Source organism: Paroedura picta, chromosome 18, assembly GCF_049243985.1.
Source record: "Paroedura picta isolate Pp20150507F chromosome 18, Ppicta_v3.0, whole genome shotgun sequence".
NCBI classification, from domain to species: Eukaryota; Metazoa; Chordata; class Lepidosauria; order Squamata; family Gekkonidae; genus Paroedura; species Paroedura picta.
In genome coordinates, this window is record NC_135386.1 from 18,052,536 (window position 1) to 18,603,703 (window position 551,168).

At 53.3% G+C, this 551,168-nt stretch overlaps 18 protein-coding genes, 2 long non-coding RNA genes and 1 other non-coding gene across 62 annotated transcripts; 14 read left to right on the forward strand and 7 right to left on the reverse strand.

The window, feature by feature from the left end:
• The first annotated feature begins 222 nt into the window (after positions 1-222).
• Positions 223-37,470, forward strand: SMAD3 (SMAD family member 3). Its single transcript, XM_077318314.1, has 9 exons — positions 223-527; positions 25,900-26,093; positions 26,404-26,538; positions 26,894-26,968; positions 28,471-28,521; positions 29,083-29,295; positions 29,998-30,135; positions 30,944-31,088; positions 32,886-37,470. The coding sequence occupies exons 1-9, from the start codon at positions 322-324 to the stop codon at positions 33,007-33,009; spliced, it is 1,281 nt and encodes a 426-aa protein (XP_077174429.1). The 5' UTR covers positions 223-321; the 3' UTR covers positions 33,010-37,470.
• Positions 37,471-38,315: 845 nt separating this feature from the next.
• AAGAB (alpha and gamma adaptin binding protein) lies at positions 38,316-49,666 on the reverse strand. Its single transcript, XM_077317406.1, has 10 exons — positions 49,508-49,666; positions 44,697-44,887; positions 43,432-43,528; positions 42,919-43,008; positions 42,487-42,570; positions 42,064-42,146; positions 41,860-41,953; positions 41,189-41,293; positions 39,885-39,934; positions 38,316-39,763 (listed from the first exon to the last, which is right to left on the reverse strand). The coding sequence occupies exons 1-10, from the start codon at positions 49,572-49,574 to the stop codon at positions 39,686-39,688; spliced, it is 939 nt and encodes a 312-aa protein (XP_077173521.1). The 5' UTR covers positions 49,575-49,666; the 3' UTR covers positions 38,316-39,685.
• Positions 49,655-111,470, forward strand: IQCH (IQ motif containing H). 5 transcript variants are annotated; one of them, XM_077317396.1, is made up of 22 exons: positions 49,655-49,760; positions 52,226-52,342; positions 52,680-52,777; positions 53,340-53,445; positions 56,023-56,142; positions 62,084-62,204; positions 63,050-63,178; positions 63,662-63,858; positions 63,999-64,550; positions 66,472-66,538; positions 72,164-72,247; positions 73,520-73,695; positions 76,730-77,002; positions 79,894-80,085; positions 92,391-92,511; positions 94,243-94,529; positions 102,600-102,767; positions 106,492-106,614; positions 107,948-108,009; positions 108,655-108,763; positions 109,561-109,671; positions 111,187-111,470. In XM_077317396.1, the coding sequence occupies exons 1-21, from the start codon at positions 49,719-49,721 to the stop codon at positions 109,666-109,668; spliced, it is 3,252 nt and encodes a 1,083-aa protein (XP_077173511.1). In that variant the 5' UTR covers positions 49,655-49,718; the 3' UTR covers positions 109,669-109,671; positions 111,187-111,470. The 5 variants fall into 5 exon arrangements, with proteins under 5 accessions (XP_077173511.1, XP_077173514.1, XP_077173515.1 ...); XM_077317399.1 differs by having other exon boundaries at positions 102,654-102,767; XM_077317401.1 differs by lacking the exon at positions 49,655-49,760 and adding an exon at positions 49,779-50,207.
• Positions 111,471-112,442: 972 nt separating this feature from the next.
• On the forward strand, positions 112,443-120,402 carry C18H15orf61 (chromosome 18 C15orf61 homolog). Of its 4 annotated transcripts, none has more exons than XM_077317409.1 (3): positions 112,443-112,785; positions 114,153-114,485; positions 115,551-120,402. In XM_077317409.1, the coding sequence occupies exons 2-3, from the start codon at positions 114,155-114,157 to the stop codon at positions 115,676-115,678; spliced, it is 459 nt and encodes a 152-aa protein (XP_077173524.1). In that variant the 5' UTR covers positions 112,443-112,785; positions 114,153-114,154; the 3' UTR covers positions 115,679-120,402. The 4 variants fall into 4 exon arrangements, 3 of the variants coding, with proteins under 3 accessions (XP_077173524.1, XP_077173525.1, XP_077173523.1); XM_077317410.1 differs by lacking the exon at positions 112,443-112,785 and adding an exon at positions 113,374-113,491; XR_013227382.1 differs by lacking the exon at positions 112,443-112,785 and having other exon boundaries at positions 113,668-114,485; positions 115,551-120,186; positions 120,253-120,402.
• A 483-nt stretch (positions 120,403-120,885) lies between these two features.
• Positions 120,886-126,355, reverse strand: LOC143827665 (uncharacterized). Its single transcript, XR_013227383.1, has 3 exons — positions 126,060-126,355; positions 124,298-124,395; positions 120,886-121,008 (listed from the first exon to the last, which is right to left on the reverse strand). It is a non-coding gene; the product is annotated as an uncharacterized LOC143827665 (long non-coding RNA).
• On the forward strand, positions 122,698-234,125 carry MAP2K5 (mitogen-activated protein kinase kinase 5). Of its 2 annotated transcripts, none has more exons than XM_077317405.1 (22): positions 122,698-122,846; positions 130,217-130,265; positions 133,111-133,178; positions 137,040-137,109; positions 139,928-139,968; positions 141,001-141,068; positions 142,912-142,960; positions 150,158-150,222; positions 162,816-162,855; positions 167,623-167,691; positions 167,809-167,890; positions 169,274-169,335; positions 174,107-174,155; positions 174,380-174,453; positions 175,465-175,515; positions 180,353-180,424; positions 190,428-190,457; positions 204,164-204,190; positions 204,527-204,559; positions 213,510-213,571; positions 216,639-216,684; positions 233,764-234,125. In XM_077317405.1, the coding sequence occupies exons 1-22, from the start codon at positions 122,823-122,825 to the stop codon at positions 233,881-233,883; spliced, it is 1,251 nt and encodes a 416-aa protein (XP_077173520.1). In that variant the 5' UTR covers positions 122,698-122,822; the 3' UTR covers positions 233,884-234,125. The 2 variants fall into 2 exon arrangements, with proteins under 2 accessions (XP_077173520.1, XP_077173519.1); XM_077317404.1 differs by lacking the exon at positions 122,698-122,846 and adding an exon at positions 126,406-126,762.
• A 5,947-nt stretch (positions 234,126-240,072) lies between these two features.
• On the forward strand, positions 240,073-240,236 carry LOC143828145 (U1 spliceosomal RNA). Its single transcript, XR_013227528.1, has one exon. It is a non-coding gene; the product is annotated as a U1 spliceosomal RNA (small nuclear RNA).
• An 8,779-nt stretch (positions 240,237-249,015) lies between these two features.
• SKOR1 (SKI family transcriptional corepressor 1) lies at positions 249,016-259,816 on the forward strand. 2 transcript variants are annotated; one of them, XM_077317403.1, is made up of 9 exons: positions 249,016-249,445; positions 251,255-253,325; positions 254,925-255,024; positions 255,496-255,597; positions 256,531-256,602; positions 257,123-257,197; positions 258,458-258,532; positions 258,891-258,956; positions 259,471-259,816. In XM_077317403.1, the coding sequence occupies exons 2-9, from the start codon at positions 251,280-251,282 to the stop codon at positions 259,566-259,568; spliced, it is 2,634 nt and encodes an 877-aa protein (XP_077173518.1). In that variant the 5' UTR covers positions 249,016-249,445; positions 251,255-251,279; the 3' UTR covers positions 259,569-259,816. The 2 variants fall into 2 exon arrangements, with proteins under 2 accessions (XP_077173518.1, XP_077173517.1); XM_077317402.1 differs by having other exon boundaries at positions 249,018-249,445; positions 255,490-255,597.
• A 16,557-nt stretch (positions 259,817-276,373) lies between these two features.
• Positions 276,374-312,573, forward strand: PIAS1 (protein inhibitor of activated STAT 1). Of its 3 annotated transcripts, none has more exons than XM_077317826.1 (14): positions 276,374-276,453; positions 293,630-294,074; positions 299,750-299,834; positions 300,746-300,793; positions 301,443-301,533; positions 301,906-302,040; positions 302,320-302,425; positions 303,122-303,195; positions 303,714-303,874; positions 304,895-305,025; positions 305,203-305,377; positions 306,250-306,392; positions 307,865-307,902; positions 308,505-312,573. In XM_077317826.1, exons 1-14 carry the CDS (start codon positions 276,430-276,432, stop codon positions 308,802-308,804), a joined length of 1,956 nt encoding a protein of 651 aa, XP_077173941.1. In that variant the 5' UTR covers positions 276,374-276,429; the 3' UTR covers positions 308,805-312,573. The 3 variants fall into 3 exon arrangements, with proteins under 3 accessions (XP_077173941.1, XP_077173943.1, XP_077173942.1); XM_077317828.1 differs by lacking the exon at positions 276,374-276,453 and adding an exon at positions 277,140-277,159; XM_077317827.1 differs by lacking the exon at positions 276,374-276,453 and adding an exon at positions 282,993-283,135.
• A 229-nt stretch (positions 312,574-312,802) lies between these two features.
• Positions 312,803-316,760, reverse strand: CALML4 (calmodulin like 4). The gene is made up of 5 exons (XM_077317836.1): positions 316,511-316,760; positions 316,352-316,382; positions 314,991-315,131; positions 313,978-314,166; positions 312,803-313,003 (listed from the first exon to the last, which is right to left on the reverse strand). The coding sequence occupies exons 1-5, from the start codon at positions 316,511-316,513 to the stop codon at positions 312,903-312,905; spliced, it is 465 nt and encodes a 154-aa protein (XP_077173951.1). The 5' UTR covers positions 316,514-316,760; the 3' UTR covers positions 312,803-312,902.
• A 442-nt stretch (positions 316,761-317,202) lies between these two features.
• Positions 317,203-322,090, reverse strand: CLN6 (CLN6 transmembrane ER protein). Of its 4 annotated transcripts, none has more exons than XM_077317834.1 (7): positions 321,967-322,090; positions 320,968-321,082; positions 320,011-320,109; positions 319,507-319,695; positions 319,356-319,411; positions 318,543-318,665; positions 317,203-318,392 (listed from the first exon to the last, which is right to left on the reverse strand). In XM_077317834.1, exons 1-7 carry the CDS (start codon positions 322,017-322,019, stop codon positions 318,125-318,127), a joined length of 903 nt encoding a protein of 300 aa, XP_077173949.1. In that variant the 5' UTR covers positions 322,020-322,090; the 3' UTR covers positions 317,203-318,124. The 4 variants fall into 4 exon arrangements, with proteins under 4 accessions (XP_077173949.1, XP_077173948.1, XP_077173947.1 ...); XM_077317833.1 differs by having other exon boundaries at positions 320,968-321,085; XM_077317832.1 differs by lacking the exon at positions 321,967-322,090 and adding an exon at positions 321,452-321,844.
• A 2,129-nt stretch (positions 322,091-324,219) lies between these two features.
• Positions 324,220-329,705, forward strand: FEM1B (fem-1 homolog B). Of its 2 annotated transcripts, none has more exons than XM_077317829.1 (2): positions 324,220-324,925; positions 326,756-329,705. In XM_077317829.1, the coding sequence occupies exons 1-2, from the start codon at positions 324,678-324,680 to the stop codon at positions 328,389-328,391; spliced, it is 1,884 nt and encodes a 627-aa protein (XP_077173944.1). In that variant the 5' UTR covers positions 324,220-324,677; the 3' UTR covers positions 328,392-329,705. The 2 variants fall into 2 exon arrangements, with proteins under 2 accessions (XP_077173944.1, XP_077173945.1); XM_077317830.1 differs by lacking the exon at positions 324,220-324,925 and adding an exon at positions 325,982-326,091.
• Positions 329,706-330,697: 992 nt separating this feature from the next.
• On the reverse strand, positions 330,698-379,310 carry ITGA11 (integrin subunit alpha 11). The gene is made up of 30 exons (XM_077317824.1): positions 379,125-379,310; positions 370,519-370,630; positions 360,921-361,030; positions 359,368-359,459; positions 357,815-357,929; positions 356,476-356,603; positions 355,405-355,553; positions 354,743-354,887; positions 353,917-354,082; positions 352,083-352,153; positions 349,953-350,097; positions 349,335-349,483; positions 348,522-348,662; positions 347,453-347,656; positions 346,387-346,517; positions 345,922-346,088; positions 345,600-345,742; positions 345,379-345,489; positions 344,637-344,722; positions 343,836-344,043; positions 340,819-340,917; positions 337,167-337,243; positions 335,863-335,952; positions 335,554-335,644; positions 335,346-335,450; positions 335,037-335,123; positions 334,550-334,660; positions 334,067-334,162; positions 332,817-332,930; positions 330,698-332,397 (listed from the first exon to the last, which is right to left on the reverse strand). The coding sequence occupies exons 1-30, from the start codon at positions 379,174-379,176 to the stop codon at positions 332,326-332,328; spliced, it is 3,567 nt and encodes a 1,188-aa protein (XP_077173939.1). The 5' UTR covers positions 379,177-379,310; the 3' UTR covers positions 330,698-332,325.
• A 15,386-nt stretch (positions 379,311-394,696) lies between these two features.
• CORO2B (coronin 2B) lies at positions 394,697-428,162 on the forward strand. Of its 4 annotated transcripts, none has more exons than XM_077317303.1 (12): positions 394,697-394,851; positions 409,765-409,965; positions 416,647-416,763; positions 420,095-420,244; positions 421,011-421,175; positions 421,539-421,655; positions 422,459-422,563; positions 423,233-423,329; positions 423,508-423,620; positions 424,084-424,174; positions 424,547-424,686; positions 425,151-428,162. In XM_077317303.1, exons 1-12 carry the CDS (start codon positions 394,837-394,839, stop codon positions 425,286-425,288), a joined length of 1,449 nt encoding a protein of 482 aa, XP_077173418.1. In that variant the 5' UTR covers positions 394,697-394,836; the 3' UTR covers positions 425,289-428,162. The 4 variants fall into 4 exon arrangements, with proteins under 4 accessions (XP_077173418.1, XP_077173419.1, XP_077173420.1 ...); XM_077317304.1 differs by lacking the exon at positions 394,697-394,851 and adding an exon at positions 400,856-401,016; XM_077317305.1 differs by lacking the exon at positions 394,697-394,851 and adding an exon at positions 401,811-401,958.
• A 1,379-nt stretch (positions 428,163-429,541) lies between these two features.
• On the reverse strand, positions 429,542-437,076 carry ANP32A (acidic nuclear phosphoprotein 32 family member A). Its single transcript, XM_077317306.1, has 7 exons — positions 436,822-437,076; positions 433,516-433,665; positions 433,298-433,420; positions 432,278-432,479; positions 431,561-431,682; positions 431,123-431,183; positions 429,542-430,676 (listed from the first exon to the last, which is right to left on the reverse strand). The coding sequence occupies exons 1-7, from the start codon at positions 436,873-436,875 to the stop codon at positions 430,615-430,617; spliced, it is 774 nt and encodes a 257-aa protein (XP_077173421.1). The 5' UTR covers positions 436,876-437,076; the 3' UTR covers positions 429,542-430,614.
• Positions 437,077-437,422: 346 nt separating this feature from the next.
• On the forward strand, positions 437,423-448,168 carry LOC143827617 (uncharacterized). 3 transcript variants are annotated; one of them, XM_077317300.1, is made up of 4 exons: positions 437,423-437,653; positions 444,778-444,815; positions 445,538-445,604; positions 446,752-448,168. In XM_077317300.1, exons 2-4 carry the CDS (start codon positions 444,810-444,812, stop codon positions 448,017-448,019), a joined length of 1,341 nt encoding a protein of 446 aa, XP_077173415.1. In that variant the 5' UTR covers positions 437,423-437,653; positions 444,778-444,809; the 3' UTR covers positions 448,020-448,168. The 3 variants fall into 3 exon arrangements, with proteins under 3 accessions (XP_077173415.1, XP_077173413.1, XP_077173414.1); XM_077317298.1 differs by lacking the exon at positions 437,423-437,653 and adding an exon at positions 441,319-441,597; XM_077317299.1 differs by lacking the exon at positions 437,423-437,653 and adding an exon at positions 441,618-441,767.
• Positions 439,783-441,190, reverse strand: LOC143827620 (uncharacterized). The gene is made up of 2 exons (XR_013227364.1): positions 440,503-441,190; positions 439,783-440,088 (listed from the first exon to the last, which is right to left on the reverse strand). It is a non-coding gene; the product is annotated as an uncharacterized LOC143827620 (long non-coding RNA).
• Positions 448,169-448,301: 133 nt separating the features above from the next.
• NOX5 (NADPH oxidase 5) lies at positions 448,302-464,940 on the forward strand. Of its 9 annotated transcripts, XM_077317294.1 has the most exons (17): positions 448,302-449,802; positions 451,121-451,379; positions 451,646-451,796; positions 451,998-452,208; positions 452,351-452,585; positions 452,877-453,030; positions 453,382-453,557; positions 453,994-454,176; positions 454,331-454,463; positions 454,991-455,124; positions 456,726-456,866; positions 457,390-457,434; positions 457,727-457,851; positions 458,165-458,249; positions 458,334-458,433; positions 459,143-459,309; positions 459,555-464,940. In XM_077317294.1, exons 1-17 carry the CDS (start codon positions 449,549-449,551, stop codon positions 459,684-459,686), a joined length of 2,685 nt encoding a protein of 894 aa, XP_077173409.1. In that variant the 5' UTR covers positions 448,302-449,548; the 3' UTR covers positions 459,687-464,940. The 9 variants fall into 9 exon arrangements, with proteins under 9 accessions (XP_077173409.1, XP_077173402.1, XP_077173403.1 ...); XM_077317287.1 differs by having other exon boundaries at positions 451,646-452,208; positions 454,991-455,130; XM_077317288.1 differs by having other exon boundaries at positions 454,991-455,130; positions 458,165-458,433.
• Positions 464,941-470,131: 5,191 nt separating this feature from the next.
• On the forward strand, positions 470,132-500,314 carry GLCE (glucuronic acid epimerase). Of its 3 annotated transcripts, none has more exons than XM_077317295.1 (5): positions 470,132-470,256; positions 482,879-482,945; positions 491,312-491,901; positions 492,585-492,830; positions 495,632-500,314. In XM_077317295.1, the coding sequence occupies exons 3-5, from the start codon at positions 491,325-491,327 to the stop codon at positions 496,654-496,656; spliced, it is 1,848 nt and encodes a 615-aa protein (XP_077173410.1). In that variant the 5' UTR covers positions 470,132-470,256; positions 482,879-482,945; positions 491,312-491,324; the 3' UTR covers positions 496,657-500,314. The 3 variants fall into 3 exon arrangements, with proteins under 3 accessions (XP_077173410.1, XP_077173411.1, XP_077173412.1); XM_077317296.1 differs by lacking the exon at positions 470,132-470,256 and adding an exon at positions 472,939-473,059; XM_077317297.1 differs by lacking the exons at positions 470,132-470,256; positions 482,879-482,945 and adding an exon at positions 485,720-485,861.
• A 7,143-nt stretch (positions 500,315-507,457) lies between these two features.
• Positions 507,458-516,676, forward strand: PAQR5 (progestin and adipoQ receptor family member 5). Of its 3 annotated transcripts, none has more exons than XM_077317726.1 (8): positions 507,458-507,476; positions 509,977-510,143; positions 511,542-511,669; positions 512,196-512,401; positions 513,366-513,492; positions 514,371-514,467; positions 515,018-515,159; positions 515,769-516,676. In XM_077317726.1, exons 2-8 carry the CDS (start codon positions 510,093-510,095, stop codon positions 516,011-516,013), a joined length of 996 nt encoding a protein of 331 aa, XP_077173841.1. In that variant the 5' UTR covers positions 507,458-507,476; positions 509,977-510,092; the 3' UTR covers positions 516,014-516,676. The 3 variants fall into 3 exon arrangements, with proteins under 3 accessions (XP_077173841.1, XP_077173840.1, XP_077173839.1); XM_077317725.1 differs by lacking the exon at positions 507,458-507,476 and adding an exon at positions 508,019-508,332; XM_077317724.1 differs by lacking the exon at positions 507,458-507,476 and adding an exon at positions 508,381-508,588.
• A 789-nt stretch (positions 516,677-517,465) lies between these two features.
• KIF23 (kinesin family member 23) lies at positions 517,466-532,061 on the forward strand. 10 transcript variants are annotated; one of them, XM_077317675.1, is made up of 25 exons: positions 517,466-517,603; positions 519,725-519,794; positions 519,934-520,056; positions 520,558-520,663; positions 520,770-520,906; positions 521,185-521,294; positions 521,378-521,551; positions 521,998-522,039; positions 522,314-522,426; positions 522,645-522,766; positions 523,013-523,115; positions 523,512-523,591; positions 523,674-523,793; positions 524,911-525,070; positions 525,443-525,607; positions 526,468-526,625; positions 526,880-527,053; positions 527,300-527,485; positions 527,769-528,053; positions 528,758-528,988; positions 529,412-529,494; positions 529,780-529,858; positions 529,969-530,039; positions 530,544-530,696; positions 531,492-532,061. In XM_077317675.1, the coding sequence occupies exons 1-24, from the start codon at positions 517,590-517,592 to the stop codon at positions 530,587-530,589; spliced, it is 2,952 nt and encodes a 983-aa protein (XP_077173790.1). In that variant the 5' UTR covers positions 517,466-517,589; the 3' UTR covers positions 530,590-530,696; positions 531,492-532,061. The 10 variants fall into 10 exon arrangements, with proteins under 10 accessions (XP_077173790.1, XP_077173793.1, XP_077173789.1 ...); XM_077317669.1 differs by lacking the exon at positions 517,466-517,603 and adding an exon at positions 517,661-518,045 and having other exon boundaries at positions 521,381-521,551; XM_077317668.1 differs by lacking the exon at positions 517,466-517,603 and adding an exon at positions 517,996-518,045.
• Positions 532,062-551,168: the final 19,107 nt, after the last annotated feature.

Here is a 551,168-nt window from a genome sequence, read left to right on the forward strand (position 1 = left end):
AGTTGGCAAGGGCGCCCTGCGGCCGCCCCGCCGGCCTCCTGCCCCTCCCCCTCCGCCTGCTGCCGCCGCCGCCGCTGCTCCTCCTGCGCTCCGGGCGGGCCGGGCATTTGCATGCGACTCAGACGGGCCCCGAGCGCCTGTGGACGCGCCGCCCCGAGGAGGAGGAGGAGGAGGCGGAGGGAGGCGGAGGCGGGGCCGGCGGGGCCTCCCGAGCAGCAGCGGCAGCGGCAGTGGCGCCCGAGCAGGGGCAGGAGCCGGAGCCGGAGCAGCCGGAGGAGCAGGCGGGGGCGGCGGGGCGGGCGGCGGCGGGGTCGGTGCGGGATGTCGTCGATCCTGCCCTTCACGCCGCCCATCGTGAAGCGGCTGCTGGGCTGGAAGAAGGGCGAGCAGAACGGGCCCGAGGAGAAGTGGTGCGAGAAGGCCGTCAAGAGCCTCGTCAAGAAGCTCAAGAAGAGCGGCCAGCTGGACGAGCTCGAGAAGGCCATCACCGGCCAGAGCGCCGCCACCAAGTGCATCACCATCCCCAGGTGCCCGCCGCCCGACGGGACGGGACGGGCAGGGAAGCAGGGCGGCGGGGGGCACGGGGCCGGACCCGGCGAGGCCTCTCGGGCAAGTCCCCCGCCCCGCTCCTGCGAGGCCAGGCGCCGTCGGGGCGGAGGGGGCTTTGGGGGTCGCGCCGGGAGGCCCGTCGAGCAGGGCCGGCGCCTTGGATCCCGGCCGGGGTTGGGAGCCCGGGACACCGGAGGGGGAGGGGGAGGGGGAGTCCCTGCCCGGGCTGGGGGCGCTTTGCCCCCCCCCCCCATAAGGCGCCGTCGATGCGATGTGCGAAAGAGCCAGGTCCGCTTGAGGCTACGGCCAGAATGTGTGTCTGTCTCCTCCACCCCCCCCCCCCCGGCAGGGCTCTCTCTGGGATAGAATAAGGGCTCGGGGGGGGGGGGGATCGGGACTCCCACCCAGGCCTCTGGGACCTGCTGAGAGAAAAGGTTTGCACCGTGACTCCAGGCATTGTGGCCTCGGAAGTACATTTCTCAGGGACTTTCCCGTCAGGGGCAGGCAGGTTGGGAGCTCGGCTCTTGCTGCTCCAGGCTGAAGGGAACTTCCACATTCAGGGGTGGTGTACCTCTGCCACGGGGGGCTCATCCCTCTTTTTCTTGATATACTCGGCTGGGGGTCCCCTGGAACTGTTTCCAGAGGCGAGTCCATCTGACCAAGGTTGTTGGGCTCTCAAAAGCTGCAACCCCCAAAATCTTGTCCGTTTCCAAGATCCTCCCGGACAACAATCCAGCTGGCCGTGGTGCGCGTCTCAATCTGCACGGAGAAAAATGTTCTTTCATTTGGGGCTTTCTCAGCCTCCCCAGAGCACCAGGGCAGGGGGTAGAAGAGTCCGCCACAGCAAATAGAACTTTCTTTCTTTTTTTTGGGGGGGGGCTCCTTCTCGGTGGGGCTCCTTCTCTGGCCAGGAGTGCAGCTGGCTTGGCTGGACCCAGTGGTGGTCACCATGTGGGCGCAGGATTCCCTTTGGGTGGCTCCCATTCATCCTCTTGCCCAGTCTTGCAAGGGGGCACCTCTCGGCGGCTGCTTCAGAAAGCGCTGGGGGGGGGCAGGGAGGGGCCTCTTGTGGGGTTCTGCCTCCCGGGTCATGTGCCGTGGCTTCCGAGCTCTGGCTCCTTTCGGTGCTTCTTTCTCAAGAAGGTTGAACTTCCCGACGGGCCTTCCCAGAAAGCTGTGAAATTGCGGGGTTCTGTTTGTTTTTGTGGCTGCCGCTGGCGTTCCCAGGGCTCCCTAAATGTGTACCTCCGATGTCAGAATGATTTAGCGCGGCGCGGCTGGCGTGCACAAAGGGGCATCTGTTATGCGCAGCAACCAGAAAGGCACGGCTCTTGAGAAAGCTGCAGCGCCGAACGCTTCCCCTTGGAAGGCCTGCAGACAACCTCCAAGGGACCCCCAAGGCTTGACCTTGTTTCTGGCATCTTCTTCTGGGAAACCTTTTTTTTTGGGGGGGGGAGCCAGGAAATCGAATATTCCCAGCATGTATCCAGTTGGGAAAAAAAGTGGAGAACTCGGCAGGCTACTCTGATCGACGGCTGGGAATTTTTTTCTCTGATTCTATATGTTGATATCATTTTTGTCTGTAGCCAAAGGCCGTTACAGTATATATCTGCTTAAATCAATATCCAACACAACAATCAAACAGTGTAAACAAAGACAGGGAAATAAATCGAAGCCCAGCGAATTCCAAGCACTAAAAGGTAAAAAATATTAGCTGTCTGGGGTCACACGCTTGGCTTACAGTTTCCTTGCAGACAGTGCTATAGTGAGTTCTGGGACAAACTTTTGAGTCCAGGGGCTCAGTCCTGGGTTCAAGTTTTCCTGCGCATGCAAACTTCTTCAGGCAGATTTGGGTGGGCAGCCACGTGGGTCTGAAGCTGCAGAACAGAGTTGGAGTCCGGTTTAATTCCATGGATACGAGCTTCCACGTGCTCACAGGCTTCCTCAGCTAAAACCAGACTCAAAATGCCAGCAGTAAATGAGCATGCAGCCACTCCGAAGGTGCTTAACGGATCCCTCAATCCAACAGGGAAAACAAGCTGGGTTTATAAAGCTGTCGTTTGTTTGGGTTCCTATCCAGTCAAGGGAGAGGGATGGGCTGAGAAATCTCAAAATGGGAGACTTCTGGGCAGGTGCGTCTTCAAGAGAGCAATTGGCCAAGACGCTGCCCTTCCACTCCATCCATCTCTCCAGCAGCATCCCTCTGCAGGGCGGTGCTTAGCTCCAGGGTGTGTGCATGGGGGATGGAGCAGACTCTTTTGCTTAAGGAATAGAACAAAAGTTCTTTGCAGGTTTGCGCATTCGGGACTTTTGCTTATAACGCCTGGCCAGCTGGGCGCCCTCATGCAAAAGCTCATGAACCTCCTGTCTGGTCCTGGGAACGGAAGATGCCTGGGATTGAACCGGGGACCTTCTGTGTGCCAACTGGATGCCCCACCGAAGCTGTAGGCCAGGGGTGGCCAAACTGGGGCTCTCCATGGACTACACTTCCCATGAGCCTCATAGTCCGTGGACATCTGGAGAGCTGCAATTAGGCCACACCCACTCTAGGCCTCCCTCCCCCCTTCTACGCAAGGCAGGGAGCTAGGATGACTTCTGTGGTGTCCACATTGTAAGCTGCCTTTTCCGGAAAACACATTGCAAATTATATGTGTATTTTTGGCATGAAGTTGCTGTGTGCGTGTCCAAGCTTCCCCTGCCAGTTTTATCTGTCTCTTTCCCAACCCTGCCTCTGAGACCCTTTCTGTGTGCCCGGGCCATGCGCTCTCATGCGCTCTCTCTCCTTTCCCTTCTCTGGCGATTTTGCCTCGTGAAATGTCACAGAGCTGCTGTGAGCTGTTTCTCTCTCTCTGTGTGTGTGTGTGTAGTGAGCACCCCTTCCACTGTGCGAACGGCAAGAGACATTTCTTGGCCTTCCCCAAAAGCAGACTTGCTCCTCATCCCAGCCTCGCAGCTCCGATAGATTTTGGATGCTCTTCCAACACGCCTCCTTTAAGACTCAGGCGGGCTCTGTGCTCAGAAGTGCTGCCAAAGTGGGGGGGAGGCGCCTCCTCGGTGCTGCTAGAGTCAGGGGGGTGGCCGTGTTGGTCTGCAGCACCAGAACCAAGCCTGAGTCCGGGGGCCCCTTGAAGACCCCCTGCCTTAGGGTTTGCTTTGTCCCTCTGCCCCCCAGTTCTGTTTGCAAGAGAAAATGAGTTTAGCTTTCTTCAGCGCTCTCTATAACAATAGGAGTTCTGTTTGGTTTGGTGCCTTCCCTCACAGCCTTCCCTGCCCCGCACAGGGGACCGCCGCGTAGGTTCAGAATCGGGTCACAGCCTCTGGTGTCCTCTGACGAGGACGGTTTGTTATCCTGGGCTGGCATTTGGCCGGGAGGTTCAGCCAAGGCAATTGCACCCCCCCCCCAACCCCTCCAAACATGCGCGGCTGCACAGAGTCTTTGGACTAATTCCCTCTACGTAGCTGCCTGCAGCAGGCGAAAGGGGTGTGAATTCCCTCGTGGCATTTCTAACCGGCACCACAAGCTCTGGCCTGCATTGCTGTGGAACGCTTTGGAAGTGTCTTACCTGACCTGAAGCCCCGCAAGGTGAGAGCTTTTGCTCTGTTATCCGGGAAACGTGGCTCCAAGTATTCGACTGGGGAACTGTTTCCACGTGGACCGACCCGGAAAGGATGCGTGGGAGGGGGGACTGAAGAGGGGAGAAGACACTTCTGCTGTGGAGGCATATCTCCCCCTCCTCCGTATCTCCATAGCTGGGGTTGATTGGTAATTGTCCTTGTCCTCTTCCTATTAACTCCTTGCTCCTTGTGTTTTTGCCTTGTTTTGATCCAGATGGGGAGCTGTGAGAGTCTGTCTGTAACAGTAGAAAACAGCAAGAGTCCAGGAGCTCTTTAAGAACTAAACACTTAGAGCATTCGCTGGCAGGGGCTCCTGGGAATTGTAGTCCATGGACATCTGGAGGGCCGCAGTTTGACTACCCCTGACTTAGAGAGTCACTCACCAAACGCCTTCCCCAAATTTGGTTAGTCTTGAAGAGCTCTGGCTGTTTTCTGCTGCCCCAGACAGACAAACAAACACCATCTCCCATCTTGATCTATCCGAAGAAGTGAGCAGGGACTCCCAAAAGCTCCTACCTGGCCACAAATTTAGTTACATCTTTAAGATGCCACTGAACGCCTCCTACTTCCTTGTTTGGTTAGGGGGTTTAATTTTGAAGTTGTGTTTTTGGTTTTTGATTTGTTTTCTTTCCACCGTTTTTATGCCATCTTCCCGTCTGTTCAGCTTTTCCAAGTCACTTTATCACTTCAAAGAGATCTTGGGGAAACGGGCACAGGTTGAATCAGTAGCGAACTGGTGGGGAGTAAACAAAGTTCAGTTGAGAAGAGCTGACTTTTGGAGGAATGCCAGAAGGCATTGACGGCTGCGTTTGAAACTTGAATTCAGTACTTCCCGGTTTGCTGGAACATCGGGCCGTCTGAATGCGCCCGGGCCGAAAGACAGAGTGTTCTTTTGGGTTGTGCGAACTCATGTCACTTGTCGTTCCAGGAGATTCTGTTCAGAGATGCATTCGAATTCGGTAGCTTGTCTATTTCATGGAGGTTTTGGCCTCTTAGGGCTGAGCCAGGATTTAGGACAATGGTTGCTGGGATGGGGGGTCCTGTCTGGCTTCAACCTTATTTATCTTTATTTATTTTTGTGCTTGTGTGTCGCCCTTCTTCGGTGCCTTAAGGCGGCTTGCACGGTTTAAAACGCAAAACAAATCTAAAATTTGAAATACATAACTTACTCATTTAAAGCACAAATCGGATCATTTATTTTGCTGGTGTACTTCCTTTCTGCATTGCCCAACTGGGAACCAAAGTGGCTCATATTGTTTCCCACCTCCATTTTATCTTCACAACAACCCTGTGAGGTAGCTGAGGGTGACTGGCCCTAAGTCCCCTAGCCAGCATCCGGAGCATGAGGGAGGATTCGAATCCGGGTCTTCCAGATTCTAGCCCAGTGTTTTAATCAGTGCCCCACGGGGTTTTCAGTCTGTCGGGAGTGCTTGTTTGACGGAGGTGTCCTCCAGAGATTTGGGTGTAGTTGTCGGTGGCTGTCACGGGCCTACTCAGCTAGAAGAGTCCTGCGTGTGCTCCCTGCCTGGGTGTTCTTTTGCCTCCTTTGCAGAATCAGGTCCTCCGACTTGTTCGGCTGGCTTTGGCGGCTAAATAATTAATGCGGAACAGCTCACGACGGAGGAATGATGCCGGCTCGTATTGAAACCCGAACTTGCCGGTCGCTGGGAAGAGGGGAGAGCAGAAAATAGACAAAATCCAAACTGGAGGGCTGGGAAGAAGCGATTCCGGTCAAATTGTGAAATGCTCAGAATGTCTCCAGCAGGGCTGGGCCCGGGGGAGTGAGCGCGTGCCTGTGGGTGTGCGTACACAAACACGTGCGTCGGTGCTTAGGACATCCTTGAGTGCTGACGAAGATGGGGACGCTGTTCAGACCTCTGTTTCCAAACTCCAGGGACCTGGGCTCCTCTTCTGTGCGAGAGAGAAGATTTGGGGGAGGTTTGCCAAGGATGGACTGGTGCCGGCAAGGCCTGCCCGGGCCCTGTGAGTGTCCGTCCCCTCCTGCACACTGTAAGGAGACCCCAGACCAGAGTCTGCAGCAGTTTGCGATTACGTAAAATCCACATTCGGGGCCAGGGAGCAGGAGGCAACAGCTCTCAGAGTGCCCTTTGGCAGGTCTGGAAAGTTTCAGCTTGACGTGACCAGGCAGAAAAAGAGCTGGGTTTTTAATACCCCGATTTCAGTACCCAAAGGAGTCCCCAAGTGGCTGACAAACCACTCCCCTCCTCTTGTCATGAGGGCTGAGAGAGCTCTGAGAGAACTGTGACTGGCCCAAGGTCACCCAGCTGGCTGCATGTGGAGGAGGAGTGCGTAATCGAACCCGGTTCTCCAGATTAGAGGCCATTGCTCTTGACCTCTACATCGTGCCGGTTCTTGACTAATAACTTGTAACCCTTCCATGGCCCAAGCACTTGTTGGTGGGAGTCCTTGATTGATTTATTTTTTATGTGCCAACTTTCTCCCAACGGGGTCTCAAATCAACTCATTTTAGCCTCGCAACAACCCTGTGAGGCTGGCCTGGACTAGCCCCAAATCACCCAGCACGCTCCTACAGCGGCCTGCAAATCTGAACCCTGTTCTCCCCACTGGGGACCCAAGGTGGCTTTGCCCCCCCCCCTCCTCCATTTTACCAACACACCAGTCCTGTCAGGTAGGCAAGAGTGAATGACTGTCCTTGGGTCATGCAGGAAGCTTCCATAGCAGAGCAGGGATTCTCTCGGATTCTAGCCTGACACTTTAACCAGCTGCATTTTAGCCAAGCTGGCTGGCTGCAACGTGATTTCCATAGGCGGCTAAAGATAGCCATTGTGAATTTGTTCTCCTGAAGGGGCAACGTATATATATTTTTTTAACAGCACCCTGCAGAAAACCCAGTCCTCACATATCTTCATAACGCCAGCGAGAGTCCTCTACGAAAGGTCAGCATTAGTGTCCCCCAGCTCTGGAAAAAGGGCCGTGAAAACATATGCCGACGAAAGCTATTTCCCCCTCTGGGTTAATATCCGGCCGGAACACGTCCGAACTCTGCAGTTACGAAAGCTCCCTTTAAAGATCGCCTCGCCCGGCCCTTCTGGAAGTTATTGGCTCTGAGGCCACGAGGCAGAGGGGATCCCGGCTAAATTCGGTGCTGCGGACGATCCGGCGGAAGCCCTGCGATGTGGGACAGGCGTTTGGGGGGTGGTTTGCTGAGCAGAGGGCCAGTGCTGTCACATCTGCCTTCCAGCGTTGCTCGTCTCCCAAGTATGGGGAACTAACCTAAATTTGGGAGAACTCCAGCCCCCGCCTTGAGGTTGGCGACCCCGGCTTCAGGTTTCTGCTCCACCGGTGAGCCGTAATGCTGGAACGGAGGCAGGGTTTTCTGTTTGCCTGGTTGCTTTTGTTTTTTTGGGTACAGTGGAATGAGAGAGAAAGAGGGTAAACAGTGGCTAAAAATAATGCCTCAAAGGGGAAGTGAGTGAACCTTGCCTACTACGAGGGACTCAGAAGATCGGCCGCTCGCCTTTTTATATTTATAAATAAATGGACAGCTGTGTTTCCAGAAAGAGCCCTGGACGCTTCTGAACAGGAGCAGCAAGTCAGCTGACGTTGGGTTTTTAGTCGAAAACAGCTCTCTCTGTTTCTCTCTTTTTTTAAAAAGTGGGGCATGCGCCTACCTCTCGGCCCGCCTTTGCATTCCACGGACGATTAGTGGCAAACCTTAACCAAGCGTCTGTCGATTCAAACGGGTCGCCGTGTTGGTCTGAAGTCGCACAATAAAATCAGAGTCCAGTCAGGCACCTTGAAGACCAACAAAGAAAGCGTGAGCTCCCACCTTGATTAAATCCTGGTTGGTCTTAAAGGTGCGACTGGACTCTGATTTTATGAAGCCCCTGTAATATTTGGCGTCCGTCTCTCTGGTGTTTGGACGCCTGACCACACGGAATATTTTTTGGTCGATGGCTTCTGTGGTCTCCCGTCTGCTGAGGTGGCTTTTGCGCTCCCGGCACGCTAATATTTCCGCCATTTATTTATTGCACATCTTGCAGAGCTGGGGATTGGCCCCACGTGGGTGCCCCCTTGGCTTTACGACCCCGTGTGGCAGGTAGGGTTCAGAGAGAACAGCCTGGTTCCGTCCGGTGAGTGCCATGCTGTGGGGAGATTAGAACTCGGGCCTGGTTGCCTCGCTGCATTTTGGGGGTTCAACCGCGTCTTGGGAGGCTGCTTTGGAACCAAGCCAGGGGGTCCCCAAGGAGAGGAAGAACCACACGCTTTCCCACAAACCCGTGCGCAGCTGCAGGGGGAGTTTGAGCGTGCTCTGGGGACATGCCGTCATTTCATGCGGTGCTGCGGTGGTGAGCCCAGGCAGGGTGTGAACCAAGGACATTCTCCAGCACTCCTCCCAGAATCCTCTGCAGCAAGCCCAAGTGAGGGGTTCCTCGGCGGGTGTCCCAGGGGGAAGGGTGTGCGGCTATCGAGAGAGTCGGGGGAAACCGCAGCCTGAGACCGCTGGGTGGGTCCTGGAGGCTGAATGCCACTTCCTAAAGAGCAGGCTGGGGTTACGTGGATGTGGAGCAGAGCATTCCGTGAATGCCGGCTGTTGCGCGCGAGGGCCCTGCAGGGAAGGCAAGGCGGCCGTGGCTGTGCCCTCCCTCCTCCCCGCCCCCTCCCCACACCCTTAATGAATTTTCTGGGCAAAAGGTAGGTCTCCCTTTTCCAGGGAGTTTTGGCCTGCGTGCTTGAATTCCTGGTGCTTTGAAAAGTATACTGGGTATTTTCCTTCCCTTTTGCGCTCTTGGCAGTTCTGGGGTGCGGAGCCAGGGCCTGGGTAGACTTGTGCCTTGTGCCCTGTTTCTTAAAGGGGGGAGGGACCCAGGAATCAAGCGTAGCATCTGCTGCATTCTTTGTCGCTTCTAAAGTTAGAAGCACTGTTTTTGGAAAGCGGGTGGGGCTCTAGCCTTTTCCCAGTAGGTTTTGTCCAAAAATAGTTACGAGCAGCGGACACTCGTCCGGAGAACCTGGTTTGATTCCTCGCTCCTTCACATGCAGCCCCCTTGGTGACCTTGAGCCAGTCCCAGTTCTCTTAGGGCTGTTCTTGCGGAACGGTTCTCTCCGAGCTCTCTCGGCCTCACCCACCTCACAGGGGAGAGGAAGGGAAAGGTCTTTGTAAGCTGCTTCGAGACGCCTTCCGGCTGTGAAAAGTGAAGTAGACAAAAACAGCTCTTCTCAAAAGAGCTTTTATTTCTGTCTGTCAGAACCACCCCCGGAGGTGCGGCCCCAAAGGTTGAGCCTCACCTTTCCTGCCTGCAGGCGAGGCCTTCTGTCGGTCGGCCGCCAGCCCCGCTTAGCCCAAAACGGCCCCAAAGGGCTGGGAAACGCCCCGGCTGTGCACGCCGCCCGGCCGCCTGGGCAAGTGATTCACTGTTTAATATCTCCACGGACTTCCCATCATCAGATACGTCGGGAGCTTTATAAGGACTGAGTCACCCGGCTTTCTGCTGAGCTCCCAGGTCTTTGAGTCACGGCTGGGAACGCTGATCGGAGCCCTCTGCAGCCTGGGAAGGGACCCAGCGCATCCCTGCCCTCCGGGGCGGCACACCCGGTCGGATAAACCCTTTTCGGGGGGGGGGGGGCTTCGTTGTGATTCCAGACTGGGGACGGGTCTTGTCGGGTTTTCATCTCAGGTTGGCATTGAACGGTGTCGTTTCTGTACCTCCGATCTTTGGGAAAGAGGTAATGATTTTGAATGCACACACATTGGGGGTTGATATGGCGATGCTGAGTTTGAATCCGGGTGAGTGACAGGAGACGCTGGGTTGGATCCAGTAACGAAAGAAGCAACACCCCCCCCCCCCGTTCCCTCTTCCTCCTACAGACCCGTGATTTGTGCTCAAATTGTTCCAGAAGATTCCCCATCCCTCCTCTGCATCACTTCCGGGAGATCGTGCAGGGGTGCCAACTCCCGGTTCGGATTTCCCTGGAATTGCGGGGCGTGGAGCTGGGGCGGCAGGAATGGATTACGAAGAGAAACAACTTTGCAGAGGAAGAGAAGACAGAATTCTACGGTCCGTGCTGCGTGTCCTGGAGGCAAGCAGAGAGGAAGTGTGCTCAAGGGAGCAGGAAGTCCCCAACTCAGCCCCTGAGGACAGAGGAAGACTCTGGCAAAAACGCCAGGAAGTTCCTAATCGAGCGATGCTCAGCCTCCTCCCAGCCTGCCCCGCTTGCAGGACATTCCTCAGATGCTTTTGAATCATGCCTGGTCCGGTCTGGCTTCCCAAAAGCCCCTCGAAAACTCGCTTCAGCGTTTGCAGGAGATAAGCAGGCCAGCTTTTCCTGGCCGGGTTTGGCTGTTTTGACTTTCTAAGCAGCGGTTGTGATTTTTGCCCCGAGGCCACGGGCTTGTCTGAGCAGGCTTCCTGGGGCTGCTGTGTAATCATTTCAATAGCTCCAGGGTTCCCCCCCCCCCATAGCTTGCAGAGAGGCTTGCCTTTCCCTCCTGCAGCAAGCAGGCTGTAATAACAAGTCCTTTATCATTATTTGCCGTGCACAAGCTACAGGTGCTTAACAAAGCAAACAGGAACAAAAACAACAACAACAATCCCGCACAGGAGCCTCCGAAGGGTCCCTTTCAGAACCTGTTTCAGCAGAGCAGGCTGGCGCCCCCTGAATGTCAGCTGGGGCACTCTGAATGAATCCTGGTCACGAACGGGGGCTTTGCTTGGGACGGGGACTCGGTTTCGGTCTTCCCGCTGTGCTTGGCAGGAGTCGGCCCTCTAGGCTTCCCAGACAGGGCTGTTCTCGCTCGCTGCCTTCCAAGGAACTGCTGAAGAAGCAGGCCCCAGGGTGTGATCCTGACGTCGGTGACTCACGGGGACTTTGCATGCAGGGCCTGTTTGCGCGCATTCCAGAAGACCGTCGCATAACCTCTCTGGGCTTTTTTGGAAAGCGCATGAGGGGTGCCCAAGGGCACGATGGAAGATGGTGCAGTCAAAAGGGGCCGCTGGCAAGAGAAGAGCTACCCGGCAGAGGGTTAAAGGGTTCCTTTGGGGCCGGGCAGTTTCCCTTCCCTGTGGGTTGTTTTGCTGTGGTGGACCTCAAACTTTCTGAAAGGGAACCGATTTCTAAACTTTGCTTTTTGGTAACAGTTTGCTGGTTCTGACCTGGATGGCTCAGGCTAGTCCTCGCCCGTGAGAGCTCAGGAGGACAGCGGGTCAGGCCTGGTGGGGACGTGGATGGCCAGCGGATAAGGAAGCCCGGGGCCACTCCGCAGAGGCAGGTCATGGCAGGACACCCCTCAGAATCTCTTGCCTCAAAACCTAACAGCAGGGGAGGCCAAACTGTGACTCTCCAGATGTCCGTGGACTACAATTCCCATGAGCCCCTGGAGAGCCACAGTTTGGCCTCACAGCATCCACAAATTCGATTTGTCAGCACCCTCCGTCCACTGCCTTTTATCGGTCAGTTTATTGGTCAGGATCTACTTAATCACCTTCCCGGGAGGCAGGTGGGGCTGAGAGAGCTCTGACAGAACTGCTATGGGAGAACAGCTCTAACAGGACTGTGACGGGAATGCTGTTGAGCTGAAACGCTGCTGTAAAACGATGCTTGCGTGGGCAAAAAGAGGGTGAAAAAGAGACTTTTTTAAGAACCTGAGTCTTCCAACCGACTTGTGTCGGTCATGCAGACCACTGCATGACCAGCCCGGAATGGAACCTCCATGTGCAGAAGCAGCATCACTTGGAGCAGCCAATAGGGCTGCCCTGTTTGTATCCTGCTGGCCGTAGTACTTATCTAAATCAAGGATCTCCAACGGGGTCAGAGGAGAAGTGTGGGATTTCCCCCCCAATACTCAGAAGTTGCTCTCCCTAAAGAAAATATTTGCAGTCCTTCGTCTACTGGAGTCAAAGACATTCTTGTGCACAAAGCAAGGAGGGGGGGCTGGGGAGGAAGGGGGGGGCGGCTTGTAATATGAGAAAACCTGGAAATCGGCACACAGGCCTTGCAAGAGGCAGGGTTCCTCCAGATCTAGCCTGCTGCTTTTGATTAGATGCACATTTGCTGCTGTAACTTAACACCCCGGCTGGCTGACCCAGCTGCCGAGCTGTGCTGGACCGAGTGAAAAGGCATGGAGGAGCAGCACCAGCGGTGTCTCTGGATCGTGGCCTCTGTGGATCGTGATCCGTGTAGGGATCGGAGGGATCCCTTGCCTTTGGGAGGCCGAGCTCACCTAGGACGTTATGGCAGGGGTGGCTAAACTGTGGCTCTCCAGATGTCCATGGACTACAATTCCCATGAGCCCCTGCTGGCAGGGGCCCATGGGAATTGTAGTCCATGGACATCTGGAGAGCCACAGTTCGGCCACCCCTGCCTTCTGGCACAACCAGAGACCAACCACCCTCTCAACGGAAGAGTCATTGCAGATACTGTGGCAGGCTAGGACCCTGGGCGCCCTGAGTTCAGATTCCCGTGTCTCCCACAGAAGCTTGCTGGGTGACTTGGGCCTGCCTGTGGCCTACCTGGCAGGATTGCTGTTGCATGATCAGATGGGGGGCAAGAATTACATTCTGAACTGCTTTTAAGTCCCAACCGTGGGGAGAAAAGGGGGATCAATTCTGCTGTCATCAGTCAGGCCAGTAAGAATGGCCTCCCTCGCAGAAATGTTTTGGGGGTCCAAGAGGTGCATTCGGAGCCCCTCATTGCTCTTGTGCGCCCACCCCCAGATAACCATGGGCAGCTATGCAAACAGGGTCAGCTGTCAGGCAGGGGAGGTCCCCCCTCCCCCCCTGCAGCCATCTGCTAGCGAATCCGTCCTGGCAGAAGCCACCAGCTGGGACGGTTTTGCTCCGGGTTTCAGGAGATGATTAATATGCTCTCCGTTTTACCGAGGGCATAAAAGGAAGATCCTAATTCAGCCCTAATCCCCCCAGGTTCAGTGTCTCCGCCCCCCCCCCTTGCTCCTGCGAGCCAGGAAATAATGCTCTGAGGGGAGGCCATACAAATGCCCAGGAAGGCCCCTCTGGCCAGTGTGCACCCTCTTCAAGGGCATCTCATCAGTAGGGAAGGGTGGTGTAATCAAGAGCCCTGACCGTCACACCTGATCCCTTCAGAAGGTCCTCGGCTCTCCTGCCTGCCGGACGCACCCGATGAGAAATAAGGAACATGCTCGTTAGATCCCGGAAGCTACGCAGGGCTTCAGCGCTTAGATGGCAGGCCCCCCCTGCAAGGAAGGCCAGGGCTGCCCCTCAGAGGCGGGCAAGGGCTCTCTCTCCTGGCGACCCTGCAGGGGCCCATAAGTCAGCTGCCCCTTGATGGTACAAAAGGGAAACTGGCAGAGTTGGGGAGGGGGGATTGGGGCAGAGACGCCCTGGGCTTGCAGCATCTATCCTGGCGGGGCTGTTCATGCCTCTGCCCCGGGCCTTAGGGCAGAAGCGGCTTTGGGGGCTGGAAGGCGCTTAGGCCGGGAAGGGCTTGGCCTGCTTCTTTTGTTGCCGACTCTCTTATCAACATTCCTGCCGGGGATGCGAAGATCTCTCCTCAAGGTCTTGCGGGAAGAAGGGGACGCTTGTTTGCTCAGAGCCTGCAGGGATGTTTTCGGCCCCGGCAAGAGGGTGGGTGGTTAGTTTGCAGCTCCTTCCTGTGGACAGAATGACAGGCCCTTTATTATTATTATTATTATTATTATTATTATTATTATTATTATTATTATTATTATTATTATTATTAAAATAATTTTCTGGATTTTTCCAAATAACAGCTAATGCAGTGGTTTTCTTAAAGCTCGTCAGCATAATGTATGCTCCCTTCCTCGGGAGGTGGTGGGTTCTCCACCTTTGGAGATTTTTAAACAGAGCCTGGATAGAAGCTGATTCTGGGAAGGCTCCAGGGGGTGGCAGGTGACAGTGGATCAGCGAGAGGGTTGTGAGTGTCCTGCGTAGTGCAGGGGGCTGGACTAGATGGCCCAGAAGCAGAGGGGGTTGGCCATGGCCTTCCTGATTACAAAGGTAATTGGGGTCTCAGGATCCAAAGTTTGTCACGCTGAGCAGGATCCTGGACAAATGTCGGTCCCAGCACCCATTTCCAGTTGAGAGTCAGGCTGGAGTGAAGGATGGCCGTAACCGATTGGGATCTTCTCTGTGAAGAGATGAGCCCTTGCATCTTCAGATATATTGCAATGACTATTGTTCTTGCAAGCGAAGGAAGGAAGGAAGGAAGGAAGGAAGGAAGGAAGGAAGGAAGGAAGGAAGGAAGGAAGGAAGGAAGGAAGGAAGGAAGGAAGGAAGGAAGGAAGGAAGGAGACAGGCTGAATGTGGTAAGCATTACCCCTGAATAAACAGACTTTAATGTCTGAACATGGACATCTCCCCTTCTGTTGTCATCTTTTGCCAGCGGGCGAAAACTTGTTTGTTTCCTTTGGCGTTTGCTCAGCGATCCCTCCTTTCTGACCAATGTTTTAATTGCTAGGTTTTAAAAAAAAGTGTCTCTGTACATATTTTAACTCTGTTTTCAAACTCAGTGAGGCATGCTTCTTTGGGGTGTGTGTGTGTGTGATTTCAGTCGTTTGAAAATGTTATTTTTGCTGCGTACGTTTTAAATCGTCGGCTACCGTCATGGCCTTTGTGGGGGCAGAAAGGCAGGCTGTAGATTTCTGAAAGTAAAGGAATGCAAATCTTAGCAAAAAATGGAGTTCAGGGTGTTACCCTCTCTCTTTGCCTCTCCTCCTACCTCACAGGGACGTTGTGCGGATGCAACGCAGAAGGGAAGAATGGTGCTTGGTCTGTGGACCTCACTTGTGATTGGGAGTGGGTGGGCAGAAGGGATTGTGTCCCTGCTTGGCTCTTGTGGCCCTTCCTTGCATGCCCAGGGAAATGCCAGTCGCCACTTTGGGGTCCAGAGGCCAATTTCTTCCCAGCCAGACTGGCCAGGGAGTTTGTTTTTTTAAGGGGGCATCATCTGGCCATGATATCAGGGTGAGTTTCCTGCGTTCTGCAGGGGGCTGGACTAGATGTCCCTGGAGGCCCCTTCCAACACCATGGCTTAAAAACCATTTCCTCCCTTTCTCTCCACACGACTTAGGGGTACATATCTCACAGGAGTCCTGGCCCAGGGGTTGTTACCTGGCAGACGGTGTAGGAAACTATCCAGAAATATGCTGAAGGCACAGTTATGCGCATCAGATTCTGACAGCCGTCCTGCATTTCATGCGCCCGTGCCTATGGAAAGAATCGCCCTGCAGCATTTGATTGCTGGGGCTTTTCCTTGCAGTGATTAATGGGCAGAATTGCGCCAGGATACAGGATCCTTCTCCAGGGACTGGGGGGACATGACAATTCCACAGACTTGTGTGGTTTTTGTCTCGCCTCATGTTCTTAAAAAGCCTCGGCATGCGCGTGTGTTGGGGTTAGAGCTCCACTTTGTTTTTGAGACTGTGGTTCTCACTGTGCCTCTGCTGCTAGCCCTTAGATGGAGAGTCAGCAGGTTGTAGCAGTAAAGTCTCCGGCTAGGATCCCAGGTTCGAATCCCCACTCTCCGAGGGGACCTTGGGCCGATTGCACGCTTTCAGCCTAACCTACTTGCAGGTTCAGGGAGGACTCCGTGTTGGCCCGGAGCAGCAGAGTTAAGGGTGCCCCTGGACTCAGACAAGACCACCGTGCCTTCCTGTGCAAGCTTATACCCCAAATAAAACTGCTGTGGTCTTCAGAGTGCCCTGGACTCAATCTGGGCTCTACCTCGCAGGGTTGTGGGGCAATTCTCTCCTTGTGCTTTGCTGCTTTTGCAAAGCCAGTTTTTCCTCGTGCTTTTCGTGCGGAGGACTGAAAAACACAGCAATTTCTCCAGGAAACTCTGATCCGTTTTCTGAGGTTTCTCCTCGTAATCCCCAGCAGCCTTCTCAGGGCTGGGCTCTTAGCTTTGCTCCCTGGTCAGGCCAGCGGAGCGTCACGGAGAAGCTGAGGCCAGACTTTGGGGGAGTTTGGAGCCCTTCCCGGCCCAAGGGGGGAGGTGCTAGCCCAGGATTAATTGCTCCTTGCGCCGTTTGGGATCAATTACAATTGTGCAAGCTCACGTCCGTGGAGTATCAACATGTGGCGTTTCGCAAATACGAGAGACGTTTCTGAACGGTCACGGGACGGTTAATACTACCGGGGTAGGAAGGGAGGCCTTCGGCGAGGTCATACTTGGCCAGGAGTCTCACAGAGACGGTCTCTGAAGGCGTTCGCTCCTGGCCGAGGACCAAGCTGAGCTATTGCACGTTGCTGGAGTCCGTCAAAGCCGCCGGCCGACTCCTCGGCGCGGACGCGGCAGTCCCGGAGCCAAATCCTCTTCCCTTCCCCGTGTGGTCCCGGGAAAGCCAGCCCCTCACGGCAAAGATGAGGTTTGGAAAGGTGGCGTGGACGGATGAGAGGTTCTCCAGGGAGCTCGTACACGGCTCCCTGTTTTAGCAGCACAACAGTCCTGTGGGGTAGGCCGAGGGAGCAGGACTTGGCCACGGGTGTCGTAGCTGTGTGGCAGTTTCAGCCGAAGTGGCACCAGGCCTGGTCTAGCCCTTTTGTCACTGCAGAAGCTCTGTCTTTGCTCCCTCTTAGAGGTGACAATTGGTGCTTCGAACCCTGCTGTACATGGAGAGCCAGACGGACATCCAGTTCCCCCCCCCCTCAGCCTGTCCCTTCCTGAAAGGAGCGGGTGGGAGGCATGTGCGACCCTCTGTGGCTCCTAAGAAGCAGAGACCAGCCCTGGGTGACCCCGACCACCTAGATCTCGGGAGCGAAGCCGAATGGGCTGCAGGCTTTCAGCGCATGGGGGAGCCCCCCAAAGTTTTGCAGAGATCGCAGGCTTCTCAGGCGATGAGTCATCTCGGATTTGAAAATCTGTTTAGTGTTCAGAGGCACATCGATGCGTTCGCCCTTCTGAGGTTTGGCCTTGGCAGCCGTCTGTGTCGGAGGTTGTTTGGCTGGACCGGGCGTCCTGCATGCGCTGGAGCTTCAGGGGCCCGACCGAGCTCCTGGCTGCACAGGCACGCATGAAAACACACAAGTGCCTTTTGGCCCAGCTGCTCCCTTCAGCAGAGAAAGAGTGCGTGTGTGGAGCGGGCGGGGGGGGGGGATGATCTCATTCCCTCCCAGGCTCCTGTGTAAGCACAGCCCTCGGGAAACCACACTGAAATTTCCTGAACCACCAAAGGCCCAGGCCAGGGAGTGTTGCCCAACACTGCAGCCTTGAAAGGGTTGCCCTAGCAGCCGTTGACGTCGCCTCCGAGATCTCGGAGGAAGCCCCCCACCCTTGCCATCAGCCGGGAAACGGCAGACCCCCCTCCCCCCCCCCCAGCAGAAAGTACAGGGTCTTCTCAGCTTTCGATTAAAACTAACATTGTCTTGCTGGACTGCTTTGCATGGGGCCATCCAGTCCAGCGGCTGGCAGGAAAGTCTCCTGCAGAACGTGAGAGGCTGTTTCTTATTCAACCTCCCCTCATAATCAGGGCAGATTAATAGAAAAGAAAAGCTGTTTTTTTAAATATATGCTTTGCTTTTTACTACCCAAAGGAGTCTCAGAGTGGCTTGCAAAGACTGTTCCCTTCCTCTCCCCACAGCGGACACCCAGTGAGGCGGGTGGGACGGGGAGAGCTCTAAGAGACCTGCCATAACAGGACTGTGACTAGCCCGAGGTGACCCAGCTGGTTGCATGTGGAGGTGGAGCGTGGAATCGACCCTAGCTCTTCAGATTAGAAGCTGCCGCTCTTAACCACAACACCAATTCCCAAAGCACCTTTCCCTGCCTCTCCCCACAACAGACACCCTGTGAGGCAGGTGGGGCCGAGGGAGCTCTGAGAGAACTGCTCTGCAAGAACAGCTCCAGGAGAACTGTGACTACCCCATGGTCCCCCAGCTGACTGCATGTGGAAGAGGACTGGGGAATCAGACCTGGTTCTCCAGGAGGGAACCCGCCATCCTTAATCCCTAGACCAGGGGTAGTCAAACTGTGGCCCTCCAGATGTTCATGGACTACAATTCCCAGAAGCCCCTGCCAGCGAATGCTGGCAGGGGCTCATGGGAATTGTAGTCCATGGACATCTGGAGGACCACAGGTTGACTAACCCTGCCGTAGATTACATTTTGTTTGCATCCCGTTCGGCTCAAGAGGAGTTTACAATTTAAAGGGAAAACAAGACAGATCTGAGAGCGGCATGGTTGTTGTTTGTTTGGTGAGTGTGTGTGTGTGTGTTTTGTGTGCTCATGTTTTGTGCAAGGGTAATTACTGTGTTTTGCAGTGTTTTGAAGCCCTTGGGTAAAGCACGGGGAGGGCAGCTAAGATGGCGAGGGAGAAGAAGGGCCGGTTTGTTTATATCCTCCTTTTCACCACCTGAAGGAGCCCCAAAGCAGCTCACAAGCACCTTTCCCTTCTGCTCCCCACAACAGGCACCCAGGGAGGTAGGCGGGGCTGAGAGAGCTCTGAGAGAACTGGGACTGGCTGCATGTGGAGGAGGAGGAGTGGGGAATTGAACCCGGTTCTCCAGATTAGAAGCCACCACTCTTTAACCACAGGACCAGGCCGGCTCTCACACCCCACCGGCCTTGGCTGGAGCATCTTCCCTGTGAGAAAAAGGGTCAGAAAGAGCTGGCAAGAACTGTTTCTCCCCCTCCCAGAGCTCGAGCACTGGAGGAGTGGCGGGCAGAAGGAAATAATTTCTTTACGCAGAGTGATTAAAATGTGGAATTCGCTGCCAGAGGATGTAGTGATGGCCACGGGCCTAGATGGCTTTAAAAGAGGGCTGGATAGATTCATAGAGGAGAGAGGCTCTGCCAGTGGCTCCTAGCCGTGGTGACAAAAAGAAAACCTCCATGTTCAGAGGCAGTCAGCCTCTGAATCCCAGAGCCAGGAGGCCGCACCAGAAGGCCTTGGCTTCTCTGCCCTGTTGCTGGCCCAGTGGGTGGCCCTAGAGGACCCCTCGCCTGATCCAGCAGAGCTGCTCTTCTGTATGCCTCGGCCTCTGGCCCCCGTTGGGACCCCTCCAGAGGAACCGGCTGGCTCCATGTGAGGCCAGAGGGACCCCTGGTGTGCTCCATCCGGGCTACAAAAGCCCCCCGCATAGTCTGCCTTGCAGCCGGAAGGGGTCCACGTGTTGTGGCCGCGCATTCCCCTTCCCACCGGGGCCTCTCTCTCTCTCTGCCGCACGTCCAGGCCTTCGTTTTCGGGGGGCCGGGCCAGGGGTTGTGCAACTCTCAGCAATGACATAACCCAGCTGTTTATAGAGAAACACGGGATGAGCTCTTCTCTTCGCGAGGAGGAGGCCCTGAAGCCAGCGCATGATGTAGTCTTAGGCACAGAAGCGCAACGGACAGTGTGATGGGAGCACTCAAGTATGCGGTGGTTTTGCGCTGCTCGTGTGAGCCTTGCCAACTGGCGAAGGAGGGGGACTCCTTTCCACTAGGCACCCCCACTGGGACACTGGGAAGGAGGGATCGGCCGTGGAGGGGTCCAAGGGCCAGCGTGGGTGCCTGTCAGCCCCCCACCTCGGAGAAAGAGCTGTCCGGGTGTGCTGCCCTTCCAGGTTTCTCATCCACTTTTTGAAATTTGTTCCTAGCTGTGTCTCCCTCCTTCCTTAAACTGCTTTATGGGGCTTGGTTTTATGCCTTGAGGGCCTGGTGGAATGGTTGGGGCAGCAGCGTAGTCAATAAATCAGGAGGCTCAGCGGCAGAACCGCTGCTTGGCGTGCAGAAGGTCCCAGGTTTGATCCCAGGCGTTGCCAGCTAAACAGATGAGATTCCCCCCACGCCAAGAAGAAGAGGAAAAGTGGGTTTTTTATACCCTGCTTCTTATTGCTCGAAGGAGTCTCCAAGCGGCTTCCAGTCGCCTTCCCTTCCTCGCCCCACAACAGGCACCCTGGGAGGGAGGTGGAGCTGAGTGAGCTCTGACAGGACAGCTCTACCAGGACTCTGACTAGCTGCTCTTAACTACTACACCAAGCTGGCTCTCTGAGCCAATCCCTGAGAGACTGGGGAGAACCTGGCTCCCAGTCCGACATTAACCCCTACAACATGGAAGCTCACAGATTTTAATTCCTCCCTCACCAACACGGGGCCATGGTTAACAGCGGTGGCTTCTAATCTGGCAAGCCAGGGTTGATTTCCACATGCAGCCAGCTGGCCTTGGGCTTGTCACAGCCCTGATAGTGCTGTTCTCAGAGTCCTGTCTGTTGTGGGGAGAGGAAGGGAAGGCGACTGGAAGCCGCTTTGAGACTCCTTTGGGCAGTGAAAAGCAGGGTATAAAAAAGCCCACTTTTCTTCTTTTCCTTGAGGCCATTTCATGTGGAGGGGGAACCCTTGGTGAAACGCAGGGCCGGTCTGCTTGGTTTGGCCAGGTCGTTTTGTAGCCTGCTGTCCAATCCTAAACGGAAGCCCCGCCCTGCCCCGGACGCAGAATGTCCAGCCCTCCCCCATCTCTGCGTAGGCTTGGCGGCTGCTCGCTTGGAGTGGTTAGTAACTTTGGCGCTTGGTGCTGCACGAAGAGGCATGCACAATCTCATGCGCAAGAAACACAGCCAAGAACATGACGATCCACAGAGAGCAGAAGTCTCGGGCGTTTGGGTCAAGAAAATCTCAGCACGAGGCTCTGAGTGTTTCTGGAAACGCAGGGCTTGTTTTTGCCTGGGCTTTTGCTCTTCCCCCAAAGCTCTCCCTCCTTCCCTCCCTCCCTCCCTCCCTCCCCAAAAGACGAGTTGGACCCTTTTCCCTAGCAAAACAGACGCTTGGTGGCACAGACGCTGCGCTCCAATGCGGAGGTGTGGCTGGCGGTCCCATCTGTGAGGGCGCTGGCAGGGGGTCTGCGTTGTGGGGCCGAGTTGGCGTGCGAGGACAGTCACAGGAAAGACGTGGGCTTGGGGAGAAGGCTTGGGGTTGGCCTCCCTCCAGCAACCGCCCCACAAACATTTGCGGGTGTCACTCAAAACGCCTCTGCGGCTATCTGGCGGAGCAGCTGCTCCCTCAGAGCCCTGCTTCCGAATTTTGGCTCGTTTTGCCAAAAGTCGAAGTCTCTGAACGGCTTCACGTGTGTGTTTTTTGAATCCCGGCACAAGCGGCGTGTGTGAACCAGCCGGCACCGCCCTGACACAGAGTGCTCTCTAGGAAACTTTCTCCTGCTCAAAAGGACGCGGGAACAGGGGACGTGGAAGACCCCTGAAACTTGATTCAGGTGCAAGCTTGGGACACAAGGAGACAACGCGTCAGAGGGTGGTGGTGGTGGAGGGTTAATTGCCCGGAAGGGGTAGTGGCCGGCATAGGGAACGGAGTGATAAAGCGAGGACAGCATAGGATTAGAGCGGATCAGACCTCGGACGGCAGTAAATTAGCAGCCAGCTCTCTGGTGCACAGGAGGGCATCAGTGAGGTCCATAGATAAGGGGAACCGATCTCGATCTTGGCTCCTCAGCTCACCACGTGTACAGCGTACTGGGGTCTCACTTATACTTAGAAAGTTCAAGGGGTCACTGGATTCCCACATTATTCTTGCATTCTCAGCTTGGTGTCATGGTTAAGAGTGGCAGCTTCTAATCTGGCATGCTGAGTTTGATTCCCCGCTCCCCCACGTGCAGCCAGCTGGGTGACCACGGCACTGATAAAACTGTTCTGACCGAGCAGTGATATCAGGGCTCTCTCAGCCTCACCCACCCCACAGGGTGTCTGTTGTGGGGAGAGGAAAGGGAAGGCGACTGTAAGCCGCTTTGAGCCTCCTTCGGGTAGAGAAAAGCGGCATCTAAGAACCTCCTGCCCTCCATTTTATCCTGCCGACAGCCCTGTGTGGGTGAGGTGGGGAGCATGTGCCCAACCCAAAGTTACCCGGCGACCTTCTGCAGCACAGGCAGGGATTCGAACCCTGGTCTTCTAGATCCTCACCCAATGCTCTGAAACCACTGCCCCGCTCTGGCTTTTGCTTTCTGTCACTTCCACCTTTGCAGGGTTTAGTCTTTTTCTTGTTGTTGTTTGTCAGCGTACGCACCAGAAGAAGCGCCGTTTAAAAAAGAAGTTCTGTTTAAGGAATTATCATTGAGAAATGCAGATGTCTTTTTTGCTGCTGTCTTGTGACAATTCAGAACATTTCCTTCTAAAATGCCATTGGACCACGCTGCGCCTTTCCCCAAGGGCTGCCGCCTGCAAGCTGTTCCTCTCCTCTTGATTTCTATCCTGTTCCCCTCCCTGGGCTGTTATTAATGTTGATGCTTGCAGGAAAAAGGGGTCTGCTGGGTTCAGTCTTGGCTGCTCAGCTCTTCCAGGCGTGAGAGAGAGGCAGAGAGAGAGAGAGATGGCATTTCCATGCCAGCGTTGCTGCTTATGAAATCTTTCCTCTCCGTTTGATTTAAATGTGTTGATGAAAGATCTGGTTGGGCTCTTGACGCAAAATTCTCTCTAGCCATAGTATCAAGAAGATCAATAGAGTTGCGAATATAATAATAATAATAGTATTAATAACAGCAACTTCTCTCAGTCTAACTCTATTAGTAGGGGCCATTTCCCACGGCGATCTTTGTTGCAAATTGTTTGCGGAATGAAAAATCGCCATTTAAAATAGTGGAATTCGTCGTTTTGCACACCTGGCTTTGTAGTGGAATCAGTTGCGTTTTTTAGCGTTTCCCACAGGCTTCCGGTCTCGGCAGAAATCGCTAGAAAGGAAGCGCTATTGCCAAGCTTGTCCCGCCCCTGGCCGTCAAGCAGCCAATGGGCAGCCGTTAGCATGCTCCCAAACAGCCCCTTTCCCTTTAAGAAAGCTTTTTAAAAAAAAAAAACAGACCCATAGCAACGAATCTACGTAGATTCCTTGCACTGGAGAGACCCATCCAGCTGCCTAATGTGATCTATCGTTTGATTGTATGATCGTTGGCACGCTGGCTCGAGTGATAAAAAAAAATTCCCCCCCCCCCTTCTCACGGGCTCGATTTTCGGCTGAATTTATGTGTAAAAAATAAAGGGACTTTATTTCAGCAAACGGGCTTTTATGTGGTTTGTGCTTAGTGACTAAAGGTGAAGGACTGAAGCCAGGGAAGCCTCTAAACAGAAAGAGGCTCGCCGGTGCGTTTATCCCCGCTCGCTCCGAGAAAAAAAAATGGCGATCGCTTCGCCGGAAGTTTGGAGGAGAGAGCCAGGGGGAGGGACTTTGAAGAACCAGCTACAATGGTAACGCACAGGTCTTTAGCGCTACTGTTGCAGATTGGTTGCAGGAGTGTATCGCTATCCGGAGGGTGAATCCAGTTTTCTGGATTCCCCTGAAAGCGCCACAACGAAGCGCTTATTGCTGATCGGTTTCAGGATTGTTGCAGATTGTTGACGACGTCGTGCGTTATGGCAAATTAGTAGCGTTTTCAATCGGCAACCATTGTGCTATTTTTAAGCCGTGGGAAATGCCCCTAAGTCTTGATATCCGGTGATCTTCTCCTGATCTTTCTTGTCTGTTTTGCTATAAACACTGATATCTTGCCTTCCCTCGTGTTTGTGGCGGCTTACGGGAACAGCTAAAGACATTTCCAGTTAAAATGGCAAATCTGGAATCTCTTCCCTGTTTTCCACCTCTTAAAAGTTGTCTGCCCAATTCACACACACACAGCAAACAGACAGGCCATTATGGAGAATGTGAGCGACATGTGGAGAAGGTCCGAGTTCAAATCTTGCTCAGCCATAAAGCTGCCTGAGCAATCTTTGGCCGGTCTCTCTGGCCGGGCCTATCACACCAGGCAGAATTCCCACTTTTAAAGCTCCCCCCCCCCCCGCAATTTCTGGGAACAAGGGGAATACTTGGTTTTTGCAAGCGATCGCATTATTTGCGCTGCGTCACACGTCACCCTTTGAAAAGGCCTTATCAGCACGCGTTATGCGTGTGTTTGTGGTACGATATGTTTTCGTTCTCTGAGTCATAAAGAAGGAAGTCAGAGTTATAAAACTCACTTGCCTCACGGGGGGCTGCCCTTTTCACCCCCCCCCCCAGCCTCCAGGAGACAGGCAAGAGCAGGCCTGTCACCCCCCACCCCCCTTGGCCTCCCCAGCACCCTTTGTGGCAAATTGGGAGGGTGGGTCGGGCAAGGGAGGAAGTGGGAGGCATTTCTGTGGCTCAGAGCACGTAACCCTGAGAAAGGGGGGGAGTCAGCCCGAGCCTCCCCTGCCGCAGTGCATGGGGCCATGCACAGGAAATGAGTCATCCCACTCTGGGTGCACGAGCAGCACGATGGAGGCCGGAGAAAACTGGGGGCTGGACGGGCCCCAGAAGCTCCGGTTGGGCTCAGGAGGAAGAGCCTTGTGGAGCTGCATTTCCTCAGGCCTTCTCCTGCTCTCTCTGCACGGGGGCTTCAAGGAGGCAGCCAGAGTGGCATCTTCCCCAGGGTGGCCCAAGCCAGGATCCCCCCTCCCAAGACCTCCCGTAGGCACAGGAAGCGTTCCGCCACAAAGCCACGTTCCGTCCCCCTAGGGTCCTTCCGCACGGCGCTTCTGCTGCCACTCGGGTGCCACCCGGCAGGGTATTCCTTGCAGCTTCTTGACATCCCCATTCCCCGTTGGCCGCCTTTCTGTCTTTCCTTCCTCCTTCCTCCGGGCTTTCTCAAGTGGGGTCAAAGGAAGTGTCACCAGCGTTTGGTGACTCGGAGGAAAATCGCTGTGCAAAAGGACCCTTAACTTTGCTCTGAATGTGCTGGGTTCTGCCTAGAGGGGTTTGCTTTTTTGCATGTGAACCTCTGCAGCAGGGGTAGTCAAACTGCGGCCCTCCAGATGTCCATGGATTACAATTCCCAGGAGCCCCTGCCAGCATTCGCTGGCAGGGGCTCCTGGGAATTGTAGTCCATGGACATCTGGAGGGCCGCAGTTTGACTACCCCTGCTCTGCACAAAGTATTTCCTGTGCTGGGCTGCAGCCTGCCTGAATCTCCTTGGGGTGACCAATTTCGCCACTTTCAGGAAAAGGGTTCTGTATTAGTGGCGTCGCAGAAATCGTGTGACAGGCCAGCGCGGGGAGAGCCAAACACGCTCTGGCCAGATTGGCCAGATTCGCCATTCTTCTCAGTGAAGTCGGATCCATGATGTCGTGGGAGTTTTGGCCCAGATGATTCTCTTGCGGAGATCTGGCTTCTGTGAGCAGGTCTTCGTCCCTGTCTTGGTATTCGAAATGGGTGCAGGAGGGGCAAAGGTTTTCCTGCTTTTGAAATGCTGGTAGTCGATTTGTTGCCCTGTCCAGAGAGTAAATTTTCCATTCTTCAGTCGTGAAGAGGAGGTGACACCCGTGTGAATTTAAGCCAAAAATAAAAATACTCTCTCCGTTTCTCCCTGGCTCTGTTCAACTTCCTCTCCATCCTTTTTTCTATCAGCCAACATACTGAATACTTTTTAAAAGCCACGGGGAGTGGAGTTGGTGTTCAAAACAAGACCAGATAGACCCATAGGTCTACAAGCCGTGGTGACTGAAGGGAACCTCCATGTTCAGAGGCAGTTAACCTGTGAATACCGGGGCTGGGGTTGGTTGGCCGCCTGGTGAAATGACACCGTGGAATTGCCCGATTCTAATCCAGGAGCACCGTGGAGACCAACAAGCGTTTCAGGGTGTAGCCCCCCAATTCTCGTTGGTCCCTTCGGTGCCCTCTGAAACTGTGAAATTGCTGGCCAATGTTTTTAAGTATCCCTGCAGGTGTTTTAATAACCGGCTGATGATGCCTGCCTTTCCGCTTCCAATGTCCTTCCAATGGGCAGCCTCCTCTCTGCTTGACGTGCGGCTCAGGGCCTTCCTCTTCCCACCCCGTGCAGGTCTCTGGATGGCCGCCTGCAGGTCTCCCACCGGAAGGGCCTTCCCCACGTCATCTACTGCCGCCTGTGGCGGTGGCCGGACCTCCATAGCCACCATGAGCTGCGCGCCATGGAGATGTGCGAGTACGCCTTCAACATGAAGAAGGACGAAGTCTGCGTGAACCCCTACCACTACCAGAGAGTGGAAACGCCAGGTGCGGCCGGCCGCTGGGAGGCTCTGAGGCGGGGCTGGCAAACGCCGGGGATCTCGGAGGAGAAATCGGGGGCCGCAGAGTGCAAGGCCTGGGAGGTGGGGTTGCCCAGAGATCTCCAGGCGACGCCAGTCCTTTCCCCTGGAGAGACATGCCTGCTTTGGTGTTAGACCCCACTGAGCTCCCTCCCCTTCTCGGGCTTCCCTCCCGAAACCTTCAGCGTAGAGCAGGCAGGCCCACTCTGCAGGGTTGTGGTGCTGAGTCTTGGCTTGCAGCTGACGCGCTGGCCTTGCTCCTCTCTTCCTCTCTTCAGTTTTGCCTCCAGTTTTGGTCCCGAGACACACAGAAATCCCAGCCGAGTTCCCTCCTCTGGACGATTACAGCCATTCCATCCCGGAGAACACGAATTTCCCAGCTGGCATCGAGCCACAGAGCCACTACATTCCAGGTAAGGGAAAATCCCCCCCTCCCCCAGTCTTGCAGGGTGGGGGGGGGGAATCCCAGAAGGGAGCCTTGTTGGCTTCCTACGGGACGGCTGATTTTGCAGCACGCAGGAGAGAGTAAGTGGAGTGAAGAAGCACACTGTGACTGGGGAGACCCAGGTTCAAATCCACCCTTTGTGAGTTCAATGACCTCACTTCTAGATGGTCCACACAGAGATTTCCGGGGAGGCAGAGGGTGCCACGTGCCGCTTCGAACTCTGCTCTTGTGCAGAGGAGAGAAACTGCAGGCGTTTGAACGAGGGCCTGTCGGTTATTTCTAACGCCCTGCATTTGACTCCAGTCCTTTCCCGTCATTTGCAGAGACGCCCCCGCCAGGCTACCTGAGCGAGGATGGCGAAACCAGCGACCATCAAATGAACCACAGCATGGACGCAGGTAGATGGCGCGGGGGACGGCTGGGTGGCGCTGGGGGGATTGTGTGGGTTGCCCTCCTTGCAGACAGATCGCCTCCCCAGGGAGAGAGAGGGCTGCTTGGGGGCCCCACCCTCGTGCTCCTTGTTCAGCCACCTTCTCCCTAGCTCAGAGATCCCCGGTTTCCATTCGCCAGCTAGCAGTGGGGGCTCAGTTGTAATCAGAGCAGGAAGTTAGATCGAGAGGGGGGGGCCGAGTGACTCTGTCCGGAGCAGGGGAAGAGAGCCAGAGTCCGGCAGCACCTGAAAGACTGACCCAATTAGGGGCTGGGGAGGAGCTTTCCGGAGTCCCTACTCTCCCCAAAACTCCTCCCCTGCCCCAAATCGGGTCAGTCTTTCAGGTGCTCCTGGGCTCTTAAGTTTTCCAGAGTGAGAAGTGTTTAACAGGACCCCAAAATGGGAAGGCTTACTCTGGAGCAACTTTTGTTGGCTTGTTTGTCTCCAAACGCTTGCTCAGGGCTAGGCCAAAGGATGCATGGGGGGTTCTAAAAGAAGCAGTGACAGGCTGACCAACGTCCACCGTAATGGTACGGGTGGGAGACGGCTCTTGGTGGGCCCAGCGTACGGCTCTGCTTGGAAATACACTTTCAGCCTGTGCAATTATTGGCAACGTGGTCAGGCTCTGGGGATATAATTTCCTTGGCTTTGCATTGGCTCGGGACGTCTATCTTCAGTGAGCCCCGTCGATGTGTCAAATTGTGTCTCTTCTCCTGCCCTTTCCTTTAACTCCAGACAGTCTCGTGCTTTTCAAAAACAGAAATCCCTGGAAGATTTTTTCTTTTCTTTTTCTTTTGGTTAATTGCAAAAATTATTCAAGGAGGTAAAGAACTCGGCGGGGTTGTGTGTTTGACGCACAACTTGAAGAAGAAAAGTTCTAAACATGGTTTAATGAACTGTGTTAAAAGACGTGTGAATGCTGCCATTATGGGCACTAATGGTGTAGAAGTAATCGCAGCTACTGAGAAAGGGAAGATAAACCCATTTTTTCCCCCTTCCTCATCTGTATTTGTGCATCATAGTTCCTAGTTAAACAAAGGAGCACAGCAGGTTGTACAGGTAAACAGATGAAAGGTTTGCACTTAACGGCGGAAGGAAGCTTATATTGGTGCTCTTGGGTTTTCAGGGAGGGCCTGGGCTCAGTGGAAGAGCCTCTGCTTGACAGCCAGGAGGTCCCCGGTTCAATCCCCGGCAGCATCTCCAGTTAAAAGGGCCAAGCAGGAGGGGATGGGACTGGACCTCAGTGGCTGGCTCTGCTTAGAAAGTAGGAGAGTTCAATCCCCAGCAGCATGACCAGTTCAAAGGACCAAGCAGGAGGAGATGGGAAAAACCTTCATGGCTCTGCTTGGCCCTGCAAGGACTGTTGTGGGTGAACGAGATCAGTTTCCAAAATGGCGTGGGGTTTTGCTTTGCTCTCCCTCTCCCTCTCCGTCTGCTTGCCTGATGGTTCCTGCTTTGTGTGTCCTTTAGGCTCCCCAAATCTGTCTCCCAACCCGATGTCCCCTGCTCACAACAATCTGGGTAAGGACGGGCACCGTTTGGGGCCGATTCTGCCGGGAGGTGCCAGGTGGGCTGGTGGGCTCACTCCTAGGTTTGAGCAAGCCGGCTTTGCAGAGCCATTCCAGTAATATTGCATGGGCTCGGAACATGGATATCTGGCTCATTTTGCCTCCTGACAGTGCTCTGTGGGTTTGTGTCTGTGGGGGGGGGGGCACAACCTTCCACAACCAGGGCTTAAAACCTTTACAGTTGCACGCAAGATGGGAGCAGCATGCTGTAGTTCTCTACACTGCAGCACGCTAAGCAACCCCAGGGTTTAGCCCACGGTCGCGATTGGCTGAGCTGCTGTGATGTAATGGAATGTTCCAGCTGAGCCCACAGGATGTTGGCAAACGGTCCAGCTTCTGTGGGGAGGGAAAGGTCATCTTTTGGCTCAGACAGTTTCTCTCATGAGCCTCGAACTGGAGGAGCTGTGCGGGAAGCACGGAGACGTGAACCTGGGAATGCTTTTCAAAAACGGGTGGCCGAGCCGTGCCGGTTTCACGTCGCCTGGTTCGACTCGCTACTTGCCTCCCTCCGCAGACCTGCAGCCCGTCACGTACTGCGAACCCGCCTTCTGGTGCTCCATCTCCTACTACGAGCTCAACCAACGCGTCGGGGAGACGTTCTACGCGTCCCAGCCCTCGATGACCGTGGACGGCTTCACCGACCCTTCCAACTCGGAGCGCTTCTGCCTCGGCTTGCTGTCGAACGTGAACCGCAATGCGGCCGTCGAGCTCACCCGGAGGCACATCGGTAACGTGCAGGGCGAGATCTTTCTATCCATTTCGGATTGGCTGCCGGCCTACAGTCGCCGCTATGACCTCACATGAGTGTATTTAAATGTTAGACCCCTGAAGAAGACCCCGAGAGGGGTTGAAACAAATTAGGTTTTCTGGGTTTTTTGCCATTTGTCTGTGTGTCAAAATGTTTTGGGTTTGTGCAACAGTTTGTGCACAATATACGTTGACGTTTTAAAGTTTTATATGAGCACATGTATTGAAATAAATATTGCCATTCTTGGAGACAAGCCTCCTCAGGCCAGGTGGCTGGGATGTATTTCCCGGTGCTGTTTAGAGAGCTAGCAGGAGCTGGGGGGAAAGACCTCAGGGGCAGAGCCTCTGCTTGGCATGCAGGATGTCCCCGGTTCAATCCCCAGCAACATCTAAAGGGACCTGGCAGGAGGGGATGGGAAAGACCTCAGTGGTTCAGGGGCAGAGCCTCTGCTTGGCATGCAGAACGTCCCCGGTTCAATCCCCGACACCCCCAATTAAAAGGGCCAGGCAGGGGAGGGGGGAGATGGGAGAGACCTCCTCATCCTGAGGCCCTGGAGAATGGCAGCCAGTCAGAGGAGCCCGGAGTGACCAATGGCCTGATTCAGCATAAGGCAGGGTCCTGGCTCCGTGAATTCCACAGGCTTTGCCGGCTGGGCTGATGCCGGTGTCTTCTGTCTACTAGGCAGAGGAGTGAGGCTGTATTACATTGGCGGGGAGGTGTTTGCGGAGTGCCTCAGCGACAGCGCCATTTTCGTCCAGTCTCCGAACTGCAACCAGCGCTATGGATGGCACCCAGCCACGGTCTGCAAGATCCCTCCAGGTAACTCCTCCTCCTCCTCCTCCTCCTCCGCGTGGTTCTGGGTTGTGCCGAACCTGCCGCTATGCTGATGCGGACTCTGTGCATGGGCGAGATCTTTGCTTGGGGCTTTCCTGGCAACCCCCGTGCGCTTTCCAAGAAAGAATTGCTGGGGGCGTCCTGAGATTCTGCCGCAAGCCAAGCGGGAAAGCGCAGGACGTAGCTTGGGGAGCAAAAGTCTGCTTTCTCAAAAACACGCCTTTTATTAAACTAACAAAGAAAGCCCTTCAAGGTTGTAGACCAGGGGCAGTCAAACTGTGGCCCTCCAGATGTCCATGGACTACAATTCCCAGGAGCCCCTGCCAGCGAATGCTGGCAGGGGCTCCTGGGAATTGTAGTCCATGGACATCTGGAGGGCCACAGTTTGACTACCCCTGTTCTAGACCTCATGGCTTAAGAGCCGCTTGGAAGCATGTGGGTGATGCCTGGGGAAAGCTCCGGAAGAGACTGGCGGAAATTACCAGAGTAGGACCTCAAGTTTTGACGTTCCGTTCCCCACCCGGAGAGGGATGAGGCAGAAAATCAACTCCGCAGAGAAAAACGAGATTCCAGTCCCCTGCTTTTCACTTTCTGTACAAAGAATGCCCTTTGTGTGTGTGTTGGGGAGGGGGGAGGGGGCTTTGTATTCTGTCTGTGGAAACGCCACTGAAGCGCAAGGAAGTTGTGCAGTGCATGGCATGGTTTGGGCCTGCATTGCATCCCGTCCCTCGTAAGGCGGAGGGCGAAGAGCCACGCGCTGACTTCGGCTGTCCTCTCTCTCTCTCCCCGACAGGCTGCAACTTGAAGATTTTCAACAACCAGGAGTTTGCAGCCCTCCTGGCCCAGTCCGTGAACCAGGGCTTTGAGGCCGTCTACCAGCTGACCCGAATGTGCACCATCCGAATGAGCTTTGTCAAAGGCTGGGGGGCGGAATACAGGTCAGGCCCTTTTGTGCAGCAGCCCAGGGGCGGATCCTGGCTCCTGCCTCTTCTGGGACCCCCTCCCCCAAGTCCTGGCCCTCCCCCTTCCTTTCTCCCACTCATCGCTTTTCACAGAGACCCGCAGGAGATGGTGCCTGTTGTGTGGGTGTGCTTGTGTGAGTGGGGCTGCTGCAGTTCAGCTACCACTGAGGTCTGCAGAGTCCCCCAGCAGGGGGCTTGTTTGGGGATCTTCTCTCTGTCATGGCAGGACTTGAATCCTCGGTATGTTGAGAGACGCTTGGGAGGATTTGAGTTTTCAATCATGCTTCTGGGAGAGCCAGCGTAGTGTCATGGTTAAGAGCGGCAGCCTGTAATCTGGGGATTCCCCACTCCTCCCACCCAGGCAGCCGGTCGGGGGACCTTGGGCCAGTCACAGTTCTCTTAGAACTCTTCCCACAGAGCAGTTCTCTTACAGCTCTCTCAGCCTCACCTGCCTCATCGGGTGCCTGTTGTGGCGAGAGGAAGGAAAAGCTATTAGAAGCCGCTTTGAGACTCTTTTGGGTAGGGAAGAACGGGGTCCAACAACCATCCCTTCTTTCTTCTCCATCGTCATCTCAGGCGTGTCTTCTTTCAGGGTAGCAAGAGGAGGGGCCGTCTGTGGCCAGGGGAGGAGGCATGTGGGCACCCAAACTAAAACAGAATCATAGAATAGAATCAAAGAATCATAGAGCTGGAAGGGACCTCATGGGTCATCTAGTCCAACCCCCTGCACAGCTGGGTGCTGGGGAGTCGGGTGGGGTAGAGGGTTGCTTTCCTGCCCGGGTTGGCTTGGGCTGGCCCGATTTGGGAGGCTAAGCAGGGTCGGGCCCTGGTCAGGATTTGGGGGGGAGGCTACCAACGGCACACCCCCTCTGAATGCCTCTGGCCTTGCCGGCCGTCGCTCAGTTGCGAGTTTTATTCCGCGAAGGGTTTCCTCCGTCTTTGCGCCTCGAAATCCAAGGTCCCGTTCCGAGGGGCCCGGCCAGTCAGGCTCCTGGGATCGGCCAGCAATCCGGGGGTGGGGGGGTGGGAGCTGGAGCCGGGGGCTCTCGAGTGACTCCGCGCCGTTTCTCCACTTCTCCAGATGTTTGGAGTTCACTTAGTTTTGAAAGCGGCCCAGTCCCCCGCCCAGGCGGCATTTTGCCTTGGCCGATGGCCCCAGCTCCTAACAAGATCCAGATGGCTGAGTGGAGCAGAGGAAAAATAGGGCCCCGTTGGTCTCAGCAGACGGCGGGAAGTGGCGCTCGCTCTCCCGACGTGGCTCGGCCACTTCAGTGCCGGGAGAACCTTCCCTCCTCCGGTGCTTCTATCTCTGCCTGAGCACGTCCCCCCCACCCCCCCAAGCTCAGCTGCCCCTCTTTGCTCTCTGGAGGCAGCAGAAGGGCGGGCCCTGTCGGAGCGGTGCTTGGGACGCCCAATCCTACGGCAGGACACAGCCATCTCCACCTCTCCTGGCAGCCTATGTGGCGCCTCTCTTTCAAGACTATAGAGCAGGCAGAACGGATTTGGCTGGCACGCAGAGAGACCCCGGAGAAGGCAGCCAGCGGCCGGGAAAGGTGCTGGGGTGCAGTCCTGAGGGCACCATTTCGGGATGGGGCAGGGCCAGCAGTCCGAGCACGCAGTCCGGAGGTAGGGTTGGCAGGTTGGCAGAGGTGCTCCGAGACAGGCAGGAATCCAACAGGTGAAGTCACGCCGGGCGTCTCTTGCCTGCTTGCTTACAGTCCTGCCTTCTCTCCGCTGCCGGCAGGGCAGTGATTGCTCTTTTGTCCTCCGCAGGCGCCAGACGGTCACCAGCACCCCCTGCTGGATCGAGCTGCACCTGAACGGGCCCCTGCAGTGGCTGGACAAGGTCCTGACCCAGATGGGGTCCCCCAACATCCGCTGCTCCAGCGTGTCTTAAAGGAGAGCCCGCGGCTGGGGCTGCGGCCAGGACTTCCACGCGGAGAACCCCGTTCAGCGCCCGGCCAAGGGCCCGACAGCCCAGAACTGACCCGCTTGTATTTCGAAAGGGAAAACCATCCGCAGGCCCCGGGAAATCCGGCAGCCGGGAGGCCGCAGCCTTCGGACTCAGGCCGATGTTCTCTGGGGGAGCTCTGCAGACGCGGGCGGACGCTTCATCTTGACACTATGAGGCGGCCCTCGCTCACAAGACGCCTTGCCAGGCCAGCCCCTCGGAACGGACCTCAGTTTAGCAGAGCGAGATTGGGAAGGCGCCCTTTGGGGGTCTGCGATCACCTTGCCCTGGGGGTGGGTTGGGGGGGGGCGGCAGCAGCTCAGGAAGCGGCTAAAACGCATCATATTCCTCCCGCGTCTGCTCGTGGCCATCTTCTAGATGACTCTCAGGACAGCAAGGAAACCATCCCTCACAGCCCGGGGGTGGGGGGGGGACACGAATTAAGGGGGAAAGAGCTGGCATGAAACTATTTCCTCAGGAGGGGGAGTCACTCCTTTCCGGCAGCAGGAGAAGCACAAACGTTCTTGGTCGCTGCGGCAGTCTGGGCACCGGGATGGATCCAAAGCGCACAAGGTCCTCCAGGCCCACGACCGCCTGCCTGCCTTGAGGCTGCTTCGGCCTCCGGAGTCCCCGTCAGAAGTCGGATCTCGCCCCTCGCCCTGTCTAGAGGTGGCGTGGGGAGCTTCAACTGGTCCTCCTTGAGGGCAGGGGTAGTCAACCTGTGGTCCTCCAGATATTCATGGACTACAATTCCCATGAGACCCTGCCAGCGTTTGCTGGCAGGGGCTCATGGGAATTGTAGTCCATGGACATCTGGAGACTGGCCAGTGTTACAAAACCAGGGCATGAGAACCCCCCCCCCCCCGGTTCTAATCCAGTCTAGGTCACCGGAGGGCTTTTGAGGAACGCACAACAAAATCTTTTCTTTCCCGGCTCTTTCATAGCCCAGGACGGCTAGTCAGCCGGTGAGCGTGGCAGATGATGCGTTCGGCTCTCGCCAGAGGTTGGGGCCAGCTCTGGAAGGGCTTATCGGCTACCTGCCTGGACTTTTTTTTGAGGATTGCCTTGGAGACAGATCCCTCGTGGCAACTACTGGATAACTCAAGGAGCTGCTTAAAAGCCGTTCAAAGAGGTCCTTGGCCAGGGCAGTGTGGTGGAATTTGCAAAACATTTGACCCTTGGAAATCAGAGTTAATCCTTTTTTGCATAGTCGGTTAAATTCAATATTCTGCGAGGGATGACTCCCTCCCCAGGTTGTTTCAACAGAAAGGCTACCCTGCAGGCGTGGTCCGTAGGAAATTCAGCCTGCTTAAGTCTTGGGGGGGGGGGGGGGAGGGGCAGGAGAGAACCCGATTGCTGCTTGTCCAAATGATGAGAAATTTCGGAAAGTCGGGAAAACCGGCTGGATTTGCTATAGGAAACCCTGTCCTCTGCGACTGATTACAGGTCTTCTTCTTTTCTCACAAGACGAGCTTTTGTTTGTGGCGGTCGCTTACCTGGGGCAACTCACGCTTGGTTGGTCTTCAAGGGGACCCCGGACTCAAAACTTTGTTCTGCTGCTTCAGAACGAGACGGAGACCCCCTGAAAACACTATTGATTGGGGATCAGTTTCCTGTAGCTCAGGGGTGGCCCAATGGTGCCTCTCCAGATGTTCTCATGGGAATTCTAGTCCATGGACATCTGGAGAGGCACCTCTTGGGCACCCCGGCTCTCATGGAACTTCTGTTGCCAGAAGTGCTCTTCTCTCTCCCCCCCCCCTTGTGAAGGTGCGATCCAGCACCACTTCCGTAAGTGCACTTAAGGGTCTCTGACCTGTGGCCATAAAGGCGTTCGTGGTGCCTTGAAGCATGTTGCCAGCAACCCTCTGATGGTGGTGTCCCTCTGACGGAGACACAGCCGCAAACACGAGATAGGGGGGCTTCCCCCACCCTTGGGTCTGTGGCCCACTCCCCCAGATCTGGGGAGGAGCAGATATGGGGAAGAGGCAAGAAGGCAGCTGACTCCATCGGGGTAGACTCGCTCTTCTCCCCCTTCCCTGTGGAAGGTAGCAGGGCCTGCGTGCCTTATGGGGAAGGTGGTGATGGGGGGGGGGGGGTGCCACCTTACAATGCCAGGTGCAGAATCCCCCAGCTTTTGCAAAACTGGGAGAACCGGTGCCAGATTTACTTAGGAGGAAGACTTGGAACCCCACGCTCCGTTTTCTGGCCGGCATGGCACTTCATGAGCATAAACAGGGAAGTTCTGCCCCACTTGGGGGACCGGGGGGCTTCTTAATCTGCCAGCCACAGTCAAGGGAGAGGGGAGGGGTCTGTGGTTCAGAGCATCTGGCCTGTGTGCAGGAGGTCCCCGGTTCAATCCCCGGCGTCTCCAGTTGAAACGACAGTGTGTGATGTGAAAGATCTCTGCCGGTCTGAGTTGTGCTTCCGAGCAGCTGTTGTACTCTCCGAAGAGCGTTCTGATTTCCGTGAACCCTCCACATTCCCCTGGAAGGCCTGAGTGACTCCCGTTTTCCTTGACACTAATGCAGAGGCAGCTACAGGCGCTCGGGCCTTGGCGGTGGACCTTCCTCATCCCCCTGCCGTGCGGAGTTTGGAGTCAGACATTTCGGCCTAGATGCTCAGGGTGGCGAATGAGGGGGGAAGGCTCTCTCCGGGTCAGGGTGCCCGGGTTCCTGGGATTTGGAGCAGGTTCGGGGGCTGAGCCTTGGCCCTGATGAAGCTCAGCCTTCGGGATTGGGGCTTGTGCTCTCACATAGCATTTAAAACCGTTCCTCTTGCACACCTCTTTCGATCACGCGTGTTCCCCATTTCGAAATCCGTTTCGACGGCCTTCCTCGGCTGCTGTTGGAGGGTCCTGTCCGCTTTTGTTGCTGTCAAGAGGTGGACGCCTGACCCTCCGCCCGTTTCCCCTGGTCCTGCTGCTGGGGGGTGGATCCAGAGGACCGTGTGGAGCCCCCCTTCCTCCCGATGACTGTGGTGAAACGCTCCGGCTTTTGTCTCTTTGATTAACGTGTTGACCTGAGCTGCGTCGTGTGTGCGTGCGTGTTTTGCCTTCCTGCTTCTTGTAGAAGGGAGACTGGCGCTTTGGTATTTAGGGAGCAGCAGGAAAGATCTGGAAAGAGAAGTCCAAGCTTGACCGGGGACGCCTGAAAAGGTGCTGGAAAAGCAGTTTGGAGCAAGCCGGCTTAGACGTGCCAGTGTAAGGGGGTGGCAAGTTAAGAATTCAATCCAGAGAAAGTTTTTGCATTGCTCTCCCTTGTGTCCCCCCCACCGGCCGGTTTCTACTTGTAGTGCTGACGGCAAAGTACCCTGGGAGCTTGATCGTAGGGTCAAGAGGCAGGGAGGGCCAAAGGTTTACGCTCTTCTAGGGTCGAGGGAGAAGCTATTACTCTTTTATACTGTAGCGGACCATTTTGAAATATACTTTTCGTCTTACGTTCCCTTATTTACGTAGCTTCTTTAAGCAGTCTGAGGACTCGGATATTTACACTTTTGCCGGAAGGGCAGCTTTGGGCTTGGAGATCGAGCGGCTTCATTGGGAAGGAGTTGCTGACAAATAAAACATGCCCGGTCCTACTGACGCTGAACTCTTCGTGCAACCCGCTGGGCGGTGCTGAGGAGCGTCTCCCCCTTTTAATTTTCTTGATGGGGCAAAGTTTGAGTCCCGTGAGACCCTCCTGAAGACCAGCTAAGTTGTATTCAAGGGGTCAGCTTCTGCGGGGCCCTGGTTGGTCTTCAAGGCAAACTCCATGCTGCTGCTGCTGCTGCTGCCCAACACGGCCGCCCACCAGAATTTATTTTTCGAGGGCGCTTGAGTGGAGATCTTGCGTCCCCCGTGAAGAGGAACGTACTGGGGAGCGATCGTCTCCCCGCCCCCGGGGCTTCCAGGGCACAGGGTCTGAGGTGGCTTAACGGTGGACAGCGGGGAGGATCCCACAGATCTCTTCCTCTAGCAGCAGCTTTTCCTCTCCAGGGGAAAGAATAATTGTTTGTGAGAGGGAAGGCCCTCTGTGCACCCAAGGAGAACGGCACGGCTAAAGGAACGGATCCACAGTAGTCAACTCGTGCATCAAACAGATGCCCGAGTCTGATCTTTACTCGCAGCTACCCATTCGAGGAAGCTGCAGCTCCCCCCCCCCCACCCCCGAAGCATGGGCCTTCGGATACAGGTGTTTGGCCTTTCGGTTTGCGGGAGCAAAAGAAGCTGCATCTCTTGTTTGCCTCCGGATTCCGACTTTTCTATTTTATACCTGGAAAGTGTATTTTAAAGCTTGTTTTTTTACTTGTCGTATAGTTTATTAAGCCTCTCGCTCTTGTAACGCTCATAGCCCTCTTCCTTTCTCCTGTGAAATGTACGTTCTGCTTTTTTTCCTTTGTCCATTCTAAATAAACGCTTAAATGACCGCTCTTCCCTTCTCCCCCCTCGTTTCTGACCTCGTGGAGGAGGGAGCTGGGCCCGGATCAAGGAGCGATCCTCCCCTGACCCCACGGGCTGGGTGTGTCCGGTCACGTGACTAGGGGCAGTTCTGGGGTGTGGCGCAACCACCTGGGAACGGAGCCGATTCTGGTTGGGAACTCCTGGGCCGCAGGTTGGGCAGGCTCCTGATGCACCCAAATGACACAGGCCCCAAAGAGACCCCCCTATAGTCACTCTTAGACATGCACACACACAAGCAAATATTTCTCCAGGGATGTTTCCCTACGCGGACTTTAGGCAGGAAGAACACAGAAGGGGAGGGTTTCCTGCTGCTGCTGCTGGGTCTGTTTGTCACCCATCAGAAGCACAGAATGATGGCGTTGGAAGGGACCTCCAGAGTCATCTAGTCCAACCCCTTACACAATGCAGGAAACTCACAACTACCTGACCCCAGTTCGACATCCAGATGATGCACCCCCCCCCCAAAAAAAAACAAAACAGGAATCCGTGCAGGCATACGAAAGCTCCGCCTTGAATAAATCTTTGTTGGTCTCAAAGGTGCTCCTGGACTCCAGTTTTGTTGTGCTGCTTCAGATTGACACGGCTGCCCCTGGATTGTTTCTGCCACCCTAGAATCGAGTTTCCTTCTTGCTTGGGTATTCCCTCTCGGGCTTGACTGACAGGTTGCTGAGGCTGGATGCCAAAGCATCCCTCCCCTCCTTGCTCGGGCCCTCCCTTCTCCTCCCTGACTGACAGGCCCCTCCGTTCGCGAGGATTCGCCCAGTCCGAGAGCCCCTCTGTTCGCCAAGAAGCCCAGAGCGGGAGAGTTCACACCTGTGGTTCAAGCAGACTTTATTCAACTCATTTACCGTGCACAAAAAGCATGAAGAGACGGGGGGCCATTCACGGGGCCCCTGGCCCCTGCCACAGGGGGAGGGGGGGACACGCAAGCCACTGGGAAGCCCTTCCGCACAAGCTCTGTGGCTGCCTTCTTCGCTGAAGGCAGAAGGCGTTCTGGTGGATCGGGGCCTTGGTTTACCACAGCCGCAAGGAGGACGGCTCCCGTGCCTTTTAGACACGCACCTAGCTAGTGTTTCTACCTCCGTGTAAATTTAAAGTAGACCTAAGCTTGAAGATAAAGTGCTTTGACTGGAGTCTTGCGAGAAAGGTTTTCTTTGCCTGGGGGCTCCTGCGTCAGGGAATCGCGTTCTTCCAGCGACAGGGTCTGGGCCGTGAAAAACCGCCTCTCCCCTAAAGAACCGGCCTGTTGCCCAAACGCTCAGCCGGCCCCAAAGCCGGAACCGCGATACCTTTCCGGACCCAGGTGAGTGTCCCGGAGAACTCAGAGGCACCCTGAATCCACCAAGCTGCCCTGGTGATTTCAGACCCATTGGCTGAATGGTCTCCAAGTCTTGCCCCCCATCCCTCCGCTGACAACGCTCTAGCGGGACTGGGCCGTCTGCTCCCCCCCCCCCGGAACGGTACACTTTGCCGCACTCGGCCTTCGAGGACGGGGCTGCAGTCCTCAAAACACTCGGCCTCTGCTTGTGGGAACCGGGTGCAAGACACGCCGAAGCGTCACACTTCATTGGGACACAAACAGCGCATGACCAACACTCAAAGACTGGAACTGTACACAAGCGAATTCTCGTTGCTGTTACTTGCAGCTGCCAGAGGCCAAGACCCTCCCCCCTTTCAAACATTTCCCTTTTCCATGCTGGCCCCAAGGATGGCAGATACGTCAAAAAACGAAAATCAAAAATGCATTTTCGGTCTTGTCGGTTACTCCTCCCGGCCTCGCGCTTCTTGACAAAAGGAAATGCCCCGGAGCTCCCTTCCGGATGCCAGCCTCTGCTCTGAAACAGAAGATGCAAGAAGGGGGGCAACGGAGTGGGCGAGGACTCCCGCCACACCGAGAGAGGCCGGCCGTGGGGCTAAAGGACAGCCGGGAAACACAGAGTTTAAGAGTTCTCGGACCGGGAGGCTCTTGCTGCCGTCAACGACTCCAGGCACAGGGAAGAGAGGCACAGCCGCCTACTGCTTTGGCTGCCGTGGGACATTATCAGAGGGCGCGGGTAGTCTTCCTGGAGTCTCTGAGGGAAGGGGCGGGCCTTGGCCGAAGGAGAAATGGGAAGGCAGCCCCAACGGCCGCGGCTGGCCTGGGAAGGATCCCGGTCTGCTCCGCAACGCGGCCTCCGACAGACCTCAGTTGTCCTCCTCGGAAGACAGGCCCTCGATCTCGTCCCTGTCTCCTCCGATGGCCATCCAGAACGCTTTGGCAACCTACACAGCAGAGGGCAGCCGAAAACACAGCCATGTTGATGGGCGGCAGGGGGACCGCCCTCTGAAACGCACACAAGCAGGACATTTCAGAACCTCACGCCTTTCCGGAAGCGCTTCTCACCTTCTCTGCGTGCAGCTTCCTCTGCTCCCGAGGGAGGGTGGCTGCCTTTTCTGTGGGCGGGAAGAGGAGAAAAGCATTGGTTACCGGTCGCCTTCCGGATCAGGTTCAAGGTTTTGGTTTTGACCTTCAAGGCCATCCGTGGTCTAGGCCCAGCATATATGAGGGACCGCCTTTTGCCCTATATCCCCCGCAGGGCTTTACGCTCTGCGGGGGCTAACCTACTGGTCGTTCCCGGCCCCAAGGAAGCCCGCCTGGCCTCGACTAGGGCCAGGGCCTTTTCGGTCCTGGCCCCAACCTGGTGGAATGAGCTCCCGGAAGAGCTGAGGGCCCTGCGGGAATTACCAGCATTCCGCAGGGCCTGTAAGACGGAGCTCTTCCGCCAGGCCTATAACTGAGGCCGGGCGGAAAGAAGATCAGCCCCCCCTCACAAACTGGTGGTAGAGAGCGTCACCCCCCACCGTAGATGAGGATGCGGAGAGCAAATGAGTAGGCTACGCCATCGCTGTTACAATTATTGTAAATCATTGGTTTTTATTGTCATTTTATGGTTTTAGGGGACGGGTTTATGTAAGCCGCCTCGAGCCTTCGGGGGGAGGCGGGGTATAAATATAAATATAATAATAATAATAATAATAAAAAAAGGTACCATCAAGACCCTGCCAGAGAGGAAGGCCTCGGCCTCTCTGCCCTGCTGTTGGCCCTCCAGAGGGACTGGTTAACTCCTGCATGAGACGGGAGGCTGGACTAGATGGACCTTCACTGGCCTGACCCAGCAGGGCTCTGGGTCAAAATTGCAGCACTGTCTCCATGGCAACCATTGACGGGCAAGAAGGGCTGCACCGTGAAGCCTGAACATCAGCAGCTATGGCAGCTCCCCCCACCCCTGCCCTCAGTTGGCTCATGCAGCATTAGTTGTGCTGCCAGAGATGCACTCTTAAGACCCTGCTTCTGCCGGTCTGCTTCGGGGAGAGGCTGTAGGTCAGCGGTAGAGCATCTGCTTGGCATGCAGAAGGCCCCAAGTTCAATCCCGGGCATTTCTAGTTTAAAAAGGACCAGGTAACAGGTGATGTGGGAGATCTCTCCTTGAGAGGCTGGAGAGCTGCTGCCAGCCTGAGCAGACGATACCGACTCTGACCGACCAAAGCTTCGATGTGGCGTAAGTGAGCTTCCTCTGTTCTACCTTCGCTTCTAGCCTACCCCCTCCTAAACACAAAGGCCAGTCCGAGTTAACCTGAAGAGAATCTAAGCTTGGAAACTCATTCCCAGAGAACCTCTCTCTTGCGAGGGACGATGGAGCCCCGCACCTTTCATTTCCTTCAGCTTGGAGAAGAGGCGCTCAAAATTCTCCAGGTCTCCCTCTCCGGCAGCGAGGCTGGCCAGCTCCTGAATGTCCAGGTCCAGCACTGGATCTGTGGAAGGAATTTGGGAGCGCTGAGAACGGGAGCCCGGTTGCTGTCCTTTCGGGTTGAGCGACAAAAGAACGAAAGCGTGGGACCGACAATCCAACTGGCGGTGTTGCCCCACAAGGTAGGGAAGAGGCTGAGATGGGGCCAGGTTGCTCCACCCCATATAATCTCACCTTCGTTTTTCTCCTAGCTACAGCCTTCACCCCACCTGCTGTTTGTCTGTGCAGGACTCAGGCTCTCTCTTAGTCAAGGGGGACTCCCCCTCCCTTCCCCCTCCCCTCCCCCTCCTCCCTTTTCCAACCACATAAAAGCCGGCTGGATCCATCACAGGGGCTCTGCACCCACATCCAACACACCACACTTCCGGGGGCTTGCTGCAGGCCATATCTGGGCACCAGAAAGCACAGCGAAGGGGTGGCCAAATCGTGACCATGGTGTCAAGGGCTCATGGGAATTGTAGTCCACGGACATTTGGAGAGCTACAGTTTGGCCACCTCTGGCACAGAGGCTTTCACGCCGTGTTTCTAAGCTGCCCCACCACTGAGAGCCGAAAAGCACAAATCCCTCACCTGCGACCGTCTCCACCTGCCAGCCGTTGGCATGGGTTGCCTCTCCTTCTGTGCCCACCGAGGACTCTGCGCTCCCCTCTGGCAAGGGATTCGGCTGGGGAGGGAGGGAGAGAAGCAGGAGTCAGTCCTGACAGCAGGGGCAAAGCAAGTCAAGGCTAGACAACATGAGCCATTAATGTTTCAAAAGGAAGAACTGCCAATTACTTCCGGGGCTTCGTTCCTTCCGGACGCAATGATGCGGTTGGCACCGGCCAAGGCCGTCAGGAATCCAAAGCCCTGGTTTGCATCTGAAAAGAAAAAGCGATTCGTTTAACCCCGTGCAAGAGGAGCTGGCCCCAAGATCAGCAGGCTGCAGGGGACTCTCCGCTCACAGCTCCTGCCGCCCCACCTGATCTCCAGTAGACCTGCATAAGCCAGAATAAAAGCTGGAGAAAACTGGCTTGTATTCAGTAAATATTTACCCTTCCAGTAAATACTTGTGGCTTGCCTATTCCACAGTAAGGTCTGATTTGCCACGGATTGTTAACCCAGGTTCTGGCTTTTTGATACGCAGCAGAGAGTTACATGATACGCACCAAATAGATACGCAGGCAGTAGTGGTATTTTTAAAGCAGAGAAGGGACCTACCATTCTTCATCACCACATTTGACCAGACGTTGGCGTTCAAGGCCTGGACGATTCGCTTCACTCCGGTGGACTCTGGGAAGTCATCTAAAAGGAAGGAGGTAGCGAACTCTCTTCAGAAAGGCACGGAGGCCAAGTCCAGAAAGGTGATCGCTCCAGGACCCCCCACAATACCTGAATTTGGCCGTCTAAATCAAGTTATTCTGCACTCAACACACACAGAACCTTCTGGAAATACTAGCTTTAACGGGGGGATTGTTATGAAACTCTGGGAAATGTCCCCTCAAAGAGCACTGTGCCCTGGCAATGCCAACTGGCTGGTGATCTCTGGCCCCAGGGAAGCGTGTCTGGTCTCAAGCAGAGCCAGGACTTTTTCTGCCCAATCCCCCCCCCCCCTCGGCTGAAGTCTCCTCCAGGAAAGCGTCTGTATCCTACCGTCCTCGTCTGGGACCTCCTCCGGGTTGAGCTCCACCAGCTCGAAGCTGTGCCGGATGCACCACTCTTGCGCCTTCTGCCGGCTGACCCCTGGAGCAAGCAGAGAGAGCCTGGGTTCCTAGGAGGGCCTTCCCTCTGGCGTCTGCAAGGAAGCCTGCTCTGCCGACCAGACATGCTAGCAGCCCCTTGTTGATTTGAGGGGCAAAATGAAGACCACGGGCAGGCCTGCCAAGCAGAGGCTCTCCCATTGAGCCAGGGACGATCCCTAAACGCAGCTGCCTTATGCCGATTCGGACCCCTGGCATATCAAGGTCAGACTGGCAGCTGCTCTCCATGGTCCTGGGCAGAGAAAAGGCTTCCCCATCCCCTCCTGCCTGGCCCTTTTAACTGGAGATGCTGCCAGGGATTGAACCAGGGACCTTCCGCCTGCCAAGTAGAGGATCCACCACTGGGCTCCAGTCCCTCCAACCCAATCTCCTTGGGCTCTTGCCTTCATGAGGGCTGCAAACTTACCGGTGTCGGAAACCCTGTCGCAGACCAAGATCATCACTTCTGGCAGCCATTCTTCCACGAGGGGGAGCCACGAAGAGACGCCATCCAGTCCCGATACCTGCAAAAAGACACGGGACTTTGGGGCTTCTTATGTATTTCCCCTCCCGCAAAACACGATGAGTGAAAATGGGTAATTCTGACAAACACCAAAGCTGAGAGTCAAAGAGGTTTGGGAAGAGGTCAGGTTGGCTCTGGAGGCAAGAGCTGCCTTAACTGAAAGACAGGGGCCAAATGTCCACGCATCGGATGGGATCTTGAACTCGCCTCCAAGCCTTTCTGGGGGGGGGGGCATCTGGATCCGAAACTCGCCTCTGCTGCCTTGGAGGCCGTTGCCCAATTGCTCTGCACTCAATTTCCTTCCATCCTGTAATTGCTACCCACTTAGCAACCATCCAGCCGCTCCAATTAGACCCGAAATTCCTGCCTTATTGATGGGAGAAGGAAATGGCGAGACGTGCTGAGCCAGCCATCTTCCTTCTCTTTGGCCAACAACTTTTGCCCAGGGAGAAAGAGCAGGGCTGCGATATCTCCAGCCAGGAGACAGGCCCCCTTTGCCCCCCCCAGATGCTTTGCAGCCGAGAGGGGCCAGCATGCAGAGCTCCTGTCATCCGCTGGCGGAGGGATGAGACTCTGCCTTGAGCACGTGGAGTCGTGTTCCGTCTCCCTTGAGGTGTGGCTGCTGTATTTAGTCAGCGACGGGAATATCAGAATTAGCGCAGGCCTGATTTAACGAGCACGGTGGAATCTGAGAGCCGAACAAACCTTTTCCTTTGCCACAACACAGCTAAACTTGGAAACTTTCTGCCACCAGTGAGCCCTTGTCAAGCGGCGCTTTTAAAAAACTGACCCCAATGGGATTTTTGTGGGTTTTAACGAATAAGGTTAGTATAAAATACTCAAATAAGATGCCACACTGATACTACCTCCTGTCACGTTGTACAAAGCAGAAATGAACTCCTCCTATCTAAAGTGAGACCCACTTTGGTGTAGCTGTGAGAACGTCAGACTAAGATCCGGGAGACCCAGGTTCAAATCCTGCCACAGAAGCTTGCTGGGGGATTATAGGCCTTAACCTACCTCACAGGGTGGTTGCGAGAGTAAAATGGAGAAGAGAACCGCATTATCCGCTTTGGGTTCTCATTAAGGAGGAAGAAAGAAACCAGCAAATCTCCACCAGGGCTTCTGAGCATTCAAAGGCAACTGGGAAAGCCCCAACAGGTACTCACGGCTGTGCTGTCAAAATAAACCAAGAAGGCCTGCACGGACTCCGCGATCTCAGCCGTCACGAGAAACCGATTGGGCACGACGCACAGGTGGATGGAAGCAGAGTAGTATTTATTGTCTATCGTCCAGGGGTAAAACCGGGCTCCCCCGCCTGGGGAAACATCCGCAGGAAGCTCTTCGGCCCCGATGATCCCTGCAAGAGGAGCAAATGCTGAGAGACCTGAAGGAAGGCAACTTGGAATCTCTGCCCTGGCATGGGGGGGGGGGTGCTGAGAAATGTCCCCCCCTCACACACACACAACTCACACCACACTCAGGCTGCTTCTTTACATGAAGCTGCCTCCTACTGAATCAGACGCACACTTACCTAGTCCAGCAAGGTCAAGCAGCCCATCTCCCGGGTCTCACGCAGAGGTCTTCCCCCTCATCCCCTGCCTGAGCCTTTTTAATGGGAGATGCCGGGGATTGAACCTGGGACTTCCTGCAGGCTGAGCAGAGACTCTGCCACCCAGCCCCGGCCCCGGCTCAATCAGGACCAGCGTGCAGGTCAAAACCTTCCCTTCTGCGGTGTTTTCACCATGGCTTCGGCGAGATCTGCCTGCTTGCTTTCAAGGTGAGTCGCTCCCCTCCCACATTCGCCCTGAGTATGGGAAGATGCTCCCTCCCCAAAGGTGACTTTGGAGAGTAAAACGGGACAGAGGAGAACAAGGTAAGTCGCTTTGGGTCCCCACTGGGAGGGGAGGGGAGGGAGGAAGGAAAACAAAGACAGAAGGAAGGAAGGAAGGAAGGAAGGAAGGAAGGAAGGAAGGGAGGGAGGGAGGGAGGGAGGGAGGGAGGGAGGGAGGGAGGAAGGAAGGAAGTTAGGGGCATTCATGAATAAAATAATTTTAAAAACAAAAGTGCACACTTTTCATGCATCTGACCAAGGGAGTCCTGGCAAAATTCATTCCAGCATAAGTTTCCCAGGGAGTCTGACCGCAGAATTTCTTTTTAAAACTCTCCCACATGCTGAGGCGTAGAAACACCCACAGGTCTCCCAGAGCCCTGGAGCAGAGGTGTTCGGATTGTCGCCGTTTTGGGAATTTCCTTTCTTGAGCCGTTTGTGTTTTAAATTAAAAGATCACACAGCAGAGCTCTGTAGCGCAAACCGGCTGTCTAATGACACCTTTCTATATCTGGTTGTGGAGAACGCACCCATTTGGGGAGAAGCTTCAAAGCCCACGCTTGCGTGGCCCCCCCCCCCCGTGTCTTTCCATAAAACGGCTCTCCTGGCAAAGACACGGGGGCTTGGAAACCGCCCTTCTCTTGTGATCTTCCTGACCATGGGGAGGGCCTGTGGTTGTTGTAGAAAAATCGACTGACGCACTTGGCAACCGCAGGGCTCTGGTGCGTCTCCAGGGCCAGACTCCTGAGGCCTGCGGTTGCACAGAAAGCCACAGCTGGTCTACTGGGCTGCTCCCAGCAACATCTGGGATCCTGAGACCCCGTCCAGAAGGCAAGGTGCAGAACTGCGGCCAGGAGCTTTTTCTGGAAGGAGAGCTACTCCAGAGACACGACAAATTGGTGGGTTCTACTAAATGACAGGGCCCTAGAGTTGGAAGGGACCACAGAGGCCATCTCATCCACCCCCTGCTCAGTGAAGGGTGGGCCTAAAGCATACCTGACAAGCGTTCGTCAAATCACACCTGCATGCTCCTGGGATGCTAAAATGACTTGACGGAGGCTGTCGTACTTTGGTCACGTTATGAGAAGGAAAGAGTCCCTGCGAGATGCAAAGCCACTGGGAGAAGCCATCCAGGGAGGGGGGGGGGATGTAGAAATAAAGGAGCAGTCATTGTTAGTACTGTTACTATTATGACTACTACTATTATTATTATTCAGGCAGCAGGAGAAAAGGAAAGGCACAACCGGAGAGGGATGGCCTGAATAAAGACTAAAGAAAGAGCTGAGCATTTTGGAGGGCACTATTTCAAAGGGTCATCATAAATTGGAAATGGTTGACAGGATTTTTCACACACACAAACACACACCCTTTCTCCTAAGTTGAAGAGCACCAGAAATGAAGCAGGGACAGGGACTCATTATGTCCCCATGAGGACATCAAAGTCCAGCGCTCTAAATCTGATTAGGGCCCCTGGTCCTAAAGAAATAAAATTGGCCTCAACCAAGGCCAGGGCCTTTTGGGGTCTGGCCCCAGCCTGGTGGAACGTTCTATGTAGCATGATCAGCGTCCTGCGGGACGTTACGTTGCTCAGTGGGGCTTGCAAAACGCTTGTGGCTAAAAGATCATGTCAAACTCCTTCAGGCCCCCCTGCCCAAACCCACCCAAACAAGCCCTTTGAAGATTGCACTCGCGACCTCCTCTGTCTGTTCCTCTTTTGAATTTTAAATCTGTTCTATAATTATTTTGTATTTAAATAACTTGCGTGAGCTGCCCTGTCAAGCTTCCAAGATGCATTTCCATCTTCTTTGCATGCCTGGCTTTGTGCTAAAACAGTAATCCAGGAGTTGAGGAAGCAGTAAGATTAATCACTTGGGAGGGGGGGGGTTTCCTCTGCAAATTAATAGCCAGTTGCTCTTGACTCCATGGGGGTAGGACACTTGTAAAAATACTCCCAATTGGGCTATTCAGCCCTCAGAGCCACCCTGGCAGAGCTTTTCTCTCAAAGCTGAGGGCTTTCCTGCTCGGCCCCAGCCTGCTCTCTGGCGCAAGGATGTTCAATTCTGCCAGAGCGATCCCCTCTCTCTTTGGGTAGGCGTGCAATCAGAGCTGGTCCTCCGTGTGTCTGGAGAGCCACCTGGTGGAATAAGCTTCGGCTCCCTCATCGTTCCACCGCAAAGAAGCGTTGGCATCTAAGCAACAGGTCTTTGCAGGCAATTTAAAGCCTCCAAATAAAACTCTCCATCACAGAAAAGAACCTTCAATCCAGGAGAAACTTTGCTTGTTTTGCATATGCCACAAGGGACTATAACCTGCACCAGCCAGCATAATGGCTGATTCTATTTCCAGGAATAATAATAGTAAGTAACCATAATAACTTTATTTTTATAGCCCGCCCTTATCACTTGGCCCAGGCTGTATTCACACAGTTTAACAGACTGTCTATGCATTTGAGAGGGGGGGGGCAGCAGAAGCCAAATTCTCCTCAAAGCCAAGGGGCCATGTGTTTCCTTCAAGATGAATCAAGGTAAGAACTCCTCTAGAGTAGCACAGTGGCATATGCAAAGTAGGACACACAGCTGCTGCTAATTACTCATCAATTAAGGGTGAGTATAAAGGTGTGAGATCTCAGCTGGCTAGCTTCATCTGGCCAGTTCTTCAGAAGCTGAGCAGGGTCCACCCAAAGGTGGGACACCCCCAAACCTATGAAAGTCTCTTGCCTGGAAAACCCTTGAGAGGTCACCATAAGGCAGCTGGGATGCGATGGCAACAACAAAATAAAGGCACAAATGCTCAAGGGGGAGAAACAGAAACTTGTTATTCCTGGTGGGTTCCTGATTCTGTGTAGCGTCTTCATTATGCTGTTTCCTAATTTATTGCTCACCCCCTATCTGTAAGTCTGGACTGCTAATTCCCATTTCATGGGGTCTAAGGAAGTGGGTGTGCATACAAAAGCTCACATCTTGGATGCAAATCTGTTGGTATTAAAGGTGCCCCTGGGCTTCAACCTTGTTCTGCTGCTTCAGTCCAACTCAACTACCCATCTGAGTCTGTCTTCACCCAAGGCCAAGAGAGACTGTCTTGCGTAAAGGTCACCTTGCAAACTGGTGGCAGAGGCAAAAAATGCAGGCCAGAGCCTTTGCGGCTTGCAGGATATTGCAACATTTCCAACCACCCTCTCTCTCCCTGGCTGAGAATTCACTCCTCTGCTTTTTGTCTGCGTGTGTTGCTTTTTCAACTCCGCAGTTATTGCTTTCAAGCATTCTCATTGTTTTGCACACAGTCAAATCACAGCAGAAAAAACAGCATTTGATGTGATTGCAAACAAATGGAAACAATGCAAACCAATGGAAAACATGGTGCAGGAAAAAGCAGTGATTAAACAAAGAGAAAGAGTGCCTGGGAGAACATGCAGAAAAGTGGAAGGAACCAGGGCCTATGAAGACAGATGAGAGTGTCAGACCAGGAGACCTGGGTTCAAATTCCCACACTAGCACAGAAGCTATCTGGTGACCTTAAGGCCAGTCTTTCTCTCCCAGCCTAACCTACCTCATAAGGAAGTTGTTGTGAGAAGTGGGGACAGTGGTGTTGTAAGTAAGGCACTTGAGGCCCCACTGATAAGAATAATGGGCTGCAGCCTCTACATAAACCAAGCAGATACACGCATGCCCGGGGGGGAGGGTCCCTTGGGAACAGGGTTGCCAGGTCCCCTCCAACCACCAGCAGGGGATGGGGGAGGGTTAGCAGATTCAGGCTGGGAAAGACCTGGAGATTTGGGGGTGCAGCCAGTTTCCTCCCGGGGAACGGGTCTCTGTCAGCTGGAGAGGAGCTGCAATTCTGGGGGGGGGGCTGGAGGGAGTAAGGCTGCCGGCCCAGGTTGGGAAAGGCCTGGAGCATTTTGGAGGGAGCCATAGAGAGCCCGGCCTCAAAGCTCTGATTTTCTCCCGGAGAACAGGCCTGGGGGTGGCTGTCTGGAAATGAGTGGCAATCCCCAGGCCCCACCTGGAGGTTGGCATCCCTACCTGGGAAGCGAGGGAGGAAGCGCTCGGCCCAGAGCCCCCCCCAAGCAGCGCCATCGGGGTTTCCAACCTCCAGGGGGCTCCGGGAGATCGCCCAGGTCTCCCCTCCCCCGCCCTGGAGCTGGCAACTCACGTGTCACGAGCTCCTCGCCCGGGAACTCCGCGGCGCAGCTGGTGAGGAGCGCGCAGGGGACGGCCATGGCGCCCTCCGGCTGGACTGGGGCGGCCGACGCTTCCCCTTCCGCCCCAGGCCCCGCCCCTTCCGGTTCGTACCAGCGCTGCGCGGGGCGGGGCGGGGCGGCGCGTCCCGTTGCTAAGGCCGCGGTCACGTGGGGGGAGGCGCCATGGCCGGGCCGGGGGCGGAGGTCGGGGCGCTGCTCGCCCAGGTGGGTTGGCCAGACTCCCAGGAGCCTCCGCGGCCTCCCACCTACCCGGCATCCCCTGCGGCCAGACCAGGACCCGAGTGCGGGAGGAGGAGGCACCTTTGCAGGGCTCGGGGGCTCTCGGCATCCTGGGCAGCTCAGCCTGCGCCCCCTCCTCACAACAGCCCTGCCAGGGAGGCCAAGCAAAGAGAGGAGCTGGGCTGCGCTGCAGGATTTGAACCCAGAGCCCACCCAGGCCAGCCCTGTACCTGGTGCTGCAGAGGAGGGGGTGGCTGGGAAGGCTTGGCTAGAACTGCCGTGGTATCTTGGCTTGCTCTGCGGGGGGGGGGTGTTTTCCAGCCCTGTGACCCCCCACGTGCAGCCTGAGGTGCAATGCATTCCCTGCCTCCTCTACCTTGCAAGACTGTTGTGGGGGGATAGGGTTGCAGTCCTGAGCTCCGTGGAGGAAGGGTGAGATGAAAAGCAAATCTTTAAGCCACTACTACTACTACTACTAATTATATTATTATTATATAAACGTCCTTTTTCTAACCCCCCCCCTCCTTCCTGGATAGCGCTGGGCCATTAGCAAGTTGTGTTCTGGTTCTGGCTGTGCTGCAGATCCCAGGGGACTTTTCCTGTTAGCCCCCTTTCCACTTCACAGTGCATTGTCAGCTTCTGCTTTAAGGCAGCTCCATGATGGCTCAGGGTCCGGGTGCCTTTCCTCTTCAGCGGCACATTCCAGTCAGAGCACCCCCTCTGCGGAACAGCCTGGCCCCAGAGCAGTGAATGCGGCCTGTGATGCAGAACTCTGGGAATGCGAACAGGGTGGGTGGGTGATAAGCAGCGGCCACTTGATGGTCTAGCCCCCGTTTGGAAGTGTTGATTGCCCCCTTTCAAATGACTGAGGAGGAAACGCCATTGGACTCCATGTGCCTTGCTTCCAAGTAAAGCCTCTTAGGCATTGTGTGTAATGAATTAGTCATTATTGAATTAAGAAGGGGCTGGTTTGGCATGGCCCCAGAAAGCCTCTTGAAAAAGACCCAACAGCATAATTCCTTGCGACCTTTAGGTGGGTTTGCTGTGTTGATCTGGACCAGCAGAACAAAGTTTGAGTCCAGGGCTACCTTGAAGGTCAACAGCTTAATTCTGGGCGTAAGCTTTCATGTGCAGGCACACCTCTGAAGACAACCTGATAGTGAGCATGCACACAAAAGTTTATGGTAATACTTTGTTGGTCTCATGTGCCCATGGATTCAGACTTTGTTCTGCTGCTTCAGGCCAACATGGCTGCCCACCTGAAATCTGCTATAACTTGGGAGTGTTACATTCTGCTTGTAGAGCAGGGGCTCTTCCACTGAGCGACAGCCTCTCTTTACAGCTCCCCAGGACCAGGGTCTCAGGCGGAGGTCTTTCACGTCCCCTCCTACCTGGTCTTTTTAACTGGAGGTGCCTGGAGCAGAATGAACTTACTGGTTTCCTGAAGGGGGCTGGTTGTTGGGAGCTCCGCCTCCTCTTGCGTCCATATGTAGTTCAAAGTGTAGAAAGGAGAAAATTGCAGAAAATCATCATGGTACACAACAATTTCTGGTAATCCAGGCATGGGAGCCTTGTGCAGATTTCTGCCGCTGCACAGGGAACTCCTGAGCACCCTTATTGTGAGAGCTCATTCATGTCATTTCCTCTTCAAAAGACTCACGGCTGCCGGGGTCTGTGCTAGAGAAACTTTGCCACTTGCTAATCAAGATGTCAGTTGAAATCTTCACTGATGCAAATAGAGCCTTGCAAATCTCAAGCCAGAAAAAGTACAGAAGAGGGCGCCCAAGATGATGAGGGGGATGGACCACCTTCCCTAGGAGGAAGGGCTGACTGACTAAGGTGGGGGACGTGATAGAGGTTTATGAAATTACGCAGGGGCTGGAGAGAGTTGGCCAAGAGGATTAGATAGATGTATGGAGGACAAGTCTGTCCATAGCTATTAGCCCTGGTGACCGAGGCACGGAACCTCTGAATCTCAGAGCCAGGAGGGCAACATCAGGGAAGGCCTCTGTGCCCTGTTGGCCTTGTAGAGGAACAGGTTGGCCACTGTGTGAGACAGGATACTGGGCAAGATGGACTTTTGGCCTGATCCGACCGGGCTCTTCTGATGTTTTCATGCTGCCAAGGCCCCTCAGCCGTGGGCCCTGTGTCCTTTGGAGGCCCCCTTCTGCCCTGCTCCATGGCCCTCTCGGAGGTCTACGGAGAACACAGCAGCACTCTGTTGGAAGTGGCGTTTATTTATTTGCTTTATATCTGCCTTCTTTCTGCGGCTCTGAGTGGGCTGTGCTGTGTGTCGAGGGCCTAGAAGACCTGTCCCTCACACTTTTCTCAGACTTTCAAATCCAGTGCTGCCGACATCCTGCTTGCTTTGCTTGCCTTGCAGAGCCCAGGTCCACTTTTTCTTCTGGGGCTGGATGTGTGCTGACTGAGTGTTTCAACTGCTTGTTTAGGTTCAGGAAGATCTCCAGCAGCTGAAGGCGAAACTGCGCGGCATCAGCCAGGGGTGGGAATCGGTGGACGTGGGAAGCCTGGAAGACGCCATCGAAAGAACCAAGAGCGGGTTGAGGGTGAGTGAAAACCTCTCCCGTAATGCAGAGAGGGAGCTGCGCTCTTCTGAAGCCTGCCTCAGTTTTTCCCTTCTGATGGGAGCCAGACCTCCTCTCTCTCTGAGCTCCTTTTTGAAAGAGTCCCCCGTTTGATCTGCCAAGCGTTGTGTTCTGGCACTGCGTTCGCAATAGTTGGGTGGTCAAAGTTCTGGCGTCAGGCCTGGCGTAATCTGTGAGAATCGCCAAGTTTGCATCCTGTCCCCTGCTCCGTTTTCAGAGGCCAAACTGGGGTGAGCCACTTTGGTGCCACTAATGTTGCTGACTTTGCTCTTTGTCCCCCCCTCCTGTGCCTGCACAGAAACACGCGGAGAAATATTTGAATGCTGTAAACAAGTCTGTGTTGACCATTTCGCCATTTGAAAGCACAGGCCCGTGCTCAAGACAGATTTCCAAATGGTAAGCGCTTTCCTTCATTGGTCTACTTAAAACGTTGGCTGGCCATCTTTCTCCCTTGAGGAACTCGAAGACAGTGTACTACATACATAAAACATTATCAACAACACAATAAATACAACTAAAAACAACTGTTATTTAAAAAATCGCAATTTGATTTTGTTGCAGGAAGCAAAGCACGTCCCTTTTTGTATATTGAAATAATCATGTGCTCCAGTTGTCATATGTGGCCATTTAGGGAGTTCAGGGGCATTTTTGCAAACGGGAGGAAAAGAGATTCAGGTGGGTTACCATGTTGGTCTGGAGTCCAGTCAGTGGCGTCTTTAAGGCCAACCAAGTTGTATTCACGGTAGACGCTTCCATGTGCCTGCATATAGCCTGAATAAAACTGGGTTGGTCTTAAAGATGCCACTAGCTTGATTCAAACTTTGCTCAGCAGGACCTCAAAGGGGCCGTCAAAGAGGGTGCCTCGTGGGGGAGGTTCCATCTCTTCCTGATGTCGAAAGTAAAGCTGGAGCCAAAGAAAACCTTGCAGCTTTACATTTTCTGTCTATCTTCTTCTCAGGGGAATCCCTGTGGAGGCATCGCAGAAAGAGATCGTCTTCCCCGAGATGTCGTCCGTTTCTGTTCAGCGTGGCACCTCCTCCCCACACGTGACTTCAAGTTCAAAGGTCTGACCTTCCGTTCTCCTATATCCTAGTCTGGCACTCTGACCCAGGGCCCCCCCACCTTTTTGAGCTTGTAGACCTCTTTGGAATTCTGACACCGTGTCTTGTGCCCAATTGCACAAGATGGCTGCCGCGGGAGGCGGAGCCAGCTCCCAAAATGGCATCTGCAGCTTTTCGTAAGCCACGCAGTAAAGATCTGCAGCTTTTTGTAAGCCACGCAGTAAAGATCCTTGCGTTATGGCAGCAGCTGCTACCCGAGCAGTGTTTCTCAGAAACCCGCACAGCTAATTAAATCTCCCGTGACCACTTTGAATCTTTGCGGGGCGAATGTTGCACCAAGCTCCACCCACTTCCCTAAAAAGCCTCGGTGGGCCCCAGGAAAGGCACCAGCAGGTGCCATAGTGACCTTGGGGACCATGCTGGGGACGCTTGCTGTCCCCACCCTTGCTCTTAGCTGAGTCAGGCTGCGCACGGAGGAATTTCCCCCTCCTTCCGTTCCGTCCGTGTCAGGCGAAGTCAAGAAGCCCAGTGCAGCCGAGGCCGGGATTCCTTTGGCATGATTCCTTTTGACATGAAATGTGCCAAGGGCTGCAGATCAGGCTGGCTGCCTTTAACTGTGGAAGGATCAATCTCTCAAAGGGTGGGCAATGCATCTTTTCCCCCGCATTGGAACTGGATTACGCATGACTGCATTTCAGCAGGAGAGGGCCAGGCCCCCAGTTGCCCCGGGATTTCCCTTCTAGGGCTGAAGCTCTCGGCCCTTCCGGGCCGTCTCTGCAGCTGACGCCAGAGAGCCCCAAGGGTAACGCTGCTTTGCCAGCTGTTCTCCATGTTGTTATTGCTAAACACTTGCAGAAAACCAGGGGCGAAATTGCTGCCTTGCTACCTGCCTGAAGCTTCCGGGTGGGGAAGAGGTTAGACATCAGAGTCAATGAGCATAAATTTTTGTTGCAATCCTGCGGAAGCCCAACGTTGTAAGAGTTGGAATAAATCAGTCCAGTGAGACACGTGTGCGCAGACTCGTTTCGGCCTGCATTAGGGCAAAGGCCTGGGATCTTGGGCCTTCCTTGGTGCCGGATCTGCCCCCGGAATGGGTCTCTGCTCCCGGCACCGGCTGCTTCAAGCCGCGGTCTGGGTGGGAGCGGCTGTACCGATTCCCTGTTTGTCCCCTGGGAAATAAACCTGCGATGGTTTTCCACACGGTGATTTCAGGAGAGCTGCAGAAAGGAGCGATTGGTCTTGATGGGGATCCAAATCTATTTTGCGGCTTGTTCAGCGCCACGAAAACAGAGGCGCTGTGTGAAATTCAAGCACTTTGGCACAGGGATAATTTTACCCCCCCGGGTTGCCTTCTGATGCGTCTATTTTTATATCTGTAAAAGGGAGAGCATTTCATTCATTTAGGCAACGAGGGGTCGATTCAAAAGGGGCTTTTCTTCCTTCCTCACCCATCGACCATTTATTCTGATTTTTTTAATGAGCCACACAACTGGATTTGTTCGTCTGCATAAAAACACATCCCTTTTGGGATGTGAATATCCATTTCTTTGATTTGAATCCCCCCTCCTCAGCTGTTCCCAAAATAAGCAGCCACTCTACAGCAGGGGTCCCCAGAGGCATTCCCGTGGGCACACGGTGCTCGCCAGGTGCTTTTAGGAAGTGGGCAGGGCTTCTGCCCAGCAAGGCTTGTGATTGGCCACTGGAGATTTGATTGGCTGTGCAGATTTTTAAAAACATTGTTTTGGCAGACACTGCTACCACAGCCCAGGAGTCTTCACGGCATGATTGAAGGCTAGCTTTTTGTGGCTGGCTCCACCTCCTGAGGCAGCCATGTTTTGGCTGCGGCCACCACAATGCGTCTGAATTCCCAAAATGCCTGCCGGCTCAAAAAGCCCCACATCCTGGCTGGGTTGTCCACAAGCTTCCACCCCAGGTCTGCTTCCTCTGCTGAGGTCTTTTGCCTGCTCTTGGTAACTCCTGGCTCTGGCCACCTTGTCTTCTGGCAGGCTTAAGAGCGGCCGCAGCTAGGCCAGGGCCAGAGTTAGTTGCCGCCTGTTAGCCAGGAAGGCCACCTTCCTGGGCAAGGGAACCCCAGGGCCCCACTGGCTGAGGAGAGTTCAGGCCCAGTTGGCTGCTCTCCTTCCCTGCTCCAAGCTGGTCCCTGCCACCTACAATCATAGAAGCGTGTAGAGTTGGAAGGGTCCTCAAGGGTCATCTAGTCCAACCCCCCGCAGAATGCAGGAAACTCACAACTACTTTGCAACCCTCAGGTGGGCTCTTTCTAAAAAGAATCTGAACTATTCCCCTCAAAGCTGAAAGTGAAACTCCGAGGGGCTGTATAATTCCTAAAGATTCTGTTTCCCTCTGCACCAATTTGTTTCTTCGCCTTGCCTCGGTGTGACCCCCTTTCCTGTAGCTTTTTCTAAGCCGCCGTTGTGTTTTCGTCCTCGGTGGCTCACCTTGCCCCAGCCTAACCAGGCCCTTGTAGCTTGGGGCTGGCGTGTCCTTAGACGTCGGTGAGTGGCTTCAGAAGGTCTCTTTGTATCCCGCGTGGCAGCCCCGTTTGTCTTTCTCTTGCAGCAAAAGGTGTTGACGATGCTGAAGCTCCTGAGCGACCCGCAGAACGCCCAGAACCGAAAGGTTCTAAACCAGAACTACGGAGTCAGCATGCCTCTCATGCGTAAGCGGAAAATGGCCCCCGTAAGTAGTGGGGAGGGGTCCCCTTGCCTGGTTGGTCTCCCTCTCACGTCGACAGCCGAGTCCTTCCCCAGAGCTCTTCAGACAAGCGTGAAGCCCCTGCAGAGCCTCAGGTCAGGGATCCTTGTCCCACTGGTAGTTCTGGCTCAGCCTTTCTCCACTTTCCTGCCACCGAGAAGCCCCTGGAACCTTCTTCAGGCTTCGAGAAGCCCCAGGGGTGGCACAGGTGTGCAGAATGTGGTTGGGAATCATGGCTGTGTCCAGGCCCACCCGGGGGCCCTCCCCTTCCCTCCCCCTCCAGGCCCATCCTTGGCCATTTGGGGAGGGGAGGGAATAGGAGGTCCCGACCGTCTGATCACCTGATAAAGGTCTCACCTGATAAAACTTAACTAACTCCCACCCACTCGGGAAACCCGTCCATGGCTGGCGAGAAAGCCCATCCTGGGCGATCAGCCCCTTGACTGTTGTCTGCCCTGACGAAACCATCAGACTGGATTCCCACAGCTCCTTCCAGTGCACATGTGATGACTCTGTGTCAGTGGAAGGGGCAAATGGACTCCCCTGAAAAAGCGTTGCCTCGGAGCAAACTGGGATCTGCCTGTGGAGTTTGGTCCTCAGTGGCCCGTTTGCAGGGGCCATCTTCTGTTTGAGCTCACAGCTCCCCGAACGTATGAAGCAGCCGGTCCTTTTCTGTTCTAGCAAAGTCGCTGAGCTCCACCTGTCATTACTGATGTGCTCACGGTAGGAGGAAAAGGGGAGAGTGGTCAGCAAGATTGGATCTTGACAACGGTTTCAAATGTGTCGCGTTCTTGCAGATTTTGCCCCGGAGCAAGGGGCTTATTTTATTTTGCACAAGGGTTAGTTTTTGCGTGCCGAGGCGCTGGTCTTCATCCAACCCGGTTCAAAACCAGAATTTGCAAAGCGGCACTCTTTATATTTTTTAAAAAGGCCAATTATGTTTACAACAAGGCAACTTGAATGTACAGTTTACCAGTGTTTGCAAAAAGGAATCCGAACATGTTATTAATTACAGGCCGCTACAACATCCAAGCTCGCAGGGTTTGTGAAAATGTGAAATTATGTTAATTACAGGCAACGGAAATATACAAATTAACAGTGTTAATTAAAATTGCATGCAAATTATGTTAATTGCGAGCAATTAAAACGTGCAGATTAGCAGCGGTTGTGAAAACGTGAAATTATGTTAATTACATGTGGTTAAAATATGCAGATTAGCCGTGTTAATTAAAATGGCATGCAAATTATGTTAATTGTGTGCATCTTAGAGATACAAATGAGCTGCAGCCCTTTAAGAGCTTCCCGGCTATAGATTTCTGGCACGGCCCGACGACTGGCCGCTGTGGTCGTAGAACACACGCTAAGCCAACGACCCCATGCGGTCGCCACAAAGATAACTCTAAATAATTGCATGACCTGGGAGAAGCTTTCTGCCGTTCCCATCTTCCTAAGGACGCTGGGCAGAATTATACTGCCACTTGGTTCCCCATAAATAAATATATAATGCTGTGTAAACTTGGAACCTCTTTATTTATTCATGGGGAGGAATTTAGTGCCCTGGCGATGACCAGGTTTTATGAGTTGCCGTCTTCCCTTTGCCCGTTCAACTCGGTTCCTCCGATTGCTTTTTTCTCCTCTTCCCAGTTCCATCCCTTGCATGTCTGCGTTTTGGATGCCCGCCCTCTCCTATGCGGGGGCATGTCTGAATCAATCCACAGGATGCGCGTGTACGTTTTGGAGGTGTTTTGGAGGTGCTGCCAGGAAAGCCCGTTCCGGAGAAAACCCTGCGTGGGCTTCAGGCCCCTGCTTGCTGTTTGTTGTGACAAAGAAAATGATGGTTTTTGGCACCGGTAGCGGGATTAGATTTAAACGAATTGACGTTCCGGTGCAGTAATTCAGAATGTGTTTGCTGCATTTATAAAAACATCTCAAAAGACGATGGAGAATTAATAAGCTCTCCCCCCCCCTCCCCTTCCAAAGAAGAAAGCGAATAATGGGTGAGGTGGAGTTAAGTTAACAGACGAGTATGTTTCGACTCCTCTCAACCTGGAAATGGGACCGTGAAGGTCACCCCCATCCTGGAAGACAAACGAAGGGCTTTCGCTTGGTAAACAAATTAATCTTTGGAAAGGTCACCATTTGTTTTACATTTTGCTTCCCGTCCCTGTCATCTGGAATCCAGGATGGACTGTCATTCCGCAAGGCGGCCGGCAGACGAAGCCGCTTCCGTTGCATATCAGCATTCTCGGATGGAGCTTGGCGCCTGATTGGGATGCTACGGGTTGCTGCCTTACAGCTGTCGGCCGGCGAGGACCGAGGCCCGGCCCGGCATCCCAATCAGCGAGGCCGCCCGATCTCTCCCGGTGGAAGCTGGCCCCTTGCCCACGAGTAAAATGGGCAGCCGTTCCCGCCAGCAATTATCTTGCCTCCTTCCTTCTGTGCCGCTTCTGTTTGCCTTCTTGATGAGCACATGTGGCGATGACTGGCAATGTGCATCTCTCCTCGCCCGCACCTGCTGCGGCGGAGTTTTGACACAGGTAGATTGTCAGGGAGAGCTTTTGGGGAGTTTGCTGTTAAGAAGTTTCCCGGGACTTTGGAAGGGAGGGCCTTTGTTTCCCAAAGGGAGAGGGGATCAAAACAGGCTGGTGGGGCACGAAGAAGGGCCAACCACAAAGCGTTTGTTCTCTGCTTTTAGGAGTTCACTTGTTCATAGGACTGTTTTTGAAGGTTTACACTGTGGCTGCTGGGTTCAGGAACTCGGCGTCTTTAGTCCGTATTTTATCGCTGCCTGAATTTACTGGGCCAACTCAGCCCCATCTCGCCCCCTGGCAGGGGCTCATGGGAATTGTAGTTCATGGACATCTGGAGGTCCACAGGTTGACTATCCCTGGTGTGGACCACCAAAAAGTCAAACAACTGGATTCAGCACTAAATCCAGCTGGAACGCTCCCTAGAAACCAAAATGACCAAACCCGGGCTTTTCTATTTTAGTCCCACCTGGGGAAGACAAGACTTGCCGGAAAAAGACCATAACGCTAGGGAAAGTGAAGGGCAGGAGGAGAAGCGGAAGTCCAAGCAAGTCAAAGGATCACCGTAAACAGGTGGAAAGGTCACCATTTTGTTTTACATTTTGCATCCCGTCCCTGTCATCTGGAATCCAGGACTTGTAGAATCAGAGAATCCTAGAGTGGGAAGGGCCCATCCAGGCCATCTGGTTCAACCCCCTGCTCAGTGCAGGATCAGCCTCCAGCATCCAGGAGAAGGACCTGCCCAGCGGCTGCTTGAAGACCCCCAGTGAGGGGAGCTCCCCACCTCCTTAGGCAGCTCCTTCCACTGCTGGACTACTCCAACTGGGAATTCCCCCCACCCCCATTATCTAGCCATAACCATTCTGCATGTAGTTTAAAGCCATTACTGAGGCTCCTCTTCTCTGCTGCCCACAGGATCAACTCCCTGCCCTCCTCTAAGTGACAGCTTTTCAAATGCTTCAAGAGAGCCCTCCTGTCCCCTGCGTTGATCTCGATTAATGACTTGCCCATATTGACAGAACTTCCGTGGACTCCCCCCCCCCCCACTCCGAAGCAGCAGCAGCAGCATTTTCATTGGCCGTGCCAAAGTTAAAGTTGTTTTTCCCTTTGTTGCAAAAGTCACGTAGTGTTCAAACGCAAGACTTTTGCCACAGATGGAAACGGCTCCTCTTTTCCGTGTCTTTTTCGCACGCACAATATATTTTCCAAATGCCTGTGATTTTGGCGGTGCCGTTTCCACGGGCCACCGCTGCCGTGAAATTGTTACCCCGACTAATTCATCAGTGTCACTAAAGAGGATCATCGGAAACAAGCCGTAAATCGGGAGCCAAGCGCTCGGCTCACGCAGCCTCCTTGTCCATCAGCCACTCAGCTGTGAAGGCGGGCCTGCCGGACGGCCACCGGCCACCTCCTCTATCCTCCCCCCATTTCTAAAAGACACCCCCCCTCTTTCTCCTTCTCATCCAGCAGTTTTGCCTCGTTCCGTTTTGTTAAAAGGAGCCCTCTGCGCACAACACGACAATCACACTTGAGGGAATAGGCCGGCTTTCAATTGCCACCTCGAAAAATAACCCTTGAGTGGATGTTTTTATTCACAAGAGGACTGCTCTTTGGGGCGACTAAGAGCACGGTTTTGTTCCGTGCACCTGCTTAATTATGCCCAGAGTTACTTGGGACAAGGGGAGGAGGGGGGGAGAGAATAGGGCAGGCTTATTACATGAGACAAATCTTTGCCGTCTGTCCAGATGAAGAGTTTAGTTCTAATTGGCGGGTGTGATGCCTGGACATCTCGGCATCCCTATGATGGAATTAGGCCGACGCGAGGGCTTCTTCCAGGAAAGATCTGCTAAGGCAGGGGGAGTCAACCTGTGGTCCTCCAGATGTCCATGGACTACAATTCCCATGAGCCCCTGCCAGCGTTTGCTGGCAGGGGCTCGTGGGGATTGTAGTCCATGGACATCTGGAGGACCACAGGTTGACTACCCCTGTATTAAGGGATCGTTCCAGGCCCCTCTGCAAGAACAATCGGTGCCAAAGGAAGGCTTTGGGAAGCATGGGGTGGGGAACGCTGCTAGATCGAATTGTAGCAGCCCCACTAGGTTTCCGAGCCCAGAGACATTCGGAGGAGTTCTGCCACGGCCCGTCTTTGCAAAGCATCCTGGGCCTGCCTTGGCGCTCTCCCTCCCAAGTGCTGATCAGGCCAGGCCTGGCGTAGGTGCCGGGATCTGATGAGCCCCAGCTGGCCTGGGATCCTGCTTTCCCAGGACGGGCAACGGGATGGCGGAGCAAACCCTTCCAGAGGTGCAGCCAGACCGGCAGGGCCAGCCCAGGCAAGCTCGGCCCCATCAGATCCCAGAAGCTAAGCAGGGCCAGCTCTGGCTGGTATTTGGCTGGGAGACCTCCGAGGATTTGGGTGGCCCTTCCCCCAAGGAACTAGTCCTTGTGTGGCTGCCCCCCCCGTCACCTGCAACCTGATGGCGCTTTCCACCCCCAGTTTCCGGAACTAGCGATTGCTGCATTAATCCCGAGGGCAGGGAAGATGGGTGAGGGGCTGTCTGCCCCTCCTGCTGCCCTTACGGCACGGCACGCTACGCTCTGCTCCGTTTCTCCTGACAGCGTTTGGCTGCGGCCGGCTCCTCTGCTGATGAAAGATCTTCGTTGAGCTGCGGAGATAATTGGCAGGCCTTTGATGGCCGGGATCAGCACCACCTCTGTATCCCCCCCCCCCACTCGCAGAGGTGTAAATTGACAGCGGAGACGTGGGTTTTGCATTCCGCAGTCACAACATGGAGTAGGCAGAAGGCATCCGACTAATGTCGCCCATTCGCGTGAGGGGGTGGGTCTTGTGCCCCGACGGAGGGATTCTCCAGGCCGCCACCTCGGAAATCTGAGCAGGCCGCCTTGAGAGCGACCCCGCTCCAAATGTCAAAACAACGGCAAGTGACCCAGAAGAGGGTTTGCCGCAGGCCGACACGGCCTGCCCTCCGGTACAATTTTCGTTCCACGACTGTATCTTTTTCGTCGTCGCTGAAACAGCACCAGTTCCTTGCAAAAAGGCCCCCGTCGGGGTTTTTTTCCTGTTTCTTTTCATATTTATTTGATTATTTATTGCGTAGGTGACATCGCAAGACGTTGATTGGATTTTAATTAACTCTTTGTTTAAATTATAGGAACCACTGACAGGCGACAAGCGGGTAGCCGTAAAATCTTGAGCTCGTACTGTTTTCTTTATTAAGCCGTAATGAAATTATTCCGATCAGGAGGGCTGTTTATTATTTAGCCACGCGTGAGCCAAGAGCGCTGGTGCTGCTGCTGCTGCTGCTGCTGCTGCTGCTGCTGCTGCTGCGGCCCCAAGTCTTGGCAGCTGACGGCAAGCCTCTCCTTTGTCCTCTCCTCAGGTGTCTCCTCGGAGGGTGGCCAAGGGGGTCACGGTGGGCAACCTCTCGGTGGCTCCGCCTTCCTTCCATTTGGATAGTTCGTGCTCGGTGTTGCCTCTGACCAAAATGGATGCTCAGAAAGGTCGGGATCAGCGGCTGGCGTCATCTGCTGGGTTTATTTCGTTATCCTTCTTTTGAGATTGTTATTATTTTTGGCTTGTACGGTACAGTGGACATACCTAATGGCAGCAAGGCTCAAGTCCAGGAGCACCTAGCAGGCCAACAAGATTTTCATGGCCCACCTTAATCTGGTTTCGCTAGCTCTTGGAAGCTAGGTAGGATCAGGCCTGGTTAATATTTGGATGGGAGACCACCAAAGACGTCCTGAATTGCTGCACAGTGGCAGGCCACGGCAAGCCACCCCTGTTCGTCCCCTGCCTTGAAACCTCCTGGAAGGATTGCCGTGAGTCGGCCGTGACGTGACGGCCCATTGACAGCACGAAGCTTTTGAGAGACCAAGCTACCTTCATCGTATACCTCTGAGCCTTTTTACTCTGGTGGGACTACAAATCAGAGAGTGTTGCAACGATGGCGTGTCCCCTTGCATCCTGACTCTTTCCATTGGTGTAGAAAGCCTCCGGGATCTCCACTCCTAATGGTCTTTGGTGAAGGGGGCTTGGATTCTCAAAAGCTTATAACTCTCAGAACCAGGTTGGGTCTTGCTCTTCTTCAGGCCAGCAGGAAACCAGACCAAGGTGGGCCGGATAAGTGGGAGGGGGAGGGACTGAGTCACTCGCTGGGGGTTGGAGGTCTTTTCATCTTTTTCCAAACCATTTACCAGCTCAGGAAGATGGACGGGGAGAGGGGCCTATGGGCAAGAGTGACACGGCCATCCACTGGGTTTTGGGTGGGGAAGTTCAACCGCCGAGACATCCTCGGTAACCTGTCGAATCCGCCTTTTCCCCTCCCCTCCCCTCCCCTCCGCAGGGATCCTGAGTCTGATTGAAAGGGGCCTGATTCCACGCGCTGCCCGGATCACTCTAGAGAAGCCTCTTCTTCTACCCAAGCCTGCCCCTCTCCACGAGTTTCACTCCAAGCACAAGAAGAGAAGCACAGGTAGGGACAGTGAGATGTTGCCAGGTCCTTCTCTCTGTTCGGGTGGTGGAAACATCAGAGGGCCAACCAAAGCTTTAAATCTGCCCCGGGTCAGGCCTGGGTTACCTCACCTGCTTGTCAGGTAGGCGTGATGGGGGGGGGGGAGGATGAACGTTCCCAAGCACCCAGGGTCCAGTTAGCTTGGTTTAGGGCAGGGGTAGTCAACCTGTGGTCCTCCAGATGTCCATGGACTACAATTCCCATGAGCCCCTGCCAGCGTCCATTAACATCTGGAGGACCACAGGTTGACTACCCCTGGTTTAGGGAACTGGCAGTGAGGGCTTAAACAAGCAGGTCTTGTAAACCACAGACCAGTTGAGGAATTTCAAAGACATTGGGGCGAATTCGTAACACGTCTGTAAAAGTTGTATCTTGCCTTGTCTGCTCTGTAAAAAAAATGTTGTCGTTTTGTTTTGTTTTTAAACACACCCTTTGTTCTCCTAGGGGGGAGTGCGGAGAGCAAGAAGACGGTGGCTGCCATGGCTCCTCCCCGCAGTCTCACCAGCAAAGGCAGCAAAGGCACCAAGGGCAGCATCGCCCCGCCTCCCTCCTGCACCTCCGTCGTGTCCCTGAAGAAGCCCAAGCTCCTCCCGGGCATCCAGACGTGGCAGTCGGCCGTTCACTCTGCCGGCCTGCAGAAGGTCCGGGGGCTCCACGCCAAGCAGCCTTGTTTGTGGGGGGAAATGCAGGGTGCGAATGACGGGGGCAGCGAAGCTCTGGGGCGGCAGCAGGTCTCCATTGCTCACTGGGCACCAACTGCAGCTCCCTTCTCTTTCTGCAGACGCCAGAAGTGACGCTCACGCAGGGCTTCCGGGATCTGCCTGTGGAATTCAACATAGTGATTCGCAAGGGGAACCTCGACCACGGGGCCCCTGACCTGCTAGCCTTCAAAGACCACTGCTGCTTGTTCTGGGGGAGCGCCCTGTGCTTCTTGGAACGCGTCGCCCGTCTTCTGAGAGACTACGCCGTGCCTTTGGCCGTTGTGAAGGGCAAGAAGGTGATGGAGCTCCTCCTGGACTTCGAATTCCACCAGAGGCCGACCAGGCAGGAATTCCTCTCTGTGATCAAGAACCAAGTGGCAGTCCGGAAGCTCTTAAACCGGCCCGGACAGAGGTACAGAGGTCAGAACGGCACCGAAGCGGCCGCCACCAAGATCCAAGCCACCTGGCGGTGCTACACGTTCAGGAAAGCCTACATCAATTTCCGGCGGAGGCAGTGGGCCTCCGGCGTGGTTGCCATTTCGTGGCTGGTGCGCATGCACATGGTCCGGGTCCGGAAGACGCTGCGGGAATCGCGGCAGAAGCACCTGGAGAATTTCTATGCTCGGGCCAAGGTGGGCAGGGCTGGCAGCCGTTCTAGGGGGGCTCCTTTCCCAGATGCCCCCACTCCACCGCTTGCGCTGTTGCAAGGAAGCATTCCTCTCTCCTTGTTCTTTTCGCTTGTTTAACTGAGCTCCGTGCTTCATCCTCCCCCTTTTTGTGGCTACAATTTTTTCTCTTTCCACGTGAAATTGGATTTTTCTTTCCTTTTGGCTTTCACTTGGCTCATCCTTTCTTCAGAAAAACATTCAGTATTTTCTGTCCCCGACACTGTAAATGAGTCTTTATGGCAAACCTGGGCTTGGATTTGACAATACAATTCCTTGCCAAGTTTTTCCTTATTTCCTTATGTAATATGTGGCAGGCCAAAGGGCGAGGGCCAACGTCAACATATCCTGAGGCAGGGATGCTCTGTCTTCTTGGTGCTTGGGGGTGGGGGGAGGGCAACAGGTCCGGTCTGCTGTTGGATTGGATGGGCCACTGATCTGATTCAACTTGGATTCTCTGAGCTTCTTATGCCTGGGACAGGGATGCTCTGTCTTCTTGGTGCTGGGGGAGAGGCCACAGTGGGACGGCTTCCAGAGTGCTGATGGACCTCCTGATGGCCCCTGGATTTTGGCCGCTGTGTGACACAGAATGCTGGACCGGGTGGACCATTGGCCTGATCCAACATGGCTTCTGTTATGTTCTTACATGGAGCAGAGGTCCACCAGTGTTTATTTCCCACAAGATGTAGAGAGAGCGCCCTATTCAGGGCAATGATGCCCTGTATGCTTGCGGGGGTCAGCAGTGGGAGGGCTTCCGGAGGTCTGGCCCTGCTGGGGAGCCTCCTGATAGGCCCTGGGCGTTGGTCACTGTGACACAGAACATTCAGTTGGATGGGCCACTAGCTTGAGGCAGCCTGGCTTTTCTTATGTTCTTAGGAAGGGCATCAGCCAAGGCCCGGATTTCTGCTTGGCCTGATACCACTGACCTTTTGCCTGTGTGCCCTCCCCCCCCATCTCTTTAGAGTTCCCCCCACTTCCCCTGCCACATCAATTTCTTAGGTTGACTGACTTGGGGAAAGATCCACAGTCAGTCTGTAGCAGGAGAAAAGAGCCAGAGCCCACTAACCCAGTGGGTGGCTGGGAAGGAGCTTTCCTTCTCCAGGCTGGACTCTTGCTTTTTCCTGCTGCCCAGGGGAAGGCCGTGGGTGTTGCAGAGCAATGGTGCTTTCAGCAGCGACATGGGAGGTACGCCAAGCAATGCACCACGGAAGGAAGGGTATAGAGGAGGGCTTGTGGGCAGAGGAAAGTGGCCCAGGGGGTGCCAGTGAGGAGGGGGCTGGTGGTGGGCAAAGGAGGGGAAGGGCCCCTGGGACCCCTCCTAATCTGGAAGCAGCTTTGCCTTACTAGGTCACTTTTGGACTCCCTGCCGTGGGGGAAAGCCAACTCAGGACTGCCATTTTTGGTGGCAGCCCTGAGTTACCTTGAAATCCACCTCTTTGTCTGTCTCTCTGTTCCTTCCTCCTGTCTCTCCTTCCACTTTTCCCCGTTCACTCGATTTGTCCTAGAGGGGCGAGAAAAGAATCCGTCGTCTCCGTGGCAGTCCCTACTTTGTCAGAAAGTACTTAAGTTTGCAGGCAGGCTTTTAATTAGTGCTCACCATTTCATTTATGTTTGCTTTCTCTGTCTCTCTCTCTTTTTTTCATTCATATTCTGTTAATTAAGTGATCAGCCTCTAATCTTCCCCTGCCAGTAGCTTCATGTAGCCATCTAATTAAATTAATTGGGGAAGATGTTTTAAGTATGTGATTAAATCAATTAATATAATTTATGCCTGGCTTAACTGTACAGTGGGAAAGGGGGGAGGGCTGGGGGGGGGGGCGGTGGTGTCTGCGGCGGGCGGTTCTCCACCCTGGCCCGTCACTGATCAACGCCTCCCCTTGCTTTCCAGCATCTGGCCGCCAACTGGAATCGCATCAGGACCTCTAAGCGGACCGTTATCCACATCCCGTCATTAGGTAGAGCACTTCCCTCCCCCGCCCCACCCCGGTCTCTGGATCTCTCTGCAATCTCTATTACCCACCACATTATGACTCCTTGATTGAGTTCAAGGAAGGCCCTTGTTTTATTCAAATTGGTCTCGGCAGGAAAATGTTGTCGACATGATGCGAGTAATAACACAGGCCCTTCGCTCGAAACGGCCTTTAATTTGGGGATTAAGCAAATAAAGTCATTATGTAGAGGCTGTTATTCAGCCGAGAGGTGATTTGCTGTAATTCGCTTTCATCTGTATGAAATGAGCTAAAAAGTTGTATTTCTCTCCCCACCCCTTTTTTCCCCTCCTTTCCCCCCCCCTCCCCTCGAAATAGCAGATAATGTTTCCCGTCTTCTTTAATGACAGTGGGGCGGGGAGGGGGGGGCCCACGGGCTTGCTGGCTTTGTTGCCATCACACCAATAAGCTGGGATGCGGCTCGCGCCCTGTTTTTAATCAAATGTGCAGTCAAAATGATAAGCTGCATTCTCTGAAATTATTTAGTTCTAATTACGAGCAGATGGGATGCTTTATTTCCACCTTGGGCGCCTGAGCAAAAGGAAATGCTGTGTGCACAAGAATAATTAAGAAGTTGAATAGTGGGTTGGGTTTTTTTTTCTCTTTTTTTTTGCGCTTAAATAATCCGCAGTTTCGTGTTAATTAGCACTAATGTAATTATTTAATTACATTTATGAATTGGGGGGCTTACAAGTGGCTTTCCTGCAAAGTGGAGGGGGGAGCTTAGGTGTTCTGTCCTCCCCCCTCCCCTTCCCGAGCCCCAGTACCATTGCTAGAAAATGGTGGAAATGCCACGAGGACACGAGCCGTGGCCCCCGATTCGAAGGCAACGTTGCTTTGGTTCCCATGAGCGAAAATTGCGAAGGAGCTTCGAGGGGCCTGTGTAGGTCTTTGCTCTTGGGACTCAGGGGTGTGAAAGGTTTTCCGGGCAGGATCCTGACCTTCCAGAAGTCCACCGCCATGAGCGCACGATACCACGTCGCTGGGCATGTGCACGTTCTTAGCGCATCACTTTCCAACTCTCATGTATACAAGGCTTTTTCAGTTCTCGCGAATGGTTTTTTCTTGCTTCTCTTTTTCCTTTCAGCCTCTGTGGGTGTGTTTTAATCGAATACTTTTAACCCTGACAGAAAATGGGGTGGGCCAGAAAATCAAACTTTTGTTAGATCTTTAAAATCGAGCTTCCTTTTAGACGTCCTTTCCAATTCTTAGGTAGTCTAAAACCCAGAAAATGTCTTTCAGGAAATGTAATGTACTATTGCTCCATGCACCCCTTTCTACCAAAATATACACATTTTAAAATTTATAGTTACGTATTTATTTAAAACCTGTATTTGATGCCACTTCAAAGACTTGCTCTGATTTTTTTTTTTTGCAAATATCTGAAAGGCGTGCTTTAAATAAATGCTTTGTTATCCATATTTTTCTCAGATGTTTCGTAGAAAATAGGGGGGTTATTCCAAAGAGTTGCACCATGTGTTATAAAGCAAAGTTTACGATCAGCATTTTTTGTGTGTGTGTAACTGTAATTGATTTGATTCTATTTATTTATGGGATTTTTGTGCCGCTCCCTCGTGACTAGTCACCTCAGGGCTGTTTACAGCAAGTTTATAATAGTACATATATGCATTTTTAAGTTATCAGTAAAAATATTAAAATATTAAAATAAACAATTAAAATTCTGTTGCTACTTAAAAGCGCCAGCCCTGGGGGGGGGGGGGGAGAGGAGAAGATGTTTTTTTTTCTCCTTTAGAAAAGTCCCTCTGAATTCCACCGGCTGAATCCCCAGTTGGTACGTCTTGGATGGTTGCCAAAGGCGTAGCTTTCACCTCCTCACAATAATTTTCAGCTATTCTTCCTCGTTTTTTCCTCTGCTAGCAGTAAATTTGTAAAATAACAGGCTAACATCCATTAAATGGCTTTTCTAACAACCCTCAAAACCAAGATACCAATCAGGCCAAATGCAAAGTGAGTGTTGTGTTTGTTTAAATGGTTTTCCGTTCTCTGCCAGGAGGGAAGCCAACGGTGTCCATTACCGGAGTTACTGGAAATCAGGGGCAGGTGGGATCTCATTCTGCACTAGAACAGTTCGATTTGAGTCCAGCAAGGTTTTCGGAGAATATGCTTTGGCGAGGTGAAGCTCCTGGGACCTTTGACTCTCAAAACCTTATTCCCCCCAAATCTCGTTGGTCTCAGAGTTGCCCAAAAGATTTAGGTGTCCGCAAATATTCTATTAACATTTCTTGTGCACAGCTTATAAAGTTAAGAAGTTAAAACCATAGACAAAGCTAAGCATCGAAATCCCATCATGTGCACCCAACAGCGCTAGACCTAATGCGTTTCGACCCCAAAGGGGGTTTTCCTCAGAGGGCCAATCCTGAACACACCTGTAATGCAGTAGGAGATGCAGGCAGCAGCCGGTGAGATTTTTAAAAAATTCAGTTTGTTCTCTATGACTAACGGGGTCATTGAAGATGGAACTGATGGGGAAAGTTCGTTTATCAAGTGTAGGTCTCCTTCTCCAAAGCTGCTAAGAAATTCTGGGGTGTGTCAGCCACTTCTGTGCGTGCAGAAATGGACCCTCTTCTACCAGTTCCGTTTTCAATGGTCTTGTTATTCATAGAGAATGAACTGAATTTTTTTTTTAAGTCTCGCTGGCTGCTGGCTGCATTCACTGACCCTATCAGGTGTGTTTTCAGCATTAGGCCTCTGGCGAAGACCCACTTTGGGGTCTAAACGTGTTAAATCTGGCATCTCATGGTGCATATTTACGTGATTTCAATTATTAGCCTATGGGCTTTGTCTGTTTTTAATTTCATAAGTTGTGCACTGTCAATGTTAATTATTTATGTCTTGGGGACGCCCAACCTTTTAGGTCCCAACTACCTGTTGGTGAGCCTTGTTGCTTTCTGGTTTTGTAACACTCTCCCCTTTTTAGTCATTTGTTTTTTGTGGGGAGGTTTTGTCTCAAAGGTGCTACTGGACTAGCATCTACATGTTTAAAATCAGGTTGCCCGGTTCTCGGTGACGTTGGTTATGGCGTTCTCACCTCTGCACCAGCAAGTTGCATTCCTGGGATGTTTTTCCCTACGGCTGCAGATATTTTAGACTCGGATGCAAGCCGATCACGCTTTTCATCTTACAGAAAAGTAGACCCAAGCTGGGGCATCTGTATCTTTTTATCGCCTATTACTGTCCCGCCGTTGCTTCGAGAAGGATAAATTATCAGTATAATTTTTAGGCTGAATGTGTTAAGTGGCCATAAAAGAAGCACCAAAGATGTCCTTTCCTTGATGAGTGCGGGTCCTGGGAAATCAGTATTGAAGAATTAAACAGGGAAGGGCCCAAGAAACATGAAAGAAATACAACGGATATTAAATAAACATTGACTGTAAAGAATGCCAAATATGTGCTGACTGTGCTGCATGTTGTAAGGTATATTCAGATAGTTTAGCATGTGTTTTGTTGTCCATCTTGGATGAATTGATAATATATATTGTATTCCTTTTAAGGATTTTTAGGTCTGCCTTTGATTTTTCAATAATTGGTTTTCCTTTCCTCCCCGTTTCTTTTTTTCTTTGTTACTTAATTCCAAAGAATAGAGGCTTTGATATAAGCTTAATGATTTCCACCCATTTAGGAGATACTGTCCATTTTTTAGATCTGGGTGTATTGGAGGGGTGACTTTAGTTGGAAAAAAAACCCCAGCCTCTTAGAATTCTCTGGCTATCTTTACAGTAGGCTGTACTGAAATAAAGCTTAATTAGTGGAGGGGGCGATTCATTTTTCTCCAGCCGTTCTTCATCGTCAGTTGACCTGGACGGCCAAACTCGAAAGGAGCGGAAACTCGCAGGCTTGTGAAAATGGTCCCTTTTTCCCACCTTAAAGCATTTGTGGGCCTGGAGATCTCCTGGATTTATAACTGATCTCCAGACCACAGAAGAGCAGCCTGCTTCGGAGGGTGGCCTCAGGGGCATTAGATCCCACTGTGGCCTCTTCCCAGGCTTCACCCCCAGGAATTTCCCACTCTGGAGTTGCCATCCTAGGTTGTCCTGCTGGCCTACAGCTGTATTTTAAGGCGATCCGGGACTTTGGGACCACCCCCTGTCTGTATACTAAGTGCGACCCCAGGACACTGATCTGCATTGCCACAGGCAAGTTCTTTAGACCTTAGAAGTGTGTGATGCACATTAGTATCTTTGAGCCTCAGTTCCCGGTTATGTAAAGGTCTACTTGGTGAAGTTCTCTTCCCAAAGGCTTATTGGACGTCCAAGCCTCTTGAACTCACTTGAAGTTTCTTTTTTGTTTTTAATGTGTTTGCCAAAAGGGGCACTTGCTGGGCCTGCGATGCACAGGGGTAGATTGCTGCAGGTCAGAGAGAGAGAGAGAGAGAGAGAGAGAGTAGATAAATGATAGATAGACGAGAGAGAGCGATTGATTGATTGATTGATTGATTGATTCCGATTACGATATTTGACCCGATGACCTTCCGCATGCCCAGCAGACGCTCTGCCCCTGAAGCCACAGCCCCTCCCTGTTCAATTTTCCGAGGCAGAAGCGTTTCCGTCGGGATGGCGGCTTCGTTTCCCAGGATTCCGGAGGCGTCAGTCCTACACAATTATATAGAAAATGCATCACTTTAATCTTGTTAACAAGCCGTTTAAGAACACACATCAAACCTGCCGTCATTAAGCGGCGCTCGCTGTCGATTCCATGACAACTCTTCTTCCCGCCGATTGATCTTGCGCGCTTTTAACTTCTCCTTTCTTTTCTTTCCATTCTCAATCAGAATAATGTTTAGGTGGGCGCCCTTGAAACCTGCGAAATTTTAATATCCGTCCTCGGGGGAAGGGCCTTTCCGGAGTGGCCGGAGTAACCCATTTGAGCCCAATGCTTATGCCTTTCCGATGTATGGCTCCCACTCATGCGCTTCTTCGCTGGGAAACTGTTCACGATTTTAGTGAAGGGTGGCGACCTGGCCAGAGTCCATCACCAGTTGGGGACGTCGTCACCGTAGCTGGAAATCAAACACACTTTCCATTGAAGAAGCCTGATGAGTGAAATGTCAAAGTGCTGCCATTGGGAAGGAAAGATCCTGCTCATCGGACGTTTCCCAGGCAGGATGAGGCTCACATTTCGCCTGCCGCTTTGTTTTACTTAAAAAAAAGAACCCCACACATTTGTGTCCCTCCTGGATTCTGTGTGGGGACACAGGTCCCTTCCAACTCTATGATTCTAAGTTTTGTTTAGGTGTGGCATGACTCTTTCAGTAATGATGGGAAACCTCTGGGGCTCTTTCCGGGTGTCTTTATGTCGAGCCTCATTCCTTACCTAGGAGTGGGAGGAAGCAGGACAATCTAAAAAATTGAGATGGGTTTTTCATTAGCTGAGCTGCGTCAGGACCGCGGCCCCCCTGAGCGCCTCCCCTGCCACAAATATGGTCAGTCTTGAAGGTGCTGCTTGGACTCTGGCTCTTTTCTGTGGTTTCCTTTCCCAAGTCTCGGCAACCTATGTCTGTGTGCCTGAATTGGGGAGGGAGGGGAGGGGGGAGTGTGGATGTTTTGGTAATGTATTCCGGTCATTTTTTTCCAGGGTATGCACAGTACGTTCGAGAAGCGACTCCCGATTTTGCTATTCATCAGGGTTCGCAGATCGGGAGGCTCTGTGAAATACAAGGTACGGGCAAAACCGAAGGTGTCCCGGGGCACCCGAATGGCCTAACAGCGTTCCCTTCACAGGCAGGTTCACGGGCTCTTTTGCTTCCGTGTTTCTCACCTGTGAAAAGGCCTGTGGAAGGTGGGCACGAGTGTCCCCATGGCTGCTGGGCCTCCGAAGCGGCCTTCAGGTTATTGGTTTGTTTTATATATCCTGCGCTGCCCTCCTGTATTTTTTCTTCAACCGCATTTCCGTCCCCAAAGACTCACGGTAGAAATAACGATACGCTCTGTAGGATATTTCTCTCCGTTCATGGTCCGCTTTTCTGCCTGGGACTTAAGACGGATTGCGAGCGGGAGAGAACCGTTCCCTCGATCAGCCAGGGGGTTATGCAAACACGGTAGCATTTGCACGCGGAGCACCCTTGACTCGTGAGAGCAGAGATGCCCAACAAGAACTAAGCCCGTCAGTCAGGTAGCGGGTTACGAAATACGGCAACAGCATTTGCGTGTCGTGATAAACAGCAAAATGCAGGGGGAGGGGCTGGGACTGAAAGGTAGAAGCATCGCCCTGCAGAAAACACCCCGTGGCCGCCCCAGCTCGCTTCAGGCTAGACGGGGTGTGTTGCTTCAAAGGCAGTCCTGGCCCGATCATATGAAATGGGCATTTCTGCAGCGTTCTCTGACTTAAAGGTTGAACCCACTTTATAGTCCTGCACCTTTTCCACCCCTGTGGAAGCAGGTTGCCCAGCTAAGTCTCTCTGCAACACTTTGAAAGTGCCAACCCACTTCCTATGGGGTTGAACCTGGCTGTTCCTACAAGCAGAATCAGGGAGCAGAAGGAATGCTTTAGGATGCTTAGGGCTGATCCTGCATTGAGCAGGGGGTTGGACTAGATGGCCTGTATGGCCCCTTCCAACTCTATGATTCTATGAATCAAAAGTTAAGGATCTGGGGGTGACAAGTACCTGCTTTCTGCTGTCAAGGTGGCTACGTAGGGTTGCCAGCTCCGGGTTGGGAAATACCTGGAGGCTTTGGGGGTAGAGCTGCGAGTCCGTGGGATTTGGGACGGGGAGAGACCCCAATGGAATATAATGCTATGGAGTCCATCTTCCGAAGCAGCCCTTTTCTCCAGGGGAACTGGCTGGAAGTGAGCTATAATTTGAGGGGATCCCCAAGTCCCCCCTGGAGGCTGGCATCCTTATCGCTACAAAACACAGGCCTGATGAACAATATTGTTTCTGTTCTCATAATTAACAGCGAATCTCTCCTCCCCGTCCCTTGTCTTTTCCAGACCCCAACGTGGACGTCATCTACGTTTGCCCCCTTCAGCTGAGTGAGGAGTTACGGCAATATTACCGCAAACTTCTCGGCCTGCAGGCAGCCGTGAGATCGGGGGACCCCGAGGACATCGCTGACCTGCAGGACAGGTTCAAAATCCTCACCCCTGAAGCCGTAAACAGCTTCTCTGTGAGTTTCTGTCTTCTAATTACTACAGCTGGGGGGGATGCCGTAAAATTAAATTGGAAATTTTATAACTTGCCACGCTCTGGTACCCATCAGTGAAATATTATTGCCAGTGTTAAGAGCTTCACCGATTAAGCGACCAGCGGAGGGCGGGCTGTGGAATTGAATGTCCCAGTTTTGCTTGGGAGGCCGAAAGCCCAGCCCGGCTCAGTCCTTCTTCCCGCCCGGGATACGGCCTCATCCGAAAACCCGAGAGAGCAGAATGTGAAAAACGTTCAAACTTCCCCCCCCCCCCTGCGGCTGCACAGAGATCTGGGCTCTCCCCCTCCCCTTCCTTCCTCCTCTTTTAGTTTTATTGTGGCAAAAATCCAATTTAAGACTCTTTTTCGCCCCTTATTTCCGAAGGCTTGGATCGCTTAATGGCCTTAACGGAGGGGCGTTCTGTTGCGCTGGGTGCTCTGAACCCGTCTAGCTGGTTTTAAATTCACTCGATCATACCCCAAAAAGCACACACACACATGCACACACCCCCCCCACACACACACGGTGTCATCTTAACTCTTTTTTCGTAGTGTTTTTGATCTGCTGCAATGCAGTAAAGCTGATTTACGTCCGGGAGGGCAGAGACGCTCCTGGTGTGTTTTTTGCAGGCGCTCAACTGATGTTGAGCTTGTCTCAGCGTCGGGACTCCTTGGCTCACTCACCCCTCTTGCCCGGGCGTTCTTGGAATGCAAAAGCCCTCTCGCCACAAGACCTGCTCTGGGTCATTATCTGTGCCATAAAACAATCGTGTCCCGGCATATGAGAGCTCTGCGTGTCCTGCCATTGCATTCCACCCGCCCGTTGGTGAGCTCTTAAATTCAGCCCTGTTATGAAACACTCTCTTTCCGTTGGGCCAGTCTGGGCTTTCTGGTCAGGCCGTTTGCTGCCACGGGGTCCACGGTGGCATCTGCCACGGGCCTGCAAAGGATTTCTATCCACCCTGACCACAAGGGTGTGAGGAAACCATCAAGGTGCCAGCTTTGGGTCGGGAAAGGCCTGGAGATGTTGGGGGTGAGGCCTGGGGAGGGCGGATTTTGGGGGGAAGGAGGTTCTTCTACAGATCGTGATGCCTTAGAGCCTGCCCTGCAAAGCAGCCATTTTCTCCAGGGAAACAGATCGTGGTCTTCTAGAGCAGGGGTAGGCAACCTGTGGTCCTCCAGATGTCCATGGACTACAATTCCCATGAGCCTCTGCCAGCAAAAGGAATTGTAGTCCGTGGACATCTGGAGGACCACAGGTTGACTATCTCTGTTCTAGAGATCAGTTGTAATAGCTGGAGATCTCCCAAACATCCGTGGCAACATTTAATCTGTGGCTAAACCAGCGCAAGAATCCGGTCGGAGGCGTCCCCATTAAGAGGCTGCAAAGGCCTCCGGGATCAGGGGGCGCCCAAGGGAGCTTTGGCTTCATCGGTCTTCGACAGAGCCTCCCCCCTGCCAAGAGGCGAAGCAGCTTTGGAAGCGAAGAGGATTTTCGGAAGTAGATTGTGATACGGAACTGGGGGGAGGCGGTGTACAGAATCCCAGCAGGTTTGCCAAAGTCCGTGAGCCTGCTTCTGTGAGCTCTTGGGATCCTGGCCAGAACGTGTAGCCTTTGCCCCCCACACACACACACACACCTGTGCCATTCTCCTCTCTGTCCTATGCATGGCGGTCAATGCTGCCTGCGTCTGTGATCTTGACCTCTCCCCTTTATGCTAAGGTCCCTGGCACAGGAAATGTTTTGGGGAGTTTTCCTCTAGTTAAGTCTGATTCCCAGACATGGCCTAGGCATATAACCTCGCCTCCTAATGCTGCTGCTGCTGCCAGACCCCTCCGTGGCTTCACCGTCCATTCTCCCTTTCCATCCATTTCTATCCAGGTGGGTTGCCGTGTTGCGTCCAGTGGCACCTTCAAGACCAGCAGAGTTTAATTCGTGGCATAAGCTGGGTGTAAGCTTTGTGTACGCACATGGAAGCTCAGACCCAAAATTAATCTTTGTCTATCTTAAAGGTGCCACTGGACTCTGGCTTTGCTCTGTCGATTTCTATATGCTTAATCTGCTTTCTGTCCCCACCCTATTTTTGGAATCTAATTTACTGCAGACATTGAATAGAAGCAAACCAAGGTTTGTTTCCGAGTTTGAGGCTAACCTAGGTTGGCTACCGAGCCATTGCCTGCCTCTGCATGGAAACCCCGGGCTTCCTTGATAGTCTCCCATCCAAATATTAACAAGCGTCAACCCTGCTTAATTCCCAGGAACTGGCAAAATAGGGCCAGCCAGGACAGGTCATGTTTGGAAGCCTGGATTTGTTGCATTCACACATTATGCCGACAACTAAGATCTTTCTAGTTTTCCCCTGACGTTGTAATGTGTGAAGCTGCCTCGACTTACATCTTCTGACCTTTCCAAATCCCTGGGATTGTCTTGGATGATCGACGTCATCAAGTCTTGCACCCGGTGCAAATATATCCCCCGGGGAGTGACGTACAATCTGTAAGAGCTGCTTTGTGAATCAATGCGTTGTGTGTGGAAAGAAGCCATTTTTGACGCTGTCACCCATATGGTGCGATGCAGCCCCCCTCGCCCTGCCACAGGGAGGAGTTTTATCCGCCCCCCTCTGGTCCATTTTTTCGTATTGATTTTCTTTTTCCCCCGTCACAGTCGAGTCAAGCCGTGCCAGCCGGGTTGAGATGAATCACCGCGATCCAAAGGCCGCGAGCCTCTCTTCCGAGTGACAGAAGGAGAATTCCGCGTGGATCAAATAAATACAGATGTGTAGTAATTAGTTCTATTCCCAGCGAGGCCATTTCCGACGCACTAAAGACGTGAGCGATTATGGAGCCTCACCCCAACAGCTTTTATCAATTTAAACTGCTACGCTACAGGATAGGTCATAACCCAGCCTGCGATTAATAATGTATTTATTACGCGCAACATAATAAATTAGCTTGGTGGAACGGAGAGGGAGAGAGGGCACCTCTTAACTAGGCTCTCTCACGCCCTCTCTCCCCAGAGCCGACCCCTGGCCCTGGCCACCCTCCTCAAGTACAGCCCCAAGACGATCCAGAGGATCCGCAACCTCATCCGAGGCCGCGAGGCCTACATCGTGGGCGGGCTCCTGCACCAGGACGACCTGGAAGTGGCCGACGTGCTGGACCTGCCCGTTTTGGGCCCCGACCCGGAAGTCTCTCGCCTCTACAGTTCCAAGTCGGGAAGCAGGAGGGTCTTTGCTGCTGCCGGCGTGCCCATGCCTCCGGGCCAGCAGGACATCTACAGCAGGAAACAGGTAAGCAGGAGGAGGGGAAGAACCGGCAGGAGAGAGAGGCCCCCGGCGGTCTGCATGTGGAGGGGGAGGAGGAGGGGGGAATCAAACCCGGCTCTCCAGGCGGCCAGTCTTAGCCACGACCTCACCCTGGATCTCTTGGGCCAGTTGGTTGAGGTCGAGGTGGGCAGTGGGGGAAGAGGGGCTGCCCCAGTTGAACCACTTTGTGCAAACGTCTTCCGTTGGGCCTCTGTCTCCGGAGAGTAGCGCTTAGAGTGGCTTCCCCCGGCCCTCCCCGTTCCAGGAACAGGCCTCAGCGGGACTGTGACTCTCTCTGCCTCCCTCAGTGGCTGCTAAGTTTGATACATTCCCCTTCCTTGAGGCAGCACAAGTTCAGCCTTTACTGTCTCAGAGGCTGGTTGCGCTGGTCTTCCGCAGAAGGGCTACTTTGGAGTCCAGGAGCGCCTTAGTGAAATGACAAGGTTTCCAGGATGTGAGTTTCTGCAATCCAAAGCTCCCCAACTCCTTTCCTTGCAACACCCCCGACCCTCTGTTTGGGACATAAAGACTCTGGGATCTCCATTCCTACGAGAATCTGACGAAGGGAGCTTGGACTCTGCCTGGTGAGAGCTTTCCACCAACCCCTAGGGCTTCTGTCGTAGCTGATCCTGCTCAGAGTGCTGACCAGGGGAGAGGAAGAGGAGGACCGTGGTGTTTCGACCCCCTCCTCTCTCTGAACGGAGGTGTAGGGATTCCCCGAGCCAAGCAGAGCCAAGCGTAGGCCAAGGTGAGAGAAGCCCCAGAGCTCAGGGAGTCCAGAACATCCCGGTTCTGTCGGTGAAGGGGGAAGCCCCCATGAGCAAGGCAGTGTTCTGCCTGGATCCCTTCATGCTGTGAGTTTGGAAAGCAGCCCCTGGATCCCTTTGCTGGTGACGATTGCTTTGTAAGCTGCAGAGAGCTGGGTCTGCACCTTGGCGGCTGTTCCATTCTCGTCACACTACAAGAAGTGTTTGCAACCGGATTTCCCTGTGTGGCTCAGTGCACGACCCAGTTCAGTTGCAATTAATGGCAGTAGCGCCCCCACAACGTGATGATTTCCAAAAAGGTGTAGCTGCAGCCAGTGCAAACTGAATCTTTTGCACCTCCCGGGCAGGAGATTCCTTCCCCAGCAAAAATGCCGTCAGCAGTCAGAATAAGAAATCCAACCAATGTCTTGTTCACAGGAGCTGTTTATCGCCTCTCTTAACGTCGAGGCCGTATTTTAGATACCGAAAATGCCTGTTTTCAAAGGGTAGCCATGCTGCACAGCACGATTCGAACCGGTAGCAGCTCAAACACCAACAAGAATGGCTCATCTCTTTTTCCACGCTGCGAGCCAGCGGACCGATCGGCTTCCCTTCCCTTCCCGTCCCTTTCATTTCAGATCTTGGTTTTTAAATTTTGCTGCCCCTGCCCTGGCCCTCTTGCTCCGTATGAAATATTGAAGCGAGGCGTTAAATAATCAAAGGGAGGTGGCAATAATTTAAGGCACAGTTCAATTTTCACTTAAAGATAGCTCGTAACTCTTTCCATCGGGGGCGGCCTTTACAATACTATCGATCCGTTTCTTTTCTGTAGGGGAGTCGTCAACCGAAAACCCATTTATTGGGCTTTCAGAAGCAACAAATAACCGGACACTGAGCAAACAAATAATAATTCCATTTGTGATTGAGGCTCAAATAATTTAAAAAAAAACACACACACAACCCGTCTTCAAGTCCAGAGGGCTGCTCTGGTAACAAATGCCTCCCAAGCCGGCTCTTTTTTTCCTTTCCAGGATTACATTTCAAAACCCACAAACCAGAAATCCATAAGCGTGTGCATAAAAAGGCCTTTTTGTATCTAGGTAAAAAGCAGACATTGTAAATCAGATGCTGTGTCTGTCAGCTGTCTGCAAGGGGTCTTCGGTTGGATCCTGCCTCCTTGCCACCCTTGTTTGGCTTAGAAATGGGCTGTGTTTTGAAATTGGACTGTTCTGATATCATATATAGACGTGTGAAGGTTGAGCGACCAAAACCAGGGCCAGGACCGCAAAAGCGGAATTCAAAGCAGTTCTGCAGAGCCTGCAAGGCTGAACTCTTCCGTCAGGCCTGTGACTGAGGCCGGAAAAATGACACCTGAATTACTGTTCTCCCTGCCTGAAAACCCATCCAGTGGCCTAAACCTTCTCAACACCAGCTGGCCCCGCTCCACAAGGGTATATATATTGAAGAAGAGGCAGGTTTTAACTTGCTTTTAATACTGAATTACTTGATCAATAGCATTGATTATCCATGTAATTTAGGATTGGGTTGATTTTGAACCGGTGAGCTGCCCTGAGCTGGTCAGGGAAGGGCAGCCTGCAAAAATATGTTATTGTTATTGTTATTATTGCTAGCAAGCATCTTAGACACCAACCTGATTTGGGGAGCTCGAGGTTTCGAGTATCAAGGCAGAGGTTTTGACGCTCAAAACTGCAAACCCCGAAAATCTGGTTGGCTTCTCTCCCGGACTCAAATCTCGCTGCTCTGCTGCAGATCGACGCGGGCGGCCTCTGAATCCGTACGCAGAAGCACAGACTGCGTGAGAGAGAAATATGCAAGGGAATCTAATACTGTTGTAATTGCCTCCCCTTCCTAAAATTAAAATTAAATATTGCCATTGTTTGAGAAGGAGGCGCCTGAGGGAAAGAGGCATCCAGGGTGCTTAGCTGGTGATTAGATCTCTCTTGGCTTCACCTTTTCTTCCCTTTCCCTTTCCGATGGAGGATTGTTCACTGGGCAGCTCGTGTGCTACTGCCTTATGCATGGGGTCATCCCAGCGTCCTGCAGGGGGGAATGAGGAAACGGGGATACGAACATGGACCTTAGCGAGATGTTTGTGGGGTTTTGCCTCAGATGGTCGAAGTCCTCAGTCAGCTGATCATCGACTATCCAGACGTGAAACGCTGGGTGTTCAAAGTGGACGACGACTTTGGGGGGAACGGCACGGCCTACTGCGATGTCGCCGGCAACCTTGAATGCGACCCGTGGGTTCAGAAGGAGCGCCGGAGATACGGCCCCGAGGCCTGGCTGAAGAAATGGGCACACGTAAGTCCTGTCCTTTTCGGACTCGGCATTTTTGGACTGTCCTCTGCTTTAACAGTACGTGTGCATTTTAAATGTATTGTCTAATGATGACAATGGGATCACGGTAATGAAATTCCACATTACCTGGGAATCGGCATGAAATACGAGGGCCATAATCCTGCAAGGAGCAGGGATGTAAAATGACACGTCCCCCCATCCGCCTCCAAACGCCTGGCAGGTTTCCGCAAGCCCACAGACGCTTCTGTGGGGCAGGCACCGATGCACTGGGGCTGCCACATGCTTCTGATCGGCCTGCTACCCTCAGAAGGTCATGGCGTCTGGAGGGAGGCTGGGCCAAGGGAGTTCAGTAGCCACGGGCAGAAGAGGCAGATGCCCCAGTCGAATCCCTCACGGCTGGAAAAGCCAAGAAGCGTTCTTTCGGTGGTGCCCGAGGGTACTCACTTTTAACTGGCCACAGGCTTCTAAATAAATCCCACCCACCCCCCTTTTGACACAGGGCCGTTGAGAGAGGAAAAATTAGGCTGGACCAAGCTACTGCTTGCACTTAGATCTGTATAACGATCATTTTTGGCTGATCTTTGTAATAATGAAGAAGAATAATAGCATATTGAAACCCGTTGTTCTAAATCTTGGGACAGGACGGAGGAGAGAAGGTGAGGATGCAAAATAAATCATTGTTCCATTTTCCCAAGCCCTGCGTGATCTTCCTTCCTGCCTGCGTCTTTTCCTTGCGTGAGATACCTTCGGACCAGCCCTGGCAGCTGCACAGAGGCCTTGCCGTATTCCTGTACCAGATCTCTCTGGATTGGAAGCTGTCGCCGTGCTACGGACCGCTTCCATTTGCATTAGGCTAACCCCACCTTGTGTAGAACTGCGGAGCTGCAGTCGCTTGGCTCACCGTCCTCCGGCCTTCTCGAAACGAATCCGGTTCGTAGTCGCCAAAAGCAGAGCCGCTTTCTGCCTTCCGTGCCGGCCCTCTTTGGCCCCAAATCATCTCAGCCCACTGAAAAACAAATTTACCCTGGGCTCATTCTTGGTGCCGCCGTTGGCTCTGGTACAAGAGAACGTGTTTCTAGTCCTTAAGAGCTGAGGGGCCAAGATGAGCAAGGGGAGGAGACCTTACCGCCCTGATTCACTGACCTGGAGACCTCTGGGGCATGCAGGTTCTCTCTGCCTGAGGCTGCCAGAATGTGCATGCAACGGACATGTGGATTTTATTTTACAATGCAGAGGACTATAGGTTCAGCAGGAAGGGACCCTCAAGGATATGTGAGGGAGGGAGAAATCCTTCTCCCCTCCATTCTGCCTTTGGCTGTCCTTAACTTGGATTTTTCTGCCAACCTCCGAGCTTCCAGCATTCCTGTTTCTTTGGAATATGTGATGAGCCAACGAATACCTTGCGGGAGAGAAGCACTCATGCGATCTACAGGGCAGGAGGATTTCAACGTTGGGGAATTGATGAGAAAGACTCCTTAAACTCGGGGTCCCCACCCCTTTTGAGCTTGCAGGCCCCTTGGGGAAGCTGACTTAACATCATGGCCGCTGCCACAGGAGGCGGAGTCAGCCACAAAATGGCTCCCACAGCTGACCTTCGCCATGGAAGATCCACTGGCTGTGGTGGCAGCAATATTTTTAAAAGCCCAGCCAGTCACCATTGGCCAGTCAGGAGCCGTGCAGGGGAAACCCCCACCCAGCCCCACCCACTATCTAATACCAGGCACCAGGAAAGGGGTTGGTGGGCACCTGTGGGCACTGCAGAGGTCTTAGGTGACAGGCCAGAATGATCAGAGTCCTCAGTAGGCAACGTTTGGTTGAATGCCGTTTCCAAGACAGAATCCCCCATCTGCAACCTCCTGCCCTTTCTTGATCGAGAGACCATTATGGGGCACAGACAATACGGCTTTTTTTTAATTTCCTTTTTGCAAGTCACATCTAGCCACTTCTCCCTTCTCGATTTCAGCTGCTCTTTTCCAGGAACTCAGGTCTGAGAGCCAGCTTGGTGTAGTGGCCAAGAGCGGCAGCTTCTAATCTGGCGAGCAGGATTTGATTCCCCGCTCCTCCTCCTCCTCCCCATGCAGCCAGCTGGGTGACCTTGGGCTTGTCCCAGCCCTGATTGAGGTGTTCTCACATCCCAGTTCTCACAGGGTGATTTTTGTGGGGAGAGGAGAGGGAAGGTGATTGGAAGCCGCTTTGAGACTCCTGCTGGTAAAGAAAAGTGGCATCTAACAACTAACTTTTCTTCTTCTTCTATATTCAGACTGCCACAAAAGTACCGAGGCTTCCAGTCCTCCTTCAGTAATCTCAGGGCTCTCTCAGCCTCACCCACCTCACAGGGTGTCTGTTGTGGGGAGAGGAAAGGGAAGGCTACTGGAAGCCGCTTTGAGACTCCTTCGGGTAGAGAAAAAGAGGCCTATAAGAACCAACTCTTCTTCTTCTTCGCCTTCTTCTATATTCAGATTGCCAGAAAAGTACCGAGGCTTCCAGTCCTCCTTTGTTACCGAACGCCCGGGTCGTGCCTCCCCCCCCCCCCCAGACATCAAATCATTAGGTTATGAGTATCGGCACGCGATTGCAGAGCGGAGACCTGCTCCTTTGGATAATGAAGACATTGTGTCATCGGCTTAAGCCGCCAAGTACCCAAACCTACGCTGGCAGGTTATTAAGGAAACCCAGTTCCGTGATGAAGGACTCTCCTGCAGGCTAGGAGTACACGGCAAAAGCCTCTCCATTCCGGCAGAGTTATGAGAAGCGAGAATATGACTCTAAGCACTAAATTATGCTAATACTTACAAATGGCCTCATTTGCATAGTAGTTTACGTAGCGATCCCGAGGTTTCTCCTTCATTGGTATGTCGCAGGGCGACCGATTAAGCATAATGCACTTTACGGGAGTTCAGCCGGAGCGTCTGTGCCGTTTAAAAAATGGACCCCAGTTGCTGGGTCCTTGGGAGAGGGTGTTATTTACCTCCCTTCCAGGACCTTGCTTCCCAGTCCGAAGTCACTGCTGTGCTACAAGACAAGATGGCGAACGTCGGAGGGGTTGGGATTCTTACCCCACTTTTGCCTACCATAAAGGTAAAGGTCAAGGTCTCCCCTCCTGTGCATGCAAGCACCGGGTCATGTCTGACCCCTGGGGTGAGGCCCTCTAGCGTTCTCATGGCAGACTCAATACGGGGTGGTTTGCCAGTGCCTTCCCCAGTCATGACCGTTTACCCCCCAGCAAGCTGGGTACTCATTTTACCGACCTCGGAAGGATGGAAGGCTGAGTCAACCTTGAGCCGGCTGCTGGGATCGAACTCCCAGCCTCATGGTCAGAGCTTCAGATAGCATGTCAGCTGCCTTACCACTCTGTGCCACCAGAAGCTCTAAAACTAAGGTAAGGTAAAGGTATCCCCTGTGCAAGCACCGGGTCATGCCTGACCCCTGGGGTGACGCCCTCTAGCGTTCTCATGGCAGACTCAATACGGGGTGGTTGGCCAGTGCCTTCCCCTTTGTCTACCATAAGGAATCTCAAACCCCTTTATTTTATTTATTCAATTTATTATATTATATATACCGCCCTCCTGGCAAGCTGGCTCAGGGCAGTGTACAACACTGAGTCGAACAGTAGTATAATTAACATACCATGTTCAAGCCATTAAAACCATATCTATAACAGCGGCCTCAGTTACAGCAACCATTTCTGGTGCCATCCCTTTGAATGGGTCTGTTACCAGATAAAGATGTTGACATTTTTAAAGGGAGGGGGTCCTTCCCTTCCCCTCCCTGTGACAGGCAGTTTGTGAGGCAGGTGGGGCTGAGCAAGCTCTGGGAGAACCAGGACTGGGCCAAGGTCCCCCAGCTGGCTGCAGGTGGATGAGGAGGGGGGAATCGAACCCGGTTCTCCAGACTAGAAGCCACGGCTCTTAACCACTACAACACACTGGCTCTCAAATCCATAGGCCGTTGGTGGCCTTGCATCCCTGGCTCATACCCGAGCTCAAGCCCCAATACATGTGACCACAGCTAACCCACTTGCCAAATCCTCCTGCTCATGGATGGAAGACTGACATTTTTGTTAGACACCCAACGTTGATATACCGTAAGCCTATCAACCCTTGAGGTCTGGAATGAATGAGGGTCCAGGTACCTTCTAAGAAGAGGGTCCATCAAAGTCATCTTGAAGGAAGGGACGCAGTGGGTGTCGACCCCATTTCTGAAATCAACCCAAGGAAGTGAAGTGATAGATCAGGGGGCCCCAACGAGGCACCCACCAAGTGTTCTGTGGTCGCTCCCACCGCCTTGTGTCAGAATTCCAACACGTAGGAACTGGAGTCCTCAGTAAGAGTCTTGGAACAAGCCGCCAGGATGCCCAACACCTTCATGAGCAGCTTGTGGCTTTCCTGAGGCCTCGGATGGACTCCTGTGGGGATCAGGCTGCTGGACCAGAGGGACTTTCAGTCTGGTCCAACTGTGCAGATGATTTCATCCTTAGGCTGCAACATCAGAGGAAGGCCTTGGCCTCTATGCCCTGTGGGGGAATTGATTGTCCACTGCATGAGGCAGGCTGCTGGACGAGGTGGACCTTCACTGGTCTGACCCAGCAGGGCTTTTCTGTTGTCCTTCCATTATTGAAGTCACTGTGCTCACAGTCACCGGAGCGTCCATCTGCCCATTCAGCTGTTCCTTGAAGCCCTTCCCCAACCTGTAGATGACTGGTGATAAAGAAGAGCCCACTTTAGGAGGCTGCTCAGGCAGTCTTTCAGAGATGGGCTTCCGTCCACCGCCATGTTCAATCTCGATTGGTCCTTGGGCTGAGTGCAGTTGAGGACCAAGATAGATTTCAGGCGAGTCACCAATTTGGCCTGAAGCAGCAGGACAAAATTTGAGTCCAGCAGCACGTTCAAGACCAGCCAAGCCGCCTGCCCTGAGCTGGCCAGCCCAGGCTGATCTCAGAAGCTAAGAGAGCTTGGAGGGAGACCAGCAAGAAAGTCTGGGGTTGCTATGCAGAGGCAGGCGATGGCCAACCGCCTCCGAAAACCTCTTGCTTTGAAAACCCCATGAGGGGTCATCAAAAGCAGGCCACAAGGTGGTGGCCAGTCTACTACCACCACGCTGCCATTGAAGCCGTTGGCCTTGGGCAGCACCTCTTTCCTTCCTGCTTTCCTTCCGCTTCCTGAAGCTGGTGGTCTCACTCACCCAGGTATCCCCTCCGAACCAAGAGCTGACTTCAGAAGGAGGCAAACAGATTCACCATACCTTTGACCTCTCCTTCTCCCGTCTAAAGCCACTTTTGTTTCTTGGGATATCTTGAGGAGGGGCTGTAGCTCAGGGGCAGAGCCTCTGCTCGGCATGCAAGAGGTCCCAGGCTCAGTCCTCGGCAGCATCTCCAGTAAAAAGGACCAGGCAGGAGGGGAGGGGATGGGAAGGTCCTCTGCCTGGGACCCTGGACAGCTGCTGCCCGTCTGGCTGGATCCAGGCTAGGGCAGCTTAATGTGACGCGGCCGAGGTGTGACAAAGAGCTCTTCGGCAGCATTTCAGTTTAATTGTTGTTCAGGGAAAATTGACTTTCCAGCCAGATTGTGGTCGGAGACAGAACCGAAGCGATCGGCAGCAGCTTCTGAACGCCGTGTCGCTTAATAGCGGATGGTAAAATTATATTGTCTAACAGGAGAGGTCTCCACTCGTCTCCAGACTATATGGCCGTCCGCGGGGTGCCCCGTCGCGCTCACCTCTTACATCAGAGGGCAAGCTGCGATGCTCTCGCTCCGCCGGTTCTTATATTTAATGCGGCTACCGAGCGTTGGGGCTCGGGGTGGTTCCCCGGTTCCTTAATAAAATGACGAGGCATGAGAATTGTTTCCCTCGGTTAAATTCTCAGGCCCTCCAATAATCAGATATGCAAGCTGTTGGTTTGCGCGCGTCCTATTGATTTAATATTCTTCTAATCAGTACATAAAGCTATGGGCCTGCGGTGTTAATTTTTCATATGCTTACAAAGCACCCTTTGATTTTCTGTCACGCGTTAATTACAGCGTTTTGCCATTAAATAGCGAGCTTTGTGTAAACTAATTACTAGGTAATCATTGTCTACCGCGAGCCGTGCTGTTTGGTACCTTTTTATTTTATTCGGGGAGAACGTGCGGATCCCGCAGTCTGGAACTGCGATCCCTTCCAGCCATTAGCTCTCACTAATTCATAGCATTATTGTGTTAAGATTGTAGGAGTTGTAATTGTTGTGGTATCAGTGCTGTTAATTACCGGAGTAAACAGTTGAAATGGTGCCAAGGTCTATTGTACAAAGCAGGGAAAAGGAGGTTGAAATGTTATTTCCACCATCTGGGGACTGGAGGGTTTGCAAATGGCAGGAAACATCAGCCGAGCGTGATCACCGCTCCCAGCTTCAGGGTTTGAGGCCATATGGGTTCAGAATATTTTGAATCAATTGAATTTAACTGCCAGTTTTTAGCGATAACGGCGCGGAGACGAGGAGGATAAAGCAAGATCGCAGAGGGGAAATCTGGAATCCGTTCGTATTCTCGCGCGCCGTAAAACGCCTCCGTAGATTGCGGGAAGTGTTTGTTTTGCTAAATTCAAGAAGCCGGGGAAAGGCGAAGAAATCGGCTCCGGTTTTAACGGCCCGCTCCTGCGTGAGGATCGGCAGCAGGGGTGGGTTTCCGTAAATCATCTCTGCAATTAACACAGGGGTTCCTGCAAACTTATCCCGGCTTTTGATGGACTGCCTGCTGTAATCACGCTTTTAGCATTTCCAAACTTCTGTGCCTACAGGAGTAAGTGAAAGGCACCAGGTAGAACACAAGAAATTAAAAATGTAGTTTTTTTCAAGAAATGGAGGTGGTTATAGAACCCTCCCTCGCGGAAGTTTTGCGTTAGCGTCTCTTCCTGTTTTGTATTTTTGTGCCAAGATAAGGATGAAGCCCCACGGAAAAGAATGGAGGCGCACGAGGTTGCCTAGGAGGGTGTTTTAAGACAAAATGTGCGCGTTTGAAAATAAAAGCCGTGGAGGACTGATGAAGACTTTGCCTCCCGGCAAATCAAGTTTAAGGAAGGAGGAGGGCAACAGGATCTCCTTCTCCCTGCCCCACCTTTGCCAGCGAAAGAGAAAAAATGCTTTTTTTGCACATGATTAAGGAAATTAAGTCCAGTCAACCCTGCAAGCAATCGTGGCTCAATTTTAAGCACGTTGGCAAAAGAAATTGTCCTGACCAATTGCTAGGCCAAATATAATAATACAACCGAGCAGAAGCATGGCGTTGCATTGTGGTCAGCTCAGTTAAATTACCCGGCCGCTGACGCCTCGTCCCCGTAGATTGCCGCAAAGTTCTCCTTTGTTTGTCGGCCGGCTTTGTAGAAGTATCCTTTTTCTGGTGCTTACCCTTTCAAAAACGTTTTTGGGCCAGCCCCAAAATTTTGCGAAACTGGCTCTCCCCCCTCCAGCCCCCCCCCCCACGGTCCCTGCACAGCTTGGAAAGGAGCACTGTTTCCCTCCCCACCCTGGTTGGTTTCTTTTTATTGGCCTGCGAACAGATGTTGACGTGGTTCGGGGCGCAAGGCAGGAGCACGTGCTTTTGAAGGGGGAGACGGCGAGTGTGCAGGCGAGCCTTAATTTCCGTGCTGAACTCCGGTTCTGGCGTTTGTGTGGCTAGGGCAGCGCTCTTCTGCCTTTGCGTGTGCGGCCAAATTCAGAGTCGAGATCAGTGAATCTATCCCTGCTGAAATCGCGGGCGAGGAACCTGAGCCAGAAGGGCCCTCCGTGACCCAAGCAGGGCGTAGAAAAGAGGAGCCATAGCTTAAGTGGCACAAAGTTGAAAGGAGGCTAACCTCCCCGTTCTAATTGCCAAGGCGAGTGAGTGGCTGCGGCCGGGACCGCCATTGATGCGCAACATATGCGCCTTCCCCTCGACAAAGCCCCTCTCCAGTCCAAAGCGGCCCTCGGCCTGTGCACCGATCCAAAGCGGAGGGCTGGCGTAATGAGGAGCGGGCCTCTCAAGGAGGAGATAATACCCCATAAGCGGAGCATTCTGCGGAGTGTTCCCGCCACTCGGCATAATGCAAGGCGCTACTCCTGCGAATCACTTGCTCTCCAGCTGAAATGGGCCATTAGGTATCGAGGAAAATTGTCTTTCCCTCCTTTCAGCAGATGGAGCAAATATTTTACAAAGCCATTTTACATACGAAATCCATTTGTGTGATTTGGTAATGGCAGCTGTTTTACATGATGTTACCTTCCAAAAGGACGCCGCTTCATGAAAGGCAAAATTGGGACTTTTTTAATTTTGAAATTTGCGGTGGCGCTCCCTGAGCAGTCAGCCATAAAAGCAGCACTTGAATTCTAAGTAAGTGGGGCAGGCGATGGATCGCTTCCCCCCCCCAAAAAAAAGACCCATTTTCCAACTTCTTTTTCTTTGTTTTTTTTTTTGCTCTTCTGCATAGATTGCAGCTCTGAAGAATCACCCCAGAAATGGGAAAGAAAACAAACTCGGGAGTTCTTTGCAAATGGTTGGATGGTGCTGGGGGGGGGGGAGTTTTAAGGGACCTGCCAACTCTTGCAATTTCTCCAGCCTCACATGTCGGGTAAACTTTTTCTTAAACTTAGCCACTGAAATCACAAGATGCTCAACTTCTGATTTGCAGGGATTATTTTATTTTATTATTTTTTTTTTGCAAAACAGCTACTCTCCCATAGCTTTTCTGGGGAAGACTTGAAACAAGAAGAAGGGCTGGGAAGTCGGGTTGTGAACGCACCCAGCTGAACAAATGTGAGCCTGCTTGGGCTACGCAGAGCCCACGGCCTTCTTTTCCTGCCGTTCTTGCCTCTGGACACTCAGGGGAGAAAGCCCTTTGCATGTCCCAGTTGCATTGATAGCCCAGGCCAGCCTGATCTCAGGAGCGAAAGAGGGGCGGACCTGGTTGGCACTTGGCTGGGAGGCCAAGAAGGGAGTTCAGGGCTCCCATGCAGAGGCAGGCAAGGGCAAGCCACGACTGTTGGTGTCCTGCCTTGAGAGCCCCGTGCATTGCCGTAAACCGCTGCAATCGAATGGCACTTTCCACCCCACCAGCAGGTCCTTCAAGAAGCATCCAGAGGTTGGTCCCATTGTTATGTTCGCAAAAGCCAGGCGTGGGAGCTGATGACTCACCCAAGACAGCCCAGTGGTCCTCACAGCTGAGTCTGTCTTTCCTGCCCCGAGCCTAGGACTGAAGCGGCTGCCCCTCGCGAGGCTCCGACTCCTCGGAAGGGCCATCGAGGACCAGTTCTGGACGGTGCGGCAACAAAGCAGAAGCGACTTGGCGGCTTTCCATTTTCCCTCCCCCCAAAACCGACTTGCGTTTTGGGATCCAGCCCAGGCTCGTGAGACGAAATGGCCGGATGCAGTGGGACGAAAATAAGGCTCAGGCAATTGGACTGCAAGTATTGATTTGTAGACAGAGCCTCTCCCCGGCGTTAATCAATGAAGAGGACGTTTCTGAGGACCCGGCATTCCTGCCCCTCCTTCATATAGGAAATCATTCGTTCTCCAATTAGTTAGACATGGAGGGAAAGCAGAGGGGGCACCTCCTTCCCTTCGTCATCCTTAGGATATTTTTTTCAGCCATTTCTGCGCCACTGCATTGGTATGGAATCACGGGGTTGAATGGACAGGTGGTTGCACCCCTTGTGGGTTATGGATGCAGCAAAACCAGACCACGTGTAAACAAGGCTGGGCTCGCGGTGTACTTGGAGGACTGAATGTGAGCCACCACTGGGGTGCTACCTAGAGCAGGGGTAGTCAAACTGCGGCCCTCCAGATGTCCATGGACTACAATTCCCAGGAGCCCCCTGCCAGCGAATGCTGGCAGGGGGCTCATGGGAATTGTAGTTCATGGACATCTGGAGGGCCGCAGTTTGACTACCCCTGACCTAGAGTAACTAAACGGGGGAAGGAAAACCTTACAAAATACTAAAGGGAGGAGGATCTTGGGGCAAGGTGTGGAATTCCAGGTTGTTCTCCTTCCCATAGTTCTTTGTGGACCCCCAGTTCCCTGGGCACACAAATAGCCCTAATGTTGCTTGTTTTACCAGGAACAGGGAGCAAGATGAAGGATGGTTATGGTTGTCTGTACTGCCAGGAAGCCCCTACAGATAAAAAGTATCCCTCAACTCCTTTGGAAATTCTGTTGTGTCTGCTGGAGCACCCTTCTCAACCTGTTTGTTATCACCCTTGAAGAATGGTAAAATGTTAGTGACGACAGGCTTCCTATGTAGAAGCCATGCTTCCCTAGCAAAGCTTGTCCTTCTGAGTGTTCATCAAGGCTCTCCTTCGTCATGTTGGCCACCGATTCACTCGACAGGTCCATCATTCCCGGGACCCTCCCCTCTCTACCACCTCCAAGGCTTCTTAAGAAACTATTGTGACTTGGTTTGCTGTCTGGGGCTCTCTACCCAGCAGGCATTCAACCTCTCCGTCGTGCGAGCCAAGCCCCGTACTTCAGGGAGAAGTCATTCCTCCCCAGACTGGGGACTAGAGGATGTTATTTGTGTTTTAGAGTCGACAGACTGGCGTTTGGCAAACGCAACAAAATGGTTTCGCTGCTAAGACTCCGCGGCGCCTTTCTTCGGCTGCGTCCCAGTGCAGCATTTAAGCAAGAGAGAAACACCTCTCTGCAAAGAGGGCCTTGCTTCACTAATTCATTCCCAGTCAAAGGTTCCGGGATGGTTGTGGGCAATTGGTCTCTCTTTTGGAGCATGGGACATTTCCAATTTCAAGGGGTCATGAAGCAGAAGGAAAGAGACCCCCGGGAAGCCGAGGGAGTGTTGGAGAAGCCGAGCGAGGCGAGAGACCTGGAGCTTTACATGCAGAGTCCCTAAGCCTGACATGCTTGCTCAGCTCTCAGACTTTTTGGCCTGGCAAAGGAAGTGAAGTTTGGAGGGGAGTGTGTGAACCGGAGGCTGCGGGTGGGCGGGAGGGGAAGGGGGACTGCAGTAATCCAACTCAACCAAGCTCCTTCTGGGCATCACCGGTCCCTTGATTCTCCTCTCCACCCTGTGACTTCACCCTAGGAGGCTTTAAAATATTTAATAAGGTTAATTGCCAGGCTGAAGGTTAGCTGCCCGGTAAGGTCAAAGCCAAAGCAGATTCGTTCTTTGGTCCCGAGGCCCAATGGGTGCATTTCCTTGCCAAATACAGATTCTCCGCAAGCTCTCGGGGTGGGGCGTCGGGTTAGAAGCTCTGGGTTAGGAAATACCTGGGGATTTGGGATATCCTTAGGCCAGGGGTGGGCAAACGGTGGCTCTCCAGATGCCCATGGACTACAATTCCCATGAGCCCAGCAGGGAGGCCCACAGCTTGCCCACCCCTGGTCTAGACCGAGCAGGGGCTGATGATCATGGACATCCGGAGGGCCACACTTTGGCCACCCCTGCCTTAGCTGAGGTTTCTTCCAGGGGAAGCCATCTTCGTCAGTTGTTACTCCAGGAGATCTGCAGACGGAGGTGGGCAACACTGGCAGGGAAACACCTCTGAGGGGTTTTCCAAAGAAAAAGCATTACTATGGATATCAGAAACAGTTCCAGCCCATCACTTTTCCTGTTGTTTCTTTCATTCAGCCTTTCTTGACTTGTGTATCGTTGAAAACCCCTGAAACGTTCTTCAGGCTTTTGAGAAACCCCACATGTGATGCATTTGTGCAGAATACGGTTGGGGAGCAGAGCTGTGGACACGCCCACCCATGGCCCCTCCGCTTCCCACCCTCTCCTGGCCCATCACTGGCCATTTTGGGAAGGGGTCAGCGATCTACACAACCATATATGTTCACGTCACGTGCGAAATCTTTAACCAGTTTTTAAAATGTCTAAAAAAAATCAATTCACTCCCACCCATTCAGGGCAACTCTTCCAGGGCCATCAAGAAACCCCAGGGCTTCACAAAACCCTGGTTCAGAAGAGCCTGCTCCAGTCCAACCCAAACCCCAGGGCAGGGGTAGTCAAACTGCGGCCCTCCAGATGTCCATGGACTACAATTCCCAGGAGCCCCCTGCCAGCATTCGCTGGCAGGGGGCTCCTGGGAATTGTAGTCCATGGACATCTGGAGGGCCGCAGTTTGACTACCCCTGCCCTAGGGAATGATTAGAATTGAGACCAGTCTTTTAGGGGAAAACTGTTCTTGGATCCATGGAAGAAGATCGGGGAAACGTTTAAGGAAGATTTCCTGGCTGTGGTTAAACAGTAACCACACAGCCTGTTGGAGGCCTGGTTTTTAATCACCCCACAAGCAGTTTTCATTTCTGCAGTAAAATTGCTTGTGGTTCTATTTAATTTGTTTCTGCAGGAACCGGCTTTGGCGAAGATCTCCCAGGAGCTGCCGGGCCTTTTAGCACAGCACGCGAAGGCTGTCAATGAGAAACGATTTCCTACATGGGGAAAATTCCTGCAAACGTTTGTGAGTCAAGGTAAATAAGACTGCGAAGTTCCTGCTAAGTGCTATAAGGGATAATTATATCACCGGCACTTTGTTCTCGTTCATCAGGATGTTTCCCCCACCTTCTTTTGTTGCCCCCCCCCCCCATTATAGTCCGTAGCCGAAACGCAGGCTTTGGTATTCTAAGCTGGGACAGGCCTTGCCGTTGGAGGCTTCAGGTAGCTGCAGCATTCCTGCTTGGGCTGGGCACCTTTGGCATTCTAACGCAGGGGGGGGGTGCAACCCCAAAATGGCTGCCCCGGGAGGCGGAGCCGCGGGAGGGAGGTTGTCCCCAACTCTCATAGTAATTCTTCAACGTACCAGGCAGAAGGATAGATATGAGAATGCCTTTGGAAATGAAAATATTGTTTTAAAATGCGTATTTATTATTTGGCTCGTGGGCTGCCCCTCTCTTGCCTTCGCACATCTTTCCTCCAGATGTGCCGTGAAGATCCTTGCATTGTGGTTGCAGCTGCTCCCCCCCCCCATTTTTAAACAGCTGCAAAGCCGGTCAGAACTCCAGTGGCCACTCAGAAGGCTGTAAAATACCTGGCAGGCTCCAGGAAAGGAGTCAGGGGGCCTCACGACCCCCACGGGCACCACGTTGGGGAACCCTGTTTAATCTGAAGCTGTTGCCCAGAATCCGAAAGCTGATGAGGGTGTGTGGCCAATGCACATCCTCCTTTCCTTGGGTCCCGTAGAACAGAATCAGAGAGCTGGAAGGGACCTCCAGGGTCATCTAGTCCAACCTCCTGCAGTATGCCATGACTGCTTCTGCTTCAGGTAATCAGAATAGTGTGGGGTGTTGGAACCTCGTGTCCTGAACACACACACACACACACACACACACACCCCACCAGGAGGTTCTGGCCCTTGAGAGCTCCGTCTGGAGATTTCCTCAGCCAATATCCCTTTTTTTGTTTTTATTTTTGCATTTATATCCCTCCCTTCCCCGGAGGCCCAAGGCAGGGGGCCAAAGGATTAAAATATATACAGAGTGAAACATGAAATATTAGGTTTGATTTTTTTTAAAAAAATTTTTTGAATTATTAAATATAAAATACTTCAACTAGCCTTCTTCCCCAAGAGAAATAGAGGGGGAGGAATAACAAATTCCTTCAGGCAGCATTTCGTTGGCCGGGGTGTAGCCAGGGAGGGCAGCAAAAGATAAACGGTTTTCTGAGCCCAACTTCCTCCAAAAGGCTGGGAAACCAAAGCCAAGTTTCTCTGGACGCCAGAATCTACGCCAGCCTCAGGCTTCTGCCGGAGCCAAAGCCGGGCCCGTCATTCCATCTCGAACGGCTTTGTGGTTTGACCGACAGCCTGTTCTAGTTGGATTTTAAGATTTTAAAGGTTTTACCCTACGAGATTATTCCTCTTGCTGTAAGCTGCCCTGAGACCCTGTCCGGAGAGGGGCGGCCTGGGAATCCCCAAGGGGCAAATGAAATAAATGACAGTTCAGCCTCTGCCCTGGGCAATTGCCATCCTGCGCCACGCACCCATGCAAGGGCACCCTTCCAGGGACCACAATTCGCAGACCACAAATCCCCTTTTCAAGGCCGCAGATGGATGGTTTTTGCGACTGGCACCTCCACCCCACCTCTCCCTCCCCAGTAGAGGTGATGCTGCCTGTTTTCTGGATTTGGAAGCCGATTTTAGGGGCTGTCTCTGGGTCCAAGCACGTTCCTTGATTGACAGTTCCTCCTCTTTCCCTCCCAATGAGGTGGAGTCATAGAAGCCTTCCCGCCCTCCGACAGCGTCACCAACCTCACGGTGGATATGCTCATCGAACCAACGGGCACAATCACCACGGTTTGTGCCGGAGACCAGATCCACGCCGACGGTCCCTTGCGGTCCTCGGGGACCACCTTCCCGCAAGCCTCTGTTGAGCCCGGGGTCCTGAACTCACTGTGCTTGAAGATTGGAGAGGCCTGCCGAGCCAGAGGAGTGGTCGGATACTTTTCCGTTGACTTTGCAACGTTCATCCACCCCCAAACGATGGGCCAGCAGGTACGGCAACGAGACCAGACCTTTGCTTGCCATAACAAATGCCCTGGAAATGGCGCCTGGTTGGTTGGTTTGCTTGTTCTTTTGCAAAGTTTAGAACAATGAGATAATTCGGTTTGATGCTAAGACATTTTAGAAGCTGTGAGGAGAGTGGTCGACCTGTGAGTACAGTGAAAGGAGGCAACGTCAGGCCATGGCTTCTATGCCCTGCTGTTGGCCCTCCAGAGGAAACGGCCAGCCACTGTGTGAGGCAGGAGGCTGGACTGGATGGACCTCTGGTCTGACCCAGCAGGGCCCTTCTGATGTTCTTGTGAAGGCCTCGGCCTCTCTGCCCTGTTGCTGGCCCTCCAGAGGAACTGGCTGGCCCCTGTGTGAGACAGGAGGCTGGTCTAGATGAACCTTCACTGGTCTGACCCAGCAGGGCCCTTCTGATGTTCTTGTGAAGATGTACTTTATACCATGGATGCACCACTGGCGTGATTTGCTTTGGCTGTGGAGTTGGAGGGAGGGTTGTGTACGCCAGAATCATGGAACGGAACCAGCCTCGCTCACTGCTCAATGGCTGTAATTCTGACCTTCATACGTGCAGCTCCCCTGACAGCAGGGGCCTCCGTGGTGTCTTCTGCAGAGAGACAGGCACTATTTTAGCAGTTGGTCCCACGCAAGCTAGGAAACAGAGGAATTCAAATCAAACCTTTTTCCTGGGCAGATATTTCCCTTCTCTTGATGTCCTTGGCAGGATTCAGGTCGAGCTCCTCTCCGGAAGACCTTTGTCCTCACGAGAGACCACTTTGTTCTCTCCTCTCCTTCTTCCCACCAGCTCTTCTTCCTCCCTCTTTTCACCCGGTTGGTTCTACCTTGCCATTCCCTACGATCCTCAGCTTGTGCCACAACTTTAGCATTACTTAAGCCGAGGGTTTTTCTCTCTCTCTCCCCCCCCCAACTTAATTAGATATAGAGGCAATTAATGATGCCATCTGTCTTGTTCTGAGAGAGAGAGATTACACCAAAGATTGTGCTTCTGAAAGCATTATTTTTTGGCAAACTAGGAATCCTATTAGGCTTGTTCGAACACTCTCGCTCTAATTTCCCAGTTCCCCGTTTTAGATCAGTCGCTCAAAGGCGGAAATAAATTCTCCAGAACTACTGTACGCTGAGGCATCCTGGCCGAGTTGTACTTTACAGAAAGGAACTCATGGATGTACGCTCGCTCTGCGAAACCTAAAAATTAAATATATCATTAAACATCTGTTCCCAAGGACTGTCAAATGGGAGCTCAAATATCTTAAAATCCAGGAAGCCGTCATAGCGTTATGAATCTGTCGCGGAAGCGCAGCTGTTCTGGCGACATAAAACGGCCAGATTTTTGCTCGGCGTTCACAACTTTGTAAATGGGCAAAAATGGGCACTGGCTCTCGTTGGCAGCAGGTCCGCCTCAGTCGCTCCGGGCGTTTGCGTAGGGCAGAGGTCCCCAACGTGCCGCCCTCTGGCACCTTTTCCCAGGCCCACCAAGTGTTTTGAGAAAGTGCGCAGGGCCAAGTGGCGCTCCGGCCCAGCAGGGTTTCTGATTGGCCCTTGGAGGTCCAGTTGGCTGTGCAAATTGATATCATGTGGTTTGAGTGGCAGCGACTGTGGGCCGCAGTGTGGATATTCAATGAGGCTGCCTTTCCTGGCCTCGGGCATGATAAAAGTAATAGTGGCTGGAAATTTGGGGGCTTAAATACATTTATGTTTAAAATGGGCATTCTTTAGAGTTCTGTACTTGTAGATGACTTGATGCGAATTGATGCGTGGGCACATGAATTTCTACACACACACACACATATACATATCATGTATGTTCACGTGCATTATATACCCCATGAGGCTCTAAAATGAGCCCGTGCAGGTTGTGTTTTGTCAACCACCCTTCGTGTCTGACACCCTTCGTGTCTGACGAAGGGTGCTTGCACTCGAAAGCTCCTGCCTTGAATAAATCTTTTTTGGTCTTCAAGGTGCTCCTGGACTCTGATTTTGTTTTGTTAACCAAGTCCTCCAGCAACGGGCGCTTCTTCAGGCAGAAATTGGAAAGGTGGGAAATACGCATTTCCCCAAAGAAGTAAAATTAGAAGGGCCAGTCTGACCCAATCCAGCCTGTAGCCCGTTGTTAGGCGGCCTCTTTGATGGTGCCGCCTCGTCCCTCTTTCCCCAGTCGAGAGTGGGCTCCCCAAGGCAGAGTCCCCCAGGTGCCCACCTGGCTGCCAGCTGCCAGGCGCGGGCCAAGTCCCCCGGGAAGCGATAAAAGAGCTTGGACTCGCATTTGTTTATTTATCGCCGTCAGAATAATGTTTTATGCTGCCAGAGGGGCTCTGAGCAGCTCACAAACAGATCAAAGAAAACAACCCATACAACAATCTGTAAAAAACCATTTGGAAGCTCCTTGCAGACGGGTCCGCCCGGCATCCAGGACTCAGCCGTAAAGCAGCAGCTGCTGCCAGAGCTCCCCCCTACGCGGCCCGTGGCTAGCGAGACACATGTTCGGACTGCATCTATTTGGGAACATTTGGCTCCCACCTGTCTCCAAAAGGGCCATGGGGGCTGGCCGTCAAGTGCTGCCCTAAAAGCAAGACCTCTTTCTTTTGCCCCGTGGCATGGGCAAGCCTTCGGATCAGGGCAGCCTCCCACCCGCCATGGGGCAAGTGATGCCCTCCTCAGAGCTTGGGGAAAAGGCCAAGGCTGAAGACCCTCGAGCCCCACGTCACAGTCCCGGTCCAAATTGGACTGCCAACATTTTCCCGTTAATTTTCAGAGGTTAGCCATGTCGGACAGTTAGACTGGAGCCCAGTAGAGCCAAAGTGTGGCTCTCCAGAGGTCCATGGACTACAATTCCCATGAGCCCCTGCCAGCTGGAGAATAAGAGCTATCTTGCTGATTCACTCATTGCAAAACAGCTTTTCTTGGAGCGCGATTTGAATTTCCTCGGTGCAGAATTTAAATGGGTTATTTCTAGGAGGGAGTGCCCCTCTCCAGGGGAGAATTGCCCAGTGACATTCTGGAGCGAACTCCACAATGGTCGGGAGTCGGTGGCCTGGCCGTATTCACCCTCCGTTCGAATTCACGCTAGCACCTTCCAGGTGTCACCTGGGCAGCGTTAACCTCTGGAAATGCGATCTGCCACCTTTCAGGGACGGCTGCTGAGAAGTCAGGCTTCCCAATGCAACCTGTCACCGTGCTGCAAAAAAGCGGCGTTGATCTCCCATGTTGGAAAGTTATGAATTGCCCAGCCGCCAGAGTGGAAATACAGAACTCGATAAACACTCCGCTGAACATGAGAGGAAAAGAGCCAGCCTCTGTGAAATGAAGCCAAGGCGTGCGTGCTTTCGTTCTTCTTCTGGAAAAAAAATTGGATCCTAGAATTTTTTTGAACATTGCCTTGGCAAATTGGAAACAGAGAAAAAGCTGGTGTAATTTTCTCTTCTTTCTTTTTTTTTTCTCAACGTTCGAACTGCCTGGTAAGGAATCCAAAGGAGTCACGGGGCGAGACCGCTTCGGAGGGAAGGGGGAAGCCAAGAGACGGCCAAGAGCGAGACTAAACAGTCCATTTTCAGCAGGGCAGAAGGCAAAGGTTGTATTTTGGGACTTAATAAACGTCTGGCTGGGAAAGGAAGCAGACGGACTCCGGACTGCGTTTCTCCCACAGCTGGTGGAAAGAAGCAAAAGGTCTTTTATTCAACCTGGCCGTGCCGAAGTTAGCCTGTGTAGCCTCTGCCGGTGGACTGGGGGGGGGGGGGGGTGATTCACTATGTGTGTGGATGCCAACCTCCAGGTGGGACTTGGGGATCCCCCAGCATGACATCTCATCTCCAGCCTCCCAGGCTTCACCTCAAGATATGGAGCTGACAACCCCCTCCCCATCCCCCACTGGGGGCCAAGGAGCCCCGGGTGCGTGCATGTGATGGGGGGCTCTGATCGAACCACTTTTTGAAGGATTTCCCTAAAGTGCATCGTTGACCTTGCTTTTCACTTACTCAGATAATCCCAAAAGACATGGAAAAGACTGCAAGAACAAAAGATGCAAACAAGTGACCAAGGCAGCCGAAATGAGGGAACTTTGCACGCAGTCTGGCCTTTCCCGTCTTCTTTGACAGCTGCATTTCCTGCTGCTAAGGAAGGGTTGGTTTTTATGTCCCGCTTTTCACTGCCCAAAAGAAGTCTCAAAGCAGCTGGCAATCGCTTTCCCTTCCTCTCCCCACAACAGACACCCTGGGAGGCAGGTGGGGCTGAGAGAGCTCTAAGAGAACAGCCCCAAGAGAATTGTGGCTAGCCCAAGGTCACCCAGCTGGCTGCATGTGGAGAAGTGGAGAATCAAACCCAGCTCACTAGATTAGAAGCCACCCCTCTTTACCACTACACCAAGCCATGCTTCAAACGGTGCAAAATTAGAGGCAAAATGAGGACCTAAATCTCCCCAGTGCATGCACGGTTCATGTGATGTATGTGTGTGCATTAGACTGGGCTAACCTGGAGAGCCATCTTGGCATAGTGGTTAGGAGCACCGACTTCTAATCTGGCGAGCCAGGATTGATTCCCCGCTCCTCTTCCACATGCAGCTAGGTGGGTGACCTTGGGCTTGTCACAACCCTGATAGTGCTGTTCTGACCGAGCAGTTCACTCAGAGCTCTCTCAGCCCCACCTACCTCACAAGTTGTAGGGAGAGGAAAGGGAAGGCGATTGTAAGCTGCTTTGAGATTCCTTCAGGTAGGGAAAAGCGACATATCAGAACCAACTCTTCTTCTTCTAGTTTGATCTTGGCGTATTTGGATGGGAGGCCACTGAGACCACTGTGCAGAGGCAGATAATGGCCCACCAAGTCTTGCCTTGAAACTCCTGCAAGGCTGCAACTTGACGGAGAGAGGGAGAAATATATTTTGTTTGGATCTCGGCCACGTTCTCTTTAGCAAGCCACCATCTTCACAAGTTCTGGCTTGGAGCGAACTTTCGAGCGACATTTGCACGGCGTTCCTGGCCGGGCCATGGTTCGCAAGCTGGGGGGTGTGCCACCATGGACCACTAGATGGCACCCGAACAAGACGGCTGTCTTTTCCGTCCCTGCTAACGTCTGCAGTCCCATGGTGAATTTTAACCATAATAAAAGAGCTCTCTTCTGAGAATCCGACTTGCATTAATATTTTACTAATTGGCGTTTTTACAGTGTCATCCAACCACTTCTTTAAAAATAGCAGGTGCAGTCCTTATAATAATGTGGACGTCAATACCGGAGGCAGAAAGAAACAATTACTCCAAGGGTGGGGGGGCAGGGGGGGGAAGAAAAGTGATAATTTAGTAACTGTTTAAGGATTTATGCTGCTCTGCCCTATACAAAGTTTTAAAGCTGGAAGGCTTTTATGGCAGCTGTAAAGAATGACACCATACCGGCAGCTTTATTCACTCGCCACGCTTTATATCTGGCCGGGCAGGCTCATGGCCTGCTCCGGTTTAATTGGGTACTTGTGATGGGCGTCCACTGAGCCCAAGTGGCCTCTGTCTCCCCATACTCAATCACCCAGGTGCGGGGTCTCATGAGTAAGCCCCTGATGGAGGGGCACAGAGAACCCAGCCTGCCGCACCCTTAAAGGTGCCATGCAGACCCCACAAATCAGTGACAACTTTCTGGCCCAAAAGAGCCGTAAGAATTGTGTGGGATGGATTACAAGGGTGTCTGGCGTTCCAGCTTCATCAGGGTGGATGCAGGCTAAGACAGCCGCCCAAGGTTCCCCTTAGCTAATCATTATTATTATCTTTCGATTTATTGCCCGCCACTCCCTTACGGAGTGGCGGGCAATGCTGACTGCTCTTGAACATGGGGGATTCCATTCATGGCTTCCCCCCCCCCTCTGAACTGAACTTAAATCTTTGGGGGAAGCCAGTCGGGGCCTTACAGTGTTTCAGCATCTGGTGGGAATGAAGCCCTTGAGTCGGCATGGCCAAGTGGGGCAAGGAATCCTTTAAAAGTGAGGAACTTGGTGTGGGAAAGAGAGAACTATTATAGAAGCAGAGAGGTATTCAGGCTGCTGGACTCTGCACTGAGGACCACATTGGTGCCTTTTCTGATCCAGTAGAGAGCGAGCCACGTGGCTCTGATGCAATGAAGTCCTGCTGCCCCACGAAGAGTGATGCTCTAGAGGCCAACGTGGGTGGGGAGCCACAGCCGTGGGAACTCCCTGGCCACTTCCACACAAGTCGGATAGCGCAACTTCCGTGCAATTTAGCGGGCGTTTGCGAGTGAGTTTTCCTGGGCGAAAGAGTGCATTGAAAAGTGCATCATCCTGCAGGTGCAGAAGCAGCCTGTGTCTCACCCTCAGCAATCCTGGTCCCCTTCGACACTAGAAAAAGGGGCTCCAGGAGTGGGGGGGGGGAGCGTTCTTGAAAGGGATGAGTTCTTGAGGAGGGTGGCAGAGACGCCCCTTTCCTGCCTCTGCCGGAAAAGAGGCACCGATGGATGTCTTGTCTGAAAGGCAGCTAGCTGCCCGGTCCCTTAAATGAGAAGTGCACCTGGGAAGCGCACTGCAGCTTCTCCCGCATCCATCGTAAGCTAGGGCCGGGCACTCAGCAGAACCAGTGTGGGGCTGGGGGTGGGAAGAAGGCGTCGCAGTTGTCAGCAGCCGCCCCTGTTGCCTTGTGTCGAAGAGAGCCAGCCACCAGCCGCCGATTTGCATTTCCCTCCATGCAGCGGGAAATATTTGAGTTGACAAATAGGATATTTAACAGCACAACAGATACTTGGCAGTTCGTTATTAACAACTGTTACTGGTGTGATTTATTTGCTGTTATAAAAAGGGCATTATTTTGTGAATATGATTCAGAAATTAGCTCCAGTTTAGCGAGAGGCCTTGACTGGCTGACCTCTTAATAGCCTTATAATGACGCCATTTACCATTCAGTAGCTTATTCAAGTTGCTCTGTGCGAGATTTGTTTCGAAGGACTGATGTTCCCGGATCAGACTGGGGTGGGGATGGTGCTCCCGGGGAGAGCACTGGGGGCAAAGCAGTGCCTAAGCCTGTGAGAATAAAGGAATTACACTTCTTCTGCAGAACTTCCCTTGCAGCCTTTTACACCCAAGTATCTACCTGCTCTCCTTGCAGCCTGGCTGAAATTTCTGGCACAGCATCTTGAACATGCAAAGTGTCAGATCGGGAAACCTGCGGCCAAAGAGGAGACGGTCATTCCCCCAACCTCTTTGCTCCTCCTCTTCCTGGCTGCTGCTGCTGCAAGACATGTAGCAATTCACTGTTGACGCTTCTGAGAAAGAGCCGGGAACACTCAAAAACAGCCACCTTCTGCCACCTCCATTCAGTGTTGCGGTTTCCGCTCCCATAATATTCTTTCTGCTTATTTAAAGCATCTCTGTGCAGGCTCTCCACCCCCAAATCCAGTGCCCAGGGCAGACGCTTGCTGTTCTTCCCACTGGCCACATTTCTATAGGAGCTTCTCCTTAACGTTCACGGCGGGCAGCTCTTCTCTTCCCGCCCAGAGGTCTGTGATCAGTTCTGGTGCTGAGCAGCAATTCCAAAACTTTTTGCCATGGTGGCCCAGGAGTCCATGTGTCATCCAGCTTGGTGTTGTTCAGAGCAGTGGCCTCTAATCTGGAGAACCAGGTTTGATTCCCCACTCCTCCTCCACATGCAGCCAGGTGGGTGACCTTGTTGTTTTGCTTGCTTTTAAAACTGTGCATTGGTGTCTTGGTCACATTTCATTTGTAGCTTCTGTTGCAAAGTCTTTGGATCCATCAACAAGGTCCCGTGATATGCAGAAGCCGCAGCAGCAAGCTGTACACGAACTTAGCAAAACCTCAAAATTGACAACTGTCCTTGGGCTTGACCATTTCAAGATGAGTTGTTGGCTGTTGGTGACTTGAGTCCGGGGGCACCTTTATGACCGCCCCAGTTTCATTCTGGGTATAGGCTTTTGTGTTCCTGCACCCCGAATCGAACTTGCCTGCCCTCTGGACTGGCGGTTGTGCGCCGGGGTGTCTCTTGACAAGCAGTGCGATGAAGGCTTCTCCCGCGTGTCCTCCTTGTGTCTTTTCTCCCTAGGTGTGGGCTGTGGACCTGGATCTCCACTACAGCGACCACTTGTCCTTGACGCAGGTCTTGCTCTACGTGACAAACGGAAAGCTGGACAGCAGGTCGAGGCGCTTTGAGGTGCAGCTGGCTCCCAAGAAACTCAAGTTTTGGCAAGTCCGGAAGGAACAACCCCAAGCGGTAAGCAAGGCCCTCCGAGGGGTTTTAAGAGCAGCTTCCTCCTAAGGCCCAGCTGACAGCAGGCAAACACGTGTGGGGGTGCAGTGGCTTGCCAACCTCCAGAGGGCAGCTGGAGAGTCCCCGCTATGACAGCTGATCTTCAGGGGATCAAAACGGCCATTTTGGGGGGAGTGGACTCTGTCACTCTTCTCTCCAAAACTTGCCCTCCCCAGGATCCACCTCACTGTTTTGTCGATCTAGAAAACGAAGTCTAAATGGAGCATTAATGTGTGTTCAGTTTAATTATCTACTTTGGCTTATTAATAATATTTAAATAAATTAGCATTTTAACCAAACCTTACCGTCACGGTGGTTCTGACTTCCTGTTCAGTGGGGTGTCTGCAGGAGGGCAGACCAGGGGAGGAGGAGGGGTGTTGAGCCTTATCCTAGAGAGTGAGATAAGAAAAAGAGTTGGTTTTTATATCCTGCATTTTACTAGCCAAAGGGATTTCAAAGTCGACTGTGAGGTAGGTGAGGCTGAAAGAGCTCTGGGAGAACTGGGAACTGGCCCAAAGTTGCCCAGCTGGAGGAGGAGTGAGGAATCGAACCCAGTTCTCCAGGTGCTCTTAACCACGACACCAAAATGGCTGGGGGGGGCTTCAAAATCTAATTAGTTTCGAAGCCCAATTCATTATTTTAGGTTATTTATGTGTCACAAGCCTGCAAGTATTCCAAGAATTCTGAGACTAGAACCAGTTCCAAGTCCAGTTTCCTTCGGCACCAGGGTAGCATCCGTTACTGTCTCCTCGAAATCAGGTTTGATGTTTAGCGGACTTTCCTCCAGGTTCTGATCCTGCGGCTGCTTACGGTGGTTTGGCCTTGTTGACTGTCGTCTTACTTCCAGTGCTCTGGAGCAACGGTTTCTCATGGGACACGTGTGTCATGCAGCCAGGGGCTCCCCAGATTGTCCGGCTGCCAGGCAAGAGACGTTCCATGGTGGTCTGCCGTTTCCCGCCCCCACATCATGACCATGGTATTTCTTGGAGGTCCCCTTTCCAAGTGACAGTTGTGCATGCTTTCCTATCTGAACTTCCAGCCCAGTGTTTGATTGCCTCCCCTGGCAAAATACATTTGGAGACCGCTTAAAAACCAGTGGCCTGGCCTGCAAAGGAGCCACCATTTGAATGGTCCGGAAGCCTCTTTCGGTCCATCACTTCCCAAAAAGTGATAAGGGTTTTGCAATTCAAAGGTTAACAAACTCCTGATCGATAGTTCTAGTTAGGCCACCCCTTTGAGTTGGAAAGGAGTCAATTAGATATGATTAGTCCCCATGGTCCATGTTTAAGAAATTATAAGTAATCAAGTAGCAATTTTAAAAATTAAAATCCGGTCAGGATTAATGTAGAATTGCCATTCCCAGCCTATCATTTCCCCCCTCCCTGCCCCTGTATGTTTTTTATTCCTTCAGCTCTTGCTTGCCTGGCAGTCGATGGCAAAGGAAAACGCACCCTCGGAGAAGAGATACTTTTGTTTTTTTTAAGTCCAAAGAAATAAACAGGAGACAAATCTTTTTACAGCGCATGATCTGTAATGAATGATTAAGTAAAAACACTTTATGTGAAATTATGATGTTAATAACGCTTCCGTCCCGGCGAATTTATTACACGTACATTAGGCCGCTCACTTTGATTTTGATAAAATGGAGCAGTGACCGAGGGCGGGCGATGGTTTTTATTTTTAGAAACCTCCTTTGCGGGAGCAAATTTCCCGGATACTGCTGCTACTGTAATTATGTACAAAACCAATCACTCATTATACTTAGGATACATTATCTTTGAGACAGATGAGGCTAAATAAGCAAGACATTAATAATTCATCCGGCAGTTCATTATGCATGTGTTTGCCTGCTTGGTAGCTGAAATAAGCACCTCATCACACTGATGCCTACACTTAAAACGATAGTTCTGCGTTATTGCCGCGGCACTCAAATTTACGCTTGTTAAACTGCTACTTGGATTATTTTATCAAGCATTCCTTTATTTTGTCGGTTGCCACAAAGAGACGGCTGGAATCTTGGGAGGCCCAGCTTCACCCTGGGTGGCCACGCTGGGCTAAAACTCGGCTGGATTGTCCCCGGTGCCGAACCCTGGCCAAACCGGGGGCCCTGCCGACGTTCATCCCCCACATACGGCACAAGCGCTCCCAAATCTGCATGCTCAGTCGCAGCAGGACTGGGGCAGTGGGGACTCCTAGGAGCAACCGCGGCCTGCGACAACTAATCCCCAGGGGGTCAGGCTGGGAAGGAGGTGTCGCCTGGCCTGTCTTGACTGCTGCCTTGATTTGGCTCTGAGGGCTAAACTGAAAGCCACCCACAGCCCCTCCGAAGGCCTGGTCTTGATGACACCCTCAAACAGCTCCATTACTTCACACAGTATATCAGAAAAAGACAAACAAGAGGGGAACGTCCGCCTCCAGGCTCCAGGCTCCTCCCGTTTGGCCTGTGTGTACATTCAATACATGTAGGATCCCGCGGGGACCCCACTGAAATACCCCACGGAGAGGTCTTTGTGGGTTGCCTTTGAAATGGTTCGGCGGGTATCAAGCCCAGCGGTTGGAGCAACGGCCGGCCCTCCCGCCAAGAAGCAGAGTGCTGTTTCGCTTATGTGTCGTTATTTACCTCTTTGCTGAAGCTGTACAATCAATAGCCCTTTGCTAAGAAATAAAAGGTGAGAAAACACATCTAGGGCTAAAACTCGGTATTGATTTTGGGCGTCTTGCTTTAGATTCCTGCCAGTGCCCACGCCGTTAAGGAAACTGTTCTTTCAAGAGTTCCCAGGCTCTAGGACCATGCTTATAGAGGTAACTCTGAGCAATTAAGTTCTGATATGACACTCCCCCATTCCGGGAGAATAACTGTTCAGACCTTGCCCTCAGAGGAGGCCTAAGTGAAAGCAGAATCATAACAGAACGTTCACATGATATTGTAATTTCAGAGCGATTGGGACTGGGGCGAGAATTGGGTTAAAAGCTCTGCTCTGCCAGGATGCTCATTGGGCAATACCAACCCATCGACTGTCTCTGACTCTAATCTCCCTCACTGGGGGTTATGGGGAGGGGAATGGGGATAGCCCCCTTTGAAAGCAACAGTGAGTTCCTTGGAGGAGGGATAGACTCTCAAGGCAGCCCCACTGTTGATCTTTCTCCTCCAAGTAGGGATCTTAAGTCAGATTTTGTGGGGAGTCTCTCTCTCTCTCTCTCTCTCTCTCTCTCTCTCTAACTTTCAAGCAGCACAAAGGTGAACAATTTGCTGTGCTCCGAAATCACGTTTAAGTTGTCTGTGTTTTTCTTGGGGTTCCAGGTTGTTTGGATAATGCATGGCACGGTTTCAAGTTTCCCTGCTTTAAGTAGGCAGATGGTTATTTTGTCTGTGCAGCACTGTAAAGCACCCTCTGTTCTTTGAGTCAGTGTCAGTGAGGGGCAGTTCATGTGACCGTAGAGCTGTCGGGGTAATGCAATCTTGTAGGTGAAGTGTGCTTAAATGGCAGTGAAGTACCGTAAGATGTGTCCCTCCTGTGTTTTCTTGCTCTGTGCTCCCCTCCTGGACTCACGTTGCCAGAGCTGAAATCTTCCCGTCTTAGGAAGTAGGGGAGTATGGCAGTTCTTATATATTCCCTCCACCCAGGCCGGAATCTGCCAGCACTCCCTCTAAAGTAAGCAGTTTCTCTCACTTTTCTTTTCACGTCAGGCTTCCCAAGTCACTCGCTGCGTGGTCATGAGCAGTTCAATGACGCACCACAACCTTTCCTTAATCTACTACAGTGTTTTCCTCCAGATGTGCAAGGCTCAAGGGATCGGCTTTGACGTCCAGGTAGGAATTTTGAGAGAAATGAGGGAGCTGGGGAAAAGAATAATATAGGCAGAAGTCAGCCAGCCCAGCCTCTGCAGACGGACAAGAAAGGGAAGGTAGGATGCTATTTCAGCAACGTCTGACATCTGATGGGGAGGCTGAACTACTCCTGTAGGGCTTCCAGAATGCTAGCAGCCTTATCTAGTTATTATATTTATATTATATTGGGGGGGGTTGGAAATGGTGGTTCTGGTCGACCTCAACCAAATGCCTGGCGTAAGAGCTCCCTTTTGCAGGCGCTGCAGAACTGTTCCAGTTCTGTCAGGGCCCTGATCTCCTCTGGGAGCTCGTTCCACCAGGTGGGGGCCAGGATGGAGAAAGCTCTGGGCCTGGTTGAGGTCAAGTGGATGCTGCTGTAGAGCAGCATCTCCCAGTATACTCTTGGGCACCAGTTATGTTCCTCAGATGGCCTTCTCTTGGTGATACAGTCTCCTAGGATCGCCCATAAGACTGCTTTTGTGCAGTCGGTCTGTTCCACTGGACAGGAACAGAGTAGTTGTGGAGGGTGCTTTTCCTTGCTGCCTTCAGGGAGGAATGTAAACTTGCGTGAAGTCCTGAGATGCTCAGGAGAAAGGCAGGGCTTACAAATATTTTAAACAAATAAGCAAATGGTGCTCACGTACCTGGTTTTCCACATCTGCATTTGTGTTGTTCTCAGTGTTGTCATCGGACGCCTTTGTTGGTTTTCTTGCAACTGTTGTTGCTTTGTTAGCCCCCTTGAGTTGGAAGATGTTAGGTGGGATGCAATCCTTTTACAGAATTAAATAAATTAGGACTTTCTATTGACTTGTGCAGTTCTGTCGTAAAGAGGGAGGTTCGTCAGGATGGCATAATAGCCCCCTTGAATCCCTCATGTGATTCTACAGTCCTCGTGAATCGTTCTGCGGACTGCATGAATCGGTCACATATGACCATCTCCCACTCACAGAGTTTAATGTGAATCGTGCCTCAAACCTTGAAATGGTGCTCTGAGATACACAAGGCTCTTACTGGCCATGAGGTCATCTCATCACAGACAGCTTCCACACTCACGGATTTAAGGACGATGGTCCTCCCAATTGGAGCACGTGGCTTCAGTGTCTGTCTCGTTAGATTGCTCATCCCAATTCTGATGTCAACCTAGGGACAAAAAAAATCTGATTGAGCCCCACATGAGGAGTGCACGGTTTAGATACCCGCAGGTACATCCTGCGTATTTTTTTTTAAAGTATGAGCTGCATCCCAATATTGTCAAGAGTTAAAACTCTTTTACTGATGACACAGGTGCTGATTCGTTCCCTTCCCCTCTCCACAGCAAAAAGAAGGGACCATTTTCATGCTTTTTGAAGACCAGAAGAGGCACAGATTTGGAATGCTGTAAGTTTGCGACAGAGAATTGTAGGACTGGAAGCATCACAGGCTAATCTTCCACTCCTGGCTGCTTGTAGACACCTTGCCGGATATATATGGCCTTCAGTAAGCAGGTGGAACCAGGCAAGTGGCATCCACAGGGCAAGCTAGATATGAGTCCACTAGGGCCTTAGGTTTTCAGGGTTTTCCACAGTCAAAGTGTCGTTTTTCAGATAGAAGTAACTCACATGCGTGAAGGGGCCTCTGCTCAGCCCAGAACAATCTGCAGGCCGTGCCCCTTCCTTGCTTAAATTGTTGTTCTAGTAACAATGGAACTTATGAAGGACCAGTATCGTTAATCCATGGGTGTCTCATAGCAGATCACAAACTGGAAATCTAGAACAGTTTTGAAAAGCAGCGAAATTTTTCTCGGAAATTACCAAGCCTCTTCTCTGCTGCTTGATTAATAAAAAATATTTATTACACAAATCCGTTCTCCTGACAAGTTAAAATGGAGACTCATCTTTCATATCTCCCTGAAGATTGCCACCTTACGAGATTGAAAATACTCATTAAATTTCGCCGGCTGACAGGCCCAAATGAGAGGGCGATTGTTTTTAAGCCTGCAAATGGAATCATTGGCAAAGTCATTTGTTTGGATATCATTAACAGAACAATTGGGGAGCATCTCCAGGGGGTCCTGATGACCTTTGCTCACCATCTCTTCATCATCTATCAAGAATTATCAGCACCTAATATGCATGCGGAGACCAATTTTAAGGTGAGGTGTTAATTAACTAACGATCCCAGTTAAATTTTCTGTTCAAGGACAGAAAACACCTCTTGCCGCAGCATTGTGAACAAGCGGTAAAGCCTCCCAGGGTCCCTCCTTAGCAGTGCGGGTTTTACAGCCGGGAGGGTCGGTGCTGTGAGAGTCCCAGTGAATCTGTTAGTTAAATTTAAGGGGTTTTTTGATGTGCTTCAGCTGGAAGCCAGTGGAATATTGGAAAGGAGGTCCTCACTCCAGTGGTATCACTAGGCACAACCGGAATTTCAGCTTAAATTTGTCTGTTCTCGGGGCAGCTAAGTGGAAAGGCAAAAGGCCTTCACGTGCTCCGTTGTCTTATCTCACGGATTTATAAAAGGGAACCGTTGAGACATTTAAAACATAGACATTAATATGGGGTTGCCAGCTCCTGATTGGGAAATATCTGGAGGTTTTGAGGGTGGAGTCCAAGGAGGGCGGTTTCTTCATTGGGATATGATGCCGTAGAGAGTCCACCTTCCAAAGCAGCCATGTTGTCCAGGTGAATTGATCTCTGTGCTACCCCAGCGTATTGCCTGTTTATTGAGACAGCACCAGTTTATTGCCTGTTTATTGAGAACGGGGTTGCCCGGTCCCTGAGTTGCGGGAGGTGGCTTGCCGTTGCCTGCTTCCTCAGCCCAGTCCTTCAGAGGTTCATTCCCCAGTTAGTTCCATGCTTGATGCTGCTCAAGGAAAAGGGGCATCTAGGAGGGACGACACCCGGCAGCTGAAGAACCGCTTGACCACTTTGACTCTGTTTGGCTGTGTTACAGGGAGCAGTCCAGGACATCGAAATGATCTTGGGAGTGGCAGAACACAACAAGCTGCAGTTTGAAGAAGAGGACCTGCAGGCCTCCAAAGCACAGGGCCTCACAAAATAGATAGTAAAACCTTAATTAAAAGTCACCTTCTTTATCACCGATCTCATCCCTGCAGGGGAACAATCAGTCACCAGCCCAATTAGACTTACAAGGTCTGAGATTGCAAGGCCTGTTGAGGTGGGGCTTTTGATTGGTCTATCCCAGTCGGCATGGTAGCCCTCTTGAGACGGCTCCCTATGAGTGGTGGAGGAGGAGGTAGAAAGTGCCATCGAGTTGCAATGGGACCCTGTCGGGTTTCCAGGGCAAGAGATGAACAAAAGTGGTTTGTTTGACCTTGCCTTCCTCTCTGCCTAGCAACTCTGGACTTCCTTGGTAGCCTTCCATCCATGTACTAAGCAGGGCTGACTCTGCTCAGCTCCCAAGAGTCTGGATCATCCCATGTTGTGAGCAGATCTGATAAACTGGTAGCTTCCAAATTTTGCTCAAAATATATGAATAAGATCAACCCAATGTGCTGAAAGTTGAAATGGAGCCTGCTAGTTGTATAGAGCAAAGTGTGAGCACTTGATGTGAGTCCCACAGGGCTTGTATCACAAGAAAACCCACAGCATTCTTGTTATTTTCCATGTCTCCTTGGGAAGGATTTTCGTCTTCCTCATACCCTGCAACATTTGAGTAAGGAAAAATGGGCACATGTATTTTATTCTACGTATAAGCATGATTTTCCATGCTGAGTGAGATGAGTGTTATGTCTAGTAAATCTTGTCAAAGAAGTCTTGAAATTTTAAAGGATTGTGCAGGAAACCGCCATAATGGACTGTGGCCTAGACTTTGATAAGTTGTATTCCCTCTGTGTCGGTATGTAAATTAAGAAAAAACCTGCTTTTGGTGATTGGTATCAGACCTATAAGAAAAAGTAAAGGAAGAGATGGATGGACAACACGGACTGATCAAGTTCAGGCGATGAGCTCCACCCTGTCCTGATCTCACTAAACCTGTCTTAAATTGTTTTTAAAGATCCGGGGCATCTTATCTCTTTTATATACCCTCTTTCTGATCCTGCCCTGCAGCTCTCCTTATGGATAACTAGGCAGCCTTTCCTCCAATTCTGTCCTGGAACTCTACTCATTTCTCAGAACTAGGCCATGTCTGGGTTTTTTTTTAAATTAAATTTAACAAGACTAACAACCCAAAGCCATGCAGCTATACTCTGTGGCAAGGGCCACTCACATAAAAGTGAGTTTATTTTAGGTGATCACAGGCTGTCATCCTATGTACACTTATCTAGCCCACATTGAACGAAATAAATGTACATAGAATTACATTCTTAAGAGAGGACAAAATTCTCTGCGACCAAATTTTTGGACCGATATATGTCTTTGGCTATTCATCTGCTTTCAGGTTTCCTAGAGCTGACCTAAAGAGATTCTTCGTTCAAGCTCCTTGAAAACAAATGATAAAATAGCACATCTATGGAATATAGGAAGAGCATGATATTGAATCCAGGCAGAACATGCATTTACAATTTCCATTCTTTGAAGATGGTCTTCTTAAATTATAATTTATTTATTCCTGTAGGTTAAACATCTGCTCTTTTCCACAAGCCACGTCTCTTTTCCACATCTTGAAATTCTTCATAATGTTGCCAGAACCAAACCGCAGTAAATACTTGTCATGGAATGAAAAGTGCTTGGAACCTTTTGGAGAACCATCTTTGCTGAAGATATACGGATGCCAATCTGGATCCCAAGCTCAAAAGACATTTTCTCACTGGGAATACTGTCAAAAACAGTCTCTCTGCTTTGGCGTAAAGGGATACTGATTTATTCTTACAATAAAATGGAAATGTGTTTATTTTTGAATAGTTTGGCCTTGTTAGTATTGTTGCGGAGGCCTTGTTGTTGGTGTTGCTGTCATATTGCCCGATAAATGTTTAAACTTTTTTTTTAAATATATAAAAAATTAATTGGGTCCTGCCTGTTTGGAAAACCCAAATAATTGGGTCGTCAAGAAACCCCAGGGTTTCATGATACCCACCCTGGTTGAAAATGTCTAGACTGTAGAGTTAAATCGGTGGGTTCGAAGGGAGCCAGGACCACTGGGAGTTCATCTGGCTCTTTATTGGGCTCTCAGCATGGTGTTACAAGAGGCAAAACTGAACTGAGAACCCCTGATAATGCCCCAACGTTTATACAGTAGCAAAGAATGGATCTTCCCTCCAGTGCGTGCTATAGGTTAGTTTTGGTTGAAACTGACTGGATCCTGCAGCCACGCATTAATCAATTATGTTGCCTGCTTCAGTCCTGCCTTAGACCTCAAGCTCCGTCCTCAGCAGAACAAGCACAACATATAGTATACCATAACTTGCCATCAAAAGTTGACATTTCCTTCAGAGGATTGACCGCTGTGGTCTGTAAATCAGTAATAATTTTAGAACACCAGGCCCCTCCTGGCAATTCATAGAATCATAGAGTTGGAAGGGGCCATACAGGCCATCTAGTCCAATTAGCAAGGCTAGCACTGAAGGCTGCCTTTGAAAATAGGTTCTGGAGCAGCATATGGCATAAACAGAGCCTGGACAGAATTTGGACCCAATTCTGGTGGCCAAAAGTCAGGTGCATTTTGCAATTTGGAGGAGGAAACAGGAAAACTCTTGAAGATGCAGATCTTTCATACATCCTCCTCCATTTTCTTCCCTCTGTTCCTTTACCAAGGGTAGCCTTGTGGGGTTAAACCCGTCCTGTCTGTAGACCTGCTGAGCTTGACGTAACTTACAATGCAATTGACCAGTGCATGGCTGGATCCTGTTTATGGGATCTGGTCAATTTAAACTGAAACTGACCAATACGGTGCACTGGCAGGAAGATCCATGGTTGGCTTGGGTCCATAAGTTGGGTTTTCTGGGGGGTTCTCTGGTTCAGTCCAGTGCTTCTCGTACCATGCTGGGGTCCCAGTAAAGAGCTCAAATCACTTCCGTTGTCCCCGTCCACCTCTGAACCCACGGATTTAGCAAATCCCTTCCTGCAGGTGACGTCCGAGGTGGTCCAGGGGGCTGCTGCTCCATCCTTTGGCGGGGAAGGCCACCCTACCCCGGCCTCCTCTCGGCCCCCGCCCGGTCGCTTCGGCTAATCCCGAAAACGCGTCGGGAGCGTCCTGTGCTCTATTAATTACCAAAAGGTAAGTCGGGTAAGAAATTTGTTCCCGACAGTGATTAATAACGAGCGGCCGGTGGCGCATGCCAGTACATAAACGGGCCACGTCGGCGCATAGTAATTGATTAATTAGCGCAATCTCGCTCTCCGGCTCGCTGGCCTGGGATGGCGGAGTTAGAAATATTGTTCATAATTATCCTTGGGGGGGGGGGGTGAGGCGTCGAAGGAGAAGCGTCATGGCGGAATCGGCGGCTGCTCCCCGGGTCGCTCTTCTCCTCCTTCCTCCCTTCCTTCCTTCCTTCCCCCCTCACAGACGATGCTTAATGGCTCAAGACCAGCCAGATGAATGATGGCGGCCAGGGAAGGGACGGGGGGTGGTCCTGCCCCCCTCCTCCAAACGGGGGGGGGGCAATTTTCTAGTCCAAAAGGCCTCATTCGAATTTTATTTATTTTGTATTTAATTTAATTATTATTGTTCAGTCAGGGGGTCTTTTTTAAAGGGACCTGAGGTGCTCCTCCCCCTCCCCCACCCCGCCGGGCCCCCCTTTTTTTTCCCGCCTTCAGCCTCAGAATTCTATCTTGGGACCGCGCGCGCGAGAGAGGGAGAGGGCTTGGGAGCGCGCGCGCGCGCGGCCCCGGCCCCTTGCGCAGACGCAGTGCGGCGTTTGGGAGCCGCGGAGGCTTTGTGCGCGTGCGCATTGGTGCTCAAGCCCGGGCGGTGGGGGGGGAAGGTGGGTGTTTGCTTCCTTGTGATACAAACAGATGGAGAGAGAAGCTCCTCTTCAAAGCATTGGAAAGGGGCGGGGGCGGCAGAGGGGGGCGGCGGCCATGGACCCCCCCTTTCCATGAGGGAGGGAGAAGGGCGTGGTGGGGGAGGGGAGGGGAGGGTTATGGGCTGGGGGGTGTCAGTCAGCAGGGTGGTTGTTGGGGGGGGTTCTGCCTCTCTCCCCCATACTTTGAGAGGGGAGTGGGTGGAAGGCAGAAGCCCTTGCTTAGGGGTGGCCAAACTGTGGCTCTTCAGGGGTCCACGGACTACAATTCCCATGAGTCCCTGCCAGGTGGCAGGGGCTAATGGGAGTTGTAGCCCACTGACCTCTGGAGAGCCACAGTTGGCCCCTCTATCCCTAGCTGCACACTGTGGGTTGGGGGGGGGGAGTTACCAGCTCCAGGTTGGGAAATACCTGGAGATTTGGTGGGAAGAGTTCGGGGAGGGACCTTGTCAGGGTATAACATCCCAGATCCATTCTCCAAGGGAGCCGATGGCTGTAGTCAGAAGATAAGTTGTAAAGTTGGGAGGACTCCAGGCCCTGCCTGGAGGTTGGTAGCCACAGAGGGTGTGTTGCCCATGGTGAGAAGTGATGCTTCCTCCCTCCCTCCCTCCCTTCTCCACAGGCATGTTCCCCATGAAGAAGCTGCACGAGGCGTTCCTCAGGCTGTTCCTCCTGCCTGCGGGGGCCGCCACCAAGCCCCGGGCCTCGGAAGTGCTGAGCCAGCACCTGCTGCAGAGGGGTCTCCCCCACTGGACCTCCTTTTGTGTCAAGTACAGCGCGGTGCACAACGACCAGTTTGGGCTCTCCAACTTCAACTGGGAGGTGAAAGGGATGAACTACCACATCCTGCGGACCGGCTGCTTCCCCTTCATCAAGTACCACTGCTCCCGAGCTCCGCGCCAAGATCTGACGATGCAGAACCGCTTCTTTACAACTCTTAAAATAATAAACTTAGGTGAGCGTCACCGAGGAAAGGATTGCTCCTGTGCAGAGGGGGCTTCATATGATGGGGCTTCCAGGTGCTATTAGAGTGCGCCCATAATTTCAGTTTAAAAGGCCTCAGACATACTTCAGCTTCTGTTTGAGAGAGGGTCTTAGCTGAGGAAGGAGCAAAAAGTGTCAGAGTCTGTTTTCATCAGCATGTCTTAAATTGCTGATTCATCTCAGAGCAGATTCATATTTCAGTCTTCCCCACTGCACCTCTGGCCACTGTGTAGTGCAATCATTTGAGTGTTTCTTACGATTTCTCTGGGATGAATTGCACTGGGGAAAACCTGGAATACTCCCATGTTGAATATGTGCCAGCATTTTTCTCTGCCAGCAGGCTGCAGCGGTCAGGTCTGGAAGATGCAGGTTCAAATTCCCACTGCACCTTGCTGGGTGATCTTGGGCTAGTCACACACACTCAGCCTAGCCTTCCTCTCCGGGTTATTGTGAGGATCAAATGAAAGGAGAATGAACTTGTAAGCTGCTTTGAATCCCCCATTGGGGAGTAAAGCGGGTATAACTATTAAAATAAATGAGAAAAAAACAGTAAATAGAAGCTCCTTCATGTGAATGCAGCTTAATTCAACAGAGCATAAAATATTGTCCAGGCCAGTATCTTGTAAACTTCATGAGCATGTGTCATCACACAGGGACTGCCAGTGGTCTGAAACAGGAATATCCAAAGAATACCTTAGCTGCAACAACCATGTTTTGTTTAGAAGCTTGGAGGTGGGGGGGCAGGGTCTGAAAAATGGCAAAATAATATCTAACTCAGCCATGTAGTGGCCCCCTCTCTTCTTACAACATAAAGCCCAGAAGAGAAAGGCCAGCAGCTACTGAAGCCTTGTACTGCATTTCCCCAGCTCCTCCAGAAGTGCTGTTGTCTAGCAGCTTCCAGTCCTGCTGGCACTCTCTCATGTTCTCTCTCCTGATCTTGACACCTCTTTTCTGTCCAAGGTGTTTGTTTTTTTCCCTGTCCTAAAGCATAGTGCGTTGGACTCCTTTTGACTGATTCTTTGTGTGTATTTTATAGGTATTCCTACTTTACTATATGGGATTGGCTCTTGGTTCCTTGTCAGCGTCACAGAGACTGTTCACACGGCCCATGGCCCGGTCACCGTTTACTTCCTAAATAAAGAAGACAAAAATGCCATGTACTGAATAACTGCTTTCGTGAACTAGTACTGATAAGGTTGACGTAGTTGGATTGTTCTTTGGCAAAACACATTCGTGACTGTGATGCTGCTTTCAGCTCCGTTGACATTTGTAGGTTTCAAGATCCCTGTTATTTCTTGGGCTTGGTTTGGAATTCTGAAAATGCACAAAGTACACGGTGGTTTATGATGCCGGGCAATGGAGCGGCGTACTTTGGGACCTTACCTGGACCTATTTCTGTACACAACTGTTGCTTTTGCAAGGCAATAATGGAAATCTGTTTTGGAAATTATTTCCGTTGATCGTTTTTATGGGAATAGAAAATGTATTACAGTGCTTGGCCAGTGCAAAATATGCACAGATAAAACAAATTAAAACTTATGAAGGAATAGAACCGGAAAATTCTAAAGATCGTGACTAACAACAATGTTAACATTTAAGATTGGGTAAACTGAAATACATTATAAACTTAGCAAGTGGTGCAATCCTTTGGCATATTTCCACCTGACTCCTTCCAAATATTCCTGACCTTAGTAGCCAACCAAGCAAATTTGGCTACTGCAGAAGTTAATTAATAATTTTAATCAGGCAGCATTTTTTAAAGTGTACCAGAATTCTGCCTAGTTAATGGCAGAGATGTCATAAGCTCTTTCCTAATTCAATTGTATAGTTTATATTCAAAAAGCACATGTTCTGTTCTTTCTGTACGTCCGTCCCGACAGATGCATAAACAACACTGCTTAGATATTTTTTTTTAACTTACCTTCTCTAAGTGCAGCCGGAAGCAAATTGTGCCAAAGTAGGGTAAATGCTCTCCTGTGCTCCGAATTAGATAAATTAGATCATTTGCGTGCTCATTCTCATATAGCTGATGCAGTGTAATGTAATGCAATCCAAATATGATGGATTATCTTCAAGATTATGTGGAGGGCTTTTATTTTTTAGAGTCTCCCCATATAGTTTGGGCAGGTGCTTCAAAAATACACACAATCAGTGTGTGTTTCTTCATTACAGAGTTTTATATATTTTTATATACTATTGCTAAATGCTAAATGTAGGGGCTTGGGATACGCAGGTGTCAATTTCACCCTAATAGTCTATGTGTGAAGCAGCCAAAATGAAGCACTTTTCGTTTTGCAGTTATACCCTTCTATGCCTGTTGATTGATATGGGCTTAATAATAATAAATAATAATAATAACTTTGTTTTTATAGTCTGCCCTTCCCTGCTGGCCCAGGGCATCCATTAGAAATGCCTAACTCTGTTTAGGATGGTGCTGTCAAATGCTTGTTGGACGGTCACTGAAACCAGTGGGATTTAGGATGCTTAGCTCTGGCTGAATTGTGCCCTTAGCTGAGCTTGACAGATATGGTTATTGCATAGAAACAGCGCATACCGTAACAAGGACTCCAAGTTGTCCTGAACTTCTGGCAGAGATTATAATTGCTAGGTTTATAACAAGCAGACCCTTCCTGCTTGACTTGCAGGTCTAAAAACAGATACAGAAAATTTTGTTTAATGAATTGTCAACGGCTTTCATGGCTGGAGTCAACTGGCTGTCGTGGTCTTTCCAGGCTGTGTGGCCACGGTCTGGTAACTTTAGTCCCTGATGTTTTGCCAGTAACTGTGGCTGGCAACCCCAGAGGTAGGACACAGGGATCTCCCATCTCTTTGGCATGGAGAGATTACCATCTTGCCATGTCCTAACTCTGAAGAGGCCAGCCACAGTTAGCGGTGAAACATCAGGGTCTAAAATTCCCAGACCACGGCCACCCAACCCGGAAAGCCCACAACAAAATTTGTTTAGTTAGTATTTTAACAAATGAATTTCCAATATTGTGAATACTGGGCAGTTGTTTTGTGTTTGCACGAGACGAGCAGTCGGGCAAGTCCACTGAAACAGTGTAAAAATGTTTCTCTGAATATTACTGCACAGCTTCCCAGTCATGTATTTGCTTTGCTTAACTCTAAATAAATCTGTAATCAAAGAAACATGCCAGCATATTTGGGCCAAAGAATATTTCTAACACGAATTGAATAAATAAGTCTACCCAGTGAAGTAGCTGGTGTGTTACATTAAGCTTCATTAATAATAAAAGTGACTATTAGCATTTTGCTAGATTGGCTAGAACTGATTTCCCCCAGTAACAGGCAAAATTAAATGAGTGCTGCTCGTAAGTTTAAAGTCAAATACTGCTCATTCATTGCTCCTGATTCTGTCGATACTTTGCTGTAAAGGTTTGGTCTCAACACAGGACTGATAAAATGGTTTTTAATTACCACACTATAAATACAGCTTTTCCTTGGAGTGAGCCCTCTGCTAGCTGCAGCGTATTTGATTTCTGATAATGGTGACTGCTGACTTTGCTTACCTGTTTTTCGATAAGTGGAGGCAACATGACTCCTTGTCCATACAGTGATGGGGTACCCTCCGCAGAGGACCTTTTTGACAAACTACCCTATTGATTGGGTCCCATTCAGTGCTGCTCGCAGCACTAAACAGAGACTTGATTTCTTGCTCAATGCGTTTACTGTGTAACAATTAAGCAAATGTAATATTTTCTTTTATTACATGAAAATCAATAGACCTCTTGCTCTTCTGGAGTGGATCATGGTGAAGGATGAACTTGTGAGAGGGCTGAGGGCAGAGTTCAAATATAATAACAGCTTTTTTGGAGTCGCCAGGACTTGTGTGTGACCTGTCAAAGTGCGTAAAGGCTATCCATAAACATGTAAGGCTTTCCTTGAATAGTGGTTTGAAAAAGAAGGGGGTGTTTTTTCCCCCCGGAGGACTGCATTTTTGTTGTTAGAGTGCTGACCACAGAGGTCCCAGAATTCCTATTAAGTAAATATTGGTGGGAAGAGGCCATGACTCAGTGGCGGAGGATCAGCTCGGCACGATGAAACTCCCAGGTTCAATTTGCAGCATCTTCAGTTGAAAGGTTGATCAGGTAGTAGCTGTTGGAAAAGACCTCAGCCTGGGACCCTGGACAGCAGCTGCCTGTCCAGGGCTGGGCAAACTGTGGCCCTCCAGATGTCCATGGACTACAATTCCCATTGATGGACCAGAGGTCTGATTCAGTACTTGGCGTTTTCATGGGTTCCTGTGATCCACGGTACGAGCCACACTGCTTTTCAGATGAGAGGCATTTCAGACATGTGTACAGAACCAAGGGTCTGTTTCTTGTTGTTGACCCCCTTGCCCAATATGACAACTTCTAAATTCAGAATGATGACTTCTAAATGACGACTTCTAAATTCAGGTTGACGACTTCTAAATTCAGGTTGGCAGCCATGTTCATTCTGGGTATCAGCTTTTGTGTTTATTGCACACTTTGACGTGTGCATCTACATGAAGTCTTGTGCTCAGTATTAACCACGGTCGGCCTTGAAGGCTTCCGAAAGGCATTTGCCTGTTTGTACATTTAAGATGACTGAAATGCATGATGACCTTTTGACTACCGGGAAACGTGATCTGCTCCGTTCTCCTTTGAAACCTCTTGTCCCCCTGGCTTTAATTATCTCTCTCATTCTATAGAAGGGTGATGTTTAAAAGAGACTGGGGACTTGGTTGTTAAGCACGAGGAAATGAATACCGAGAACTGAAACCCAAGTCTAAGCCCGGCTGACAGGTTATCTCTGCCTTTCTTTTTCGGCGCCCCTCTCTTAAGCAGTAATGACTAGTGGGAGCATCTTAACTTAAACGAATGCTTAGCCTGACATCTTACCCGGGTCAACGGTTTAAGGTATCAGAGTTAAACCGTGTTACTGTAAATTAATGGAAAATGTAACCGTGCATTGCTGAAAGATCAATGTCCAATAAAGGGCACATAATCAAATCTTGTTGCAGTGACGGAGGTCCTTAATTGCCTTTCAAAGTTAAGGTGGTAATCAGCATAGGTTAAGCAGATCTTTTTTACTAGTTCAATTACATGCTAATGGCCAGTGCCAAGAAAGAATCTTTAACTACTTCTATTATGTATTAATAAATCTTACGTTAGTAATGAAAAATTACTTAAGCGGCCCGATCAATAAAGTGTGAGTCTTAATTACGATATTTCACTTTTAGAACATTTGTGTGTTTGACAAATTTTGTCTACTAGAGATTGCACAACAATTACAGGAAGTGATGTGCATCGCGTATTGTGCTTCAGTTTGTGTGTATTTGTGTTAACAGGCACTCGTATGCATTAAATGCCTGCTAATGCCAACAAATAATGGTCCTAAGTATCTGTTTGCATAAAGATCGATTTCTGAGATCTGATGGGAATTTCCCCCACACGACAACTTCTACGAGTAAACTTTATTTTAGCCAAGTTTCAACCCGGCTAGCTGGGTTGGACAAAGTTTATTCCCATGGCAATTTAATGATCAACAATATTTTATTCAAGGCATAATTGAATAAATATTGGTTGGGAATTCAAACGTACTTTTCTTTTAGCCAATACATGTTAAGTGAGACACTGAAAAAGCAAAAATGACATTTGAATTCAGTGTCCCAAGAACTTTGATAGGTGTTAAGTGAGACACTGAAAAAGCAAAAATGACATTTGAATTCAGTGTCCCAAGAACTTTGATAGAAGGCCTGACGTAGTTCCTTTTGGTGTTTGTTTATTTAGTTTATTGTGTGGCTTTTAGGACACCCCTCTCCGAAAAGGTCTCGGGGCAGCTTACGGAAAAGCATAAAAGAGTCATATTTTGAACACACATAAAACCTAGATGGTTCCTGCTAAGATTACATTTACACTTTACTCCATAATCGTTCCATCCAAAAATCATTCTTTAACAAGCTGAGGCGTGCAGTTGGTGGTGTTCTGCTGTCCGGCCTGGCTTGGGATGGGGGCACGCAGCCTGGGGGAGCTCTCCAGGTGTGGGGAGGGGTGCATACTGATGGTAGAGGGTGCTACCCTTGGCCCCAACCATGCCCATTTGTTGTAGAAAAGTAAAGTTGCCGGATTGTTTGTCCAAATTTACAGGAAATACCAGAAAGGAACCTAGTGACTTTCCTACTTTGCAATAAAGTGGCAAACTGGCCCACCATGAGAAGCTCCAAGTGGCATCTTAAAGGGCTCGTTTACTGAAGAAATCCCAGTGAGTTCCCTTGCCAAGATCTGTAGGGTTACTCTTTGGAAGAGAAAGCCAAGGTACCAACTCCCTAAAAAGAACAGACTATGCGATAAATAAAAACTTGCTTATTTTCACTTATGATCAATTGACCAAATTCTGGGACTGGCAACCCTTTCAAAACACTTTGTTCTCCTTTCTCCACCTGCCGAGAGCGAAGCCGCTTGCATAGGTGACGTCAGGGTGCACGTACTCCATCATGAAATGAGGCCCTAAGTGGAGGGGGGAAATCCACTTGAAATGAGCCAGGATAATTTATCACAGTCATCTGTTTGTGAGCGCCTAGACTCGTGGAGCTTAATTATTTACATAAATACTTAATAATATTAAAGTAAATGTATGATGGCATGCTTTGAAAAATAATGAAATCACCATAATGTGAGACCTACTTGTGTCAAATTGATATTAAATGTCTCTTGAGGAACTGCAAATAGGGGGGGGAGCAGTGCTTTAGGTCAGGGGTAGTCAACCTGTGGTCCTCCAGATGTTCATGGACTACAATTCCCATGAGCCCCTGCCAGCAACCGCTGGCAGGGGCTCATGGGAATTGTAGTCCATGAACATCTGGAGGACCACAGGTTGACTACCCCTGCTTTAGGTGAAGTGGCCGCTGAGCAGAGTTCAGACAAGAACTCTTCGCTCTCCAAATGCACATCTTTTTGCTCTTGTAAACAAGCGGTTCTGAGTGAAGAAAGGTACCTGCTTAGCTCTCACCGTGTTTGTGTGTGTGTGTGTGTTTGCTGTTCACCCACACAAGGTAGCACACACGTCACAGAGAGTTATTTTAATGACGCTTGCCTCATTTTAAGCACCGTTTATGAGCTCTGGGCCAGTTCATTACAAGCCCTTTCTTTCAATAATATTAATAATCCTAATTGAACCTCCCCGCAAAACGTGATGTAGAGCCATTCCCGGCACAACAGCCCGAGGTTTAAGAAAGGTTTAAATGTGAAAATTGGAAGGTTGTGCTTTTAATGGAAGCACACATGAAGGTTGTTGGGTTGTGTGCGGAAAGGGGGAGGAGTGGAATTATGAACCCTATAAAGTGAATGTGCTGTGTTAGTTAACTCAAAGACATAAATCTATTCACAAAAAAAAAAAAATTGGGGAGGGGGGGAACGACATTAAGATATGGTCATTATATGCCTGGTGATTCATGGTCTTTGTTACATACGTGCTTTGTAATATATGAATAATTTAGTAAGAAAAATCACAATAATTTTGTTGTTACTCAAAAATTTATAGGTTGGTAAAAACAATTACCCGGCCGCCGGAGCTGGCGGTGGGAGACTGAGGAACACGGTTCACGACGTCCGATCTGTACCTTTCACACGGAGTCTTTGCTTTTAAGCACCTTTTCATTTTTGTTTTTGGCAAGGACAGGGCAGAATCTCTAGCATATTTCATTGAAATATATAGACTCTTTCCCCCCCCCCCCGGTTCAGATAATTGGTGGCTTCTTCCACAATGGCCCTCTGAGAGCAGGAGAAGTTCTTCCTAGAGTGACCAGATTATGGAACCTCACAAGGCCTCTTTGGTTCTAGGCCCACGGATGGGCCTGAAGGAAGGGATTTTGCACGAGAGTGGGCTGTTTGATGCTTCGCCCCCCCACCCCCCCTCCCCTCCTGCCTTTGCAGCAATTGGCTTTTCTTGCCAGCATGAGCCATTTCCTGTCTGAGAGTTAAGATCACCGGGAGAGGCCCATCCATCCATAAGCTCCATGGCTAATAAATGTTGTACATAAAATATTTGCTCAGTAAGAACTTTTTGTTTAAACTACTTTCTTTGACTGGGGTATACATGCTGTTGACTGGATAACTGATCTTCTATCACAGCAAGGGTTTGAAATAGATGTCCTTTGAGTTTCTTCCAGGTTCGAGGCCTGGCTCACTGCAAATGCAGCCTTGGGCTGTATCAACAGAAGCATCACATCAGAATTGCAAGATGTCACCATCCTGCTGTATACTGCATTGGTCAGGCCCCACCTGAAGCCCTGGGTGCAGTTCTGGAGGCATCCAAGGATGAAATGGAGAGGATGCAGGAGAGAAAGGTGAGGATGATCCAGGGCCTGGGGAGCAAGCCTTCTCAGCCTGGAGAAGAGGAGGTTGAGAGGGGACGTGATTGCTGTTTAAGTATTTGAATGGTTGTCACTTGGAGGAGGGCAGGGAGCGGTTTCTATCGGCAGCAGAGGAGAGGACCCACAGTAATGTAGAACAGTACTGGCTTGATATCAGGGGTGGAATTCACTGTCAGAGTAGTTCAGCAGTGGAATGGGTTGCCTAAGGAGGGGGGGGAGCTGCCCCTCACTGGCGGTCTTTAAGTAGCGGCTGATTCTGCATTCAGCAGGGGGTGGGACTACATGGCCTACGTGGACCCTTCCCACTTCAGGATTCTGTGCATAGGCATCCCTTGAATCCTCAATACCGGAATGGCTCATGGCGTGCATGTATGAACAGCCTCTCTGGCAAGGCATCTATGGCAGGGATAAAGAAGCTGCTCATTCATTCACACAAGTCACCTCTCGATGCTGCACGAATCAAGCAAACGGGCAATTCTACGAGAGCATTGTTATCAGCAGAGTTTGGAACGTATAAATGACATTTGGAGAACTACGTGGGAGCCCGGGTAGAATTAATTCATGATTCTCATCTGTTTAACCTTTGCACTACACAAACTCCTTCGGCACTCGCGTTTGAATAAATTAATCAATAAATGTCTTAAGGGGTAACGCGTTGACATTAAGTGATCTTGAGTATGCAATCTAAGTCAATGTCAGAGGTATTGTTTTATGGGCTGGGGGGGAAGCCTTTCTTCTGCTCCGAGTTCTTCCTGGTTTATTGCTTATTCTCTGTGGGACCACCAGCTCTCTTACAAAGATGTGCAAGCATCTGAGGAGCTTTAGAAAGGGAAAATATTAAAAAGCAGAAGTTTGATTACTGCTGTCTCAACACAAACCAGAATAAGGAATTATGGCCAAGAGTAGCCGGTAGACACATTTGGGGAGAATCCTTCATAATTTTCATGCAAATCTGGCAGCTGAGTCAGTTTTCCCAATAGATCTATGAATAAAAACTATATATTAGGAGGGGGGGGAGAGTATAAGCCCCCAGATTTGCTATCGTTTTTGTAGCCTATTCTTTATAACCTAATAGAAAATGAATCTTCATTGAGAGGTACAGAGGGACTCCACGCAGGCTGCTCATTTTGACAGCGCCGAAGTCCATGCGGACAGAATCTCTTTCTAGCAGCGTCGTGAAGATGAGACTATTAAGAATTTTTTACTGTGCTAGTTTAAATTATAAAGTTATTGAACAGAAGATAATTTATCTCCGCTAATGGCCATTCAAGGATTAAAGGTTTCAAAAAAAAAAATGCCACCTAGAATTTTAATGAGGGGGAGCCAGAGAGTTTTCATGAATTCGATCAAATGCAGCTGACAGGCTTTTTTCATCTTACAAAGATGCCATGAAGCCGAGTCAAATTATGGGGCTTGCCATTTACCTGGAACGATAAAGACGGTGGCCTCTTCCGAATTTATGTACGTCTGTGTCTCCAGGCCCCACCTGGAGGTTGGTAACACGAGCTTCATATCCTGTACTCTGACTCGAGTAGAAAAGTAGAGTATAAATAAACAATAAATACCTAGACCTCGGCCAAGGACATGGCAGGAAGCACTTAGAAAGCAGTTTCAGAAAGAGCGTCTGAGGCAAGATTGCCAGGAGAGATGGAACCTCTAGTTTTGGAAATACCTGGAGATTTAAGGGTGGGGCCTGGGAAAATGGGGCTTAGGAAGGGGAGGGGCCCCAGTAAGGTATGGTGCCATGCAGGCCGCTGTCCAAAGCAGCTGTTTTTCGAATGAATGAATGAGCAAGCAATCTATACAGTCTGGAGACAGGATTGCCAGCCTCTAGGTGGAGAAGAAGAAGAGTTGGTTCTTATATGCCGCTTTTCCCTACCCGAAGGAGGCTCAAAGCGGCTTACAGTCGCCTTCCCATTCCTCTCCCCACAACAGACACCCTGTGAGGTGGGTGAGGCTGAGGCCTGATATCACTGCTTGGTCAGAACAGCTTTATCAGTGCCGTGGCGAGCCCAAGGTCACCCAGCTGGTTGCATGTGGGGGAGCGCAGAATCGAACCCGGCATGCCAGATTAGAAGTCCGCACTCCTAACCACTACACCAAACTGAAGAAGCAAAGATACTGAGACACCGGCTTGTACAGTGCAGATTTTGGATCTTTACTTCTGAGTATACACTTTTCACAGTGCAAATGATGACTCCAAATATCCAGTGGCAAAATTAAAAATGGCCAAAACATGTGCCTGTTATATATAGCATTTCCGGTGCTTTCCTCAGTGGCACCTGCGGGGATGTGTTTTGGTCAGGGGGGCTTCCGAGATGAAGAAGAGAAGAAGAGTTGGTTCTTACATGCCGCTTTTCTCTACCTGAAGGAGGCTCAAAGCGGCTTACTGTCACCTTCCCTTTCCTCTCCCCACAACAGACACCCTGTGGGGTGGGCTAGGCTGATAGAGCCCTGATATCACTGCTCGGTCAGAACAGCTTTATCAGTGCTGTGGCGAGCATGTGGGGGAGTGCAGAATCGAACCTGGCATGCCAGGTTCCAGTGAAGGGGCCTGCTACTGACTGGGTCAGTGCAGTGTCTGAAAAGGGTATTGAATTAAAGTCAGAAGCAGCGGAAACGTTGCTAGATGGAAGCTGAATGCACCTGTGCCATTTTTAGTGCTTTTCCAGTTCCATGTTTGACGTTGTGTTATTTATGTTTATAGTTGCCACTCGATGTTTACTGTCATGGTTTGCCCTGTGAGAAATGTCTACTCAGAAGATACACAAGAGTTGCAGCACACAAGCCTGCCTGTCAGTTGCTTGTCGGTTTCAGGCTCAGCTGGCAGGTTGCTCAAGGTTTGCCTGGGCGTGGGGGGTGTGTGTGTGTGGAGACAGAGATCAGCTTCCCTGGAGGAAATAGACCCTCCAGGCCCCACCCCAAGATGGATGGATATCCATCCATGGATGAATAAGCAGTCTCCCAGGTATTCCCAAATGGGAGGCAGCTGCAGTCCCAGGCTATCTCCAGCAACACCTGGAGGCTGGCCGCCCTCTATTAGGCCGAGGCCTTGTGCTCCTTCCTTTCAGAGGAGAGTCCGGGGACCCCTTTCAGGCCAACCAAGCCTTCTCCCCGGTGTGAGTTTCCTGCAAGGGGGGGGGGGGCTCCCTTCCTTAGGACGGACCAACCAACCAACCAACCAACCTTTCCTCCCAGGTGTGTCAGCTTTCCTTTGCAGCCCACCAGGTTTCATCCTGGGTGTAAGCGTTGGTGTGCTTGCAGTGCCGGGCCACAGATCCTGGGGGGCTCTGACCCTGTGGGGTGGGGGCTCTCCCTCCTCTCCCTCCGTCCTTTGGGGTGGGGGCTGTCGCCCTCTTTCTCCGCTGACCCTTGGGGTGAGCAGGCGCCTCCCTTGGATCTGGGGTCCGGCCCTTTGGGGCGGGGGCTCTCCCCTCTCCCTCCCCGTGCCCCTCCCGTGGGCTGCCCTTCCTTCCTTCCCTCTCCGCGGCCGGTGGCGCCGCCTCCCTCCCTCCCTGCCTCCCTCCGCCTGCCTGCCTCCCTCTGCCTTTCTCCGCCCGGCTGGGCCTTTCCGGCCTCGGGGGAAGCGTCGCGGCGGCGGCGGCTTCTGGGCCGGGCCGGGCCGGGCCTCGTGGGAGCGGGGAGGCGGCAGGGCCCTCCGCTGGGCCGGGCCGGGCCGGGCCGGGGTCGTGCGAGGGGCGCGGCGGGGATGGTGGTGCTGGCGGCGGGCGACGCCTCCTCCTCCCGCTCCCCGGCCATGGAGGCCCCTTCCTCCGCCTCGCCGCCGTCGCCGGGCCCGGGCCTGGTCATCCGCATCCGCGTCCCGGACGGGGGCGCCGTCGACTGGACCGTCCACCCGGCCCCGCAGCTGCTCTTCAGGGACGTCCTGGTGAGACCCCCCCACCCCCCCCGCCCCAGGGCCCGGCCCGGAAGCAGGGGGGGGTGGCTGCTCTGCAGGGCGGGCGTGGGGATGTTGGCGCTGGAACACGCGGGGCCCGCCCTCCGCGCCCGGCCTTGCGGGGGTCAGCGGCCTTTGGGCCCCCGGGGCCTCATGCAGCTCTCGAAGGAAGGCCAGGCCGGCCCCTGCTCAGCCCCCCCCCATGGGCGCCCCTTGTAGGGGTCCCTCTGGGCCAAGTGCAGGACACTCTTGCAGACAAGCACAACTGGGGGCCGGGCAGGAGTTTTTGGGGGGTCACGCTCACCTTTTTGGCTCTGAGGAAGGGAGCGGTGGGCCACGAAAGGTCCTCCCCCGCCACAGATTTTGTTGGCCTGAACAGCCTTGCAGCTGCCCAGCCCCATGACCCCCCTTCGGCCCCCTGGCTTTGCAAGGTGGGCTTTCATAAAGGGGTTAGGAGGTAACTGATTTGGCCAGGATCGCCCCCGTCAGAAGCTAAGCGGGGTCAGCCCTGGTTAATCCTGGGATGGGAGACCACCGGGGAAGGCCAGGGCAGACCTCTGCATGTATCCACAGAGGGCTTGAGAAAGTTGCTCAGCCCAAGGTCCTAGTCCAAGTCCATTTAGAGGCCACACTGCTTCAGGAACTGGGCCTTTCTTTTTCAATGCCCAAATTAAAACTTATGACTACCACAGAACCCCAAACCCAACATCTTGCCATTCTTAGGGAGCCAGTTTGGTGCGGTGGTTAAAAGCAGGAGCCTCTAATCAGCTCTTCGCTTCCCCGCTCCTCCACATGCGGCTGGCTGGGTGACCTTGGGCTTGTCACAGTCCTTATAGAGCAGTTCTGTCAGAGCTCTCTCAGCCCTGCTTACCTCACAGCGTATCTGTTGTGGGGAGAGGATAGGGAAGACAAATGTAAGCCTCTTTGAGACTCCTTTTGGCGGTGAAAAGTGGGGTATAAAAACCAACTCTTCTTCTGCGACAAAATTGTCGTAACATCATCACATATAAATAAAATTTGAGGTATAGCTAGTTTATCAGAGGAGTCCTGTTGAATGAGAACAGGGGCCCATCTAGTCCAGCATCCTGTTTCCAATAGTGGCCAACCAGTTACACTGGAGGGCTAGCAACAGGGCAGAGAGGCAATTGGCAAATAAACAGATCCATCCACCACCCCCGAATAGTGTGAATTTAAGTTTACAAATAAACTAGCAATGACAAGGACTTCATGCGCATTTGTTAGAGTGTTATGAAACCAAACCCCTTGCCACACAATAATTCTGCAATTTCTGCTTATGCCGAGAAATGCCAAGTTACACTACTGAAAATAAATAATAAATTTATAGGGACCATGGTGACCCGGCACCTGGGAACGGTCAAGCTCTGGGAGTACAGCATCCTTGGCGTGATATGTAGGGCTGCTAATGTGGGTTAGCCATTTCTCAGTGCCTTTTCTCCTTGCTTTTATATCAGTAATCAAGGCAGCAAGGACCGATTTCTCCTCCGCCCACCCCTATGCAATATACACACAGATTCTCTGTGTGTGTTTTGTGCCGAACCTGAGATAATTTAACGTGTTATTGTTTAGCTCTGTGTTTGTAGATCTGGGCTGCTTCCCAAACAAAGATACTGAGATAAAAATCTTTGCCAATGTCGTGTCAGTTTCACAGGAGTTTTAAAAGCCCCAAAGGTTTAGTTTCCCTGGTGAAATTGACATCTGACTGCTTCTTTGGCCGTTCCCAAAAGTTTTGTTTCCCTTGGTGAGATGGACACCTGGCTGCTTCTATACCACATCCCATGTGTATCCATGCTTGAATTTCCCTCTCTGTCGCTGCTGGGAGCGTCCGTGTTCCCTTGCGATGGGCATCAGAGTCAGCACTATGAGGCTCATGAAAGATTTTGCATTTGCGGAAATGTTTGGAAGATGTCACGCAGGTCGATCCAGAGTAAAGGCACAAACAGCACTTTCCAAAGCTGTCGAATTCTTTATGGTATTCTCTTAGGACACAGCAAATGCAGAATTTCAGGGTCTTCCCAAGTACTTTCCCAGATAAGCGTGCCCAAGGAGATCTTATTTGAGACGTTCTCCAGTGGAATTGACTTTTTACTAGTAGCTTTTATTTGCAACTCACCACCCCGTATTGAGTCTGCCATGAAAACACTAGAGGGCGTCACCCCAAGGGTCAGACATGACTCGGTGCTTGCACAGGGGATACCTTTACCTTTACCTGCAACTAGCAAGGATTGATCCAGACCATTTAGTCTTCTTTTCTATTTTTGCCACCATCCTATTTGACTTCACCGTTCTAACGCGTCTCCCCTCTGGTTCGTTTTTGCTTCTACAAGACGTTCTTCCAAGTCAGCTCCCCCTGTGTCTTCTTGCTGGAATAGTTGTTTTTAATCTTGGCTTTGGGAAGAAGCGAAGGGTAACAGCTACAGTTTCTACTGCAGGGATCTATTTAAAAGGGGCAGAATCAAGGAACGTGGAAGCAGATTTAGTTTCTAGTTGATTCGGTTTTCAGACCAGCCTCCCAGCAAGCTGGCTCAGGGCAGTACACGACAAAATATGAAATGCCGTTTACGGTAGATAAAATTACACTTAAAATTAATTTGAATGAATTAATTGTGACGGATTAAAACAGCAGCGATACGTTTGTGGAATGTCTATGTGGGTGTTGATTCCTCCCAAAGTTCAGGATGATTTGGAGGTGGATCAGTGTTTATCTAGATGGATAGCTGAGTGTGGTGGCCATAAATAGGTAGATACCTTAATGCTAACTTTGGCCCCGTCCTGCAGGGCCTGCGGAATTGTGCCGACTCCGACAGGGCCCTGATGTTATCCGGGAGCTCATTCCACCAGGCAGGGGCCAGAACAGAAAACACCCTGACCCTAGTTGAGGCCAGACTTGGTGGTCCTTGGGGCCAGGGAACACCAACCGGTTGGTATTCCAAGAACAGAGCACTCTTGGGGGGGGGGGCATAGATAGAGAGGCGATCTATCAGATAGGCAGGACCCAGACTAGATGGCCCTGGAGGTCCCTCCCAACTCTGTGATTCCAACGTAGGCCTGCTTGAGTGTTTGTGACAGGCCCAACGACACCCAGCAAGCTTTCAGGGCGTGACTGGGCTTCGAAACCAGGTCTCCCAGGAGCCTAGCTCGGTGTGCCACCGTGGCCCCTACCTGGGCCTCTTGGAGCTTTGCAGCCCAGGTAGGTCAGGAGAATATCTGCATGGCCGGTGTGCTCTCTGTTCAGACTGGAATCTTGACATGTCACCGAAGGGATTTGCATCTTTTCCATAAGAAGGAAATGGCTGAAACAGACTTGGTCCTTGGAGTTGGCCCACTAGCTTCCTTGGTGCTGGTCAAAGCAGCTGCTTACGAATGAGGGTGCGGGGCCTTAAGTCAGAAGCCGAACTCAGACGGACTCCGCTCTTTCCCCCCCCAGGACGTGATCGGCCAGGTTCTGCCCGAAGCCACCACGACAGCTTTCGAATGTGAGTATGGGGGGTGCCCTCGTGCCGGCACGATTTATTTTTTAGAAACGACAACTGCATATTGTTTATGTTCAGCGCCGTCACGGTTAAATATTGATGCCCGGCTTGCAAGTTTAATGACGATCCTGAGCTAAGTAATATTTTATTATTTAATCACATCTCGCAAACGCGTTTTTCTACAATATCGCTTTAATTACCAGCGTGACCTTACGGTGCTCTTCGTATGCGCCGCAATTATATTGCTCAAATTAAATGAAAAGTATAAAGTACCTGGAGGCTTTGTAGGCTGAGATTTTAATTTTCAGATGCTTCTATTATTAAAAGCAGGAATCGGCAGCTTTTAGAAGGGCGGAATTACAAAGCACGGCGCGTTAATGGCGACGTGGCAAGCAGAGGGCTGGTCTCCCAATGTCATTTTCTCTGGGAAGAAATTAGAAGCATTTAGACACACACATGCCGCATGCAAACACCAGTCCGCCCGTGCAGAACACCTGAGGGTAACTCAGCACAAAAAAAGCAAATTCCTGATGTCGTGTTGTGGTTAAGAGCATAAGCTATGAGCTGCATTCCCAGGTGTTATAGCCACATTCGACACAGCCGTGGAGTCAGTGGGTGGTCTTAAAACAGGCAACCCCCTTCTTCATGTAACGGAGGGAAGGCAGTACCGGCCTACCTCATAGGTCTGTTGTGCAAATTCCTTTGTTTATTTTATTTATTATTATTATATTATTAATTATATTTATTGACCGCTGCTTTCGATCCAGCCAGCTCTTGGCGGTTTACAACAGTAAAGCATAAAATACAATAAAATCCTCTTGTTCCCATAAAATTCCCACAAGGCCGCAGTCACCCCCACCCCCAACAGACTCAAGGGACCCTTCGACCCGATGTCTCAGGGAGGGTGTTCGGAGGAGGGAGCCAGCAGGTCTTCCCTCGCTCTGGCCTCAACCCAAGGCCTGGCGGAAGAGCTCCGTCTTGCAGGCCCTGCGGGACTGTGATAGTTCCGACGGGGTCTTCAGCTCTTCCGGGAGCTCATTCCACCAGGTTGGGGCCAGGACCGAAAAGGCCAGGCACATTTCCTGTGCGCCAGGGATCACAACCTATTCAGATTCGCAGAGCAAAGAACATATAGAATCTCAACCTTGTATTGCTGGGGAGGTGGGGGTTGTTCCATGCAGCAGAGTTGAGACCTGGGCTGAGAGGAAAACACGGGTTGGAGGACTGAGGCCTAGGCAAGTCACGGTGTGACCACATGGGCCTGCCCCTTTGTATTGGAAGCAATTTTCATGCTGTTTTCCAGCCAAGAGATGTTCAGAGAGGTAGTCAGCCCCCACTAGCCCCTGCCTAGTGATTCTGGGGTTTCTGGGTGGCCTCCTGTCCACATTCTAATAGGGGCGAACCTGCTTAGCTCCCAAGTCTTCCGCCTCCCTCCCTCCCTCCCTCCCTCCCACATCAGCCTCCCTTGAGCACCAGGCGCGGGCTTTCCAATCCGAGAGGCAAGCTGTACTGCTAGTGCCCTGGGTGAAGCCAGTCTGGAACAAAATACATATCATGTGGTCTTTCTCTCACTTTTGCTGCTGCGTCTTCTGCTTTGTGCCTTCCTCCTGGCATTCTGCATCGGCGTGCCGCCGTTTCCCCTGCCATTTAAGTGGTGTCAAAAATATGCCGCATCGTTTCTGGGTCCCCCTCTTTGTGCTGAAGGCTGGCCCATTACCGGCTGACGCCGCTTTTCAGCTCCTTGACGGCTTCCTCAGTTGCCGCCACCTCTCCTGCCCGTTTAGTTATTGCTCCCTCCCCTGTGTCTTCCGCGGCGGCCTCTACCTGGGGCTGCCGTTCTCCCTCGCCATCGGACCGGTTATGGGGCCCTCCGCGGTCGCATGCCGGGCTGCTGCAGATAAAACGGCTAAGAACATATGGTCCGTTATGGCCCCTTTCTCCGAACGCTGCCGTTGTGCGCGCACATGACACACTGTGCCTCTTGCCGAGTTCGCTCCCGAAGATTTGGCTGCCATCTGCCGCCTCCTATTTGGCGTCTTGCGAGGAGGCGACATTAGCGCAAATCCAGGCTGCATTTCATTTTGCTCCTGCCTTCGCCTCCCCTAATGGGCTGCAGGATCACAGAGGCGCTGCAGGCGAGCGGAGGGTTGCAGGGAACGACCTCTGGATCACTTCAAGGGAGATTCCTGAGCACTTTTTAAAGGGGGTGGTAAAGTACCTCCCTGCTAAATCTGGCAGATACAGCATCTGTTGGGGGGGGGGTATAAACAGTATCTTGGGAACGGTTTTTCCCTCTTATCAAATAGCAAATTGTGCTCATTTGCACAGACCTTCCTTCTCTTAATACCAAGGAACCATCTGCCTTGTTTGTACAGTAAGCCTAGGACATTCCATTTCAACCGAAACCTCCGAGACTGGCAGAGAGATCCAGAGGGAATGGGCAGTAAGCCCCACTGAGTAGACCTGAATCCGGGTTATGAGTCGACACTGTCCCCTCCAAGCTGTGGGCGTGATCCCTGCGCTGCGTATTTCTTATCGCCACATCTATGTTTGAAGCTTCCATCCCTTCCGTGGGTATCCTTTGGGTTTATCCCTTAAATTTATTTATTTATTTATTATATTTATATACCACCCTCCCCGAGGGCTCAGGGCGGTTTACAGAAAACAGGAGGAGATACAATTAACATATGGTAGCAGGTAACAGTAATAACAACTTAACAGCGTTTGCTGGCAGAGGCTTATGGGAATTGTAGTCCATGAATATCTGGAAGACCACAGGTTGATTACCCCTGCCCTAAATGAAGAATTTTCAACATGCCTTCCTCATCGGCTTTTTTTCCTCCCCCAGATGAAGACGAGGACGGCGATCGGATTACCGTGCGAAGCGACGAAGAAATGAAAGCTATGCTGTCCTATGTAGGTACCACCTGAGACGCCTCGGCACATTCGGAGAGCTGCATGGGAGGGGGGCAGAATAAGTGCCGTCATTTCCGCATGGCCGGGGTAGAAGTTTATTTTAATTCATTCATTCGGCTTCTGTGCCGCCCCTCACTTGACATCTCGGGGCGGTGTGCACATGACATAGAAACTGGAAAACACATTCTAGCATTTGCAGCTTTTTGCAGTGTTAAAACTAATTTATAACAGATCACAGATCACAGACAGATGAGAGGGATGTTGGGCGTCCGTGTTGCCTTTCCTTGGTGGCTGGGTCCATTTTGGGGTCTTCGTTGCCGGCCTTATCCGAAAGCCTGGCGGAAGAGCTCAATTTTCCAGGCCCTGTGGAGCTGCTTCAGTTCCAGCAGGCCTTGGTCTCGTTGGGGAGCTCGTTCCACCAGGTGGGGCCATAGAAGAGAAGGCCCTGGCTCTGCTCGTTTCAGTTTCTTGGGATTACTAGGTTGTTGGAACGTGCCCGCCATCTTTGCCATCTGCCTTTTCCCGTTCTCTTTCTGGCAACAGACGGCTGGTGGAAAGTCAGCATCGGAACTCATGCCAGCACAATGTCCGCTGGAAGTGGGGTTGGAAGAATCATGCACAAAAGTTTACAATGTGCCTTTTCTTAAAAAAAAAAAAAAAGTGCCTGTACACTTACAGATCATATCCTAGGAACATTAAGACGAACGCCTCCTAATGACTTCTGCATTGGATATAAGCAAGCTAAATGGACTATCAATTTCTTGTATTTTTTATGCAGTACTTAAAGTAACGGCTCATTAAAAATGAACCCCTCGGCTCTAAAGTTTTTTTTTTTTTAAGATGCAAAATCTGCTTTTATCAGAGGCTTCCCCCTCCCCCCCCCCAGCCCTCCTCTCAGAAGAGCTATATTTTCGCTGCAGGCTCAGCATGCTGGGAAGATTTAAAGATGCATTGTCTTTTTCTTTTTTAATAACCGTAAAAATACGAAAACGGGGCTACTTGAATCACGACGACTTGGATATAACTTTATAAACGAATTGTCCTGGGTGTCTTTTAGGAATGGACCGTCAGCGTTAGTTTGCTGGCAAAAGAGAGTAGCATGATCTTGTTCTCCTCTGTATTTTCTTTTGGAGGGAAATAGTGGTTCACTGTTCTTTTTCGGAGCAGGCCTCAGTTTCCTATTACGCTCCATCAGCCGAGCCTTTTGGCTTCTGGGCCGGGCCTCCCAATTCCCTCTTCCAAGCGGCTGTCCTTGCATTAGCTTCGTGTCTCTCTCCCGCGGAACTGCCTTTGCCAGGAACTCTGTGCCTGCAAGGGGTCTCCAAAGTGCCAAAAATTCTGTGGCTCCAGCAGGGCTTGGAGTGGCGTTCCTCAGTGGCCAGTGTCCTCATGCTGTGTGGCAAACCCTTTCTGGAAATCGAGGAAGCAGGTCTGGTGGAGACCCCCTTGTAGAGTGTGAGCTTTGCAGGCTGGAAGGTCCCACCTAAGACAGCCAGTGTGGTTAAATCAGGCTTCTTCCACAAGGGCTTTGTGTAACCCTGCCACGGCAGTACAAGGATTGTCCCTGCGTGCCTGAAGGTAAGAGAGAGAGCAAAGAAGAAACCAATGGGGCGTCTGAATCAAACAAAAGAATCTACCTTTGTTATTGAGAAAACATAAACCAAAACAAGATACCGGCATGAATGACACTTTCAAGGCACGTTCCAAAAGCAGCCATTTTGTGGCTGGCCCCGCCTCCTGCAGCCGCCATTTTGGGTCTCCCCACTCAGAAAGGATGGGGACCCTCAGTCTAGAAATACGAATGTGAGGGTTAGCTTTTAACTGAAAAATAAATGACCTAAGAGAGGCTGACTCCAGAGAAGGCTCTAGCGGGTCAGTCTTTCATTTGACCTTCATCCCTTCGGAGGTTATTGGCTTTGAAACGTCGCCACGAGCCGCTCGGAAAGTTTCCTTGCAATAACCGAGCTTTTCCGGGGACACGCCGGCTTTATTATTTTTTTTAATGACTCATTTTGGAAATCCTGCCGCAAGATGATCGAAACGAATTTCTGATTGTGCCTCATGGTTAACTAAGAGCGAGGCGGAGGGGGACGGAGGGACCCCTCGGCCACCGTGGGCTTCTCTTGGTAGAAAAAGGCAGTAATTGTTTTGACAGCCGCTGATTGGGAAGGTGCTTGCAGCCATCGAGAAGCTGGGCGGTGGGGGGAGCGTACACGATTTGGATCAATAACTGGCAAATTTTCCATTAAAAAGAATACCTGAGCCATGTTCCAAATAGCCACTGGCATCTTAGCTTTCCATAGCAATCTCTCGCGTTCACGTGTGGAGGACAAATCGGGTGCTTTTTTTTTCCTTTTTGGACAATTTTTCCAGCCTACTTGTTAACAGTTATTGCTGTCCCAAAAGGCTGACAGTTGACATGATGGCTATTTCATTTACTTGTCACCTCTGTTTGAGTAATGGAGGCGGCCACATGAGTTCTTTTGTGGGGGGGGGGAAGGGGGTGTCGAGCGACAAAGGGCCACACCTTCCGGAAACCTCTCTGTCCCGAGCCCCAGTGGAAGACACGGGGGATGGAACTTGGAAACTCATATGAGGCCTTAGCAAGAATATCTGATAGCGAGGAGAAGCTCTCCTAAGCTAAGCACCGAAGAAGAGCCATGTCGGAACAGACTGATGTAGTTCAGCATCCAGTCTCACAAAGTGGCCAGCCAGTTCTTCTGGAGGGCCAACAACAGGGCACAGAGGCCGAGGACTTCATATAATATCAGAAGAGCCCTGCTGGATCAGACCAGGGAGGGTCCATCTTGTCCAGCCTCCTGTGTCACCCAGTGGCCAACCAGGTCCCTTGGACAGCCAGCAACAGGGCATCAAGTCTAAGGCCTTTCGGTGATAAGAACAGCAGAAGAGCCCTGCTGGATCAGTGGCCCATCCAGTCCAGCCTCCTGTCTTGCACAATGGCTGACCAGTACATCTGGAGGGCTAGCCACAGGGCATGGAGTCTTAGGCCTGCCCTTGATGTTTACTCCTGGCCCTGGTATTCGGAGGTTGACTGCCTCTGGATATTTATTTTATTTACGGATTTGTGTGTTACATTTTTATACCACCCTCCCTTGCGGCTCAGGGCGGTTCACAGTGGACATCAGTCCCAACACTCCGGATACAATGCAGCGAAAACAATACTGAAACATTTAACATTCACTACTGAGGGACATAATTTGTACCTTTTAACTTGTATTTATATATTTGGACCTCTGTCTTTATATTAAGCGTAGGTACTTGTTCGCAGGACCAAGGAATGCATTTTTTTAGCATCTTTGAATGTAGAATTAAATCATGTATTACGTTTTGTGTATTAGCACTGTGAGCCTAGCTATATTATTTATTAGATTATTATATCGCCCATCCCGATGGACCATCTCAGGGCGGTATCTTAGTTCCATTTTTGTTCTTGTTATTTCAACCTTTTTGGTTACTTTCCCCTCTCTCCTTCGTCTCAGCATCTGGGACTTGAAGGGAACGTCCATTTAAATCTCGTGACTAAGATTCAAATCCAGCAAGATTGCCCTGGTGAAGGCAGCTTGGAAGCTTCTCCCTTAAGAATCTTGTTGATCTTCAAGACACCCCATCACTGCCGACCAGCACAGCTACTCACCGGAAACTATTTTATTTATTTGTTTCCCTGTATTTCTATTCTTCCTTTCTGCCCTCACAAGGAAATTCTTGACATTTTGGGGCAATCGCCAAGAGTAAATGATTGTGTTTTATTGTGTGTGTCTCTAGAATTCGTGAGTTGTGCTGTTGGCCTGCATAGATTCCTGAGTAATCTCTCTCCCTCCCTTTCTGTCTCTCTCTTGGCAGTATTACACCACAGTGATGGAGCAGCAAGCAAACGGCCAATTAGTGGTGCCTCTGCAGATCTACCCAAGAGGTAAATGGGCGCAAAGTTCTCGTCATTAGCCGCTATAGCTAGCACTTACGTTTTTCTGGGGGTGGGGAGGTGTGAAATGTGGCAGCTGCCTCTTAATTTGGGGCAGGGAATGCTGTCGAGGTGGCAGACAAACAGCCTGGCCTCATGTGCATTTGTTTACATTTTAAAACGGTGCACCCCTGTGTGAGCGCATGTGCTGAGATGTGTAGGAGGCCCGCCTGGCTGGTGAAACACCCCTCCCCAGCGCTGTTTATGGGCTCTCCGGCTGTCCCGGGGTTTTATTGTCTGTCTGGGACTGCAGAAACAGCCCTGTTGTCAAGGGCAGGAGAGAGGGCATGCTTCTTCACTCGTACCAACCTGGGGTAGCTTTCCTAATCTGCTGAGGCGTCCTTTCCAGTCTCTGAACGGACAGCCCTTCATGCCCGAGATGGTTTTTGCTATAAATCAGTTGAAATAATGAAACTTTCCTCTGTTAACCTGTAGCGGTACAAATAGTCATTGTGTGCGCTTCCTAATTAGCACACTGTAGACTTTTCATTACTTAACAACTCTCTGAAGTTTGAATTGGGCAATTAAGCAAAGGAATCTGTTAGCACATGCTACCCTCTCTGATGGAGGCTGATGGTGCTGGCAGTTTAGAGATTGCTTGGATTAAGGAGAAGATCTGGTGTCCTTGTTCCATTCCTGTCTGGGTGAGCATGGCATTCTAGTGGGTTCCAGCAAATCAGCCACTTTAGAGTCATAGAGTTCAAAGGGACCTTCAGTGTAATATAGCCCAACCCCCACAGAATGCTGGAAATTCACAACTACAGTCTACTAGGTCAGAAATTGAGATCACAGGCCCCAGCCAATCAGCACTGAATCAGAAAGTGAGAGCAGAAGCCCCTGCCAATCAACATTGAGTCAGGAAGTGAGAGCACAAGGCCCAGTCAATCAACACAGAGTCAGGAAGTGAGATCAGCCAATCAACACTAAGTCAGGAAGTGGACGCAAGCCTCAGCCAATCAGCACTGAGTCAGGAAGTGAGATCAGCCAATCAGCACTGAGTCAGGAAGTGAGATCACAAGCCCCAGCCAATCAACACAGACAAAAATAAGATCAGAAGCTCCAGCCTATCAGCATTGAGACAGTATTGGGAAGTCGTTTGCAAACCTGCTTGTGGGAATAACTCAGTTTTGTGTGTTAGATTGACCAAATTTAGTAAGAGTAAAATGTTGAGTCCAGGGGCCTTTAAGACTAACCAAGTTTTATTCCACAAAATTTATCTTTACAAATTCAAGGGGGTAGCCCTGTTGGTCTGAAGCAGCACAACAAAACAGAGTCCAGCAGCATCTTTAAGACCAACAAAGATTTATTCAAGGTGTGAGCTTTCGAGTGCAAGCACTCTTCCTCAGAATAAGTCTTTGTTGGTCTTGAAGGTGCTGCTGGATTCTGATTTTGTTTTATCTATGCACACACCCTTCATCAGATACATGTGTAGGTAATTAGCTAAGGGCTCTCTTCATTAAAATAATGCATTAGCTTTCTTGCTCCCCCAAATTAGGGATTCGGATTTCATTTTCCTCCCCGGATTCACTTTCCTCCCTTCTGCCCTCGATACTGAGGATTTCTCTCATATGGACGGGACGGTGCCACTGAACGTCACTTAAAATTGCCTGGCCCCATCCTGATGGCTGTGTTTAATAATTATCGCCTGTGTCTTTTTGACTAATAAAACAGCTTTGTTTCCTGCTGTCAGAAGCCGGAATGAGAGCCATGTATTTCTGGAGGGAGGAGGGGTGGGGTGTGGGGATCAAATCCATCCACTCCAGACAATCAATCAAAATTGACGGCCCCTTTAACATACTATTTGTCGGGCTCTGTAGTTCTAAAATGGGAACTGTCCGTAACGTGTAGCTGCCTCGAAGCTTGTGTGGTTTTCAGGTTTCACAAAAGGGTATCTGCACCATGCTGGGGGGGGGGGGGAGGCGGCAGATCCATTGCACGGCCCACGAAGCGTCAAGGGAAGAATTGGGTTGTCTATGAAAATGCTTTATGCCTAAGCCCAGATACCTTTGCCATACTTTTGTACAAATAGCCAAGGGAATAATCTCTGTCGTTGCTTTGAATTATCTGCTCCTCAGCTTCCTGAAGTGTTAAGGAGACCCCAGGTTGTGTAGTGGTTAGAGTGTCCGACTAGGATCCAGGAGAGCTGGGTTCGAATGCCTCCTCCGCCATGGAAGCTAGAGGGGTGACCCAGGTCTAGCCTCCCGCTCTGATGCCAAGCCATGTGGGCTCTAACCCCAAGAGTTGTCGGGAGGGTAAAATTAATGCGTTGACCCTGTAGCATTCAGTTTGCGATGTGGGGACATGCAACAAAATGCGGAGATTGTAGGGTGCAAAGTCTTTGTCCTGGCTGCAAGATAGGGGCTATCCGGTGTGGTATTTCTCTCAAATGCCATAACTCCTGAAAAATATAAATCATGCAAATCTCCCAGAAAAACACAAACGAAAAAGACCCGAAGTGGCTGGGATTTAGAGCATAATTGTTCCTCCCAGCCCCTCTTCTTGCTGATGTGGCAGAAGCCAAAGTTAGAATTTCTATCAGCCGCCGTTCTCGCTTTCAAAATGCTCTCTCTCCTGCAGGTCCTGAAAACCTGCTTTGTAAGTCCCACTTTGGGCCTTCAGAGCCACTTTTCAATCATTTCTCTCTGCTAATTTTGGTACTAACCTCATTTAATAAAAAAAAAAAAGAGGAAGAGAAGAAGAAAGATTTCATTTTGAGCAAATTTCTAAATGGCCTTGATGTGTTGTACAACCGAGTCAATTACTGTTTCAGCGTGCAAACCTCCCGGGAAACGGAACATACATGGCCTGAAGGTAGGCATTTCAATAATTGTTTCAGTAAACTCGGATGGATTTGCAGGGCTGTGTTCCACTTATTGAAATGTCAAAGGAAAGTGTACTTTCGGCAGTGTGACAAGCAGAGTTTTATTTTTATTTATTTTTATTTTTTGAAACACACATGCACCGTGGAAGAAATGTTATTTCTCTGTAATATGGACTGCGTGTCTGACGGTCGAAGGCTGCCGATATTCAGGCACGAAGTTTCTTCCTTTCTTGCCTTTGCTAATAAACGTCTTACATAGGCGTAATAAATAAGAGGACCCAAGCCATCCTGGTGCCCCTGCCGTGCCCACCACTTTCAAAGGAGGAACACTGAGCAGGAACCACGTTCGTGGCACAGGAAGAACGTGGTATCCATTCAGAGGGTGGCCATATTGGTCTGCAAGAGGCCGGTTAGAGTCGGCTGCAGGAGCCCCTCTGAGAACAATGAGATCTTCAAGTTAAAACGTTCCAGAGTTAACTCTGCCTTTCCCAATTACGGACAGAAGGACCTTTGACTTTAAGGAGCTCCAACCCCCAAAGTTGGGTCTAGCCGGTATTCATTCATTGTGGTTGATGCCCCTCCGTGGCGTTTTTAAAATGTTCTTTTCGTCGATGCACACTGCTTGTGCTTTAAGCGTGAGATCTGCAAACAAAGCACCATGTACATGTTATTTCTCCTGGTGCACCGAGACACGTATAATGATATCATGGCGCAAAGCAGTCGCGGGGAGGAAAAAGATGTATTTAATCGGAGTGGGATGAAAATATTCTCGCCTGCCTACTCTTGATTGTATTACTTAATCAAGCATTTCAAAGGCAGAGCGAATTTACACACACACACACACAGAGCCCGATTTTTCAGTGACACAATGCGGCAACCTGCACAGAGGCTGGATTTCAACCGTGGGCAGCTCACTAATTAACCTTCCCGGGGAAATAGGAAATTCATGGCAAATTATAGGTTAATTAGAACTGTATCCTCTGCATAGAGGCAACCAATAACGCTTCCTTTCCTGCTTGCAGGTAAATACGCGAGCCGGGTCGGCTACCAACAGCGCAACGGCCGTCCCGGATTCTCTTCCGAGCAATAGGTAAGAGTCGAGCAGAGAGCGCCTTGTTCAAACAGGACCCCGGAATTGCTTTTTGCATTTTAATTAACAGAAGCGGAAGTGCCGGTGAGCTCATGGAAAGCGGGACTTGATTGGCCTGCTTCGAGCGGGATTCTTTTTGCGGCTTCCATCACAGAAGGCTCCAAGTCCACCTCTGCTTTCTGGAAGCCACAAAAAAAATCCCGCCTGTACAGTCCTGCGTTCTGTTTGCGCGGTGGCCGCCCCGGCCCTCAGCCAGAAAGGCCGCAAGAGCAGCTTCCACAGACGAGGCTGGCAGATGCACTCGCTGAGCCGTCGTGATGCTCACTAGAAGGATATCAGATTGGGCGATGTTTTCAGCAAGATAAGGGAGTTAGGCAGAAGGCCGGATAGGTGAGCAGCAGATGAGTGTCTCGGTAGTGCCAGTTCCAGGGGCCAGCCGTGCTGGTCTGCGGTCATGTCGTTAGAGGAGCCCCCAAGGGACCCAGCGGGTTTTTGGGGAAGGAGCCTGTGAGAGCTTGGGCCCTGGAAGTTCACGCCCCAAACCCCTTGTTGGTCCCTAAGGTGCTCCGGGACTGCAATCTTCGTAGATAAGAGACACTGAAGATTAGTGAAATCTTGGGGGGAGTGAGAGAGATCCCACAGCCCGGGAATGTCATCTGTTTGAGCCCCTTTAAATATTAAGGAACAAGGGGGGAAAAGAAGGGAGAAAAGGCTGGGGGGGATATTGGTTCTTTTATTAGCTCTGCAAGGGAAGACCTTTTCCTTAAGTTATTTTGCCAGACACCGTAAAACATTATATAAAAGCATTGTTTTTTTTAAATAGTTATTTTTCATATCCTGCTTATAATCGCCTTCCCTTCCTCTCCCCGCAACAGGCACTCTGTGAGGGTGGTGGGGAAGAGAATGCTCTGATAGGGTGGCTCTGGGAGAACAGCTCTAACCAGACTGTGACTAGCTTAAGGCCCCCCAGCTGGCTGCATGGGGAGGAGTGGGGAATCAACAGAAAACTTACTTAAAATCATCAAAATATTTGATACTTGTGCTAACTACGAAGCAGCCCTCTACATCTGCTGTTTCAAAACGATGTAATAAGTGTTTTAAAACTGAATTATAGAGTTGGTGGGGACCTCCAGGGTCATCTAGTCCAGCTCCCTGCAGAATGCAGGAAATCCATAACTGCCTGCCCACCCACAGAGACCCCAATTCCAAGCCCAGATGGATTTCTATATATCGTTTAATGATGCTAGATAAGTTTTCTGCAAATGTGACCTATTGGCATTTACCGTGGGATGCTAGGATGAAGTGGCTGGTTCAGATTCCATAGAACGAAACCAAAGTAACAGTGGCTATCCAAATAAAGTGAAAATTCGTGTTCAGAGGAACTACCTGCAGGTACAGCAGCCAGTTCCCCTTGGCACCCTTATCGAAACAAAGGGGGTCTCTGCACGTGCCTTTCTTCATCGCTGCCAGTAGGTACCAAACACATAGTCGATTGAGGCCATATTTGAGGCCATATGTAAGGCTTGCCAACCTCCATCTTGGGCCTGGAGATCTCCTGGAATTACCACTGATCTCCAGACAACACTGATCAAAATGTCTGGTTTGGACGGAGGGGTCTATGGTGTGGAGCCTCACAGAGTCTCCCTCTCACCCCCAGATCTCCAGGAATTCCCAACCCAAAGTTGGCATGCCACTGCTCAAATCCCAGCTTAATTCATTAATACCTCCCCTGTCCTTCGTTTACTTTCCCTTCCCTGTCCTTCAGGGCAACGGTTGTGTTCTTTTCGCTCGGGGTCGTTGACTATCTTTGAAACCCCTTTTTTGTCCTTTCCCATTTTGGCAGCTTGAAGAAGTCCTCTGCAGAATTGAAGAAGATATTAGCCAACGGCCAGGTAGGTCCCCGGGAGCGGGTGCTCGCAGGGTGCGCGGCCGCATGGCCAGAGCCGTGTCCTGTGCCGTCAGGCCGTGAGATGCTTCCCACTCACTCCCCAGTGATGTGTTCTTTTAATCAAGAAGAGGAGAGGCGCGGAAGAGCTTTCCCTTGCGCCGGAGCTCCTGTGCTGATTGATTTGGATTGGCACGCCAATTTGCGGCCCTGTTCTCAAAACCCTCTAATCAGATTGAGCTTCAAATAGATTGAAGCGCCTTTTGCACCCACTTTTCTTTTTTTTTTTTGGCCGCTGCCTCAATTTAGGGAGAAGGAAACTTAATCAATTTTGAGTAGCAAAGGAGGACTTTGGGCCGGCGCGATTCTTCTCGCACGTGGGCTCCGAGGCAAGCCGGGTTGCAAAACAGAGTTTGTCGTACGTGAGGGCAGGACCGCCCTGTTCTGGGGAACCCCGTATTTTGCTCTGCAGATGCACAAACTGCCTGCCCCGTTATTGGCAATTGATTTAGCGTCTGGCAGAGTTACACACAGGAAGCTATATAATAATATCAAATATGTGGCCAAGTTATTCTAACAAGATTGGCCAGTCCTTCCACTCCGTTGCACCAGGGGAGAGTACCAAGAGCTCCATCACATCTCCCTGGAAAGCACGACGCTCACCACCCTGGGACAAATGGAAGATAGTTTGGCAGGCTGCCCCACAATCGCATTCAGGGCCTGGTGTTCTGCCCCATTTAAACCACAGGTCTGCACAGCAGCCGTAGCCTGTTCATAACCTATTAGCCATCTTCCCTACTTTACACAGCCAGTCAAATCTTGTTGGTGCTGCTTAGGCTATGGCAGCCTTTCTCAAGTTTCTTACCACTAAGAAAACCCCTAAAGTATTCCTCGGGCTTGGAGAAACCCAGAAGTGGCACGGGTGTGCAGAATATGTTCGGGAAGCAAAGCTGTGTTCATGCCCGTCCGGGGCCCCTCCAGGCCCATCGTTGGCCATTTTGGGAGGGGGGTGAGCAGGTCAACATGACCGTATGACCTTATCACATGGTAAACATTTAACAAATTTAGAAAACACTTGCAAAAATTAATTCCCTCCCATTTGGGAAACCTTTCCAGGGCTGCCAAGAAACACCAGAGAAAACTTGGGTTATGGATACGAGGTGGAACTGATTTCGCCCCTGTTTTCAGCATTCCCTCTCTCCCTAGATGGAAATGTTGTGACCTTGGGATTTGGGGCACTCTTATTGCCGGGATTTGGGACTGTAGTCTGGGTCGGCAAAATGAACAGCTCTCGGCCAGCCCCTCTTTGACTCCGACGGGCGGGGAGGCCCAAGCAGGCATCATGACTTTAAATGAACGCCGCCAAATGTGCCTACCTGTAAGGCAGCGGGATCCGTCAATAGCAACATAAATAAGTTTTAATGTTTGTCATGGTGAAAGCCCTTCGGTAGCCTTGGAGGCAGGCAGCTGTCCGCGGCCATCAAGCCTGCCTATTAGACACTATTGACTGGGACATCTGTGTCACCACAAATAAAAGGCTCTTATTGATTTTCTTAACTGCTGTTCACTTCCCTTCCATGTTGCGAAGGCTGAAATCTTAATTATCTCCGATGCGTATTCAGCGCCTTCACACAGTGACCTCTCCCCGTCTCATTGGCATTTCATGAATCAAGTAGTTGTAGTTGAGAATGTCAAAAAGATAAAAGCGGGTCTTGGCGCGTGTCCTTCAGCCCGTCACCTGTAACGCTCAGCGCTTAATAGAGGACGGGGTCTTGCCTGCCCCGCAACCTTGATCATCAGCAAAGAGAAGACCTTAAATAAAACTTGGGAATGTGGATTTCGGGTCATTTATTTATTTTAAAAAATGCATTGGCTCTGCCTCCACCGGAATAGCTACGATGAGATTTCTTGTAATCTTTATAAAATAAAAAGAGGTATAGAATTGTTGGCCATCCCCAGTAACTTTCTACAAATGTATTTTTTTAGAGGGAAGAATATTGGAGATTTGCTGGAAGGGAAAGCGAGGGGGAGGTCTAATTCAGTCTATTCTGCCTTTTTTACTGTTGAGAAACCCCTGGAATCATGCTCTGAGAAACCTGTCAAAGCACAGCATGTGCATGAAGATCTCAAATGCTCTTGGGTGGAGACATGTTCTCCACGTGGGCAAAGACTTATCCTTTCATGGAGCTGGCTGGGAAAAGCAGATTTGTACAAATGCTGCTTGTGCACGTCGAAGTACCCCTGGAGCTCTGCACTGGGGGGCAACAGGGATCCTCTCTGGTCAGTCTGTACAGTGACCTGTTCCATCCAACTCCTGACTGTGTAGAAGAGGCTCCAAGCCAGCCTTTCTCAACTTTTTAACGGTTGAGAACCCCCTGAAATATTCTTCCGTCTTCAAGAAACCCTAGAAGTGGCGCAACCCTGCAGAATACGGTTGGGAAGCAGAACTGTGGACACGCCCACCCAGGGCCCCTCCCCTTCCCAACCCCTCCAGGCCCCTCATTGGCCATTTTGAGAAGGGAGGCAAGTCAACATGACCATATATGGTCATATCACCCGATAAATGTTTTAAATCTTTTTTTTTAACACATATTCAAAATTAATTAACACGAACCCCTGGGCCTGCTCTTCGCCCTCCAGTTTCTTCATAAGCTGGTCAAGTTTCTTGGAAACTTCTGAGGTCATTCCACCCACCCTCCCTGCTGTTTTAACCGTTTGGTCGTTTCAGCTGCACTCGGCATCATTTTAGTGCAGGGGTGGCCAAACTGTGGCCCTCCTCCAGGTGTCCATGGACTACAATTCCCATGAGCCCCTGCCAGCATTTGCTGGCAGGGGCTCATGGGGATTGTAGTCCATGGACATTTGGAGGAGGGCCACAGTTTGCCCGCCCCTGCTTTAATGCAAGGGACGTTTCTTATTTCATTTGCTTTGCACTTTTGCCTGAAAGCTTTAATAAAGGCGTTGATTCTTTCCCTGATAGCCTCCACTTAGGTTTAATAAGGAATTCATATTAATCATTAAAGGGAAGGGGACGCGATTCTTCAAGATAATCAAATATTGACAGGCTAGAAATAGCTTTCTGCCGAGGTTCATTGATATAGGTTATGTGATATAAATATTTATTTCTTTTCTGTCACTCAGAGCAAATGCCACCGATTGATTCGGCATTGATGTAGTGTCAGCGGTTCATAAGGACCAGGGGCCCGGCTCGTGTTTTCCGATTAGTCTCGGCTCTATCAAGTGAGATTTACTAAATCTCCTCAATTGTGTGCTCATGGAGTGTGACTGCTCTCTGAAGGCATTAGGGCCTTCGATTGGTAACGAGGAGGAGAGTGCCGGCCGGGCCGGGACTTCTCTCGGAGCTTTGCTTAGCAAATCAGGATTAATTGGAAACGCCCCCCCCTCCCCTCCCCTTCTTTTTGCTCGTAATGATTGATCAGAAATGCATGCTGATGGCGTCTCGTACTCGGGACCCAGAAATAAACAAAGAGGGGGTTGTTTGCTGAGCCGTAATTGGAATCACCTTCCGCTTGTTCTTCCCATCCCGGGAGCCAATGAGGGAGGCTTTCAAGCAGATTAATATTCCAGGACTTGCTGTGAAGTCACACAGTTGTTATTTGACAGCGTCTGGGTATTTTTTTTGTGTGTTGATATTTGTTGATAAGCCAGCCTTTAGGCCCATAGATTCCTAGCTCAAGGGTCCCCAGGGCGCCATGTTGCTTACCTATGTGTCCCCCCCCCTGGTGCCCACCAAGTGGTTTTAGGAACCGGGTGTAGCTGGGGGGAGGGGGGTTCTTTTTTTTCTGATTGGTGGTACAGATTGAAAGGTATCTTGTTGATTAGAGCTTCCACCTGAAATGTTAAAGAGTCACTATTAAAGTGAGAGTCAGGTGGGTAGCCATTGCTGGTCTGAAGCAACAGAACAAACAATGCAGCAAATAAAAAGAGATATTTGCACAGAATTACCATTATCACTTTAAAACAACAGTAAAGCATTTAGAATCATCGACATGAACCGTTGTCTGGTTATGACTGACTGCCTTTTCCCAGATGGTCTCGCTGGGCAGTTCTGATGGGAGGTCCAGAAGATGTTAAGACCAGCAAAATTTTGGGGCACACGAAAGCTTCTACCGCTCTCCCTTGCGGCTCAGAAGAGCCCTGCTGGATCAGACCAGGGAGGGTCCGTGTAGTCCAGCCTCCTGCCTCACCCAGGGGCCGGCCAGCCTCCTGAGATGTCGTAGGGAGGCAGAGTTTCCAGAGATCTCACCATAAGCGTTGGTGGCTCAGGCCTCCTGAAATGGACACTCAGTAATAATGTCTTACGAACACCGTCTATACCGGCCTTTCTCAACTCTTTTCCCATTGAGAAACCCCTGAAACGTTCTTCAGGCTTTGAGAAACCCCAGAAGTGGCGCAACCCTACAGAATAGGGTTGAGAAGCCTAGCATAGCTGTGTCCATGCCCACCAGGGGCCCCTTGCCTTCCCGCCCCCTTCAGGCCCATCATTAGCCATTTTGGGTGGGGTGGGTGGGTCGACATGACCATCTACGGTCATATCACACGCTAAATATTTTAACAGGTTTTTAAAATATATTAAACATGAATTAACTCCCACCCATTTGGGGGTCCCTTCTTAGGCCGTCAAGAAACCCCCAGGGTTGAGAGAGCCTCATTGATACAAACTTCTTCACGGGGGTGAAGGCGACAGTGAAACCACCCACCAAATCCACTGGAGATTAGGAACAGAAGAGAAATGTATGAGCAAGCAAAGGACTAGGCTCATGCAGAGTCAGTCCGCTGGTCTGCTCCAACTGCAGCTGCTCTCTGGGGCCCCAGGCAGGGTCCTTTCATCCCCCTTCTGCCCCGGGGTGTTTAATCGGAGATGCCGGGGACTAGAACCTGGGACCCCCCCCCTCCATCCAAGTCCTCCGCTCTACCACTGAGCTACGGCTTCTGTTTGGGGGTGGGTGGGGAGGAAAACAACATCTCCTGGTGGCTTCTGATGTAGGTCACTTAATTCAATCTACCTTTGTTCAGAGTCATCCGAGGAGAAACACTTCAGATCTGCATCGCCGCCAATAGATTCGTATCCAACACGAGAAGCAAATCCTTTTGGGAGCAGCCGTTTGTGGCTTAATTACGTGCGCTTCAATTTGAGGAGGACCGGTAAAGTTTTTATAAACACAATTGTCTTTCCCCCTTTTTACTTACACCAGCCCATTTCACCTGCGTTTAGTCAGGCTTAGAAAGGGAATGACACCCGCAAACGCTCCAATACTCTTTTACCGTCTCCCTGGGCTATCCCCTGGAGCCTTTGAAGACCTCCTGTGCATGGAAGTGATGAAGGGAGAGGAGAAGAGAGCAGGATGGAGCGCCCAAGGGCACTGATCTTCTGAATCCCAGAGCCCGGAGGCAGCATTGGCCTCTCTGCCCTGTTGTTGGTCCTCCAGGGGAACTGGTTGGCCACTGTGTGAGGCAGGGTGCTGGACTAGATGGCCCACTGGTCTGATCCAACAGAGCTCTTCTGACGTTTCTATGAAGGCCTTGGCCCCCCAAAGGGACTGGCTGGCCACTGTGTGCCACAGGATGCCTGACTAGATCTCATGAGCAATGACTCAGCCTCCTTCACTAGTGTGAAGAAAGGACCGTTCTGGATAGGTAGTCTTTTCTTCCTCCACCACCCCCGTCTCCCCGCGCACTTTCTTTTCCTGATTGTGTTGAAATGAGAGAAAATCATTCAAGGGTTGGGGGGGGGGAACCCACAGAATAAACCTTAATTTTGATTCATGGCTGGCCACTGTGTATTAATTAATTTAAATAGACCAAGTTCACTGCTGCAATCACAACGCACAGTTTGTTTTGTCTACTTTTCTGCTGCCGAGCTTCTAATGATCACAGATAGCCCAGGCTTTAGGCCTGAATGTTTCCAGAAGGAAACATATTTCCCCGGATAAATAATAATTATGTTCTGACATACCAGAAAAATATTTTGAGCTTCACTTTCGGGGCCTTCAGGTAGATTACTACTTTAAGTTATTCTTGCCTGATACATTCCTCAAACCTGCTGAATGCTTGGTGGGGTTTTTATTCCAACCGAAAGAGATTTCTCCAAGGACCCTCGGACTCTGCCTGCTTACTCCAGGCAGCTTTGCAGACCCTGCCATTTGTGTCCGGACAGATGACCACCCAAGAACAGCCTTTCTCCACTGAGGCACCAAAATTTTGGAACTCTCTCCCCGGGGAGTTTAGCCTTGTCTCTGAAGACTTTCTCTTTTGGTTTGGAAGACCCTGAACAGCCCTTATGAGCCTTCCTCCTTGTTTCGAGTATTGTTCGTTTTGTGTTTCTACTGAATTATTATAAAGTTTTAAGTCTCGTTAATGGGGCGAACGTTGTAAGGCTTTTGTGTGCACCACCTTGGCGGCCCCAGTGGGGTAGCAAGGCAGTTATTCAGCATTAGCCATCCAGAGAATGATCTTGGTTTGTCATTGCGCAGGTTTCTCAGATGTCTAGGTGGCCCCGTTATGGTCTTCCGGTCCTGCTTCATAGTGCCCGTTTTGGTTTGCACTGGGCTGATTCCTCCAGGTTCGGGTTCATGGCAGCCGTAGAGAGGTGGAGCTGCTTTAAGGGAAGGGAGGGAGGGCGTGATCCTGCAGCTGAATCTTGGGTGGAAGAGCTTCGTCCATGATCTCTGGTCCACCAAGAGGTCCTTCTCAAGCTCCTTATCCCCGTAGCAAGTTGGAGCCACTTATCTGTGGTGACCCTTCCCCATTTCTAGGTCTGACTGGGTGGTCAGTACCTTCCCTGCCAGGCGGAAGGGTCTAAGGACAGTCTGAGTAGCTTCCGAACCCCGCTCCCCCTAGGCCTTGGTTGTAACTCTGCACCGGAGCCCCTCTGCCCCCTCTCCCCGTCCGCGGCCGGCTCCTCTTGAGCTATGTTATCATTCCATTTTTGACACCTTTTATCAAATTTTAATGAAATGACCCAGGCAAACAAATTGTCATTAAACTTTCCATCACTTTGTCCCTTGGTATCGTCTTTTATAAATTGGACAGCAAATGTTGTATTGATCTCCTCGTTCTTGCCGCTGAACTTGAAATGACCCAGGCGGCGGGTAGTTTATGGCCTGGAGTTGCATTTCCTTGACACTTCCATCCACGGCATGACACCTCTTTTCTTTTTCTCCCCCCCCCCTTCCTCGTGGAGATAAATGAACAAGACATACGGTATCGAGACGTCCTCGGTCACGGCAACGGTGGGACCGTCTACAAGTGAGTGTTTTTGGCGCCTCCTCCCCTCCTGCTTCAACTTTTGGGGAAGAAAAACCCTCCCGCCTCCTTTCTCCTCTGAAGCGTCGTGCGGTTTCCGTCCTTGATGCCTCCTTTGTTGAAGTGGCTGTTGTATTTAAGGGCTTTTAGGAGCTGCCTTCATATCTCCCGGAGCTCTTGAAAAATAACACCCCCCTGTGTTTATAGATCTTTTTTATTGGTCCTGTCAAATCAAAACGGAACGGCTAGAAGGTAGCCGCCGTAGTCCGGTTGAGCCATTTCTGGAGCAAAGCGGCTTACATTGCGTGCCTGGGAAGCGGGGGGGGGGGGGGGTGGACGGTCCCCAGGACGAAATAGCACCTTCCTCTCAAGACCTTTCGCTTATCGCTCGGCAGCAAGCTGAAGACGAACCAGCACGCAAGTTCTTTGGGAAGGGTGGCAGGTGCTTATGGAATGTGTTTCTACCTGGTGCCGTTCATTAGCATGTCCGGGAACAGAACTCTCACATGGTGAAGAAGTCGGTCGGCAGCTAGAAGACACGGGTGAGCAGAATCGACCTGCGGAACTCGTTGCCCCAGGATGGCTGTGAGCAAGGATCACGTGTCTGGGAGGAGGCCAAGTTTATGGGCAGTTTTTATATCAGCGAGAAACTTGGTTTTGTTTCTGACCCGCAGTTCCACAGCTTCCCCAGGGCTGGAGGTTCCGCATCACCCTCAGATTGTGCTTGTGAATTTTCTGGGGGAATCTGCTTTGTCTGCTGAGCGAGATGAATAACTGGAGCAGCCCAAAATTAACCACTTCACGGCTAACTGCTTCCCATTCTGTCCTCTGAGGTTGTTGATATTTCAGTGGTTGGGGCCTCTATTCCCTCCCAAGCGCTTTTAGAAAGTGGACTTTCTAAATGCTCTGATTGGCTGCGTGGGTTAAAAGACATCCTGTAAAACAGAACTTTTGAACACTTCCTATTAGCCTTAAATATAACCTCAGTCCTTAAGCATTTTGTGGTTGGCCCCGCCTCCTGCAGCGGCCATCTTATGATTAGCTCCGCCTACTGCAGCAGCCATTTTGTATTAGAATTCTGCCCTGTGTCAGTCTTCTAAAGGTGCTCGCAAATTCAAAAAGACCAGGACCTCTTGGGGTATGTAGTACAGAACTTGTTGAGCCAGTGGTCTGGCATAACACAGACGCATGTCTTTCAAAACCTGATGGCTTTTGTGGGCGTCCTTGCTGAAGAAGGCATGCTTGTTCCAAGTCCATGTGTCATCTCTTGAATTAGGTCATCAAGGTATATGTGCCTCCAAGTCGGTGGGCTGCCCATCCGTTTGTTAAATATGATGCTGATATGATTCAGCAGTCTAGAGTCCGTCTGTCAGGGACTGAGAAATCCGGATGGGTGGCCAAGTGAGTCTGTCTGTAGCAAAAGAAACGAGCACCTTCCAGACGAACCAAATTGGTGGCCAGGGAGGAGCTTTCAGGAGTCCCTGCTCCCTTCTTCAGATAAATCCAGACGGGTGGCCGCTGAAGCTTACAGGTGGCTGGATTCTGCTCAGACCGCAGCCGGCTCCAGCCCACGCTGGCATCAGTGTGCTTTGTCAAATGAAACAAGTGGCAAATGCGTCTGCAGCTTCCTTTTGTTTCTTCCCCCCTCCCTCCCTCCCTCCCCCCCCCCTCCGGGGGGCTTTCTGTGCCATGAGCTCGTTCCTGAAATCTCTGCGCCGCGCATTGATTTCTGACTGGAGAACGCAAATGTGTGTGTGTGTGCGCCCACATGTGTGTCTTTCCAAAAACCCCGCTCTGAGTCATATCCATTATGGCAATGAAATATTATCCCCATTCAGCAAACAAGGAGGCACGTTCCAGGTCGCTGGGCAGGAACGTTTGGCTTCTGTTTTCCAGGTGAACTAACTATTATTGAAATAGTTTATGGAGATTGAGGTATTGATCACTTTCTTGCTAACTGTGGCTCCAGGGGAGAGCAAGCGAGGGGAGGGGGGCTGGGTTCTGCGGAAGACACTGCTTCATTGGAGTCCGGGGGGGGGGTCACGGTGTGGTGGGGGCACAGTTTATTGCCTCCCCGGGTTTATGGCTGGAAGAGAAGGGTATCTTAGCTTCGTTTTTATGACAGTATAATTATACTTCAGAAATGCAGTTGATTACTCTGTGTCGCAGGATTGTTCCGGTGCATTGGTTAGGCCAATACTGCTATACAAACAACTTTTCAGTCAATTGAGTTGGGTAGAAAATCAATACTTTTATAGCAATATTTCGAGGGAGAACCTGCTGAATCGAAATGTTTCGTGGGGGAGCGCGTCCTTTTGTTCGCTTGTTTAAAGAAAAGGTGGTTTATAGCTAGCTGGCTTCCAGTTAAGCTTATTTCTTAAACAGCTTTTAAAAAGAAAACTACAGAAAGGCAGGTGAGCTGTCGTGGTCCTGAATTTTGGTGCTGTTCAGGTTGTCCGGGGCTGTTTTCCATGTAGATGTTTTGGCTTCTTTACAGTCACAGCTTTTGAGAGCTTCTCCATGATGTCCCCTCAGTTTTCCTGGCTTTGCTGAAAAGATGGCCTGAGGGCCGGGAAAGGATGCCTTTTGCGGGTCTCACCCATATCAGCATAAGTTTCCTTACCTATCCTCCTCAGCTGCCACAGAAGGCTTTTAAAAATGGTCGCGGACAGATTGCTCTCGTGCAATAAGGTTATAGTCACCTGCTCCAACAATGTACTCGTTCCCAGCTTTGATTTTGAAAAGTGACTCTAGGCAAGCCCCCTATTTCCCCTTATAGCTTCATAGTGAAAAGGTTAGAGCAGCCTTTCTCAGCTTTTCTTTTACTGTTGAGAAACCCCTGAAAACCTTCTTCAGGCTTTGAGAAACCCCAGAAGGGGTGCAATCGTGCAGAATATGGTTGAGAAGCAGAGCTGTGCATATGCCCACCCAGGGCCTCTCCCCTTCCCACCCCCTCCAGGCCCATCATTGGCCATTTTGGCGGGGGGGGGGTGTCAACATCATACATGGTCGTAGCACCAATTCAATGTTTAACACATTTATTTAAATATATAAAAAATCAATTAACACCCACCCATTCAGGAAGAAGAGCCTCTTGTGGCGCAGAGTGGTAAGGCAGCCGTCTGAAAGCTTTGCCCATAAGGCTGGGAGTTCAATCCCAGCAGCCGGCTCAAGGTTGACTCAGCCTTCCATCCTTCCGAGGTCGGTAAAATGAGTACCCAGCTTGCTGGGGGGTAAACGGTCATGACTGGGGAAGGCACTGGCAAACCACCCCGTATTGAGTCTGCCATGAAAACGCTAGAGGGCGTCACCCCAAGGGTCAGACATGACTCGGTGCTTGCACAGGGGATACCTTTACCTTTTACATTCAGGAAACCTTTCCAGGGTTGTCAGGAAACCCCAGGGTTTCACGAAATCCTGGTTAAGAAAGCCTGGATTGGGGGTTAATTCTAGACAGAAAGAATGATGGAACTCTGGATTATAGAATCTCAGGGCTGGAAGGGGCCATCCATCTAGTCCAACCCCCTGCTCAATGCAGGATTGTCCTATTCTATAGCAGTCTAACAATTTCCAATCACAGCGTCCCCCTTGCATTGAGCTGCCTCTTTTCTCCACCCCCTGCCTTGATATCCTGTAACTGGTGAGCTCCTGTAGGTTACACGCTGCGTGCCGTGCCCACCGGAGACAGCTGGGCCGGACTGTTTTTAGCGTTCCGTCCAGCGTAGTTACGGGGTGGATTTACGACCCTACCTATTTTAAAACAAGTTACCCACACGCATAACCTCAAATATTTTCTGAAAGCAGGTATGATGAAGCGTGCAGGCTCTTGGCTATATATTGGAAAATATTTGTATGCCACGGCATCTAGGGTATTTACTTAAATTGCTTTTTTGAAAAATAATTCACTGGAAACTCCAAATGGCCTCGGAAGTGGGTTTCTTCCCTGCCACATTTTTTAACTCCATCGCTGGCTCACAGTTGCTCTGAGAGACGGCGTTTTGTGCAAAACGCTTTCCCCGTTTCCTGTGAATTATGGGAACGGCGTGATTTATAAGACAGCGTTCCCCGTCTAACGTTGGTGGCTGAGTAGAAGCGGCGTTCAATTATTTAGAACCAAAACACCTTATTAGTATCATATAAAATTGTGTCACTGGTAAATAACACATAATATTTCTCCCGCGAACGGCATCGTCGAAACATTCATAAAAGTCTTCCCGCGTATTTCTCCATGCCAGCTCTCGTGGCATCCCGACTGCAGTGATCTGCTTCGATCTGCATCGGACCAAAACCCTTTCTAGTCCAATGCTCGGTTTCCAGAACCGGCCAGCCGTCGGCCTGCGGGAAGCTCAGAGGGGACAGCCTGCTGCGTTACCTGTCCCGGCCCCCTGCTGCCCCTGCACATGGAGGTTCTGTTTAATTATCCTAGCCAAGAATATCTTGTCCACAAGCCAGAGCACAGAACGAAAACAAAAAGGTCTCTTTGGATTTACACCTGTTGAAACCTTACTGGAAGGGCAGTGTCACAAGGGTGCTCCTTGCAGCTTGGCTCCCTGAGTGGCTGCCCAACTAACCCACTTCCCTATGGCTGGCTGGGAATGTGTATAATTTACATCCTGTGATGTATAGTTTACATACTGTGATCTCTGGCCCGCGCGAAGTGCACCTGGCTTCGACCAGGGCCAGGGCCTTCTCGGTCATGGTCCCTCCCTGGTGGAATGAGCTCCCAGAAGTCCTAAGGGCCCTGACAGAGCTCACACAATTCTGCAGGGCCTGCTAGATATCAGGAAAAACGTTTTCACAGTCAGAGTAGTTCAGCAGTGGGATAGGCTGCCTAAGGAGGTGGTGAGCTCCCCCTTACTGGCAGTCTTCAAGCAAAGGTTGGATACACACTTTTCTTGGATGCTTTAGGATGCTTAGGGCTGATCCTGCGTTGAGCAGGGGGTGGGACTAGATGTCCTGTATGGCCCCTTCCAACACTATGATTCTATGATTCTAAGACGGAGCTCTTCCGCCAGGGAAGGGAAGATCTTGGGTCTTTCCTTTAGGCACCAACCCTGAGAAATACGGCTGCAGAGGGAGAAGTTGGAGTTGTGTTGGGGGTGAGATTGTTTTTTAGTTGTTTTAAGGCCATTCTATTTTAAATGCATTCTATCTAATAAATAAATAAATAAATAAATGTTAACCGCTGCAAGATGGCTGTTCCAGTAGTGGTCTAGAAATGAATGAATGAATGAATGAATGAATGAATGAATGAATGAATGAATGGCTCCTTTAAAGGAGAATTAGGTAAAGCTTTGAGCAATAAGTCTCTCTCTTGCCCAGTGAGACAATGTGCCTCTAAGCATCATGCACCAGGAACATGTACAACGCAGAGAGATCCCCCAGGGCTGGTTGTGGCACAAAGAACGCATCCGAAGGGCCTCTTTTGACCTCATCCAGTAGAACAGATGCTGGTGGATTCTCAGGCTGCATTAGCCAATCTGAGGCTCATGGCGTTCTGATTTAGTGTTTGGGGTACCACGCCGTCAGGCTCCCCCACCTCACCCGGTGTGTCCATCGTCCGTTGTTACTCTCCCCATTTTGGCTAACGATCGCCGTAGCTGCAGGTGGGCGACAACGCTACTGAATTCCAGCGGGCCACCGTTGGAGGTGAACCAAGACCGACGGGTGACTGCGTAAGGCCCGTTCCGCACACGAGTGCGTCAAATGAAGGCGAAGGGCCTCCTCCCGGCCCCGGACCACCGAAGCCCTCCTCCCGCCGAACTGGCAGAGCACCGAAAGTAAATAAATGAACGGAGAGCAATCACAACCTAGTTGATGAAACTGTTCAATTAAAGCCCAGACATTTACATGGTGTAATTTCCCTAAATTGCCAATGAGCCCCTTTAGACACAACCAGTGTTCAAATTGATTTCAGCATTGATTTTGGCTGAAGCTGATAAATTTCTGCTTGTTAGTTAAAGTAATTTTGCAGAAGACTTTGTACTGCGGTATTGAAGGCTTCGTTTAGCTGGTGGTTAAAAGAGGAGTTATTTACCGAGGGCCGCCCTGTTTTGTTCAGAGAACAGAGCAATTCCCCAATCATCTTTAACTTTAACTTTTAATTTTTTAAGCGCCAGTATCCCAATCAATACGTGACTGAAACTGATTAAAACTTATCCAACCAGCTGCCTAGGGCTGTTTAATTAGAAACCGGTTGATTCTTAAATTAAAACTGGTGGGGTTTTTTGTTGCTGCTGTTGTTGTTTCGTCTTTGGCTCACTCCTCCTCTTGAAGATGTAGCAAAAAAGTTAAGTTGCTCTTGATTGAAAAGAAGCCAAGTGTTGCATCATCAAGAACAATAATAGGCAATTGTTCCAAACAGCGGAAGGGATTTCATGTAGGACCCTTGGCCACCCTGACGATGGCGGACTGAATTAGGAGGAGGTCAGGTGAAAATCCGGCACACGGATTGGCCCTTAGTGCCCTGTATCCTGATCGGCTCCCCTTCCCCCTAGAAGGACAAGCAGAAGTGTAGACAGGTGTAGTTGCTTTTCTGACTTCCAAGAGAACCAGGGTAGTTGTGAAAACTGATCAGTTCACAAAAAGGGATGTTCTGTTTTAATCGGAAAGGGAGAAGTTCTCTCTTTGTTCTCTATCCTGTGCATAATTTTATATACTTCATTTCCCCCTTGGTCACCTTATTTTGAAGTCCCAATGTCCTTAATGTTTTTGTCCCCTTTTCGGGAAAGTGCTCCAACCCTCTGGTAGATTTGTGTTTATTTCTCAGTGTTTTTACTGCTGCTGCTGCTGCGTCTTTTCTGAGACACGCTGATCAGAACTGCGTGCATGTCAAAGGCATCACAGATACGAGGGCATTTGACTGTTTTCAGAATGTGCCTTTACTTTTTCTCCACTGTTGTGTACCAAGTTGGTAGTTTCATCAAACTCTCTGCTGCGACCCCAAAACCTCCCATCTGGCTCAGTCAAGTTCCAGTTCAAGACGTGTTTAGAGTTAGGGGGTTTTAATTCCAGAGTGCTGATTTATATTATTACTGCTAGAACAGCCTTTCTCAACATTTTTACTGCTGAGAAATCCTTGAAATATTCTTCAGGCTTTGAGAAACCCCAAAAGTGGCACGATCGTGCAGAATATGGTTGGGGGGCAAAGTTTGTGTACATGTCCACCCAGGGCCCTCCCTTCCCACCCCCCTCCCGACCCATCGTTGGCTATTGGGGGAGGGAGGGTCAGCATGACCATATATGGTCATAACACCCAATACATTAAAAAATATAGTTAAAATGATTCCACCCATTTGGGAAACCCTTCCAGGGCCATCCTGAAACCCTGGTTGAAAAAAAAACCTGCACTAGAACGTTTGGATCCAGTGGTGCCTTTAAAACGAATGAATTTTAATTCTTGGTGGATGTACTCAAAAGTTTATACCCAGAATGAAACGTGGTTGGTCTTAAAGGTGCCCCTGGACCCACAATTCGTTATATGGCTTCAGACCAACACAGCAACCCACCTGGAACTCATTTGCCAGATTGTCACCCATTCTCCCAGTCTGTTTTTTTTTTTTTTAAGTGCACAGCAGTGGGAGAAGATCTGGCCCATCCCTCTGCTGGCCAGAGACCCATTTGCTGGATGCTCGCATGTGCGTTAATGCAAGGGGACATTTAAAAGGCCGTTCGGTACTTGTGGTCTGAAGGGGACAGTCATCCTGTTGCTGCCTCAGACTCCTTCATACTTCCCGGTTTCCTGTGTGTGGAGCGCAGCAAAGTCACTGGGAGAGTTGACATGTAGAGGGAAGCATGTCTGCCGGCCAGAGGGTGCCTTCAAGTTAATAACAAATCATTCTGTGGTCATCATTCAAGCATCTGTGGTGGGATTTTGGACAGGAGCAAGATTGGCAGGGCTTGCGGCTTCGAACGAGCCCAGCACCAATCAACGCTGCTCTTTATTAGCGCTGCTCACTTCTAAATTCCCTCTTTTTAGCAGCCGGCGAGCCAGGCTAATGGGTTCGCCTATTACAGGAGGCAACAGCAGTCACAGTGCTAATTTCCTGGAAACCATCTGAATTGCTTCCTTTTTAGATGGCTGTTTCAGTATGTGAAAACATCCTCATTAAAACACTCCCCAACTCTGGCCATTAGCACAGAAACAGAGCGCTCTGTCTCACGCACGCCCAAAAAAAGAAGGGCCCGAAACCAAATCTGTGTGAGATTTTGTGATTTGCCGCATTTTGTTTGCAGCTGGTGACCGCCCTGTCATTGCACAGTGTATAATGTTTAGAGAAACCGAACTTACTGTGGGTGAGGATGTGCAAATGTTTTGTTTTTTCCCCAACATAAGTGCTCCATTTGTTTTGTCTTTTTTAGTTCAGGAGTTGTTACTCAGAGGTTTATCCCAGAGCAATGTGCTCAGAATAACTGCCTTATGGTAATGTTGCATCCAAAAAGAAGAAGAGTTGGTTTTTAGACCTTGTTTTTCTCTACCCAAAGGAATCTCAGCACGGCTTACAGTCACCTTCCCTTCCTCTCCTCACAACAGACACCCTGTGAGGAGGGACTGAGAGAGCCTTGATGTTACTGCTCTGTGTTACCTGATAGTTACTGCCAGGCCTAGCCCCAATTAATCTTTCCTCTGGAGCAGAGCAGAGGTGGCCTCCAAGGTCAAAATAGCCCTGGAAGGGATCCTGCCCGCCCACCACCTGCCTTTTACTGATAAAAACCAAAGCTAGAAAGCTGTCAATATTGCTGTGGTTACCTAGCAACCCCCATGATAGCCACCGATGGCAGTTCAGGAGCAGCCGCAGGTTTTTGAGGGGAGAATAATTTGTGTGTTCCCTGTCTTTTAACCAAGAAGGAGGGAGCAAAACTCTTCCCTCCCCCATGGGACAAAACACTTTTAGCCAAGAATCTCCTGTGGTATCTCTTCTTGAGCTTTGAGTTGTGTGTGTGGCGTATCTGGAGAGGTGTCCCTCACCCCTGTCAGTCTGGAGTTGTTATTTTAAGGTTCCGGCTGATTCATTTCCAGATGGCTCCGCCAGTCTTGTCTTGAAATTATAAAATGCCATTTGAAAAGCTTTTCTTCACCATCTTCCCCGCTAGGATGGCTGTTCTGGGGTATCTTCTGGGAACCGATCTTGCTAATGCTGTGTATAAACAAACTGTTCCATGAAGACCTTTGGGAGGAGAGGCTGAAGCTACTGCTCAAGCGATGTGTGCCGAACTCTGATTACCCAGTTTGCCTTTTCATGCCTGAAATAGCCATCTTACCAGGTCTGGGCACATTGCCCTCACAGGAAGTCTCTTCAGGGAAGGATTTGGTAGAAATCTCAGTGGTAGGAACACACTGCTCCGGAGGAAGGATAAGCAGTCTGTCGCTTTAGGGCTTCCGATGACTTGGGATATGGGCCATAGTCCCGGCTAGTGAGATACCTGAACATAGATCTAGGCAGGTGGCCGTGCTGGTCTGTCTGGAGCAGGAGCAAAGAGCCAGAGTCCAGCAGCGTCTTCAAGACTAACCGGATTGATGGCCGGGCTGGACCTTTTATGAGTCTCTGCCCATTTTTCAGACCCAGCCACAATGCGGGTCCGTCTGTCCACTGGCCAAGATATAGGGACAGGTGAATTCATGTTTTAGCCATGAGTAACAAAAGCGCAAATTTTGTTAGTCTTGAACGGGCTGCTGGACTCTGGCACTTTCTTTCCAAGGTAATTGAAACAGCTGTGACTGCCCTGCCTGAAAACAGCTCTTTGCAAGCAGAAGTAGAAGTTTGTGTCATGAACTCCAGTGGTGACAGTTCAGCAAAAGGGGTCAGCATTTTGGTTGCTTGGTGAAAAGGTATCAGAAGGGACGTCTTTCCTGTGGTGATTTTTCCTGGTGCTGCAGTTTGTAGGGGGAGAACATTCCCCCTGCCCAGCCCACCTCCCACCTGCTCTAGTCTGAGAAGGAATCACTGCCTGGTTCTGTAGGTCTTGCCCAAGTCTCAGGAGCTCATTGTATAGAGCAGGGGCTCGTGGGAATTGTAGTCCATGGCCATCTGGAGAACCACAGTTTGACCACACCTGCTATAGAGGTTTTGGAAGCTGTGTGATATCAGGAGAGCTGGGGAACCTCCTGATGGCCCCTGGGTTTAGGCCACTGTGTGAGACAGAGTGCTGGACTGGTTGGGCCATTGGCCTGATCCAACATGGCTTCTCTTATGTTCTTATGCCTGGGGCGGTGATGCTCGGTACTCGGAGGATAACAGTGGAAGGGCTTCTGGCCCCTCTGGGGGGACTTCCTGATGGCCCCTAGATTGTAGCCATTGACCTGATCCAACATGGCTTCTCTTATGTTATTATCTCAAGGTCATCTAGCGATCATCGTCATGGTTGAGTGCCAGTAACAGCCTGGGTCTCCTCGGTCATCTGTCACTTTAACCACGACCATATCCATTAACTAATGGTTGCTTTTAGTCATTCTGTAGCTCACCACTTATTTGCGCAAACCATAACTCAAACGACCCGCTTCAAGTTTTAGCTTTAGCATGGTTTCCTCTACAAACTCATTGGGACAGGTAATTACTGCGGCAGCTACAGCCTAATTTGAAGTGTTAGCCATTAATTAAAACACTGCCGAGGTGTCCGGTTTTCTTTTGGTGTAACCAAAGCTCCTGTTCCCTCTCCATTAATCACTTTACAGTTAATGCGCTGGGCGGGGTGGGGGGTGGGTCAGGACAATGGAGATGGCGCGGTGGTCAGGGGTAAACAAATTTCCTTTATTCCAGGTAACATGCCCCTCGCAGAAGCCGGGGGATGCCCTCCTCCTCTGGGCAGGGTATCTATTTTGCAATTCCTTTCTCGGTGATAATTAAATGTTAAATTGCTACTGTCAGCGCTCTGTAAACCAAACCAGGTATTTGCTCTTTACTGGAAATTTAACCCGGACTTCCACGGATGAATTGGCGTGCATCATAATTAAATCATCAAGTCTTCCCCTTCTAATTCACTTGGAAACAGGAGACCACCAGCACCCTCCCCCCCCCCCTTTCTTCCCTTCTCCTTCCATGAGAGGATCGGCTTTCTTGACAAGCTAATTAAGTTGCCAAACTACCCAGCGCAGTGCATAATATTATACTAACAGCCGTCGAGCACGATATCTCGGCCGCTCGCTTTCCTATCATTTCTGCCGATCGGAAAGTCAAAATGTTTTGCCACTGCTGGTTTGTCCGTAGTTACCTTCTGGTTCGTGTTACCCTCCTCCGTCCATTGACTCTGCCTCCAACAGCCTGTCTTACCATTTCGGGGATGCTTCCTTCAGAGCATCCTTGAATGGGGTTTGTGGGGAAATACTCCACAGCCTAAAGAGCGGCGACTTCTGATCTGGAGAACTGGGTTTGAGTCTCCACTCTTCCGCGTGCAGCCAGTTGCATGACCTTGGGGCAGCCACAGTTCTCTCGAGGCTCTCTCAGTCCCGCCTACTTCACAGGGTGTCTGAGGGAGAAGTGAAAGGGGTCGTCTGCAAGGGGGAAGGTCAGGTTCAAAGGACAGCAGAAGGCAGCGAAAGCCCTACATGGCCTCCAATGAATGTTGGGAATCCTAGGTACAGCAATGCATCTTGGATTTAAGAGCTGTTATTTATTTATTTGTTATTTATTTGGATTTTTATACTGCCCATTCTTTACAGCTCTGGGCAGTTATCTGTCTATGCATCATCCCCACCTTGTCTTAAAAGCATTTCACTCATTCTAAAAGAGAGAATATTTTATAGGAAAAAAAGTCAAAACAGCAGGGCCTTAAAAAAAAAGAAAAAGATTTCCTGATATTTGTCCTGGTATTTTTATTAGTGGTCTTCACACCACTAATACCTTGTCCACACTCTATCCCCCCCAGTGCTCACAGAATCATAGAGTTGGAAGGGGTCCTACAGGCCAGGGGTAGTCAACCTGTGGTCCTCCAGATGTTCACGGACTACAATTCTCACGAGCCCCTGCCAGCATTTGCTGGCAGGGGCTCATGGGAATTGTAGTCCATGAACATCTGGAGGACCACAGGTTGACTACCCCTGCTACAGGCCATCTAGTCCCACCCCTTGCTCAGTACAGGATCATTCATGACCAGCTGCTGCTTGCAAACAGCCAGTGAGGGGCAGCTCACCACCTCCGAACTACTCCGCCTGTGAAATCTTTTTCCTGATATCTAGCTAATATCATTCTACATGCAGTTTAAAGCCATCTCTGCAGGTCCTCTCCTCTGCTGCCAGCAGGAACCGTTCCCTGCCCTCCTCCAAGGGTCAACCTTTCAAATCCTTCAAGAGAGCCGTCCTGTCCCCTCTCCACCTCCTCTTCTCCAGGCTGAGCATTCCCAAGTCCCGACACAATGAGGATCCATTTCATCCTTACCTCAGGGGGGTCACCGCCAAGAAGCCGTCTGCCTAATCTGAGAAGGGTAGGAGGGAGGAAACAAGCCTGCTAGGAAGCCAGTTGTTTCATAAGGACAAAACGTTAATAGAAGTGGGATTGCTTAAGCTGCCATTTGCCGGAGAGCTTACGAAGCTGAACTTCTATGTCAAACTGTGATTGTGATTCTTCTGTCTTCCTAACTGACCCTTTTCCCCCCCAATGCAGAGCCAGCCACGCCCTGAATGGGAAAGTATTGGCAGTCAAGGTAAGCTTTTCATACACCTGCATTTTAAAATCATTTCCCCCCCCCTACATTCTTCTGTGATACGCAGTTAAGCAAATCAAATCTGTCCTGTAGTCAACTGTACATCAGCCTCCCTCAACCCTTTCACCCTTGAAACACCCCTGAAACATTCTTCAGGCTTCAAGAAACCCCAGAAGGGGTGCAACCATGCAGAATGTGGTTGGGAAGCAGAGCTGTGGCCACGCCCACTTGGGTCCCCTCCCCTTCTCACCCCCTCTGGGCCCATCATTGGCTATCTTGGGAGGGAGGTCAACAAGGCATATAGAGTCATATCACCTGATTAATTCAAACGAGTAGCCGTGTTGGTCTGAAGGAGCCCAATAAAACCAGAGTCCTGCAGCACCTTTAAGACCAACAAAGATTTATTCAAGGTGTGAGCTTTCGAGTGCAAGCACTCGAAAGCTCACGCCTTGAATAAATCTTTGTTGGTCTTAAAGGTGCTACTGGACTCTGGTTTTATCACCTGATTAATATTCAACAAATGTAAAAGTATGTAAAAAATTAATTAACTCCCACCCATTCGGGAAACTCTTCCAGGGCCGTCAAGAACCCCCATAGTCTCACAAAACCCTGGCTGAGAAAGCCTGCCCTACACAGACTGGCATGGCTTTGAAAGGAGGGGCTTACAAGCTGGTACCCCTCTCTGCTCAGGATCTTTGTGCCCAAGAAGGAAGGGGGCATTGCCTCGATGCAGCAGAAACTGGGAGCCACTGGAGGGAGACGAAGGCATCCCTGCAGTCTCTCTGTGGGCTCCGTATCTTCTCAAATCTCTCTCTGACCACGGAGGGCTTTATCCCTTGGCCTTCCTTGCTTTCCTGTGAATGGAGCTTCCCGGAGGAGGGAAAGGCATCCCTCCGCAAGCCACACACCCGGCGGCTGAATGCCGCTCGGCAGCCGGCACGAAATTTCCCCCGCTCTTAAGCGAGCATTTCAATGGTCCATTTGATTAATCATTTCTATACTGACTATCATACTCCCAAATTTCCTCTGAGTTGTACATACTGTAAAAGACAATTATGTCGCCACAGATTAAATAAGTGAATTAAAATGGAGTCGCTGCGTAATTTGACCTGTGATTTTGCTCTCGTTCCCTTTCGCGGGACGCACGCCATTCCGGCAAATAGACGAAGTCATCCATGACAGCCGGTGATGAATTGCCAACGCGATGCTGTATATTTTAATAGCCTCTCACTAATTTAAATTGAGCACCGAGTAAATTATAATTCAGTCACTTGACTGCTTGTATTTAACTTGACAACTCATCCTTATTTGTCCTGGAGGTGTGGGAGAGAAGTGGGGAAAATGGGCTGCTAGGTGTTGCTGGTAGGCTTAACCCTTTCCCCTGGAAATGTTCTCTGGTGGGGGGGCAGGGATCGTAGGCTGGGAGCGCCAGGCAGCCTCTCTTGCTCCTCGTCCCTAAAGCAAGGCGGAGGAGGGCAGAGCGTTACCTGTTAAAAACTGGGGGATAGGGCAGGGCAAGGTTGTGTCGTTCCCCACACCCACACACCCACCCACACACACAAATGTCCTAACAATTAAATCTGTGTGGACCAGGCTTTCTCAGCCAGGAATTCGTGAAGCCCTGGGGTTGCTTGATGGCCCTCGAAGGATTTCCCAGTTGGGCTGGAGTGAATCCGCCTTGAATCCTTGTGCGAAAGGCAAACTGTAAATATTGTTAGTAAATAAACTAATATTAGATACCTGAATATTAATGCAAATCACAGAGGTGTTCTGGGGGATTGAGATTATGTACGCCAGCCTTTCTCAACCTTTTTGCCGCTGGGAAACCCCTGAAACATTCTTCAGGCTGCGAGGAAGCCCAGAAGCGGCAGGATCGTGCAGGACGTGGTTGGGAAGCAGAGCTGTGGCCACGCCCACTCAAGGCCCCTCCCCTTCCCACCCCCTCCATGTCCACCGTTGGCCATTTGGGTTCATATCACCAAATAAATGTTTATCAAATTAAAAAAAACAATATGAAACCCTTGTTGATAAAGCCTGATGTACATTGTTTACATTGTATATTGTTACCCTGTTATTTTTATGTTATTATACTGTTACCCTGTTATTATTAGTTAATACTATTAATGTTATAGTTATTTATATGTATGGTTTCTTGTATAGTTTTCAGTTCTATGTAAACCGCCCTGAGCCTTCGGGGAGGGCGGTATATAAATGTGAATAAATAAATAAAATAAAAAACATCTCCAAGTGATTTGGGGCCGAGAATTGAAGCCCCGTCACGGCCCTAAACATGGTTCCTTCCAGCAACCTCCAGTGATGGCTTTAATGGGTTTTACTTACAAAATTTGAGCCCAGTGTCGTCTTAGAGGCCTCCCTGGACTCTCTCTCTCTCGTGCAGAAAGGCAAGGGAGGTGGCATCCATCTTTTCCTGTTTAGTTTTCCGCGAAAGTCTGTTCTTAAATACGGGCCCTCCTGTAATTCCCTTTGCCTTTCCTTCCCCCCTTCACGGGAGAGCTGAGGTAGTTTGTTCTCGCTCCCTGACGTCAGATCCGTTCGGCACTTTGCAAACGTCCCCGTCGAGACGGCGCTTCTGCCTCCGTCCGGGACATTAATCTCTCTTGGATATGATCGAGGTTTAAATTGTGTTTCTGTTTTAACGGGCAAAATGGAGACCGTGTTCGAACGGCTTTTAAGCTTCCCACCCAGGTTCCAAAAAAAAAAAAAAAATGTAAGTGAATATTGTTGGCAAATGACTATTGATCTGGAGAAGTGTGTTAAATGTTTCCTTGGCAGCCTTTCTATTACAGTTACAATTTAATTCAGTGAGAGCTTTTATAAATAACCCTAAAGCAAATTCTTGATAGAAACTGGTTATGCTCCTTTTTCCCCGCTTAGACAGATGTCAATACTGTAAATTGTAGGCTTCGAAACGGGGTCTTTCTTTCTTTCTTTCTTTCTTTCTTTCTTTCTTTCTTTCTTTCTTTCTTTCTTTCTTTCTTTCTTTCTTTCTTTCTTTCTTTCTTTCTTCCTTCCTTCCTTCCTTCCTTCCTTCCTTCCTTCCTTCCTTCCTTCCTTCCTTCCTTCCTTCCTTCCTTCCTTCCTTCCTTCCTTCCTTCCTTTCCTTTCCTTTCCTTTCCTTTCCTTTCCTTTCCTTTCCTTTCCTTTCCTTCTTTCTTTCCTTCTTTCCTTCTTTCCTTCTTTCCTTCTTTCCTTCTTTCTTTCTTTCTTTCTTTCTTTCTTTCTTTCTTTCTTTCTTTCTTTCTTTCTCTTTCTTTCTTTCTTTCTTTCTTTCTTTCTTTCTTTCTTTCTTTCTTTTTTCATGCGCGTGTTCTTCTATCAGCCGCATGCCGTCGTGGGCTGTGGGCTGTGTTAATTCCGCAAAGTGTGTGTGAGTCTCCGATGACTTTGCCACATCCCTGGCAGCTGGCAGCTGCTGATCTCACACCTTTCCTTGCCAGGCAGGGACTGGCCACGTTCTCTATTCCTCGGCCCAGGATGTTCTCCATGGAGCGGGATAAGAACCAGAGGCAGGTTTTGCCAGGCAAACTGACTCTCTTAAGAACAGATGGGCAAAGCTGGCTAGGATTAACGACTTAGGCTTTCCAGTGGCATTTATGTGAATGCCGGGGCAGAATTCCCACTCCCAAAGAAGGTTGACTCCTCTGCCCCCCCCCTTCCAATTTGCTGTGATCCAGAGTAGTTCAATATGCCGGAAGTGCAAGCAAGAACCAGAAATATATGCCAAGCCAAAGACTCTATATTCTGCATAACGAAACTTATAGACATACAGGCATAACACTTGCTCATTTTTTTAAGAGCTGAAATTTAATTTTCTAAATATTTCTGTTTTCAGGGGGCAAACACAAATAAAAAGGATGAGTACTGACACCCTTAAAAGGTTGAATTGGATCCCTAGTTAATAACCGCGAGGGAGGCTGAGGATGTTTTGGATTTTGACCCTGCATGAAGAAGAAAAGTTGGTTTTTATACCTTGCTTTTCACTGCCGGAAGGAGCCTCAAAGCGGCTTACAATCACCTTCCCTTCCAGGCTGAAAGAGCTCTGTCAGGACTGCTCTGTGAGAACAGTAGTATCAGGGCTGTGATGAGCCCAAGGTCACCCAAGCTGGCTGCATGCAGAGAAGCGGAGAATCAAACCCGGCTTGCCAGATTAGAAGCTGCCGCTCTGTCTGAGCCACTACACCAGGCTGGCTCTTTCATGTATAATCAAAGTTTGGATCCAGAGATGCCTTTAAGACCAATAAAAGTTTTATTCAAGGTATAGGCTTTCTTGTGCATGCACACCAAGGCTGACACTCAGAATAAAATAAGATTAAATAAGCAAGCAAATGAGTGCTTTTCCCCTTCTCTTCTCCAGCTTCACTATGTAGCTAATTTTGCTGAGAGGGTGGCCTGAATAAGAACCCAGCTCCCACCTGATCCCCTGCAAGATATGCGTTGGCCTCTAACCCAGGGGGCAGCTGCGGCCTCGTTCAAACGTATCCCTGATCAGCGCACAGTCTGATTGTGAGCCTCGTTTGAGGCAACTTGAAGCTCTGAACGGGTCTACTAAGAAATTCATGGCCTCCCTTGGTTCCTCCAGGAAAACTGGTCCTTCTACACGCACACCACCATGCCCAAGCTGGGCAGCGCAATCCTCGGTTTTGGGACCAAACAAACAAAAAGCAGTGTGATTGAGGGTAAAGATTGACCTGCTGGGGTAGAGGGTCTCTCTTTGTGGTTCAATAAAGTTCCACTTCTCGTTTTCAGGTGATCCCTTTAGATATTACGCTGGAGCTGCAGAAGCAGATCATGTCGGAACTAGAAATTCTTTACAAGGTACGATGGCGTAAGCAGTTAAGTTTTAATTTTGCCTCTCCTGAGCTATATCTCCAACGTCTGTTAATAGATGTTCTCTCTCTCTCTCTCTCTCTCTCTCCCTTTCTGTTTTTGCAGTGTGACTCATCCTACATCATAGGCTTTTATGGTGCCTTTTTTGTCGAAAACAGGATTTCCATTTGTACTGAATTCATGGATGGTGAGTGAGGCGGGTGGGATATTCTCTTCCAAACGATGTGTTCGGCAAAGCCATTTGAATGCTTGTTCCGTGCGCATCCTAAAGACACGCAGAGCCGTTGTCTACAGATGGCGGGACGTGCTGTTATATATTTTTTGGGGGGGGAGAAGAGATTTGAAAAATAATAAGAGCCATCCGTTAGCCTTAATGCATCAAGCAGGAAAGAGTTGTGATTACTTGACGTTAAGTATGCTGCATTTCCTTGAGTGGAGTTGCACTGACTTTTTATTGAAAATTTAAATAGAACAGAAATAAATGCCGGCTTATCTGTGGTTTGATACTTGCCACTTCCACACAATCTGTCTTCGCTGACAAAACAGCTGTTCCCTTTTAATGTTTCAGTCACCAAAACGCATTTTCTTTTCAAGAAGCTTTCCCATTGTCCTGTGTGTGCAGGTTTGCTTATTTAGCTTATTTCGGGCCCTCTTTTCTCTTCAAGACTCAAGGCAGGTTGGGGGGGGGAATCATTCAATATAGGACGTTGAATAGGATACAGTAGGACTAATCTCCAGGGAGAGGCGGTATGAAAGCTGGTGGGTGGGTGGGTGGACGGACGGACGGACGGACGATAGGTAGGCAGGTAGAGATGGATAAATGATAGGTAAATAGGTAGATAGAGATGGATGGGTGACCAAATTTGAGTCCTGTGGTAGCTTTAATACTAACAAAATTTTATTCAAGGTATAAGCTTTCATGTGTGTGTTTGCTTCTTCAGATTCATGCACAGGGAAGTTTCTACCCAGAATTAAACTTGATGGGTCTTCAAGGAGCCCCTGGGCTCCAACTTTGACTTGCTGCTTTAGACCAACACGGGGACCCACCTGAATCTCTCTGCAGAAGTGTGCCTGCACATGAAAAACTTATACTTTGAATTAAACTCGGCTGGTCTTCAAGGTACCCTTGGACTCAAATGTTGTCCTGCTGCTTTAGACAAACACAGCCAGTTTTGTTCTGCTGCTTCTTCTGTTAATTGTTGAGTGAATAAGAACAACGTGTCCCCCTTTTAAGCCCCCCCCCCGAGGTGTTATCCATCTGTATGAGCTGTGGGGAAGGTTTAGCTACCGCTGTCTTGGGTGGGTTAGGTTTTACATGTAAGGAGTTTTATGGTGTGTTTCAATGTGTGGTTTTTTTAATTTGTTAGCCGCCACAAGCCAGGTCACAGGAAGGGCGGGATGGAAGCTGAATTATAAATAGACAAAAATAAAATGTCAGTGTTGTTTATCTGCACCCCACGAGAGACAAGATAGCGAAGTAGAAGTGAGCTCTGACTTGCGAAATCTCGTGCCACAAGAAACCCGTTTCCTTTCGTTTGATACTGACTGATAACATCGTCTCTTGCTCCAGGAGGCTCTTTGGACGTGTACAGAAAAATCCCAGAGCACGTGCTTGGAAGAATAGCTGTCGCTGTAAGTATTTGTCTAACGGGATATAGATGCAGGCGGGTCGGCATGTCGATCTGAAGCAGCAGAACAAAGTTTGAGTCCAGCCCTTGATGGCCCTCAGACTCTGCTGTTTCTGCTTTTTCACACAGGAATCTGTGCATTTTAAACACACAAATCCCCTAAATACTTACTTACAGGCTACACAGTGAGTGGACCCATTAAAAATTGCGGGGAGCATCTGTCCGAGGAGCGGGTGGGCTGCAGAAAAGAGAAACGACAAAGAGAGGGGGCTATTCTGGACCCGACTGGCGTGTTCGGCCTGCCAGACGATTCTGCCGTCATCATTCCGGTGCCGGATTCTGCACACTCCCCACATCATGGATCTTTTACAGTCCCTTCATTTTTTATTCTGAATGAAATCCGTACGAAGAGCCGGGGATGCAAGGGAAAAGAAATCCGCTTTCTGAGCCCCCAAACCCGTCATGCTGCGCTAGACGTTGCTGTTTTCTTTATTGCCTTTGGGTGAAATCCACAGCAGAGCTGACAGGAGTAAATTACCCACATCTTGCTCAATAGCTGTCCGTGGCTGATAATCCAGGTTGCTTGCTAATCTTGCAAAAGTGACCAAGAGCATTTGCCTCACGGCCCTCCCTTTTCCCTCAGTTGTAAGACCTCATGAGATGGTCTGTTTTCTTCCTGGTACATTTTTCTCTCTGTGCGATTGTCACACTTTTGTATTAAGTGTGCAATTAATTACAACATGTGGGATTCTATAGCGAAACTAGCTTTTGGGCAGCCAGAGGGAGCGTTGGAGTCCAGGGGCACCGTTCAGACCCACACCGCTTAATTCTGGATATCCGCTTTCGTATAAGCTGATCTCCAGAATTAAAGGTGCCGAGGGCCTTGGATTTTCTGCTGTTGCTTCCGACCCACACGACAACTCCTCTTGAATCGATTTCGGCAGCATGTTTATCCTCACTGATGCGGTTAGAACTAGCAGTGAAACATTTAATTTTGGGCCAGTGCTCTAAGATAGTGTTCTAGAATAGTATGGACTTTTGGACGTCATACATTTTAGAAGTAGTAAAGAGGAGCTGAGGTTTTTATATCCCGTTTTGCATGACACGAAGGAGCCTCAAAGCAGCTTGCAGACACCTTCCCCCTCCTCTCCCCACAACAGACACCCTGTGAGGTAAGTGGGGCTGAGAGAGCTCTGAGAGAACTGCTGTGTGAGAACAGCCCTAAGAGAACTGACTAGCCCAGGGTCACCCTGCTGGCTGCATGTGGAGGAAGGGGGACTCAAACCCAGTTCTCCAGATTAGAGTCCGCCACTCTTAAGTAATACCCCACGCTGGAATTTCTTAGGGTTATGGTTTGGAAATGCTCATGTTAGATGCCACCTTTCTGTGACTTTCCAGTTTAGTCTTACACAGATACATAAATATAGTTTTGTTGTCTTCTTTCCAGTACATATCCCATCTCCCCATTCGTCAAGACTGCCAGTATGGCTTTGCTAGTCACACCCACATCTCTCTGGTTCCAGCAGTGGCCTGTGGGCATTCACGAGCCAGGCTTGGGAGCCTTCTCCTGTGAGCATTCATAAATATACTGCCTCTGTAAATGGAGGTTCCATCTCAGCCATCTTTTTTGTCTAATCTATTTAAAAAGACGTGTAAGAGGTTTTCCTGCACTTCTTGCGGACACATGCAATGCTTCTTTCTGTTGGTCCTTAGCCTAACTTCTGCTAGTTCATGAAAAGAAGGGAAAGTTCCTTTCTACTTGTTCTTCAGCTGCTGCCAGTAATCTTATAGAATCATAGAATCCTAGAGTTGGAAGGGGCCATACAGGCCATCTAGTCCAACCCTCTGCTCAACGCAGGATCAGCCCAAAGCATCTGATCTGTGTTGGCGCCCCCATCACCCCACTGCCACCAAAACAGACTGCCCCCCCCCCCAAGACTAGTTTCGAACTAGGAATGTTAGATACGCAAAACCCACACCCCTCGGTTGAATGTGACAGGGTGGGAGTGTTGCGGCACAACTGCTGTATGTGAATCAGGGCTTTGATAGTTCTAAGTGGTCTGAGCCTAAGAAAGTTATTCTGTAATGTGCCATTTAATTAAATGCCTGTTTTCCACACTCATTATACATCAAGCTGTCGACAGAAGCCCTTTAATCTAGTGCAGACAGCTCTTTCGGCCCCTTTCATTTTAATTCGCAGCTCCTCCTCGTCTCTCCCCTCGGCTGCCTGCGCGAGGAACAGTCTTTTCATCTGACGCTCTGTCTGTGGAGCCCTCCCAAATGGGCTGTTTTCCAGGCCCCGTGCAGCTTCCGGGGGTCTAGAACAACGCTGGGCTGGCTGGCTTTTGGGGGCTTCTCTGTTCAAAGTGGAGAGTAAAAGTGTTTCATTTTCATCGTCTGGGCGATTTGTGCAATATTAATAACAATTGTTCATCCGGGTTCTGATCAGCGCAGGCTTCTTTGTGGTCGCCAGCGTCCTGCGCATCTCAGTGCTAATGCGCTCACAACTCGCAGTCCCAAAACCGAGATGCAGATGTGCATGAATCTGGAACTTGTGAGAATTTCAGATTTCGAATGAGCTTTGAGCCCTTCGTCGTCTGGAATCTGACTTGGATGGTTTCGTTAGTCTTGAAGGCGCTCCTGGACTTCTCTTTTCTGTTGCTACAGACATCCCATCAGGGTAGAGGATTTCTCTCTTGAACCCAGATCCCTGTAGGAGAGGAAGGGGAAATGGAATCTACAACAGGCTGTTTCCTAGGAGCTCTCAGCCAAACCCCCACCCCTCAGAGATCCCGACGGTCGCGCATGCCCAGCGAATCTCTCTGCTGTTTTTGCTTAACCCAAACCCAGGTCACCAAACGTGGCCATCTTGCCTTTTGCTCACCACTTCCCATTTTATTTTTGAGTGCTAATGTGGATGGAAGCTTTTTTCTCCCAGCCAAAGATAGGCACTTAAACGAGAGAGAGAGAGAGAGAGAGAGAGCGCACGAATGATTGACAGCAGGTATAACTACTTTTTGTGTCAAGGTTTTGTCACGCCTTTGTTGTCTAACCTGCTTGCCTGAATGCCGGCAGAACCTTCTGGGTTATTCCGCCCAAAGAGATTCCGTGGCAGCATCTCTCGAGCATAATGGGGAGAGCCTGCCTGTGTGCGTTCTGAGTCGGGAAAGGACCTCTCGGTGGGCGGCGCTGAATAGCCGCGAGTTCTGATCAATGTACAAGGGGCAGCGGGGCACCGCAGGACTTGTTGCCGCACGGCGCTCTTTTTTAAAAGCAAAAGTCGAAACGGAAAGCGGGCTCTCGTTTGGTTAACCGTGGGCTTTTTAGAGCCACTCGTGCAGGAGGCGCACCGCGCAACAGAAGCTTTTTGTGAACTCGGAGGGGTTGCGTTTTTGTTCTTTCGCTTCCAGAGCGTTCTTACGTTTGTCGTTGAAAATCCATAATTAAAAATCGATGCAAATGGCGGGCCTCTCTCTCCAGCGGGGAGCGGCAGGGGCCTCTGTGGTGCGGCTCAGCTTCCTGGCTTGTGCTCTTGCTGCAAGGACCCAGGGGGCTGGCCGCCCGTTGTGTTCAGGGGCAGCAGTGGACAGGCAGTGAGGTTTTGCACCTCCCACACTCCTGTTACCATGCACCGGCTCCTTCCTAGGTAGAATGGATGGTTTCTATGCCAGTAACGGTTTTCTGAATCGGAAATCTGAACTGGCGGTTGTGGATCTTCGGGACTGTGTGACTGGGCCCAGGAGGTTTAGAGTGGCTGGCGTCTGCAGAGGCAGGACACAGCAAGAGGGGAACCTTGCATGGGCTTGAGGCCGACTGACTCAAAACATCTGGTGCCCCCCCAGATGCCCCCCATGACCAAATAATCGAACCTACCCAGCGATGTGTCAGTATTATTGTTCTGTTAACTCCTGTTCCTGTTATCAGGTCGTGCTCTGATTGCTATTTGTTTTACTGTGTTAATGTTCCATAATGTCACTATTCTACGACGTTTTATGTAAACCTCTCAGAGCCGCAAGGGTGGTATAAAAATCCAATTAAATAATAAATAATAAAAGAAAATAATAAATAACCTCTCCCTGCCAAGGAGTGGGGGGGGATGAACAGTGGCTGGGCATTTTATTTACTCCCCCCCCCCCGGGCACCCACTCCACACTTTGGCATGAAGAGATTCCCATCTTGCCCCATGGAGTAAAGATACCAGGCAGCGGCCACACCCCCCGGAAGGCCTAGATCAGCCGGATGACGCCGGCCATGAAAGCCTTCGACAAGAGAAAGTTTGCTTCCTGCATTTCAGATTTCCAAAGAAGGGCTCCATTTGGTTTTGCAAAATAAAATGCCGGCGTTTCTGGACCCTTTCACCCTGTCCCTAACTTACCCGGGGAGTTCCCAGCAGGCTCCTGCCATGGAGGGCTATTGGTGGGGGGGGGGGCAGATCCTGCCAAGCCCCAACTGCCCTGGTAGCTGTGCAGGAGTAGCAAGGCTCAGGCATAGGGGGCAGCGTCCACAGCGGGCACAGGTTTGCCTGTTGCTGCCTCCTGCACTGCCGAGTCACCTTGCCGTGGCTGGGTCCCCTCTGCCCACGGCCATCGTCAGCTCTTTCTGGTGGCTCCGTGGACGTGGCTTGGTCACTGGGAGTTGCTGCAAAGCCTTTCTGAGTGGAAATGCTGACCCAATAGACACAAGGCGGTGGAGGAGTAAGCGGCAGAAGAAATTAGGTTTTTTATAGGCTTGTCTTAATTTTTCTCTCTCCCTCTCTCTTTCCGCCTTGCTTGCAGGTGGTTAAAGGCCTGACGTATTTGTGGAGCTTAAAGATCTTACACAGAGGTAAGTCGCGGGGGCGTCTTTGTGCTTCGTTACGCGAATGCTGTGATTTTCTGGGAGTTCCATTGCTATGGGGCGAGTGAGGGGCCAGACTCTGCCTGGAGAAGCATTCTGCCACCCACCTGGCCCCTCGGAAATTACAGCTGCATCCCTCCGGCCTTTGCGTTAAATATATAAAAGCAAAAACTCTTTGGCTCCTGATGACGCTCGCTCTGTTTCTCTCTCAGATGTGAAGCCTTCTAATATGTTGGTCAGCACCAGAGGCCAAGTCAAGCTATGTGATTTCGGAGTTAGCACCCAGGTACGTTTCCTCCCCCCCCCCCCCCCCCGCCATTAGCACTGCTTCTCAGAGTGGCCCCAACAGAGCCCCTTTGCCCCTCCCTCGCCTCTACTGGGAATGCGCGATTCCTCCTTTTAATCTCCCGGCCACTTCCCTTCATCAGAATATGATTGTTCATTGTTTAATGACAGTAAAAACTGCTGATGTTGTAATTACTACTTACGAATAGCAAACTTCATTGATATGCAGCCTGGCGCAGAAAGCGTTTTGGCCGAACAAAAGGGAGGGCAGGGCGGGAGGGGCGCCTGGGGAGCCCGACTGGCCCACGGTAAAAATTAATATGGAGAGCAACAATAGTTAGTGGGCTTCGGCAGCACGCAGCACAAATTTTAATTAATTTCCATTTTGGGCTTCCCCTGAGAACCTCCGCGATACTGACCCGTGAGCTCGCCGTAGTCTCGAATTGAATTGCGGCCACCTTTCCTCCCAGCGAAACACGAGGCCCAGGGAGAAGGTCACCGCTGCATTATGCGTTGTCAAAGTCTCTTGTTCCTCCAGCATATTTAGTGTTCATTCCTGCCGGATAATGAAGGTCGCTTTATTCACATCTTGAGCCAGCTGACGGGGGGGGGGGGGGAATAAAATAAAATAAAAAATAGGGGGGAGGAATCCTATTTCCAGTTGACTTTTAAAATTATCCGGCGGGTTGGTGGTGACATAAAAGCTCACAACCATCCCGTTTAAAATGGGAGTTTTTCTGTAAGGTTGCCTGTCGCGAATGGTTGTGCTGCGGGAGTCTTAAATTCGGGCTGTTTCACGAAGAGGGAAGAGCGGATTCAATCATTTTAATGCTTTCACCGGCAAATGTGTTGTCATCGTCACCCCCCCCCCCTCCGCTGCTTTTTCCCTCCCTGTTATATAATTTTTAGCTGATTTATATATAGGATGATTGTAGGTTAAATGAGGAATAATTGCCCGTTTTATTCCCTACTTTATCTTTATATGGCTCTAACAGACTGTTTTGTCTGATAGCTGGTAAATTCCATCGCCAAGACGTACGTTGGGACAAATGCATATATGGCGGTAAGTACGTTTTATTCCGAGACTTAAAACCAAAAATGCCTTCAGTGGATTGCTTAGTTTGGTGGGCCATCTAACTAAGCGTAGTAGTTTGCTCTCCTTCCTTCCTTCCTTCCTTCCTTCCTTCCTTCCTTCCTTCCTCCCTCCCTCCCTCCCTCCCTCCCTCCCTTCCTTCCTTTTTTTGTAAATACATCCTGAGCCATGTGTCTCCAATTTTAAAGGACTTCACTGGCTCCCAGTCCGTTCCCAGGCTCAGTACAAAATACTGCTACTAACCTAGAAGACTAGACAGTCCTGGCCAGCAGGTGTTGGCATTTAATGAAGCTACCATAGGCTGATCCAAGCCTACTATACTTGCATGAAGGATGGGTGACTTTCTTGCAAGCAACTATTGTGCCCTCCCAGCAGGGATGTGGGAACAGTGACCCTCCATAACAGTGGTCCCCAACCTTTTTATCACCGGGGACCACTCAACGCCTTTTACTGAGGCCCGGTGGGGGGGGGGTAGTTTACTCCTCTACTCTCAACCACTGCCCTAACTCTCTCTGATCACTATGGTAATGTTTAAACATCCCTTCAAAATAAGAGACAGACACGCCACAACAATGAACATAAGGAACATTTTATTTTCATGGAAATTTTAACTCATGACAATGACAAATCAATGGGAACCCTGAGCTTGTTTCTCTGCAACGAAATAGTCCCATCTGGGAGTGATGGGAGACAATGACACCTGAAGTGTGTTGTAAAGGGCTGGGGGAGGGGGGAGAGAAGGCGTCCTTCGGGGCCCACCTCCAATTAGTCGAAGGACCACATGTGGTCCGCAGCCCACAGGTTGGGGATCGCTACTCCATAAGACTATCACAAGAGCCCTGCTGGATCAGAGCAGGGAGGGCCCATCTTGTCCAGCCTCCTATCTCACACAGGGGCCAACAAGTTCCTCTGGAGCACCAGCAACAGAGCATAGAGGCCGAGGCTTTCATATAAATATCAGAAGAGCCCTGCTGGGTCAAACCAGTGAGAGTGCATCCAGTCCAGCATCCTGTCTTCAACAGTGGCCAACCAGGCTCTCTGGACAACAGGTCAGAAAGGCCTTCCCTTAAGATTGCCTCCTGGCTCGAGGATTTGGAGGTTGACTGCCTCTGCATATGGGGGTTCCCCTCAGTCTCCGTGGCTAGAAGCCCTCGATAGACCTCTTCTCCATGAATCTATCTAATCCCTTTCTAAAGCTGTCAATTCCTGTGGCCATCACATCCTCTGGCTGCAAATTCCACATTTGAATCACCTTCTGTGTAAAGTGGTGTTCCCTTTTCTCCATGCTGAACCTACTGCCCATCCGCTCCATCGGAGGCCCTAGAGTTCTACTCTTTGGAGAGAGGAATAAAAATGCCACATCCTTCCTGCATGCAGAGGGACGGCTTCTTGCGCTCTGCCCACAGTGCCCCCAGGGGACCATGACTTGTGTTTGCTGCTGTTTTCCTGATCACTGAGTTGTTTGGGGGGGGGGGAGATTTGGACTAAGGTGGGCATAGATCATTTAACCTCTAAAAGTAAAGGAGGGGGCGACTGTAATGGAGCTCGAATGTAGTACGTTTGATAGCCTGCTTCTGCGATGGCTGCCTCTAATCTCCAAAGAGCTCAAACACTCCGATTTAAAGGTGGGGAGGAGGGGGGCACTTCAAACAAACTATTTTATCTACCAGGCCCTCTTCTTGATGGCTGGAAATAGCTGTAATAATTAAATTGTATTATTCCTTTTAATGTACAAACCTCGATTACACATCTATTTCCCAGGTGTACATTAAAGAAATTACTTTCCCCCCCCCCTTATTGTTTACGGATGACGGTGATGCAGCCGTCGCTTAATTGAAAAACTGAGGATTAGAGCCGAGAAGTAATTTCGCCGGTTTCTAGTTTTCGGACTCTTGCTTTGCTTCTCGCAAAGACTTTGTTTCCAGTCCGTCAGCTATTTCCGTGTCGTCTTAACAAGAAAACCAACAAAAATAACATGAGGAGTGCAGAGAGAGAGAGAGAGAGAGAGAGAAAGAGAGAGAGAACAAAACTGTATCCCGTTCCATCTGGCACATTGGAGAGACGATGGGCAGATGCAACTGTTTTGTAGACCCCTTACGGTGTCCTTGTTGTCTGGAATGCCGACCTGGGGCTGAATGAAAGGCAGACAATGGACTCAGCCAATGCAAGGGCCAGCCAAAGTAGATGCCACAAACTGAGTCGGTTCCCCATATGTCTCTCCACTTCATCTGATTGAACCTGGGACGAGCACAATATATGCTCGTTCCCTGTCGTCGTCCCCCCCCCCCCCCCTGTCCCCAAACTGGGTGTGTATGGGAGGTTTTCCTGGTTTTCCTTCTTGGCCAGAAGCTCTTTTGGGGCTTGATAGTTATAGTCCTGCCCCTGAAAGCTCCGCTGCCCTCTGCATAAAGTTGGCTGCTCAGCAGTATTTCCAAAGGAACGTCTTCCGTGGAGGATCGGATGACTCCTGGCCGCTCGGCTGTCTCCAAGCAGGGGAATCGCCTCGAGAGGTCAGGAGAGGCAAAGGAGCTTTCCATGCCCTGCATCGGGTGCTCGGCAACTTGCTCTTAGGGGCATCCAAAGGACACGGCTGTGCAGACTTGGGAATGCTTTTTTTTTCATAATTCTGCCTCAGGTAGTCCTGGAGAAGGGGGACAAGGACCTGGGGCAGGACTCTGAATTCTACATCCAGACTATAGCAACCCTGACGCATTCATGACTCCTGAGGGGTGGCCAAGCTAAGGCTCTCCAGATGCCCCTTATCCCTGATCTGGAAGCTACAACTGGTCCAGAAAAAGAAGAAGAAGATGGCTAGATCCGTCTTACCTCCCCACTTCCACCCAAGGGGGTTAACGTGATAGTTTAGCACAGGCTGAGGGGGGCCCGTTTGACCTTCAAACCCAGCCTCAACCGAAGACCTGGCGGAAGAGCTCTGTTTTACAGGCTTTGTGAAACTTTGACAGCTCCGTCACCAGCAGCCAGAGTTCTCGCAGGAGCACCGTGAAGGACCCACATCCCCACAGTTGCACTGGTTTCCAGCTGAAGCCTGGATCTAGCTTAAGGTCTTGGTCACCGCCTTGAAGGCCATAAGCAGTCTGGGCTCAGTGTCCCTCTCTGCCTGTGCCCCTCATGGGGCACTCCACTCCTCCACCTCTAACTGGCTCATGATCCCTGGCCCCAAAGAGGCATGTCTGAGCCCAGGGCCAGAGCTTTCTCAGTCCTGGCCCCCAGCTGTTGGAACAAGCTCCCAGAAGGGGTCCAGGCCCTATCAGAGCTAGCACAGGACCTGCAAAACGGAGCTCTTCCGCCAGGCATTGGTTGAGGTCAACTGAGTCAACCTCCCCCCCTACAGACGTGCCCATCAAGTTTCATCAAGGGCAAACCTGCGCTGACTCATCTCTGGGGTCACAGTTGATGTGTGAACGCTTCGATTCTTAGTGATGTTATTGTCATTACTGTTACTGTTGCTCTTGTTACCTACCTTGTACCTGTCTTCCATGTTCTCTGTAAGCTGCCCTGAGCTGCAAGAGGAGATGTAATAAACAAATCAGTCTTTATGCAAGGCCCTGCAGCTCACCCTACAGAATGGGAAGCCATCCTCCTTGTCATGTACGGACAGATGGACTCCCATTCTAGCTGCATCTGGAGAAGCGGGCAGGGACTCCCGAAATCCTGTTAGTCTTGAAAATGCTGCTGGACTCCTGGCTCTTTGCTGCTGCCGCAGACTCACTCACAGGGCCACTCATTTCGATCCATATGGGCTCCGATTTTGGTCTCTCCCCCCACCCCACCCCACCCCAGACTGAGCATACCGCCCTTCCCCATGAGCTCCAGCCAGCATGCCCTCCTCCCCGGGCTCCTGCCAGCATGGTCTGCCCTGAGACCCGGAGAGGTGCTTTTCCTGCCCGCACTGCCCGAGTCCTCCTTGATCATTTCGACGGTTGTTCCTGCGATTTCTTACTTAACGTTTACTCGGTGCTAAAAGCTCCTGACCTGGGATTAGTCGCTGAGAGGCTGCCTCCTCGGGAACGCTGGACTGGCACTAATTTGGGCGCGTTTGCCTCCCTCTTAAAGGCCTCTGGTTTATTAGAGAGCAGAGAGGCGGGGGGCGGGGGGGGGGGAGAGCCGTCTTGTAAGGTGCCTGCACCAGACAGGTGCATTAGCGGCACAGTGGGACGGGCGGACGGCCTCGTCGCGTCTCTATCCTTGCGCTTCGCACTGTGCTTGACCTTGGCTGTCCTTGGAGCACCGCTTGCGAGCAGAGGAGTCGCCCGGCTGTTTGGTGCTCCTTTCTGTCTCGAGCCGCATTAAACTCGCCGCTAATTGGCGTGAGCAAAAGCCCTTTTTCATTTGCAGGCTGCTCTGCCCATTAGCTGGGGGAACGTTTAAAGCAAGGCAGGTTTGCTAAGGGTGCCCGTCCTGGCTGCCTTCACACAGCCCCACCGACGGGCTCAGCCGCTGCAGTGGCTCCGGAGGCTCGGAGGAAGGAGAGGCAGGGAAGGGGCTGAGCGGTTTGCCGTGTTTAAAGCAGAGCTTCCCGAATGGAGGGGGGAAACAAACCCCCAACAAACACACACATATATATATATATATAAGTACTGAAGAAGAATTCTCTTACCAGGGGTACCTAGTAGGGTGACCGCCAATACCTTTCCTGGTGAAACCTGTCTATGTGCGCGCTCATGTGCTGCGTGTGCGCAAGTGCAGGAAATGTCAGCGAGCCCAGGAGATCACTGCTTTTACTTCTGTGGCCTAATTTATGCCATTGGTTCAACTGCCTCCTTCTCTCCCTTTCTTTTTCGGACAGCCAGAGCGAATTTCAGGGGAGCAGTACGGCATTCATTCTGACGTTTGGAGCCTCGGGATTTCCTTCATGGAGGTGGGTGCGTTTCATGGCTTCCTTAAAATGCTACCAAACACCCGCATGTCCATTTTTAAGCATTCCTTGTGTGCAGCAGACCTGGCCCCGCAGCTGGGGGAAATGGTGCCGGGGAGGGGAGGGGAGGGGACAAGGGGCCATTCTGGGACCTGAACTCTGAAGGCCTCATCCTCATCTAGGTTGTATCCCTTTTGGCTAGACAACTTTCCTCTCTGCACATGCAGCTCAGCCACGAAGCTTTCATTGGGATCCTCAGACAGTCTGTCTCAGCCTGGCCTACCCTACAGAGTTGTTGTGGGGATAAAAGAGGGAGACGGTTTGGTTCCTGTTAGCGTTGCATTCTATCCCAAATGGCTCCTGTGGGGGAGATGGCCCAGCCCAGCCCCACAGGGTTTCCACTGGGGCCGGTCGCACCCTTTCTCTCCTTGCGCACAGCCTTCCCCCCGCCTGCACCCGTCTCCCAAGTCAGGTGCACGGAACAATTTGTCCGCCTGCACTCTGTTAATTGGTGTGTCATCTGCTCCTCGGAGACTTCCCTTCAACATGATTGCGGTTTCATTGAAGTGGCCTGAGTGATGTGTTAAACGAGGGGAGAGAGAGGAGATTGTCTTGAGAAAGGTGAAGGGGATGCTCACGGAAGCCGCACAAGGTCGTCGCCATTAAAATCACACCGCCTTGCTGTCACGGGCCTGGGTCAGCCGGCATTCTGGGAGGGCAGCCAGAGCATCCGCTGGAATCTCGACACGCTGCCCCTCTGGATAGATTCAAATGAGTAGCTGTGTTGGTCTGAAGGAGCACAATAAAATCAGAGTCAAGCACTCGGAAGCTCACGCCTTGAATAAATCTTTGTTGGTCTTCAAGTTGCTACTGGACTCTGATTTTATTGTGCCCCTCTTGAGTCAGACTTTGTGACCTTGAGTCAGAATTTGTGACCCTGAGCTTGCCCGATGACTCGTTTAGCTAGCAGGGGACCTTCCCTCCCTTTCCTGGGGGAAGAAAGAGGGTATGAAGCTATTCTGTTCAATCTCTTTTGAAGCAACAGCAAAGCCATGCTGAAACGTAGGTCTGATTGGCAGCTCTGCCTTCTAGTTCTGGATATGTAGGGACAAGATAAAGTTCCTTGCAGGGGAGAGGTGGTCTGTGCAAACTCGGACCCCCCCCTCCCCAGTGATGGGAACGAGCAGCAAAGGATTCTGGGAATGCAGGTGTGGATGGAGCCAGATTATGTTTCTGCTGCTGTTCCACTGGGGTCATGCGCTGGGCCCACCCTACCTTCTGTCCATGTTGCTTCTCTGGGCTTTCCGCCGAACTTTCCAATTCTACAGCTGGTTTGGTTTCTTCACTTTCAGCTCTTTCGTGCAGACTTGGACCGTTGGGGGTGTGCCCGGGTGTTTCTCAACGAACTTTTCTCCAGGTTTTGCTGTTGTTAAAATAAGAGAATCCCATGCAGAGTCTTCTGTCGTATCCTGAGATAGTTTCAAGGCAAATGGCTTGAGCCACACTTTTATTTAAGCGCTTTCCGGTTGACGAAGCACACTTAAATTGAACAGGTAGCTTTTGCCGTCCCCGCAGTTAAACCCCGACTCAGCGTTTTTGCACAGACGCTTATGCAGAGGTTGTGACCTGGATTTGTCAATCTTGTCCCACGGTGTGTTGATGCCATCTGTCTAAGGTGTTCATCTGGGTCCAGAGGACTAAACTCGTTTCTGTATTTGGCTGCCCAGTAAATCACCTGCTTACTGGTGGCCTTGCAGGATTCAAAATGTAGGGAACGTTGCGAGTCCTTTGGGGGCCAGAGATGCAGGTTATGAAATACGAGGCAGGAATTGGGCGCTTCCCTTGCAGGTCTCTTAAAGAATTTCCTGAGTCCTCCCTGGAGAGGGAATCGCCGTTTCAGACTGTGTGTTTTTGCTACTTCAGGCTGCAAAGTTTGAACAAGATTTTCCAGATGGGTAGCCGTAATTATTGGAAAAGTCTAAGCAGGAATACAGGCTGTTTGGTGGACTTGTAACTGCACTCAGGTGCATTAGAGCCAAGTAGCTGGAGCTAAAAGGTGAATCACAGCAATTCAGTTGAATTTTGATATGGGGACATTCATTTTTAAAACGCTTGGGAGTGTTTTGTGGACAGCGTTACATTATTTCTGCAAAACTTACTGCCCAAATCTCGATCGGGCGCAACACTGGAAGAAAGCTATGAATTCAGCGCTGCCAGAATGGTTGGTAAAAGTTTTTTATCTGTGTTAATAGCAAGAACGCAAGGCCACCCTGGATTGCAGGTGAAGGACTAAGTCAGGCTCTTCAGCATGGTGCCCGCATGGACTGTGCCACCTTTCCTGGTGCCCACCGAGTGTTTTTAGAAAATGGGTCGGTCCAGGCGGGGCAGGTCCTGATTGCCCACCCATATTGCCCCGAAAGAAAGAAGAAAGCAAAGAAGAGAAATTACTCTGAAGAGGCAGCAACACAGTTAAAAGGATAGTCCTGAAGAAAACGCTAAGAAGTCGAAACCGATCGTTACCGGGGGTCGTTTGCCTGTTATACTTTTGGACTTCTGTGTTACGTGTTTAATTGCTTCACTGGGCTGTTCCCAGTTTTTGCACTTCCCTGAAGTTAGGGAGTTTCTTTTGGCAAAGACCGTCAGTGACCACAATCAACCATATTGTGATTTTCTACTAACCTCAGACGTTTTTTTTTCCCTTTCACCTGGAGGTTGGCAGCCTGGTAGCCCAGAGTGCCTCCGGTGAACACCCTGGAAGAACCTTCGGGGAGCAGATGGCGCTGAGCTAGGCAGACCCGTGGTGTGCCGCTGTGTGCCTGTTCTCCAGCTGGGTCTTCCGCAAGCATCCCCAAGGCCCCGCCGGTTGCGAGGAGGGGGCTTCTGGATCCAAGGGCGTGGCTCCCAGGGAGAGATCCGGGCTCTGGATCCCTGCCTTTTGCCAATCAAGCCCGGCACCCTCGACAAGCGCTTGGACCGAAGCAAACGGCCTTCCTTGCGGAGCAGAGACATAAGCGGCATCCTGGCGGTCGGGGGAGGATTCCTCTTGCTCCTGGGAGTGTTAAAGAAGACGGATGGTCCAGAAGCAAGAGAGAGCAGAGGTGCCTCTTGGGATCTGCTTACCAGTCCTGTAATATTGAGTTGGGGCAGGCATTGTTGGTGTCGCATCGTAAACATACACACACACACACACACACCCCAGAGCTCCTCGCAATGATTCTGTGGGATGTTTCTCTCGCACTTCTTCCAGGGCTGGCGTCCCTCTCTGCTTGCCAGGGTTTTGCGTTTCTCCCAAAATTTCATTCTCCCCACCAGCTGGGGAAGCAGCTGAGGCTTAACCAGGAAAACGGTAGAGCCGTTTCTACACAGGAAAGCACCATACAAGTTTATCATGGCTGCTGTCAGGGTCTGGGATCCCAGCAGCCCCTTGTCTTTTGTGGCCCTCAGTAGGGTCTGTTGCCAGAACGGGGGATCTCGGAGCCAGGGCAGTCCTGTTCAAAGAAGAAGAGCTGTTTTGTTCATGCCCCACTTTTTACCACCCGAAGGAGTCTCAGAGCAGCTTCCAATCTCCTTCCCTTCCACCCCCTCACAACAGACCCCCCTGGGAGGTAGGTGGAACTGAGAGAGCTCTGAGAGAACTGGGACTGGCCCAAGCTCACCCACCTGGCTGCATGTGGAAGCGGAGTGGGGAATTGAACCCAGTTCTCCAGATTAGCGATTCCAGGAGATCTCCAAGCTTCGCTGGGGGCTGGCCGCCCTGTCCGGGGGTGAGTTTGCCAGAGTATCCTTCATGGGGAGGGAAATAATATCTTCAGCAAGAGCAGTAGCTCGGTCTTTGTGCAAAATTCGGCCTGCGGCTCAGAATGAGCACAGGCCTGGCTAAAAAAGCAAAACGGCCTCTGCTTTTCTGTCCAGTAACGGGAGACGGTTCGTGTGCAGGAGCCGGCACATGGCCAGCGTGGCTCGCTGAGATGACAGCTGGCAAAGGGCTGGGGCGGGGCGGGATCCCTGATTTCCTTCCGTCTTTCTTTTTTGTTGCTTTGAATTATTGAAGGCCGTATCTTTTATTCAAGACATTTGTACAGGTGCCTCTGCTGGAGATGGAGACACCCAGATATTGGTCTGTAGAATGTAACCTTGTGTGTGTGTGAGAGAGAGAGAGCTTTGCATCTGTCAGCCGTCTTGGTGGCCCCAGAGTGGGCCAAAAGGCTGGGAATGATTTTTGTAAACTAGAGAAGAATAGGACAATCGTAATGTGTGTTTAATGTTCTTTAATTTGTATTTCCTTTTAACCCTGAACTGAGCCACCTCCTGGAGACCCTTGGGCTTTGGGAGATGCCCGCACATAGAACCTTGTACCTGGAATCAAACTCGGCTGGTCTTCAAGGTGCCCCTGGCTTCGGACTTCGTTTAGACTTGCACGGTGGCCAACAAAAGATGCAGCAAGGGCCTCTGAGCTCTGCAGGACTTAGGCCACGTATTACTGTGTCAACGAAAGCCACTTCCCTTTGAGAATCCTCATGAGAATCCCGAATCTAGCGCTACGGGCAAGGGTGCGTGTTCCCTCTGTCCTTGTCAGGGTGCCGCTGCATTCTGGGCCAGCTGGTTTTTTCCCAACCGAATGTAGGAGCATCTTAATTGCTCTTCCCCCCTCCCCTGGTATGATTGGGGGGGGGGCTTGTTGCCATGGGCTGCCTTGTGGCAACACAAGCTGATGTCCGGCTTTCCCACTGGCGGAAGGGGGGGGGGGTGAAGGTTCCAGCACCTCAGGCCCGGGTCATGAATTAATGATGGCCTCGGTGGTGGGGGAGGCCCATCCGAAAAGCTGGGGGCAAGGAAGTTGCCTAGCGGAGGGCTATCAATCACCCAGTGACCATAACTTCTGGTAATTAGTGTATTTTATGGGCCTTTGCTTCAGCGGCTCGGAAGCACATATGCTCCAATCGCGGCAGAACTCAGGCGGGGTAATATTCTGGGATGATTGATCCGCCTGCTGCGCTGGGAGGTAACCCTGCGTTAAGGGAAGATGGCGAACCAAGCTGCAATAAAGTGGAACTTTAGGTAAAGTCTGCTCAGGTTGAGACCTTGGTGTGGCTTCTCCTCTCGCCCTCCCCCCCCATCCCTTCTAGCACTCAGGAGGCGAGCTTTGTTCTGGAGAAATAAATAAAACAGCTGCTCAGACAGGCAGACGGACGGATGAAAAGAGAAAGAATTCTGGAACCGTGACCGAAAAGGCCGTGTCATGCAGCATTCAGCTTCCTGTGTGGAAGCAAGATGGTGGTGCCACCTGTAGCTGCTCCACACCTGATCAGATTGTCTAGGACGGTTGGTTGGTTGGTTGGTTGGTTGGTTGGTTGGTTGGTTGGTTGGTTGGTTGGTTGGTTGGTTGGTTGATTGATTGATTGATTGATTGATTGATTGATTGATTGATTGATTGATTGATTGATTGATTGATTGATTGATTGATTGGGGTTTAGTCCCATCACGAGAAAACAAAAGTCACTTTTGAGAGCCAGTTTGGTGTAGTGGTTAGGAGTGCGGACTTCTAATCTGGCATGCCGGGTTCGATTCTGCGCTCCCCCACATGCAGCCAGCTGGGTGACCTTGGGCTCGCCACGGCACTGATAAAGCTGTTCTGACCGGGCAGTGATATCAGGGCTCTCTCAGCCTCACCCACCTCACAGGGTGTCTGTTGTGGGGAGAGGAGGGAAGGCGACTGTAAGCCGCTTTGAGCCTCCTTCGGGTAGGGAAGAACCGGCATATAAGAACCAACTCTTCTTTTTCTTCTTCTTCACTGAACAAGTTCTAAATGTAAGTCTGTATGATTTTATTTAATAACGCTAGGAAATGTTGAAGGCGGCAGAAAAAGAAGACCCAAATTCAGATGAATTGACTCCACCATAGAAGCCGTGGCCTGAGTTCGCAAGGCCTGAGTGTGGCTGTTAACATTAGGATGTTTTGAAGGTCCTCATTTTATAGGGTGGTCATGTTGGAAGGGACGTAATGACACTTCACACACACAGTAATCACAAAGTGATTTTTGCCGATAAAATGCTGAAATCAGCAGTGAATGTAGCTTCAGGTGGGTTTCCATGTTGGTCTGAAACAGCAGCACAACATTCAGGTCCAGGAGCACCTTTTAAGACCAGCAAGGTGTTATTCAGTGTACAAGCTTTTGTGTGCAAGCCATTTGGACTCGAATTCAGCAGTGGCCTATAATTTATTATTGTGGTTGTTGTCGTCCTTGTTGTCAAACGAAGGTCAATTAAACATGGGTTAGGGTTGCTCTCGCCACCGTGTCTCTCCAGACGAGGCCGTTTCTCTGTTCCTCGCACTCGTGGCCCTCGGCAGGGGCTGCCTGTTGCACAGGTTATCGGCTAATGGTCTTATGCATTAAAAATGGGGGGGGGGCACCCGGTGGTTCTACGTCCTTGCACGGCTTCATTTCTAAGCCCTTGGTGGCTTCGGTGTGCAGCTGCGAACGGCAGGCGGAAGATTAAATTAATTTGTAACTCTCCTTTTCTTCTCCGCCTCCTGGACCTGGTTTACTCTTGTTCTTTGTCACCAGTTTAAACTCCGAAGCGCTTTAGCGTGGGGAAATTGCTGTTAGATCCTCTTGGATCCTTTTTTAGAACTCCGCAATAAAAGGAGAGATGACTCAGGCGTAGGTAGGGATGGAAAACGGAAGGCTTTCCGCTTTCAGTATTTAATATTTATCAGGGTCCGCTAAGGCGACTTTAAACCTGGTATCCGGAAAGCTACAAATGGGTCTTGGAAATGAAATCTTACCTGGTGGGATCCAGGTAATCCAGTTGTTATTTCGGCTGGCGCGGGCGTGTTTTTCAGTCCCCGGCGTCTGAGCGTTCCAAACTGGTGCCTGCTTTCCTCTAAATTGAGGGTTTAACGGCAGTGCACAATCTAAATGCAAAATCCTGAGATGGAAATTTAATTGTGTAAAATGTGCGCAAAGTAATTAAGAACAAATTTTAGAACATTTCAGACTATAAAGTCCTTCTTTAGCTCGATCACAAGCAGCATCTTAAGTGCTTATTTTCAATTTGCAGTTATGCTGAGAAACATGGAATGTGACTAAATAAAGTCATCCCCTGCTCTTCTGTATAACTGTAAATTAAAAAAAAAACAACTTGCAAGTTGTACAGAGTAATCGAAGGATGGGGGGGGGCAGAATTGATAGCTTCCCTGTGCTTAAAAAAAGTTCAAAATGTTCTTGCCTCGGTTACTTCTTGAATGTGAACATAAGATCATCAGAAGAGCCCTGCTGGATCAGCCCTGGGGTCCATCCAGTCCAGCATCCGGTCTCACATAGTGGCCAACCAGTTCTCCCGAAGGGCCAACAACAAGCATGGAGGCTGAGCCTTCATAAGAACATCAGGAGAGCCCTGCTGGATCAGCCCAGTGGCCCATCTAGTCCAGCATCCTGTCTCACATGGTGGCCAACCAGTTCCCCCAAGGAGCCAACAACAGGGCATGGAGGCTGAGCCTGCATAAGAACATCAGAAGAGCCCTGCTGGATCAGCCCTGGGGTCTATCCAGTCCAGCATCCCATCTCACATGGTGACCAACAACAGATCAGGGCCTAGTTGTTTGCCTTGCGTTTTTGTCCCTGTGTTCAGACCTAAATGCGTTTACCCCTGGGATCCCCAAATTTTGGACGACTAAGGACACATTTGGAATTCTGACCCACAGCGGTGGGCCCAGCCACGAAACGGCTGCTGCAGCTTCCCTTCAGCCACGCGGTGAAGTTCCTTCTGCAGCATCCACAGCTGCGGCCAAAGCAGTCTTGAAAAATCTGCACAGCCCATCAAGTCTTCCAATAGCCAGTCTGAACCCTTCCTAGGCAAAAGGCCCACCTGGCCCCACCCACTTCCTGGAACCGCTTGGTGGGCACCGTGTTGGGGACCTTTGGTTCACCGCCATTACAAGCCATGTGGGCCTGAGGGGGCCCAGGTGAGGCATACCCCGAGGGCTTGGTTGCTGACCCTTCTCCCTGTCAGCTTGGGGGCGCTGGGAAAGTGGGGCAGGGCGATATCTCTCAGCAGGGCCCGGATCCAGGGTGCTCTTCTCCTTCCTGCTTTAGGATGCTTAGGGCTGATCCTGCGTTGAGCAGGGGGTTGGACTAGATGGCCTCTATGGCCCCCTTCCAACTCTAGGATTCCGTGATTCCCCTTTCCGTATGGAATCTGAATAATCAAGAGAGGGGGGTAATGGGGATTTGGATAAGAGGGGGGTTGGCCGTGGCTCTATTAACTTGTCAAGTCGGGAGGACTCAGGAGCTAAGCGGGAGTAATGGGAAGACACTCCCAAGCCTTCCGTGGAGCAGGGAAGGGAGACTTCTGACTGACTGCCTCAACTGGAGCACATTTGTCTTTTCAATTTTCCTCTGGGGATTAGATATCATTTTATGTTCAAATCGCTTCTGTCGTGTGGATTCGCGGCTCAGAAACTCTAATCTGTTTGTTTTCGCGGGGAGGGTCGGTGTGGGCTTTTATTTGGGGGGGGGGGACTCCTTTGCTGTAGCTGTTAGCCTATTTATAAATCTGAATCTACATACAGAGGTCATTGGTTGGCTGAACTTAAAACCATTTTACTCAGTAAATTTAATTAAGAAAATACAGTGCAACTCATAAGCAAATGAGTTTTTTTTTTCCCCCCCTAGTTTTAAAGCAAGCCATGCTCTTGAGCGCTGATTGCCTCGCTCGACCCCTGGTGGTACTGAAACAGGCAAAATTAAAAAGGACATTAAGGCTTCATTAAATCTGAAACACATTTAGTACAGTGACATATCTGCAGGCTATTTCGTGGAAGATTACAGGCTCTTTTGTGAGTTTCTTAATTTATAATACCTTGACAATGGGCGGGGGTGGGGGGGTAGGGAAGGGGGACTCGGCGTAGCCCGAACGAACTGGGTTTCTTGCTCCTGATACGTTCAGGAATTTCGGCGCCATACCTGACCGGTCTGAATTCCGAGGATCTTTCCCTTCCACCGAAGATGGATCTAATCCGCCTTCCGTGCCAATGTACGGAAATGCAGTCCAGCCCTCCATTCAGAATAAGTGAGGTTGGCCTACATTTAATTACATAAGCACCATTTGGACAGATTTGCATTCCAAATGCCTCGGTTGTGCTAGTCATTGAGCTGCTCTGACGTGGGAAGCCCTGGCTAGGCCCATCTCATCCCATCTCAGAAGTTCAGCAGGGTCGGCCCCAGAGGGGACTCGGATGCGAGACCCCCAAGTAGCTCCAGGGTAGCTGTGCAGAGGCAAGCCATGACTCTCGCCTTGAAAATCCCAAAGGATCGCTCGGTGTGGGGCTCAGTGTGGCTTTCGCTCCTCTCCTCTCCAGTTTATCCTCACGACAACCATGTGAGGTAGGCGAGGCTGGGAGTACATGGTGGTCACCCACCAAGCTTCCTTGGTGTAAAGCCAGGATTCGAACCTGAGTCGGCCAGAGCCTGGGCCGATACCGTATTGACTCTGCTCTGCTGGCATGGATTTCTGACATGGGGAAAGGCCATGCCACGTGTTTCGTGTGGGGCTGCCTATCAGGAGGGGAAAATCAACAAGCAATAAGTAAACTCTTTTCCAGGTGCTCATCCAAGCTTCCCGAATTCATCAAACTCCCCCCCCCCCACTGCCATATTGAAGTACAAAGAGATAATTTATATAGCTTCCCCATCTGCATTTGTTTGTGGGCATGGGATGCCGGTTTTTCTGCAAACAGAATTTGGGTTGGGAGGGCGGACGATGAAAACATTCCCAATCGGCTCCTTGCCCCTTGTTGTCCGTTCTTTAAAAAAACAGCTCTTCTTGTTTAGACGGTGCTTGTCGTTTTTGCTTCTTTCCATGTTTGTTCTCTAACCCTGCATTGAAATTTTTGAGTTATTTTGTTCCCCCTACTCTCAAGGAAAACCTCTCCTCTCCCCCCCCCCACCTTTGCCAGCCCCCGGTGCAAATCTTTCTAACTAGACAAATATTATTTCCTTTCCCAGCTCGCTCTCGGGAGGTTCCCGTATCCTCAGGTAAGAATGTTCATTACCTCTCCTGCCGCTGCGGCGTTCATCCCTATGTATGAAGCAGCCGTGGGCCTTGCAGCCAGGCTCAGAGGGGGCTTCCCTATTAAATCAAAAAGGGATGCCGGCACGCTTGCCGAAAACCTACATCGGCCCCGGTGGTGGGCGGGGGGTGTTTCATTATTGGTTTTTTTTACTCAAGGTTTCTTCTGCCTGTTTGAGACTATATGAATGGGCTGGGGCAGGATGGGGAGCGAAGCCTGCTTTTATTTAAGGGAATGAGATAGAGAATTGCTTTAAAATTATATTTTGTTCATGCCGGTTTTGAAAATTGTACGTTTTTAGCACTGCAGTCCAGCTGGGGTTTTTTTTGGGGGGGGGAGGGGGTGGCTCCAGCTGGGGTTTTGGTGTTTTTTGAGGTCCATCAGACAAGGGTTATCATGGTAGGTTTGACAGCTGACCCCGGTTGTGCCCCCTTGGACCCTGCTAATAAACTGACGTGGGATGAACCCCAACTCTAAGGCCTAATTGCTCCCCTATCCCATTTCCTTCTGTTTGTTTGGTGATTCATCTTTCCGCTCCCCCTCCCGTGTATGGGGAGACAAGCTCTGCCCCCCCAGGAAGGAGCCCCTGCTGAGCGGAGCACACAATCCACTTTGCCTGTGTTAATGCGCGCACTTAAATGGCAGCGTGATCGTACTGCTGTCTGCTCCGCGAGGGGCATAAGGAAGTGTAAACTTGAACCAAGAGAAACTCTTTTGCCTCCATAGACGAAATGGTTCATCTGGGTCTCTGTGGCGTCTGGGAGGGACGGGGCGAGGGAGCGTGTGGGTGGTTTGCTCTCATCTCTTCATCTCCTCTGCCCGGTGGAATTCTGCGCTTTGGAGCCTGTTGCCCGTTTTCAGATGCGCTCTGCGTTTTTTTAATGCAGGCCAGTTTGAGCATTTGGAAAAGCTTCCCCAATTTAATCTGACGGGGTGTTAAAATGTTTGCTCTGATTCTCCTCTTGCTGCTACTTTTATTTGTTTGTTGTTGTTGTTGTTTTTTTTTTTGGGGGGGGGGTTGTTGCTGTGATTCTGGCCTGACCGCTGTTCTGAACAAGTTTCTGTGCAGAGACAGGATAGAAACATGCTGAATATTGAACCTCTCTACAAGGTTCACAGCCATATATGAGGACTAAGACTCTCTGTCCCTTGGAACGGCATCATTGGTCTGGGGAAGGGGATATGGGAAGGCATTTTAGCATGCAATTGATCCTCGGCAACCTTAATCTACTCTGGAAGACCTTGACTCTGATATGGAGGCAGAGGCAGAAACAGCAGGGGCTGTGGCTCAGTGGCAGAGCCTCTGCTTGGCAGGCAGAAGGTCCCAGGTTCAATCCCTCCAGCTAAAAGGAGCAGGTGATGGGAGAGACTTCCACTTGAAGACCCCGGAGAACTGCTACCGGTCTGGGTAGGCAACACTGACTCAGATGGGCCCAGGGTCTGACTCAGGAGGCAGCTTCATACATTCCAAAGGCCCTCAGACCATATCCAGCTGGCAATCCTCAGTCATCCCACGGCGACCCCCACTTAGTCTTGCCTCAACAAACCTTTCCAAAAAAGCCATTTCCGAACAAGGGGTTAAATCAGGGGTAGTCAAACTGCGGCCCTCCAGATGTCCATGGACTACAATTCCCAGGAGCCCCCTGCCAGCGTTCGCTGGCAGGGGGCTCCTGGGAATTGTAGTCCATGGACTTCTGGAGGGCCGCAGTTTGACTACCCCTGGGTTAAATAAATAAAACAAATCTTTAGTCTTCTCACTCGGGGCAGGTGACGACTTCATTGAAGTACGGCCCTTGCGGTTTCCGCAACCTGAGTATGGATCTCAGAGGAAATTATTCTCACTCCCGAGAAAACTATCCCTCCTTTTCCCAGAAGAACTGCATGCGATGTCTAAAGGGTGAAACTTGGCCGTTGTGTTCTCCCGAACGCGTTGGGCCTTTGGGACACTGAAGCGCAGTCTACCGGAAGCTCCTTTGGAAAGAGCTCTTGGGACGTCTTGCACAGCTCCGAGCCATTTCCGTGGGCCGTCCGTCAGTGGGAGCCGACCCCCAGGGGACGGTACCCACTCTCCCCCCCTCCCCCGCCCCCAAGTCTTGGCTCCATCAGGCCAAAGTGCCCGGAGCCATGTCTGATTTAAAGATGGTGTTGGTCTCTGCTCTTTAAGCATCTATTAACTTGCTATTATTATGCAAATAACACCCACTAATTTATGCATGGTTAGATTATGCAGATGCCTCACCCTCCTGGATCTTGAATAATAGGAAAGGACCTAGTCCCCTTCTTCTGCTTAGGAGCACTTTTTAGAAACGCACTGATCTTCTGATTTGAAAGATTCAGCGGATGTCAAGTTTTTACAGTCATGGCTTTGTGTGGACAGTATGATTTTTTTTTTGGTACTTCCGCTCTCTTTTGAAAAAGCTCTGGCCCTGGTTGAGGACCGATGTGCTTCTTAAGCTCTCTCCCCCCCCCCTCTTCAGACCGGTCCATCTGCCCGAAATAAAATCCTTAATGGGACCCAACTCAAAGGCATCTTTGAGGTTAAAACAGCATGGGATCCTGAATGGGGAATTGTGTTTTCCTCTTTGTCACTCCTGGGGGCATCACAGCCCTGCTCAGCATGGAACAACTCCCATGTGCCCCTACAGGGCTACTCAAAGACCATTTGCCTAATGGGCATTCTTCTGAATCTTATATACAGTTACCCCTCGTTCTTGAGCGGGGAGAAGGACGGCTTCCGCCAGTCACGTTTTCCGCTGGAGCCTGTGCTTTCAGGGTGTGATGTTGAGCTGTGGGGTTTAGATCCCCCCTCCCCTCCCTCCCCCCCCCACCCCGTTGCAGTTCACTTGCAAATGTGTCAACTTGCAGAGAAAACATTGAAATATGGTGATAATTAGACGAGGCACCGCTGTTGCCAGGTGTTTAAGCAGGCGGAGCCTTGGAGTTTGATCAATACAGCCAATGTCTGATTCTCTTGATGTTTTTATTAACGTATCGTTGGGATCATCACCGCCCGACTCTTCGTCAGACTAAGAACTGACCATCATAACAGGAGGAATTTAAAAGCAAGAGTCCTACTGTTATGATGGTCAATCTGACGAAGAGTGCTTGCCCTCGAAAGCTCACGCCTTGAATACATCTTTGTCGCTCTTAAAGGTGCTACTGGACTCTGATTTTAGTGTGCGACTTCAGACCAACACGGCTACTCGTTTGAATCTAGTATTAAACAAGTCTTGCTCATCATCGTTCTTCTGTGCAGGCCCTTTTCAAAAAATGCACCTCTTGTGGGGCAAAGATGACACAAAGATTTTAGTGTGTGTGTGTGTGTGTGGGGGGGTTTGAAGGGCACAACATCCCCACATGTAAGGCTAGCCAACACATCACTTCCAAAGTTCGGGGGGGTTAGGGCATCAAAACTTAAAGCAGCATTGGGGGCAAGTCCTCAAAGCCTTGGATCCTTTGTCTAAGGTGACCCCTGGGGAAAAAAATTGCCTGTTGCTGCATCCTTAGGATTTGAGTGTTGGGCACCAAGGCCATCAAACTCTCTAAGCCAGGGGTAGTCAACCTGTGGCCCTCCAGATGTCCATGGACTACAATTCCCACGAGCCCCTGCCAGCCTTCGCTGGCAGGGGCTCATGGGAATTGTAGTCCATGGACATCTGGAGGGCCACAGGTTGACTACCCCTGCTCTAAGCCACATATTATTGCTGGTCAGCGTTCTGCGGATTCTGCAGCATTTGCCATCATTCTCAGACGTCACACCTGGGCCTATTCTGCACCCGATAGATAATGCACTTTCAAGGCACTTTAGAAGTAGATTTTCCTGTTCCGCACAGCAGGATAATCCAGCTGCCAAAGCACCTTGAAAGTGCATTATCCTAGGTGTGCGGAATGGGCCCTGGTTGAGGTCAGCAGCACATGCCTGTGGCCCCCGGAGGCTTTGGGCTGGAAGAACTTCTCCGATGGCAGACCTGCTCAATACTCGATGAACAACAGTTACAGGTAAGGCTCAACTTTGTGTTTCAAAAACCACCCATTGCCTTAATGCGCGCTGGGCCACATTCTCCAACGTTGAGCAGAAAGAGTTGCAGGAGGGTAAAAGGCTTTTGCGGAGTTGGAAGGCCCACAGCAGATCAGTTGAGACTGCAGAATGCAGCTTGGGAAGGACAGCTCGGTACAGATTCTCCTTCTGGAACCCAGATTGTCCGGATTAAATCGCAGTTTAATGGAGGGCAGTAGCTTGTTTAGACTGTGCTGGCTGAGAAATATTAGGAACTGTCCTTTGGCAAAAGAATCTCTGTGGGTATTCAAACTACTCCAGAAGCGTTGGAGGGTAACCCCGCACCTCCTGACCCCAAGAGGGTTTCAAGAAATGTATTTAAACTCTTCAGCCTAGATCTGGCTAAAAATGGTTGGAAACCCACCCCCCGCCCCCTGTTTTTGGATACACTTGCAGATCTTTGTTAATAAATTACATCAAAACGACTCGGAAGTTCGGAAGGGGGAGGGAAGACGGCACTTCTCTCCCCAACCCCCTGCTTAAAAAAAAAAAAAATCTGAGCAAATAGTGCCCCCCAGTATTGTAAAGCTTTGAATGTTTTCACACCCCATTAATTTATTACTTCTCCTTCATCTTTAAATTTCATTTTTTCAACCAAAAAAAAAAAAGTCTTCTAGCTCCCTGCTGCTTGTGAGATTTCCATCTTGTTGTTAATTTTCTCTGCTCCATATGGAGCACCAGACATTTCACCTGGAGGCTGTACTAGATTCTTCTGTAGTGATCGCGCTTCCGGAGGGCAGAGCTGTCATTTCAGGTTCCCGGTGCATCTGTCTGTGCCAACCACTTTCTCCCCTTCCCTCCCCCTCCCCTTCTCCACTGGCACCGGAGACGTGTGAATAACAATTTCGGGGGCACCTGAGATTCGGAGGGGGAGGGAGGCTCGCGCACGGCGGAGCATCTCCGCAACTTGCCAGGGAGTTAGCTCTGTGGCCGGGAAAGCTTGCCGTGCAGACGGGCGTGGCCAGCCCTTCCGTTTGAGGCTGGGCTGGAGGAGTGCGGTCCCGAGCACGGGGAAGGGGAAGGGGAAGGAAGGCGTAAATATTTCATCCCGCCTTGTCATTGATTAGAGAAGAGCCTCTAATTTCATCTCACCCCATGTTGCGATTAATTTGCATTCTTTGTCAGAAGTTAATGGAGTTTTTTATGGTTCAGTCTAAAATCCTTGAAGACATCCGCCAAGTTGATCTGATGTTTATACAACCGCCAGCGGAAAATATATTTTTTTGGTTGTTTTTTTTTGTTTTGCCTTTGATTGATGGTGCGCTTGATGTGCGCTCCAAACGGCTTTTAAAGCTGTTTTTAAGAATTATTTGAATAAAATGCAAGCGAGATATTGTTATAACGAGCAAGATTATCTGTTAAAAATCTGTTTCAAATCAGGGACTTGATAAGGAGGGGAGGGGAGGAACCCATCCCATCCCACCCCCCAAAAAAGAGGAGAGAAGTAGCCAATGGCAAATGTGTCTTTCCAGGCGTTCCTGACGCAGGCATGGCAGTGAGTAGCCGTAATCCTGGAACTGGCAAAGCCACCAGGGATGTGATTGGGTGCGCTGCCCCTCCGGGAAGGGGGGGCGTCTGCAGCGGTGGCCTTTGACCCCTCCCGGAGCAGCCGGTGAAGCCCCAGCATTGCAAACTTGGCCGGTTCCCATCTCGCCTGGCGGCCTTTTCCTACCTGGCTTTTGCCAAGGGTTTGATGGAGTGTCACCGCCTGGCTCCTAACTCAAAGGGACAAGATGGTTAGGCCAGTTAGCCGAGCAAAATGATGACATATTGCTTCTCTCCGGGTAGAGGCGCCCGGCACGGCGGAAACAAAAGTGAATAATAGAGCATGTTAAAGAGCCTTCCATTCCGCACGGCCCTCTGCTGGGCTGAGTCTTAGGAAGGAGGGCAGCAGTCCAGCTCCCTATTAAAGGGGAATCTTTTTGTGGATCGGTCCAGAGTCCCCGGTGAGACTCTGATTCAAAGGCATGGGCCCGCCCTGCCAGGGTGGCAGCCTCTCTGTGCCCACAACAAGCCAGAGTACTGGGTCCAAACCACAGGCATGCACGGGCAGGGCATCACAGGATCGGGGCAACTGAGTCTTCCTCCTCATCCCCTGGGTGACGTTGACACAAATGAGGTCCCAGTTCTTTCCCCTCCCCTCTTCCCAGCACCCATCTTGGCTCTTTCTCAAGGAAGGGCCTCTCCTTCTCTTCCCCGGCTGGACTTGCTCCTTCCCTTCGGTGCCTCGCGTCATACCCTGGTGCAGCTGAGTGCTTCTTAAATAATAAAATGGACCCCGCCTGCTCGGATCTCTCTGGTCTTTCTCCCACCAGTTTTCTTCTCCTCCTTCTCAGCCTTCCCTGGTCACTCTTCACTTGAGGTCATCTTCTCTTGTCACCTACCAGGTCTCTTCCTCCCACGCCTTGGGGGAAAAGCCCGCTCAGCACCTCAGAAACCTCTGATCTCTCCACCGAAGGGCTGAGTTCGTTCTTCGAATTCAGTGGACTCTTCATAGTCTACCTGAGAAGAAATTGCCAGCTTCCGAAGAGCCCCCTTTAATTAAGGGCAGGTCCTGGGGGAGGCATTCTTCTGATCCTTTGGCTACCCCATGAGCGGATGAATCAGCACCATCCCAGCCAGATCCGATATCTTTTGCCTACCTTTAAAGGCGGCTTTAAGCTTGTCCCGGCCCAAAGGCCCGTCCTGGGAGACGCCATCACAGACCCTTCTCCAGATGCCACCGTCTCCTTTTTCTGCACTCCCCTCCGCCCCGGGAATCAAGTCGAAGCACCCACAGCTGGAATGGCCACTCCCTTCTCCCCCACTTCCCTCCATGTCAACTTCCCTGCTCCCTTCCTTGTCACTCTCAAAGAGCAGCAGGCATGCTCACTTGGGGAAGGGTCATCTCAGAGCCTGTAAAGCACCGGGGGGGCAGGGGCAGGGGGCATGTTGGTCTGCCGGATTGCATCTACAGTCCAGGCCCATAAGATTTTTGGGAGCCAAGACTCCCTTCCCTCTAGCATCCAACAAAGGGACGCTTGATTCTCAGCAGCTCCTACCCTGGAAATCTTGTTGACCTTTAGGGTGAATCCCAAGATCAGCCAACAGGCTTGGGGGAGAGTCATGAATGGTTAATGGGATCTTGGCCATCTCCTTGGCCTGCCCAGGTGACTGCCTGGCTCTTGTTTTCCTCTTGTCTTAGAGGAAGACTTCCAGGGATAATTTGGGAGTTAGGTGTTAGGTGGGAGCCAGTTGGTGTCATGGTCAAGAGCAGTGGCTTCTAATCCAGTGAACCAGGTTTGATTCCCCACTCCTCCACATGCAGCTAGCTGGGTGACCTTGGGCTACTCACAGTCCTGATAGTGCTGCTCTCACAGAGCGGTCCTGTCCGGGTCTCTCAGCCCCACCTACCACACAGGGTGCCTGTTGTGGGGAGAGGAAGGGAAGGCGATTGGAAGCCACGTTGAGATTCTGCTTCTGGCTCCAGGAATCGGGTGGGGGAACGGGATGGATTTGGTTTTCCCCTCCAGCGCTAAAGAAAGTGACCCTCCCAGTGGTCCAGGGGCCTAGAGGGTTGCGTTGCCAGGAGCACCGAAGCCTGCTTCGCCCGTGCGGTGGTCCAGGGGCAGTGTTGTGTTGCCAGGAGCAGTTTGATGCGCACAGCGCCAACCTCTGCACACTTCAGTATCGGAAGGAAGGACGGTAGGTTCAGCCGGGTAGCCATCTTGGTGCTAGCCGCAGGACGGAGCCGGAGCCTGAAAAGGTGGGCGTGCCCACGAAAGCTTCTGCCTGCCATGAAACCGTGTTGGTCTGAGAGGTGACCCTGGACTCTTCCTTTGCTCAGAAGGAAAGGTCTGCATGCACAGAAAGCTCCACCTGTGCTCGGCATTTCCAGCTCTAATTAATGGAAAATCCCACTTCTCCATTGGTTAGCGGCTGGAAAAGTAACTCGTAAACAAGCCCAGGGTGACCTCTCCCCCTCCGTCCTCCTGTTTTAACAGGGAACATTTTGCAAAATGTCTTTTGATTACCCATTCAAAAGCCTTCCCCCCCCCCCCGCGTTCCAAGGAGGGAAAATGCACGTTTATGTATATATTTATTTTTGTTTGCACCAATTTCTCCCTAATTATGATTCCTGCTGATGCCATTGAAAGGGGGCGAGAGAGTGCCTCATCCAAGGACTTCCATTTGAAAGCAATTCATTTATTTGCCTTATCTTAAAGGGCTGAATAATTGGCTGGTTGTAATTGAAGCCACCGCCGTCTGCTGTCTGAAGCCACGGGATTAGCAAGGTCCAAGGTTCTTTTTCTCATAAGTAATCCATAATATTGACTAAGCTTGGCCTGTTTTCATTCCAACACAAGAGCCACTTATCAACCCGGGGAGGGCTGCATAATTTTGTTTAACTGAGCGCATAGAAAACTGTTTTGTTTGGTGTGTTGTTGTTTTTTTCCCCTCCAATTGACAGAAATGTCACTTAAGCATTCATTTATTTGGTGAAAATAAATTGGAAGAGCGGCAGTGAAATTCTCCGCGTGTTTGTCGTCGTCGGATGTTGAAAATACCGGGCCGCTCCGCACATTAAAGCCAAAACGATGCTGCCCCCCATCTTAAATTACAATTAAAGGTCCTTAAGAATGTATTTTATTATGTACAATATTTATCTGCCTTTGTAGGCTGTTGGCTCTTTGCAAAAAGGAAAAGAAAAAAACAGGATTGCAACTTCACATAGTAGCTTTTGTTACCCCCTGTATTTAAAATGTCTAAGGGCACGTGGGTTTTTAATGGCTGAATCAGATACCTCAACATCCTGCAAAATCTGTGGGTTTTTTTAAAAACTTTTTTTGGAAATTAGTTTTATTCTGTTTATTCTTGATTGGAGGCTAGTAGGCCCTTGAAGATCAACAAAACTTTGGGGGAGGGGCAAAGTCAAAACTCACATTGGCAGATACTTTTGACTTCGTCAGAGAGCTTTGACTTATGATAGCTTGCGCCCCCCCAAGTCTTGTTGGACCTACTGGAATGGAATCTAGTTCTTCTGCTGCAAGCCAACGTGGCCCCCCTTTTGGGGGGAAATCCCTGTTTGTAAGTTAGTGGAATAGTGAAACCTACGTTGTGCCTATTTTTCGGTGTTTTAGACTCCGGATCAAAACAGATCTTTCCCCAGGTTTTTAACTTGAGGGATCCCTTGGTTGGTTGGTTGGTTGGTTGGTTGGTTGGTTGGTTGATTAGATTTCTATCCCACCACACCTGGCCCAGCCCGCTCACGGCGACTCACAACTATTAAAACCACTACAATTCCAATACAAACAAAACATCATTTTACATTTCTCTACACAAAAAGCATTGGGGGCTTATACTAATAAATACCTCTCAGCTCTCTAGCCTGGTATCTGATTTTGATATCAGGGAGGCTGCTATTCTATAGAGGAGGGGTCTTTAGATGGCAATTACCTCCCAGCCTCAACCAAGCACCTGGTGTAAGAGTTCCGTCTTGCAGGCCCTGCAGAGCCCAGAGACCTCTGTCTGGGTTTTAGCTCTCCCGGGAGCTCATTCCACCAGGTAGGGACCAGGACTAAACAGGCCCTGGCCCTGGTTGAAGCCAGGTGGGCTTCTCTCGGTCTGGGGACCACTAGCCTCTTGGTATTAGATGAGCAAAGCACTCTCTGAGGGCATGGGCAGGCAGACGGTCCCTCAGCTATGCTGGGCCCAGACCACAAAAGGCCTAAAAAGTCAAAAGCAAAACCTTGAATCGGTAGTTTCTATCTGGAGAACTGTGTTTCAGAGGCTGTTCGAGCCCGTTAGATGTTTCTTTTATGCTGTTTTTATGTCCCCAGGGAGCACTCTTGGCTTGCTTTTATGACTGGCTTTAATAACATTTATGGTATTGTTTTATGGGGGGGGGGTGTTGGTGTCTTTTTTTAACTCTGTGAGCGGCTTCAAGCAGGTCCCTGGAGAAGAGGCATAAATAAAAGAGCCGTGGGTATATTTTAGGCTGCTCTTTATCCACGGACAACAGCAAGATCCTCTCGAGCAAACTGAGTGGGAGGCGCAGCGGACCCTGGGAAGTTGAAATCCTGCCCCTTTCCCCATTCTGCCGGAAGCTCTTACAGCGTGGTCTCCTTAAGGCTCTCACGCTCCAGAGTCTAGAAGAGCACAGCCCTTGAGCGTGGAGGGCTTGCAGGGACAAGAATCACAAGGTCCGCTAATAATACGCAGAACGAAACCCTCGGAGGGCTGCTGAGCGGGCCTTGCTTCCGAAGAGCCTCTTGCGCCTTCCTTGGTTTATCCTCTTCTTTGGTGAAGGCGGCTGGCGTTTGCCACCTCGAAAATAAAGAATGGGGGTTTTATAAGAAGCACACTTGACCCAGGGTCAAGGATGGCGCGGAACACAAGATCGCCCAGGAGAGTAAGCGGCAAGGCGGCGGAGATCCCAAGCAGGAATTGAGCCCCTTTTCCGCCCCTGCTGGCCCAGGGGCCCAGGGACAAGGGATGTTGCATTCACTGGCACAGACTTTCGGGAAACCCTGGAGTTTCTTGACGCTGCTGGGAGGCTTTCCCGAAAGGGTGGGAGTGAATGAATGTTAAAATATTTTTGAATTTGTTCAACATACATTGATAACCATAAGGTGAAAATAATCAATAGGCGTGTTCAAGACGGCCTGGACTAGAAGGGTCGTCTCCTTCCCGATGTCCCTACAGGCCAGCTCCTTCAATTGGGCAGCCCGTAATTGGGGTGGCCAGTTTGGTCTTCAGCAGAGCCCCGGCGTTTCCCATCCTGGCTCTGGCTGGGCGGAAGGGACTCCCTGAAAGGGGGGCTCTTTGGAGGTGTTGCAAGGCCTGTGGGTTTTTCCAGAGTTTTTTTGGGGGGAGGGTTGAAGGTCAGGCACCTTTGAGGCGTGAGAGAAATTTGTGGTTTGCCATTTGACTTTTTATTTTAAACTGAAAACTCTTTTTCACTATCGTTGTATGCCACCTTGAGCCACAAGGAAAGCTGGATATTCGTATTTTCAGTCACTAATACCAGCTTACGGTAGAGCAGATTCTGATCCAGTGTTCTAACCAGCAGGCTGCAGTGGCTCGCCCTTTGCACAAAAGGTCTGCCTGCAGAGCTCACTGGCTTGTTTTGCCTTTACGGAGATGCTCCAGCGTTACCTGGTCCAAGGGCTGGCTGAATTCCTCGTTGTAGAGAGCTTGGGGGGAAAGATGGCGGCCGCACTTGGATTTTGATGGGGCTCTAAGACAAAGTTGATGGGTCATACAAATAGAATAAATAATAATAACAACAAAATATAGCCGTTCTTCTGCCAGGCAACCCGGCTACCCTCTGAAAGTGTCCCTTCCTGTCCATCTCCCGTTCCCGCCCTTCTTCCGGTCCTTCAGCCTTCCCTGCCAAGCGCAAGGGTGGGGGAGGTGGCACCCAATGGGGATGTGGAAACAGCAAAGCCTCCCCCCCCCCCGCGAGCAAGCCCAATTAGCTGTCATTCACGTGGTAAATATTCCATACAGGTTGTCGGACAGATATTTTGCCCCCTGAAATGTAAACAGCATATTGCACGATGCTGGGTCTTAATCGCTCCCGATGACGTGTCGCTGGAAGTAAATGTGATTTACGGCACGCTCTACTTGCATTCTGTGCCACAGCGTCTCCCCTCCGCCCCAAGATGTAGGCCATGTCATCTGTAGAGACGGAATGAGCTGCCTGCCCATTGGCTGCCACGGAGGGGACCTCTGGAGGAGGGTGCCAAAGGCCAGCTGGTATGTGGCTGAGGTGAGGGATTGCCGGCATGAGGCTGCAGGTTCACCCTGCATTTCCCTTACCTGTGAGATGGTCCAAGGGCACTTCTCAGGAGTATATCCCTAAAGCACAGATCCGTAGCGGCTCTTCTGACTGTCTTCCACTGGAGCCCTTCACAGCTTCAAATCTGCTGGCCAGCTGCTGGCCCGTCCTGCCGTAATCAGGGTTATTACTTTATCCAAACAGCATCTGTGAAATTAAATGTATCTTTGCTGCCACTTTAATGCCAACAGGGCCCCAGGAGCCATGAAGCACGTGGAAGGACAAGGGCCTCTGTCCAGGAGCGTTCAAAATTGGGGGTTCGGGAGAGCTTTGGGAATTTTAATCTTTTGGGGCTTAAGGAGTAGTTACTTTTAGTATTTTGACGCATAGGTAATATTTTTAGTAGGCAGCATTCGAGAGGACCTGTATTTATTGGTTATCACTTTGTAGTTCTGTTTATCAAAACAGGATAAGCCGCGTTTACAGGTTGTAAATCCCAGTGATTAAAATGAAGCCCCCCCAGTATTTCTGCTGCAGGGCTGCCCTGTGCTTCCGTGTGTGTTTCTCTTCCTTGGGCGAGTCCTTCTTTCCAAACAGGAAACGGTGACCCGTCTTCCACTGCCCCTTTGCAGAAGAACAGTGTAGGGGTGAGAGTAACGGCCAACCGGTTGTTTGTGTGCGCGCACACACATGCCCTTTTACTACCTGTGTAAACTGGTTACTTCGAAGATGATGCCTGCAGCTAGCCAGGGAGGGAGGGAGGAGAGTTTCCCAAGCTGCCCGTGGAAGCACAGCCATCCATCACTCTGGCAGTGCCCAGCTGAGGATATTGAGCGGAAGGGGCAGGCCAAGTTAACCGTGAGCCAGCCAAAGACCCTTTTGGCCAAAGGAGTCTCTTGCCAGCTGGGGAAGGGTGTTGATGTGGCGGAGAAGAACCGAGTTAGCTGCGTGCGTTTCTGGAACATTCCAAGGGCTCTCTCCAGTGAGAGAAGCCGGTGGGTCGATCGAGGCTACGGTGGAAGAACCGCGTCCTTGGTGCCATCCATCCAGTTGGCCCAGCAGTGGGTCGTCTTGACTGTTAGGAGCTTGGAGACAACGGAGAAGTTCCTCATCAGGCCACTTGTGTGGTGCTGCCCCTCTGAATCTGACAGTATCATGTTGGAGAAAATCTTGGGTGGGTCAAGCAGGCTGGGCAATCTCCAACCAATGACAAGTTTCCCAAAAATATTAGCCGTTTCCGATCCAAGAAAGTCGCTGCGTATGTTCGGAGACGTTCTCAAAAGTGAGGCGTAAACTTACTGTTTTCCAAGGCAGATAGTTCAGCCGCATAATTAAAGTTTCCTTAAAAAGGCGGGGGATTGGGGCGGGGGGGGGGAGGAAGCAAACGCTGGCGGTAATCCAAAATTCTAATTTCTGACTATGATTTAATTTCAATTTTAAATAAATCGGTTTTTAATTTAAAAAGAGTGAGCTTCATAACATTAGCCGAGATTGCAACATTAAGCGCCGTGTTCACCATCGAGCAATATAAAACATTATTTATATCTGAATCGTAAACAGCCTTTTGAAATGGATTATGGTTTTCCTCCCTATTCTAATACAACCTGGAGGGTACTCAAAAGTGTGGTGTGAAATTAACATTCTGCTGACTTTCGCCTATAAATGAGAAGGGAGCTATTAACATTTGTGTATTTTCATTATGTAAATTGTGTTAACACATGCCCACAAATTGCCACCAGCGATACAATAATTTTCTCTCAGTGATCATAATGTGTCCAAGTGAGTCATTTTGATTATGACATGCTAATTACATATTGCTGCCTCTTCTCTCTCCCCCCCCTTCTTTTTTCAGATTCAGAAAAACCAGGGATCTTTAATGGTAAGCTTTATGAGTTTGGGAAAAAAATTCACTTTTCTTTTTCCTGATGGCTGCTTCCCTGGCATGCTTGAATGCCTTGTTTTAAACTTAGCAAATTGCATTTTGCAGAAAATGCAAACCTTTAACTGCCTGTATTAGATTAGGTACCATTAGAAATAATAGGACACCCTGAGCCGCGATGTTTTTATAGGAGTCGGCTGCCGTTGATTAATCTTGCTATATTTTATTGCATTAATGATTTCATCGCTTCCCTCCCCCTGTTCTTTCTGCTCCACTGTAAAGATATTGCATATGGCTTAATACTTCTCTCCCCTCTCCCTCCCCTCTCCATCGCAGCCTCTCCAGTTACTCCAGTGCATTGTTGATGAGGTGAGTCACCGTCTTATGTGCTTTTCACTCCTAAAGTCATTCCTAATGGACTGGAAAGCTTATATTTTGTTTCCTAATGAAGCACAATGGCCTGTCGTTCTCCGCAGATAGACAAGTTGCCTTCTGCTCCTCCCCGCCGTCGAGCACCGGCCGGCCTTGTGCTGCGCGCTGGCATTTCCTGACTCTCCCCATCGGGAAATCCTTGGGCGAGGGGGACTCGCTTCCCGTGAAGTCCGTGTTTTTGTCCTCCCCGATGGCAGAGGGACCCTCTCGAGCCCGCGTGTTAATTGATCACCTCTCCACCTTGCCAGATGTGGCAGTGGCGCTCCGTACCTCTCAACGAGGCAGGCGTTCGGGCGGCTTTGGAGGCCCGCCAAAGGGGACCCCGTTAAAAGGGGTCAGAGTTGAGTTGTAAGCAAGAGCGCGTTGGAAGGTGGCGGGCCGTTTGGGCTCGGCTGGGGGGGGGAGGAACCCGGAACGGGAGGAACCTTGCTGTTTAGACCCCTGTCAGCCAAAGATCCGGAATTGCCTGGTTTTGTTTGCTGTGATGCAGAGATGGCGGAGGGGAATGGCTGCTCCGGGGCTTGTCAAAAGCTCCCTAAGCATAGAGAAGCTGTCCTTCTCCACGGGGATGGAGGGGAGTCTTCGGCTTGGAGGGGGTTTGTTGCAGCCCTTGAAGTTAGCAGATCACTCTCTGGACTGTCACATTGGGTTCCATGTGAAAATGAGATAGGGATGGATGGATGGATGGATGGATGGATGGATGGATGGATGGATGGATGGATGGATGGATGGATGGATGGATGGATGGATGGATGGATGGATGGATGGAGCAGCTACATATCTGGGATCAGGGAGACATTGTTTCTCTTCAACATGTGTAACCATAGCCCAAACTCCATGGGGTTTGTTTTGTATTCCCACATTACTTTTCTCAACTATATTTATTTATTTATTTTTATATTTATATATTGCCACTCTCAAATGTTTCATGATGATTTACAAAAATCCGCAAATACAATAAAATCCCATAGAAACATGGTTAAAACACAATATCAAGATGGCTGATAATAGATATATAACCCACTCTTCCCCCCCCCCCCCCGTTCAGCAAGTTCACTCTCTATGTCAAGCCAATGGCCCATCCAAGCCAACGCTTTGGTTCACTCAGGGGCCAAAACCCAGGGGGCATCAGGAGGTCCAACAGCAGGGCCAGAACTCCAGGAGCCCTCCCACTGTGCCCCCCCCCAAGCCCCAAGAAGACACAACATCCCTGCCCCAGACGTAAGAACATAAGAGGAGCCCTGTTGGGTCAGGCCAGTGGCCCATCCAGTCCAGAACTCTGTGTCACCCAGTGCCCAAAACTCCAGTGCCACCAAGAGGTCAGGTGGTGGAGGCGGAACTCCAGGTGCCCTCCCACCGTGCCCCACCAGCACCAAGAACAGAGTTCCACTGCTCCAGACAGAGTCTTCCATCCAGGGGCTAACAGCCACTCACGGATGCTGCTCCATACGCCTCACAAGAGCTGCGCTTTTGCAGCCAGTTAGAAAAGGCTTCCTCTTGCCCCGGTGGGAGGCAGGGGAGTTGAATGAGGCATCCCTCCCGACACAGCAGCTCAAGGCAGGAACTCCGAAAAGCAGGTCTGTGTCTGGGGACCGATCCAGGATGGCCTCCTTGCCATTAGGGGGCTCCCTTTTCCAGTTCCAGCGGGAAACGGCACTCTTCCGATTGCCAGCACATGAATCAGAGGCGGGAATTAAAGCCACAGAACCCGAAAATCAGAACTCCTGCGGAGTTTGTAATTCACAGCCAGGGAAGCAGAGGGACGCCAAGCCTAGAATCTGTAATTCCATCCTGTTGCGAGCTCTTCCGCTCCGTCTCGAAGGTGGGATTTGAGGGAAGCAAGAGAGGTGGCGTCTGGACAGTATTTCCGGGGTGTAGATGCCCAGAGATCCCCTCCCAGATGACATGGGGTGCGCTGGACTGAGAATTCCCCTGGGAAACATCTGCTTATCCCAAAGAGCTCCTTCAGGGCAAATAGACTGCATGCTCATCAAGTCCCAGCCAGGTTTGGTGTCATGGTTAAAGAGCAGTGGACTCCAATCGGGAGAACTGGGTTCAATTCCCTGCTCCTCCTCCACGTGCAGCCAACAGGGTGACCTTGGGCCAGTCACAGTTCTCTCAGAGCTCTCTCAGCCCCACCTCCCTAACAGGGTGTCTGTTGTGGGGAGAGGACAGGAAAGGGGATTGGAAGCTGCTTTGGGTCTCCTTGAGGTAGAAAGAGGTGGGGAATGAAAAGCCAGCTCTTCTTCTCTCCCCTGCCCCCACTCTCCCCAAATTTGGAAACCTCATAAGCAAGATATGAATGCCTGCACGGGACCTTCTGGGGGGCACCCTGGGATGGGTGGGACGGGTGTCAGCCGTGAACAGGCCCTATTTATTACGTGCCAGCAGAGAATCCATTGGAGCGGCTGCTTGTGGGCCCCAGCTCTACTCCCCCTCCATGAGGACTATAAGCTTGGCTTGGATGGGGCAGTGGTGGTTGTGGTTGTTTTTAAATTAGAGAAAGCGGATGAGTTCTCAAAAGGGCCACCTGCTTTCCAGGCGCCATTCTGTGCAGAACGGCGCCATGAGCACCACGCTGGTTCTCCGACTCCCTGCTTTCCACGGGAGATGATTTCCGCTCATGCCGGGCCCTGGTGGGCGCCCTCCTGTCTCCCCCTCGCATGCCGGCTGGATCGCTGCCTTGTTTTGCTCCTCGCCACCTTCGCCCGCCTCCTCCCCTCCCTCGGCTCTTTTTAAGCTGCGGCCCTGTTGGGGGAGAGTAATCGTCCCCACTTATTGTGCTAATGTGTGTGTCTCTTTCTGAATAAGGACCTCAGGAGAGGAGGGCTGTTTGCTCTTCGGCATGGCGCAGCTGCTGTTGTTTTCCGTGCCTTGGCGATAACGGGAGCCCCCTCCATTACGCGTGCTCAGTGTTCTAAGACAGATTATCTCGGGCCAAATGCTTCCCTTCTGTGGCAACTTCATGAGAGCGACTCGGGGCTCAGAAGGTCCTTAAACGTGCAGGGGGGGCGGCTCTTGACGCGGGGCGAGCTTTCCCTCCCAGCCCCCACGATCCGCACGCGTTTAGAGGTGGTCGCCTCCAGCCCACGTTTAGGAGCATTTGGGCAGATCGTCTGACCAGGGTGAGGGTTTGTGGTGGATGACAAGCTTGGCAGAGCGGGGGACGGGTAGCTCCTGTTCTCTGCCCTTCTTCCTCTCCCTCGTCTGGCAGGCCCCGTCTTGGTTACCAACACCTCCCATTCCCATGACACAAAGGACTGGAGGTCTCTGGGTGATCTCCACGGGACCTCAACCAGTATCTGTTGCATTTCCCAGTGCTCATTCTTAGGCATGTTGCAATCCCTTTGGAGGCCAGTGTACTTCTTGGTGGCCATGTGTGAGAGGTGGGGAGGCTGCCCTTGGTGGAACGGTGCATCTCGGCCTGCTGGGAGCCCAGCTGAGGTCTTCCCAAAGTGTCACAGCTGGAAAAGGATGCCTTTGTCGGTGACTTTTCTAGAAGCGGAAAGTGATCTGAGGCAGACGGGGAACCAGGGTCTCACAATCGCTGTCCGCGGTGCTGAACGAGGCTGGTGGAAAAGCACCTTGAAGACCAAGGAAGGGTTGCTCCTTGGCCTTGTTTCAATCACAAGTTGAAGTCTCCACTTTCACATCTGGAGGGTGCCTTTCCAAAAAACAACCTTAACTTTTTTTTCGGGTGGGGGGAGAGGTGTGACAGCGAGCACCGTGTTTGTTTCTGTCCGCCTGATGTTAAATGCCCACGTACGGAAGAGAGCCAAGTGTCAGGATGTATCTATCCATCATCGCTTCTGCCCCGCCGGAGCCGTTCTCTTGACTGGAGCCAGAAATGGTGACCTCACCCATGTGCCTGATGCAAAGGCTATACAGGGACAAGGTAAAACTACAGGTAGGAATCGCTGAATAATTACCTTTAGACCAACCTGAGAAACAGGCCTTCCCAGGAGGCCAAACTCATTTAATGGTTCCTAAAAACTCAATCTTGTGGGTGTCAGTGCTCATGCTTGATTATTTGCGGCGGTGTTTTATGAAGAAAGCAATAAGAATGCGCAAGGCTTTCGCGGAGGGGTGGGGGGGGGACAATAAATGGGCTCCGTTTTTCTAGCCAAGTCCCTCTGGTAGAGTCAGGTACTGGTGGCGCTTCATGCTCCGTGCCTCAGCTATTTAAAGCCGGGAGAGGGGAGCTGCGCACAATGCCTCCATGTTTTCTGCCGCAAGAGCGGAAGCCGACAAAAATGGAATCCTCTGCAGGAGAGGGGGCCACGTTAAAAGGATTGCCCTCCTGCCCGTAAAGTGTTTCAGCACTCCCTGAGATTCCTCGGAAACTTAGAAGAAGAAGAAGAGTTGGTTCTGATATGCAGCTTTTCTCTACCCGAAGGAGTCTCAAAGTGGCTTACTTTCTTCTTCTCCCCACCACAGACACCCTGTGAGGGAGGTGAGGCTGAGGGAGCCCTGATTTTACTGCTTGTTCGGAACAGCTCTTTATCAGTGCAGTGACAGGCCCAAAGTCACCCAGCTGGCTGCATGTCGGGGAGCGGGGAATCGAACCTGGCTCGCCAGATTAGAAGTCTGCACTCCATAGATTCCAGAAACCACTTTGCTTTAGGGTAGAAGTACAATGGGCCTCTGAAGCCATTGTGAATGATCTGACCAGGTCTATTTAATGTTGTGGATTATGAGCCACCGCAAGCTAGCTGGCTTGGAGCAGCAGCACAGAAGTATAACAAATATATTTTTAATCCCTGCATCTTTCTGAGGCTTAAATTAATGGGTTATTCATTCATTACCTATTGAAAAATCCAGGTTGTGGATACAGAGAAATTTGTGTGTTTGGATGCTCAAAAGAGCCAGTATGGTTTTGCAGTTAGCGTGTTGGGAAAGGTTCGGAGAGACTTAGGTTCGAATCCCCACTGGTGACCATGGCCCAGTCTTGCACTCTCAGCCTAACTTACCTCACAGGGTTTCTGGGAGAATAAAAATGGAGAACAGTGTCCACTAGGAAGAAAAGCAAGGTATAAATAAATAAAAATAAAAACCAAGTTTCTGGGGCATCACTCTTGGTTGCTGTAGCATTTCAAGGTATTTCAGAGTGCCCCAGACTGGACTGGTCCTGTCACCTGCCAGTGGTCGCTTGACTACTACTTTCATCAGCTTTGGTCCCTACCCTGGAAGGCTATCCACCTCTGCAGGTGACTTGGAAGGCCGTCCTTGTACACATCTTCTTCCCTGATGGAGATTTTCCAATGCTCTGTTTTTCTGGTTCTGCTTGAGCTCCTTGCTGACATGTGCTAATCACAAAATGCCAAGCAAGGCTCTGGTTGGAGCCCCCCTCCAAAACACACACACACACACACACACACATTAAACATTCTGGGCTTGTCCTTTCGCTCATAGATTGTGCATAATTAATAATTAAACAGTTTCCGTTGTAATGGGTTGACCTTCCTGAACTGTTCATTATTCACAAGGCAAAGGCATCACTCAAAACACAGACAACTCCCCCCCCCCCAAAACACACACTCACACACACACTCCTTACCCTTCTCTGTACTTAGGCTGCGTGCACAGCAGTCTGCTTGGTTTGAATCTCTTTCCCCCTCGGTTCAGGGCTGGGGCCACCTCTGGTCTGGTCTCTCCCTGACCCATGAAAAGGAAGGAGGGAATTGAAAGGAAGCAGCAGCCCTTTTTGGAGAGCTCTGTGCGCAGGAGGGATCTGGAGGAAGGACTTGTGGGTTCCTAATGCTGCTGCTGCTGCTGCTTCTTTTTTTAGAGGTCCCTTTGTATATTCCCCTTGTCCTTCAGGGAGATCGGAAATACTCCCTCCCCCCTTCAGAGATTGCCTCATTAACAAAGCAGGTGGTCTTGGGCAAAAAAAACCCAGTGCTGTTGAAGAAACACGCTGTCCTTCTCGGACAATTCATCGAATTGCAGAATCCTAGAGTGGGAAGGGGCCATGGAGGCCATCTAGTCCCACCCCCTGCTCAGTGCAGGATCAGCCTCAAGCATCCAGGAGAAGGATCTGTCCAGCCGCTGCTTGAAGACGGCCAGTGAAGGGGAGCTCCCCACCTCATTAGGCAGCCCCTTCCACTGCTGAACTAGACTCCTAGAATCCTAGAGTGGGAAGGGGCCATGGAGGCCATCTAGTCCCACCCCCTGCTCAGTGCAGGATCAGCCTCAAGCATCCAGGAGAAGGATCTGTCCAGCCGCTGCTTGAAGACGGCCAGTGAAGGGGAGCTCCCCACCTCCTTAGGCAGCCCATTCCATGGCTGATCTAGACCCATAGAATCATAGAGTTGGAAGGGGCCATACAGGCCATCTAGTCCAAGCCCCTGCTCAACGCAGGCTCAGTCCAAAGCATCCTAAAGCATCCAAGAAAAGTGTGTATCCAACCTTTGCTGGAAGACTGCCAGTGAGGGGGAGCTCACCACCTCCTTAGGCAGCCTATTCCACTGCTGAACTACTCTGATTGTGAAATCCCCCCCCCCCCGATATCTAGCCAATCTCGTTCTCCATGTAGTTTAAACCCATTAATTTTTTTCCTGCTATCAAGCCAATATCATTCCCCACATAGTTTAAAAACTATCCTCTGCTGCCAGCAGGAATCTTCTCCCTGCTCTCCTCTGACAACCTTTCAAGTACCCCAAGAGAGCCATCTCCGCCTCCTCTTCTCCAGCCTGAGCACTCCCAAGTCCCTCAGCCTTTCCTCATGGGTCTTGGTCCCCAGGCCCCGCATCATCCTCATCGCTCTCCTCTGAACCCTCTCATTTTTGGCCACATAATTTGTGAAGTGAGGCCCCAGAAGTGCCCACGGCACTCCAGGTGGGGTCTGACCTGTGGGGTATGCAGTGGGACTAGGGATACTTTCCAACAAAGGTGCAAGTGGAGTGGAGGGAATGTGATCTTCACCACCCAGAGTTGCTGGAATGGCGACCGTGTTGGGCTGTCCGAAGCTTTTATAGTGGTCAGGGTGTGTCAGCTGACTGGTTTTGTCTAATAGGAAGCTTTGCTGCTGTGTGACTCATCTTGTAGGTCCCTCAATCAGGTTTCATCCAGAACCTGAACAGACTGCATCTACTGGCCTACCTTGCACGGGTGTTATCTAGATAATTTAAGTGCTTGGATTTCTGAAGAAGGGGTATTCGTACGCTGAAGCTATCTCCCATCGACGCCTCTTGCGGGCGAGCTGCAGAACGCCCTCCGTCTCCCTCTCGGCTTGTTCGTCCGCGCCTCTTCCAAGCCGCCCTTCCTCCCCACGCCGCCAGATTCACAAACCATGCCTCAGACGCAAGCGCTGTCACCGTTTCCTCTTCAGTTACTTTTGATTTAATTGTATTTTGCTGCAATTTCCGATTGTTTGCATTGGAAACAAAGCCTTAATAAGAGTCCTAGTTAATTTTCTGTCGTGCAATTACCGCTCTCGTTTTTCTGATAATTGGCTGCCGCAATTATATGTATATTTACTAATCACGTCAGAGCAGCTCGCCGGCCCCGTCTTCCTGCCGCCATCGATAAAGACGTGCAACCGGGTTATTTCAGCGATTCCTTCCTCTTCATCTTCCTCGTCCCTTTTTTTAAAAAAAAAGAAAATCCCCCCCCCCAACACGGCATCAAAGCAATTTCCCTCGCAACCCTCAGCCGTAATGAGCGGCGCACATGCCTTTGACACAGTTGTGCGCGAGAGAAATGGTTTGGCTGCCCCCAAATGCTGCACGCTCCCGCGTCTCTTGCCTGCAGCGCTGGAAGGTTGTACCGGATGATGTATGGCTGCTGCAAATGGCCAAAGCGCTCCAAAGCACGACGAGATTAAAATAAGTCATTCCTTTGTTAATTTAAATAGGTGCATGCATCATACTTTGCAGAGCACCCAGGGATGGGGGGGCACAGATGCGGGGCGGGCGGGCGGGCAGGGGGGGGGGAGGAACGGTAGCAAAAGCCGCCGAAAGGTATTTTTAATAGCAAATGAGAAGAGAGTCGCTTGCAGCTGACTCTCTTGTTCCAACGGTAGGTCTAATGAGATGGCTGCTAAAGTACTCTGCGGTGCAATTTCATTACATCCTGAGCAGTTACACTATAAACAGTGGCAAATCTCTCTGTCATTCTGGGGGGGGGGAGGTCCTCAATTTGCAAATCCCTCCTTTTGCCGATGGAATACTCTTCCCCAAACTGATGCGTTCCTTGCCTGCGTTTGCTGGTTTGTGTTAATGCACGTTTGCAGCTCTCTGTTTCGATGGATTGTTTGTTAACTGGACTCAACGCACAATTTCCGAATTTTCCTTTTGCATCATCTTTCCGAGCTCTTCCCCCACCCCCTCCCCCGCCGTGCCAATCCCACCTCTCCCCCTTAAATCTAACAAGATTTGGGATTGCTAAGTGTAAATAAATAGCAGCTAGGATGCAGGAAGCAAAGGTCGGCGCAAGAATAATTTCCCGGCTCTTTGTTAATTACAAGACCATTTGGGTGTTACTTAAATAATCATTAATTTCTCATTTACACTCTCCCTACCTTCGTTTCTGCCCCGTGGCTATCCTTGTCCCTTACTTACCTCCCCTCGGTCTTTTTTTCCACATGTTTTTCACCCATCGTGCCACACTCATTACTTCTAAAGGCAGGATTCCTAACACGTCCCGAGACTGTCCCTTACTGTTTCGGGGGTGTCCTCTCCCCCCCCCCACCCGCCACTCGGCCACCCGGGCAGCCTGTTTTTTAAATTTGTCTTGTTTTCCATCTAGAAGCAGCTACACAATTAGCAAATGGAACTCACACGTTCTGGGTTTTTCTCTCCCTTCTCTCTCTCTCTCCCTCTCTCCTCCTGACCGGCCTCCCCCCCCCCCCCCTTTCCCCTCTCCCCCAATCCAAACCCAATTGCAGGAATCGCCTGTCCTTCCGGTTGGGGAGTTCTCCGAGCCGTTTGTACACTTCATCACTCAATGGTAAGCTTCATTTGCAAGCGTTCCGTGCCCTCGATGTAAATGATACATGCCATTAACTCCACAGTACCACAGGACCTCCTCGCTCCTGCCTTGCCATTCCTTCCAGAGGCACGGGGGACTCGGAGGCCTTGGGCAGCTGGGCCAGCAAAGCTGAGCAAACTGTTTAAATTATGTAAACGTTATTTACACAAAGGGTCATAAAAGTACTTCGGAGGGGGGGCTTTTTTGTTTACCCCTCCCCACCCTTGTTTTAAAAAGGGTTTGGGGTGTATTCTCCAGGAACTGCTGGGTGTGGGCTTGGTTCTGTCATCCCACGGCTGGGAGAAGAGTGACAGATAATCATATTGGTGGCCATTATTCAGCCATTCTCATATTTAAAAAAACCACGCAAGCAGACCTGTCTCTCCTTTGAGCACGGCCTGGACTGTGCGCTTGATTGATTTGTTTAGAACCGGTTTTAAGAGGGGGGGTGGTTTGAGGAGGAGTTCTTGGTGGTGGGGCGCGTTATTTTTAAACCGTACCACGTCTGGGAGCTTCCGGGCAAGCTGCCCTGTTTGATAGGAGGCCACTTCAATTAACCGGAGGAAAAGAAATGTAAAGGAATCTGTTTTAAAGCAGGAATCTCCCGGGCACCGGAAGGTTAAAGATCTGCATGCAAGCTATTATCCTGAGCAGGAAAGGAGCCACTTTAATGCTGCATTTCATATAAAAGGCTAATCAGCAGCAAAGGGATAAAACAGGGAAAGATTGAACTCCGGGGACAGAGCCATTTCCCCTCCCCCTCGTCCCCCTCCTCCTTTTGCCCAAATGTGTGTTTGGCTCCAATTGAGGAATTTGGGTATAATTTAGCAGAGGTGAAGGGGGGGGGGAGTCGTGTTCTGATGGGCGGGACATCAGTTTACGCCTGCCGGATCCTTCCACTTTCCGTCAGACTAAGCGCCGGTCCTTTGGAAGGGAGGCCTAGAAAGCGCTTTCCCCCCTGGAGTTTAGTCAAGAAGAAGACCACGCAGGAGGGCGCTGTCCCCGGTGCTGATAGGACATGTGCTGAACTCTGTTGCGATGCTCATCCCATACTGGGACCTCGCAAGGTGCCCCCTCGTTCCCTGGTTCAAATCCTGCCATTCCTTGAAAGTTTGTTTTCTTGGTGTCAGCGGACCCTACTCCCGAGAAAGTGACCCAGGACTGTTGTCTAAGAGGGTGAATTGTTTGCCTCGGCAAAGACGATGCAAGAGAGGCCTTCCCTGGGAACGTCCCACCGGGCACCGTTCTGATAAAAGAATTAACAGTGTGACTTTCCGGCTAATTGAAATAATAAATACAAAGGTTTGTGTTTATTATAAAGCTGATCCACTTTTGGGCGGGTTAGGCTTTTCACGCCGCAGTCGTAATTGTCGGCGATCTATCCTGCTCTTGGAAGGAGAGGTACGGGGACGGCGCTTTTCCGCCTGCGCCCAGAGATTAATCGGAGAGCGTACCATTTTTATATTTTTTAATTGAGGCAGTAGGAGGGCTAACCTCTATAGAAATGTCCACAGATGTCAGGCTGAAGCGTGAATGATGGCAGATAATAGCCTGGCTCTCCCACGAGATCCAGCTACTTTGGAATGTCAGATTAAACGGGACGCCAAGGCGGCTTTGAACAGCTCGCAAGAATGCGGCCTGCAGTCGGACCAGCCACGGTCATTAGGGGGGCGAGGCATGGGGGGGGGCCCACCACGGCTGCCCCCCCCACACACACACACACACACTGTCGTTTCCGGTGGGAGTCAGAGCTGGCGTGGCTGCGCACCTGGGAGGGCCCCTCAGAGCAGCCTTCCCTCTTTCGCAGGGGGGGGGGCACGATTGGTGCACGCCATTTCTGGTGAGCAGAACCCGATCCGTGGGTGGCCCAGTTCAGGTCTCACTCACCTCTTTTTCCTTTTGTTTATTTGCTCCTTTGCAAAATGTTTATCCTGCCTTTGCAGGATCCGCCAAAGCCACTGACCAATTCGAACTTTAAAAACCAACGTCTAAAACCTTTAAAATCAACACCCTCTCCCAAATACAGATTGTTATTTTATGTAAACCGCCCAGAGCCGTATGGAAGGGCGGTATAAAAATCTAAATTAATTAATTAAAGGAAGGAAAAAAGAGGGAGAGAACAAAACACCAAAGTTAAAATACGTACCAAACATAAAAACAGGGTTTAGGGATCGCTGAGGGAGTCCCGAACAACACAGCAAAAAATAAAGCATAAACCTGCTGGCAGGAGATTTGGTTCTTATACCCCGCTTTTCACTACACCTTCCCTTCCTCTCCCTACAACAGTCACCCTGTGAGGTGGGTGAGGGTGAGAGAGCGTTGAGAGAACTGTGACTAGTCCCAGGTCACCCAGCAGGCCTCATTTGTCTCAAAGTGGCTTACAATTGCCTTCCCTTCCTCTCCCCACAACAGACACCCTGTAAGGTAGGTGGGGCCGAGAGAGCTCCAAGAGAACTGTGGTCCCCCAGCTGGCTGCATGTGTAGGGAGAAGTGGAGAATCAAACCTGGTTGTCCAGATTAAAGTGCACTGCTCTTAACTGCACCCCATTGGCTCGACTGCATCTCGCTGGAAGATGGCAACAGGAGCAGGATCTCCCTGGATGCTTGAGTTTGCAAAGAAAGATGGGGGAGTGTGCTGACCCATGACAGGGAGGGATCTGTCCGAATCAGGACTGGTTCCAGGTCTGGGGGAGGTAGAGAGCTGAGGGCTAGAGAGGTCTCCACTGCCCGCCAGCCTCCAGTTTTATGTGCTAAACCAGGGGTAGTCAAACTGCGGCCCTCCAGATGTCCATGGACTACAATTCCCAGGAGCCCCCTGCCAGCGTTCGCTGGCAGGGGGCTCCTGGGAATTGTAGTCCATGGACATCTGGAGGGCCGCAGTTTGACTACCCCTGTGCTAAACCAATTCCTCCCCCCCCTTCCAATTAGTGGTCAATTGTAATTTGGGATGTAAGAAGCTTTCCTCATTTTAAGGGAATGCAGAAAACAGTTCTTTTTAGAAAATAATAATAATACGACATTTCTTTCTTTTTCTGGGGCTCCCCAGCATGAGAAAGCAGCCCAAGGACCGACCGGCTCCGGAAGAGTTAATGGTGAGTCCTCCTTGAGATGCCAACAATAAAACTTTCCTAATTTATTACGGGCGGAAGTTTGCCGATTGTGTTTTCTCCACACAAGTTAACCAACCTTAAATCTCAATTTTGCTTCCAGCTCTGACAGCTGGCAGATGCCGGCAAGCCATGCAGATAACTTCTCCCCTCCTTCCGTTGTCACGGTTAGCGCCGTTTCGTGAACGGGTTAGATGAGGGGCGGGAAGCCCTGGCGTTGGGCGCGCTCGCCAGTTCCGGTCAGGCCCCGAGGCTAGAGCTTGGCTCAAGGCAGGCCTTCCTGGAACGACCGGTGCCGCTATCGCAAGGAACTTGCTGTTGTTCGGTGTAGACAATAAGAAGAAGAAGAGTTGGTTCTTAGATGCCGCTTTTCCCTACCCGAAGGAGGCTCAAAGCGGCTTCCAATCGCCTTCCCTGTCCTCTCCCCACAACAGACACCCTGTGGGGTGGGTGAGGCTGAGAGAACCCTGATATCACTGCTCAGTCAGAACAGCTTTATCAGTGCTGTGACTAGCCCAAGGTCACCCAGCTGGCTGCATGTGGGGAAGCGCAGAATCGAACCCGGCATACCAGATTAGAAGTCCGCACTCCTAACCACTACACCAAACCGGCTCTCAATAAGAGTTTTCTAGATGTTGAAAGGTTAAAACGTTTGGAGGAGGGGCCGTCTAGACATCCCTCCCCCTGACCTTAATCGGACGCCTGGCAGAAGAGCTCCGTCTTGCAGGCCCTGAGGAATTGGGGAAGCTCCTGCAAGGCCTTCAGCTCTTCCAGGCGGTCATTCCACCAGGCCCTGGTCTTTAGCGTCACCAGAAGGGAACTGTGGCCAAGAGGGTTGTGGGTTCCCAAGAGACGAATGCACAGTGGCCAAGCGTCAAAGGACCTCATGCCAGGAGGACTGGGCGGGGCAGATGGTTCCTCAGACAGCAGACACCACTCACATCCAGATGTGGACAGGCCTTTGTAGTCGCCAGGGAAGTTCCTGGGGAGCCTGTGGCCCCCCAACTTGGGTCAGCCCAGCCCAGAGTAGAAGGACGCCTTGCAACCTGGGAATAGCACCTACCAGCCCCGTACAGATGTGCTGAGCCCAGCAGAGTCGGCCTGAGCTTGCAGATGGACTTCCCTGGGACTGCCCAGCTGACCCACGGGGCAAGCTGGCCTTCTCTGCCTCCCTTTCAGGGGTGGGACCCTACTCCCAGGCCATGCTTTCTCCCACCCCCTCACCTCCTCAAGTTCAAACTGTCTTTGCACCAGAAGGGCTTTCAGAAGCGTGTTGCAGATCAGCAACGTGGCGGAGATGTGGGGGAGCAGAGGGGGTGGGGGGCTGCCTGCTGCTCCAAGAAAAAAAATAATCAGCCTCAAGGCTTCTGAGACGCCGCCTCCCTCCCCACCCCTCCCTTTGTGCAAGGAAGGCCTGGCCACGGATCGACGTGCAGATCTGAGTGGCTTGGATGGGGACTGGAGGTGGCAGCCTGTAAGCCCTTCCCCGGTTCCTTCGTGGGGCGGGACTTGTGCCTTCTTCCCCCCTGCCCATCCGTTCTCTCTCTGGCTGGCGAGGGTGGAGGCCTGCCTGAATTTGCCGCCTTTTCCTTTTCTGTGTCTTTTTTTTTATTAACTTTGGATGGTTGGCAGGTTCTTGCACTTAGTCACATCTGAGAGAACTTGGAACAGGTTCTAGAGAGGGAGATGCATTTACCTTCGGCGTTGTTATTATTCTATGGCTGGGTAGCTTGACTATTAAACCAGCAGAATGGGGTTTCATAAAACCTGTCTCTCTCTGTAAATGCGTGTGTGTGTGTGTGTGTGTGTGTGTGTGTTTTCTCTCTCTCCACGATGCGATAGGCCTGCCACTCATAAATAAAACATCTGCAGTTTGCGCTTCCAACCCCCGGTATAGATGTGTGCATTTGGAAGCTATAACACCACTCCAGGGTGTAAAGCCATAAAGGCAGGAGGCCATGGGGTGAATGCCGATAGGAACAGCAGCAAGGAGTTATATATCTTTCCAACTACCTGCCCTAAGGTGGCTGATGCTTCTCATAAGATGGGATTCTCCCCCCCCTTAACCCCTTTTAATAATTAAAAAAGCATGACTGCTTCAGAAAGAGTCCTTTGAAGTTGCATCCCCTTCGTGGAGAACGGGCTCCTGGCCCCACCTTTCCCGGAGCCATCGGGACGCAAAGGAGCCCGTGTCTGTGGGGGGAAGACGGCTAAGGCTGCAGCGAGGAGGCTGAAAGAATAACGGGGCCAGGGGTGCGTGATCCAGGGGGGTGTCATGGGGGCAGAGGTGGCTGGCTCCAGTGGGGCCGATGCAGGGTCCCTGGCGCCTTGTGTGGAACGGTAGTCCTGTCCTGGACCTCCGGATTCTGATCGCTTTTGGAGCTGTTTCCTACCAATGCCATCTTTTCCCCCCGCGAGCAAAGTTTCCAGTATGCGCGTGTACGAGAGAGAGCCTGTGTGTTTTTAATAAAACTGTTGATGTAAAACAGGCTTCCTGAACCAGGGTTATCTTGACAGCCCTGGAATGGTTTCCCAATTGAGTGGAAGTTAATTATTTTTAAATAATTTTTAAATACTTGTTAAACATTTGTCGGGTGAAATGACTACCTGTGGTCATGCCGACCCGTCCCACCCCTCCCAAGGTGGCCCGTTCAGGTGGGGAGTTTCGCAAGGCCCAAGTGGCGTCCGGGCTGAGCCAGGGGCAGCTCAGGTATTGCTCTCTTGCCAGGAGCCAGGGTGGGATTGGCCATTCATTGACAAACCTGTCAAGAGCCAGTTGTGGGGCTAAAGGGTTTACCAGCGGCAGCACAGCTATTGAAGCTGAACCTTTAAAACATGCCCTGTGTGTGTTTCTGTCGTATTTGACACTTTTGAGATCTAGAATCTCTGGTGCCAAATAGGAATATTTTTACAAGTTTAGAAAAAGTCTCCGGCTTCAGATGAGCAGACAGCAAGAAGCTGGTTGGGTATCGTCTCCTTCCGGTCCAGCGTTCTGTTTCTAACAGGAGTCTGCCAAATGTCTCCAGGTACTCCCAAGCAGAGCAAGAATGGGATGGCCTCCCTTTGGTTGTTCCCAGCTCCTGGCACAGGATGATATAGTGCCACTCAATGTGGAGGTTTCATTTACCGAGCTTGGCTTACAGCCCTGTCCGCCATGAAAGCCATCTTAACTCGTAGCCGTGAGCCCCGCAGCAGTCGGGGGGTTGGGCAGAAGCAGGAAGTGTGATCTGACTGCTGGAGGAAGCAGCCGGCCCAGAAGTTCTCTAGTTTTTGAAAGAAGCTCCCTGGGCTGTAGAGTCAGAAGGGAGGGTAAAACGGACATTTCCCACTTTCTGGCTCTCGGGCCGTCGGGGCTGCTGGTCTCGTACAGGCAATTTGGAGTATAATTAAGGAGTAGCAGCGGTACGATGCTAGCCATGATGCAGGCTTCTCCCCCACTGCTAATGATGGCTAAATTATTAAATACCCTTTGAAAAGCCAAGATTTCAACTGCTTCAGTGCTCCAAAATCCGCTCCTGGTGCAGCTCCTATCCAAGCCGGCCTCATCGCTTCCAACAGGCACAAGCTCTGGGAAGCTCAGACCGACTCCCCAGAGAGAAGAACGTTGCAAGCCCAGGAAAGTATCTTTGAGGCAGTGGGGCCTCTCCGGCTGGGCTCTGTTGAACGCACAGAGCGGTATTGTCTGCTCGGTCCGGTAGCGGCTCTTCAGGTTGCCTCAGGCAGAGAAAGGTCTCTCACATCACCTACCACCTGGTCCTTTCAGCAGAAGGTGCCGGGGATTGAACCTGAAGCCTTCCCCATGGCACGGGTCTCTTTGGGTGTGAGCGTTTGAACCCAAAGGATCCAAGAGCACATTGGGAGAGAGAAGAGCGGAGATCGTCCAGACACCTCCGTGCCTCTTCCAAGGTTTATTATCTTATCACCCTTGTCCTCACCCTCCATAAAGGGGGGCAGCCCTGGTCCACCCAGCCACCGGCCCCCAGGGAGCTTCACGGTGGAGTGAGGAGGCAGCCCCGTCTCCTGTCGCAGGCCAGGCTCCCCTGCACAACAGACCGTATCCTTGGGAGTGGCGTCCTCCTTGGTTGATCCAGTGAGACAGCCGTCTTCTCTCCAGCTCCACGTGGACAGGCTGACGCAGAAGGGCGTTGAACTAAACAAAAGGCCCCTCTCATCTTAGCTTTCTGCCTTTGAGTCCTCCAAAGAATTGTCGACCGGAAGCATCTGGCTTTTCACCTCTCTTTCAAATTCCACCCGGATTCAGCCTGACGGTTGGCCGCTGTTTGCGGAGAGAGGCGTGGCTCGCTGCCCCTCGGTCCACGCAGGACCCCGGATCCTGCGCACTCCCGCCCAGACGGTGTCGACTTCAGCCTGGGCGCCACCATTTCCCCAAAGCTTTCAATTCCTAAGCTCTATTTAATAGAATCTATGCATAGTAAGTAACCGGGTCAGAGAGAGGCAGCCTTCCCCTGTTTGAGATCAATCGCCGGCTAATACTTTATCTAGGTCACTTTATTATCTCATGGCGATGCCGTTCCCGTTCGCCTCCTCCTCTTGTAAGACACACTTCAGCTGTGGGGAAAAGTGCGTTCCGGCATACATATTAAAAACATATACCCATTCTATCTGTATGTAAATGCACGAGCCACAGCTGGATATTGCCAAGGAGTTTGATTTACTAATGGTTATTATCTGTTCTCGCTGCTCGGCCGCAGAGAGAGCTTCGGCAAGCGGGCTGACATGGAAATTGTCTCCCAGTTGTGCTGGCCTGCTTATGAGAATTGTTTAAGAAGATGGCCTCCTTTTCTCGGGCTTCTTCGTGGGTCGGGGTTTTTTTTACGAAACACGCCTGCGCTCCCTGCGTGTGTTTCCGAGTGAAAAGCGTGGTGCTGCTCTGGAGTATCACTGAGGCTTTCTCCTGCCCCCACCACCTTCAGAAGGACTGCGGCCTTAGAAAGAAAAATCTCACCATCACTCCATCCCCCCTTGTGGGTCCTGCTCAAGAGCTGTCTGGACTTGGAAGGGAAAAGATCTTTCCCTTCTGCTCTTCGCCTCTCCTTTGTCTGCTCCCGGCCTCACTTACACGTGGGGTGCTGCGTCTCTGACGGATGCTCCTCCTACTCTCTGTCTGTAGAGGAAGAGAAGGCCGAGGGCTTCCCGTCTGCTTCCTGGTGCCCAAGAGAGCCAGAGAAGTAAGGCCTCATGATTCTCTCTGCACATACTGCATCGCTGTGCGTGGGGCTGGACCTCTTTGAGTGGGACGGACGTGAGTGTAGCGCTGTGCCAAATTTTACCCGAGTCAATTGGTTATGCACAAATTGACGTTTTGAGACTGAGGATGGACAAGCCCATGATAAACCCTAGCCAACTAGGGATCACGTAGTAAATGTCAAACGACTTCTGCCCAGGCTGATTGGCTGCTTTACATCACTGAAGGCCAATCCTGGCTTCCAAACAGTTTTACGCCTGTTTGCAGCCACTTCCCCCTCAGTTCACTGCTACTAAAGGGCCGTTTTGGTTACACCCAAGAAGGTCATTGTTCTTAGCCTGCTCCTAGCTAATCAGGGATCACCTAGTCAGCTTCGTGGCTCCTCTACCCTGGCTGATTGGCTGGCGTCCGTCACTGAAAGCCAGTGCCATCTACCAGTTGCCTCTACTCTGGATCGGGGCCAGGGTAAAGAACGCAGCCCCGTTGCCTGGCTGGGCAGTGCCCCATCTTGGGCCCCCAGACTTCCACTCCCTGCCGGCTGTCAGCCCTAGAAAAACTACCCGTAGTAATAGATTAATAGTTGGACTAAACACAGATTGCCGCCAATGTACCCGGCTGCACGGCCTTAAAACTGTATCTAACTTTTACATGACTTAAGAACATAATTACGCACTGGCTCCGTCCCTAAGAAAGAGCCCAAGCCAATTAAATGCAACCCAAATGCAGTCCTTGATTAGATCTGTGAACCGCCAGATGAAGGACTCCTCGCTAGCTTTTTGGTTCCCCCCCCCCCCATCTTCCCTTTAATATTTTTAGATGGTGGGATCCCATGCCGGCCAGATGCTATTATCGTCTTTTAAGACTACTGGGACATCCTTAAAGCTTTTGTGGCCCACCAGGGAGAAGATAGAATGTCTCCCCCGCCTTCCATTAAAAGTTCGTAGTTGGTGCGACCGCAGAAACTGGTGACTACAATATTTGCGGTGCAGGCAAGTTGCCGAGTCAGACTCGTAGGCGCCATCTCTAATTCCAGGCGAGGGCAGGAACGGAGCCTTCTTTCTGAATGGTGGGAGCCAGTTAGTCAAGTGGCTGGAGGTAGCCAGGCATCCTCTCAGGACAGCAAGACCTCCAACCCTCTTGCCTCCTCGTTGGAACGTGAAGCATGTTTGCGTTTGGCAAAAAAAGGGGTTGAAATGATCATGACATTCCCGACTGCAATAGTGAGCCCCACCCCAGTTCCCCAAAACCACCCTGAGCCTCCGAGGAGGGTGGTATATAAATATAATATATAAATAAAATATATAAACCAAGAATGCTAAGAAGACGCAGTGGCAGGGTGCAAGCCAGTAGGTTGCGCACTGCTGTTTTGAAATCCGATTTTTAAAAAATCTACACATAATAAATGATGTGATAATTAATCAGCTGATACCTTTTAAGCCTTCTTTTCTCTAAGCGAATGGCTCCTGTGCATGTGTAAAGTGCCACCGGGTGACAGCTCTCGAGGCAAGCGAGAAGCGTCGGTGGTTTGCTGCGGCCGTCCTCTGCGGAGTCTTCTTTGGTCGTCTCCCACCTGAGGACTGGCCTTGCTTCGCATCCAAGATCAGAGAAGATCGAGAACATGCGTCACTGGAATGGATCACGTCGGAGAGTAGAAAAATTACCGTACTTTCTCTTGCCCCGTTTCTGGGTTGCTTCAAAAACTGAGCCATGTGGCTCAGAATTGGTCGAGGCTGCTCAGTGCACCTTAGACTGGACCACGCAGTAAACTCTGTTGAGAAGCCAGACTGATTTCCAACCCCCTGATGAAGTTATTCCCCTTCCCAGGTAGCGGAAGGCCACAGTCTGACCGTCGTTTGCCATGTGGGGTGTGCCGAACAGACCCCCCCCCTGTTACAAATTGCTCCGAAATCATTAAACAGGCAGCTAAGTCAACATTTGCTTGTTAATCTGGGACACAATCCCCCGGGAGCTCCTCCCACGCGAAGCCCACCTCAATGAATGGCGATTGTGCGGGAGTCCCCTAACGATTGGCCTGAACAGACAAAAACAGACTTTCAGATGGAACAGGAAGATCTGAGGGATACGAAATGAGGCAGGGGAAGGAATCTTCTCTCTCTGGGACAGAGACCTAGTGGTGATGGGTCTTGATTTCTGACAGCCGTAGTGCAGAAAAGTTTTAATCGAGGAATAGTCAAGCGTACGGATGCCTTCAGGACTTGTTTGGTCAGTTTTTGGTCTGTGGTGTAAATCTTCTTGTGCTTGGACGGCCTGGGTTACAGGAGTTACTTCTGTCATTGCAGCCTCCCACAATCAGGAAGATTTCCAAGAAGAATTGCTTGTTAAACACAAGAACGTTTTCTCGTGTGTGGCGCTGACGAAATTCCCTCTAAACAGAGGACATATTTCTACTTAAGGAAGCCCACGCCAAACGGTTCTTAATTGGATTTTCATGGTGATTGACAGCATCTCATTATGACAGTAAGCTTCTTCAGCTAGACTGCCATAACCCTCTTGTTTAGATTCTCTCCCCCGCCCCCAATTTTCCTCTATCAAAGGTCTTTTTTATCTCCCGAATTCCCGGTGGCCCAACCACAATTGTGAAAGAACCTTTTAGCACCTTTGTTGTCTCCCTCCCTGGTGGAGATTGGGCCCAGCTGGTCGCAGAGAAGGAAATGCTGTCCTCACAAAGCCACTCTTGTCTCCCGCCTCCACGGCTTCCATAATTTTAAGAGCCTCCAAAACCTGTTGAGGATTCCGAGGAGCTTTCAATGTGGAACGAGTGTTAAATATTAGTTATCGGGAGTTTAGGGCCCCGGGGACAGAGGGAGATAAACAACAACAATTAAGGCGAAATCTGCCACAGTTAACAAAATTTAGCAGAAACAGATGCCCCAAACCATTTTGGGGGAGGGGGATTGATTGGAGGGCAGCAAGGACATCGTTTTTTGTCTCATTTGCACTTTGCAGGCCCCATCGTGCTAAACCAGGAGGATAAATATTTCATACATTCCCGGTTTTTCGTTAATTTTTTCCCCCTCCCCAGCACTTCACAGTGGGCCTGCTCTCTCCTGCCAGTGGCCAGGCCCAAGTTTATCCTGCATTCACACGGAGCAACTAATTGGCTATGAAGGCCCCTGTGTTTAAATGGGCTTGACAGGAATTTAAATTTTGTTCCAATCAAGCTCTGTGTTCGTAGCCTGCTCCACTTTCTAATTTTTAAATGAAACGTGATTTTTCAAAGCTCGCTTCGGAGGGTGGCCATGCTGGTCTGCGGGAAGACGGCTAGCTCTTATTGAACGGCGGTTTATATGCACCTTTCCTTTAATATCACGGTAAGTATTATTTGCACTACAGTGCCTGGCCAAGAATGACAGTAATATAGTTTACAAGTATAAACATACTGTCTGCCACAAGCAGGGCACCAGCATGGATGTGAGTCTCCGAGACAAGCTTGGACATAGTTTAGATCAGGGGTAGTCAAACTGCGGCCCTCCAGATGTCCATGGACTACAATTCCCAGAAGCCCCTGCCAGCAAATGCAAATGCTGGCAGGGGCTTCTGGGAATTGTAGTCCATGGACATCTGGAGGGCCGCAGTTTGACTACCCCTGGTTTAGATCATGTGGGAAAGGAGAGCTGACTCAGGGAGATGCATAATCCAGGACAATAGGTTTCCCCAGGAATCGGTGACTAATCTTATCCATTTCCCAGTCTCTCTTCCCTGGCAACCATCTCTCTGGATTAGCAATTCCTAACACCTTTCCCAAACTTCATAGCTTTCCTGTCCAGTAAAAATAGGGTTGACAAGAATTTCCCTAACTAAATTAGGAGAGCTATTTAGTTAACCGCTTTACCAAATCCGAATGGCCTTATTCTCTTCTTGCTGCCATCTCGCCCTACAAATTATCTGAATGCATCCAACATCATTGTGAGAAGAGCCAAAGTGCCAGTTTTGAAGAAATCTGTATTTGTGCTCCACCTTTTGGTCAACTGACCCCCGAAGTAGCTTCTGAAAGCAACGTGGCTTCCAACAGAGCGGGGTCCAAGGCCCACCACTAGGAGAGAGAAGCTCGCCACCATTTGCCCAGCGAACCTGCCCCGTCTCCCACCCGAAAGCACAGCTGGCATTTCTGAAAGCCGTTTAGGGATATTGCCAACCAAGGAAAATACAAACTTGGGAAATTGCATGACCTCGGCAGGCTGGCTTCTCTCCCCGAAATAAGTCTCTTGCTGCCCCTGGGACAACAGCGTCGGTGTGATTGTCTCAGTGGCTGAAGTTCCCCTTCCCCTACCTGGCCCGGGCTAATCTACCTCAGCAGTTTGGAGAGCAGCATTTGACTTCTTGGGAAGTCACCTTAAATTGTAATCTTGTAAGACTCCCAACATTGTACCCCGCACTCCTTCTCCTAATGAGGTTATGACCAAATGCTCATTATAATTGCTTTAGACTCCTTTTAATTTTCAAGCTTATTAATCATAAGAAGAGTTATTTAAAATTGCATAAATTAATCTTAGATTAAAAGCCCATCAAAGCCTCGAAACAATTAAGAATAAGTAGGATTTCCCTGGGGCGGCAAGTTTTATTTTAATAGTACAGCCAGGTGGATATCAGAACATTTGAAGTGTGCGGATGATTAATGTTCGCAGCCGTTTTAAAGGGGGGATTTTTCAAATGGCAGCTCTCTCGGCTTCGTCTGGAGCGAACCGTAGGAATCCGGCTCATTGTCTCTCATGTATGTTAATGAACATTTTAATTACCGCCGGTGGTGGGGAGAGAAGCGTGCAACAAGCCAAATTCGCCATCTTAAAATGGCTGCGGGGAACGCACCTTTGTCACGCCGTTTCATTTGTAAGAGCTTTTTCGTCGGTAGTCTGAAATGCTTACAAATCTCTGGCCTCCTGAAGGGATTTGTGTAGCCCGGAAGCTTGCGTTCCTGCTTTATTGAAGGCAAGCTGATTTGCCCTGACCGGGGTAGCCCAGGGTAGGCCAGCCTCATCAGCTCTCAGAAGCTAAGCAGGGGCAGACCTAGCCAGTATTTGGATGGAAAACTTCCAAGGAATACCCCGGTCATGGAGGCAGGCATCTTCTGCCTCTTGTAAGCCCTTCCCGGTTGCCAGCAGTCGGCTGTCGATTTAAATGAAAGGAGTCGTTTCGTTTGCCCTCGTTCTCCGCTACCGAGGCGGATCGCAGCAGAAATACTTCTCATCAGATAACAAGAAGTCAGTTTATAGCTGATGCTCCAAATGCTGCTCCATGTGGATGCGCCCCAGTTGGTGTGTGGGAGCAGAGGCTGGAGGCTCTGCTAGGAGGAGGTGCCGTCAGAGAGCAGTGGCAGGTACGAGAAATACCTTGGGGGGGGGGGGTCTGGTGGCGGTGAAGAGGCAAAGTGATGTCCACATGGATCAAGGATGGCGTGGAAAGTTAGGAAAAAGCGGAGTATAAAAACCAGCCCCCCTTCGAAACAATGTTTTTAAAACTCTGTGCAACCTATCGAATCTCCTGTGGTCAGTCCGAAGCCCTGCCGAGCACGAACCCTGTACTAGCCATGCCTACTTTCTGAACACACTCGGCAGGTGCCAGGGGGAGTGCTGGCAGGGGAAGTGGCACCCACGTGCACATTGTGGGGGCTCCTTTTATGCCCTTCCTCTGTCTGACATCGGCCTTGGCCAGGGGGTGGCTGCAGATTCATTCTGAGCTGCCCCTGGGGCTGTTTTTGCTGCGATGCGTCCTCCGTGACCTTTGTCCATGGCGCAGGTCCATTTCAGAAGCTCTTCCATGAGCTGCAGCCGGTCCCTTGCCGATCAGGACCAAATCAAGCTGGAAGTTAATTGCTATTAGAGTCTTAACCGGCAGGAAAGGCAGGGGAGATCCCAAAGCTCTCAGGTGCACAAGACAGAGGCTGACATGTTCTGTTCAGCGAGGGGGAAGCCCACTTTGTGGTAAGACCACCAAAATATCTTTTTAAACACCTCTCAAAGACACACCTGAGGTTGGTTTGCCATGGAGCAGAGCAGTCTCGCCACTGTGTGCCGGGCGGTGGGAGAAGCTACTCATACAAATTGGGATGGGTGGCCGTGAGGAATATTTATTTTCTCTGTTTGCTTTAGGCCCACGAAGACACTGTGCCTCTCTCCCTCTCCCTCCCTCTCCCTCTCCGTGTTGTCCTGACGGAGTCCTGACCAGTAAGCGTGCGATGCCCCTAGCCTTAATGTGCCGTTAACAATAGGTTAATGTACAGTATAATGTTTGCCGGGCTCTGGGTTCATTACCCCACTGAGCACAGGGTCTTTCTGCAGAGTGCCCACGGTCCCCTTGCATTATATCATGCAATAAAAAAACACCCTTTTCATATCACACGCTAATAAACTGTACTTGAAGTGCCATCTGGGGGTACCACGATCCTTCTTGATAAGGTGGAGTTCCAAGGGCAACAGTTGGGGATTCGTTCGTTTGTCTTTTTATTGTTCCAAATGCTGCGTTTTACTGGGAAAAGCAATTGTCCCCCCAGATCTGATTTATAGCCCAACTCAATCCGCTCCATTTCTGCCTCCGCTTATCGTGTCTGAGGCCACGTAAAGCCCGAGAAGTTTACTCGTGATTTTGGTTCGGCTTGGAAAAATTGGTATTTTTAATCAGGGAGCTAAAAGATCAGTATTTCACGTTTTCTGGGTTCCCAGGACCAGTTTTGTATTTGGATCTGGGCTTTTGGAGGGGGATTTTGTTATTAATCGGCTTGGTTAGTCCCTTTGGTGAATCTTTCTGTAGGAGCAAATTTTACCCAAATGGCCGTATATTGTCTATTGCCTCTCCTTTAAATAAATGCCAAATTTCAAGGGATTGGGACCGAGATTTCCAATTCTACGGGCCCCTGAACGACGTGTCCCCACCCAGGCAATGAATCGAGAGCAAGCAACGCAAAGCAACCCCTGACCAAACACCTATCAAAATAGGCAGAATGGGCAAGCCCAAAGAACCACCTCAGAACCGGGGACTCCTGGCAGAACCACGTGGCCAGATGGCATAAATGTACCACCTAAGAATCCAGTCCGGTGGCAAGCCAGGGAATCGGTAGGACGGCTGTTAGAAGCCCGACCCATGTTCAAAACGGAGCATCTGAGCCAGTGTCCAACCTAAGAATCAGAGGCAGTGTAGAATCTGCAAAGTCACAGAAAGCAAACCCAATAAGGCAGCAGGCCTTGGAAAAACACGGCTTTGAGGATGGGGATAGTGTGGGAGATTTTGTGAATTGTCTCTATGACAAAACATGGCAGTCCTTACTAGGGGGAACCACGGTCAAGGCAACCTAGTCCTCTAAGAGGCGGTCCGCCTTCGAAAGGGTTAATCCTCCTGCCGGAGGCCAGCAGCTTTTTAAAAAGCGGCCCTTCTCAAGAAAACGAGATGTGACAAGTTCATTTAAAAAGCCCGGTTTGTCATTGTTTATCTCATTTTCAGGGTTGGCACGGGGAATTAGGTGGCCTGACACTCTCCCGTCCCCATCCGCTGGCCGAGCCGACCTGACCTTTCTTAGGGCTGAATCCGTCACTGCGGGAAGAGTGGACTTTCCCCAGAGTGTTTTGCGGCGGTTGAGTGTGGCCACTCGGCCAGCACAAGGCCCGGATTCTGATCCGCAGATAGGCTAAAAGCCCAATTCAGGCGATGGCAAAGCAGTCTTTTTCTGTACTTCCATTTAAGGCGGCCCAAATAATGATTATTTCGTAGGGTCGCTGTGTTGGTCAGGAGGAGAAGAGGTCGATTCAGGTCCAGGAACACCTGAGAGACCTACAAGGTTCTGGGGGATGAGTTTTCAAGAGTCAAAGTTCTCGTTGCCAGAACTCTTGTTTTTCCGGAGATTCAGGGATCAATCTCTTTCTTTCTGCGACTGTGAGGGCTGCAGTGGACGCGAAGAGATCTATATTGACACAAAGAGATTCTAATCCAGAAGCACCTTAAAGGCCAACACGATTCAGGGGGGCATGAGCTTTCAAGAGCCAACGTTCTCTTTGTCAAACGTATCCGACAGAGCAAGCTGCGATTCTCAGAAGCCCGTTCCCCGAACATCGTGCTGGTTGGTAAGGTGCTGGTTGGTCTCAGATCTACTGCGGACCACCATGGTTGCCCTCTGAAACAAAGATTTCTGCATACAGAAGCAGAAGTTTTCTCCACCTGCTCTCCCCTGACCTCCTGACTCTATGAAAGCCCCGAGAGTCCGGAAAGATCTGCGGACAGAAATGGTGCCCCTCAGCAAGCAGGGCTGCCTCCCCAGCTCCAAGCTGAAGCAAAGTGTCACAGGAGGCCGCAGCTTGGTTTGGAGTTCCAGGCTGAACCGGTGAAGGCGAAAGGCACAGAGACCAGGGTCCCTTTGGACCTGGCGTCTTCTTTGTCTTTCCCTCCCGCGTTGCTCCTTTCCTTAGGAACGAGAGTGACGGGTTAACAAATGGGCCCCATCTCTTCCTAACAGCCTGGAACTTCATTATACCTGTGCAAACGGCCCGTTCCATTTCCCACGGAGGTGGCGTGTGTTTCTCCTTTCGTTCGGTTGGCTTCATTCGGTCCAGTTAGCGCCGTCTCTCATTACCGGCTGCCTTTCCCCTTCAAGGAATATCTTTGCCAATGACGAAAGCGCCGATTCCTGTGTAAGCAAGGGGGCTGCCCTGCCCTCCTGCTTCGCCCTTCAGGCTGCCGTGGGTTTTCCCGTGCCGGATGGCTTGCTTTTCTTGACTCCTGGCCCTTGCTTGACTATTCTCACAGACCTTGATGACCTCAAAGAAAATCTATGGACTTCTCCACATCTCCAGCCAGAACAGACCTTCTCAATGCTTTCCTCTCATTCCCGCAGCCCCTGCTGCACGTTTCTCCTTCACCTCTTGCTCTCTCCTTAAATATCTGTTTCGAAGCATATCGGCCATTATATCCTCTCTCTTTAGCTGGTCTAACACCCTCTCCAGTACAAGGAAGCTGGTGTGATGTAGTAGCTGGAATGTCAGGCTAGGACTGGAGATACTTGCATTTTCAACCAACAAGAAGACAGTCAACTGTGCTCTGCAGTTTCCAGGGTGGTCTTGGGACTCTCTGTTCATCCTGACCGATTCTACTGTTTTGTTGTGAGAATAGAACGGAAGCGCCATGCATATTACCCTAAGCCCCTTGGAAGAAGATAGATGCATCATTTCGACATTGTCCCACCACTGTCCACTATCATAAGTTTTGTTTGGCCATCAAGCCACCATGACACGACCCCTCATGGGGTTTTCAAGGCAAGAGATGAATATTCCGGGATGGTTTGCCATTGCCTGCCTCTGTGGGGTGACCTTGGCATTCCTTGGCCATCTCCCGTCCAAGCACCAGCCAAAGCCAGCCCTGATTGGCTTCCAAGATTGGATGAGATGGGCCTAGCTGAGGCTAGCCAGGTTAGGGCTGCAGTGTGGTACCAGAGTCCCATATTATAGGGTTGCTTTTCTCCCGGAATAGGACTGAAGACAATCTAGTAACTCTTGCAAACAACAGCCTGGATTTCGAGAAGTGCGTTGGTGTCGTTTCCTATTCTGGCCAAGGAAAAGCATATTTCCTAAGCCGTACCTGTCTCCGATTCCTCTGTGAGGTCCACCACTCACCTGTCTCCACCAAAGCAGAAGGTGGCAGGCACCTGGTTCCCAAGAGCTAGGTTTCCGCCCAGTCCTCCCTCAGCTGTGGAAGGCATTTGTTTAACAGTGAGCAGGGGGTGTTTCTACTTGTGGCCAAGTGGTTTTTCCACCCGTCCTTCCGGGCCACGCCAACGGCCACCATTTTATTTCCGGACTCGCCCCCATCCCCTTTTCTGCCAGGGCGAGATGGGTTTTCCACAGCAGGGATTGAGGGCTCTGCCGTAAAGGAGATTCATGGGAGAAATTGCCTGACTTTGTTTAATGGCTGGTTTTACTGGCCCGCAGCGCGTGCTCTCCTTTTCTGTCTCTGGGCTCCTGATTTGTTTCTCCCTTCCCATCCTTCCTTGACCCTCGTTTGCCGGTTGGGTTTGTGGTTGGCTTATTTAAAAGGCCAGGCAGGTAATTGTAGGTTTTATTGTGAATAAGGACGGCGGTTCCTCTCCTCCAGGGACCGCCAAGAGTTTTACGAACACTTAAGTGGATGTAACCTCGTGGCATTCCGCGAAATCAGCAAGAGTAATTACTCCAAGAAACTAGGGTACCAAAAAGGAGAGAAAGCAACAGATGGGGGAGAGGGAGCAGATTTCAGCTCTGACAAACGCATCCAGGTTTGGCCATGGGAAAGAAGAATGCAAAAGAGAACTATTTAGGGTGCTGGTTTTTCCTTTTCCCAATTCCAGGTGTCAATTGCGGGGGGGGGGGTTGCTTTTGTCAGGGACCCAAGGAAGAGAAGGGGGAAAGGGTCACTGTTGTGTAAGGGCAGAGAAGCCAGGAGTGTGGGTGAGAGAGAGGAGGCCCAGGGTGGTGGGTTGGGAGAAGCCTGTGCAGTTAGCCTCCTGGGATGGTGCAGATTGGGAAACGGGGACAGAGGAAGGCCGACTCCTGGGCCACCCTCCCACAGGCCTACAAATTTAGACTGAGCCTAAAAACACTTCACCCCATCCCGACTGCGTGAAGATTGAATGCATCAGGGGTTTATTCAAAGGAGCTGCAATGCCAGCTAGGTGTGAAAGGAACTCACCTGACCTAACAGTAGCTCTTGGAAATGCACCCGGGGACGCAGGAGGAGTGTCTCGTGTGAGACACAGAGTCGGGCATGTTGTTTTCCGTATAGCACAGAGCTCCAAGGAAGCCCATGGCCTTCACTATGAAGATAGGGGCTGAGATCATGTCCTGTGTATCATTTCTCTGAAAGAGAACACAGTTTGAGTCCAGGGATGCCTTTAAGACCAACAAAGTTGTAGTCAAGATATAAGGTTTTGTGTTCAAGTGCAGTTCTTTAGATATACATTTCAATATCACAGTTAGAGTAGTTCAGGAGTGGAATGGGCTGCCTCAGGAGGTGGGGAGCTCCCCTCACTGGGGGTCTTCAAGCAGCGGCTGGACAGATCCTTCTGGATGCTTGAGGCTGATCCTGCATTGTGCAGCGGGTGGACTAGATGGCCTCCATGGACCCTTCCCACTCTAGGATTCCCTGAGTCTAGGTCAGCAGTGGAATGGGCTGCCTAAAGAGGTGGGGAGCTCCCCCTCACTGGCCGTCTTCAAGCAGGGGCTGGACAGATCCTTCTCCTGGATGCTTGAGGCTGATCCTGCACTGAGCAAGGGGTGGGACTAGGTGGCCTGTATGGCCCCTGCCAACTCTTGGATTCTTTGGTTACCCACCTGAATCTTCCTTGAAAGAGTAGCCTATAGTCAAAATTCAAAAGCTCTCTCCTGTGACCTTCCTCGGTCTGGAGGAGGGTTCCAGAAAAGCCGGGATGAAATATCTTCCATTAGCCCTGCCTGGCAGTGTCCCCCTGTAGCCCCCGGATTCTGTTCCCCTGCTGCTCTCCTTCAAAGGACACCCAGTCTCCTTCCTGCCGTTCTGTGCCCTAAATTAACATGAGGAGGAGGAGGAGGTAGATCTGCCTTGCCTGTGAACGGGATCTGACTCTGGAAGGCAGGCACCGGAAACCCTGTCCCTTTCCGCTCCCCTCCAGCCAGTCCCCAAGAACAGGTGCTCCGCAGCCAGCCAGCATCGACCTCCCCGCACCAGAAAAGACTGTGAAGGCAGTTTAAGGTGTTAACAGATTTAGGTCAGTAGCACACACTCCCAAGTACGGGGAGGACCGTAACTGAGGCATGGAGGAACCTCCGACGCTGACTCCGTGGTCTGTGCTCCGGCGCTTTTTATATTGTGCTTGAACCTCTCAGCTGAGTCTGGTTTGCTTCCCTTAGGGCCACCTCTTCATCGTCCAGTATAACGACGGGAATACCGAGGTCGTCTCCATGTGGGTGTGCCGGATGCTGGAGGAGAGGCGTGCCCAGCAGCAGCAGCAGCAGCAGGGGACCCAGTGAGCAGCTGCCCCACGGGAAAAGTCCAGGTGACAGACTGGTGCTGGCCAAAACCCACACGGATGAGCGTACTTGGTGGGAGACCTGGCCCATGGATGGTGCAATCCCGAGGCAGAGTTTGGGCACCTGTGGTGGCGGCTCTTTACCCTGCGCCAACTTTTCACAGACTCGCACAAACTGGCCACAACCCTAAGACAATATTATTATTATTATTATTATATATTTTATTAAACTTCCTGTATATATCTTGGACTCAGAGTATTTTATACACTTTTTTAGGGTTGTTATTCTGCTGGCGTAAGCAACCCAGAGGGCAGCAGGGATCGATGGCTGCCGGTTCATGTAAGATTTATTTTCGGACTGTGGACTGAAGGATGCGTCGGCTTCGGCTCTTCATTTCGGTTATCGGTATAAAATGGAAACGGGCCAGCTGCCCAAAACACGACGACGGCAATCTTGAAAGGATACGTGCGGCCACAAGTACGTAGCCCCCAGGGTCCTGTGCAGCGTTTTCCTTCAGGGGCTGCTGTGAATCCAAGCAGGAAAGGACGCCCGTCACAAGTAGTCAGTTTGCTCTGCCCTTCCCTTGATGTGGACGTCTAGCCCGGACTGTTTCTAGCGAGGTTTGCTCAGCAGCTGCACAATGAGCTGGTTGCATGGAGCTGCCTTCTGCCAGCAAGGCCAATACTGTCTACTCAGCAGCTCTCCAGGATCTCCGGTGGGGTCTTTACCATAACCATCGGCCTTCCGCTTTTATTGGAGATGCTGAGTATTGAACCTGGGGCCTCCTGTGTGCCAAGCAGAGGCTCTGCCACTGAGCCACTAAGGTCTTTCCCATCCCCTCCTGCCTGGGCCTTTTAGCTGGAGATGCCGGGGGTTGAACCGGGGACCTTCAGGATGCCAGGCAGAGGCTCTGTCACTGAGCCAGGGTCTCAGGTCTTTCCCATCCTCTCCTGCTTGGTCCTTTTAGCTGGAAATGCCAGGGAATGAATCGGGGGCCTTCTGCATGCCAAGCAGAGGCTCTGCCCCTGAGCAACAGCCCTCTCTGGTATACATACATGGTCTATATCGGCACATCAAGAAGAGGTGAGCCGGGCCCCCTCCTTGGAGGTCTTCCAGAGGCTTTGCGAGGGCTTTTAAGAGGGGGCGGCTTTGAGGACAGCCATTTTGTCTTTGGTTTTAGCTGGGGATATCTTAGCTGCTGTTGTAAGCCCCCTTGAGCCGAGAGGAAAAAGGGACACAAATGTTTTCATGAATGAATAAATCAGCATCGGCTCGTACTTCCCTTCGTTGCCCAGCGTCTCCCGCGCGCGTGTGGCTCAGAAGTCCCCCTCGTGGGTGCTGCCTCACACACTGAGCTGTTTGGGAGGCCAGTTTTCATCTCCGTTTATGCCAAGAGCTTGCGAGCGCCAGGAGGGCTGCCCACGCAGCCAGGACTACCGCGAAGCAATGCATAGAAGACGCAGCTCGAGAAGGGTGACCCCCAAAGCAGGGGACTTTTAGCCAGTGGGCGGGTCTCGGTGGGGCAAGTCTTCTGATTGGCTAAGCATGTTTTAAAAGCATCCTGGGAAACCGAGCTTTTGCCTGAGAGTGCCGCGTGACATCACTCCCTGCCAGTTCGTGGTTGGCTCCGCCTCTTCTGGCCGCCCTTTTGTCCTTGAGCTCACCGCCCTGTCTCAGAATTCCAAAGCCACCCGCAGGCTCAAAAAGATTCGGGACCCCTGCCTTAAAATATCATACTCTCAGTTTCTTTACTACTCAATGTACACAGGTTCTCCTGTAGACTCCCAACCTCAGAATGTGGGTGTGTGTAAGAGAGAGAGAAAGGTGTGTGTGTGTAAACACACACACACATACACACACACAATGTCACTTAAAAACCTGAAACGGGTCATAAAATCCTGGGGGTTCACGGGCCTCCAAGGTGAAAAATGTCTGCCGAAGGATTACAAATCCTAAGTGTTACTTCAGAGGTAGACTGGAAAATACTTCCCCTTCCTCCCTTGGAGGGATCATCAATCTTCTGGTGAAGGATAGAGATTGCAGGCATGAACTTCTAGGCGAAAGTTTGTCTTAATTGCCCCAGTGTCACAACCTCTCTGGCAGATAACAGGACAATGAATGGCTCCATGTGACCACCCGCTGCAGGTGCTTTTTCTAAAAGTGAGACGGATTTCTTTTCCTTCCAGGGCCGCTTCTTCATTCATCCAGCCCCTCCCGGTTTGCATCCACCTTTCCCTGCATCCAGCACCTTAAAATTAATTTCAAAGCCCCATCAGTAAAAGACGCTCTTTTTCTCCCTTCTCCCGCTTGAGCCCACTGACCAAAAGGACCGCCTGGCTTCAGAGGGGATCCTTCTGATCAGCCGCACGGCGACTTTGACCAAGATGGCTCATTGGTGGTCAGCAGATGAAGAGCAACCGTCCTCTGCAAGAGGCAATTAGCCATTTCGGAGTAGAGAGGGTGGGGTGCTTAAACACGACCTGTTGGGCTTGACAGTAATTAATTAGCCAGTTAGTCGTTTGCTAAGTGTGCATTAACCGTCTGGAAACTGTGCAAAAATGGATGCGTTTGCGTGCAAATAAATTTGTATGAGTCAGGCATGGGCCTGAAGTAATTCCCGAACACCAAGGGGATCTGCCCCATCCCTTCCCATTTGTCCCATGGGGGTCTGTGGATGGGCCCCCCACTATTTTTTTTCCTGAAAGGATAGGGTCACATAATTCAAAGGATGTAAATCCCAGTTTCTCTCTTCCAAAAACAGTTTGGTTATATTTGTCAGGCAACTGTCCCATCTGGACAGTTCTCAAGACTGGCTTCGCTTCTGCAGGAGAACGGCTTAAAATATTGTGGGACCACCCCCTGTGGTCCAATGAACTGGGGGGAGATACCGCCGACCCCAACAGTCTGGAGTCACTAGATAAAAATGAATCTCTGCTTCTCTGGATCCACCGGATGTGCCTTGCAGTAGCTGCTTTGATGTCCCTTCTCCAATCGCAAGGGAAACGTGTCGCTTATGAAGGTGCAGTGCGCTTTGAGACTTTATGCTTTTAAATTTACTCAAAGGGAAGGAGAACAAAGAAGAAATTAGCTTGTGGTGACCCGGCGTCACCCTCAGGAAAATCTCAAAAGTGCTTCGATGTCTAAGGATAAAAAAAGTAAGAACCATCCCTGTTAGAGGAGATGGAGACGCAGCCGAGTGGAGAAGAAAGAGGCTAGATTTAGCCACACCTGGAAAGTGGCCAAGATTCCCTCCCTCGTCCCTGGCTGGGGCAGAGGAGTTTCCATACAGCTTGAGAGAGGAGAAGAGCTGATTTTTAGGCCTCTGCCAGACAAGGGCCGTGGGTTGCGGTTTCCTGCCATTTCCTCCCATGTCACCGTTGGCCGGCATCCACCCCCATGCCTGTCCTGGGCCAGGCAGGAGGACGGGCCGGACAAGCCAGTAGCCTCTGTGCGATCAGCACTGCTAGGACCACCAGCGACTCTGTGCGGATTTCCTCGCTCAGGTCAGTGGCCCAAAGAGAGGCAGCCAAGCGGCACAAAGGAATGCTTATTTGAACTGCGGATGGCTTCGTAGCTGGGAGGGCTGGATTGAAAGATGGCAAAACTGGAATCCTGCCTTCTTGAGTGGCCGTAATTTCAGTTCCAATCGTTACCAGACTTTGGGCCCATCGACAGTCTTAAATTATACCTGGCCACATAGCTGGAAACTGCTGACCGGCCCTGCGGAGTTCACCTGCCCTGTTTGGGTTTTGCATTCTCACTTGGGAAGAGGGATCTCGTCCTCTTTTCAGCGTGCTCTCAGGCCATATCAGGTTGATTCAAGTGGGTGGCCGTGTTGGTCTGAAGCAGCACAACAAAGCAAAATCAGAGTCCAGGGGCACCTTTAAGACCAACAAAGATTGATTCAAGGTGCAAGCACTCAAAAGCTCACGCCTTGAATCAATCTTTGTTGGCCCCTGGACTCTGATTTTGTTTTGTTAGGCCAGCGCCTGTAACTGCAGCAAATGCTCTTAGCTTCTTACTGCTTCTTTGTGTCGGGCCGTACTGAAGGAGGCTCACGGACCTTATTGAGAATCTTGCCTGGCCACCTCCCACTCCCCTACCCAAAGAGTCCCCCAAAGAGCACCTCTGGAATTGGGGCACGATATGTTGGGTGCAGCCAGAAAACCCAATCTCCCACCTGGCCCCCACCCACTTTCTAAAATATTTTCGTGGGCCCCAAGTTGGAGGCCCCTTCTCCACCCCACCGAGCCATGACATGGAATTCCTGTTGGTCATCCCAACACTTCTGTGGGTCAAAGTGGGTTATTCATGGGAAGGGAAGAGACCGACGCTCCCCCCCTCTTTTAAACTTGTACCGAATCATATGTTTGCATCACTGGGTTTTTCAAAATGTTAAATATTGTTTTGTGGCTCCCATCTCAAGCCATTGCCCCCAAATAACCCATCTGGAACATGGGCTAGCAGGAAAGGAGGGCTATGGGGCCTCAAATTCAATCTGTAACAAAACCAGCCCCCCGCTCTAAATCACCGCCTGGATTAGAATCCCCATTTCTCCGCTAGACGGGCTTGGTGTGAACAGAATCTCACCGCCTCCTTTCCTCTTCGAAGGCTGGTCTCTGGTGTGCGTCTTGGTGCGCCTTCACACTCTCCGTGGAAACACTCCAAGCCCCCATTGTGTGTGTTTCTGATTGGCATCTGGCTGGGGGAGTTCCTTCCAAATGGGCTAAAGTTTAGCAAGATATATATATATATATTGTTTACACTCCTTCCCAAGAAAGAAAGTCTATTTTTAAAAAATAGGCCGTTCTCTCTCCCCCGAAGTCCCGAGTGCTTGCAATTTAGCCTCCTTGTTTGCGAGAGAGCAGGGATCTGAGGAGGGGGGGGGAATTTGTTTCTTGCCTTTCCCCCCCCCCTCCCCCAAGCACCCTGCTGTCAGTTTGCCAAGGGCAAAGCGTCATTCTTTGTTTTCTCTACAGCGGCTTGAAAAGCTCTCTTGGTGTGTGGATTTATTGGCAAAGAAAACAACCCATGGAACGGCTCAAACTGTGGCTTCCACAGACAAAAGGAAAACCCCAAACTCCTCCAGCTGGGGCCAAAAAAAATTCCTCCTGGGGGCAAGTTTGCACAGGACATTAAACCGTATTGCAAGGGCAGCTATCGCTCTGAATTAATCCAGATGAGGGGTTGACTGGTGAAAGAAGAACAAAAGGAACGTTTGACCGTACAAAAATGAAACGCCGGAGGTCGTGAGACCTGTACGGACAAAGACTCATGGGGGGAGGAGAGGGGACTTGGGTCTCCTGGCCTTCCTCAAACTATGCAAAACTCAATTACTCAGGAGGGCTTTGCTACGTAGGCCAAAGGGTACAAAATGATTCACAAAGCCACTCGAAGGAATCATTAGGGTTGTGGACTGTACTGCTATGTATGCTTTGCTGTGAGTTGGATCCTATTGTGTACTTTTGTATTATTTAATATATATTGTATTAACACGTCTGTTTTGCTTCCGTTCTGTTTTTGTAGACTTCTGGTTGGTTCTACAGCCCAAATCCTGTTTCTGTGTTTATTTCATCCTGTTGATGGTGTCCACTCACTCTGCAGCCAAGTGAGAGAGGCAAACTCTAAATAATGTGAGTGGGGGTGGGGGGTGGATAAATTAGCAGAACTGAGTGGAAAAAACTGGTTGGATCCACGCTGAAATTTAGAATTTCTACCCTGCTGTGCCCAAAGACTTTTGTTACCTCAGGACAGTTTCTCCAATTGTGCTCTTGAGGGACAAGAGTTTCAAAATGAAGACTCTCCCCTGGTACCTTCGGCACCTGTCCTGGGGGCTCAGATGGGACATTTCCTGCCTCTTCTTGCAGTGGGTGAGCAAAGGCCACCTTTGCACCTGATCAGAGTTGGAAAAGCAAATCAGAAGCGATTGGCCCGTGGGCTGCCATGATGGGCTCTTGAACCCTGCCCTCCCTCCCTGCCGTGAACAGCGCCACCTTGAGGCACCTCCGTTACCCACGCCCACTTTTTGTGTTTTGACGAGTGCCTAGAGACAGAGTGGAGGGGCCTAGGGACAACGAGGACTCACGAGGACGCTTGTCCATCAGTCTTTTGCCTGGGGCAGAGGAGAAAGCATTTGGGAGAGGGGCATGGTTTATTAGGGGCTGGGCCGGGAGCCATGGGCCGGGAGCCATACTTACCTGGCAGGGGAGACACCATGATCAAGAAGGTGATTTTCCCAGGGTGAGGCTCATCCATTGCACTCCGGGTGTGCTGACCCCTGCGATTTCCCCAAATGCGGGAAACTCGACTGCATAATTGGTGGTAGTGGGGGACTGCGTGCGCGCTTTCCCCTAAATGTTTATACCCGCCACGAGCCGCAAGGGAGTAGCAGGCTATAAATATTATAATAATAATAATAATAATAATAATAATAATAATAATAATAATAATAATAATAATAATAATAATAATAATGAAGATTGCCAGAGAGAAGGTAGCCATTTCAGGACCTACGTTGGAACATATGGGCCACGTCACTGTCACTCTGCGTAATCTCTTGATTGTGGGTCTGTGACAAGGTGATGCCAGAGGTAACTAATCCCCAGGATACATCCCTGGGGGGGGGGGGGGATGCTGGAACCTCTCCTATGTGAACAGCTCAGTTGATGTTTGCAGTGGCAAAGAGACCCTCACACAAGGCCAGGGATTATTCCCCGCTTACTTCTAAGTAGTAAAATAGGCTGAATTTTCCTCTTCCGGAATTGAACCTGAGACCTTCTGTTCTGAAGAACCAGGCTTGATTCCCCACTCCTCCTCCACAGGGAATTAGCTGCATAACCATCAGCCACTGCTAAAGCTATTCTGATGGAGCAGTGCTATCAGGGCTCTCTCAGCCCAGGGTGTCTGTTGTGGGGAGAGGAAAGGAAAGGCAATTGGAAGCCGCTTTTAGGCTCCTTCAGGGAGAGAAAAGCGGCCTATAAGAACCAACTCTTCTTCTTCTTCTTCAGTAATCTCAGGGCTCTCTCAGCCTCCCCTCCCTCACCGGGTGTCTGTTGTGGGGAGAGGAAAGGAAAGGCAATTGGAAGCCGCTTCAGGGAGAGAAAAGCGGCCTATAAGAACCAACTCTTCTTCTTCTTCTTCAGTAATCTCAGGGCTCTCTCAGCCTCCCCTCCCTCACCGGGTGTCTGTTGTGGGGAGAGGAAAGGAAAGGCAATTGGAAGCCGCTTCAGGGAGAGAAAAGCGGCCTATAAGAACCAACTCTTCTTCTTCTTCTTCAGTAATCTCAGGGCTCTCTCAGCCTCCCCTCCCTCACCGGGTGTCTGTTGTGGGGAGAGGAAAGGGAAGGCAACTGTAAGCAGCTTTGAGCCTCCTTTGGGTAGAGAAAAGCAGGGTACAAAAGCATATCTTTTTCTATTCTGTATTTATTTATATACATACACTATATATTTTTTTCCTGCTTTTGAAATGTCCACCAAGGTGTTTTGGGTGATGGATTAAAAAAAAAAACCAACTCCTCTCTCATTTGATCTAGAATCCATGGATTTGTCTTTTTGGCAACCCACAGCATCTACAAAACTCTTGTCCAACACCTCAATTTGTATTGTCGTATCGCCCTTCCCTTAGTATTTAATCCTGACTCCAAGGTTTCTGGTCCTGTAGCTTCCACAAGCTGATTGCCACACGGACAGCACCGGGCACTAAGGGGAGGATCGACGGGACGGCGAGAATTGCAGAGCGGCTGTTTTGCACCCTCCCAATGCAGGGCATTATGATGGCTCTTGTTAGACAATCCATAACTGAGAGGTATTTATTTATTTATCATACGGCATGTGTGCAATGTAGCCAGAAGCTCCTGAGTTGGTCTGGCTGCCAGTCAAGAGATGTCCGGAGATGGTCCACGTCACAACCCCTAGCGTACCTTGGAGGTCGCCCTTCCAGGTGCTAGCTGGGGCCGACCCTGTGTAGCTTCCAAGATCTGACAGGATCGGCCTGGCGTGGGTGATCCAAGTCAGGTGCATAGGTGGGAGCACCCATGAGAAACAGGGTAAGCTAGGTGGTCGTGTGGATGTTCACCAGTCCCTAGGTGAAGACTGTCCTCGTCAAGAGGACCAAGGGCCAGGAGGTCCTTTGGCTTCGCCTCCGGGAGGAAAGACGAACAGACTCCTTTGCAGAGTTCCTCGCCATCTTTGCTTTTCCAGCAGAGTCTCCCGGGAGCTGCAGTGCTGTTTCTGTCGGAGGGAGAAGGCACCTGTACAATTGCTGGAGATTTGTGCCGGCGGAGGAGACTTTACCTTCAGTAAAGGGTAGGGCCATAAACTACAAGTGTGCTTGAATGACGGGATTTATGGATTGAGCCTTCCTGGCTATTGAAGAACAAACCCGAGCGGCTCACCCCAGCTTTTCCACGGACGCAGCTGCTCTGAGCCGGAATCCTGGAGAGAAAGTTCAAGGTTTATAAGTGGCTGGTCAGCCCAAGAGATTTTTAATGGAAAATGAATGTCTGGGGCTTTCAAACAGTTTTAGGTGTGGAAAGGGGGGGTCATGCCCACAGCTGATCCACCGTAAAGTCCAGACTGAATCAGAGAGAGAGAGAGAGAGAGAGAGGGAGATCTCCTAAGCAGAGGAACCAACTCCAAGAGAGGTGAGTGAAATCCTGGTTTGCTGTTTGTGTGGGCCCACAGGCAGGCACTGGGGACAGCATGCCACCTGCAGGGAAAAGCCCCCTCTTGCTTCTCGGTCCCCCTAGGGCCTGTTCACAAACACCTCCCCATCTCCCGAGTGTCAAAAGGCGGCGGGGGGGGGGGGCTCAGCAAAGCGTTAATTGTTCCCTTTTAGCTCATTTTCGCCCTCCCCGGCTGTCGAGGCAAGCGCTGTTTTAACCTAATCAATAAAGTCTTGTCTATTGATCGTGTAAATTTCATTCCGCGACCATCACTTAACCATCCTCTTCAGCTGGGCAGAGCCAGGGGGGGGGGAGAGAAAGGGAGAAGACTGGTCCTGCTATTTCTCTCCCCCCTCCCCTCCCCCCCCCAATGTGAGGCTGGGGGGCTGCAGGGCTTGGGGAGGGTCGGGGAGTTGAAGAGCGACTCTTAATGCATCTGTGGGCACCACAATCCAGCCAGGAGCTTGTGTGCTAAGACATCTCCGAGACGGGAGGTGGGGGTCCTGAGGGGATGTGGGGAGTTCAAGCATTGGGGAGGGGCCTCCTGGGGGGCTTCCCTCCCTCCTGCCTGGCGTGGGAAGCCAGGGGGGCAGCTGCCCACCGACCAAGAGAACCGAGGGCGCCAGAGGGTGAGCCGCTGTCCAGGGTGCTGAACGAGGCTCCCCGCTTTCCAAGGTGCTGAATTCCCCCTGGGGTTGGCTTGGGTGGGGTTGTCCGGGTGGGCTCCGGCCCGGGAAAGAGCGCCATTCCCCGGATCCTTTTATCAATGTCCAGTAATTAAAATGTCACCGTTTAATTTCCAGGCCTTCTTGGAGCAATCTTTCCCTAATAAAGAGCCCAATCGAAAGGCTATTTTCCCCCCGCCAGAAAGCGTCCGTGGCAGGGGGGGGCGAGGCGGGAGGCCCCGGCTGTGGATCGATCGCGCGAGGGCCGGGATTGATCGGCCGCTAAAATGAAATTTATTGGGGTCATGGTTTTATATGGTGCTGATACAACTGTTAAATGGGGAACATTCGTTTCCAATAGGAGGCGTTTATTAAACTTCCACTGAATTAGACCGCCGTGATTTATGGGGCAATCTCGCGCCTGCAGCCCCCCCAGGAAGGAGCGCCGGGAAGCAGCCTTGGGCGCAGCCTCCTCGCCGAGGGATATTTACAAGGAGGGGACGCGGGACTGTGAGTTTTAACCTGGGGAAGTGCTGGGCCGGGAGTGGCTGCAGGGAGGGAGGGAGGGCCGCGAGGGGTGCCGGGGTCCAGAAGCCCTCAAGGGTCGCCCTGACAGACACTCACCGGCTCCAACAGTCTTCTCCCAGCCACCCTCCCCCCCCCCCCAAATCAGGTCGCAGCCCTGGCTGGCATCCCCGGAGCGTTCAAGGCAAGCGTCTTGCAGGGGTGGGTTTGCCTCTGCCTTCCTCTGCGTGGAGTGTCTGGCGCAGTCGTGGCAGGGGGAAGAGCCAGGCTTCCTTTGGGGCTCGGAGGGCTGAGGGGGACACTAAAACAACCACACCTCCCTCCAATTCCCCCTGGTGGAATCTGCGAGCTAACCTGAAAATCCTGCACCTGTCTTGCCCCACATGGGCCAACTGAGAAAGGGAGGAGTCTGGGAACCCCTTCTGCTTCTCCCCCCCCCCCCGCCCAGCTGAGAGCACCCACCTTCCCTAGGAAGCCTTGCCCTTTGACCTTCCCAACGTCGGTTTCCTTTCCTCTTCTTCAGCCCCCAGCTGTAGGGAGACATCCATGGGCTCCCCCCCCCCCCCCGCAGTGCCTTTGGTGGCTTTCTGGCCCTACTCTTCACCCGTCTCGGGCCCAGATCCGAATGCAGGAGGCCGGGGGAAGTGGTCGCATCTTGTGGCCGTGAGTTCCACAGGGAGAAGGTCCATCCACTTTTCCTACTGAGCAAAGAGACAAAGGTCACAGCTGCATCTCGCTCCCTCCTTCCTGGGTGCCAGACCCCCTCGTTTTGAGCAGTAGCCTCCGTCTTCCAAACCACTGGTGCCCCCCCCCCCAAAAAAACAAGGAAAAGGTGGCGAAGTACAACCCGCCCCCCATTCATTCTCACCCCCGACAAAAACAATAGATGCCCCCTTAAAAAAACCCCTTTGCACTGAGTGATCATTGAGTGTTAATTAGAAACGGTTACAATTAAACCTACCACGCACGCACGTGCGCGCACACGCCTTAATTACATCTGATTTTTAATTCCGAATCCGTGTTTACACAGTAAGCGAGACGTACCTCCTGATTATCCCCAATACTCTTTATACTGTACTAATTATGTAAATTAAACCTAATTAACTGACAAAAAAGCTGCCGTTAATTCAACTGTTAAAAGATATGGGATCGCAAGAAGCTCAAGAGAAGGGAGGGAAAGAAGCAGGGGGGGGGGGAAGCCCACACCTGCGTGTGTTGGGGGACCGCCCAGAGAGGCCCCTGCCGGGTGAAGCCGACTGGCCGCCCCCCCCCGCCCCCTTTTTGCCGGGTCCTTCGCCGCTAAAGCCAGAGCCCTCCGTTCGGGGAGCCCCGGGGGTCACACGGAAGATTTGGGACGAACCAAACCGGGTTTCTTTTCTCCCTTTAACTTCTCTTCGCTCCTCCAACCGAATCCAGAAGGCGCCTTCCCAAGAAGATGGTTGCCGGCTGTGCTTTAGGGTCGGGGAGGGAAACGAAAACCATCCAATAAACGCCCCTCCGCCCCCCTCTTTCTGGAGGCGAGAAGGGGCAGCGCCCTGACCTGCATTCTGTGGCGTTCCCACGTTGACCTGTGCCCGCCAACCTTGTGGGGCGCTCGGAGACGAGCCAGCCCAGCCAGCCACCTGCTTGCGCTCCGGAGTGTCTGCGCGGGAGAGGCCGCTGTCGGCCGGCGCCTGGTTAGTGGGGAGGGAGGGGGGAGGGGGCCTTGGCTGCCTTCCCCCCTGCAGACCCTCATCCCAACCCCAGAACCGGCAGCGCCCCCACGGTGACCCCCACGGAAGGGGCCTTGGCCGGGCCTGGCGCTGTCCAGGGTGCTGGATGGCAGAGTGCGCTTTCCCCTCTGGGCCAAGGGCGGTTCAGCCCTGGGGACAGGAGGGCGGGGGGAGGTCGTGGGGCCAGGGCCGCCCCCGAAGAGTGGGGGGTGGGCTTGGGGCGGACGTGGGATGGAGGGACGGGGAGGAGAAAGAGAGCGACGGTCCTGCGGCGCGCCTCTCCAGTAGTCGCCGACGGTGGCTCCTGCCGACCCCTGGGCGGTTGGCATCGGTGCTCGATTGAAGCCCCGAGTGTGTGCTTCTCGGGGGGGGGGTGCGTATTTGGTGCCTCCCTCGTCGTCGGACTTCTGGCTCTTGGGAGCCGGGCCTTGTGACTAGACCCCGGCGTGCGCCTTATTTTCACGAGACTTGCCATGAAATGTGATTACAGCCCCGGAGTGTGGCTGTCAAACGGGCGGCGCTTGAGTCCTCGAGTCCCCCCCCCCCTCCCGGGAAAAGTGTCGAGGGTCTCCCCACCCCACCAAAACCTCCCCTCCCCTCCAGTCTTCCCAGTTCTGTGCCCCACAGCCCCGGCTGTTTGAGGAGCCCCTGTCGGCCGGGCCCTCAACTTCCTCCGTCCAACTTTCCTCCCCCTGCGCCTCCCAGCCCCCCCCCCGCCCTTCCCGGGGTTGCGTTTCCAATTGACACTGGAGGCTAACAGACGGGTCTAATATCCACCGCTCGGCAGAGGTTAAGAGGCCTGGGGCGAAGGGCGGGGGGGGGGGTGCGGGCGAGGAAAGGGAGGAGGGATCGGATTAAATACGGCGCTTTGTAAGTATTTAAAATTTCATTTAAACTCCACGCGGCGCAGTTTGCCTGCCTTGGTCTGAGTTGGGGGTTGGTTTGTTTTTTAAATTCATCGTGGTCTGGCATCAAACCGCGCAGCGCCCGTGAATTATTCTAATAAATAATATTTTAAAAATTGAAAGAACGCCCCACCCCCTTCCAATAATAAAAAAATCCCGTTCCATCAAATTAATACCGAAGCCTAACTTTTGCCTTAAAGAAAAAACCCCGCCACCACGGGCACATATTAAAAGCATGCATAAGCCGCCTGTCTCGGCGGGGGGCGGCCCGCACGCCCCCCCCCTCCTCCCGCCAGCCGCTCTGCCTGCCGCTTATGAAAAGGGTTCATCTTTTTAACTTCCTCGCCAGGGCGGGCGGCCCTCGGTAGCAGGCGGCCTAATCGGTTGGCGCAGTAATAACGGCTAATAAATATTTAACTACACATTTTTGTGGCGGGGGGGGGGCGGCCCTTGCGGGGTTCCGTTCAGGGGGCGTCTGGGGGTGCGGGGCAAGGGGGGAGGTCTAATTAAGAGAAGAGGCGGCGGGGGCGGGCTGGGGCTGGGGCTGGGGCTGGGGGGCGAGGGCCTCTCTGGCCCCCCGGAGCCGCGGCGTGGCTGGGGCCGGGCGCAGGATCCGGTGTGTGTCTGCCTTAAATAATTCACAGGCGAGGAATAATTACCGCGTCCCTTTGTAATTACGGCCGGCCTTTCGCTCTGCGAAACGAGAGCCGAAGAAGAGAGTTCTTGCCGCGCCGCTCCCGGCCGCCCTCCAGCTCCCCTTTTGTCCGCCCGCGTTGGGGGCCCGGGGACAGGAGCCCGGCCGAGGAGGAGGCCGCCTTCTCCTAAGGACGCCGCGGACGGGCCAAAGTGGCTCCGATTACTGTGCGCGCCCCCCCCCCTGCCCGCGGCCTGCTCCCCTCCGTCCCCCCCCCCCGCCGGCAGATTCCTGGGAAGAGATTGATGCCCCCCCGTCCGCCGTCAAGGACACCCCCCCTTCCCGATGCGTGCGCTCTCGCGGAGGCGTCGGCATTTTCATAACAATGCTGGCTCGAATATGTCCCCCATATGTCGGGGGCGAAAGGGGACCGCGGCTTGCCTGCGGACGGGCGCCGCCTACCCCCCCTCCAAGCGCTGGCCCGGGGGCCGGGGCCGGGGCCGTTATTAACTTCTGTTTGATTAGGGTAATTGCTCAAATTTGGGGCCGGACAGTATGATTAATTACAGTTTAATTAAGGCGTCCATTAAGAGCACTTAATGCCACGTTGCGCTCCGAAAAACGCCCGAGGAAAGGAAGGCCGGTCTGTGGTAGGTGGGTTGGGGAGTTTGATTTTGTTTTTAATTTAAATTAAATAAATTTTATTTCGGTCGGCCTCGGAAAATACCCGGGCAAGGTTTCCCTACAGAAGGCGCCGGGGAAACTAATGCCGCTGAAATGCTGCCAGTCGGGACGGGAAAGAAACGGGCCGCATCCGGCATCCGGCAGCAGCTTTTCCCGGCTGTTTCCCTTCCTTCCTTCCTTCCTTCCTTCCTTCCTTCCTTCCTTCCTTCCTTCCTTCCTTCGGCTCCGTTCAGACCTTTCCTGCTCCGCTCTGTGTAAACGCGGCTTTTCGGGAGGCGTCTCGCTGCCTGCCCAAGATCTCAAGCCGGGCAGGCGCCGGCGGGTGCCTCCCGAGGAGCACTTAGCTTAGGATGCGGCGGGCCGGCCAGAGAGGAGGGAGAGAGCAGAGAAGTCCGCGCGGGGGAGGAAGAGGCGCTTGGAAGAAAAAAGAACACAGGCTCCTGTTCCCTCCCCCCAAAAATGTGTAGATGAAAATCCGGATTAGAGGCGCAGGCGTGTAAAGCTATTCAGAAGGCCCCTCCGACGCCTTGGTTGGTCAGGCAGGTGCGCTCGGGGCCCCAGGTGGACAAGGAGGCCCCTGTGCGATGACGTCATCGAAATGTTTGGGGAAGAAGCCGGAGGAGACGGGCCCAAGGAAGCACCGTCCGACCCCCTCCGCCCCCCACCCTCACCCCCACCCTCGCCATCGGCGGAAACTTTTCCAGCGCAGAGAGCGACCGCGCTTGGCCAGCCCAACGTCCCCGGAACCGCGAGGCGAGCGCTGGAGCCCCGGCCGACCAACCCCTCTCCCCGCACCCCGGCCTGTTCCCCCGTCTGCCCTGGCCAAAAACGTCTCCTCGGTCGCCTCCGAAAGGGGCTCGGCCACACTGCCGCCGCCCCCCCCCCCTCCGCCTCGCATGGAGATCTCCGCGCCTCCTTCCCGGTTTCCAGCCCCCGACGGCGATCCCTGCAGGATCGGGGCCCGCCTGGAAGGCAGAGCGGGAGGCTGGTCGACTTCCCGGGGTGTCCGGGGGATGCTCCCCCCACCAGCTCTGCCCCTCTAGGCTTGCGAGGGGGTCATAGTCGAGGGGGAGGCGTCACCGAGGCCGGACCCTGCTGGCCAGCCCAGCCCAGCCCCGCCCCTTCCAAGTTCTAGTCCCCAATAAAGCCACCGTGGAGGAAGAATCAGCCGAGACGGTAGGCGGGTTGGCCTCCTGGGGGGGGGGGGTGGCTTATGGGGGGGGGATGGGGGTGCTGTCCCCAGCCAGGGTCGTCGGGGGTCCCCACGCCAAGGCTTACCTGCTCCAGCTCGGGCGACTCCTTGGCAGCACCCGGCTCCCTCCTCCTCCTCCTCCTCCTCCTCTCCTCCCCCGCCCCGCCCCGCCCGGCAATCTGTTGTCGCTTAAAGAAGCGCCGTCCGCCTTTTGATTGACTGGCGCCGCCGGATGATTGACAGGCGCCCGGTCCCGCCGGCGGGCGGCGTAAAGATGCCGGCGCTGCTAAGTGAATGTCGCCTTTCTCCTCGCGCGCCCGTCAGCGGCTCAGTGCGCGGCGGCGGCGCCTGCGACTAAGGCTCAGGATCCCGTCCGCCCGACTGCCTCGCCGGCGCCCCCTTCTCCCTCCCCGCCCCCGCCTCGCCCCGCCCGCGCCTTCGGAAGCCATGCGGTCAGCCTCCCGCCTGCAGCTCCAGAGCCCCGGACGGCCGCCAAGGGCACGGCGCCCCCGCGCAGGAGCCCCATGAGCCGGGCCCGCTAGTCGGAGCGCCCAGCCGGCCGGGAGTCGCCCTTGCGCCGACGGTAAGCGGAGTCTCCCCTTCCCCCCCCCCTCCGCCGCCGCCCCCCCCCCCAGCGCGGGAAAGACGGGCCCTTTGGGCGGGGGGCTTTTCCAGGACCCGGGCGCGGGCGCCTTGGCGGTTGGGTGCCCCGGAAAGCCCTTTCTCCCGGCTGGTTTGGAATAAATCCCCCGACCTGACTTCCTTCCTTCCTTCCTTCCTTCCTTCCTTCCTTCCTTCCTTCCTTCCTTCCTTCCTTCCCGGATTGTGCCAGTCGGGGGCCCAACGGTTCAGCCGCTTTCGTCTTCGCCGGAGCCCCTCCAGATTCCGGGGGCAGCGAAGGAAGGCGAGCCTCGGGCTGGGTCGTTTTTTCCAAAGGTTTCCCCGTTTTGTTTTGCCTTCAAGGGGAGAAAGAATTATTTCGATCGGGGGGAGGGAGGGAGAGAAGCCGGGGGAAGGGGGGCTGAACAAGGGGAGATGGGGTGTTCTGCGCGCGGGTGTCTCTCTCCGTTTTCCCTTTTGCAAATTTCCCGGTCGGAAATATTTCTCGTTGGGTTTGAGGAGGGAGAGAGGAAGAGCGAGAGAAGGAAAGTGGCCCGGGGGGACGGGGGACGGAGCAGAAACGGACTCAGGGAGCGGAACTTGGCGCCCAGCTCGCCGGAGCCACTCTGTGTAATGACCACGAAAGCTCCCGGCTTAAGCCCGCGCGATCCCCTTTGCGCTAAGCGCCTTGGCTCCTCGGCTCAGGCGCCCTTCTCCTCCGGGCCTCTTGCAACTCTGGAAGCGGCTTGCAAGGGCGCCGTTCAATAATCTCCCTCGCTCCTAATCGCCTGCAAAGACCTTCGAAGGGAAACTGGAGGGGGCGGAGGGGTGGGGGCTTCCCTGCCTGCCACCCGGTTCCTTCCTCCGTATTTGAGAACATTCCAGCGTCCCAAAAGGGGAGGGATGGCGAAAGCCGCCCGGCCCGGGGCTTGGCCTCTTTTCCTCCTCTTGATGATGATGTCGGGCGTCGTGGGGCTCAGGAGAGGCCCGGCGTCTCCCCCTAAATACCTCGGGCACCCTGTCGGGGCAGGATTAGCGGCCGGGCTAAGAAAGACAGAGAGCGGTTGATTTAAACCCGGTCGGATGCGGGAAAGCGCAGCTCCGGCTCACCTTTAAAGACCTCTGCCGGCGCGTCTGGTGACAGGACGAGTCTCGCCCCCGCCCCCCCCCCAACACAGAGAGAACCCTGGGGGGAGGGGGAACAAAGGGCCCCTGCCCGAGAGAGAGAGGGGATGTGTGAGGGGGGAGGGGAGAAATTGGGGGGGGGAGCTGGGGGCTCTCTTCGGGGTAGACCAGGAGGCGCCAAAGAAATTGCGGGGAGGAATAAATGGTTGGGTTTTCCTGGCTTCTGTGATATTTTTCTGTCCTTGCATTTTTTTTTTTACTCTTTAAATTTGCCAACGTTTTAAGGGCGACGCTGAGGGGGGGGCGGGGAAAGCGGGTAGCCGCAAGTCTTGTTCTCGGCCTCGCTCGCCTGTTATCCCGCGGCCTTCCCCAGACCTGCGGCTGCTCGGCCGGCTCCCCCTCTCGAGCGCCCTCCAAGGCGCTGCTGGCGGGGGACCTTCCCCTTCCTCCCGGGCAAGGGGCCTTCGGCTCCCGATGCGGCTCGCACGCCCTTCCCAGGCAGGTTCCTGTTGGGAAGGATCCCCGGGACCGGACAGGGGAGTTTGCGCGGCTCCCCGCGACCCCCCGGCCTCGGGGCCCTTTCCGCGCCCGTCGTGGGGGGCAGGCGCCGGTGTCCTTTGCTGGCCGCGCAGCCCGGCCTGAGCGCCTTTCTCGCTTCTCCCCGCAGGAGTCGGCTCGCTTCGGGGCTGGCCATGGAGTCGCTGTCGGCCGCCAGTCAGCTGGGGCCCGGGCGCGACTCTAGCTCCTCCTCCTCTTCCTCCTCCTCCTCCTCGTCGTCGTCGTCGTCGTCGCCCCACTCCAAGCAGGAGCTGCAGCCCTACTCGGGCGCCGGCCCGCTGAAGCCCAACCAGGTGGGGGAGACGTCGCTGTACGGGGTGCCCATCGTGTCGCTGGTCATCGACGGGCAGGAGCGCCTGTGCCTGGCGCAGATCTCCAACACGCTGCTCAAGAACTACAGCTACAATGAGATCCACAACCGGCGGGTCGCGCTGGGCATCACGTGCGTGCAGTGCACCCCCGTGCAGCTGGAGATCCTGCGCCGGGCGGGCGCCATGCCCATCTCGTCGCGCCGCTGCGGCATGATCACCAAGCGCGAGGCCGAGCGCCTCTGCAAGTCGTTCCTGGGCGAGCACAAGCCGCCCAAGCTGCCCGAGAACTTCGCCTTCGACGTGGTGCACGAGTGCGCGTGGGGCTCCCGCGGCAGCTTCATCCCGGCGCGCTACAACAGCTCGCGCGCCAAGTGCATCAAGTGCGCCTACTGCAGCATGTACTTCTCGCCCAACAAGTTCATCTTCCACTCGCATCGCACGCCCGACGCCAAGTACACGCAGCCCGACGCCGCCAACTTCAACTCGTGGCGCCGCCACCTCAAGCTCAGCGACAAGGGCGCCGCCGACGACCTCAGCCACGCCTGGGAGGACGTCAAGGCCATGTTCAACGGCGGCACCCGCAAGCGGACCTTCTCGCTGCACGGGCCCGGGGGCGCCTCCGCCGCCAAGAGCGCCCTCCACCCGCCGCCCCCCGCCGCCGCCGCCGCCGCCGCCGAGCTGGCGCCCGCGCACAAGAGCCTGCGCTGCGGCGGCGCCGACGAGCCGCCCGGGGTGGAGCGCGGCGCCCTGGGCCTGGCCGCCGGAGCGCACGGGCCCGCCGCCGCCGCCGTGCGCAGCTACCCGGTGATCCCGGTGCCCAGCAAGGGCTTCGGCATGCTGCAGAAGCTGCCGCCGCCGCTCTTCCCGCCGCCCTACGCCTTCCCCGCCGCCTTCGGCCTGTGCCCCAAGAAGCAGGACGAGGCGCTGGGCGGCGCCGGCGGGGGCGAGCCGGGCAAGGGCGGCGGCGCCTTGGCGCAGGGCATGTTTTGGGGCCCGCCGCACCCGCACCCGCCCCAGCCGCCGCCCCAGCAGCAGCCCCCCGGCGCGCCCGCCAAGGACGGCGCCGCCGTCTACCCGTCCTTCCCCATGTTCTGGCCGGCCTCCGGGAGCCTGCCCGTGCCGCCCTACCCGGCCCAGAGCCAGGCCAAAGCCGCCGCCACCGCCGTCGTGGTGGCCGCCGCCGCCGCCGCTGCCGCCGCCGCCGTCGAGCCGCTGGGGATGCGCGGCCACAGCCACGGCCACGGCCACGGCCACGTGGAGCTGGAGGGCTCCGAGCCGTCGGGCAGCGAGCGGGGCAGCGCCACGCCCCAGGAGGGCTCCGGCTCCGGCGGCGCCGATGGCGAGCGCTGCCCCAGCGCCCTGTCCCGGGCCGCGGCGGCCGTGGGCGACGAGGAGCGCTCCGGGGACGAGGCCCTGCTGGCACCGCTGCCGCTGCCGCGGAAAGGGAGCTACCTGTCCGCCTTCCGGCCCGTGGTGAAGGACGCCGAGAGCATCGCCAAGCTGTACGGGACGCGCGAGGCCTACGGCGCCCCCGGCCCCCGCGTCTGCCCCGCGCCCCCCGGCTACCTGTCCCCGGACTTCCTCAGCGAGGGCAGCTCCAGCTACCGCTCCCTCTCGCCCGGCGGCAACGACGACGCCGTGGACGAGCCCGAGGTGGACGTGGAGTCCAACCGCTTCCCCGGGGACGACGACGACGACGAGGACGAAGAGGCGCCCCCCGAGGAAGGCGACCAGGCCCCTCTGCCACCCCCGCCGCCCGCCCTGCTCCTGCCCGCCCCCGACGAGGCCCTGGAGGCCGACAAAGCCGCCGAGAAGGCCCCGGAGCCCCAAGGCAGCCCGGCCAGGAGTGGCGGCGCGCCTGCTTACGAGGTGCCCACGGGGAAGGGGAAGGGGCGGCCAAGGCGGCCAGGCTCCCCCCCCAGGGGCAGCTCCTGAAAGCTTCTGGGGGGAGGGGGGTGGGGGTGGGGCGGTCTGGGCCCCGGGGCAAAACTTTCTGGAGTCCAGTTTCAGCTTTGACATTTTTGGAGGGTTTTTGCGGTGTTTGGAGGCAATTTATTTGTTGTTTGGGGGGCTCGAGGATTCAGGGCTGCAGGATGTGGGGGGCTTCGGGGGCGGGCAGAAGAGAGGAACCTGCGAGCTTGTCCCTCCTGCCGACCCCCAGGGCCTGCGGCTGGCCGGGATTCAGCGGGGCGTCCCGCGGCCTCTCGGTTCTCCAAGCTTTTAAGGGAACTCGCGTGTGGACGGCATCCTTTGCCGGGTGCGTGCTTTTTTGGGGGGGGGGGCTTTTCGGGCCGTGCAAACGTGGGCCGGGCATTGGCGCATTACGCTGGCGGAGGTGGGGGTCTCGACCCAAATGTGCCCCCCTTGGCTGTAGCTCCGCGTTCAGGAGAGAAGCGCCGGCCAGCGCCTTCCCAAGGACTCCTCGCTTGAGCCGCGGAGGCGGAGGCGGAGGCTTCCGCGGGGAGCCCTGCCGGTTCCAGCAGCCGGATTTTCGGGGTGGGTCTCTGGGGAGTCAAGGGACCTAGACGGCGCCTCCCCCGAACCTCTGGCCTCGCGCCGAGCTCCGGCGGTTCCGGCGTCGGTTTCAGCACCAAGGACAGGTCCCGCCGCCCGGCAGCAAGAGTGGCAGGCCGGCCTCGCCCTCTCCTGGGAGCCTGGGGCGCTACTCGCGAGTAGCCTCAGCAGAGTCCGCTCTCCTTTCTTTTCTCTCCCTTTTTTCGCCGGCAGCCCCCCCTCCCTGCCCAGAGAGCGGCCCTGGCGAACCGCCTCCACTGCTCTCCCGCCCGGGATGTTGGTCTCTCAGGGGCTCCTGGGTTCGAATGCAGCTGCTCTCCTGCAGACTCATTTATTTATTGTATTTATATGCCGCCCTCGCCTGAGGCTCGCCCTCTGAAAGGATCCGCTGCTTTTGAGAGCAGTGTGGAGGGGTGGATTCCAGTCCAGAGAACTGGGTGTGAGTCCCTGCTCCTCCTTCTGTGTGACCTTGGCCAGTTACGGTTCTCTCAGAGCTCTCTCAGGGATTGTAAGCTGCGTCGAGGCTCCTTAAAGTAGAGAGAAGCGGCCTATGAAACCCCCTCTTCTGCTTTGGGGAGAAGGTCTTTGGGGGCTCGTCCCGTGTGGTAGACTCCTGCGGGCTATCGTGGCAAGGGCTCTGCCCACCCCTTCCTGCTCTTTGGCCTAGATAGGGGCCCCCTGCCCCGTGGTCGGGCCCCAGGGAGAGGGACGAGGCCCCGGATTCCCGGGGAAGGTCCCCCTGTGTCGAGGAGGACCAGCCTCTCCTAGATGCGGCTCAAGTCCCGTCCACAGCCTGGAAAGGCCTCCCCCCCCCCGCATTGCTTTTTGGAAAAGGTGGCGGAGTTGAGCCTGCCCCCCCTTTCCCTCCGGCCGGCTTGGGTGTCTCCGGTGGTGGGATGGGTGGCCTTGTCCCGAGGCCCCCCATCCACCCGGGCGATGTCCTTGCTCCTGCAGGGGTACCCCCCGGAGAGAGACGAGCACCCCCCGGCTCTCAAGCCCAGCACCCCCCTGGGCCCCCAGACGACCGCTTACCTCTGCACCCCTGAGAGGAACGGTAAGCACCGAGCCCTCCGAGGCTGGGGTCGGGAGGAGGTGGGCCCTGGGGTGGTCTGGGGTGGTCTCACCCTCCCCCCACCCGCCCTTCTCAGGCCTGTTTTGGTGGTCCCCTTTTCCTGTCTACGTGGGCATCTGCCCCCTCCCCCCAAGGATGTTGGTTTTCTGCCCACTGGGGGGCAATTTCTGACCTCCGCTGAGACGGGGTTTGCTCGCTGATCCTGCCCCTTTGCCCCCAAGGGGCCCCCTGCCAGAGAGGGGTCTCTTTCCGCGGCCACGGCTCTCGGCTCTCAGCTCCTGCCGGGCCCAGGCAGGCCGAAGACCTCCCAAGGCACAAGCTCCTTTCCTCCGCAAGGCGATTAGGCCGCCCCCTAAGAGGGCTTTAGCGGGGGATTTGTGCTTAATTCGGTAGTTAAGGCTCAGACTTTGGTTGCTTGTGCCGCAAAATCGGTTTATTTGCTGTAAGACCCAGATAAGGAAGACAATCAGACCAGCGGGGAAGATTTGGAGAGCAAGAAATCCTATCAAGACCAAAGGACCGCCTCACAGCCCAGCCCGGCCCGCCCCGACCGAGGTAAGGCTTGGTTGCCAACCGCCCTGGGAAGTTGCACACACACACACACACACACACACACACACACACACCCAACCCGACCTGAACGGCGAGGTGTAGTTAAGGCAGGCTAATGCTCTGATCCTCTTAGTGGGCTATTTCCAGGCGCTGCTCCTGCCGCAGGGGCCCGAGCCCGACCCTTGCTTCCTCGGGAGTCACTCCCTCCAAGTGCCGTGGGGACACCTCTGCAGGCTGCTGGCCTCTTCCGGTGAAACCAGGGCTGCAGGCCTGTCGGGACTTACTCAGGAATCAGTGACGCTTGGATCCGAGTGGCTGTGCTTAGGTTCCCTCGAAGAAAATGCGCGGGTTGACCTGGAAGCCCGCCTGTCTGCTTGGACCTGGCCAGTCCCCAGGGTCTGCCTTCATCTCTTGGTGGGGGAGTCAAGAGGAGATGAGCGCGGGTCCACTGAGGGCTTGGCTTCCAGCAGATACTGCCCTCTGGGTCTCCCTTTCAGGGGTCTCAGCAGGCCCAGGAGAGAAAGTCGTGGCAGGAAGGATCAGGCACCTGGAAGGGGTGGGGGCCAGGGGTGGGGGCCCGAGGCCTGGTTCACACCTGCGCACCCATCGCTTGATGGCTACTCTGTAGGGAAACCTGGGGGCTGCCGGCTGAACGTGTGGACGGCTTGGGATGACACGGGGGAGGGAGCGGATGCAGTCCTTGCCGGTGGCAGACCTCCTTCCCTCGCTCGGGGTCTTGGCTATCAAGTGACAGGTGCAACTGCCCTTTTACGGGTTGCCTCTGGGTGCTTCTCTGTCAAGGAGGCTTTCCTCGCCCTCCGGAGGGTGAGCAGATCCTGCCCGGGGGCTCCTTCCCACCCAGAGCGCTTGGGCCTCTCCTGGGCAGGATCCTGGGTCCCACGCTCACGGGCTGCTTTCTTTCCTTCCCACCCGCAGGCGAGGTGGTAGTCGGGATCGACGGCCCCAGGACCCAGTTGGTGGAAAAAGACATCGGAAATCTGGCAAGAGGTGAGGGGGACCCCGGCAGGCAGGAGGGCCCGGCCCCAGAGGCCTCTGTAATACCCCACCCATTTGCCAAGATGAATTTCTAGTTCTCTTCGTCTCCCCAATTCAGCACCTTTAGGGTCCCGGGCTATTTTAGGCGATGGATCAATGAACATTTGACCTTGGTTTTTCTCCCCTTGCAGGCAGAGGATCCCAGAGGATCCCAGGTCTCTAAAAAAAACCCAATTTCAGATCAAAATAATCCCGGTTTCTTTATTTGAGCATAATCTTTCAATTGAAAGACTCCTGTGAGATTATATATCTATTTAAAATCCTGAAATTGCTGGAACAAATGAGTTAATTGGAACAAATTTGAACGACTCCTTCAACTGAAGTACACCCTCCCAAGATCTTTTTAAAGCAACTGTGTTGTGTTTCCCCTGATCACGAGGAAATAATTTGTTTTTCCCGTTCCTCTTTCTCTCCCATCGGTTCAACCTATAATTATAACAATGATCATATTATTGTGTTTTTTTTCTGACAGATGAGTTGCAGAAACTGCTCTTGGAGCAAATGGAACTCAGGAAGAAATTGGAAAGAGATTTCCAGAGTCTCAAAGGTATTGGACCCCCCCCCGCCCCCCCCCGCCCCCCTCCCCTCTTCAGGGGTTTGGAAGCCCAGACCTCAAATGTTTTAGAAGGAGGCAAATTGAAGATTGGGAATCATCGAAAGGAAAACCCGGGCGGGACTCTGCCCTGGAATGGACGGGGACTGTCCAAGAGGCTGAAGACCCTCACCTGGCCAAAGGGGCGCTCCTTTTGGTTCACCCGCGGGGGGGGGGGGGAGGCGCCAAATTAACAGGGACTCTTTTAACTGGGTCGTCTTAGGAACCGAATCAATCCCTTCTCTGCACTGGGGTCTGTCACGGTATCAGAGGCAGATTATTAATTCATGGAAGGGCGGTATAGGAATCAAATAAATAAAATGGACCCACTGGCCGTGCCAAGAGCAAGGTCCGCTTGGCAAAACCGGATCCCCGGATTTCGATGGCTTTCAAGGGATGGGCGCTTGCCCTGTTCTTTCCCGCTCCCCCACCCCCCAGCCCCACCCCCCTTGTCCCCCATTTCCGTCCCCACGCAGCACTGGGTTGGATTAAAATGCTGGGACCTGACCCCCGGGACGTGTTCCGATGGGTTGGAAAGAGCCTGTTTAAAATCGTGTTTGTAATTCCGCGGGGCGGGGGGGGGGGGTGGCGGATTCGCAATCGGAAGGATAAATTAATAAATAAAATTTCCCCCGCCCGCCCGTCTCGGGTGGCTTCTGGACACCATCCACGTTTATTTACTTGCGAGTAGCCTGTGGAGCGGGGCCCGAGGCGGGTTCCCCTGCCCCAGAACCTCCGAAGGGACCAGGGTGCGAAGTCTGCGGATTTGGACAGGGGAGTCGGTCCCCAGAGACAATCCTGTGCCCCCCACCCCCAAAAAAAATCCGGTTGGTTTTTAAAGGACTTTAGAACGAAAGGAGCTTTTGTGTGGGCGTGTTCGTTCATCCCTCATTGCACCCGAGCGACCCCGCAAGAGGACTGGGGGGGCGACCCTGGATCCGTCTTTGCGGGGGGGGGGGGAGCTTCCAGCGGCCCCTGGGCACAAATCTTGACATCTTGTCCTGCTGCTTCAGGCCAACACAGCCTCTCGACCTCCGTGGCTCCGGTTTCTCTCCGAAGACTGGCTAGCTGGCCCAGTTCCCCTTCCTCTAACCAGAAGAGGGGGGGCTCGCAGGCAGAGGGCACCGGGGCTGTCGGCAGAGTTAATCCGGCTTGTACCAGAGCGGGGAAGCCCGGCTGTGCCCCAGACCCACCTCCACTTTTCTACGCCTGCAGATAATTTTCAAGACCAGATGAAGAGGGAGTTGGCTTACAGAGAGGAAATGGTTCAACAGCTGCAGATCGTGCGGGGTAAGAAACACCCCCCTCCCCGGTTATTCCCACCCCCCTCCCCTGCAAATCTGGCCCGCTACTCCAGCAAGGGCTGAAGGGACAGGCGAAAGGGGTCTCAGTCCCTTCCCAAGAAGCCCCCTCCCGGGTGGGGGTGCCCATCCTTTGCTGTCCTGCAGCGACCACTGACCCCCCCCCCTTATTCGTTGGCTTCCTGGGGCGTTGCGAGCTGTGCCATACAGGCGCCTTCCCACCCAAATGTTGGCGTCCTGATCCGCTTCCCCCAAATGCCGTGAAGTGGGGGGGAGGGCCAGAGGGACCCTTCTGCTTCCCGACCCCCGCCCCGCCCTGCCCCCACACATTCTGATTTCCTTTGTAGACACCCTGTGCAATGAATTGGACCAGGAGAGGAAGGCACGCTATGCCATTCAGCAGAAGCTCAAAGGTGGGTTGAGTAGACAGCCCCCGCCGCCCCACCGCCACCCCCCCCCCCCGTCCCCCGTCCCCCAGGTCCTCCCAGCCCTCCAGTTTGGGTATTTCGGGGCTGCTCTCCCCCCCCCTCTGCCCTGTGCCACAAGGGGAACAAGTTCTGGATCGCGTTTGTCTGTGCTTGCCCGGAGCTTGGTGGAGCCTTCCCAGCGCCTCCGGGGCCAGGATAGGAGGGCCCCCGGGTGGCTCCCGAGGCTCTTCAGACGTGCTCCGGGACCCCCTGACACCCCCTCCCCCGAGGAGAGAGGTCTGTGCGACCCCCCTGGCGCCCTCCCCCCTGGGGAGATTTGGCCAGGCCAGTTTGGAGAAGTGTCGGACGAGGCTCTTGTTTTCGTGGAGGGGGTCGCGGGATCCGGTTTCCTCCCAAGCTGGCCTGCTGCACCCTGGAGAGAGGGTTGTTTTTTCTTGGGGGGGGGGCGATTTGGGGCAGCGGGCGCTGAGCCCCTCCCTCTCTCCTGCTGCCCCCACAGAGGCCCACGATGCGCTGCACCACTTCTCCTGCAAGATGCTGACGCCCCGACACTGCACCGGCAACTGCTCCTTCAAGCCCCCCCTGCTGCCCCAGTGAGAGGTGCCTGCCACACCCCCCCCCACCACCACAGGGGGGCTGGGGGGAGACTGAGGCTGCTCCAGAAAAGAAGAGGCGCTGCAAGACGCAAAGCCATTCCCGAAGGGGGACGCGTGTAAATAGACTGCGGAGGGACTCCGGAGCGAGCGGCACTCCCCTCGGCCCGCCGTGTAAATAGACAGGCCCCGTCGGGCGGATCTGGACCGGCAGCGCCTTCGGGGACCTCCAAGAGGGCCGGAGAGACGTTGGGGGGGAGGGGACGCCGGGGGTGGGGGTGGGGGCGGGAGAGGCCCCCTCTGGAGTCCACTTCTCTCCCCCTCGGTCAGACTGGGGGCAGCGGGCGGGCGGGCGGGCAGGGGTGGGGGGTCGACCAGGGGCTTAAGTGCAATGTCAGGAGCTGCCCTGTGGCTTCTCCGGGGGCTTCCCTCGTTTCTTTCTCCCGTCCGTCTCTCCCCCCCCCTCCGGCCGACCTTCATCGCTTGTGAACGGCCGGCCGAGGTCCTCACAGCACTTTAAAGAAGAGACAGAGAGAGACAGAGAGGAAGGAAGGAAGGAAAGATTTTGAACTCCTACTGGAAGGAAGGAAGGAAGGAAGGAAGGAAGGAAGGAAGGAAGGAAGGAAGGAAGGAAGGAAGGAAGGAAGGAAGGAAGGAAGGAAGGAAGGAAGGAAGGAAGGAAGGAAGGAAGGAAGGAAGGAAGGAAGGGGGGGTTGCGGCCCCGATGCTGAAAGCTAAAAGTGCGTATGGGGGGGGTTGTTACCGGACAAAACCAAGCTCGAATCCTCAGTCAGGTGGTTTTAATTTAATTTAATTTCGATTTTTGGTTCTTTAATAAAAGCCCACCTTTTAAAACGAAGCCGGACCTTCCCAAGGAATTTGTTTTTTCTTTTTTGGGGGGGAGTTCCACAGTGGGCGGGGCGGGAGGCGCTGCTGACCGTGCGGGGCGACCTTGGCCTCCAGGAGCCGGCGGGAGCTTGACGCCCAGGAGGGTTCCGGGAGACGCGGCTCTCCGATTCTTGGGACCCGCAGGTCGATCTCTTCCCATGCGCTCCGGAAGCCAGAAGGCGGCAGCTGTCCTGGTGGCGGCAAAAAGGCGGGCCTGCCTCCCCGGCTCTCCTCTCATTTCCTCCGGGGTCCACAGGGCCCACCCCACCCTCCAGCCGCACCCTCCAGCCGCACCGTCTCGCCACTTCTAAGGTGACTCTGTTTTGTCTCTGCCCCGTCAGCCGAAGGCAACAAGCTCTCCGGAGCATCTTCCAGGGAGAAATTCTTCCTAGTGCCTGACCTCCTTTGGGGTTAAAATGTTTCTGGTCTGGCGTCTTGCTGAGGGGAGTGTCAAGTAAAGATGGTTTTTGGATTTGTGTCTTTGCGGAAGAGGGGACTGCGTGTTCAAGGGGAAGCCTAAGCGAATTTGTCCAGGCAAATTTGAACCCCCGAGGAGAACTCTCCAGCATGCAGCGGCTGTCTCAGGCATGGCTGCCTTGCCCCGCTCTCTCCAGGGAGCTCACCGGAGGAGTGGAGCCGCCCGAGAGAGGGTGAGCGGGATCCTCACGGGGATATATATATATATTTGTCCTCACACGGACACCCCACTAGATTTCTTCCGAAGAGGCCTGCAGCATCCTTCTCCTCTCCCAACTTTCTACCCTCACAACAACCCTGTAAGGTCAAACCCAGAAACAGTTGGATTGTCATCCAATAGCACCTCAGAGAGCCTCTTGTGGCGCAGGGTGGTAAGGCAGCAGAAATGCTGTCTGAAGCTGTCTGCCCATGAGGCTGGGAGTTCAATCCCAGCAGTCGGCTCAAGGCTGACTCAGCCTTCCATCCTTCCAAGGTCGGTAAAATGAGTACCCAGCTTGCTGGGGGGTAACGGTAATGACTGGGGAAGGCACTGGCAAACCACCCCGTATTGAGTCTGCCATGAAAACACTAGAGGGCATCACCCCAAGGGTCAGACATGACCCGGTGCTTGCACAGGGGATACCTTTACCTTTTAGCACCTCAGAGGCCAGCAAGATTTTAAGAGGGTGACGGTATTTTGAAAAGTGAAAAGGAAAAAGGGACGTATTTGCCAGTGGGCTGCTCCCAGCCAGTGAAGAGGGCATCCCCTCGGCAAAGAGGACATCTGGGGACCCTTGTGAGAGCTCCCTTCATCAGGGACAAGGAGGAAGGGCAATCTCTGCGTCTTTCTATCCCAGGCAGAAGGCGGGAGGGGCCTTGCAAAGAGTGCTTGTGAGGGGTGCCAAGGTGCAGGGCTTGCTGTCGCCAGCTCGCTTAGAAATGCAGGAAATGGGTGTCCGTCCATAGGGAAACACCCCTCCCATGTCCCTGTTGCACTGAACGGCTGGCTCTAGGTCACCCTGGGAGTCTCCAGCCGGATCTCATCACGCCTTGGAAGCTAAGCAGGGCCGGGCCCTGGGGGGTCCTTGGCCGAGAGATCACCAAAGAAGCTGAGGGTGGAAACCCAGAGGCAGCCAGGGTGAACCGCCTCTGTTGGTCCGCCCTCCGTTGGATGGGCCAGGCTGGCCAATCTCGTGAGACCTTGGAAAGGGAGCAGGTTCTCCCCGCTGGGTCCTTGGCTGGGAGACCAGGGCTGCTCTGCAGACCCCTCTGCTCCCTCTTGCTTTGAAATCCCAGCAAGGGTTGCCATAAGAGGGCTGTGGCCTGGCCACCCTTCCTGGAGCCTGGGCCGAGCGCTTCTGTCTAGGCACCAACAGGCAAAGCTCTGCAGAAGAGGAGAAGAAGCCTTCCCTGTTTGCTCCTGATACGAATGCCAAGGAGCCATTTGAGAAGTCCACGTTGCCAGATGCTCACAATTGGCCGTTCTGGGACTGCAGATGCAACAAGACAGGTACAGAGGGAGAGTCTGTTCATGCTCCAAAGACGTACATATAATTTTCCACGTAGTCACTGTGGGAGGAGTTGTGGAGCTCAGCTGACTTCTCAGTCTCTTGCCAGTTCTCCTTGGGGCAGAGGCCACGTCTGGCTTGTTAGAATTAGGGGAAGGCCTGCTAAAATATCCTGGAGCATTCAGATGGGAGGGGCAGGGGACAGACCCGTCTAAAGGGAAGCCACCTTCTCGGGGCCAAAGCATCATCACCTCCTGAGTCATCGTTTCAGAAGGGAGCCATACTGAGCTGCAGTAAAACCATGAGATTCAAGCCCCATAGAGACCCACAGGACTTTGGGGGTAGAAGCGTCACTTGATGAAGGGAGCTTTGAATCTCCAATTTGGTTGGGCTACTGAACTCGACTCTTTCCTAGTCGGGTGGAGTTCCCCAGGTCAAGCACTCCTCATTCCGGCTGATGACTCTTTGTTCCCTTTAGACAGGTGTTCTGGGTGGGCAGAAACCCACTGTCGGTCCCTTGGCCCTCAGCTTGTCAGCTTTGGGCTGGGAAAAGCTTCACCGGCTAGATTTCCGCCTGCCCTGGAGCTGTGGGAGGCCCAAGGCCCTCTTGGGGCAACGCGGCCCTCCTCCTGCTCTCCTGAGGGCTCCCTTTCACTCTCCATTTGCCCGGGACATCGAGAGCTCTCCATTTCTGACTTGGGGTTTTGGACTCCTCTCTTAGCACAGCTATTCTGGTCCTAGTGCAACCATCCACAGCCAAAATATCGGGATGTGCATAATTATTGATAATTACGCAATTCGTTGCTGATTGTGGTTTCTGGTATCTGTTTTAATTAGTTCCTGAAACTCTCATTAAGTAAAATGAAACATTAATTCGAAAAATATAGCATCATTTACAACAAAACAGAAAATTTGTCCGCTGAGGGGCGTATTAATTCCGTTTCTTTCACAAGCCTGCCATCTAGTGGTCAAGGAGAGAATCGCGGGCAGCTGTAATCCATTTTCCCTGTTTCTGTCCTTGCTGATATTGAAATCCGTCGGCCTGGAGCTTCTTGGGGTTGGTAGCCAAGTAGGACTGGAATCCAGGGAAGAATCAGCCTCCTAGTTGTTATTAGCCTCGTTTATTTTTATTTATTTTATGTATTATTACATTTATTATATTCCGCTACTCCCAGCACAGCTGGCTGACGGCAGATTGCAGCATACATATAAAATCAATATAAAATCAATATAACAATGAAAAAACCCTCCCATCCCCCCTCAACCCCCTCCCCACACTGGCCCTCAGCTCACCCCACCCCCTAACTTTAAGAAAACAGAAGCCAAATTTGGTAAAGAAAAACCAGTTGGTTTTATTTGAATCAAAAGGTCGTACGTGTGTGTATTACACATAATCCGGTTTTCTCAGTTCTGGGCCTAGTTAAAGCATCCTTCTGGTTTATGGCAGAGAGAGAGTGGAGGTTTGGACAGCAGAAGATGAGGAAAGCATCACCTTGGTAAATGTGAACCGCACCCTTCTGGGCCTGACCCTGGGGGACCTCTTCCCTGGGCACCATTGTCTCTATTCCTGTACAAGATGGAGACTGCCGGGAGACACAGAGCTCTTCAGAGTGCAGGACGCACAAAGAGGCGCTCCAGAGAGAAGCAGTAGGGCCCACGAGGTCTCAGGTTTCCCCTCGGCTGGAAAACAGGCCCCACTGTGGCCAGAGCCTTCCTGGAGGGAGCGACACTCCCAGGCCCTTGGCAGGGAAGCAAGAGGAACAGGGACAGGAGCAAAAAGTCAGCGTCCAGCAGCACCTCCGAGACTAACCCAATTTGGGGCAGCGGAGGAGCTCCTGGGAATGACGGGGTCACTTCTTCAGAGCAGTGACGAAAGCCCTGCCCCAAATTGGGGTACTCTCGAAGGTGTTGCTGGACCTGCTGTGGACAGACTCCCCCAACCCCCCTAGCTGGATCTGTCTCAATAAGGGAGCCGGGACTCCCAAAAACTCCTCCCTGGCTGCAGATGTTACGTGCTGCTTTTATGTGCTGCTGGGCTCCAGGCCTCTGGCTGAGTAGGCATCGCTTCTCACATGGCGTCCCCATGAAAACACCGGAACGTGCATGAAGCTGCCTCCTACTGAGTCAGGCCCTGGTCCACCTAGGTCAGCATTGTATTGTCTACGGAGGCTGGCAGGAGCTGTTCCGGGAGTCTTTCTCATCCCCCGCTGGCTGGGCCTTCAGAACTGGAGACGGCAGGGACTGAACCTGGAAGCTTCGCCATGGCGAGGGTGACGGTCAACCCCGGCCCTCCGACTCACTCAGTGTCTCAAAGAGAGCCCCGCTTGTGGCTATCATCAGCCCCGCGCAGCCCCCCCCCTCCCCCAGCAAACACACAGCAGTATATGATACAGGCATTGAAATGATAAACCTGACAGCATCCATGGGGTTTTCAGGGCCTTCTACTTCCCTCCCCCGCCCCCGTGGGCCTACCAGCTTCTTCTTCTTCCTGTCCCCCCAGCCATGGCTATTTCAAGGGGGAGGGACCCCTTGCCAACCCCAAACCTGACCGGCCATTGGCTCTGCTCCCTTTCATGGAGCATGGATTCCATGCCACATTGGAGAATGGTGTGAAGAAGAAGAAGAAGAACCCTGCTTTCCACTACCCCAAGGAGTCCCAAAGACACCTTTCCCTCCCTCCCCCCACAACAGCCACCCTGGGGGGCAGGTGGGGCTGAGAGGAGCCCAAGGCTTCATGTCAAGGGGGAAACGGCCTACACGGTGCCAGCCCTGTCCTGCGCCCCGAAGAATGCCTGAGGGGAAAGGCCCCCCCTCTCCCGCTTCCTTGTCAGGCAGCCACCTGCTCGAACAATCGTCCACACGCATCCCGGAGTTAAAAATAAAATAAAAAATGGAAAGCCCCCCCCCCCCCCCAGGATGGGTTAGACGGGATTAGTGTGTTCACACCACTTAAGTGCTCATTAAAATCTACTTTGCTGCCTGTAAAATGTGGCTTCAAACGACACAACGTATTAAGTGCTTAATACCCTAGAAATTATGAAAGTGATCTGTCCTGCGCAATATGAAATAATTGGAGGGAAGGGGACGTGGGGAGGGGGGGAGATGTGGCAGGCTCCAAGAAGAAGAAGAAGAAGAAGAGCTGGTTCTTATATGCTGCTTTTCCCTACCCGAAGGAGGCTCAAAGTGGCTTACAGTCGCCTTCCCTTTCCTCTCCCCACAACAGACACCCTGTGAGGGAGGGGAGCCTGAGAGAGCCCAGATATTACTGCTCGGTCAGAACAGTTATATCAGTGCCGTGACTAGCCCAAGGTCACCCAGCTGGCTGCATGTGGGGGAGCGCAGAATCGAACCCGGCGTGCCAGATTAGAAGTCCGCACTCCTAACCACGACACCAAGACCCTTCCTGGAGGAGGCCAAAGGAAGGAGGCAGAAAGCAAAGCAAAGAGCCTGGCCAAGCAGGAGTTTGGCCTCATTAAGAGGCCAGGGAGGACTCGGTCGCCAGAGAAACCCCTTCCTGGATCTGCCAGATACCCACAAGGCCTGCAGAAGTCCAGAAGGGGGTCGGTGGCTGTCTGGCATGGCTTCTGTTGGCTAAAGCTACTGGCCAGAAGGGGCCAATGGCTCTTACTGGGGGAGGTACCCCCATCCCCTCCCGGGCCAACCGTGTCCCCTGGGGGGAGGCAGGACTGCTGGACTGGAGTCCGGGGGCGTCTAGAGACCAGCAAGATGCTGGGGCCTTCCTCAGCTGCAGCTGCCGGCCTGGGATTCCCTCCCCGGGACCCTCGCCTTCCCGGCCTGTGTGCATGCGTGCCTGCGTGGAGGGAAGCACGGCTTCCTCTTGTGGCTGCCGCCTTGTGGGCCCTTTGACTCAGTGCTCTGCTTGTTGTTTTGCATTGAGGCCAGGGAATCCGCCGGTCCCTCAGCCCCCAGGGAAGACAGATGGCAAATGTCCTGGACTTGCGGGAAGGGTGGGGAGCAGGCCCTGGCAGCAGGGACCTCAGCGGAGTCGCCAAAGCAGCCCTTTTCTCCAGGGATGTGTGGGGGGGGGGGGGTTGTGCCCAGTAGCCCCCTGATGGGTTTAAATGGCAGTTGTGGGGCTCATGGGGCCAGAGAGGGTGTTCTCTCTCTCTCTCTCTCTCTCTCTCTCTCTCTCTCTCTCTCTGGCCTTCTCCACTGAGCTCTGGGCTGCAGTTTTGGGGGCTTGACTTAGGTAGCCGTTGCCTCTCATGGCAAGGATTGGAGGGCGGAGCCTACGAGGGCCCACCTCTCCCCCCCCCCCATCCAGGTTCCAATCCAAATCTCCCGGAATTTCCAGCTCGGATGTGGCACCCCTGGAAGTTTCAACGCTTGGCAGAAGAGGAGGGCTGGCCGCAGGCCCCAGGACAGCCAAATACGGCTGAAGGTGACGGCAACAGAAGGTGGCAGGAAAGTATATTTATATATTTAAGAAGGTTCCCATGGGAGCTGAGCCCCCCCCCCCCCCCCGCCAGCCCCTCTCCTGCTGCCTGACAAGTCTTTTGAGGGGGTGGGCAGGGCCAGGCAGGTCTTTGGCCCAGCAGGGCTGCTGACTGGCCTTTGGTGGCCGTGCCCACTCCCCAATATCAGAATCCCAAAGGGGCCCCAGGCTTGGGAAGGCTGGGGACCCCCAGGTGAAGAGGTCGTCTCCTTAGTGGCAGGTGCCGCCTGCAGAAGGAAGGGTGCCGTGGGCCAGTTGTCCACCAGAGGGCGATGGACCCTCAAGGAGCCGGCCAGGCTGTGTTCCTGCAGACCGGTCAGAAAGAAGGCCGGAGGGGAAGGGGGGCCTTTCCCACCAGATCCCCCCTCCTCCGAGGCTTTATCGACAGCCCGATCAGTGCGGGGGCCTCGAAAGACCAGGTAAGCCGTTGGATACCGTGAAAACGAAGAGTCATAAAACCACAGTTTGAATAGAAATCTACGCGACACGTATAAACATACGGCTATTGTAAAAAATGCACCAGGATTTATTTCCCTGTGCGATTTTTGCAGCACAGGGTTTGCCGGTGCTTCGGGGAAGAAGGCCGTGGGGATCCCTGCGGCACGGGGCCCTCCTCAGGTCAGTGGGAGCAGCGAAGGAACAGGGTGCCCAGCCAGAAAGAGGGGCCTGCCGTGACCTCTTGCCTACGGTCTGCCCACGAAGGCGGCTTTTTCCGGGCGTGTAAGGACAGGGTCGCCATTCTGACAGCTGGCTAGAAGCCCTAATGGGTCCTTTGGCTCAGCAGCAAGAAACCCCAAGATGAACCAGGCAATGCGCTGGGAGCATTACGGGCATGTCGTCCCTCTGGCTTCTGCTCTTGGTCCAATGCGACTGAGGCCAGCTGCCACGCCCGGGGTGTGGGCGATCCCGTAGAGGCTGAGGTGGCCGGCCAAGGTGCCCTGCCCTCCCCTCCCCAAGCCCATCCCCAAATCTACAGGAGCTCCCCAGTGTGGGTCTGGCAGCCCTCCCCCCTCATCCCCTACCCCTGCCGATGGGGACTCTGGCACCTCTACTCTGGAGCCGTGCTTTGCCCAGTTGAGGCACCCCTTCTGCTCCCTGTGGGCTGGCTTTCGCAGCAAACAGAAGGGTCCCAGGCTGTCTCTCGCCCCCTCCCCTTGCTGTGCGGCCCCTAGCCTGGCTTTCCAAGGGCGACCCTCCTGCAGCGGGGCCCTTTTCCTGGGATCCCGGGTGCCCATCGTCCTGCCCTTGAGCCCCCTGCGGAATCCATCTCTGTGGTCCGGCCGGGCCAGGCGAGACCGTCATCCAGAGGCAGGCGTTGTTCCTCCGAAATGTCCGGTGTCTAGCCCCGGAGGGGGCTTTGCAGATCATAGGATGTTCCAGACGTGGTGGTGACCCGAGGCCAGCTTCCTGTGTCGCAAACTGGGCCTGGGCTTTGAGGGATCCGCTTCTGCAGGGCCGCTGGGCAGCCCCTTTCCCACGCCTGCCTTTGATCCCTGCTCTCTGTTCTTTGGGGGCTGAAAGGCACCCAGCATCTCAGGGTCACTCTGCAGCTGGGGCCTTGGGGGACTGCGCAGGACTGCCTCCGCTTCCCAGCAGCACTGCAAGGGTTAACGCTCTCGCAGCCTTTTGGAGACCACACCAAAGAAATCAGGACAAATATTATTCCGCACTCTGGCTCCATCGCAAACCACATGTGACTCAAAGGGGAGGCCAAAAGCTTTCTCCTTCGTATTTTTGTTCAGAAGGGGGTTGTTATTCCTGCCCGTCCTTAAACAGATCCTGTGTGCAAATGTGTGTGCGTGCGTATTTTTGAGGGCAAGAGGCCTTCGGTTCACCCCGATAAAATGCCTGAAGAATCTCTTGGGAGAATGGGACGGGTCTCGTATCCCGCCCACCTCGTGGGAAAGGACAGAGGCATACGAATGGAGCGGACAGATGCAATCATGTTGGCCACGGAGGGGAGGGGGGGAAGGAACATGTGCATGCGCTGTTAGAGCATTTATTTCAAATACTCCTACCTGGATGGCCAAGGCCGCTGGCTTTGGCTCTGAAAAGAATCTTCCTTAGCACTCTTGTTAGTCCCCAAGGAGCTACTGGACTCCCATCGAAGAACTCGGTATGTTTTGAAGCACCCTGGGATTCATCTTCTTGACCGTTCATTTGTTCGTTCATTCGTTCATGCTTAGATTTATGTAAGTGCCTTTCCCAGCATAGCTGGCTCAGGGGTTTTACATCATTTATATTACATAATAATAAATTGAAGTTAAACCACAAAAAACGGGTAAAAATGTAAACAAACATACAGTTGTCACCAAATGTCTAAAATATTGCCTGTTATTCCACTCCTCCCATTCCAGGGGGTCTTGTAGGAGGGGGCCATTCTGATGTTGTTCTACCATTCAGGGCCCCCGACCAAATGCCTGGCGGAAGAACCCCGTTTTGCAGGCCCATAGGAACAGAGCAGGCTCCTGCAGGGCCCACAGCTCTTCCGGGAGCTCAGTCCACCAGGTGGGGGCCTGGACCGAGAAGGTCCTGCCCCCCACTCAAAGATGCTATTTGGCCTGCTCATGCTCTTTGCACTTCCTTCCTGGCACCTGTAACTCTTAAAGCCGAAGCCAGAGACTAGAGTGAACTGTGCAAATAGTGAGTTGACCCTATATCATCTGATTTTTCTGGGTTTGGGTTTTCCCACATTTGGGGGTCCTGTTGTTTAAAATGTGCTTCTTCTCAAGATTGAGTCCCCCCTCCCCTTTGTTGGAGTTACAATGCCTTGTAATGCTGCTATTATCTCCGTAGGTGGTGTTATTGAGCGCCATCAGGGGACAAACGCAAGCGCTGGTTGGTCCTGGGTGGTGATTCAGGGTCTTGGTGGGAGAAGGGGGTACCATTTAGCGGGGAGGGGGCAAGACTGAGTCTTTGGACAGGAAGCAAGGAGAGAGCTACCAGGAAAAGGAGGGAACCTAACAGGATAAAGGGGGGGGGAACGACCTTGTGGGTTTCATTACAATCCAAGTGCTACGATTAACAAACACAACCCAGATGGGGCTTTGCTTTTCTTCAAACTCGCAGAGTGCCTTCTGTCTTTGCAAAGCCAAGGAACACCATTCTGCTGAGCAAAACCTATTTCCCCCCCCCCCATTGTTATGAGTTCTTAATCATTTTTTAAAGGTTCAGCATATAACCGTACGTCCTGTAACAGCCGAGAGCCGATAAAGGGAAAAACTGTCCGTAATTAACTGCCAAACTATTTGCTTCTATTTGTTTGTGGGACAGATTGTCCAGAACGCCCTGGAGGTAGCGAGTGTGCTCCAGTTGCCTCCACGGCCCACAGCGTTAGGTCTTGCACAAGGGCCTCTGTTCCCCGGAGGAAGGGAGAAATTGGGCAGCCTCCGATTCTCGGCCGCTTGCTTTTCTTGCCCGCAACCGATTTGGACTCTGGTTCTTCCTGGATCTTGAGGCAACCTCAGGACAGCTCGCTGCTCTGGGAGGGGACTGTTGAACTTGCTGCCCGGTGGCAATTCAAGAGATCTGTGGGTTGGGAAGAGAGTGTTTCTGTGAGAAGTCGGAAACTTCTCCAAACCAATGGAGAAAGCCTGGTTTAAGGTGTTACAAACGAAAGATCCTGCAGACAGACAGGCTTTGGAAGACCTGGAATGGCTGTCTCCTTGCCGATGGGGTATTCCAGGGGTAGTCAAACTGCGGCCCTCCAGATGTCCATGGACTACAATTCCCAGGAGCCCTTGCCAGCATTCGCTGGCGAATGCTGGCAGGGGGCTCCTGGGAATTGTAGTCCATGGACATCTGGAGGGCCACAGTTTGACTACCCCTGGGGTATTCGCTTAAGGCGATTATTGGACAGATGTATGGAGAAGAGGTCCATCGGTGGCTGTTAGCCAGGGTGACTAAAGGGAACCTCCATGTTCAGGGGCAGTCTGCCTCTAAATCTGAGTGCGAGGAGGCAATATCAGGGGAAGGCCCCTATGCCCTGTGTGTGACTGGGTAGTCACTGGGTGGGACAGGAGGCTGGAGGAGATGGACCGGCAGGGCTCTCCCCACGCAGAGTGTGTCTTGGAAAAGGCATTGGAAGGCTCTGACTCTGAGCAAACGGAGTTTTGCTTCACCCTGGGATATCCCCAGTTCCCTTTGCCTGATGCTTTTGCTTCTGTTAGTAGCTCAGACACTGGGGATGCCCCAGCTCAAGGGGTCTTTTGAGGGGGGAAACGGCCCATGCCAGTATTAGGCCTGGTGCAACCTTTACCCAAAATCCCGTTGTGTCGGGCTGCATAAGACTCCGGGCATCTTGGAAGCAGCTGGTCAGAAGACAGGAGGGAGGGGGAGAGACCGTGTGCTTGGGGCCAGAGGGACAGACAAAACGTTCTTTGTGAAGGGAACTGGAGATTACGGGAAAATAAAGGAACTTGCCAGACTCAGATAGAATTTGTAGATTTGAAATATGTTTGAGGGGCTGGCTGTGATAGAAGTGTTTTATAAAATCCATGCCTCTTAGCAAGTTCCTTTGATGCAAGTTCACCTCTTTTGCTTCAACAGCTCCTGCTTCAACAGTCAGTGGCTCCTTGCTATGATGCCTGAGGGGAGCCTCCACATTCAGAGGCAGTCAATCTCTGAATCCCAGTACTGGGAGGCAACCTCCAGGGAAGATCTCAGCCTCTGTGCTCTTTCTTTGGTCCTCCAGAGGAACTGCTTGTCCACTGCATGAGACAGGAGGCTGGACTGGATGGGCCCCTGGTCTGATCCAGCAGGGCTCTTCTGATGTTCTTAAGATTACCTGGATGCTTAGGATGTCTTCATGTTTTCTCTGCCGGGAGCGAGCACCTTCCAAGTCGAATCAGCCTGTTCCCCTGGTTTTAGTGCCCCATAATTCCTTGTGTGATCAGCACTATCAATAAGCCAGGCAAGGCTTAAATAAAAATGCTTTGCTTTGGGCCAGCCGCTGAAAAGGAGAGCTGCCTGCCCAACCTGCGTTCGCTTTCTCTTTTGCTATTCCAACACGATCTGGCTGGCAAATCACAAAGAACAAGCTTCTATAGTCCTAGGAGCGCGGCAAGACACGGCCTTGGTTCGGAGACCTGCCAGCCCACCAGAACTGCCTTCGTCTTTTGCTGGCTTTCCGACGTCTCCGTTTCCTTGCTTCCCACTCTGTGTGTGTCAGGCAGCGTGCCACGATCCGACAGGAAGCAACGCTGATCTCCAACAGGGCCCGGAAAACTAGAGTTGCTAATTATATTGCGGTAAATACCTGAAAATTATATGTGCGTTGTTTTTGCAATACCGTGTGCTGCTATTTTTGAACTTTGCATTGTTGCCCTGGGTTGGTGGAGTCATGCTCTCACTGAATCCGAAGTCACGATTGGACGTTGTGACGGCAAACCACCTCTGCTCCTCCCTCGCCCTGAAAAACAAACCGTAGGGGGTCGCCTTGAGTCATCTGTGACTTGACAGCACTTCCCACCCCCACCCCCACCCGGATCCAGGTCCCTTTTGTACCCTCGAATCATTCTGAGTTCCCTTTGTGTCGGTTTCCACTCGGGCAGAACAAATCTGCTAAAGCATTTAGGATGCTGGATACTTGAGCTCCTTATTGGAGTCTCGAAATAAGACCTAGCAGAAAGAGGATCCCTGTCTTTTCTTCTGGAAGGGACTCACTTTATGCTCCCTTTCATCATGTTTGCCAGGTTATTGTCCTTTATCCTGGGTGATCTGGAGGCATTTCATAACTGCTGTCATTTTGGAAAAAAGAAAGGACACCTGAAAGTGAAGAGCACCCTAGGATAAAGTCTTTGACTTATCCATGATGAAAACTCAGGACACTTTTATTGGCATAGCTCCACAATGAAAGCTTTTTAAAATCCTCTTTCTGTATTGCAAAATATGCTGTATTTAAAAACACCGTGCACCGGTTCATCAGATAAGACAAGCAATTCCTTGACTAAGGGACTTTCTAATGAACTCTCCCAGACACAGAAAAAAATCACTTCTTTATGGATTTGCTAATGAACTCTTCCCAGCAACAGGAAAAGTCCTTCCTAGTTCCAGTCTATCTTTGGGGAGACACCCACTTAAGTCAGGGACGAGATTCGCCCCCCCCCCAATGACATAAATAAAATGATGAGCACTGAGATTCTTGTTGTGCCCTGCCTCTGAAGATGCCAGTCGCAGTTACTGGCGAAACATCTGGAACCAAAACTGCCAGACCATGGCCACACACCTCAGAAACCCTCCAACAACCAGTTGTCTCCAACCGTGATAGCCTCCGACAATTCATTAGGCAGTATTTATTTAATTTGTTTATTGAATTCATTTAGACCCCGCCTTTCTCCCCAATGGGAATCCAGTCCTCACAACAACCCTGCGGAGTGACCAACCACCTCTGCCTCTCACTTGTCTCGCTGGGGTGACCGTACACCCGCTGAGACCTGGCGGCACGTGATGTCCATACTGAATAAAGGAGCCACAAGCTATTGGTCACGAACGCTGCAGGAGAATTAAAACGATCCGCTTTTAAGGGGTGAATCAATATGAAATAACGTTTGCGTTACGGATGCTAGGCAGCGTTACCACCGGATGGTCTGGGTGTCATGTCCTCCCGTTTGCTTATATCATTTCATGGCGTTCAACATGCATTTACCTGGAAGTAAGTAACATTGTCGTAAATGGGTACACTTATTGAATCGATTTATTTGGCAGGAAAAGGAAACGGCTCCCCCAGCTGCACGCCGGCCACATCAGCAGGGACCTGCAACGGATGCAAGAGAGGGCCTGTTTTACGGTCTAGCCTGAGCCAAACTTATTTGCCCACTACTAGACGCAAAGCCATAGTAATGTCGTGCAGAGAGCGGACTAGAGACCTTCTGTTGGCCGAAAAGCCTCAGAATTCTCTGCTGGCGGCGGAATTTTGTGCCCCCGTGATCCAAGCTTGACGTAAGGGCAGGAAACGTGCTTCAAGTTCCAGAAACTGATCCTTTGACCTGTCTCAAATGCGTAAAGTTTCTTTTCATATTTCAGAATATCTCTTTCAGTTTAAATTTTAACACTTTATTGGCTGATCTTTTATCCAAGAGTACCACCAGCTTTTTACTTCTTTTATTCTTGTAGTTTGGTTTATGGCTGTATAAATAAAAATTGTTGTTGACCCCAGGGATGCTGGGGACGGCTTGGCTTGGCTCTCCCCCTCTTGGGCCCTTTTCCTTCCGGAAAGCAGCCAGGAGATACCGGGGACGGTAGCGGGAGGGCGGGTGGGGGCCGGAATACAACAGAAGGGACTAAAGTTCTCCCCCAGGCCTCCTGCTGACTCAGCTGCCGGTGCTGCTCAGGCGGGTCTTTCTGTCCCCCCCCCCCCCCCCGGGAGCTGGCAGCAAGCAGAGAGGTGGGTGGGTCCCTTGAATGGCCACGGAGAGGCAGTGACCTCAAGTGGTAGGTAATGTTACGAAGGTAATGTTAACAGAGCCCTAGGAGAAATTAAAAAGAGTGTAAGGATCTATAGCTATGTAGGACAAGCTGAGGATCCTTGGTTGTTTGGGTGGATAGAGGCTGGTTAAGAAGGGTTAGAAATAGGAATCATAATAGTCCTAACATTGATCTGATTCTGTTGTTTTATTGAAAGTAATCCAAACCTATGGTCTGTGGGCATTTCTTGATTTCAGAAGAGAAAGCGCAACATTATTATGGAACTTTGAACTTAAATCGTACAAGAGTATTATGAATATACGGCAACATTTGTACTGTATCAGGAGAGGATTAAACCCAGTGTGAAAGAACAGCAGTTTTACAGCACAAAGGTTACTGCATATAGGATCTAACAATTATAATATATTTATAAAACTTGTGTATTGATATGCACTTTAGTATTTTTGTTAAAAATACTTTCATATGGGAAAAAATCCCATGAAAGAAGGTGGGCCAAGAGAATTCAACGGCACAGGGAAAAGAAGAGGCCGAAGTGTAAAGTTTCTTTTTTCTTTTTTCCAGAATATCCATGCCTTCACTCCTTATAGCGGCTTCTGCCAGAAGTTGAGGAGGCATCTTACCTGCCTGCTCTCTCATGTATATACTTCTACGATTTTATAAATAACGAAAACTCAAAGTATAGCATCCCTAAGTATATCAGATCTTAAAACTGAACAACTGCACTATTTATGGGCGCCCTATTCTTATCAGCAGAACTACTAGTTATTGAATTGTTTTAAACTGTGTGATTATGTTATAATAACTGCGTATAAATCTTTGGTGTAAATCGCCCGGAACCTGCTGTGCAGGGCAGGGCAGCCTAAAAACCAACCAAACAAACAAGGGGGACTGATCTCTGAAGATGGGTTACAATTCCAGGGGATCCCCAGTCCCCACCTGGAGGCTGGCATCCCAAAGGAGCATTGACCGCTGTCGGCTGGGGATCAGCTGTAACTCCACGGGAACTCCAGGCCCTGCCTGGAGGTTGGCCACTTTCTCTGCTGCTCTCATGGCAATCACTCACTTTCTTTCGGTTTACACAGAGGGATGCACACTCAGGATTGAACCTTGGCCTTGGACAGAGTGGTGGTTCTTGCCAATTTGGATTCTTTATGGTGGCCTCCGCCTCTGGAAGGGTTACCATATATGATTGGGAAATTAGCATTTTGCGTTTCTTGCACCATCCAAGAGATCTTATTGTAACACCAAATCATTATACGTGTTCCTATATTTTATGGCACCTCCGCTGAGGACCAACTGGGTTGAAAGGTTTTCGGACAATGGTACAACCGCTGACTGCGGGAGAGACACTGCACAGATTCGGGTGCTTCTGCTCCAGCGTTGTGCTTAAACTGGATGTGCAGAGCAAATTTTGAGTGCAACGCAGTTTCATTCAAGTCATGCGCTTTCCTGTGCATGCACACCCCTCCAGATACAGTGTCTTCTTCACGTGCAGATTCAAGCGGGTAGCCGTGTCGGACTGTCTGAAGACCTTTAAGACCAACAAAGATTGATTCAAGGCGTGAGGTTTCGCGGGCGAACTTGCGCCTGGAATAAATCCTTGCTGGTCTTAAAGGGGCCGCTGGACTCTGATTTTGTTGTGCTTTTTAATGTGCACTTGGGGACAAACATCTGGATGTCAATTTTGGCATGTTTTGCTGCTGGGTTGCACTCCTGCATTGCCCAGGGCGGACCCTAGCCCTCTCTCGGCCGCGCCAACCTGGCAGGGCTGTTAGGCGGACGACAGGGGCTCTGCGGAGGTCCACGGACTACAATGACCATGAGCCCCTGCCGCACGGCAGGGGCTCATGGTCTTTGTAGTCCACGGACTTCCGCAGAGCCCGGCTTGCCCCCCCCGGGAGCCTAGTCCGCCCGTCCGGAGCGTCCCCGAGGCCGCAGTGAAGAAAGCGCGAGGCTGGAGCCCGCCGACCCCCGCGCGGCGCCCCCTCCCCTCACTCGCCCGCCCCGAGGCCCGGCGGGCGGACAAAATGGCGGCCGGCGCGCGCCGCGGATTCAAACGCAGCGCGAGGGGCGGGGCCGGTGGGCGGCGGCTTCCCGGAGGGGCCCACTGCGCCTGCGCCCCGCGATTCAAGATGGCGGACAGTGCGGAACTAAAGGTAGAGGCGCAGCTCCGAAGGCCCCCCCGCCCCTCCCCGGGGGGGGAAGAGGGGGAGGAGGAGGGGGCGGGATTGGCCTGCGGGGGGGGGCAGGGCAGCAGCACCCCCTCCCTTTCCCGGGGGGAGAGCGAGAGAGCCCCCCTCCCCGTGGCCCCCAGCAATGGGCCCCCTCCCCTCCCCCTCCTTGCAAAGGCCGACAGGACCCCCCCCCCAATTGCCCTGCAGCCCCGAGTCTGGCCTGAGCCCCCCCCCCCCCCCGTGCTGGAAGTTGGAGGGCGCAGCTGGTGCAGCTGGAGCCTTTTTCTTGGGGGGGGTCCCGGGCTCCTCCTGGGGGGGCACTTTCCAAAGTGCTTTGAGCATGAAGTTGCCCGGGGGGGGGGCTGTTGGCTGTGCATTGCCCGCCCAGGGTGGCTCCCCCCGCTTTGCAATAGAAAACCCAGTGCGGGGGGGCCTGCTTTCTGTGCTTTGCAAGGGGCCCCTTAGGAGGCCGGCGTCTGATTGGGGGTGGGGGTGGGGGTAGAAATGGTATCGGGTGCTTCTCTCTCCACCCCCAACACGCCTCCCCCTCCTTCGGGTTTGGCTTTCGGAAGGTGGCATCTCATTTTGGGGAGATTGTTTTGGTTGTTTGGTTGCTGCCCGTGGCCCATCTGTGAGTGGCAGGGCTGGATGCAGACTCGAGATCCCTGCAGCAGGCAAGGGGTTAAAGGTGTGTGTGTGTGGGGGGGGGGGTGAACTCAAAGGGTGCCTGCCCTCTGCAAGGGTGCAAGCAAGCACAGGGAAAGGCCTTGGATATGCCTTGGGAGAGGCACCCTGCACTCAGGTGGCAGGGCTCTTTTAATAAAAGGGCAGGTTGGCTCAGAAGGAAGATGGGATGAGTTTCATGTGGATTCTTCAACTCTTTGGGAGACCAACTTTCTCAGCTCACCGTCTTGCCTCTTCTCTGAGTTGCAAACTAAATTGCTCTCCGCTTCTGGAAGGGAGAGCAAAGGAAACCTCCACCGCTTTGGTTTCCTGTTCTAGAGGCAGGGGGGGAAACCGAAAGTGCTTAATCTAATTTCTGTTCCCTTTTCTGCTCTGGCCATTCCATAATGTTGTCTCCAGGCGTGACAATGGGTGGGTGGGCCAAGCTTCTATGAAGAACTGCGTGTAAAAGTTCCAGTCAAATGTATTTGCAACCAGTTCTTCATCCTCAACAAGAAAATAGCTTAATAATCAGAGTCTTGAACCAAGGACTCTAAACAAATGGGTTCTGTTACATGGGGATCATTCTAGTGTTAAGATACTACTTCTTTTCCCCATTCTTTAGTATTTGTCCATTTTTGCTCAGCGTGGAAGTATTTGAAAGGGTCCAGAACATTTCTTAACAGATATATCCTGGTAGTCTGTGAGTGCTACGCATTAAATGTTAAATACTGGCAGATCCTGCCTGGTATCAATGGGGATAGATGGCTTTACTAAAGAGGAACAAACTGTGTCTTGTATTATTTGGTAGGGAGTTGTTTGCTCCTGCACCCTACAGGTTTTTATGATCACGAGGCTTTGTAAAGCAAAACTTTATAAGAAAAGTGTTTCTGTTTTTTAAAAAAATGTCCAGCCTCTTCCCTGGAAAGGCCCAAGGATGCCCATGTGTTCTTCTTCTATAGTTATTATTACTAGGTACGTCAAAGGTGTCCCTATTATTACACTCGGATGTAGTAAGCAATGCTTGCACAGATTGTGTTTCTTTGAAGGGCTCTCTCTCCTTTTGGGGCTTTAGAAAAGGTGATTCGGCCCTTTGGTGTTTGTGTACACAATGATGGCAGCTCTCTTTGTAAGGTAAAGATGAATGGGGCCCTGTTTATAACCTCCGTTGCCTTTTGTGGTGTTGGGGGAGGGGAAGACATCTTGCGGGTCTTGCAGTCAGAGACTTAAAGGAAGATCTAGCGCCCTGGTAATGCAGGCAGCTTGTGGTGAGCATGGAAGAAAAGGGTCTGTTTGTTTCTCTCCGGCACTTGGGGTTGCTGCATTAATCTGTGCAGTAAATACAGCTGCAGGGTATTGGCTACTGACTCTTAATGGCCTGGGTAATATGTTGACTAGAGATGTTTTTAAAGCTTTGTTGATGTGAACCCTGCAGATCCACCTTCATCTTTCACTTAATCCTTTTCTCTGTGTGTTTGTGAGAAACATAAACTGAGAGCTTCAGAAAACTGCAAGACATCTAACGGATGGCAGATAATTTTCAATTAGACTGGAGTCCAGTAGAGACCAGATCTCCTGTTCTACAGCAGACCAAGACAGCAGCTCTCTTCTGAAGCTCATTTTCAAGAGGTGGCATTGTGGGCCCTCCCCCCCCCCCCCCTTACGTGTAAATCTCCATCCCTTTGTCCCCTTTTCTTCCTCCTCTACCTTTTCAGTTTAGGTGTTGTTTTTCTTTCCCTCGTTCTCGCTTCTCCCCCAGTACTTCATTTCTGCTGTGGATTCCTGTTGCTGTTTCGATTGTTAGTTGAATGAAATTAAGGCAGTTTAAGTTGGTGCGACCCCTGGGGTTTTAGGAGACGCAAGAGGGAAATGGATTTCATTTTGTCCGTTTCTCCATCCTCCTTAGGGGGAAAAGGAGTTTACGGGTCTGACATGGGAGAAGCTCTCAGACTGCGGGGGGGGGGGGGGGGGAGGAAATCTTCCCTTTTTATGCTTGGGAGGGTGACTTTGGGCTGCCAGGATGAGTCGTTCCACTTTAAGAATGGGTAGCCTGACTTGGCCGCGGTCTTTGCCTGTTCCCATCCGAGTGCCTCGTTTTCGTATATTTCTCATCATCCGCACATTGTGAAAGGGGAACGCTGCTTCTGTGGCCGTCTTCCTGTTTGCAGAGTGATGGTGGGATTGGAGGTGGGTTTGCGCGTCTGTGAGGAGGAATCCTGTTGGGAGTGTGGGATGGGGCAGGCAGCAGGCAGGCCTGTAGTGTTGGGGGCCGATTCATATCTCCAAGGAAGCGGGCTGGGAGGCCGAAAGAGGAAGGGGAGCTCAGCACGATCATTTGGATGCTGGGGTAAGATTACTGCTCCCTGGACAGTAAATAATGGCTGCGGGTGTTTTAGTCTAAATTGAAATCTATTGACCCCTTGAGTTATTATCCCTTTTAAGGCCAGATACTTATTTATACTATTATATTCCTGCGGACTGCTTTGAGAGCCAGTATGAGCTGATAAGTGTTCGTGTATACTGTTCCCCTTTTCTACCTATATTGGCTCCCAACCGGAACATGTTAAATACGCACACAAATTACATGATGGTTTCAGTGCAAACAGGCCTTGGTGTGGAGGGGTTCTCAGCCGGGCTGAGGGAATACAGGGAATTCTTTCTCTGCTGTTGGTCCTGTGGGTTTATGTTTCCGAAAGCTAACTTTAGGAGAGACAAAGGTTGCAGTCCCATTCATTCGATGAACCCCAAAGTAGGGAGTGCCTACTTCTCTTGGCCCCATTCACCTGTATGTGCACATCTGCATCCTGTAGAATTGTGTTGCTAATTATCACAAAATTGCAGAGGGGGGAAATCAGCTTTCAATTTCTTGGATGTTTTATTCATACTGTTTTTTTCGATCTAATATAGAGCTGATTAAATGGACTAATATGGTATAAGTAGCCATTTATGAAATGGATTCTGAGAATATTTGCATCACTTGTTCAGCACTGTCCTAAGAACCCTACTGGATTGGACCAGTGGTTTATTAGGTCTAGCATCCTATCTTGCATGGTGGCCAACCAGTTCCTCTGGAGGTCCAACAACCGGGCAGAGGGTCTAAGGCAGGGGTAGCCAAACTGCAGCCCTCCAGATGTCCATGGACTACAAGCAAATGCTGGCAGGGGCTCATGGGAATTGTAGTCCATGGACATCTGGAGGACCGCAGTTTGGCTACCCCTGGTCTAAGGCCTTCATAAGAACATCAGAAGAGTCCTGCTGGATCAGATAAGTGGTCCATCTAGTCTACCATCCTGCCTCACACGATGGCCAGCCAGCTCCCCTGGAGGGCCAGCCACAGGGCAGAGAAGCCGAGGACTTCCTAAGGACATCAGGAGAGCCCTGCTGGGTCAGACCAGGGAGGGTCCATCTAGTCCAGCATCTTGCCTCTCCGAGTGGCTGGCCAGCTCCCCTGGAGGACCAACCACAGGGCAGAGAGGCCAAGGCCTTCCCCTGATGCTGCTCCGGAATGGAGAAGCTCCGTGCCTCTAAATGTGCAGGTCTTTTGATGGGTCCATGAATTCCCCATTCCTAATTACTCTTCAGTGTGATGTGTGTGTGTGTTTGGGGGGGGGGGGGGGGGCTCATAAGCTATTTTAAGGCCTTGCTAATGGGAGGACATATAAATGAACAATTAACTCTGGAGTATTATGTTGTGATTTTTGCGCTAATGTCTCTACTGAACAATCCCTGGCGATCATAACTTTTTATATCTAGATCAAAGACGTGTGTTTAATGCTTCTCAATTGTCATTCTCGATGACGATCTCCGTAGCTGGTATCGGGAACCCGTGCGCGGAGGCTTCCGTCGCCGTTCTTTCATTTTAAGGAACTGCCTATGGGGATTAATAAGATCCCTGATGCTTCTTGTTAAATATGCTTTATCGTTTCAATGAGGCTGGGGGGGGGGGACAAAGCCAGCCATCCCAGCGTCTAGTTGCTGGCAATCCGCGGCCCTCGTCCTCTTCAGAATCCAGCAGGTGCCGGTTCATCTCTTAAAAGCAGCGATTGCAGACTAGTGCTAAGTTCAGGTGGGGTGTAAGCCCCAAACAAGAAGGTGCTTGATTATGCTTTTCAGTGGGGGCAGAATGATCCTTCCACTCTTGTTTGGGGTCAGGGGCTCCAGCAAAGCAATTTAAGAAGTCAGTTGCCAATTTCTGGTTTTATTTCTGGTGGAAATGACTTGTGTTGTAGAACTCCATTTTCAGTATTGTGCCATGTCGGAAGATTTAGTTAGCACCGTGTTCTAATTAGGCGGTTCCCTCGTTCACATATTTCCATTTATAGTCCCCCCCCCCCCCGGCCTTTTTCAGTGCTGTGTGGTGCTTGGGTAGGTTCTGGAGAAGGTGGTTTTCAAACTTCGCAGCCTCTCTCCTATGAATAAAAGATCAAATAACCAGCTGTGTGTTGCTGTAAATATAAGACCCAGCGCATGGGACTTTGGCGTGTTTGCCAATAAAAATTAGATTGCAAATTCCATGCGCTCATAAATATGAATAGTGTGCACGTACTTGTTTGCGGAAGGTTTTATACGTCATTAGGCGTTCTCGTCGGGGATATTTACAGGGGGCAGGATTTCTGTCGGCTGCACTGGCAACGCTTGCCTAACAAAACTTCAGATGCTTGTTTTAAAATAAGGCTTTCAGTGGTTTCAAGGGGAGGCAGCAGAATTTGTTTGGATGCTGCAGGAAGCGCGTGTTCCTTTCTTCAAAAAACAAGCAAACTCTGTTACATTTAAAATCTTTTGTGTGTCTAGGACTCCCCTCTCAGCGTTCAGTGTGTTACACAAAAGTAAGGCCTATGGGTATTGGTGGCATTTGGTTTTCTGCAGTGCTCCGGATCGGGACATGCCACTCAGATGGCAGTGAAAGGGAAAGATGGGAGGGTTTTTTTGAGAAGTAAAAGGGAGCAAAGTGCAGGCTGGATGAGGCTGTGGTTAGGCCGGGGAAATCTCTGCAGAGCAGGGGTGGCCAGACTGCGGCTCTCCAGATGTTCATGGACTACGATTCCCAAGAGCCCCTGCCAGCACCTGCTGGCAGAGGCTCATGGGAATTGCAAACCACGGGCATCTGGAGAGCCACAGTCTGCCCCCCCCTGCAGTAGCGGATGGATAGAAAAAAGAGAGGGGATGTTTTGGGAAAGGAAAATGCAGAGCGGCCGGGAGGAGCGAGACCGAGGGGGGGGGCGGGAGGAGAAATCAGGGCAGAACAGAGCAGTAAGATCCACAAACGAGGAGCTTTGTTTATACTCCTCCTTTCTTTCAGAGACTCTCGGCGGATTACGAAATACAAAAACCTGGTTTTAGTCAGAAAGTCCGTCATCCAGTCTAGGACCAAGATTACCGAATTAGAGGACGGTGTAGGCAGAAATATGCTTCGAGGCAGGACGCGCCATGAAGAATTCAGAACGAAAGGCCATGCACTAAAAGAAAGGCCGCACAAGCGGTAAACACAGCCGTCCGCTGAACGCAACCTCCTGAGCTGTTTAATAATGCGGAAGGGACTGTGAGTCAGGGCAGGGCTGTGCTTCACGGGGAATTCTTATTATTGTTTTCCTCTGGGTCTCCGAATTAGAGGCCGCTGCTCTTAACCACGACACCAGGTTGGCTCTCAGCTAAAGCCAGGGTTGCATTGGGGAGGGACGTACTTGTGGCTGTCTACCTGCCTTAACTGCCTGCCCCAGTTTCCACCTGTTCATAGCAGAAGGTGTACTTTACAGTCTGTGATACAAGAGGGCCTCAGGTGAGTCACAGACTGGATGCAGGTGTCCAACTTCTTGAAATTGTTGGTGTTTGACTAGTAAAACCTGCAACCTTTGTCGTAGATCAAGATGAGTAGCCGCGTGAGTCTGTCTGTAGCAGGGAAGCGAAAAGAGCCAGAGTCCAGGAACGCCTTCGAGACTAACAACATTTGGGGCCGCGGAGGAGCTTTCGGGAGTCCCTGCTCACTTCAGATAGGTCAGAATGGGTGAGTGTGTCTGGAGCAGGAGGAAAGAGCACCTCCAAGACGAACCAAATTTGCGGCAGGGCTGGAGCTTTCGGGAGTCACTCCTAATTTCTTTGGGAGACATTTCTCATTTCTCTAGCTCTTTTTGAACCTTTGTTGTCGTTCGTCAGGTATCAGCTTTGTGGCTTGGAAAATAGTCCTCTGTACTTGTTAGCGTTTTGTTGCATTTTGGGCTCTTCCTCCTCCTCACAGAAATGATGCTAACTCTTAAGGCCGATGCATTTGTGTCGCTGCCTTCCTCAGTCTGCTTCTGATCCCCTTCAATATTTCTTGTCATCCCTGTGAATTGTCATTTGTGAGCGGTCAGCTGCTGATTGACTTGGATTTCTTCTTTGAAAGCCCTCAGTCAAGGACTGCTGGGCGGGCAGGCTTCATTTTTCATTTTTGCAATATTGCCCAGTTTGCCATTAGGGTGCTTTGTTGCTGATCCTGCGCAGAGCAGGGGGTTGGACTAGATGGCCTGTATAGCCCCTTCCAACTCTATGATTCTATGATCCTGCGTTGAGCAGGGGGTTGGACTAGATGGCCTGTATAGCCCCTTCCAACTCTATGATTCTATGATCCTGCGTTGAGCAGGGGGTTGGACTAGATGGCCTGTATAGCCCCTTCCAACTCTATGATTCTATGATCCTGCGTTGAGCAGGGGGTTGGACTAGATGGCCTGTATAGCCCCTTCCAACTCTATGATTCTATGCTTTCGGATTCTTTGCTGCTTGCTTTGGTAGAAGTGCGCAGTGTGTCCTGGAACGGCATTTGGCTGCAGGAAGCTATGGTTGAGCACCGCTGGGTAGCTAGATGTGTAGAACAGAACTCTTGCCTGGTATGGAGGTTTGGGTTATGTCAGGGGTAGTCAAACTGCGGCCCTCCAGATGTCCATGGACTACAATTCCCAGAAGCCCCTGCCAGCATTCGCTGGCAGGGGCTTCTGGGAATTGTAGTCCACGGACATCTGGAGGACTGCAGTTTGACTACCCCTGGGTTATGTGACAGACAACAGTGCTTCAAGGGAATCATGCATTGCCCATCCAGATGTTGGGCAATGCTTGTCCCTTTTGTGAAGAGGCCTGAAATAACTGCAGCTTACGGTGTGCAAAAGTAATAGACAGAAATGACTTGCAGTTTCCAAGCCAGCTTGGTGTGGTGGTTGGGAGCGCGGACTTCTAATCTGGCGAGCCGGGTTCAATTCTGCACTCCCCCACATGCAGCCAGCTGGGTGACCTTGGGCTCCCCACTGCATGGATAAAGCTGTTCGGACCGAGCTGGAATCTCAGGGCTCTCCCAGCCTCCCCTGCTGGCCTAGCGGACACAAGTACTGTGGTGTGAGTGTGCCAGCGGAAGTTTTAATTTGTGATCCGTGTAGCTCGGACGCTTTGCTGAGACAGAAGCCCACGGCCGTCCCAGCAGCTGCAGACATCTCGTGATCTCCAGTCAAGGCTCTGGGCTGCTGCTTGTGGGGTTTTTTGAAACAGTGGGTCTTGAGTTCAAGTGCTTTGGGCCGGGAAGATTTCTTGTCGCATTGTGCCAGTATTACGAGGAGGCCCTGAAGTGGAAGGCTGAAGGAGGCCAGGCCGTGCGCCAAGGAAGGCTGAAAAGGCATCTCGAGGAGTCTTTTCCCTTGGAGTTGCTGACTCTGGGAGGAAGCTGGTCAGGGGAGATCTAGGGAGTGTGTGGTTCAGCACCCCAAAAAGACTCACTCCATTCATACGCAAGTTGCTTGTAATGGTCAGTCTTAAATCTTTATAAGCTTACCTTACCAGTAAACCCAGTTCAAAGCTTTTTGTGTTGATTTCGAAAGCCGTCGTGTTTTCTATTCTGGTGTGTATATGTGGATCTGATTCTGTTCATAAATACAAAATGTTTGAAGTCCAGGTCTTTATTTAAACCGCTTTTATGCTGCCCTTCCACCCCTGATCAGGATCCCAAGGCAGTGGACATAAAGGTATTAAAACATCTGGACAATTAAAAACAACAGTTACGATTTTACAGAAATACAGTCAACAAAAATAAAAAACACCAGAACTGGGAGGTAGGCCTGCGATTGTTACTAGGTGTATGCCAAACAAAACAGAAAAGTTTTCTCCTGCTGGCGGCAGAAATCAACAGAGAGAGGGGGGGGGGAGGGGGAGTTTCAAAGTTCGGGGGCCACCATTGAGAAGATCTTTTCTCTTTTTGTGGTGGATTCTCTCCTCCCCCCCCACCTTCTAATTTTGTATTTCCCTGGAGAGATTTAATTAAAAAAATATTTAGTTACCGGTGGTGAAAGTAATTTATTTACTGGTGTTGTGTCTCCCTGGCAGGGCAGGGCGATCTTGAAGCAGATCGTGGTTTTAAGCCTCACAATGACCTGATGTGGAGGAACTAGCTCTGGTGACCCGTGAGGTGTGAATGCAACCGAAGTGGAGGGAGTTCTCCTGCAGCTGCCTAGCTGGGATCCTGAGCAATGTTTATATCCTAGTTAAGATTTCTGGCTTGCAAGGGGAACTGACTCCTGCTGGGCATCTGCATTTGTCCATCTTCGGCCAGCCTTAAATCCTGATTCTTTCCTCACTCCTTGCGTGGGAAAGGCCTAAAACAAGTTGGGTTTGGGTGCAGTAGTTTTAGCCACGACTCAAGGGCTCAGATGTTCATACGGGTGCCTGAGGCGTCTTGGCAGTGAGAGTGAACTCTGCTGGAAGTGAACATGCTCATGTTTATCTGTGTTCCAAGTTAAAAAGCCCTGTGCAGTGCGTGCAACATCTGGACCTTATTTGCAGCTACAGATCACTGTTGAGACTCTTTGGCGGAGTTCAGCATCCTCAGTGTTAGAGAAGAGCTTGGTTTTCGGAGGGCCCGTGGAAAGAGACTTCCTGCAGCTCTGGAATGCACGCTTCTTCCCATTCAGCCCTGGCCGGTGGTCCGTTCCTCTTCCCTAAGCGTCCCGCTGTTCTCCCATGTTTGTTCTTGTTCTCGTCTTGCTATCATCTCCCCTCCCTTGATCCTGGCTCTCGTCCTGTTTCTTCTCCTCAGATAGATTTTGCTGCTTTCAGCCTCGTCCACCCCCTTTCGTACCATCGTCCAGGTCCTGCTTCTCACCTGCAGTTCCGTTTGATAGTCTTGCTCTGAAGTTGTTGTGAACAGCTGGTGTGGAAGGCCATGCTCAGGTTGCTCTCCTTCACCTGCATGAGCTCTTCTAGCTTCTTGTTGTGTCTCTTCCCTAAGAGTGGAGCTGATCCTGTTGTTTCTCTCTCCTTCGTAAGGACCGGACTGATCGGCATGGCCTTCTCCCTCCCTCCCTCCGTATTCTTCTTTCTCCCCTGCCTCCTTGGGCAAGACAGAGGTTAGGTTGAAAACACTCAAAATAAATATCTCATCGAATCCTAGAGTTGGAAGGGACCTCCAGGGTCATCTAGTTCAACCCCCTGCAGAATGCAGGAAATTCACAACTGCCTGCTCACCCACAGTAACCCCAATCCCATGCCCAGATAATGCCCCTCCTTCCCCCCAAAAAACCAGAATCTCTGGCCTCCTCCCACCCCAAAGTGGCAATCCCTTCTGCCCACCCTCTTACAATATGCCCAAGTCCACAGATTCTTGGGCTTTTATGTCTTTCAGAAGCAAAATAGCACTAATATGGTACCTCTCCTTATGTAATAATTGTGTGGATGCTAGTTCTGTTATATCTTGCTTCTGGATCAAGTGGCTCCAGGAGTGGTCTTTCCTGTTGAAGGGAGAGAGCATGAAGGTAAAAGCCCCCTTTTTCATTTGCAAAAGGGAAATCAATGTAGCAAGCCTCTTCCAACGCCCTGAAAGTGTCTTTATTCCCCCCTCCCCTTTTGTCTTGACTCTTCTTAATTCTCCTCGGAATGCACCAAGACTGTGTCGAGCGCTGATGTATTTTTCTGCGATTGCTTGTCTTTAAATTAGGCTAACAAACAGCAGCGTAAAACGTCTCCCATCTGCAGGGCCGAGGACAGCAGGGGAAATAGCGTCTGGCAATGCCGGCAGAGATGCCTTGATTTTCCTGGCGCTTAAATGAAAGGAGGCCATTATCCCCCAACTTTTGTTTAATACCAAAAATAACCATAAACTTGAGGCCATAAATAAACCTTCAGCATGTTTTCGCTGGCAGCGTAACACTGGGCTTGCATCTCGTCATCCATCGGCACGCGGAGAACATCCCTTTCACAGCTGCTTACTGTAAATGAAGCCCAAGGAGGAAGCAGTCCTGGGTGGATCGGGCCGAACTGTGCCACAGAATCTAGGGTTCCGCTTAGGGACAGCCAATTTAATAGGATTTGTGCCATCCCTGAACTCAGGCGTAGGTGTGGAGCGGCTTTCGTTGGGAGTACGGCAGGAATTGGCTCTTGAGTGGCCCTCAGTGTGCGGAGGGCTGTATATCCAGACACCTTAGAATGATTCGAAGAATCTGCACCCCACGGTCCATGCCTGCTTGGTGCCACATTGGCGGTGTTGGTTCCCCCTGCCCTCCCCTGCACTGGCAGGCCCACAAGAGAGAGGGAGGGGGAAGAGGAAAAGGTGACCCCCAGCTGGTCTTGGGCACTTTGCCTTGAGACAAAGATGAAATCTTTCCATAGCCCCAGCAGTGTTTTGAATTTTTGGTTTAGGCATCAAGCTTCAAGGACCGGTTTGTTAAGCTCAAAGCCAACCTAATTTGCATCTGTAGTTTACGCCGGCCTGTCCTGGTCTCGGTTTCGTTTTGTCCCTCACCTGTAGGAAAGCCTCAGAGACTCTTGCGCCAGGTGAGTCGGGTCCTCAGGGCCTCTTGTAGCCTCGTGGAGAGGAATGGATGGGTGACCCTATCTTTGGCGTTGGGCTGTTGGAAAATCCCTAATCAAGCCGATATGTTCCAGAAGTTTGCAAATAATAAAAATATATAAAGAACTAGAAGCGCACTTAATCATACCGTTAATCGCCCTGAAATGGGTTAGCCAGTAGGCAGCACAATTATCACGTCCTCCACTGGCCAGCAAACAGCAGACGTTGGTTGGTCACAAGGTTGGGGTTTTGCCGTTCTCAGTGGTGCAGTAATGACCCCATAGCTGCAGTTCCTGATGGCGGCAATAAACCCGGGACATATAAGCCAATCTATCCATAGGTCTCTCCTCTCGTGATCGTAAATCCAGCAGACTTACAGTGGAAGAGTTCTTAGTCTGCCTTGGACCTTGAGGGGCTTCCTTGAAGGCCTGCATCCACACGGGTGATGTCAAGCCAACAACCAAGTCAAAATAGATCGTATTTGCGTGGGGCGACAAGCGATGTTCCTGACCCACCAGAGAAATTCTGCCACAGCCAGCTGCTCTTCTTCTCCAGCCCAAAGTTGCACAGACTAGCGCGTTCCCTTTTCATGCACTTTGTTTGGGTGCGGAAATGTGGGGTTATTCGTATGAATCCGCCTTACACTGACTCAGATGGATGTCACCTACTCCCTACTCCTTGCTGAAGAAGCTGGGAACTGAATCCCCTCCTTATCGCGCATTTCTTGTTTCTCAACCTGCATGGGTCAAGGGAGAAGAGCCGCCTTCCCCCTCCCCTTTAGTGAAGGGTGTCTTCCTTGAAGGTGCGGAAGCTGCGGGGGGGGGGGGTTCATCGCTGCACTTCCTCCCTTGACTCCTGCTCCTTGTGGCGTGAGGGACCCAGGGTCTGTGGATTTTCCTTGCCCTGCCTTTTCCTGCTCATGATGGCTTGTCTAATCCCTTACTAATGGCGAGCTTAGGTTATAAGCTTTTAAAACGGGGTTTAAAAGTGACATGCGTGAAATAGCAAAGGATCGTTTATTCTTCGTGAATTGTTTATTGCAGTCCTGGGCGTCCTTCGCTTGAACCTGGCATCCCATTCGGCTGCCTTGTAAAAGGATGAAGGGAAGGAGCAGATGCTAGTCAAATGGAACATCATGTCTTGTAACGCATGAGATTTTTATCAGGTCGCCGCTTGGTAAGGTCTTCCCCTGTTCTTAAGGAAGGAGGAGCCTTGTGGCACCTTAGAGACCCAACAAGTTTCTATTCTAGTATAGGGTGTCGAGGACAGGAGTCCACTTTGGAAGAGGCGTGTTGTCCTCGTTGGACAGGCATTAATATACAAGGCTTGTAGCCTCCTTCCTGCACTGCGTCCACTTACAGTTGGCCTGCGGCATCCCCAGGAAAGGACTCTCAAGGCAAGGGAGAAGCAGGGGTGGTTGGCCATCGTCTCCCTCCGCAGAGCCTTCCTTGGTGGTCTCCCACCCACCTTCTGACCCTGCTTAGCTTCTGACATCTGACAAGATTGGGCTATACCACTGCTGCTGTCCCTCATTCCAAGGCTGTAAGACTCTGTGCAGGAACCAGAAGCCGCGATGTGTGGGGCATGGTATATTCTTGGGGAGAAACAAGGATAGGCGGAGGAGGAATCTTTTCAGACAGGGGACTGGATAGCTCTGGGGGCCTCATCGCACTTCCGTTTGCACCGCTGTGGGCCGGCAGGGTCAGGCAGCAACGTGGCTTGGCCCATTTCGGTAGAAGGCCTTTTTTACAAAAAGGACTGGGTAAATTGGCAATCCATGGTTAAAATTGCCGAATGAATTTCAGGACTAAGGAGACGGAGCTGAGAAAACAGGAAGGCCGCTACTTTCCCACTGCAGAGCTTTTCAGAATGTTTCGCAGGTGGATTTTTGGTCTGACAACTCTGATCAGTGTTCATTGCCAACCATTCTGGCCCCTGAGCCCTCCTCCCCCGATGTGGGGCAAGACCTCATGGATGCTTTGGAGGGGATGGCTTTCCGCCAGCTCTTCTCTCTTGGGAAGGCAGCAGACTCCTTGGCCCCGGAAGAGTTGCTGTGCCGTCTTCCAGCCTCGCTTTTCCGAGTGGGAGGCTCAGTCCTGTGATGGGCCCGTGACCCTTCAAGCGGCCGGAGGGCTTTGACAGCTGCCCACAGGGCAGGGCGGTCCGGCTCCACGACAGGGTGGCAGCGTTTCTCATCAGGCTAATCCGGCTTCCTTAGCTGGCTCGTAGCCGCCCTCTGGGTTGTGGCTGTGCTTGGAAACGGGGAAATCCCTTTAAAAGACTGGCAGAAAAATAGGATTTGTAGAAGACGAGCAGCAGGATTAATATTTATATTATATATATATCAATATATATGTGTGTATATATACACCACCCACGCACACACTTTTCTCTACTGTAATGGGGTCTTGAAGCAGCTTCCAATCGCCTTTTCCTCCCTCTCCCCACAACAGGCACCTTGTGAGGTAGGTGGGCAGAGAGAGGCCTGTGAGAACCTGGGTGCTGGGGCCTGGGTCCCTCAGCAGGCATCGGGTGGGGAACAGGACACTGTTTTCCGGTCTGCCTCTCCAGTTAGCAGCAAGGCACCACATACTCGCTTTTTGCTGGGCATCTTGGGAGGCCGCTGATGTTTACCTGAAGAAAATGTGCAGGTTTCAGGAGCTCTTGATGCCAACGCCACAGGGGAGCTACCTGCAGCCACACTCCTGGATTCCCCAAACTCAACAGGGTTTCTCCCCAGGAAATGCACTTCCACATTTGCCCCTCTTGCCCTGCTGGGCTTTTCAGGTCACGATGCAACCCATGCCACTGAGATGGCCTTTTATGTCAAGCCGTCTTGTAGCAAGTCAGGCCGCTGGTCAGTTTAGCTCAGTCTCGTCTGCTCTGGCCAGGAGCTGGTCTCCAAAACCACTCCCAGACTCTGCTGAATACGAGGCATCTGGCACGTGTGGCACATTGTGTGCGGCTCAGCCATAGCCTCCCTTGCGATGGGACTGTGTTTTCCTCACTGCTTGGTGAGTGACGCCCTTCCCATCGGGGAAACCCAGCCCTTATTTCTTGCCTGTGGACTTCTTGGAGGAGTCTGGTTGGCTGCGGTGGGGGAAGAAGGTTCTGAACTAGATGGAGTCCAACTGGACATGCCCCAAAGTTTTCATCAACATTTGGGGCTGCACAAGCGCCACTCGGTTATTTTCAGTGCCAGAGGGCGAGGCATCGAGAGCACGTCCCGAAATATATTGGTTAATAATGACCTCAAGGGGCTCTGTAAGTCTTTGTTGGGCACGTCAAGTAACTCACAAAATAAAGAGTTCCGGTATACCACAGATGGGACGAGAGAGAAAGCCGAAGCTCAGAAACTTGGTCAAGGTTTTCCGCAGCGGAGGAGACATGCGAGATCCACGAGGGTGTGGCGCAGTGCGGCCGCGTGAGTTTCTAGGAATCAAGATTCTCTGGTCGTGCGTGAAATGCGGGCTTCCACCACACAGGAATTGGTGTTTGTCTAAAGTTATGCTGCCGAACTGGAAAGGTCGGGTTCTTCATATCCAGGTTCAGCGTCGGATTCATCTCACGAGTCCCTGATTGAGTGTAAACAAGCCGCCTTCTGGCTCGACTGAAAGAGTGGGCAGACACCCCCCCCCCGAGCACGGTTTGGGAAATGGCCCGCCTTCTCTTCCACTCACCACGCTTAAAATTGTGCAAGGGTTTGCTTACCCGTGCGTTTTGGAAATGAGGATATCGGCAAAACAGCCCGCTGGGCTTACGTAGCCAAAGGGGAGACCGGCCCAGTCCTCGATCGTCCAGGTTGGATGGAAGGAGATTAAGAAATTGAGAAGTGGTTTAAGAAAAAGATTATGAAATCCGGCTGTTTTGGAGATTGGGGGTGGGAGGAGTAGGGTAGAAATCTCAAAACCTGGATTTTATTAGCACAATTTGTGACATCCTATCGTGGATTCTGGAATCGGTTCTCACCCCCAACTTTGTGGTGATTTGAGCTAGGGCTTGCTTTTTTTTTGCCTCTGATAGTGCTAAAATGCCTCCATGGTGCATGCTGGCAGGGGCTCATGGTACTCGTAGTCCACGGACAGCTGCAGAGCCCCAGTTCGGCCAGGCCAAGCTAGTCACAGCGATCTTGGCTCTGTGGGTGCCCAAGTAGAGCTCCCGCACACACAGCATCCCCAGATTCAGAGAGCCTGCTCTGTTGCCCAAAAATGTATGTGAAATCTCCATTTTGTTTTCTGTTCAGCTCACTCGTACCAGGATAGTTTAGTCCAGCAGTTCCACATGAAAATTCAAGAGAAACCCTAAATTATACTTAATTTCCGATGCTTGGTTTAGACTAGAGACGTGAAATCCTGGACAGGCCAAGACAAACAAATGCAGAAAGCTTGGGGGAGGAAAATTCTCTCTTAAAATGATGAGTTCAAGATTTTCGAAGCTTGTTCTTGCTGCATCCTGATAACTACACAAGGCCGGCAGCAGGCCAAGAAAACTGCCATTGTAATTTACGACTTCGCAGGCCTCTTCCCTCCCTAAAGTTTTAACATCTTGGACAGTATGTGAAAGAAACATGTTTTGGGTTGGAAGTTTGTTCCCCCAAGTCACGAAAAATCTAACCCTTGAAAGGAGCTTGTATAAATCTGTCCAGACCGTCAGTCCGTGGAGGTTAAAACGGAAAGATCAGAATCTGAAATTCATTCTGGCTCAAGAAGGAACTTGACGGAGGTATAGGGATGGATGTTGTTAAAATGGCGTAATGTGGGTGTTATGCTTGTTTCCGAGCTGGAAGCAGGTTGGGAGAAGGTTTGTATCTTGCAGATGATGCTAACCTCATGGTCACCTCTGTTGTTATTTTTTTTCCTGTGTGTGTTTCTTCTGTTTCTGATAAAGCCTGTTTCCAAGGCCTATTTTCTGTTTGCAGTTTCTACCCCACCACGCATCTGGTAAAAAGATACGCTGGGATATTTTTAGAGCACTGCGGCTAGCTGCGGGTTATCAAACCCTGGATACATTTGTCATGATTGTTTAAATAGGACCAAGGCTGTTGTTCTTTTGGATCTCATCAATATAGCAGAAGCTTTAGTTTTATATGCGTTGAGTTGTCCCACATGCATTTTATGTTCCTTGTAAGGCAGTAAAGTTTCACACCTGATAATGAAAATAAATATTGCACGTCCCTGTCCTGGACAGGCCAGGCTCATCTGGTCTCGGAAGCTAAGCAGGGTTAGTATGTGGAGGGGAGATCAGCAAGGAAGGCTGAGGTAGGCAGTAGCAAGAAGTTCTCTTCTCTTGAAAAGCGATTCCTCCTGCTCCCCCCTTCTGCCCCTTCCTTCAGTCCCCAAAACCCCATTTTTTGGAACTTTAGGGTCACTTGGTCCTCAGTTCTCCTGGGGATTTGATTCCCCACTCTTCCCTACGCAGCTAGCTGCAGGACCTTGGGCTACTCCCAGTCTCAGAGCTGTCCTGGCAGGGCACCTCTCTCAGCCCCACTTTCCCCACAGGGTGGTGGTTGTGGGGAGAGGAAGGGAAGAAGCTGCTTTGGGGCTCCTTCGGGTGGTGAAAAGCAGGGTGCAAAAGAACAGCTCTTCTTCTTCTCCGCCTAAGGGAAGCCAAGGGATAAGGCGTCCAGCGTCCAGTGGCCATTGTCTGGCCTGCAGAGGTGCGGTCGTAATAATGGTCTTTGTCTCCTTGTTTGTCCTCCAGCAAATGGTGATGAGTCTCCGGGTGTCTGAGCTGCAGGTGCTGCTGGGGTACGCGGGGAGGAACAAGCACGGCCGCAAACACGAACTCCTCACGAAAGCGCTGCACCTGCTCAAGGCCGGCTGCAGCCCAGCGGTCCAGATGAAGATCAAGGAACTGTACCGGCGCCGGTTCCCTCAGAAGATCATGACCTCCGCAGACCTCTCCCTCCCCACGGTCCACGCGAGCTCCCTGCCGGCCGCTTTGTCGCCCTCGACCATTCCACAGCTGGCTTACGACGGCCACCCCGCCACCTCCCCCTTGCTCCCCGTTTCTCTCCTGGGACCCAAACACGAACTGGAACTGCCCCACCTCACCTCGGCCCTCCACCCCGTCCATCCAGACGTCAAGCTCCAGAAGCTCCCCTTCTACGACTTGCTGGACGAATTGATAAAGCCAACCAGCCTAGGTAAAGCTTCACGCGACTCCTGGGTTTCTTGAAAAAAGCAGCTGTTCTTGTGGTTGTACATAGAACGGTTTCACCAGCCGGAGCACCAGGTTAGGGGTAGGGGCAGAGTGAAATCTGCACCATGACATCGCTTCTGGTAAAACCTTTGTGCTGGAGTTTATTTATTTTTTACATTTCTAACTCGCCGTTCTTCAGAGTCTCATGGTGGGTGACCCAACAGATAAAACCTCCAATAAAACCAATCAACTTCCTTTAAAACAAACATAAGAAGGCGGCATAAACCGCCCCCCCCCCCCAGCCAGCCCAACTGCCTCGGGGTGGGTTCGCAAGATGTTACAGCGTGGCCCGAGGAGGGGGGCCCTGTTGTTCCCATCCCCTGCCTCCACTGAGGACTTGTCGGAAGAGCTCCGTTTTACAGGCCCTGCGTAACTTAGACAGCTCTGTCAGAGCCCTCAGCTCTTCTGGGAGCTCATTTCACTAGGCTTACTTCCCTGGGGCCAGGGACCACGAGCACATTGGCACCTGCAGAGCAAAGAGCCCTGTGGAGGTCATAAGGAGATAAGTGGGCCTTCAGATGGGTTCCCAGACACACATGCAGTGCAGGGGCTGTGCACAGAGAGACGCTCCCTGGAGATGAATCTGGGGTCCCTTTAATCTATTAGAATGCAGTCCTGCCGTCGTTAAAACATTAATTGGCGATGACCGGGTAGCCTTCTGTCCCTGTCTCAGATGAGCTCCAGAGGGGCTGGATGGAAGGCCCGAAGCAGCTTCCGTCTTGAGCAGGCCCAACCTCGGAAGCTTTAAAACGCTTGTTTGGAAAACAGACGGCTTACGTAATTTGTCACTTCCTGCCTGGGTTACGACCAGTTTTCAGGGAGTCTCGCTTTCTTTCTTTCTTTCTCTGGAGGGCAATAAGAATTTTGATTTCTTGGACGCTCTCAGTGCCGCTCGGCGGCTGCTTTCGGAGATCCAAAAGGGCTGGCTCCTGGCTCCCTGGGAAAAGGTCCCGAGTATTTGTTTGCTTTATTTTGCCTGTGGATTTATGCAACTTGTATAGCACCATCTGCCTCTGAAGTATCGTAGCCACCTCTTTTGGCTTCGGTTTTAGGAGTTGTCGCTTAAATCCCTATCTAGAGCATCCGTCTTTGGAATTCTATCCCTCCGTCCTCTTGGGGAAGAGAGACAGAGTTTGCACCCCTCGGCTGGGTTGAGGGAAGCACGGCGCCTCTGACCTGCTCTCCGAATCCCGCGCCTCCTTTTAAGATGCCGGTAATGAAGGAGGAGGAAGAGGTCTATTTAACTCCCAATTTCTGCCTTTCCTGATTGCCGTGCATTATGTGTAGAGAGGCGCATCAGACTCTTTTTGTTTTGTTTGCCTGGCCGTCAATCTGCTCTCTTAACGTCAAAGAGAACAAGGCGGCTAAATTAGATTCCGAGACCGAGAATAGCAGGAAATTATCTGTTTACAGCTAAGCCATTCCCAGCGCCTCTCCTCTTGGTTCCTTGCCCGCCAAGAGCCGCCGTTAATAAAAAGGCCATGGTTGTGTTGACTGCAACCAACTTGGAGGGATTTATGTCCCGCCTGGCCCCAGGAGGGCTCTTGACGAGGCTGGCTTTCTAATGAGAAGCCCGGGTTTCCAATCCCCGCTCAGTGGACCGGAGTATCTGGGACGCAGTTGCTTTAACCGTCGCAAAGTTATAGCTGCTTTAACTACCGCAACTTCCAGTACCCTCCGCTGATGAAAGCCCGCGAACACCGAGGAGAACTCCACACAAGGATTGGCAGCCCACACATGTTCCTTGCAGCCGCCTTGCTTGGGAGCCACAGTCTGTGTCCGATTCTGGAACGTGGGCTGATCTCTCCGGGTTTTTCCCATAACTGCCTGCATGTATGAGATCTGTCCAGGACACGCTCTTGCGGTCGACAGTGTGTCCCCCTCCCTGCCATGCAACAGGACGGAAGGACGTGCTGTTTCCGAAGGACTTCTCTATGGTTTTTGTCGATATGATCAGCTGGTGGTGGTGGAGGAAGAGGAACAAAATTAGGATTTATTGAAGCTTGGACTTGCAAGCAGGCACGTCCAGATGAATTTATGCCTCCTTAGTTAATTGCTGGGAGTGAATTTGACTATAGGTGTAGCCATCTCTCAGTAAGCCTTCCTTCTACGCCTGTGGGTCATTTTCTTCTTTGGTAAAACTTTTATTCAGAATTTTAAAAATTAAACATAGACAAGGTGGGGGGGAGTTACGCAGTACCAAATGGGAGAAGCAAGGTGGAGAAAAAAGAAGAAAGGAGACTTCTCACTTTATCTGATGATTATAAATCATTATTATTATTTATTATACAGTAGTAGTATATAACATATTTTAAATCACCCTTTTTTCTATATCCTCAATATTTCCCACCTTAGTCTTTAAAGCCAAAAGCCACGTGCTGGCAGGGGCTTATGGTAATTGTAGTCCGTGGGCAACGGGAGAGCCACAGTTTGGCCACCCCTGCCATAAACTCATCTTTTCTTTTTTGGCCATATCACACAGAAAGTCCATAAAAGGCCACTTATTGGGGGAGATGATTCTTCTGTCGAAGAACGAGAGGGAAACGGCTTGTTATTTTCCGGTTGATGCTAACCTGCCTTGATGCCCGATTTCTCCTTTTGCGTGATGCAGGAGGGCTCCCCAAGGCTCCAGAAAGGCTCTTTGTGGAATGGTAGCTCTTTGTGGCTACCAGTTAGGCAAACTGGTAGCTCTTTGTGGCTACCAGTTAGGCAAAGGGCTTGGAGGATTTTTTGCAGATTTCTGAGGGGCGGGCTGATGAAAGGCTCTGGGATCTGCTAACGTGAAACATGAAACTTTGGCCTGATTTTTAAAAATCGCTTCAATTACATAAACAAAACCCCATGTGCATCCTGAGCCGTCTGTAAAATAAATGTTTACCATTTGCATTACACGGAAGTTAACCCATTCAGCTTGTTTGCCGAATGGGAAAATCTCAGATTTCCCCGAGGAATTTTCATGTGGCGATATGAAGGTATTTATTTACAGATCTGGACGAGTTTTTAAAGGTTTATGCCGAGGAAAACAGACATGTCGAAACATGTTTGTGCTGGGCTGGGCCAGTCTAGTTGATGTTGCTCAAGTTCTCTTTGAGAGAGGCGAAACATGAAAATGCTTCAGAGGAAGTGACTAAAGAGGACAGCAATTACGTTAAGCGTAATATAATTCATATATCCTGTTCCTGGCAGTCTGGATTTGTTTTCTCCACGGTTTGGAATGAAAACTATTGTTTCAATCTGTAAGGAGCTTGAGTGCACTTGGCATCCCTGTGCCCAGCTGCCAGGGCAGGTAGAAATTTAATTCTGCCGACCAGTGGTGGGAAAAGCCTTCAAGGCTCTCCACGGTAGGAACAAGCATCGTGCCTTGGAGGGAGGGGTCTGCAGTGCATGTGAGCATGCATGCGCATGCGTGGTAAATGCTTGGGATGTGACACTGTTCATATATTGATAGACGGTCTACCCAGAGCAATTGAAAACCACAGCCATAGATTGAGGGGCCCCAACTTATTCCCTTGCCTCCCGCCACTCACTTGCCAGGGCTTCAGGAAGATTGCAAGAAACTGCGGCGACATGAGGATGAAGTTTTGTGGCAGGAGCCATCAGTAGGCAATGTCACCGAAACCCCGAGGACTGAGAAATTGGTCCAGGCCGATCCCTGCGACAGCTTCTTCCTCAAGAGTATCCAATGAAGCTGGTGGGCAAAAGGAAAGTCTCCTTCAAAGGTGGAATTCGCAGCCAGAGGATGCGGTGATGGCCACAGGAATTGAGCGGCTTCCAAAAGGGGTTTTGACACGGCTGCTAGCCGCGGTGGCTGAGAGTCACGAAGCCTCTGATTCCCAGAGCCGGGAGGCATCCTCAGAGGGAAGGCCTCGGCTCCGATGCCCTGTTAATGGCCCTCCAGCGGCACCGGCTGGCCACTGCGAGAGAGAGGATGCCGGACTAGACAGATTATTGGTATGATGATCCAGCCGGGCTCTTCTGATGTTCCTACCTCAGTGCTTAAGCAAAACACAAACGAAAAAAAGGAAACATTTTCTTGATAAGAACAGTGCCCCTTTTCATCAGTTCAGCTAGGAAATTTCCTTGCTTTAAGGAAGGCAGAGCTTATTGTGCGACGAACCCCTCCAGTGGACAATTTCTTCAAGGTCCATTTCTGTAACCACAGCGAGCTGTTGTTTATTTAGGGGCAGCTAGTTTGTTAGGGGAGAGGGATTCTCAGCTAATAAATGGAACGGATGTCCATTAAAATGGCCTCTTGCAGTCCAGTGCAGCTGGGCAAACACCGTCGTCGTGAAAGACAGAGAGAGAACATTCCTGAATGCTTATCGGAGAGCTTTTTCCGACACAGCAAGGCATATTTTACCAGAGAAAGATTGTGTTGCTATATTTAGCCACTGGCTATTACCAAGGGAAAGCAGGGTGTATTTAATATACCCTTTCCGGCTGAAGCAAATACAGACATCTCTTCTAGCTTCAGTTAACCATGACAGGAGGATTTTTTAAAACTAACTTTCTTTTCTTGGTGCTGACATATAATATTACACATGACTAGTTTTCAAACATTTTTCTCCTGTGGCGATAAATGCATCTCTTAACCTCTGTCCTAAATTACATGATTTACATAAATGTGCATTTATACCGTTTCTCTCCAGCTCCTCTGTTTGCACGGATTCCTGGAGCTCTGTCGCATGAGCCTCCTTCAGCCAGAACCACAGCAGGGTCTTGGGGCAGCATGACAGAGACACAAAACTGAATGCAAAACGCCCCAAACTGTATAGTCTGTGCAATAAAGCAGACTAAAAGCGATCTTAAAAATTGATTGGAGTAAATCTTCAAAATAATCTTATTCACATCTGGCTTGCAGACTGATTATTTTAATTTCTCAGGGACAAGTACACTGGTTAAGAACTGGATCGTACGTATATTCCATCACCGTTTCAAAGCTGTGAGAGACAGAGCTTCTCTAATGAGACTACAAAGGTCTCCCAGCGGATTATAGAAGAATTTCTGCCCCATTTCCTCCTGGGGGATGATTCTGGGTCTCTTGTCCAACCAGACCTTCTTGAGTTGCATATTTATTCGGTCCAGGCAGGTCGCCTTCTTGGTCTGAAGCAGCAGAACAGAGCTTGAGTCCGGGGGCACCTGCAAGACCAGGTTTTAAAATGGCGCGGCTCTGTTAGCTGGTCTGTCCAATCCAGGGTTGACCAGCTGCCTTTTCAAAGCTCGCCATGGGGCTAACCCCATCTTGTAGTCCTCAAGACGTCTGTTTTTAGATCTGTGCCAAATGTCGTATTTTTTTAAATAAAAAAATCCATTCCTCGTTTGTCTTGTTCCTGCACCTTCAAAAGTGTCTCTTGAAAGAGCCTGGGTTTTTTGGGAAATTGGAAGTTTTTATCTCACAAAGAGAGATGCTCATTCATGGTGTTGTTGTTGTGCCCCCCCCCCCCCAATAAACAAAAACAGAGCTCAGGATTTAAGTCTCCGTGAATCTTCAGAGGTGACTCCCAGTGAGGCACTGGCATTTCCCTAAATGAATGGGCAAAGTGGGCCTTCTGACGAAGGCGTTTTCTGGCCTCTGCTTGTTTGCTCCTGTCCACTCAACTCTGCCTTCTTTCCCCACAGCGTCAGACAACAGCCAGAGGTTTCGAGAAACCTGCTTTGCATTTGCCCTCACCCCCCAGCAGGTGCAGCAGATCAGCAGCTCCATGTAAGTGGCCCTTCTCTCTGTCTCTCTCTCTGTCTGGATGGATCTTTCATTTCCAGGATGCATCTCTGTGTGTGATGACTATTAAGTCTCCTTACGAGGCGCTCAGTGAGGGTGGTGGAATCGGGGAGAAGGGAGTAAAAATAGACACACGAGGCAGGGGAAGCGGCAGGAGCTCGGGGGAGACACGATTCAGAAAGGGAATGCAGACAGAGGTGAGTCACGACCAGGCTTCGGCGGCCCGTGCCGCGGTCTGAGCGTCCCCTCCCACAGAAGTGGTTGGTGGCATTCTCCCCCTCTGGAAGCCCCCACACGCCTTGGGCTCACGTGAATTGGCACGTGCCTCCATGAAGCCCCTTCGCCTGAATCAGCCCCTTGGCCCGCCGAGGTCAGCACTCGGCTTCTCAGACCAGGGGCTCAGGGAGAGGCCTTTCTCCTGGTCATTCTTAACTGGAATTGCACCGAAGGCCTTCTGTTTGCTACACAGGCACTTTCCCACTGAGCCACGGCCCCTCCCTCGTTGGTCAAAGGGCAATGAGGTGCAGGAAACAGCTGAGATTTGCCTGCTTGGATGGGCCCACGGATCCTTCTCCTCCAGCATCCCCGTTTGCCAGCCAGATGCCCCAGGGCAGACGCTCACGGGGGCTGCTTGTTCTCCCTCTGCAGCTGGTCCCCTGCCTCTGCCTCTGGCCAGTGCTGAGCTGAAGGGTCAGGCTAGGAGACGGGGAGCATGAACAGAACAGAATCCCCAGACCGGCGGCTGGTCTCCAGGACACGTTTAGATTTGGGCAGAGTGCTAGCCCCAGGTGCCCCTTGTCCACTTGCCTTCGTAGGCTTCACCAAGGAAGCGACCCAAAACAAGATCCATTTTTTAAAATGTGCCAAGTTTAATCAGTGTCTTCTGTCTTCGCCAGGGACATTTCCGGAACCAAGTGTGACTTCACCGTGCAGGTCCAGCTGAGGTATGGTTAATTCTGCGGCCCAGTGTTACTGGAAATCACTTCCGTAACAAGCTGAATTTTTGCCGCGTTTTTGTACAATACTTGTGGAGAATGTCAGAATGCGCACTTGTGTGTTTCCTTTGCATGATTTTTGTTCTTGTTCTGCAAAGCTGGAGAAAGTGCAAGGAAGAGAGAGGAGTGGGAGAGTCAGTGATGAGTGCTTTGATTAATCCTGTCCGTGTTAGATGTGGGCTTGAGCCACTGTGTGTTTGTGTCTGTCTGCGTTCGTGTATCTGGGAGGGACTGTGCGTTTTTGAGCAGCTGGGAGGAGTCCAGTGGCTGGTCTCGGGTGGGTTTTGCATGAAGCCCCCAAAGCGATTGCCTTCTGCAGTGGCAGGAGTGTCAGACTAGGCTCTGGGAGGGCCAGGTCCCGATCCCCATGCGGCCATGGGAGCAGCTCTCTGGGTGACCCTGGAGCCAGCCTCTCTCAGCCTAGCTGATCTCATGGGTTCAAGTGGGTTGCTGTGTTGGTGTGAAGCAGCAGAACAAATATTGAATTTGGAATGTACCCAGGGTGGCCAAACTGGGACTCTTCAGCTGTTCCCATGAGCCCCAGTACAGTAGCCCCCTGGAACATCATTCCCAGTATTGACTAAACTTGTGTCTGCAGGTTTTGCCTGTCTGAAACCAGCTGCCCGCAGGAAGACCATTTCCCACCAAATCTTTGTGTGAAAGTGAATGGGAAACCATGCAGCTTACCCGTGAGTATCTCCTGGAAGGAGAGCAGACTTGAACTCTGAAGTATGCTCCTCTCCCCCCCCCCCCAGTGTATTTTGGGATATCAACTCTCCTGCCGATGGGCTAAATTGGTTTGGTACAGAAATCTAGTAGAGGTCATACTGAAAGAGGTCAGTGCGACCCTCTCTGGCCAAAGTGCTCAATCCTAGTTAGGATGGTGTGGAAATACAGCGAAGCTGAACCTCGGCCTTGTTCAGGTTTCTTTACTGTGGCCTCAGGACCTTATCCATAAAAAAAAAAAAGAAACCAGGCCTTGCTTTGGACAAACCGAACAGTAAGAGGTTAAAAGGTGTTTTTTGCACCCGGCGTGACGGCGTCTTGTGGTGCTCTTCCAGGGCTATCTCCCACCAACCAAAAACGGGGTTGAACCAAAGCGTCCCAGCAGACCAATCAACATCACCTCCCTCGTGCGGCTCTCCACGACGGTCCCAAACACAATCATCGTCTCGTGGACTGCGGAAATAGGAAGGGTGAGTAGCAGGCTGGTTGCGCCGTAATTGGGGGGCTGCCACCAAAATGCCTTCTGACCTTGTGACTACCAAACGAGAGCCAGCGTATTTGCAGCTTCCTGGAGCACAAACTCCGTTCATATGAACCAGAATTGTCTGGTTGGGAAACTCCCAGGGAATTTCATCCGTGACCTAAAAACGCACACACACACAAAACCATTGCGTTGTTGCTTGGCAATCCAAGAGCTCTGCGGCCGAACTGATTTCCCCTTTTTGGGTGTGTTTTTCTCTCCCCTCCAGAATTATTCCATGGCGGTCTACCTGGTGAAGCAGCTGTCTTCGACCGTGCTGCTGCAGAGATTACGAGCGAAAGGCATAAGGAATCCAGATCATTCTAGAGCACTAAGTATGTCTGCCACCTGCAAATCCCGACTGATGGAGGGGGGGGGGGGGGGGCGGGGGAGACAAGAGACGTGTTGTAAACTCTGCATTGCGGAGGGCAACTGACCAGCATGTTGCTTCCCTGCAAACCGGCTACCCGGCTGCTGAGCTTTTGTGCAGTGGGGACTTGAAAAGCGAATGCTTTAAAGAGCCAGGGATTGTCTGTGCATGCTCTTAGCTCTGGGGAAGCGCCCAGAGAGCCGTGTCACTGCAGTTTTATGGCACTGGGCCCTGTCACTTCTTAGCAGAGTGAGAAACTGTGGCAGCTCTGTCACTGGACTCCAGGTGGTAGCAGGACCAAGTGCGCTCCTAAACCCCCACTCTGCTCTCCCTACCCAGATGCTCTCGTTGTCTGCTCTGGTCTCTCTTCCTCCTCGCAGCTGAGGAGTTTGTGGTTGTGCCCTTCTTTGGCTGCCCACTGAGTCCTTGGTTACTCCCTGGGAATGGGTGGCACAAGTCCTTGGCATCTTTTTGCTCCTCCGATGGCGGCTGATCTGCAGACTCCCTGTGTGGCCATGTTTTTGCTGCTGCCCATATTGTCCGCCCCCTCCTCCCAGCTGAAGTTCTCCACCGCTGGGGAATCCGACAGATTAGGCTGTTCGACTTGCTGTCTGTCTGTTCACGGACTTCTGTTTTTTGCTCCCTTGCTCTCCTGCCACAGTCAAAGAAAAACTGACCGCCGATCCAGACAGCGAAATAGCGACAACCAGCCTGAGAGTTTCTCTTCTGTGTCCAGTAAGTGTCCCTTCCCTTTGGCAGCTTCCCTGTAACGGGGGTTCACTTTCTACAGTAAATTTCTGTCTTGGGGCCAAACGTGAAGAAGAGTTGGGAGATCTGCAGTGATCTCTCCATCATATGTCAGAGCACCGTATGGCTCCTTGTTTGTTGTGTAGCACAAGAATTGCTCCGATTCTTCGAAGGTTTCTTGTCTCGTTGAAGGCTGCAAGCCTGGCTGTGGGCGGTGTGCGCTTTGGAGACCTTCGCCCTATGGGGTGGGCATTCATTTTCTCCCCGTGATCTTGAAAAGCGGCAGGGAGCAGAAGGAAGGGCCTAGGAGGCACCTCACTGGCTCACAGCAGCAGCCCCTTCCCCGGCCACCTGCCGAGCGTGCCCCCGGGGTCTCTGGAGTCGGGTGTTTTGAAAATGGCCCTTCTTCCTGTGCAGAGATGTGTTTCAAACGCGGCCTTCTTCTGCATTCCTCGTCCGAGGAGCTCAGCATCTCTTATTGACACGGTTGGTTGTTCTTTTTAAAGCTTGGTAAAATGCGGCTGGCGATACCTTGCAGGTGCCTCACCTGCTCGCACCTGCAGTGCTTTGATGCCACTTTGTACATCCAAATGAACGAGAAGAAGCCCACCTGGGTCTGCCCCGTGTGCGACAAGAAGGCCCCCTACGAACACCTCATCATTGACGGGTGAGTAACGCCGGAAGTCGAGGACGAGCCCAGGGGCAGGGAAGTGGGTGCCGTGGTGGAGCTTCTAGTCTTGGGAGCTCTTGTAGGCTGAGAGGCAATTTGGTGTCGTGGTTAAGAGTGGTGGCTTCTAATGTGGAGAGCTGGGCTCGATTCCCCACTCCTCTGCATGCAGCCAGCTGGGTGACCTTGGGCTAGTCACAGTCCTGATAGAGCAGTTCTCAGTTCCCACGGAGCTCTCTCTCTCAGACCCAGCTACCTTACTGGGTGTCTGTTGGGGGGAGAGGAAGGGAAGGCGATTGCAAGCTGCTTTGAGACTCAGACTCTTCTTCTTGCTGTGGTGCTGTTGGCCTCCACTCTCGCTGTGCCTCCCGCGAAGGTGTTTTGGGATATCAGTCTCTCTCCCTGGGTGGAGCCTTGTCTGACTGCCCTGGTGCAGGCACAAGTAGCAAGCCTTTCAAGGGACTTCCCCAGTGCTGGGGTTTGCTAGAAAACAGCACCAAAGGGTCAGGTACGTCTTAGGCATAACTCACAGGTTCCGATCCCAAGGAGAGTCCAAAACCGGAGTGTCTTAAGATCAAGGCTATGGTCAGGTGTGAGGAAAGCAGTCCGAAATATGGGCAGTAAGGCCAGCGGCTAATGGATGCGTCGCTTCCACGCAGCCCCACTCCCTTGTTGGCTGCTCTTAAGCATCACACTCTACACCCGCCCGCCTCCTCAGCCCTGCTCCTGCAAAGACTCCTCTTCGTTATGAATATGGAGCCAGTGCCGTGCTGCCAACCTTTGGCTCTGCGTCTCTGGCCTCCTACATGGTTGCTGAGGCTGTGGCGACCGGGGAGGCAGCCGGACCAGCAGATGGCTCTCTGTTGCCAGCTCAGGGGTGGGGGGCTGAGGGGCCGCTGTGCTTGGCTGTGGGTCTGTGCCTGGCCCCTCGGAGGCTGCCTCTTCCTGCAGGGTCTCTGCTCATTCTTTGCAGCATCTAAAGATGGTGATCCTTACCAGCGTCTTGTTGCCTTTTGACAGGCTGTTCATGGAGATCTTGAAGTATTGCACAGACTGTGACGAGATTCAGTTCAAGGAAGATGGCTCGTGGGCTCCTATGAGGTCAAAGAAGGAGGCCCAAGAAGTGACCTCCACGTTCAACGGAGTCGAAGGTGCGCGCCAAGTCATGTGCACAACGCCAGCCTCCGCCTTCTGATCGTTCCCTCTCCCGCTTTTGCCCCCCCTGGTGCTTTGCCTCCTGGGTAGTTGCCCTCCCTCTCAGGTTGGCTTTCTTAACGCGGGCGGCGCTCCAGGTTAGGGACGTCACCGCTTGCCTCCTCCCCTTCTAGGGTGCTTGGGCTCCTCCGTGGACCACCAGGTGTCTTCGCATCAGCCGTCCGGCAAGAACAAGGAGGTCGAGGTGATCGACTTGACCGTTGACAGCTCCTCGGACGAGGAGGAGGAGCCGTCCGTCAAGAGGAGCTGCCCTTCCCTGTCCCCCGCGTCTCCCGTGAACAATAAGAGGTGAGGAAGCTGCAGACGGGTTGGGTCCCGTGCGGGACGTGTTTCCCCAAAGTTGGCTGCTGTGTCAGGGAGTTCCAACTCTGCAGGTGAAAATTGCTTACAGGTGAAATTCACCCCATTCCAGGTGTGGAGTTGGAAACATGCTAGGTGTAGTTGAAGAATGTTGGTGTTTAGTGTTTGTGTGTGTGTTTGGGGGTGGGGGGTGCAGGGGTGGCCTTTCAGGATCTGCTCTGATGCTGGCAGAGAAAAGTGTTTGTAGCTTTTAACCCCCCAGCTGTGTGGCAAAGAGGGGAATGGATCCCTCCTGAGGTTTTGTGCACAGCGGGAATGGGGGGAGTTGAATGGGGGCAGCAGGAAGGAGGCAAGGCTCACCAGCTGTGGTGGGAGAAGACAAAAGGAGCCGAGGAAACGCTTGTGACGCTTGGGTCAGAATCGAAGCAGCCTGTCAACGCTTGCTGCTGAGCTTGATGCGGAAGAAGCGTCGTTTCGGGAAAACAGGCCTGTTGCTCTGAACATCCATGAGATTAATTTCTTAAAACACTTCCAGCCCCCCCCCCTCCTCTCGGTTCAAGACGGCTTTCAACAAGGGCTCCAAACATCCCCGTCAAAAGCCAGAGATGAAAGAGCAAGGCCCTCCCCACTCCCCCTCCTGCAGCACCCCTGGGAGATCTCCAAGGAGGGGAGCCCCTGCCACGGAGTCATGGTGGAAAAGGTCCAAGCTCTGGCTGATGCCAGGCAGGCCACGCTAAGTGACGGGGCATGCAGAAGGCAGTGGTCCTTCAGGGGAAAATACAGCCTGCCCCTCCCAGGCACTTTGGGGCTTCAGAACTCAGACTTTTAAGATGCTTTCTTCTTCTTCTTCTTCTTCTTAGCATTCTGAGCCTCCCGCCCCAAGCGTCTCCCGTTTCAAGGACTCCGAGCCTCCCAGCGGTTGACACCAGCTACATCAACACCTCGCTGCTCCAAGAGTACAGGCACCCGTTCCACATGACGCCCATGCCTTACGACCTCCAAGGTGGGCGCCTGGCTCGCGTCCCTCGAGCACAACGCAAGAGACGGAGCTGCTCGGCCCCACGGCCAACTGGGCCTCGCTCCGGCCTCACTCCTTCAGCACTAGAGCTGTCGGCAAGGGCAAGCCCGGCATCTTCTGGGCCTGAAGGGTGCGCGCCACAGAAGGCGCCCCTTGCGGTGGAAATCCCGGCAGGTGGCTGCAGGAATCTTCCTCCAGGCAGCTAGTTGTGCGTTTGTGGGTCTGTTTCAGAGGGTGGCCGTTTTGGTCTGTGGTAGAGCCACGACAATTGGCTCCAGTAGGGCTTTGGGGACCAGCCAGGTTTCCGGGGTAGGGGCTTTCACGAGGCAGACTTCCCTTCATCGGATACTTCATCAGTCAGTCAGTAAACCTTTATTGGCATAGAGAACAAGCAGTTATGGGGGAATTGTCAGAGGTTTTCACAGCCGGACTCAGCTGGCTGTTGTGGGTCTTCGGGCTGTGTGGCCAGTGTGGGCTGGGCGTTTTAGTCCCTGACGTTTCACCAGTAGCTGTGGCCAGCATTTTTAGAGGTCGGACACAACAGGGTGGGAATTTCTCTGCCAAATTTCTCTGCGGAGTGGATGAACAGTTGCTGGATGTTTTATTTGCTGCTTAAGTGTGTGTGTAATATATCACATTCCTGTCTTATCTGGGAGTCTCCCAGGGCATGGAGTTGGAACTAAGCAGCGCTTTCTGTTTGTCTGGGTGGAGTTCATTACCAAGTCCATTAAGAAGTGGGTTTTCCTCCCTGAATCTAGGTGTTCATTAGAAAGTCCATTAGTGAAGGCCTTGCCTGTCTTACCTTATGAACCATTACAAGGTGTTCTTAGAGTCCCGTGGTTTTTTATTCTGGTGTCTTTTAGGGCTGGTAGTCAGGTTTTGTTTATTTTCATACCCTCTTTGTTGTTGAAATTCACAAACCTTGATCCAGTTTCAACAAAAAAGAAGAGTCTGAAAATCAATAAAACATTGTGTGTGTGTGTGTGTGTGGGGGGGTGCTGCTTAACTCTTTGTTTGCCAGCCATTTCTTGCTCAGAATTGCAGACTTGGAGCAAAAGGTTTGTCCCCAGGATAGAAATAGTCCCTGGCATGTTGTGATTGTGGTTGTCATTTGTCTCTCTGGGCTTCTGCTTTGGTGCTAATTCCCCCCTCTGAGTCCAAGCAAGAAGTCTGAGGATTCCAGATTTGCTGGGGGTGGGTTACAGCTTGTAGTTACTGTGTGGTTCTGGTTTATTTGGTCCAATGGCCCCCCCCACATCACTGATCTATTCCCCAAAATATATTTATATCATGTTTATATCAAAGGCTCCCTTGGACGGACAGCTGCCCCCCCTCCCCCCCAAGTTAGGCTCAGAAATGCCTTCTGTTCCAGTTAAGACTTTGCCTGCTGGGGGAGGTTTGAGACATATTACGACTGAGACAATAAAATTTATTTTCTAAAATGTTGCTTTCCACAGGACTGGACTTCTTTCCTTTCTTGTCCGGAGACAATCAGGTAAGGGGCAAATAATTAAAAGCGAACCAATTATATTATTAGAATAATGGATTGTGGAAGAGATATTCAGAGCCACAGGCATGAAGCAATTGCAGACCGTTCGCCTTACGTGACAAAGATCATGTCAAAAGATTGATTCGGGTTCCCAGTTGAAGCGTAAAAGCGTCTCTCTTGGCCAGAGGCGCCTCTGATGCGGATCTCGGCGTCCAGCCTGGGCTCCCCTTCCTCTCCCTTTCAATCTTCTGAAACGAATTCTCTCGCTCCTCCATGGCTCCCTTTCCCAGCCTGTGACCATGCAAAGCTGCCGATCCCATTGCCCTAAGCACAGGCCACTGGCGGTCCGGACTCTTATTTATTTTATTTTATTTTATTTTATATACTCCTTGCGGAGTGCCCCCCAGGTTATCAGAATGGGCTGCTGTCCCTCGGGTGCCTCTCTCTGGGCAGTAGGAGTCCTTGAAAACCAGTGGGGAGGGAACGAGATGACCCTTCAGGCCCCTGAGCCCCCTCTGGATTGAGCTCCTCATGAAGTCGTGGGAGGGGGCGGCGTGTGTGATCACCGGCCACGTGTTCACAGGCCACCCGTTCTTCTCCCATGCCAGCATTACAGCACTTCGCTCCTGGCTGCTGCGGCAGCCGCCGTGTCTGCCACGGATGATCAGGAACTCTTGCACTCGCGCTTCTTCCCCTACGCGTCATCCCAGATGTTTCTGGATCAGCTCAATGCCGGCGGGAGCGGCCCCCTCCCCGCCACGAACGGCGGCAGCAGCAGCAGCAGCAACAGCAGCCTCGTGTCCTCCAGCGGCCTCCGAGAGAGCCACGGCCCCCCAGTGGCCAGCCGAAGTAGCGCGGATCCAGCGTCCCTCTTTGGCGTCATCCCGGACATTATTTCTTTGGACTGAATTCTGCGGAGAAGGCTCCGGACTTGACGCAGGAGGGATTGTGGGCTTGTTTTCTCCTTATTTTTGTTTAGAAATGCAGATGAGCTTTTTTCCTTTTTTGTAGGGAAAAAAAATACTAAGACATGTACAGAGAACAAAACTATATTTTCAGTTGTACTTTTGTATATAAACAGAAGAAGATGGTTTGACTAGTAAAGCAAACGAGAGACTCCCCCCCCCTCCCCGCCCCCGCCAAACCTCCCAAGTGAGATTTTGGGATACCGAAGATTTTACACCCCCCCCCCCCCCCCGTTTGTCTGGAGTGCTAATTTCCTTTCGAAAGCTTTGACCTAACTGCATAACCCCGTTATTTCTTCACAGTGTTGCGAACGGAAAAGTAGGTTTGGCTGTTGAAGTTCTGAAGCTACAGGGGAACTTCTTAGTTCTGAAGCAAGCAGATGGCCCCCCTGCAATAGGGGAAGGAACCGCTCCCCCCCTCTCCCCGGGCACAATCTGTCGGAAATGTTTTTCCCGTAGGAAAGAATGAGCCTTGTGCCTGTTGATTGACTCTGCCCTAGTCTCTGCTGTAATTTAAGCGCAAATTGAATTCTCCCATTTATATAAATTGCCCCCCTCCCCCTCCCAGCTCTCTGCTGGACGTCGCTTGTTTTCGTAGTCCTGAAAGTGAGTTCAGAACCTTCCGGGTTGTTTTGTTCCTTGGACTCCCCCCTTTTAGTTTTATATATCTGGTTCTTTTCACAGGTGAGCTCCCTCCAAGAGACACCCCTCCCCTCTGGGTTTTAGCCTTTTTTTATATTGGAGATTCACTTCCAAAGGTAGTTCAACACTGGCTGAATCGTTGAACTTGGTGGCTTCCTTCCCTGGGATTCTTAAGAAATTATTTTGTTAAATATTGATTCTTCTGAAAAATTGTAATGGGTCAGAATAAGCCAAGAACCAAAATCCAAAGGAAATGACGTGACTTTAAATTATATTTTGCTTTGATAATTCCCATCAGCAGCACGTTAGGTTTTTATCTGAAGCGTCCTGGAGCCTCAGGGTTGGATCCTGTGCACATTTGTTTGAGTGACAGTTCCTTTAACATAAGTGGGGCTTACTCTTGAGTCGGCATGCATAGAACTGGGCCGCACAAGTTGCCACTTGCATTTCTTAAAATTATGGTTTAAAAGTCCAGCTGCCTGTTCCAGCTTTGATTCTTGTGGGATATGCAGCTATTCTGTTGAGTGCTGGTTCTTCCCACTGTGCCTGGCTTTGACACTGCTCAACACATCTGCCGTTTTCTTCCTTTGTTTTACCGGCGAGCTGCGACACTGTTCTTGGCTGACCCTTAAAGTTTGCGGGGGGCTTTCCGACTTCAAAATATGCATGATTTAGAAAAGCGTCTCGTTAAAGCGGCTGATCATTTAAACTGTCCCCTTTCCTGCTAAATAATGAATCCTGCAAATGGAGAGGGAAAAAATTATATTTTTTAAAGGGAAGGGATCCCTTTAAGATCCCTTTTAGAAGAGCAATTTTGTTGTATCTGAAAGCTCCCACGGCAGTACACGCTTGCTCTCCAATGTGATTTTTTATTTAATAGCTGGGTTTTAAAATCTGGGTTTACAAACAGAACAGAGATGGATTCGGGGGGTGGGGAGAAGCCAGGCTGTTGATTTGGATCCAAACCGGGCTGGAGAGTTCTTTGAAAGGTGATATGTCTTCTTTTTGTTTTTTTTAAGCTGTCTTGCATCAGGTAACATACTTCTATTTCCAACACGCTGTGTTTTGACAAATTGAGAGATTGCACACCTGTTTGTTGGGGTTTTTTTTTTTGTAAATGTATCCCTTTTGCCACTTAAAAGCTGAGTTGCATTTTGAAGATGTTTGTTCATATGTACATGTGTGTGTATATATGTATTTATAGATTGGTGTGAGCGTGTGTGTCTGTGATGCATGTGTATTCCATGCTGGTCTGGTGGGGACTTTACTGCCGGCCAGTTTATAATTTATTAAATGTCAGTGAAATCTGAATAAAAGGGTAGAGAACAGGAGAGCCTTTCTGAGTTCAATTTAGCTGGTGTGGTGCCCAAACGGATGGGTTTTTTTTTAAAGCAAACGCAACAGGCACATAATAATACAGAACTTCATTGGATGCGCAGCCCGCTCATGGGTCAGTTTCAGGGGCCCGTGAAAACTCCGAAAAGCAGCAGTGTCCCTGTGTCAGCAATGTCGTTCCTGAATGAGAACAGAATCAGGCTCCTCATATGCGAGGCTGGATTCCTACCCGCGCCATTTCTGCCAGCTCAAGGTGGATGTGAGGCTCCGTTCGGAGGCTCCTGCTGGAAGCTCTACAGCAGGGGTGGCCAAACTGTGGCTCTCCAGATGCCCATGGACTACAATTCCCATGTGGCCCTGCCAGGAGCAGGGGCTCATGGGAATTGGACGGCTACCGTTCGGCCACCCCTGCTATATAGTTTCTTGCCATGCTCAATCTGCAGACTAGCCCGATAGTTCTGCGAGAGGCGTGCCAGGGAGCTGCTCCTCCCACTACCAGAGCGGGGGTGTGCCAGCCGTAGCCACCCTCTGCAAGTGAAGAAATCAGGTCAGTTCATCAACTCATCGGTGGTGGCCGGTCCGGAGACCTCTCCCCCCACCCCCAAGGGCCCTTAAAGCTAAGGGACGACCCAGTTAGCGTTCCTGTGTCTCCTCCTAGGTCGGCGTTAGGAACCTTTTAGATTCCATGTCTCAGGCTCCTTGGAGGCCGATCTATTTGCCATCTCTGCTGCCCATTCTGGTTTCACCCCCAAATCCCTCCTCCCGGCACCTCTCAGTTGCTCCTTTTTTCTTAAGTGTGTACATTTGACACAAAACTGCCAGGTTTTTTTCTGTGTGGACTTGTTTTGGAGCTTCCTCATTTAGCCACTTTTTTTTTGGGGGGGGGGTCCTTCGTTACAGGGGTGTGTGTGTGTTGCTTGTATGTGAGTCTGTTTTGTACAATTGTTTGCATAGGTGTGGTACTCCTGCCCACAGATGTACGATATTTGTATGGCAGGGGTAGAATGATTCCCCTCCCCCAATGACCTCCTGGGCATTACTTGGATACCTAGTTTTCAAAATAGCTAAAAGCAAAACCAAAATGAATACCTTGCTACAAGTCAAACCAGCCGGTTGCACAGTCTAGCAGTATTTTCGAAATGGCATTCCTGCATCCCCAATCCCAAACGGTCGGTCCCATGGCCCTCCGAAGAATGTTGGGCAGAGAGGCCTGGCTGCCGCTGGGGGACTTTGCCTCCTTCGCCTCGCAGGGCGGATTCCTTTTTCACTCCCTTGAACATTTCAGTGTTTTTCATAGTGCTTTTTGGAAGGGATTGTTATCTCCTTGTTATTTTTCCTTCCGACGAGAGCCGGGCATCTCTCTCTCTCTCTCTCTCTCTCTCTCTCTCTCTCTCTCTCTCGAGGCCCCGCCGTGTGCGGCCGTTAATCGGCCCAATTAACAAAAGGGAAAACCAATGTGTACATAAGCCGAAAACTAAAAAAAAGTTATTCCATAAACATAAATCTGTGATTCATTGCCTTAAAACTTTTCTCTTAGTTTTCCATGCAGCATGCCAAACAAGTTTTAAAAAGTGGCTTTTAAAAGAAATGTATAGTAGATCAATGTCAGTTTGTATAAAAGTACGAAGTGAAAATATTTATTACATGCATTGGAGAAAAAAAAATGGTTTACCCTATTGAATGTTACCTGTTTATGTAAAACATCTTTAGATGTAATAAAAAGCATTACATTGGCTCTTCTGAAGTCAGTATTGCTGAAATGCACCTTGACACCTAGGGGGGGGGGGACCTGGGCTTGCAGAGGGGTCCCTTTTTAGTTGGAGAGTCCTGGTGGTGTTCAAAATTCTGTCACAGCTGACTTTATGAGGATGTTTTAGGGCAGGGGTGGCCAAACTGGTTCTCCAGATGTCCATGGACTACAATTCCCATGAGCCCCTGCCAGCTAGCCGTGAAGAATAGCCCCATTTGTAAGCAAGCAGGTTTGGGATTTATTATTTAGGGGAAGCAAACAGCAAAGATTCCAGGGGTGGCCAAAGGGTGACTCTGCAGACTCCGGTCTGGCCCTCAGTGGTCCACGGCGACAGGGCGGGTGATGAACTTGACCAAGTCTTCGTACTTGATGAGGCCGTTGTGTCCCACTCTGGCTTCCTTCAGGAGGGTGTTCACTGGAAGACATTTGCACACGGATGGCACCACTGGGGCAGCATCGTGGAGGCCAGGGGGGGGGGTGGCACAAGGGTGCTAACAGGCTGCTTTATACCTGCTTTGTACCCTTGACCCTACACAGGGTCTCAGGCTGAGGTCTTCCCCTTCCCCTCCTGCCTGGTCCTTTTGGCTGGAGAGGCTGCTGGGGATTGAACCCGGGACCTCTTGTGGCCAAGCAGAGGCTCTGCCACTGAGGTTTTTCCCATCCCCTCCCGCCTGATCCCTTTAAAGGAAGATGCTGCCAGGGATTGAACGTGGGGCCTTCTGCCTGCCAGAAGGATCTGTTACTGAGGTCTTCACCATCCCCTCCCGCCTGGTCCCTTTAAAGGAAGATGCTGCCAGGCATTGAACCTGGGGCCTTCTGCCTGCCAAGCAGAGGCTCTGCCACTGAGGTCTTCCCCATCCCCTCCTGCCTGGTCCTTTTAGTTGGAGATGCTGCCGGGGATTGAACCGGGGACCTCCTGCATGCAAGGCAGTGAGGCTTACTGGGCAGTTGTTGTTAGTTACTACTGTGCCTTGCAGAACCTTCAGCTCCCACTGCTGCAAGATAAAGGGACTGGATAGTGTTTCTCCAGGCCAGTTGGCATGGGACAAGAGCGCTGGAAATGGAACCAGTGTGTTTCCCCTGCAGGGTGGTGCCCTTTTGGAAAAGGGGAAGGAGGCAAAAGGCCCTTGTGGGGACGCCCTAAATACAAGTTAGGTTGAGTAATCCTCCATGGAGAGAAAGCAAGGGGAGGCTGGAAATATCAAGTCCCAAAGGAGGCAACCTCTTTTGAGGGGGAGCGAAGTGTTGTGGAGACATTTTTGGCTTTCAGTGACCGACAGGCAAGGGAAGTGCCAAAAGCCACCCTCTCTCTTCCAAATTCTGACCCCGGATTTCCCTCTGAGCATGGAGTGTGCGCATGGAGCATGGAGCATGCGCGTGCATCACTACCTTCTTCCTCGGTCAGCTTTTCTCCGAGGCCGGTCAGCTTGGCCTTCAGCTCCGCCACGGAGATGTGTCCGGTCTTCTGCTTGTCCGTCATCAGCATGGCCAACAGGATCTCGTTCTCGGGGTCCGCCTGCTGCATCTGCTTGTGCAGGATGGACAGGAAAGTGGAGAAATCCAGCTCTGCGTTGCCGCCTGCAAGTGGCCGGGAACAGAGTCAGAGGCCGGGACCCCATCAAGAAACAGCCGCAAACCCCAGAGGTGCTCCGCTGCATCTCAGAGCGAGCTGAGGCCATGAGCCGGAGTTCCCCACAGCACCCACGGACACCTTTCCTGGCACCCACCTTTTAGAAAGGGGGTGGGGCTGTTTGCCCAGCAAAGATCCTATTGGCCCACTGGAGAATCCACTGGCTCTGCAGATTTTTTTAAAATTTATTTTTATTTATTTATTTAGATTTATATACCGCCCTCCCTGAAGGCTCAAGGAGCCTTTGGCACAGGGATTCGTGCTGGGTGGCGGCAGGGAAGCTGCGGCAGCCGATTTGGGACTTAACCTTGCTGTGTCAATCCCAAAGAGGCTCGCAGACTCAACGCGTCTGGGGGGCCCTTCTGGAAGCGCTTGGGGGATTTCAGAGGATGTGACACAACATGGTGCCCATTGGGGTGAGGTCCGCAGGCCGGAATTCGGGAAGTTCCAGGCCAAACCTCTGAAGGGGAGTTGCCGGTACAGATGCCTCCTGGACTTTTATAGATATTCTCCCGTGAATTGGGACAGAGCCAGGACGGGTTTTCCAGGGGGAAAGCAGGCAGTGATCCAGTCTAAAACGCAGGCCTGCCTGATGCTCCCAAAGGTGCCCCCAAACCGTTTCTTTCCAAGCCCCTGGTGCTCAAAGGTATGCTGCCTCTAAATATGGAGGCTCTCCTTAGCTACCATTTGTCCCAGCGAGAGAGTGGGCCACCAGCAGTGGCTTTGTTGAGGGCAGCTGTGGACAGTGCCCCCTCCCTTCCCGTTGACTTACCCACTTTATGCGCCTGAAGGTGCTTGGCCACTTCGCCCGGGGTGGGGCTGGACCCCAAGCAGCGCATGACGGTGATGAGGTCGCTCGCCTTGATCTTGCCTTTGTGCTTCTTATCGTAGAGGGAGAAACATTCCTTGAACTCTGGCCAGAGAGAGGAGGAGGAACCCACGTTGAGTGCAGAGCCTGGATACTGGTGGGGATGGTTCAGTCTGGGAGGGAAAGGGTTAAGAGAAATCTCTCTCTGGGGGGTCCTTGGCAGCTCCCCCTCCCCATCAATTGGACAGAGGCCCTTGCCTGCGGCCCACGCTTTCTCTTCCTCCTTTGTGGTGAATAGATTAAGTTCCAAAACCGGGTAACTTGCAGGCACACAACACTTCATACCTTGAAGACAGCTTGGTTGGCCTTAAAGGGTCCCCTGACCTCCCGCTTTGTTTTGCTGCTTCAGACCAACAGGAGGGGTCACTGCTAAAGAGGCTGGCCTTTGGAGACCTCTGTCTAGTGCAGGGGTAGTCAAACTGCGGCCCTCCAAATGTCCATGGACTACAATTCCCATGAACCCCTGCCAGCACTGGCAGGGGCTCATGGGAATTGTAGTCCATGGACATCTGGAGGGCCTCAGTTTGACTAACCTTGGTCTAGTGGAGACCACAGAAACATTTGAAGACTGAACCGCATACATATTACCGTAGGATTAAGATTTATCCTGCTGATAGATGATAGGGATGCATTTAAAGAGGACCTACTATTAAAGGTTAAAGAGAATTTTACATCACTGATGGAAGATACCGAAAACGAAAAAATACCTAGGAGTTCGTTTTGATGTTTTGGAATTCTGAGGACTTGTTCATAGTGGAATAAACTGTTCATTTGCCATCACCAGCTTGAAAACTATTTCATTTACTTGTAGCACAACTGGTGGGTCTTCACCTATTGACCTACCTGCATCTACCTGCAGAGGTGTGCCTGCACAGGGAAACGGATCCCCAAAATTAATCCTCCTTGGTCTTGAAGGTGCCCCTGCCCGACACAGCAACCCCCCTGCATCCTCTGCGATCAGGGCTGGTGTATCCACGTGGCACAGGCAGCCGGTGCTAAAGGGGCCCCGAACAATGCTCCCCCCCCCACGGATCAGGGCCAGAACCTCACGCCTCTCCCCCCTCCCATTTTAACAATATTCAGCCTTGTGAGGAAGGCCAACTCCTGCCCCTGCTAAAAGGCCGAACGGAGACACCCAGGAGGCCGTGCCTGGTGGGAGCTGCTTGGAGCCTTCCTAGGAAACAGCAGGATCGCTTACCAAAAATCCCCCATAACAGATACCTTAAAATCTACCAGTTTGTTTGTTTGTTTGTAAAGGGACATACCATTGATTTGATCCTGGGAGAGGAATTTGGCCTGCGAAGCACACACAAGATAAAACACGAAGTTAACTGGAGGCGTTCTGTAGAGAAAGACCCCCCCCACCCCCACCCCCCCCCCACCCCCACCGGCATGCACGAAACTCAGAGCTCTTCTCCCTTCACCATCCTGGGCTTCGATCTGCCACTCTGGGGGGGCTGCGGTTCCTCGGCCGGCCGGGCGGCTCCGTCCTCTTCGGCTTCTGACTTTCACTTTGACGGAGGGCTAAAGTCCGCCCGAGGAGCAGCAGCGGCAGCAGCAGCAGGGGTAACGAAACACCCTCCAGCGAGGCGGAGACGGAAGGAAGGATCCGTGGCAGGGATCGGATGGCGGCTGCAGTGGTATCGGCTTCGCTCCCAGCAGCCGGTGGGCGGCAGGCATGGCTCTGGGTGAAGCCCTTCCTCTTGTCAAGTGAAGAGAAGATAGTGTGCAGGTGCAACGGGAGGGGGGGGGGACCTACCGAGCCCAGCCAGAATTCCACTTTCTAGACCCCTCCAGAGACACCTCTTGCCCTGACCTGGACGGCCCCGGCTAGTGTGACCACATCAGACCCCAGAAGCGAAGTGGGTCTGGCCCTCGTTGGTGCTTGGATGGGAGACCCCCAAGAAACTCAGGTCGCTCTGCAAAGGCAGGCCAGGGCATAGCCCCTCTGCCCCCTCTCTCTTGGCATGCCCCGAGGAGGACAGAGTCGGCATGAGTCAGCTGGTGGTGGACAGCCTCTTTGGGGCAGAAGGGGGGAGCTGTGGGGTGAGCTAGGAACAGGTGGGAGGGTGCCAGGGGTCAGCCCCACGGACAAGGAAACGTTCCAGGCCAGAGAGACTTTTCAAGCCAGCTTTTATTTGAGGGTTTGGATCACACTCGGGAAAGGCACACAATATCCAGAATCAGGGTGAGGTAGCTGTCGGTGACGGGATTCTATGTGTTTGGGAAATCCGGCTATCGCCCAGAGAAGAAACGCCCCTCTCCTCCCGTGGGGATGGACGGTTTCCTGCCTGAGTATTCGGACCGAGGGAAGGTCAAAAGCACAGACCACAATCTGGGGAACAGAAAGACCCACCAAGGAGCAAGGAAGCCCCTCCCCCTCGGGCCCCTGGAAAAGCTGCTTTGTGGGCTGCAACCCAGCTGTGGAGCCACCATTTCGGGGTGGAGGATCAGTCTGTCAACGGCTGCTAGCCACGGCGATTGGGAGAACCTCCACCTTCCAAAGCAGCCAGCCTCTGGCAAACCAGGAGGCAAATTCAGGGGGGAGGAGTGGCTGCCGGGCCCTGTGGCTGGCCCTCCAGAGGACCTGGTTGGCCACCATGTGAGGCGGGAGGCTGGCCTGACCCAGGAGGGCTCATCTAGTATTCTTAGGGAGGCCTTTGTTCTTGGCCCCTCAAGGGAACTGGCTGGCTGCTCTGTGAGAAAGGGAAGTTGCATTGGACTCACCGCTGGCCTGACCCAGCTCATTCTGCTCCCCTCGAGAGAAATGGGGACTGGGGGGGGGGGGGAGGATAGCACCAAGAGAAGTCTGTGGGTCCCTCCCCGGCTCCTGAGATGTTAACAGACATGACTGACCGGCTGAAAAGTTCTCTTTCCAGGGTGAAAAGACAAAAGTCAACAAAATATGCAGGCCTTCAGAGCTCACGCTAACAAAGACTTTGGACATTAACCGGTGGAATAAATCAAAACGAAACACCCCCCACCCCCCCACCCCCCAGGCTGCCCTGAGCATTTTCCGAAAAGGAATCCCCCGCAAGCTAAACGTGATTCAGATGCAAGGTGTAAAAGGCCCACGGCTCCGGGATGTAGATGATGCCGGGGTATTTCTTCCGGAGGATCTTATCGTTCCAGAGCCAGCCGACCCACAGGGCGATCAAGACCAGCGTGATGACGAAGGAGTAGAAGAGAAAGCGCCCGTTGCTGTCCAGGATCAGGCCCTTCCGCTTCTGGTGCATCACCAGCGCCATCAAGGCAAAGAAGGTGAAGATGAAGAGGATGAAAATCTGCCCTTCCGTGACAAGGTACCTGCAGTGGGGAAGAGCGGGGCGGGGGGGGGAGGCGTGTCTTTCTCATTACAACAGGCCCCTCCTGGAGAGGCCTGCTGGTCAGTTCCCAAGGGGGGGCTCAGGGGGGGGACAGAAGGGCTGGTGGATCCGTGCTAGACCACGTGCTTACCAGTAATAGAGGCTGCTGGGCCCTATCAGGAGCACCGCTGAGACGGGGATTTGGGGCTCTTCTTTCTTGGGAATGAAGCAGCCGGAAAAATAGATGCACAGGATGAGGAAGAAGGGGATGTACCTGCCGGAGGGAAACAGGACAGCGGGAGGAGGAAAGGGTCACCGGTCCCCAAAGGCCTCCGCTATATTGTGATTAAGAATGCATTTTCTTTAAAGAGAAAGACAGACAAACAGGAAAAGATATGCCAATGACATTTCTGAGTTTCTTGACCACAAAGACATAACCAATGACCAGCTGAATACCTGATCTAGAGTTATAATGAAATTACTAATCTTTATATTATAACAAAAAAAATTCTTTTCTAAAAACTCTCTTCCATCCACTAATCTAAAATTTTTTTCTTAGGTTCTTATGAAAGCCTTGGGCTCCAGACTCTGTTGCTGGACCTCCAGAAGACCTGGTCGGCTCCTGTGTGAGACAGGAGGCTGGACTGGATGGACCCTCCCTGACCCAGCAGAGCGCTTCTGTTTTTATCAGGGGAAGGCCTCGGCCTCTCTGCCCTGTTGTTGACCCTACAGAGGACCTGACTGGCCCCTGTGTGAGACGGGAGGCTGGACTGGAGGGACCACTGGTCTGACCCAGCAGGGATCTTCTGCTGTTCTGATGGTCTTCTCCTAGTTGAGTGTGCATCTTCTTTAGCAGGCCTGTCTCTTTCCTGCTAAAAGACAGCATGGGACCCAGCTCTGCACCCTCTCCCAAAAAGGCCCCCAAATGGCAGCAGCAAAAGCACAAACCCCGCGCCCCACTTACCACATCGAATGACCGAGATACTCATCGTAGTAGTACAGCAGTTCAAAAGAATCGATCTGGGAAGGAACGAAAGGGGTGTGTCAGGGCTAGGGAGGGGCTGGCAGAGAAACTGCCCTGAGAAAAGCAGCAGGTGAGCCCCCTCCCCCCTTACCAGGGTCTCCGGCTTCAGGTTCTTGATGATGGGGTTCTCTCGGACCGACAGGTGGAGCTGGTAGCCGCTGAAGATCAGCCGGTGGTTGACGGAGTCGCCCACCAGGTGGATGCTGGCCCCCATGACAAACACAATGATGGTGATGTAGACCATGGACCGGGGGAGTGTCTTGGGAGAACGCTCAATGAGCTGCAGGGGAAAGCAAAGCCAGGATGGTCCACAAAGAAAACCAAGCCCCCCCCCCTCCCCAGGAGATGCCTGCTCCACATGGACACTGCACTTTAGATGGCTTCTTCCGTTTGGGAGCTGGGATGTCTCTGGGGAAGGGGTTTGGGGGCCAGACAAGCATCTCCCCCCCACCCTCTGCCCAGGGCTGCTGGGCCCTTCCTGAACGGCAGATTCCAAAAGCAGCTAAGCCCATGCCAAAGGTCCAACACGAGTCTGCTCCTGAGCTCTGGGGTCTTCCTGTCCAATTTGGCCCTGCACAAGCCCGCAAAACTTTACCTTCAGGAGAAGAAAGGGAGTGAGAACGTTGTAAGCCATGTGCAAATAATCTCCGGCGCTCGGCTTGTTCAGTGGGAACCATTCCAGCGGGAGCAGGATCTGAAAGGAAGGAAGGAAGGAAGGAAGACTGGGGCCTGATTGGGACCTCTAGGGTCATCTAGTCCAACCCCTGCAACGATCCAAAGACTGCCTCCCTAGAAGGAAGCTGCGCTGAACAGACCTGGGTGGGATTTTGAGTAGACCAACTGGGAAAGTTCTACCAAGTGTTTTTATTTGACTTCTGGGTTCTAGGACTCCCAGGGGGTGTTTTTAAATAGTCATATTGGATAGGCAGCTGTGTTGGTCGGAAGCAAGAGAACAAAGCTTTCTGTCCAGGGGCACCTTAAAGACTGACAGAGTTTAATTCTGGGTGTAGACTACCACTTTGTCAGAATTAAACCTCGTTGGTCTCAACTGTGTTATAGTAATATCCCGTGTGACTTGCATGTCTTTTGAACCTGCACAATAAAATCAGAGTCCTGTAGCACCTTTAAGACCAACAAAGATTTATTCCAGGCGTGAGCTTTCGAGTGCTTGCACTCAAAAGCTCACGCCTTGAATCGATCTTTGTTGGTCTTAAAGGTGCCACTGGATTCTGATTTTATCGTGCTGCTTCCGACCAACACGGCTACCCACTTGAATCTATCATTTTGACCCTACAGTTTACCCTTTTTCCTGCTCTGTGAATGTGCGTGTGCGTATTATGAGCGCACACAGACTGGTGTCAGCTGGAGACCTGCCCCTTGGGAGGCAGCCCGCCAAAGCTGTGCTAAGGCTGTAAGGCAGAATTATTAGGATCACTAACTGGACAAGCCCAGCCATCGGGAGTTGGGAATCCCAAGGCTACCCAGCGCTCAGCTGCGTTCCTCTCTGTCCCCCAGCCTCACGCTAGACGGGCCCTGCCCTCCGAGCACTCACCATGGCAATCGGGCGGCCGAAGTCCAGCAGCCAGTTCTGCAGCGTGAAGTAAAACCACAAGTCGAAATGGAACTGGGAGTTCCTGCGGGCCTCTTCCTCTTTGGCCGGCCCGGGCCTGCTGCAGGAGAAAGGGGGTGGAGAAACAGGCACCCAGGGGGGAAATTCAATTTAAACCCGCCCGCAGGAGAGGCCAGCCAAAGCTATGGATGCTGCTTTCCTCATACGTAAATGCAATTTGGGAGAGCAGCAGGGCCTTGGAGGCTAACCCCCCAAATCCCATTGCAAGCTTTCCTGGGGCAGGGGCTCTGGAATGAATGGTGCTCTGACAGCTGGGGTGGTGGTGGTGTTCAGAGCAGCGGCCTCTTATTAAATACATAAATAAAATTTTGGGAGAGCCAGGTTCGACTGTCCACCTCTGCATGCAGCCAGCTGGGTGACCTTGGGCCAGTCCCAGTTCTCACAGAGCTCTCTCAGCCCCACCTACCTCACAGGGTGTCTGTTGTGGGGAGAGAACGGGGTCTCCGTGCAAGGGCCAGCGCTGCTGAGCTGCCTGGCTCCTTTGCGAAGGCCGGCCATTCAAGCCTTTTGCAAGGTGCCCCAGACTCTGGATTCAGTTGACTTCCTCGGCCGTCCCCAGGGGGAAGTCATGCAGACGCTGCTCTCCCCGGAGATGCCAGCCTTGCAGGGCAGCCCCGCCATGCCCTCCCGTTCCCGGAGCTGCGGCCACAGGCTCGCTAGCGCTGCTGACCGGGCTTGCCAACCTCCCGGTGGGTCTTGGGGATTGCAACGGAACCCTCAGGTTGCAAGCGGCCAGTCCCAGCTGCGGTCCCCCCAAGCCCCCGGAATCCCAGCCCCTGGAGTTGGAGACTGCGTCGCTCTGCCTCCGCCCGCCCCTCTCCGGGCAGGGGGGCGGGTGGCGGGTCCTCCCTGGGAAGGCGGGCCTGGATGGCCGCCCCTCGCCCGCCCCCCGCCCCCCCGCCCCCCTGGGCCGCGCCTCACCTGCCCGGAGAGGAGCCCGCGGCTGCCGCGCGCCTCCGCACCGCGCCCTGCATGAGCGCGGCTCCCTCGCTCTCTCTCTCTCTCTCTCTCTCCCTCTGCGCCCCGCTGCGCGCCTCCCGCCCGCCCGCCCGCCCGCCCCTCGCCCGCGCTCCACCCCGCGCACCCAAGGCAGGGAAGGGAAGGAGGAGCCCGGCGCGGCCGCCGCCTGCAGCCTCCCCGGAGCCTGCCCGGGGGCAGAGGAAGGGGACGCGGCCACGGCGCGGGACCGGACGGGGCTCTGCTGGGCGAGCCGCCTTTGCCGCCGGTGCCAGCGCGGAGGAAGCCCTGCGCCCTGGCTCGCCCGACGCGCCCTGGGGCTGCAGGGCTGTGCCCACCGCGTCTCCGGGCCGTGAGCAGGGGCGGCGGGGGGGGGGGGGGCATGATTTGCCTCCGCCTCAACTGAAAGGGACCCCCGTCTATCCTTAGCCTGAGCGGCCAATCTTTGGGGCTCCGGCCCTGGTGTGTGGCAGGCCTTTTGTCTGAGGACTCAGGTGCCCATGAGCAGCCGCCATCCCCTACGGGGAGCCCGGGGATCAGGGGGCGGGGAGGAATAAGGGAGGCGATGCTCGCAGGAGGAGGACCCCCAAATGCACTCGTCTCTCTTAATGCTCAATAATGGCGGCTGCTGCCGCGCCCATGTGCTCCATGCGCCGGAATGAGGCCATTCCTCTGCATAATGCATGGCATGGCCCCTCTCGAGTTTCCACGGGCTGGGGCCTCTCCAGTTGCCTGACTTTAAATTAACTATTAATTTTGTTGTCACCGAAACTACCACAAAACAAATGCAGCGACCTGGCCTTGGGGCCCATTAGCCAGATCGCGTTTCGGGTCATGTCCACTGCCGCTGGCAAACGGCTGCTCCTGACAATAGGTGGCCCTCCCCCGCAAGCTACTGGAAAGAGAGACGCCTGCAGAAAGAATCTATCGGAGGGATATCAAATCCTGCTCGACATTTGGCTGGGGAAAAGAGGGGCAGATGTTAATGCAGTTCACACTGTGGCACAATGAAATGTCCCTCCGGGCTCTGGGATTCGGAGGATTAGTGCTAATAATCCCTAGCACAGAAAAGAGAGAGTCCAGAAGCACCTTCAAGACTAACCAAATTTGTGGCAGGGTAGGAGCTTTGGGTGTCACTGCTCACTTCTTCAGGGCAGTGACTCATGAAAGCTCACCTTGTGCCACAATTTCTGTTAGCCTTTAAGGTGATATTAGATTTTTGCTCTTTAATGAAGCTTCCCATTTACAGCTCCAAGATCTTTCCCCCTCTCAGCTTCAGTGAGTTCAGACCCCGTCAGCCTATACTTTGAAGCCGGGACTTTCTGTCACAATGTGCATAACCTTATTTCTGGAATAGAGATGTTCAAGCATGCGCTATCTTCAGTTCAATGTGCACCTGACCGGAAGGCAGCTAAACCCGGAACAGGGACTCACAGAGATGCTACAGGCAGCCTCTTTGGAGAATGTATAATTCCCCATACCCAGTTCAGCAATAAATGAATGAGCCAAGCTGCAGGTAGCATTTATTACATTTTCATACCACCTTCCCTTGTGCCTCAGGGCAGTTCACAGCATAGAGCAATGTACATATTCAAGTCTGATACAATTCTCCAAAAATTAAGCTCAATAAATTGCACGAATATTATTCAACATTTAACCATTTAACATACAACTAATGCTTAACAAGTTGGCTGGACTGGAGATTGCCTTTAATGGGGACCCCAAAAGCCCACAACTCAGGAAGTTGCAGCTTAGACCAAACGGGACGAAGAGCCAGCCTGATGCAGAAGACCCAGGTTCGAATCCCCACTGCCATGGAAGCTTGGCGCCAGTCTCTCCTACCTCGCAGGGCTGTTGCGAGGATAAAATGGAGGCAGGGGAGGGGGGCAATGTTGGGAGCCTCTTTGAGGAAAGCAGCCCGGGGTGGCCACCCTGTGGCTGTCCAGAAGCCCATACAGCCTGGCTCATGGTCATTATAGTCCATGGACCTATGGAGAGCCGCAGTTTGGCCACCCCAGCTGCAAACGCTCGCATTCCCCTCTGCCCTTCCTCCATCCTCTCCAGACAACAGCCCTGCGAGGGAGGCGAGTGACCCAGAGCGCCCGGGTCGGGGGAGGGGAAACGACGACGCACCGCCCCGCCCCTTCCTGCCTTGGTTCCGCCTCGCGCCGGAACCACTTCTCGCGGGCCCGGTTTCCCACCCGGACGTCAACATCCATGGAGAGGCCCCTTCTACTTCCGGTTCCGGGCCGCCCGCCTGCGGAGCCAGCGGCCGACGAAACGCGAACGCCGGGCGGGCGGGCAGGGAAGGGCACCTCGGGCAGCCCGTAGCCGCCGCCGCCGCCGCCACCAAGCCCTCGCGGGGACCCGTAGCCACGCCGCGCCTGCGCTCTCGGCCCCGGCCAGCCATGCGGCTCCCGCCCTGAGCGGCGCCTTCCCGGGCAGGGTCCGCCGTCGCGGCCGGCAGGACGACCCCAAGCGCCGGCGCCCCGCCCGGCCCCGCGCATGCCCCGCCGCGCCCCGGAGCCTCGGCCGCGGGGGAGGGGGAGGGCCGGGCAGGGCTCCGCCTCGGCCTCAGCCTGGCCCCGTCGGGGGACCGCGGGGCCCGGCGCGGCCCGGGGGGGGAGGCGGCCTCGGCCTCGGCGGCTGCTGCGGCTGCGGCGTCGTCGTCGGGCATGGAGAGCCTGGCGGGCTACGTGTACAAGGCGGCGAGCGAGGGCCGGGTGCTGACGCTGGCCGCGCTGCTGCTCAACCGCTCCCAGAGCGACGTGCGCTTCCTGCTCGGCTTCGTGACCCACCAGGGCGGGCAGCGCTCCACGCCCCTCATCATCGCCGCCCGCAACGGCCACGCCAAGGTCGTCCGCCTCCTGCTCGAGCACTACCGCGTCCAGACCCAGCAGACCGGCACCGTCCGCTTTGACGGGTACGCAGCAGCAGCAGCAGCAACAAGGGCCGCACACGGAGCGGGAGCCCGGGAGCCCCGCACATCCGTCCCCCTCCCCGTGTGCGCAGGGCCCTTGGCCAAGTGCGCCCTGCCACGAGGAGGTGCATGAAGGTGCACCCTCTCGGGCCAGTCGCCTGGAGGAGGTGTACTCTCAAGGGTAGTCTCAGGGCAGGGAGAGGCTGGAATGTTTGTGGCTCCAACATGAGGCTGAAGTCTGCAGGCAAGTCAGGGGGAAACAACAGATCCTCCAGTAACTGGAAAGATGGACATACTTGTAGAGTCAGAGTTGTTCAGCTGCTTGGGGAGGGGAGGAGCTCCCCCTCACTGGCAGGGGAAACACTGGTCGGGGCTTTATTTATTGATCACGTGGCACGTGGGTCATGCAGCCAGGAGAGCCTAAGATGGTCTGGCTGCCAGGCAAGAGGTGTTTGGAGGTGGTTGGCCCCTGTGTCACAACCCCTAGTGCTCAGCCTCTGAGATCTGATGGGGGTGGGGCTTGCCTGGCCTGTCCAGGTGGGGCCACTTGTCAGGGAAGCTCTAGGCTGATCCAGGATCCAGCAAGGAGAGGGCTAGGGGGGCTGTATGGCTCCTTCCGCCTCTGTGATTTGATGAACTCTTGTTTGAAAGGATCAACTTTCTCAGTTTCTGCTCGGATCATTTGTGATCACGATCTTATTGAGTTCTTTACATGTGGATATCAGGTGCATTAATCATCTCAATACTAAGGAACAATGATTTGGACCCCCTCAGCAGAAATGGACTGGAGATCTCAGCCCACTCATTTCTGTGAGTTTGGGCTCCCTCTGGCCACTTCCCCAGCCAGAGCAGTGGGGTTAATTGGGGGGCTTGCCTTCCTTTTGGCCTTCCAAAGGCTCAGGGCGGCTTAAGAACAGTTCTGGAGTACTTGGCTTAGCTTTCTTCATCTTTCTTTTAAGCTTGCCAAGTGGACTTGAGTGCTCAAACGTTTCCCCAGGCTTATCCTTGCTGCCAGAGTCCTGGTGGCTGAGGGGCTTTTGACAGGTGTCACTGACAATTTCTTTCTGTGACATCATGGATAAGTTTTGTTTCTGGGGCCAGACCAGCCAGGAGGGCACATGGCCTGTCCCACTGAGCAGTCAGTTCTCCCAGTTTCGATGGATTACTAGGTGGATTACTAGCATAACATTTCAGCTCTGATTCAGGGGAATCTGGTGGGATTATGTACGAGGGCAAATATCCTTTATTTAATTCCCAAGAGAGTTCTGGAGTTTTACATAGGAAGTATTTATTTAGAATATCCTCAGTCAAAAATGTGAAGCAAGCGGACCTTTTCTCTTCCAACTGCTTTTGGGGAATGGGTGGGTTGGGGGTTGTTTTGGCTGTACTTCAGCGGCTTGGAAGTTTCAGCTTCCGGGTGAGAAAATGGGTGCTTGACCTGCTGCTGTTGCATGGACTGAAGCAGAACTCTTGTGAGCCCTCTCCCTAGCACCTCTGTAGTTACCTCCCCTGTTGTATGTCTTGAATGTGGTGTAACCTGGAGATCCTAGAATTGCTTGGCAGCCAGGTGAGAGACTTGGGAAGTCCCTGGGGCTTCCTGGCCCCTGTAGTTCCTGCCAGAGTTGCTGTGTTGGATTGTGCTGAACTGGGCCCCGCCCCTTCGCTCTCCAAGATGGCCGGGGTGGGATGGCTAACGGGTCTAAAAAAAAATCACAGTGTGCCTATCTAACTTGGAAAGTACCCCCCTCCTCTCCCAAGATGAGCCCGTGGCGAGTTTTGGAGGGATGTCTGTATCCACTTTTTCATGTACATCTTGTGTCTCTTCCCCCCTAGGTACGTCATCGATGGCGCCACGGCCCTGTGGTGCGCGGCTGGGGCTGGCCACTTCGAAGTTGTCAAGCTCCTGGTGAGCCACGGGGCAAACGTCAACCACACGACGGTGACCAACTCGACGCCGCTGCGCGCCGCCTGCTTCGACGGGAGGCTGGACATTGTCAAGTACCTGGTGGAGAACCATGCCAGCATCAGCATCGCCAACAAGTACGACAACACCTGCCTCATGATCGCGGCCTACAAGGGCCACGTGGACGTGGTGCGCTACCTGCTGGAGCAGCATGCTGACCCCAACGCCAAAGCCCACTGCGGCGCCACAGCTCTGCACTTTGCGGCGGAGGCCGGCCACCTGGAGATCGTCCGCGAACTGGTGAAGTGGAAGTCGGCCATGATGGTCAACGGCCACGGCATGACGCCTTTGAAAGTGGCCGCTGAGAGCTGCAAAGCCGACGTCGTGGAGCTGCTGCTGGCACACGCCGACTGCGACCGCAAGAGCCGGATTGAAGCCCTGGAGCTCTTGGGAGCCTCCTTTGCCAACGACCGGGAGAATTATGACATAATGAAGACCTATCACTATTTATATCTAGCGATGCTCGAGCGGTACAGGGACAGCGAGAACATCATCGAGAAGGAGGTCCTGCCGCAGATCGAGGCCTACGGCAACAGGCCCGAGTGCCGGACTCCGCAGGAGCTGGAAGCCATTCGGCAGGACCGAGACGCCCTCCACATGGAGGGCCTCATTGTCCGGGAGCGGATTTTGGGTTCGGACAATATCGACGTCTCGCACCCCATTATTTACCGCGGGGCTGTTTACGCGGACAACATGCAATTTGAACAGTGCATCAAACTCTGGCTTCACGCCCTGCATTTGCGTCAGAAAGGCAACAGGAACACCCATAAGGACCTCCTCCGTTTCGCTCAAGTCTTCTCCCAGATGATACACTTGAACGAGCCGGTGAAAGCCAGGGATATCGAGAGCGTCTTGAGGTGCAGCGTCCTGGAGATAGAGCAAGGCATGGCCCGGGTCAAGAGCTCCCAGGACGCCGAGCTGCACACAGCCCTGGACAACTACGAATGCAACATCTTCACCTTCTTGTACTTGATGTGCATCTCCTCCAAGACCCAGTGCAGGGACGAAGAGCAGTCGCGGATCAACAAGCAGATCTATAACCTGATCCACCTGGACCCGAGGACGCGGGACGGGTCCAGCCTGCTGCACCACGCCGTCAACTCCGGCACGCCGGTGGACGACTTCCACACCAACGACGTCTGCATGTTCCCCAACGCGCTCGTCACCAAGCTCCTCTTGGACTGCGGCGCCGACGTCAACGCTGTGGACCACGAAGGGAACACCCCTCTGCACCTCATTGTCCAGTACAACCGGCCCATCAGCGACTTTTTGACGCTGCACTCCATCATCATCAGCCTGGTGGAGGCGGGCGCGCACACGGACATGACCAACAAGCAGAAGAAGACCCCCCTGGACAAAAGCACCACGGGGGTGTCGGAGATCCTCCTCAAGACGCAGATGAAGCTGAGCCTGAAGTGCCTGGCCGCCCGAGCCGTGAGGGAGAATCACATCAACTATCACCACCAGATCCCCAAAACCCTGGAAGAGTTTGTAGAGTTCCATTAGGCCACCCCCTGGATGGAGGTCGCCCCCCAACCCACGCCCTGGTGAAGGGCCAGACTCTAGTTAATAAACACCAGGCAGAGCTTTTGTGAATCTCCCTCTCTCCTCCCTTCATTTGACACTCATCATGGCAGTGTGCAGCCCCCCCCCACAACAAGTAGACCCACTGGCCTTAATTTGGAAGTGCGTCCACCCGGTTTCCCCCAAAAAATCCCTTTTGGCAAACTCCTAAGCAGAGGGGGCGTAAAAGAGGGTGGCCCTGTGCTAGGCCCAGGTTTTTACCGTCGACAGCTGAGAATGCCTCGGAGCAGCTCGCTGCAGCCATGTTTGAGTCCAGCCGGGTGCCCGTGCAGCTGGAAGGAACGGGGGGAGGGAGGGGGGAGGAACGGAAGCCAAATCCCAGAGGCGCTTCTCGCAGGGATCTCACGAAACCTAGTCCTCACCAGCCTCTCTTCAATGCCTTTTCTGTTCTCACTGAAATTGTCGGTGATTTTTATAAAAGATCATTTCTGCGCGAGACAAAAGTCATGCCGATCCCTTCTTACAAACAAGGAAAATGCTGGATGAAACTCAGGTGTGTGAATGGGGGTCATTCAATTGTATTGGGTGTGCAGGGGGGGTGGGGACCCAGCAGCTCTCTTGATTTAAGTTGTACACTTTTTTTTTTAAAAAAAAGGGTTGGTCACAGATGCCTCAGTCTTGCTTCTGGAGGAGAGGAAGCATTTTGCTGAGCGCTCAGTCTGAGACCCACATCTGGAATGTTCCCTGCTGCGTGGTTTTGGAGTCTTCCAATCAGTTGCTTTACAATGATCTTTATGAAGAGTTTGATTATGTCTTTTAGATCTATGATGTTATACCATTGGTGGGGAAGGCTCAGGGAGGGAGAAAAGGGCTGGTTTTGGTGGGTTTTTTTGCAGCGCCCGACCCCAAGAATAGTTTTCCGCTTTTCATTCCTTTTCATTATGGAGTTTTGCAGGAAAATTGATCTCCCCCCGGCCCCCATCAGAACAAACCCCCTATCATCTTCTGTGAAGGTTGTTCTTTTAAAAAAGCACGACTGAAGAGTTGGTGTCCTGCGAGCAGCACCTCTCCTTGCCGGAAACTTCAGCGGCCGAATGTCAATTTTTGATAGGTTACAAAAATCGCACTTCTCCCCTCGCCCCCCCCCCTTTGCCATTTTGGATGCCACTTTTTAACAGTCGAGATGGAGAAAGAATGTTCCGCGGTCCTATTTTTGAAAACGGATCAGAGGGTTCTAAAAACAGGATGTTCTGGTCACAGATGACGTTTATATCGCAAATAAAACCTGGAATGTGACATCGGCTCCCTTCTGATTTCGTTGTGCTGCCAAATGTTTCCTTGCCGTCCTCAGTGGATGTCTCAGCAGGGCCAAAAAGTAGACGCGAAGAAGAAGAGGAAGAAGAAGAGTCGGTTCTTAGATGCTGCTGTCTCTACCAGAAGGAGTCTCAAAGCGGATCACAATCCCCTTCCCTTTCCTCTCCCCTCGAGAAGTGAGGTGGAGCTGAGAAAGCTCTGAGAGAAACTGCCCTGTGAGCTCTTACAGGACTGTGACTGGCTCAAGGACACTCAGCTGGCTGCATGTGGAGGAAGAGCAGGGAATCAAACCTGGCTGGCCACATTAGAAGTCGGTGCTCCTAACCACCACAGCATGCTGGAAGGGCCCTCCAGTCCGTCCCTCGACTCAGTGCAGGATCAGCCTAATAGTGTCTTGAGAACTGATGTCTTGCCATTGCATCTGATTCTGAAATGAGCCACCATGGTGCAGTGATTAGAAGCAGCAGCAGCTTCTAATCTGGTGAGCTGAGTTTGATTCCCCACTCGTTCTCCACATGCAGCCAGCTGGGTGACGTTGGGCTAGTCACAGTCAAGATTGGGCTGTTCTTACAGAGCAGTCCTGTCAGAGCTCTCTCAGACTCGCCTACCTCCCAGGGTGTCTGTTGTGAGGAGAGGAAGGCAATGAAAAGCGGGGTATAAAAAACCAACTCTTCATTTGCAATGCCCCTGGTAAGCCTTGAACGGGTGTGTGAACAGCAGCCATGTCATTCAGCCAAACTCGCTTCCCCACACCCGGCCTTAAAGGAACCAGACTTGTCTCCCCAAAGAGTCTGGAGTTGAAAGTTGCTCTCAGCTCTTGCTCTGGCTGCCATTTCCCAGGGTCTTGGGCGAGACCAAAAGATTTGGGGAGGGGGGGGGGAGGAGAAGGTTTTGAAAGTGGTCACTGTTGTTAGGCAATGAGTTGGGGGTGGGGCCAGGTTCCACCTCTTTCGAGGACAGAGGCTGCAGCAAGCTCTCCACGTAATTCTTTTTTAATGTCTCAACCCTCCCCGTACAGTCATTTACATATTTTGCATTTGGCGGGATAGATTCTCCCCTCCCCACCCGAGCAGTTTTCAGTCATTAAAATTAATAGCATAAATAATCATTCTTATGCAAAAGGGGAGGGGGGGGAAAGGATCACCTTAAAACTATTCCATCATTCAAAAGTATATACACATCATACATGGGGGGCTTTCCTGTCTCCTTTTCTTTTTTTGGAAATTTTACAGGCTCTGGGAAAATGCTTCAAACTGGCTTGTTTTTTTTTTTGTTTACCTTTCTAATGCGTGTTTTCAAAGGCTTTTCGAGTCTAGGTCAACATTTTCAAAATAATTATATACAGCTGAGTGAGGACTGATGCCTTGCGTTAAGGTGCTTTCAACAGTGTGGGTAGGAGTTCAGTGCATAGAAAGGTTGGAGCTCCACCTGCGTCCTTTAGAACCGGGGTCCCCCTTCCTGGCTTTGAGAAGGTGGGCGGGGCTCCCACCTGGCTGCTGGAGATCTGATTGGCTGCGCAGGTTTTTAAAGAAGGTGGCTTCGGCATCCAGGGCTGTGATCTTGCCTGTGTGCTGGGAGGGATGCTGGGCAGCCAGTCTGTGGCTGGCGTGGCCAAGGGGCAGCTCTGCTTTGGCTCTGTGGTGTCAGAATGCCAAAGGTGTCCACCGGCTCAAAAGGGAGGGGACCCCTGGTTTAGAAAACGGGAGAGGTGTGTCATGGTTCAGAGTGGCGGGCGGCCTCTGATCTGGAGAAGTGGGTTCGATTCCCCTCACGTGCAGCTGGCTGGGTGACCTTGAACTAGCCTCCAGTTCTCTCAGAGCTCTCAGCTCTACAGACTTTACGGGGTGTCTGTTGGGGGGAAGGTGTTTGTAAGCCTCTGGGAACCCCCCTTTGGGTTGTGAAAAGCAGGCTACAGGGAAAACAGCTCTCCTCCTCCTCCTCCTCTTGCCTGCTGGGCCCTTCTGTCCAAGTGGATTAGCCCTTCCCCAGGCACCAGCTCTCGGAGGGACCTTTTGGCAAGACTCATGCCCCGAGAAACGGGATTCCCTTTGTCTGAGGACACCTCAATTCCTGGAAGGCTCCATGTACAAAACGTCCCCTTGTGGCTTTCTCCATTGATACCTTGGATAGCGACAAAACAAAACAAGAAGAGAGAATCCGAAGACTCTGTCTGCGTCTGCTGCTACGACGGCTGCTGGAGACACCATGGATGCAGATTCCCCCCCCCCCTCCGTGGGTGCAGCGTTTCCCCTGGTGAAGAGGCAAGCGGGAAGTGTGGGTCCAGGGACACGAGGGGCCAGTGTTATCATGGGACGAGAGCAATTGCCCAGCCTTCTTGGGTTGCTACTGTTGGGGGGGAAACGTAGAGACCTTCTCGGCCCTGATAATCGGCGCTCCCAGACAGTGTCCGAAGCGGAAGGGTGTGGTTCAACCCAGTTTGAAGGTCACTTGGGCTGGCGGTGTCTTTCTGCGGCCAGGGCCCTTGGGGTCGGTTTGGTGGCTTCGGAGCGCAGGCCGTGCCAGCGGAGGCCTTGTCCCCAGTCCCCTCTTGGCTGGGAGGAGCAACAGATCTCCTTTTGTCTCCCCAGGGGGAATGGAGTCCTCAGTCCAAGTCTTTTGCGTTCTGGTCTTGTGCCGCGTCTCTCCTGCGACTGGCGCTTTTGAAAAAGCCGAGCTGCGGGAACAACGGGGGGGGGGGAGAAAGTCCCGAGGTTATTATTTTGCTTTGGCACGAGACGGCCGGGAGCACCAGTGGGTGCAGCAGGAGAAGAATCTTTAGTGACTGGGACCCCCCTACATGTTTCTCAGGAATCTGAAGGTCAACCCTCCCTGTTGAAGCTGCCTGTGAAACGCAAAGGGAGGGGTGGTGCCGTCCTTAAAGGATCTCTGCCTTTGGCACCAATTGCAGTGGCATCGTGGTTCACAACAATGGCCAGCTGGGTTCGATTCCCTGCTCCTCAGGCAGCCAGCGGGGTGACCATGGGCTAGTCACAGCCCTGATAGAGCTGTGCCTCCCAGGCCGCCACCCGTTCCCCCTTAGCTTGCGCTCTTCCGCTGCCGCCGCCGCGACCACGGCGAAGGGGGCCCCCTTACCTTCCAGAGGGCCAGCACCAGGAGGGCCAGCAGCAAGAGGCCCCCGAGCGTGCTCCCAAGGATGATCCAGGTGGGGACGTGAGTCTCCTCCAGCTTGGAGATCTCAAACGTGATCTGCAGGAGAAAGAAGGCGGGGCTCAGGCCGGGGGGGGGGGTGTCGGCAGCGAGCTCCTTTCCTTGCCCAGACGAGGCGTTCTAGCAGGGGACTCGGTCAGGGTCCACACCCTGCTCTTTGGAAGATTTTCCTGGCATGACCTTGTTGAGGCAAGGCTCCCTCCCTGCGTTGGCTCCGGAAAACGTCTATCCCGTGTTCGTCCCTCGGGTGCTTTGGGACTCGAATTGAGCTGTTCTGCGGCACCCCAACAACGAAGCCTGTTTGACACATATCCTCTCCTGGCAATTCTTGGCGTCTGCCAGGAGAGGGCCCCCGCACGCCACTCTTTGCGGTGGAGCTCCGGGACTTCCTCGGAAAGTTGCACCCCTCCCTGAAACCGAAAAGGCACAACTTTTCCCTCTGCAGGGTTTGCGTTTATGAATCCAGCAATGTCTTCCATGGAAGACGCCTGCCCCGAGAACACGGCTGCCTCTCCCTGCTCTTGATCTCTGAAGGGGGCTGGTTACAGTCTTCCTTCCTTATCTCTAAAGGGGGCTGGTTACATTCTTCCTTCCTGCAACGAGGCCCTTGCCAGGCGCTGGGGCCAGAAAGAAACCCGGCCAGCTGCCCGTTGGTAGACTTTGGCCGGCTGGGTTTGCACCTTGAGAAGCGGCAGCCGGCCGAGACGTGCACAATCCGTGTGGCCTGAGACACACTCCTGGCAGGGGTGCCGCCACTGGAGCTCTGGCCGGCTTTGCCTAATGTTGCAGCTTGGCCAGGCCTGGCTGCAGCTGGAGAAGGAGGTGTGGCGAAGTGAAGGGCCTGGAGAACAGGAGGAGGAGGAGGAGGAGACGAGGGCCGCAGGAATCTTGGAAGGGAAGGGGACCAGGGTAGTCAGCAGGAAAGGCATTGAGGCCACATGTGCAGGGCCGGATCGAAAGAGCTGTCTCTGCATTTCCCGCACGGGGCTTGCAAAACACAGAGCCCCGGGAGTTGTTCTCCATCTGAAACAGGGCAGTGGGCCAACTTTTTTGATCCTCCACAAAGGAAGCCCCCCCCCCAGAAATGACGCTCCTGAGGGGCTGATGGGGGGGCCCGGTTCCAGAGACGCTCGGGGGGCGGTCAAAAGAGCGCGGCCACACAAGCGACTCCTCACCTGCCGCCTGGGCTCCTCTTCTCGGAAGACGAAGGCGCTGTGGAAGCCCCTCTGCAAGGCCGCGTGGATCACGAATCTCAGGGACTTGAACTTCAGCTGGGGAAGACAAGACAAAAGGACCTGGCGTGGGGCAGGGGCAGGGGCAGGGGCAGGGAGCGGAGGCCCCGACACACCCTGCGGGGCTTTACACCAGCCAAGTTTCGTGTCTGTGGCTCCACTTAGTGTGAAGGGGAAACAGCTGTTTTGGGTTTGCGGAGATTCATTCACAAGTCGCTGCAGTTAAGCAGCGTGGATCTGGGCCCCCAGAAGATAGGGGGGGGGAAGGCACGTTTTGATTGTGAAGTCCAGGGTCTGGGAGGGTTTTGGCCGGGGGTGGGCAGAGAAGGATCAGCCGCTGAGCAAGCTGGCGGGGAAGGCGAGAATTGGGGCCAGGCGCCAAGGAGTCCATCCCAAGCCCTCAAGGGTTCGCAGACCCGCCCGTACAGCTCGGAGTGACTTCATCCACAGATGGCCATGCAGGCGGAAGTTCACTTCTTCTCCGGCGGCCAGCGACAGGCTGCACTCCATCAGGATCACGTCAGCATTGCTGTGGTTCTGGGGAGCAAAGAGAAGTGGGCGGGTGGGGAGAATGAAGAGGAGGGAGGAGCCCTCTAAAGACCCACTGATGGGACCGCCTAGGCGAGAGCTGCCGATTTTCCTCACATGGGGTAGTCAAACTGCGGCCCTCCAGATGTCCATGGACTACAATTCCCAGGAGCCCCCTGCCAGCGTTCGCTGGCAGGGGGCTCCTGGGAATTGTAGTCCATGGACATCTGGAGGGCCGCAGTTTGACTACCCCATTTATTCCACCGGGTAAAAGGGCTGCTTTGGAGGGGGGGCTCTTGGATCAAGCTGCCCCTGAAACAGGGTCCCCGAATCCCCCGTCCCGCCCTATGTTGGCTCTGGCACGGGGGGTGGGGGCTCCGCTTACCAGCTGGGGATGGCGCCCCAAGTCTTCATCGGAAGGGCTTCTCCGGTAGTCGGTGTTGTTGCCCCCGACCGTGCAGATGGTGGTTTCCTGCCACAGAGGCCGAGAGACAGGGACAATTGGCTGGGAAGGGGGAATTCAACAAAGCCTACCGAGAACACGAGCTACCTTCTTGGGGAGCGGAATGATTTTCGAGAGGAGAAGCCCCCGTTCGAGGACAATTCAGCAAGGGGGGAAGCGAGCTTCCTTTCACGAAACACCAAAGCGCAGGAAGCCTCAAAGCCGGCACGAGCCCACCCCCTCCTCAGTTACCTTGAAATCCAGCAGCTGCAGGAGGCGGTTCCCTCCTCGGGTGGCTACTGGGACGGTGATTCGAACCACCAGCCCATCGACAGGAAACAGGCCCAGGTTCTGAAGCTACGAGAGTCGGTACAAAGCGTCTCGTCACAGCCCTTCTGCCGGGTCCCCGCCCCACCCAGCGTCCCCCTCCCTCCGTGTTGGGGACGGTGAGCGACCTCACCTTGAACGTGCAATTAAACGGAGGGCCGGGGCTGTCGTGTCTCTCCAGAGAACTGTTGGGCAGGATCTCATAGTAGTCCTGGCTGGAGCTCCTGGACAAAGCAGCCAAGACAGAAGCTGCTGAGGAGAAAAGGGACCCCGGCGAGGCTTCTACGGACTCCAGCGGCGGCTGAAAGCCGGGCAGGCAGAGACCCCCACCCAGTTTCTTCTCCTTCCCATCCCCCCAGTGGACATTTCAGCAGACCCAGTCGTAGGGCTGGATAATTCCAGCGGGCGCCTGCTGGGGGTCCTTCATCCTCCCGCCAAATACCTGGTGAACAGCAGGTCCGTTTCGTACTTCAGCGGGAGCCTCAAGAGCACGGAGTTGTCCTCCTTGGTGCCGTCCAGTTCCTCGCTCTCGCTGGGAGGCAGACACACCACAAGCCCATTGAGCTGCTTTGACATGCGGCAGCCAGCCCGTGCCCATCCGTAGCCCCCTCAAGCCAGCTGGCAGGGTCCCAGGGGGAGGCACCAGAAACGAATGGCTGCGGTGAGGATCTCCTGCGGGGCTCGCAGGAACAATGAGTGCAGAGTCCGAACCCAAAGACATCCCCTCATAGTACAAGGCCAGGACCGTCCTACCCCTTCGCCCTCGGTGGAAATTAATACTCCAGGCGTGCATTACAAAGCTGGCGTGAAAACCTGGCGGCTGAGACTCCAGACAATGTTAGAATTTTGGGGTGGGGCAGGGTGGGGTTGTCTAGCTGGCTTAATGTTTAGAAGAAGAAGAAGATGATGAGTTGGTTCTTGTAGGCCACTTTTCACTACCTGGAGGAGTCCCAAAGCAGCTTCCAACCCCCTTCCCTTCCTCTCTCCACAAAAGACACCCTGGGAGGTCAGTGGGGCTGAGAGAGCTCTGAGAGAACTGCTTTTGGATAACTGTGACTGGCCCAAGGTCACCCAAATGGTCGCATTCCCTCGATGGACAGAGCAGCATTTCCTTTGCAGAATTAAGGCCTTGGCTGGCATGGGTGTCTGTCCCCAGGACAGCGCTCCTTCTCACTGAGGTTCATGGCTACTTGGCAGACGGCAGAATTTCCCCCCTGCTACTTGCCTGCCCTCTATTAGCCTGGCAGGAGACGAACTGCAATTCCGGGAGATCCCCAGGTCCCACCTGGAGGCTGGCATCCCTACGTTGCCCTCCTCCCCACTGAGCTGCCCAGATGTAGGAAAGCGTTCTGGGCTTGAGGGAAGCATGACAGAAAGGGAGAGTTTTCCATTCCTCCAAGGGGTTTGGCAACTGAACAACATAACCCCCCCCCCCCCATAAACGCCTGTTGGATTTTCAAACAGTCCAAGTCAGTTTAATGGCTAAAAACGGAGGTCTCCTGGAGCCAGTGCAGCCAGCTTTCAGAAAGAGGGCTCAAATTGTACAAGGAGGGGTCGGGACGCATTCAGGACCTTCTCCGCTTACAGGATGAAGTCGGAGTCCAGGGGCACCTTTAAGTCCAACCCAGTTTAATTCCGGGGGTAAGCTTTTCTGTGCAGAAAGCACCCCTGCGGAGCGGTCTAGCGAGCAAATCTTGATGAGGGACGGACATGAAAGGGAAGGCGGGGAACCGTGCAATAGCCAACCTGCTGGCCGTCAGATGGATCTCCAGGTCTGGCAGGAAAACAGCCTTGTTGAATTCAAAATCCAGCCGAAAGGCCACCTGTGGGAATCAAAAACAGATTGGAGCCCTCAGAGAGGAGAGAGAGAGAGAGAGAGAGAGAGAGAGAGAGAGAGAGAGAGAGAGAGAGAGAGAGAGAGAGACGGCGCTTCCCCTCTGCCCCCGACCCTCCCCATTCCCCCTATCCCCACAACTGCCCAAAGCCTCAAGTGGGTAGCCGGTCCCAGGAGTGCGGCATGCTGCGCCCCCAAGGTGCCAGCAGCCGGAGGTGGCCCAGGAGGAAGGGAGCACATGGCTCTCTTCTGCACCTCTGGCCCTTGAGGGCCTTCGTCATGGCTTGGCTCACACCTGGCTTCCAGCACAGCCCTCCAGAGCAGCTGTGGCCCTCTTTCCATGCTCAGGAGCCCATCGGCCCCTCCTTCTTACTGCGGTGGCTGAAAGAGGGTCTGGGAGGTTTGGCCGCTGCCCAGACCTGCCCTCCAAAAAGACAGACATGCACAAGCTGGTATTCATTGCCCTCCTTATAGCTCAGATTTAGGGCAGTTGTGTAAAGCCAGGTCCTCCCTCCCTCCCAAAGCGTTGACAAGACTAGCAGAGCCAGCCTGGCCCAGTGGCTGCAGGGTCAGACTCATCTATGGAAGGGTCACCTTGGAATCCCCACCCATGTCACGGCACCTCTCTGCGTGGCCCTGCAGGCACATGAAAGCTCATGCCCAGAATTATATTAGGTTGTTTTTAAAAAATGTGCATGCACACAAAAGCTTGAACCCAGAATGACACTTGGTTGGTGCGCATGCACACACAAAAGCTGAGTACAGCATGGAATCATGGCCTCTTCCCTCGAGATGCTCTGCCCACAGTACGCTGTGATCGCCTGTCTCCAAGAGGAGGGCTTTTAAAAACATCCATGCGCCAGCCATGTGCACGGCTGATGGCGATATTAAAGTTCTCCTGGGGGAGGCGAGCTGCATTTTCCATTTCCAGCAGCTCTTTGTCTTGGCAAAACGGGGAGGATTGGGTGCCTGACAGATGCGCGGGGAAGGGCTCTGCTGCTCCTCCACAGGACTGTTTCTTGGAGGGGCTCAATCCGGGCACGGGGACTGCATCAAATCCATCACTGTCTTTTCCTTGCCAGGCCGGAGCACCATCATTGTTCATTTTGAAGCCGAGAATCTCTCTCTCCCCTCTCCTCCCCTCCCCTCCGGCCATTCTTCTTTGAAAACCGAGGCTCCTCATCTGTCTTCCAGCCTTTAATGCTCAGAAGATAAATGATTTCCCCGGGGTTTATCGTATGAAGCCATGCAGCAGAACGTTCTTTATTTAGGAGTCTAGTTGCAGCCGGCTGATCCAGAGTGTGAACATCTGTCTGCTGCAGAATCCAGAGGCCCTGACGAGAACCATGAAGATGCCTTTGGCTGACTCGGCGGGGTGGTCACATGACTGTGGCTGAGGAGACCCAGGTTCAAATCCTGGACGACTCCTCCTCGTTCAGCAATCCTACCTCGCAGGGTTGTTTTGATGACAGAATAGAAGAGGGAGAAACTAGGCCTGGCAACTTCCAGTATCTGGATGAATTGGATAAAAACGCGATGGATACAGCCATGGAGCCTGGCATGATGCGTTCTGAGCAGGGCCGGTTCAAAATATTCTGCCTGCTTAGGCTTGACCTGCATGGCCCACCTCCGCTCAGAAGCTAAACAAGGTCAGAATCCCCCTGGTTAGTCCTCGGATGGGAGGGTGGGAGCTTTTGCGGGCCAGGCCCCACTTCAACAGACACCTAAACTGCTTAGAACCATCAGGGCAGACGGAAGAAGAGGGAGAGCCCTTCGAAAACTGCCGTGTGGAGCTCAAAGGACAACCCCCATGCAATCCCTGGGGGAGACAGATTATCCTCCAAGTGTGAGGCACCTTGCTTTTCATTCCCTGGAGGAGTCTCAAAGTGGCTGACAATCACCTTCCCTTCCTCTCCCCTATGGGGAGGGGGCTGAGAGAGCTCTGCAAGAACTGCAACTGACCCAAGGTCACCCAGCTGGCTGCATGTGGAGGAGGAGCGGGGAATCTAATCTATCTCCAGATTAGAGGCCCTTAAACCAAGACACCAAGCTGGCTCTGAGAGCAGCAAGGTCTGTCTAGCGTTAAGGCCGAGAAGCACAAAGCAATGACCTTATTTAATCCCTTGTGTCCTTGAGGCTCCCCCCTTTTAAACTTTGATTCCTGCCACGTCAGTCTTCCCCGCCAGGGTCATGAGGAATGATGAGAAACAGGAAACTCTGCCCCTCTTTCCTCCGTCCCAGGGAGAACTGGAGCCACATCTGGATCTGAACTTTTGGAACGTCACTGCCCTTAACTGACATGAAGCATCTTCCACATAAACAAGCCATAAAAGTGCTCATAGACCTCGGACACCACCTTCCCGCTTGCCTGTCTCCCGAAAGCTCAGCTCCTTGTCGGAATTAATGGGGGTGTTTTTCCCTGACTGTTCCAAACACCTGGTGGGGGACAAAGAGTCCCCTGGCTGGAAACAACGAGGCAGCCAGGCCAATATAATGCTTCTGGCAAAACAGGAAAAAAGTTGACTCATGCATTAGCAAAAGAATTTGGGTGGTCAATTCCCAGCAGGACACCTTTAGACTGCTTTCCTCCCCCCCCCCCCACCCAAAAAGGATTAGAGTAACAGCCTTGGGAATAAAAGGCACCCTGGCTCCCATCTGACGCCCCCCCCCCACCCCATCGGCTTCATTCTGCAGCAGGATCCCCTTTGCCAGCCCATCGGCTTCCCGGCTTGGCTGCGATGTCACTGCTGGAAGTTTCACAAAGCAAATATTAGTGCTTGGATTATCGCGGGAGGCTGAGCTGGGAAGCAACCGGAATGAAGCAGGGCTGCTGTGCACAGAAGAGTTTCGGCCTCCTCCTCCACATGTATCCAGTGGGGTGACCTTGTGCACATCACAGTCCTGATAGTGCTGTTCTCTCAGAGCACTCCTGTCAGGGGTCTCTCGGCCTCACCTACCTCATAGGGCATCTGTTGTGGGGAGAGGAAGGGAAACTGATTGGAAGCCACTTTGAGACTCCTTTGGGTAGAGAAAAGGAGGGTAATAAAAAAAAAATCTCTGGCTGTCTTCTTCTCTCTTTCTCTTCTTCCCTGTGCGTTTTGTGCCAGGTGAACTTTCCAGGCCATCTTCAAGGGCAGCCCCACACAGAGTGTGGTGCAGTAGTCCAGCCCTGAAGAAACTAAGGTCAGTGTAAAGGCAGCTACTGTAGGGGTGTTTTTTCCAGCAATGGACACAGCTGGGATGGCTGGAAAAGGGTACCCCCGCAACCCCCAAGGGCAGGGAGGCATTTCAGAACATCCCAGAGTGAGAACCTGGTATTTCTTTCAAAGAGAGTGCAGTCCCACCCGGAACAGACCTTCCTTATTGACTTTCCCTGAATTCTGGCTCCCTCTATGTCCCCCGTCCCCTGATTATTCATGCCTAGTTCTCCACCTGACGCCTCAGCCCCCCTCCTAGCTGGAGCCGTCTCCGTCCGCAGGTACAGAGCTGCCTGTCACAGTCCCTGCCCTCCTCGGCTGGAGCGATGCTGGGCCCACTGGTTCTTCGGTCCTTCTCCAGCCTTACCTTTGCTTTTGCCCGGAAGAACGGGTAGCTGACGTTGCAGACCCTCCTGTTAGGCTGCTTTTCATCTGAACTGCATTCTATGTTGATGTCCAGGTCATCCTGAAAGGGAGGGGGAAGCATTTACAAGCTTTGCATGTGGTTGAGGCAGCACAGGTTGGTCTCCCAAGCCCTTCCGAACTGTGGACACACCTGAAGACACCTTCTACCAAAACTGACCCTCAATCCATCAACGGCTCAGACGGCCGCAGAGCTCAGAAATCTGAGGCAGACATCTTTCCCAATTCCCATCCCCTCCTGCCTGGTCCTTTTGGCTGGAGATGCTGCTGGGGATTGAACCTGGGACCTTCTGCCTGCCAAGCAGAGGCTCTGCCACTGAGGTCTTTCCCATCCCCTCCTGCCTGATCCTTTTAGCTGGAGATGTGGGGGATTGAACCAGAGACCTCCTGCATGTCAAGCAGAGGCTGTTTCTTCTGAGCCATGGCCCCTCCCATGTCAGCCTACAACAGAATGATTTTGCCTGATGTGTTTTTCCTTCTTGTCCTTGATTTGAACTTTTATGAGGCACCCGAAAACCCAGGACTCACCTCACCCCTTGGATGCCTGACTACAGACGCAATTCCATTAAAAGTGAGGTATTTGCTTCTAAATAAAACACTTTGGGTCCCTGGCTAGCCCGATCTTTTTTAAAAAGGAAAGAAATATAAGTGGGATATAAATAAGAAAAGGGATCATATAAAAATCATATTTTCAGATATTACCTGTGAAAGCCAAGAATGTGTCATTGGGGAAACTGCCTGACAAATTATCAAAAGTTTTGGAAGAGATATTTGAATATATGGTGACAGCGGAGAGAATAACCTACGCAGCAAAGAAGGACAGCTGCCGTCTGTCCAAGCTCAGAAGAACGGAGCGATAAACTGGCCATCAAGGCAGGCAGGGCAAAACCCACGTCATGTCGGAAAAACAAATCCATTTCGAAATTAGGGGAGGGATGGCAGAGTTCATCAGGAAAGCGAGAGATGAATTTAGAGTGAGAAATGGTATACAAAGATATAGCAACTGTTGAAGCACCATGAAATGTAAAAATAAATTGATAAAGAATGTGAATAGTAATTCTATTTTTTAATTATGACTTTCTTTTCCAGTGGGGAGAGGTATGGTGAATTTTCTAATCCGATATGCTGGTGGACATTCTTTATAGGCTTAAGAGGGTTGCAACATGGGGGCAAGCAGTGGCAAAGCCATCCTGTTTGCCATGACCCCTCCCTCCGCTGTAGCAATTAGTTAGCCTGAGCTAATTGGGGAATTGGCCTCTGGCCTGTGTTTTAGGGGACCCCCCCCCACCAATCCCTATGAACTTTTGGTTCATCATTGCCCTTACCAGCTCTGGGTTGGGAAATACCTGGAGATTTCGGGGGTGGGTGGAGAGGAGAGACCTGAGCACGGTCCAATACCCAAGAGTCCACCCTCCCCCCCAGTCGGGAGGTCGGCTGTAAAAGCAAGAGGTCTCCAGGCCCCACCTGGAAAATGGCAACCCGATGAGGCAGACTGAAAGCTAGCTGGAAAAAAACTTGATTTGCAGCTGCTGACCCACCTGGGGAACCTTTGTCAGTTGAACCTCTGAACACCCATAAAGGGCCAAGAAAATGGTTGCTCTCCAAGGTGGAACACTCCCCGTGTTATGGGGAAGGGGGGATGTCTGGACCAGAGGCCCAACAAAGAGCCCCACGCATGCCAGGGGGGTGGGCTGCCCTAGAGCTAGACGCCCCCTGCTGTCCCCCCAGGCCCCCTTCAGAAAGCTCACACACACCGAGAGCGGCCAGGGAATCTGAATCCGCTTTTGGAAGGCTGCAAACTATTTTCTTTAGCCCCGGCTTCTGTGTTTGCTTCCCTTCTGCTCCTAAGACATTCCGGGGATTAGTCTGGAGTAATCCGTCAGCCAAGAGGGAGATTTCCCCCCTTCACTTTCCCTATTTTGCGGGTAATCTTTCCTGCGATTTTTCCATTGGCACCGCTTTCAAAACCAGCAGGAGGGAGTCGCTCGATGTGCAGGAGGGAGGCGGCCAAGTCAGACCATTCGCTAACAAAGAGGATCAAGAGTCGTCCCCCCTTTCCCGTCCAGAGCGCAAGTGGGGTCTTCCGCACTCTGTCAGCGCAGCATCCGCACTGGCCACGGGGACAAACAGGGGCCCACCCACAGGGGCCCCAATTCCACGGACAAGGGGGGCAGGGGGTTTGCCGGCAGCAGTGCAGGCCCAGGAGGGAAGGGGTGGCAAAATGCCTCGGAGAGGATGGCTGTGGGGCAGGAAAAGACGCCCCACCGAGGGCCAGGCACGCTAGAGCCAGGACAAAGGAGCTGACGTGGAGGCAGCCATACTAAAAGGATAAAGCAGAGGCAACTTTCTCCCCCCCCACCTCCCGAAACAAAGCATTCCCAGATGCTGGCAGCTTTCTCCGCTGGCTGTCAGCTGAACGCTTCGCCCCCCCCCCCCAAGTGTGGAGCAGATGCTTGGCCAGGCCGCTCTGCCTCCCCGCCCCGTCTAGGGCAGCAGCACATCTGCTCGGGCATCAGCTGGCCAGGCTCAAAGTCCTGCCGCTCCCTCCAGTCCCGGCCCCTCAGCGGCCACAAGGGGACCATCATTCAGCGGGGGGGGGGGGGGGGGGGCTTGGCTGCTCGGCCTGCAGGCGGTTGGGGAGGCATGAAAGATAGATCCATGGGCTGACTTGCAGTCTTTAACCATTTCTTGTTGGGGGGGGCACTTTGTAGGCTTGCCAACCTCCAGGTGGGACCTGGAGTGCTCCTGGAATTACACCTGATCCACTGGTAACCATCATGAAGACGCAGCAGGTGGCTCTGGGGGAAGGTGCCCATTTCTGCTGCCTAAAGCCCAGAGCATTTCCTCCCTTGCGCAGGTGGGAAACCTGGAGGCTTCTGGAGACCCTGTTTGCTCTGCCCCGTGTGTTTCTGTCTCCCCCTCCCAGCGCAGGGCTGGGCCTGGATGCTGCCCGTTCCTTACCTTCTGGATGAGGCTTGCGAACTGCAGGTTTCGGGAGAAGGAAATGTTTAGAACGGCGCTATATGCATTTTCCCCCCGGTTCTCCAGCGCCGCCTCCAGCGCCACCCTCCGCCTGGAGTTCTCTATGACAAAAACGGAGGAGTCAAAAGAGAGGGCGAAGGCCGAGCAATCCACATGCGGCTTTCTCCGGACGCGGCTGCAATACTCCCTGGGGAAAGAGCAAAGGGCAAAGCTGAGTGCCAAGGAGACCCCCCAATCCTCCAGGACGCAGTGGGGCAGGAGCAAGCGGGGGGGGCCGCCAGGGGGAGGGGAGGGGTGTCAAGCACCCACTTCTGGCCTCCCTGGGGACAAAGGGCCTGGCAGGCTGCAGGCTGAGCCAACCCATCTCTTGCTGGGCTCCCAACATGGGGGGAGGGAAGTTCAAAAGAGCCAGAGTCCAGCAACACCTTCAAGGCTCATCAGGTGGGTGCCAGGGAGGGAGCTTTCGGGAGATTTGGTTCACCGTTCTGGAGAAGTGAGCCGCAGGGACTCCCCAAAGCTCCTCCCCTGCCCCCCATTTGGTCAGCCTGCGAGGGGCTCCTGGACCCCTTTCCCAAACCCGCCCTTCCTAGGAGCCACCCTGAAACCTCCAGAGATTTCCCAGCCCTCCTTGATTGGATGCCAATTCTGAAGCAAAGAGAAGGACGGAGGTCCTGACATTCCTCTCCCCAAACCCCGCCCAGAACATTCACTGCCTTTCGGTCCCCCAAATCCCTCTCTTCCGACGGCATCACCCCCGCTGGACTGGGACGGTCTACTCACACGGCATTGGGCAGGTCCGTCCGGGCCTCCAGGACCAAGTTGGGGATGCAGTGCTCGTCCTCGTTGCACCCATTCCAGAAAGGCACCTGGGGGGGGGGGGAGGGAGAGGGGGGAAGGATTGGCATCTCGGGCCTGGGCAGAGAAGATGGTTCCAAGGATCTCTACCAAGTGGGCACCAGAGACACTGACTGGTCACCCCAACGGCAGCGTCCTTTGAAGGAACCAAGCCTGAGTCCAGGGGCACTTTAAAGACCAAAAGCAGGCTGTCCAAGGTATCAGCCTTCATGTGCAGGCAAAGGTCATGAACGTTTACCCCTCGAGTAAGACTGGGTTGGTCTCCATGGTGCTTCCTGGACTCTAATTTTGTTCCGCTGCTTCACGGCCGCCCACCCGTATCTGTCCCTTAATTAAAGCTACCACTGGCCATCTCCTCGCCAACCCACTGTCCACTTGGTTTTGTCACAATGTCCACCTCGGTTGCTCAAAAACAGCCTGTGGATCTCAAGAATGACCGACACAGGGCCTCAATTCACACCACGCAAGCCTGAGATGACCTCTAAGCCTCAGGCATGCTTGGCTCATCTTCTCCCCCCTCCACTTCCTGCTCCCACCAGCACCTCCTCAGCCTTCTTCGTGACCAACGTTGGTCCTTGAGAGCCCAACTCTTCCATGTAGCAAAGCCCCCTGTCCCCATTTGCAAGCCTGGAGGGGCTTCTACTCAGGGGTCCCAACTCTTACGCACAGCAACTTTCAGCGAGGTCGGCCAGCCATCGTCCATCACCGGGCCTCCATCTGGGCCGTCCAGGGCATAGTCGACCGAGAAAGTCACGGGCTTCACGTAGTCCGCTGTGTCCTGGGAAAGGGGGTCGCATTCAGGCTCAGCGCCGTTGTTCTCCTTTAAGTGCAGAGCCCCAAACCGAAGCTGCCCCCGAGAAGCCCCCTGCTAGCGGCCGGAGGCCTCACCATGACGTGGAAACCCAGACGGAGGCACCGCTCTTCTCCCGCAGACAGCGTGGCCCCCTTGTGGGCGTGCCGGTCCCCGTTTTCATCCAGGTGGGCGCGGGGGACGTACCGGCGTCCGTCGAGAGTGACGTCGTAATTCATCGCTGAAACGATCGGCGGCAGAGTCAAGACTCAGGCCACAGGAAAGCAACAGCGAATTGCAGAAATGGAAACCCTCTTGGGATCTCAGTCGGCATTTTAAGAAACAATCCCCTCTCTTGGCGGGAGGAAGAAGGGAGGGCGGCGAGCAAAGCCCGACGGAGGGCAGGATGCGGCCACTCACCCACGCTGGCAGCCTGGAAGTCCTCCGAGAGGAAAAGGGCCGTGAAGCAGAGCAGGGCGGAGAGGCAGGTGGCTTCCTTCCCGTTCCGGCTGCAGTCCTTGTGGAAGACGTTGATCTTGGGCGGCTCGAACTGGACCCTGGCTGCGATGCGGACCACGCTGCGCGACCTGAGGGGGACACGGCAGAGCCCGCTGAAGCCCTTGGGCAGCCCAGAAGCCCCCGGCCCGGGTCCCCGCTGCAGATGGTTGGCTGCCGGGCCAGCCAGTGGGTGACGGTGGGCCGGTCCCAGTTCTCTCAGAGCTCCCTCAGCCCCACCTGCCTCACAAGGCCTCTGTTGTGGGGAGAGGAAGGGAAGGAAGCCGCTGGAGACTCCTTCGGGTAGAGAAAAGCAGGATACAAAGGCCAGCTTGAAGAGCAGAGTGTCAGCCAGGTTGCACAGCCCCCCGGCAATGTGCCACAACCCACCACAAGAGCACAGCGCTTCCCCGGGAGCCCACAGCCAGGTCGGTCAGGCCATCTTCATTCAGATCCAGTTGCCCGTGGATGCTGTGTCCAAAATACTTCAGGCCCGGAGAAAGGTCAGCTGCTGCGATTCTCTGGAAAACAGCAGGGGGAGTGTTTGTGGGTCAACCTTCTCCTCTGAGCATCTCTTGGACAAGGGACAGGCAGCTAAAGCGTATTGGAGTCACTGAGGCGACAACACCAGGAGGGCAGCCATGTGCGTCTGGAGCAGCAGGACAGCAGGAGACGTCCTGCTTTTAGAGCATGTTTTCTCCCTGCTTGCCTCCAAAACAGTGGTTGAGCATCAGGAAAATGATTGCAGTTTGCTAGATAATTAGCAAATTTGAATAAAAGCTACTTTATTCTTTAAACAGTCTGGTGCTCTGCCCTCTCTGCATATTCAAATTCTGCCCACACACGTTGCCTCTTCTCTTTGTCTATTGTTCTGCCTGCCCTGCCCCCTTTCTGTTGTTTGCAACCTTTCCTGCAAATGCATTGGTCCAATGCAGAGGTGGCCAAACTGAGGCTCTCCAGATGTCCATGGACTACAATTCCCATGAGCCCCTGCAACAGGGGATTGTAGTCCAGGGGATTGTAGTCCATGGACATCTGGAGAGCCTCAGTTTGGCCACCCCTGATCTAATGGATGCAGACTCTGTGCATCTCATGAAGTGCACTGGTCTCTAAATTTTTGGCTAGTCTCTATATTGCTGCTGGATTTCAGTGCGTCCACATGCATGGAGAATGTGTCAGAGAGAACGGAGACGGGCAAGTGAGTGAGGGATCCAGTCATTTTCTTTCTGGTGCAAAGTGAATTGATTCACTGAAAATGCATCTGCACAAAGTTGCTTCTTGCGCTGTGCCATTCGATGCAGTTCTGTTGCTTAACCAACAAAATTTCCCTGGGGCTTTTCCCCATCAGGTTTCTGCGAGATCTTTGAACTGGAGACGGCCGGTCCTGGAGCCTGGGTCCCTGGGCACGGACATGCTTTCCCTCTGCTTGGGGCCTTCATCCAAGGGGGACTCCTACCTGCTTATATCTCCGTAGGAGGTTCTCCCGGTAGCCGTGGAAGACATAGATGGCGCCCTGGTGCTCGTCCTCCAGAGGGGCCCCCACGACCACGTCACTGAAAGAGTCCTGGTTCAGATCGGGGACGGAGGCTATGCAGGAACCAAAGCGGGCGTTCTGGTAGCCTGGGAAGTCCTCCAGGGTCCCATTCGCAATAAGTTGGTCCTTGGAGGAAAGGCAGACATGAAAAAAAAAGAATGGGAAGAAAAATAGGCATGCAGGTTCCACTAAATGCCCAAGCCAAAGCAAAGGGGAGCACCTGCCTGATTTATTCGCTGCCTTTATACCCAAGTGAGGACCCAAAAGGCCAACGAGACCCCACACCCATCTATGTTATCCTCACAACGACCCTGTAAAGCAAGTTAGGATTGTGTGTGTGGGACCAGCTCAATCCCTGGCAGCATCTCCAGCTAAAAGGACCAGGCAGGAGGGAATGGGGAAGACCTCAGTGGCAGAGCCTCTGCTTGGCAGGCAAGAGGTCCCCGGTTCGATCCCCGGCAGCATCTCCAGCTAAAAGGACCAGGCAGGAGGGGATGGGGAAGACCTCAGTGGCAGAGCCTCTGCTTGGCAGGCAAGAGGTCCCCAGTTCAATCCCTGGCAGCACCTCCCGTTAGAAGGGCCAGGCTGGCAGTGAGGAGAAAGACCACAGCCGGAGTCCCTGGGGGGCCACAGGGGGTCCAAGTCCCCAACACTGCCCTGGATGACCTGAGACTCTGATCCAGGAGAAGCAGCGTCAGGCGTTCAGCTACGAAGAGAAATTCCCCAATGCAGCGACCACCACTGCGGGTGAAAGGAAACTGGGTGGGAAGTCGTGACTCTTCCCCTGCAGGAATGTGCCGCCTGGCAGGCTCCCCTGAGGATTTCCACAGTTCAAGGCTTGTCCTAGAAGTTCCCAAATCAAAGCCCCCCCCCCATGGAGCCCAGCGTCGGAAGGCTCTGCTTCTGCCCTGATTGATAGTCGCTCCGTGATCTGTTACGTGTCCTGGTCGCCCCCACCCGGCACATGCGAAATGCCTGGCTGGGGGGTTACCTCTTTCAGGACATAGAGGTAGACCTTCCCCCTCTCTCTCCCCTCGCTGAAATACATGGGCGCGCCAACCAAGAGCACATCGGTGACCCCGTCGCCGTCCACATCTGCGGGGCTGATTTCACTTCCAAAATAGGCACCAATCTGAAACGAGAGAGAAATTAATAGGCGGGGCCTGCTAACTCCATCCCTTGCATCTCCTTCCAAGAAATTGGTGGCATCTGGAATGGCAGGAATTTCCAAAAGAAGCCATTTATCATCTCCTTGTCTAGACATCCCTCCCAGGGGAAAAAACAACAGATCAAAACCTTTGATCCCCGAAGATTAAGAGCCATATTTGCTTCCTCGCTCTCTGACGTTGCTTTCTTCTGACTGCTCAAGGTCTAGGCGAGAAGGATTAATTTATTTATGACGGGATCCATGTGGAGCCGCATCCAGTAAATGACAGTCTACCAGCCGGCCGATCTTTGGCCGGCTTCCCGGGGGACATTCCTGTGCAGACAAAATTGCGTCTGCGCCCGGCAATCTGGAATCGCTGCTTCATTCCCATGGGGCCGCCTCTCTCTCTCTCCCCCCCCCTCTCTCCAGAGGCAAAACCAGAATCCAACGGGGAGCTGGTTTCACGGATTGGCATCACACAGCACAGCACAAAAATGCGTTCTTATTATGGATGTTTTGTTGGCGGCCTTGGTGGCCCTGGCGAGGGCAGGCAGGGCAGGGCAGGGCATGAATGTTGTGAAATAAAGAAAGCAGGTTGTTTGCCAGCCCCCCCCCCCCCACATACAAACAATCCAACCGCTGCATCCCCTCCTTTACCTGTTCCCCCTTCAGCGACTGGTGGATGGAGAGATTCCGGTCCGTGTGCATGGTGAAAATGATCACTTTCCCCGTGTGGTTGAACCGGGGGGCTCCCGCAACGTAAATCCTGCCCCGGCTGGTAGACACCACGGAGGTCACGGTGTAACCTGCAGTAGGCAGACAGAACCAGGCAGGTGACTTGGATGCTGCTGTTTCCTTGTGTATGCAGAATGGGGGGGGGGCATGGCTACAAGGATGGAACATCCCATCACCAACACAAGAGGATATGGGGGGAAGAAATCTGGGGCGAACCACAAATCAGACAAACTGGCTGGCCCCTGTGTGAGACGGGAGGCTGGACTGGAGGGACCCTCCCTGGCCTGACCCAACAGGGCTCTTCTGAGGGTCTTATGGAGACCTCAGCCTCTCTGCCCTGTTGCTGGCCCTCCAGAGGAACTGGTCGGCCCCTGGGTGAGCAAGATGGTGATCTAAATGGGTTATCGGTCTGATCTTCTTCTGTCCTTATGGAACGCAATCGATGTGGTCCTTCTGCTGTGAGTCGGAGGGTTGCTCTGAGCAATGGTACGGCACGCAATGCTAAGGGGAGCAGTTTGCCCTGTGGGGCCGTGGCCTTACCTAGGTACGCGCCATGATTCTTGAGTTCCTCTGGGAATTCCTGGAGGTAGGATTCTCGGTGGGGAACCACTTTGCCACTGCTGGTTTCTTTGAGCACTGCTCCGTTCCAGTCGTAGGCACCAACCGCACCGAGCAAAATCCCATCCTGGCCGCGGGAAAAAAGGGGTGGTAAATAAAGAACAAGAACAAAGAGAAATGGAGTCAGGAGATCAGCATTAAGAGCTGGAGGAGGAGGAGGAGGAGGAAGAGGAAGAGGAAGAGGAGGAGGAGGAAGAGGAAGAAGAAGAAGAAGAAGAAGAAGAGCTTTTCTAGCCTGCTTTTCACTGCCCAAAGGAACCTCAAAGTTGTTTACCTTCCCTTCCCCTCCCCACTGCAAACACCCTGGGAGGTAGGTGGGGCTGAGAGAGCTCTGACAGGACAGCTCAGTGAGAACAGCTCTGACAGGACTGTGACAAGCCCAAGGCCACCCAGCTGGCTGCATGTGGAGGAGGAGCGGGGAATCAAACCCAGCTCTCCAGATTAGAAGCCGCCACCTCTTAAGCAGCACGCCCCCCTGGGAGAGAGCGGCAGAGTATCTGGAAGTCTTCCTGAAAAGTTTTCAAATATTGCATTCTCTTTCTTGCCCCTGCCTGAAAGAGACCGACCTGCACAGCTTCCCTGTCACCCGGTAAAACCTGCAGAAGTCTTGAGGATTGATCAGAGTTAATTTGAGGACAATCGAGTTTCTTGCAGAATATTGGGGGAAAGGGGTCCTATTTGGCTCCTCGCTGCCTGTCCCCGTGTCGTTTGCTTCCCTCTGCTGGGACTTCCCTTGGCCTTGATCCCCTGGCGTTGCGTTCGATGCTGTCGCCCCCAGCGGCCCCGTGCATTCTTGCTATAATCTGTATTTTATGTGCTACTTAGGACAGCCTCCAGAATTCACAAAGAGCTTTGGGCATGTGGAAACGAGGCCCGTGCCAAGTCAGCAAGTGAAATATTCCGAGACCTGCCAACTCCTCCAGACTTGTCACATTTGGCAGAACAACTTAAAAAAAAATACACAGAAGTCCTCTTGTCCTTGTGGAAAGAGCATAGTAAATCAGCACCAGTTCAAAGCCGCCGAGCTGAACGGGATCCAGGAGCTGAATCAGAATTCTCGCTCCTCTTCCCTGAGCAGGGCCAGGATGGGCGGGAAAGCAGGCAGAAATTCAACAGGTTTGTCTTTGCCTAAAGGGTCCAAGAGTATACCTGTTGAACACCTCCAAGCTATTTACAAAACAGACCTTAGCAGGGGGAAGCGAGTTTCTTTTGAGTCCTTCCGATTGTCTCCGGAATGTGCATTCATTAATCCATTTGTTCATCCCACATGTAACCCCCAAGGGTTAGATACGTTCAGAATGCAAGGCACCGAGCCAGCCCAAGATGTTGGGGGCACACTTGCCAACTCCAGGTTGAGACATTCCTGGAGATTTGGGGAGGGATCCTGGGAAGGGCACGGTTTAGAGAGGGGAGATACCACATAATGCCACCCTCTGGAACAGCCGTGCGACCAGATCTCTATGGCCTGAAGATTCGTTCTAATTCTACATCCAGGCCCCACCGGGAGGTTGGCAACTGCTTACAGGATTATGGCTGCTTCCAATTACTGCTATTTAACAGGCTGACACTCCACCTGTTGACCTGCCCCCGCTCTGAGATTGGGACTGGCCTGAGCACATCACAACCGTGCTGGCTTTTTGTCAGGGGTAAACCTGGCCCTGAAGCCGGGCTGAGATCTCCGTTTTCAGTCAACACCTCCTCAATAATAAACGGGAGAAGCATTTTTCAGTATCACTTTCCACGAAGAACCGAGGAGAAACATATTTGAGAGTTTCTGGGAATTCCTGGGCCATGACTCCTGCCTTTTCCTTCCAGCGGCACCAGGAAGCAAGCCCTCGCAGCCGGCAAAGAACTCGAGAATTTGGGGCGCCTTCCAGCTCCTGATAGACAAATAATCCAGGTATCTTCTGCTACCAAATTTGGGCCTCCTGATGCACTCATATATCAAAACCCGCAAACCTTCCTGGGCTCGCAAACATCCACCCAGCGCCAAAGGCTCATGAATCAAAGGTGGGAAGAGAGAAAAACAAGAAGGCTTCGCTCAGCACTCACTTCCACAATGTGTGACGAAAACCCCGTCTGGGACATCTCAAGGCCGAAAGATATTTCATTCTTGTTGGTGCCTGGAAGGAACAAGGAGGCAGGGGAAGGGTGGTCAGGCACGCTCACAAGAGGGAAAGGGGCAGACGCTACGCAGAAGGAGCAAAAGGAACCTCCACTAATCCTTTGGGGGCAAAAAGCGCAAAATCATAAGGCATATCCACAAACTGCAGTTTGGCACTGTGGAGAGAGTTCTGGATGATAACTAGGAGATCTGAGTTCTAATCCCGACTCAGAGGGTTTCTCACCTTCAGTGGGCACTCAGCTGGTTAGTGGGGGGGGGGGATGGCACCAAAATGTGGGAGGGGGGAACAATACATCACTATCCCAACTAAGGGCATACAAAAACAAACAGTATTTTTTGGATTTGGGTATCTTGAACCCGAAAAATATTGGTATTTCTCAATATTCCCCAATCCCTATAGGGGTGTGGGTATTCTGATTCAGTATATTTTAGGGAAACTCGAATTATTCTGGCTCTACCTATCTGGGGCTCTGAGGGCAGGCTGCTTTTGAGGCAGACACCAAATTTGCAGCATAGCTTCTGGTGCCTCTCTTCAAAGCCCCCTCTAATTTTAAAAATAGATTGGACCGGTGGGTTCAATTCTACAGTTCCCCAAGGAAGGTGCTCCCATCCTCCATTGTTTCTGGTGGAGGGTGGGTGTTTAATGGGATCATGGCTCCTTTCAATGCCCTCTCCCAGCCCAGAAGCAATGTTGGGCCACTTCCTTTCTCTGCTGTGTTGGGTCGGCCTTGGGTCGCTTGGACCATTAGGTCAACACCCGCTATCCTTGCTGAGGTGCCAAGATGTCAGCCGTAGGATGGAGCAGGCGTTGGCGGGCACAGAACTGGGAGCCAGGAAAAAGAAAACTGGCAAAGGTGTCCCTCGGAAGAGGGGAGAAACCCCGATTCCTCCGGCTTAATATAATTTATTTTACGAGCTGGAACCAATTTGCGTTTGAATCCACACCAGGGGTGGAATTCTGGCCTGGAAGTTCACCACCTGCGAGGGATGCTTCATTCTTTCCAGAGGTCGAAGCCAATCCCTTGGTGGGCTGAAATTAAATGAACGGGGGGCACCAGCGTGAGGAACGGATGGATGGATGGGTTGGAGCACATGGATCAGGAGGGGGGTGGCTCAGGGGCAGAGTACCCGCTTTGTGTGCAGAAGGTCCCGGGTTCAGCCCCCGACATCTCCAGTGAAAGGGATCCGTTAAGAGGGGATGGGAAAGACCCTCCCTCACCCCAAGACCCTAGAGAGCTGCTGCCAGTCAATACCGACTCTGAGAGATCTGATTTAGTATAAGGCCGCTTTGGGAGTTCATGCCCGGCAGGGCTGGCCAAACTGTGGCTCTCCAGGTGTCCATGGACTACAATTACCATGATCCCCTGTCAAACCTCCCACCACTTGGCTGGGATATAAGGGATCATCCGTTCTACGGGTACCTGATGAAGGGGGCTTGGGCTCTGGAAAGCTTACCCCCCCACACCCTTTTTGGTCTCAGGTGCTCCTGGGCTCAAACCTAGTTGTTAAAAGTCTGAATTTCTCTGTAGAAAGGGACAATTCTCAGAAACGGACTCATACCCGGAGACAGAACGGGAGGAAGAAACGGAGATTACTTTAGGTCCCCAAAGTGGGGGTGTAAAGAGAGCAAATGAAACAGGCTATTTTCCACTCTCCGCTCTGTGCCAGCTCCTGCTTCAGTTGCCACTAGCAAAACGCATCTGGGCTTCTTGACTGGAGCCCCAGACGGCCCCGGGAGACGCCGGCTTTGGTGCTGCTCACCTTCCAGGCTGAAAATCCGTTCTCCGAGCGCATCAACAATATCTTTCAGGGCAGCTTCATCCGTGACGTTGAAGAAATGCTTTTCGTCTGGATCGCTCGCTATAAATTTTATTTCTTTCAGAAAGGCTTCGGGGTTGATCCCTCGTCTGTTGTAATAACCGAGAACCTGGGGTCGGAAAGCAGAAAGAGACCTCTCAAGAACGTTCCCTCCACTGGATCGAACACATTTGTCCAAAATGTAGAAGGATGGGATTTTCCAGGGCAAGCGGGTTCGAGTCCGGGGGCACCGTGAAGACCCTCCTTGAAGTTTTATTCCAGGCACAAGCTTTCATGGGCAGGCGCACTCCTGAAGATAGATTCATTCAGGGGAGTCTCGGTATACACTTCAGATCTCCCTTGGATAAAACTCCGATAGGCTCTAAGGTGCCCCCCAGACTCGGAATTTATTCTGTGGCTTCAGACCTGAATCTACCTTCAAGTAGACACTTGGGACTTTCCTGGCACCCAGGGGCATGTGGGGCACATCTCCTGCCGAAGGGGAGTGTGAAAGTGGAGTTGCCAGCCTCCAGGTGGGGCCTGGGGATCTCCTGGAATGACAGCTCATCTCCAGGCAACAGAGATCAGATCCCTTGGAAAAAAGGGCTGCTTGGGGGGGGGTCCACTGAGACCCCTCCCTGCCCCAATTCCCACCCACTTCCAGCTCAACCCCATAAGCCTCCAAGCCTATGGGAAGGTCAGCAGGTCCAAGCATTTCCCCCAGGCAGAGGCTGACCTTCCCTCGGCCTACATAACTCCAGCCAAGCGTCAGGAGCCGCAAGCCCCTTACCGCCACGGCGTATCTGGTGACGTTATCTTTCTCGCTGTCTTCGATCACTTTATCCAGGTCTTGGCTGTCGTGCGACTCTCCGTCCGTGATGACAATCATGACTTTCTTGGCGCCCTTCCGCCCGCCTTTCCGGAAGGCCTCTGAGCTGAAACCCAAGAAAGGCGGAAATTCCAGTTCACGCCCCTGAAACCTCGCTGGAAGAAGAGCTGCATGCAAACGGCTCAAGGGGTCCGTCTTAAGATTTCTTTGGAGAAGAAGAGTCGGTTTTTATGCCCCACTTTTCTCAAAGCCGCTTACAATCGCCTCCCCTTCCTCTACCCACAACAGGCAACTGTGATGTGAGAACAGCTGTATCGGGACTGTGACTAGCCCAAGGTCACCCAAGCTGGCGGCATGTGGAGGAGGAGCGGGGAATCAAACCCGGCTCTCCAGATTAGAAGCCGCTGCTCTTAACTACTCCGTGATGAGAAATGTCCTGATCTGGTCCACAAAGGAGAATGAGGTACGTGGGAAAGTCGATCCAGGGGCAAGGACCCTGTCGCTAGCTGAAGCAGTGGGGCAGACAATTTGGCAGAGGTGGCCCATCAGGTATCAGAGCTACCAGGGGATCTGAAGTCAGAGCAGGGGACGGCAGAGTTTGGGGAGAGAGCTGTGGAGCTTACCGTGCAAACTCGATCCCATACGCGGTCCGGGTCTCTGTGCCTCCCCTCTGCTCGATCTGGCTGGCTGCGGCCACCACGTCCTTCACCGACCGGTAGTCATTCAAGTGGAACTCGTGCACCACGTTCTCCCCGTATTGCACCACTCCAACCTGCGTGAGAAACCAACAACGGGCCGGTCGTGAGAGGCGATCCGTCTCTGGACGGAGAGGGAAGGGCAGTGCCTCAGGGCCGCAGCACAGCCAGGCCTAGCAGCCCGAAGGAAGGTCACGGTGGCCTCTGCATGTCCAGACTAAGGTCCCCACGCCCGGCAGGGAGAGCGGCACAAACCCAGTATCCATAACCTGATCAGCACCAAGAAGCCCGCAAGATTTGACTTTATTTATTTTTGCATTTATATACCACTGCATTCCATTCGGACTTGCGGTGGTTCACAGTAAAATGAAAAAAACCAATATGACCCCATTAAAACATGAAGAATTAACATTAACTCTTAAGCATTAAAACATGGCAATACAGAGTTCTAATCCCCACGTCAAGTAGGATAGGGACAGGCTATGGCAACTGTGCAGTCCTCAAATGGGGCAAAATACCAGGTCCCCATTGCAACTGTGGGGCAGCCTGCCGAACTGTTTTCCATTTGTTACAGCAACGTGAGAGTCATGCTTCCTAGGGAGATGTGATGGAGCTCTTCATTCTCTCCCTGGCTATGATGGAGTGGATTGAAAACCTATCAGTATTTCGAGCACTGCCTGATTGGCCGCATAACCCTTAAACCTACTTGGCTACATATTTTATCCCTGTTGCATGCTCCTTGCGTGCAACTCTGCCATACGATAAGCACAAGTGGATAAATCTGCTCCCATGAGCCATGCCCAGTGTGTGCTCAGGTGCGCCCGCATTGCCTCTGCTGGCCTGGCTTAAACCGGCAACGTTTGCAGGTTTCGACTTGGCAGGGAGCTCGGCGTGTTGGCCTTGGAGAGAGACTTAGCAGCTCATCATCCAGGGGAAGCTGTCAAACAAGGCGGGAGGCTGAGCCGGAAGGGGAGAGTTCCCCCAGATGTGCTTCCTCACCTGTATTTGGCCTGGCCCGATATAGAACTTCTTCAAGATGCTGATCAGGAAATGCTGGACTTCCACCCAGGGGTAGATGCTGTTGGAGCCGTCCAGCACGATCACGATATCCATGTACGTCTGGCACCCTGCGACAGGACGGGAGGGAGATCACGGCGAGGCCTTGGCTGCCGGCGGGAAAAGCAGAAGGCCTGCCCCGCCGCCCCCAACAGGAAAGCTGAAGGGCAGCCTTTCTCCAAGGGCTGATGCCAACCTCCAGGGGGGAGCCCGGAGTGCTTCTGCAGCTGATTTCAGACTAGTACGGTCTGTTCTGGGGGGGGCAGGTTCAGGGGGGCATCGTGGCTCCATTTCGTGCCTTCTGCTTTTGATTAAGTAGGAAATGTGCAACACCCTGTCCAGATGACGGTTGCCAGGATCCCTGGGAGCGGCCAGGATCGTCAGTGAGCACAAAGTCAGCACATGTGTGAAATGCAGGCCTGGGAATGGCAACTGCTTTTATTTATGGCTGGCTTGTTTGGGTTGACTAACTGCCCATTTTTTCTTGGGAGGATGGACCTGTGGGGAGGGGGGCTTGGACGTTATCGGGGAGGCCGACTTTGAGCGCATGACCAGTCTGCACACGTTTCCTGAGAAGAGGGGAAGCCTGCCTGTCGCCAGTTGGGGTGAAGTTTCGGGAGTTAGATGGATCCGTGCATTACTTGTCAAATCAGTTTCAGCAAGAATCATCAGGAGCTTGTTATCACCACCGCAATAAACTGCAATCAAGGCCACGGGTGTTCTTTGAGAAAGTCCACGGGGCCCTGACAAAGGGAGGCAAATGGCGAGAGAAGTCTCACGCCTGGGTTTGCGGTTGGGAAATCCCTGGGCATTTGGGGGCGGAGCCTATGTTGGGAGAAGGGGCGGAGCCTCAGAGTCCTATCATGCCATAAAGTCAGCCCTTCTCCCAGGAACTCCGTAGTGCTGTCTGGAGACTTGCTGGAATTGTGGGGGTTCTCCAGGCCCCTCCTGGAGGTTGGCAACCCCACAGATCTGGCACTTTCCTTTAGGTTAGGAGTCTAGCCCATCAGTTTGTGGGGGTCCCTCCATTTGGGTTCCTTAACCAAAGCAGCAAGCCCAAGCCATCAGGTCTCAGGAGCTAAACAGGCCCAGCCCTTGATACGCTTGGAAGGGGGACCCTCCAAGGGACACCACGGATGCAACAAGGAGTCAGGCAGTGGCCAACCACCCCCTCCAGGCAGCCGGGCCACCTCAGGATCTCCCAGCTAGAGGACACGCATGCCAAGCAGTAAGGCAATAACAGCAAGCAGGCGGGCGCTTCGGAACAGACTGTTTTCCGTACGCTGGAGTGCTGGAGCCACCGTCTTGGAGAATCTGAAGTTGGAGTTCACCCGGGAGCACATTCCTGTGGTGTAGTAAGAACTTCCACACTCATGAGACCAGAGAGGGCTGCAGGCCTGTAGATGGGGGGGGAGGGGGGGACAGGATTCCAAGGAAGGTTTTAGAAGCACGACGGCAACTGGGCCTAATCCCTCCAGAACCTGGGCTGTTTATCTTTTGTGCCTGCCAGAAGACTCTTTGGGAAGCTTTAGCCAGGAGTCAGCATGTGCCAGGAAGGGTACAGAAGGAGAGGACAGAGAAGAGGAGTTTGAATATATAAAGAGGGGCGAAGCACCAGGCTGCTTAAAGGGATAAAATAGTTTTATCATGAAGAGGAACAACTTTGCACAGGAAAAGGGAGAAGAGCGTAGCCGTCTGTCTCATAGTTCTGTTGTCTTCATTCAGTCTGTCCTGGAGGCAAGCAGGGAGGAAGTGAGCTCAGAGAAGCAGGAAGTCTCCAAATGAGCCAATCGGGACACAGGAGGAGACTATTTGAAGGAGATCAGCAAGTTCCTGACCTAACTATGCCAACGACACATGCCCTCCGATGCCCCCTGCAGGACATTCCCCACAGAATGTTCAGTCATGCACACGACAGATCTTGCACGTTCCAGGGAAGGACATTTTTAAAGGAGAAATCGTTTTGTGTAGACTCATTGGGGGTGACGCATGATGGCTATGGCAGGTATGGCCCCTGTCCTGGGCACCGTTTGATTAGGAGCACAACAGAAAAGTTTTTATTAACATCAGAGAAGTCATCCTCAGACAGTGAAAAAAGAATTTTCTTCAGATGTACGATCTGCCTTTGATTATCAAGCTAGAAAGAGAAGAAACGGGAAAAACTGACTTTGATCATATCGTACCCAATTTGCATCCGTGAAAGCAAGGAAAGGGCAGCAACTATTTTCACACAGAGCCATAATTTGCTAATTAAAAGTTTAACAAGCTTGACTTGAGCTTACCCCAAACCCTGAAGCACCTTGGAACGTTACCCAATGGGCTGACGTCACCCGGGAGGGGTGTCAATATGTTGGGGGTCTTTAGGGGTGCCTGCTGTAGGCTCTAATTTCCGTAATGGTGCCTCTGCTCAACAGCCCTTTCCCATTCTACGCGAGAGTAGCGGGGCTTTGCCTCTTGGGTGGGGTGGAGGGAGAAATCACTACCAATCAGATCGTGTTTTAGAGAGTTTCTAATAAGGAAGGAAGGAAGGAAGGAAGGAAGGAAGGAAGGAAGGAAGGAAGGAAGGAAGGAAGGAAGGAAGGAAGGAAGGAAGGAAGGAGGGAAGGAGGGAAGGAAGGAAGGAAGGAAGGAAGGAAAAAGGGAGGGAGGAAGGAAGATTGTGACAGATGTAGTCAAACATTGAAAAGAACGGCTGAGATTATATCTATATCCCTGTTGCAGGGCTGAGATTATAAACAGGCCCCCTTCCAAGTCTGAAGCCTACCCCAGACAAAGAGGACAAAAAAGCTTACACAGAAAACATTGCAGGGCTTATGCAAACATCGCAGGGCTTACCAGAAAACTGTTGTCTTTGGGGTTTGTGGTCAAGCTCAAACCCAGGCGCATGTTATCCTTGCGTTCCGACACATTGGAAAGAGTTACTCTTCCTTGGGGAAAGAACGTCAACATCAGGCAGGCGGTCCAAAAAGGCATCCGTCTTGGCGGAGCATCCTTCCTACGGCCTCCTTCGCTGCATGCCGCCCCCTCCGCCAATCGCCATGCCCACCGGTTTTACAGGAGAAAACACTCAGGTGTGAACCATCGAGAACTCCTGGTCAGGTGTCCTCTCCCCCGGATATATCGCGTGAACGTACTGTCCTGGTGGACTGTGGCTGACCAGCTACAAACTGTGGCTCTCCAGATGTCCATGGACTACAATTCCCCTGCTGGCAGGGGTTCATGGGAACTGTAGTCTATGAACATCTGGAGAGCCACAGTTTGCCCATTCCTGCTATACATCCCCAGACTGAATGCACACGGCCTTTGGTAAGGCCAAGCAGTGGTTGGCATCTCCCCAGTTCATGGGGCCTTCTCAGTGAAAAGGGGCCAGCAATGGTCCCTTTGTGCCCCAAATTCTTCAGATCTTTAAGGGCAAGGCAAACAAGGGACACACAACAAATAAGGCACTATTAGTCCACGTTCAGCACCCTTCCCAAAGGGATCATGCTGCACAACATGGCAAAACCCACTTGCAAACAGATGCTGGGGTCGATGGAAGCTGCATTATTTAGCCCTCTATATCAGGGGTAGTCAACCTGTGGTCCTTCAGATGTCCATGGACTACAGTTCCATGAGCCCCTGCCAGCTTTTGCTGGCAGGGGCTCATGGGAATTGTAGTCCATGGGCATCTGGAGGACCACAGGTTGACTACCCCTGCTCTATATGACAACATCGGTCGGGATGGCAGACATTGTTGTCCCAATTTGGAAGGAAGCTGGAGATGGGGGTTAGGGGAGAGGGGGCTGTCAAAACAGCCAAGTTCGGAGGAGAGGCTTATGGGCTGTGTATGAACACATCCTTTTTTTTTTAAAGGCTGCTTTTCTTCTCTATTGAATTGAATTTTTAGACCAGCCCCGTGGACCCTGATCTCATCAGAGCTGGGAAGTGAAGCAAAGTCAGGCTGGTTAGTTCTGGGCAGGGAAGCCCCAAGGAAGCCCAGCGTGGGTTTGCAGAGGTCAGCGAGGGGAGCTAGCTCTGGCCTTGGAAGCCCTGTCCAGTGGCCATCAGTGACCTGTGACTTGCTGACCCTTCCATCCCCAGACCCCTCTCAGGGGATAGACGTTGAAACATAGATCCCTACTGGACCAGGCATGGAAAACCAAACTTTTAGGACATTATCCAAACATTGTGTGTACTCTATGAGAAAGAGGCTCCTTCCCATTGTTCTGGGTTGGCCTGAACATCCCTTTTGAGATTTTCGTTTACCGCTTTGCCTAATCCTCGCCAACGGTGTGAGGAAAGACAGCCAGCAAAAACCACCAACTGAGAAGAACATCTAAGCAGGAGAATAACTTCTGAAACACCCGGCCATGTCCTTGAGGAGTGTGCCCGTCGCCCCCTGGCTTTACCTAGGTTCAGCTTGGAACAGGTGCTGTTGGCGTCCACTTCCACAGAACACTTGTAGACGTCTCCCGTCTTCTGCTGCCCGTTGGTTTCGTAGGGGGCTCCCACCACCAGCCTGGAGAGGAATAAATACTGGGCCAGGTCATTCTTGGTCACTGCCAAAGATGGCACAATTCAAGGCCAAGGCACGAGAGGTCCATGGCTAAATGTTCCCCATCCACACCAGGTTTCTAAATTAAAAGCCCAAAACTGCAATATCCTTGTATCGCATCCTCCCTAACTGCTGATTCACTGGTTATGTCATACTGCTAGGATTTGTAGTCAACCACAGAGAGAGAGAGAGAGAGAGAGAGAGAGAGAGAGAGAGAGAGAGAGATTCTCTGCTCCCATCTAGGGACAGGGACAGGACAAAGTTAGAAAGTTAGACCTCCACAGTTCCCTTCCCACAACCGCTGGCAACTACCAAGAACTCTCAACAGTGACTAATTCCTGTTTGGAACGGTGTTTTTTTCCAGTTCACCCAGATCGAAAACTGGCAACGAGACCCAGCGATATCAGCCGATTAAGGAAAACAATCACAACAGAAGGCAGGAAATGTTGCCTCTTGACTGTCATTTCTTGGAAGGAATCTCAGTCTTCACATTACATATTAATACTGCGCAGACAAAAGGGCCTTCCTGTATTCGACAAGGGCTGCTGAGGCAGGGATGGAGGCCAAGCCAGGATCCCCTTTCTTTCCTCCTGCACCCCCCCCCCCAGACAAATGGGCTGAGAAAGGGAGCGCTGGGGGCTTAGATGAACCCCGAGAGAACAAAGCTCTCCTGGACAGATGAAGCCTGCAAGGCATGCCTGTTGTTCCTCACAGTGGTTGGCAGAGTTTAAACATGCAGTAGGGCAAAGCACTGGCTGCTTAAAGAATAAAATAGTTTTATTGAGAAAAGAAACGACTTTGGAAATAAGAGGAGGAAGATATTCCTAGCAGCCTAACTGACTGATGTTGCTCTTCTGGTGACAATCAGGAAGAAGTCTCCAATGAAGCCAATCACTACACACAAGGAGATTATTCAAAAAATATCAGGAAGTTCCTAATCTAAATATGCTAACGGCGCATCTCCCCTGATGTTCCCTCCTAGGATATTCTTCACATGCTGTTCAGTCATGCATACCAGAGATCATGCATATACCAATGAAGTCCACCCTCCAAAGCAGCCCTTTTCTTCAGGTGAACTAATCTTGGTCATCCGGAGATGAATCGAAATAGCCAGGTATCTCTGGGTGCCACATGGAGGCTGGCAGTTCTACTGCATCAGTGAATCAGGCATCCTAATTTTAGACCGGAAACCTCACCTCCAACCAATCCTCAAGGTATGGAGACACATTTTCACAAACCAGCTGCAATACCCAAAGGGGAGAAGTCTGGTATTCAGACCTCTGTACAAATGAATCCCTATGTCCACCTTGCAAGTCATTGGGAAACTATTTTGCTAGCTGCCAAATTTCCACGACGTCCAGTCAAAAATGCAACCCCCAACCGAAAACACCATGCCATTGTCCAGAAGACAAAAGAGGGGAAACATGGCTTCCATTCATTTCAAGATTTTGCCACATTCGTTTTGTCCCGTCTGTTATGAGTTTTGGTTTCCTTCAGTGTTTGGATGAGTCATTGCTTAACACTTTGCACGGCATTCAAATCACGATGCATATGTGATTTGAACGGGGCAGAAGACATTTCGGTTTGCAGGGCAGTGTGATTAAAATACTGGACCTAACCGCAGAATTTTGATGGGTCTCCATTCCCTCGTTTCTTGGAATGAAGCGATTTGTGAAAAGGGATCCATTATCCAAGCCCTGGCTCTTTTACCATTATTGCTTCCAGAAGAAGCTTACCCGATTTGTGTACCTTTATTATCACAAGCAGACTATCCTTTGCCCTCCGCAGCTGGGTCCCGCCATGCGTTCTCCAAAGGAACTGATCTCTGTCACCTGAACTCCATGGCATTCTACCCACCTGAAGTCCTTCCCTCCCCCAACCCACCTTCCTCATTCTCCATCTCCAAAACCTTCAGGTAATTCCCAGCCCAGGGCTGTCAGCTCTAAGGGGGATTCAGCGTCTGGAGCCCAAGATGAAAAGCAAGATCAGCAAAAATGCACCAGCTCCCGAATTTCATCAGCACATGTTTTGGTTTTAATCTAGGCCACGGACTAGGTTTTCCATTCTACACCTAATCACTAAAATAACAAAGTCAAAATGAAGCAGCTCTACAGTTACCATTTTTTAAAAATAAAAAGCATGTTTCCAAAATAGTTTCTGATTAATGTGAAAGACACCAGCAGGAGGCATTTTTGGGAGGGAGCAACAAAGAATCGGTTTCTTCTTTACAATCAGCAGAACACTTAATCTCCCGCAGAACACTGTCGGGGGCTGCTAATTTATTCAAGATGGGGCTGGCCAAGCGATGGAGTGTCAAGAAAGTGAGCAGAAAAATTTAAATTGGCCTAGCAGGAATGCGGAGAGGTATCACCTATGGCCTCAACTGATACTGGTTTGATAAACTCTAACCCACACCTTGGCAGGGCCACCGGCTTCCCCCCTGGAAGTCAAAGGGAGCAGGAATAACATGATCCAGGTGGACAGCCATGTTAGCCTCACTGTGCATTCCTGTCGCATTTCCAGTCAACATCACCAAGAAGCCAGCAACCAAAGGCCTGAGAAGTTATTGTTTGCATCGACTCTCTTATTGTCTTACTTCTGAGAGTTGTAAAGGGGCTTCTGTGCCTGCTAATCCATACCAAGCTGAGGAAAGCCAAAGCCAGGGTCCATACCATGTACTTTGAACACTCAGTTACTATGCCGTCAGGTTATGGGCTCAGCAAACGATAGGGATAGTGATTTATCAGCAACAGTGACTCACAACAGCTCCTACGCTGCCACCAAATTTTGTTAGTCTTTAAGATGCTGCTGGACTCTTGCCCTTTTCCATTATTTCAAAGCATTAGACATCCAGCCCACCAAATTAAAAAACAAGACTGTGGATGGCAGGAAATTGTCAGGTATTTTATTTATTTTAATTTATTTATTTTAATTTATTTATATATACTACCCTCCCTGAAGCAGTCTTCAAGCAAAGGTTGGCTACACACTTTTCTTGGATGCTTTAGGATGCTTAGGGCTGATCCTGCATTGAGCAGGGGGTTGGACTAGATGGCCTGTATGGACCCTTCCAACTCTATGATTCTGTGATTCTATGATCCTAAGCAAGATGAAGAACAAACAAGGAAGCCAAATACAAGCAGACACTAAATCAAGAGAGTGGCTAGATTTGAGTCCTGCAGAACCGTACTGCTCAACAAAAATGTCAGGAAATGAGCTTCAAAGAGTCAAAGCTCCCTTTGTCAGATGCAAGGATTTGGGCTTTGACTTTCAAAAGGAGTTTTGACTCTTATGAACTTATATTCCAAAAGCCTGGTTTATCTCTACAGTTGTTCTGGTCTCAAGTTTCAGCTCTTGACTGGAAAGAAGTACAGACAAGCTGATAAGGATAATTAGTGTCCAAAAGCAGAATGCAAGTTCAGACAGCCCCATTTGTTCAGGCAGTTCAATGTAATCAGCAAAAAGAGCAGGTAGCAGCAAACTCAGGTCTTCTCACCCCAAGATAATATAGGTTGTCATCTCTGTCCTCATTCTGTGATGACTTACAGCCTTCTGCAGTTAGCAGCTATCTTGTTAACCTGGTGTGGTGCCTTTTAAACTGGAGCTCTCTTTGAACACTTACTTGGTTAATTAGTTAATTGCTTAATTGGTTCAGGTGAGTCAGGTGCATTCAAAAGGCAGGGAGCTACAGCTGGAGTCTGGGCAGAGGAATGAGGAGCTTCTGCAACCATGTTGGAGTCTGAGCCCTGGTTTGTCTGCAGCTTCATCGCCTTCTGCTGTTCAGAGCTCTCTGTCTATTGAATATCTGGCTGGGAAAGATCTCATCCAGCTGAGGCTCAGGTGAATCTGGGAGCTCCTAGAAAGGCTGTTTCTCTGAGGAGTCCTCACTAACAGGACCTGGGTTCATGACAAAGGTACTGCTGGACTCAAATCAAGCTGTTCTACTGTCGACCAGTTACCCTCTGAACATAAATTGAGAGATGTTTATCCTCTTTCTGTAATTCTAGGGGATCCCCAAGTCCCACCTGGAGGCTGCCGTCCCTGCTTTCCTCTAGAGATCAGTTATGCACGATCTACTGTGTGCATGATGGAGCTGAATATAAAGAGTGTCCTGCAGGTGGCATCAGAGGAGATGTGGAATTAGCACAGTTAGAATAGGAACATTGTGATATTTATCAGATAATCTCCTCTGTCTCCTGATTGGCTCTTTAGAGACTTCCTGTTCCTTTGAGCGTATGTCCTCCCCACTTGCCTACAGAACAGAAGAATGACTACAGAACTGTTATGACTACCTCATCTCTCTCTCTCTCTCTCTCTCTTTCTATACAAAGTTTGTTTCTCTTCTTAATTGTTGTGCATTTTTGTTCTTTCAGTAGCCTGGAGATCCACTCCTTTAGATATTCAAACTCTGCCAGCATCAGGGAGCTGCCCACCCTAGTTACTGTCAGTAGCTAGTTTGGTAAGTGATTCACTGAAAATCTATGGACGCCACTAGTTCCAGCAGCTCTCAGAAATCACACAAGAATTCAAACAAACAGAGAATGAAAACATACCAATAAAACCAGTCAATGACATCAATAAATCAAACTAAATCAATAAAAAGTCCAATAAAAGTAAGCCAGGGCTTATAAACATTTCAAAGGAGGCGGCTGAAAAGGGGATTGAGAAACCAGGGCCCATTCCGCACACAAAGGATAATGCACTTTCAGTGTTGCAGCTGGATTTTCCTGTGCGGAACATGATAATCTAAGTGTATTATCCAATGTATGCATAATGGGCCCCGTTCTTGGAGAATTTTTGGGGTCTAGAACAGGTTTGATATTTGTGACCCCCCCCCAAGAAAGGAGATCCCAGCAATGGACATTGCCTCTGGCCTTGGAACAAAGAACTAGATCCGGGATCTGCACCTGCCTGGCTGCAAGTGTGGGTCTTGTCTTCGTACCCCTTTCCACTTCTTTGCGGTGTCCTCTGTGCAAGAGCTTTTTCCATGGGGGGAGGAAGGGGAGATTCTGAATAAGATGAAAGAGCCACAGGCTGTGGGTGTCTGTGGGGGGGGGAGCGAGGGGGGGAAGGGCCCCCACAGGCCTCTCCGTTACAGACAACCAGACCCAAGCCATGTGGAAAACACATTGGCCTCCCCTTCTTCAGGCTGGATTAAGCGGAGGGCGACAGGCGGCTTAGGAGAAGGAGCTCCGATTGATGGATGTGGATCCGCTTCCTGGCATTTCCGAAGGGAGGAAGTTGGTGGTTAGTTTCTAAAAAGAAGGGGGGAGTCAAGCCAGTCTCCCACTCAGCAGTGAGGTTGCCAGCTTCCAGGCGAGGCCTGGATATATCCTGGAATTGGAACCGATCTCCCTGGAAGCTCAGATGGCTAAACGGAGGTCATTGTCCTTTGGCCCTGATGGGAAGGGAAGGGTCCCTGGCAAAACCTTGGCATAACAAACATCCTAATCAGAGAAAATGTCACTAAATACCCCCAGAGAAATGATCCTGTTCAAATCTAGGCTTGACCCTCCCGCATTGATGAATAGGGACGGTTTCCTCTCGGTGTATTTACATCTGTCAAATAATCCCGAATTGCACCTCGTTGGTCCGAAGAGGCCGGACAGTCTAACTCAGTATGGACTGAGGTGTCCGGGACTTCTCATCCGCGTAGACGATGCTTGTCTGATGCAGAGGCTGGGGGGAACCTTCCCCACGACATGCCAAGGCAAAGGCAGCATGGAAAGCGGAAGAACCAGGGAGGGAACCCAGTATTTGCCCCGGCTGACTTGGCAAACCTTCTGGCCTGTGCTTTGACTGATACGGCAGGTTCGGAAACTCATTTCTCAGGCTGGATGGCCTCAAGGGTTGCTCGTGAGAGACCACCAAGCAAGCGAACCTTCCCGGTTTCTTGTCTGTTTCTTCAATGCTTCTTCTTCTTCAACTGTTGTCCTGGTCCTGTTCCTCACCCAAAGAAGCTCGAAATATTTCTTGCTTCATTGAGACTCTGCTGGCCAGAAAGCTGATTGGCATGACAAATGACTGTCTTTCTTCCTCACGCACAACAAAAGTAAGCATCCAGCAGCATCTTTCACACAATTGGGGGCTGGAGAAGATCTTTTGGGGGGCAATTGCGACGCCCCCCCCCCAGCCCACAACACCACTATTGCTGCATCCAGTGGCCAAACAGAGACTTCAAGACCCCCAGCCAAGAGAGATGGGGAGCGGGGGAGAGGGCTTTTTCCAGTTGCTCTCTTCCCTATCCACTGGGGCTCCCTTGGGCTCCACCCCTCCCAAGCCTCCAGGGATTTCCCAAACTGAGTCTGGCAGCCCTAACGGGCCCTGTCTCTTGACAGTGTCCCTGAACACTGAACATGGCCACACCCTCCGGCTGGCGACAGCTTTCCAGGGCGGATGAACGGAGGGCCAGAGGCACGTTGGTCCTTAAGCCCCTTAAGCATGGAGCAGCCCAGAGAAAGGAGGCTGAGCAGCGCAAGTCTTTGGGTTTGCACAGCCAGGGCGGTAATCTAATTTCGGCTGGCCTGGTTTGCATTAACATTACAGCAGCCCGTTGGGGGCTGTGTTCCCTCACCCGCCTGGGGTCAGGACAGTTTTCCTTTTCACTTTCTGCTCTGAGCCAGCAAGGCCAGCGTCATTTCCGGGATGAAAAGTCAGCTGCCGAAGGCTACCTGGTGGTGGAGGAAGACGGCCACCGGGTCTGCTTTCGGACAAAAATGAGAAGCCCCGGCTGGAGCCTGAAGGGGCCAACGCAGCATTTTGCAGAAGACACGTGAGATAGAAACCTGGGAGGAGGAGGAGATGAGAAACCACGCAGCCCGTGGGGAGAAGCCCCTTTTGGAGCAGAAGGGAATCTGAAGTTATCGATGGCGACAGAAATGCATGCACTCAAAAGCTCACACCTTGAATAAATCTTCGTTGGACTTAAAGGTTTGTATAATAGGGACTGCCCTTCACTTGACATCCAGCGCTAACTAGAAAGATAACTTTCTGGCTAAACAACACAGATGTAAATACTTCTTAAGCATGCACAGGTGGGTTATTCCAAGAGAATCTCCACAGATACAGTCCTGGGTTCTATTTTTTTAAACTTTACATGCCCTCTTTGGGAGCGGCAACATACCTTGGAGATGGTGCACAGTGGGAGAAAAGTGCAGAGACAAAAATAAGCCTAAGAAATTTTTGGGGGGTGGGGAGGGGGAAATACAAAAGGCAGTGTGTCATGTAATTGAAATAGCAGCTCCCCGATCAACCTTTGCTGAATATCCCACGAGTTAAAAAGTACCAGGGAGCCGTGCCTGATGAAATCCTCCTGTCCCGATAGCCAGAGATTTTGGAGGGGGGGAGCACAGCCAAAGTGTGTGCTCATTTCGGAGGGAGCCGGGAGCCAAGGGCACTAAATTAGGAAAGAATGAGCTTAAATTGCAGACCTGGAGAGACAATGAAGGCAAGAGATGATCTAATACATTGGCTGTATTTTCGAGCAGGGAGAATTATTTCTGTCTCTTTGCTCTTGGAATGCGGGTCTTCGCTTCGCAGACTTTCCACTACCCCCCCTTCCACTTAAATCCTGCACTTCAGCCAAGGGTCATATTTGGTCACCTGCCCGAACCAAATATTTAAAGGTGAATGGCCTGGTCAGGGAGACAAACCTGCACAGGTGGAGAGAAAGAGACCTGGGCGATTTGAAGGGGAGGAGAAATATGGTGGGGCCACAGAATCTCAGACCTGAAAGGAAGACATGAGTTCCTTGTCGGTTTGAAGATCAGAATCAGAGTCAGTTTTTGACATTTAAAACCTACAAGGGGCACCTAGTGGATTGTCCTCTCCTGTCTGACGCTTCGCAACTAGAGTTGCCAAATCTGGTTTGGGAAACGCCTGGAGATTTTTTTTGGGGGGGGTAAAGTGTAAACGTGTAAAAGGCTACATCCTCCCTAGGTTGTACCTTCCTCATAGCCCTTTAAATGTACAAAGAAAGTACAAAGTAAAAGTACAAAGAAACTCATTCCCCAGAATAAAACTGGGCTGGTTTGAAAGGTGCCCTGGATTCAGAGTTTGTTCTCTTGGTCGTTAGATGCTGTCGCTTCCAACTCAGTGGCCGAATGAATGAATGAATGAATGAATGAATGAATGAATGAATGAATGAATGAATGAATGAATGACTTCTGAAATGTCCTTGCTTAGGTCTTGCCAGCTGTGGCATCTTAGATGGAGTCCACCGATCGAACGCCGGGTCTTCCTATTTTCCTGCTGTCGTCATCTTTTCCTCGCCCAACTGCATCTCCTGGCACAGCCTCTCTCTGGGATTGTTGCAGGTTCTTGTTCGGGGCCCGTCATGCGGCTCCTCCCTTTGCATCATGCTCTGGTTTTGCTTATATGTGCTTTCCACTGCCGGGCACCGCAGCCCTCCAGCCGCTGAATTCCTCGGTCGCAGAACTTACGTCGGCCGGGCTTGTAGTACATGAGGTCTGTTTGTTCAGTGAGTCATAGTTTAAGCCGTGTGAGTCATGGTGGGTTCACAGGATCTTTTTTTGGTTAGAGAAACCCTTTAGCTACTTATTTTATTCCGAGGCCTCTATTCTGAGGCACTGGAGGAGAACGGGAGACGTCTGACATTCACACACTCCTAGCTGCGAGGGGAGAGGATTGGCACGTGTCGTTAGAGACGAGCCACGCACCCGACAGACAAATGTCACACGGCCTCAGAGCCACGCAACCGGGGCATTCGGTCTCCAGCATCTGTCCAGTAAGCCCCTTCCCCACTTATATAGTGCTGCCAATCGCCAGGCTGTTTTGTCACCCCTTGCTTTTCTCTTTGGTGTGCCCAAGTGGCTTACAATCACCTACCCTTCCTCTCCCCACAGGAGACACCCGGTGAAGTGGGTGGTGCTGAGATATTTGGGTGGGTGGGTGGCCCTGTTGGTCTGAAGCAGCAGAACAAAGTCTGAGCCCAGGGGCATCCTGAAGTCCATCTACGCTGGCAGTCTTCAAGCAAAGGCTGCTTTAGGATGCTTTGGGCTGATCCTGCGTTGAGCAGGGGGTGGGACTAGATGGCCTGTATGGCCCCTTCCAACTCTAGGATTCTATGATTCTATGCTTTATTCAGGATATATAAGGTTTCCTGGGCATGCACACTTCCCTTGATATGTCATGCGTCCACACACGAAAGCTTCTACCCAGAGCTAAACTAGGTGGGTCTTCCAGGTGCCCCTGGATGCCCAACTTTGTCCTGCTGCTTCAGGCCAACGTGGCTGCACACCTGAAGCTATTGTTGTTCCTTTATGACCTCAGCTCAAACCGTGGCCCCTGGATTTCAGGCTCTCAAGGCCATTCTTAATCCGGACTTCAGGACAGACCCCCAAAGACCGAAATCCTGTGACTTCAGAGCGGCCTTCTGGACATCTCAAGGCAGCCGCCCTGCTCTGAACCCCGAAAAGCCATTCCTCACTCACCATTTCTTCCCATTGATTTCGTGCTGCTGGACCGTGTAGCCAAAATAGGCTTCTTTCGAGCCAGGGATGATCCGGGGCTTCTTCGTATCGATGTTGAAGGCATCAGAGAATCCTGAGACAAAGACGCAAGAGCGGAATTTAGTCGTGCTCAGAAGCAAAGCGAAGATCCTCTTCAGACGCCTGGACCCCTAAGAGTCCTGGAGCAGCTTAGCGACCCTCAAGGTTTTTAGAGGAACGAGTCTTCAAGAGTCAAAGCTTTGCTCATCCCCCCAAAATCTTGTGGGTCGCTAAGTTGCTCCTGGAGGTGAATCGAGCTCTGCCAGATGTTTATTTGCCCCTAAAAGCAGCTGTGCTCCCCCAATGTAGACTGAGGCCACCACACTGGGGGGGGGGGGTCCTAACCCTCTCTTGGCTGGTTTCCCCTTGGAGAAAATTAAAGAGCCCCCTCCCCACTCATACAAGGGTGCCAATCTCCAGGCGGAAGCTGGAAATCTTTTGGAATTACAACTGCTCCCCAGACTGCATCCCTTAAAAACACACACACACACACACACAACTCCCCTCTTTAGAACCGGCTTCTGCCCCACTCCCAAAGCAGGCTCCAAAACGGATTGTTCCTAGCACCATCCTGTAAGAATCCGGCAAGGGGAGAGGTTGTAAGGAGAATTAAACTCACAGCACGAGTTCTCCAGGGCCCACAAGGAGGTTGGCAACCCTAGACCCTGGGGGAGATGTTCTGGGCAGCCACACAAGGGGGGAAAGCTCCTGTCGCCTCCCCTTGGAGAAAGAAAACGGCAAAAGCAAGAGGGTCTTGGGGCTGAACGCTGCCAGCCGTGTTCTTGTATTTCAAATTTTTGGGTCCCTGCTTTCATTCCTGTGCATTTCACTGTGGTTTTCTCGACCTGTCTGCAGGCGGAACGGCAGCTTTGTGCCATCGATATGTGCGATTCCTGCCATCTATAATATTTTTATATCGGATTCTGGCAGGGGGAGGCTTGGAGCTGAACGGGATCGCCGGCCAGCAAATGGGGAAGCCAAAGCACCCGTCCGCTCTGCCCCAGGCAGAAGAGACCTATGGGGGTGGGGGGCTGGGGCTGGGGGGGCACACAGGAATGTGGTTTCCCCTCCCCCACAATCCCTTGGGGATCTCCCTCTTGTGAGGAATAACATGTTGGCAGAGTTTAAATAAACAAAGAGGGCCGAAGGACCAGGCTGCTTAAAAGGAAAAGGAGCTTTGCCCACAGGGTTCTGCATACTTGTGGAGTGGACTTCCCGACAACTGTGTGTCTTGCTTGTTGCCACCTGGAGCTTGGCAGCCAGGTGTGCACGTGTGTGTTTGTGTGTGTGTGTGTGTGTGGACTGGCAGTCAAATTCAGACCTTGCATTCTAAGCAAATGGTTTGAGCCTGAAATAACTTAGCTAAGTCTTTTCTTACTTTTGGAAAAACAGAGTCAGGATCAAGCTGACAAAAAATATTACCGCTCTGCCCGACACGCCTGGCAGCGGCCTACGCCGGGCACAGAACTGCCGAAGAACAACATTCCAGCGGCGTCCCGGCCAATTTCCGACCCTCCTTCTCAGGAGGACTGAAAGAACCGGGGTGGTTTTTCTCCTACTGAGATGATCAGCCAAGACGCTTGGAGCTGCGTGGGAGAAGGAAAGGGCCCGATCCTCTCCCTGGGCCCGTGTCGCTCCCCCAAAGGGCAGGATGCGGACCGAGGACACAAGGGGTTGCGGCTCACGAGCCATCAGCTGTCTGACAAAGGGCTTTCAAAAGCTCACGCCTTGAATGAATCTTTGTTGGTCTTAAAGGTGCCTGACTGGACTCTGATTTTGATGTATTGTGCTTTTATTCCAGCGGAGATTCAAGGACCTCCCAAATCCTCATGGAAGAAGAAGAAGAAGAAGAAGAGTTGGTTCTTATATGCCGCTTTTCCCTGCCCGAAGGAGGCTCAAAGCGGCTTACATTCGCCTTCCCTTTCCTCTCCCCACAACAGACACCCTGTGAGGGAGGGGAGGCTGAGAGAGCCCTGAGATTACTGAAGAAGAAGAAGAAGAGTTGGTTCTTATATGCCGGTTCTTCCCTACCCGAAGGAGGCTCAAAGCGGCTTACAGTCGCCTTCCCATTCCTCTCCCCACAACAGGCACCCTGTGGGGTGGGTGAGGCTGAGAGAGCCCTGATATCACTGCCCGGTCAGAACAGCTTTATCAGTGCCTTGGCGAGCCCAAGGTCACCCAGCTGGCTGCATGTGGCATGCCAGATTAGAAGTCCGCACTCCTAACCACGACACCAAACTGGCTCTCACCAGTTAACAATACAAGTTTAGTATGTAAAAGCAGGAGGCTTTAGAACAGCTCATGGTATAGGAGCCCTTTAGCCCTCTCAAGGGGGGTACGACAGAGAAAATGGCGACTTTGGAGGGGGGAGATACCCCTATGGCCTTATTCCTGACCCAAACCCTGCACACCCCAGAGTCACACCCCCACCCCCAGAGTCACACACCCAACCCCACACCCAAATCACCAGGGGTTTCCCAAACCGGATCCAGGAACACGAAGGCATGTGTGAAAGGCAGACTCCCTTGTCTGCAACACGCTCTTGGGAGCAAAGTTTGAGTCCAAAGGCGCCTTGAAGACCCACAAACTTTCTTCAAACTTACAACTTGTGTGAGATTACAACTTGAAGAAAACTTTGTCGGCCTTTGTTCGGCTGCTCCAGTCCGACACGGCCGCCCCCTTGACCCTACAGTATCCCGGTTCTTGAGGGCAGTTCATGCGCAAACTGTAGAGGCCGGGAGTCAGGCGATTGGCTGCAGCAGAGCGCAAATCCACTCAACGCCTCTGTTAGCCATGCTCAGATCGTAGCTGGGGAAAGCACTCCACTGTGGGAGATAAAAGATCCATAATGAGGATCATGTTTCCTGGCCACTTAGAAGGAGGGAAGTCTTTTAATACAGCATGTCAAAGCTGGCTCCCTTCTTCTATGGAGGGTTCACGGTTGTTGTCAAAGAGCTGGAATGTAAACAAGGCAGCTTCCCAAGGACTGGCTGGGAACTTCTGTTTCTTCCCCCCAGGGTCAGCGGAATCAGGTTTTGGGGAAAAGAGAGATCTCTCTCTGCAGAGAGAGATCCCTTGCACATATTTCTCCACCACCACCCCCAGACTGCTACCTGGCTGGGTCTTTTCATACTCTGGACCGTTCCTCTCTTCCGCGCACCAAGTTTGTCTAGATTTTGGCGGGATATTCAAAAAGGGAAATGCTTACGAGACAAAGGAAGAGGACCTGCTATCACATTTTGAGAGCCAGCATGGTGGAATGGTAGGCTCCAACCTGGCCGACCATGGACTAGTCACAGTTCTCTTAGAGCTATTCTCAAAGCAGTTCTTTCAGAGCTCGCTCAGCCCCACCTACCTCACAAGGGGGCCTGTTGTGGGGAGACGAAGGGAAAAGTGTTTGTAAGCTGCTCTGAGTCTAGATGGATCGGGACTCCCAGATATCCCAGAAACACAGCAGCCAACCAAAAGGGCCAAAACAGCAAAGCTCTCTGCTTGAGCATCCAAGAGGACGAAGGCCACCTCTGCTGGCTATGGTGGGGTGGGGTGGGGGACCTGGAGGGGGACCAGAGATCTCCTCTCAGTGGAAGAGCCTGCCCCTGAAGGTTCCACTCCCGGCAGTCAATCAAATCTCCAATGGCCACTCAGAAGGCTTGGTGGACAAGAGCCCCACCCACTTCCTGAGAACACATGGCAGGCGACAGGAAGGGTGCTGACAAGGTGCCCGTGGGTGCCACGTTGGGGACTACGGTTTGGAAGCACTCTAGATGTGTGTGGTTGTCTTGCTCTGATATGGCGGCCGGCCCAAATCCTCCTAGATGGGAACCGATGCCGCAATTTGAACCCGGAACTTCCCAGCTCCTCCGTTCTCATCTGATTTTCGCCTGTCCGGGAATAATACCGCCCTCCTCCTCCTCCTCCTCCTCCGCACCGTTCAGCGATCTCAGCAGCACTCAGCCGGACAGAGAGATTAAGAGAATGTTGAACGAGCTGTTTGCTGCTGGGCGTAATTGCAGTCCTGCAGAGCCGTGGAAATAGGAGCCCCCGGAGGAGTCTGGCCTTCCTCAAAGCCAAACAGACTTGGCACAAGGCAAGAAGGGGGGGGGCTGGATCCAGCTGGGAGCCCGGGCTGAGCACACAGGGAGAGGGCGGACTCTCCGGACGCCTCCCGCTGGGTATCGAGCAGGCCGGTCCGGTGCAAGGGCAGAGTGGCCGCGGGAGTTCGGATCTTGCATAAAACTTTGTCGGACTTAAAGGTGCCACTGGCTGGACTCCAACTGAAACTATCTGAAGAGGTGGGCCTGCCCAGGGAAGCTTCTCCCCAGAATGAAACTCGGCTGGTCGCCAAGGTGGAGGAGCGAGAGGGTTGTGAGTGTCCTGCATAGTGCAGGGGGTTGGACTAGATGACCCATGAGGTCCCAACTCTATGATTCTATGATGGGGCCCCTGGGCTCTGCTGCTTCAGACTGCCTGAGTCCCCCTCACAGGGTTGTTGTGAGGATAGAATGCAGCCCCCAAGGGCTCCTCACGCTATCCACCCGGATCCCAGCCCTGCCCACTGTCCCCAGGGCTCAAGAGGAGGGATCAGTGCAGGAGGGGAGGGGAGGGGAGGGGGAAGCAAAGCGTGCCGGATCGAGGCCCAGGTCAGCTGCAGGTCGGGCCCCTTGTCTGGCCATGGTGGGGTTCCTTCAGAAGGACCGTGGGAAAGGCCCCAAGGAGCAGTCTGGTTGACACCCGGCCTGATCCCAAATCCTCAGAAGTGACGTTAGAGCTGCTGGTCGCTCAGCAGGGGCCGCGGGGTCTCACTGCACTCTGGCCAACTCTCAGATCCTCCATCTCTGCAGCTGGCCAAGCTGCTGCTGCTGCTGCTGCTGCTGCTGCTGCAACACGTCCAGTTTGCCTTGGGAATGGCGGGAGGGAAATGTTCCCCCCAAACTGGGGGACAAGTGGGGAGCTGGAGGAGCTCGCCGGAAGGGTTCTCCGAGGGGCGTTTTGTGGGCCCTGGCTGCAGCTTTCCCCTCCCTGGGCCTTCCCAGCCCCGAGCAGACCCTCTCCCATTCCAAGGAGCTGTCCCTGGCTATGCTCCAGGGGTCAGGGTCCCTCCCCCTATCCACCACGGCTGTCCTTAGGAGAGCTGCCAGCTTGGGAGCCACTGGCCAAAGTTCTCCGGGAAGCTTCCCACCTGTCCTGTCCCAGCAGTTCCCTTCCTGGGGATGTAGCCAGCCCCTCCTGGCCTTCTTGGGTCCCGCCAGATCTCGGAAGCCAAGCAGGGGTGGCCCCCACTGGCTCTAGGGAGGGTGACATCTGCGGAATACCAGGGTGGGCAATGCAAACCTCCTCCGAATGTCTCTTGCCTGGCAGCCAAGCAATCAGGGGCCAGGTGAGAAGTAGATACAAGAGACCAGAGGCCAGGTGAGGGATAAATACAAGAGATGTCTTTTCAGACACTTGTCTCCCTGCACTTCCAGAGTCCACATCAGGAGACGGGGGTGAGCAAAAGGAGAGCAAACGGTGTCCATTTAGAATGCTCTGTTTGTCTTCTGGCATATTGGGGGACGTGCGCATGGAGCTACATTTCCACATCCTGGCACCTTTATAAAGTGCAAGAGAAGATGTATGAGAAGAGGTGTGAAAGGGGGAAGGTGGACGGGGTGTTTCCTGGAGAAGGTGCTCCTGACATCCCCTCTAGGGCTGTCGTCTGCCTTTAAATCACATCCCTGAAAGGGCCTTTAACTGCAGTGGTGGCCTCGGCTCTTGCTCAGGATCGCCCAGGCTGGAAACCCTGATGGTGCAGCCCTTTAACTCCCCCAAGGCCATAGACTCCCAGGGAGCGGGCTCTGCGAGGGAGGGGGAAGGGAGAGAAAGGCCAAGCAGATATCGGCCGAGCCTGCAGTCCTCCTTGCTTTGCATGGCAGGCCGGTTCTCCCCAAGGTCTCTCTCCAAAGTGGACTCTGCAGACCCCCGCCTGGATTGAAAGTGGCTTCAGTGGCAGGAAGCAAAGAGCAGGCTTAAGTGGGAGGAAGGGGAGCCCTGCAAGAAGGGCCTTTCATTTGTTCCTCCTTGGCTCGGAGCCGGAGGAGCCTGGTGGCCAAATGGCAAAACCCCAGGAGGCTTGAGAAGAGCTACAGAGCAGGGAAGGGAAGGAGAGGCACACCGAAGAAGAAAAGGCCGAAAGAGACCCTGCGCATTCAGAGGCAGTGGACCACAAAGCCCATTGCTAGAAGGCCGCGTCAGGGGAAGGGACACCTGTCGGCCCCCCTGCAAGCCAGGATGCAGGAGTAGATGGACCCCTGGTCTGACCCAGCTGGCCTCTTCCGATGTTCTTGTGCAGCAGAGACTCCTGGAAGCAGACCCACTGTGGAGGCCCTGACAGCACTGGCCCCACGGCGGGGATCCATCTGCATCCATCATTTCTCACGCCGTTGTTCCGTTGGCAAAGGGCTCGGCCCTCCTTAATGGACTTTTCTTCCACTTTGGTCTGGCAGGCCGAAGCCCAAAGAAGTTCTGAGCAGGCAGGCTAGTCCTGACTCTGACAAAGAAGGAGTACAGGCAAAGGCAGCCAACCCAACAGGGAAGTTGTTCATAGGGAGCAGTGGAACTCTTCCACCCGCATTTCAACCCATGGCGACCTTTGAGCGGCCACAGAGAACAGGGCAGTGGCTCCCTCTGCTGATGAAGATGTGAGGCTGTAGCCACAGAGTGCTGGGATCCCGAATTCAAAACCTCCAGCCCTCAGAATGCCAGAACAGCACAGCACTGAAGACTGCAGGCACAAAACTGCCTCAGAGGAAACAGCAGACCAAGGAATAGAGTCATAGAATCACAGAGCTGGAAGGGACCTCCAGGGTCATCTAGACCAACCCTCTGCAGAATGCAGGAAATTCACAACCGCCTGCCCACCCATCAGGGCCCCAATTCCCTGCCCAGAAGAGACATTCGCAGCCATCTTAAGGGCCTGCACCTGCTCAAGGAATGTGCATTTTATTCAAGGTGTAAGCCTTTATGCGCATGCATGCGTGCTTCTTCTGAAGAAATGTTCCTGCGCATAAAAGCTTCTAGCTTGAGTAAACGTGGTTGGTCTTCAAGGTGTCCCCTGCCCACCCGGATCTGTCTTCACGGGATTCCAGTTCTCATTGGTCAGAGTTTTCATTCACAAGAACACGTGATCCTCCTTTCTTGGTCTTGGGGTAGGATCTGAAGGAGGGAGCCCGGACTCCCCGAAATCTCCCCCCCTGCCACAAATGTGGTCAGCCTGGAAGGTGCGGCTGGACTTTGCCTCCTTTCTCCTGCTACAAACTAATGTGGAGACTCCTCTTGACCTAAAAAACCTGTGGGGCATTTTGGGGCAGTCCATAAAGGAACAGATCCCAGCTCCGAAATAAGGAAGGCTTCACTTATAGCTATACTTTTGGAAAGTAAACTATTTACGGCCCAATCACCATAGCAACGCCTTGACAACGAGGGACACGCAGGCAACTGCCGAAGAGCCACAGGGATTGTGGCAAGGATCGTCCCTGGACTCCGGAGGGAGGGGTCAGCAGTTTCCAGGTTCCTCTAGGGCCGTCCTGGGGGGTTCAGGGAGGCTGCTGCATGGGCCTGATGGGCCCGCGATGGAGGCAGCATCTTAACGCCCAAGAGAGCTCCGTGGGGAAGAATGCTGGGAAGGGGGGGGGGGCATAAAAGTCTCTGCTTTTGCAGACTCAGGCAGCTCCACGCCGGGCAACGCGGGGGATTCTTTCTCCCGTGTCTTCCCCCCTGCCAGGAGCTGGCAGTGGGTTTCCGTGGGGGAAGCTGTGCAAAACTAGCCTCTTGCCTCCCCCCCCCACAACCCCCCAGCACAAGGGAATCTCCACCGGGCCCTTCCTCCCGACTGCGGCGGCCGCCCTCCGGCAGGGAGACGAGCCAAGCTCCGGCTGGGCGGGTTGCAGGAGCCCCAGCGCCTGGCCACGTGGACGGCGCGTCCCCGGCGGCGCTGGGGCGGGGGTTGGGGGGGGGGGCGCTGTCGTCTCCCCCCCCCTCCCCCTCCCCCGAGCGGACCATTCCTCGTTCGCCGCCTTCCCCTCGCGGGGTCTCCCGCCGGGAGGTTCTGGCCGCGCGTCGGTGAAGCTGCCGAGCGCAATTGCGCCGAGGAGAGCCGTCCCGTTCCCCGCAGAAGCGCCTCCAACTTGCCGGAGCCAGGCCAACGATCCAGCCGACGGGCGCTCCCTCCCTCCCGCTTGTGCCGGCACTTAAGCCGGTGGTCCAGCTGCGCGTGGAACCAGACCGAGGGAGGGGGCGGGGGTCGCAGGCAGCGGCGGCCACCGAGGGGACCCGGCCCGGCTGGAGCGGAGAAGGCGTCTTGGCGCACAAAGCAAAGCCCCGGCGGGTCCCCCCAAAGCGAAGCGAGGACTGTTTTTTTGGGGTGGGGGATATCTCTACCCCCTCCTCCCGCCGCTTCTCCCTCCTCCGCCTTGCCACCTCCCGGACGCGCGCGGTGCGCCTTGCCTGGCGAGCGGAGGCGGAGCGGCCTCTCCAAGCGCAAGAGCGCGGCGGCGGCGCTCGGGCGGCCTTACCTGCCAGGAGGGAGAGCGCCCAGGCGGCGGCCAGCCCCGCGGAGAAGGCCATGGGAGCGCGCGAGGGTCCCGGGGGCGGCCGGCCCCAACTCGCGCCCGCGGGCGCCGCGCCAGACCGGGAGCGCAGCTCCGCGCAACGCTCCGCGCGCCTCGCCCCGCTCCGCGCCCGGCGCCCGCAATGACAGCCGCCGCGCCGGAGAGGAAGTGGGATGGGGGTGCGGGGGGGGGGGGAGAGGCAGAGGGAGATGGAGGGACGGCCCAGGCCAGCCCGGCCCGCCCAGGCACCCTTTCGGGGACGCCCCCGACGCCGCCACCTCAGCTTTCCGCGGCAGGGATTTGCTCGCGGGTTTGCAACTGGCGGCCGGGCAGCGGCGCAGCTGCAGCTAGTGCCGCGGTGAGGAGGGGGACGTGGAAGCCTCTGCCCTGGTTGGGTCCCTGAACCGCTCCCGGAGCTTCCCCTCTCAGCCGGGCTATTTCAATGGAACCTCCAGGCTGCAAGGAAGTCTACCTCCACTCACAGGAGGCTTTCATTGGAACAGAGTCTGAGGCCAGGGGCACCTTAAAGGCCAACCGAGTTTTATTCTGGGGATGAACTTTGGAGTCCATGTGCCCATCTTCAAACACATGGAAGCAGGACTTCCTCTGCTGTTACACTTGGGTACGGGGGGGGGCGGTTAGTTGCTACTAATCTGCCCACCCTTTCTCTCCCCATGCACAGGGCTCGTGGACAGCTGTTTCTGTGCATCGGCCCACACCCCAAATAGAACCTGGTGGTCCCAGAAGTGCCCACTGGTCTCCCGGCATGTTCCCTTTGCCATGTTAGGCATCATCTAAGTCCCCTGAGAGCCTCTTGTGGCGCAGGGTGGTAAGGCAGCAGAAATGCTGTCTGAAGCTGTCTGCCCATGAGGCTGGGAGTTCAATCCCAGCAGCTGGCTCAAGGTTGACTCAGCCTTCCATCCTTCCGAGGTCGGTAAAATGAGCACCCAGCTTGCTGGGGGGTAAAGGATAATGACTGGGGAAGGCACTGGCAAACCACCCCATATTGAGTCTGCCATGAAAACGCTGGAGGGCGTCACCCCAAGGGTCAGACATGACCCGGTGCTTGCACAGGGGATACCTTTACCTTTAAGTCCCCTGACTTTTCTTGTGATGGATGCCAGCCCTCCTTTTATATGGCTGTCACATGCCTTGCAAATGGTATCCAAAAACCTTCTGAGGGCATTCACTCAGTCCCCGAGAAGCCTGCCTGATCACTGATTCACACCTTGCCAGATGCAAGACGGGGATTGAACCGGGGACCATCTGGGTGCCAAGCTGCCCAAAACCTCCAGGTAACCGGGCCAGGCAGGAGGTGAGGGGAAAGACCTCAGCCTTTCTGACAATATTGACCTTGAGGAGCTTGGAGCGTTCCCCAGAAAAGAGTCTGAACACTGAAGAGTCTCGTCTTCAAGTCTTCTCTCGGTCTACTTGTGATTTTCCCGCCCCACCGCAGTGCCTTCCCAGGCTGCCTCGTTTGGGGACAAAGCATTCACGTGCAGAACAAAGCTCCCAGCCCAGCCAGCGCGTTCCCCCTCTGAAGAATGCCCCCGCCGTTCCCGCCCTGCGCATAACGAACGCACGGGCCCAGCAGCAGATGTCTTTCCGTGGCAGGGGTCCTGCCAAGCGTGCGCAGGCCTGTCTAGCATGCGCCGTAAACGAACAGGTCTCCGACTCCTCTGTGACCAATCCTAGAAATACCTTTAGCAGACCTCTTTCTGAGAGAGGCCCTCCTCCCGCTTGGCCCAGAGACCGGCCTTGCTCACGTGGGTCGTAAACCTTTCTGCAGAAGCCTTCCGTGGAAGACTTGGCTGCCTTTGAAACGGCTTCGTCAGGAACCTGTTCCAGTGGAAAGGAGAGGGGAGCCCTCTCCGATGGTTTCCAAGCCCTGGCATTTGAACCCTGCCAAGGTTCCAGGCGGCCTACCCAGACTTAATTTTTTTGGGGGGGGGAGATTGCAGGAATGAGATGGAGAATTCCCACGAGAGAGATGACATGGCTTCGAAAGCAGCCCCAGCCCCCGTGGGCATCCGATGGGGCACGGACCTTAAGAGAACAGACAGGGTCCGTCTCTGGCAACAAGGAGATCCTCAGGAGAGAACTTGGCCTGTGCTGCCAAGTCCAAGGGAAATCCCACACGGAGAAGCCACTGGACACTCATAAAGAGGCGGGTGGAGGGAGGGAATACCTGCATGGATCAGCTTAGAATGACAAGAATGACACCTGGCTGGCCAGGCCTCTGTTTCCTGCATTATTCTGATACTAAGACCAGAATATGCGGCTGCAGAAGCTCACAAAACAATTTCTCTCCACGGTCTTTGAACATTGACTCCTGCGAAGAGAACAGATATAAAAAGGCCTTGGGACAGAAAGACCTGCATCCAGAGGACCTTTTGTGTATTTGGGGGGATGTATTTTTTTCTGTGTTGTGAGCCGAACTGAGCTCTGTATGATAGAAAAGTTGCCAATAAATGCCTGGAATTAAAAAACAGAACATTGTGTGTTTTTATTTGGTATAATTTTTGAATATTAAAATAGGGATTCAATTGTTTGTAGATGTAATCCTTTGAGACAGGTGACCTCCAGGCCTTACCTGGAGACTGGCAACCCTGTCATCTGGAGCTCCACTCTGTTTGCAGGAGATCTCCAGGTCCTTCCTGGAGAGTGGCAACCCTACAGAAGCCTCTGCTTTCTGCTTGATGGAATTCTCTAGAACCTGTGCACTGCACTGATGGGGGCTGAGAGCGACTGTAGTTAAGCAGTCAAGAGAGATGGATTCAAATCTGGGGAGACAGGTTGGATTCCCCTCTTCTCCTCCCACACAGGCAGCCAGCTGGGCTGAAGGTCCTCCTGGAGTTGAACCCAGCTCTTCTAGTGCAGGCCAGCATGGCAACCTCCATGAAACTTCGCAAAAAGAGAATGATAAATAGAGGGGAATTTTGGAGAGGATTCTCTCTCTTGCACTATCCAAAATGGCCAGGCCCATCCTACCCCCACAGTGCTTGGGTGCCCCTTTGGCACTGCCCTGGCGTCTGGCCCCATCCAGAGCTTTGGAGCACTTGCCCAAGGACTCTTTGGGAGCATGCAGCTGTTTAGAAAGACCCAAAGGCGGTGGATCTCAGAAGCCAAGCAGAGCTGCCCCTGGCTAAGGACAACTTGACACGGAGGCAGGCAATGAGAAACCACCATGTAAGCCTCTCTTGCTGGGCAGCCGGACAGGAACTCCTGGCTACATGACACACACAGGCCATACAACCAATGTTTCAAAAGGGCTCCAGCTTTGGGCCAGACCCAGCCTCCTCCTCCTCCTCCTGCTCTTCATCTCCTCGGTGACTTTCCAAGGCTGAACAGTATTAGTTTCATGAGCGAGGGGAGCAGGCCCTGCCTCCTGCCTCCTGCCTCCTTCTTGCACCTGAAAGCCATCGAGGAGAGCTCTAAATTACGGGGCGGCAGGCCGCATGAACTCATCGGGATCTGCTGGAAAGATTAAGCCCGGGGCGAGGGGTTCGGTCTCCCCACTGGAGCCTGTTACTTGATCTGCAGGGAGTCTGGTTTTATTGTTTTTTTCTCTTCCCCGTCGTCGTTTATGGCTTCATCTTGCGGGCCCAGACCTGGAGCTCCTTCTTTCTTGGCAGGGAAGTGGGGCGGGAGGCGACCAGGACTCCATTCCGCTGGAGAAGGATGGAGGGAGGGTTTGGCTTGGCCTGGCGCCCGATGAGCTCAGCCCCAAAGCCACAGAGAAGCACGGCTGGATCTGGGGCACAGAATCCAGATGCCGTTCTGGCTGGGCGCCTCGGGCTGCAGCGACCTGCAAGCGCCCCCTCGTGGGAAAGATTCCCCTCTTGCTGGGGAATGTATCTGCGCATGCTGAACTTCTCCGGTCCTGCTGGGACCCAGGGTGGAACTGTGTCAGTTGGCCTTTCCACTGGACACAGGTTTCCTTCCCAGCTCTGCTTGTGAACTCTTGTCTTTCTGTGCTGATTTACAGCCATTCAGAGATCTCAGCTGCAATCCCCCCACTCCTTATACATCTTGACCCAGCCAGCCCTGCTGGGCAATTAACCCCCTTCCCCTCTGCCTGTATACAATGGGGGAAGACATTCTGTTCCACAAGACCTGAAGACATGCGCATGAACACAAAAACTGATCTCTTGAATAAGACCTGGTTCAAATGGGTCGCCGTGTTGCTCTGAAGGAGCACAATAAAATCAGAGTCCAGTCAGGCACCTTGAAGACCAACAAAGATTGATTCAGGGCGGGAGAGCAAGCACCCTTCGTCAGACTCAGCTCAAACTTTGTTCTCACACCTGAGTGACTCTTGTCTTTCTATGCTGGTTTGCGGCCATTCATTGGTCTCGACAACTGCATTCATGCACAGATGGCGTTGCACCGTGCGCAGCAAGCATGGCACGGGAGGGTCCCAGCTCCTGCAAGCTGCACAACGAAGTTCTTGATTTAAATGAATCCGTTTTTAATGTTCATTATTTTTAGAATTTTATTGATAGGGTTTTACCGATGTTGTGATCCGCCCTGGGTCTTTTGAGATAGGGTGGAACAAAAGTTTAAATGATAAAGAAATACAGACCAGAGTCCCTAAAGATTTATCCTGGCACAGCGCAATAATTCCCTTTTGCGCCATTGGCAGAAAGCCAGGAGGGGGAGCCCCGCTGCCCTCCGCAGGCAGGACGTGCCACAAGGCAGGGGCCACCTCAGAGAAGGCCACATCTGCGGGCTGTCACTGATTTTGGCCGCTTGCAGGTTGGCATCTGCAGAAGACCTTTCTCTGAGGAGCAAAGCTGTTGTGGCAGAACAGAGCGGGAAAGGCGGGGCTGTGGGGGCCCAAAGGGATCTGGGTGTGGCGCCCACTGAGTCCAGTTTCCAAACAATGTCGAAGAGTGGCAGGAGAGAAGCAGCATTAGTGCCGCACCCTGAGGACGGACGGCTGCTCCCCTATGCGACACGGCTCTGAGTTCAAGGCGGAGTGGAAATTAAAAACTGTGATGGGGGCCAATGGGCCCGGCTGCTTCCTGGGAAGTTCTCCTGTTGACCCCCAGGGGGTGCTGCCAGAGCTCCGGGGCCACTTGGCCCCGACCAGACCAGCAGTGAAAACCCAAATGACCCACTCCTGCTGACCTTTGGAACTAGAATTTGCTGGCGCAAGGGGCAAATCCACCTGCAAGGGCTCACAAAGGGGCTTGAAAGAAACGGCATCATTTAGCACGTGTGGAAGAGCCCCGTGTGACCCAGGAGGGCCTCTGCCAGTGTGGCCGGCGAGTGGTTTCCAGGCTTGGCACCGGGAACTGTCTTCACTGCCCAGTCCGTCCTTGAACGGGGCCCCCCAGTTAATGAGGCCCATTCTCCACAGCTCTGCCCAGCTGCCCCCCACCCTGTTCCACGCAGGAGCCGAGGGGCTGCACAGTGCACAGAGCTGGAGGAAAGGCTGGGGGGGGGGTGTGGCAAATTATTGCCCCCGCTCTGAGAACAGCCTCTCCCCGGGAGCCGAAATCAAGGTGTTGGGATGACCCCTCAGCAAGCTGGCGAGGGCTGAGGGGCGCCTGTGCTTCATGTCGAAAGGAAAGAGGATCTGGAACAGATTCTCTTTGCTCTTCTCCCTCCCTCCCTCCCTCCCGAGCAGTGCTGGAGTCTAAGGACGGCATCGGGATCTGCCTGTCGCTGCCTGTCTGTGCTCACACGCTTCTCCCCAATGTGCGTGCCACATGATTGGGCCGGATTCAAAGAGGAGCTTGGAGCATCTGATCAAGATGGGGAAATGGGCAGCCCTTTCAAGAACACAACAGGCTATTCCGCTATTGACGGCAATGAATCAAGGTCTGCTTTGATTCTCTATCGCCAGATTGTATTAACTTTTTAGGCAGAGTCATTAAGTTACACCCTACAGGAGGAAAGAAGGTAGAGACAGTGGGACAAAACTTCTGTCTGTCTATCTGTCTGTCTGTCTGTCTGTCTCAGGGGTAGTCAAACTGCGGCCCTCCAGATGTCCATGGACTACAATTCCCAGGAGGCCCTGCCAGCGAATGCTGGCAGGGACTCATGGGAATTGTAGTCCATGGACATCTGGAGGGCTGCAGTTTGACTACCCCTGGTCTATCTGATTGTTTATTTATTTAGGACAATGTCTCTTTGCAGAGGAGATCCTCCGGGTGTCCCTACTCCTCACCACAAGCTGCTTAGGAGGGAGCCTGCATTTCAAAGGAGGATTGTCACAGGACACAGGAGTTGGCTACTTGGGAAGTCCCCCTCACCACCCCGCTGGGCGTATTTAGAGTTTAACGGATTCATTTATATGCCAAGAGGGACCCAAAGGTTGGCCAGGCTGAGGGAGCTGGCCTGCCCCAAGTTCACCCAGTGAGCTTCCCCGGTAGGAGCAGGGATTCGAACCCAGGTTCCCACATTGGGGAGAATGGCAGGATGTAAACAAAAGAAATAAACCAGCATTTTAAAGGCCATCGGGTGGGCGTTCAACGGCCTCATCCCTCCCACCACCGCTCTTTTAAGATTCTAACAACACAACGAGAACCCCCCTTTCATTGGAGGGCAGGACCGGAAGGGCTAAAGCAGCTCCCCCCTTCTTCTTGGGCCGCAGTCCGAATCAGGGCTGCACAGAGGCAATTCTTCCGCAGAGGGAGATCCCTGAGGCTTTTTAGGGCCCTGCGTCACACCCTGAAAGACCCAAGTGGGTCGCCGCGTTGGTCAGAAGGAGCAGGCAGAGGCTGAGTCCTGCATGGGCTCCTTGAAGACCAACCAAGTTTGATTCTGGGCAGGAGCTTTTGTGCTGGTCTTCGAGGTGCCCATGCCGGACTCAGACACTTTCCTGAAAGACTGGTTTGCCCCCCCCCCCTCCAACCACTTGTGCATCATTTGGACACTGGAGGGCACCCTTGTCTTCTCAAGGACTCGGAAAGGGAGACTCTTTTCTCCCTGTTTGGAAGGCTGTGTGTGCAGTCAGCAGGGCAGTGAACAGGGGGGCAGCCCAGGCCTCCTTCTGGCCACTTGCCCCAGTCGGAGTGACACAGGTGGGAAAGTGGTGCCAGCCGCCGCACATGTCGCCTACGGGATTCAGGTGGGTCAGGCTGTGTTGGGCTGAAGCGCCTCCACCAAGTTGGAGCCCAGGGACACCTTGGAGACCCACCGCGTTTACCCCCCACGTGAGGAGCCCTTCTGGACACACAAAACGTGTACCTGGAATGAAACCTGCTCTCTTTGGATGTCTCTCCTCCACCTGCCGCCTGCTTTGTTCTCAGTGGGGCCCCTTTTCACTGCCTGGAGGAGCCCACAAGCGGCTTCCAATCGCCTCCCCCTCCTCTCCCCACAACCAGCAGGCTAGAAAGAAACAGCTCTTCTTCCCATCCCTGAAATGATTTTGCCTTGGAGCTCTCCTGCGAGGGGGGGGGGGAAGGGAAGGAGATGGACCCCAACTGGACGCCTGATCGGCCGAGGTTTTGAACTCCAGCCCCTTCTCCTCTCCCCAAAGAGCGCCTGCGCCCACCCGCCCACGCCGCTCGGGACCCAGGGAGGCGGTGTTTGTTCGCCGCATTCAGTTCATACTTGGCACGGACAGAAACGGCTCCGGCTTTCTCTTGTCGCTCCCAAAGCAAACAGGGATGAGATCCAGTTTAATTCGAACCAGATGGCAGCCCTTAGTGCAGGAGCTCCGGGAGACGGAGAGATGAAGGCGCCGGGCCCTGCCTAACAGCTCTCGCGAAGGGAGCGACATCCGGCCTGAAACGAAACGCCACCCGCTCAGAAGCGCCTGGCTCCAGGGTCCGTTGGAGTGCGTCTGGCTTGCACGGAACGGACCTTCCTCGGCGGCCCCCGCTCCGGCTGATGGGGAGACCCAGAAGGGCAGGGAGGGAAGTCGCCAGGAGACCGAAGCCACGACACTGAAGGGCCAAGCGGTGGGGAGTGTGCGCCGTGAAGCAGAGAGGCCCAGGTGTATCGAGCAAGCGAGCCCAGCCGCGAGCTGAAGGCACTGGAGGTCCGAGGGTGGTTAACCAGCCTGAGTCAGAGACTCCAGGAAAGACTCATGCAGCTCTCAAGCCCCACAGCCAGTCGCACCTGAAAACTGCTCTCTGGGTGGCAGAACCACAGGGAGGGCCTGGGGCTTAATGTTTGAGGTTGGTATGCAGAAGGTCCCCGGTTCAATCCCTGGCAGCTATTTTCAAGGTATGAGCTTCCATGTGCACCCACACACCTTCAGAGACAGTGAATCTGGAGATCACCCCAATTACTCTCAGGCTTCCACAATTAAGGACACATCTGCCCATTAATCTCCAATGTTTACCTATTTCTTTCCTTCCTCCACCCACCCCCAAATCATGCCCAAGCCATTTCGTTGATTGCCCCACCCGCTATGTGTCATCTCTCCCGGGGTCCCTCTGAGAAAGGCTGTCCTTCTTATTTTATAAGGCCCCCTCAAGCCCCACAAGTCCTGCAGCAGGAAAGAAGTCTGGGGTTAGAGAGAGGCATGCTGCTCGTTCCCCCCACACAAAAAAGATGATAGAGAGGTTTGGGAAAGCAAGCAAGCTGGAAACCTGGAAACAGGACAACGGCAGTCAGATATCGTATGGAATCTCTCTGTGCTCCCCCTCCAAAGAAATGTTCCTATTTGGAAGCCAAAGCAGTGAAACGCCTCCACCGCCAAAGTCTTTCGGCAGCTCGGAACCCGAAAAGGGGTAACTCGGCCTGTCTCAACTTTTTTCCGATTGAGAAACCTCTGAAACATTCTTCAGGCTTCGAGATTGTGCAGAAGCAGGGCTGTGGACACGCCCACCCGGGGCCCCTCCCTTTCCCACCCCCTCCAGGCTCATCACTGGCCATGGGGGGGGGTCATATCGATGAACGTTTAACACATTTAAAAATATTTATTAAAAATTAATTAACTCCCCCCCCATTTGGGAAACCCTTCCAGGGCTGTCAAGAAACCCCAAGGTCTCACAAAATCCTGGCTGAGAAAGCTTCGGGTAACGGAACGCTGGAGCTGGAGGGGACTGAGAAATGGTTCACAGAACTACTTTGGTTTCAGTCTCAATATTCATGTAAAGTAAAAAAAAACAGCCCTGAAATCTGACTTACAGCGGGGGACTTTGCGACGCTGCTGGATTTTGGGGAACTGAGAGCAGGGAAGCACACCGCAAGGGCTGGCTTGAGGAAGGGGGTTATGGGATGCCTTCCAAGCTGTCCCCCAAAAGTTAAAAGGAACCCTCCGATCAGCTGTCGAAAAGACGTCTTTGAAATGGGAATTTCACACCCTGCTTCTGAGTTCTGGAGGGTGCTTGGAGCTCTGCATTGGCTCCAGCCAGCGCACCAATTCCTGCCCGGCGACTCAGAACTCCTTCTTCCCCGGCCAGAATCCTGGTATTCATGGAATCCTGCTCCTGCTCTTCCAAGTCCATCTGCAGATAAGGCCAAGCCGGCTCAAAGGAACCGCCGCAAAACAAAGCACAATTGGCCACAATGGCAGGAAAGGGGCCCTCACCACCCGAGTATCCGGCCTTCTAGCCCCACCGGACGTGATTCGTTATTCTTGCTGGCACAGAGGGGATCTGGAGCTGATCCCTGCCGTTTCTTCAAGGGCCTGAGCCAGGCTCCTAAATTCTGAATGTAAAAGAAGAACTGGTGTTTTATGGCCCACTTTTCACTCCCTGAAGGAGTGCCAAAGCAGCTTATAAACCCCTTTCCCTTCCTCTCCCCACAACAGACACCCTGTCAGGTAGGTGGGACTGAGAAAGCCCTGAGAGAATTTCACTGCAGGTGTCAGAAATAATTCCATTCACAAAACCATAACAGGGCCACATTCCTGCTGGAGGTGAAGGTCTTCCAGGCATCCTTAAAAAAAGAGAGAATGTTTCAGCACATTGCCGTGCTGGAAGATGTGGTGTCCTTGCAGGTTTTTGCTCAGTCGTGGCTGTCTGGTTTGCTTCTTGGCGAGAGACGTAGGCAGGTGCACAAATCAGGATGTCTCTCTGCATCAGCCCACTTCAAAGCGTTGCTCAGGGGTTCTGCCGGCTTCCCTCTGCCCCTCCTCTCCTGAGATGCTCCTACAAAGCTCCCTCAATTCAAGGCAGTGTCAGCTACTGTTAAGCACTCCCGAGTCCTGTTGGTTTTTGCATAACACTCTCCGGTGAAAACCACTGGCATTTGGAAGTGCTCCTCTTCGGCTGGAATGTGCCCTTCCACTTGAGCAAATGTTTTTAAAGAATGAATTTGTCTTGTATTGTTAACACATTGTTTCTTAGGCGCTTTTTACCCCTAGTACAAGGTTCTTCAAGAAAAGGTAGGAAAGTTCCGCTGCAGATTTTGTTCAGTGCAATCCTGCATGGAGTTGTTCCAGTCTAAGCCTCTCAAAAGCAGGAGGATTAGACTGGAGGAACCCTGCATAGGATTGGATCCACCGTTTCTGGAATCAGGGGAGCTGGGCCCCCTCACCGCAAGCGATCTGGAGAGCAGGCGAGAGAGAAAGACACCAAGTTCCAGCAACGTCCTGAGGTGGATTCACAGAGCCTGCAGGCTTCAGCGGTGCCCTCAGAGCTGTGTGCATGAAACTTATCGAAAAGCCGCATATCTACAATGGCCTGTGCAGCCACAGTTTGGGGCACACATCGTTTTTGTGCACTTTGATAGGCTTGTTTGGAACCCCCTCCTGGGAAAATACTTCTTTTTGAAAATCTAATCATAGGGACTCCAAAAACCAGTTGTCTGGTGAAAACTAAACACCCCTTGCACAGTACCGCTTTATTCTGACACCTAGTGGCAGAAAGCAGCATTACAACAGCATTGGACTAGTTCCAGAGGAGGCAAACAAGAGGAGACCACTGGAAAAATATCAGGACATTCCTGATGTAACTATGCTAAATATACACCTCCTCTGATGCCCCCTGCAGGACACTCTTTATATTCTGCTCAGTCATGCACAGTGCAGATGTTGCATTTTCCAACAAATTACTAATTGCTGGCGTGCCATAATGAATGGCACGGAGGGGGGGGGGAAGAGGGTTGTGCCTGTCTGCGTCCGAATTGGCCATTCTAGGCACACTCCCCTCCCCCCCATGGTATGGCGCTGGCTGCGGTGGCCTGGAACGGCCAATTTGGACGCTGCCACACACAACCCTACGGGGGAATGGATCGGCAAGGAAATATCAGCAGACTAAATAAAGTTGTATAGAAGGGCTCCCAGCAGCTGCATTCGCGGTGGCCCTGCCCACAAAGCAGGGTCTGAATCCGAGCAATCACCTGCAGAAAGGTAAGCACCCTTTGACAGTGCAAACCCAGCCCTACAAGGGGAACAGTTCCCTTCTGGTGGGGAACTCTCCTCCGAAAGACAACTGGCAGGAGTTGCATCTCCCTGTCCAGATAGTTTCCCATCATTCCAACAGAGCAGTAAATACTTAAAAGGACTCCTTTGATAAACGCAGAGCACACCGATATATTTGTCACATCCTGCCTGCGATATTCCAGAAAATAAAAAGAGAAATCAAGGAGGAAAAGCCAAACAACAAAATGGAAAGAGGAAACAAGAAGAATGAGAAAGGAAGTGGGAGGGGGGATTTAAAAGACTGGAAGTTAAGAAATGGGTGTGTGGGGGAATGGACCACTCAAGATGGACTAAAGGGATAAAGGGGTTTCTGTCCGGGGTCCCCAGTTTGTGTCTGCAGATCTCAGAAGCCCGGCAGGGCTGGGACTTGGACGAGAGACGGCAGGGAAAGCAAAGCCAGCCCACCTCACCTGCCTCGGAAGCCCTTCCTGGGTTGCCAGTGGCAACGTGGTGGCATGGACGTGTGGCCCCCATCCATTGCTTGCTCCTACTCCTTAATGGTCTTTGTTAGACTTTGGGCACACAACTGGACGCCAAGCCCCCGTCCCCCATTCTTTTGTCAACGACTGTACAGCTCTTTTCTATGACTGAACGTCTATTTCCAGTCATTTTCCCCTATCATGCCGCCTCCCTCTCTTCTCGCCTGGTTGCTACAGAGCTCCTTTTGACAACATTTAAATGATTCATGAAATGCGGGTTCTCTTTCTTCTCCTGTCTGGGGTTTTGGCTCCACAGGATCTACGGACTCTTTTCCCCGATGCCAGTAACAACTCTCCTCTCCTTCCCCTTTTCTCGTCCAGAAAACAAACTTTTGTGCTTTATGGCTGGCTCCCAGCCACTGAAATTCGCCCTTGACCTCATGCAGATTCAAAACCAACGAGATCCCCTACTGGAAAGGAAAAAAGAAATGAATAAACAACCGTGGGGGGGGGGGGCTGGGGACAGTGGCCACCTTGTTGCCGAGATGGGGAGAATCAGAGGCCGCCCCAAGGCAAAACTAACCCCCATCTCTCCCCACCCCCCACCATGGCACAGCACAAGTAGCACAAGGGGGAGGGACCATGGGTGTCTTTGCAGCTGCCAGTTTTGGGGTGTTTGCACCTGAAGATCTCCTGCTCTCACAGGCCAAGAGAAAAGGGCTGGTTTGGAGGGGGACTCAGTGGCATTCTGCTTTGCCCAGGCCTTTCCTCCGCTCTCCTCTGCTCTCCCCTCTCCAGGCCCCACCCCCCAAACCTGCAGGTGTCTCCTAGCCCAGAGCTGGCCACCCTATTACCAACCCCTGAGCCAGAGGAAGTCCCAGCACGTGCGCAATCCCAGTGGGTGAAGCTCCAGGAAACGGTCAGGCTGTAGCAGGCGCACCCTCACAAATCCGCCGCTGTCCGACTACTCTGCGACGCCCAGAAAGCAAGGCGGGAGTGACCAACCCCCCTGCAGTAGGAAGTGGCGGGCATGCAGAGCAAGGGACGCGGGAACCGAGCCCTGCCTGCGCATTGGTGGCGGAGGAACTGCAGCACTCTGGAAACGGTTCACCCCCATGCGCAGGAGAAGAAAACTCAGTAGCCCCCGCCTCCCCCCAGCGTCTTCCCACCTGCCTGTTCCCCTTTTCGACAGCCCTCTCATCGCCTGTGCCCACAGCCGCCAACACCACCCTCACGGCCATGCGCCCGACAGCACTGGTCAATGCGCCAGGTGGCCGTGTCCATCTAGGAGACCCGGTGCTGTGGACCAGCTGCATGCACTTCCCCATCGACCCTGGGAACTGGGGAGCATGGTTGGTGGAGCATTTGCAAGCCTGTGGGCAGGGCAAGGCACATGGATAGGTGGTGATAGTGGTGGAGGGGCACCAGAGCCCCACCATAACCTCTGGGACCAGGACCACTGCCCACCTCTGGGTACGCTGAGGCCAGCACTGGTTTGGTGTGTGGGGCTAGTGGTCAATGGGGCCTCCCCACTGTGCTCGGCCAATGGGGATGCAGTCCTGGTGGTGCTCACACTCCCCCCAGCACACACACACGCGCTGTTTTTTTCCTGCGCTTTCCCTCGTCCAGAGCAGGCTCCTGTGGGAGAGGTCCCGGAGATGCCGGAGCTCTCTTGGGAGTGCCATGGAAACGGCACACGCACGCAGTGCAGGACACGGTTCCCAAGGCCACCTCAAGAAGACGGACCCTGACCGGGGTGGCTCAAAGGGGCAGTGAGGGAATGGGGGTGCTTGTGGACAAGAGGGGTGTGGGGAAATGACCGGACCTGCCCCACAGCCCATTTGCCCTTGGCTGCCTTCAGAGGCCTTCCTCTTTTGCCCTCCAAACACGAGCCCAGTGGTGCCCCCTGCGGCCCGGGATCTTTTCCTCTCCCCTCCCCTGCCTTCACCTCTGCAGAGCTACCCAGGCAGAAGGCAGAAACGGAGACAAAGTGAGGGGGTGGGCCCTGGCCTGCCTCTGTCCTCATGAGACTGGGCTGCTCTGATCTGTCCAGGCAGGGCTAACTCCCGAGTAAATCTGCTTGGGGCTGGGTTGTAAGCGTGTCTCACTCTTCCTTGCACACCGGCTCCCTCGGCTCCCTCCCTGCAGGCCGATCCGTGGCCCGGTGTGGCGGCTTCCCTGCCACGAGGGAAGGCAGTCAAAGATGAACCTTTCAGGCCGTTTCAGACCCATCTGACAAGACCCTTCCATCTTTCTGAAACAGAGTTATCTCCATCAGGAGAGGAATGGCTTTTTCTTTTCTTTCTTTTTTTGGTCTTCCCAAAGAAAATAATTCTCTCAACATTTCCTTCCTCTCCGATCCAGTAAAAGGTTTTATGAAAGAGCTCAGCACAGATAGGCTGGATCTGCCATCTGGGGATGAAGGAACCCCTTTGTTTATTGCCGAGCCAAACAGGAACTGAAAACACACGCAGGGCAGGAAGATGCCTCTCTCTTCCTGGCCTCAAGAATTTCAGATTTCGGCACTGAGACAATCACGACTCATTATGACGGTTGCTGTTTTTGTAGCAGCTGGGCGCTGGCCAAACCACCGCCCACTCCAGACCCCGGAATCCGCTTCATGACCTCCCCGTCTCTGAAGTTTAATGGGAGGCAGCAGTCCCACCATCACGCCCCCGAAAACTCGCTCACCCCAATCCGTCCTGGTGACCCGTCCCTTTTTAACTCTTCCAAAGCACCACACAGTTGTGAAAGAATGAAATTATATGTAAGTAAAAGCGACACCCAGCTTTTGACTGCTAAAATGCTATGGGATCAGCATTAAAAGTGAAAATGCTAGATGATTAAGACTCATAGAGGCTCGGCCGTGGTGGTCAGGGTGAGTGGCCGGGTGGGCAGTGTCCCCAGGGCGGGAGGAAAGTCTCACCAACTTTCTCTAGAGTAGATCCATTATTGCCCCCCACACACGAACACCCACCCACACCTTTCCTCCAGGGGGCAGGAGTGGTAGAGGCAGTTCTTCCTCTCTGGTGTTATCTTCACACCCACCCTGCAGGGTAGATGAGGCCCAGGCCGAGAATGTGCCTGTCCTCAGGTGCCCTGGGGCCGGCCGCTCTCTCCCAGGAGAAGCACCTCTGTTGTACACGTTGTTATTTTCCAGACTCCGAGGTCAATCTCTCTGATGAAGGGAGAAATACATTCCTGGGCACAACCACTCGCCCGCCTGTTCTGGTTTTGTTTTCCTGGGTGTCCTGCAAGGTGCCAGCGAGTAACTCGACACCCAGAGCAAGGTGAGGCGCATTCCCCGGAGGGAAGGGCTGGGTCCTGGGCCAATGCGCACGGAAGAACACGGCTTGTACCGTCCAGGGGCTGGCCCTGGGATTTGGCCCGGCCTCCTGCCTGGAGAACCCACAGCACCCCCTCCCCTCCTTCCTCTGGTGGGTGACCCTGGACTCCTGAGGAGGAGGAGGGGGGGGGTCGGGAGTCTTGCCAAAGGAAGAGGCCAAATCCTGCAGGCACCCCACGGGGCCATCTTTGTACCCAGGAAGAGCCTCAGAGGAGCCCTGCCGGGTCTCGCTCAGCATCCTCCACCACCCCGGTTGCCTCCTGGCTCGGGGGTCCCTCGGGGTGCGGGTGCCCAGGGCCGCTCTCTTGGGCCTCAAGGGTGGGCGCCGCTCTGCGTTCCCGGGCGGCTGGGGGGGGGGGGGTTGGGTGCGGGGTGGGGGGGCTGCGGCTGGGGAGGGGCGGGGGGCGGGGCGGAGGGTGGTCCTTGGCGCTTCCTGGCCGCGCGGCGCCCACAGTGCTGGTGGGCCGGCCCCTCGCCTCGCCTCGCCTCCTCCTCCTGCTGCTGCTGCTCCTGCTGCCGCCGCCTCCTCCTGGCCGCCGCCGCCGCCGCCGCTGGGCTCCCTCCTCGCCGGGCGCCTGCATGACGGTCACTAAGGTAAGGGTCCCGGCCGCCCGGACGGAGCGCTGCCTGCCTGCCTGCCTGGCTGCGGGGCGGGGCGGGGCGGGCGCTGTGCTGCAGTTTTAACCCTTGGCGTTGCGCGCCGGGCTCGGGCGGGCGGGGGCTGCGGGGTCCGGCTCTGGCCGGCTCGGCCGCACGTGGGAGCCCCCCCGGCTGCGCAGGGCTGGAGCCGCTCCGGTGCCACCCCCCCCCTCGGTTGCCAGCCGGGGAAGTCCTGGCGACGGGGGCCGCTTTCCCTGCCGGGTCTGGCGGAGAGCTGGAATCCCCGGGGATGCCCCGGCCCCTCCTGGAGGCTGGCATCCCACCGGCGGCTCCCCGCGAAAGTGCCGGCGGCTGGCATCGCGTCCTCCCTCCCTCCCTGCGGTCCCGGCAGGTGTTTCGGCGGCGGGCCCTGCTGCTGCCACTGCGCGCCGCCTTTCCCAACCACCTGGGTTGCCGGGGGGGGGGAGAGAGGCCGGCCCCGGGCACCCTGAGGACAGCCACTCGCTCCGCCTCGCCTACCCTGCAGGGTCGCTGTGCAGATCACACCAGAGAGGCCGGAACCGCCCCACCACTCCTGCCCCGTGGAGGAAAGGCCAGGGGGGAGGGGGGTTAAAAGGCGATACGTGGATCTGGTTGAACTACTCTAGAGAAAGTTGCGGCGCCTTTCCTGTGATGGGTCGGAGGGCTCCCCTGAACGGTGGGGCGTGGGAGGCTGCATAAAAGTCTGTCATGGGGGGGGGGAGATGCTCATCCACTATAATGCAAACCTCATGGGTTTGCCGTCCTGAGAGACTCTCCAGAGTGGTCTGAGCCCCCAAATGGGAACGTCGGTCTTGGTGATGAATGCAGGGGCAGGCCAGGCTGAAGTCTGGAGATTTGTGTTGGGGGGGGGGCACTTGCATTGTGCAGTGGGTTGGACTAGATGACCCTGGAGGTCCCTTCCAACTCTGGCGCTTTTCCTGGCGCTCCCTGGCAGCAATGCAGGCGCAATCCTGGCAGGCCTCTTGCAGATTGATGGGTCTCCCTTGTGGCACAGGTGGCCCGGCTTCCTTCTCCAAAATGCTTGGCAAGCATTAACTCTTTCCTCTCCAGGCAGGTCCCTCTTCCTTGGGGTCCTAAGGCAGAGTCTTCTGTTTCCTCCCCCCCCCCTTTTCTCTGAATGCACAAAGCAGAAACCTAAAATCACAGGCCATTCCCTTTCCCTACCATGTGCTCCCTTCTCCTCTAGCCACGTGGATTCTTTGGTGCATTGAAGGCGGGCCAGTTCCTTAAATTAAAGGCTCCCCGGGTTCACTTCAAAAAACGAAAAGAAAGCAGCCAGTCTGCTCCGAACATCTCCCTTTAGAAGAAGAGCTGGTTTGGGGCACCTGCTTTCCATTCCGGGCAGGAGTCTCAAAGCGGCTGACGAACACCTTTCCCTTCCTCTCCCCACCACAGACGCCCTTGTGAGGCAGGTAAGGCTGAGAGAGTTCGGAGAGAACTGGGACTGGCCCAAGGTCACCCAGCTGGCTGCCTGCAGAGGTGGAGTAGGGAATCGAACCCGGCTCTCCAGATTAGAGTCCGCAGCTCTTGACCTCGACCCCCAGCTGGCCCGGTGCCGTGGGGCCTTGTTCGCAGCCAGGTATCATGGTATCTTAACCACGGCCCCCCGCTGGCTCTCAGGACACGGACAGGGTCACGGCTACGCGGTCAGGTGGCCCACACAGTCCACGCTGCCTAAGGCGGCTTTGGCCAGGGGACGACAGGGCAGGTGCTAAAAATATTCTCGGTTACCTGGGATTTCCCGCCGTGAGAGAACTGCGGTGGCCAAAGCTCATTAGAGGAGCTCTCCTCCGTTAAAAATGGCAGCCGCCGTGCAGCTGGGGGGAGGGGGGCGTCCAGGGAGGGCAGCCCCTTCTGGGCCCTGTGTGGGCGGTCCGGATCGCTCTGCAGACGGAGCCGCGGAGGAAAAGCTCCCTGCAGAGGAAGGTGCATTGACGCCTCCCCGGAACCCAGACCGGGCAAAGTGGAGGAAGGCCAGGCGGAATAGCCTGCAAGGGGTGGGGTGGGGGGTGTCTTCCCCCTCCTCTGGATAGCTGACGCTTGTGGGACTTCACTGGGGATGGGAAGAGGGGGACCAGTGGGGGGGAAGGGTGAGGAACTCTGTGATGCCCACCCTCTGTGCATCTGTCGTGCCGCCCCCAGCCACATGTCCACTCTCCCAGATGTGCCCCAGGATAGGACAGTGCTCAGGAGCCCTCTCTCCATGCGCAGGGGAAGGGATCCCAGACCTTGGCCAGATGGATCGGGGCCCTGGGGCTTTTCTTCAACTCCCTCCACTGTCCTCTGTCTCTGCCCCCCACCCTCCCTCTCTGGGCCTCCAACTGGGCCTTATCAGGCACCCCGTTCAGCGGCCTCTCTGCCTGACCGTCCTGTGCAGGCTCTTTCTGGCCTCTGGCACCAGGCAGAAGTGGCCGGATGGAGCCGTCTGCAGCCCACTCCGCAGATCCCAGAGCCAGACCTTCCCTGCGGCAAAGAGAGCAGGCCGGCTGCTCCGGGGTCCGTCCAGCTGCCCGTTTCCCCCCAAGGACGTGCAAGGAAGTCCTGGAGGGTCCTGCGTCTCTGAGGAAAGAGCAGTGGGGCAGGGAGGGGGTGGGGGACGGTGATGGCACCAGCTCCCCATTGCCAAGGGAAACTCAGCCGCAGGGAGGGATGGTTGGCATGGCAACATACGAACGAGGGAAGCGAGAGGACAATTTGCAGGCTGGCTGGGACACACTGCAGATTGCAACCCACTGCTGGGCTGGCACAGCCTCGGGGAGGGGGAGGGGGAGGGGGGGCGGCTGGCTCTCGACGTGCAGATAGATAACTTGTGGTGCGGATCGCTCCCCGTTGGTCGAATACCCCGGACCCGTCCTGTTGCCTGAAGTGCCATTGGGCTTGTCCCAGTAGCGCCAAATCCCATTCGTGGCTGTGGGCATCCGTCCTGTGACTCACGTGCACAGAAAGTGTATCCAGAGAAGCTGCGCATGGGGCATCACGGCCTGCCCCGGGAGGGGGGCAGTGCAAATCCATCTCCCAGCGCAATGAGTGCATCTAATGGCATCATTAAAAAAAAACTCCTAGCCAGGGCATCAGCAGCCGTGGGCAGGTTGGCTCCCCTTTTCCTTTCCAAGCGCATAGAATATTTTTATAACTTCCCATAAAGGCTTTTGGCTAGAGCTGATCAGGTGGGGGTGCATCTCGCACGGATGACAGCTCTGCCCCACTGGGCCTTCCCCATCCCCTCCTGCCTGGCCCTTTTAGCTGGGGATTGAGCCTGGGACCTTCTGCATGCCAGGTGAGCCATGGCCCTGCTGAACGCAGTGAGCCGAGAAGGGTGTCCTTCTGCTTAGATGCTCATCTCATTGGCAGTGGCCAGGCCTCGGTTTCTTTGGTTCCTTGAGGGATGTGGTCCAGCGTGTGGAAAGTCCAGCAGGTTTTCTGTTTCTGAGCCCTGAGATTGTGCTCTTGTCTATTCATGTGTGAACACACACTTGGAGTTGCCGTACACTGAACTGGATCAGAGTGGCTGAGCCCTCCTGAGTCTCAGGCAGAGAGAGGTCTGCTCCTACCTGATGGTCTTAGCTGGAGGCGCTGGGGGTTGATCGGAGGATTCCCCACAAGCCAAGCAGATGCGCCACAGCTGAGCCACAGTCCCTCCCCACAGATGTTGCTAACACTCTACATCTGGATCCGTTTCAAGGAGTTGTCTTTGTGGGCCACGGACTAGCAGCATACCGCTGCCAGCTGTGAGTTTGGGTGGCCGGGGGCAGAGGCAGGGGTCTCCCGTTTCCGTCTTCACACGTCCGCCACATCTGGGCTGCCTGACTTCCACAGACTGAGCCCAAGGAGAATCCGGAAGGCCTTCGTAGGCATAAGAGCCCCCTAGAGCAGGGGTAGTCAACCTGTGGTCCTCCAGATGCCCATGGACTACAATTCCCATGAGCCCCTGCCCTAGAGAGCTTCGTGGCTGTCCCCACCCATGAAGATGAGCAGTGTCACCAGTCGGGCTGTCCTCTTAGCAGCCACAGTTGGCTGGGGATTGTGAGGATGATGATGGGGCCGTGTCCAAATTGGGTCTTCCTCCCTGTGTCCGTGTGTCGTCCGAGGACAGGGCTCTGAGCCTAGGGGACCTGGTACAGTTCTTCGCTCCTCGCCCCTCTGCATTGGCCCTGACTCGACCCATTGTGGATTTGCAGAGAATGGGCACTCTGTCTCCTGGGGAATCAATGCGCTCCCATTCAGGGGGATGAGGCCTTTGGCCGGGCGGCTCGGACAGCGGCCTCTGTTGGCCTTCCTCTCCCCCCTCGATCACATCGGATCTCAGAAGCGAAACAGGATCGGGCCTGTCTGGCTCCTGGAAGGGGAACCCCCAAGGTTCCCCGGGATGCTGAGCAGGGGCAGGCAGGGGCCCACCGCCTCTGCTCCTCTCTTGTCGCAAAGCAGGATAATACCTGGCAGGGCATCTCTGGTCCTGCCGAGGACCGAGCTGGAGGTCTGAGACAGGATCGTGGCTTACAACGCAATTGACCCATGCGCGGCTCGATCCTGTCTGCAGAGTCTCCAGAACTGGGAGGCCCCCCCAGGCCTGCAGCGAGGGGACTGTATCCCTGTGTCAGGCACTGTGTCCCTGGCCTGAAGCCGCTTTCTGGACACCCCTGTGGCTGCCCTCTGCTGAATCGGGCCTGGGATCTCCGCGCTCCCTGTGGCTTCCTCGGGGTGGCAGAGGCCCCTGTTGAGAAGGAGATGGTGGGGGTGGAACCCGGGACTTTCTCTGGACATGCAGAGGGCCTCATCTTCTGCCAAGGCATCCCATTTTTTGCTGGCGGCAAAATTCAGTCATGGCGTTGCTATAGGAACTGGGTTGCCGATTACCCTAATTAACTCTGTCACAAACCCAGTGCAAGAAGGTTAGAAGGGCAGCCGGGAGGGAGGGGAATGCAGAGTGCTCAGCTGTGCAACTGAAGGAAGATCCGTGGGTTCAAAGACCAGGAGGCAAGCATGCTCCGTAGATGGAAGGAGGCTGTGGGCCAAGAGGCCATGTTTGGAGTCTTGGCCCCCCCAAGGTATCTTCTCAGGGTCCTGGCTTTCTTCAACACAGAGGAGGCGATTGGAAGCCGCTTTGGGTAGTCAAAAGCGGGGTGCAAAAAACCAGATTTCCTTCTTCCGCTTCTTCTTCCTGTCCTCCTTCTCCCAGAAATTGCCTCTAGCGACCTGCCGCCCATGGAATCCTGCAGCGGCCTCTCGCCCACAATGTATGCTCCACTGCTTGGACGATGTGGGGCAATATTTCTTGTCGCCTGGCCATGCTTCTGCTGCAGGCTGCTTAGCTCTTTCTAGAGGACGTGCACAGCTCACCTGTGTGCCGTCAAAAGCAACCCTCCCCCCCCCACCACCACTGCACAGAGATTTCCATTTGCATGCTGCTGAGCACAACTCTTGCGTCCCAGCAGGGCCTTTTTGGAGGATGCTGAATGTGCAAAGTGCCCCGTGCCCTCCCCTCCCCTCCGCCTGGCTTGGCTGGAGAAAGCCGAGAAGCGTCCCATGCCATCCCAGAGACTGCAGGATTGGGGGCAGACGGGCAGAACCGAGAACCGCAGCCTTGCCAGCTGCCCACAGCTGTCACCCGCAGGACAACCCCAGGCTGGCTTTCTCCCTGGCTGTGCTCTCCCGCTCCCTTCCCTGGCCCATGCGCATGCGCACCCACACAGAGAGCTTCTAATGCCTTGAATTGTAAGCTTCTTTGGCCGGCTGTGGATGCCCTTGCAAACATGCAGATCCAGCTCATTAGAATAAGTGCAGAGCTCACGCCAGCCAACTGGAGAGGAGGAGAAGGCGGCTTTATAAGGGGGGGGGGAGGTGGAGGTCATGGGGCACTCCTCCCAGGCATTCCCACAGCCTCTGGGAGAGGGGGGGGCAGGAAAGGAAAGGAATAAAGCCGCAGACATTGTCCTCAAATGGAGGAAATCCACCAACCCTGGACAAGAGGGGATGGAGGGGGGGGTGGTTTTCCCATCCTCTGCAGGCCCCTTCCGTTGGGGAGTTGCATTGTCGCCTAAATCAGTGTGCCACTAACACAGTTGTGCAGGAGGATGTGCGTTCCATTGATCGTGAAGGAGAGCCCCTGAGGTGGAGAGGGTGAGCTTGTGGGGGGCACATGGGGTCTGTTTTGGTCTTCATTGGGTGGAAGGAGAGTGGGGGGCTTACACCAGGGGGCGTTGCCTGCTGATCCATGCCCTGTAGCAGAGACCCTGGGGGGGGCGTGAGCTGTCTGCCGTTGCAGAGTGTGCAACTGTGACTCTGTCTGGTCCCATTGTGGGGCACGACGGACCCCCGAATTCTGCCCCTCTGCTCACCCCTCAAACTTTGGGACGCAAGAAGAGATCACGCTCTTTGCTCCGGGCATTTTTCTTCCCTAGCCGTGCAAATGGCAGGAGAGAGAGACGCCCAGGGAGAGGGACCCCAACAGGGCCTTCGAGATCAACAAGAGTTTTACAGACCCAAGAGGGCGTGGAGATGCTCCGGTGTGTGTGGCGCCATTCCTACTTGTACCAGATCACGGACTCTCAAAAGCCTCTCCCCGCCCCCAGAATTTTGTTGATCTGTAAGGCTTTCCTGGAATTGGGCAGTTCTACCGCCGACCGTCAAAAAATATCTCCTTAAACCCTCCGCAAGGAGACAGCGGTGGGCGGTGAGGGGAATGATTAAAAAACGTTTCTCTCGAGATTACACTCTACGCTGCAATAAGAGGGTTTGCTTTCTAATCTTCCCCTCCAGAGCAAAATGTCAAAAAGGGCTTTGTGCGGCTTACTAATCAGACGAGGTGGCTGACGGGTACCTGTCTTGCACAACTGGGATCTCAGGTTCCTCTCTTAATTTTTAAGCGGTTACAAAGCAGGGCCACACCTGCCCCCGATCCCCACCTCCCCCTGGACTTTGTGCCTCGGCTACTTTGCAGGTTTGTTTCCAGTTCAGTTTCAAGGGCAAGCGTCCACGGGTCAGGTAGGCCTATGGCCGTCCGTGTTCTTCCCTCCGACGCACAGTGGCTGGCCTGGTGTAACGGGATCTCATCCGGTTAAGGTAAGCAGGGTTGATATTCTGGTTGATATTTGGAGGGAAGTCCACCAAGGGGGTCCTGCAGAGGCAGGTGGTGGTGAGTCCACCTCTGAACCCCTCTTGACTTCAAACTGCTAGGACAGGGGTGGCCATACTGTGGCTCTCCAGATTTCCATGGACTACAATTCCCATGAGCCCATGCTGACAGGGGCTCATGGGAATTGTAGTCCATGGGCAGCTGGAGAGCCACAGTTTGGCCACCCCTGCACTAGGAGGGCACTGTGAATACGCAGCTGTCTACGACCACCGTCCCTGGAGTCTTGCAGAGGGTGGAAATATTCCGCTTCTCCACCTCCTGCTTGGTTTTGGAAATCCCTCCGACGTCGCTGCCCCATTTCCTTGTGGGCCGCCAAGCATGGCCGGAGCGTGGCTCTCCCTCTCCTCTCCCTTTGTGGCTGAGCTCAGGGTCACGCCCACCAAGAGGCAGTCCTTGTTTGCTGCGTTCTCCTGAGCGGCGCATGACACGGGAACGCCCGGGGCCAGCTCTGTGCCCATCGTAGCAGCCGATCGACAGTCTCTCTGGAGAGTCTTCTTCGCCCTCGTGTCACCCCTTGGTCACGCCAGGCCGTGGCATCACGTGGCGGCAGAAGCAGCAGCCTCGGTTGTGTGGACTGCAGGGCTGCGGTGGTGTGCGGAGAGTCACGTCTCCGGCCAGCCGGCGGAGCATCTGGGAAACAGGCTGTCCTCTCTCCTGGGGCCACGGAGGCGACTGGGGCTTCACGTGGGCTTGGAAGCAGCCACTGCTGCCCTGGACTCCCCTCCCCTAATGGGCAGGGCCCCCAGGTGAGGGAAAGGCACTCTGCACCTGCTCAGGGGCTCTGTCATGGGTGCAGATTTCACAGTCCCAGGGTTAAGCCCCGAGGCTGAGTGCATGCTGGGGCTAAGTCCCATTCAGGATACTGAACTACAACCGGAGAGCAACAGTTCTATAACCCAGTCCTAAATTCTGACCGTTAAACCCGGCTGCCTCTTTTCTCATGAGATCCTGGGAAGGCACCCAATGATGCCTCTGAAATTTCCATCCCTGAAGGCGAAGAGCTGGTTGTCGGCAACCCCGTTTTTCACTACCCAAAGGAGTCTCCAAATGGCTTCCAGTTGCCCCACAACAAACACTCTGTGAGTTCAGTGGGGCTTAGAGAGCTCTGAGAGAACTGTCACTGGCCCAAGTTCACCCAGCTGGCTGCCTGTATAAGAGGAGGGGGGGAATCAAACTACTCTGTGCGTGTGTCCTTACAAGGATCTGGGAGATCCAGGTTCGAATCCGCGCCTTCCATGGAAGTATGCTGAGTGACCTTGGGCCACTCCCTCCCTCTCCGCCAAACCTCCCTCCCTGGGCTGTTGTGAAGATGCAGTGGAGGGCAGGAGAATGTTGCAAGCTGCTTTGAGCCCCCCCAATTTCAAGGAAGTCAGTCAACTGGGAGCCTGGGAAAGACCCGTGCGGCAGAAGCAGCCTGGGCGGTTTCCCCCTTGCTGTGGGGCATTTGTTTATCCCCCCAGTTTCCAGCCTGCCTTTCCACCATTTTGGACCAGTACATAACCCCCCTCCATCTCCTGCCAGCCTTCATGAGAGCGGGAGGAGGGGGGCTTTTTAAGCGACTCTGACAATCTGATTTCGAGAGAGACGCAGATAAGCAGTCATTTTGCATCAAATCGGCATCTCTCCCTCCCCTGGCAGATTTCTCTGGCTGCAGGAGAGAGATAATCCTTCTGGAAAGTCCGGTCTGTTTGCCACATCAAGGCAGATCCCCCCCTCCACACAAAAAGCCACCCCACTTCTTTTTGGCCTCTCAAAAGCTTCTTCTCTCATTGACGGGTCCATATTGTGCGCAAGGGACGAAACAGCCCCGAAGGAGCTTTCAGTGCTGGGCTGAAAACAAGTCTGAGGCTCAAGAGACGGAGAAACCCACCAGAGCTCAGTTGGGCAAGGGCCGAAGGGCAGGGACTCAGCACCGGCTACGGATCGGGGCCGATAAAATTCTGCCTTCTGTGGGAGGACGACCCTTGGGAGAGGGTGGAGGTTGCTTTCAATCCAGTGGTGGGGATGCTGGGTTTTGGGGCAGGCCTGTGGGCCTCTGTTTCCCCTTCGGCCCTGGCTAATCTGGCCCAAGGGGTGGCCGTTGTCTTCCCCCCCACACACACCCCGTGCTCGCCCTTGGCCTGTCTTGGGGGGCTTGCCTGGAGGATCAGAGGAAGAAAAGGCCCCCTCCCTCCCATCACATGGCTGGGCGTGTGCTCCGTCGGGCACAAGAAGCCCATTGGCATCGCAAAGACAAAGCGGCTTTTCAGCAGGCGGGCCTCTTGCTCCGCCGCAGCAGGGAATCTTTTCCGGACGCCGAGCAACTGTCAGGCAGCAAGGAGGCAGCCTTGGGACAGAGATCCGTCTTGGCAGGGGGCTCGCCCAAGGGGCACAGCTGCCAGGCGGGTGGCACACGGCCATTTTTTTGCCCCGGGGAGGCTGGAGCCCCAATCTGTTCTCCGACTCCACAGTACCCCCCGCCCCAAACCCATGAGACCCTACAAGGGCGAGGAGGTGGGGAGCAGTCCCCAAGCTGCTTGGGGGCTCCTTTAGGTAGCGAAAAGTGGGGTATAGAAATCGTCTCTCCTTCTTTTTCCTTCTTGGGATGAGCCTGCCCCATCTCCTCCTTCATACTGGCTAGGTCTATGGCTAATCTTCACTCTAGCTTAGCACCCACCCCACACCCACTTTGGGACTCCAGTGCCAGGGTGGAGATGGTCTAAGACAGGGGTAGTCAAACTGCGGCCCTCCAGATGTCCATGGACTACAATTCCCAGGAGCCCCTGCCAGCGAATGCTGGCAGGGGCTCCTGGGAATTGTAGTCCATGGACATCTGGAGGGCCGCAGTTTGACTACCCCTGGTCTAAGAGATCTGGAAACTTGCTGGCGGTTTATTCATTTGGAAGAACTGCACTCATGCTCAGTTCACCACCAGCCTAGGAATGTCAAAGTTTCCGAAGCGGCCAGGATCAGGCCCCGCATGCTCTGCTCCGCGGGAGTCGGGGAACGGAAGCCGCGGAGGTCGGTTTTGCTAATGGTTCCCGAGATGACAGCTATTTATGCTGGAATGGCTTCCCCACCTGCTTGAAAGGGACGTGGGAGGCAGCCTGTAATTATAAACCCGAAAGTAGAAAGCCGAACAGCCGTCTCTCGCCCGGGATAATGACGCGGGGGGACGGAGAGCGATTTCGTCTGCTGAGAGGCACCTCCAGCTCTGTGGCTGCCGGAGGAGCTGGCAAACCTGGGCTTCAGTTCCCTGCCAATAAGTTGATTCATCTACCGTGACATTTTCCTGCCGAAATGTCAGTCGGCAGAGTTGGGTGGGGCCCAGGGCTGGCCTGTTCTGGGAGCCAGGAGGCCCTTTTCCTTCTGCCCCACTTCTGCTTGTAGTCGCCGGGGCAATTTTGAACCATTTGGCAGCGTTTGGAGACCGTGAATATTCAGAGTCAGACTCCCGCCTTGGATTCTTGTCTGGTGGGTGCCGTGCAATCATTTCAGGCTTGGTCAGTCCTAAAGGCAGTTTAATCAGACACGTTCGTGTTCATTAACACGTGAAGCTTTCTTAACCGAACCAGAACAAAATTTGAGTCCAGGGGCACCTTTATGACAAATGAAGCTTTATTCTGGGTGTGAGTTTTCGTGTGCAGGCCCACTTCCTCAGACTGCATGCACATGAGAGCTCGCACCCAGAATAAAACGTCATTGGTCATAAAGATGCCCCTGGGCTCAGTTTCTGTTCTCTGTGTTTGGTTTCCTGGCCTTCTCCTTCTCCTGTTTGGCCCACTGTGTTCAACTGGATGCTAGACGAGGTGGACCTGTAGGGCACTGCTGCGTTTGCACTGGGATTTCACCCTGCTCTGAATTCCCTTTATTTTATTTTGGGTTTATTGTCTGCCCTTCTCCGCAAGCAGGCGCAGGGCCATTTGCAGAATCGTTAAAACATTTATGCTCAAAATTTACAACATTCTGCAATTAAAACTCCCCAGCCCAGCTGGCCAGCGCTGCCATTCTGCTGAATCCCGATGGCAAATTCAACGCCCACATGGGGGGTTCGTTCCCCTTCCCCCCCTCAGTGGTCTGACGACAATCAATACTGCAAAGGCCGCCAGCAGACGACATCAATCTCCCCTCCGGATGGCATAGGGCTCGCTGCCATTCCGTGACGCCCTCCGAGTTCAAATTCTCAGTTGTGGGCCCCACAGTATTTCCACCGGCTGTTCCGGCTCAAGAAAGACATCGGCAAAGTTTTCCTGCCTGCGTGCCAGCCTCCCTGTCCCCTCCTGGCCTTGGTCTCAGCAGCCTTTGCTGGAAGGGTGAATAATTTAGGCCCTATCGATCCACAGAGTGCTTTTCTGGAGGCTGCAGGGATGGAGCAGCAGTCCCGCACCTGGCTCTCCGTATCGGAAAGGTTTCCGCAGAGATGGGTGGGGGCAGACGGTTGGCCCCGGCTAGCATTTCAGCCATGGGACGAAACACATCTTAGCTTTGTACACACGATTCGTCCGGGTTCTCCCAGCCTGGCTTAGGGAGTTCTAAAAAGGGAAGCAGACTGGTAGCTGTGGCCCGGCGGGCAGCCCAGAATCCCCAGGGGATTTGCCAGCAAGGAGATTATTGGGGATTTCGGCCTCTGTGGGGTTCCAGCCGGGTGTAAATGTTTGTTTACTAGGGTGCGAATCAGTTCGAGAAGAGCCAAGGCAGGGGATCCTTTTCACACCTGGCCTCTGCTGACCTGCAGCTGGCGACTGATTTACATTGTTGGCTTCTGTGCCAGCCGAGGGCGTCTTCCCATCGGCCTGACTCTCTCCCACAGTGATCTTGGTCCTTGTGCCAGATCTGGAACGGGGCTGCAGTTCTGCCTGGTGGGAAGGCCTCTGGTTGACGCCTGTCCCGTCTGCCACCTGGAGTCTTGGACTTGGAGTCCCCTTAAGCTGGATTGGGGGTATTTTTCAGCCTTCTTTGAGCACGTGAAGAACTTGTGATGGGAACTTGATTTCACAAAGTTTAGGAGGACTTCAATTTCTGTTGGGCTCTGAGTTTCCCCATTGGAGTCCAGCAGGGGCAGCTTTAAGGGTGACTGAGTTATATTCTGGGTATCAGCTTGTCTTTACACAAAAACTTACTCCAGAATAAAGCTGTTTTGGACTTAAAGGTCCAAAAGCCTGGGCTCAAACTTGGTTCTTCTGTTCAGATCAACATGGCGACCCCCTTGAATTCATGGTACACTCTGGGTCTGGAATCAGAACATCCCAACAGTAAGCGAAAGCATGATTCAGGATCATTGGCACACAGTTCACCTTATGTGAGCAGAAATAATTTAGAACGGCAGCACACACTTGAATAATAAATAATGAAATGTTTTTGAACAGGCTCATCCTCTACAAATTGTTAATTTTGCTAAATCTTCCACTGTCGCCTCGGGTTAGGTTAGGTTAATGGAAGAACAGAAGCCAAGCGTATTCTCTTTTCTTGCCAGCCCTTTCAAAAGGGTGGTGGAGAAATCGACAACTACTTTTCTGCATATGCAGAATAATGAATCTGCTTTTAGGGTTGGATCTGCCAAGGCCCAGCCGTGGAGGCGAAAGTAGAAGGGACCAAGGATCTCTCCTGCAAACACATTTGTATGGAAGCTTGATTGATGTTGTTTCAGGAATAAAACAGGGTTTTTCTCCTTTCGAGATTTATGAGATTGTGGGATTCATCTGCCAATGGACGCATGTTAGTAGCCATGTGCATAGGCGGCATTAAAAGAGGGTTGGAGAGATGAATGGGGAGCAGATCTGTTGGTGCTCGTCGTCCATAAAGCCAAAGATCTGTGTCTTGTTCAATTCCTACTTTTGCCACTTCTTAGTGGCTTGATGAGCATCATTTAGGATGGCCAATTCCAGGTAAAAATATTCCTGGCCATTTGGGGGTGTGGCCTGAGGGGGCAGGGTTTGGGGAGGGGTCTGTGCCACCAAGTTCACCCTCCAAAGTACCCATTTTCTCCAGGGGAAACTCATATCTGTAGCCTGGAGGTGGGTTGTGATTGCAGGAGAGCTCCAGGCCTCACCTGGAGGTTGGCCACCTTGTCCTCACTGCAGTCTCTGGAACAAAGTACCATAGAAAAACCCAGCATCCCAGTCTGCGTACTGGAAAATGACAAGAAACTGACTTATGTGGGAAGTTTTCCAACGCGAGGAACAGAGTGAGCGTCGCCTGAAAAATAACGAGGGATTTTATGTCCAGTTGCTGAGCTGTGCAGCCCAATTGAAAGGCAAGCAGGGCACCCAAAGGAGTTTGTGCCTGGCAGGAAGGAGAGAGCGCGTCCTCCCTTCCTCTTGGTCTCCCTGGCCCTTGCACCTAAAACCCCAGAAATGGCTCCTTCTGCGTGTGAGTCTCTGCCTGCAGCCTGTCTCATGACACTCGGGTGAACCTCCTTCCTCTTGGCTTCTAACTGAGCCATTCAGGGGGGGAAGGAGACCCAGGCAAAGACGCCCCCCACCCCCACCCCCAGGCCCGTGAATGGCCTCTGCGCCTGCAGGATCTGGCCAGCCTATCTCATCCCAGCGGAGCAGACTTGCATTTCCCAGGAAATGAGGGATGGGAGTTGTTTACAGGAAATACTGGGGGGGGGGGAGGCAGGCCAGACCCCTCTCCTCCGCCTCCCCTCCCTCCTTCCACCACTAGCCCTGCTGTGGGCTGCTGAGGTTCACATGGGAGTCGCCATTCAAACTCACGTCTCTGAGATACTAATCTGGCACTGGTCCCTCTGGGAATGAAAGCTAATTCTCTGGATTAGAGCCTGCCTCTCATAACTAGGGCTTGCCAATTGGGTTATCCTAAGTCGAAAAGTCCCTGAATCAATAGTTTTCTCTGGTGGGGAAAAAGGACAAGAACAGAGAATCTCTCATTGGAAACCATGAAGGCCGGATGGGGGCACCCTCTTTGGGTGCCCATAGAAATGGACCCCCTGGTCCAATCTTTTTGAAACTTGGGGGTCCTTTTGAGGGGAGGCTGTGCTGCAAATCTGGCACCTCTACCTCAAATTCCCACCCTCCCAGCCCATGAAATAGACAAAAAGGCAAAAATTCTCATGGACTTTCATGGCACCAGAAGTTTATAATGGCAGTGAATCAATTTGGCTGAATCCAAATCTCAAAATCTGAACCAGGGATGCAGGCAATTCAGATTCAGTCAAATTGGTTTGTCACAAATCCCAAAAGTATCTCCCCCACCCCCTTCCTATTCATAACCACTTCAGCATGCTGGTTCCCAAAAGACCAGGCCTGGGTGACCCAAGTTTAATTTTTTATTAACGATCCTCTCATCCCAACGAGAACCCAGACTGCCTTACAGCCTTGTCCCCTTCTCCTTTTTTATCCACACAATGCTGCTGTGGCACAGAGGGGGACTCGAACCCGAGTCTCCCGAATCCTAATCTGACTTTCTTAACCAGGGGTAGTCAAACTGCGGCCCTCCAGATGTCCATGGACTACAATTCCCAGGAGCCCCCTGCCAGCATTCGCTGGCAGGGGGCTCCTGGGAATTGTAGTCCATGGACATCTGGAGGGCCGCAGTTTGACTACCCCTGGTCTTAACCGTGACGCTTCCCTGGCTCTCGTGGCTTTCCCTCCACTTCAAGTGGCCACCGCTAGGAGGAAGATGCTGGGTTAGCCAGGCCTGGGTCTCCTGTTGGTTTGGGGGTTCCTCTGCCTGGAGGCTTCAGCCCTGGGCTGGATCTTGTTGCTGAACTCCCCCGTCTGCTCGCTCCGCAGATGTCATGGCGGCCGCACTTTCGCAGCTCCAAGTTCCGCAACGTCTACGGCAAAGTGGCCAACCGGGAGAACTGCTTCGACGGGATCCCGATCACCAAGAACGTCCATGACAACCACTTCTGTGCCGTCAACGCCAAATTCATCGCCATAGTAACGGAGAGCGCCGGCGGAGGCTCCTTCCTCGTCATCCCACTGGAACAAGTAAGTGGCTCTCTGCCGGGACGAGGATTCTGGGGAGAGACCTTGGTCCGTTCCAGCTTGCCGGCTTCCCAGCTCTGGAAATCTCTGGACCCCCTTCCCTTTCTTCTCTTGCAAATGGCAGGGCAGGTAAACAGAGACTTCAGGAAGTCCTTAAAACACTGGTGCAATTCTCAAAAAATTCTGGCTCGTGCAATTTTAACCATCAGGCTGTTTAGCAGAACTTGGGAGCATGCAAGGGAGCATTGATCGGTGATGTTCATTCATGCGCCACGGCTGTCTGTCGGGTGTTGTTGCATCTGTGGCTGGGTCTGGTGGGGTGTCGGATGGGTGGGGCTGCCTGGCAGAGGAAGCTGCAAGTGCAGGAGAAGTGGTCATGTAGTCAGGCTGAGTTTCTTTCTGAGTCAGGGGGCTTCTTCCTGTCCCCTTTGGTGCTCTGAATTCCCTGCATTCATGTTTCATATTTGAAGGGCCTTCCATATTGTCGGCAGGGCTTAAATATGCAAAAAGGCGGCACACCAGATGCTCAAAGAACAAATAGCTTTATTGGGAATTGAAACAACTCAGCACAGAAAAAGAGGAGGGGGAGAGTCCTAACTGTCTAATGGACTGTTTTCTTCCATCTGAAGGCAAGCGGGAAGAAAGTGGGCTCAGAGGAGCAGGAAGTCTCCAACTGAGCCAATCAGGACAAGGAAGGAAAGGACTTGAAAAATACCAGGCAGTTCCTAGTCCAACTATGCTAAATCCACACTTCCTCTGTTATTGTAAGCCGCCTTCACGCATGACCAAAGGTGGCATGTCAATGTTTAAACAAATTAATAAAATTGAATGATTCCCCTCACTGGCAGTCGGTGATCCAGAAAAGTTGAAAGAACGGATTGTCAGCCGTGCCCGTCTAAAAGGACGATGGGAAAGGAGAGAAATCAGAATGCAGTGACACGTGACAGTTGGCAGTCCTGCCCTGTCCTATGCTAGACCGGAAGGCATCCCTGGAGGGGTGGCCTGGGTCTTCCAGAAGGATAGATTCAAGTGGGTGGCCATGTTGGTCTGAAGCAGCACAACAAAACAAAATCAGAGTCCAGTCAGGCACCTTTAAGGCCAACAAAGGTTTCTTCAAGGCGTGAGCTTTCGAGGGCAAGCACTCTTCCTCAGAATAAACCTTTGTTGGTCTTAAAGGTGCCTGACTGGACTCTGATTTTGTTCTGTTGTGCCTCGGTCTGGGTAGGATGGGAGGCTTCCTTGTTAGAAGACAGGCTGGGAGACTCTTGGGGTTTCTTTCCAGTCAGCGGGAGGCTCTCAATAGGATCCCTCCCCCATTAATGGGTTTCCATATTTAGCAGAAACAAATTACAGTAACCCAGAAACTTGCAGAGAGGAGCACATTGGAGTCTCTTGCTCTTTTGCCACGATCTCCTTGCCGGCTTTCATTAGAACGACTTTCCCCCAACCTCCAGTACACGGCATTCCCGAGAGGCATATGCCGGCACTTCAGAAACGGGAACTGCTTGTGACAGAAACCTGCTTCTCCCCCCCGCCCTCCGTTCTCCCCAGGAGCCAAAACCACCCACTCGGCGCACGAAAGAAAGCCAGCTCCAAAAGAAAAAGACATCTGGGAGGGAATATTCTCAGCTCTCGCTGGGCCTGGCTGTTCTTCCCCAGAGGGAGCAGCTCATAAAGACAGCATGGAGAGGGGTCAGTCAGCCAAACCCCATGGTTGATGGAGGGCCATGGGGCAGCTTCAGAGCCACCTTCCGAGGCAGAGAGACCCAGACAGTCTGTGCTAGGAGAAAAGGGAGTGTCCAGCAGCACCCTCAAGATGAGCACATTTTGGGGCAGGGAGATTTCGGGAGTCACAGAAGTTCCTCCCCTGCCACAAATTGGGTTGGTGCTCCTGGACTCTTTCTTTTGTCTCCTGTCCAAGGCGGAAAGGGTTATAGGTAGCCGAGAGCTGCCCGTTCCTCTGGTTTTGCAGGGTGGGTGCTGTGTTCTGCCTACGAGGGCTTAACAGCCCAGGGCTACGGATGCTGCGATAGAGGCTGGGGGAATTCTGGATGGCTGAATTCGTAACTCCAGGCAAGAGATTCCAAGGCCCGGGGACTGGAGTTGCAAACCGCAGCTCAGGCAGCTCAGACAACCGGCCTCCTTTTTGGAATATGAATCAGAAGCAAGCTGTGCGTGACAATTAAAATGCTGATTATCAGCTGCTTTCCATCGGCAGACGATTCAATTAAAGAAGCAACTGGGGGGAGGGGGGGCTACATCTGGGGAATGAGCAGAAGACTTAATTGGGAACATGAGAGAGGGGTTTGAGCTCAGGCAAAGAAGGAGGAGCCCAGGTCTCCTGGTCCTTGAGCATCAGATCAGTGTGGATTCAGAGTACCCCTGGGCACGTTCAGCCTGTTTGTCCCCCACCCCTGCCTGGCTGCCGTAACTCCCCACTTGCAACTGTGTGCTCGTCCAGCAGACGGAGCAACTAGAGGTGTGGAAATACAAACAGCTCTTTTGCCATTTCAAAAATGTACGCATGCAATATCTTGGGCTTAGAGGAAGGAAATGCAAGGGCCATTTCGATGAATTTGAGCAAGAAGCACCTTTGGGAGGAGCATAAGCGCTTCCCCTCTCAGGGACTGGGCTTCTTACCCAGCAGCTCCTCCCTCCCCATATTCAGGCCTCTCAGGAAAGGGCCTGGGCAAGGAGGGGGTGCCTGTGGACGCGCCCCAACTGTCCTTGCCAAGGGATCGGGAACCTTTGGGGCACCGGTTCCCTTCCAGAGTTGCAGTTGGTCCACCAACGCCAGCATGCAGCGTCAAAAACTTTCTGCCCCCCTGCCGTGACATCTGGCAATAGGCTTTAATATGCTATTAAAGGCTTGTTGTTGTTGTTGTAATAAGCTTTCGTGAAACTTACCCCAGAATTCAGCTTGGTCGGTCTTCAAAGTGCCCTGTTACTCAACCCCGTGTTCTGCTGACCCTTTACCCTTCTCCCTTCTTGCTGAGACTGGAGGGAGACCCCACAACAGAGGCTTGTGGCAGAAACAGTGCGATACAAACGATGCACGGAAAAACAGATTACAGAATTAAAGCACAACAAGAAAACAATGATGTGGCACAACAAGCGTTGCAATGACACAGCCTTACACACTGGAGAAGTGCGTGGCGGGTAATCTGGACCTGCAGCAGTTTGTGGGTGAGCATTTCTGCACAGCCTGATGGGAGTTGTAGTTATCCAACCCGGCATAGTTTAGGATCAGAATCCGGGTTGGGGGGGGGGGGGGAGTTGATTTTCTCTGCTGCACAGAGACGAAAGTGATTGTAGGGCTTTAGGAGAAGTCGACCCCCCCCCCCTTGGCCTGGTGGTTGAGCCACTTGGGGGACGGAAGCAGTAATGTGTCTGCAGAGAATTTCAGCCTCTTCCTGCTTCCTCTGGTCAAAGCGCTTGAGCCTTCCCCCAAGGACTCCTGGCGCTGGAGCTTTCCCCCAGATGCCCGAAACATTTTAATCATACAGCAGACTCTGGTCTTAGTCCGCCTGAGAGATTTGGTTTGGTCTGAGCTGCCGAGAGATTTGGAAGGATTAGCAAAAACACACAATTCTGTACGGAGTGCGCAGAGCAAGGGATCTGCCCTCTGGCGTCGTATAGGCTGTGCTGTGAATCACGCAGCCAGGTGGAAATGGGCTTGCTGTGAGCCGGACCGAAGGGTGTCCTGAAAGCAGGCAGCTCCGTGCTCTTCTCCCCCCAACACCCCACTGCACAACTGCCCTCTCCCACGCACACCAGGCCTCTCCCCCCAACACCCCACTGCACAACCGCCCTCTCCCAGCCTGCCCTGGCCAGAGTTCCTTCCTGCAGTCTTGTCTTGTGGACCGCCTGTCTTGGGAGGGGCCGTGGCTGGTGGTCGAGCCTCCGTTTGGCACATAGAAGGCCCCAGGTTCGATCCCCGGCCTCTCCAGCACAGGACCGAGCGATAGGCTGCCTGAAAGACCACGGAGAGCTGCTGTCAGCCTGAGTAGGCGATGCCAGCTGCAGTGGCCCAGAGGTGGGATTCAGTGGAAGGCAGCTCTGGACAGCAGCCAGTTGCAAAGCAGGGACCTGTCTGTCCGTCTCTCTCCTGGTGTCTGGCGCCCTTCTTGGCCCTCCTCCTCCTCCCACAACCTCCCGTCTGCCTTGTTTTCGCCCCAGCCGTAGCCACAGAGCAAAGTTGTCGTAAAGCCGCATTGCGGAGCCCCCATGGAAGGAGATGCCCTCCCGCCCCCAGTTCCAGATGCCACGGGGTTCCTGTGCCCTCCGTGGAGCAGAGCCAGAGGGGTGGGGAGGGGCTGTGCCCAGCCACCCACCAAATCCCCCGGTCTGGGCGACAGAGCACAGTTCAAACAAGTTATCACAGCCAGGGTGGGAAGCCGGCCGGAGATGTCTGAGTTTTCCAGTCTGCCAATAATCGCCTTGCCTTGTCCCTGGGGGAGGGACACATGGGCCCCCGCCTGCCTGTGCACACCGTGAGAGATGCCTGCTCCCTTCAGGCCCCCACGGCCCCTTCCCAGGGAAATGCCTCTGCTCTGCAAGGGTAGAAGAGGGACAACAGGGGCCTGCCTCACAGGGCTGGCTTGGGAGGAGGACTCAAGGGAAGACGCTGCCTCTGGAAATCAGCGCTGAAGGTGGCATGGGGGGAGGGAGGCCGGCCCAGCCCTGCCCTGGCAGGAGCAGTACACAGATGTGAGTTTTCCACCTCTGTGGTTCTGAGCTCCTTTCAGGAGGGGGCTGCGTGCCAAACGGCCAGTCCGGCCCCCTCCTCGCCAGCGTTCCCCCGGTCTCCGCCAAGTCATGTCAAGCACCATTTTGCCCTCCGGTTCCCATAGCAACTTACCTAATATTCAAGCATCCAGGCAGGTGTCCAGATGGCTCTCTCTATGGAGACAGACAAAGAGATCTCGCCTGCTAACGGAGGAGAGCGTTTAGGACGTGTTTGTGGGAAAGGAAAGGTTCTGGGGAGGGAAGGGCCATGGGACAGGGGCCGAGCATCTGTTATGCACGCAGAAGGCCCCTGGGTCAGTTCCCGGCAGCAGCTCCAGGTTAGACCTCTGCTTGCAACCCTAAAGAACAGCTGCCTGTCAGAGTAGACGACACTTTGGGCGCCCTTTGGGGTGACTGTTGGAATATAAATAAGGAAATAAGTAAGTGCATGTTTGTATAACCCACACGGGACCCGTGTCCTAGAGAAGTATTGGGTGGGTGGGCTGGGGGACAGAGCAGGATATAAACAGGAAATCTTGTTTTGGGAAAGGGGCATTGAGGGTGCTCAGCATTCCAGCGCTGACTGTTGCTGGGCCCAGGCTGGCAGGCGCAGATTTAACTGGGGGAAGGTTGGGAACTTTGGACTGAAGACGGCCCTGGGGCACGAGGACATGACAGGCAGCTGGCTCCATTGGTCTTAAATGCACCCCCCCTTTCTCCTTCCCTCCCTCCCTCCCACCCAAAGATACTCACTGGGGGAGATTTCTGGGGCTGCTCCTGGCTCGCCAGTGCTGATCACGACCACTGGTCTAGGGCCAACGCCTGGGGCGGGGTCTGGGCTGGAGGCAGCAGCAGCCCCTCCTCCTCACACGGAGCCATGATGGGCATGACCTTCCTTGGTGGGGCTTCTTCCTGGGGGCTCCTTCTGGACTCCCTTCCTGGCCGCTCACAATGGCTGAGTGTTCGCATCCCTGCTGGAGGAAGAACGGAGCTTTGTCCGAGCCCATCTCGAAAATTGGCCTGGCTGTCTATAAATAGAGGGGCGGGGAATATTTTGCTTTAAAATGTGGGCTCCCCCCCTCCCTCCCTCCCTCCCCCAATTCCAGATAAAGCAAATTCCTTTTAAAGGCTTCTTAGTGGAGATTGGGGAGGTCCCTGTGAGCGACAATGGACCCGAGCTAGTGGCGGAGGCAGGAGAAAGGCGTGGGTTGGAGAGTGCATGTTTCGAAGCCGCTCCTGCCTCGGGGTAGCCCCGTTCACGTGAAGCGGACTTCAGATGAACACTGTTCCCCACCACAATCCTAGAGACCCTAAACCAGGGCCTGACTGCTGGGGTTAAGGGTTAAGGGGGAGCAAGTGGAGGAGAAGTCTGGGAGTCCTGGGTGCGAATCCCCACCCCACCATGGAAGCTTGCTGGGTGACCACAGGCCAGTCACATGCACTGAGCCTAACCTCCCTCACAGGGCTGTTGTGAGGATGAAACAGGAGAGGGGACAGAGGAGGAGGAGTTCCTTGCAGGAAGGATAGACTAAATCTCTGCTAAGTAAGAAATATTGTTTGGGGTAAAGACAAGCGATTCAGAGTGCGCGTTAAAAGTGCTGGAGGAACCGCTTTCTCCCGATCTGATAACGATGCAGGAGTAAGATTAGTCCTTGTGGGAGGAAAGGAAGGAAGGAAGGAAGGATCACAGATGTTGCTCTGAAAATCAGCCATCCAAACGGCGCACAGGATCCATTGAGAGGATCTGCTCAATCTTTGGGTGCCCTCTGCTGGCACGCCCCCCTCTGCTGGAAGCTCCTACTCCCAATTAGACTCGTCCGTGAATTATCGTCAGTGAAAATATTTTTCAACTAAGGACTTGCAAAGCTTTCTTCCTGGCAAAGAACAGAGCCCTGGAGCTATTTGTCATTTCAGTTCTCCCCTTTCTCTCTCTCTCTCGCTTTGTTTCGCCAACAGACTGGCCGGATCGAGCCCAACTACCCCAAGGTCTGTGGCCACCAAGGCAACGTGCTCGATATCAAGTGGAACCCTTTTGTGGAGAACATCATCGCCTCCTGCTCGGAAGACACCTCGGTAAGCCAGAGGGGGGTGGGGTGGGGGGTCTTCTGAGACGCGGGAGTCCCTCCGTTGGTGCAAGGAGCTTTCTCGTGGCGCCAGGGAGGAACATGGAGGCTGGGGGGGCTCCTGCTCACATGAACCTCTCTAGCAGTTCTCTCGTCCGTTGACTTACTGTTTAATCCCCAGAGAAATCTCAAGTTTTAAGAGGGTGCAGAGGAGAGCAAGCAGGAGGATCCCGGGCCTGGGACTGGTCAGCCTGGAGAAGAGGAGGCTTAGAGCCAGTTTGGTGCAGTGGTTAGGAGTGTGGACTTCTAATCTGGCGTGCCAGGTTCGATTCTGCGCTCCCCCACATGCAGCCAGCTGGGTGACCTTGGGCTCGCCACGGCACTGATAAAACTGTTCTGACCGAGCAGTGATATCAGGGCTCTCTCAGCCTTACCCACCTCACAGGGTGTCTGTTGTGGGGAGAGGAAAGGGAAGGCGATTGGAAGCCGCTTTGAGCCTCCTTCGGGTAGGGAAAAGCGGCATACAAGAACCTACTCTTCTTCTTCTGAGAGGGGACAGGAGGGCTCTCTTGAAGGATGGGAAAGGGGGTCACTGGGAGGAGGGCAGGGAAAGGATCCTGTTGGCAGCAGAAGTGTGAACTGTGGTGGAATGGTACCAGCTAGAGATCAGGAAAACATTTTTCAGAGTCATAGGAGTTCAGCAGTGGGATGGGCTGCTTAAGGAAGAGGGGAGCTCCCCCTCATTGGTGGTCTTCAAGCAGCAGCTGGACAGAGACTTCTTCTGGACGCTTGAGGCTGATCCTGCCTTGAGCAGGGGGTTGGGTTATATGGCCTCTTTGGCCCCTTCCCACTCTAGGATTGCTTAAGAAATGGTAAGATGCGGATCAGATTGGTTCCGTTTGACGTGAAAGCCCTGCTGTGCCAGGACTGGGAGCTAGAGGACCACGGGGGCTCCTAAATTCAAAGCTCGGTGTTCGTGCGGGTGCAGGGTGGGGGGGGGGGTATGTCTGCTGGGAATGGAGGGAATTCTTCTCTGCTCGTGCGGAGACATCTCCAGGCATCATGGAGGAGCTGTTTGGCTCACCCCTTCCTGGAGATCCCTGGAGCCTTCTTTGAGGACGGCTGGATGAAGAAAAGGGACAGGAAGATTTGGGGTGCTGGCTTTGCCCACAGCCTCCCTCCCCAAGAGAAAGACGGCTTAAAGTGCTGGGCACGGAGAGGCAGGAAAGGCAAAAGAAATCAAACGTATTTCCCCCCCAAGAGCCTCAAGGGCAAGCAGAAGTATTTCAGGCAGCTGCCAACCTTGTCTTACCTGCATGTGCTCAAGAGGTGCCTGGGATGGGATGGGGACGTGATAATTATTAGGTGTGGACGGGGCTGCTCATCTCATCCTGCCTGCAGCAGTCTGGCTTTGTGAGGGGGGGAGGGGGATGATGAGAGGAAAAGGGGCCTGCTGGGGGTGGCCCCCTTCACGACAGAACGCCTTCCCTCTTGGTCCTCACTGGCCACCTCCTCTAGGAGCATTTCGGCACTACACAAAAACATTTAACCCTCCATCACTTCTTCCCCGAATCTCAAGGAATTTCCAGGCCCTCCCCCTCCCCTCGCCTTGCTGCCGCCTACCTGCCCGCCCCCCCCCTCCTTCCTTCCTGCGGTTCTGCCACTGCAGCTGCAAATCTCTCTTGACCTTCAGAAGGTCGCATATCTGCAGCAGAGAGCAGGTGGGGCTTGGCAGCAGGGGCTGCTCCTAGCAGGCAGGGACGATCAGTCTGGCCAGAGCAGCCCCCAGTTCTCTCCCAGGCGGTCTTTTGCCTGTTCCCCCCCCCCTTTGTGGCACGGCATCCTCTCCCTCCCTCCCTCTCTGAAAATCTGTGCAAGGCTCTCAGCTCTTTGAAGGTTATAGAAAGGAGAGAGGGGTCTCTCTGGGGCCACCTGGCGGAGGGGAGAAAGATGGAGTGTGGATTTTCTATCACGATGCTTCCAGATTTACGCTCTTGGACACAATAAATGCTGAGCTCTTGCTTAAAGAATGTCTCGGTTTTCCTGTCTCCTCTGGGAAAGTCTGCTTGGTTCCTGACCCAATCCCCGGAGGCTCCTCCAGTAAAAGGGCCAGGCAGGCGGAGAGGGGAAAGACGCCCAAGAGAGCCTCTGTAGACAGGACAGATGTGTGAACTGGGAGGAAGGGAAGGGGGAGGCCTGGAGCAGCTGCAGGAGCTGCACAGCAAGCCCAGGGACGGTGCCCAAGCTGGGCTCCAGTGTCTCTCCCCCAAACGCTGCTGAAATAACAGGTGGTATAGTCCCCCCACCCAAATCTACATGGATTCTCTTGGGTAGGGCCAGTGGTCCATCCAGGCAGGCCTTCTGCTTCCCGCAGTCCTGAGCACTCCCAGGCAGGACAGGACGTGATCCCCTCTCCCAGGTATACTGCCTCAGAATGGGGAGGTTCCATTTGGGGACCAGGAGCGGCATGTCCTCAGTCCGCCTTCCTGCTTCTCTTGCATCCCGTGCCGACAACCTCCCGAAAGGAACTTCTGCCAAACTGAGGATGCTGGCTGCGGAAGATGGCCTGCCATACCACCTCGTCCCTGGGCCCGCACGCCAAGGCGCAGCCCCCCCTCCGCCTCCCCTTCCCGCTGCAATGATGTCATCGAGTCCTCGCATCCTCCAGGTTCTTTTTATAGCCTCTGCTGCAGATCTGTGCTGGCTGCAGCTGCCGGGTGCCTGGTCTCCTCCTTCCTGCTGGGAGCAGGGCTGTGTGTGTGTGTGTGGGGGGGGGGCACAGGGATGCTGGGGGGGCCTCTGAGCTGACCTGGCGCTGCCCAGAGGAGCCTTTAGCCCAAGGCTCCGGCCACACAGCTTGTCCCATCAGAGCCCAGAGGTTCTCCAAAGGGATATGATACTATTGGGGAGTATTGCCTGTGACATTCCCTGATCTCTAGACTGCGGACTCTGCGCTTCCCTCCTGCCACAAATTTGGTGCGTCTGGAAGGGGCTGCTGGACTCTGGCTCTTTGCGGCTGCTACGGACAGACTCTCACGGCCTCCCATCTTGATATCAGTCCTTTAAAATATTTATCGGTAAGAGCACCGGAACCAGAGGCTCGATCCCGTGGTTCAGTGGCCAGGCCCTCGAAAATTGAAATGTCTTCAAATGGGTCTGGAGGGTCAAAGGACAGCATCGATCTCACCTTCGTGGGCCTCCAAAATTTGGGGGCCACAGCTGAGTCTTGTGTCTTGGGCAGGCTGCGTTTGGGCTTCTTCCTTTGCTGGGTCAGGGTGCTGATGAGCACGGGTGCCTCTGGGCCTGTTTCCAAACCGCCTCTGTCTCTCCTTCCCTTCGAGGTCCGGATATGGGAAATCGCGGACGGCGGGCTGAAGCGCAACATGACGGAGGCCGTCCTGGAGCTGTACGGCCACAGCCGGCGTGTCGGCCTCATCGAATGGCACCCGACCACCAATAACATCCTCTTCAGCGCAGGTTACGACTACAAGGTGAGGGGGGCAGAGGCTCCCGGAGGGCTGGATCAGTGTAGGTTTAAAAGGATTTATGCGCCTCCTAGATTATGCTGGACTAGATGGACCACTGGTCTGATCCAGTAAGGTTCTTCTGATGTTCTTCTGAAGACCTTGGCCTCTGCCCTGTTGTTGGCCCTGCAGAGGAGGTAGTTGGCCCCTGTGTGAGACAGGATGCTGGACTAGATGGACCAATTGGTCTGACCCAGCAGGGCTCTTCTGATGTTCTTACCATGGGAAGGCCTCTCTGCCCTGTGGCTGGCCCTGCAGAAAAACTGATTGGTCCCTGTGTGGGATGGGAGGCTGGACTAGGTGGACCACTGGTCTGATCCAGTAAGGTTCTTCTGATGTTCTTCTGAAGACCTTAGCCTCTCTGCTCTGTTACTGGCTGTCCAGAGGAACTGGTTGGTCCCTGTGTGAGGCAGGATGCTGGACTAGATGGACCCCTGGTCTGATCCAGCAGGGCTCTCCTGATGTTCTTCTGAAGTCCTTGGCCTCTCTGCTCTGTTACTGGCTGTCCAGAGGAACAGGCTGGCCCCTGTGTGAGACAGGAGGCTGGACTAGATGGACCACTGGTCTGATCCAGTAAGGCTCTCCTGATGTTCTTCTGAAGACCTTGGCCTCTCTGCTCTGTTACTGGCTGTCCAGAGGAACTGGCTGGCCCCTGTGTGAGACAGGAGGCTGGACTAGATGGACCTTCACTGGGCTGATCCAGGGGGCTTCTCTTGCCTTCTTCTGCCCTCAGGTTCTCATCTGGAACCTGGACATCGGCGAGCCTGTGAAGATGATCGACTGCCACTCGGATGTCATCCTCTGCTTGTCCTTCAACACGGACGGGAGCTTGCTCGCCACCTCCTGCAAAGACAAGAAGCTGCGGGTGATAGAGCCTCGGTCGGGCAAAGTCCTCCAAGTAATTGCACTGCTTTGGTCCGAGCCAAGGGAGCGCTGGCCAATGTGGCGGGAGGGGATGAGATTTACACCGAGTTCCAAGCTTGAAAGAAAAAATTCACAAGTTGATGGGTGGATGGGCTACGACGCCAGTCTCTTGTTTGTCCCCCCCCTGCCCTGTTTCCCCTTTTTAATCTGTATAAGAATCTCTAATAAAATAAAAAGTCAACATGAGAAAACGGAGGGGAATGAATCGGATGTTGTCTTGGATGAAGTCCGATCTGAGTCCAAAGCATTTTGGGGGCCTGAACCCACCGTCGGCATCGGTTTGATTGGATCGGAACTCAGGCCCACCCCCGGCAGTGAACGTATTTTGCGTTTGCAGGAAGCCAACTGCAAGAACCACCGCGTGAACCGGGTCGTCTTCCTGGGGAACCTAAAGCGCCTTCTCACGACCGGCGTCTCGCGGTGGAACACCCGGCAGATTGCCCTCTGGGACCAGGTCAGGAGACCCTGTTGGAGGCCGAGCCGGTTTGATTCAGCTGCTTAAAGGATAAATAGCTTTATTGAGAACAGAGAAATGACTTTGTAAAGAGATACGGGAGGGAGGGAGAGTCCTAGCAGCCTGACTGACCAACTGTTCTTTCCCAATGCTCATGACTTATTAATTCCCTTATTAGTACTGACTTTTCTCCCTGATGCGTCTTCTAATTCAGTGGTCCCCAACCTTTCCGAGGCTGGGGACCGGCAGGGCATCGGGCCGCGCCCCCGCGGACCGCGCCCCCGCGGGCCACGCCCGCGGGTCGGGCCGCACCCGAGCCGCGCCCACGGGCCGCGCCCACGCCGCGCCCGCGGCTCGGGCCGCACCCGAGCCGCGCCCGCGAGCCACGCCCACGCCGCGCCCGGGCCGCACCCGAGCCGCGCCCGCGAGCCGCGCCCACGCCGCGCCCGCGGGCCGCGCCCGCGAGCCGCGCCCGCGGATCGGGCCGAGCGGGCGTGGCCCGCACGGGCGCGGCCCGGCCCTGATTCCCTCTCCCCGCCTCCCGCAGTAAGTAGCTTCCCGGGCCGCAAGCTTGCGGCCTGGGAAGTTTTTTACTGCTGGGGGGGGGGGGGGGGCGGGGAGAGGGAGCCGTGGCCCGGTGCCATGGCCTTTGCGGCCCGGCACCGGGCCGCGGCCCGCAGGTTGGGGACCACTGTTCTAATTAATACCTTCAGAATCCTACAAGAGTACAAGGCCTGATACAAGGTAAACAAGGGGAACCAATCCTATGAAAGGATGCTGATATCGCCCTCCTCTTCTTGTAGGAAGATCTATCCATGCCATTAATAGAAGAGGAGATCGACGGCCTCTCCGGGCTCCTGTTCCCCTTCTACGATGCCGACACGCACATGTTGTACTTAGCGGGCAAGGTGGGTACTCAGGTGGGCACAGGGGTGAAGGGGACCGTTCAGGGTAACTGCCTTCTCTCCCGGGGTCTGGCCTGCCTGGTCCATGGGGCATTTGGCCCTCTCCTCAGCTACTCCAGATTTACTCTGTGAGTTGGAAACAAACCAGCAAATTCCATACAAGTGATTTAAAAAGCATCCAGCAGTTCCTCGGGGGAGGCTAAGCAGGGAAGTCTTATGACTGTAGATTTGAAATTTGGATCCTGAGCTGAAGAGCTTGAATGGGCAGACCTGGAAGGGAGTGTCCTTGGGACCAGTTGGATGCATTCCTGTGTAAACGTCTGTGCAGCTTGGACGCTCACCTCTCCTCCTGCCTGGGCAATTCACCTGTAAATTCACATGCAAAGGATTTGCCATGTGGAAAAACGAGATTGCCCGGGGAGAGTCCTTTGAGCAGTGCTTATAGCAGGGGTAGTCAAACTGCGGCCCTCCAGATGTCCATGGACTACAATTCCCAGAAGCCCCTGCCAGCATTCGCTGGCAGGGGCTCCTGGGAATTGTAGTCCATGGACATCTGGAGGGCCGCAGTTTGACTACCCCTGGTTTATAGCGTCGGCCTCAGGAACCCCTGAGTGAGAATTGCTAAGTTACTCTGTGGGGCTCCACCTTGTCCCTGCTTGCTGTTCCCCCCAGGGAGACGGGAATATCCGCTACTACGAAATCAGCACAGAGAAGCCATATTTCACCTATCTCATGGAGTTCCGCTCCCCAGCCCCACAGAAGGGCCTCGGTAAGGGTGTGTGTGTGTGTTGTGTGAACAGGTTTTGTGCTGTGCGCATGGTCTCTCTGAGGCTCCTTCCCAGCCCTTCGTGACTCCGTGGGGAGGCAAGAGAACGGCTGGGGTACGGGGCCCTCTCAGAGGGGCTTCCTCTGCAAAAAGACGCACGTCCTTAAAACCCTTTTTGCAGGGGTGATGCCAAAGCACGGCCTGGACGTGTCCGCCTGCGAGGTCTTCCGCTTCTACAAGCTGATTACCGTCAAAGGGCTGATTGAGCCAATCTCCATGATTGTCCCCAGGCGGGTGAGTAACCCGGGTCCCTCCCCCCCTCCTGAAAGTTTGGCCCTTTACGAAGCCCAGTTCTGAGCCAGCTTTTGCAGGCAAGCTCCATTTTATACCCAGCTCAATCCGGCCCTCTTTCGCCCTCCTCCCTCTGGGCTCAGTTCGGAGCACAACCGAAGCGAAGGAAATGAATCTGTCAAAACTGGGGAGGAAATGGGCAGATGCCGTCAACGGGGACTGCGGCACCACGCTCCCCCATCTCCTCCCAGGCACGGAGGGGCCTTTGCAGTGGGGCATCTGCCCCTACAGAGTGGTCTCCCATGTTCCCAGACCACAGAAGGACATGCCACTCTCAGGGGCAGGATGATAGGCCTCCCGAATTCCCCACTGCATTGTATCTGTGGTGTGGCTGCCCACAAATCTTACACCTTGCATACAACTCTGTGGGCCTGACTCAGGCTGGTCTTTGTCCTCTCCGTTCTAGTCGGAAACGTACCAAGAGGATATTTATCCCATGACGCCGGGAACTGAACCAGCCCTCACCCCCGACGAATGGCTGAACGGGACCAACAGAGGTACTCGTTGCATTTTAGAAACACACGGCCTCATCTGCTCGTTTCGAGAATCTAATATGAAAACACGTCAGGATTTGAGCAGAATGCAGCGGCAGGCGTGAATTCCCACCCCAGAATAGGGATGCCAGCCTCCAGGCGGCACTGGGGATCTCCCGGAATTACAGCTCATCTCCAGACTGCGGAGGAAATAAGAAAATGGGACAGGAGAGAAGAGAAATAGGCCTAATTTCCTGAGGGAATTCTAGAACAGAGAGGAGGAGGGACAGGTGCCAGCCCAGCTCCTGAGCCCAGGAGATGCCCCTACGTGAGGCGGGAGGGAACATTTCCTGCCCTTTGCAGCATCTCTTGACTTCTTCCTCTCTCTCCCAAAAGACCCCATCCTGATGTCCTTGAAGGAAGGCTACAAGAGAACCTCCAAAGCCATTTTCAAGGCCCCCGTCCGGGAGAAGAGGAGCGTCGTCGTGAATGGGATAGATCTCTTGGAAAACGTGCCGCCCAGGACAGAAAACGAGGTCAGGAAGCCAAGAACGGTTCTCTCGCCGGCTTCTACACCGGGCGTGTGTCTTTTCATTCTTAACCGCCTGATTCTCCAAGCTGGGCCCTGGGGCTTTGCGAGAGCATCAAGGACTTTGTAGGGCCAGGAAGGCAGAGGGCCAAAACACCCAAGCCCTCTTCCGGTCCTCTTTGCCCCCTTACTAACAGCACAGCAGTCCATTTACGCAGCTCCGGGGTCCCAAGCTAATACAGCCAAGCGTGGTGTGGCGGTTAAGAGCAGCGCTACGAATCTGGAGAACTGGGCTGGATTCCCCACTCCTCCTCTACAGGCAGGCAGCTGGGTGATCCTGGTCAAGTCACAGTTCCCTCAGAGCTCTCTCTCCCCCACCTCCCTCACAGGGGGTCTGCTGCGGGGAGAGGAAGGGAAGGCGAATGGAAGCCCCTTTGAGACTCCTTCTCTCTTTTTCTCTTCCGCCTTCAGCTCCTGCGGATGTTCTTCCGGCAGCAGGACGAGATCCGGCGGCTGAAGGGGGAACTGTCGCAGAAGGACATCAAAATCCGGCAGCTGCAACTGGAGCTGAAAAACCTGCGCAATTGCCCGAAGAACAATGAACTCTAGAGGATACCGTCCTCAAACAAACTTTGTTTTTATCCAGTCTCTCATCCTTCCGTCTCCGCATAACGCAGGAGACGAAGCGGAGACGGCTGCAACTAGCCCCGAGTTCACTGGAAAGCTTCTCTTAGGGTCTTTTCCTCGCACTAAAAAGATGCTCCCCCCCCACCCCCCACTCCCGATAGAGCTGAGAATGACGGCAGGAAGGAGGACGAGGCTTCTTCTTACATCCCAGTGTCTCCTGGAGTAACTAGAAGAGTCGATTTTGTTTCTCCGTGCTGGAGGACAAAATCAAGGGATTCACCAAAGGGCACAGGTTTTAATGTACACCTGAAAGTTTTGGAGGAGGGAGAGTGCAAATGCACACTCTGAAGAAGGCGACTGGATTGGTTACACGAGCATACACCCCCCCCCCATTTCCTATGCAAAGTGTGACTGGAAAACACACAAACACTGGGTAGAAAAACTGGAATGCGAGGAAGCTACAAGGAAGAGCAAAGCACGGATTGTCCTGGGAAGGGCGAAAGGCCTGCAGAGGCCAAGAACCTTGAAATGTTGTCCAGGGTGCTGGAGGGGGGAGGGAGAAGGAGGTGGCAGCATGAATTGTGCCCTGCTTCCTTGCTGACCCCAAGCATTCCCCCCCCAACACACACCCATGCTTGCTGCTCATACAGTCAGGCTGGCCCTGCTGTGATGGAGAAGGCCACTGAGAACGTACGTTGGATCGGCCCAGCAAGGGTCCACCTAATCCAGCATCCTGTTCCGTACAGCGGCCAGACGGCTCCTCCAGAGGGTCAAGGGCAGGGTGCCAAGCCCATCCCCTGATGTTGCCTCCTGGCTCTGGGATCCAGAGGTTTAGTGCTTCTGAATGTGGAGGGTCTCCTCAGCCACCGTAGCCAGTAGCCACGGGCAAGCAGGGGTCCAGCTGCATTCACCAGGGGCTTCCCTTTGCAAGCAGGATGAGGCCGGAGAGTGGTGATGCCTCCCCGTTCCCCCTGGCTGTGCAGGTACTACACAAACCCTGTCTTTCCGCTAGAGCAGGGGTGGCCAAACTGGGGCTCTCCAGACGTCCATGGACTGCAATTCCCATGAGCCCCTGCCAGCATGCACAGGTCTCCAACATGGTGCCCAAAGGCACCATAGTCGCTGCTGACTATTTTTTGAGAGTGCGTGGGCGGGGCTTCTGCCGAGCAGGGCTTCTGATTGGCTGTGCAGATTTCAAAGGCATCCTGTCGGAACACGTTTGAAGAGCTGCTTGAGTTACACATAACCTCGCTCCTTGCCTTTTGGTGATTGAGTGAGGCTCCGCCTCCCATGGCAGCCATTTTGTGCTTGTGCCCTCCCCCCCCTGGGGTCCTGCTTCAGAACTCCAAAGGCCCCTGTGGGCTCAAAAGGGCTGGGGATTCCCAGCCCTAGAGAAGACGTAATCTCTCACACTCCGTCGCAGAAGTTCTACCCAGAGACTACATTTGAAGATGGAGGAAAAACAGTGTTCAGATTCCAACGCTTGGTTTGCCAGCTCGTGGAAAGGCCCCCGCTCATTCCTGAAGCCATTTTCTCTTGCATTTCTTAGGGTGGGGCTGACTGCCGGTGGACTGAGCCTCCGGGTTCCTTCCTCGCTGGGAGAGGCCAGTGGCACCTTTAAAACCAACACACAGATCTTCAGAGACATACCTAGTTTGGTAGGCCATGCACGTGAAGGAGGACAAGAGTTGGATCTTCTATGCCACTTTTCTCTACCCAAAGGAGTCTCAAAGGGGCTTACAGTCGCCTTCTCTTCCTCTTCCCACAAGAGACACCCTGTGAGGGAGGTCAGGCTGAGAGCCCTGAGATTACTGAAGAAGAAGAAGAGTTGGTTCTTAGATGCTGCTTTTCTCTACCCGGAGGAGTCTCAAAGGGGCTTACATTCACCTTCCCTTTCCTCTCCCAGAATAAAACTTGGTTGGGTGCTGCTGGATCCAAACTTTTGTTCTGTGGCTTCAAACCAGCAAGGCGACCCACCTGAACCTCTCTTCCTTGCTGGTCACCAATCAAACAAAGCTTTCACCGGCCACCTGTTCTTTGAGCCTGGGGTCCCCTTGAAGACCAAAGTATAACCTTTTGTGTACATGCACGTGCATGCACACGAAGGGTTATACCTTGAATAAAATTTGGTTGATCTTCAAGGTGCCCCGGTCTCTGACTTTGTCCTACTGCTCCAGACTAACACAGGGACCCACCTGAAACAATGAACCTTTGTCCTCCCCTACTGTACAGTTGTACAACACACACTGGTGGCTTTCACCTGTAGGATTCGGGCAGCTAAAATAGCTCTGGATTGGCAAGAACCCAGCTCCAGAGTCCCTCAAGTGAGGGCAGTTTTCGAGCCGAGGGTTTTAAAACACCTGGCTCAGACTGAATGCAGGTGTGCATACAGAGGTTTCCCCCCCAAAAAAAATGCTTCCTAGTAGATCTGTCTTGAGTGGATGAGCACAGCAGCTGGGGCTGGGTGGGTAGGAGAAGACAGCGAGGCCTGAGGACAGCCCCCCCCCCTCCCTGCAAGCCACAAGGACTCAGATACCTGGCCCAGTGGTCGAGTACTGTGGATCGTTTCTGGATGGGGCAGGCGGGGGCTCCAGCACCTCCCGGGCCGAGAACGCCCCCCCCCCCCCCGCAAAAGGCTCCTCCTTCTGTCTAGAAGCCCGGCTCTTCTTCCCAGGTGGCCAAAAGGGTGTCCCGTTTGCTGCCCGCTCCCTCTCTTCCCCTCCTGCTCCCGGCCATGCTGAGGGGTGTTCCGTGCCTAAAGCTCCCTACCCCGGTTCCCCCTCAGCAATCTCTCTTTCTCTCGCTTCTAATTTATGCTGCCACACAAATAGTGACAAAATTAAAACGTTAAAGATACCAAGGTGGCCTCTGGTGACATCTTTTACTTTTTGTGCCGGGCGAAGGGGGACCCAGGGAGACCCAGGGACAGATGTCAGGATCCTTGGAGGAAGAGGGGTGCCCCCCCCCGGCAGGGCTCCTGTGCCAGGGCCTCCTCTCCTTTTAAAATGTCATCCTGGCCCATGGATCGCAGGCACTTACTTTAAGCTGGGCCTTGAGCGCTAATCCACATCTCTGCTGCCAACATGGCCTCTCTGGACCAGTCTGAAGATCCACATCTCATCTGCGAGGGCTGGTGGGGTTCGAATCTCTTGCTCAGCCAGGGAAGCCTGCCTTGGGCATGTCCCAGCCTCACTGGGGAGGGAGCTGTTGGGAGGGCAGGAGAATACGAAAAGCCACTCCAAGTACCATCTGGGCGATATAAATAGAAAATTCGCATAGCAAGGAGCCTCCCTTTCGCAAGTAATTCCGCCTCGGTGAAAGGAAAGGCGTGGGGCAAGTGAACTTCCATGGTGACTTTGCTCTGGGATCCGGTGTGCCTGTTTGTGAATTACCATGAAGTTGCCTCCGATTGGTGGTGCCGCTATGAACCGCTGACCTCCACAAGATCCACTGGGAAGAGGGGTGCTCTCGTCCTGCATACGGAGGGTCCTCCCGGCTTCCTTGAGCCTGCTCATCGCTCTCTGCCGCCTCTTCCCGTGACTCTGAGCTGCCACGCGGAGGTACAAGCGGCCTTCATCGACGTGCTTTGCCTGTTGTGGCTGCACAACCGAACAAATGCCTACTGCGTTATTTAAAACAGGGCTAAAAGGGATCGGGGCATCATCGGAAAAAAACAAATACAAACGCAAGGGCAGGCGGTAGGTCCTCACCTGGCCCCTTTCTCCTCCAATAAGCCACAGGGCGGGAGGGGAAATTGTATAAAAAGATTTATTGAAATTCATCAATGGCAAACAAGACATCTGAATCAAAAGTTTGGCTCTGGGTGGGGGGCGGGGGAGTTGTGATGGGGGTGGGTCTCTTTCGTTTTTTACAGATGAGATACTGATGAGGACAAATAAAATCACGTCCGGCGCTACGGCTGAAGAGGGATATGAAAGTAAAACTGTACATACATCTAGGAACTTTGCAGCCCACTCAACCGGCTACATAAGAAAATACAACTTTTAGTATTCGCATTCCGTGCTTGAGTGTACGAAAAAAGGACACCCCCCCCCCCCACCCAGCCCAGACTTGACATGCGCCAGTTTCTCCCTCTGGCATTTAAAGGTTTGCAAAAATCCTCAGCATATCAAGAACGCAGAAGTGCAAACAAGAGTCTCGTCGCTTAAAATACCAACCAAGTGTTATTATATTTATATATCGTATTTTACAGACCAAAATAGAACACACCTTAATTAAAAGGGTTCAGACATCTCCTTTTTTTTATTACAACGGTCAAATGCAGCTCACCAGTGAAAGGAAAGTTCGAAACACTTTTTATAGATATTTATAGAAGATAGATATTTTCATGACTGCCGCTCGCAGAAGGGCCGGCTCTCTCTACCCTACATAAAAAGCAAGAGCTCAGCCCGCCGGGGACCATCTCCCGCACAAGACCCGATAAAAGGAAACGGCAGCTGTACAAAAAGGGCCAGGCTCCTGCAGCACTCCCCCCCACTCCAGCGTCCTGTGCCCCAACAGAGAGGCAGGGAAGGAGAAGCATGGTGGGGGACCCACAAGAGATTTCCAAAGTCACCCCCAAACCAAATAAAAAGGGGGAAAAAAGGAAATATATATATATATTTGGTCACTATTTACAAACAGGAAAGTAAAAAGAGGCCTACAGGAAATACAGAGAGGGACCCTTTGCTAGCTTGTGTTCTGGAAGGGGCAGTCATTGACAAACAGGCCACAAAGGAAAAGGTTTGGTAGGTTAAGATGCTGTTTGCAAGCAGCCCAGAATACTTTTGCTGCATCCAGAAGAGAAGCTGGGCCATGGGGGAGATGGGGTTTACTTACAATATACTCAGACTGGCAAAAGCTGTCCATCTAAGGGCCCAAGAGATCTCACCAAAGTCTCCCTTCGCATCACCCATGGAAATCTTCTTGCTCACCTTTCAAAATTTGTTTCCTAACCCTCACCCCCAAATTGTCCAAAATCTGGAAAGAAACAGAATTTTACCACTGGCTTTATATTTGCTACTATCGTGGAAACGGGAAGCAAACGGGAAGCAAAGATGGACACGAAAGAAAATTAGAAACCAAAACATGGAGTGGCAGGGGCTTTTTGTTCTTTTCTTAAAAACGGTATTTTAATTCTCTTGCCCACCCCAATGGTCGTTTCCCTCTTGACCCCACAGCAACATTACACTCCGGGGGTGGGTGGGAGGGGGGAGGGAGGGAGAAGTCCAGGATGGGGGAAATACAGGGTAGAAACAGTCAAATCACAATAGGAAACTGTGTTTTTCCAAAATAGGCTATTTTGAGCTTAATCTTCTTCGTCTCCCTCGTCGTCTGCCTCTCGTTTTCGCTTCTGCCCCCTTCCTTCATCTGCAGAAAGGAACGGCGAGGGAGGGTTATGGGTCTGCTCCCCCTCAACAAAGGCACTGGGGGTGACGTTGCCAGAAGCCCCAAAGCCTCCGTCACCCTCCCTAGCCCCACTACGGAGGAGAGGTCAACCAATGCCGTTAGGGCCTTCCCAGGGGCACGTAAGTACACTCCTTATTGGTCTCAAGCACGCAAATGGGACATCGTGATTTAGGAACAGGCTGAAGAAATATTGGCAGGAAGGGGATGCTACGTGAAAGTCGCCCCGAGATGGAGTGGGGGGCAGCAGATGTCTGTGAAGCAGCAGCCCCCCCCCCCCCGGGGAACTCTGAGGACTGACCCACTTGTCTGGCTTAGGGGCCAGAGGAATCTTCGGGGTTTGCCTTCATGAGAGAGCATGGTGGTGCTCGGGAGAAGAGCACCACCTCCCACCTGAGGTCTGCCCTTACCGGCTTCTTCCTCCTCCTCTTCCTCGTCTACTTCCCCATCGTTGTACCCTTCTTCATCCTCCTAACAGAAGACGGGGAGAGAAAGCAGGAAAGGCACGCTTAATTCTTATTCAGGATGCAACCCCACTGGCATAGCTATTCACAAACTCAATTTTGAAAGAGGGGGAAAGGTCAGCTTGAGGTGGTGCTGGGGAATCTGATCCTCATGTCTTTAAATGCCCCCCCCTCCCCGGCCCTCCCCAAGCAGCAAAATGCCTCTTCCCTCCCCCAGCTGGCTGTGCACTGCCTGGGAAGGGTATGGCAAGGGGGGGGGGAAGAGCCACTAAACAACTGATACTAAGGGATCAGCTGTTTGGAAGCTCTTTAAAATCTCATATCCCAAAAGTCGTCCCTCCCCCCCTGCATATCCCTAATCCACACCGGGCCTAAAATTCTTACCTCTTCTTCCCCGGTTACTTCCTCCTCCTCTTCCTCCTCCTCCTCCTCATCTTCTTCCTCCTCCTCTTCCTCCTCCTCCTCTTCGTCTTCTACTACCTGAGCATCGTCTTCATATTCCTCCCCTACAAAAAGCGGGCAGTCATGACTCGTTCGGCTGCCTATCGCTCGCAGGGGACTACAGGCGCCTGGCTTTCCACTGCTCTTTGGCAGGGTCGCAATGTGCCTCTTTTGAATCGACCTCCTACCCACACGTTTGGCCCAGGCTGCAAACATCTCAGAGGAGAAACCGTGACGGGGCAGCCTTCCCAGTCAGTCTGGGAACCGCAACCCAGACATGCTTCTCTCATCCACAGCCTCCTTCCTTCGTCACGCGAAGGGGAGCCGGTCCCTTGGATAGGACGCCTCCCGAGTCATGCTACATCTTTGTCATGCTTTGTGGTTTCCGCCCCCTGGACATTTGACATGACTTCTTCAGGGTAAGTCTCAGCATTGCTGCTGCAGCAAGGTCCTGTTTAATTCATTGCGCCTTGGAACAGTGCATGATGCTGCGCCCCATTCTTTGTTTCGGTCCTCAGGCTAGGCTGAGGGAGAAACCGGCTGAAGGTCACCCAGCAAGCTTCCATGAGAGAGCAGGGCCGACCCGGGCCCAGCCCCCAAGCGGCACCGGCTACACCCCCCGCCCCAAACAAGGCCAAGGCCATCAAGCAAGCGTCGTACCGTCTTCATCTTCCTCCTCCTCGTCCTCGAGGCCTTCCACGTAGCCCTCGGCGTCAGAATCCGGGGCCTCCTTGTCATCCCGGTCGTAGCCGTCCAGGTACGTGAGTTGGGGGAGGAGTTTGAAGACGTTGTCTCGGTAGTCGTTCAAATTGGTGACCTCACAGTTGAAAAGATCTAGGCTCTTCAGGTTTTCTAGTTTTTCCTGGAAGGCAAAAGAAAGGGGGGGGGGGCTACTTAGACCCCAGAAGCTACGTTCCCAGCGCAAGTGCACTGCTCCCCCAAACAGGTGGCAACGGCTGTTTCTTCACAGGGAGGCTCCCAGGGGCTCAAGTCTCTGCAGAGCTCCAGCTGGGCCCCGCGGCTGCTCGGAGATGCTGCAAACCTAGAGAATCTCAGGTGCTCACCCCAAAGACCGGCTGCCCTGCCCATCCTCCACTCCCACCCTGCAGCTGGCCGCTAGAGGCAGCTGTGGCCAGTGGGCCGCTGGACCAAAAGAGGTCACCCTCCATGACACGGCCCACAGGATCCCACCCAGATGCCGGCTGACGAGAAAGTATTCTGACGCCGCCCACAGCGGCTGGGAGGAGGTCACAGCACAGCCAAGGAAACATATTCATTTTCCACGAAAGGCTATTAAAGTTGGGTCCCCTCCTCACCCCGTCACAGGCAACCTGTGGAGTAGATGGCAGCTGGGAGAGCTCTATGAGAACCTGTCTGTGAAACTGTGACTAGGCCAAGGTCACCCAGCTGGCTGCTTGTGGAGGAAGGGGGGATACAAACCCAGATCTCCAAATTAGAGGCCTAAACTGCTACACTGGCCCTTGTTGACCAGGACACCCTCCCCACACACACACACGCAGGAGGGGAGTGGAGGGGAGGACTCCAGAGGCCCACAGCCAGGCAGAGGGGCTTGCGTCAAAACAGGGGTGGGTCTCTTGAAGCTTCAGGCAGTTGAGTTCCAGCCCCACCCCACTGTGGTCCCAGCATGCGTCCCCTCAAGTCCACTCTGCACACACTTACCAGTGGTTCTATGGTGCTGAGATCCTTGATTTTGTTGCCGCTTAGATTTAGATGCGTGAGGTTTGGACATTTCTCTGCCAAGACTTCCAGCCCGCCTGAGATTCTGTTGTCACTCAACTCGAGCTGCGAGGGAGAAAGTGTGGCTCTTTGGTCACAAGGGCAGCCCAGCCTCCCCGGCACAAGGCCCTCTTGGACGCAGGAGCGGAGGAGCCACCTACCTTCTTGAGTTTGTTTAACTTTGGTAAGTTTGCAACGGAGGAGAGGCAGACGTTGATTGTACTTAAGAATTCCAGCTCTTCAAACTCATCCGTGAGGCCTTCGATTTTGCCTTCGTTCGACCTGCAGTTGTCAAGCACAAGTTCCTTAACCTGGAGAAGAAAAGGGATCCAAATAAAGATATGAGGTGCTGAATGAGTCTCCAGAAAAACTGGCAACATTCCCTTTTTCCTTCTCAAGGAGAGGATTCCAGCAGCCAGTTCTAGAACTCTGAGGTTTTCATTGACCCCTAACAGTATTACTAGTAATATTAGGACGTATTTCTGTGCAAAGGCTGATTTGCACAACCCATAATAGTCTTGGCAGCACCAATGCCATTCTTGTTGCTTCGCTCAGGCGGACATGACGGCCTTTGTGTTGGGTCTGCAGATGCCCTCGTGCAGGGGGGGCAACTCTGTGGCTCTCCAGATGTCCATGGACTACAATTCCCATGAGCCCCTGCCAGCTAGTTCTTATACCCCGCTTTTCAGTCCCTAAAGGAGACTCCAAGCGGCTTACAGGCACTTTCCCTTCCTCTCCCCACAGCAGACATGCGAGGCAGGTCGGGTTGAGAGAGCTCGGAGAGAGCAGTGACTGGCCCAAGGTCCCCCAGCTGGCTGCACATGGAGGAGGAATGGTGGGAAGTCAAATCCAGTTCTCCACATTAGAAGCTGCTGCCCTGAATCATGACACCAGGCTGGCTCCCCCTGGGATCTCAGGCCACAGTCTGAGGCAGTCCTTTTAGCAGGAGATGCCAGGGACTGAGTTGGGAGCTTCTGCCACGGTGGCACGGCCCCTTTACCCCCTGGCCCGAAGCAGGCCAAACACCCTTTGAAGAGGGCTGGTTATTACAAGCCCCCTTCCCCGATCACTGCTCAGCACTGTGCAAGCATTTTGGGTCCTCTGGCATCCCGGCAGGAGGGGGAAAGGGAGCCAGACCCTCTGGGTGCCTCCTGTCAGATAAGCCCCTGGCTGAAAGAGACGATGGGCAACCTTATGAAGGACTTAGAGAAAGCAAGTCAAGGACAACCCAACCTCTGCCGCTCTCAAAGTTTGCTGCCTCCCCCCGTAACCGACTCCACTGCATACGCCCCCTTGCAATTTTCTTGTCTGCCAAGCAAAAACCGGCATGGTTCAGAGTCACCTCTGTTTTGCAGGCTCTGCTAAACCCAGTGGAAAGTGTCAGATTCGCATCAGATTTTTTTAAAAAGCCCTGCAGCCAAGACCCTCCCATCCGGCAGGGATGGGATTCTCCCCCTGGAGCGCAGAAGGAGCCCTCCCAGCGGCCGGGGGGGGGGCAGATGGCGGAAGGGCTGCATTGAGCACAGCTGGGGACACCTTGCTGGCTCAGCAGAAGGAAGGTCACTGGAGAGAAACCCAACCACGATCGCAGGCTGGCAAGGAAATAAGTGCTCCGCAGAAGGTACGGGAGCCATGGCTGATTCCGAGCCGTCCGCCGTGGCCTGCCCAGACAGCAGGAGCAGCAAATGACAGAAGCCCACCCCCCACCCAGACACATTTTGCCCCCCTTTGGAGGGGGCAAAGGCCTCCGCTTGCGAAAACTCAGCAGTGCCAGGATGGGCAGCTTTGGTGCGGTGGGCCAAGCAGGGCTCCCGGGGTGCCCATGGCCCACAATTCCCACAGGCATGCTGGCAGGGCTCAGCACCAGTCTGTGGGCATCTGGAGAGGCCAACCAAGGGCCTCACCCCTACTGTGGGGCTACCCTGTGGTCCCTCTGCACCCCACCCTCCTCTCCAGAGGACATCTGAGGTTGTGCTCCCCAGGTGCCAGCAGGGTGTCACGGTTAAAACCTCGTCCTCGGATCCGGAAGCCCCGGGTTCGAATCCTCCCTCTGCCGCGGAAGCCTGCTCAGGGACCTTGGCCAAAGGCCCGGTGGGCCTCCCAGGTATGAGGGCAGCCCTGCTGGGCAGAGCCCGCCGGTCCACAAACCGGGGCGGGGGGGGGGCGGGTTCTTGGCCGCAGGGCCGGTCGGGGCTCCCGGCGTCTCACCTGGCCGCGCCCGCTCCAAGCCGCCTCCCGCAAGGCTCCGCGGAACCCAGCCCGGGCGCAGCGGCGTCGGGCAGGGCGGCTGGAGGGACTCCGCCGCCGACGCCGCCTCCTCCTCCCGGGCGCCCCGGCCACAAAATGGCAGCTCCGGCGCGCGACGTCTCTCCGCTCGGCTCCGCCCCGGCTGGGAGGGAAGGAGGGCGGGCGGGGGACCCCCGTGGGGGCGGGGGGGGGCAGGCGCTGGCCGGGGCGCGCGGAGCCCTCGGGGGGCGGGAGGGGGCGGGAGGCGCGGACCCCCCCCAAGCCCGGCAGCCTCGCCCCGCGCCCCCCCCCCCCCCCGCCTGGCCTGGCCTCGCCTGCCGCTTCTCGACGGGGAAGATGGCGCCGCCGTGTCCTACTTCGGGGCCAGCGGCGGAGGCGGAGGCAGAGGCACGCACGCAGCCAGGCAGCCAGGCAGGCAGCCGGGGAGACCGCATGGGCGGCGGCGGCGGCTGCGTCGGGCGAGGAGAGGTGCTGCCGTCCGCGGGCCCCGTAGGCTTACATAACCGGCCCGGCCGTCCGCGGGCGACACTCCCGAGGCCACCGAGGCCCGGAGGCGCCGGGGCGGGAGGGCGGGTGGGCGGCGGCGGCCTTGGCCGGGCCTCCCTCCCCCCTCCCCGGCCAAAGTTTGGGGCTGGCGCCGACGGCGGCCTCCCGGGCGCGGACGGGGTGGGGAAAGGGGCAGGGGAGCCCCGCCGAACAGCCCCTTCCACTCCCCGCCCCCCCCCCCGGGCGCAAAACAACAACTCCGGGGCGGAGCGGGAGGGCGGGAGAGAAAGGGCGCGTGCATGAGCTCGCCAAAGTTGCAAATATGGAGTCCGCGGAGGCCCCTCGCCCCGGCGCCCCCCCTCGCCCGCCCCGGCCCCACCGCGGCGCCCGCTCGACGGACGCGCTTTCGAGGGGCTAGATGGCGAGGCGCCTCCCGCCGTTCCCCCCGAGGGCCGCCCGCCCGGACAGGCGCAGGGACCTCTTCCTCCCGCCCGGGGTGTGTGTGTGTGTGTGTGTGTGCGTCCGGGGAGGGGAGGCGTGCACCTGTGGGGAGCCCCCCACCCCCCTGCCTGCAGATGCTCGCGCGCCTCCCCGGCCAGCCAGCCCCGCGCTGGACGCTCCGTGGGCCCCGTCAAGGGCAGCAGCGGCAGCGGCGGCAGCCCCCGCGACGGCCACTGGCCCGGACGGCGCCCCCCGCTCGCTCTCTCCTCCCCCCGGTTGCCCCGGTGGCTCACGTCGGAGGGCGTCCTGTTCCGCAGCTCTAAGTGGATCCTTTTCTTCATGTCCATGTCCCCGGTTCCGCAGGGGGCCGGCTCCGTCTCCCGGCGCGGCGCTCCCGGTCCCGCTCCCGGATGGGCCCCGGTGGCGTCGGCGGTGCAAGGCAGGCGACCCCCCCTCCCGCCCCCCCAGCAGAGCCAGCGCGCGCCGCGGCCGAGAGGGACTTTGAGCGCTCAACCAGCTCGCCCGGGATCCCCCAACGCGGCCGACACGCGCGCACACTAGCCTGATCGCCGCGGGGGCGGGCGCTCGCCGAGAAGAAGCCGCGCCGTGACGGACGGGCCCCGCCGGCCAACCGGCGGGCGAGGGCCGCCGGCGGGAGCCAATGGGAGTCAGGCGAGGGCGGCGGGAGCCAATGGGAGGGCGCGGCGCGGCCGGCCAAGGGGGACTGCCCGGCTGGGAAGCAGCGAGCGGAGACGCAGTCGCGGCTGGCCGGGGAAGGAGACGGAGGGCGGTGGAGGCGCGGCTGGCGGCCGAGGGGGCGGGGCGCAGGCGGGGGCGGGGAAGCCCGGCAAGGCGGAGGAGGGGGGGTCGTCCTGGAGGACCCCCAGGGGTGGGGAGGGGCCGGCATGCTGGCGGGAAGGGCGGCTGCAAGGGCCGGCGGAGGACCGCGCCGTCGAGGGATGCCCAGCAGAGGCGCCCGTCTAAGCGCTTGCAGAGCCAGCCCGGCCGGGATGTCCAGAGGAAAGGCGTGGGGGTCCCACCTGCCAGGAGAAGCAGCAGCAGCAGCAGGGAGCGCCTGAAAAGGGGATTGGAGCCCCTTGACGGATTGCGCAGGGCTTGCGAAAGGTATTTCGCCCAGGCGTTGAGGGGTGGGGTGGAGGCCTGGGGCATCCCGGCTGCCGGACTTGGGGTCCGTGTGTTGCAGGATTTCAAACATTTCCCCCCACCCTCTCCAGCTGCAGGGAAGTTGGTCCCTGGAAGGAGGGCGCTGGCCGTGAGCCGAAGGGAGCTGCTTGCAGGCCTATGCCGAGATGGAACTAAATCTTTGAGTCCCGATGCCAGCGGAAGAAGCAGGAGAATATTGTGGGCTCTGACATTTGGACATGTGGACAGTTTCTTGGGAACCCATGAAAGGGACAGAGGAGGAGAAGCAGAGATGATCTATTCTTGTCCAGCGAGGATGCCAGAAGAAACAAACGAGCAAGCGGTCAAGGAAGACTATGGGACAGCGATTTTTGTCCCAGAAGAACACCTGTTCAAGTGCTTTTGGGTTTGGGGGATCCAGAATTTCAACTGACACTTTACAGAAAGGCCCTTGAACGATTCAGCAGGGCCTGTAAAATGGAGCTGTTCTGCCAGGCCTATGGTTGAGGCCCAAAGGAACATTTGTATTTTAGGATTTTTATATTTATCTGGTTATTTATTTTATATGTGATGTTATTATGATGTAATCAGCCCTGAGTCTGAAGAGATGGGGCAGAAAAGACGTCCAATTATTGTTTTATTATAAATAAAACCAATTCCGACTGCTCCATTAGGGCAGGAGTGCACCCAGCACAATAAAGGTAATGGTAGGATGTGTGTTGAGCCGTGGAATTGAGGGCCGAAATGCTTCCTTCTTAGGGCTGCGGAGTGGGAGCTGCTGCAGGAAGATAGTATCTGTGTGCATGCTGATGATGGATGGAATTATTTTTGGTGAGCTTCCTTTCAGTCTGAAGGAGCCAAGGGAACTGGAGGAGAGGAGAGGGAGGGCTGTTGTGATGTGCTTCTGCCTCAAGCTCTGAGCAGAGAGGTCAGGCAGCCCAACATAAAAACTAGGCCGTCCTTTGTGTTATTGGTGGGGCTGCCTGTGGTTGGTGCCCTTGCAGAACAAGCGTCTTGCCACAGCCGGGGCTTCTCAGGCAGGGTTAGGTGTCTCCTTTCTTTGCCTGCCTCCAGACTGTTTCTCAGCGTGGGAAGGAGGCCTCCTGCTAGACACTGAGAGGTCTATTTGTAACAGGCCTGCTTGGCACTTGCAAGCTCCCGTCCTTTGGAGGGCATCCAAAGCTTCCAGCTGACGTGTTAGAAGAGCGGCTGGTGCAGAAGCCCTGCGTGCTGCATTGCTCCTCTGACTGAAACTGGGACACACTCTGGTCTTGTGGCTCCGTGGCTGCAGCAGCAATGTCACAAATGCAAAATCAGCCCCTTCTGTGGAGGCCTGGAATTTCCATCTTGGAACTGGGAGATGCCAGACTCTGGCTCAGTGGAAGGGCATTGTTCCAGATTCCAAAATGTTGAGGTCTAGCAGAGGGCTGGCTTTCTAATTTTTTCATTTGTGGCTGGAAAGATCAGTTGTTGCTGGAAACATGATTAGCTAGAATGCAGGCTGCCTCCCCCTGTCCCTTTGCCTGACAAAATCTGTGCTTTGTTTTTTGTTTTGCTTATCAGTTTTATTTACAGTCATAGCCTGCAACACGAGTGCTTTGACTAGAAGCATAAAGAGTTCCAGCAGTGGACTGGCCAGATGGTTCAGGCACTGAGAAGTGGTTTTGGCTATCCCACAATTCCCCATTCCAGGCTACGCTATACCAATTCTGGAGGCATTTTAGGGTATTGGGCTTTTTTCACAGAGCTGCACAGTGAAGCTTTTTAAGCTGGGAAAAACCCCTGCATAAGCCCTTCCTAAAGACATGTCCTTTAGCTGGCCAGGCTAGTCCAAGAAAAGGGGAAGAAGGACTGAGAAATCTGAGATCCTTCGGGGCAGGTTCTAAGGGAGTTATGACTTATTAATGTACTCCCTGCCCATGAATGCAAATTTGCTTGAAGGTGCAGCTATTCACCTTCTGTTGTGCAGCTATTGGGCAGATCAGGACCTTGATTCTAGGATGAAGAGATTTCTCCATATAGATTAGATGTAGAATTCACTGATAGGTAGATTCAGGAGGGTCAGCATGTTGGTCTGAAGCAGTAGAACAAAGTTGGGAATGCAGGGACAGTTTGAGACCAACAAAGCTTTATTCAAGATATAGAAGTTTTCATATACATGCACACGTAAGATATAAAGAAACAGCTTCCTCAGCCATATATGTAGGTGGAGGGGCGGGGCTTAGTTGCCAGAAGCTTTAGCCAGACTTCAGATGCATAATTAACTGGGCAATTATATCTGAGATACAACCGAGGCAGTGATCAGAATTTTACAAGTGGACATCAATCGGCATACGAATACAGACGTTTGAGTTCAGTAGAAGGCCCAGGGTCAGCAAGTTCAACTCTTGGTACCAGCAGGACCTGGGAGCCTTGATCTGTATATAAGCACACTCCTTCAATTACACTGAAACACATTTCCTAAATGTTACAAGTACAGCTAAGATTGGAACAGTATATTTGGTGAGCCATTTAAAGTGGCACGCAGATGATAAAGGAATTTGTGGCTGAGTGTGAGTCTAGGGGTCTCCGCCCTACCCCAAAATACCCAACAAGTTCAAATCATTGATATCAAGATGGCAATGCCATCCTGGACCTCAGTGGACTCAAAAGGGTATAACTCTGCTTAGGAGAACGTTTAGCCCAGCAGCCCTGGATGTCTCCATCTCTGCCCCCAAGACTGTGCAGAGTGATTGACAGCCTACACTGGCACCCAATTCCCCCATCATGGCACTGGTCCTGGTGCAGGGGTTGTGATAAGGAGGGCCATTAAGGTGAGTAAAGAAATCTACCTGAGTCCAACTTGATGTCTTTCCATCTTTGAACGTGTAGCTTGTGGGTATAGCTTTCCTCTCTCCCGCTCTCCTTTCATTCCACTGGGGTCTCCGGCAATCACATTCCAGCTCAAGATTTGGGTCACTTGGTGGACGTGGTGCTAGGTCCCACTGGTGGACCTTATTGCCTTTGCTGGCGCTCAAGGTGCAAGGCATTCCCTGGAGGCCCTCCTCAGAAGATCTCATCCACCCAGTTCTATCCACAGCTATCAAAGCAGATCTTAGCAATAAACAGGCCTGAGAGGTGATGCTGTGCATCTTCTTTAATCTCATTTTAGGTTTACATTTCTCAGTCCTCTCTGGGTTTGTAAGAGTTCCCTTCTTAGCATTATTGGCATGAAGTCACGCACCGCAAAAACGGATGAGAATGTTAAAAAGAGGTTGTCTAAACAAAAGAAGTGCCTAATTTAGATGTAAAATCCAGCAAGACGGCAAGAAAACAGGAGGGCCCCGCAAAAATGCTTCTACTTGTTTCGGTTGCCAATGCACTGCTATGAAGAAGAGTGGATCCTCACACCTCGCATTTCACTACGTATGGAAGGGCAGGATAGAAAAATAAATAAATAAAAGAGTTTCAAAGCGGCTTACCTTTGCCTTCCCTCCCTCTCCCCACACGAGGCACCCCGTGGGGCTGGGAGAACAGCACTCTCCCTCGGGACTGTGACTAGCCCAAGGTTCCCTGCTGGCTGCCTGCGGAGGAGGAGGGGCGGAGAATCAAACCCGGCCGGCCAGATCAGCATTATTATTATTATTATATATCTTGGACTTGTTGCCCGCCACCCCCTGCAAGGCCGGCTGCTGCTCCTGGGGCTCCGCGGGCGTCTCTCTCTCTCTGCTCAGGCGGGCCCTTCTGTCCTGAGGGGCGCAGTGGGGCGGCCCTGCAGGCCGGGGGGGGGGCGAGGAGACGCCCGCTGCCGATGAGGCGGCGCTGCCTGGGGGCGCCATGGGCCTCCCTCTCCCCCCCCCCGCCCCCAAGGCCCGCTGTGGGGGACTCTGAGCGGGTCCGCAATGGGGGGGGGGGAGGCGGCGGCCCTGCCCGCGTCGGCGCCCGAAGTAGGCCGCAGCCCGGCTCGCGTAGTGGCTTGAGGGGGCGGGGCGGGGCGGGGGCGACGGTTGCGCGGGGGCGGCCGGAGCGAGGATGGGGCGTCGGCGCCGCCTCCTCCTCCTCCCGCTCTGGGCCCTGCTCGCCCTCCTGCCCCCCCCGCGAGCCCCCCAGGCCCAGAGTGAGTCTCCCGGAGGGGGGGGAGGGGGGGTGGGGGGAAAGGGGGGCTTGGGAGGGGGCCCTGTGGCCGCCCCAATTCCCCAGGAGTCTCGCGGCCTGGAGTTGGGAACCCAACTCCCGCTTGGGGGGCGGGGGGGACTCTGGGGTCCCCGCGCCCTCTTTGGGGAGGGGGTCTCTGCCCCAGGCTGCGGCCCAGAACTTCTGTCTCTGCCGAAGGCGTTGCGGGTCCAGATGCCGTCTGGAAAGGGCCAGGGGAGGGAAGGTGCCCGGCTAGAGCATCTCTGGGTGCGCCCTTTTGGTGCATTGCGTGTTGCCCCTGGAAATGTCGCCGATGTGGCCTTGCGCCAGCTGCTGCCGCTCACCTCACAATGTGTAGGGAATAAGTCTGCAATTTAGAGGGAATAGGAAGCACCGCATTCTTTGCAGAGGTGGTGCAAAAGAATAAGGGTGCAGATGAGGCCTCGTGGGGGATGTTTTTCCATGAGAGCGTCTATCCTGGTTTTGGCTTGAGTTTTTGGCCTGCGTCTGGCGCAGAAATGGTTTTGGCCGCTGCAATCGGCAGCCTGTATTTTGGGGGAGAGAGCAGAGGTGTTATCCTGTTCATCCTTCCAGTTTTACCCAGCTTTCAGTACCTTCAGTCCTTCTGAAACGTCAGTCAGCAGTGGGGGGACAGTATTGTATTGGCTTTGCTCCAAGGTAGAGCTCAAGGTTCCAGGTTAACCCCCTTGTTCTGTCCCATGTGCTTCTTAATATCTGCATGAAACCAGTGGCTTAGGTGGTCAGGGGACTCAGTTCAGATGCTGGCAGCCATCAGCATGACACCTTGGCCACCACCGTTCTGGTGACATTCAGCTCTCTGCTTTGCACTTGAGTCACCAGGGGCTTGTGGACAAACAGGTGTCTGAAGCAGAGGCCAGCTGAAGGAGGCTGAACAAACAGCGGCCGTGTCCAGACAAGGCAACGACTTTTGCCACTCTGTATTTTGATTCTCATGTGGCTTCCCTTTCTGGGAGGGAGAATGAAACAGTTAAGATGACCCATGAGCTTCTGTTTACTGGGAAGTGCTGTATGTGGAGCCTGTGTTTGAAGACCTCTTCAGACACTTCGCCAACACTGATGGTGCATGACACAGCAGGCAGCTCCTGTGCTAAAAGATGCATTTTGACTTCATGTTTGTTTTCTGAACCTAACTCAAAATAACTTCCTCATTTGTGGAAGTCTACTACCTCTCCCTCTCTCTCTGTGGGATGTGCCCGCCTCCTTTTTTGTTAGTTTCCAGATGGAGTTTCCTGTGTTTTGTTGTGTTGCTATTTGTGGATTTATCCCGCTTTTCATGTCATTTCATCTGGCAACATATCAGGGATGCTTTTCTGAAGGGATTCTTTAGTGTGTGTGTGTGTGTTTTTTTTTTACTGTTTTGGAATTCAGTAAAGCATGCCACTCTACATGTTGAACTTTGGCTTGGTTTGTTGTGATTCCACCACTCCTCTCAACAAAAAATTAATTATTTCTGTGTGATTTTGATAAGTGGTATGCTTTGTATCCTTTTATAAGCTTTGATCTTTATGGAAAAGCAAGCTAAACATTTAACAGATGCAATAAATAGAAGCTGCACTTTCTCATCGCTGTTTGGTCTAGGCTGACAAAACCACATCCAGGAAGAAAAATGGCAAGCAATCTGCCTTTCTCAGTCAGAAGGTGGTAATTGAAGTCTCCGTTGCCTCCAGAACTTGCCTGCTTGCCCTGTCTTTCCAAGGTTAAGCACAGCCATGTAGCTGGCAATAGCCTGCCAACTGAGACAAGAGATGTGGGCATCTTTGAATAAGAGGACAAATGCCAGCTTCCTGAAAAAAGGAAGCTTTACACCTCCTCAGTGCCCTTTCAATTAAGAGAAAGTGGTTTTCGGCATAGGAACGGTGCAGTTCGTTCCTTAATCAGTCCAAAATGTTGAAAGGTGCTGTTTGCTTTCAGACACTGGTCTCATTCCTGTTACTTTGTAAGATCTCACTTGCTGTTTCTGTACAAGGAAGGTGGAGAAGCAGGTCTCGATCAGGTTGCCCTTCCAATGCAATCGGTCGTTTTGTAATAGTTTGGGGAGAAGTTTAAAAGATGAAAATTGGCTTAGTATTTGCTGCCTGCGTGGTCCTCTCTCTACAGCAGGGGTAGTCAAACTGTGGCCTTCCAAATGTCCATGGACCACAATTCCCATGAGCCCCTGCCAGCGAACGCTGTCTTCACTGCCTTCATGTACCTTCTGGACTGGAGTTTTGTTTTCAGTGATCCACAAGAGGAGTAACTTAGTCGCCTTTCCCTTCTTCTTAGCGCCCTTTGGACGGTTCATTTCCAGAGGTCTTGCGATTACAGAACAAATCGCATTACTTTTCAAAATCCTCAACCCTTTGTATCTTCTGTGCACACTTGGAAAAGAGATGAAACTTATCAAATCAAATCAAAGCTTACGTTAGGCATTGCTTTATTTAGGTGGGTGAAATTACTGTCATGACTGAATCTCATGGAAACTATTTTTGAAAGGCAAAAAAGGTTTCTTTGGCAGCCAGCAGGGGTGCTCTGGTGTTTCCAAAACTTTGTATCAAATTCTGTTTACTTTATTCCCACTTGAGGATGTTCTTCCCTGGAAAAAAACAATTTTCATATTTCTAAGCAGCTGGGTGGTACAAGCCATTATTTCTGCTCCGCTCCTGGAGGATGCTTGTCGGTTGTCAGCTTAGGTGTGATTTTCTGAGCAATTTGACGTGTTGAGATTGCAGTTTAGCTGTTTGTCGTTTGGGGAGTTTGGCAGAGGTGCCATTGAGATCTGCAGACTTGGTTTACAGCAAGTGCTAAAAAAAAAGTGCAGCTTGTTGGAATTTATATAGTTCTCCTTATCCCAAAGGTTTGCTCGGTATATGAAACGCCGAAACGTGTCCTGCTCCACCACTGTAAGTTAATTCGGATGTTATGCCGTGTGACAGGTTCTGATTTCACACTTCTCTCTTTCTCTCTGTTTTTAGACGTGCAGCATACTTACGAAAACGTTAAACTAATGCAGGTACTTTTTAATTATTTTAAGAGCTGGGAACTGGGTTATATTTCTGAAGTTCTCAAGTTCAACACAGAAGGTGTTTTCTGAACAGGATTGGAGGCTCAAGTGGTCTAATGCTCATTTTCCTCTGCTGGTGTGATTAAGATGAATTAATGTCTTGTGAAGATACTGCCTTCCTCACAGAGACCACAGGGGTGAGGTGGGGGTGGAGAACACACTGCCAGGCTGCTTCCTCTTCTTGCTGTGCTCTGCCACAAGAAACAGGGCCCAATTTCAGCATGCGGATCTCCGGAACCTTTTCGGGAGACATCTGGATCCTTGTGCAAGGCCGTGTTGATTCACGGCTTTCACTCCATTTACCGTAATTCCAGTCTTGGTACGTGTTGGCAACTGGCTGTGTAGATTTCTAAGCCTGAATATCTCATTGGAGCTTGCTAGTGAATCGCTGAGAGAGTAGTTCTAGCCTGGAAGCAGATGAATGGGCCAGCAGCGACACGGAGGCTCCACCTGAGCCTAAATCCATCCTATATTAACCCTGCAGGGGGAGGGGTATTTAATCTTTGTGCTGGGCACTTGTAAATTAGCTCATGGTTGTGCTTTTTATTTCCTTCCAGCCTGGAAGCAGTTTATTTTGCCCTGGTGTTATTTTTTCCCCTTTACTTAACTTAGATGTATGTCAAGTGATGAGCAGCCGGCTGCTCCATTGAACAGGGCATTTTCCTTTTCAGATCTCCATGCAGCCGACTGCATCAGTGCAGATTGCATCGGAGGAAGAACGGAGCCCCGAGAATCCAGGTGAGAATTCTCCTTACGTCGTTCCACGCCAGCTGCGAAGATCCTGGCAGTCAAGGCCCAAGAAGCACAAGGAGCCAATCTGTGGCTCGTGGGCCCACAGTGTGTTTGGTTCCGTGGGTCCAAAAGCAGAGGCGTGAAGGGCTGTGCTCCATTGGGGCTCTCTTGCTGGCAGGCACTAAGCTGGCGGAACGAAGCAGCACTGACCCAGTAGCGTTGCTGGGTTTCTCGATGGCCACTGGCAGGGGGTGGAGTTGCCAGAGAGGGGATTCAGACAGCTGTGGGGAGAGGGCTGAAAGAGATTAAACGCAACAACACAGCTGGACTTGCAAACCGTTTCCAAAATGAAGAAATTCTTAATGCACTCAGCTTGGATTAGGACTGTGCAGGAAATGTGCCAAGGGTTTCCTGTTCCTTGGGGTTTGTAATGGGCTGGTTCAGATGCCCCCTCTCCCCAGGAAATTGGACAGCTGGTTTCTGTCTCCCACTTCTGGGAGGAGGGCCATGGCAAGGAATCGGGCTTGGAGAAGAAATTGGGTGTGGGGAGTCACACGTCTGGCATGGTGAAGAAACACAAAGGCTTTAGCTAAAGGCCTGGTCCCGAGAGGAGGGGTGGAGCGAGAATGAGCTCAATATCTCAGGAGAGTTTCCTCCTGCAAGGAGGGGACAGAGCAGTCAGGGAAAATATGAGAAAGAAGGAAAGCGACTGGGAACGGGATGAGACAATCATGAAAGGTCTGAATCCCCAGCTAAAGCTTATTCAAGCTGCTTAAAGATTTCAGAGTTTTGGGTGCTTTGAAGCTCAAAGAGTTGTGGGGAAGATTACTTCAGACAGGAGGAAACGCACATGTTCTTGTTTTAATTAGCTGTGCCCCGCCAGCTGCAGAGGGGCTGGAACCCTGAGAAATGTCTGGATTGCACTCTGTCCGAGGAGCTCAGAGTGGCGTACCTTCTTAGTTTCACCCTCACAACAGCCCTGTGAAGTAGGTTAGGCTGTGAGTGACTGGCCCAAAGTCCTCCAGTGAATGTCAGAGCAAAGGGAGGAGAGATTGGGCTCAGGAAGGCACATTTGATGAGTCACGCCTTCCCCTCAGCCCCAGGAGAAGGGACGCCAGAGACGGCACATGCTCTCGGTTTCCGTGTTTTGCAGACGATTCCAAAGCAGCAGGAGCACCAGAGGCAGAGACCAAGGAAGAGGAGAAAACGTTGAATGACCTTGTGGGTGTTTTGCAAGACATGGTAAAAGATATTCCCACAGTCCGGGTACGGCGCCCTATCCACACCATCCCCCTGCCGACCGTCCCCCTCAGCCCTGAGCCCCCCGTGGTCATGACGACCGCCCTAAAGGCCTCTGAGTCGGAAACAGCTAGCACCGTTTGGGTCACTCTGGAGCCAACGCCTGAAGAAGTAGTCACAGGAACAGAGGGAACGGAAACAGTCGTCGTGGCCAGCAATGCCCCCCCTGCCAGCCCCACACCCGTTTTGGAAACCCAAAACGTTACCAGTGAATCTGTCGTTCTGCATCCCACTCAGACCCCCACACAGAAGCCAGAGGTGAGTGTTTCGCTCGTGGTAGAAAAGGCCACTACCCAAAAGAAAAGTAAGACCCTTGATCAGCTCACCCATGGAGCCTTGTCAAACCTGGAGCAGTCGCTGGCAAACGTCAAAAAACTAAATGGGATACTCGATACCTTCACCAAAAAACCGGAGGATCAGGCCGGTGAAGGTGGCACGGCGCCCGAGAAGAAGCCAAATGCAGAAGAAATCTTGGACTTGATCGCAAATCTAATTGAAACCCTAAAAAATACTCCTTCCTTTGTGAAAGAAGATCGAAATCTCTATAAATACATCCAGATAGCAGAGACATACATAAAAGAGGCTCTGGAGCTAACAGAAAAGGCAGGGAAGAAGCTTCAGGAAGAGAAACCCTTCATGTCTCCCACAGCCACACCTGCACCAGAGACGGAAATTCCTCTGGTGCACGTACCAGGGACAGAAATCCCCCCGGTACCTGTGCCGGAGACAGAAATTTCTTTGGTGCACGAACCGGAGACAGCAATTTCCGTGGTGCACGAAGCGGGACCTTTGCCTGTGCCGACCCCGGTTGTCCATTCGATCTCACCTCCGCAGGTGCCTCTAGCCAAAAAGGCAGAAGATGCTCAAGTGGAAATGGGGAAGCTAAAAGCCTTCATTAACTTGCTGTATGGTTTTAGCCCCCATCTGACTTCATATTCGCAGAACACGGCCCATAAAAAAGTGGCGGAAGACCTTGTCGATAGAGCCCTGGCCGTCCTCCATGCCATAAAGAGCGTTTTCTGTGGGAGCGAAGAGGCGGAGAGCAAGCAAGCCCTCAAGCAGCTGCTGAAGGAGGACCTGGAGCTCGTGAACGAAGCCATGAAGGGGAAGAGAGCCTTGTAAGGAGGAAGAGCCCCCGTTTCTTGGCCGCCTCGCTGCTTCTCGCCGGACGCAGGTCTGATCAGAGACCCCTTTGTCTCAGCCATCTGGACACTTCCAGGTCTGGAATTAAATGTTTATTTCTAAATAAAAATCTCCCATTTTGCCTCCTCCCCTTGAACTGATCTTTGGGAGACTTGCAGTTGGAATTTAAATGTTTGTCAGTTGTAGTGGTAAGGAGTGTCGGCCTCTGATCTGCCGATCTGGATTTGATTCCTCCCTCCTCCTCCTCCACGGGGGCCCCGTGCAGCTAGCCGGGTGACCTCAGCTTGCCCCTGGCCTCTAGCAGCCCCCCAAGCAGCAGTCCCGCCTGCTGACCCGGCCCGAAGGCCTTGCGGCCGCCTTAGAACCTCCGGACCTTTCATGTGCTGGGAGGTCGGTGGGGCTGCAGATCAGGAGCTCAAGTGGAGACGGGGCTCAGGCCTTTCTCCACCGTGTTGCTCTCCTAGTCTGGAAGCAAGCCCTGGCAGCTGCCGTTTACTGCCAGGGAAGATGTGCATAAAATGGCCGTCCACGTGCCAGTTTCCCAGGGGGGCAAGGACCGGGTCCCCGGGGCCACTGCAGGCGGGCAAAAGGGCCCCAGGGAAGGGGTCCCAGTCAGGATTGGGCATCTGGTGCCTGAGGAGTCTCTGGAAGTGCCCATGCACACGTGCGGCATCTGTATGGTGTGTAGCAGCCTTGTGCATTGCAAACAAAACACACACAACACCCCAGTCAGTGAAGTGTGCAATACACGAGCCAGGGAGATGAAGATCATTTTAGTTAGTTAATTGATACTCCGCAGCCTCCCCCCACAGGGAGCTCGGAGCCGCTTACAACACTTAAAGAGCAATATGTGCAAACAAAATATGATGGGTATAATGCAATAAGGCCAATTAGAACCTCCACGGAAACAGCAAGCCCGTTGGAAGGATTAGAACAACTGGCCCCTCCCATCCCAGGTCATAATGTTCAAAAACAGGGCGGCTTTCATTGCTCCACAAAATGCTGGAAGATCCCGCAGGGCATAAACGTCCCTGGGCAGCTGGAAAATGTCCACTCAGCTGCCAGGTTGGAGAGGCAGGCCGTTGGTGGGCCAGGCACCTGCAGAAGGTCCCATGACAATGGTCGAAGGTGAGGGGGCCATGCAGGTACGTCGGTCCCGGGCCGCTGATGGGCTTCAGTGGTCAGTGCAGGTGCCGAAGCATTGAAATTCCCCTGCTGACCAGGGAGACCCGGCCAGCAATCTAGCAGCTGCGGTCTGCCTGGCCTGAAGCTTCTGAAGCGTCTGCCAGGGCAGCCCTACGCAGAGCATGATGCAGTAGTCTAATCTGGAGGGGACCCTTTCATGGATCGCAGTGGCAAGGACAGAGTGGGGTGTGGAAGACAGCCGAGTTAGTCAAACTACTGGACGGAATGGTCCTAGGAGGAAAGCAGGCCTGGAAAAGCGAAATGGCAAGGCGGCAGTGGCCACGCTTTTTTGTGCCGTGGTCCCACGTGGCCTCAAACGTGGCATGTCAGCAGCACCTGTTTCTGGGTCCTCATCTCGACTGGCCTGTCGCTTGCAGTCCGATGGGCTGCTTGTCAGCAACAGACATCCTGCCAAAGAATCTGAGCGGAGAGAAGCTTTTTCTGCCCTAAACCAAACCGGGGCCTGCACACGTCTTCTTATCAGATATTTCTGTACAGCGAGGCAGAAAGGACAAGAGGTTTCCTCCAGTGGTCCGGAAAAGGTGTCCCCATCGAAGTCTTTGGACGGCGGCAGCAGGTAACATGGGGTGGGGCAGGTTGCATGCTTTCCTTCCTCTGCTCTTTGGGAGGGGGCCATGCTGGTCTGTGGCAGGAGAGCCGGGTTTGAATCCAGGGTTCCTTAGGGACCAACCAGGGTTTTGAGGGATGTGCTTTTGAGAGTCCCTTCATCGAAAACATGGAAGGCTGGAGACCCCAGTCAGAAGGAGGGAGGGACATTGCCAGGAAGGGGTACCTCCCCCTGCTTCCTGATCCCCTTCTTTGCCTCTCCCACCTGAAGGGAAGGATAGAAGTGCTGGGGGGAAGGGAATGTAGAGGCTTGGCCTTTCTTGAAACCTTCTGTCCCGGAATCTTGTTGGTCTTTAAGGTGCTACGGGACTCGAATCAGGCACTGGGTGTTCTCCCTGCCCTCTGATGCATTGTGAATGCTCTGTCCTGCGGTGGGTCCTGGGGGTGGGGGTGGGGGGCTGTAATGGTCTCTCTCTGCACAAGGAAGTTGTCTTAAATACCTTTTCCATCTCTGCCTGTTTCTTCATTTGTCTTTCCAATATGCACATGGCTTCCAGAATGTTTTTGAATGCGCTGAATCATCTGATTCCTACTTGTGGTCCTTGCAAACCTGCCAGGTGTGTTCGATAGAGACCGAGGCAAGCTGGCCCAGGGTGTTTCACAAACTGGAACTCCTTTGCATCTCCCCCCATACACACACACGCACACACTGTACCCTTCGGCGCTGTTAATGGGGTTTAAGTGGCCCCAACTTGAGAGCCCAGCTGGCAGCCAGGCAGTTTCCCCGGAGGAAGCCCTGCCGGGAGACGGGAGCTGCTTCCCAAAGAGGCGTCCAGAGCCGCGCAAAGGAGGAAGAAGGCAGGGCAAGGTGAGCTGCAGCCGACCGAGACAATGGCCGAGTCAGCCAGACGTCCAGGAAACCAGGAGGCTGAGCCCTGAGGCAGCAGGAGCAGTGGGAGGGGAAAGGCGGAGGACAGGCAGCCCCCTGGCCCAGAGAAGCGAATGAGGGAGGGAGAGAGAGAGAGAAGGAAAGGGCAAAGGTGTCAGAAGTGAAGTCGGAGCCTCTGCAGTTTCTCCCTTTCTGAACCTTCCCGGAGGTGCCTGGAGCTGGGGCTCAGCAGACACCCAAGACCCAGCCAAGCCGCCGCTGGAAAGGTGACGAGGGGATTCTGAACGGTCAGGACTGAACGGGCCGGTCAGCTCAACTCTGGGAGGAAGCAGGGCTGGGAGGGGGTTACGGGTTTTCAGCCTGAGGCTCCCGAGGGCTGCTTTTGGCAGAGCGGCTGCAGCAGGGAACTGCTCCCCTAACTTTCATTCTCTCCCCACAGTAGGTGGTTCCATGGAAGCGCAAGCCGGCTCTTCCCCGTTTCGGCCCCTGGAAGCCCCCTCCGTGATTATAGGTCTGTTGGTTTGGGCAGCGACTGCCGGGGTCCCTTCTCAGGTGCCGTCCTGGTCCCCAAGGGGGCCATGGATTCAGACGAGGGCGCCAGATGGCTGGCGTGGGCAGCTGAGCAGTTCCAGGCCATCGCTGGGGAAGATCAAGAGATTGACTTGGAAGAATTCAAGTCTGCTTTTCAAGTGAAGGAGGCAAGTCTGGCGGGGGGCGGGGGGGGGGGAGGACGTCAGCCTGGGGAGAGGGCCGGTCCCTCGCTGCACCTGGGCTGCCATGGCTCAGTTTGAACAGTCAGCCAGGCCTTCGCCTGTGAGGGCCATCAGGGGGAAATCTGGCCCTTTCCTCTCCAACCTGCCTTTGCAAAAGCAAGGCCGGGGGAAGTACAGAGCGCTGAGAATGTCAAGCAATGAGAATTCATCCTCCTCTCATTGACACCATCTCCTCCTCCTCCTCCCTCCAGTCCTTCTTTGCGGAGCGGTTCTTTGTGTTGTTTGACACCGATGGGAGCGGCAGGATCACTTTGGATGAACTCCTGGAGGCCTTGAAACGGCTGATCTACGGGAGCGAAGCAGACAAACTCCGGTTCCTCTTCCAGGTTTACGATGTGGACGGTAGGCTTCCGCGCTGCACACCGCCTACCTTGGGTTCTACCCAAGCGAGATTCTATCTTGCAGAGCCTTCTCCTTACGGCCCTCACAGTCCTCAGAGCGTTGCGGGCCAGCTCGGAGCAGTCGGACTGTTGCCGTCTTGGGCCTTTAGCCCGAGTGCAGGACGCTCCTTCCACGTTGACCGCAAATCCTCTTCCGTTGTAGGCAGCGGGGCCATCGACTCTGGGGAGCTGCGGACGGTCTTAAAATCATGCCTGAAAGAGAGTTCAATATCTTTGCCAGAAGAGAAGCTAGACGACCTCACCCAGGCCCTTTTTGAATCCGCTGACGCTGACCACAACGGATCCATCACCTTTGAAGAGCTGAAACGGGAACTGGAACGGTTCCCAGGGGTCATGGAGAACCTAACAATTAGGTATCTCCTCTGCAGCGTCTTCACACTCTGCATCTCCTCCAGCCTCCTTTCCCAGCTGAGGGTCAGAATAGTCAGGCACCTTGTGGGCCACCCAGAGGCAGCCAGGCGGCCCCTAGATGTTTCATGCTCTCCTCCCTTGTAGCGCTGCAAACTGGTTGAAGCCCCCCCAAGCTCCGAAGAAGAGGGGCAGGGTGCGCTGCCTGACCCCAACCTACTGGCAGAACCACAGCAGCCAGCTCCTCTTCCTGGGCGGCTTCGGCTGCGTGAACACGCTCCTCTTTGCCTTTGGGGCTCTGAGGCAGGACGGCTCCGACGCCTGGATGATGCTGGCCAAGGGCTGCGGACACTGCCTGAACTTCAACTGCTCGTTCATCGTGGTGAGTGTCGCGCCGCGTCCAGCACGCATCAAGGCCCAGGAGGAGAGGCTGGGCCTCGGGAATGGGAGCAGAGACACGGGACGGTTCTCAGCCAGAAGAAACGCACATCCTCCTGCCGAGGGCTTCCCCAGCCTTTCTTAAGGCATGTCCAGCCGGATCTGCTCATTGGAAATTTGAAAAAGACCCCAGGCCGGCTTGCCAAGGAGTCTTGTTCCCCCTGCCGAACACCCAGGTTCCTCCAGTGGGATGCGCCCCAGATAAATTCTGCCCTGGCTTCCTTTCCCTTCGAAGGTGCTGATGTTACGGCGTTGCCTCACTTGGCTCCGGGCCACCTGGGCCGCTCGGGTGCTTCCTCTGGACCAGCACGTCCTCCTGCACCAGGTGGTGGGCTACGTCGTGGTGGCTGTGGCCGCTGTACACACCGGGGCTCACGTGGCCAACTTTGGTGAGCACCGCCTCCAGGCCAAAGCCACTGCCGCCTGTTTTAAGTCTGAAGTCAGCTCTGGGTTAGAATCAGAGAATCCTAGAGTCGGAAGGGACCTCCAGGGTCATCTAGTCCAACCCACTGGAGATTTTGAGGGTGGAGCCTGGATAGGGCAGGGTTTGGGGAAGGGGAGGGACCAGAGCAGGGCATAATTTATTTATTTATTTATTTATTTATTTATTTATCATACTTCTATACCGCCCTCCCCGGAGGCTCAGGGCGGTTTAATGCCAGTTCGGGGGTCCTGGTTCCCATCACAATATGGAATGTCCTTATTGGGGAGTGGCCTGAATTGCTTTCCTTCCTCTGCAGCGGGCATGTCTGAGGCCAAAGAGGGCTATCACCTTTGGGAATCCCTGTTCACCACCCGACCTGGGATTGGCTGGTTCTACGGCACCGCCTCCCTGTCGGGCCTTCTCCTCCAGGTCCTGATTGGCCTGGTGCTTGTCTGCTCCCACCCCTTCATCCGCAAGAGCGGCCACTTTGAGGTAAGGAGGCCGGCTTCCCCTTCGCCCTCTTTCTTTGCTGGCTTCCCAGGTGGCGCCAGACACACAAAAGAAAGCAGCGCATGAACACATAAGTCATTTTCAACTCCCTGGCACTGTAACAGAGAAGCATGTGCAGAAAATGTCTTTCTTTCATCTCCGAGAAAGGACAGCATCTCTGGGACTCAGGGGAAGGGCTTCAAGAACGGGAGCAGGGGGACACCCAAATGACCATTTCAGAATTAAATACACATCTTTGCTCCCTGCTGCATATATTTTTCATCAGAGCACCTTTAGAAACTGCAGCGATGTGTGGGGCCCTGTTTCTGTCCCATTCTCCCAAACACATCATCCCACTCTGGTGCTGATTTGAACTCTGTCCCCGAAACATCTCCTCGATTCCTCCAACAAAACGTTCTGCCTTCTGTGTAACCGACAGGTCTTCTACTGGACCCACCTTTCTTACATCTTCATTTGGGCTTTGCTGATCATCCACAGCCCCAATTTCTGGAAGTGGTTCCTCGTGCCCGGGTTTCTGTTCCTCTTGGAGAAGATCCTCGGTGTCGCCTTGAAGCACATCAGAGGGCTGCACATCGTGGAGATCCACCTCTTGCCCTCGAAGGTTTGTCCCGCAAATGAGGAAGCAGTCAGGCCTTTAAAAAAGCCATAGGCTTGGAGGGCAGACGGGGGTGCCAGGGCAGGAGCAAGAACTGAGACTTGGGTCTTGAAAAGTCTGCTAATGTTGCCTCTTCCTGGTTTTATTTTTCCCAACCCAGGTGACGCATTTGGTGATTAAGAGACCTCCGTTTTTCCACTACAAGCCGGGGGACTATGTCTATTTGAACATCCCAGTCATTGCCAAGTATGAATGGCATCCCTTTACCATCAGCAGCGCTCCGGAGCAGGCAGGTATGTGGCCGCCTGGGTCAAAACCCACCAGTCCAGAAGTATTGCTTCTAGGATTCCAGTTCGCACATGCCTGGGGTTATTATCGCAAACAAAATGTTTATCCCAAACAAAATGATGTTTCTCGAAGGACACAGGGTGATCTCGGGGGCTTATTGCAAAGCAGTTTTAAGAAAATTGAAAACTGCATTGAAATGGCCAGGACAGTTGCCTTGAGGAATTCCCTGCCTTACGATAATCCACCTGCTCTTTTTTGCAGTGGTAGCAAGGGCTGTCCTTTGAGGATTTTGTTGGGAAACCTGACCTCATCCACTCTACAGCCCCAGTCCGGCCCCTTCAGATATTATAGTCCTGCCGGTTGCCTTTCCCCACCTTCCTTCTACCCTCCCAGGTACTGAAGACACCGGCTAATTTGCAAACCAGGTGCTCAGCCTGACCTGAGGTCCTGTTTCTCCAGACAAGTGTCTTACATCAACAAGAGTTGCGAGGAGGTTTGCCTGACTGGGTAATGTTGTGTTGTCTCCCCCAAGGGACCATCGGGCTGCATATCAGGTCCCTGGGACAGTGGACCAGTCGGTTGTACGAGCACTTCAGCCGTCACTCTGACAGGGGCCCTCATCGGCTGGCCAGGGATCCAAGGAAGAAGGGCTGGTCCCAGAAATGGGTGCAGGTTTGCCTTTTGAAATCAACCACTGCTGCGGGGTCATCTGTAGAATCACCTCTTCCCATATATCCCCTCCCCACCCGCCCAAAAAGGAGATCTAGAGAGAAAAACCCGCTCAAGGTGCCCAGCCCCAACAATATCAAATTAGACTCACCCAGGGCCAGGGACTTTTCCGCCCTGGCCCCATCCTGCTGGGATGGTCTCCCGGGCCAGAGCAGGACCCTGCAGGACCTTGGACAGTTCCCCAGGGCCTGTAAGGCGGAGCTGTCCCCCCAGGCCTCTAGTTTAGGCTGAAAAACCAGTGCTGAAATCTTGGCCTCCCTGTTCAGAGCACCAGCCAAATTACATCCAAGCCTGAACACTGGATCTATCTCAACCTCCCCCCTACAAGAACAGAAGCGGTGGGAACTGTTTTAAGGGCCCCTGTATGTTTTTAACATATACTTATCCATTGTTCCTCTTAATATTTGTGAAACGGCCTGGGGGGTGGAACGTGTCCGAGGTTTCCGAGTTGGAATAGGGCCAATCAGGGTGCGGCAAGCTTTGTCCTGCCCCTGCAGCTCCCGCCCTCTGTTCCTGAGCGCCACCCTCTTTGCTCTCAGACGCGCCTGGCTGCCGGAGCCAGCAGCAGGTCAGGGGAGAGGGCCCTGGGCCAAGGGGGTGGGGGAGGGGGAGAGCCCTCCAGGCCACTAAAGAGTTCCATTCGAGGCTGCTAACGACCTCCTCCCCTGGCCTCCTAACGACCTCCATCCTGCCCTGTGCTCGAGTTTCGTGCCCCCCTGCTAACGAGCTCTGTCCGGGGCCTGCTGACGAGCTGCCCATCCCCCGCCCATGCCCCTTGATCCGGCTGGGAGCTGCTCCAGAGTCCGAGGGGCCCAAGGGCCCCTTAAGTGGCATGGGCGGGGGGCCAGGGGGGGCCCTTCTCAGGAACAGCCTTTGCAGCTAGAAAAGTCCAGTGGTTTTTTTTTTACAGTGTTACCTGCCTTGAGCCCTAGGGGGAGAGCGGGCTATAACTAAATGTCAATATGGTTGTTATTAGTCTGTTCATTACTATTATCTTTCTGTTGGGTGTTCACAGGTTTTAACGACCCACTAGATAGGCCAGGGACAGGTATTGGGGGGGGGGGGGGGACACAGTGCTTTGCAGACCCACGAAGGTTCATTGCTCTAACTCGGCTGCCCTCCAGTCTGCGGATACAGAATGCCACGAAAAGTAAGGCAAGGCAGAGATGAAGCCATATAAAGCTGAGGAGGGGCCATGGCTCAGTGCAGGGAGGCCCAGGTTCAGTCCTCGGCAGCATCTCATGTCAAAAGGGCCAGGCAGGAGGGGACGAGAAGGACTTCAGTGGCTCAGGGGCAGGCCTCTGCTGGGCATGCAGACGGTTCCCCGGTTCAATCCCCGGCAGCATCTCCAGGTGGTGGGAAAGACCTCAGCCTGAGACCCTGGAGAGCGGCTGCCGGTCTGCGTAGACGACCCTGACCCTGAGGGGCAAAACGGTCTGACTCAGAGGAAGGGCGCTTTGTGCACGGGGCCCGTTTACAAGGCGGTTGCAGGTCGGATCTTGCCGCTCACCTGGGCGTGTGCTTGGCCTTTGCTTCAGGAATGTCTCCTGGGCTCCTCAGACCTGGATCCTCACGTGGCCACCAATCAGGATGAGATGATTGAGGTCTTATCGTACACGCCCACCCGTGGTCCCGGATGGGGAACAGCGAGCACCGGTGTTGCAGGCCGGTGTGAAGAGGTGAGCCCACAATCCGGAGAAGAAAGGCTGTGCTACCCCGGTGGATGGCCACAAATGCAGTCCTCGGGATAGAGGCTTCTAGGCACCAACCTTGAAAGTGCCTCTGATTAAGCAGAGGGACGGTCCCTTTAGTTTAGTTCCCTTTGACCAGTTTTAACTGGCAAGCCCCTGGGAGGAATCTGGGGGTTAGGACTGGCACACCAAGGCATGAGGTCACTTCTGGTGACAAATCAGAAGCAACTTTGACTCCTAGAGTGTTGGCCCTACTTCGTTCTTTGCCGTGCATTGCTATTACACCAACCCACACAACCCTTCCTGTTGGATCGAGGGTCATGGGTAGTTTGCTCCAGAGATTCATGGGAGAAACAAAACAGCCATTCCCTCTTTGCCTCAGCACTTGGTGGGTGGAAGCTAAGAGCAGGGAACCCAGAAGCAGTTTGGCACCAGATTCTGAAGGCTGCTTCTAAAAGCCGGACATTTGAGGTCCTTTGAAAAAGTGATAGGAGATCTCTGTTCCTAACAGGTTTCTGGCAAGCTGGATGACAATCAACAACACTGCAGCATCAAGGTAAGATTGGGGGCTGCTCTTTGACGCTTGCCTAGCAGCAGGCCAGGTGCCGTAAGAAACACAGAAATATTTCTACCCCTGGAATAGGGAGGAGGAGATGGGGGAGACAAAGGAGGAGAGAGAATTATTTGAGGACCTGTCCAGGAGCTCTGGAGACACTGGTGTGGCTCAGGAAAGGCTTAGCCCCAAAGGGACGTCTGACATTCAAAATGTGGTCCCTCATTGGTTAGAATCGCAAACCTCCCTTTTGCCAGCTTAAGAATCAGCACTTTCTTTCCCTCTCTCTCCAAAGTGCTACATTGATGGTCCGTATGGGACTCCCACCCGGAGGATCTTCACTTCAGAACATGCCGTGCTGATCGGGGCAGGGATCGGGGTCACCCCCTTTGCGTCCATCTTGCAAAGCGTCATGCACAGGTTGGTCAGACTCGAATACGGGCCTCCCGGAGTCTAGTGTGGCCCTCCTAGCCTAGAAGGGGAAGTCTACCCGACACCTTACTGATCTGCAGTGGAGTGCATGGGGATCTTTGGAATAGTTTCATACTTTTCCCCCCCCTTTTGGAAAACTCAGCCAGATTTTTATTTTTTGTTTAACAACAGTTAAACAAAAGAACAAGGAGTCTTTTTTTTAGATTTCCCAACTGCAGCCAACGACCTTGTCAGGGGGAGGATCAGGATGGATCTTACCTTGCTGGAGGCACCTGGGATATTTGGTTCTCTCCTCTCTTAGGTATTGCATGAGACAGCTAACCTCTTTCAGCCCAAGCAACATGCAGAGGGCGGGCCTTAAGAACGAGGAAATGAAGCTCCGGAAGGTGAGAGGTGGCCTTGGACCATGGCTTGGTGGACATTCCCGAAGGCAAGGAAAGGGGAACGTATCAAGCCCTCCTTCTCTCCAGGTTGACTTTATCTGGATCAATCGGGATCAGAAATCCTTTGAATGGTTTGTAAGCCTGCTGGCCCAGCTGGAAGCGGATCAGGCCGAGAGCGACCCTGGAGGTACGAGACCAAGCTTTTGGGGTCCTTGCTCAGTTGGACCAGATGGAACAGAACCCTCTCCATTTTCCAAAAACTCCTCTTCTCAGGCTGCCGACCCTAAGAGATCTGCTGTCTGTGCCCCCAGCATGCAGAGGGGAGGGGGTGGGAGCAGAGATGGGGAGCTTTGGAAGTGTTGACACTGCATCTGTGGAAGGCCCTCACACTTCAGGCTCACCTGGCACCTGCCTTATCTTTCAGGCTCCCAGACCAAACATTTCTTTCCATGCCGCCGTTTGTTTGAGGAGTTCCGTCTTCAAAATAGGTTTTTACTAACAAGTTGAGAGTCCAGTGGCACCTTCTAGCCTGTTTTTTGAACCTCATCCTACTTTTCCTCGTCTGGCTAGGGTTTTTTTCTGGCTTGTGAATCTCAGTGATAATTTCCATGCTGCTTTTATGATTTGAGCCATATTTTGAGCAGGCCTCTGCTCACAGCACATTTCTCTAAATAAACAGGTCCACCTAAAATGTAAAAATGAATACACCAAAGGGCCAGATGACGGGATGGCATCGTCTGTGAGAACACAATTTGGCTGAATCGGCATGGAAAAGTCCCCCTGCTGGCACATTCCATGACAGGGCCTTGCCCCGCGGCCTCCGCTGGGCATCTACTGCCGCTCTCTGCTGCCAGGAACTTGAACTTCCAGGGTTCTGCTTTCCTTCCAATGCACAGGCCGCTTCCTGGAGATGCAGCTGTACATGACCTCTGCGCTCAGCAAGAATGACGTGAAGGCCGTTGGCCTCCAGATAGCGCTGGAGCTGCTGGCCAGAAAGGAAAAGCGGGACTGCATCACCGGCCTCAAGACCAGAACCCACCCTGGACGGCCGGACTGGAGCCAGGTAGGTGTCTCAAAGCCGCAGGGGCCAACCAGGGCACAGGGCTCCCCCCGGTATCAGGCAGGGGCTGGGATGAGGCTATTGTTCAGGCCCTCCGGGTTCAGTGAAGCCAACGTGGGGGGAAATCCAGCAGCATCTAAGTTGCGAACCCCCCAGCGTGTCTCAGAGTTTTTTTAGAAGCATTACTCAAAGCAAGAGTAAGTTTTATTTTATTTATTTATGTTTTGCTTCCCTCTGTTTGATGCCAGGTCTTTCAGAAACTGGCCCTGGAGAAGAAAGGAGAAGTCCACGTCTTCTTCTGCGGCTCTCCAGCACTCGCCAAGGTCGTCAGAGCCCACAGTGAGCAATTTGGCTTCCGGTTCTTCCAGGAGCACTTTTAAACCCCCGCCCCTCCGGGTCGCCGCTGCCCTTCCTGCGTGGAGGTGCCGAATCTGTGCGTGGCTCAGAGATGTGTCAGGGAGAGGGCTCCGTCCATCCCACTCTGTATCCCTTGCCCAAAAGCAGTTTTGGTTTGCTTTTCTCTGGATTTGGTGTTGACACATGCAGCAAGACTCTGAGACCGAGTGTTCAACAAAGTTTGAGTCCAGTGACACCTTTGAGACCAGCAAGGTTTTATTCAAGGTGTAACCTTCCATGTGCGGGCGCACTTTGTCATGCGCACAAAAGCTCCTTGATCTCAAAGGTGCCGCCGGACTCAGACTTTGTCCTGCTGCTTCGGACCGCCCAGCTGACCCCACCACACCGTGCTTCCAAGTCACCCTGCAAAATAAACCTTATACTTTATTTATTTTTAGCTTTCTTCGTCACCACAAAACAGCAGCATGATATATAAGCTAAAAACCAACAATTACAAAGAACACACGTAAAATGTTACCATATACACCACAGCACCATCAAACCAGTCCCCAAACATCTGGTTCACTTCCAAAGGTCAGCCTGAACAGTCAGAGTGTCTGTGGTGGGGAGAGGAAGGGAGAGGTCCTTGTAAACCACTTTGGGTCCCCTTCGGGGAGTAACAAAGGTATAAAAAGCCAGCTCTTCTTCTGCCGGGGGATTTGTGTGTATGTGTGAGGGGCAGCCATGTTCTCCCAGGAAACTGATCTTTGCAGTCTGAGATGAGCTGGGATTCAGAGGTCCCACGTGGAGTTCTCAGCTCTATAATGCTGGGGGTTGTTACCGCTCCCTCTCCGCAGCCCAAGACACTTCCAGACCCCCTCCCCAAACGCCCGTGCTCTGCCGTTTCCCCTCCCTTCTGCCAGCGTTCGGCTCCATCACCACCAGAGGGAGACAGGGCCTCACAGTCGTCCTGGAAGTGTTGTGGAAACCAGTCCTGGAAGTGTTGTGGAAGGGTTGGCGTGTGGCACGGGCCATTTTGGGGGCTGCCTGCTGGTCCCAGTTAAGGAAAGCTTTCAGGAGAACGGGCGTTCACTGATCCTAGAGCCCCAGGCAGTTGTGCAGAGCGAAATATTTGTGGCGGGAGGCGTATCATATAAGGCAGAAAGTGTCGCCAAGTTGAAGCCACGCTTGGGCAGAGCTGCTTCTCCGTATGCCCCCCACCGTCTTTGGCGGCTGACTGGGTCCCCTGCAGGGTCCTCCTTCCCTCCATCCATCTGGGCTCTTCTCCTGCCCGGGAGGGGCAGGACCGACCTGCAGCGGGACCCATCTGCAAGCCTTTCCCCAAACAGCACTCGCGGCGAGGGGAGTTTGTTCCGCACCTGCTCAGAGTCTCCTCTGGCTGCCAGGGACCCAGCGTGATGCCCGGCAGCTCAGAGCAGATGCCCTCCTTGGTGACGGGCAGCGCCCGCTCTGTCTCTGGGAAAGGCTGCTTGCTCTCTTTGTCAGCCCACCAGGAAGCCACAACAGCCTGCAGGGATGCGCCCGGGCCTGCAGCCTCCACCCCCGCTGGCCAAGGGGCCTCTTTGCCCTGCAGGCCAAGGGCAGAGAAGGCCACAGAAGTCAGGAAGATGATGGGGTGGGGTGGGGGGGGGAGACCCTAGCTCCTCCTCTGCCCGTGGCTCAGTCCAGTCTCCCCCTCTCCAGCTGGTGCTAAGACAAGACAAGAAGGGGAGTGTTTTTATACCCCACTTCTCACTCCCCGAAGGAGTCCTAAAGCAACCTTCCTCTCCCCACCAAAGGCACTGTGGGAGGTAGGTGGGGCCAAGAGAGCTCTGCAAGAGCTGTGACTGGCCTAAAGTCATCCAGCTGGCTGAGGAGTGGGAATTGCACCCAGCTCTCCAGATTAGACCCTTCATACGCAAAGGCAGCTAAGCCCTGAAACCTGGTGCTGGGAGGTGATGTCAGGGGAAGGCCTTGGCCCTCCGGCCCTGTTTGCACAGCTCTCTAAGTCAACCGGCTGCCTATTGTGGAACAGCAAGGCCCTTCTGAGGCTCTTACCGGGGGAAGGCCTCGGCCTCAGTGCCCTGTGGGTGGCCTCCTGGGGGAACCGGTGGGCCACTATGTGAGACCGGACTAGATGGACCCTCCCTGATCTGACCCTGCAAGGCACCTCCTGCGTCCCTGCCAGGGGGAGACCTCAGCTTCTGTGCCCTCCTGGCCCTTCAGGAGAAGCCGGTCGGCCGCCGTGTGAGGCTGGATGCGGAAGGATGTGGACCCTCAGTGGTCTTGTCCAGGGGAGTGCCTCTTGTTAAGACCCGTGGCCAGGCTTCGTTGAGCCAAGAAAGATGACGGCCACAGATATCTCACCCAGAGCCTTGGCCGGCTGGAAGCAGGATGCGGGAAGGGAGAGGGCCCAGCCGAGCATCTCTCCCCTCTCGATTATCAATGGCCCACGAGAGACCGCTTGCCTCCCGACACAAACCTCCCTGCAGAGCCACATTTCCCGGCAGATGGATCCGTCTTTTTTACGAGGGGCCTCGGCAGCCTGCTGACTCTTCTGTTTAAAGAGGAGGGGGAAATCATGCAGGGAAGACTTTTTTGTGGCAAAGCCAGCCACAAGTGTATATTTTCTAAAGGAATTTATCTGTTCCGAGATTTCAGCAGCCTTCGAGCCCAGGGGCATCCGGGGGGCAGAAACATCTCCCTTGTGTTTCAAGGCATAAGACATTCGGGAGGGTCGTTGGCCACTGCCCGCCTCTGTGCACCGGCCCTGGGCCCTGGTTAGAGCCCAAGATCTGAGGAGATCAGGCAAGAAGGACGTCCCTTGCCGACCCAAACCCCCAGGCTTCCGTGAGTCAGAGCCCGGTTCTTTGGATCCAGCGAGACACTGGCCTCTTCTCGCATCCTGAAGCTCAAAAGAGCATCACCACTTGGGGAGGGGAGCTGCCCCCCCACGGTGCCCACAGATAGTCAGCCTCCGAGCTCTTCCTGGGGTGGCCGTTCCTCCGTGCCTTGAGAGGGGCAGCAAAGCACCAGCTGGACAAGCTTGGAGGGACGATGCCCACAAAAGCATGCCCGGAAGCCGGCAGGGACAGACTTCTTGCGTGAACACAAACCCCTCTCGGGAGACGCCGACCTCTCCCTCAGCCCCGTCTGCTTTGGCCCTCCACGGTTTGACTCTGTCCTCGCTAGGAGCACGAGAAAGGCGCGCCCGGTCGGCATTGCGTCTGTCCCTTCCAAACTGACGAGCCCTCTCTGGTGCTTTCCGTAGGGCCCGAAGGCCCGGCAGAGGCTGAGAGGTGACAGGCCTGGCTGGAGGTCACCCAGCAGGGAGGACCGGCCGCCACGGCCCCCGGCCGGATCCTTGACACCCGTGTGAGTCATCGGCTTCTGTCATGCCCGGATCCCACAGCGGGCTCTTGGTAGAGTGACACAAAGACAGCAAAAGGAGACAGGTCCTTACCCCAAAGACCTTGCCTGCCAAATCTGGGCAGGAAGGCTGACAGCAGAGGGAGGCTGGGGAGCCCAGAAGGGCAGGCAGACAGCTGACGGGAGCCAAAGGCCTGGGCAGCCGGCCCTCCTCTTGCACCGGGCCTCGCCTTGCCTCTTGGCCAGGGACCCGCCCGCCCGTCACAGGCCGGTTAATGGGAAGCAGATGGTAGGCAGGAGCTCAGGGGGGGGGGGGGGAGAGAACGGGACTGCCACAAGGTCAGTGCAGACGGAACGCCCGCCAAAGCGCCTCTTGTCTCTGCTGCGGCCATGAAAAATTAATGCCTTTCCCTCTTCTTCGTCTGCAGAGGCCCCTCCGGCTCCATCTTCACCACCTCTCCGCCACTCCAGACTGTGCCTTTGGAGCAGGGAGTGGCAGGGAGCCAGGTAGAATGAACGCGGCCTTCCCAGATCTCTCCCAGGGCCGGCACCCTCGGCGGATAGGCCTGGGCCGGGGGGATCTAGACAGCCGGTGGCTTTGAGTCCAGCTGCACCTGGGAGGGGAGTGAGATTCCAAGAGTCACACTTGATGGGAAAAGCTTGTGGGTCTCTAAGTGGGGAGGCTGACCTCCCCTGGAACTGCAGCTCAGCCCCAGACTGCAGAGGTCAGGTCCCCTGGAGAAAGTGGTGGCTTGGTGTGTGTGTTTGAGTGTGTGTGTGTGTGTGTGTGTGTGTGTGTGTGTGCTCTATGGCTACTTCCCCGCTGCCTTTGTATTCAGCTTGAGTGACTTGTTGCTACTGGATTTTCTCCTGTCATCTCAGACAGATCCATTTTGGCAACTGGCTGCTAGCGGAATTTATTTACCTGTTCATGCCCGCCTGTTTGTGTCAGGTTAGCCGAGCGTGGCTGAGCCGCTTTTGAGGGAAAGGACTTTCCTTCTCCTCTCAGCTGCACTCCCGAATCAATCGCCGGGGCTGGCGGTTGGAGACTGCCCTGGTGCTCCTGCCATCCCACACATTGTGGACGTCTCCATGGTGCAGCTGCAGCACTAAACTGGTGGGCCCCAAACTTTTTCCGGCTGCCGTCCCTTGGCTCCCAGGCCACATCCCTTGCCCCTCCCCCTGTAAACGAACCCGCACTTCCTGGTGCTAGGTCTACTGCAGATTTAAAGCCTACACTTCTTTTATTGCCTACAGTGGCCATAATTTAGTCTGGAAAAAATAAGTTCTTTGTGAAAGTTGTTTGTAAAAACCACTTTGAGTCATCCTTGGGGGGAAGAGAGAGAGAAGCAGTGGCCGGGAGCAGGCAGGAGGAGGCTTTTCCAGCCTCCCAAAGATGAAGGGCTTCCTATCCTGGGTTAAGGAATTCCAGGAGATCTGGGGTGGAGCCTTAAGCGGAGTCCTGTTGGGTCAGGCCAATGGCCCCTCCAGTCCTCCTTTCTGTGGGCAAAACCCAGGGGCCATCAGGAGGTCCACCAGCAGAGGGACCAGAACTCCAGAAGCCCCCCCACAGTTGCCCCCAAGCACCAAGAAGACAGCACCTCCCTGCCCCTGACAGGGTCCTCTGCCTGTACCTTGTGGCTCATATTCCAGTCTGCCAGAACTGCTCAGCCAAGGGGGGCGGGGGGGAGGGCAACTTGGCAATGGAGAAGTTGACAGATGATTCCTGGCCCATTTGAATTCCTTCTGAGTCAATAAGGTAAAGTCATAGCCTGGACCAAACCCAGAACGGCAACAATACCTCCCCCCCCATCTTTCTCTCTCCCCCCCCATTCTGCCAGGCTGCGTGTGACCCGCCGAGGCCTTTAATTGTTCCCGTGAAGTCCAAATATGCAATGAATTCCTCAATAAACAGTATTCATTCCCAGAGTGATCGCATGTGACATATTTTATTACTAAGTGCTCCTTCTACATAGATATTATTCACTCAAGCAATCAGTCACTGTCACCAAATTACAGGATGCAGGGAACGGAATTAGCAAAAGGAACTATGTAAAATCCATTTGAAATTCAATTTAGGGACGACGTTCGCTTTCAATTAGTCTGCCCAACAGGTTGAACCGGCCCCCCTCCCAATACCGGGGCTGTTTTTAACAACAAAGAATAGAAACATCATTAACATTGGCTGCAAAATCTGGTATTGATTGGGTTGGTACAAGCTTGGCATTGCTGCTTGGGACAGGTTGCGTTGTCGGCATGTGGGCGGGAAACAAGGAGGAAGAGCAGCTGACTGCCCTTGGAGGGGGGTGGGCAGAGGAGGGGGGGCAGGGGAGCTCGAGAAATGCCGCTCCTCCGTGGCCACGTTCTTCCTTTTTCCTCTAGGACAGCACAGTGTCGGTCAGTGTTCTGCAGAACTTTATGTGTTGTGCACCCTGAGCCACTTGAGAAGACCCCTGTCCGTCCCTTCAGGTTCTCAAGGGTTTGGGAGATGGGCCTCGAAAACACGTCACTTCTCTTGCTGCCTTAGGATGCTGGTCCCGGTCCCAAGCAGCCGGTCGGTAGTGGGCCATTCAGCAGTCACGGAGCTGAAGTCCACCTGTCCGTTTCAGGTAGAGCGGTAGTGAGCCCAACGACTGACATCTCTCCCTGATCCGATTCAAAAACCTGCCCACCTCTGGGCCAGGAAGGACCGGCCCAGCTGACCAGCTCGGCCTTCCCGGAACGCCAGTGATTGACAAGCTGAAGGTTTGCTCTCCTGCCAAAATTTTTGTCAAACTGGGAGAGAGAATGTTGAATAAAAGGCAGGCAGTGTCAACGCTCCTGTAGGCTGCCAGCGTCTCCTGCGGAGATGATGAGGCATGCCCTTTGCAGCACACATCCTAACAGCTCGTTGCAGGTCTGTTCGGCCCCTTCATCTCCGCTACTGTGGATTAAGCCGGGCCACCTCCGGGGGCCGTGGGCGATGCTGAGTGGCGGGGGATTCTCAGGCACGTTTCTGTCAGTGAAGACAAGAAGGGAGGATGCAGGTGTGATACGGAGCGGGGAGGGGAAGGAATCAAAAGCACGTGGCTCTTGTCCGCAGTATGGTTCAGAAAGATTTATGGTTTGTTTTCAAATGTGTACACATGGTGGCTCTACAGAACTCCTGCTGTGGATGGCTATCTAGGAGAGAGATTTTGAAATTAACAGATGGGTCTTGCCAAGTGCTTGAGTTGTTTTTTTGCAGAAGAGATTTCTGAAATATACTTTGATGCGTGCTGAAATACTGATGGCTTTGCACACCTTAACATCACTTCCCCCGTGTGTTCCATGTGGGGAAGGCCATGTGCGTTCCCGTCTGGGGCACAAACAGCATGAGAAAACCGATGAGGGGCAGAATCACAGAGTGACGGCTTCAGCCACTGGGGCCCTGGACCTGCCCGTAAGCAGAGTGTCCTGGATGTTAAGCAGCTGTGGGGAAAGGCAGCAGTGCGGTGGGTTAACCTCCCCTGGCCCCATTGTGGACTTAGTGGCCCTTGAGGACGCAGAGGGAAGGGTGACTCCGTGTGACAAACGGCACACTGAATTTTACAGGGTTCTCCCCGTCAGGGAGTGCCAAGAGGCCAGACGGGCATGCCGCTCCACGTTCTGGAGTTTATTGCCGGGAATAAAATATTAGCGACTCTATTATTCTTTACTGCCTGGTATTGAAAGCTGGAGCGCTTTGCTGTGCCGATCAATGCAGAGGCTGGAGCACTCGATGTCTAGTCAACCAATTAGCAAGTTCTAAGCCAGCTCGGCTGGGGTCAGAGACTGACCAGGCGTCTGTTCTGGGCAGAGGAAGGGAGAGGAGTAGAAGAGCCCTCCCGCAAGGCGCACCCCCCACTCCACCCACCCACCCACCCCCCTCCCTGGCAGCCTTTTGGCCCAGAGTGAGAGGCAGGGGGGCAGCACTCGGCTGGCAAATCCCACACTCTGTTGCTCCTCAGTCTGGGGCCTTGGGCAGGGCGACACACCACTGGGCGCTTGGGGAGCTTCTCCTCCCGCAGCCGCTGTGGCCAGAGATAGAAACCGGGGGCGGGACTGGCTTTTTGCAGTCAGTGGTCTGGAAGCAAAGCCTGAAGACAAGAGGATGTGGCACACTTCTACTCCCCCCGCTCCGGCCAGGAAATCGATCCCCTGGCCAACTAACAGGCCCTGAATGTGATTGTGGGGCAGCCCACCAAACCATTTCCCATCTGTTGCAGAAATGTGAGCCTCGTGCTTTCCAGGGGGGTGTGGCAGAGCTCTCTGTACTCTTCCCCAGCTGCATGGGAGCGGACTGAAATCATTGAGATCAGTATTTAGGGGGATTGATCGGGCAGTCTGCATAGCCGCTGTACCTCCGTGGCCACGTATTTCCTATTATTACGTGCTCCCTGTGTGTGAGTCTACTGTAAATAAGAACCTCTCTTCTCCTTGGCCGAAGGCATGGCATAAAGCTGCATAATGGCGCCCAGGCCCCAACGCATCACAAACAGCCCTTTATGAATGCTAGCAGAAGGCAGAGGACAGTTGGAAGAGGCAGAGGAAGTCTGAGGTCCATCCCTCATTCCTCAACACGCTGACAGGTCTACAGAGCTTCAAGGGACCGTGGCTCTCGTCCTTGCAGGTGGTGGAAAGGGCTGTTGGGTCCCAGCTGACCTTGGCTGACCTCTTGTTGGATTCTCAAGGCAAGAGCCTGGACAGAGGGGGCTCCCCATTGCTGGCTTCTCTCTGGACTTCCTGGGGGTCTCGCCTACAAGTACTAGCCAGGGCTGGCCAAGGGAATCCAGGGTCACTCTGCAAAGGCTGGCAGTGGCAAACCACCTCTGTGTGTCTTTTGCTAGCCCATCTGATTTCAGACTGCCCCCAAAGCGCCTCGCCCCCCTGCTGTCTTCATGACTCTCCTGAGGCTCCTTGCTGGCTCTGGGTGGGAATAGTTCTTTTCTTTGCCTTTGATTCCCACAAAGTGACTCACGTCAGGAGGGAGACGCAAGCCTGGCCCACGAAGACACACAAGGGAAGGAGGGGGCTCTCGTTTAATGCAGAATTAATGACTTTTAGAAAAGGAGTGACACCTCAGCAGCCCTTGCTGCGAAGTTCTCCTTTGAGAAGTGTTGAGCACAAAGGCGACACGGGTGCAAATTCTTCCATTCCGCCACAGCACCTAGGTGCTCCCTTGCCGCGTTTGAATGCATTTGCAATGGTAATTTCTGGAAACGACTCCCTGCAACCGCGGAGGTTAGGCGTACCTTTTATGCTTCTGAAAAACCGATAGCCTTTCATTATCTCTGCATCTTTTGGCAGCTTTTGCGCTGCCATTTGTTTCCAGTCTGCGGGGGGCAGGGGGGGGGGAGGCAAGTTTAAGAACAGACTGTCTAAAACCGCTGTGTGCAGAACCATAGAAATTAGCAGTGGGGAAAAGGCGGAGGGGAGGTAAATGATTTTTTAAAGTAAAGCTGATGAAGCTGCATTTGACCTTCAAAACTGCTCTCGGTCCATCAATGGCGCCCGGAACGGGTCTGTACATAACCCCTTCCCTTCTGCGGAGGGCTTAATGGTGGATAATTAGAGCGATGCTCTAATTAAGATACTTACTGAGGGCTGCTTGGTTTTTTTGCTCACTTGGTTAATTTAAAATCAGTGAAAGGTCGAAGCCCCATTACTGCTCTCGGTTTGGTAAAGGACACGAGGCTCCTTGTGCTGAATCAGAGCCTCGGTCCATCTAGTTTGGCTCTGTCTACTCAGACCGGCAGTGTCTCTCTAGGGCCTCAGAGAAAGGGGTCTTTCCCGCCGCCTTCTGAACCCTGGACCTCCAACCTGCCAAGCAGAGGCTCTACCACTGAGTCACAGCCCCTCCCCTCCAGGTGGGAAGGCCTTTCAGAAACAAGCAGTCTTCTTATAACATCAGCTTGGAGACAGAGGCATGCTCCATGATAGCCAGAGGTGGGCTTCATGCACACCCAGTCTATGCGCATGGAACTCACTTTCTACCAGGTGCAAAGGTGTGGCGCCGCTGGCTGTTTCCCCGATTCCAGGTAACCATTAAAAGGACATTTATGTCACCCAGAGCCATGAGCCACCTTTGGAAGTGCAGCTGGGAGCCAGTATGGGGTGGCTGGCATAGTGGACTAGAATCTGGGAGAGCCAGGTTTGCCTAACCTACCTCACAGGGGCGTTGTTGAGAGGACAGGCTCGAGGAGGGAAGGAGGATGGTGTGGGCTGCTTTGGGAAAGAAGCAGCGTGTCAAAATCTGAATTAAAAATGAACATAGATCTCGGCTGAACGCGGTATCTGCAATTGCACCAGGGTTGCCAGCTCTCAGTTGGGAAATACTTGGGGGTTTTGGGGTTGGAGCCGAGAGGGCTGGGAAGGAGCTCAGTGGTGGATCATGCGATGGAGTACTTCCCCCAGGAGGGCTGGCCAGACTGTGGCTCTCCAGCTGTCCACAGACTAGAGCTACCAGGGTGCTGGCAGGGGCGCATGCTAATTGCAGCCCACGGGCATCTGGAGAGGAGCTGTGACTCCCGGGGGTCCCCAGGCCCCACCTGGAGGTTGCCACCCCTAGCCGTTGCACCCTGCGCAGGTGAGCCCTGTGCAGAATCCCCTCTTGGGATCCCGGCCTTCTCTGGGGCGCACGGGGCCTGGGCTCCTTGGCAAGGGGCGCGCGCGGGCACCATCCGTGCGGGCGGGCAGAAGCCCCGGGGAGCGCGCGGGGCTCAGCAGCCTCTGCGCAGAAGAGGTGTTTTGCATGCATTTGCATATGCAAAGCAGTGCCGGGGGAGGGAGGGGGCGGGGCACGCAGCGCCCACCGAGACCCCCTGCAACCCCAAGCAAACCCCCCCCACCAGTTTTTGTTTTTTTTTTTTTGCAGAGGGACGAAGACCCGCCCCTTCGCGCGATGCGATTGGCGGGACGCGCCGCTCCCTCCTCCCGATTGGTCGCTGCTCCGGCGCTCCGCCCGCCCCTCCACCTCCGGGTGCTGATTGGGCCGGGGGGGCTGGCCGCGGTGCGATTGGGCGGCGGTCCGCGCTGCCCATTGGGCGCCTCCTTGGGGCGCTGGACGGGAGAGGCGGCGGCCGCGCCACGCCCCCTCCGTCCTTCTCGGCCTCGTTGGCTCTCGCGGGAAGTGGGCGGGGTCTCCGCGCCGAGGCTGCCTCTCTCGCTCCCTCCTCCCTCCCTCCCTCGGGCGCGCGCCGGGACTGGACGGGCAGGAGTCTGCGGTTCTCGGAGCGCCGCGCGCAGGTAAGAGGGTGGGGCGGGAGGGGGCTTTCGGGGGAGGGGTCTTTATGGGGGGGGTCGTGACTTGTCCTCCCCGCAGGCCTTGGCCGAGGAAGGGGTCCTCCGGGTCACCCCACCCCGGCCATGGAGGAGCCCTTTCCAGGCTCTGGGCAACTCCCAGGGCAAGACCCCCCTCCCATTCCTCCAGGAGGAGCTGTGATTCCGGGGGATCTCCAGGGCCCCCCTGGAGGGTGGCATCCCTGAGCCTCACGGTGGCCGAGCCACAGAGCCCCCCCCCCTCCAAAGCAGCCCTTTCCTCCATGGAACTGACCTCTGCAGTGTGGAGCTGAGCTGGTATTGGGGGGGGAGCCCCCAGGTCCCGCCTGGAGGTTGGCATCCCCAGTTGGGAGACCGGTAAGTTCTGGGGCCAACACGGCGGCGTCCCTGCAGGACCCAGATGGAGAAGGGGCCGCCAAAGAGAAACTTCCGGCCCTGGAGGCAGACCAGAGAAGCCCCCCACTTGCCCCCCTTCCTCCTGCCCCTCCTGGCCTCTCCATCTCCAGCCAGGTGTCCCGAACCGGGGGGGGGGGGGGGGGGCTGATTTCTACCTGGGACTGCTGAGGCCTCCCTCGCGCCTGTTGCTCTGCCTTGTCTCCTTGCGTGAGCAGCGAGCTCCAGGGCACGGCAAATCCCCGGCTGCCACAGGGGCTAGAGATTTCATCGCTGTGCAGAGCAGTGATTTCGGTTGTCGCTGGGGGAAGTTCTTGGCGCCTCATTAGTGGTGGATGAATTCCCTTCCTGACCAGTTGCTTCCTGTACTGGCCAAATACTCAGTTCAAAACAGGGTGTTTTGAAGCACGAATGGGCTTCTTTAAAGGGGGATGAGGCTAGAGGTTGTGGCTGAGTGGGAGAGCGCCTGCTTGGCATGCCGAAGGCCCCGGGTTCAGTCCCAGCATCTCCAGGTGAGAAGAAACAGGTAGTCAGTGACGTGAGAGGCCTCCGACTGAGTTGGCCTCCACCGGCCTGGATGAACCAAGTGTCCGATTAATGAAAGCAGCTTAATGAGCTTGCCTGTGTTAGAAGTTTTTGTTCTGCTAATAATAACCAGGGTTCTCCCTTTATTTACACGCAGAAACCTTTTGTCCTCGCTTTTTACAGTATTGATAACACCTTCAGGGACCTCCAAGGTAAAGACTCAGATTGGGAGCACTCAGTTGTCAAGACCAGGGGTAGTCAAACTGCGGCCCATCAGATGTCCATGGACTACAATTTCCATGAGCCCCTGCCAGCGAACGCTAGCAGGGGCTCCTGGGAATTGTAGTCCATGGACATCTGGAGGGCCGCAGTTTGACTACCCCCGGTCAAGAGAAATGAGCAGGTTTGCAGAGATGGGTCGGTTTGGTTGATCTGGGTGTCAGGGGATCGGCACAGACTGGCATATTTTCACCCCAAAACTCTGGCGTTGTGCACCGACTCCACGCTCTTGGCCAATAGTCGCTTCTCCCTTGTGCTCTGCTTCTGTGCAGGTGCCGTCTGGGCTCTGAGCAAGTTTGTGAATAGTTCTTTATGCGATGCCAGCATCTGCTTGCGCAGAATTGAGACGGCTCGGCAAACATCTTAAAATGGTGTCGTGCGTGCGTGCTGGTGTGGAAACGAGGAGGCTGCTTTCCCCAGCCTTAATTCCGCACCTATCACCAGACGGTTCTGTTGGAAGCCACAGTGTGGAGATGTGTTTTAATGGTGGCGACGCCACGCATGATGTAAGCAAGGTTAGAGATGCACTGAGTGGTCCACCGTGTGGGTGGCAGCCCGGGTTTTGATGCTCTGTCGTGGCGTCCCTGTGCTTTGTTTTCTTGAGGCCCGGGGCAGCAATTGTGTACAGGAGAACTAGCTGTTTTCATGTTTTCAGATCCTGATAGGAAGAATGGGGTTGTCTAGAATTCAGAACGGAGCAAGACTGGGCACGTGATGGCCAGTGCGGAGTTACTTCTACTTGGGAGGGGGTGGCAGGATGTACCCCTGCTGGCTCTCTTCTGTGAGAAACCTCAACGGAGCCATTCAAAGTGCGTTGAACGGACATTCGTGTCGATTGGAGGCCCATTCTCACTCAGCACGCTTGTATACCCAAGACTTTATCTGGGAGAGACTCCCAGCTGCGTGTGCCAAAATATGAGGCCCTGCTCCATCCCCCGGCTTCTGCCGTTCCTAGGGTTCAAGTCAAGCAGAGCCATTGTGCTAAATCCCCTCATATGGTGCATGTTTTAAAATCACATTTTCCCACTCCAAGACTTTAGGGCGTTAATAATAGACTCTCCCCCCTTTTGCTTGAGAAGTCGTCTGTGCTTCAGAGTCTGCCTCATTCCCCTGCCTCTTTGTCCCTCGTCTCTCTTTCCATGCCACAGCAGTACCCTTAATCTTTGCGCTTTTCCTCTCCAAAGCCCGGCTTCTGCAATCAAATTGTAAACAAACTAGCTGGGTCTGTCTCAGACATCTTTTTTCCTTCTCATCTGGTGGCCTGTCAGCTGCAAAAACCGTCCCTGCAGTGGTGCGCCAAGACCCAGCACATTATGAACGCTAAATAGTGAAACCTTCCTTGTTTTTTGTTGGTTTTTCTATGTCCGCTTCCAGCATGAAAATGAACGCTGAGGTAAGATGAACTGGCTGGACTTCATTTTCCGGAGGACAACCCCCACTGGTGTCACAGTTGTCTTGGCTGTTTTGCTTTCATTTGGAGAATTCATATGCCGCCTCTCCAGGGGCCTTCTGAAGGTTGCCGCCGGCTTTCCCTTGACGTGTCTAATTCTGCAGCCTCTCTAGCTTGCTAAAGGTTAGCCCAAATACGTGACGGTGTTCGATAACTGCCTCTCGGAGGGAACTTTGATCCGGCTGCCGCTGGTGTTGTGCAGTGTATTTGCAGGGCTTAAAATTAGCCCCGGCCCAGAATGATTAGCAGCTGGCCGATAGCCCAGGAAAGCACAACTCTCTGGGCCTCGCAGCTCTTGGCAGTCATTTTCTGCACGACTTTTGTCCCCGAGCTCTTTTTATTCTCCGATCGATTCTTGGACAATCGCGCCTTCTGTTTACATGGCTGATTTTCTCAGGGCGCTGCCAGAAGAAAAGGAGACCGACCGGTTTGTGACCCGTCCACTCCTGAGCTCAGGTTTTCGGTTTAGCAGCTTTTAATTAAATGCACCTGCTTTTGAACCCACCTGGCGGCATAGTTTTAAGCTGGGGGTGTTGCCGCCAGGCTCCCTGCTGTCACTCTTTCTCCCGCCGAAATGGAATGAGCCTGCCTCGAGCCAGCAGCGTGGGAGATTGCATCTCGGCACCTGGATGCACACGTCAGGTGCACACGTCAGCCCCTTCCAGTTGGCAGGCAGTGCATTTTGGATTTCATTGGCACATCCGTAGAGTAGCCCTGTGTGATACAGAAGAAGGCTGGGTTTTGCTGTGTGTCAGCAAGTGACAAGCAAAATATCCCAGGAGGCTCTCCTGTTTGGGATCTGCACGTGTGGTGTCCAGGTGTCCAGTGTCCATGTGGAAGCTGAGATTAGCCTGTTTGTCTTACCCCACCCTCTTCCTCTTTGGCTTGCATCGGTTTTCTCCGTTTTGCCTTCACAAGCACCCTGTGTGCTAGGCCAGCCAGCTTCCAGGCCGGAGCAGAGATTCAAACCTGGATTTCCAAATGCTGGTCTATCACTTTTAGCACAACACAGGCTAGTTGTAATTTTTTTCTCCTTTAAAAAAAAAGAAAGCCCTCTCTTCTGGGCTCTCAGAACACTTTCTGACAGTGTATTTCGTAAGTGAATGGCATGGCACAGATAGCAACAAGGGATCAAGGGAGTGGGAGGAAGACTTCGTGCTTCTAAGGAGATGTCCTGTTGGCATCGGTGGAGGCGGCAGCAGCAGGGCAGAGTTCGGGCACAAGCTCTCCCAGTGGAATCTTTCATCCTTCTGATTCCCGGGCACGTGAAATTGGGGTATTGATGGCAGAAACTGAGATAGGAACTCAGAACTAGGGGCGGGCGATCCAGTTGGATAAGCTGAAAAGTGCCGGAATCAGTGCTGATTCAGGTACAGTTTGGACGTACCTGAGCCGAATCGCTCCTCCCTCTACTTTAAACTGGCCGAACCAGCAATTGATGCTCCATTTTAGCCTATGGCAGGGGTAGTCAACCTGTGGTCCTCCAGATGTCCATGGACTACAATTCCCACGAGCCCCTGCCAGCCTTCGCTGGCAGGGGCTCCTGGGAATTGTAGTCCATGGACAGCTGGAGGACCACAGGTTGACTACCCCTGGCCTATGTCACCTTTCAAGTCAATTGGAAATTTGAACATTTGGTCTGTCCCATGGTTAGGGGTGGGGGGGGGGTGAGTTGAGGTAGAAGGCACCAAATTTGCAGCGTAGCTCTCCTCAAAAGAACCCCCACGTTTCAAAAAGATTGAACAGGCACCCAAAAAGGCTGCCCTCATCCAACCTCCATTGTTTCTTTTGGTGGGATGGGAGAAAAAGGACAAGACCAGAGAATCACAGAGCAGAGGTCCTATGGGGACACACCCTCTTTGGGTGTCTGTAGAATTGGACCAAACTATTTGAAACTTAGGGGTTCTTTTGAGAAGAGGTTCCAGAAGCCACTCTGAAAATTTGGTACCTCTAGATCACACCCCCCACACACACACTGAACAGAAAATGTCCCATTGATTTAATGGTGCCATAGGCTATAATGGCGACAAATCAATTCGGATTCAGGCCAAATTTGAAAAGTACTGAATTTGTTCTGTGCACGGCTCAGAGCTAGACGTGCTTCCCTCCTTGTGTGATGACTGGTGGATGCTTATCCTTTATTGCAGCCTTGATGTAACCAGCCAGGCAGAGGAAAATTTTAAAAGGAGGTAAACTATCCCTCAAACAAGACCATCTTTAGCTCTGTGAAGTTTCTGACTGGTGTGCCGGCCTCCCTCAGCCGATAGTGTCATTGAACCCCTGGTGGGCTGGGCTCAGTCGTGTGGGTCAGTTTTGCTGGTCAGTCAGGTGGCTTGGGTGCCATTTCATGTCCCGGGCACAGGTGGGCCGGTCTGAGAGAGAGATGGCTTTGGATTCTTTCTCCGCCTTAGACTCAATACCGCCCAGAGGAGGGGCGGCCAAACTGTGTCTCTGTGGATGTCCATGGATGCATGGCAGGGGCTCATGGGAATTGTAGTCCATGGACATCTGCAGAGCAACAGTTTGGCCATCCCTGGCCCAGACAAAAAAAGCCTTGGCTACAAATGTCCTTTTTTTTTGCTGGGCTTTCTGTGGGGCAGCAAACACGTTATTTAATTAATTATTTTTGAGCTGGAGTTAAAACCCTTTGCTGTGTTTCATGAGGACCAGCATATTAAGGAGAGTTACAACAATCGGAAGATGTTTACGTGCAGGATTCTATTCAGGGGCCTGAATATTTAACTTGGGGTAGCTGCTCTGTCACCATTTATTCCTCTAAAATCAAATTTCCTTTTGAAAAAAAGGTTTAAGCCCTTTGGTCATTTTAGGCCCCCCGTTGAAACAGCTCTGGTTGGAGCGTTGCCAAGAGCTCAAAGCCCGGTGGCTGCATTCCAGAGCACACAAAGCTTTTGTTTGTTTTGGTCCTGGGCGTGGCGCCGGAAGGGCAGGGGTCCAAGCGTCTGGGGCTGGGCTGCCCTTGCATCCTGGAAGCTACGGCTTTGCGCGCTGGGTCCGATTTGGAGCGAGAGGTACCCGTTCCCAGAAGACTTTAGAGGTTGGCAGAGGCAGACTGCTAACTGAAAAGGCTTCAACTGATTGTTCTCTTCATTTGGGAGAAGCTGATAATCCTGGTGCTGTTCTCCGTTGCTTGAATCTTGCCATTACACGTTTATAGACCTGGTTTGCTTGAGCCGAGGTATTCCTTGCCACCGTGTTCACAAGAAAAGGATATGCTCTTTTGGATTCCTTAACGTGCTCGCTATAACCAAGCATCAGGTTGTCTGTAGGTGATGCCTTTTGAACTCCAGGCGTAGCAGAGAATTGCCTGATATTTCTGCACAGTAGGGTGGCTGGAGCAGCCTAGAAGGTCAAAGCATCCTGCCCAGTTCCTTTTGCACCTCTTCCTGGGTTGGCAGCAGAATAAAATTTCATATTTCCCGTTCCCCCACCATCTTTTGCAGAAGAGGCCTTCATCAGATGCCGGAGTCAGTGGAAGCACATCTTAAGGGATGGACTGCTTTTATTCCCTGCATCAGAGGATAAAAGCCGGTTATGACTTAAGATGTGCTTCCACGTTGTCGGGGAAGGGGGGGGGGGACCTTCGCCCAATGACAACAGCATCAAACAGTTCTTGCTGCTTTTCCTTTCGAGGGGGATGTGGCTGTGAGAGGGCTGTGCAAATGGATGGGTCCACGTGCAGACCACGTGCAGACCTTTCGGGAGAGGAGAGGAGCTTTCAGGATCATTGGGTGGTTTGGGTCCCCCCCCCCCGGTGCCCCCTGAGGTTTACTGATGCTTAATCCTAACCTTCTGCCCCCTGAATTTTTCAAATTGCAAGACCCTTACATTCTGCTGGGCTCTGGGTGGTCCTGCATCAGACCTCAGAAGCCACGCCGGGTTGGTATTTGGATGGAAGACCACCAGGGAAGTTCTGGGGGGCTACAAATATTACTGTAATCTGCCTTGGACCCCAAAGCAAAATGTAAATGAGACCAGAACGGAATAGTCTGGAGGGCCTTAAGAGTCGGGCTCTCTGGGCCAAACCTCCTCGTGCTTCTCCACTCCTAGCCGTGCTGAACCTGAGGGGCCGTTCTCCGCCTGCCTCTGCACCTTCTCGCAAATTAATCCGTAACTCGCGGCCCCCGGTGGCTCAGCCAGCTGGCTCCTACCTCCGGCGGGGCTAGCGAGCGAGGCTGATTCCGCACCCAGCCCGACGCAGGCGCCTGTCCTGTTGGCGCAGTGATTAATGCGCCCTGTGGATGGCAGCGCATGCCGAATCCTCGGTGGCTGGGTAAAGTAGGTCAGTTATTTTTAAGTCATGATTATTTTATCAATGCTCCCTCGTAGGGGATAATGGGACGGGGGGAGGCAGGGAAGGAAGGGGGAACATCCAGCAATGCTGAGGGAGAGCAAAGCGGCAGAGCTGGCTTCGAATGGGGAAGGGGGGCTTCTCTGCACTCGGTCGTCCCCCACACACACACACACACTCACACACCTCAGCTACCCGGGGCAAAGGGCCGTGGCCCAGTGGCAGAGCCTCTGCTTGGCATGCAAAAGGCCCCAGGTTCAATCCCCGGCATCTCCTGCTCAAAGGAGCGTGTGGGGGACAGCGAGAGACCCTCCTCTGCCTGGGACCCTGGAGAGCAGCTGCCGTTCTGAGTCGGCCTCACCTTGATGCACCAGTGGCCTGATTCAGCGGATCCAGGTGTGCGCAGGATGGAGATGGACATAGAACGGAAGCAGCGTGACCCTTCCGAAGCATCTAACGGCCTCAGTGTCATCGTGGCGTTTGAGAACTCCTCGCAGGCAGTGCCCTTGAGGCTTGTGCCGTGGAGGTGCCTTTCCGCTTGGGGTGCTTTGTGGCGGAGGAGCTGTTGCAGAGACGTGTTTCTCAGCAGCGTTCCTCTGGAATGAGGTTTGTTCAGCTGAGCAGGCCAAGGGGCTTGGGGTCTGGGCTACCATGGAGTGTTCAAGGAGGGCTCCAGGCTGGCCTCGCTTGAGGGTGAGCTGGTCGCTTTCCGGGCTGGGCTAGCAGCAGGCTCAAGGGGCACGTATCTCTGCTTGCCTTTGGCGGGTCCTGACAGGTCTTGCATTCATGTTTTTAAAATGCCTTGCTTGAACTTCACCACCCCTTCATTTGTTTTTCTGAGTAGAGAAACAGCAGAACGAACCTGGAGTCCAGGGGCACCTCTAAGACCCACCAAGTTCAATTCTGGGTCTGGGATTTCACGTGCGTGCACACGGAAGCGTAAACCCAGAATTAAAGTCGGAGGGTCTTCCAGGTGCCCCTGGACCGAAACATTGTTCTGCTGCTCCAGACCAACATGGTTGCCCGCCTGAATCTAACTTATAGAAATCCAACAAAACAAAATCAGAGTCCAATGGCACCTTTAAGATTAACAAAGATTTATTCAAGGCATGAGCTTTTGAGTGCAAGCACTCTTCCTCAGATTATTGAATGTATAGAAATCCAGATATCCTGTCCCTGTACTTTCATTTATTTAATGAATTCATTTGGACCTTGCCTTTTCCCCCAATGGGACCTGAAAGTGGCTTACAGTGTTCTTCTCTTCTCCATTTTATCTGCACAACAACCCTGAAAGGTAGCGCAAGCTGAGAGCGTGTCACCCATAGGAGTCCTGGGGTGCAAATGAGGATTTGAACCCGGGTCTTTCAGACCCTAGTCAAACACTCTTAACCACTGCATCTTTCCAGCTGCTGCCTAATCCTTGCCCAAATATTCCAAGCTTGGTACCGTCTTCTCTGTAATTAAAAGGTATACATGGCTGGAGTTCTGCTGCCGGCTCATTTGCGTGCTCAGACCAAGCCGTTGGTGCCTAAAGCTTTTTTCGGAAACCTTCCAGTCTGCCTCTGTCAAGTCTCTGTGTGCAGTTTTAAAAGGTATGAATGTGCTGCACCTCTAAGAAGTTTGCAGGATATTAGCGGGTCCCCTGCTGGTCTGCTAACGATGCACCGCTTTGAATTGCAAGTAATTAAAGAAACTGCGGCCAGCAGAACCACACGGCTAATTCTGGCGAAGCAAGCCGGCAGCAAAGAGCCACCGCCTGGAAGGGAGCGTCCGAGACTTGGGATGGTGCAGGAAGGAACACGGGGGCAGGCTTCTGCATTCAGGGCACGGCTCTCTGCTCAATTTAGAGGCCTCAGAATAAAGCCCCCTCTCCTGGGCAGAATTTATGCCGATGGTGGCTCAAACGTGATTTTAAAAAAACACTGTGGTTTACCCTGGGAGTCTGTCCCCATTCCTGAATATCAGAAACAAGAAGAACTATTTTTGTGCCCCACATTCTGCAGGAGGGGGGTTGGACTAGATGACCTTGGAAGTGCCTCCCAACTCTGTGATTCTAGTTTGAGTAAGACTTGGCCTTAAAGCATTTCATTTATTCCAGAATCTCCACTGGGGGGGGGGGATGGATGGAAGATCCTGGGTCGGCACTTCCTTTCCTGAACCTCGACGTCTCCCTGGCTGTTGTGTCTGACTGGGAGGCTGTGGTGCTGCCCCAGAGGGAGGCAGGTTTGGCTCTTGCCCTGGCCTCGGTGGGTCATGGATCTCAAGGGAAGAGAGCCTGCAGAAACACTGAGGGATAAAGGCATCTTGAAGGCAGCTGAATCCCTTGGCGCCTTGCTTGCCATCGGGCTGCTGCAAAATTATGTAAAATGTGATGTGATGTGATTTGTCTGGCAGGAGCAAAAGCCATAGGACTTGGGTGGTTGTTTTTCAAGGAAGCCTTGCAAATTCAGGATTCTCTTCCTGCAAGATCCTTTCCTTTCCCTTTTGTCTCCGGGTTGTGGTGCAGGGGAGAAGCCGAAAGAAAAATAACCTCGGCTGCCCGCGTTTAAAATTTATGACTTTTGAGTTAGGGTGCTGATTAATTCATGGTTTTTGCTAGCAGCCAAAGTGTTTTGGGGGGGGAGAATCAAAGTGCTCTTTCTGGAATTTTAGATGCTGTCTTAAATTAAATACACATCTCTAAAAAAAGAAAAAAAATGAAATGGCTAGCGGCAAATACTGGTTTTTGTTTGAGTAGCTGACATGTCCTTTCCCCACCTCTAAAAAGATAAACAAAAACCTGTATTGAAACTTGTATCTCCTTTGCCAGTTTCAGAGGGAGGAAAAGAAAGACTCTGGAGACTGCAGGGGAAGTGGATTTTGATATACAGATCCATGTGCAGTCCTGAGAATTGATCTCCGGTCTGCATATTTGTTGGATATCTTCCTGATGCTGTTGACTCATTTACTGCTAATTTATTCTCTCCTTGCCTTTGCACTCTGATGACCCCTGCCTCATTGTGCCTGCACACGACAGCTCACACCTAGAAGAAGACTTTGTTGGCCTTCAACCCTGTGTCCCTGGGCTCAAAAGGAGATTGAGAAGGGACCGGTTGAGGCAAACCCAAATGCCCACGGGAGCAAGGAAAGAGGCAGAGTAACCTCCTTGTAAGGGAGCCATTTTGAACGGGTGACATTCAACAGCTTGCAAACGTTGTCTTTTGGTAGGTTTTTCCCCATAAGCATGAAGGCCAACCAGGTGCGGGTCAACTCACTGGGCTTGGGAGGGCATTTGATTTGGCCAAAGAGAAACAGGTGCTGACATGCATGTGCTTCAGGCCACCTTCAGGCATCTTCTGGTGCTGCTGTGATCCATTTCCTGACCCTTGAGTACTCAGTGGGAATCTTTGGTCCTGGGCTTGCTCCTCTGTGCAAGATGTCCTTAGTGCGAGATGCTCCCGGCTGCCTCCATGAACGCTGCCTGCAGGCCTGAAAAGTTTTCCAATCAAGTCGCTGCCCGCCACCCAATTAAGATGCCAGGGACGGGTAACCCTCAGCATCGAGCGTTTTCATATTGCGACGTGAACTGAATCTCGTCTAAAATTGGCATCTTAATTGGGTTTGAATGCAGAAGTCTCCTCCTCCTCCCTCTGCTCAGGTGAAAATAGAATAGGGGAAAAGGAGCTTGGCCCAGAGAAATGGAGGGGGGGGGTTTGACATGGAGAGGAAAGAGGACAATTAATTGCATCGCGCAGGGGTGGATCTGAAGAAGTGTGCCTGCATACAAAGTCAAAGAATCCTAGAGTTGGAAGGGGCCCCCAGGGTCATCTAGTCCAACCCCCTGTACAGTGCAGGACACTCACAGCTACCTGCCCACCCACCCACCCACAGTGACCCCAGTGTCATGCCCAAGTGATTCCCCCTCACCAACCAGAAATCTCCAGAATCCAGCCTGGCCTGGAGGGAATTCACCTCCCTTCCCACAGTGGTGATCAGCCATTCCCTGGGTAGGCAAGGAAGGGCCCCAAGAGGCCCATCCCCTCCTGCCCACCCACTCACCATCTGCCTAAGGTCATAAAACCAGCATTTCTCTGCCTAAATTCAAAAGTTTATGCCCTGAATAAAATCCTGTTGGTTTTAAAGGTGCCCCTGGACTGCAACTTGGTCCAGCGCATATGCCAGTTGCTGAAATCCAATTCTCCTCCTTCCCCTTTTGCTCATCCGCCCCCCCCCCCCTTCAAGCTGGGAGGTAAAAAAAAACCCGGTAAGCTAGTTCTTGGTCCACCCCTCCCCCTGGAATTAGAAGAAATGCTTTGCAAATGCAGCCTGTATCTTTAAGAAAACCTGACAACTTAATGGCGTGTGATTCACTAATAGAGATGCCTGTGTTTAATCCTTTAAAGAGGAGGGGAGAGAACTTCACTGATCAGCATTCAGAGAGCAAAAGCACAGATATAAATCTCTGCAAAGCACTCCGAGGCGGGAGAAATTCTCCGACTGTCTTTCCGAAGGATTCTGACAGGCCTCTCGCGCCTTTGCCAAAGCAAGTTCTGAATTATTAAAGCCGCCTTTGTTTATTAAATTGAGCCCCCAACAAGAGGGATATCGGAGAGCAACAGATCCGGGTCCTATTTAATGGCGCCTTTTAGAGAAATGCGTGCCTTGCTGCAACAGGGCGCCAGGCGCAGATGCATTCGGTTGCAACGAGAAATTCTCCGCGTGCCTCTTGAAGAACTGCTTTGCTCCGTCTTGCCTCCCGGTCTAAGGACACACCCACTTTTTCACGGCAGAGGGTCTCATTACGGGCTTGTGTGTGTGTGTGCTGGATGGAAATGAGAAAGGCCACGCAAGGATTTGGCACATCTTGAGCATAAAAACAAAGCAGGCATCAGTCAGGGTACCCAGCGCCCTCCATTTTTGTTTGGTTCATAATAAAGAAGAAGCAATAGGATTCTGATTAAATATTGAGCTTAAAAGCTTGTTGTGTGGTTGAATGCCTGTTTATCTGCGCGTCGCTCTCACAGATGTGCAAGGAGCCGTGATCTGGCCCCACAAAACCACCCCCACCCCCTTCTTGTAGCCTTCATGAGAAAGATGCATGTGATGGAAAACCTTAGCCAGGGTCTGTCTAAGGAGAGGAAGAACCTCTCTTCCTTGGAGCCTGATTTTTAAAAAGGAGAAAGAGAAAAGAGCACCAACCAGTAGAGATTGCCTACGACTCTCGAAAGCTGATGCAATCCGGAGAGACGGGTTGGGTTTGGCGTCTTGCTCTTTTACGTCTCCCCTTCTTGCCAAGGACAGGTTTGTAGGGAGCAAGAATCCCTTAAATGTGGGGGTGGGGTCAGATTTGACTCCTCCAGCTTCTTCCCAAACGTTTAATGAGGCCCCTTCCTCTTACGTCCTCCCCCCCCCCCCAGCAGTCGGGATTAGCTCTCCAATTAGGTAGGGTTGGGGCAGGCCAAGTAGATTAAACTCTTTTGCAGGCGCCTGGGGAAATGAAATGGATGCTCTGGATCCCTTGTTTTTTAAAAAAATTGGAATCTCTGTGTCAAGTCTTCAAATTTATCAGCAGGGCTCCCTTTCAGAGCAGGCAGAGCGGCACGCAGCGGAATAAGTTTAGAAGAGTCTTAATTATCTTTATTTTTATCCTCCAGGTGGTTGTTTGAAGTCGAGCTTGGATTCGGAGATGCAGTAGCGTTTGGAGCCCCCCCTTGACTTAAGGTGAGTTTCCAGCAGCTCAGCTTGTGAAGCCCCCCCCCCCCCCGCCTGCAGCCAGGCTGGGAAAGCTAAGGGTTGGGAAGCACACGGGGGGGGGGGCTCTCGGCCCCCAAATAAGGCTTGCTCCACTCCCCCAATTCTGCTAAACGCCTAGAGATGCAAGGAGACGAAGACTGCTGATCAGGGGGCGTGGGGTGTGGACGGGCATGTTCTTGCTTCGGGTTGTAAGGAGGTCTTGGGTTTCCCCTCGGCCTCTTGGAGCGGAGGGTCCCTTTGATCCGAACCGTAATTCTGTGATGTGATTTAAAAAGAAAAGAACATCCTTTTTTAAAGAGCTGTTTTGGAGCGCAGCCATGTTAGTCTGCAGGAGACCATCTTCGCTTTGACCCTCAAAAGCTTACAGCCTGAAGTCTAATTATGACAATCAAGGTTTCTGAGTTCTACCCTGAAATCTGGATGGACTCCAGGATGCAACTGGACCAGAGTCTAGCGGTTCTTTTGGGGAGCTGCCGTGGGTCCAGGTGCCAAGGGATAAATGCCAAGGTCAGCAGCGGTTCCAGTACTCAGCTGCCAAACGGCTTCTTCGTCTCGCTCCACCTGGGAACCTTCCTTCAGCAAGACATGTGTGGGCTTGCTTAGTTTCTTAACTGTAACTTTCCACGAAGCACTTTTCTTACAGGCTAAGTCACAGCAAAATACAATCAGAGTCCAGGAGCACCTTTAAGACCAACAAAGATTTATTCAAGGCGGGAGCTTTTGAGTCCAAGCACCCTTCCTCAGACTAAGAACTCTCTACGTGACAGTGGGAATATATAGGATGTCATGTAGGGAGTTTTTAGTCTGAGGAAGAGGGCTTGCGCTCGAAAGCTCCCGCCCTGAATAAATCTTTGTGGTCTTCAAGGTGCCTGACTGGACTCTGATTTTGTTGTGCTCCTTCAGACCAATGTGGCTACTCATTTGACGTCACAGCAAAGTTACATCTCCTTAAAAGTAAAACAAAACATTTCAGAGGAGGGTTGCGTGGAAATAATTTGTGTCTTTTAGAAGCTACAGGAGCTTTGGGAGTGTCATTTTTCCGGCAAATAAGCCTGGTTTGGCCTTGACATTTGTTTGAGACTGGCGACCTCTTTAATCTTACTTTCTAGGGAAGTATAACTTTCAAGTTAAGTCGTCCTTTTTTTTTTACGTGTTACTACAACATTCAGGAATGAAGGCACTTTGATAGCAAGATCCTAAACAGCTTCCACTGACATTTTCAGTTTTAAAATGTTCCTACTTCTATATTTGTAAGTAAGGACAAAGTTGAGACAATTCCCTTAAGAGCTTGCCTGAAGCAGACAGCAAGGAGCGTAACGCCTTGCAAAACGTCTGATGCAACCTTGTGGTTTCCTGTCCTTTCGAAGCCAAGATTCTGGAATTTTTCTCTCAGTACTTGTTTCTATATGATGCACAGCAGAATTTGGTCTTTCACACTTGTGAAATCTCATCAGACCTGACTAATAGTCGTTTTTTTTTTAAATTAACCTTTACGTTTAACAAACGGTAAATGTGTGTGCGGAATTTGGTCTTGGAAGGTAAACATAGGGGGGCGGTTCGGCATTTTGCTTTACGGAGCCTTTGCAAGTTCTCCGTTCTCAATTGGAGTGTTGGCTTTTTTAAAGCAGAAAAGTGTTTGCAGATGGGAATTGCAAAGGGCGAGATGGAATTAAATTGCAGGCAGGCTCCTGGCCGCCTAGCGAGCGTTAATATTCCGGCATGATGCATATTGAGAAGCAGGTGAGATTGAATCCCACAGAGGGGAGTGCACTTTTCTCTTACTCATCGGCTTCTGCGTTGGCATCGCCCTTTCTAAAAAATAATTTCTGTTGTTGGAAAAGGACTGGAAGGAAGGTTCTGGAAATCGTTTTGCTTTCTGCAAGGCCTATTTTGCAGGCTTTGATTGCCCCGATTTTAGTACCGGGAGGGGGAAGCTGTGGAGTAAATGAGCAGTGATCACAAAACATCCCTGGGTTTTTTGCACCTTATTTTTGGGGATCATGAATAATTCATCCCCTCCCCCAATTACTGTGTTCGCAGGCTTTGATAGATTCTGCATTACAGTGAATTGGATAATATGGCAGATGGAGAGATTGGGGCTGCTGATAAATATTCCACCTAGGAAGTAGCAACAGTGAAGAATGTGTGTGTGTATGTGTGCGTGTGTGACAATCACAATGCACAAGGATGGGTTGATATTGTACTTTAAAGCAGTTGGTCTCTTAGCAAGCGAGATTAGGTGCACCTGCAGACTGTCTGCTGGGCGTCTAGGAATTGGGACAGGACTAACCCAACTCCCAGACTTCCAGGGCTCTACAAGGAGAGCGGGCTCCTTTTCTGTGCTGGTTGCCGTCTTCCTTCAGGACGGAGACGCATGACCAGCAGGAGTCTCTCTCAAGGATCCCAGTAATACTACACAATGGCTTAAGGATATTGGGGAGCTCTGGAGACCCTGTGAGATGATGCCACGTCTCGCTCCTGCAGGAAGGGAACTCTCTGGAGAAAGGGGAAAGCAAGCTGGTACTCAGAGGCAGTCCTCTGGCCAAGGGAGACCAGTGAGCAGAGAGATTCAGCCCAGCCCATCGGAAAGAAGGGCGGATGGAAGCCTCCACTGACATCTCCTTACCGGAGCCTGTTCCAGCGTGCCGGACCCCACCCTAAACCACTTGGCAGCTGATCAAAGGACCCTTCCCCCTTTGGGGATTTATTCCTAGGAACAGGCGGCCGCTGCTGCTGCTGCTTCGTGGCTTTGCCTGTGTGGCCGGGGGAGTCTCCGCTTGCAGAATGCTTAATTATAAAGCCCTGCAAACTCCTGTGCAGTGCCCGGCGACATTGTCCTCTGGACGGGATTCTCGTTCTGTAGAAGGCCAGGGGATCGCTTTGGTAAGACGACCGAGTATTTTTTCCCTCACTTCTGTCTTCTGCTCTCTGCAAGAGGACCTCCTCCGAATTCCGGAGAGGTTATCGGGAATAAAATATACTAGTCTTTCAGCGTTAAGGAAGCTGTGCCCTGGGAATTGAAAGAAGCTGTGTCCTGCTGGGGCTAATAGGCAGATGTTATCCGCCATTAACATTCCCGTTTCCAAACGCACCATAGAGTTAGTTGCATAGCGTGGAGTGTAACACCAGCCAGCAGGGGCTCATGGGAATTGTATTCCATGGACCTCTGGAGAGCCACAGCTTGGCCATGCCGGTGTAGGTCAATGTCCCTCTCCTGTGACTTTCTGGCCATTTTGCTACATTACAATCGGGCATGACTTGTGGGGAAAGTCCTCTTCAGTTCTGTTTTGGGGAAACCGTTCCCTGAGTTGGGGGCCGCAGCAGAATGCAGGCAAGCGGGTGGTTATTGAGGAGGGGCCGTTTGCAGGGGGTCTTCTCCACCGGGGGCTTAAAAAGTCAGGAAAGGCTTTTGCCATCTCTGCAGTGGAGCTGCGCTCAGAGGTGTAGCCAGAAGAGCCTGCCCCCTTAATGAGATAACACGGCTGATATTTTTTATCGGCGGTTGTATTTGGCTGTTCCTTGCCCTTGAGCGGTTTGTTAACATCCTGTTTCGGTTGTGATTAATCTGAGCCTAATCTCTGCCTCTCCACATTTTTTATATATAGAAAAACACAGACTTTGTTTCGCCTGCATTGATGAAGGTGGTTGTTATTAATGGTCCTAAGCAGAGCTGGCTGGGAATTGAAATGTATTATTATTAATTTTTACCTTGTCTTGGAATGAAAACAGGGTGATTTGCTCCAGTTTTAATTGCTGCTGGATGAGTACTTGGGCTGCTGTTTGATGCCTAATAGGATTGTGTGAGATGATTATTCATATCCTTAACATTGTTTTTAATCTTCTTATTAACGCTTCTGAATCAAGTCATAGAATCACAGAATCATAGAGTTGGAAGGGGCCACGCAGGCCATCTAGTCCAACCCCCTGCTCAACGCAGGATCAGCTTTAAACATCCTAAAGCATCCCAGAAAAGTGTATATCCAACCTTTGCTTGAAGACTGCCAGTGAGTCCCGAAACAGGCTTTGTTATCCCGGAATCCTGTTCAGCAGGCATTATAGGGAATTCCTCCTTTGGCTTGCAAGGACTGGACAGTAAACATTATTTGGTGTTTACGGGCTGCCGCCCACATGTGCTGGTGTGTGGTTTTAGTGTAGTGTGGCTGCCCCCAGCAGCCTGGCCAACTCTGTGGCACAAGTGTGCAGAATCTAAGCAGACTTGGCCCTGGTTAGTCCCTGGGTGGGGGAGCACCAGGGAAGGGCGGGGCTGCTGCACAGAGGCAGGTCATGGCAGTCCACCTTGGACGGATCCTTGCCTTGAAAATCCTTCCGGGCTTGCTGGAAGGCAGCTGGGACTTGAAAGCACAGCGGGGGGGAACCAACTTGTCCTGTTCTGCCCTCTCCAGTGGCTCAGAAGGAAACCTGGAGCTGTGTCTTCTCCCCCTCCTGTTGAGCCTTGCTTTGGCTCCCCCCTCCTCTCCCCAGTTTTGTTCCAGATACCGATCGAGCGAGAAGAGAAGCTTTATTTAGTGGAGCTAATACAGCGTGTTTAATAATTCAGTGTTTGTGACCTCCAAAATACTAATCGTGGGCCCTGTGCAGCAACCCAGAGAAGTAATTTGCCTCCTAGCCTGCCGGGGGAAATGGATCCAGTTATAGGAGAACTGTGTGGGAAGGCTGAGAATGAGGGGACGGGGAGGAATTCTAAGGCATCCTGGTCACAGCACTGTATTGTGTAGATGGGGGGGGGGCCTCTATTAGCACTCCTTTAGCACTCCTTTCTCCCCCCCCCGCCACATCTGGGAAGGGGGAAGGGCACCCCAGTCTCAGGGGCTGGTTCTTTATAGAGCTTCACACGGAAGCACCGGTCAGATAAATGGGGGTGTTCTTCGCAGCCAAGCGAGATGAACACAAATTCATACCTGGTAAACTCAGGGTGGGTGAGACGTGAATTGTATACCTCTGGCTGGCCGGCCAAGCACCTCCGCTTGCAATTCCAGTTTCTCCCTGACAAGCAGAGCCCAGTTATCAGCGCCTAAGTGCCACCTGGAGGCTCTGTGGAGTGCTAAGGAGGGCATTTCTCCAGACTCCTTTTGAGGTGCTAATAGAATTCTGACAGCCGCGATCTAGCAGCTGCGCACTGTCGTGTTGGGTGTGAGGGATGCAGGAAGGAAGCCCCTGTAAACCTGGAGCTGGGAAGGAAAAAGGGATGCAGGCCTAGGGGTGGGGCGTGGGGTGGGGGCAGAGGCAGATGTGGGTGGCTTCACTGCTTTAAAACAAGTAGTCAAGTCCAGGAGACCCAGAAGACGACAGGGGCATAAACCTCTGAGAGTCAGAGCTCGCTTTGTCAGGTACAAGGCAGAATAGGGATCTGAGAATCCTTCTGCCCCAGTAAGAAGGTGGGAGGGGGGGAGGCGAAGAAGAGAATGCCTGCGATGCAAAATCAGTCTGATTACCGCAGAAGAGCAACACTTTAGGGCAGGGGTAGTCAAACTGCGGCCCTCCAGATGTCCATGGACTACAATTCCCAGGAGCCCCTGCCAGCATTCGCTGGCAGGGGCTCCTGGGAATTGTAGTCCATGGACATCTGGAGGGCCGCAGTTTGATTACCCCTGCTATAGGGGCAGAAAATTGGCATATCTGGGGAGGTAAGAATCCTCAGCCCCTGTTGGATGCAAAGGTACAATGCAAAATATAATCCGTGGCACGACCGTATGCCAAGCACTGCCGACAGCACTCAGCTCATTCCGACCGTCTCGGCATAAGGTGCGCAGGTGTGGCCTTAATTCATGGCGCTTTTTGGCTTGCCGACGGAACACACAGGGCAGCGGCCTCAGCACTTTCTTTTTACGTCTTTTTCCATTTTCTTGGTTTGCGTCGAAGAATTTCTCCGAAACCTGGGCGCTTCCCGCTTGCCGGATCAAATTGCTTCATTACATATTGGAATAAATTGCTTCCTATAAATGAGTTGGGAGAGCTTTTGGCTATAAAATGCTGGATGACCTTGTGCTTTAATTAGAAAGCTCCCTGCGTAAGACTGAGGCTGGAAAAACGGGGGGGGGGGGTGTTTGCGCACAGGCTGCAACGAACTGCGGGAAGCCCCGGAAGATCTGTGGGTTTCATTCTTGCCTTCCTTGCATGTTCAGCAATAAATCTGCCTGGGAACGATTCAGCCCCATCAGTATCTTCCAACAGAAATATTAGCTTGGAGCGAGCGGCCGTTCATTTGTGAATGGCAAAGGACGAGTTAGAAGTAGCGGGCGTTTTAGGACATTTATCACAGTCGATAGCCGCGAGGTGTGGAATCAAAAGGGCAAAACGCAGACTTATCTGAACATAGATTTTTTTGGTCGCCACTGCTACCAGCCATCAGTCTGCCTGTCACCATGCGAAATGAGCTCGGTTGGATATTGGGAACGCCTGAAGCTGCCTCCACAGCAGTTCCGTGTCTCACCTGCTCAGTCTGGACACGGTGCACAGTCTGGACAAGCCATGTCCAGTGGTAGAAACAACTTCAAGAAGACTTTCCTAGTGGAAGGGGCCAGAGCGATGCGCTGATGCTGTCCCACATTGTTGCCGATGTTGTGAACGCCCGGCTCTGGAGAGGCACAAGGGCCCCGGTTTTTCCAGACAGCCTTGCCGTATTGCCCACAGTGTCCACCAACCCTTTTCCTCGTGCCCGCCAAAGTTTTTAGAAAATCGGCAGGGCCTTCCTCCCGGAACGCTTCTGATTCGCTACTGGAGATTTGATTAGTTCTGTAGATTTTTTGCAAGCGTGGCTTCAGCGTCAGTGGCCACCTCGGCACAAGGACCTTCCCCGTGTGACGGAAGGTAAGATGCCGCCCCCGCCATCTGGTCGGCTCTGCCTCCCACGGTAGCCAGTTTGTGGCACACGGTGCCGCCTCACAATTCCAAAGCTTCAAAGAGGCTGGGGACGCCTGGCGTCTCCCCGGCTTTTGACGCAGATGCCCCACGTTGGACGAGGGGAGGCACGCAAGCTGCCTGGCTGTTTCCTCTAAAAATACAGCTCTTCTGCTTCGCACAAGGCCGAGATGCCGCCTCCATGCTGGCAGGGAAATGGGTGTTTCCCCTCGCTTTGGGATCCCACCAGCGGAGGGACAGAGGGCTGCTTGTTGCTGTCTCGGCCGCTTCCTGTCAACAGGATCTGTCTGCTGCTTTCCTCAGCCTGGAGAGTCCGGCTGGGGAGTTGCTGCCACCTTTTCCGAAGCCAGGCCCCTAGAGAAAGTCACGCTGCCCGGTGCGGCGAAAGCCACCGGTGTTAAAAAACAAAGCCTTGTGTGGTGAAAGACAGAGAAATCGTGTGGGAATCAAGCCGGGGGGGAGTCCCTTGAGGTCATCTGCCTCGCGTCTTTGTGTCTTCTTTGGGGACTGCTAAGCTGCAAAACCCCTCCTGCAATCTGCTCTGTTTTGGGGAGGAGGCCTGGGCAGGGTTATGCTGGCCACGCTATTTTTAACCCTAATGATCGGATGGGGGTGGGGGTGTCTCTCCTCCATCATAAAATGGCTCGTAATAACCTGTTCTAAAAATGTAAAGTAACGGGCATGTAAAAATACATTGAAAGATAGATAGATACGGCAGTTTTCCTTCCCATAATAGCTTAATTAAATTTTTAAAAATGTTTACTACCGAAGTGACCTTTACTTTGGGTGGACGCCAGAGAAGGAACCCCCCCCCCCAGTGTATTGGTTGAAGTCATCTTAAAAAGCATTAAAAAAATATTCAGAACCAAGTTTTATTCAAGTTGTGAGGCTTCGTGTGTGCACGCACGTCTTCGGACACACACACACAAAAGCTTCTACCCAGAGTAAAACTGCGTTGATCCTAAAGGTGCTCCAGGGTCAAACTTTGCTCTGCTGCTTCAGACCAACATGGCCACCCCTGGAAGCTGACCCAGCAGGGCTCTTCTGATGTTCTTCTGAAGGCCTCAGACTCTCTGCCCTGCTCTTGGCCCTCCAGAGGACCTGCTTGGCCTCTCTGTGTGGGGTAGGAGGCTGGTCTAGACGGACCTTCACTGGTCTGATCCGCAGGGCTGTCCTGGAGTGCTGGCCAAGGCCTTGAGCCTCCACTCCCCTGTCTTGTGGCTGCACTTTTCAGGGACAGGCTGGGCCAACGTGGTAATCTGAGACAACAAAGTTTGCCTGTCGGTCCTCTTCGCATTCAGGCCCTGTGGGTGGGGGAGCTGCCAGTTCTTCCTCTGGCTGGGCATGGCGTGAGTGTTTGGCAGAAGCCGCCCTTACCTTCCTGCGTGGTCAGAGCAGTGGGGGTCTGCCCAATATAAGCCTCTTTCTTTTCTCCTCCTCCTCCTCCTCTCCAGGTATGATGTGAATATGCGTTGCCTGGCGACTCGGGTCAACTATAAGACCCTGATTGTCATCTGCGTCGTCTTCACCCTGGTCACGGTCCTGCTGTGGAACAGATGCTCCAGTGACCGGGCGGCGCTCTTCCCGCGCGAGGGAAACGCCGTCTTCCGCGCGGACGGGCCGGACAAGCGAGCGGCCGCCTCGGAGAGCGGCAACGATGTGAACAGTCCGGCCAAGCAGCAGAGCGAGGAGGCCTCTCCCCAAGAGCAGCAGAAGGCTCCCCCCGTGGTCGGCGGCTTCAACGGGCTCAAAGGCCCCGGCCTGAAGTACGAGGAGATTGACTGCCTGGTCAATGAGGAGTACACCGTCAAAGGCCGGCGGGAGGGGGCCGAGGTCTTCCTGCCCTTCTCCTGGGTGGAGAAGTACTTTGAGGTCTACGGGAAGGTGGCCCAGTACGATGGCTACGACCGCTTTGAGTTCTCGCACAGCTACTCGAAGGTGTATGCCCAGAGAGCGCCCTACCACCCGGACGGCGTCTTCATGTCCTTCGAAGGCTACAACGTGGAGGTCCGGGACCGCGTGAAGTGCATCAGCGGTGTCGAAGGTCAGCTTCTCTTCCTCCTCTTCTTTCTTCTCCTCTTCCTCCTCCATCGTCTGGGCCAGTACAGTATATGGGCATGAAATGAATGCTGGTCGGTTCTTGGAGTAAGGGCAGGAGATAAACGAGGCAGAGATGGAAAGGAAAGCCAGAGTAGGAATAGTGTAACTCAGATGGAGCAGTGGTCTGACTCTTGATATAAATAAAACATAATAATTATTATTATTGATAAAGCGCCCTCGTATGGCAGTGCCATAAAGAGGTCTAGGTCCATGGGCAGTTGTCGTGCTTGACGTTGTGCCCCTCAGGAGTGCAGTCGGGAACGGGAAAGGGCTAGGAGGAGGACAGAGTTCAAGTCCAGGGGCACCTTTCCGACCCACAAGGATTCCTTCAAGGGGCAGGCTTTCAGGGGCAGGCTCACTTCCTCGGATGCAATGAAAGGGGCAGGGGGTGAGCAGCAGCATCCTACAGCCTGCAGCATGTTGACGCTCCTCAGCAGATGCAAGGGCCAAGCAGGGATAACAAGCTTGGTGTACAAGGTTGCCATTTCTTTGGGTTTAATTCCAGGGAGAAACAGAGTGAGGGGAAGTAACGTGTCAAAACAGGCTGGTGTCTCCTTTGCCGTCGCACTCCTGCAGTTCTCATGACCGTTCCTGGTGTGTCTGTCTTCTCTCCCCGTGTTGTCGCAGGTGTGCCGCTGTCCACCCAGTGGGGGCCCCAAGGCTATTTCTACCCCATCCAGATCGCTCAGTACGGGCTCAGCCACTACAGCAAGAACCTGACCGAGAAACCGCCTCACGTCGAGGTGTACGAAACGGCCGAGGAGAAGGAGCCAGGCAGCCGGGCAGGCGACTGGGCCGTCCCCAGAGGCTGCTCCGTCACCACCTTGCCCGAAAAGTCCCGGTTCACAAACGTTAAGCAGTTTGTGGTCCCAGGTGGGTTGGTGCTGGGGAATTGGGCTGCCCCTGCCTTTCTCCGCATGGTCCGGGCTCCGTTGCCTCTCAAGGGGAGCTAGGCAGCTGAGCTGGGGGGAGGTCAGAGGACTTGGCTACTCCTCCTGCAAGACCCGACCCCAGACTTCTGCTGGTGCTGGAGAGAGCCTGCAATCCCTACCTTATTTTATTTATTTAAAAATATATAATGTTGGAGTTGACATCGGCCGTTACACTTTCCCTCTGTAAACGGAAGAAGAAAAGCAAAATATTCAACAACACTCTTCAAACTGCGAGGCAGAATTGACCTTTCAGACATCATATAGCTTAATTTTAAAAACTTGATAAGGATTTTTTAAAAACTATTCTCACATAATATTATGCTGTACAAAGGTCTTGCCCAGATAGTTTACGCCAGGGGGAGAGATGACGGTGAAGGAGTTTTAGAGACGAGAGCCTGGGTTTTGTAGTCGTGCAGGGATTGAGGCTTTTCCCAAGGATTTTGTCACCTTTCCTGATGGAGAAAAGTGGGCAAGTTTGGGGTGGGTGGGGGGAGGACATGGACACAAATCCCTGTGGAATAGCTTCTCTGTGAATGAGGCAGGAGCTTGGTAAAGTGAGCTCTCGTGGGGCAATCTGCAGCAGAGGTTGATGATAATTCCGATGTGTTCTGTAGACGTGCAACATGAGGACGTGTTCACGGTTTAAACGTGAATCGCTTTGGCGGCCGTTGATACGTCACAATATGTTTGATACTTCAGTTCTTTCCAGGCCTCAAGGTTCAGCACGATGTCCTAGAATATGGCTAGTCCTCGTGCCTCTGTCCTGCCCAAGCAACACGCTTATCTTTCCCTGGCTTTTCTGTTCCTGATTTATTCCCTGCCTGTCAGACTGCAACAATCGAGGCGCGTCTTCCGAGGGAAGGCAGCTGCTTGCCTTCAGTGTCTTGGGGAGTCTGCTGCTCACAGAAAACCAGGGCTTTGTAGATCCTGTAAATATGCCAAATAGGACTATTCAGATGGTAACGAAGCGATGAATAATGCATTCTGCCTTGTTAAGGCAGTAAAATAAGCTTGGGCTTGGGAGGATGCCGTGGTCCCAGATACTTCCGTTTTCACCCAGCCAGTCGTCCCCCCCCCCCCCCCGCTCACATCACGGTTTCCAGACGTTTTGGATTTCGGCTCATCTCCCAGTCACCCTCTGAAACGGGCGGAGGAACTGCTAGTGGTCCTCACAAAGCGAGCAGGTTCGGCAAAATGTTTCTAGCCCCCCTAAGGAAGGCGAAGGGAGACATGTTGCCGAGGGGGCTGGCTCAGTCCCCGAGAAGGTGGGGGGCTGGACTGGATGGCCCTCGGTGGTCTCTTCCAGCACTGTGTGTTTCCGAATCAAACACACAATTGTAGCACTTTAGAGATGATTAAAAGTTTCAGGGGAAAAGCTTTCCAGATGCAGAAGCTCCCTAGATGGCAAAGGGCTTGTGGGTCTCTCGGGTGCTGTGGGGCTTGAGTCTGGCAGTTCTGCTGGAGAGCTGCTTTTTTGGCTCCCCACTTTCCACTGCCCAAAGGAGTCTCAAAGCAGCTTCCACTCGCCTTCCCTTCCTCTCCCCACAACAGACACCCTGTGAGGTAGGCGGGGCAGAGGGAGCTCTGAGAGAACTGGGGTTGGCCCAAAGTCACCCTGTTGCCATCCCACACAGCAGCCCTTGGAAGCAAACACACCAGGCTTCCATTTTCCCTTCGTGCTGAAAGGAAACAGCCCTTTGCGACTCAAATTTTCCGTTTTTGTGTGTGACGTTCGCCCTCCCCCTTTGTTATCCAGACAGCCTCATTGGGGGGGGGGGCCTAATGCATTTCCTCCGGCTAATCAATAGCCATTAGGATTAATGAGTCCATTACCTTAAAAGACAATGAAGTAATTTTAGCCAGTCCCTTTGCCCGGGGCCTGCGAGGCCAGGCCAGGCCAGGCCAGGCAGCAGAGAGTGGAAGGAGGGGGAGCTTCGGGCCTGCCTGCCTCCCCACGGTGGGCTTCGGGGGAGCCGAGGGGCCGAGTCCTCACCGCCCTCCAGGAAGAGCCAGCAGGCCCTCCTGAGGACGCCCCAGTGTGCCCCAGGCTTCTTTGGCCCCAGGCTGGGAATGGCTCTGCGAGGCTTAGTCTGAGGGGGCTTCTCTGGTCTCTCTGGCACCAGCCTCTCTCCCTGCAGCCCTGGGCAAAAGCAGCAGGAAGCGGTTTTGGGCACTGCAGGAGAGCAGCTTTGCCCTGTCCAGCCTGGCACCACCCGGGGTGTGCCCGTGTGTTTGGGCCTCGAGAGCCAGCGTGGTACCGTGGTTAAGACCAGCGGCCTCTAGTCTGGAAATCCAGAGAGCCGGGTTTGATTCCCCACTCCTCCTCCACGCGTAGCCAGATGAGCGACTGTCGGAGTTCTTCTTGTAGAGCAGTTCTGTCAGAGCTCTCGCAGCCCCGCCCATTGTGGGGAGAGGAAGGGAAGGGATTTGGAAGCTGCTTGGAGGCTCCTTCTTCGAAGTTCTGGTGTTTAACTTGACAATGCCGTGCTTGTGTGGGTGAAAGGCGGACTCTGGGCGGTTGGGTCTAACCCAGCAGAGTGGCCAATAATTGTCAGTAATGAGCTGATGGGAGTGCTAATTGGCACAAAAGGCCTTAAAATGGGTGTTTGGGCTGGCAGGCAGGCCAGGAGGCATGGCTGTCTCCATCCATCATCATCAACGAACACACACACAGACACACACACACACACAAATCTTTGCTTGACCCTCTAACCAATGTTGCCTTCTTTTCCTTTCACTTAGAAAATTCCGAGGGGGCGTCCCTGCAGCTTGGGAATGCAAGGGATTTCATCATTTCTTTGGACATCAAATTCGTGACGAACGGGAGCCTTTCGGTGGTTCTGGAGACCACGGAGAAGAACCAGCTCTTCACGGTGCACTACGTCACGAACTCCCAGCTGATCGCGTTCAAGGACAGAAGCATCACCTACGGCATCGGGCCCCGGACGAGCTGGAGCACCCTCACGCGAGACCTGGTGACGGACCTCCGGAAGGGGGTGGGCCTCTCGAACACGAAAGCCGTCAAGCAGACCAAAATCCTGCCCAAGCGGGTGCTGAGGCTGGTGGTGAAGGGGAGGGGCCTCCTGGACAACGTCACCATCTCCACCACGGCCCACATGGCGGCCTTTTTCGCGGCCAGCGATTGGCTGGTGAGGAACCAGGACGAGAAGGGCGGGTGGCCCATCATGGTGACCCGCAAGCTGGGGGAGGGCTTCAAGTCTCTGGAGCCGGGCTGGTACTCCGCCATGGCCCAAGGGCAGGCCATCTCCACCCTCGTCCGGGCCTATCTGCTCACCAAGGACCACTCCTTCCTCGGCGCGGCCCTGCGGGCGACGGCGCCTTACAAGCTCCCGTCGGAGCAGCACGGCGTGAAGGCCGTCTTCATGGGCAGGCACGACTGGTACGAGGAGTACCCCACCTCGCCCAGCTCCTTCGTCCTGAACGGCTTCATGTACTCCCTGATCGGCCTGTACGACTTGAAGGAGACGGCGGGGGAGAAGATGGGCCGGGAGGCAAAGCTGCTCTACGACCGGGGGCTGGAGTCCCTGAAGGCCCTGCTCCCCCTCTACGACACGGGCTCGGGGACCATCTACGACCTCCGCCACTTCATGCTGGGCACGTCCCCCAACTTGGCCCGGTGGGACTACCACACCACCCACATCAACCAGCTGCAGCTGCTGAGCACCATCGACGAGTCCCCCGTCTTCAAAGAGTTCTTCAAGCGCTGGAAGAGCTACCTAAAGGGCGGGCGGGCCAAGCACAACTGAGCAGAGCCCAGGACCAAAGGGAGGCCTCTCCCCCGCCCCACCTCACCCCGACCGCTCTGCTGCTGAACGGCCCTCTGAATGTGGGGAAGGTGGTGGGCGGGGGGGGGTGGGGGCGTGCGCAGAAGGGGTCTCTGTTTCAAAGAAGTGGTCCTTAAAACCCCTCTTTTAAACCGATTGCATTCCAGGGAGAGATACTTGAGTGTGGGAGGTTGGGGGGGGGGCATTGCAGGCAGGGGTCTGTGTCCAAACTCCCGGGGCTGTCCGAGGCAGGGTCGCTCCAGGTCCCGCCCATGGGGGGGGTTGAGCAGGAGGGACTCTCCTTTGGGATTGCCCGGCTGGCTGTTCGGCTGTGATCCGTTGGACCCTCCAGCCCACCATAATGCGTCTGTGCGTGTCATTGTGGGGGCTGCCCTCCTTTTGGGGGGTGGGGGAGAAGAAATGGACAGGTGATTTCCATGATTCAGTGTCTGGCAGGAAAAATAGGATATGGCCGCTTTAAAATTGAAAAAACAGGATTCTTTCTGTTTGCGTCAGGATGTGGGGGAGGGGGTGTTATCCCCCACAGCCACCTCTGCCTTCCTGGACCCCCAAGAGCGGGTTCCTCTTTTGGGGGGAAGAAATGTAGTTTTGTTACCATACTTCTGTTTCCTCCTGGGGAGATGCAGAGCGGTTTGTTTAAAAATATAAGTCCTCTAAATGCTTTGTTGATGCGGAGAGGTGTAAAAGGGGTGTCCTCTGCCACCTGGGACCCCCCCCTGGAGTCTCTGGGGAAGCCCCAGCAGCAGCAGCAGCAGCAGCCGCAGCCAGAACGGCCACAAAGAGCCCCCCACCCCACCCCACCCCACCCCGGTCTTTGCACAGTCCCCGCTCTCTGCCCAGGAGAGGCGCTTGGCGGATCTTGCCCACCGGCCAGCGGGAGCCTTCGCTCTCTAAGCACAACCCCGGCCGGCGGCACAGAAGAAGACGGCCAGCCGCTCGCCAGCTGGTGCCGGAGTCAGAGTTCCAGCGCTTGTAAAGGAGCCCACTGGGAGTTTTTCCGCAGCGTTTCGATCTTGCAAATGCTCCGGTGAGTTTAAATTCCTCCCCCTTAATTGTGAGGGCAGCGAGGTGGGTGTTTGCAGGCAACTGCCCGAGAGTCAGGCCTCTCCTGCCCTGGTGGGTGGTGCAGACCGACAGCAGCGGCTCCTTCACCCGCCTGGCTTGGGGCAGCACTGCTCGCGGTGACCCAAACAAAGACCGGCCGAGGGCACAGGAGGCTGCCCGGTGTGGCTGCAGACGTGTCCCTCTCTTGCCACGTCCCTAGGCTGCTGCGTGGGCCCTCCCCTTTAGGGGAATTTGGGCTGCTGTGGCCTGGGAATCCCCCTCCCCTACTTAAAACAGTCCCTCCCCGGTCTGTCCAGTGCCCCACAAGGAGCCCTGCCCAAGGGGACGGGCGGAGGCCTCCAATCCGGAGGGCCCTGTGGGTTGGGAAGGTGGAAGTCTGCAGAAGGGGGCCTTCCCAGGGCGACGTTTCCGCAGGCTGCTCGCCAGGTTGCCAAAGCACAAGCTCTCGATGCATCGCAGCCAAGCCGGGCGCAGGCGCATCGTGGCCCAGGCTCCCTCCCTCCTCGTAGGACCACGAGAGGCCGTAAGGGCTGGCTCTCTGCCGTACTCTGGGCAGGGCGCAGGAGGAGGAGCAAAGGGGCTTGTCCAGCTTCCCACGGCAGGTGTCCAGTCCCCTCCCCCTCCTCGCTGTGCCTGGGGCCGTCCTGCCCCAGGAACTTCCCCCAAGAAGGGCTTCTCAAGGGGGCCTTTTGGGCCAAGGGAAGAAGGGAGGAAATCACCCCGGGTCGATTGTTCCATCAGTGGAAATATTCAGCAGGATCCCAGGTTTTGCGGTTTGGGATTCCGGCCTGGGCGTCTGCCTTGGAGAGGCGGCTGGACTTCTCAGGGAGCTTCTTCCCCACTCTCAGCATCCCGCCTTTCTCCTCGCCACACGGTTTCTCCGTGCAAGGGTAGAAAGCCCACCTCTGATTTCCTGTCCCTTTTCGGTCCCTTTCCCCGTGCAGGCAGGAGAGAAACCTTCGAGTCCCTCGGCAAGAGGGTCTTTTCCGTGGAAGCTGAATTTGGAGAACGGAGGGAGGGAAGGGGCAGGACAGCGTTCCATGAGGAGGCGGCAAAAGTTAGGGAAAGAGAAAGCAGGAGGAAGAGTCCTTGGAGGCCGGCAGCTCTGGGCAGCTCTTTTGTTGTGGTGAGGCCTCGCTGTTCCGAAAAAAGGCTTGTCTGAGAGGCAGGGCCCCTTCTGCAAGAGTCTGGCCCAATGGATTCGGAGGAGCAGACCCAAACGTGGCGGGGAGGGGGGAGACCACGCAGGCGACACATCAGTGCCTTAACCGTGGGGCTTCCTGCTGCTGTGGGGAAAGAGCTTCCGTGGCAGAGTGGAGGTCCTGGGCTTCAGCTTGGCCTTCCCAGCCGTGGAGATTTCTTGCCTGTTTCTTGACCTCAGACTGGCAAGGGGCTCGGGCTAGAAAACCTGGCACCTTCCCGCTTGAATCATGGGCTGCCGCCTTGGGTCTGGCCCTTGTGCTGTGCTCAGGCTTCTCTCTGGGCTTGACGGGGCCCTTGGCAGAGGAGGAAGGGGGCAGCCAGACCTCGGGAAGAGCCCAGCCCCCTTGATCCAGCGGGGAAGGGGCAAAGTTCTCCTGCAGACGTGCAGTGACCGGGCACTCCCAGCTGCAAAACAGGGTTTTCAAATGTCCGTTCCGCAATACCTCTCCCACAGCCCTGTGCGGATTTGATGTCCCTGATGTTGTAATCTCCTATTTCCCCCTTCAGGCGTGTCCCCCCTCCTCCCCATTGCCTTTGGAGTTAACCGGTGATCCAGCGTCAACACGAACCGTGGTTGATGGACAAGCCGAGGTTGGAAAGCTCTGCTAACCGTGGTTTGTGTGAACTTTGCTGCTGAATCCCGGCTAGCTCACAAAGGGGAGGAGGAGGCTATTCATTGGGGGGACTTTGGGAATGCTGCCCTTGCATTGTGGTGGGTTTCTCTGTGTGTGTGTGAGCGTGTGGGAGTGTGTGTGTGTGTGAGACGGCATTCCAAGGAGTTGACTCCTGCACGATCTTTAATGTTTTTTGTTTGGAGCGGGGGGGGGGGGGAACCCGGGCAATGAGGCAGGCGCAGGTAAGTGTTGGCCCTTCGGCGAGCTCATCCCCCTCCTTCCCTTGCAGTGTTCCCCCCTGAGCCCCACGGCGCATGTTGGGAGAGGCCCGGCTCAGTGAGACACAAGCACAACCGCCAGGGTTCTCACTGACCCGGAAGGCGCTCTCGTGGCCCGGCTTGTGACTGTCCTTGTGTCGATTAGTTCCCCCCCCCCCCTTTACATATGGGATTGACACCATGTGTTAAATATGCAATAAATTGTTTACAAGCTGCCCCTTGGCGGGCGGCCCATCCTTTGTAAAGCTGTACAGACTTTGTGGGTTAAGCACAACGTGCACAGGCTAGTTTTATATACAGCGAGACGTGATTTTTTGCAGGGGGGGGTGGCGGGGCGATTATGTTTATATATCTATAAGGGGGGGGAAACTATTAAAGTGAACCCATCGACCTTTGTGCTTCATGTAAAGCTGCTTTATAAAACTGTGAAATAAAAAAGAGAGTTTTTAATCATAAAAAGGTCCTTCTGCCGTGTTTGAGGCTGCTCTGAGATAGGAAGCAGCCCCCCCTAAGGCGGGGCGGGGGGGGCAAACATAGGTAAAGACAGGAGTTTATTTACAATGGAAGCTGAAAGCACGGCTGAGCTGCCCCCTTGAGTGGTCGGGCACACATTGGCATGGGCGCAGGGGAAGAGGCCAAGCCGTCCTGGGAGCTGCTTCTGCCTGCTTTGCTGGGCCGGCCTGATTGGGCTTCCCCCCCTTTGCTGGCCGGGGGGGGCACCAGGGAAGGGGGGGGACCAGCGTCGGCAGAACGGGTGAGGCAGGCAAAGCGAGCCCCTCGTTCCGGTCTCAAGGCCTCCACAGTGACAACGGAGAGCTATTTCAGGGTCCCCGGCGTTTGACGGTCAGCCGGCCTTTTTGGGAAGCGGAATCTGCTGGCGGGCCGGGACGGAGGGAGCTGCCCTCGCTGCAGCAGGGAGGGAGGAGGCCGGAGCCCCTGGGGGTCAAGCGAGCCCTCCCTGGCTGCCCGCCTCGGGAGGAAGAGGATGTCCTGGGGCCTGGCGAGGGGCAGGCTGGGCGGCAAGGTAACTTTGGGCAGGGCAAGAGAGGGCAAGAGCCCTGCAGGCAGGCCGGCACAGGGCGGGGAGGGGACTGGCCGGGCTGGGGGCCTCGGACTTCACACCCTGCCTGAATGTTGGGGGGCTTGCCTGAAACACCGGCCTGCGCACCGGGCAGCCAGGCTGATCCTCCATCCCCAGAGGTTTCCTGGCCAGCCTGGACGATCCTTCTGGGTGATGCAGGAAACCGCCAGGGCAGGGGACCCCCACCTCTGCTGCTCAGCCCCAGCAGGAGCCCAGCCAGCCCGAGAAGCTGGTCTCTCGGCTAAGTCGAGCGGGGCCCAAGGAGACTCTCTCTCTCTCTCTCTCTCTCTCTCTCTCTCTCTCCGGAAAGGAAACTGGCCATGCGGGTCTTTGCTTTCTAGGAAAGGGTGTCCCACTGCATTGCTCTCCAGCTGCAGACTGCCTGGGTCTCGGACTTGGACATTCTTCTCTGCTGTTTCTGACCTCGCGGTAGAAGAAGATTATGGCCTTAGGATGGTTTGGGGGAGGTTGGGGGACCCACTAGAACCCCACCGCTGCCTTTGGACCAGCCGGAGAGCTCGGATGGGCAGAGCGCCGTCGCCACCTGCTGCCCAGAAATGAAACAGCCCCAAGGACCAACTCAGTTTGAGTCCGGAGCGGGAAATAAACCGAATAAATAAACGAACCATAAAATAAGTAGAGTTTGGTTCAAGGGAGAAGCTCTCCTGTGCAGGCACACGTCCCCAAATACGGCGAAGCAGACCTGAGGTCATAGGTGTGCCCAGGGAAGCTTCTCCCCTCCTTAGTTAAGCTTTCTGGGTCCTCCAGGGGCCCCTGCTGCTTCAGACCAACCCGGCTGCCCACCTGGATCCCTCTCGATGTCTATAATTCATGTCTTGCCTTGATGGATGCAAATTGGCCTGTGGGAGCGATGCCTTGAATTGTGTGGGAGCCTCTCTTGCAAGACTCGTCCCGCCGGGTGGAGAAGCGGGACATCCATGCCGCAAAGAAGGTGGTGCCCAGATTCGGCCTTCTGCAGGCTGCCTTCCTGGATAAGAGGTCAGCGGACTGTTGGGCCTCTCTGACTGAACGAGAGGACGGCTGCTGGTCAGAGCAGGCAACGCTGGCCTTGGCAGACCTTCCTCTTTTGGAGGGCTTTGGCTTTGGCTGCAAGCGGTTCAGCTCACCGGAGGCTGCCCTTGTTGCTTCCCCTTCTGCGAGGCAGAGGCAGAGGCAGAGGCAGAGGCGGCCTTCCCAAGGTGGGACCGGAGCGACTGGCTCTCCGCGGCTGACGCCTCGCCTGTCTCTGCTGCTTAAAATATTCAGCTGAGGAGTGATTAATGTGGCAAGTATCTGCAAGATGTTTTTTAAGCAAGGGCTGCTCCAGGCGAGCCCAGGGAATCGGCTTAGGGGCACGGGGGAGCCCTTGGCCCATGACTGCCAGTGGGATATGCAACTCCCCCCCCCCCAGCAGTCGAAAGGGGAGGGGGACGGGGCCTGAAGGGCTGCCTCCGGCCCAGGGGGACCAGCTCTTTCCCCAGGGCTCTGTGGGGCCAAGGGGTCGGGCCCTGGTTGGATGGTTGTGTGAGGAGAAGGTCCGTCAGCCACTGTGCAGCTCCTTTCTTTGAGGGGCAGGAGGCAGGGCAGAAACCGTCTGAGAAGTCACACTAGGGGAGTGTCGCCTCTCCAGAGCTCAAGCCGGGAACAGGGTGCTGGGCTCGGCAGGCTCCTGGAGGCCAATCGAGACATTTGACTGCAGACCAACGCAGCAGGTCTTGGAAAGTGGGGTGAGATGCCAGGCCCCCCCTGGCCACCCTCGGGGTCGGGGTGGGGGTACAGATGCCAGCTCCAGGTTGGGAAAGTTCTGGAGGATTGGGAGTGGAGCCTGGGGAAGGCACAGACCATGGTGGTGTACGGCACCAGGGAGCCCTCCCTCCAAGGTGGCCCTTCTCCCCGTGTGAATTGGCCCCTGGGGCCCAGAGGGGAACTGCAATGCCAGGGGATCCCCAGGTCTCACCTGGAGGATGGCATCCCACATGGAGGGACAGATGCAAGGACTCACATTCGCTCTGTGCCCTGCTGGCCCTTCTTTGCCCTAAGGCCCGAAGGTCTGGGCTTTACGCAGCTGACCCAGTGCGAGGGCACTGCCACCAGGGCAAGGGGCTGCTGGAGAAAAGAGCCCCGGAGTCCAGCAGCACCTTCAGGACTAGCCCAATCTGGGGCAGGGGAGGAGCTTTCCGGAGTCCCCGCGAACATCTTCGAATGTTTCCTGCCTCTGCGGGACCCCTCTCCTCTGACCAGTGGTGCTTCCTGGGCCTCGTCCTCTGTCTGTGAGTGAGTCTGAATCTCCTGGATCACCCTTGGGGTGGTTTTTCCTTTTTTGGGGGGGGTGATTAGAAGAAAGGCCACGCTCCAAGCTCTGCTCCCTCCCCTCCCCAGAAACCACAGCTGTGCCTCGCTCTTTGCTTCTGTATTTAGCTGCTGCTCAGAGATGGTTCCAGGAACCGTGGGCCGGTTGGGATACCTGGAAGTGCCTGATAAGCAGCCACCCTCCTATTTGAGCCAGGAGGGGCGGGAAGGGGCAGGTGGGGTGAAGCCGGGCTGACTAAGGGAGCGCAGGTTTGCAGGAGGGCCTTCCTGGGGGGCCAGCCCGCCCGCCCCTAGAGATTCCCTCTCCCCCAACTCAGGAACAATGTAAGAAAACCTTACCGGTAGAACTTTTTCCTCTCGAGTAATAAATGGGCTCTCGTTCCTCATGCACTGTGCAGGGTCGTGGGGTTTGGGGCTGTTGCAAAACGCATTCCGCTTTGAGCCTGAGCAGGAAAGGTGAGCGATAAATAACATTTTTGAAAAGTGAGTGTCGCAATCGCGCTTCTCCCTTGCAAATAAAAATGTCGTTGGGTGGCCCCCGGAAGGCTCACAGGCTCACGGGGACGTAAATCATCGCTCACAACTCATCTAATGATCGTAGGCTGAACCGCCACTCAACTCCCCTGCCCCCCTCCCATTTTAAATCGAGAGCCACTGGACCGTCCCTGACTCTGGCGGCGGATGAGGGGTCCCGGAGTGTGTGCCTTGCACCCTCTTCCGCTTTGCCTCTGGCCTTCCGGGGCATCTTCATCCCTATTTGTCCGCCTCCCTCGTGCCCGGGTGTCGCTATGTCTTCTGATTTGCTTCATGCTCTGATGGAGTGGCTGAGAGCTGGAGACCTTCTGCCCCAATAAATCTGTTCGCCTTCAGGTGACCTCGATCCCGCGTTGCGCCTGGCGGGATTAATTTGCACCAGTTCTTCAGCCTTTCAGAATGGCCACTCCCGCATCAGGATCCTGTTGACTGGGAAGCTGCATACGTCAAACTGCTAATGGATGTCTTACTCAGGGAGTGATTAAAACGTGGAACTCGCTGCCAGAGGATGTGGTGACGGCCACAGGAACAAGGTGGATCAGACAGATCCCTGGAGGACAAGTCCGTCCGTGGCTGCTAGCCCTGGTGACTCAGGGGAACCTCCACATTCAGAGGCACTCAACCAGTGAATCCCAGAGCCAGGAGGGCAACTTCCAGGGGAGGCCTGAGTTTCTCTGCCCAGCTGTTGACACTGTGGATAGTGGCTGGCCCTTGTGTGAGACGGGAGGCTGGACTGGTCTGACCCAGCAGGGCTCCTCTCCTGTTCGCCTGTCCTCTTTGCCTGGTTGTTGGCCTTGCAGAGAAAGGGTTTGGTCCGTGTGTGAAGCGGAGGCTGGACTAGAGAGCCCCCGTCCCCCTGATCCGATCTATGCAGCAGGCCTCCTCTTATGTGTCTGAGCAGCTTCCCTGGTTGTCGTTTCTTCTCTTGTAGGAACCAAAGCTGCCTGAAGCTGCCTTGGGGGCTTTTGAGTTGAAAGGCAGTCTGTAAATAAACCCCGTTGCCTCTCCCAAACGCCTCTGTTTTACACCCCAAGAGGGTGGGGGGCTGGCATTTCTGCCCTAGGCTCCCCACTCAGTTTGGGAGAAGGAACTGGCCAATAGGAAATACCTCTCCTCTGCCTTTCATGAGGGTGTTTCGGGGAGAATAATCCGGAGGGAGGAAAACAGGCCCCGCTCCTGCCTCCCTCAGGAATTTGCATCATCCGAAGTTATGGAGATGGGTGTGTGTGTGTGATGTTTTCCACCTGGGGACAGACTTGTGTGGCTGTTCTGTTTTTGTGGGGACAGTGCGTTAGAGCCACGGGGCTGTCACAGGGCAGGTCTCCCCACATTCGGCCTGCCCCAACCTCCTTGGGGGGAGTCATGCCCCCCTCCCTGAATTTTCCAGTTTTTTTTTTTTTAATTTCAATCAGGATATCATTTGTTGTAACAACAATACATGTTTTCAGGTGCCCTGAATTCACAGCATCCCTTTTTCAAAAAGTAAGTCTTGATAGGGATGTATAAGAAAATGGTATTTTTGGGTTTAGACCCAGGGGAAAAAATGGTATTTCCAAAAATTCCAGGATCCCAATACTGGTTTGGTATTTGGGTCTAGGATTTTTCCTGGTCCAATCGACATGAGAAGAAAAATACCATTTTTAAAGAGATGGGGGCTGGCTGGGCTTCCCTTCTCCCACGCCACAGGAGACGCTGGCCCCAGGATTGGGGAGCAGTGGGGTGACCTCTCGGCTCCCACCGCCCCAGCTGATCTTTCGTATAGCTGAATATACCCAAATAAAGGCCAAAATGTCAGCTTCGTTTGGGCTGAGCTATATCGGCAGGCAATCAGATTCTCTGATCTATTTTTGGCTTAAATAATCCCTTTAAAATACCAGCAAGAGACCCCTTTTTGTTAGAGAGATATTGTGGGGGGGGGGACACCCCGATGACTGAAAAAGCCCTCCCCTGGGACATGGCTGCCAGGTGGGTGGGACTGGGAAAGCCCAAACTCTTCCATTCACATGGCAGGCATCCAGGTTTTGTTGCAATCCTTCCCCAAGCTTCAAGGCAAAGAAGATTCGGGATCGACTGGAGAAAAGATAGGGAAGTCCAGGGGGCGCATGAGTGTGCTATGATGCTCTGTGTGTGGGTGGGATCCTGCTCCCCAACTTCACTGAACTCGGGACGAATGCCCTCCCTGGGCCAGATCCACGGCCTGCACTGTTTCCCTTTAGAGAGGGGAACTCGCTTGCTGGCTCCATCAGCGTTGCATAAGGGTGATGCCCCGGGGTTTGCCCCAGACTCTGTGTCCTCCGATCAAGTCAGCCCCCCCCTGCCCCCAGAAAAGGAGCCCCTCTCTCTTCTCCCCCAAGCTTCCTTTCTCTACAAGGGAAGGTGTGAATCTGTTCCTCCTAAGCAAAAAGAGCAACTTCTGATTTAGGACTGAAAGGAAATGTGGTAGTGTTGTTGTTGTTGTTCTGCAGGCTGTAGGAGCCCAGCTCTGCCCCTCGGCTGTCTGTCTTGCCCTTGGCAGCTCCTGTTTGCTCATCCCTGCCGGAGGGGCGGGCAGGAACTATCCAAGTCTCTCCAATCCCTTGCCGGACATTTTTGTTGTTGCCCCTCTGCTGCTGACGGATGGGCAGGCGGGGCCGTTCTGTCTCTTGGATTCCACCTGCCTTTGTGCAGAGCAGGAGTCGCAGCCAGTAGCTCGTTTTCTCTGGGCTCCTATTTAGCAACAAGCCCCAAGGAGGGAGCTTGTTTAAAAACCCTGGATTGCGAAAACAGCGGTCGGCTCCCTTGTGCAATTTTGGTCCAGGATTCCTCCGAAACGAGAAGCTGCAAGGCCCAGAGGGTGCAACTGAAGCTGAATTCTGACCGGACGGAACTTTGCGGGGTGGACAGAAAGGCAGACGGAGGGGCTTGGAGGGGCTTCCAGGCCTCTTCCACAGCGAGGTCCGCAGTTTGGGAGTGCCGCTGGACACAGGGCCACCCGAGAAAGCTTGGGAAATGGGCTCTGGCCAGGGGGCGGGAGAGGATGTTTCAGGGGAACGGACAGCGAAGCTTCTGAGGGTCCGCCTGGGCCCTCCCCTCGCCCCTGCCAGTGAGCCCCCAAGGAAACTTCCTCCAATGCGGCCCAAGGAGATGTGTGGAAGGGGATGGAGCTGGTGGGCTCGTCTTCCCAGCTTCAGTTGCCGGTGGAGCCGAACATCTGCACCCCAGGCAGAATTTCACCCGTGTGCATCGGTGCCACATCCCAAAGCTCACCTCCCCTTTCCTGTAAAGCAGCAGATATGAGCACTCTTCAGAGTCCTGTCTGCCCTCCGGGGTGCTTAAGAAAGGCGGCCTCTCATCTGGAGAGCCAGGTTCGATTCCCCACTACTCCTCCTCCGCCTGCAGACAGCTGGGTGACCAATTCTGTCAGATCTTCGCAGGGTGCCTTCTGTGGGGAGAGGAAGGGAAGGCGATCGGAAGCCACTTTGAGACTCTTTCAGGTAGTGCAAAGCAGGGTATAAAAAACTAGCTCTTCTTCGTCTTCCTTCCTGCACGGAGAGGGTTGCTGGAACTGGCCGCCTTGCCTCCCTAGGTGTGCCTCCTGTGGAGAGTTCCTGTCCCTATATCAAACTCTTGCAGGCTTAAACATTAAAAGCCATCTCTCTCTCTCTCTCTCTCTCTCTCTCTCTCTCCTGCTCACGCTGCAGCAAGAGCCCTCCAACGGTGAGTCATGGGGCCCCCTGGGGCCCCGTAGTCCACTCCTGGCTGGCCGACCTTGTTTGCCAAGGGCCTGGCCCTGCTTGGAGGCCTGCCAGGGAAGTGCCGGCCTTGCTCCATTCTCCAGGGCAACCTCCTGTTGTGTGCCTGTCCAGGAAGCCCCTGGGGACCCTCCACCACCATGGTCAGCCCGGCTGGTTCTCGCCACCCTGCCCCAAGGTGCCTTCTACAGCACCCACAAGCCTCGGGGCAGCAGAGGGGTGGGGGGAGACAGTCTACCTCTGCACACCAGGTGCTGGCAGCTGTCCTCCAGGGGTTCTGCGCCCCATGGCCAGAGCAGACGTCCCTTCTTCCCGCTCTGCCGTCCCCACTGGCTTTCAAGCCCGAGCAGGACGGCTCCTCTCCCAAGAGCTGGGCCCTGCTTAGGGGATGTGGCCGGCCGAGGGAAGGCAGGGACGGGGCCGGGCTCCCGTGAGAGGGGAGCTGGTGGGCGTTCCAGGAGGGGCGAAGAGGGCTGGGGGAGTGTGTTGCTGAGGGGCCCGGAGAGGAGGCAGCCGCCGTCCCAGGGTCCGGAGGCCGTCCTCCTGTGCCGGAGCCCCGCGTCTTCCGTTGCCTTCACCTCTCCTGCCCTGCAGGGTTCAGTGCCTGCAGTGGCGTGGCGTGGCTCGCTGGGTGCCCACCCTTCCGTGCCTCCCAGTCGTCCGTGCCGTACCAGCAGCTCGTAAAAAGTTATTCTTTAACCAGCTCCGGGATCTGCCCAGTGTGTGGAGGTTCTGGCAGGTGCCCTTGGGGGTGCCGGAGGTCCCACGTCCCCTCTGGAGGGCAGGCGGGCCGGGCCGGGCTCCTCTGGGCGAGAGAGAAGGTGCTTGGCGGGACGGGGTGGGGGGGTGGGGGGGGGAGGAAATGTGTCCCTGCCGACGCGGGTGTGGCTCGAGGCTGCTGTGGTTCTGGTGCATTCCCGCCCGTCTCTGCAAGGGCTTGTGTGCACACGGAGGCCTGGAGATAAACACCCGGAGAAGGCAGCGAGGCAGGTCGGCAGAAGCAGGTCTGCAGCGAGAGCCTGGGGAGAGGAGCAGGTCCCCCGGGGGCCTCTGGCTGACCAGGACAGGGCAGGGCAGGTATGTGGCGACCCTGCTGCAGGCAGGTGCCAGGCGAGGAGGCCGGAGAAGGGTGGTCGGAGCAGGAGGTGTGTGGATGAGAGGGGCCTACGAATCCCGGCTGGTGGCTGGGGAGGTCCCAGCCTCGGCCCAACATGACTCCCTCGAGGGCAGGTGGGGGGAGATGAACGATGCCTGCCTTCTATGCGCCGCTGGTGGGGCTCCACTTGTGCTGCCTCAAGGCTGAGTTTCAGCACAGTGGGTGCCAACACCCCCCCACACTAGGGAAAGAGTCCTTGGCCTCACCAGGGCTGTGGGGGGGGGGGCAGGCTGGAACAACAGGTGAGGAGGGAGCTGGGGGAGAACCAGGCGGGAGAGGAGGGGGGGGAAGACCGGGGGAAGGGCTGCAGGGCCCCCTGCCTCTTGGGGCATCAATGCCTCCCTCTCAAGTAGGGTTCCCAGGGTGGGGGAGGGTTGCCAGCTCCAGGTCTGGAGACTCCTGGAGATTTGGGGTGGAGCCTGGGGGGGCAGGTACAAGGCGGCATAGCCCCCCCCCCTCACCAAAGCAGCCCTTTTCTCCAGGGGAACTGATCTCTGTCGGTTGGAGATGAGCTGCAATGTGGGGAGATCTCCAGTCCCAGCTAGAGGTTGGCATCCCTCCTTCAAAGATGGGTTCTGGCCAGTTCTCAGGGACTGCAGGCACCCGGCAGAATCCTGCACACGTTCGGGTGGTTGTTCACAGGGAAGAGCCACGCAGGAAAATCTAGCTGTCCAGGGAGACAGAATCACCTGTTCCCAGGAGCTAGAGGAGGTTGGAGGGCAGTGCAGGGCTTGGAGGCATGAAAGGAGAAGGGTTGGGGGAGGGAATGCCAAGACCCCCCCCCCCCTTATGACATGCCTTTTTTTGTTAGCAGTCCTCCACTGATAGCGGCTTTCCCAATCCTGGAAGGTGGGTGCCGTCCATTCTCCCACCGCCCCCCCACCAGGCCTAAGATCCCACCTTCCCCTTCCCCTTCCCAAGGTGACCCCAGCCCCTCAGGGACCTCAGGGGTGCTGTGGGGCTCTTGCCAAGGACCTGGGGCTTTGCCTCCAGCCTCCAAAATCAATGGGCTGCTTTGAACACTGTATTGATTTAGGATGTTTTCAGGTCCTAACAAAAGACTCCAGGCGGGTTAAATGCAGATTCACTGGGAGGCTTACGCAGGAGAGCTTCCTGGCAGATAGGAGCAGCAGGTGGGCGGGAGAAGGGAGCTGTGCCTGGAGCACCCAACGTTTGGCGAGGCGAATCCTGCGTGGGGCAGGAGCCAGCCAGCCTGCCTGCCTGCCTGCCTGCCTGCTGCTTGGCGCCTGTCATTCCAGCAGCTCCCTTACTGCCGCGTGTTGATGCGCTCTCTTCCTCCCTTCCTCAGAGAACCACCGGGAGCCTCCAGGGTCAGAGATGAGGGAAGGTGCCCCTCAGGGTGCGGAAGACCAAATCTAAGCTCAGCCGCAGCGGGGAGGACGGACCCCCGCTCCCTTCCTGACCATGCTGGGCCTCAAGCTTCCCCGACTCCTCAGCATTGACCAAGTCCCCAAAGTAAGTCCATCTGTGCCACTCTGATGCCCTCGGTTGCATCCAAGCCCCAAATGGAGTCTCGCTGCAATTGCATTGGCTGGCCAGGAAGGGCCAGCTTCAAAGGGGGGCTCCAGCGTGAGGCTGCCAAGCGGAATTCATCAGCACCTCTCAACCGAGGGGGGCTGCGCATGGGGGCGAGTCAGTCGCTGGCTCTCCTCTGGTGTGCAGAGGTGGATCCGGGCCCGGGGCTGGCCCACCCACCCATCCAGGGACCGGTCTAGGAAGGCCCAGGGGTGGAGCACTGGAGTCCAGAGCAGAGGAGCTAAGGCGTCGACAGGTTGAGGCCGCAGAAAAAACAAACTCTTTAAAAAGTGCGCAGAGTGCATGTTTCTTTCGGTCTGTGGCTAAGGAAGTATGAGGAAGGAAAGGGACTCGGAAAAAGACAGGCGAGGCCAGCGGTGCCGTTTACAGAAGTTGCTTCTGAGACACAGAATAACCTGGGCTGAAAATGGAAGCTGAACCGGCCACCAGGAACAGCTCAGCAAATTTCTTTGCCTTAAAAGGAACAAAACTGTGAACAGCTTCCCTGTCGCCCCTTCCCTCCACTGCGCTAGAAAGAAAGAAAGAAAGAAAGAAAGAAAGAAAGAAAGAAAGAAAGAAAGAAAGAAAGAAAGAAAGAAAGAAAGAAAGAAAGAAAGAAAGAAAGAAAGAAAGAAAGAAAGAAAGAAAGAAAGAAAGAAGGAAAGAAAGAAAAAGAAAAGCCACCAAATGTCATGCCAGTGCTGCACTGGCCAGGGGGCAGCCCCCTGGGACCCCTGCGCGGACTGGGCAGTGTGGGCTGAGCTTTGCGAAGAGGGCCTGAAGATGCCAGAACGCCCTTAGTGGCAGAGGTGGTCACCCTGCGGGGCTGACCCAGCTGCTCTTGTGTAAATGTGACCCACACGGCTTGACCTGCCGGTCAGAAAGTGGCCAGTGTGAGGGCAGGGGGGGGGAACGTTTAGTCAAAGTAGCAGAAAGGTTTGTTATGTGCTTGCGTGACAGTGAAGTTCTTGCCTGCCGTTGCTGTGGGGAGGGAAACGGTGCCTTTCACTGGCCTGTGGCTCTTCTCCCCCGTCCCAGGGGCCTTGTGCTCAGACCCTGCTGTCATCTTTGCGTTTGTCGGTGGGGACATCTGGTGGACACTGGGGAAGCAAGGGGCACATAGGGTCTCCTTGCTATATCTGGCTGGCCATTGTTTGTCCTCGAATATTTTTAGCCGGCTCCAGAGGAGGCGTCTCTGTGGGGTTCCGTCCCTCGCCTCCCCGATCCCCGTTGGGCTCCCCCATCACACCCTCACGGGGGGTTGGGGGGGAGGGATACAAGCGGCAGAGGCTTGGCCCTGCCAAAGCTCACCGGGGCTTCTTGGCCCTTCTTTTGCAGGTGTTCCGGGAGCAGGGCATCCTCTTCGGGTACCGCCACCCGCGGAGCTCGGCCAGAGACTGCCTCGTCAGCGTCTTCCAAATGACAAACGAAACGATCAATATCTGGACCCACCTGCTCCCTTCGGGGTCGGTCTGTCGGCTATCCCTCCCCCCTCCAAGCCCCCCTGCCCTTGGCTGGAGGCCTCCCTGGGCATCGGGACAGGGACCAAGGCCAGCGGGACACAGGAGCAGCCGTGGGCGTTCCTGCCCACCCCAACCCCCTTGGGGGCTTTCTGGGGAGGGGGGCTATTCCTCCTCCTCCTCTTGGGTCTCTCGGTATAACGTGATGCCCAGAAGAGGTTATTATTATGTATTAAATTCTAGACGAACCCTTCCAAGACCAGCTCAGGGCGGTGCACGTACATAACAATCCATACAGTTTAAAACAATGAACACATTAAATATAATCAATGCATCAACAATGGAAAACAATCAATCAATTAGAAGCGTCAATAAAGCGGCGATGTATCATTGTCAGAAGGTTTCCTCCCTGCCGATAAATTTACCCCAGGCCTGGTCCGGGTAACCTTCCTCCAGGGGACGGAGGATCCCCCACAAATGTCCCCCCTGACCGTTTGGGGAACGAGGCTGACGCAGCTGTCCTGCCTTCCAGGTACTTTCTCTGGAAGCTCTTTGCCTTTCTCCTTGCCTGGGACGTCTGGAACGACCCCTTCGCCTGGCCCTTCCTCGCCTACATGGCCACCTGCTGCCTCTACCCGCTGGCCTCCACCTTGGCGCACACCTTCAGCACCATGTCCAGCCAAGCCCGGCACATCTGCTACTTCTTCGACTACAGCGCTCTGGCCTTGTACAGCCTAGGTAAGGGGGCAGGGGAGGGCCGCGGGGGAGGCCTCCTGTGCCAGGACGTTGCAAGAGGTAGGGAGTGTGTTTTCCTCCGCAACTGAGATGCAACGTTTTGCCCAAGGGCTGTGGCAGCAACATCCTCGGGAGGAGAGCCACTTCCTGTCCTGCGTTCACCTTTGAAATTTTGTGCCGAGTGAGCAGGACGCAGCGTGAGATGCAAACACCTCCTTGGTCTTGAAGGGTGGCCCAAGGAACCTCCCTGGGCTTTGAGATCCATGGCTCTCCATTCATAGAATCCTAGAGTTGGAAGGGGCCACAGAGGCCATCTAGTCCCACCCCCTGCTCAACGCAGGATCATTATTATTTGGAAGGGTAAGAGGCTTCCCCATAGGAATAGTTGTGACCTGGGAAAAATTGAGAGGGTGCAAAGGAAAGGGACGGGGATGCACTGTTCCATCGTTATATTATTTTATTATAATGTTATACTGTTACATTATTCTGTTATATGGTTACAACCACTGTTATTAATTACTGTATGTTTTAACGAAGACTGTTTCATGTATCGTTGACTAGTTTTAATGTAAACCGCCCTGAGCCTTCGGGGAGGGCGGTATATAAATCTAAATAAATAAAAATAAATAAATAAATAAATAAATAAATAAATAAGTAAATAAGTAAGTAAATAAGTAAATAAATAAATGATGCGGGGCCTGAGGACCAGAGCCTTTCCTGGAGCAGGAATGTGGGCCTCCACCCCATGCTTGGCCTACTTTCCAAACAGCTGGGCTGGCAGTTCCACATTTCTTTTCCATGAGAGGAAGCTGCTGGGGTTTGTGTCTCAAAGGCAAAGAAAACAAGACAACCACCCAGGGGGAAAGCAAAGCGAGTTTGCCCAGAGTGGTTTGGAGATTGTGTTGCTTGCCTGTAAGTCACCAACGTGAAATCACCGACCCGGGGCCTGCCTTTTGCGTCTCTGCAGGCTCAGCGATCGCTTACTCGGCTTACGTGTTCCCGGAGGAATGGATCGGCAGCACCTTCCACCATGGCTATGTCTTCATGGCGGTGCTGAATTCGGTGCTGAGCACCACCCTTTCCTGCTACTCCAGGTACGGCGGACTGGGCCACGGAGGTGCAAAGGGCAGCTCGGGGAGAAGCCAAGCACCGTCACCCTAGAGCAGCGTCCTGCTGACCCCTCTGCTGGTGCTTTTGGAAACGGAGAGGGACAGATCGGAAACGGCACAGCCTGGCTTCGATTGGCCACTGCAGATCTGACCGGCTGGGCAGATGTTTAGTAAATGCAGAGTTTCACTTCAAAACAATACACTTGTTTCAAAAGGCTCTCCTGCCCGAAATCTTGAAAAGTGAATACTGGAGCCATGCCTGACCTCAGTCCCTGCACCAGAATTGCATCAGTGCCTGCAGGCGCAGAAAGGGTGGGAACCGCTGTGCTACAGAGCCCCACCCTCCCACCCCGAAGCGTGTGAAATAGTTTGGCACTTGTCAGATGCCGCTCGCTGCGTCGAGACACGTCCAGGCCCCTGGCGGTCTGCAGAGTAACACAAAGGGGGGGATGGAAAGGCTCCTTTCCCTGCCCCAAATGCTAGGAAAGGAAGCTAGGAGGAGACCTTGGGGTGTGGCTGCTGTCCATGGGTGAAGCTGTATGTCACTTGGGCGGTGGGGGGGATTGGGAATTTCAAAAAGAACCTGCACAGGGGAGAATTTCTGTTGCCTGAACCTTGTTTTCAAAGCACTGCGAAGCTTCGACGGAGGCACTTTCCAAAACTGCCTGGCCGGTGATGAGAATGGTGCATTTTTTTTATTATTATTCTTTGGATGCCTGCACCCAACCGGCTCAGCCTTCTCGTTATCAATTGGCCTGCTCCCCCTTCTGCAGTGGCCCATTTCTTCTGCTAACACAAGTTGCATCCTGCAAGCAAATATCTTGTTCTTAGTTCCCGTGGGTTTCTTCTTATTTTGTATTCAGGTTCACTGAAGCAGAGCAGCCCACATTCACCAAAGTGATTCGCACGGTCGCCTTCGCGTATCCTTATGTGTTCGACAGTCTGCCGCTCTTCTACCGGGTATGGAGGCAGAATGATTTCCCTTCTAGACTGTTGTTTTCTGTGTGCGTGTTGGTGTAGAGCAGGGGTAGTCAAACTGCGGCCCTCCAGATGTCCGTGGACTACAATTCCCACGAGCCCCTGCCAGCATTCGCTGGGAATTGTAGTCCACGGACATCTGGAGGGCCGCAGTTTGACTACCCCTGGTGTAGAGGGTACCATAATGCAACTTCTGAAAGACTGTAACTTTGAGAATGGAGTGGATAAATGTACAGATCTAAATATTTGACAAAACACATTTAAGGAAGGAAAAATTCACCTGTAGGGCACAGCTACCGTACAGCACCCCCATGGGGTTTTCAGTGACTTCTGAAACCCCCTTTCTGATCAACAATTTGGTTAGTCGCAAAAGTGCTAGAGTCGGACAAATATGAGCAGCCATCTTGACAAGCTTGTGGTATCTGTTAGGCTGAGAGATTGTGGCTAACCAAAACAATCTAGCAGGCCTGACAGCGGTGTGAGCATTTGAGCCCAGGGCTCCCATCCCATAACTCGCTTTTCTTTTCCACAGCTTTACTTGTGTGCTGCAAGGGGCTGCGTAGAGAGCGCCATCCCCACCCACTACAGGCACACAGCTCTGGCCTTCGTCACCTGCTTCATTTACGCTACTCATCTGCCCGAGCGGCTGGTTCCGGGGCTTTTCGACTACTTTGGTGAGAACTGAAACCAGGCCATGGGTTGGTTCCTCATGCAAGTGCCACTGAAACCCAGGCACACTGCACAGGGGTTCGGCCTCTTTCATTGGGAGTGGTGTGGACGAGCGTTATGACCAGTGGGGAATAGCCAGAGGTGGCTTACGAGGGATGTGAGATTGTGCTGGATGTGGCGTCTGCAGATTGCCTGTCGCTAGGCTTTTGCTGCCATTGGGAAATGTTATTGTATTTAATATTTTGTGAGATGGCCTGGTGACTGTTGGGTAGAAGGAAAGTAAATAAATAAATGCTGGGATGCTGAAGTTGGATAGTTTATTTGGGGGGAAGAGAGACAGAAGGAAACACTCTTGCATTTCCAAAACTACTTTGCATTTGCAAGGGCCAGGGACTTGGTTTATGTTATGGCTTGTACCATCTCTTTAAAGAGTGGCTGACCTCTTCTCCTTGTGTCTGGGGCTCAAGCCAAGACCACAGACGCAAGAGCTCTGGAACAGCACATTCTAGCTCACTTCAGTTCAAAGCCGCTCGGGTGGAATATACCGCTGCCCAGTGTTTCCCCAGAGTCCAAAGACCACCGGCTGAATGCTAAGGTTTTCCTCTCTCTTCCAGGGCACAGCCACCAGCTTTTCCACATCTGTGCGATTATAGCCACATACTTCCAAATGGAAGCGCTCCTGATAGACATGGCGGACCGCCGCAACCGGCTGCTGGCTTACTCCCTGGCTCCTTCCTTCTTGCAGACCATGGGCCCAGTGGCGGCTTCCCTCACCATCAGCCTGCTCATCACGGCTGCTTTCTCAACCACACTGTATTCCATGTCAAAGTTCTCCAGGAGAGAAAAACATAGGGACTAATTATTTTTAAAATTAAAAAAAAAACACTATACTTTTGTTAACATGTATAGAAGTGTTCTAGTACTACTAATTATTTGGTTAAGAGCGGTGGACTCCAATCTGGAGAACCAGGTTCGATTCCCCACTCCTCCTCCCCATGCAGCCAGCTGGGGGAACTTTGGCCCATCCCAGATCTCTTAGTGTTCTCTCAGCCTTACCTACCTCACAGGGGGGTCCGTTTGGGGAGAGGAAGGGTAATAAACAGCAGGGTGCAAAGACCCCAGCTCTTCTTCTACAATAGGGTACGTGGCTTTTTAATGTCTTTGTGGGTGAGGACCATTTATAATGCCTTAAGGACTACTAGCCAGAAATTGCCAAAGAAATCCAAGCACTGATCAAGATTCCAGGACCGTTTCAGGTGCCTTCACTCCGTTTTCTATGCTTGGGAAGACACAGCGCTGCCAAGCATACCTGGATGTAACGTATCTGTAACAACTGATATGGCTTTTTAGTACACAACAATGCAATAACAGAAATGTAATTCAGCTTCTTTAAAATTGTATGATCTTATATTTTTGTAAATAGCCTCTGCTGAGGCATTGCACAGTCACTTTTCAGGAACAATGAAAGAATAAAGTACATTTTGGGACAATGAAAGAATAAAGTCCATTTTGGGATGAGTAACAGCCTTGAAAAGTTGTGTTTTTTTGCATCATTTATTGTGTTAATATACTTTGCTTCAGTTCTGTTTTTAGAGTCCTGATTCTTAGTCCTATGGGGTTGTTTACTGAAAGTGCAATTGACTAACACCGAAATCCACCTTGAGACCCAGTGATAAGGCACATAAACAAGAATCCAACCTAGTTAAACCACAAACACTAACTCAAGAGCCACATCTTTGCTCCAGGCTATGTGAAATCACTCAGATTGGCTGGTATTGTATCTTTGGTTTCCGGGCCTGCCTTCCAGCTAACCCGTTTGGGGCGGCCTCCCTGTCACCCTGGCTGGCCCAAGACTTGAAGGGTGCAACTCCACAGAGGAGCAGAGAGAGAGATGGCTGATACTTCGACTCAATTCAGGCGTCTCAAGAAGTGTGCATGACCCAGAAAGCACATGCCTTGAATAAAACTTTTCTAGTCTTCAAGGTGCCCAGCGGGAATAGTGGGAGACCTCCAGCCAGCACCTGGAGGTTGGCAACCCCAACGAACCTCACGCTAGGCTCCCCCCCCTAGGCCACTCCACCAAATCTCCAGGAATTCCCCCGCCGCGAGTTGGCAAGGCCACTCAGAACCCTCTCCCCGGTTCCTTATTTCCTAATTTCCTGCTTTTATCGCTTCGGGGGCGAAGCCTCCACTCTGGTAGCGTTGCCGTGACAACAGAGTGATGCTAACACTCCCGGCGCGCGTTGATGACGCCCCAAAACAACGGCCGGGCGGTGCGAATAGGCGCGCGAGACACTCCGGCGGAAGCCCCGCCCCGCGCGCTGCGTCCCGATTGGCCGGATTTGAATCCTCGCCGCCGCGCGGAGGACGCCGGGAAGCGGGAGGGAACGTTCAAATCGGAGCTGCCGTCGCCGGGGCGGCTTGAGCGGCGCACGATGAAGGCGGCGGCGTGAGTGCTTTTCCCCCGCTCGGGGCAGGGTCGCTGGGGGTCGAGGCCTCCCTCCGGGCCTCCTGGGCCGCGCCCGGGGCTCCAACGGCCAAGAAACGCCGCTCCCACTGCGCATGCGGGAGGGACTTGGGATTTCCCAGGGGTTGCCAACCTCCCGGCGGGGCCTGGAGGAATCCCGGCAAGGGGGTTCAGCCCCCCCGGAGGAAGAGGCCGCTTTGGGGCGAGGCTGGGGTCTCTCTGCAAGCTGCCCCCTCGGAATCTCGGGGGATTTGCCCGCCTGGATGTGGCGGCCGTGCTTTATTTCTATTTATATGTTTTTATGTATCCGCTTGATTTATATCCCGTCTCTGGGTGGCATGCATGGAACCGGGGGAGGGAAAGATGCATTGCAGCCTTTTGAAGGGTGGATGGCATGCAGCGGTGGTCCCAGGAGCAGTGCCCGGTGGGTGCAGCAGATGGGGAAAAGAAATGTTCTGCTAGGGACATGGTTGGGTGTCAGCTGTGACCTGGCAAGGGACCAGGTGGTAGGCAGGTCCTCCTTGCTGGCCTGATGGAAGAGATCTATTTTGCAGGCCCTGCAGAATTGCTCAGTTGGTTCGGGTTTTAATGCAGGGCTTATAACCAATTTTGGGTTATTTTAAACGAGCAGCCGAGGGTGAGCTCCTTAGAGAGGCTGCACAAGTAAATAATCTAGCCCGTCCCTCTGATACAGCTCAGGGTGGATAAAGAAAGCCTGAATTGCTAAATGACTGCTGGCTTTGAAAGGAGGTTTGGGGAAGAGCAGCATCCTATCAGTGGCTGCTTGAATGTGGCTTTGTTTACTTGGCAGACCTGAACCTCTGATGTGGAACCTTGCAGGGTAGCTTCAGGCCTTGCATGGTGGTTACATGGATTAAAATGGAGACCTATGCAGGAAACAGGGTCTCTGTTGTGGAAAATTGTTAAATAAATTGAAAGTTCTGCACAAGGATGATACGCAAATACTCTTCTGAAAGCATAGCAGCTGTCCACACTCTCCACACTGTGGCATGGTCCTACCTCTGAAGATGCGAGCCACAGTTCCTGGTGCAATGTCAGAGACTAAAACTTGTCTGACCCTCAATGACCAGTTGACTCCAGCTGTGAAAACCTTTGAGGGTTCATTAAATCAAAACTTTCTGTGTGCCTGGCTTCACAGCAGTCCTTCTCTTAGATAGTCCCTCTAAGGACACCATGATAATGGCCGTGATTTACCAACACGTATTCTCCACATGCACACACTAGATTACTGGAAGCTTGCTCTGTTTGTTTTAATAATAAGAGGATTCCCGATATGACCATTTTCATGTACTTGGCACACAACAAGCTGGGGCTGGCCCATAGTCTCCATGGGAGCCAAGAAGACCTGGATGCTGAAATCCCCCTCCCACCCCAAGACTTTGGGATCCTCAACACCAAGACAGATATAGAATGGAAGGGGTGCCTCAGGGTTATCTAGACCAGCCCTCCTGTGCAATACAGGAAATTTGCACAAGCATACACACAGACACATGGTGATCCCTGCTGTATGGCCAGAGGCAGCTCAGCCAGGGCACAGGCAGGTGAGGTAGGTAGATAGTGCTGCTGCCACACTTAATTTGTTCCTGGTGCTCAGAAATCCATCCCGTCAATGCCAGCCACTGTTTGGTGGAAAACTCACTGATGGAGAGAGACTGGCAGAGAATAATTAGAGGATGGATGTGCTGAGTAGAGAGGCAGTGTTCTTCTGAGCACCAGGAAAGGGAATCAGCCGTATGGGGGGGGTGGTTGGGCCGTTGTGCCCCAGCTGTGTGGCATCTGGCTAGCTACTGGAGGGCATTCCTGCCTAGGTGGACCTTTGATCAGATCCAGTGAGGCTCCTCTCGCGTTCTAAACCTTGGGGGGGGGGGATTTGTGTGGGAGATGCTATTTATGTTCTAAAACTGGACACACTTCATTACTGTAATGAGTTACTGTACAGCCTATATTCACCTGTAGTGTTGGCCAGGGAAGTCTGCAGTTTGTGAAGCTATTCTGGACTTCTTTTCTCCTTGGTTTTGCATGGATTTCAGAGGAGGTGTCTGTTGCATAGCCTCTGTCTGAGTCGTGATTCTTTATTCCCAGTAGAGTTAAGACCCCCAGAAGGAACGTGCTGAAGAAAGGATCTGGCAGCAGTCAGAAGGACCCTGTTGGCGTAAGTGGGCACAGGACTCTCCTTGTTATTAATTAATCCCCACCCAGCCTGTGCAGCCCTTCCAGGGCCGTTGTGAGAAAGCCGGGCTTAAGGATGTACAGGCAGAGTACCTGTCTCGTGACCACTTCCCCCTCCTCAGGTGTACTGTCGGGTGCGCCCAGTGCCAGATCAGGAATGCTGCATCGAAGTGATCAGCAGCACGACGGTCCAAGTTCACCCGCCTGACGGGTACCGCAGCAGCCGCAACGGGGAGTATAAAGAGGTGAGGTGGGCTGAGGAAGCCCAGGGGTCCAGAGATTCAGACCTGAGGAGTGGAGGGCTGGGCTGCAGGTGGGGGAGGAAGGTGATCGATCTTGGGCAGGTCCCCAAGCCTGCAAGCGTAGGCCAGGCGTGTTCCTTTTGCCAGGGCAGTGGGAGAAGGCCCAGAGCTGACTGCTACCGGGGTTAAGCTCATTGGCTGTGAGAAGGTGCCTTACTGAACGTGGCGGCAGCCCATGGCAGAGGTGGCAAGGGCTGCGAGGGGATGAAGGACATGCCACGTCTGTCTCCAAGATGAGGACTAGGAAGAGCTGCTGGGCAGACAGCTTGATTTAGCTACTTACTTTTATTTATATTTAGGCATCAGCACATTAGATCTGTTATATATATCTTTAGCGATCAGCAGCAGCAGAGCGGTGGTCCAGAGCACCTGACTTGCTTGAAGCCACACCAGGCTCATGCCGGCTGAGGCAGGGGATAACTGGCTTCTTGACGTTCTCTTCAGGTGCAGTATTCGTTTAAAGAAGTGTTTGGCCCCAACGTCTCTCAGAGATGGGTTTTTGATACGGTTGCCCGACCTCTAGTAGAAGACCTCATTCACGGGAAAAACGGTACGCTTGAGTGGCTGGAATTATTTGGCCTTCTCAGGGCATTTCCACCCTTCTGTTTTCCTTGCCTCTCATAAATACGGGCGTTGGCCTTCTCCTTGGTTCCTAGGCCTCCTCTTTACCTACGGAGTTACGGGGAGTGGGAAAACCCACACGATGACAGGCTCCCCCGGGGACGGTGGGCTCCTTCCCCGATGTCTAGACATGATCTTCAACAGCCTGGGCCCTCTGCAGGCCAAACGATATGTAAGTTCCTTGCTACCGAATTGGACAGCGGGCACCAAAGCAGCACCCCTGCTCTGTCCCACAGGCATGTGTTGGGCCAGACGGGTGGAAGGGTGATTCTTTGGAAGAAGGTTTGCACCCTGCAAGTCCGCGGGCTGGTCTTCCTTAGAATGCAGCCTGTTGCCTTCTGGCCTTGTCCAGAGCCAGTGCCTCCTTGATGGGCTTTGCGCCCAGTCTGTGAGGCAGAGCTCTCAGGAACTCTTTCTCCCTGACCGTGCGAGGTGCCTCCTTTCTTTCAGGTTTTTAAGCTGGATGAGAAGAATGGGGTGGAGGTCCAGTGCGAGGTCGATGCGCTGCTCGAACGCCAGAAGAGGGAAGCGCTGCCGGCTCCCAAAACGCCGTCGGGCAAGTAAGTGGCCACCTAAGCGAGGAAGGGGGGGGGGGTTTGAGGCCGTAGAAGCGTCTCCTTGACTTGTGGGGTGTTTTTTAAAGCAGGCGGCAAATAGACCCCGAGATTGCCGACATGATCAACGTCCAAGATAACTGCAGGTTGGAAGACGTCGACGAGGACAACGTTTACAGCGTGTTTGTCTCGTACATCGAGATTTATAACAACTACATCTATGATCTGCTGGACGAAGCGCCCTTTGACCCCATCAAGCCAAAGTGAGTCTGCGTGCCCTTTGCTGATTCCGTCCGAGTAGAGCTGCTCAAGTCTCCTTTTTGGATCCTTTTTGTATCCGCCCCAGTTCCAGGCCTGGGTTCAGCCTTGGTTTTTAGTACGCAGCTGATCCAAAGCACTTGATCTTTTGTGGGGAGAGGAAAGGGACGGAGTTTGTAAGCCACTTTGGGAGTCCTCAAAAGCAGGGTATATCCCACTCCTCCAGCTCTTCTTCTCCTGGTCGCTTACTGCCTACTGATGCCTAGGGAGGTAGCTCCTGAATAGGCCAGATGAATACCCTCCCTCCACCAAAAATCACCTAGCAAAACGCAGAAGCGGCTTCACGAAGCACCAGTATGGTGGTTGGGCTTCTGACATTCTTTAGAAGATGTTCTCCCATTTGGAGGGGCCAGGGGACGAGTGTAACACCTTAACTGTGTTCCTTTGGTAGGTGGAACAGCTGTGGCACCCCGGTGCGACCCGTTGACTTTGTGTATGTGCACACCCTCTCTTCCCCTCTTGCTAGCTGTAGAGATGATTAGTGGAGCTGGCCTTTATTTCTCATGCTGAGGCTTGCTGTTGATAGTTTGTGCATGGCAGAGCAAATGCCTCCCGCCTGGTTGTGAAGCGTGACTCCTTGCTAACCCCCTCAAGAGCTCTTGCAGCTTGCCTAAACCTTACTGCCGCCTGGTAGCTTCTCCTGCGTAGCTGTCTGTAAACATGCCTGGGGCTGGTCGTGGTCTCCATTGAGCTCCTCTCCGTTGCAGGCCCCCCCAGTCCAAAATACTCCGGGAGGACCAGAATCACAACATGTATGTTGCGGGATGCACAGAAGTGGAAGTGAAATCCACAGAGGAAGCGTTTGAAGTCTTCTGGAGAGGTAATAGCGCTCCTGCTGTGCCTTCCACCGACTGAAGGGGTGGCATCTGGCGAACGTTCTCACGGTGGTGGCTCTGTTTTTGCAGCTTTGGACTATGGGTGTGTGTGTGTGTGTGTGTGTGTGTGTGTGAGAGAGAGAGAGAGAGAGAGGTACAAGGACGCTGGGTGTTTTGTCTTCAGCCCGATCTCCATGGCTCCTTTGAACTCGTTTGTTAACAGGCCAAAAGAAGAGACGCATAGCCAACACGCAGCTCAATCGGGAATCCAGCCGTTCGCACAGCGTGTTTCTCATCAAATTAGCCCAGGCCCCACTGGATGCTGATGGAGACAATGTGCTACAGGTGAAAGAAAGGGGCTTGTGAGCTCTCATCCTCCTTCCCTGAGACCCCACGCCTTGCCCTCTCCCCTCCCCAGGGGGCAGGGTTCAGCACAGGGTGGCTTGATGGCTGGAGGGTCAGAGGCAGCCCAGTGTGTCCTCTTGGCCTGCCTTGGATGAGTGGCTGCTGTTTCCAGCTTGCAGGTGGAGAACTGTTTTGGTGGTTCTCTTAACTGAAAACACGCATTTGATCTCCTCTTCCCTCTGGCAGGACAAGGAGCTGATAACCTTGAGCCAGCTGTCCTTGGTTGACCTGGCAGGAAGCGAGAGGACCAACCGAACCAAAGCAGAAGGCAGCCGATTACGCGAAGCAGGCAGGTGCTGGGTGGGGCTGGTTGGTTGCTTCTGGTCCTGCCTGGAGCCAAAGCTAAGGGCCAGCAGGGTCCAGGAGGGTCCAGGCTGGCTGGAGCACATACATTAAGCCAGTACGTAGATGGGAGACCACCAAGGAAGTCCGGGATTGCTATGCGGAGGAAGGAAATGGCAAACTGCCACTGCTGATCTCTTGCCTCAAATGTCCTGTGGGGCATCGCTGCAAGTCCACTGTGACTTGACAGCAATTTCTGAAGCCATCTGGCCCCAGGGGTGGGGTGCTTTGCTTTGCTTGGAATCTCTACAGTGTCTTGGTGGAAACTAGCAGGCTCGAGATGTGTTGCTGGGGCCAAGGTACGGTCCTTGCTTCTAAGAGTGTGTTTTTTTTTCCCTTGCAGGGAATATTAACCAGTCATTAATGACGCTGAGGACTTGCATAGAGGCCCTGCGTGAGAACCAGACTTACGGGACCAACAAGGTGTGTGGCGTGGCTCTTCCGGGTCTCCTGTCTGTAGTCTTTGCTCTTGTGGCTTTGGCGCTGATTAAAATATTTCCTTTAGATGGTTCCTTACCGAGACTCCAAACTAACGCATCTTTTCAAGAACTACTTTGACGGGGAAGGCAAAGTGCGGATGATTGTCTGTGTGAACGCCAAGGCCGAAGACTACGACGAGAGTCTGGTACTGGAGCTCCAGCTGTCATCCGGAGGGTTAACATTCCGATGAAGGGAGGGGCAGGCGTTGGGCAGATGCTTTCGATAAGAAGGGACACTTTGACGTTGTGCTACCTGTCAGGCTAGTGTGGGTTTTTGTGAAGAATGTTTCCAGTTAAGGGCCCTGGAAGCTTACGAGCAGTACTCTGCAGGGGTCAAGTGTGGTTGACCGGACTTAACAGCAGTAGTTCAGTTCCAGAATAGGCACAAAACAGACCTCCCCCCCCTCCCGAAACAGGAACTTACAAGAAAGGAACATAAAAATGCAGGGCAGCCCCTAGGGCGATTTCGCCTTCTTCCCTCCCTTGCAAGGCAGGATTTTCCCTCCATTTCTTCCTTCTTTCTGTTTTCATCTTTGTAAGTTTATGGCAGTCCCCCCCCCCCCCCGTCACATGATTATATTTTGATGTTGGCTTAGCCCCGGGACTGAGGGAAGAAAATGGCCCATGAGGGGCTTTTGAAAGCTCAGAAATAAACAAAATAGCTTATTCGGTGTTGAAGGAAAAGGGTGAGGTGGAATCGGGGTAAAATGGCAGGTGAATCAATAATAACTCTGCGATCACTTAGTACTTTCAGAGACAGGACAATTAAGAGTTTCAGCTTTTCCACAATGTCTTTGAATCGCTTGAAGGCAGATTTTCTAGGCTTCCCTGACCCTGTAGTCGTAGAAGGCAGGGATGCCCGACCAAGTTCCATTATAATACTTCTCTCTTTAACACCCCGGGGATCACTCCACTCTTTAGAGCTCTCTCCTGTTTCAACTGTGCAGGAAATGACTTCTCTCAACCAGGAGCTCATCACTTTTCCTGGTCCAAGGGGGGGGGGGGGGAGTCTTCAGCGGTTCTCCTGCTCCTCCTGGCAGCCTCCCCTGTCAGCGCTGACCTATGTGTTCTTCAGCAGTCCGTTCCCAGCTCTGTTTTTTGCTCCACTTGCACCCTGTGGCTCTCTGGCTCTGTGAGGCATCAGCCATTTAGTCTGTCAGAGGTTTATACAGCTCTACAGCACAGGCCGTCGCAGCCACTCCCACCTCTGGGCTAGGGCACGCCCATGAGTGCCTTCTCAGCGGGCATATTGTTCTCTCGTAGCAAGTGCTGAGGTTTGCCGAGATCACCCAGGAAGTGGAAGTGGCGAGACCGCTGGACCGGCCGCTGTGTGGACTAACCCCCGGGCGCCGGTTTAAGAACCAGGCCTTCCAGGAGGAGCTTTCGCGGCAGCTGGAGATCCGAGGCGGTCCAATTGATGGGGGTAAGTCCCCGGAAGCTCCCTGGGCCTCCAATGCCAACTTGGGCTCTTCTCAGTTCTTTGCCAGGCTGTCCTGGGACTGGGCTGCGGCTTCCCGTGTTGCTTCAGCCATGCCCCTCGGGAGCTGTCGCCTCCTGGCAGAAGCCCCCTCCCCCCTTGAGTGTCGTGTTCAGAGGAGAGGCTTCTGGTTTCCCGTCCTGACTGACTCCCTGCGGAGGGCACTTGGCGGGGTGCTGTGCCGCTTCTCCCTGGCCGGCCGTCTGGGGCCGTGTTGGTATGGCTGGCTGGGGAAGTGATGGTGTGGCTAGCACGGGCCCCTCAGCCTGAGGGCGGGAGTAGGCAGCCCCCTGCAGCCCCCTGCTTCTCCTTTTGCAGACCGGGAGCAGTCCACCCTGGAGATGCTCCTGCAGAGCTTCCCTCCGATGCCTCCCTGCGAGCTGCTGGACATCCACGATGACCAGACCCTCCCTCGGCTGATCGAAGTGCTCGAGAAGCGCCACAGCATCCGGCAGAGGCTCACGGAAGAGTTTGCCAAGAACGGTGAGCCCCGTCGGCTGCCTTCCCCCCCACAGCCTTGCTGCCCTCTTGGGGGTCCGGCTAGAGCGCTCTTTAGGGGACGTAGACGGGGCTGGCTGCTGGGGGAGCACGGAAGGTTTGCCCTCCTCGGCCCAGCAGATTCGGCCTGGATTTTCTCGCGCAGCTTGCTTCTGGCATTTGGAGGAGTCTTCCCCCACTGGCACTCTCTCTACACATGCCTGGCCAAAACTCTGCCCCTTTCAGTTCCCCTTAGGCCAGGGCTTCGTGGAACCCTGGCAGCTCTTGAGGGCCCGGAAAGGGTTTCCCAAATGGGTGGGTGTGAATTTTTTATTTTACGTTTTAAATAGACATTTATCAAATAGTATGGTCATGTCAACCTGCTGCACCCTTCCCAAATGGCCAGTGATGGGCCTGGAGGGGGTGGGAAGGGGAGGGGCCCAGGTGGGCGTGTCCACCGCTCTGCTTCCCAGCCAAATTCTGCACGATTGCACCACTTCTGGGGTTTCTTGTAGCCTGAAGAATGTTTCAAGGGGTTCTCAACAGTAAGAATCTGAGGGAGGCTGCCTTAGACTTCAGTGGGAGAGAATTAAAGGTGTCCCCTGGGAGAGGCCCCACGCTAAAGTCAATGGGGTGTAAGCCGTCCGAACTCAGATGGGATCGTGGCCACTCTTCCCTGCCGTGAGCAGCTCTTTGTCTTCTTGGTCTGCCTTGTAAATTTGGTGCTTGTCCCCGCATATCCCCTTTTTGCAGCTGTGGGTGCAGACCGGAGGGCTGTCCCTGGCTCCAGCTGGGGTCTTTCCAGCCAACCTCCAGCCCTTCGGTTGGGGTGAGGCCTGGCAGCATCCCCTTGCCTTCCCTTGCAGTGCTTTTTGTGAAGGGCATGCTGCAGGAGCTGGACGCCAGCCTCGTCTCCAAGGAGAACTACGTCCAGGCGAGAATGGCCGAGAAAGACAAGATGATAGGGGGACAGAAAGCAGAGATGGAGCGACTGGAGAAGAAAGCCAAGACTCTGGAGTACAAGGTTTGTGTTTCGTGGCTGTTGAAACCAGGCCTGCCTCGCTGGTGTCAGCGGTGACCATCCGTCCTCGTGGCTCAGGAGCCAGCTGTAGCTGCATCGTGCTGCTTCCCTTGAAGCGGTTCTCTGTCGGGCACTTAAACGATGGCAGCCCCTTCTCGTGGAGGACGGGCGGGCCGGAGTCTCGTCCTTTCCGAAGCCCCTTATGGCTGGCCGTGTGCAGCATGGAAAAGCAGCTGCTCCCCCCTTTGCATCAGCAGATCGACATTCTGGAGAAGACGACGACCATTTACGAAGAGGAGAAGCGCAACCTGCAGCAGGAGCTGGATGCCCGGAGCCAGAAGCTGCAGCGCCAGGCGTCCGAGAAGCGCCGGCTGGAAGCGCGGCTGCAGGGCATGGTGACGGAGACCACCATGAAGTGGGAGAAGGAATGCGTAAGTCTCTCCGTGTGCCTTTTCCGGCGGGGCTGTGGCGCCCTGGGCCCAGGGTGGCTGGCCTTTGGGAGAAGAGCCACTCGCCCGCCCCATCCTGCCCGCTGGGCAGACGGGGCCTCAGCCGTGAGCCTGGCTCTCCTGGCACCTCCCGGCGCTCCTTTGTCTTGCGCACCGTGCTTTGCGGCTGGCGCCCTCTTGCCTCGGCCTCTGAGCGGCTGGCTGACGGTGGAGCGCTGTCCCCTGCAGGAGCGGCGGGTGGCAGCCAAGCAGCTGGAGATGCAGAACAAGCTCTGGGTGAAGGACGAGAAGCTGAAGCAGCTGAAAGCCATCGTGACAGAGCCCAAGGCCGGCAGCGGGAAGCCCGAGAGGCCCTCCCGGGAGAAGGACCGGGAGAAAGTCCTGCCACGCTCCCTGTCGCCTCCACCGGTCCCGGTAAGGAACTTCTCCGTCTCCCGGGGAAAGGGCTCCCTCGTGGGTCAGTGTGCGTGGGTGGGGGCTGGGGGTGGTCCTTGGCTTGTGCGTCTGTCCTGCCTGTGGGTCTCCCTCTTTCCCCTTTATGTCTTCTGCATCCAGGCTGGAGAAACGGTGTGTGTGTGTGTGTGTGTGTACGCGCAACCCACTTCTGCCTGCCTCCCCAGAGTCCCGTGTCTGCCCTGGCTTGGTGTTGCTGCCTGTCTCTCTCTGTATTTTGCCCACTAACCCTGCCTCTCTTCAGTTTCCTAGCAGCTGTGTCATCGCCCAGCCCCCTGCCCCGGGGGAGCCGCAGCTGCACAGGCGCTCGAACTCGTGTGGCAGCATCTCGGTGGCCTCCTGCATCTCGGACTGGGAGCAGAGGAGGCCTGCCCACGGCAGCAAGCACCCCCCCGGGGGCAGCGTGCCCGCCGTCAGGAGCAGGCTGCAGGAGCCCGAGCGAGCTCGGCCCTGCGTCACAGCAGAGAGGAGGCGGGGCATGCACTGGACTGGAGCCCTGGAGGTCCCCAGCGGCAGAGAGGGACTCGAGGTAGGAGAGGGGCCACCCTCGCAGGGGCAGCGCTACTGCCAGTAGCAAATGGGGGCAGAGTTTGTTGCTGCACTGTCTCCTCATTCCTTGAGAACAGCTGTCCTGCAGCGGCCTTAGACATTCCACAGTCAGGCAGGCAGCGCTGGAAAGCAGGATGTAGAATCCAGGAGTTGGGAGGGACCTCCAGGGTCATCTAGTCCAACCCCCTGCAGATTGCAGGAAATTAGTTCAGTTAGTTCACCAACCAGGAGGTGCTCTGAATGAAGACCTCTTGGCCTGAGGCCCTGGCTGGCCAGGCTGAGTGGACAATGCTGAGCGGGATGGACCGGGGCCTGTTTCAGTTTCAGGCAGCTTCTGGCCTCCAGGCTGGGCCTCCAGGCTGGGCCCCTGTGCTCCCCCAAAGTCCAGCTTGTCCGTCTCTAGTCCAGTAAGGGGAAGTGTGGCTCTCCTCTGGAAGCCGGCCTTTCTCCCAGCTGTGTGCTCACCCTTCCTTTTGCTGTGTCTCGTCTGCTCGGCAGCCAGCCTTCGTGTGCCTACGCTGCTCGTACACCCTGTAAGTGTGCCCCCCCTCCCCCCCGCTTCGTGTGCACACGGAATCACACTCCGTCGGTCCTCAAGGTGCCCCTGGGCGCAGGCCCTGCCCGACGTAGGTGAGCTCTCCTTTCTTAAGCACCTCTTGCCGTTCTGTCTTCGGCCCGATCTAGCACGCTCCCCCGGTCCGCGTCCGGCACAGGCGCTCCCGCTCCGCCGGGGAGAGGTGGGTGGACCACAAGCCCTCCTCCAACGTGCAGACGGAGACGGTCATGCAGCCCCTCGTCCCCCACGCCATCACGGTGGTGTCTGCCAGCGAGAAAGCCCTGGCCAAGTGCGACAAGTACATGCTCACCCACCAGGAGCTGGCGTCCGACGGGGAGATCGAGACGAGGTTGATCAAGGTCAGAAGGGGGGGGGCTCTTGGGGGCAGGGAGGGAAAGCCAAGACGAGAAGAGAGCCAAGTCCGTTTCCGGCAGGCTTTGGGGGCAGCAGAGGGGGCGGGGCGGGGGGGGCGGCCTCAGAGCAGCAGCAGGGCTTGTGCCATCCGTTGTGTCCAAAGCCCTGGGTGGCCAGCTGGTGGAGGGGGGGGGGGGTTGCTGTGGCAGAGCTCCGTGATACAAAATTAGGCTGCGTCCCTCTGAAAGAAACCAGCTGAGGAGGGGGTCTGCAGGCCCCCTTCTCCAAGGGCCAGCGCAATTCAGCAGATGTTCAGAGCTGAGGGTGGCTCCTTCGGGCCCAGCCTGCAACCTCAACACAAAAAGAGGTTGGTTCAGGCCAGACCCCAAACGCTGAGGGGAACTTGACCTGTTGTGTTTGGCTTCCAGGGGGACGTTTTTAAGACCAGGGGCGGAGGCCAGGCCGTCCAGTTCACAGAGATTGAGACCCTGAAGCAGGAATCGCCAACGGGGTGAGTCTGGCCCCGGCAGGGGGAGAACCAGAGGCTGCCCTGGCTAAAGTCGGAGCAACGGGGCGGGCTCTGTTTGTTTGGGCTCTTTTCCAAATAAGGGATACAGATAGAGAGAGCAGCACCCCCAAATTTAGCCCTAGCCCACCCGGCTTTCTGCCCACCCATTTTCTTCTTGCCAGAAGACTGAGGTGGGAGACCCCCCCCCCCAGCCCAGCCCAGCCCCAAAGAGTGGCTTCTCCCGGCTGCTGTGGGGCACGGGCTCTAGCTGTTCTCTGCCCCTTCCAGTCGCAAGCGGCGATCGTCTCCCTCCAACCCTCCCCCAAAGGACGCTGCCGAGTCAGAATGGACGGACGTGGAAACACGAGTGAGTTGCCAGGAGGGGAGGGGGCTCCTGGGTCGTGGGGGCGGGGCTTCTGCCGTGGTGGCTTTTGACCCCAGGGGGACCCACGGATGTGTGCGTGCGCTCCTTTTCAGTGCTCTGTTGCCGTGGAGATGAAGGCAGGCTCGAGCCTGGGACCTGGGTACCAGCATCACGCTCAGCCCAAGTAAGTCTCTCCCTCGGCCCAGGCCCTGACACTTCTTGGGGATTTGCCTCTGCAGTGAATCCGGCCCAGTCTGCTGTCAAAGGTCCAGATTCTGGGGAGGGGTGGCTGAAAACCCCTCTGGAGTCCGGCAGCCAAAGCAGCCAGCTTGTGGTGTGGTCACAGTTTCAGGGCACCTTGGGGGGAGATGGACTGGCTTCGGTTTAGGCTTTAGTTCAGAGGGCTGGTCTTCCTTCGTCCCGCTGGCTAGCCTGCGTTCAGTCCCTGCACCTGTGGTAGGAAGGGGAGTGACAAGCAGAGACGGGGCTTTCTTGGCGGTGGCACCTGCTCCTGCGTGTCCCCCCCCCCCCCCCCGAGGCCCGGTCAGCCCCTGCTTTACCAGCCGAAACGCTTTTGCTGACCCTTGGTGGGTTGGCCTCCTTGCCCTGTTTTTCTCCCTCTGGGGATTTGGTGCCTTAAGAACTTCTGAATGGTATTTCACAACTATGTTTGATCCCTCTCGGGCAGGTTCTGGCCAGTGCAGGATAGAAATCCTCTCAAGATAGCTAAGTAAGCCTCGAGGTCTGGCCTCGTGCAGCTAGGTGGCGGCCAGAATGGAAGCAGTCTGGAAAAACGGGCAGTTTTGCAAGGCATGTTGACAGGCAGGAAGGGACATCTGAGGTAAAAAGGAAACGAGTTTCTGAAAGGTTCTTCTTAAGAGGCTCTGGAATCTAGGGAGAATCTAGGCTCAGGGGAAGAGCCTCTGCTGGGCAGGCAGGAGGCCCCTGGTGAATCCCCAGCAGCTTCTCCAGCTGAAAGGACCAGGCTGGGGGTCTGCGGCTGGTCCGGGCAGGCAGGCGGTGCTGGCCTTGATGGGCAGGGGCTGGGTGGGGGACCACTCAAGAAAGGGCCGTGAGCCTTTCTGCCCGGCGCAAGCCTGGAGAAGCAGCCTGCCAGGATCGGGGAGAGACCAGGCTTGATGTCCGCTCTGCCCTCGAAGCTTGCTGGGGACCTGTCAGTCCCTTAGGGTGCTGTGAGGGCAGAACGTGTGAGCTGCTGTGGGTGCCCAGGCGGGGGGAGTAGGCAAGGTATAAACCGAGTAAAAGATTTGCAGCTACGAAAGCGCAAAGGTCCCCTCCTTACCCCTCTTCTCAGAGCACTGGCCCCTGCCCCTACCCCACCCATAGCCCAGGCTGCAGGCTAGCTGCTCCCTGCGTGGGCTCCTCCTAGCCCGCCATTGGCTTGTCTGCTGTGATGTCATTGGGTGAACTGCAGGGGAAGAGTGCTCTGCCTGTGGGCACCAGGGCGCCTGAACTCCAAGGCAAGTCCTTGGGTGTGTTCTTGGCAAGGCCAGAGCGAAGCAGAAGGCGGGGGGGGGGGGGGGCGTGTCGAGTTTTGCTTCGTGCTGAAGTCTGCTTGTTTCTCGGGAGAGATGGAGCATCCCCAAGTAAATTTCCTCTCCCTTTCTCTTTGCAGGCGCAGGAAACCGTGAGCTCACTTGTCGGAGCTGTTCCATTCTGCAAGGGATTGTTTTTCCAGGCTGCGTAGCTGGCTATGCTGCGTAGGGGCTAAAGGGAGAGACATTTATAGAGCGTTTGTGGGGGGGGGGGAGCCCTAGCTGCCCCTCGTGGCCCGTCGGAGGAAGGAAGAGGGGGGCCTGTCTGCTTGTACTGCTACCTCTGGCCCCCCCTCCTCTCCCACGCGTGTTCTTCTAGATAGTGCAACTTCTGTTTTTCCTCCTCCTTTTACGGGGCTGTATATCCAAATATGCTGCTATTTATTCAGCTCTCTTGTAAGTGTGTGTGTGTGGTTTTTTTAGACTATCTGGGCCCTCCGTTAGACCTGCTGCGCCTCTTCGTTCCTGCCCTTCTTGAAGGGGGAAGGGGGCCTGACCCCCAGCCCCTTGGAGCCGTGGGATGCTGGGCCCCTGGCAGCTGGCCCCCCTTCTTCGCCTTTTTGTGAGAGACGGCACCCACCGCGGGGGCAGGAGGAAGGTCTTGTCACTTCTTGAAGTCAAAAATGGCAATAAAAGTTTGATACACAGAACCTTGCTTTCCGTGGCCTCTTGACTCCTCCCCCCCCCTCGGGGGCAGACTCGGCCAGCGTGGTCCTCCCTCCGCCCTGAGAACTTGCTGCCTCTGAGCAGGGCAAGGGAGTCCCTCCCCACACCCCCTTTGCATGGCCTCCTGCCTTCATATGCTTTCCACTTGGCAGCCAACGGTTAGCAGTTGGATTCTGGGGCAGGTGCCCCTTTTCTGTCCTTGGCTGGAGCTGTCCTTCTTCATGGGTTAGGTCATACCGCTCCCCTTGGGGGATCCCTGTGGCATAAAGGGGGACCCTGTTTTTTTCTTAAGTGGGTGGAGCCACCGAGGGTTTTTGGCCAGCAAGCCATCTGATTGGCCACTGGAGATTTGATTGGGCTCTGCCCTGTGAGGCTGGTGGCCGGCTGTGCCTTGGGACGGCCATCTGGGGTCCTCGCCCCACGGCTGTGTCGGAATTCCAAGGGGTCCTGCAGGCTCAGAAAGCGGGGGGGGGGGTCTCTGCTCTGGCACAGGGAGCTGTCTTGGCACAGAAGAGGCCACCTCTTTCGGCCCAGGCTTAGCGGAGCAGCACCGCCTGCCCATCCAGAGGCCAGTGGCCAAGCCGGTGCTCTGCTGGTGCTGCTTCTTGCCAGGGCAGGCTCACAGGCTGGGCATAAGGCCCTGCTAGTCCTCCCGCCGTCTGTCATAGTGCCAGAAGTGTTTGCCCTGCTGGGATTCTTGTAAGGCACAGCTAAACACACAGCTGGGTCTTCTCTTTCAGCTGCTGGTCGGTTCTCTTGGTTGACACTGTGGGAGATGCAGGGAGGCAGGTGGGCTGACGGAGGGAGGGAGCGCGCTCAGCCGGAGCCTGGGCTGTTTTCCACCAAGGCCAGACGAGAGGGCGGAGCAGTGGCCAAAAAGACCCCTGTGAGATCTGGTCTTGGGGACTCCCGGCCGGCTCAAGGGCCAGGGGAGGCCCACAGGCTTGTTCTTCATGTTGGCCGAGAAGGGCTGGGTGTGGCTTCCTGCAGGTGCCCTCTTCTGGGGTGGGAGTTCAGTCCTCCCCATCTGGGGATTCAAACGGAGCGTGAGCAAGAGGGCGCGGAGGGTGTGCCGGGGCCTGTCTCCACAATGGAGGGTGCTGCCCTGCGTGTCCCCAGAGCTGCCTGAGAGGCCGCCTGCCTGCCTGCCCCCGAGCAGTGTAGAGCCAGCCTGGTCTTGCTGCGGTGCTCTTTGGCCCTCTGCCCTGCTGCCAGCTTGTAAAAATATTGACTTTGGAACACCTCTGTTTTGTTCTCTCTGGTAACACGACAGCTGCTAAGTACTTCAGCCATGGCCGTTACTTGTTCCCGCCAGCTTGGCAGGGCCTCTCCGCCTGTGGCCCGCCCGCTTGCCTTTTCACCCGGCTGCCCCTGAATGGATGCCGCTCCCCTGCCCCGCCCCGCCCCACTGGCCTCACTGGGCTGGGGCCGGCCTTAAAGGGCGGTGCAATCCTACCGGGATCATTGCATTGGAAGGCGGGCAGAGGGAGGGGGCAGAACCAGCCCTCCGCCTGGGAGGAAAAGGGGTGGATCAGCGGGCAGACCAGGGCAGCCAGTCTGGGTCTGTGAAGCGGCCATGGTTGTGCCCCTGTCCCGGTTCCTCACTATAGGCTCCTAAATCTCCCTTTGAAGGTAACGGCCAAAGTAGGCAGGTCCAGGTGGGCAGCTGTGTCCAGGTCGGAGTCCAGGGGCACCTGGAAGACCCACCAAGCTGGTCCTTGCAAGGTCTGTTCAGACTCATTCCTCGCCCCTCTTGGTGGGCTTCTGGTTGGGTGCTGAGTTCCTCCTTCCACACGTCTGGCCGATTGCTTCGATGCAGGCTCAGTTACTGCGGATGATGCTCCAGACCCCCCAGCGACCCACCTGGGTCAGATTTCCTGCTTGTTAGGGGGAGAGGAGAGCTGTGCAGTAGTGGCTTTCCACCAGGAGATGTCACTGTGGCACCAGCTTAGAGGAAAGTGCCAGAGAGAGAGGAGATGCATTCCAGCCCCTGCCTCAGAGAACTCATTTCTCCTACAGGTCGCCAGGAGACCTGAGGACTGTTCCGCAACCAAGCCAAGGATGCCCAGACGTGCCTGGCCATTGCCTGCCTCTGCAGCGAGATAAGCCCTCATGTCCCTTGGAGGACACCTGGCACCCAAATCCTTCGAGGTCTCCCATCCAAATGCCAGGCAGGGTGGGCCCTGCTGAGCTACCGAGATCCAACACGGTTGTGCTTGCCCGGTCAGGTGGTGCCCCGGAAGGAGCATCCGTGCTCAGCCTTGGTGGGCCAGCCTCCTGGCACCGCTCCTCCCTCTGTGGCCCCACGGGAACCATCAAGTGAGGGCTGCCAAGGGTCCTTAGAAGGCACAGAGCCCTTCTGCTGGCAAAATGCCGTTTGGACTTTGTGGTGTGTCTGCTGGAGCCCTAAGAAGCATCAAGCAGGTGGGGACACTCTCTTGCTACGGAAGAGTTGCCAGCCTCCGGGCGGGGCCTGAAAATCTCCCGGAGTCACAGCTGATCTCCAGATGACAAATCGGAGAAAACAGCCACCTTGGAGGGTGGGCTTCTTACGGCCTGCTGAGCTCCCTTCCTTTCCCAGCCTCCAAATTTCCCAAGCCCAGAGCTGGCTGCCTTAATGGCGAACCCTTCTTGCTTTCCGCATCTGTCCGATTTGGGGAGGAGGGCCATCAGCCCGGTCGCCAGTTTTGTTGCATGCACCCCTTCCTCCTTGGCCTGCCTTGGGGTTGCCCATCCAGCACCCAACCCAGCACAAGGCTGTCTTGCTCCTAATGAAGCCGGCGCATCCGAAGGGAGGGCCCTTCCGGTCTCCCCGGGGTGCTGAGACCAGAGGTTTATCTTTGATCGAGGGAGATGCTCCTCTGGCTGGCTGCTGCTGACAGATGAGCGGAGGGAAGGGGGGTGGGAGGCTCCGCAGTTGACTGTGCTCAGCAAATATTAATTAGCTTTCATTTCTTATGCAGATGAAGCAATCAGATGTACGACGCCGGAGATAATGGAGGGGTCCGGGTTTATTTTCTGACCTTGAGAAAGCAGCACTTGGCTTTGAAATCGGGTTTCGTATCTTAATTGCGTTGTGTGACCAGAGTTAACGCTGGCTTGCTAAGCCAACGGGGCTTGGCGGCACGGCACAGAGACTGCCCCAAACGGCTCTTTTCCTCAAAGTACTCTGCAATCCATGCTGGCGTGCAATGGGAGGGGGAGCGGCAGGCTTACTTTGGCACCTGGCCATCAGGGGGCGCCCTTGAGCCTCTCAGTCAGTCCCTGTGATCTCCAGGTGTGGCTGTGGAAGGAGCCACAGGGGAGCAGCTGCAGAGCTGCAGGTGGTAACAGGTGAGCCAGTCTGGGAAATTCCCACCTTAAGACACCGCGGAAAACAACAACACATTTTGAGAGGTAGAGAATACGAGGAGCAGTTCCTTCGGGGTTGCAGAAGCCATCTCCCAGGCCCTGCCTAGCCCCACAGTGTGGCTTTTGTGGTCTGCAGGCGTGGGGGAGGTGCGTGTGAGGATGAGATAGAAGCAACGCGACTGAGTCGTTCTCAGGCTGTTGGTCTGTTTGCTTCCTCTGATTAAAATCCTGCGGTTGGTTTGAAATGCACTTTTCCTGGGGCGGTTTTGACTTTTTGTTCTTTGTCTTGAGCGATGCTGGATGACTGATAGAGACCCACATTCTTGTTCTGCAGTGAGAGAGGTTTGTTCTGCCTTCCTGTGGCCCATTTTGGAAGGAGCAGCCATTTCGGAGGCCGCACACTTCTCTTCTTGGCCCTCGAGACGCTGTGTGGGCCAGGGGCCGGAGCCCTGGACCACCGGGTCTGGGAGGCCCACACTGGAATTCCCTGCTCTGCCCGGGAGGCTTGTTGGGGGGCCTCACACAATCTCAGTCTGGCCTCCCTCAGAGGGTTGTTGTGAGGATAAAATGGAGGAGGGAACGGTGTGATTTGGGGTCCGCAGGCAGAAGAAAAGCCACAAATATCTGAAGCACGTAACCCAAAGGAGTGCTAATGCCAGGGGTAGTCAACCTGTGGTCCTCCAGATGTTCATGGACTACAATTCCCAGGAGCCCCTGCCAGCATTCGCTGGCAAATGCTGGCAGGGGCTCCTGGGAATTGTAGTCCATGAACATCTGGAGGACCACAGGTTGACTACCCCTGCTAATGCATCATTCTGGCTCCAGGTGTCCCTATTTGCAGTCTTCTTCATGCATCTTTTAATTTCCGTTATTTAGCCCTTCTGCCTTTCCGCCTGAGACATGGCAGGTTATCTGCCCACCCACTTAAAAAAAACCCTTGGCGGGCACCAAGGAAAGGGCCTGACAGCCATTGTGGCACACCCGAGGGGCCCAGGTTGGGGAACCCTGTGATCACGTAGTGGATCCCGGTGGGCTTGTCTTGCCAGGCACCCTACTTCCACAGCAGCCAGGCAGGTGCCGGACAGAAATGACCTCTTTTGTCCCCCCCCCCCCCCGCCTCCTGTAACTGGTCTTCTCCTTTCCTTTAAAGATGCAGTTTTTGTGTTGGCAAATAAATCTTCCACTGCGTCTTGTGGCAGGGAGGACTTCCGTAATCCCTGGCTGGGTACAAAATCCATGCTGCGTTAACCACCAGCACCTTGAACGAGTTCGGTGTTCTCGTGGCCCTCCCAGAGGCACATCCTGAAGAGCTCTCCTTCCGGGGTGGTGGTGGTGGGGGAGGATTCTGCCCTTCCAGCTCTGGGCCAACCAGACAAGAGATCTTCAGGTCTATTAACTCAGGAGGAGGAAGGAAACCGGCCTTAATCCGCCCCTAATCCTGCAGCGTCAGCAGGTAACATTCGGTTCCATTCCCGGCAGGTCAGGGGGAACCTGTAATTTGGAGAAACATGCAAGCCTTTAATTACCTCGGCAGAAAGGGCTTGATCCATGCACAATTAAATATTAATTATGGAGAACTAGATGGTTTCATGGGATGCAGATCCATAGTAAACCTCGCTGGCACAGTGCCCCACCACCCAGTGCATCTCATAAACTCTTTGCAATGCGTTCTGGCTGGAGCCCAGCCTCCTCCGGGCAAACACACCCAGCCTGTGTTCCCCAGCTCTTTTCCCTTGGATAGATTCGCCCCATGCGTGCGTCTCCTTCACCTGTATGCTTGAACATTCTGGGCACATGTGGGATTTTTTACCCAGGGGAAATGACGGAATCCAGGCCCAGCCTGGGAAAAACAAACAAAGTGTTCGGCCAGGGATCTATCCTACGGGAAAAATGTGATTTCTCACTCTTATTTTCACACGCGCTGCCAGAGAACTACTTTGGCAGGGCACGCAAGTGGAATTAATAATCAGCCCCGGTTTAGAGGCAAGGTGGAATTGATGCAAATATTTGCAGAGTGTTTTATTATGCTCTGAATTTGCTCCTAGATGGAAAACATTTCCTACGGACGCTGAGACAACGCACCAACAGGTCATTGCCGTTTGGGGGAATCAGGTGTGTTTTTGAAAGGCCTGCCAGGGAGCACTGATCCTTTAACTTACCTGGAAACCTTCTGGCATGGGGCTGCCCGAAAGAGCAGGACTCAGCCAAGTCCCCAGGGCAATTGCTACAGGGGTTGCTGCCCCTGGGTGGGTGCAGGGTTGGCCTATTGATTGGCACCTCTGGGCGTTCACCTGTCTCCTTCTTGTTGGGTTACTTACAATAACAAATTAACACCCCCCCCTCCCAGCTTCTGAGCTCCCCCTTGTCCTAATTTATCTTTGCACTGCGCTGTTCTCGCCTACTTGTTTAAAACGAAATTAATATTTAGAAGTTTCCAGCGCGAACGAAATGCTGTTTCATCCGGCAGAGAACAGTTGGCGTAGGGGGACTTGGAAAGCATTTGTGTTTTCTCTGGGAGGGGGCTGCATGTCCCTTGGAAGTGAAGCTCCTTCCACCTGAAGCCAAGAGACGCCCCTTTGCATTTGCTTATGTGCAAATCAGTGTGCTCCTAATGAGCTGCCGGCCGCTGCTGAGCGCCAATTAGCTTCCTTTAAAATGATGTGTTCATTAGCATGAAAATAAAGCAAAACTTTCAAGAAAGGTAATTGCATTTTTTCCCTTGTATAAGAGGAGAGGTAATCCTGATCTGTGACTCTCTCATAAATATGCATTAGTCCATAAATTATTTTAAAGGCATCTTTCCCTTAATGAGAGGGGTGGGAAGCCCAAAGCAGCCCCTCTTCCTGGGCTAGGCCCTCCCCACGACAAATATTCTGCAAAATGTTTCTTGCCCCAGCAGTGCCCAAATCCCCACAGGCCGCCAGAGCACAAAACGGGAAGAAAACAGAGTGGGAGAATGAAAGAGTCTGTAGGATCTGTGCCTTTCAACCATGCGCTCTTAATGAGCCGGCATGCGCTGTTAACGAGCTTGGGGCAGAGATGAAAAAGGGCAGTGCTTCTAGGGCCTCTGCTGCTGCCCCGGGCACTGAGGGCGAGACAGGGAGGGGGCCTGTCAAAGACGAAAGGCTCCTGAGAAGAGCCATGGATTTCTTCTCCTGCTTTTTGCCCCAGCTGTTTTTCCATCATTCCCCTCTCGACCATTCCATGTTCACAACTGCCCTGTGAGGTAGGCGACTCTCTGCCACCCCATGCCAGCAAGGAACGAGAGGGCTGCAGTTCCCCTGGGTGGGGCGGTCCTCCAGCGCTGGAGTTTGCCACGTTTCCCTCCAACGAGGGTGGCCACGTGTTGAAATGCAAAGAAGTACCCAACGGGGTCCTTGAAAGAAGGGCTCCTCTCTGCCAGTCCTGTTTGCGGGGCCTTTGCACAGGGGCAGTTCGTGGAGTCGGGCCCCCAAAGCACGTGACCTTCCCGGCCAGGGAGCCACTGAGTCCACCCAACCGTTTCCTCTGCCCCCCAGAAGATGGGCCACTGGCCAGGCCGGCTGTGTGCACGAGTCACTCGTTAGTCCGCAGGGACAATGCTGAAGCCGGCCGTTCCCGTGTTCTTGCGGGAGCAGGAGGGGCCTTTTGCGGCTTCCTCGTCTTTCTCCAGCCGGTACCGCTGGCGGATCAGACGCTTAGGATCTGAACGCTGCTTGAACAAGGCTTTGCCCTGGAGCCAGCGGCGGTGCTCCTTCTGAAGAAGAAATGGCTGCCGGAATCAGGCCCCCAGCCACCTACCGGGTCTGCTGGCGGGGAAAGCACCCCAGTGTGGCAGTGGTGGTGGTGGGAGGGGGGTGTGGGGGGGGGAAGGTGAGGGTGCCCAAACTGTGCCATGAGATGTTTCTCAGGCAGGACATTCTAGGGCCTCTGCTGAGAGCTGGAAGGGGGTCTTGGGGGAAGGCACAGTGACTTGCTGGCCAGCTCTGTTTTCTGTGTTTTGCGGTACTGGAAGAAGAAGAAGAAGAGCTGGTCTTTTGTGCCCTCCTTTTCTCTACCTGAAGGAAGGAGTCTCCAGGTGTAAGGGGACTTGATTGTCCCACTTTGGAGGGACATCTGGGGGCACCTGGCAAATTGTACTTACGTTGCAATTTATATATATATTGCAATACAATATATATATATATTACAATACAATATATATTATAATACAATATATATTATATATATATTACAATACAATATATATATTACAATACTAGTTTTGCGTTCTATGAAAAATTTTGTTGCTCCATATAGACGAAATTTTGAATCAAGGACCCTCCCCCCCCCCAGTCAATGGTGTCCCGCTTTACCAATGTTAACATCTGGTCACCTTACAAGTGGCTCACAAACACCTTTCCCTTCCTCTCCCCACAGCGGGCACCTGTGAGGTCGGTGAGGCTGAGAGAGCTCTGAGAGAGCTGCAACTGTCCCAAGGTCACCCAGCTGGCTGCATGTGGAAGAGGAGGAGTGGGGAATCGAACCCAGGCAGGGCTGGCAGGGAGTGCTGATCATTTTGATTGCCGCCTGGCCTTGGAGCTTTGAAGGAAGCGGGATTCCCACGGGCGACATTTGCCTTCTCCGGCTGCTTGATCCCTCTCAAAGTCCCTTCTTGGGGGTCAGAGGAGAGGGGAAGGTCGGCCGCATTCTTTGCAGCTGTTTGCTCAGCCCTGCCGTTTGCTCTGCTCCCACAAGCCGGCACTCTCCGTGCGGCCCGGCTGTTTGCCCGGCATTAGGCCTGTTTGCGAAACACCTCGGAGAATCCAGTCGAGGGACCGCCTGTCAATCAATAACACCAATCGGTTTCCGGATACAAACAGCAAGGGCTGCCAAGCCAATATTTGCCCAAACTTTTACTGACTCTCGGCGTTGGGGGGAGGGGGGGGGAGGTGTCTGAACCGGCATTTGGTGCAGAGAATGCGCTTTGCTTAATGGTTAACTCTGAGCAAACAGCATGTATAATCCTAGCTGATGGAAGGAACAGAAAACAAACAGGGTCTTTATTGGGCCACCTTTGAAGAGAAGATTGGGGTGGGGGATTTGCATGAACAGAGGCCCTCTTCTGTGTCAACACGGACTGGGGCAAAATCTCCCACCCGGGCTTGACCTCAGGGACACCAGTCGTTTTGATACCGGATCCTTGGTGCTGCAGCTTGAGACTATAACCCATAACACGTCTTGGGCAGGGGGGGACATGCTCTCTCTGGGATCCCCTCTGAGACACGCAGTGCGGAGAGCATAGGGTTTACTTCTTTATTTAACTCATTTCTACCCTAGGCCTGAATGCGGCTGCCCTCTTCTCCTTGCACCGGTTTTATTCTCACAACAACCCTGTGAGGGAGGCTAGGCTGAGAGCCCAAGGGCACCCAGTGAGTTTCCGTGGCACAAGCAGAGATGCGATGCGGGTCTTCCAGAGGGTGGCCTGACACCCCACCCCACCCCACCCCACAGACTCTGGCGGAAGGCCTCTTTGGGCTTACGGGTAGCCCAGCTTTCTCATGGGGCCTCGCTGGATTACAGAGGAGGTAAAGGGATCTCAGGGACGCAGGTTCAAATCCCCACACCGCAATGAAGTGTCAAGCGATGGCATAGAGTGGCGTCTGCCAGCCAGCCTGGGATGCAATTCCGGGATTCCAGCAGAAGAGGGCACTCAAGGGCAGCAGATGGGGTGGGCTCCTAGGGTGGGTGGGGGGCTGCCCCCTTCTTCCTGGTTCAAAGGCCCTCCTTGACAGAGTTGATTTCGGAATTGCCCCGTCAGACCCCAGAGAGAAGGGATTCCAGTAGACAGCACCCATTCCAACTTAAGAGAGGCATGCTTAAGGCCAGCCCCTCCTGCCTTCCATCGCCCTCAGTCGATTTCTGTCCTGAGAGCTCTGGATTCCAGTCCTGCTCTGCACTGGAGCTTCTTAAACAGCTTCTTCCCGCTGCCTGATTTGGGCCTTCGGAACCCGGAATAAAATTTGAGTCTGGCGACACCTTTAAGAGCAACAAGGGAGAATCAGAATCTATCCAGTGGCTTAATAAAGCTTGAAAAGATAAAGAGTCTCTTATGTTATTTATTCAGGCTTCGACTCGCCGACCCACCTGAATCTGGATGGGGACCAGAGGCCTTGGGAGAAATGGCTCCTTTGACGACTGGACTCCAGGGCCCGGGGCCACTTAGGGGCCCGTCTCCAGGCCCTGCCCCCAAATGGCCATGGATTTTCCAACCCGGAGCTGTCAATCCCCTAGCCATAAAGGGTGTGAGAGAGGGGACGCATTTCTGCGACTACGAGTGGGAGAGAGAGGAGAGCAGTGGTGGGGAGCATGGCCTTGAAGGTGCGCTTGGGGGGAGACCCCTGGGGGGTTGCTGCCCCCTCCCCCCACGCACACTCAGAGCAAACCTCTCTTTGCTAGCCGTGGCCTTCTCTGCCCCGTGGAGCCTTGTTTACAATGGCATGGGCACGCAATAACCTTGGCGCGTCTGAATGAGTGGGCCGAGTTGGCGCCTGCTTCCCGCTCAACAGCTGCACTTGACCCCCATCTGCCGCCCCTCCGTTCTGTTCCTTCCTCCCCAGCCCCCCCCCCCCCTGGCTCCTGCCTGTGTCTGGCTGATGGATGGCTTCCCCTCTTGTGCGCTGGGCGATGGCGGCCCTGTTCTGATGCTCGTCAAACATCCCCGCGAACAGCCGTGCCCCGCGGCCGCCGTGTCAGGCGGCAGAGTCAATATTGGGCGAGCAAACAAGGCTGACAAGGGGTTGCTATTTGCGTAGCCAGGAGTGCTGCCGTGTTCTGCCGCCGCCGAACAGGGCCCTTGGACATGTGTTCGGAAGGAGACGCCGGGCAACGGCAGGATCGTTCGGCCCACCGATTGAAGGTTGTGGCCATGGGGTGGGGGCGCTTCAGGGTCTGCGTTCAAGCTCTGTGTTGACGGCTCCCCTCTTAGACCACACGGAGTCGTGCTTTGGCTGGAGACGTGGCTCCCTGGACACTTGTGGGGGTGTCCTTTGGCTAGGCAGGTGTCTCTGGAGGAAGGGAGAGAATGGCTGCTTATTTGTTTTTGGTTGTAACCGTCAAGGGCTTTGACCTCTTTTTGGAAGCCTCCTGCCAGCGGGACGGAGCAGTGACTCAGTGACAGAGCACCTGCTTGGCAGGCAGAAGGTCGGCATCGCTGCCAGGGGCCAGAGGATCTTTCCTGCCGCTTTCCTTCCCCCCCCCCCCACTCCACGCATGGGTTCAGGCGACAACCCCTGGCTCTCCAGTTCCGGGGGGGGGGGGTTGGGGTTGGATGTGAGGCCTGCAACTTGTGCCAGGGCCTGCGACTCGTTTGGCTGTGCTGAGCCTCCCCACGGAGGGAGCTGGTTTGTGGCACCGTCAGAGCAGGAGGCGAACACCGCTTGGAATAATGAAGCTCTCACGACAAATGTCAGCGGATTCGTTTTATTTATCTCAAGTGGGCGAGAGGAAAGCGGCGGCGGTGGGGGGGTGGGGGGTGGGAATAATTATTTTGCTTCTAGGTCACCGGGACTGCTTATCTATCGGGAGGCGTCTCCGTGACGCTTTCCTTCAGCTACGGAGAGCAGGGAGAATGGGAAATGCACGAGCTGGTGCATAAATAGGAACATAATTTCTGAAAAATGGAATTAATGAGGCAACGAGGCTGTTTTAATGAGTCTGAGGCCTGCCGCAAATGTCAGTGCGCCGACGTCTTCATTGTGAATTGCTGTGCAAGTTTTTGGAAGCCTTGTCAAGAGGAAAGGGGGGCAAAAATCACAAGCAGGCGCAGGCCCCCTTCTTCACCCCACAGAAAGGGACACGTGTGGACAGCAGAGGGCAGAGCAAGACCCAGGGGGCCCGGATCCAGGGGCAAGGGCTGCCTTTCTTGTGGCGCCACTCGTGGTGAGTTGCCAGGAGGAGCTAAACACGGCTAAGGCTGGAAGAGCGCTTTTGGTAGGACATTTAAATAGTAGCAAACTGACAACAGAGGATAAAGGGATAACCAACGGATGTGGGAGCTAAATTTGAGTCCAGTGCCCAACCACTACTGAAAAACCCAAGTTCAGTTTCTGGATAGAACCAAAGCGTTTTAGCACCCATAGGGAATTAGAAACCCAATATTCTTCTTAAGTCCTGGGGGTTCCATTGTCCTGTTTTGTAATAATTTGTCATTCAGCAACCTCCCGTTCCAGTTTGCACATTAAAACAATCTTTCTGAAGTGCTAATCAAGGTCTCTGCAGTCATCTCTCTCACGGTGTTTTTTCTGGCTGTGAAGTTTTCGGGCTCTTCAGTGCTCAGCCGCTTCTGATCATCTGACCCTGAGTGACTTTTCCTCCTCCTTGCCCATCTGGAGCTTGCCTAAGTACTATGAACACGGCTTCCACCAGAGCTTTCTGGATCGGGCCTGCTGCTGCTGCTGCTGCTGGGACCGGAGTCATGCGGGTGTGTGGGGTGTTGTTTTTCTAAACTGACTCATCATCATGAAAAGAGATGGTGATTACGCCATTTGGGTGCCAGCTGGCTGTCTCCGCAGGTATGCAGCGAGAGCATTTTGTGATTCCCTCCCTGGCGGCTGCCAGCACTTGTCAGCACACCGGATAAGATCTTCCTTCTGGCAAACGTCGCAGCCGGCCGACCGACCGACCGTCAGCAGACGTCAAGGTGATGAACTCCTCAGGGGGGACAGGCGGAAGCGCTACGCAAAGACCTGATACTCTCCCCAAAAACTCTCCCCATGGGCTGGAAGGAGGTGTGCCAGGAACAACCAGGCACATTCATCCGGGCAGCACAAACGCTCTGCAGTGTGCAAGATGGAGCAGAATGTGGGGAGTGTCCTGCAGGGGGCAGTGTAGGAGATGTGCATTCAGCATAGTTAGATCTGGAATTTCCCAACTTTCTATTCCAATACTCCCCTCCATTTTCCGATGGGCTTAGTGACTGACTGTCTGCTCCTCTGGACGTGCTTCTTCCCTGCTTGCGTCCGCAGTGGACGGCAGGTCAGTCAGAGGCAGATGGCCGCCTCCCTCTCCCTACACAAAGCTGTCCCCCTCTTCCCAATGAAGCTCTTCCGTTCTCTGCAGCGCCCTGGTGCTGCACTGCTCTGTGCATTCCTCTTGGCCTCTCTGAACTCCGCCACCCAGGAAAGGGCCTCGTCCCAAAGGATGCTTCCGATTTTCCTCCTCCGAGCTGCTGGGCTGGTCGCCTTGGAGTTCTTTTTGGCTGAGCTGCTCCGGGCGGCTGGCTTTGGACCCTGCCAGGACCCAGTTCTGAAGATCGGGTAACCTGCCCTGGCCCAAAAGAGCGGCCTTCCTTAGAGTGCTTATGCCGCAGCTGCCAAGTTTGGCGGCGGATGGCAGCTCAGAGGGAGCAGAAACTTGGCACCGGAGAGGCATTTGGAGTGGCGTCTTTGCCGCACGCTCAGCTCCTCCACTGAGAAAGGGGAGAAGGCCTGCTGGGCCAGTGGACAAGCCGCCGGGGAGCTATTTATAGGCAGGTGCGATGAGAGACAAGTGCGTTTTGTGGCGGGAGAAGAGACCTGGCCCCAGGGACACCTCTGTGGCTAAGCTGGCAAGGAGGGCCCTGCGTCCACCCCCCAAGAGGCCTCTCCCTGGGGAGGGGAGGGCTGCAGAGGAAGGAGAAAAAGAAGACGAGCTGGATTTTTATACTGCACTTTTCACTAGGCTTACAAACACTTTGCCCCTCCTCTCCCCACAACAGACACCTTGTGAGAGAGCTCTAAGAGAACAAGGACAGCTCTGAGAGAACTGTAACTGGCCCAAGGTCATCCAGCTGGCGCCACTGCAGAAAAGGCCTGCGAGTTGTCCCGGGGCCCTGGGCTGAAGTCTGATCTCTCCCCCTTTGCCCGCCTCCTCCTTAGAGCATCGGCCTTGTTCCCGGGACTGGGCACTCGCCGTGGCTGGGATTCTGCTGTGCGCTGTGGTGCCTGTGGATCCCGTCGGTTGGCACCCGGTGACAGAAGCGTTCGATGCACAGAGCCAGGGTGGAGTTCCTTCTTTCTAGGGTTGTTTGGATGGGATGTGCGGGTCGATGCCTTGTTGGCTGGCAGCCGGGAGGGACGGTGGCTGTGCGCCAGGCGATTCTGGGATGCAAAGATGTGAAGATGCGGCCTGGTCATGCTTGGTGCGTTTTGCGTAGGCTGAAAGGACCCCTCCAGGCGCAGGTGGCGGGGAAAGGCTCCCCGGGCCCTGCAGAACCGGCTCCTCTGCCTGGCGCTGGGTGGATTCCCACAGGGCAGAATGAAACCTCGGGGGGGGGGTGTGGTGGGAAAAGGCAGTCAGGCCGTGACTGTGGCTCTTCCGTGCGCCCCATGGAGGGGGAGCATGGCGGCCGAGTGAAAGCTATTGATCGCAGGGGCATCCTTGCGCATCCTCTCATTAGAGGGGAATAAATCTAGCCAGCTTGGTAATGAGGTTGCTTCCCTTCCTTTGAACTCTCCTCTCAGGGTTAATGCTGCTAAGTGAGATTTCCAGCCCAAGAGGAACCTCGGGTCCGTTAGCAAAGTGGCTTCTGCTCCAAGGTGCATTTCTGCTTTGTCTGGTCTCCTGTCCCCCTTCCCGGGGTCAGCAGGGGGAGAGCTCAGGAAAGACACCCCAGTCGGTGGGTCCTCTGGGAAAAGACAGGGCCTGTAGCCTGCTCCTTCTGACCCTTGGGGTGGGACCTCCTTGCCGGATCTGTCTGGAGAGAGCTCTCCGTTCAGGGAGTCTCAGCCTTGGATCCTGCTCGGTGGCCTCTTGGTGTTGGCACCAGGGCCGTTTAACGACAAACACGAGAATCCCAGACCGAGCCGTCGCCAGGTGCTCTCGGCCTCCCAGCCCGCTGCTGCCTACCCGTATAAATTAGGAATATTATTTGGTCTTGTTTCAGCGCCACTAGGAATAACACTCCGTCTCCCCCAGCAACTCTGCAGGAGCTGTGGACGCCTCTTGAAAGCTCCCTCCTCCCCCCACCCCCCGGCAGCCTTGGAGCCCCTGGCTGGCTGCTCGGAGGCCTTTCCCGTCACCTCTGCTGCCAGGCGGGTTCTGGTTGCCATGCGTGCCAAGCCCCGAGGGCTGAGCGGGGCCTTGCGTGTTGCTGGTTCCCACCCTGGCCCAGGAGGGGCGATTCATGTGTCGGTTCAGGGTTGGATGCCTGCAGGGGGCTGCCGGCTCTGCTGGTTATCTGCCTCTCGTTTCTGTCTCTGTCGACACAGAAAGTCTCCTTGACGGCTCGTCTTGCTGCTGCGGTGGGGTAGATTTTTCGGCTCCTTTAATTACCCTTTGAATTTAAGCTGATTAGGCCGCCTTGGAGGCTGCGGCTGGGTTTAATGCCTCCTCTGCAGCGGCTCTGCGAGGGAACCCCGGCCTGATTACAGGCCGCAAAAGACTCTGCTGGCTGGCTGTTTCCCCAAAGAGGCACTCGGAAAAACAAGATGAGCTACGCCAGAGGCCGCTGGGACGCTGCTTCTCCTCCACCTCCTCCTCCTCCTTTGGTTGGGTTTTCAAGGCCAGAGACATCCAGAGGGGGTTTGCCAGTGCCTGCCCCCCGCCACAGCCCTGGACTACCTCAGAGCTCCCCCACCCAAGGGCTGGCCCTGCCTCGTTTCCGAGGTCTGATGCATTCAGGCTATCCTGGCCTGTCCAGATCAGGGCAAAGAGACAGGAAAATGCCTCGTTTGTCCAAGTCCGATCGAGGACAGAAAAAAACCCACTAGATACCACCCTCCAGGCGGGGCCTGGGGATCCTCTGGAATTACAGCTCACCTCCAGGCACCAGAGGTCAGTTCCCCTGGAGAAAAGGGCTGCTTCGGAGAGGGGACCCTGTGGCCTTGGACCCCACTGAGGCCCTTCTCAGCCCCAAATCCCACCTACTCCGAGCTCCACCCCGCAAGTCTCCAGGGAGTTCGCAACCTAGAGCTGTTGGTCACCCCTGTTAGTCACCGTGGGGTTTGCATGAAGAGGACGTTCTGGTGGATCAGGCCCCACGGCTCAGGTGCCTTGGCTGTCCTGCCAGAACCTCAATGCTCCTGCTTGTCTGTGATTCCGGAGGGCCCCTGGGTGGGTCTGAGGCAGGAGAAGACCGCCTGAGTCCAGGGGCAGCCTGAAGACCAACCCACTGAGTTTCACTCAACCCGGGTCTCTCCCGGGCAGCCCAGCCCCATTGTCCTCCCATCTCTGCCCCCCTTGTTCAGAGGGTCCAAGGGGAGTCCTGAGTTCTGTGCCCGGTTCTCTCCGGATGCAGCCTGGAGCGCAGAGGGAGGGAAGGAGGAGGCCAGCAAGAGTCCTTCTCGGAAGCCGTGCTTGGGGAACGCCGCTAATGCGTGGGGAAATTGAAAAGCTGCCCATGAAATTACATCCCATTTATCATCGGCAACCTTCTTATGGAGAAAAATGGTTATTGCCTTTTAAACACCCCTGATGGCGGAGAAAGGGTTTCTCATTCGCCCCTTTAATAGGCATCTTATGAAAATGTCCGGGAGAAGGAGGCGCAGGGAACAGGCTCCCCCGCCCACCCCATGCAAAGACCCCCCCCCAGTTACCAAGGGGTAAGCCAGCACGGTAGCCGGATCACAGCGCTGCCTGTTGTGGATTTGGAGGCCGCCAGCCTCTCGGACAGCAGCCAAGAGCCACTGGGAGCCCTTAATTTGTGCACTCTCCTTTTAAAGGTTTCCAAGCGGGCGGCCAGAACCACATCCTGGGGCAGCGAGTTCCACAGATACGTGGGGTGAAGAAATGCTTCCTCGTGGCTCTGTCTTGAATCTCCCACCTTCGGGCTTCCATGGACGGTCCCGGGTTCTAGTGTTATGGACAAGGACATGCTCCATTCCCACAAGAGCAGAATATCGGAGGGGCAACCGTTCCTCAGAAGCACCGTAGCTGAATGAAAATGCGGACGATTTTCTCTTTTCACTGCACAGAGAAATCCCGTCCATGAAGGTGCCAGGCCTGTACGTTCCAGTGAGGGTCAAGGGCGTTCTTTAACTGGGTGGGAAGGCGCCTCATCGCTCCCAGGGCAGAGCTGAAGAAACCACCAAGTGCATATGTGTGTGTGTGCATACACACACACACACACACACAGCCTCCCTGTTCTCTGACACATTGAGCAGTGCGACAATGAATATATATTGACCTTATTACGGTCGCTGGCTGCTTTTGCCAGAAGCAGCCGGGCGTCCTTTGCACAAATTAAACCTGTCAGCCTGTAATTTATGGTTCACTGCAGCAGCAGAGCCGGGTAGCTGGGAAGGAGGCAGGTAGGGGGGGGGTGATCCGGGGGAGAACAGGCCGTGCTAATGAGGTGAGGCTGGTGCTGGAGTCTCACTGGGGGGTCTGCCTTGCACGTGTCGCAAAAGGTGTCCCTCGCCTGCGGTGACGTCCCTCCCCCCTCCTCATTTCCTGGGGATTATTTCGCACTCAAAGTGAAATTACTGCTTGTACCTGGGAGGGATGAAGCCGGCCGGTCGGCTAACGTTCGGCTACGCAGCCTTTGGTTGACGGCACGAGGGGGGACGGGGGGGGGGGGCTTTTGTGCCCGGGAAACCTGTTGGCTCAAGGGGCTGTGTCTGTTTGGGAATGAATATTCCCCCCCCCTCCCCGCAAGGAATGTACAGAAGCTCCCACAGAGTACCAAGACTGCACAGAGACACCTTCTGGGGAGAGGAGCACAGGGGTCTCCTGGCCAGGGTCCAATCAGGGCCCGCCCTTCCCTTGCAGGGCCTGGGGAGCCATTGGGTTGTCCCCACCAGGGCTCTGAGTGCAGAGGTGACCCTCTGGGAAATTGCCCTACAAACCCCTCAGAGAGGCAATTCCTCCAGGAGCTGAGGAAGGGAAGTTGGACCCTCAAAAGCAGAGGTAGTCAAACTGCGGCCCTCCAGATGTCCATGGACTACAATTCCCAGGAGCCCTTGCCAGCATTCGCCAGCGAATGCTGGCAAGGGCTCCTGGGAATTGTAGTCCATGGACAGCTGGAGGGCCACAGTTTGACTACCCCTGCTCAAAAGCTTAGACCCCCCTCTCCTCAGTCCTGGTGCACTCTGAGCCTTTGGACTCAAGTCTAGCTGTCCTTCCCGATTAGGGGTGCCAACCTCCAGGTGCTGGCTGGCGATGAGGGGCCTGCCATTGCTTTGTGTCGCTGGAGGCAGAGTCTGCCGTCGTTCCAGGCGTTTTCCCGCGTTCTTCTCACGTGCCGGCAGCTGGCAGGGCCCGACCAGGGGAGCCTCGATGCCTCGCGTGATTTATAAGGTAGCAATTCCATAATAGGTTTTAAACTTTTTCCCTGCAAAGATTTATTTGCTTTCCTGCTAAAAGCCAACCAGCTGGTACGCCACGTCTGCTGCGGAGGTTAATGATCCTATTTATATGTAAGATAAATTGTCTAACGGGCCAGGTGCCAAGGGGGCTGTTTAGCTTACTGCTAACGTCTCCAAATAGATTTGGCTTTTCAGTAAAAAAACAAAACAAAAAAAGCAAAAAACCCAGCCGGAAGTTTGTAAGCAGATGCAATCCTGGCACAGAATTTTAGGACAGATCCAGGTGGGTCGCCGTGTGGGTCAAAAGCAGCAGAACAACCAGGAGCCCCTGGAAGAACCACGGAGCTTCCTTGGAGGTATAAGTGTTTGTGGGCATGCTCACCTCCACAGGTAGATTCAGGTGTGTTGCAGACCAAGTTTGATTCCAGGAGCACGTAGAAGACCAACTGAGTTTCATTCCAGGCGTCAGCTTTCACGAGCGAGCATGTGTCTGTGTGTATTTTGTGTGTCTAAAGAAGTGTGCGTGCTCACCAAAGAAAACTTGGCTGATCCTCAAGGTGCCCCTGGCCTCAGACTTGGTTTTAGGAGAAAAGGTATTCTGCCCTCCAGAGGGGTGTTGCTGCCAGGCGACCCCTCAGATGCCGCATCAGTAATTCTCTTTGCTCGGCTTCCCTCCGGCCCCTGAGCCGAGGGGGAGAGGCCTGCTGCTCCGTTCGGAGGGCCTGCCTGGGATTCCTTTCCCCTTTCGAAGCTTTGCATTGCCCAGTTTTGACCTCTCCACTTACTTCCCCTAAGCTGGAAGGGGGCTGCCTTTTAAGTTTTGGGGTGTTGCTGGCGCTTTTTTCGGTTCTGCGTTCTGATTTTGAGTTCCTTGCTGCCTTGCCAACAGCGTATTCACCTCCCCCTCTGTCTCTGGCCATCTCTCTTTTCCAGGTTCCTTTCTTTGAAAGGTCATGAAAAATGGGGCATAAAAACCAGCTCTTCTTCTTGAAAGCCATCTTGGTGTAGGGGGTAGGAATGGCAGCCTCTGATCTGGAGAGTCGGATTTGATTCCCCACTCCTCTGCCAGCTGGCCTTGGTCTAGTCACAGTTCTCTCAGAGCTCTCTCAGTCTCCCCCAAGGCTCTTATTGTGGGGAGGGGAATGGAAAGCGGTTGGAAGCTGCTTGGAGACACCTTCAATTAGAGGAAAGCAGGGTCCCAAACCCCAGCTCTCCTCCTTCTTGGGCAGATGCTCCATAAGCAGCCTGCCCTTGGGCCAGAAAGCTTGTGAAGAGGCATTTCCAGAGCTGGGGGGTGTCTGCTCCAGCCCCACATAGATGGGGGACCCGAGAGTGCTTTGGGGAGCAGGCTCCCCAACGCCATTCCCGTGCCCCGTGGCGAAGGGCCTGCTGCTCCATTCCCGGGCTCCATGGCAGCCTGGCTGGTAGAAAAGCTTTTAGCGAAATGCTTCCCAAGAGAAGGATCGGCTCTTAGCAAAAGTGGCACCCCGTGATTGA

What these genes read in the sequence shown, in the direction of transcription:
- SMAD3 (XM_077318314.1), top strand. Translation starts at nt 322, where the DNA reads ATGTCGTCGATCCTGCCCTTCACGCCGCCCATCGTGAAGCGGCTGCTG. An exon ending in CCAGAGAGTGGAAACGCCAG is followed by an intron (nt 26,094 to 26,403) that starts GTGCGGCCGGCC and finishes TCCTCTCTTCAG; the next exon opens with TTTTGCCTCCAGTTTTGGTC. An exon ending in CCCTGCTCACAACAATCTGG is followed by an intron (nt 28,522 to 29,082) that starts GTAAGGACGGGC and finishes CTCCCTCCGCAG; the next exon opens with ACCTGCAGCCCGTCACGTAC.
- AAGAB (XM_077317406.1), bottom strand. Translation starts at nt 49,574, where the DNA reads ATGGCCGTCCCCTGCGCGCTCCTCACCAGCTGCGCCGCGGAGTTCCCG. An exon ending in GGGCGAGGAGCTCGTGACAC is followed by an intron (nt 44,888 to 49,507) that starts GTGAGTTGCCAG and finishes CTCCTCTTGCAG; the next exon opens with GGATCATCGGGGCCGAAGAG. An exon ending in TTTATTTTGACAGCACAGCC is followed by an intron (nt 43,529 to 44,696) that starts GTGAGTACCTGT and finishes GTCTTTTTGCAG; the next exon opens with GTATCGGGACTGGATGGCGT.
- IQCH (XM_077317396.1), top strand. Translation starts at nt 49,719, where the DNA reads ATGGCCGGGCCGGGGGCGGAGGTCGGGGCGCTGCTCGCCCAG. An exon ending in TCAAGACAGATTTCCAAATG is followed by an intron (nt 52,778 to 53,339) that starts GTAAGCGCTTTC and finishes TCTTCTTCTCAG; the next exon opens with GGGAATCCCTGTGGAGGCAT. An exon ending in GGAAGGAACAACCCCAAGCG is followed by an intron (nt 102,768 to 106,491) that starts GTAAGCAAGGCC and finishes TTTTCACGTCAG; the next exon opens with GCTTCCCAAGTCACTCGCTG.
- C18H15orf61 (XM_077317408.1), top strand. Translation starts at nt 114,119, where the DNA reads ATGCTTCCTCCCTCCCTCCCTCCCTTCTCCACAGGCATGTTCCCCATG. An exon ending in TCTTAAAATAATAAACTTAG is followed by an intron (nt 114,486 to 115,550) that starts GTGAGCGTCACC and finishes TGTATTTTATAG; the next exon opens with GTATTCCTACTTTACTATAT.
- MAP2K5 (XM_077317404.1), top strand. Translation starts at nt 126,583, where the DNA reads ATGGTGGTGCTGGCGGCGGGCGACGCCTCCTCCTCCCGCTCCCCGGCC. An exon ending in TTGGAAGAATAGCTGTCGCT is followed by an intron (nt 169,336 to 174,106) that starts GTAAGTATTTGT and finishes CCTTGCTTGCAG; the next exon opens with GTGGTTAAAGGCCTGACGTA. An exon ending in TCGGGATTTCCTTCATGGAG is followed by an intron (nt 180,425 to 190,427) that starts GTGGGTGCGTTT and finishes TTCCTTTCCCAG; the next exon opens with CTCGCTCTCGGGAGGTTCCC.
- SKOR1 (XM_077317402.1), top strand. Translation starts at nt 251,280, where the DNA reads ATGGAGTCGCTGTCGGCCGCCAGTCAGCTGGGGCCCGGGCGCGACTCT. An exon ending in CATCGGAAATCTGGCAAGAG is followed by an intron (nt 256,603 to 257,122) that starts GTGAGGGGGACC and finishes TTTTTCTGACAG; the next exon opens with ATGAGTTGCAGAAACTGCTC. An exon ending in ACAGCTGCAGATCGTGCGGG is followed by an intron (nt 258,533 to 258,890) that starts GTAAGAAACACC and finishes TTTCCTTTGTAG; the next exon opens with ACACCCTGTGCAATGAATTG.
- PIAS1 (XM_077317826.1), top strand. Translation starts at nt 276,430, where the DNA reads ATGGCGGACAGTGCGGAACTAAAG. An exon ending in CGGACAGTGCGGAACTAAAG is followed by an intron (nt 276,454 to 293,629) that starts GTAGAGGCGCAG and finishes TTTGTCCTCCAG; the next exon opens with CAAATGGTGATGAGTCTCCG. An exon ending in AGATCATTCTAGAGCACTAA is followed by an intron (nt 302,426 to 303,121) that starts GTATGTCTGCCA and finishes CTCCTGCCACAG; the next exon opens with TCAAAGAAAAACTGACCGCC.
- CALML4 (XM_077317836.1), bottom strand. An exon ending in CTCCCAGGATCAAATCAATG is followed by an intron (nt 315,132 to 316,351) that starts GTATGTCCCTTT and finishes CTCTCTGGCCAG; the next exon opens with AGTTCAAGGAATGTTTCTCC. An exon ending in CCTTCAGGCGCATAAAGTGG is followed by an intron (nt 314,167 to 314,990) that starts GTAAGTCAACGG and finishes GGCCACTTGCAG; the next exon opens with GCGGCAACGCAGAGCTGGAT.
- CLN6 (XM_077317831.1), bottom strand. Translation starts at nt 321,543, where the DNA reads ATGGCCGGCCTTCGCAAAGGAGCCAGGCAGCTCAGCAGCGCTGGCCCT. An exon ending in ACCTGAAGCCGGAGACCCTG is followed by an intron (nt 319,412 to 319,506) that starts GTAAGGGGGGAG and finishes GTTCCTTCCCAG; the next exon opens with ATCGATTCTTTTGAACTGCT. An exon ending in TATCTCGGTCATTCGATGTG is followed by an intron (nt 318,666 to 319,355) that starts GTAAGTGGGGCG and finishes TCCCTCCGGCAG; the next exon opens with GTACATCCCCTTCTTCCTCA.
- FEM1B (XM_077317829.1), top strand. Translation starts at nt 324,678, where the DNA reads ATGGAGAGCCTGGCGGGCTACGTGTACAAGGCGGCGAGCGAGGGCCGG. An exon ending in GGCACCGTCCGCTTTGACGG is followed by an intron (nt 324,926 to 326,755) that starts GTACGCAGCAGC and finishes CTTCCCCCCTAG; the next exon opens with GTACGTCATCGATGGCGCCA.
- ITGA11 (XM_077317824.1), bottom strand. Translation starts at nt 379,176, where the DNA reads ATGGCCTTCTCCGCGGGGCTGGCCGCCGCCTGGGCGCTCTCCCTCCTG. An exon ending in GAATCATGGCGCGTACCTAG is followed by an intron (nt 349,484 to 349,952) that starts GTAAGGCCACGG and finishes TGCCTACTGCAG; the next exon opens with GTTACACCGTGACCTCCGTG. An exon ending in GGAAGCGCTGTGCTCTTGTG is followed by an intron (nt 346,089 to 346,386) that starts GTGGGTTGTGGC and finishes TGTCCCCCTCAG; the next exon opens with GTCGCGCAGCGTGGTCCGCA.
- CORO2B (XM_077317302.1), top strand. Translation starts at nt 419,188, where the DNA reads ATGGGGAGGTTCCATTTGGGGACCAGGAGCGGCATGTCCTCAGTCCGC. An exon ending in TGTTGTACTTAGCGGGCAAG is followed by an intron (nt 422,564 to 423,232) that starts GTGGGTACTCAG and finishes TGTTCCCCCCAG; the next exon opens with GGAGACGGGAATATCCGCTA. An exon ending in CGCCCAGGACAGAAAACGAG is followed by an intron (nt 424,687 to 425,150) that starts GTCAGGAAGCCA and finishes TTCCGCCTTCAG; the next exon opens with CTCCTGCGGATGTTCTTCCG.
- ANP32A (XM_077317306.1), bottom strand. Translation starts at nt 436,875, where the DNA reads ATGGACATGAAGAAAAGGATCCACTTAGAGCTGCGGAACAGGACGCCC. An exon ending in TCAGCACCATAGAACCACTG is followed by an intron (nt 432,480 to 433,297) that starts GTAAGTGTGTGC and finishes TTTGCCTTCCAG; the next exon opens with GAAAAACTAGAAAACCTGAA. An exon ending in GGAGGAGGAAGATGAAGACG is followed by an intron (nt 431,683 to 432,277) that starts GTACGACGCTTG and finishes CGCTTTTTGTAG; the next exon opens with GGGAGGAATATGAAGACGAT.
- LOC143827617 (XM_077317298.1), top strand. Translation starts at nt 441,462, where the DNA reads ATGAGGCGGCGCTGCCTGGGGGCGCCATGGGCCTCCCTCTCCCCCCCC. An exon ending in TGCCCGCGTCGGCGCCCGAA is followed by an intron (nt 441,598 to 444,777) that starts GTAGGCCGCAGC and finishes CTCTGTTTTTAG; the next exon opens with ACGTGCAGCATACTTACGAA. An exon ending in AAAACGTTAAACTAATGCAG is followed by an intron (nt 444,816 to 445,537) that starts GTACTTTTTAAT and finishes TTTCCTTTTCAG; the next exon opens with ATCTCCATGCAGCCGACTGC.
- NOX5 (XM_077317285.1), top strand. Translation starts at nt 449,549, where the DNA reads ATGTCAGCAGCACCTGTTTCTGGGTCCTCATCTCGACTGGCCTGTCGC. An exon ending in ATGGAGAACCTAACAATTAG is followed by an intron (nt 452,209 to 452,350) that starts GTATCTCCTCTG and finishes CCTCCCTTGTAG; the next exon opens with CGCTGCAAACTGGTTGAAGC. An exon ending in TCCACCTCTTGCCCTCGAAG is followed by an intron (nt 454,177 to 454,330) that starts GTTTGTCCCGCA and finishes TTCCCAACCCAG; the next exon opens with GTGACGCATTTGGTGATTAA.
- GLCE (XM_077317295.1), top strand. Translation starts at nt 491,325, where the DNA reads ATGCGTTGCCTGGCGACTCGGGTCAACTATAAGACCCTGATTGTCATC. An exon ending in GTGCATCAGCGGTGTCGAAG is followed by an intron (nt 491,902 to 492,584) that starts GTCAGCTTCTCT and finishes GTGTTGTCGCAG; the next exon opens with GTGTGCCGCTGTCCACCCAG. An exon ending in TAAGCAGTTTGTGGTCCCAG is followed by an intron (nt 492,831 to 495,631) that starts GTGGGTTGGTGC and finishes CCTTTCACTTAG; the next exon opens with AAAATTCCGAGGGGGCGTCC.
- PAQR5 (XM_077317726.1), top strand. Translation starts at nt 510,093, where the DNA reads ATGCTGGGCCTCAAGCTTCCCCGACTCCTCAGCATTGACCAAGTCCCC. An exon ending in ACCCACCTGCTCCCTTCGGG is followed by an intron (nt 511,670 to 512,195) that starts GTCGGTCTGTCG and finishes CCTGCCTTCCAG; the next exon opens with GTACTTTCTCTGGAAGCTCT. An exon ending in ACCCTTTCCTGCTACTCCAG is followed by an intron (nt 513,493 to 514,370) that starts GTACGGCGGACT and finishes TTTTGTATTCAG; the next exon opens with GTTCACTGAAGCAGAGCAGC.
- KIF23 (XM_077317669.1), top strand. Translation starts at nt 517,717, where the DNA reads ATGCGGGAGGGACTTGGGATTTCCCAGGGGTTGCCAACCTCCCGGCGG. An exon ending in ATGGAGACAATGTGCTACAG is followed by an intron (nt 522,767 to 523,012) that starts GTGAAAGAAAGG and finishes TCCCTCTGGCAG; the next exon opens with GACAAGGAGCTGATAACCTT. An exon ending in CAGCATCACGCTCAGCCCAA is followed by an intron (nt 530,040 to 530,543) that starts GTAAGTCTCTCC and finishes CCTCTCGGGCAG; the next exon opens with GTTCTGGCCAGTGCAGGATA.